General features: G+C 39.5%; 72 protein-coding genes, 3 long non-coding RNA genes, 3 other non-coding genes and 2 pseudogenes across 133 annotated transcripts; 34 read left to right on the top strand and 46 right to left on the bottom strand.

Annotated features, from left to right (window-relative positions):
- Positions 1–1,486: 1,486 nt before the first annotated feature.
- On the bottom strand, positions 1,487–79,480 carry pk (prickle). 5 transcript variants are annotated; one of them, XM_089471720.1, is made up of 7 exons: positions 33,104–34,827; positions 22,582–23,985; positions 8,201–8,801; positions 6,095–6,208; positions 4,400–4,528; positions 4,123–4,326; positions 1,487–4,022 (listed from the first exon to the last, which is right to left on the bottom strand). In XM_089471720.1, the coding sequence occupies exons 2-7, from the start codon at positions 23,829–23,831 to the stop codon at positions 2,184–2,186; spliced, it is 4,137 nt and encodes a 1,378-aa protein (XP_089327846.1). In that variant the 5' UTR covers positions 23,832–23,985; positions 33,104–34,827; the 3' UTR covers positions 1,487–2,183. The 5 variants fall into 5 exon arrangements, with proteins under 5 accessions (XP_089327846.1, XP_089327847.1, XP_017867903.1 ...); XM_089471721.1 differs by having other exon boundaries at positions 33,012–34,827; XM_018012414.2 differs by lacking the exons at positions 22,582–23,985; positions 33,104–34,827 and adding an exon at positions 77,750–79,480.
- On the bottom strand, positions 35,522–37,932 carry LOC108616898 (uncharacterized). The gene has a single exon (XM_018012416.2). The coding sequence runs from the start codon at positions 37,790–37,792 to the stop codon at positions 35,774–35,776; it is 2,019 nt and encodes a 672-aa protein (XP_017867905.1). The 5' UTR covers positions 37,793–37,932; the 3' UTR covers positions 35,522–35,773.
- On the bottom strand, positions 37,952–39,789 carry LOC108616899 (uncharacterized). The gene has a single exon (XM_018012417.2). It carries the CDS (start codon positions 39,642–39,644, stop codon positions 37,953–37,955), a length of 1,692 nt encoding a protein of 563 aa, XP_017867906.1. The 5' UTR covers positions 39,645–39,789; the 3' UTR covers position 37,952.
- Positions 39,901–42,126, bottom strand: LOC149268390 (uncharacterized). Its single transcript, XM_089471723.1, has one exon. The coding sequence runs from the start codon at positions 42,124–42,126 to the stop codon at positions 39,901–39,903; it is 2,226 nt and encodes a 741-aa protein (XP_089327849.1).
- Positions 42,171–44,563, bottom strand: LOC108616896 (uncharacterized). The gene has a single exon (XM_018012415.2). The coding sequence runs from the start codon at positions 44,415–44,417 to the stop codon at positions 42,300–42,302; it is 2,118 nt and encodes a 705-aa protein (XP_017867904.1). The 5' UTR covers positions 44,418–44,563; the 3' UTR covers positions 42,171–42,299.
- Positions 69,560–71,931, top strand: nec (necrotic). Its single transcript, XM_018012418.2, has 3 exons — positions 69,560–69,781; positions 69,857–71,206; positions 71,271–71,931. Exons 1-3 carry the CDS (start codon positions 69,766–69,768, stop codon positions 71,414–71,416), a joined length of 1,512 nt encoding a protein of 503 aa, XP_017867907.1. The 5' UTR covers positions 69,560–69,765; the 3' UTR covers positions 71,417–71,931.
- Spn43Ad (Serpin 43Ad) lies at positions 72,583–74,994 on the top strand. The gene is made up of 3 exons (XM_018012420.2): positions 72,583–73,708; positions 73,800–73,950; positions 74,044–74,994. Exons 1-3 carry the CDS (start codon positions 72,728–72,730, stop codon positions 74,160–74,162), a joined length of 1,251 nt encoding a protein of 416 aa, XP_017867909.2. The 5' UTR covers positions 72,583–72,727; the 3' UTR covers positions 74,163–74,994.
- Spn43Ab (Serpin 43Ab) lies at positions 74,388–77,168 on the top strand. The gene is made up of 4 exons (XM_018012421.2): positions 74,388–74,531; positions 75,696–76,591; positions 76,667–76,811; positions 76,892–77,168. Exons 1-4 carry the CDS (start codon positions 74,501–74,503, stop codon positions 77,011–77,013), a joined length of 1,194 nt encoding a protein of 397 aa, XP_017867910.1. The 5' UTR covers positions 74,388–74,500; the 3' UTR covers positions 77,014–77,168.
- An 831-nt stretch (positions 79,481–80,311) lies between the features above and the next one.
- On the top strand, positions 80,312–80,885 carry LOC108616904 (uncharacterized). Its single transcript, XM_018012423.2, has 3 exons — positions 80,312–80,464; positions 80,530–80,670; positions 80,736–80,885. Exons 1-3 carry the CDS (start codon positions 80,416–80,418, stop codon positions 80,804–80,806), a joined length of 261 nt encoding a protein of 86 aa, XP_017867912.1. The 5' UTR covers positions 80,312–80,415; the 3' UTR covers positions 80,807–80,885.
- Positions 80,822–82,432, bottom strand: Spn43Aa (Serpin 43Aa). The gene is made up of 4 exons (XM_018012422.2): positions 82,275–82,432; positions 81,320–82,194; positions 81,110–81,254; positions 80,822–81,041 (listed from the first exon to the last, which is right to left on the bottom strand). Exons 1-4 carry the CDS (start codon positions 82,282–82,284, stop codon positions 80,917–80,919), a joined length of 1,155 nt encoding a protein of 384 aa, XP_017867911.1. The 5' UTR covers positions 82,285–82,432; the 3' UTR covers positions 80,822–80,916.
- Positions 82,433–97,526: 15,094 nt separating this feature from the next.
- Positions 97,527–98,135, bottom strand: LOC108614848 (uncharacterized; annotated as a pseudogene).
- A 776-nt stretch (positions 98,136–98,911) lies between these two features.
- Positions 98,912–99,927, bottom strand: LOC108614849 (uncharacterized). The gene is made up of 3 exons (XM_018009070.2): positions 99,556–99,927; positions 99,173–99,496; positions 98,912–99,119 (listed from the first exon to the last, which is right to left on the bottom strand). The coding sequence occupies exons 1-3, from the start codon at positions 99,625–99,627 to the stop codon at positions 98,955–98,957; spliced, it is 561 nt and encodes a 186-aa protein (XP_017864559.1). The 5' UTR covers positions 99,628–99,927; the 3' UTR covers positions 98,912–98,954.
- A 2,420-nt stretch (positions 99,928–102,347) lies between these two features.
- Positions 102,348–104,268, top strand: LOC108617097 (cytochrome P450 9b2-like). The gene is made up of 4 exons (XM_018012767.2): positions 102,348–102,633; positions 102,706–103,216; positions 103,280–103,916; positions 104,039–104,268. Exons 1-4 carry the CDS (start codon positions 102,431–102,433, stop codon positions 104,203–104,205), a joined length of 1,518 nt encoding a protein of 505 aa, XP_017868256.1. The 5' UTR covers positions 102,348–102,430; the 3' UTR covers positions 104,206–104,268.
- A 1,264-nt stretch (positions 104,269–105,532) lies between these two features.
- On the bottom strand, positions 105,533–131,143 carry LOC108614850 (espinas). Its single transcript, XM_089472335.1, has 6 exons — positions 129,140–131,143; positions 115,956–116,511; positions 114,961–115,074; positions 113,995–114,123; positions 107,173–107,376; positions 105,533–106,993 (listed from the first exon to the last, which is right to left on the bottom strand). Exons 1-6 carry the CDS (start codon positions 130,126–130,128, stop codon positions 105,533–105,535), a joined length of 3,453 nt encoding a protein of 1,150 aa, XP_089328461.1. The 5' UTR covers positions 130,129–131,143.
- A 3,023-nt stretch (positions 131,144–134,166) lies between these two features.
- On the top strand, positions 134,167–135,584 carry LOC149268391 (uncharacterized). Its single transcript, XM_089472336.1, has 3 exons — positions 134,167–134,675; positions 134,738–134,908; positions 134,966–135,584. Exons 1-3 carry the CDS (start codon positions 134,472–134,474, stop codon positions 135,113–135,115), a joined length of 525 nt encoding a protein of 174 aa, XP_089328462.1. The 5' UTR covers positions 134,167–134,471; the 3' UTR covers positions 135,116–135,584.
- Positions 135,585–136,252: 668 nt separating this feature from the next.
- LOC149268392 (uncharacterized) lies at positions 136,253–136,684 on the top strand. Its single transcript, XM_089472337.1, has 2 exons — positions 136,253–136,437; positions 136,508–136,684. The coding sequence occupies exons 1-2, from the start codon at positions 136,261–136,263 to the stop codon at positions 136,655–136,657; spliced, it is 327 nt and encodes a 108-aa protein (XP_089328463.1). The 5' UTR covers positions 136,253–136,260; the 3' UTR covers positions 136,658–136,684.
- Positions 136,685–156,836: 20,152 nt separating this feature from the next.
- LOC149268393 (uncharacterized) lies at positions 156,837–158,116 on the top strand. The gene is made up of 3 exons (XR_016270354.1): positions 156,837–157,027; positions 157,334–157,501; positions 157,606–158,116. It is a non-coding gene; the product is annotated as an uncharacterized LOC149268393 (long non-coding RNA).
- A 9,644-nt stretch (positions 158,117–167,760) lies between these two features.
- Positions 167,761–168,556, bottom strand: LOC108615170 (uncharacterized). 2 transcript variants are annotated; one of them, XM_018009480.2, is made up of 2 exons: positions 168,410–168,556; positions 167,761–168,347 (listed from the first exon to the last, which is right to left on the bottom strand). In XM_018009480.2, the coding sequence occupies exon 2, from the start codon at positions 168,331–168,333 to the stop codon at positions 167,794–167,796; it is 540 nt and encodes a 179-aa protein (XP_017864969.1). In that variant the 5' UTR covers positions 168,334–168,347; positions 168,410–168,556; the 3' UTR covers positions 167,761–167,793. The 2 variants fall into 2 exon arrangements, with proteins under 2 accessions (XP_017864969.1, XP_017864970.1); XM_018009481.2 differs by having other exon boundaries at positions 167,761–168,336; positions 168,410–168,552.
- Positions 168,557–172,145: 3,589 nt separating this feature from the next.
- Positions 172,146–173,234, top strand: LOC108617076 (uncharacterized). Its single transcript, XM_018012731.2, has 2 exons — positions 172,146–172,963; positions 173,118–173,234. The coding sequence occupies exons 1-2, from the start codon at positions 172,242–172,244 to the stop codon at positions 173,188–173,190; spliced, it is 795 nt and encodes a 264-aa protein (XP_017868220.1). The 5' UTR covers positions 172,146–172,241; the 3' UTR covers positions 173,191–173,234.
- A 2,353-nt stretch (positions 173,235–175,587) lies between these two features.
- On the top strand, positions 175,588–175,661 carry TRNAT-AGU (transfer RNA threonine (anticodon AGU)). The gene has a single exon. It is a non-coding gene; the product is annotated as a tRNA-Thr (tRNA).
- A 667-nt stretch (positions 175,662–176,328) lies between these two features.
- On the bottom strand, positions 176,329–182,380 carry LOC108617083 (dynein light chain Tctex-type protein 2B). 3 transcript variants are annotated; one of them, XM_018012741.2, is made up of 3 exons: positions 177,656–179,889; positions 177,257–177,601; positions 176,329–177,173 (listed from the first exon to the last, which is right to left on the bottom strand). In XM_018012741.2, exons 1-3 carry the CDS (start codon positions 177,700–177,702, stop codon positions 177,008–177,010), a joined length of 558 nt encoding a protein of 185 aa, XP_017868230.1. In that variant the 5' UTR covers positions 177,703–179,889; the 3' UTR covers positions 176,329–177,007. The 3 variants fall into 3 exon arrangements, with proteins under 3 accessions (XP_017868230.1, XP_089327586.1, XP_017868231.1); XM_089471460.1 differs by lacking the exon at positions 177,656–179,889 and adding an exon at positions 182,240–182,380 and having other exon boundaries at positions 176,335–177,173; XM_018012742.2 differs by lacking the exon at positions 177,656–179,889 and adding an exon at positions 179,896–182,127 and having other exon boundaries at positions 176,374–177,173.
- Positions 176,747–176,820, top strand: TRNAT-AGU (transfer RNA threonine (anticodon AGU)). The gene has a single exon. It is a non-coding gene; the product is annotated as a tRNA-Thr (tRNA).
- On the bottom strand, positions 182,264–184,051 carry Tsp42Er (Tetraspanin 42Er). Its single transcript, XM_018012735.2, has 5 exons — positions 183,908–184,051; positions 183,426–183,593; positions 183,198–183,356; positions 182,522–182,725; positions 182,264–182,435 (listed from the first exon to the last, which is right to left on the bottom strand). The coding sequence occupies exons 1-5, from the start codon at positions 183,965–183,967 to the stop codon at positions 182,364–182,366; spliced, it is 663 nt and encodes a 220-aa protein (XP_017868224.1). The 5' UTR covers positions 183,968–184,051; the 3' UTR covers positions 182,264–182,363.
- Positions 184,046–186,760, top strand: Tsp42Eq (Tetraspanin 42Eq). 6 transcript variants are annotated; one of them, XM_089471456.1, is made up of 7 exons: positions 184,265–184,400; positions 184,573–184,637; positions 185,252–185,641; positions 185,722–185,895; positions 185,959–186,111; positions 186,166–186,363; positions 186,427–186,760. In XM_089471456.1, the coding sequence occupies exons 3-7, from the start codon at positions 185,582–185,584 to the stop codon at positions 186,499–186,501; spliced, it is 660 nt and encodes a 219-aa protein (XP_089327582.1). In that variant the 5' UTR covers positions 184,265–184,400; positions 184,573–184,637; positions 185,252–185,581; the 3' UTR covers positions 186,502–186,760. The 6 variants fall into 6 exon arrangements, with proteins under 6 accessions (XP_089327585.1, XP_017868225.1, XP_089327582.1 ...); XM_089471455.1 differs by having other exon boundaries at positions 185,265–185,641; XM_089471459.1 differs by lacking the exons at positions 184,265–184,400; positions 184,573–184,637 and adding an exon at positions 184,046–184,161 and having other exon boundaries at positions 185,265–185,641.
- A 113-nt stretch (positions 186,761–186,873) lies between these two features.
- Pgant3 (Polypeptide N-Acetylgalactosaminyltransferase 3) lies at positions 186,874–190,802 on the top strand. 2 transcript variants are annotated; one of them, XM_018012729.2, is made up of 6 exons: positions 186,874–187,418; positions 188,246–188,346; positions 188,462–188,642; positions 188,719–188,885; positions 188,949–190,210; positions 190,278–190,802. In XM_018012729.2, exons 1-6 carry the CDS (start codon positions 187,285–187,287, stop codon positions 190,437–190,439), a joined length of 2,007 nt encoding a protein of 668 aa, XP_017868218.1. In that variant the 5' UTR covers positions 186,874–187,284; the 3' UTR covers positions 190,440–190,802. The 2 variants fall into 2 exon arrangements, with proteins under 2 accessions (XP_017868218.1, XP_089327578.1); XM_089471452.1 differs by lacking the exon at positions 188,246–188,346 and having other exon boundaries at positions 187,277–187,418.
- Positions 190,803–190,858: 56 nt separating this feature from the next.
- Tsp42Ep (Tetraspanin 42Ep) lies at positions 190,859–192,039 on the top strand. The gene is made up of 4 exons (XM_018012732.2): positions 190,859–191,000; positions 191,059–191,232; positions 191,295–191,645; positions 191,716–192,039. The coding sequence occupies exons 1-4, from the start codon at positions 190,941–190,943 to the stop codon at positions 191,869–191,871; spliced, it is 741 nt and encodes a 246-aa protein (XP_017868221.1). The 5' UTR covers positions 190,859–190,940; the 3' UTR covers positions 191,872–192,039.
- Tsp42Eo (Tetraspanin 42Eo) lies at positions 191,881–193,819 on the bottom strand. Its single transcript, XM_018012733.2, has 5 exons — positions 193,446–193,819; positions 192,529–192,711; positions 192,315–192,470; positions 192,061–192,255; positions 191,881–191,999 (listed from the first exon to the last, which is right to left on the bottom strand). The coding sequence occupies exons 1-5, from the start codon at positions 193,503–193,505 to the stop codon at positions 191,928–191,930; spliced, it is 666 nt and encodes a 221-aa protein (XP_017868222.1). The 5' UTR covers positions 193,506–193,819; the 3' UTR covers positions 191,881–191,927.
- Positions 193,820–194,036: 217 nt separating this feature from the next.
- Positions 194,037–195,668, bottom strand: Tsp42En (Tetraspanin 42En). Its single transcript, XM_018012737.2, has 5 exons — positions 195,327–195,668; positions 195,093–195,266; positions 194,885–195,040; positions 194,635–194,829; positions 194,037–194,262 (listed from the first exon to the last, which is right to left on the bottom strand). The coding sequence occupies exons 1-5, from the start codon at positions 195,384–195,386 to the stop codon at positions 194,191–194,193; spliced, it is 657 nt and encodes a 218-aa protein (XP_017868226.1). The 5' UTR covers positions 195,387–195,668; the 3' UTR covers positions 194,037–194,190.
- A 609-nt stretch (positions 195,669–196,277) lies between these two features.
- On the top strand, positions 196,278–197,441 carry LOC149268394 (ATPase H(+)-transporting accessory protein 2 pseudogene; annotated as a pseudogene).
- Positions 197,442–198,032: 591 nt separating this feature from the next.
- On the bottom strand, positions 198,033–201,030 carry lbm (late bloomer). Its single transcript, XM_018012739.2, has 5 exons — positions 200,877–201,030; positions 200,510–200,593; positions 198,902–199,060; positions 198,492–198,827; positions 198,033–198,402 (listed from the first exon to the last, which is right to left on the bottom strand). Exons 2-5 carry the CDS (start codon positions 200,567–200,569, stop codon positions 198,331–198,333), a joined length of 627 nt encoding a protein of 208 aa, XP_017868228.1. The 5' UTR covers positions 200,570–200,593; positions 200,877–201,030; the 3' UTR covers positions 198,033–198,330.
- A 1,231-nt stretch (positions 201,031–202,261) lies between these two features.
- Tsp42El (Tetraspanin 42El) lies at positions 202,262–204,260 on the bottom strand. Its single transcript, XM_018009846.2, has 5 exons — positions 204,024–204,260; positions 203,057–203,215; positions 202,813–202,968; positions 202,545–202,751; positions 202,262–202,487 (listed from the first exon to the last, which is right to left on the bottom strand). Exons 1-5 carry the CDS (start codon positions 204,081–204,083, stop codon positions 202,416–202,418), a joined length of 654 nt encoding a protein of 217 aa, XP_017865335.1. The 5' UTR covers positions 204,084–204,260; the 3' UTR covers positions 202,262–202,415.
- A 585-nt stretch (positions 204,261–204,845) lies between these two features.
- Positions 204,846–206,730, bottom strand: Tsp42Ek (Tetraspanin 42Ek). Its single transcript, XM_018009845.2, has 5 exons — positions 206,571–206,730; positions 205,614–205,772; positions 205,368–205,529; positions 205,104–205,298; positions 204,846–205,038 (listed from the first exon to the last, which is right to left on the bottom strand). The coding sequence occupies exons 1-5, from the start codon at positions 206,628–206,630 to the stop codon at positions 204,961–204,963; spliced, it is 654 nt and encodes a 217-aa protein (XP_017865334.1). The 5' UTR covers positions 206,631–206,730; the 3' UTR covers positions 204,846–204,960.
- A 56-nt stretch (positions 206,731–206,786) lies between these two features.
- On the top strand, positions 206,787–212,405 carry LOC149268395 (uncharacterized). The gene is made up of 3 exons (XR_016270544.1): positions 206,787–207,135; positions 207,829–211,329; positions 211,384–212,405. It is a non-coding gene; the product is annotated as an uncharacterized LOC149268395 (long non-coding RNA).
- Tsp42Ej (Tetraspanin 42Ej) lies at positions 207,784–209,772 on the bottom strand. Its single transcript, XM_018009835.2, has 5 exons — positions 209,718–209,772; positions 209,513–209,597; positions 208,482–208,643; positions 208,054–208,419; positions 207,784–207,978 (listed from the first exon to the last, which is right to left on the bottom strand). Exons 2-5 carry the CDS (start codon positions 209,576–209,578, stop codon positions 207,889–207,891), a joined length of 684 nt encoding a protein of 227 aa, XP_017865324.1. The 5' UTR covers positions 209,579–209,597; positions 209,718–209,772; the 3' UTR covers positions 207,784–207,888.
- On the bottom strand, positions 210,764–212,321 carry Tsp42Ei (Tetraspanin 42Ei). Its single transcript, XM_018009840.2, has 5 exons — positions 212,183–212,321; positions 212,071–212,111; positions 211,425–211,560; positions 210,999–211,361; positions 210,764–210,929 (listed from the first exon to the last, which is right to left on the bottom strand). Exons 1-5 carry the CDS (start codon positions 212,240–212,242, stop codon positions 210,849–210,851), a joined length of 681 nt encoding a protein of 226 aa, XP_017865329.1. The 5' UTR covers positions 212,243–212,321; the 3' UTR covers positions 210,764–210,848.
- A 581-nt stretch (positions 212,406–212,986) lies between the features above and the next one.
- On the bottom strand, positions 212,987–215,535 carry Tsp42Eh (Tetraspanin 42Eh). Of its 2 annotated transcripts, none has more exons than XM_089471453.1 (5): positions 215,385–215,535; positions 213,942–214,130; positions 213,716–213,874; positions 213,449–213,646; positions 212,987–213,270 (listed from the first exon to the last, which is right to left on the bottom strand). In XM_089471453.1, the coding sequence occupies exons 1-5, from the start codon at positions 215,475–215,477 to the stop codon at positions 213,193–213,195; spliced, it is 717 nt and encodes a 238-aa protein (XP_089327579.1). In that variant the 5' UTR covers positions 215,478–215,535; the 3' UTR covers positions 212,987–213,192. The 2 variants fall into 2 exon arrangements, with proteins under 2 accessions (XP_089327579.1, XP_017865325.1); XM_018009836.2 differs by lacking the exon at positions 215,385–215,535 and adding an exon at positions 214,889–215,286.
- Positions 215,536–216,250: 715 nt separating this feature from the next.
- Tsp42Eg (Tetraspanin 42Eg) lies at positions 216,251–223,439 on the bottom strand. The gene is made up of 5 exons (XM_018009844.2): positions 223,080–223,439; positions 217,413–217,577; positions 217,176–217,352; positions 216,934–217,107; positions 216,251–216,859 (listed from the first exon to the last, which is right to left on the bottom strand). The coding sequence occupies exons 1-5, from the start codon at positions 223,137–223,139 to the stop codon at positions 216,779–216,781; spliced, it is 657 nt and encodes a 218-aa protein (XP_017865333.1). The 5' UTR covers positions 223,140–223,439; the 3' UTR covers positions 216,251–216,778.
- Positions 223,440–224,334: 895 nt separating this feature from the next.
- Positions 224,335–228,265, bottom strand: Tsp42Ef (Tetraspanin 42Ef). The gene is made up of 5 exons (XM_018009843.2): positions 227,712–228,265; positions 225,741–225,914; positions 225,497–225,658; positions 224,912–225,109; positions 224,335–224,849 (listed from the first exon to the last, which is right to left on the bottom strand). The coding sequence occupies exons 1-5, from the start codon at positions 227,766–227,768 to the stop codon at positions 224,778–224,780; spliced, it is 663 nt and encodes a 220-aa protein (XP_017865332.1). The 5' UTR covers positions 227,769–228,265; the 3' UTR covers positions 224,335–224,777.
- Positions 228,266–229,994: 1,729 nt separating this feature from the next.
- On the bottom strand, positions 229,995–233,713 carry LOC108614851 (uncharacterized). The gene is made up of 5 exons (XM_089471461.1): positions 232,458–233,713; positions 232,306–232,403; positions 232,110–232,236; positions 231,080–232,039; positions 229,995–230,993 (listed from the first exon to the last, which is right to left on the bottom strand). The coding sequence occupies exons 1-4, from the start codon at positions 232,585–232,587 to the stop codon at positions 231,936–231,938; spliced, it is 459 nt and encodes a 152-aa protein (XP_089327587.1). The 5' UTR covers positions 232,588–233,713; the 3' UTR covers positions 229,995–230,993; positions 231,080–231,935.
- A 544-nt stretch (positions 233,714–234,257) lies between these two features.
- Tsp42Ee (Tetraspanin 42Ee) lies at positions 234,258–241,743 on the bottom strand. Its single transcript, XM_018009830.2, has 5 exons — positions 241,598–241,743; positions 240,272–240,351; positions 235,012–235,374; positions 234,739–234,939; positions 234,258–234,671 (listed from the first exon to the last, which is right to left on the bottom strand). Exons 2-5 carry the CDS (start codon positions 240,329–240,331, stop codon positions 234,600–234,602), a joined length of 696 nt encoding a protein of 231 aa, XP_017865319.1. The 5' UTR covers positions 240,332–240,351; positions 241,598–241,743; the 3' UTR covers positions 234,258–234,599.
- On the top strand, positions 238,393–240,352 carry LOC149268396 (uncharacterized). Its single transcript, XR_016270546.1, has 2 exons — positions 238,393–238,659; positions 238,720–240,352. It is a non-coding gene; the product is annotated as an uncharacterized LOC149268396 (long non-coding RNA).
- Positions 241,744–242,519: 776 nt separating the features above from the next.
- Tsp42Ed (Tetraspanin 42Ed) lies at positions 242,520–244,096 on the bottom strand. The gene is made up of 5 exons (XM_018009833.2): positions 243,936–244,096; positions 243,325–243,516; positions 243,094–243,255; positions 242,834–243,031; positions 242,520–242,770 (listed from the first exon to the last, which is right to left on the bottom strand). The coding sequence occupies exons 1-5, from the start codon at positions 243,993–243,995 to the stop codon at positions 242,699–242,701; spliced, it is 684 nt and encodes a 227-aa protein (XP_017865322.1). The 5' UTR covers positions 243,996–244,096; the 3' UTR covers positions 242,520–242,698.
- A 347-nt stretch (positions 244,097–244,443) lies between these two features.
- On the bottom strand, positions 244,444–246,532 carry Tsp42Ec (Tetraspanin 42Ec). Its single transcript, XM_018009832.2, has 3 exons — positions 246,331–246,532; positions 245,025–245,216; positions 244,444–244,958 (listed from the first exon to the last, which is right to left on the bottom strand). Exons 1-3 carry the CDS (start codon positions 246,388–246,390, stop codon positions 244,518–244,520), a joined length of 693 nt encoding a protein of 230 aa, XP_017865321.1. The 5' UTR covers positions 246,391–246,532; the 3' UTR covers positions 244,444–244,517.
- Positions 246,533–247,133: 601 nt separating this feature from the next.
- Positions 247,134–248,627, bottom strand: LOC108615387 (23 kDa integral membrane protein). Its single transcript, XM_018009842.2, has 4 exons — positions 248,220–248,627; positions 247,793–247,984; positions 247,568–247,732; positions 247,134–247,504 (listed from the first exon to the last, which is right to left on the bottom strand). Exons 1-4 carry the CDS (start codon positions 248,277–248,279, stop codon positions 247,250–247,252), a joined length of 672 nt encoding a protein of 223 aa, XP_017865331.1. The 5' UTR covers positions 248,280–248,627; the 3' UTR covers positions 247,134–247,249.
- A 945-nt stretch (positions 248,628–249,572) lies between these two features.
- Tsp42Ea (Tetraspanin 42Ea) lies at positions 249,573–255,281 on the bottom strand. Its single transcript, XM_018009837.2, has 6 exons — positions 255,141–255,281; positions 253,290–253,404; positions 250,610–250,801; positions 250,379–250,540; positions 250,093–250,287; positions 249,573–250,024 (listed from the first exon to the last, which is right to left on the bottom strand). Exons 2-6 carry the CDS (start codon positions 253,347–253,349, stop codon positions 249,953–249,955), a joined length of 681 nt encoding a protein of 226 aa, XP_017865326.1. The 5' UTR covers positions 253,350–253,404; positions 255,141–255,281; the 3' UTR covers positions 249,573–249,952.
- Positions 253,527–255,770, bottom strand: LOC108615377 (mitochondrial inner membrane subdomain organizer). 4 transcript variants are annotated; one of them, XM_089471644.1, is made up of 2 exons: positions 255,748–255,770; positions 253,527–254,649 (listed from the first exon to the last, which is right to left on the bottom strand). In XM_089471644.1, the coding sequence occupies exon 2, from the start codon at positions 254,608–254,610 to the stop codon at positions 253,903–253,905; it is 708 nt and encodes a 235-aa protein (XP_089327770.1). In that variant the 5' UTR covers positions 254,611–254,649; positions 255,748–255,770; the 3' UTR covers positions 253,527–253,902. The 4 variants fall into 4 exon arrangements, with proteins under 4 accessions (XP_089327770.1, XP_089327768.1, XP_089327769.1 ...); XM_089471642.1 differs by lacking the exon at positions 255,748–255,770 and adding an exon at positions 255,141–255,281; XM_089471643.1 differs by lacking the exon at positions 255,748–255,770 and adding an exon at positions 254,745–255,129 and having other exon boundaries at positions 253,527–254,690.
- Positions 255,771–256,896: 1,126 nt separating this feature from the next.
- Positions 256,897–259,154, bottom strand: LOC108615365 (uncharacterized). 2 transcript variants are annotated; one of them, XM_018009810.2, is made up of 6 exons: positions 258,664–259,154; positions 258,294–258,607; positions 258,111–258,234; positions 257,902–257,952; positions 257,282–257,787; positions 256,897–257,217 (listed from the first exon to the last, which is right to left on the bottom strand). In XM_018009810.2, the coding sequence occupies exons 1-6, from the start codon at positions 258,788–258,790 to the stop codon at positions 257,038–257,040; spliced, it is 1,302 nt and encodes a 433-aa protein (XP_017865299.1). In that variant the 5' UTR covers positions 258,791–259,154; the 3' UTR covers positions 256,897–257,037. The 2 variants fall into 2 exon arrangements, with proteins under 2 accessions (XP_017865299.1, XP_017865300.1); XM_018009811.2 differs by lacking the exon at positions 257,902–257,952 and having other exon boundaries at positions 258,664–259,152.
- Positions 259,155–259,458: 304 nt separating this feature from the next.
- vimar (visceral mesodermal armadillo-repeats) lies at positions 259,459–268,689 on the top strand. Its single transcript, XM_018009804.2, has 4 exons — positions 259,459–259,600; positions 266,538–267,446; positions 267,508–267,894; positions 267,957–268,689. Exons 1-4 carry the CDS (start codon positions 259,594–259,596, stop codon positions 268,562–268,564), a joined length of 1,911 nt encoding a protein of 636 aa, XP_017865293.1. The 5' UTR covers positions 259,459–259,593; the 3' UTR covers positions 268,565–268,689.
- LOC108615369 (dnaJ homolog subfamily B member 1) lies at positions 259,460–263,395 on the top strand. 2 transcript variants are annotated; one of them, XM_089471641.1, is made up of 4 exons: positions 259,460–259,600; positions 261,925–262,720; positions 262,783–262,949; positions 263,027–263,395. In XM_089471641.1, the coding sequence occupies exons 1-4, from the start codon at positions 259,594–259,596 to the stop codon at positions 263,185–263,187; spliced, it is 1,131 nt and encodes a 376-aa protein (XP_089327767.1). In that variant the 5' UTR covers positions 259,460–259,593; the 3' UTR covers positions 263,188–263,395. The 2 variants fall into 2 exon arrangements, with proteins under 2 accessions (XP_089327767.1, XP_017865307.1); XM_018009818.2 differs by lacking the exon at positions 259,460–259,600 and having other exon boundaries at positions 261,692–262,720.
- A 1,415-nt stretch (positions 268,690–270,104) lies between the features above and the next one.
- Positions 270,105–276,922, top strand: Su(var)2-10 (E3 SUMO-protein ligase Su(var)2-10). Of its 10 annotated transcripts, none has more exons than XR_016270575.1 (9): positions 270,105–270,413; positions 271,159–271,863; positions 272,067–272,307; positions 272,365–272,599; positions 272,667–272,833; positions 272,955–273,040; positions 273,095–273,242; positions 275,777–275,850; positions 275,967–276,055. XR_016270575.1 is itself a non-coding variant. In XM_018009800.2 (9 exons), the coding sequence occupies exons 1-9, from the start codon at positions 270,309–270,311 to the stop codon at positions 273,931–273,933; spliced, it is 1,779 nt and encodes a 592-aa protein (XP_017865289.1). In that variant the 5' UTR covers positions 270,105–270,308; the 3' UTR covers positions 273,934–274,201. The 10 variants fall into 10 exon arrangements, 9 of the variants coding, with proteins under 9 accessions (XP_017865289.1, XP_017865291.1, XP_089327765.1 ...); XM_018009800.2 differs by lacking the exons at positions 275,777–275,850; positions 275,967–276,055 and adding exons at positions 273,780–273,852; positions 273,915–274,201; XM_018009802.2 differs by lacking the exons at positions 275,777–275,850; positions 275,967–276,055 and adding an exon at positions 276,655–276,922.
- A 73-nt stretch (positions 276,923–276,995) lies between these two features.
- Positions 276,996–278,606, top strand: GstE13 (Glutathione S transferase E13). The gene is made up of 4 exons (XM_018009841.2): positions 276,996–277,237; positions 277,298–277,346; positions 277,898–277,959; positions 278,013–278,606. Exons 1-4 carry the CDS (start codon positions 277,140–277,142, stop codon positions 278,482–278,484), a joined length of 681 nt encoding a protein of 226 aa, XP_017865330.1. The 5' UTR covers positions 276,996–277,139; the 3' UTR covers positions 278,485–278,606.
- On the bottom strand, positions 278,517–286,966 carry LOC108615356 (DENN domain-containing protein 1A). 3 transcript variants are annotated; one of them, XM_018009790.2, is made up of 10 exons: positions 286,455–286,965; positions 286,089–286,289; positions 283,578–283,848; positions 283,445–283,498; positions 283,122–283,382; positions 282,601–283,062; positions 281,188–281,220; positions 280,595–281,104; positions 279,700–280,272; positions 278,517–279,439 (listed from the first exon to the last, which is right to left on the bottom strand). In XM_018009790.2, the coding sequence occupies exons 1-10, from the start codon at positions 286,469–286,471 to the stop codon at positions 278,900–278,902; spliced, it is 2,922 nt and encodes a 973-aa protein (XP_017865279.1). In that variant the 5' UTR covers positions 286,472–286,965; the 3' UTR covers positions 278,517–278,899. The 3 variants fall into 3 exon arrangements, with proteins under 3 accessions (XP_017865279.1, XP_017865280.1, XP_017865281.1); XM_018009791.2 differs by lacking the exon at positions 281,188–281,220 and having other exon boundaries at positions 286,455–286,966; XM_018009792.2 differs by lacking the exon at positions 279,700–280,272 and having other exon boundaries at positions 286,455–286,963.
- A 1,126-nt stretch (positions 286,967–288,092) lies between these two features.
- LOC108615373 (activating signal cointegrator 1 complex subunit 1) lies at positions 288,093–290,107 on the bottom strand. Its single transcript, XM_018009824.2, has 4 exons — positions 289,614–290,107; positions 289,149–289,245; positions 288,812–289,076; positions 288,093–288,750 (listed from the first exon to the last, which is right to left on the bottom strand). Exons 1-4 carry the CDS (start codon positions 289,756–289,758, stop codon positions 288,199–288,201), a joined length of 1,059 nt encoding a protein of 352 aa, XP_017865313.1. The 5' UTR covers positions 289,759–290,107; the 3' UTR covers positions 288,093–288,198.
- A 2,623-nt stretch (positions 290,108–292,730) lies between these two features.
- Positions 292,731–294,603, top strand: LOC108615362 (28S rRNA (uridine-N(3))-methyltransferase). The gene is made up of 2 exons (XM_018009805.2): positions 292,731–293,620; positions 293,686–294,603. Exons 1-2 carry the CDS (start codon positions 292,891–292,893, stop codon positions 294,429–294,431), a joined length of 1,476 nt encoding a protein of 491 aa, XP_017865294.1. The 5' UTR covers positions 292,731–292,890; the 3' UTR covers positions 294,432–294,603.
- Positions 294,604–294,843: 240 nt separating this feature from the next.
- On the bottom strand, positions 294,844–299,778 carry LOC108615363 (palmitoyltransferase ZDHHC20-B). Of its 5 annotated transcripts, none has more exons than XM_089469790.1 (8): positions 298,951–299,778; positions 298,744–298,865; positions 298,487–298,593; positions 297,822–298,059; positions 297,522–297,687; positions 297,333–297,462; positions 296,429–296,539; positions 294,844–295,133 (listed from the first exon to the last, which is right to left on the bottom strand). In XM_089469790.1, the coding sequence occupies exons 1-8, from the start codon at positions 299,084–299,086 to the stop codon at positions 294,992–294,994; spliced, it is 1,152 nt and encodes a 383-aa protein (XP_089325916.1). In that variant the 5' UTR covers positions 299,087–299,778; the 3' UTR covers positions 294,844–294,991. The 5 variants fall into 5 exon arrangements, with proteins under 5 accessions (XP_089325916.1, XP_089325915.1, XP_017865295.1 ...); XM_089469789.1 differs by lacking the exon at positions 294,844–295,133 and having other exon boundaries at positions 295,388–296,539; positions 298,951–299,554; positions 299,623–299,778; XM_089469791.1 differs by lacking the exon at positions 294,844–295,133 and adding an exon at positions 296,200–296,354 and having other exon boundaries at positions 298,951–299,775.
- A 170-nt stretch (positions 299,779–299,948) lies between these two features.
- Positions 299,949–348,739, top strand: Pka-R2 (cAMP-dependent protein kinase type II regulatory subunit). Of its 10 annotated transcripts, none has more exons than XM_089469797.1 (10): positions 299,950–300,256; positions 301,937–302,216; positions 328,338–328,558; positions 336,593–336,774; positions 337,137–337,237; positions 337,441–337,536; positions 338,220–338,367; positions 338,453–338,528; positions 338,946–339,131; positions 341,070–348,739. In XM_089469797.1, exons 3-10 carry the CDS (start codon positions 328,345–328,347, stop codon positions 341,198–341,200), a joined length of 1,134 nt encoding a protein of 377 aa, XP_089325923.1. In that variant the 5' UTR covers positions 299,950–300,256; positions 301,937–302,216; positions 328,338–328,344; the 3' UTR covers positions 341,201–348,739. The 10 variants fall into 10 exon arrangements, with proteins under 10 accessions (XP_089325924.1, XP_089325923.1, XP_089325922.1 ...); XM_089469796.1 differs by having other exon boundaries at positions 299,950–300,245; XM_018009821.2 differs by having other exon boundaries at positions 299,950–300,112.
- Positions 344,474–348,832, bottom strand: TER94 (Transitional endoplasmic reticulum ATPase TER94). Of its 2 annotated transcripts, none has more exons than XM_018009795.2 (6): positions 348,634–348,832; positions 347,682–347,784; positions 347,174–347,620; positions 345,406–346,995; positions 345,192–345,346; positions 344,474–345,125 (listed from the first exon to the last, which is right to left on the bottom strand). In XM_018009795.2, exons 1-6 carry the CDS (start codon positions 348,648–348,650, stop codon positions 345,032–345,034), a joined length of 2,406 nt encoding a protein of 801 aa, XP_017865284.1. In that variant the 5' UTR covers positions 348,651–348,832; the 3' UTR covers positions 344,474–345,031. The 2 variants fall into 2 exon arrangements, with proteins under 2 accessions (XP_017865284.1, XP_017865283.2); XM_018009794.2 differs by lacking the exon at positions 348,634–348,832 and adding an exon at positions 347,888–348,241.
- A 159-nt stretch (positions 348,833–348,991) lies between these two features.
- Positions 348,992–351,864, bottom strand: Flo1 (flotillin-1). 3 transcript variants are annotated; one of them, XM_018009812.2, is made up of 8 exons: positions 351,560–351,863; positions 351,174–351,249; positions 350,758–351,112; positions 350,569–350,580; positions 350,009–350,479; positions 349,801–349,944; positions 349,574–349,738; positions 348,992–349,304 (listed from the first exon to the last, which is right to left on the bottom strand). In XM_018009812.2, exons 1-8 carry the CDS (start codon positions 351,609–351,611, stop codon positions 349,287–349,289), a joined length of 1,293 nt encoding a protein of 430 aa, XP_017865301.1. In that variant the 5' UTR covers positions 351,612–351,863; the 3' UTR covers positions 348,992–349,286. The 3 variants fall into 3 exon arrangements, with proteins under 3 accessions (XP_017865301.1, XP_017865302.1, XP_089325918.1); XM_018009813.2 differs by lacking the exon at positions 350,569–350,580 and having other exon boundaries at positions 351,560–351,862; XM_089469792.1 differs by lacking the exon at positions 348,992–349,304 and having other exon boundaries at positions 349,349–349,738; positions 351,560–351,864.
- Positions 351,865–352,268: 404 nt separating this feature from the next.
- Positions 352,269–353,464, bottom strand: Cdk5 (Cyclin-dependent kinase 5). The gene is made up of 4 exons (XM_018009827.2): positions 353,196–353,464; positions 352,927–353,114; positions 352,495–352,859; positions 352,269–352,432 (listed from the first exon to the last, which is right to left on the bottom strand). The coding sequence occupies exons 1-4, from the start codon at positions 353,361–353,363 to the stop codon at positions 352,269–352,271; spliced, it is 885 nt and encodes a 294-aa protein (XP_017865316.1). The 5' UTR covers positions 353,364–353,464.
- LOC108615368 (uncharacterized) lies at positions 353,458–355,031 on the top strand. Its single transcript, XM_089469794.1, has 3 exons — positions 353,458–353,579; positions 353,640–354,750; positions 354,814–355,031. Exons 2-3 carry the CDS (start codon positions 353,656–353,658, stop codon positions 354,919–354,921), a joined length of 1,203 nt encoding a protein of 400 aa, XP_089325920.1. The 5' UTR covers positions 353,458–353,579; positions 353,640–353,655; the 3' UTR covers positions 354,922–355,031.
- Positions 355,032–355,207: 176 nt separating this feature from the next.
- Positions 355,208–359,615, top strand: LOC108615358 (uncharacterized). 2 transcript variants are annotated; one of them, XM_089469788.1, is made up of 4 exons: positions 355,209–355,359; positions 355,485–355,988; positions 356,634–357,611; positions 357,670–359,615. In XM_089469788.1, exons 2-4 carry the CDS (start codon positions 355,633–355,635, stop codon positions 358,739–358,741), a joined length of 2,406 nt encoding a protein of 801 aa, XP_089325914.1. In that variant the 5' UTR covers positions 355,209–355,359; positions 355,485–355,632; the 3' UTR covers positions 358,742–359,615. The 2 variants fall into 2 exon arrangements, with proteins under 2 accessions (XP_017865285.2, XP_089325914.1); XM_018009796.2 differs by having other exon boundaries at positions 355,208–355,988.
- Positions 359,616–359,970: 355 nt separating this feature from the next.
- LOC108615376 (pfs47 receptor) lies at positions 359,971–360,985 on the bottom strand. Its single transcript, XM_018009828.2, has one exon. It carries the CDS (start codon positions 360,835–360,837, stop codon positions 360,097–360,099), a length of 741 nt encoding a protein of 246 aa, XP_017865317.1. The 5' UTR covers positions 360,838–360,985; the 3' UTR covers positions 359,971–360,096.
- A 52-nt stretch (positions 360,986–361,037) lies between these two features.
- Positions 361,038–368,316, top strand: Dbp45A (putative ATP-dependent RNA helicase Dbp45A). The gene is made up of 7 exons (XM_018009073.2): positions 361,038–361,196; positions 361,264–361,805; positions 361,866–362,032; positions 362,091–362,449; positions 362,507–362,660; positions 362,720–368,009; positions 368,255–368,316. Exons 1-6 carry the CDS (start codon positions 361,121–361,123, stop codon positions 362,979–362,981), a joined length of 1,560 nt encoding a protein of 519 aa, XP_017864562.2. The 5' UTR covers positions 361,038–361,120; the 3' UTR covers positions 362,982–368,009; positions 368,255–368,316.
- Nadk2 (NAD kinase 2, mitochondrial) lies at positions 363,022–365,398 on the bottom strand. Of its 2 annotated transcripts, none has more exons than XM_018009816.2 (6): positions 365,257–365,398; positions 364,582–364,828; positions 364,113–364,341; positions 363,838–364,044; positions 363,368–363,770; positions 363,022–363,297 (listed from the first exon to the last, which is right to left on the bottom strand). In XM_018009816.2, the coding sequence occupies exons 1-6, from the start codon at positions 365,321–365,323 to the stop codon at positions 363,194–363,196; spliced, it is 1,257 nt and encodes a 418-aa protein (XP_017865305.1). In that variant the 5' UTR covers positions 365,324–365,398; the 3' UTR covers positions 363,022–363,193. The 2 variants fall into 2 exon arrangements, with proteins under 2 accessions (XP_017865305.1, XP_017865304.1); XM_018009815.2 differs by having other exon boundaries at positions 364,113–364,353.
- Boot (Bootlegger) lies at positions 365,436–367,821 on the bottom strand. Its single transcript, XM_018009847.2, has 3 exons — positions 367,680–367,821; positions 366,204–367,597; positions 365,436–366,149 (listed from the first exon to the last, which is right to left on the bottom strand). Exons 1-3 carry the CDS (start codon positions 367,717–367,719, stop codon positions 366,054–366,056), a joined length of 1,530 nt encoding a protein of 509 aa, XP_017865336.2. The 5' UTR covers positions 367,720–367,821; the 3' UTR covers positions 365,436–366,053.
- Positions 368,317–368,657: 341 nt separating the features above from the next.
- LOC149268397 (small nucleolar RNA Me28S-Gm3255) lies at positions 368,658–368,734 on the top strand. The gene has a single exon (XR_016270708.1). It is a non-coding gene; the product is annotated as a small nucleolar RNA Me28S-Gm3255 (small nucleolar RNA).
- Positions 368,735–369,196: 462 nt separating this feature from the next.
- Ctu1 (Cytosolic thiouridylase subunit 1) lies at positions 369,197–370,487 on the bottom strand. Its single transcript, XM_018009820.2, has 3 exons — positions 370,294–370,487; positions 370,082–370,239; positions 369,197–370,028 (listed from the first exon to the last, which is right to left on the bottom strand). Exons 1-3 carry the CDS (start codon positions 370,339–370,341, stop codon positions 369,203–369,205), a joined length of 1,032 nt encoding a protein of 343 aa, XP_017865309.1. The 5' UTR covers positions 370,342–370,487; the 3' UTR covers positions 369,197–369,202.
- Positions 370,488–370,502: 15 nt separating this feature from the next.
- On the top strand, positions 370,503–372,465 carry fsd (transmembrane protein fates-shifted). Its single transcript, XM_018009825.2, has 2 exons — positions 370,503–370,742; positions 370,804–372,465. Exons 1-2 carry the CDS (start codon positions 370,676–370,678, stop codon positions 371,706–371,708), a joined length of 972 nt encoding a protein of 323 aa, XP_017865314.2. The 5' UTR covers positions 370,503–370,675; the 3' UTR covers positions 371,709–372,465.
- Positions 372,466–372,801: 336 nt separating this feature from the next.
- Qsox1 (Quiescin sulfhydryl oxidase 1) lies at positions 372,802–376,566 on the bottom strand. The gene is made up of 2 exons (XM_018012922.2): positions 374,909–376,566; positions 372,802–373,539 (listed from the first exon to the last, which is right to left on the bottom strand). The coding sequence occupies exons 1-2, from the start codon at positions 376,355–376,357 to the stop codon at positions 373,048–373,050; spliced, it is 1,941 nt and encodes a 646-aa protein (XP_017868411.1). The 5' UTR covers positions 376,358–376,566; the 3' UTR covers positions 372,802–373,047.
- A 421-nt stretch (positions 376,567–376,987) lies between these two features.
- On the top strand, positions 376,988–378,309 carry LOC108617203 (putative palmitoyltransferase ZDHHC24). Its single transcript, XM_018012923.2, has 2 exons — positions 376,988–377,491; positions 377,554–378,309. Exons 1-2 carry the CDS (start codon positions 377,251–377,253, stop codon positions 378,153–378,155), a joined length of 843 nt encoding a protein of 280 aa, XP_017868412.1. The 5' UTR covers positions 376,988–377,250; the 3' UTR covers positions 378,156–378,309.
- Positions 378,224–380,478, bottom strand: LOC108617201 (small ribosomal subunit protein mS39). The gene is made up of 2 exons (XM_018012921.2): positions 380,017–380,478; positions 378,224–379,959 (listed from the first exon to the last, which is right to left on the bottom strand). The coding sequence occupies exons 1-2, from the start codon at positions 380,347–380,349 to the stop codon at positions 378,325–378,327; spliced, it is 1,968 nt and encodes a 655-aa protein (XP_017868410.1). The 5' UTR covers positions 380,350–380,478; the 3' UTR covers positions 378,224–378,324.
- Positions 380,479–380,797: 319 nt separating this feature from the next.
- Positions 380,798–382,026, top strand: GstE14 (Glutathione S transferase E14). The gene is made up of 4 exons (XM_018013457.2): positions 380,798–381,042; positions 381,096–381,296; positions 381,369–381,491; positions 381,577–382,026. Exons 1-4 carry the CDS (start codon positions 380,899–380,901, stop codon positions 381,784–381,786), a joined length of 678 nt encoding a protein of 225 aa, XP_017868946.1. The 5' UTR covers positions 380,798–380,898; the 3' UTR covers positions 381,787–382,026.
- A 9,591-nt stretch (positions 382,027–391,617) lies between these two features.
- Positions 391,618–392,964, top strand: Mp20 (muscle-specific protein 20 transgelin). Its single transcript, XM_018012793.2, has 3 exons — positions 391,618–391,778; positions 392,045–392,377; positions 392,437–392,964. Exons 1-3 carry the CDS (start codon positions 391,749–391,751, stop codon positions 392,626–392,628), a joined length of 555 nt encoding a protein of 184 aa, XP_017868282.1. The 5' UTR covers positions 391,618–391,748; the 3' UTR covers positions 392,629–392,964.
- Positions 392,965–394,962: 1,998 nt separating this feature from the next.
- Positions 394,963–397,157, bottom strand: LOC108617112 (uncharacterized). Its single transcript, XM_018012784.2, has 3 exons — positions 395,640–397,157; positions 395,492–395,588; positions 394,963–395,435 (listed from the first exon to the last, which is right to left on the bottom strand). Exons 1-3 carry the CDS (start codon positions 396,969–396,971, stop codon positions 395,062–395,064), a joined length of 1,803 nt encoding a protein of 600 aa, XP_017868273.2. The 5' UTR covers positions 396,972–397,157; the 3' UTR covers positions 394,963–395,061.
- Positions 397,158–397,453: 296 nt separating this feature from the next.
- Positions 397,454–399,929, bottom strand: LOC108617111 (uncharacterized). Its single transcript, XM_018012783.2, has 3 exons — positions 398,243–399,929; positions 398,012–398,108; positions 397,454–397,941 (listed from the first exon to the last, which is right to left on the bottom strand). Exons 1-3 carry the CDS (start codon positions 399,677–399,679, stop codon positions 397,568–397,570), a joined length of 1,908 nt encoding a protein of 635 aa, XP_017868272.1. The 5' UTR covers positions 399,680–399,929; the 3' UTR covers positions 397,454–397,567.
- A 4,627-nt stretch (positions 399,930–404,556) lies between these two features.
- Positions 404,557–405,671, top strand: LOC108617114 (uncharacterized). Its single transcript, XM_018012786.2, has one exon. It carries the CDS (start codon positions 404,790–404,792, stop codon positions 405,603–405,605), a length of 816 nt encoding a protein of 271 aa, XP_017868275.1. The 5' UTR covers positions 404,557–404,789; the 3' UTR covers positions 405,606–405,671.
- A 1,425-nt stretch (positions 405,672–407,096) lies between these two features.
- LOC108617115 (uncharacterized) lies at positions 407,097–412,795 on the top strand. 6 transcript variants are annotated; one of them, XM_089469804.1, is made up of 6 exons: positions 407,097–408,168; positions 410,081–410,232; positions 410,318–410,409; positions 411,176–411,993; positions 412,080–412,147; positions 412,401–412,795. In XM_089469804.1, exons 1-6 carry the CDS (start codon positions 407,962–407,964, stop codon positions 412,504–412,506), a joined length of 1,443 nt encoding a protein of 480 aa, XP_089325930.1. In that variant the 5' UTR covers positions 407,097–407,961; the 3' UTR covers positions 412,507–412,795. The 6 variants fall into 6 exon arrangements, with proteins under 6 accessions (XP_089325930.1, XP_017868277.1, XP_017868279.1 ...); XM_018012788.2 differs by lacking the exons at positions 411,176–411,993; positions 412,080–412,147; positions 412,401–412,795 and adding exons at positions 410,561–410,733; positions 410,846–411,165 and having other exon boundaries at positions 407,185–408,168; XM_018012790.2 differs by lacking the exons at positions 407,097–408,168; positions 411,176–411,993; positions 412,080–412,147; positions 412,401–412,795 and adding exons at positions 409,832–409,985; positions 410,561–410,733; positions 410,846–411,165.
- A 2,193-nt stretch (positions 412,796–414,988) lies between these two features.
- On the bottom strand, positions 414,989–451,019 carry Dh31-R (Diuretic hormone 31 Receptor). 3 transcript variants are annotated; one of them, XM_018012785.2, is made up of 11 exons: positions 450,324–451,019; positions 429,177–429,367; positions 428,969–429,079; positions 425,186–425,292; positions 425,028–425,119; positions 422,771–422,897; positions 422,448–422,674; positions 422,034–422,210; positions 421,459–421,582; positions 416,779–416,907; positions 414,989–416,484 (listed from the first exon to the last, which is right to left on the bottom strand). In XM_018012785.2, the coding sequence occupies exons 2-11, from the start codon at positions 429,334–429,336 to the stop codon at positions 416,440–416,442; spliced, it is 1,299 nt and encodes a 432-aa protein (XP_017868274.2). In that variant the 5' UTR covers positions 429,337–429,367; positions 450,324–451,019; the 3' UTR covers positions 414,989–416,439. The 3 variants fall into 3 exon arrangements, with proteins under 3 accessions (XP_017868274.2, XP_089326081.1, XP_089326080.1); XM_089469955.1 differs by having other exon boundaries at positions 414,989–416,499; XM_089469954.1 differs by having other exon boundaries at positions 414,989–416,510.
- Positions 451,020–452,103: 1,084 nt separating this feature from the next.
- On the bottom strand, positions 452,104–453,330 carry LOC108615063 (uncharacterized). The gene is made up of 3 exons (XM_018009298.2): positions 452,608–453,330; positions 452,352–452,548; positions 452,104–452,252 (listed from the first exon to the last, which is right to left on the bottom strand). Exons 1-3 carry the CDS (start codon positions 453,294–453,296, stop codon positions 452,158–452,160), a joined length of 981 nt encoding a protein of 326 aa, XP_017864787.2. The 5' UTR covers positions 453,297–453,330; the 3' UTR covers positions 452,104–452,157.
- A 1,456-nt stretch (positions 453,331–454,786) lies between these two features.
- Positions 454,787–456,884, top strand: LOC108614855 (uncharacterized). Its single transcript, XM_018009076.2, has 4 exons — positions 454,787–455,571; positions 455,666–456,293; positions 456,382–456,575; positions 456,681–456,884. The coding sequence occupies exons 1-4, from the start codon at positions 455,271–455,273 to the stop codon at positions 456,785–456,787; spliced, it is 1,230 nt and encodes a 409-aa protein (XP_017864565.1). The 5' UTR covers positions 454,787–455,270; the 3' UTR covers positions 456,788–456,884.
- The last annotated feature ends 36,373 nt before the right edge of the window (positions 456,885–493,257 follow it).

Genomic DNA, 493,257 nt, shown 5'->3' on the forward strand with positions numbered 1-493,257 from the left:
AAGCACCACCCACTCAAGCACTCTGGCACTCTGGCACTCTGGCACTCAACCACTTTGGCTCCCTCTGTTAGTGCGACGCACTTGACCAGACATTCGAGTGCGCCTTTGTGTGCGTTAACGCCAAGTCATTTGGCTTATCAATGCCAGACGCAGACAATTTTGCGCTTATCGCTCGAACGCATCGCGTTTCGCCTCATGCAGGTGCCGCAAACGGCCATCGATGCTCATTTAATGCTGCCCTCGCCCCAGCCCAGCCCCAATGGCTGTGCCATGTATTATTAAGCGCCCATTAGCCAGAGCTCTTCTGGCGACAAACTGGCTGACACTAGTTGTGCCAAGGACCCGTTCGCACAGGGCGCCCATTGACATGTATGCAAACATTGCTCTAATGATGGTCAGCCCAAGTGCCCGCAAAACAAGCAGCAGCACCAGCCACGCCTCCCCGTCTCTCTCCCTCTGTTTGTCTCCTGCTCCATGGCTGGACTCACTTGACATGCAGTGGCTTGCTTTATTGGCTAATTACGCCCTGCAGCAAAGCGGCTGCAGTTGCATGCCTGCATGTGATTGCTGTGCCCCAGCTTCGCCTCCACGGCTTCCCGTCTCCTCGCTTTGCCGGACCTGCCATAATTTGCGGCCAAGTTATTAGTACTGGCACAAAACTGGCATCGTTTTATTTTCGATTTTAATTTCCATGTAGTCGCTGCTGGCACTGCTCGTTGTTTTTTTTTTCCCCATTTTTATTTTTTTTTTTCTGCTCGACATGCGCCTAATTTATATTCATTATCTGATGCATAATTATAGATAACCTGACTGCGTGTGTAGCGCAACACTCTCCAATTGCCAGTTCTTCAACTTTGTTGCCATCTCGCAGCTCGCAGCTCGTATCATCTATCTCCCTCTCCCTCTCCCTCTCTCTTTCTCACTCTCAATATTTATCCTTGAGCTCAAATGTTATTCGCGTTAACTCAATATTTGACTAGCGCATTTGATAACAACCCCCTTGACGGACCGCTTCTTAAGCTGGTTTAAGCTTACCTTTAGCTGCTGCTGTTGCCACAAATAATTGGCAACAAACTGCAGGGGAACTTCGAGTGGGGGCGCGGCTATACAAATATTTGCACAAAAATCAATTTCAAAAGGAATTGCAAAAGTAAAAATTAGAGAACAAATTCGTTGCGAGCTGGCATTATATTATAGCTAGCTGATTTTGGAAATGCTAGCTTTGAATGTGTGTATATATGTATGTAGATATACAACTAAAAAGCTCACTTAAGCTAGTATAGTGAATAATTTATTTAGTATGTAATAAAAAATTAGTTAAAGTATTAAATTAATTTGAAGTGTAAAATCTCTTCATTATTAAATAAAAAATAAATAAATAAATAAAATAAAATAAAATAAAATTAAATTAAATTTAAAAAAAAATCAATAGAAGATATGTTTAAAAAAAATTTTTTTTATAAAGGAAAAATCCATATTTTCTTTTGCTTTGAACTCTTTATTTATATGCTTTATTAAAAATTAGTTCTTAACCATAAATTATTGTAGTTTTTTCTTTAGCCAAATCAGAATGCATCCGACAGATTTATCTGGTGTGTGTAAATAGTTACTTAAAGTTGCAATAAATATATAAATTTGTTAAATATATAGTAGAGTATATATATAGTCTATAAATATATATTGTTATTGTGTATATATATATATGTATATTGTATTATGTGTCTAGTTGATTCTCATAGTACTCTTACGTCTTGTCTTACGGCTAGATCTAGTCATACAATTTGTGTGAATTTCTTATAAGAATAGACTTAGGCTAGTTTGATTCGCTTAATTAGGATGTACTATATTTGGAACAGTATTGAGGAGCCCTCGCTGCAAGGGCTTCCTTAACGTATTTTCATATTTCATTTGTAGTTTCGAATGCTTTAATAACTAGGCGCCTTAAATCTCAAGTTGAACTTTATTGCTTTGTAAAAGTGCGGGATATGAGTTTTCTTTCTCTCTGCTAGCCAAATATGTGTTTGCCTGTGTGTGCGTGTGTGTGTGTGCTGTAAATTGATGGCCACCTGGTGGCTGTTGCTGCTGTTGTTGCTTCGTTAGCAATTCGTGCTTGGGGCAGAGCTCATTTATTAGGAGGAAGCGCGCGCGCAATCAGCGCTAATTAAAATGCCCTCCGGCTTGGATCACGAGATGATGCAGTTTTTGTCCTTGTCGCCAGCCAGCTCGGCGGGCTTGCGCTTTCGATCGTAGGCCAGCGCGTCGTTGGGCACATAGCTGACGCGCACGCCGCCATAGTGTCGCCTCTGTGGCAGCTGGTACATCATCATGTAGTCCTCGGAGCTGGACGAACTGGATGAGCAGGTGGAGCAGACATCCGATTCCTCGGACTCTTCCCTGTCGCGTTCTCGCTCCCGCTCCCGCTCTCGTTCCCGTTCGCGTTGCTGGCGCGGCGATCTGTGCGCCGCCTCCTGCTCGGCCACCTGCAGCACCGAGGGCGGACCCTGGTAGGAGGAGGACAGCGGCTGGGCCGGCGCATAGGTATCGGCGCGCGTTGTCGAATGCGAACGATGGCCGCTGCCGCTGCGATGATGGCTCGAGGACTTGCGACGACGACGACGCCTCGAACTGTGCCCATGTCCATGTCCCTGCCGATTGCCATCCCGATCCCTGTCCCTGTCCCTGTCCCTGTCTCTCTCTCTATCTCTATCCCGTTCCCCAGCTCCGCTAGTGCCTGCCCCGTTGCCCGAGTAGCTGCGCGAGCGGGGCAGCGTGTCGGGTATGCCCTCGAAGCGCACGCCCTTCTTCTTGCCCGGCTCCCCGCTCATGGGTGAGGAGGAGCTGGCGCCGCTCAAGATCGAAACGGGATGCGTCGGCGGCTGCGTGGCCGACTGCGTGGACTGGGGCGTCTGCAGCGATCGGTCGCCCGCAGAGTGCGTGGGCGAGCCCATCAGCTCCGGCGGCAGCGCCGTGGACGCCACACTCAGGTTCGGAGTCGGCAGCTCGGGCAGCTCACCGACTGGCGGCGGATGCATGATGTCTGCATACTCGTGCTGCGACGCATGGAATTGCTGAGCGGAGGCGTGCAGCGGCGGTGCCGGCAGCTGCTGTGCGAAATGTTGTGCCATGTGCTGGGCTCCGGCCACGCCCAGCTCGGGCATGCTGGACGTGATGGAGTTGTCCATTTTGGTGACCTGTTGCAGCTGCCGCTGCAGCTGGTAGCTATGCGTGGCGCCCAGGGGCGGCTTAGCCGGCCAAGCGGCGTCCAGATTGGTGGCCATCTCGTTGAAGTTGTAGACGCCATCGCGCTGCAGTTCCATTGGCTTGGGCATCAGATTCGGCTGGAAGTCGCCGGGCGACATATTCTGCGAGCTGGCGTAGTCCGGAAAGTCGCGATGAGCCTGCTCCAGATCCTTGACCACGCCCGCATCCGAATCGGAGGTGGCGTAGCTCTGCTTGGGCATCTCGCTAATACTCACGCCGGCTGCCAGCTGCTGGCTCTGCAGCTGGTACATGGCCTGGTTGAAGCTCGCCTGGTGCTGTTGCTGCTGCTGCGGCGACATGGGCGGTGAGCTGGAGGCGTGGCTGCTGGGTATGCGCGTCTGTTGCGGCCGGATGCGCTGCGCCGGCGGCGTGGGCGTGGTGTACATGCCAGTGCCGGAGCTATCCGAGGGCGTGGGCGGCTCACCCTTGCTGCAGGCAATCGAACAATAGATGGCGCCACGTCGCGGCAGGAATGCGCGACCCAGCAGCGAGCAGCGGCAGGTGTTGCACGAGAAGCACTCGTCGGTGGCATGCCAGTGCTGGCCGTCGTGGCTCATCTGGCCCTGATCGACGCCAATCGCCTCGCCGCAGTAGTCACAATACTCGGCGAACATCGCATCGAAGCAGAGCAGACAGTAGGGCTTGCCCTCGCGCATAATGTATCGCTGGCCGCCCAGCTGCTTGTCGCACTCGTGGCAGGCGAAGTGATTCATGTGCCAGGCACGTCCCTCGGCCTCAGTGCACTCATCCGCCAGGATAATCTGCGAAAAGTTTTGCAGCCGTTGAGCGAAAAGTTTGGCTTCGCCTCTCCCCTAGGGGGAGTCGGGAATCTGTGAAGGGGGAGGTGGGGAAAAAACTTACCTCATCGCAGGCTGAGCAGCGCGGCTTGAGCGTCTCGGCATGATGGCGGCCACAGTACATGCGGCCATCGCGATGAAAGTAGATGAGATCCACGAGCAGCTCGCGGCAAATGCAGCACGTAAAGCAGCCCGGATGCCAGCTGGCGTTGGGGCCAAGGCGCGTGGCAAAGACCGCAATGTCACCGGTGGAAATCAGCTCGTCGCACTGTCAAAGGCAATTGCAATTGTAATGAAAGTTCGGGGCGGGGCAACTGTTGCAACAGTTACTGGATACTTACGCCATCGCATGGACGTGCGCTCATCAGCTGTCGCACGTTGCCGCGTCCAAGTGCATCACGCTTGCGCTGTGTGGAGAACAGGCGCAGCTCCTTGCGCTCCTCATCCGTCAGTGAGTGACAGTAACGAACCTGCAATGACAGAAGAACCGTTTCTTGAGACACACAGACAGACAGACAGACGGTCAGAGAATGAGAGACAGCCAAATCATATGTTCAAGTTGTTCTCGTTGTTCTTCTCGCCGTTGTTGTTGTTGTTGTTGTTACTGTTGTTGTTGTTGGCGGTGGGCAGGCTGAAGCGATCTTTCCAAGAAGTCAACAACGGAGCGCAGATTGTTTGTCTGCTCTTAGCTCCAACTCAAAGTCGAGTGGCCTGTGGGCAGGGCAGACAACCGCAGACAGCGAACGGTAGCCAAGGCTGCCCATCAACTGGGCTAGCATCTAGTGGACTAGAGCGGCCCTCCTGCGGCTCCTGCTCTTACTGCTTGTGGCCTGTGGTCAGCGTCTCGTTTGTGTGTTGTATGCAAATTTTTTTCCGGGCTGCCTCTTTTTTGTTGAAGCAGCGCACAATTTGATTTGACTTTCGGCTTGGAATTTGGGCATTTGCCACACAGACACACACGCACAGCCAAACACACACGCACACAGGTATACAGCTAGGCACACCCAGCACCAAAGTCTGGTCAGCAACTCGTTAACATGGCAACCCCTCAGTTAGTGGCAGTGGTTAAAAGTGGTAAATGCTAAAATGCTAAAATGGTAACTGATATGCCCCGACTCACGCAGCTGTGGGAATCCGCTCAACCTAAGTTCTATACCCTAAGCAAAAAGGAGCTTGACTAACATATTGTTAAGCAAAAGGATTAAAGGAAAACCTTTGGATTTCTGATAAATAAGTTATGTGGAAGGGAATAATATTATTAATTGATTGACTCAATATTCGATAGCTAAATATATCTGAGAATGGAATCGAAGTCTGATAAAATTGAGCATTTTTAGATTGTCCTTAGATATGTATAAATTTTTTTTTTTTTTTTTGTATTTTTATTTTTTTTTTATGGTAGAAGAATTTTTGTAGATAGTGTTATTATTTATGTAGAGATTATCCCTTGAAATATTGACAAAAACAATAAATCAATCTATGAAAAATATTATTCTAAGTACAGCTTTCAGCTTTTCATTTATATTTATAATTTTATTTATTTATTTTTTCATTTTTATCTCAATATTATTTAATTCTGCTATTCTTCTACACCCTTCCTTTACAAATCTCCCTCTAGACTATCCCCAGCTCATCATAGGGTATTCATGCTTCGATTTACTTCCCTTTTAGCTCTCAGTTTTTGTTTATTTTGTTTATTTTGGTTGTAGTTTTGTGGTTTTTCGCCAGGGCTGTCCGGTTCAGTTAGTTGCACTTGTTTCCTTGATTAATTAAAAGGCACAGGAACAACAGCAATAACAACAACGACGACAACAACAATTTAGGAACTGGGCCCGTGTGGGAAAATAGTTGTTGGCAGTGACTTGGATGCCTTTTTGGTCGTAATTCGAGCTGTCGCTGCGAGGACACGAGGACATTCAATCACGATAAAATGCGCACACATTTGAATAAATACCACGAAATTGACAGTTTCACTAGCCAGAGCCACCCCAGGGACCCACAGTGGGTTGCCCAGTGGCGATAGAGCGGAGACTCACCTCGTTATCATGCGGCGGCAGTTGATGCAGCAATTGTCGCACACGATATTGCTCGCCGGGACTGTTGACGTATGGCACTTTGTCGTCGGGTATTTGCGAAAAATACAAGCGAACCTAGAAAGAGAAAGACAGAAAGACAGAGAGAGAGAGAGAGAGAGAGAGTTAGTTAGAGATCACACACTAAACTCTAAGCTAAGTTCATGCAAAAAGGGTTTTAAGCTAAGCTTCAACGATTCAGCATTATCATGCTCATTGTCGTCATCATCATCATCATCATCATCATTATCATCATGAAGTCTGGAGGCCTGTCAAATGGCGCACAGCAGGTTGCTTGGTTGGCTAGAAGATTTTCTCCTTTTGATTTTATTACGTTGATTTGGCCATTTTGGCCAGGTTGAAAGGTGCGCAACGTGCTGCCACGGTCAACTTCTAAGCCGCTGCAATCGGCTGCTCAGTTTATTGGCCACGTTTTTGTTTTTCTGTTTTCTTCTTTTTTTTTATTTATTTTTCTCTCAGTCTCTTCAAGTGCCGCGAAATTTAAGCATGCGATCTGCCGGCAAATGACCACAGACTGAGCCAACGGCCCGCCAGGCAGCCAACTGGCCTGCGTGATAGACAGACGGACGGAGAGAGAGACGCACGAGCGGACGAGCGGACGAACGGAGTGTCCGACTGTCCGACTGACTGACTGACAGACACATGGCTTATGCTGCGTCAACGTAAATGGCTGTAAATAAATTTTCAATTCTGTTTGTAGCGTTTGCCAAAAATACAATATAGCAATGGCAATGTCAGCTGGCTAAACAATTATGTGGGACTAAGAGCTACCCTGTAATTGAGCCTCACATGGATTGTGAATATCCGGTAGTTGGTGTGGTCATTTCTACGTTCCCATCTGCAAATCTGCTAGACAATCTTAAACTGCTGCCAAATCGTCAGGTAATAAAATCTTTGGCTAAGTCAAACCATTAATTTGGCTTTCGATTTTGATATCTAATATGTAATATGGGTATTAATACTACGTTGGATTTGGAATGGTATGGAAAAGCTGACTGCAAAATCTTTGCTTTAACAGTAAACTACTTCAAGTTCTCTGAAAATTGAATTATAGCTTTAGATCGAGGAAATCTCTACTTAAGAATGCTTATCTCTTTCTCAAAGATTCAGTCTGAGCTAGAGCCAAACTCAACTGATATTTATACTTCTGCAAATGACTTTCCCAGCCACCCTCTTCTCTACACTCCCCGCTTACAGGGTATTTAAACGTCTGCCAGCTCGACATGTGATAGGCGGCGTCAGTTTGAGCGGGATTAACGCGACTCTATGCATTCCGACTGGCAACTCAGCCGCCATCAGCATGTCAAACTGTTGTTGCCAAAGTCTCTTGGGCAGGGTCTAGACCGAGGTCCAGCCTGCAGCCAGCGCTATCTGTCACTGCTCTAGGTTCAAAAAGAAAAAACAGAATGGGCCCTAAAAAATGGTTAGTAGTGCGCTTCTGGGCGCCGCGGTCGCTGGCAAAGATTTCGCAAGATTTATTTGGCATTGGCGCATATTTTACGCAAATAATTTATGTGGCGTTAAAGGCAGCCAAAAAAGCAAGAAAAAAAACCAAACAAAATGGAAAAATAATTGAAAAAAAAAAAAACTCATTCAAATACAATTTTTTGTTCGGCTTTTTGGCCATTGAATTGGCCATAAAAGTCGCTTTGAGAAATGGCTAACAAGTTGCAGCAGAGCGAGTGGGCCGCAGCAGTTGGAGTTTCATTAGCGCAATCTAATTTTCAATATGCAGACAGCTCCAGCTGGCCCACACGCCGAGGGTCGCTGCCAGGCGATGTCAGAGCAGCTCGCAGATGAGAGATGCGCGATGTGCGATGCGCGCTGCATTTGCTATCGGCTCGTCGCCTGACTGATTTATGGCCCGCCGATGAACAGCTCGGGCTCCACTATTTTAGTGACAAAATCACGCACAATAAGTCAGGTCCAGTCAGGTCCAGTCAGGTCCGTTCAGGTCCAGTGAGAAGTCAAGTGAAGCCAGGACGGGCCCGTCGAGTCACGCAGCTTATCGGCGCACACAAATCACTGATCTAGGCGCTGAGCACTCACCTGATCCGGTCGCAGGCCGGGCGGCACCCAGGTGTATTCCTCCAGCGCACAGCCGCTGTCATCGTCCGAGTGCGATTGCCGTTGCATGTCCTGCATGTGCGGACCGGCTAGGAAGGGCGCATGCGCAGCCGCCGCCGCTGCTGCTGCCGCCGATGAGGCAGAGGAGCCGCAGTTGACTGCCGGGTGGTGCAGCAGTGAAGGCGGCGACGGTGTCGACAGCGCCGGCGACAGTTGATGATGTTGCTGCTGCGGATGCGGCTGATGCGGCTGATGTTGCTGCTGGAGCTGTTGCTGTTGCTGTTGCTGATGCGGCTGTTGTTGGTGGGCATTCGTATACTTGGCCTGGCCAACAGTTGGCGGCAGCATCGGCAGCTGTTGGTGGTGCGGCGGCAGGTATTGCTGGTGCCGCTGCAACGGCACCGGCGATGTGGGCAACATGCCCGCATTCTGCGCCCCATACAAAGCCCCCGCCGATGAGCTGCTGGGCAGGCCAACAAGTGTGCTCAGAGGGCCCGCGGCCTGGCTGGGCGAGAAGTGGCGCGGCAACGTAGGTATCTTCTGCAGATAGGAGATCTGCGTCAGTGGAGTGCGACTTATGGGCCTGCAAAGAGAGCGAGAGAGAAGGAGTCTTTAGTTATTGGCATTTTTGTGGCGTGGCGAAATTCAAACTCAATTAAAATATTTTCACATCACATTACATGGCGGGTTAAAGGTTTTACTATCCGCTGGGAAATTGTGGTAAATAAATTTCAAATTTAACAGCCAAAGCCAAATCATATTTTAAATGAATTATGAAACCGCAAAACAATGCGATTTCCTTTGTAATTCGCTGGCTGCATACATATGTGTATATATTTAATTTATATATTTTTTCAATTCATAAAAGCTGTCAATTTTAGTTTGTTTTTTATGCGATGCCGTAAAAAAGGATTGTTTTTTTTTTTTTTCTTTTTTACTTTAACTGCGCATCAAAATGAAAGTACAAATACGCTTCACAGCGCTTACACAAATAAATCGACGGCTCTGCTTGTTTTTTTTCCGAATTGTAAATGCGCACATATATAGAGTGAGAGATATATTTATGTATGCTTGTGTATGTATTTGTATGTTTTTCTGTTGTCTGCTTTCCGGGCCCTTGGGCTGTCGCTGTCGCTGTTTGTCATTTTGTTGTACTGCTGACATTGTTATCCTAGCCGCGCCCCCAAAAAAACTGCGCTGCAAGCAATTGTCGGGGGATTGCCGACTGCCTGTATGTATGTGTATATGTATATGTGTATGTATATATGTTTATGTGTATGTGTATTCGTACTGGTGAGCTTTGATCGTTGCTGTTAAGCATTTCGATCATTTCGACGTTCGTTGAATTTGTTTGAGTTTTGAGTTATTGAACATGAGCATAAAATAAGAGGACTATAGACCAGATATATATCAAGTACCCAATTTGAATGGCATAGGTACAACACTTAATGATAATTTATAGCACAAAGCTTTAAGCTGATGAATGACGAATGAGGGGTTGAAATATAAGATCAGGTAGATAAATCATACTCTGATCCAGCCTAAAATATTCATTGAAAGTTTTATTAAATTTGCGCTTTTAAGATCATAAATCCTTGAATATATTGTTTTGATAATATACAAAAATATAAATAAATAAATAAATAATAAAAAAAAAAAAAAAATAAAAATAAAAAATAAATAAATTAATAAACAAATAAAATAAAAAAAAATAAATAAATAAAAAAAAAATAAATGTAAAATAAAATTATACCAGGCTACTAGGCTACCAAGCACATATAGGATTTCTAAGAATTTTCTATAACACTGGAGCTGATTGGATCTCCTGTAAAGACATATTTTTTTTGACAATTTGCCAAGTTTTCTTAAATGCAGATAAAACATCACAAAAATATCTTTTTGAGTATCCCGAGTAGCCAAATAGATCTGCGCTTTGTATTGTAGGGGAATCAAATGCGCGCCTTATATCAACCACAGCACGCACCATTTTATGCCAATTGTTGTAGTTGTTGTTGTTGTATCTATCAAAGGATAACTGTGCATTGTCTGTGCATATGTAACTGTAGCATTGACTTCCTCCTGGCCAAACGTTTGCCTGATGGGCGTAACCAACTGGGATCCATATACATATACACGAATATTTGTATTTGTATGCATGTGCGTGTGTGTGTGTGTGTGTGTGTCCATGCGGGCGTTTTATCAAAACAATGTGGCCGCCCTTTTGTTGTTTTTGTTTCTTTTTTTTCGTTTTATTTGAGGACCCGGATGATTTAACCAGGCGAATTCATTCTTTTTGTTTCAGCATCCGCATCCGCAGCCGCATCCGCATCCGCTTTAGCGATTGCAATTTCATTTCTAGTTCGCTGACTGCGCGCTCAGTTGCTGATGTGTCAATATATTGTGGAAGGTGGTGCCAGTGGAACGGCTGCAGCGAGTGGCTGTTGCGGTTAGCCCCGCAAATTAATTGCGCAGATTTTTCGACTTTGGCAGCCAGTAAACCATGCTAAAATGTAGTTTTGCCCCATTGTTTTAGGGAGCGTCGACATTTGCATTTTAAAGCGCAAAACGCTGTACCCCGAGAGAAGAAGAGAGGTGAGGACTGTAAAGAATGCGTGGCGTTGCAGTGCACTGGATTGGCGTGGGATAGCCAAAAGGGGGAACCACTGCACGTGCAGTCGACGTCCGCGGTCGCCGTCGCGGTCGCAGTCCGCGTCGCAGTCACAGCTGGAGACAGATGCCAGCGGCGGGCAGACAAAAGTGTTGGCTGCTGTCAAATCAGCCGCATTCAAACTCAAATTACAAGCCAAACAAACGGGCTGGCGAGCCGAGAGCTGGGACTCGAAATTCAGCAGACACGGCAACTGGGAACCTGGCCTGGCTTGGGTTGGCTTGGGCTGGCAGCGCACTGGAAATACTACAAATGAAAAGCGAAGCGAATGCCAAAACTGTGCCTAAACAACAAATTTGTTGCTGCAGCCAGGAAAATGAGAGGAGGCTGCAGCTGGCAGGAGTCGGGGCTGCAGCTGGAGTTGGAGTTGGAGCTGGAAGTCTGTTGAATTTATTGTGCGGTCAGTTGGCAGTTGGGCTGTTGTGCTGTTGGCGACCTGCATTTCTTTTCATTTGCGCGCCACATTTTTGCAATTTGCAAATTTATTGTTGACTGTGCGGCGAATTGCGTAAAATTGGCCAAAAGCAATTGTGGCCAAGTTTCAATTTGTAGTCGTCGCTAGCTGTATTAAGCCATTAAAGCAGCCGCAACTAGCCGGGCTCGCCAGTAGATGAAAATGGAAAGTGCCATAGCGAACACGCAGCGAAATTTGCGTGCTCTGCAACAATGTTGCTGGCAACATGTTGCCCAACTGCTGGCTGTTGCTATAAAACGCAACGTTTTTATTATGTTGCAAGCCCTCGAGCTGGTGCGCGTGTATAATAAATGCGGGCAGACTGTGGCCTGCGGGCAGCTGTTGCCAATATTTGTATTTGCATTGCCAAAGCATAAACTTGAAGAAGAAGGGGAAGAGAAAGAAGAAGAAGAAGCAGCAGCAGCAGCAACAGTTGAAAGGGTTCACTTTGGCAGTCGTTGAACCAAAAAAAAAAAAAAAAAAAAAAAAAAAGAAAGACCTAAAACTGGTTTTTCCCACTTGGCTGTGCTGCCTCCACTTCTGTCTTAACTCTAGGCTCATGCTTTCGCGCCCTAAAACTAGTTCAAAGCGTTGCCATTGATAAACCGCACCACCTCCTCGCCACGCCTCCTGCTCGTCTCTGCCGTTGCCCATTGCAGCTGCACGACCATGTCAAGTGGTGGCAACATCGGCTTAAGCACTCGCCATCACCATTATATATACACACATACATATATATATATGCATATGTATATAAGTATATATATCCATACTATATTTAGCTGGGCCGCTTATCTGGCGGCTGGCATCTAAATGAATGATCATTATATACGCCACGGCGAACGCGTTGACAAATTGCAAAGACGGACGTCTCAATGGCTGCCCCCAGATCTGAGCCATGGCCAACAGCCGCAGCAGCCGTAGCAGCAGCCACAGCGCAGCAGCAGCAACAATTGGTTGTGCGGTTAGCTGTGCCCACAAATTTGGGTTAATGCTGTTGTAGGCGAAAGTTTCCACACTCTAGTTTTCCATTGCTCAATTTTTCCCTCCTCCACCTCTCTCCAACTTCCCCCGGACAGGTGGTCCCTTAAATGTCGTCTCTGGAATTTGACCAGTGAGACTTGTTTAGTAAGTTTTACGATGTCGACAGCAACAACAACAACAACAACAACAACAACAACAACAACAGCAGCAACAATTATTGTCCAGGTTCCTTTGCGACTCCTGCGAACAGCAGCGTCTGTTGCGTTTTATTGTTATACAGCTGCAGGCAAAGTTAAATTAAGTTAGCAGCAGTCGACTATGAAATACCCTAATCAGAATTTGCAAAAAGTATAGGGTATGCATTATACTCATTTATATAAGAACTCATACTCAATTATATACTTATACTCATTTTATATAAGAAATGAATCCGTTTTCTTTGATATAACAAAAGGAAATTTTTTATAGAAAATTAATTTTGTTGTGTAAAATTCAAGTATTTTATTTAAAGATCCAAACTATAATTTTTTGTTCCTGTCTATTTTAGAATTTTTAGAATTTTGACACTTTATTAATAAAAAAAAAATGCAAACTTTTATAATTAACAAAGCTAATTTAAAATATGATGAAATCAGACATATAACTCTACGCTCAAAGTAAGTAAAAAAGCAAAACGTTTGAGTGTGAAAAGAAATGGTAGTCTATCAAAATATATTAAAGACTTAAAAATGTATTTAAATATATATGAAATTATATTAAAGATTTAGCAAAATAGTAAAATCCATATGAAAAAGCACGCCCAACTAACTAGTTACTAGGATATCCCTAACCCTATCCTATCGTATTCCTATGCACGTCCAGCTACAACAGCCAATAGAACTAACTACGGCCAGAGAGCTTTATTAAAACCCATGCAGCGCGCTCACAACTAGTGCGATTGTCATAAACGATTTTTGAATTGTCAATAAAAATTGTCGTAAAGTTTATGGCAAACATGGAAGGAACACACGTAGCATAGCTTCATCTAAGCCCCCATTCCTTCGGCTCCTTTTGTCTCTGCATTGTGTCTGGCCTCGCTTCAACTACACCCAGCCGCCTGCCTCCAGCCTCCAGCCTCCCGCCTCCAGCCATAGTCGCTGTCAACATGACATTTGGCGTGTTGACATTTTTATTGACTTTGGCAGCGAGTCGTACCCAGACCTCGTGCTCGTACCGCTCCATGGCTGGTAAAAATTCCATCTCGTTGCTGCTAGCCTTTTTTTGCTGTTGTCGTTTTTTGCTGCAGCTAAAAGTTGATTAAGAATGTCTGCCGCAGTCAGAGTGAGCCCATGCTGTGGCCCATTCTTCGACTGCGTGTGGTCATTGCATTTATTGCGCATACGCCAAGTGGCACTAATTGCACAGAGACACAAAGAGAGTGAGAGAGAGAGAGAGGGAGAGAGAGCGGAGAGGAGAAACAAAGAAATCAATTAAACGACTAACTGTAAATGAAAGGCAGCTGTTAATTTGTATGTTCAATTTAGAAAGTCGCGCATAAGCAAAATAATTGCATAATTCTTGCAGATCACAACGCGAATTTTCACACCAACCGCCATCGATGAGGAGCACCGGAGCGGGCCGAGAGGCTAGGGGTGTGGTTGGCTCCCAGGCAAGCCGAGAACAAATTGTTTGCTTATCTTTCGGTAACAAAGCTGATGACCAATTAATGTTGCTGTTGGCTGTTGCAGTTGCAGTTGGCTGTTGCAGTTGCTGTTGCTGTTGCTGTTGCTGTTCTTGTTGTCGCCAACATTTGCAGCAGGCGGCAAATATGTTGCTGCAACATTTCGCCTTGGCTTTTAGCTTTTCACTTTGGCTTTGCTCTGCTGCTCTGCTAACGGCAACGAAAATTGTTTTGTGAGCGTGCAAATTTTCACAGCTGCTGCAACAGCAACAACTATGCCAGCAATTTGTGTGCGCCAGTGTGTGTGTGTCTGTGCGTGTGTGTATGTGGTGTTGCGCGGCAAACATCGAAGCAAAGATGCCACAACACTTCAACAACAACAACAACAACAACAACAGCAACTGAAACGATCTTCGTCTGCCGCCCAGTGAAGTGTTAGCTGGAAACAAAAGCAGGTTTCAGAACTCTCTGTCGGAAAATGCAGGGAAACGTTGCACTCGGATCTGCACTTAGCTCAACTTGCAATCGCTGCTGCTTCGGCTGCTGTTGTTGCTGCTGAAAAATTGCATCATCAATGCAAATTTGGCGCGCTAAATGCTTGTCGAAAGAGAGAGAGAGAGAGAGAGAGGAAGAAAGAGAGGGAGAGTAAGGAGAGACAGGCTGTGGGATCTGAGCCATTGCTGCTGACATAACGGCCAATAATGTTGACTATGGTAATTGATTGGACGCGTTAGTTTGTTGTGGCTGCTCCTCCTGCTCCTCCTGCCGCTCTTGGCTAGCGTCTAATTAATTTTTAACTCGCTGTAAATTCATCACAAAATTGAAATGCATTTATCTCGGGTCGCCCACTGATTGAATATAGCCAGAGTTCTACCAAAGACTCGCTCTCTCTCTCTCTCTCTCTCTCTCTCACTCTCACTCCCTCTCTCCCTCTCTCGCTCATTCAGCGGCCCACGGCTAGCCAGCAGCAGCAGTCTCAGAGCATTCAACGGTCGTTGTCTTTGGTCTATGAACTTGTTTTTGTTTTCTTCTCTTCTCTTCTCTCTCTCTCTCCCGCTCGTTGTTTTTAATTGAAGCCGTGTCTTTGCTTTTTATGCTTTTTGTTCAACTCGTGTTCCTCTTCATATCGTCTTCATTTTTTTTCCGTTTTTTTGTGTTTGGGGCTATTATAAATTATGCGGCTGCTTCGATTTTCATTTTGATACATCCATGTTTCCTTAGTGCGTGGCGATTATGCTCAATTTTGTTTTTGACCATAATTACTGGCTGGCCAGCCATTCGGGCCATTTGTGTATCCGTTAGCTTAACACATTTCGCTGCGGCTCATCTTAAATTTTTTTCCATAATTATTATTATTATTATTTTTTTTTTTTTGGCTTTTTGACTTTTTGGCTTTGTGAGTTTGTGCTATTTGCTAAACAAATTGGCATTGATTGATATTGGTTTCACCTTTGCCACTTGAAACAGTCGAGTTCAATTGACCATACATCAGCGCCGAGACATGAGCACATAATGTATGGGATAAATGTTTAACTTATCATCTGAAGACCTTGACTGGAGGGCATCCCCTGTGAGTGTTTTGATTGAATGTTGATTGTGATGAGAAAATAGGCGCTTGAAGGTCATGTGGAATGGGAAATTGAGTGGGGCTAACAATCAAATATTGGTCAAATCAATATTCATTTCAAACAGGCCAAGAAGATATTTCTTTATGGCAATCGATCACATTCTATCAGAGTCTCATTTCAGCTAATTTGTTTTCTTTCAGTCGCTTCGTGGCTATCTCAATGGCATCCACATTGCAGCAGCTCCATTTAGATATGCATTTCAAGTATTGAAAGCCATTTCGCAATTTCACACCTAAGACCCACATTTGAGTCGCATAAATCATTTGATTAAAGCCTTGGCACCTGCCCGATGCGAGAGCCATAAAGCCCCACCGCAATTATAAATGACATTTGCAGACGCTAAACATGTTGGAGTGGGGGGACGGAGCGAGACGCAGTCGATGAGGATGATTTATGTGCGAGGCTCCTTAACAAAACTGTTCACAAATTAACCGTAATATGATTTACAGAAAGCCGCTTTTGCTGCCGCGGTTTATTTCCCAGAGTGCAAGTTGCCTGGCTTTGATTTATGGTCAACTGCAATCGGAATCTAATTTCTTGGCCATTAACAAAACCAAAGCAGTGCAGTGCAGTGCAGTAGGAGAGCACTAAACACAGATGGGAGCAGCGGGAGCAGTAGAAGATGCTGCGGCTGTGGCTGCTGCTGCTGCTGCTGCTGCCTACGCAGTCGGCGCAGCATGTTGGATGCTGCGTCTTTTGAAATCGAACTCCAGCCGAGAGCTGCATCGTGTCTGCATTTGGGTTTCCGACAAGTTCTGCTTCTGCTACGACTGCGGCTTGTTTCCCCAGCTGAGTTGTAGTTGTTGTTATTGTTGTTGACTACTACATGACGACAACTGGCTCAAAATTAAGCGACGAAACTTTTGGCAAATGTTGACAAAGTCAAACGGTAACTGCTGAACTTGGCCTGGCTAACTGTTCTCTGGTATGTTGACAACCTCCAGCCAGCCGAGCTTAACATGCCACATAATTAGCTGCTAATTGCTTCGTTTTTTTATTTTTTATTATGAGTGCATGACAGTCAATAATCTTTGCAATTGATGTCCACTGATAAACGCAAAGCGTCAAGGACTGGCCATGATAAGCAGTTGGAGAGTGAGAAAATAGAGAGAAGCAGCGAGATCTTAATGGCCTGGCCATAACAGTTATACTGTGTAAAAAGTGGGTAAGGTCTGTCAGTCATAATTGCTTTGCATATACCTGTCAACAGGAGTTTTTCTTGCCCATGTTATCAATCAGCTTAGCCGAGCATAGAATGGATTGCATATAAAATGTATTTCCGTTTATTTATACATTTAAAAACTAAGAGTATGTGAATATAGAATCAGTTTATTATTCATTTATCTATTTGTCGATTTTTCTCTAACCTTATTTCCTTATTATATTCACCTATCTACAGATTTTGATTTGGATGTCTCTTCTCAACCGATTCTTCCACACATTTCTTCGCATTTGACATTCCCATTCGACCCAATCTTTGTCGACTTTTTCCACACATAACAGTTTCGTTTCGTAATGGCCTCTGCCCATGTTCAGACGGAAACATTAATGCCAGATAGTAATGGCCGTGCTTTGCTCTCGTCTGCCTGCTGTGTGCGTATTGGACTGGTCGAGTAGCTCTGTTCTCGATAAGGTCTACATAATATCAAATGCACACAAACAATGATAATGCGCAACGTGTCGTCGTGTTGCCGGCCCCAAAAACGCTTATCATGATTAGAAATGGACGCAGGCAGCGCAGCCTTGCTGCCTTGCCACTTGCCACTGGCCACGAGTGGAAAACCAGAAAAGCCTGGCCACCAACTTGGGCTGGCAAGTTCAACAGCTAACGAGGCAGGAATGCAAAGAGTGTTAATGCAACAACCAGCTCCCTAGCCCCTTCGCCCCATCCCCACGGCTCCTGCTCTCGTGCTATCCGTCTCCCTCGCACTGCGTAAGTGCCTCAGCGAGTGGCATGCAGGCAATTTAAATGCAAAGGCTCGCCAAAGTGAAGCTGTCAATGAAAATTACGCGCAGCTCTTTTTTTTTCTGTTTTACTCATTTTCATTGGCTCCGGTTATCGCGCAATAAATTTATAGCCAGCATGTTGTGCGTGTGTGTGCGCTAAATGTTTAATTAATTAGCGAGAGAAATGCATTAAGTGATTTGTAGCCGCATGCCTGCCTCTTAAACAACAAAAACATTAAGGGAGGGAGAGAGAGAGAGAGAGAGGGAGAGAGAAATATTTGTAACAATGAAATATTTTTGAGTGCGGCGCATGTCATTCAGCTGTCAACTTTTGGCAACAAAAGGCGGCCAAACAGATCTGCATAATGCCAAAATACGCACTTCATCGCATGCTGTGTGATAGTGTGTGTATGTATGGGTGTGTGTGTATGTATGTATCACAAAATATATCCATGACCAATTGGCTAACGTGGGCGCAGACATGTTGAAGCTAAACAAAATGTATCATGAGTTGGCAGAATGGCAGGAATTCTGTGAGTTGAGCTAGAGATGAAAGCGTGACACGACAAAGCACGAAATGAAATTGAAACCAAATATTTCAAAGATGTCGAATACTACATATTTTATATCAGAAAATGTATATATAGGAATTTTTTAGATTAAATGGAGATAGATGTAGAGAAATAGATGGAGGTATAGAGAAGATATTCATATAGAGACAGCAGAAGATATTATTGTATGTAAATAAAATATAAGATTTATGAGTATTTTTGTATTTTATATATACTTTTTGGGTGTAGAAGAATTACAGAGATAGATCAATTAACATTGATATAATATTTCTAATAGAAAATATTGTCAATTCATTTTTCTGTAATATTTCTAAAATATTCTGTTCTATGTGCGTCGCTCACGCACTCAGCTCTCGATGCGAGAAACCGATTTCAATTTCTTTTGATACCCTCGGATATCTGGCAATCGGACATGCCCCAAGTGATTCGAGTTTGGACACTTTGACAGCTGCTTAAGCGCTTAAGAAATGCGCCGAAACGCGTGGAAGGGCAACTTCAGCTTATGGCCATTATCGCGGCTGAGAAATCACGCTTTAACCGAATACACAATTAATATGCGACGCAATTGTTGTGTAAGGTATAAATACATGTATATATACACACATATATATGTATATAAGTGCGAGCCCTGTTGTGCTGGCCAAAGTAATTAGCATGGCAAACATGCGCGCAAGAAAGAGACCGAGTGCGTAAAGAGCTGAAGCGTTTATTTCTTCAAGGAACAACATGACTTTAATGGCCTGCCTTATTTTCACAGGGACAAAATCATATTTTATCGTTTTGCATAAATAAATCAAGAGGCGGCTCACTTGTTGTTGTTCTCCTCTCTGGCGCCGTCTGCCACGGTCTGCCTCTCAGTCGGAGTTTGAGTCGGAGTCAGAGTTGGAGTTGGAGTTGGAGTGGAAGTCTCCACCTTTGCAAATGGCACTTGGCAGGCAACTGTTTGGCAAGCTGGCCAATTGTCTGGCTGGCTATGCCAGTTGCATGCACTCACAAGATTTGTTGCATTTTGTTTTTGTAATTAAGTTGCATCTGCAACACAGCAACAGCTACAGCCAAGTCGCACAGAAATGCCTCAGTAACGCCCAAAACTCATTTGTCAGGCGCTTTTGGCTCAAATGGCAAATGTGCCAGTGGATCTTGGCTTAAACAACAGTTGCTGCTGCCGCTGCTCGCTGTTGTTGCCCAAGTGCCCCTAATGGCTTTCTTAATTAAAAACAAAATCAATACAAGTGTGTGTCGCCCTGGCAGGCGTTGAAGTGTTTGCCCTGACAAATGTCCGCCTCGCTCTTAACTATTGTTTATGCATGGCCCTGTACATGGGAATTTCGTGTACTACAACCCAACGCATTGACACTGGCAATGCCACAGATTTATGTTTGAATCATCTATCACAAAATGCCTGCGACTATATTTAGAAATAGTTCTGTGTCTCTTTTCCTATTGTACTACTCCAAGCGTTAGTTCAGGCGGCCATAAATTGTATTGTCTAAATGAACTGAATAAACAATTAGCCTGGGTTTGAGCCAGGCCTGTTGACATACCTGAGATGTATGTCTGGGCTCTTATTGACATATAGATATACAGCTTTGATTCTTAGTCAAGACAATGTGATGTGTAGGGAATTTTATTTACTTTTGTATACTAGACTTGAGCTAAGGCCCGAGTTATTATTGTCTTCTTCTCAAAAGAAATTTGTCTTGTGTCGTTCTTTGGAAATATTTCAGAATAGCTTTTCAAAGCCATTGAAATGTTCGAAAGGGGAATATTATTTAGTTATGCATTTGTGTGTAAGAAACAGATCAAATCGTGAATAATTTAGCTGATTTAGCTTCTTTACAAAAACAATATTATACGCGCTGTTCGTCTGCTCAAATCAATATGTATTTATGTCATTCCTGAACATGCTGAGATTTTACCATTGAGTATTTACTATTTGTGATTTGTTATATACGTTAAGAACAAGAAAGATCTAACCTCATGTGTAGCGGAGTTCTTTAGACACTTCACTCCCTCTTGAAATTGTTTAGAAATAAAAAAAAAAAATAGAAATAAAATAATTTTCGGCGCAGTATTTAACAATTGCTTTTAGAATAAGCTGCCCAAAGCTTATGTTCTCTTTAGATATATTGTGCTCATTTACTCTTAGTCATACACCCATGCATATAACTTATATGTTCTATTATTCGACTGTCAGTCTGTTCAGTAATGCTACGGACACGATATTAAAGCAATAAATTATAAGCTCCTTAAACTACATAGACAAGCTCTTATTGGCATCAGAGCTGTCGAAAAACAAATACGGCCTTTTTTTTTTTAATTAATATATGTATATAAGATATAATAATATATAATTATACATATATTATTGAAAACTTATCTGAAAATCTACTAATTGAGCCATTCCAGCTAGACCCATCTAGTTGCTCATTAAGCAAAATGCTTAAGCATTTTACACATTGCCGTTTAGCTAATTATGTTTCGAGCAAAAGAGAGAGGGCGAGAGAGAGAGAATTGTCATTAGAACAAAATAGAAAGAAGGAAACGACATGCGCTGCTGTCGTAAAAAGCCAAGTCGGAGAAGTCATTTAAGCCCTCCTTAGCCAACTATATAGCAGATAGTTTATGTGGCGCGAGCAGCTCAACTCAAGTAAAGCTCGAGATTTATGCAACTGTCGATGGTAGTTAAGATTGAATTGAATGCTTAGACACGAGCTGAGCACAGCAGCAAATGGCTCAACTGGAGTGGACTGGACTGCGGTAAGATTCAGGTAAAACCTGCAGCCATTAATGCGATGGCCAACTGGAGATGGCCATTCAGAGTTGGAGTTAGCGAGTTCAGCTTAAATGATTGCCGGGCAATTTTTTAATAACTTCATTAAGAGTCGTGAAAAGTTGCAATTAAAATGTGCAGTATATATCAGTGGGTGCATTAAGAACTGTTGAAATGTTGCCCGAGAGAAAGAGACAGAGAGAACGAGTGAGAGAGAGAGAGACTCCAAGTGGCTGCGGGGCTAATTCGCTTGACTCGCGTGTGGCAAATGGCAGCTACTGAATTCTCAATCAGAAATTCCTTTGCCTCTCGCCTTTTTTGCTTTTTGCTTTTTGTTTTGGCCTTTACAGTAATTTCTTTTTAGCTGCTGGCTCTTGACTGTCAGGCGGCATCAAAACGGCGTCTGTTATTATTATTAATTATGTTTTGCGAGTGCGTTCTAAGTTCAGCTCGTTTCCATGGGCCCTGGCGGGCCTTTCCTGTTGTCAGCCCATTTGAAATGCATTGATTAGACCCATTGGCTTTGCTTGAATGCAAAAGCAGCAGCTAATTGAGTTGTGTTTTTTGTTTTGTTTTGTTTTGTTTTATGCTTCTGTTTGGCTTTTTCCTCGTTCACATGCCGTTTGGCTTCGCCTATGGGCAAGTTCGTTGCCTAAGTCTTTTGTTTTGCGCATGCATTGTAAATCATAAAGAGCTGCTGCGCTTCAATAGCACAACAATATATGCAATATATTCGACTGCTCGACGGCCAAAACAGGCAATGTCATGACACTGCAGAACAATTGCATTTGCGCAAATTTTTTTTGCTCCTTTCGGCCCACTCTAATGCGCTCTTCCTTGGCAGCGAGGGCAAGGCTTGCAGAGCAGCCAAACCAGCCAGCCAGCCAGCGCCCATATTTCATAAGCTGCGTGCTGCACAAACACAATAACTTAGGGCCACAATATTTGCATGGCATTATGCACAATCATGACATGAGCCGTACCAACAGCGGCAGCAGCGGCAGCAGCAGCAACAAAAACAACAGCGACTTTTGCTCATGTTTATGTAAAGCGAGCCGCGCCAGACAAAAGGCATTGGTAAATCACACTTTGGCAGTCGCTGTCGCTGTCGCCGTCGCTGTTGCTGTTGCTGCCGGCAAATGCGGCGTATGCGTAACCCGAGCATGAGATGCCAATGCTGTTGTCGTTGTCGCTGTCGCTGTCGCTCAGTTGCTGCTGCTGCTGTTGCTGCTGTTGCTGAGTGAGTGATGCGCATGCACAGAGCAACAAGCGAAACCGGCCGGCCGGTCAGTCAGCCGAGCAAAGAGCGCCCCAGCTAACCGTCAAGCGTCTCGCATTGGTTTCAATTTCAGCAGCAGCGACAGCAACAGCAACAACAACAGCATTGAGAACAAGTTGTTGTTGTTGTTGTGCGTTGCTGTTGCGTGCAGTTTTGCGGTTTTGTGTGCTGTGCTGTGTGGAGAACACGCAATGTGTGTTCATTGACTTCTGTTGCTGCCAACTTGCGCAACAAGTTGTTGGATGTCGCTGCTGCTGCCGGGTAATCAATCATTATTTGCACAGGGCACCACCAGCAGCAACCAACGGCAATCACTTTGCCAAGTTATGCATTTAAATTGTCAGCGATATTGCATCTGACAAATGATCGAAGATCGGGGGGGCTAAAAAGTTACTCACTCATTTGACTCCTGCTGTGTGCTCGATGCGTTTGCTCCTGTTGCTCGTGCTCCTGCTGCTGCTGGTGCTGTTGCTGCTGTTGCTGCCTCTGGATCCGTTTCGGTTGTGCCGACAACCACTTCCGGTGGCTGCGTGGCGCTGCAGTTGGAGCTGTTGAGCTCATTGAAAGTGAAACTAATATCATGCGGATCCTTAAACGGCTTCATGCTGCGCGGCAAACTGCGTTGGCGCAGGCTCAAATTCAGAAACTTTAGATCGTTGGCGGTAAGCGGTTGCAATTCAGCTCCTTCTGCCGGCAGGGCTGGTGCAGTGGTGCGTGCGGGTGGCGGCGGTGCGGCGCGCTGTTGCTTCTGCTTGGGTGGCAGCGCCGGCTTGGGCTCCTCCTCCTTGAGCACCTCCTCTTCGGACTGTTCGATTATTTCCAGCACCTGAGCGGTGCAGCTCGACTCCAGCTGCTGCTCCAGCTGCCTGCTATAATACTTGGCGATGTGCTCCGTGGCGTCCGTGGCATTGTAGTGCTTGCCACGGATCAGATCGCCCAAATGATCCGCATCGATGCCGAACAAAAAGGGATCGTCCAGCACGGTTACCTTGGCATTGCGTTTGGTGGGCTCCTCTGGAGGCAACTGTTGCTGCTGCTGCTGCTGTTGCTGCTCCTTTTGCTTGGGCTCGCCCTTGACATGGGCACGCAGCGAGCGCAGCAACTTTTTGCTGCGACGCGGCGCCGTTGTCGATGTCTCACATTTGGCGGGAAACAGCGGACGATTGCTTGTGGCCGTTGCTGTTGCTGTTGTGCTTCTGTTACGCTGTTGTTGTTGTTGTTGTTGGTGGTTGCTGCTATCGCCCAGATCGATGCCATCGTCCGCATCTTCGCCGGCATCTAATTGCGCTGCGATAAAATCGCAATCGCCAGTGCCAAAGCCAACCGTATCGTACTCATCGCTCCGCGTTCCCCTCAATTGGCAGTTATTGTTGTTGCTGTTGTTGCTGCTGGCATTGTCATTTTCATGATTAGCCTCGTTGGCGCTGCTGCCACTGGCCGCCAGTCTCTGGGCAGCCGCTTTGCTATAGAGCTGTCGATAATATTTCTGCTGGTCGCCATACAAGAAGCAGACGCGCCACCATTGTTTGCATGCCAGCAAATTGGCGGTACGTGGCACCACTGCCGGCTCCAAGTTGCCCGTTGCCGTGGCAGCGTTCGATGTTGCTGTTGCTGCTGCTGCTGTTGCTGTTGCTGACAGGCTGCTCATGTTGCTGTTGCTGCTTATTATTATTGTTCTGGGTTTGTAATTATTTTCCTTAGTTCATTGGCTCTTTTTTCTCTCCTGCCCACTGCTTGTTAGCAATGACATTTTTATTTTTATTTTTTTTCGTTTTTTAAATAAATTTTGTTGTCGTGTTGCACTGGAATTTGTGTATATATAAATTTAAACACATATTTATTTTTATTTGTATTTCTATTGCTTTCTTTTTCGTTTGTCTACATTGTCAGGCTGTACACTAATTGGTGGGAGCTGCACGATTTATGGATTGGCCACTTTCACAGCTGAAAAGTAAAAATGAATCGATCGACCCGACGGCGGCGGCTGCTGCATATAATTTTCTAGACTTTCCAAATGCCTCATTTCATATGCAGCACAGAATAGAGAAGAGAACAGAAAAAAGCAGCAGGAAAATCTAACACTTTCGAGTCTGCATCGAGATAGCATCTTGTGGCTGCAATAACAACAACAGAAGGAGGCATCGGATCGATCGAGACAGCAGTTGGGTCTGCAGATGAAGCTAATCAAATTTGCGGACATCGCCGCCGTTTACACATCGAATAATGATGGCTGCTGCTGCTCAGCAAATAGCAAAGCGTACACATTTGCCAGCAGGCCTGCGGGCTGGGAGGGCGGCTGTTAGTCACGCCTCTAATAAAGATAGCTAAGAGAAGACGAACTCAGCGCTAAGTGCTTGCAGCCAGGCAGTCAGTTGGCCGTGCGGCGCTGATGCCCTTGTCAGATAATAATAACTTCATCTTCATCTTCATCATCATCAGCCACTGCAACTGCAACTGCAACTGCAACTGCTGCCCCATAAGTTGCACCGTGCCGGCCACTTTGAGTGTTGGCCAAAGCCTTGGCAGCAATTGCAGCTTAGCAACTGTCAGCCACATGTATGTGTATGAGTGTGTGTCTCGATGTGTGCCTGCGTGTGTGTGTGTGTGTGCGTGCATTAAGCCGCTTTACGCTTAGTGCTCTTAGCCACAGCCCTCTCTTTCCATCTTGTGCTAGCCATCCGCCGCGGAAGGCGTTGCTCATGCGGCTAATGGATCCAGCTTATATTATTGGCATTATCTGGAAGTTATGAATGCAGCAGCTGCTGCCCAAAGTGTGTGTAAGCTGTGCTTGAATACGATATTGAAAAAGTTTGACATTCAGCTGTCCATCAATAAAGCTGAAGCAAAAAAAACATTAGAAAAAGAATTCCAGGAATTCCATTAAACGAAATATCTTTAAACGAAATTTTAAAAAATTTTGAATCATTTTGAGAAGCAATGGAAAGAAAATATTTAAATAATGATAAATCTAAAACTAAAAATTTTTAATTTTTCAAAGCAAGAAAATTCAAGAATTTATTTATATACAAATTAACGTATAACAATTTCTAACAATTTTTGTTAAAAAGCTTAAAAGAATTTTTATTTAATTATAAAATTTATAAACATGTTTAGAAAATGATGTACATCAAGCACTGTCAAATTATAACAGAATATTTAAAAACCTTACAATATTAAAAACCTTATTCAGTTCATAACATTTTGTAAGCTCTAAACATTCCTCTAATAAAATATTTACAAATTTGAGAAATACCATTAAACAAAGATTTAAATAACTGTAAAATTTTACTAATAGACACATCGACCATCTTAAAAGCATCAAGCTGTAGTAAAAAGCGATAAACAGCAAAGATTGATTTGACTTTTAAATTCGAGAGGGAGCCGCTAATAACCACATCAAAATGTAACAAGGTAAACAGCTTATAGCATCAAATATGCATAATATAAATATACACATAAATAAATCAGCCATTTGCTAAACTGTCTTATCTTGGGCAGACCTTTCGTTAAGCTTGATAGCTGATCTGGTTTCTGTGCCAATCTAAATGAGCATTCATAATGCCTGCGGCCACTTCAACTCGAATCATAGTTGAGCAAGTCAACTGCATGTGACTTAACTGCCATGAAGTGCACTTGCACAGGCAGAACGTACAAACACAACTGTTATTATGCACCTCTTCCACCTGTAGCTGGCATACGTGCACATAATTGAATTATAAACAACAACTAGAGGAGAGCAAATGCAATCATAACTGGTCGCCGCCTACATAAACAAACCAGATAGCTAGCTGACTAGCTGGCATTTGGCTTCCGGTAAAAACTCTAAAGCTGAAGATGATTTCCAACCAACCAACAACAACAACAACAGAAATACTAACAGCCACAACAATGTTTCAAACAAACAACAACCAAAGAGAAAAACCGCAGCACGCGATGTGAATGTGGGCAGTGCGACTCTCAGTTAGAAGCCTCCAGAGCTGCAGCTTCAATTCCAACTCCGGCTCCAGCTCCAGCTGTAATTCCAACTCCAGCTCCAGCTGGAGCAGCTGCTGCGGGTGTGATTAGCTGCAGCAAACCCGTTCCGAGTGCCAAAGAAGTGCCGCACTTGGCCATCTTTCACATGTGCCACTAAAGCTTAGAGTCAGCTCCAGCTCTCAACTTGGTTCAATTGCATGTGATTAAAACGCGATCACACAATAATCATAAAATGCAACAGCTCTTCGAGTGGAGGAGCTTAGAAAATCAGAGCCGAAGTGCTGATACGCTTTGAAAAATAATTAAGTTCTATGTGTGGGATAATTCCTTGTTAATGGGAGGCTAATAAGAAAGAAGTAAAAGAGTCTGGTAACTGGAGATTGACTACCAGTCACATGAATGAAGTCAGAGAAAAGAAGGCAAGGAGAGAGACGCCATCATTAGATGAGAATGAAATGCAGCGGAGTAATTGCAATTTAAATATTATATTCTTAGAGAATTAGAAAGGCAAGTGGATAGAAGTTAATCAATCAGAAAGAAATGCCTTGGGGCTATTGCAATTTGATTACCAGAGCAATCAAGTGAGAGGAATGTGGCACATGAGGCTTGCATTTTGATAAGATAAATGTAGACAAATATAAAAGAAATAAAAAGCTCGAATACTTCTGGAAAATTTAATACAATTTCTGTCAAGTGTTGAAAGAAGAGAGAGAGAGGGAAAGGGTTGAAAACACTAAGAAGTAAAAGAAGTTGAAAGTCAACTAAAGGAAACTTAAGGGGTATTCCTTAGCAGCATATGTAGCTAAAGAGATGCCGTTAGCACTTCATATAAAAGAACTGAGTTACTCTCTAAGAACTTTTTAGCTCAGCTTAAGAGCCCTAACCTTACTCTCATTTCCGATTCTCCTATCTACCTATTGTTGAAACTCTTGAACACTTTCTTCTAAGACCAAACATGATCTATAAATCTCTATACTTCCTCGTTAACACTTCAATATAAACGACTTTAGAAAATTGATCACAAACAATGGTAAAGTGCTTCCTTTGCCTTCTCGAATCAGTTTGTTGAAACAACAAAATTAATAAGTTCCGCCTTAGACACAGACTAACAGCACTTCATTAGAGACAAAACCCATTTGGAAATTGTTAAACAAAAAAGCGCCAGCAGCTGAAATAATAATTAAATACAAAATAATACGAAATATGGGTTATCCGGTATGAAAGTTGAATCTGAATGTGTTACCAATTTAATGATACAGTGGCTATAGCCTAACCGGCCCTGAGCAACTAAACTAGAGCCGAGAAGTGTTGCAATAACAACAACAACAACAACAGCAGACAAGAAAGCAACAACAAGAAGAAAAGAAGAAAGAAAACAAGTAAGAAAGCTCTAGTCGAGACTGCTCGACTACGAGATCCCCTGAACCCTTGGAGTGCTAGCTATTTCAATAATTTTTCGCGTCTTTCAGCTTACACAAGAAACACACACACATACACAAACACATACACACACAAGCACCCACGCATAAACACGCATGGGCTGCAGTGTGCGCTTACTATGAGAACTTAATTGTTTAATAACTTTTTTTGTGGACGTACGATCTTCATGAAAGTCTCTAGTATTTGAAATACGCGTTTTACAAAAGTGAGGGTGAGGGGGTGAATTTAGAGGTGGGGGGTAAATTTTAACAAAAACCGAAATTGTATAAATTGCATATAAGCATATATAAAAAATTTGGAGACTCTAGCAATAAAGGTGTAGAAGATATAATTTTATAACAGGTTTTCGATAAGGTTTTTCATCGATAAAAAAAGATCGGGATGAGTTATCGAATTTTAATGATAAACTCGATATCCGCGCTGTAATTACGAACATTTTACAAAAAATTTGAAGTCTCTAGCTCTTATATCTTCGGAAATCGACGCGTTCAAACATACGGACAGACGGACAGGCGGACAGACGGACAGACGGACAGACGGACAGACGGACAGACAGACAGACGGACAGGGCCAAATCAACTCAGCTCGTCACCCTGATCAAGAATATATATACTTTGTGGGGTCTGCCACGCCTCCTTCTGCCTGTTACATACATTTCAACAAAACCATTATACCCTGATTTCCCATTTTCAATGGGTTCAGGGTATAAAAAAAATAAAGCCCAAGAGACTTGAGTATTTGCCGCACAGAGACTTCCGGCGATGTTGGCTGATGGGAAGCTGTGTGTGCGATCAGCGAGACTTAAGAGTGCGAGCGATGGTGAGTGACAGAGAGAGACAGAGAGAGTGAGAGGGGTAGAGATCTGACTGCAATTACCGTTAGTATTTATTGATACACAGGCACGGACATGTGTAAAGCGACGCCGATCGGTGTCGCGATAGTCAGCGCATAATTTATCAATAAAATACGATAGTTTATTGAATATCGACTTGACCCAATGGCCGAGACAACAACAGCAACAGCAACAGCGGCAACTAATTGATTGGAATCGCTGATGCTGCAGGCCAAGTTTCCACTGTTCAGGCATTTGCATTCTGGCTCTGATTTTGACAGTCAGTCAGATAGTCAGCCCTGCCAGCAGCTGACACCAGTCTGGCTAAATTGGCAGCAACTGTTGCTGCTGCTGCTGTTGCTGCTGCTGCTGTTGTTGCTGGCGGCGCTGCCATCAATCAAGCTAGCTGCAATTGCCTTGTCTAGGTTTATGCTGTGCTCTTTTATTATGACTACTTTTACTATTATTATTTTATTTCGTTTTGCGTTTTACAATTTTATTGCAACGCAACATTTGTCAAGTTGCCAAGTTTTCAATGCTGGCGGCGCTTTTTTTCTCTCCTCTTGCGTGAAAATTGCGTGGCAAATGACAGCAAGAGAGAGAGAGAGAGAAAGACATGCAAGCAGACAGACAACCAGACAGACAGACAGACAAGCAGACAGAGAGTATTGCAATTAATTTTATTGCTATTTATGCATATTTGCTGCAATTGCCGCTATTCATTTGCACAGCAATGCGGGTTAAAGAGTCAATTGCTTTGTCTTGGTTTACTTCTGAGCCACGTTTACAGCTGTTAGCCAGCAATTGTAAATCAGAATCGCGCAGCGGCTCACTCAACTAGGCAGTTAGCCGGAAATCTGTTTTACACTCGCTGCTATCTAGGACATCTTGCAGTACCTGCAGCAGCAGCTGGCCCACGCCTGTTCACGACTTTGAACTAATAACGCCCTTTGTCGCTGCCTGTTGTCTAGGACGCCCACATGCCACATGCGGCAGCCAACGCAAAGATCCACAGAAGTCGCTCCAAAAATGAAAAAATAAAGTAAAGAAAAACAAGAAAACTTGAAGCCAAACGAATCTGAAAAAGCCAACCGCAACTCAAATTCTTGGTAAGCATGTGAAAGCCGCGCTCAAGTGTTCTTTTCCCATTCTTCTGCCTCATCTTATTTTTCTTTGCCACATTTTTGAAAATTGTGTTATCAACATCTCAAACAATGCCACAAGCCTTCAGGTTTAGTCATCGGCTTAGAAGCCGCTAGAAGAGACGGCTCATTTAACTCGTCGACCTCTGCGGATGAGTACCGTAAATAGTAAATATCATAATTTCCAACGTGCATCAAATCAGTCAGATGCTGGAGCTGCTGATGCTGCTGACACATATTCGATATTAGCATACGAATGGTTTGAGTACAAAGCTTGAGCTGGCGTGGTTAATAACAGGCGCTACAATATACGATTTACCAGTTATAACTGTAAGCAACGAGTTGTTGTTGCTATTGTTGTTGTTGTTGTTGGCATACGTCAAGTGAAGAAGCAGCAGCAACAACAACACCAGCAACAGCAACAGCGGCAGCCATGGCATCTGGTGACCGCGCCCGCTAATGGATTAACTTGTTTGTATATTTTATGTGGCAGCCCAAACTATAATTTAGACAAAACTCTCTCGGCTTACGCCGACTGTGGAAATTCTAATAACACAGTTTAGCGAGGCCTAAAAAAAACACTAAACAAAACTTAGAGGCTCTTAGGCAGCAGCCAAAAACTTGTTTTGGGCCCAGCCAAGCTTTGGAGTATTCTAGGCGCTCTAATGAGCCATTGTCTGCTGCTGTCTCATATTTCATTGAAGTCGATAAACATCTAACGCCTTGGCTAATGGCTCTCGGGCTGCTCGATCATTAAGCTGTGCAAAATGTTTCGTATTTTTTGTCTTGGCAAATTGATTGGCTTTTAAATGAAAAACTTAATTGCATCTAAATGGATAAAAAGGGAAACAAAAATGCAAATGAAATGTATTGCAAGAGTTAGACAAAGACAGAGAGAGAGAGAGAGAGAGAGAGAGGGAGAGGAGGGAGTGGCGTTTGTTGTGGCTTGGCTTGGCTGAGCTTTAATTAACACCGAGTCGTGTCTTATCTGAGAGTCAAGCTGGTACGTGTTGTTGTATGTCAAATGCAATCAAAATACAGCGCTCGCTCCATTTACAGATTCGAAGATCGAATTCGAATCGCTCAGAGCGACGGCTGTGAACCAGTTGTTTTTTATCTATTGCAAAGATGATTTGCACGCTAACGCAAGCGGACAGCTTGACAGTTACAATTGCAACGCATATCGATAATGATGATGGCGATGGCGATGATGATGATCAGGCAGTCAGTCAGGCTGGGCGATTGAGGCAACGGCAACTTTTTCAAGCTGACTGCACTATCATTTATCATTTAACGTAGCGCTTGCGCCCATTCTCGCCAGAGCAGAGCGGAGCAGATCATCATTAGCAGCAGCAAACTTCCTTCTTTAAATAGTCGTAAAGTTGCCTAATTAATTTACGACCAGCTTTTATTTTATTTTATTTATTTTTTTTTTTTTTTTGGCTATTTTTTATGATTTATGAATACACAGCAAATCGCTATGCGAAAGAGAAAACAGAAGAAAAAAGATCCCAACGACAAACAAAAGACGCAACAATATTTGGCTAATTGCTGGCCAAAAAAACCTCAATTAGCGCCCAAAAAGGCATAAAAGCACTTTTGATATGGAAATGATTAATGCGCTAAAGCAACAGCAGAAAGGAACAAAAAAAAAAAACAATTTTTATTACAAGCAGAATGCGTCGAAACGAAAGACTTAGGCAACGAACTTGACTGATGCTCAGATGCTACTACAAGACGCGCTGCTGTTCAACGGTTGTTGACCCACAACATGACACACACGCACACACACACGCACACACATACGCACTCGATGCTGTTGTTATGCTAAAACTACAATATAAATAACTGTAAACATCTTCGGCTGTTCTTTATTTGGCTCGAGAGGCGTTAGCTATAAATCGATGCACATTAAACAGAAAAAAAAACGACATTGTTTACGCTCTGACAATTGCGTGAAACTAACAAATTAATACTGTCCGGCAATTTGGCTAGAGAAAGTCTTGTGGCCGTAATTGGCTGTTAAGCATTTCTTGGCCATAAACAACAGTTTTGACTTTTTCCCCCCATTTTTTTGGCTACTGCCGCCGGGCAGCATAATTAACGCCATAGCGAAAAGAATTTTGTAGTTTAGCTAAGCTGCGTAATCATAAAATATGGCCACAAAATTGCAGGCTGCGCTGCCTTGGCACTTTCCATCAGCAGCGCTGCAGCGGTGGCATCGGCCTGGCTAAATGGACACAATTAACCTGTATCTCTGGCTCTGGCCCCCTCGCACCCCTTTTTCGTACCAGTTCCGCTTGTCAATCAAATAGACACCAAGAGTTGCTGCTGCTGTTGCTGTTGCAACGGCTGCTGCGTCTAGTTTTAATTAAAAAGTTTTTTCTTCTTCTTTGGTGCGCAGCGCAGAAAATGGTAGCATCCACAGTTGCCAGTTTTAATGAAGGCGTTACGCGGCCAGCCCGCCAAAAGCAATAGCGTCTGCATGGTCAATGAGTCTATTGCAATTTACACTCTCGCTGCAGCATTCGGCTTGTGGCATTTAACCCAATAAAGCGAGTTGCCAATTGCCGATCGCCAATTGCCAGTTGCCAATAGCCAATCCACATTAATTGGCATGTCAGGCAATTAGAAATCACAGATAACTTAACCAAGCCAGCCAGCGCCCACACGGAGAGACAAACCAACATTACACTGGCTGTCAATAAGGTGAACACACCAGGTCTTAACATAACATGTTTGCAGTTTATATTTATTTTTTCTGCCTTGCTTTGCGAACGGCCCACACACCGAGTGTGTGCAGATGCCGATGGTTGCTGGGCTAACAAGCCATTGTTGACACATTGCAGCCATGTTAGAGATCATGTCATTGTGGGAGTTTTTGGACGCACGTAATTGGATCAGAAGCTGCATAGAGAAAGCCGACATAGCCGCCGCTACCAATAATCAAATTATTTGCAACTATTTCAGCAGACTTTATATGGCTTTGCGCAAGTGTTTTTTTCTTCCTTTTTTATTTTTTATTTTATGTATGTGGTTGATAGTTTTTTATGGCGCTGCTTGGCTGGTTGGCTTATTTGGTTATGACTTCATTTGCAGCGCGTAGCGTGGTGAAAGTGCGCCAGAGACGCATCAGGCAAATGAATCAAATTGAGTGCGTTATGAATGGTCATTAAGTTGGCTGCTGCTGCTGCTGGCACAGGTTCGTTGCCTAAGTCATTCGTTTGCAACCATCAAATTTCATAATGATCGCCCGATTCTCGCCACACTGATAAAGACAAAAAATATTACAAGCACAGACAAACACACACACACATACACACACTTATTGAGAGAGACATAAAGTCGTTAGGCCAGCCGCAATGACGCCTGTGCTTCGCATTTCAAATCAGTTTCGAATTTCATTTCGTTTTTTTTTTTTTTTTTTTATCTTGTGAACCTTTTTATGTTTAATTTTTTATTTGGATTTTTCGTTGTTGTTATTGTGTAGCGCACTGTTGACAATGTAGACATCGAAGCGTCGCGACGCACCTTTTAACACTTTGCCGCGCAGCCGCTGAGCGGCTTATCCCACTCGAAACTTGGCCTTAACTTTTTACCAAGCCCTGCGATTCGCGTTTCGTAATTTGTTGCTTATCCTTTGACACTGCACTACAAACTTTATTATTGATTTGCGGACAACTTGGATGTTGTTGTTGTTGTTGTTGTTTTCTGATGCTGCCGGTGCTGTTGCGCTTTGGGCAACTCAAACTCGAGCAACGGTAAACGACAGATCTGGCGCACGACAAACTGGCAGCGTGCTCGACCCCGAGACCCGATCCGCAATGAAAAACAAGCGAGTGTAATGCGCGCTGGCAACAGGTGCAAACCGTTCGCATGCGCTGTCGCTCTCAAACTGCGGCACTCGCACATGCCACAAATGTTAAAATGCGCAGCAGTCGACTCTCTGCTTGCTGTTAACTTTTCCGTTGCCTGTTTTTAGGCTGCATTGAAAATGCATTATGCATTTACGATCAACATGCCTAATAATCTTTTTTTTTTATAATTTTGTTGGTTTAAAATAATCACATATATATGAATATTTTTCTCATATTATTTTCAATTATATATTTTCTTATTTTTAATATATTAATTCATATTATTTATTTACAGAATTGCATTATGTTAAAGCTTGCTGTTAGCTCAGGAATATTTATGTTATGTTCCCTAGCACGCTATTCAGCTACGACCCATAGGTGGCGCTTTTGATATTCGAAAGCGCCTAAAAGATGCAACAGTTTTTTGTCACCAGTTATTTTGCTCTGCTAGATCAGTCGTGATCAATTATTTTATGATCTATAAGATTATTATTGTTGATAAAAAAATAAAAAATAAATAAAAAAAATGTAGGACCTGAGAAAACGCAATAACAAACAAGGTCTCTTGTACGATCTCCTATTAATATGCTAATCAGGTTATCTTTAAGGCGAGATCTTGTGCTTGAAAATCATGTTTAAGAAGTAGAATTCGATGCCGTTGATACTTGGCTCACTGAGAGGACTTTTCATAATGAAAATACATTTATAAATACCATATTATAATGCATTCCATATAATTAGTGCCAATCAGAAGATATTTCCTCATAATATATATCTTATTAGCCCCAATGGATAATTGTGCTAAGAAAATTAACTAACTGTAACTACTAGGTCGATGTACATATATGAAAATATTTTCAAAATTATTATAACTAGTCCTAATTTATAATGCCATAAATGGACTTGCATCAGGGATGAGTTAGATAATTAGGAGAGAGTATTCACAGAAAATATTCACAATGAAATAAATTAAAGGCAGCCTACCAACAATTGTGCATTCATTGAATCGTACAATAAAACTGTAAATTATATATTATGGTCTAATTGTACGTTAAGTAGAGTAGAATGAGAAAAGTTCAAGGTCAAGTTGCATTTCCAAGACCACATATGGAGCGCAGCGCATGCCAGTTAGTTGGTCAATATGCTGAGTACGGCACAAGCAGCACTCGGTCGGAGTGCTTTGGTGGCTGGTCATTAAGCCAGAGACACGACATTAACGCGCTCTGCTGATGTCTGGTCTGTTTGCGGTCTGTGGGTTAATTAGGGATCAAAACAATGCGAGCGGAAATGTTTGCTCTTTTTTCCGAGCATTGACTTATGATTTATGAGTAGACACTGAAGACACTGAAGACACTCAAGAGCACTGCAGCGTGTGAAGCCGGCGCCCGGGGGGCCCCTCTTAAAACTTACCCCGTATTGCATATGAAATCAATGGGAATGCGCTTGTTCGCTTACCTGCAAAATAGGAAAATGGTTATCAGATTAAATGCGTATTAAATGTGGGCCCAAATGCGTATCGGTATGTATGTATGTATATGGATATGAGCTGCTTGCTATCACAAAATCAATTTGGCTAATTGCAAACATAATGGCCTCGTTTGTCGACACATTTCAACAGACACCAACGAGCCAGCTGCCAGCAGCTGACAACCGACAGCCGACAGCCGAGAACTGACAACTTTTTGACACGCAATCGACGAGCGATGTGGGAGCGTTTATTAGCCAAATAAAATAACCCCCAAAGTGTCATCAAATCAATGCAAAGTAGCACAAATCGAACTGGGAGAATGGAAAAACTTTGCCGAGGGGGAAACAACATTTGCAACAGCCCAGAGCCATTAGAGTCTTGGCTCTGAGAGCCAGCCAAACGAAAATGGGCAATTCTTTTGGCCATAAAACGTCGTAATAATGACAAAAGTTTGCCCCAGAGGCGGAATAGTAGGACACAGGTGTGTCCTTAAGCATGAAATAGTTTTTCTCCTGCCCTCGAGCTCGCCATCGACAACTCAAGCTGAAATCAATAAGTTTCTATTCCCAGTGGAGTGTAACTAGAGTGTAAACTCCGATTTAAAGAGTTCTCCTAGATGCCATATTAAAATCATTTTTCTATATTTACCCTACCATTTACATTTTTAACTTGTTTCCCTTTACATTTACATTTTCATTTACTGTTATACATAACTACAAATTTTTACGACTGACTACAAAAAGTATGCCAACGCTATAGACAATCAGCTGAAGCTGCAGAATATAAAAGCATTGTAGCATATTTTCTCTTGCTACAGTAAACACTCGAGCGTATGCTACAATTTTTTGTACATTGGCAACAAGTCTATGCCACGATTTATACGTACTGTGTGCTCTCGATAACTGAGGCCACGTTCTCGGCTATGTCACAGAGCTGTGTGTAAGTATGCATGTAGAGCGCATCTCTGTAGTATTTCTTGCCCTGCATCACTCTGTGCACATAGACTGCAGGATTTTCGTCTTTGAGCTTCTTTAGGCAGGGCGGGTTCGGCGTGTCATCCTTGAGAGTACAGAATCGATGTATTTCGGTCTTGAAGCAGCTCTCTTCGATGCCCATCATCAGGTCCTCCCACTCGTCGATGCCGTTGCCAATGCAGCCGCGCACATAGATGAAGCACGAACGCTCCCGCTCATTGCTGTGCTCGCAGTGCATCGGGGATTGCTGATCTCTGGTGCAGTGGAGCGTCGGCAGGATGTTAAGCAGAATCTGAAAGTACATCATACGCCTATTGGGCTCGGGCAGTCGTATTATGAATCGCTTGATGGTGTCCAAGCGCATATCCCACGCCGGCTCGCGTGGCATCTTCACTTCATTGTAGAGAGCACGAAGCGCTTCGATATCGTCAAACCGTTCACAATGATAGCCCACATTTTGGATATTGAACTGCTCCCGTTCGTCGAGTGTACGCTCGTACGGATGCAGCTGCTCGTGGGGCTTGATAAGTGGCGCCAGCTCGGCATGCAGTTGGGTCAGGCTGACAGTTCTCGCCTTGAGCGACTTGTCTATGACCAGATCCAATTGCTTGTTGATCTTCCACAGATACTCCGGTGGTGCAACGCATTTTCCAACTAACAGCAGCATGAGGCCATTGCGACGATTGCAAAAAATGTGGGGAAAGATTCGCAACTTCCAAAACTGTCTGGTCAATAATACCTCATTCGGCCGGTACATGACATTGATGATATGCACATCGCCCGGATACAATCGGAATTGGTTCCGCTCAAAGAAGAAACAACGGCGGCAATAGTGCATCGACGGATCGGCTAACAGCCATTCGCAAAACAAAATATTCTGTCCGATGTTCTCGAGGCGCATCACCTGCTTGAATTGCCGCTCGAATGGCGTACACTCAAAGTGGTACTCGAAGCGTGCAGAGGGGAACAAGGTGTCGCAATGGTCCTTAATGAATTCCCTATCGTTGACCCTGAGGCCCACACTGACGACCTTCGGCTCTAAGGGCACCTTGACAGGTGGCTTCTGGTCCTCTGCAGGTGAGTTCGTTTCGGTGATGCTGCTCACGGAATATAATGACTTTACTGCCACCAGATCTATATCCGATTGAGGCTCTCGGATTAAATTTTGATTACTGGCAATCACTTCGAGCTTTCTCATATCTGGAAAAAACTCGACGACACGATCAATATCCATATATTTCAAGTTGAGACTCTTTTCGAGCTCTTCCGAATTGATCCAACTGGTCTTGCCCTTGCGTGCGTTTTCCAGCCCAAATATTTCCTGATTAGTCGCGTTACTCAGCCCCGTGATTTCCAGATCAGCAACGCCCGAGCGTTCCGGCAGTGGCACCGTCTGCTGCACCTCTGGCACAAAGACACACTGCTTTGCATCCGAATGAGCGGGCAGAACGCCGTACTGCTGCGACACGAGGCGGGTGGGATTCAGGCGATCCGCGTAGTCTATTATACGGGTAATATTGCCCTTGTTGCGCTGATCCAATGTGCCGCTCTGGTTCAACAGCATCTGCTCGGGTCGGCGGCCGATGCGCTGATGGATCTTCGCCTGCACTCGGGCGCGATCGCGCAGTGTGTCGTGCCACTGCTTGAGCCGCTTGTCCATATGCTCGCTGCCCTCGAAGCCCGTCACGATCGAGCAACGCGAACTAGAGGCAACATATTTGCCCGCTTCCTTGTCGAATATCGAGTCGATTATGTCCTCAACTATATTCTTGCCATCCTGGCGAGTTACCTGCTTCAAATTGCCGTGCTCTCGGAAAAAATCGGACGACTTGGACTTGTTTGACAGGGTGTTAGCTTCGCTGACCTGGGGCCCTTGGTTCTCGCGTGCATATCTCAATCGATACAATCGATGGCTCTTCATGACTTAAACAAAGAATTGTGTTGCGATTTTTTTGTATTTTTTTATATTTTATATATATATATTTTTTTTTAGTTTTTTGTTGTTTTTTTTTTGTTTGATGTTTGGTTTTGTTTTGTGTGTGTGTGTGTGAGTGTGTAATTTGTTTTAGTTACATTTACTACTAGACATGCTCAGTGCTCTCGATGACGGAGACAATATTTTCGGCAATATTGCACAGTCTATAGAACGTGTATATATATATGGCGTCTCGAAGGGATTTCTTTTGTGCCCAGCTGCCCTTGGTGCATATCTGCGGCACAAACATGGAAAGCTGTTGCTCCCACAGCTCAATGCCGTTGGCGATGATGCCGCGCACAAAGATGAATTTCGTGCACTGCCGTTGCTTCAGCCTGTGAACCGAATCGCTCAGCTTGAGCGGCGTTGTTCGGCCACGCAGCGGCGCCAAGAGCGACTGCAGCTGCTCAAAGAGGCTGATGCGCTGTTGCGTGTCCCCTTTGATGCAGACCAGCTCAATTAGCAGGCTCACACTGTAGTCCCATTCCAGGCCACAGTTCTCTGGCCTCACCAAATAGAAAAACCTCTTCAAGTCTCTCATGTCATGCTCGCGCTCGCAATGGAAGCCCACGTTGCGCTGATTGAAGGCCTCATTGTCCTCCAGCTGTCTGACATACGGGCAGAGAATCGGCAGCGGCTTGGGCATCGCCTGTGGTCGCGCTACTCTTTTCGTCGCATACGTTCGATTCAGGAGCATTCTCTCTCGCAGCAACTGGAGGTACTCCTGCGGGGGCGTGCACTTGCCATGCATGTTGAGGGTCAGAGCATAGGGGCAGCGGAAGAATATGCGAGGACTTGTCTTGAGCAACCATCGCTGCTTAACGATGCCCACCTTGCGCGGACGGAAGAGCACCGATACTTCGCGCACCCCACCCGGCCGGAGGGGAAACGGCTCCTTGTCGAAGACGAACACATCGTCCGGCTTGCTGAAAAGCGATCGATTGTAGGCAAACGACTCGGCGCAGCTCCACCTAAAGTTGATCAACTCACGGCCGTTGTTCTCGATGCGTATTATGGTGCGATAGGAGTACTCGTACGGATTGCTCACGAACTTACGCTCCACAATGGGCGAAAATTCCGGCCGATGGCGCCGATACGTGGTGCCATTGAAGCTCACCGCCAGCTCCGAGGCGGCGGCTTGCAGAATTCTGGTTTTCGAAGTAGCCGCTGCTAACTTTTCGGCTGGCCTTTCGAGTACTTCGCTTGGCGTAATACTCGATATCGTATGACCCGATGTTCTCATACAGGGCTGCCTACGCCACAGATTCCGGCCGACCAACATAAGTTGATCGACCTTCGGACAGAACTCGAGAACATTTCTAATGCCTGTTTTCTCTAGCTGTAGACACGTCGCAAGCATTTGCGACTCGCCCCACGAGTTTCGCTTAGGGCCCGGACAATCCATCTCCTCACTAATCCGTTTTGGTAGACCAACAATTTCCACATAATCTAGCGATTCATTGGACACCAAGATATCTTTACGCGAGGTGTGATCCAGAATACGCTTGAAAGTCTGCTCCTCGCGATTGTCCAGATTGAAGAGCAGCTCCTCTGGCTGCCTGCCCGTGGCCAGGCATAGTCTTCGCTGCAGCGCTCGGCGCTTCTGAATCATATCCTTCCAGTAGAGCAAACGCTTGTCCACATGGCTAATGTCCAGGCCTGACATGCATTGCGCCTCAGGCTGCGATTCAGATTCCTCGTAACGCTGAAATATGCCATCGACAATATCATAGATCAAGCATTTATCTTCTTGCGCTTCCGAAATTTCGCCTATTTCAAAGATTTCCTGACTCGCCATGGCACCAATTTATGGGGATCAAAAGTTGAAACTAGCTAGGATTATGAGTATTATGTCATGTGTTCATAAACTGACAACAGGAGCAAGTGGATAGCGAGACCTGATTAAAATAAATCTCAAATCTAAAAATAAGATGAGCTATAAATAATTTAATTGAATTCTGGGCAATCAATTTGCTATATTCTTGTTCATTGTATATAACTTGAAATTTCATCCTGCATCAATTAAAATACAACTAAATTGCTGAGCTTCGGCCTTAGGTCGGCACCAGTTCAGTGCTCTCAATGACCGAAACGATATCCTCGGCAATATTGCACAAATGCGAATAGGTTTGTATATAGAGAGCATCGCGAAAGTATTTGGATCGATGCAGCTTCTTCATGACCGCAGCGTTGACCTTCTCATCGAAGACGATTTCAGTGAGATCGATGTCGGGAATAAGTTTGATTTTGGCAGTCGGATCCGGCTCCGCCTTGGGCGCAAATGGGTCCGCATACTCATTGTCCTCCTCCTCCTCTTCGCCCTCGTCCAAGAGGTGCATGTAGTAGCGCTGCAGTTCGGGCTTGTAGAAAGACTCCTCGACAATAAAGACAAGATCCTCCCATTCCTCGATGCAGTTGCATATGGCACCGCGTACATAAATGTATCTGGTGCGCTGTTTCTGCTCATCTATGCGCGAAACCATGTCCAGGCTAGGCGCTGCGCCAAGTAGGGGCTCCTGCAGGATCATCAGGTGTTTAAACATTTTCTCCCGCTCGGCTGTGTTCTCGATGCGCATGATCAGCATCTTGATGGTCTCCAAGCGCAGGTCCCAGGGCTTTTCGCGCGGTTTCTTCAAATGCTTGTGCATGCCCTTGAGCACCTCCAGATCGTCGAAGCGCATACAGTTGTAACCCGGATTCAAAGAGTTGAACGTCTCCCGCTCATCGAGGGCGCGCTCATAGGGACAACACGCGGGCGGCGGCTCTATCAACGGCACCAAATCGCCCAGATGTCCCGTCAGCTCGTCCATCACAACAGTGTTGGCAAAGCAAATCGTTTTGCAGTGCAGCTCCCGCAGCCGGGCCAAGTACTCCTTGGGTGGGGTGCATCGGCCATGGAAGCGCAGCTGCATCGATTCGTGATGCCCGCAGAAGATGCGCGGCTCGACCTGCAGGCGCCACAGCTCAACGGCCATGCTCACCTTCCGGGGCTGGTACAAAACAATCAGGTTATAGCACTGATTGGGGGTCAGTCGAAAGTTGTCCGTGTCGAAGAAGAACTCATTGTCCTTGGCCAGCAGCAGGGATCCGCGATTGTAGTAGTAGATGCCCTGCGACCAGCGAAACGAGAGCGTCTGCTTGCCAATGTTCTGGAGCCTGAGCACATGCTTAATGCGTCGCTGGTACGGCTCGCATGTGAATTTCGTGAGTATTTCAAAGCAGTCGGTGAAGGGCTTCTCGCACACAATATACTCCTTGCCGTTCACTTTGAGTGCCAGCTCGGGAGGCTCTGGCTCTGCCTCGAACTCGGTTATCGTCGGCTCCGTCCAGTCATCGCACAACATTTGATCCTCACCTGTGCAGGACTTATCGGTGCTAGTGGACACTGAATGTATGCTCTCCTCGCCGACCTTCTTAACTTTTGGCTGAGGCCGCAGCTTGTCTATGCTGATGCCCTTCACCTGTAGCTGCTGCAGATCGGGAAAGAATTCCACCACCTTGGTTATGTCATTGAATTGCTCATCGATGCGCTCATCTAGCACCGGAGAGTTCATCCAATTCCAGCTCCGCAGCTGGTACCGGGCAGCGTCTGAGCCCAACAGCTCCTCCTGCACAACTGCCGGCAGTCCGATGATCTCGACATTTTGCTCGCCCCGCAGCTCCGGCTGTGGCCAGGTTTCAGGCACGGGTTCCATCAGCCTGCAGGTGCAGGGGTCTTCGCGCTCTATCAGAGCACTGACTGGCTTCTTGGCCAGGTTGTCGGGCTTAACACGCTCGGCGTAGCTCATGAGTCGTTTAACCGTCTCCTTGTTGCGATTGTCAAGCGTCGAGGAACGATTGAAGAGCACCTGCTCTGGGGTTTTGCCGGTCTCGACTTCGACACGATTCTGCATCTTACGACGCGTCTGTAGCATGTCATGCCAGTACTGCAGTCGCTTGTCCACATGCGATACAGAGTCTCTTTGCTTGAGCTCCTCGAATTTGGGAATGTCACAGGACGACGATGTCTCGGGAAAATGTCCCCGTCGCTCCGCAAAGATTGCGTTCAATATTTCCTCGACAATGCGCTCACTGTACTGAGTGATGCAGGGGCCAGCCTTAAACTGGTCAGTCGAAAAACCCCCAGGGAATTGAAGAGATGAATGCGTATTGGGATTCAAGTTGATCATTGTGAATGGCTCATCGTCGTCCATGTTGTGATTGCTGGGTAGTGTGCGTCGATCCCCAATGCTGCAAGCCTCCTTCAAGTCGCATCCACTTGAAGTGTTGTGGTCGTTCATGGTCGGAGAAATAAGTATACAAATACAATTGAAACTAGTTGAAATATTCCAATCAGGTATATTTAGAGAATGATTTCGATTTGGAATCTCTAAAAAAAAGTACAAAAATCGAAACTCGATTTGAAGTGAGAAACGAGGCAGACGAGCACTAGATGGACATTTTGAGTAAATTCCTAAACCTTTTTGGTACTCTCAATGGCAGACACAATATTTTCGACAGCATCGCAGACCAGCGTGTAGGTTTGTATGAAGAGCGAGTCCTTGAAGTACTTGCTGTGCAAAACCTTTCGGGAGATTAGCCACTCCACATATACCGAATCGGACGGCATCTGTTCGCCCTTCTGGGCCAAGTCGTTGATGTAGACCTGCAGCTCGGACTTGAAGAACTGCTGGCCCAATCCCTCGCTCTGTATCTCCCAGTTCTCGATGGTGCTGCTGATGATGCCGCGCACATAGAGATAGCACGAGCGCTCCTGCTGCTGGCTCAGATGCAGATCCTCGTAGAATTCGCCAGAATTGCAGCGCATGGGAGCCAGCACCTCGACGAGTATGTTCTGCAGAGACTCACGTTGCTGCACCTCGTGCTGGTAGATGCACTGCCTCAACGTGTCCAGGCGATAGTCCCAGGGCGGCTGGCGTGGCTTCTTCACCAGCATGTAGAGCTCCTTGAGTGTCTCCAGATCCGCATAGCGCTCGACTTTGAAGCCTGGATTTTGGGCAGTAAATAGTTCGCGTTCGTCCAGCTGACGCTCATAGGGGCACTTTAGATAGCAATTCTCCACAATGGGCGCCAGCTCAGCATGTAAGGAGGCCAGGCGCTCAGTGAACTGGGTCTGCTGCTTGTCTATGATCAGCTGCTGGTCCCGCTCGAGTCGCTCGCGATAGGCCACGGGCGTTGTGCAAACGCCATGGAAGCGCACATAGAGACGCCGCATGCCACAGATGGCCGAGCGTGTCAGATTCATGCACCAGCGCTGCTTCTTTATGCCCACCCACATGGGCTGGTACATGACGTCGATGCGACGCTGTGTTCCCGGCAGCAGCACAAAGGGCTGGGCGTCGAACAGGAACTCGTTGTTCAGCACCAGGTGCTGCTGCAGCTCCTTCTTGTAGATGGCGCACGACTGCCAGCGCACCTGGATGAGGCAGTTGCCGATGTTCTCCAGATGGACGATGGTCTTGCGCATGCGCTGCAGCGGATCGCATTGGAAGAATATCTGCAAGTCATCGCTGAGAATGCCATGATCGACGCCAAAGCCAAAGACACGCCCATTGATCTTAACCGCATTGAGAGCAGGCACTACGGTTGCCTTGACCTCGGCCACCGGAGGGCGCGGAATTTTGGACTTGATTATCGATTTCGATGGCGATAGCGATCGAGATCGCGATTGCGATTGCGATGGCGGTGGCGTTTGCTGTGCCTCGTCGACTGTTTCGGTCGACACCTTGTATATAAGATCTTCGCCAACTGTTTGGCTCTCCAGCACCTTTTGCTTGCAGCGCTTGGACGCCGATGCGACCTGCAGTTGATCGAAGTCTGGACAATATTGGAGAACACGCATAATGTTTTCCTCCTGCTCCTCGAGCCGCTTGCCGAGCGCCTCGGAGCGCTGCCATTTGCTCTCGGCCGGATGCAGTGTGTCGGCCAGTTCGATTTGTGCCACCTCCGGGAAGCCCACGAACTCAAAGTCCGGCAGCTTAGGCTCGGTCAGGGGCAATTCGGCCAGCTGGCGGCAATGCGCCGGATCCTGCCGCATCTTTAATAACGGCTTTTTCTGAGTCGGCGGCGGCCCCTCGCTGCGCTCGGCCGTATCAATTAGACGGATGAGCATCCTTTTGGTCTGCGCATCGATGGTCGCATGGCGATTGAAGAGGACATCCTCCGCACGCTTGCCCGTCTGTCGTTCGATGCGCCTTTGCAGCAGTTTGCGTTCGTGGAGCATTTTCTTCCAGCACTTGAGACGCGGATCCAAGTCGTCATCATCGTCGTCGTAGTCATCTTGAATGCATTCGTCCAGCTTCTTACGAATTTTGGGAAGCACCTGACAGTCACTGCTGCTCACGTTAACTCCAAAGATTTGGGCCTTTTTTATCACATCGCAGACTTCGTTCACCAATTCGTGTGCCACACAGTCCGGCACCGGTTTCCGGGTGTCGCACACATTCCTTGCTGATAGGAAGTTTATTTTGGTCACAAGCGATTTATCTGTTGTGTCGGTTAACAGGTTCTCCATGGACTCCATGTTGAGTTCATGCACATCTTTTTTATTGTTTTCTGCAATTGCCTCCATATAGCTGCAGATATTTGATTACCCTCTATGCAAGTTGAGTATGTATTGTATCCAAAAAATAAATATATATATGTATAATTATAATACTGACTGACGAGCTCAGCATTCGATGTGACTTTTAGCATTCTTCGATCAACTTACTTGGCATACAAAACTGAGCAAAAGTAAGATCTTGCCAAGGTTTCGATGGTAATGGGGTGGAAATGAAAAAAAAAAAACTTGTAAACATCTTTGTCTATCGATGATATAGCTGAAGTTAAATTAATGAAATTCTCATTGCCTAGAAATCAATAATATTTTTAGCTAAGGCATTTATATATCAAAGATAGGAATTCCCAATTCGCCATGCTCAATATACTCCTTTTAGATTGTGAGCAAGTATTGTTAGTTATAGAGTGATATATATTTATTTATAGAAGTAAACATTATTTCATTATTCGCTACCTCCAGCTAACAGCCTGTTTCAAAAGTTTTCGGCCTCTGCCATATATTTAGAGGTTGCTTGAATAGTTAACAACAACTGTCAAAGTTGTTGGTTATAGCTTATGAATGGGTTTACGTGCTAGCCGATGCTATATTACACAGAATGCTTGGCACAGTTGCAATTTGTGCAGCCCGAACTATGTTTTGGGAGAATTGTGCTAATTTGCTAACAATCCACAGAAAGCAAATGAAATTCACATGGCTCGTGTGACAAGTCATCGTAATTTGTTGAGCAACATCAGCGAGGGCAAAGCGAACACACACACACACACACACAGACACATACCAAAGTCCTATCGCTCAACGACATTGACGTGCCGCCTTCACACAATTCAAAATTGTTATAGTTTTATTGTGGTTGCTGTTGCCGTTGTTGTAGTTGTTGTTGCTCTTGTTGTTGTTGTGTCTGGCAGCCAAGTGAAAGGAGTTGTCGTGGTGGCAAACAAATGAAACTTACCTGAAATGAAAGAAGGGCACAAATAAGACTTGATTTATAGACAATATATATAGCTATGTATTTGTTAAGATATTTATGATATTGGCAGAGCTCATTTATGTACATATATATCTTTTTTTTTTAAGGACTCTTAGCTGAGTGCTGCAATAAAAAACTAAACTGCAAGCTTTCTGGTTTGCCATTGTGTGTCTGCAACAATAGAAATTGCAGTTGACAGAAACAAAGCCATATCAATTACCCGGGACCGGTCGACTGGCAGTCGGAGCTGAAGGCACAAATAAAGTAATTTAGTCCTGGGCAAAGCCAACTAACCGCAAGCAGAGGAAGCATGCAACGCTGCCGCATTTCCGGCCGCTGGCTGGCTTTTGTTGCCAATTTCAATATGCTCATTATTATGAGCTTGGGGATCTGTGGCTCTGTGTGCCCGTGTGCCTGGAGCATGTGGCTCATGTACGTGCTCCAGGCAAATGCAATCAACATATTGTAATTCTGAAATGCATATTGAGAACGTGCAACAGATACTTGCCACAGCAGCAGCAGCAGCAGCACAAGCAGCAACAGCAGCATTCGCACAATGCGCATGCAATGCGAAACTTTGGGCTGCACTTAACGGGCCGTCAGACAAAAACAAAAAGCTGTGAGCGAGTAAACAGAGTGGGAGAAGGAGGGGATGAGATGAGGAGCACTGCCTCATCTACATTCGACATCTGCGCTGGTGCACTTGATGCCACAGCAGCAGCAGCAGCAGCAGAAAAAATCTGGCAGTGTTTGCATTTTGATTTCCATTTCGCATGCACTCAAGTAATGCATTTATTATTTACCAGTCCATGCAAGAGGCCGGGCGGCGGGGCAGGGGCAGGGGCAGGGGGACAGCGTTGCCAACGTTAAGGCAACTCAATTCAATTCCGCAAACTCATGTTGCAGTTGTCAACGGCGCAGACGAAGACACTTGTGGACGAGCTGTTAAACCGAATCCCCTCGACGCTCCCTCTCTCTCACTCTCTCTCTCTATGTCTATCTGAGCAAATCTATAGCTGGATGCTGCACATGTTGCATACCACTTGGTGCCTGTTGACAGGCAGCAGCCAGCAGCAGCAGCAGCAGCAGTTGGCAGCAATACTCAGACGGCAACTGTTGGCGCTTCTTGAGTGAAGGCAGACGACCGAGACGGACACTCAGACAAATATGCTTATTTGCCACTACTTGGGGCATATGCACTTTACAATTGCGTTTGCCGCTCTTTGAATGAAAGCAAACAAAAAGTATTGTCAGCTGTCATAAAGTTTTCATTTGCTTAGCCAGTGCTGCAAAAGGCAGCAGGAGTATCATGCAAACAGTGTTGCAAACTGTCAGAGATACTTCACTTATTTGGACAGTGTTGTAAGATTAGTTAGCCGTAAGCAATTTTGGCCTCTTTATATTTCTTAATATGCTTACTTATTCGTATATATGTATATACCCTATACCTACTCTCTCTCTTCCCTCATATTGTATACTGTCCCTCTCTCTTTCTCTATTCCGAGCCACTCTCTCTGGCAATTGACCTTTCCATACAACAAACTTAATCAATCAGAGCATTTCACGCTGCGACTTAGGCAGGAACAAGTTTTTTTGCATCTTGTTATACCATAACAAATGGCGATTTATACTCATGTACACATAATATTTTATTTGCATCCCGCTGCATATTTGTTGCTTTTTATTTTCTTTGTCCATGCATTAGATGACTGACGCTCATAATAATCAAATTTTTATTGAATGAATTGCGAGCTGTAAAGCTGTAGCATTTATGTTTGAGTTTTTCTGCTGCCTCGAGGCCATATCCATTGAGCAGGCAATTGCTGTGACCAGTTGCCAATTGCATTTTGTGGCCATAAAAGTGCGTTACAAATAACTGCACTTTTATTGAGCGGTACCGTTAGAGCGATAGCCGCCCATTGGCCGACGATCAGGGCGATCGGGTTTGAAATCGAGTTCGTATTTGGATTCGACGCGAGTTGATTTCGATTTAATTGCTGTGCAATTTGTGCAGCCAAGAGTGGAATGTGCTGTCAAATTGTGGCACTTAATTAAAACATATTGAATGTGCAGTTAAATTAACATTTCAATGGAACACTGATCGACCTGCAGATGCCCTGTTATATGATCTATGTTAGCTATAGATACACTCAATGTGCAGTTGATCAAAAATATTTGCATATAATTTAATTTAATTTTATGGTAGAATCATGCGCATGTAAATGTACAATATATCATGTATATATATAAAATATATATAATATATAATACTTCAGTAATACAGCAAAATAAAATTTTCTCTAGTTGAGAAACCATTAGATGCAATGTGGTATCCCTCTCTCTTTCTCTCTCTAACTCTCTCTCTCACTTACACACACTCTCAATCATTTACTCTATCCACCATTCGCTCTCTCTCTCTCTCTCTCTCTCTGTACCTGTCTCTCTTACTGATTTTCTCTCTCTATGTTTTGATCCCTCTGTATCTCTCCTCCATCCTCACTATATTACACTCTCTCTCTCTCCCTCTCTCTCTCTTTCTCTCTCTCCCCCTATTTTCATTTTCCCCACTCTATCACCCAATACTTCAAGAGATTTCTTTACATTTATATTGATTAAAAATACATTACGATTCATATGCATAGTCTTGATCAGTAAAATAAATTAATTTATTATCATATTGCCCAAGGGTAAAAAAACATAAACAAATCAATTTTTCACCCTCTCGCCTTACATTCTTTATGTTTATTTTCAGACTATAAACATAAAGAATGTATTCATTTTCACATTTCGCTCTCTCGCCCATACATTCATCTATATATCTCTCTCTCATTCTCGCATTTCCATAAAGATCTAATTATTTATCAGCTGTGAAACGCATTACAAATTGTTTATAAATTCATGTGAATTAAGTGTATTTAGTAAACAAAGTTTTTGGCACAGCATGTTAATATCTTATAAACACACATTCAATTCAGTTTACAGGGTATACGAGTGCACTGCAATTACAACACCCAAGCTGCCAAGGCGCTGGCCAGTTTGTATTTTCGAATGTTGCAGTTGCACTTGTGGGTCTTGTTGTTGTTGTGTTGCTGTTGCCTTGTGGGGCATTTGAAAGTTTCGTTGTAGGCTTTTCTTTATTTACCTCACTTCAGCCGATTTGATGATCGCCTTGGGTGGCGCATCCCAATAGTTGGGCGCTGGCGGCACCCACTGGCGCAGCACTTGATAGTTGCCCTCGAGCAGCTCCATGCCCTCGATGACCTCCACATCGGAGTCGCCATCGTTGTTGGCGGCGGCGGCGGCGGCAGCAGCAATATTGCTGTCGCTATTGTTATTGTTGTTGTTGCTGCTGCTGCTGTTATCGGCATGCAAATTATCAATGGAATCGCTCATTGTCAGCTGCAAAAGGCTGCGATTTTTTGGCGCCGCATTCAGCGTTTGGCGTTAGCTCAGCTCTAGGTAAACAAAGATGCGCATTGCCATTTGCGCTGAGTCACACAGTTACGCACGCACACACACACACACGCACACCAGCACATGTATATATACACAGACACAAAGAACTACTGCGCGAAGAGGAAGCACCATCAAAACAATAACAACACAAAGACGAAGACGCGACTCTTGAGCTTGAACCGGGAATTTTTAGCTTGTAATATTTGTTGTTTGTTTTCAGATTTCTGGGGAATTTCCTTTTGGGGATTTTAACACAATTATTTTAATTTGCCTATGGCATTAAATATTTAATAGTTAGTATTTATTTATTGTCTTATTATCAGCGTTTCGACAGCTGAACGCGCAGCGCTTCACGTTGCACTCACGAATTGTTTCTTTCTAATCGGCGAAAATGTTCGTTGCGTTTGTTTTGGCACGAAAAATTGACAGGCACGGCGAAAACACATCGCACAAAAGCAGAACGCAACAACAAACACTCGCACACACACAGACACAGACGCACACTCTCATATACACAGGGACACACTCTCACATGCATAGAGCGGGGTTAATATCTGGCATTTGCGTTTGCATCCCCTGTGAAGCATAGAACTGAGACTCGACGCGATTCGACTCGACTCAACACGACTCGACTCGACTCGCCTCGCCTCGCCTCGAGAGTCGCCCCTTTGTTCTGCCACGTCCTTGGTCCTGGCCACATTTCGCTGTTTCAGTTTCATTTTCAGTTTCAGTTTTGTGTCTCGACTTTCCTTCGCCAGCTCGCCAGCTTTTATTCTTTTTCCTTTTTTAGTGTGTAAAATAAGGGTTTGTAATTTAATGTTTTTATGTCTGATTTCGTTTTCGTGTGCATTTCAAAGAGGGGGGTTTCCTGGGTGGTGGGTGGTTGGATCTGCGGTGCATGGAAGGGCACGGAAGGTGTTGTACTCAATGCACGCATATTGTTGAAATTATGTAGCCAAAGACACGGCCAGCAGGGGCGGCTGCCTGGCGGTGAGTGTTCACCTTTTAAGCACTTGAACGTTGCTCGAAAGTAAAACAGTGGGTCAAGATTTGAGAAAATCAGATGTATTTCATAGAAGGCAAGAAGAAGAAGAGATTTTATAACAAATATTGATGAAGCGATTGGAGGTAATTTTGGATGGAAAGAGAATAGAAAAAGTTTGCGGATTATATACACTCATGATGAAAATAATAGGTACACCCCTTAAAATTAAACTTTTTTGAGTTTGGTTTAGCAAAACATTTTTTCTACTGCCCTTAACATGAAAATTTAAATGCACATTTGTGTATTAGGTATATATTAATGAAAATACATAAATTTGGAAAAAAAATATTATTTTTTTAAAAGTTACAAACAAATTAACAAAAATGGAGCATTTTTTGCTTGACAAAAATAATAGGTACACTTTACTTTCGTAAGATGTATTTAATTTTTTGATTTTCAAATCATTCAAAATCTTTTGCTATTATATTTTTGGATCAATATCCTGTATATCCTCTTTTATTTTCATATAAATTTTTTATCTGATTGGTCATACTCCTATTTAAAGCTTGGCAGGTCCCATTCGTAATCTTCCTCCAGGTTTCTTGGACACAGTCCATTATTTGGCGTTTAATGTCGCACTTTTTCTTTACCATCTGCTTTATCAATGCACTACACACGTTTTCGGTTGGATTCAGATCAGGAGAATGACTGGGCCAAGCGAGAGTGTCCACCTTACTAACCTCGAGCCAAGCTTATTCTATTGTAGACGAGTGTCTCGGGCCGTTATCTTGTTGTCAAACCTAACGCAGAGGCGTGTTATCCTCAGCATATGGTAACATTATATTTTCGAAAATATCCCTGTAGTCTGCTACTCTCATAACGTCAGATATTAGGAAAATCAGACGATACAGAAGCAGCCCCACACCATAATGTTTCCACCGACATGCTTCACTATTTTTTTTGTGTAGCGAGGATCGAATTCTTTACCTGTAAGGAGTCTTACATGCATGGAATAGTCATTTCTATAATGGCAAATTTTGGTTTCGTCGTTAAATAGGGTAATACTCCACTTTTTTTTTACTTTCAGATCCTTCCCAGGTGATGTGGTCTTTAGCAAAATTTTGCATCATCATAAAATTTTTGGTGCGCATCGATTTCAACCATTTTTCGATACGACCTGATAGTTTAGCCATATGTAGTCATATCCTAATTGAAGAAGCATTAATAATATTATCTATTACGGAAGCAATGACCTTTGAAGATTTGAAAGGGTCGGAAAAGTTGCAATCCTTATAATGCGTCGGTCCAGTTCTAGTGTGGTTTTCGATGGACTTCCACGTGTTCGCTTTTTATTGTGCATCTTTAAAGCATTTTGCACAACGTTAAGAGATCTGTTCATCAGTTTCGCAATTTCACGCAAAGATTTGCCATTCCTTCGAAGGTTTTTAGCAATTCTGCGTTCCTGACTCGAACAATTAATATTTCGACCCATCTACATATGATATTGATAATTTTTTTTTACATCAAACATCTGTAGGAAGGTTACCTACTATTTTACAACAATAAAAGAAATCATTCTTATTCTAAACTTTTTTTTTCGGGCTGAAGTAATGGAGTGTACCTATTATTTTCAGCAGGCCCATTTCAGTTTATTGTGACTACTATGAATTTAGGGGGAAATATAATTTTTTTTTTTTTGCATGCATCATATTGTCAGATTGCTCTCTTAAAGTTACCATCGATTTTTTTTTCAAAAATATCAAAAATGAATTAGTTATGACAGAATCTTCAAAAATTTTTGGGTGTACTTATTATTTTCATCATGAGTGTATATTTTTATACCCTGAACCCATTGAAAATGGGAAATCAGGGTATAATGGTTTTGTGAAAAGTATGTAACAGGCAGAAGGAATCATCGCAGACCCCATAAAGTATATATATTCTTGATCAGGACGACGAGCTGAGTCGATATAGCCCTGTCCGTCTGTCCGTCCGTCCGTCCGTCCGTCCGTCCGTCCGTATGAGCAAAAGGATCTCAGAAGATATAAGAGCTAGAGAGCTGAAATTTGGCAAGCATACTCGTGTATACCATAGGCAGTACAAGTTTGCTTTATTTTTTCGATAACTCATCCGATAACTTTTTTATCGAGAATAATCGAAAAATCGACAATGTTTTTTCAGCTTATTTTGAACACTTTTAGACCTGGAGACTTCAAATTTGCGTTGTATATAAAGTTAATGGATACAAAGATTTTGTAATTTACAGATTTTGGATACCACGCCCCCTTCGCCCCCAATTTGTAAAAAACGCATTTCAAGTACTAGAGACTTGTGCTTTGAAATGTACACACATTTAAGCCATATGATTACGCTCTAAAAGTTTCATTAAGATCGTATGTCTACAAAAGAAATTATTCAACAAATAAATTCTCGTTATATTGCCCACACTGCAGTGCAGCCCAAGCGCAGCCGCTGCTAGCTGCGCAGTTTGCAAAGCGCGTGCTTATACGTGCATGTGTATGTATGTGTGCATAAAAGAAGTCCAGAATGATTAGAATATCAGTTTGGAGGGTTCAGGGTATCTCCTAGTCGAGCAGTCTCGACTGGAGCCTTCTTACTTGTTATATGTATACACAATACAGATAAATATTGCAAAATAATTATTTTGAATATATTTTATAAAATTATTATTAATAGTTAATAGTTAATTTATTTATTTTATTAATTATTGATATTATAATATTATTATATTTATTGATATTATTAATATTAAATATTATTTTGTCTAAAATATTGCGAAAATATATATTAGTTTGAATATATTTTATAAAATTATTATTAATATAATTTATGTATTTTATTATTTATTAATATTATTATTAATTATTATTATATCTAAAATACGTTTACAATTGCTTTATATACTTCATTGATAAAATCAGATTAATATTTATATTCATACAGACATGCATACTTTTCATCACATAAAAATAGCTGGCGCACCACTGTGCTCAGCCATTTGCACAAGTTTTCCAGCCACGATCCCCGTGAACTTACTCACTCACTCTCACGCTCACGTACAAGGAGCGCAACCTTTTACGGCCACTCACTCACACTGTCTCACACATACATGAGCACACATACACTCGCATAGAAACCAGTGCGAACCCCGAAAGACACAAAGCAATCTACACAAACAGCGCTAGGAAGGAAGGAAGGAAGTGAACGCTCGAACGTATGCTCATATTTTGCAACAAATATTTCGAGCAAGACTGAGAGGTGAGAGAGTGAGAGAGGGAGATGCAGAGAGAGGCAAGCGCTGCAGAGAGCAGCACGTGTGCTCTCTCTCTATCTCTCTGGCTGCTGCTCTCTTTATTGCCTGGGTTTTCCACTTTTAATTCACTCACTCAATTCGAATCTGGTTTTTGTAGAATTCACCCCTAAGCGTCTTCACGGTAATTTGAACACGTGCCGCGAGCAGCTGAGCGCACAACTGTGCCACCTTGGGTGGTGGACAGCACCACCAAAAAGCCCACTGCCCAGGGGGTGGCTACGGCCAGACGTGGCAGCGATCGTAAAATTTAATGATTTCATATGCTGCTGCTGCTGCTGCTGCTGCTGTTGGTGTTGCTGAAGCTCACCTCTGAAGCTTTGGTCGGCAATTAGCGCGCAAGTTTTCTTTTGCTCGGACTGTACGCTGGGTGGGTGGACCACCCTTTGGGCGCCGCAAAGTATGCAATGCACTCGTAAAAACAATCAGCTTGGCAACACTTACGAGCCCCCAGGGAATAGGAAACACTGCCAGCGAAAGGGAAAGCTCCGCTCTGCCGCGTGTGTGTGTGTGTGTGTATGTGTGTGTGTGGGCAGTGGGCAACGGGTAACGGTATTTAATGTGCAAATAGCTCATACTACCCGTCGACTACCCTGTGGAGCTAGCATACCATGTGTTATTGTAGCTGTCGCTAGCAACAAATTGCGTCGTTTGCCAAATCAACCCTGCAGACGGCAACAACAGCTCCCCCATACCCCATACCCCACCCACCAGCTAGCTGTAACAACAACAAACAAATATGCACAGCGACGACAAACATAAGCAAAGAGCGGAGAAAGGGAGCCCATTAGAGATGGGGACACTTTCAACAACACTTCAATGGCCGCATCACAATATCCGTTAGAGCCTTTGCACGGTGGATTTTTAATTAAAATGCAGCCGGCAACATGCATGCGAGTGCTAGCAACATGTTGCCAGCAACATCTTAGCTGAGCAAGAGCCGAGTTGTGACATCCATAATTAAATTTATTCATTGCATTATGCATATAGTTAGCAGTTCAAATGGCTGAAAAGAGCCCGACCCGGTTTTCTCAAATCTCCAGAGAGCTGCTACAGATATACACTCACACACACACGCATACAGACACAGAGCCGCACATCCACCCACCTTGGCACACTCCACACAGTTATGGCATACAAATAATTATATAAACTTGATGCCCGCTGCCGTCTGTCTGGGCAATTCTTTGATTGTTAACCAAGCCAGACTGTCAGGCATTTGCAACCCCTGATAATGTCGACGCCCACATAGACCTGACATCTTCCTCCCGATCCACCCATTAACCGCACAGTTTTCAAAACAGCCAAAACCAGAGAGCGATATAAACAGTTACGCCCGAACGTGGGTCCTTTCCTCTGAGTCGCTCTGGGTCGGTTTTAACATGATTTGTTGGATTCGCCAAGATTTCCTAATTCCATTCGTTAGCCCTTGCCCGGAGGGTTGCCAGCTCAGCTGTTCGGCCCGTTGCCGGTGGGTGTTTTGTAATTTGTTGGTTGTTCCGTTGTTTGGTTGTTACGCCACTGCATTCTCAAGTGTTGTCAAGTGGATTGTTTCCGAAAGTGGGGATTACACGAAAGCTAATGCAGTACAGCATATGTACATACATGCCACAAGTAAAGCCAAATAACTAGTCAGATATTCTTAGATTGAATTTTCAGTCGGAAGTCTGGTATAAGAGGCAATATGACTCAGAAGAATATACAAATATTTCTTGAATTGCCATAAATTCCATTCCAGATTAAATTAAATTAAAATATTGAGATATTGTGCATAAAAAGGAACTGTTTAAAAACTCCTGAACTGATCCGGCTGCCATCCGCAATATACAGCTGGCAATCTAGTCATATATTTGCCAAGCCCCTATCTAGCATCTCTAAACAGTTTTTCCCACAAATCATTTAGAGCTTTTAGCTAGAAGCATTTGTACATATATTGGCATTAAAGATCCGACTAATCTGGGCATTTCCGATTTCAATTCGCAGTTACCTCTATAGTTTCTCTGGCATTTCCGATGTCAATTATAAATTGTTAAAAGTTCATTTACCTTGAGCACTGCTATCCCATTTGTTGCTACTGTTGCCTCTATTTAATTGCAAAGCATTATCAACAATTCAGAGATGGTATCTAGCGAGCAGAAGCAATGCGTTTAATGAGTTGGCTCTATTAGCCTCGGCCAAAGTGTAGCTGCTATCTTGACATGCCAGTTGGCATTTTCATTAGCAAGCCTCGCCGCGTCTCATCATATTGCTTTAGCACTTCATTATGGGCGAGCTATTAGCGGGCTTGCATGACTTTGATATGCTCATTGCTGTGTCGCCCGGGTCTGATGTGGGAAATACTCTGCGAATGGGCCACACAAAAGTAGTTGCCATCAAATATGTGTATACGAAAAATTTAAGAAAAATGAGTACTGGAAGTGAGCACTATTTGATATACTCTGGGAGCTAAGTCAAAAGGGGTATATAGATCTAGATATAGTTTCATATATGTAAAGATCAGTAATGTCAGACATATTCTGTTTAGAATAGAAAGGGGGAGACAGATAACAGGAGAAATAGAGACAGAAAGTGTCAGATAGAAAAAGAGAGTAAGAGACAGACAATGCATTGTCTGCATTAGACATTGCAATGACTAAAAGAGTGAAAGAAAGATTGCTTATATTCAACATATACGTCACATTCTTCATATATATATGGCTCTCTTTCTCTCAATCTCCCATTATCTGTTTCTAAAACTGTCAATTCTCTTGCATCACAGCTCGTTCAACTGTTTTCCAAACTTTACGAGGTATCTCTTAGTCCGTTGCCAATTTCTCATTTCTTTCTTTTGGCGCTTTTTTAGGCATTTTATGGCCGGTTTTGCTCTGGGTCGTTACACTCGCTGCTAAAACTGTTGTGTGCCAAAAAAAAAGTAGCTAAAGAAATAGAAGCCATATGCAAATGCTCATACTTCTCATAGATGCTGCTGTTGTTGTTGTTGTTGTTGCTGTTGCTGTTGCTGCTGTTGTTTGGCAACTTCCTTTCCGGCTTTGTTGTTTATTTAAAGAGTTTCTACGCGTCGTTAGACATCGTAGCCACATGTTGATATTACCAAATCCCACAGGCACATCAAAGGCAGCATTTCTAGTTGACCCCGCCTCCCTTGCTGTGGCACGCCTCTACCTTGTTCTACGTTTATTATGGCTTTTAGTAGGCATTTAATTCGAAATCGCTTGCTCGAATTCCAGTTAAATGTTTGTGTTGGCCCGCAGCATAGAACTGAAGTCAAAGTCAAAGAAATTTAGGACTCTGGCCAAGAATATCGCCATCGGCGCAGCATCAGCTCGTCAAACAAATGCTACGCATTAAATGCCTATTTGTATTTATGTTTGTTTATTTATTATTAAAATCAGCTTGTTTGCACTCACTTCTATGTGTGTGTGTGTGTGTGTTTGTGGGTGTGTGGTTGGGTGGGTGGGTGTGCAGCTCATAAATATGCAAGTCATTAATAGAAATATGATTTACCCGAGGCCAGAGCCAAAGTCACATCAAAATCCACGTCAAAGTCAAAGCAACCAACCAACCAACCAACCCCCAATGGCTCTGTCTGTCAGTGCTCAAGTGGAGGATGATGGGGCGACGGGATGTGGGCGGCGACGGCGGCTGCACGATTGACAGCCTAAGCGTTCCATGGGGATTGGGGTTAGTAACGGTGTAACTGGCACTCTGCCTGCTCCTCTCACACTCCCTTCTCTCCCCCGTCAGCTGCTGCAGTTTGCCTCATAAATTGAGTAAAAATTACGCTTCATTTGATTTAACACAATCGAATTGTTGTTGTCCTCCTGGTTGTTGTTCTGTCAAGGCATTTGGTATGTTGACTTCTAACATGGTGTGCCGGTCGCCAGTTACGGACTTCGCCTTTCAGCGACAATTGGATTAGGACATCATGACCATGATGAGCAGCCGGTTAACAGTTAAACGATAAATGGGGTAACATACAATTGAGCCGATTTTTGTGGAATTTCCCACGTGCCAGAGGCTGGCGAGAATGCTCAACCTGTGCGGTTGTGGAAACTGAAGCGAGTGAAATGCTACCCTAGTCCATCAGTTGGGCTAACATACTTCAAAAACTAAGCTGATTAGTTATAAATTATTTATATTTTGCGTATGCCTTTTTAAGAATTCAAATTGAAATTTGAGGGAATTGTGAAAAAGGTTTATTACAAAAGGTACCATTTTAATAACGAATGAGGTACAGTTGAGAGGGTTTCTGATTACCAGAAATTAAATAAAATTTTCAACTGTCTTATATAAGTATAAATATGTTAATATTGAATTCAGTTTTTAGCTTTAAATTTAAATTCAATATTTACAAATTTAATTTTTATTTATATAAATTCATATATGTATATTTATTTATAATATACCAATTTTATGAGTAAACATTATAAATAAGAATTAAATGCTTTATTATAATAATATTTGAAAAAAAAAGGAAAAAAAAATAGTTCTTTAAATTCCACTTCAAGTCAACTAATTAATTACGCACCACTGAATGCACCCCTCCCACAATTTTCTCTAATCCTAATCCACTTAATTAACGCATTCATAATCTACTTTTGCTCACCTGCTGCTGCTGCAGCTGAACGCACTTAAATGCTATTTCAGTCATCGCTGACTCAGTTTCCATTTGCAGATAATGAAATAATTTAAGCACTCCACATGCTCAGTCATAATATTAGTTTTGGTCAATTAATAAAATGGCTTTTAATATTCGCAAATAGCGTGCAATCTGTGAGCCGCATCTCGCGCGCCTTTGCCACAAATGCAATAATAAACACATTGTCTGCATGGTTTCTAGTTCAGTTGCTGCTGCTGCTGCTGCTGCTGCTGCTGCTCCTGCATTCGTTTGTTCTCCTTCTTGCCCCTCCTAGGCAATTGGGATGCTGGGTAGGTGCATATATTTTATGGACCTTCGTTTCCATTGCTGTTAGCCGCTGCTCGCCAGTCAAGCAGAAGGCTAATATTTCCGCTATTGGCGGCGATTTCTTTCACTTTGCTGCGGGCCACTGCAACTTGCAACTGTTGCACATGTTGCGCCTTGCTCGAGTTTAGTTTTTGTTTCATTTTCTTTTTTTTCCTTTATCGTTTTTTTCTATTTCGTTTTATTTTATTGACAAGCAGCGTTCGGTTACATGGAACAGCTATGGAGTGCTGCTCCTGGACTCTGGCAACTGTTGTTGTCGACAGCCAGCGGCAGTTGCAACATCCGCAGCATCCGCACATGTGGCACGGCCCGACCCGGCCAGATCTCTTTCTCTCTCGTTGTATATCTGGGCATTTTTTCCTGTTTTGTAGCAAACGGGCATTGTTATTGTTTATTGATGCACTACTTTGCGCTATTTTCGTGTGCCAGCCAGATGGTGGGCGTTCGTGAGGAGAACCAGAAAGCCAACTAACAAAATGCCAGCAGCAGCCGCAGCAGCAGCAGCAGCTAAAAATACATAAATTATCTTAAACTCTGCACCAAGATCTGTCGATGTCGATGGCTACCAAGTGCAGACGTAATGAGTCGCCTTGTGGGCGGGGTCATGCAAATTTGTTGGCCAAGTGGAATTCAATTAGTTGTCAACTGTTTTGGGTTTAACTGTAAATGCAGCAGCAACAACTGCAACTGCAACTGTGAGTGCAACAGCAACCGCTGACAGCTTTCGCCCATAAAACGTGCTGTTTCATTAGCTAGTCATAGACTTGTCTCTTTCTCCTTCGCCTGCTCCTGCGCGCTGTCTCTTAAATTTGACAATGCCCCATCACATAAACACAACGGCATAATTAGGATAGTCCCAAACAACTTGCAACTTGCAACTGGCAACTGGCAACCTGAGCTGCCAACTAACCGCAGCTCAGCTCAACTGTCGCAGTTTTATTGAATTGTCAAGCGGCTCTTATATAGTATCCGTACATATGGCCAAGAGTTCGACTAGGCTGTCTGCCAATTACAGACCAGACTTTGTAGACTTTGCAGGCTTCGCTGTTATTGTTTGGCGATTGCAGCGCAGTCTTTGCTTTTTTCTTTTCTTTGCTTCTCTCTTCGCTTTATTGTATCAACAATTACGTATGGGAGAGCCTGTCGCTTGAGCCGACTCCTTTCCTTTTGGCTTTTATGTCGCATGTAATTAGTCACGACGTTGGCAGACATACAGCAGGCCAGCGGCTGCGGCGGTGCTGAGCCGCGATTCTGTATCTGGCTGCCTGCTGGTGTCTCAGCCTTTGTTGTTTGCCGTTAAGGCCAATCGCCAAAGGTACAAGGCAAAAAAAAATATAAATAAAACCGTAAAAAATAAAATAAACTCTGTGGCAGTTGAAGCCGCTGCAATTGCGGAAGTGTGAATTGCAGTCGCTGGTTGCAATTGATGGGCTGTTGCTGCAGCGTTTAGGCCGCCACCATAATTAGGCCAATTAGCTCTGCAAACTGCTCATAAATAACTCGAATTTTAGCTTAAAGCCTTGCAATTGCAATCGCTCTAGCAGCAGCTGCCATCGATGGTTCGCTGTTGCATGCGGCCATCATTTAACATATTCATTAGAAATTTAACGCACACACACATACACAAATACATGCAACTAATTTATAGACACATGCAGCGCTCAATAATAGTGTATTAATCAAAACACAGTTAATTTTAAATTGGATAAAATGGCTTTAGCACAATGAGAACCGGTTCGAGCCATTGGAGTACTTACTCCCTGCTCTCTCATTACCCGCGCGGCATCGCGCTGTGCGAGCTGCTGCGTTCAGAAATGAAACACACAATTTCAGAGTTTCGAAGTTTTGTAAGCACTTGAAAAACTTGGAATTGCTGCGTAATGCTGACAACAACAACAGCAACGACAACAACAGCCATAATATAAATGTGTATTAACAACATGAGAACCAGCAACAACATGAGTTTTTCGAGACAAGAAGAAGAAAAAACAAGTTAACTGTGCGTGTGGCAAATGCCAGACTAGGCTTACCCTGTGAAATGAATTGTCGAAAACTTAATGTCTGCTTTATATACGATCCAATTTAACTCAAAGTATACGCTTATTTAAGTATTACAGTACAGATATACTCATATATAACTGCATTTTTTGCTTCTTTTCCCTATCTCAATATATTTTATCATTTTTTCGTTCTCACCCAAACTATCTAAATATATAGATATTTCTCTCTTTTACTCAATATCTCTTTATATCTATCTCGCCTTCACTTCATTCTCTCTCATTGTCTATATATCTCTTCCTTTCACATACATTTACATACATGTGTTATAATCTCCCTCTCACTCTCTCTCTCTCTCTCTCCTTCTTTCTCTTTATCTGTCTATCTATCTCTCTGCCTCACTCACTCTATCTATCTCTCTCTCTCTCTCTTTTATTCTCTATTTCCATATATACAGCTCAGCCCACATTTCGAAAACTCAACATTTTTTACAGAGTATAAACAGTTTGTTGACGACTGATGACTTCGGATGTGCTCGCCTCGCACTTGAGACTCTCAACTCTCAACTACACACAGAGCTTCGTGCACTTGAAACTGTTACGCAAATGTGCGTAATGCGCATGAATATGGATGGATACATGGTAGCCAGTGCTGAAGCGAATACGATCGCGCTTTGCGAGTGCCGAATGCTTGAGTCTGTGTGCGTGTGTGTTTGTTGCCCACATGCAAAAGGCCAACTACAACAACAACAACAACAACGACAATAAGAAGGCAGCAACAAGCCCACAGCAACGGTAAAGCGTTCCGCTAGGTAGGCCTTCAGCAGTTCAGCCGATTTGGCTAGGCGCGTGGGCCTTGGCTAGGAACTTGAGCTACTGCCTACAAAGCGAAAAGGTCTCCGACATTTGGGACTGTCGACGACGAAGTGAGTGCCTTGAAGTGGCCGCAACGCAAATGTTTCGAAAATGTTGGCCCATAAACTCAAGCAATTTGTTAAAGCCCTGCTCTTGGCCAAGTTAGTAGCGTGTAGCGAACAGCGCAACATGCTTTTCAAAAACCATAAAAACTAATTATGCTCTGGTGTGTAAAACATGCCTCATTCGTTCCTCAGAATTCATCATAATATTCCAAATTTTTACGGCACAACTTCAATTGACGCTGTAAAATAAGCGAGCAATGAATTTTTACTCAATCTGGCATTAATTGAAGTCGAGCTTCAATTGACTTGAACTCGAGTTAACTTTCACAACATGCTGCAGCTGTCTGTCAAATTGCAGGGTATCAGGCATCGCAGCGGCTTTGATGAACTGACACAAAGCTGCGCTGCGACTGCGCATTCAATCAGGCGCCTAAGTCCGAGCACAATTAATCCTTTAAGCAAGTGAAGTACATAAACTCAATTTAGCGCACGCTGTCACACAACTCGCAATCAGCGCAGATACTCCAAGGCCCAGAGAGACATACATATATATGTATATATATGAACTGCGCGACATTGCGCGACGTGTTGGGTAATTTGGAGAATTTATGACAAGCATTATGGCAACACTGGTTTCATTCGAGCTGCAATTGTATCTGTGTAACTCTGTCTCTGGCTCTGACTCTCGCTGCGGCTGTGTATCCATGTGTCTATGTCTATTCTGACCGCCCAAACCAGTTTCATTATATATATATATATTTATGCAACGAGCTTGGCTTTCTGATTACTCACGCTCAACTGCCCACAAAATACAAGAGCTCAGTGCTGATCGTGAATTTAACGTCTGCTACCAACTGCGAGCTAACATAATGGCCTGTTCTATTGGGGCGATTCCCAATGCGCTTGCGTTGACGTCGGCACATTTTGAAGATTTGATAAATTAGAAATGCCAATTATACAAATAGTCAGAAGTTGCAGCCAAATTGTCAAAACTGTTTGCCGGCTTGCAGCAGCAGCAACAGCAGCAGCAGCAACAGCAGCAACATCAGCAGCAGCAACTGTTGCTGGTTTTCTTTTCGATTCAAGCGCTGGCTGCGTGACACGCTTAAGAAAACATGTTCGTGATCCGAACTTTATTTGGAGTATGTTGTGAAACAGCATGAAAAGCAAAAGTCTGAGTAAGTTATGTGATAATACAAAATCGATGGACTCTTGATGTAATGAAAACGATGGACTCTTGATGTAACACGCAGCTTACTAGGAACTTTGACATGGCATGGTGCAATAAACATTTTAAGGGGTAAATTGAATTTCTTTTATTTATTAATTTTATTTTTTTGTGTTTTTTTTATTATTTCTTCACTATTTTTTTTATTAAATTCTTTTTATTATTATTATTATATTAGATATTGTGACATATACACTCCATAAAATATGAATATGAAATTTATAAAAAAAAAAAAATATGTATATTTAATTTATTTGGTTTTATACAATTATTTAATTATTTCATTTTTATTAAAATTTATTATTTTTGATTTTTTTTTTATTTATTTTAATTTATTTGTTTTTATGTAGTTATTTAATTATTTAATTTTTATTAAACTTTTAATTTTTTGTTATTTTATTAGATATTTGACATTGCCTTTCTTAAACTTAGCCATATCAATCTCCCTACAAATAATCTCTCAATGAACTATTTCCTATTAAAAACCTTTTCGTGTCCGATCTTATTTCGTGATTCGTGCGATTACGCCTAGTCTTGTCTTGTCCTCGCACTAAACTATATCGGCCATCGCTAGTCGAGGCTGAGAGGCCAGTTTGACAGGCCGCCAAAGGTGCGGCAGCGAGTCAGGCCTCAATCTCAGCGGCCTTAATACAGTTATGGCCAAATCCCTGCAGCTTTTAAATTGCTTTTGCTCTCTGCCAGTTAGCCAGCTTGCCAGCTTGCCAGTTAGTTAGCTTTGCCAGCTTGCCAGCTTGCCAGCTGCCTTTGCTGTTTGTCTAAATGTCAAATACGATTGCAATGCGCTCGGATGCACATTGGCGAGCCGCCGCTCTCGGTTGTTGCCCCCAGCCAGAGAGGGGCTTCGCCTTGCTCTTGGGCGACAAACAAAAACAGCTCCAGCTTTAATTGCCCAGAGTCTGTGGCAAACTGTGGCAACAAATGTTAAAGTGCAACGCCTTTATTTTTATTTGAGTTTTATTTTATTTTATATATTTTTTGGGTGTGCCGCCACAAGCGCTGCAACTGCAAATGAGTTTTCCAATTGCGCATTGCGTATACGCCTTGTTGTCTGGGTGCACGAATATTTCCCAGGGCCTAATTCAATTAAGCTGTCGCGGAAATTGGCCAGCACTACGTGTCGCCCATATTCTTCGGGCTGGCTTTCGCAATTTAAATAAATCATCAGCGCTTGCGAAGTCAGAGCATAAAATTCTAGTTTCGGTCTAGTTCCATTTGCCGTGTGCCCCGCTCCATGTGCTGTCGATGCATTTTGAGTACGTGCCGCATGTCTCGAGACTGTTGTGGCAAGACCTTCGTGTCTCTCGTCTGCCAATTTAGTATTTGCTCTTGGGTCTTGGCTCTTCAGTCTTGCTTGAGCTTGGGCTTGGGTATGGGCTTGGGTATGGGCCTGAGCCTCTGGGTCTCTGTCATGCACTTTTACATGTTCGTGCGGCTGCTCCAGTTTTTTGTTGGCTCTGTGTTTTTCTTAGTGGGGCCTAGGCCAGGGTATTACCGTGCGATAATACCGCAATTCATCATTATTATATTGTGTCTGCAACATTGTTTTTGTTGTTGGGCCATGTTGGCACGTCAGCTGGCGGTCGGTCTAATGAACGGGTTCCGCATTTTGATATATTGACACGAAAACAAAAAGCGAAACAGCATAAAAAGCATAAAATAATACAAAGTACATCCACTTTTTATTCGCCGGTTAATCGTGTCTTAAATATCTATACATATATATATATGTGTGTATGTATGTATGCACATGCGTTGCATGCTGCTTGGGGCGTGGCTGGGCTGGGCAACGCCTCAATTAGGCGTTAACTGATTGGAATTCTAACGGCCATGCCACATGATTGCCGCAAATCTTTGTGCTCATTAGTCGGCGGCCTGGCAAACTCGGCTGCCAGCTTGTTTATTTAAATCTAAGCACCAACATTTGTCCCGAACTTACAGTCGCAGCGTGGCCAAATTATAGCAATTGGCCATGCTGCAGGCCCGACTCCAGCTTGAAACAACAAACTGGCTAAAGAGAGCCTGGCCGGCGCAATCATTAGGCTTACGCTTAAGCCTATGCTTACCATTTGGCTGCCCATGGAATGCTGGGCGATAAGGAAACGCTGGCCTAACGAATTTGCAACCTCAAATTTGGATCAATAAAAACAAAAAAGCAGCAGCAACAACAACAACAACAACAACAACAATGGCATCAGCTACAGCAACACGCAGCAAGAGAGACCACCAAAAATATAGGCAGCCAAAATTTAGAAAATTTCTGGGGAAATAATGAAACTGTGAAATACTCTTTTGAAAACTTTTGAATTGAGAAAGCTTATTATGTAAAAGTTGTATTTATATTTTATATTTATTTATTTATTTATTTTATTTTTCAATAGTTCAATTGCTACTATAATACAAAATAATTATATTATATGTTAAAAAATTGTTAGCCCAAAAACAAAGTAATTGCAATCTTTCATAGTAACATTAGGCGCACCTTAAAAAATATCTCTCTTTTTTTCCTAACTGTCTCCTGCCTATACGGGCCTTCTTTCTTTTCTAGATCTCTACTTAACTGAACTCGCCCATGCTGTAGCCTTAGCTGCATATACCCTATTCTCAGCGGCATTGGGCAATACAAAAAGCACTTTGTTAGCTGGCGGCGCAGTTGGCACAGAGAGACCAACCCAAAAAGCGCACAGAACAATGGCCAAAAGCGTAGCTGACCTCAGTGCGAGCATTTGGCCAAATGTGTGTGGGTGTAAGTTTGTGTAAGTGTGTGCAAGTGTGTGTGATTGTGTGCTAAGCTTAGCCCATTATGGCGCCTAACGTACGAAGCGTTGCAGGCAACAGAAGAACACTGAAAGAGAGAGAGAGAGAGAGATAGGTAGAGAGAGGGAGAAACAGAGAGAGGGCGAGACAGCGAGCTAGAACCAGTTGCAGTTGTGGATGCGGCTGCATCGGATGCTCATCAAAATGATTGCATCACGAAGAACAAATTTAAACGGCGATTACCGCCCAGCCACCCCCCTGCCGGACCCAGTCCGCCTTCTACTTCGGCTTTGGCTGCTATCCGTGTCCACTTTTTGGGGTACAGGCAATTTCTATAAATGCAGCTAAACGCATAAGCACAGCAACAACAACAGCCGCAACAACAACAACAACAGCAACGGCAGCAGCATCAGCAACACCAAGTCAGAGTCGTAGTCCATGTCCAAGTCAGAGTATGAATCTTTGCTTCGCTTGGATTTATGGGCTTTCACAAAATGCCGCTGTGATTAAGTTGCATGAAAATTATAGTTTCCCTAGAACTTTTATGTCGCTTTAATTGATGCAACTCCGGATGCGGTCCAGCCGGGCTGAGAGGCAGTTATGATCTTTGAGGCAAGTTGACAGATGAGCTCGCAGCATGCGGCAGCCAGCAGACAACTTGCGGCCAGTTGCAACAACTTTCAACAAGCTCGTTAAAAAAAGAACGCAAAACATTTGCTGGCTGAAGGGAGTATGTAGATATAATATATAATATTTATACATATGTACACATATATGTATTTATGTGCAGGCTGAGGCACGCAATTCCTGTGTAACGTCTGGCCAGCAGCACAAACTTGGCAACACACGCACACACATACATATATTTGCTTGCCTGCCAAACTGGCTAAATACGCTTGAAAAAATAACAACACGTTCTTTATACAATTACATTAGAAGGCCAATTAGCTGCAGTTCATGAAACTTTCGCTGCTTTATGCAGCACTCGAGCATGTCATTGGCCAATAAGCAGACGAGGCATGCAAGAATATGCATGCTGTTACAGAGCTAACTGCATGCATATTTCGGAAGTCATTTAAGCAGGCGACAATTCTGAAACGATAATTAACAGCCCATTGAGCAGGAAACTGATGGGGACTGTGGGACTTAAGAAAGTTCTACATTTTGATAGCTACCGACTCGTGACATGCAACAACATAGAACTTGCTTATGCAATGACTACAAATGATTTCTGCTTATATAGTCAACATCTCTGACTGTCTTCAGATGGCCAAAAGAGCGACACTCCATGACATATTCGTTTCCAAAGATGGCCTTATGAATCATTCTATAGGGAAACAAGCAAGTCACATATGCAAAAGCCGCTTCCTTTCCCAGCTCAAATCGCATGCCGCGGCCTCGACTCTAGTGGTCATTAATGCTCTCTTTTCATAGTAGTGTCTGCAGTTGTAGAATTTTGAAAGAATTTCTCGCACCTTTACCCTAGACATGCCTTTACCTTGCTTAACTGTACATTTGACTTCTTCTTGCCGCTCCCCTCGACAACAGCTCAACGCAATTTGTTGCAACTTGTCCGCCCGCGCAGCCAGCATTGGCACTGGCAAATTGGCAATTGCACATTTGAGGGACAAGTGTAAATATTGTGATTGCAAATACGCTTTCTGATTTATGACCGTAATTATATGCATACAGGGAAACATGCGGTACAGACTTGCATATATACGACAATATGCAAAATGAAATCGTGCGGCAAACGTGTAATTTAATGCGATTTTGTTGTAAGCAACGCCAACAACAAAGATGCAGAAATGAACAAGGTGATAGGGAGGAGGGAGAGAGAGAGGAAAGAGAGTGGGTAGAGAGAGAGAGAGAGAGCAGCAGAGTTGCAGCTGCAGCTGACGGGGCACAAATGAAAATGACAAAGTTGTGCGGCGCGCAGGCGCAGCCAGCTGACCGGCGTGGCACCCACTGTAACCACTGTAACCACTGTGCAAGCTCTTCGAGCCCACCGTCACAGTGCCTGCCAGTGTCAGTCCTTCAGTCTGCTTCGTACGGCTATCAGTTTAATGCTCGACTGACTTAACACGCAAATTAATTAAGTGCGACTGCGACTGCAACTGCGGCTTTTGCTTGTGTAGCCAACAAATTGCTTTGTGGTTGATCAGCAGCAACAGCAACAGCAACAACAACAGCAACAGCAACAGTGGCAACATGTTGCATACAAATTGTGGCAACATGCACATATCTGTGAATCTGCGCCTTGAACCCACAGCTTGACCTTGTCCCTGACCCTGACTATTAAGATGTTATCTATGCAGCTGCCGAATCGCATTCGCAACTGGAACACTGCCTGCAAGACATATATGCTTCGGCATAGCTCTGTCTTGTGTTGAGCGTATCGCAATCGCCATTCAGTTAATTCTACTTACATTTAGTTTACACTATGCTTTGCCGTCGTTAAAGGCAATAATCTAAATGAGCATTTTATTAAATCGAGATTGGCAATTTAGCATTATTTTATGCATATGTCTTCTGTGCATAAAATTAATTGAGATAAATATTTATGAACCTATTTAGTAATATCTATAATTTATGCTTTATGGATCTGTGGCAACAGATGTTGCTTGGGAAGTAGATGAGCATGATGGATCGATGTGGTATAAATGACATTTGTTGCTCATTAAATATGGTTTGAAAAGGGTATACTGTTTCATAGAAAGGAAGGCATATACATGAACATGACCTATAATATAGAGCTGAAGCGGGCTTGATGAGTCTCTTAACATCAATGAGATGATCAATCAACATTGATACTGCTTCCGAGAGTCAAACAGTCTCAAAAGCTATATAAACAGAGAACTGTTGAAATACATAATAAGATCAGTAGTTTGATTATATATTGGCTATATATAAAAAAAATAAAAAAAATAAAAAAATAAAAGTTTTATAAAATACTATGAAAATACAATACAATATATGGAAATGTACATATATACCAATATTATGGAATTCAACAAATAAAAGTCTGTAGAGAAAACAGTTTGCTGCAAGTTTTAATGCAATTTTTGCAGTGCATGAAATTAACTTTTTCAAGTGCCTTCGAGACAGCTGTCCAAATATGACAGAGATGACAAAAAACAGTCAAGCGAAAAGATAAGCAAAAAATTGTTTCGCATAACTGGAACTTTTTGTGTTTCTCTATGTGCGACAACCCTTCAAGCAGCAGGCAGCAAACTGTCTTCCTTTTTTATTTCATTTTTCATGTTTCACTTTGAACTCTTTCTTCTGCGCCTTCAGCCGTCGTAATTATTACAACAACCTGCTGCCGAGCTCTATCTACAGCTCTAGAATTTTACAAAAATTTATTGATTGCATTTTATGGAGCTCATATCTTTGCGCTGTGCACGTTCTCCAATACACTTGCCCCAATTTCCGAGGCAACGACGATGTCGGCGGCATGCGCTACACAGAGAGGGCGTTACGTGGCGGAGGGGCGTGGCATTGCTCACTTATGTGGGGAAGATATTGAGGCACGGAGCGTCATCGGCTCTAATTGGAGTAAATTATGTTTACACATTTAGTCGTGCAATTAGGTCAGGCACTTAGTGTGTGTGTGTGTGGTGTTAGTGTGTGTGTGTGTCTGATATCGTATGAAATGCATACTGAGACTCGCTTTTACATAATTAAGAACGACGTAGAGAGTAGAGGGTCGTGTGAGGTCTCCGCTACCGCTAGTTTTATCTCGCATTCGGATTTTGGAATACTTAATTAGTTCTCGCGCTACGATTTATGTGTAGCTCTTAGGAAATGGTTAGGAAATGCATTTACTAACAGGTTAAATGGGGAATGGCCTGACTAATATTTTACTATGGACGCATAAAAATGTCGGCAGGCATTAGATTTGACGTCATTAAGAACAGGAAAACGAGAAGTTATGAGTCGCACTCAGTTATCCGCTGGGAATGCTAAAAATATACAAGATCCAATTGGTTTTTTTTTTTTTTTTTTTTTTTCAATCTTCCAAGAGCCAACTTGTCTGAGTCAATGAATTGAACCTTCTCCGCTTGAGTCAGTGATCTGTTAGCTGTTGTTAATCGCTTAGAAAAATTTCACGTATTTTTCACATTTCAAACGGTAACACCCCAATGCACAATCGAAAACCCTGGATCGACTTGCAGTAGCGCATATTTTCCTTTATGTAATTAGAATTAAATATAAGCGGGGTTTTCCAAGAAACAGAGAAGGAGAGAGAAACAGACAGAGAGGGAGTTAGAAATAGAGAGCAGAGCAGAGAGAGACAGAGAGAGCTACAGAGAGAGAGTGGGAGAGCTCGAAGAGCTAGATTTCGCTCAACAGGTTTCGTTTCTCTTACATTTTCTGTTTCAGTTTTATTTCTTTTTTTTTAATATTTGCTCAGTGCTCGTCTTGACGCACCCACTGTTCTGCGGGAAGCGGTGCAGGGAGAGCCCAGTATTACGGACCGGTTATCAGCGCGCTTCTAGGGGCTCGCATATTCTCGCTGCTCCAACTTTTTGCCAAGCTCAGTTTGTTTTTAAAGCTGCAGTCGAACTGAGCTACCCAACAGACGATCGCGTCGAGACGCAAAAAAAAAACAAAACAAAAAAACCAGAGGAGAAGAATTATTTTTATAAGTTTATCTATATATACACATGTGTATATAGATATAAAGCAGCAGCTAAACGAGTTTCCCTCTCCGCAGTAATTGGTCGCCATGCCGAACAAATACTGTAAGCTAAGAACAATTGCGGCAAGATCCGATGTGCGAAGCTCTAACCAATGCTCTCTGTCTCATCTCTTTACAGCATCAGCAGCGCTGCTTCTACTGGGCAGCTGCCTTAGCCTTTGCCTGTTCCTCACACCCGCCACGGGGAACGGACAGCGTATTATAGACTATGGCAACATCGTCTTCAGCAGGCGCTCTGGCTTTGACAACCAGATACAGAGCAGATCCCGTGTCGCGGCTCCGGCCCAGAATAGAATCGGCACAGTTCCGGCAGCAGCATTGCCACCAAATATCCAGCAACAACAATATCCCGCCCAGCCGCCAGCTCCAGTTGAAGCTCCGGACGCATCTCTAACTCCTGGCGTCACGGTGCTTGGCATCGATGGCTCAACCGACCAGTCAGCAGCTGGTCAATCGAGAGGCCCGTCGGGTCCCACACGTCCGCCGGCTCAGTTCAATTACCGTGAGCGCTTCAGCTCCACACTCTTTCAGCCCATCTCGCGCAACAATGCTAACCGTAATGTCGTCTATTCGCCCTCCTCGGTGCACGCTATGCTGGCCATGCTCTACGGCGTCTCAGCTGGAGAAACGGCCACCGAGCTTCGATCGGCTGGTCAATTCGACCAAAATCAGTTGACGACAGCCATGGACTTTCAGCGGGTAAGAAAACTGGAGCGAGAGCTGCAGAATGCTCAACTGATCGTGGCCAATAAGCTGTTCTATAACCATGAACTAGCTATGGTTAATCCCGATTACGCACGCTATGCCCATCAGTACTTCAACTCGGAGATTGAGGGGGTCAACATGAAGCGATCGGCCAATACGGCAGCCCGAATCAATGCCTGGGCAGCGGACGCCACACGCAATATTATACGCGACCTGGTCAGCCCCAACGATATTGACGATGAGACCCAAGCACTGCTGGTCAATGCCATTTACTTCAAGGCGCGCTGGGCAAACGAGTTTTCAGCCATGGATACAACGCCGGACAAGTTCCGTGTGAACAGCAACAAGGCCATTACGGTGGCCATGATGTACAACGACGATGTGTTCGCCTATGCCGAGCTGCCAGAGCTGGATGCCGTAGCCCTCGAGCTGCCCTATGCCGGCACTGAAGTGTCCATGCTATTCGTCTTGCCCAACCAGGTGGATGGTCTGCCCCAGCTGGAACGGCAACTGGAGCGCGTGGATCTAAATCAAATCTCCGCACGTCTACGTCGAGAGATGGTCGCAGTGCGGCTACCCAAATTCCGCATTGAGTTCGAACAGGATGTGACGCTTCCGCTGCAGGAGTTGGGCGTGCGTCGCATGTTCACTGCCAACTCACAGGTGAATACCATACTGATGCGACCCGTGAAAGTGTCTAAAATACTGCAAAAGGCCTTCATTGATGTCAACGAGGCTGGCTCTGAGGCAGCAGCTGCCACATGTAAGTTGAGACGCCTTCCAGCTGCAATTCAAAATTCACCTATTTATGCCATCTCTTTATATAGTTGCCAAATTTGTGCCGCTGCTGCTGCCAATGAAGTCACGCGAATTTATTGCCGATCATCCATTCCTGTTCGCCATACGCACACCTGAATCGGTGCTTTTCATTGGGCATGTGGTCCAGCCGCCGCAGATCAACGCTAGACAGTAGAGCCGTCCTTAGCCCCTAAGTTAACTGTACGCATTTGCTATTTGTAATACGTATTCGTAATTTTTACATTTACTCTAATATACACACACACACACACACACTCATCGTGTTAGATAACCTTTGCGCTGCACCTCGCAGATTGCCCAGCATTTGTGCCTTTTCCAGCTGAATCGTTAGCCTTTGGCTTTTGCCCGCTAAAAGCTCGGCAAACCCGTTTCGCTCAGCAGAGAGGCCCCTTAGGCTATTAATGGTAGCTGGTAGCTGATCGCTGGTAGCTATAACAATCTTTTACGTACGCCAATGGCCAATGTCATATAAACAAATGCAAATTTCATCAATCGTAACTTCCTCAATTCAACGCGCCTCTGGAAAGTCCAGCGACAGGTTTGCCTCCCGATGACTAAGGCGAAAAACCCCTTGAGAGAACTACTAAGAGTGAGACAAATGAAGCGTCTATCGTTGACATTGCATCATCACGACAATACAGAAATAAATAAATTGTAATAATAAATCAACGGACTGGCAAAGTTCTTGGGTAGAATAAAAACATGGGGACTTACGAACTGGAATCATCAATTGTAGATGTTTGTTTACGCAAATATGTTGCTGATAAGAAAAAAAACGGGTTTTTTTCTCATTGAACGCGTAGGTATTTAAACCGAAGCTGAAATTCTCTGAAATGATGTGAGTTAAATGATTTGAGATAGCAGATTATAGATCTATTATTATTTTGGCAAAAATGGGGTTCAAACTAGATTACCCAGGATTATGGATTATGCGAAAGAATAAACCTTATTCCCAAAGTTTTATATCATTACGATTTTATTTACTGATACCCAAGAATATATTTGTGCAATATAGTTTAATCATAATATATTTTTATTTATATGTGGTTTGAATATATATTCTCTCTGAGAAATATTCTTTATATCTTTAAGTTAATTGATTACAAATACATTTCTAATAGCTTTAATGGATCTGCGGAATCTGCTCAAATCTTGACAGTGCTGGCAATTAGGTCACTTACTAGATAATCATTCTATCTCATTCAGCTGTCATGCGGAGTCAACCTACCCTCTCTCGCTCGCTCTGTCTTATCAGAATTTCAATTAAAAGCAACTTTGAGTGTTTTTTTTGTAGATCTTAAACCGGCTCTGTGTCGCCGCCACATTCTGTTTTGATTTTCCGGCTCGCGTGTTTCTTTAATTGAGTGTGAGCTCTGGTGGCAACAGCAGCAACAGAAACAGCAACAGCATCAGCATCAGCTTGAATTTAAATCTTAACTCAATTTAAAGCTTGGAAATACCCCCAATGAGTTACGTTAACTGCAGACGACTTCTAGTCGTAACAGCTGTCGTGCTTCAGCTGCTGCTGCTGCTCAGTAGCGGTGCGAACGGCAATCCGGCAGCTGCTTTAAGCGGATCTACCGAACGCTTTGGCCTGCGCCTGGCCACGAGTCTGGGCCTGGCACAGCCACACAGCAATGTCGCTGTCTCCCCGCTGCTCCTGCAAACGGCTCTCACTTTGCTCTATGCTGGCGTCACGCCCAGCTCGGCGCCAACAGCTCAGCAGCTGCGCGTGGCTCTGGAGCTGCAATATTTGGGTACTCCGGAGCAGTCGGTGCAGCAATTCAAGCAGCTGCTGGCGGATCTGAAGCAGGAGGTGGCCATCGGCTGCCAGCTGCGACTGCTCAGCGAGCTCTACACTCAGCAGCGCTACACCTTCAGCTTTCGGGATGAGTTTGAGGCGCGTGCCGGTGCTTTGGGCATAGGCGTGCATCGTCTGGACTTCGACAGCTGGGCAAGCACAGCACAGCAGATTAACTATGACTTCCTGAGGCGCAGCAACTACAGCGTGGGTGAGCTGGTTAGCAGCCATTTGCTGGAGTCCACCAGCGGCTCGGACACTCCCTTCTTGCATGTCTCGGCGCTCACATTTCGCGCACCCTGGGCCCAGGCCTTCGATGCACAGCAGACGCAGCGCATCAACTTCTTTACCGAGGGCAGCCGCAATTCCAAGCTAGTGGATGCCATGTTCATGCAGCATCGCCTCCGCTATGCGGAGCTGCCCTCGCTGGATGCCTGCGCCGTTGAGCTGCCCTATGCCACAGCGGGCCTCAGTCTGCTCATCATTTATCCCAATCAGCCGCTGGGCTTGGCCCAACTGGAACGCCAGCTGCAACGCATTGATCTGCATCAGCTACGTCGAATGCTGAGCGAACGCAAAATCGCTTTAACCCTGCCCAAGTTCAGTTTGTTGGCCCACACCGAGCTGCGAAGGGTTCTGGAGCAAGTAAGTTAAATTCTTAAATGATATATATAAGATGTTTCTGAATCTAACTGTATATAGTATATAATACAACAAAATTTCTCTCTGCCTGCAGCTGGGCCTGTCCAAGCTCTTCACACCCGAGGCTCAGCTACACAATGTATTCAGCTCAATTTTGTTCAGCTCGGCGCCACATTTGACCGCTGTGCCCCACACCGTGCTGCTCGAGCTGAATGAGGCGGGCGGTGAGGCGGGACAAACTTTTGGTAAGCTCTCAAATTTAGCTTAAGACTTTGGTATTTCTTTTGACTACAGCTGCATTTTATTGTTTTCCCCTCCGTCCCCTCTCACTCCTTCAGTGGCTGCCTTCACCGATCTATTTCGCAGCACATTATCCCTGGTGATCAATCATCCGTTCTTCTATGCCGTCGGCAATGAGAAGACCCTGCTACTGGCGGGCCATGTGGTCGACATCTAGAATCGAGGACCAGAGTCTAGCGCAAAGGTTATCGGCTTATCAGCGCTCCGTCAAGGTGATAAACGATCTGTAAACAAAGCAATAGACGAAAAAAAAAACAGCCAGCTGATCGACTAATTTACGAGAATCTAAGACGTAATCGCAGCTCCAAAAGTCTCTCACAGCCAGCCACGAATTCAGTTCACATTCGGACGCTCAACGCGCGACGACGCAAAATATTAATCAAGCGAAAACAGTTTCTCTAAACGCACACACATACACACACACACATAGAGTAATATATATACACACATACATATATGTGTATTTATTTCGCATATATATAAATTGAAACAATCATGACGCTCAGCTCAGTGCAGTGCCTATTACGTAAGCCTCAATTATTGCCTATAAGATCTTTATAAACTTGTACTCGAGCATACACAAACAAAAACCAGTCTCAATGGTCTACGAAAAAGCAAAGTGACAATATTTATGGCTCGATTTATTGATAAAAATTACAATAAACCACAAAATGAAAATGAACAACGTTTGAATACCCTAGACACTGAAATTTATACATTTAATATATATATTTGTTTTATTTTATAAGATGAACTTGACTGATAATGTAAAGCTTATCAGCTGTATTGAAGTGGTTCAATGTTAATATGTTAATATGATTATATTGGATTTTGATCTATAGTAGCTTTACTGCCTTAAACTACGCGCAGCATCTCTACCAAATCATTGCAATATATTTTGGGTGAAAGTCAAGTTAGATTAGATAAGAAATTATTTAGCTAAGATTTGGGTATTATTATAAATAATATATGTATATTTCTACATACGATTCTTCTCAATTACGTTACTCGCTTTATAACACAGCTGGAATACCCCATCTCTGCTCAGTATAACTAGCCAAGAGAACTAATGGATTGTTTATGGTCTATCATAACAGAATCAAGGCTCTTCAGAGACAATCGAACAAGACAACGCGACACATAATTTAATTGGAATTTTATTCCAAAATAATGGTCTCGTATGCATATATCTATGTGACAGATGTTGATGATGACAATAGTTGTCTGTGTGGGCAAACAAGAACCCAAACTCGAGATAAGATTCATAGCTATAAAAACTTCTAAATGGTATATTACAGAACTCTTGGGGAGCTTGTCACATCGTTTTCTTCTCATTTGTGCAAAGATTAGCTTCTGTTAATATTTTGTTTGGGACCAGCTTTCAAATCTCTTTTGCATTTGCATATCAAGTATCAGATTTTATCTGAGATCGCATTAACTGACTCTGATGAGAAAAGATATTTGTTAAGTCTCAGCAAGATTTAGATAAAGATTTACCTACAAAAAATCGATTAATTTCTATATAATATTCAGGCAAATAAAAAATTATTTGGTTATGGAAATATTACTGCAAATTTGGTAAGCTGTCAGATTTAATAGAAAATAGCTAAATCCTATATTTAATAATATCTAAAATATGCCCTTTTTTCTGAAGTATTTTGCACTCTACTACAATAAAACTTTTTACCAGTTTCCTTGGCAATTCTCGGCAGTTGCCAAGCGAGAACCTCGGCCGGCCTAGATGCTGCCCGGGATCGCAATCTGCTCGCTGCCGATCTCTACAATGCAGTGGGTGCGGAGCGACTCAATGAGAATGTTGTGATTGGCACCGCCGCCATACAGACCTCGATGGCGCTGGCCTTCTTCGGGGCCAAGGGCCAGACAGCCATAGAGCTGAAGGAGGGCATGCGCTTGGGCATTGGCGATGCGGATCAGGTGTCGCAGCGCCATGGCAGCTTCCAGCAGGCGCTGACGCGCGACAACAATCTGCGGCTGGCCAACAACATCTACATCAACGAAAATCTGGAGTTCAAGAACTCATTTCGTGATGTGGCTCAACGTCAATTCGACTCGAACATTGAGAAGCTCGACTTTCATCCGCCGTATAACAAGCGCACTGCGGCTGCCATTAATCAGGCTGTGGCGACCAAGACAAATAATCAGATTAAGGACATACTCAGGGCGGAGCTGCTCAACGATCGCACCGAGGGAGTCATTGTGAATGGCGTCACGTTCTCCGCGCCCTGGCAGAAGGCCTTCAAGCTGGAAAAGACAAAGAGTCGCAGCTTCCGCACGGGCGATGGCCAAAACGTCAATGTGGAGACCATGTGGACGTTGCAGAACTTGAACTATGCCGAGGTTAGCAGCCTGGACGCCAAGGTGTTGGAGTTGCCCTATCAAAATCAGGAGTTCTCAATGATCTTACTGCTGCCCAATCGCAAGGATGGCCTGCGTGCCCTCCAACAGAGTCTGGTGGGCAAGAATCTGCTCACCGAACTGGGCTCGATGAGCATGCAGAAAGTGGAGGTGGAGCTGCCCAAGTTCAGTGTCACTTTCGGCCTCAGCCTGGAGAAGCCTTTCAAGCAGGTGCGATAGCAGTTGAAGTAGTAGAAGAAATTCTAAGTCTAACTCTATTCATCTATTCATCTGTTCTCCATCTAGCTGGGCGTTACGACCATGTTTTCCCGCGAAGGAGACTTTGGTAATATGTACCGCATGTTCGTCAGCCACTTCATCAACAACGTCGAGCACAAGGCCCATGTGGAGGTCTCTGAGGCGGGCGTCGAGCAGCCTCTGGAGACGAGTGGTAAGCTATAGCTTGCTATATTTCTCTTTGACAATTAATACCCTATCTTTCTCTCTCTCTCTTTCTTCTCACTCCCTCAGTTTTGAAGGGCTTGTTCTCGCGCTCGAAGAAATTTGAAGCGGATCATCCATTTGCCTTTGCCATCAAATACAAAGATTCGATTGTCTTCATGGGACACATTGCTAATTATGCTTATGTCTGAGCTCAAATTTTACCCTCCAGCTAAGTTGAGGTGCAAATTAACTATCAAATTTATTTGTTTTCTTTTCTGTTTTTATGTTTTTAGTTAATGAAGGCAAATTTGATTAGCAATCAAATTAAAAGAAATAAATTTTGAATGTCGCCAGCATAAACAAATCGTAAATTTATTATTTATAGTGCTGTAGAAAAGCAGAGTAGCTGAGAACAGTTAGACGATTGCAATAAATTTGTAACCTAATGGTTATTTAATACACTGTATTTAACAGGAATGTGGGTTAAAAGAGAACAAGATGTTTATATACCTCTGTCTTATTCGAATTGGTATGCTAAATATAGATAAACTAACGTAAAAGAGTTCTGGCTATGGGGTAAAGACTTTCTGCATATTCAATTTTACAGAATATGTTCAAGTGAATGACATCGGACGTTGCATTACAGGGTATGTACTAGTCAGCAGCTTTTGGATATACATGCTTATTAAAATTAGAAATTCCAAATTTAGCCTTGACAATTGATTCTAATCAAGAAATTCGATTGGAATTTTGCTTATTTTAAGAGTCTTAAAAACAATGGAGCAGAATGATCAAATATTGAGATAACATCAAAAATATTAAATAACCTAAGCAGCTATACGAAATTCGCAGCAAAATATATAACGAAATACAAAATGCAGGTAAATGAAATCATGTTTTAATTATCAGCTCTCGAGATCTTTTATATTTTTTGTCCGGACTCACCTTTCGAGCTCCAAATGCATTTGATTTGTGGTATCCATATTAAAATCCTTGCTGAGACGCTTATCGGCTTTGTTGTTTCGCTTGATTTGCATTCACAAATATATTTAACACACACACACACACTGATGTATATCAACATACATATGTAGGTAGGTATTTGTGCACACACATAAATTAGGATTTCAACACATTTCCTATTAATTTGCCAACAAAAAAAGGCGCTGAAGGTGACTTGAGGTGAAGCCAAGCGCAGGCGCAGCCTTTTATTTATTTCTATCTTTACTCTTTACACTTTATACTTTACTCTTTATTATTATTGTTGCTATAATTTATTGGATTTTCTGTCGCGTTTTCCTAATCACACATAAATCAAGCAAATTCTTGTTTATTTCTCTTGGACTCCTTGTCGTTGTTGTTTTTGTTGTTTTTGTTGTGACAGCATCTAGTACAAATCTTTATGTGCAGTTAATTTGGTTCAATGGCTGCCTGGCAAGTGGAAACTGGTTGGCATTACACTCGATATTTGGTATTTGGAAAAGCTCAATGAGAGTTGGCCAAGTGGGAAATTTAACGCGTCACATTAATTGCTGCATTTTTTGTAGCCACTGCGCTTCATTTGACGCGAAATTGTCGCACTGTGGGGCGAATCGTGCAGATATTTTGAGAGCATTTAAAATAATTGATGCGCGTTTTCCACTTTTACTTCTGCTGCACTCACACACATACACAGACGCACGCATTCACACACTCAAGCCGAAGGAGACGGGAAAACTGGTCAACTATTTCTTCTTATTTATTTTGCGCATGTAGCGCTTAATGCCTGACAGCCTGGACGGCTGGAAGGCTGCCGTTTTTTCCCTCCTTCTACTCTTTTTTTTTTTCTCTTTTTTGTAGGTAGCCTGAGCCAACAAAAACAAACAAGCTACCGATTCTGACGGCCAGATAAGCCCAGCGCACACACGCGTGGGCGGCAAAGGTGGGCAAAGGAGCAGGGAGTGGGTAGCGCGACGCGGGCAGCTGCACACTGCAGTTTCTTATTCGCGCAAACTAAACACGCACAACAACAAAAGACGTGAAATTGAGCTAGACGCGTTCAGAGCAGCGCATGCCGAAATACGTCTGTCTCGCTTGACACTAATACACAGACTGCACGATCCTCGAGCGCGCACAATTGTGCACCTTACGAGCACACAAAGCCGAATGCTCTCTCTCTCCCATACACTCATACTCATACTCTCTTTTGGCTCCAACTTCAAATGCAACTTCAACTGTTGCGTCGGCTGGCGCTCTCACGAGCTCTTTTTCACATGCTCTCTCTCATATTGACGATCGCTCGGTTGAGTAAGAATACTGGTTACTAAAATACTGGGCACGCTTGCGCTGCCGCTATTGTTGGCGCTGCGTCTGCTCCATGTAATTGTTGTTGTAATTGTAATTCTTGTAGCGCGCCCTCGCTTCATCGCTTCATCGCTTGTGGCCAGCAGCTGCCGCTGCAGCAACGCGGGCAGCGACGTCTGGCTTCCCTATCTTCTTCCTTGTCTCTCGGCTCTCTTCCTGCTGTCCCTTTGTTAGATTTGTTTGTACTGCTTGACAAGTTTTTCTTTGTTTCATGTTGGCTTTGCGACTGGAATTTCAAGTGGGCACAGTCCAGCACCCTATTCCTCTATCTATACCTATCCCATTCCCTCCGCCCTCCTTCCACACAAACCAGCGCAGCAGGTGCAGCTGCAGGCGCAGGCTAAGGCGCTTTTAAAACAAATGCCACAAATGTCTGAAGAGCTCCCTCTCCCCATTATCGGATCGATCTGATCTTGCAGGGGCAACACGGCCTATGCCAACTGACTGCTAAGCTTAGCGCATTTCAATGCCCTTTAACCATTTGGCATGCACTTTGCAAGACTGGGAATTAAAAGAAAATATATATATTATAAAAAAATATAAATATAAATTTAAAATATATAAAATTTAGCAGAGTGAAAAATTACTTTTTTTTTATTTTTAATATCAAATATTTTTGAACAAAGATATATTATTAGGAAATGGTGTAGTGTTACCAAAAATACTTTTTAGTTTTCTTAGTCTTCCTTTTACATATTTAAGATTTTATATATACAATTATATATCAAAATAATATTTATATATGTATATTATATATATATATATATATATTTTTTTTTTAGTTTTAATACCAAAATTTCTAGAGGTATATCTTCAAACCTTCTTCACTCTACACCCCGATTTTTTCTGAGTGTCTGAATTCACAATGAGTTCTTAATTCCCGAACATATTTCGGAATAAATTGAATGTTTTAAATATGTTGTATGCATAATATAAAAGAGAGCACATAATTCTTATGGCTTTCCTTAATTTCTTCTTATCTTTTCATTTATTTCTTTCGTTTTATTAATTTTTACCTTTTTGTTGTGCCTGGCTTTTTGGGTCACACGTAAAGTGGACGAGGCATATATAAAAACCCAAAATTATGGCTGTTTGTATATATTTTCAGCATGTCGAAACGTGTGTAAAAAGCCCAATAACTATCCAAGGCCTTTTCAATATGGCCTATCCAAGCGGGGCTAATCAATTCTATTAAGCAATTAAGCACGGTTTAGCTAAGTAGAATGGATTTCTAGTGGAAGTTTTTATAGATCAAGAACATTTCAGAGATGAAGATCATTTTGTTGCTACTTTCGACATTAGCTCCCCTCAGCCTGGGTTGGTATGACTTCCATATCACATATTGTATTGTCTACATTAATGTAGATTTTGATTCTTTATAGCTCGAAATTTGTATATACCCAGCCAATGTGAGTCCACCCTGCTCCCTTTAGAAGTTTGCGCCTATGTGGGATGTTTTATAAATATTGATCAAAGGGATATCGAATTCATTAACTGTGAACGTGAACTGAGAGGAAGGCCACGTAGGTTATCAATTGAAATGACCCGATCGATTTATTTAAAGTCCATTTTCCCAACTCTATTTTAGCCCTGAACTTTTACTCGGAGGGTAAGTGCGGCCCACTGTTGGTGCCCAAATGCGAAACTTTTGATTTCTAAATAAAACGTTTGAGCTGAAATTGACTCTGAAATTTATTCAAGTTGATGAATGCTTAAATAATGAAATGACATAAAATAATATTGCTTGAAAAATGTCTTATAAAACGACTTCAGAACTTGACAATGTGTCCGGTGAAGTAAACCGCGTGCTGATCGCGTATGAGGAACACAAATGGATGATCGGCCACGAATGTCTTGGGATCCAGAGGCAGAGACATGGGCACCCCAGCAGCATCTAGATGGGAGAAAGATTGTTAAGATCAGCTTATGTGATAAAAGGGCAGTTAGGAAGGTCGCACGTACAGCTAACTCCAGCAGCCTCGCAGCCGATCTCGTTGACATCGATGAAAGTCTTGTGCTGCACCTGGGTGATGCGGGTGCCAATGGGCGACTCATCGAAGATGTTGCTAAAGTCGGCCGCATCCGAGAACATGGCTTTGATGCCCATCTAAGGACGGCATCAAATATGAATATCTGTGTACCGGGACGAGGCCCTAGTTAATAATAACAAACCTTGAACAAAGTGGGCTTCAGATCGGTGTCAAACTCAAACTTGAACTTGGGCAGATAGACAGAGACACTTTGCCATTGCCAGCGATCCTCGAGCAGCTTAAAGTCGACACCCTTCAGCTGCTGCTCCAGCTGCTGCAGACCCGTGCGCTTGTTGGGCAATATGAACCACATGGTCATATTGATGTTCTCGAAGAACAGCTCAATTGCCTTGGCGTCGAGCTCGGGATAGTCGGCATAGTAATACCAGTTGTCGGCAAACATGGTGGGCACCTGAATGGAGCGCTCCTCGCTCAGCCAGAAGGCGCGATCCTTGGTGTCCTCGTCATTGAATGGACGCGCCCAGCGTGCCTTGAAGTAAATGGCATTGATCAGTGCCACATTGGTGTCCGGCTCCAGTGCCTCCACCACATGCTCAATCTTGCCTTGAGTCTTCTCCTTGACCCAATCGTTGATGCGCTTCAGTGCCTCGTCTTCGTTGTCGAAATTGAGACCCTCAACACCAGAGTCGAAATACTTTTCGGCTACCTCACGGAAATGTGGAGTCACCTTTAGCTTCTCGCGCGTGTAGACTTTGTTGGCGATCTCCAGCACCGTCTTGGACTTGATGTACGAGTGCAGCAGACGATGGTAGCTTTCGGCGAGGCCGTCTTTGCTCTCCTTGGCGGAGACATGCAGCGTGCGCTGCAGCTCCGATGCAGTGCGGCCCTCGGCGCCGTAGTAGGCCAGGCCCAAAGCCAGCTGGACGGACACGGGCGAGATTACTACATTCTCGTCCTGGCGATCGGTGGCCAAGGTCTGGAACAGTTCGGTGGCAAACAAGTTGCGTTCTTTGATGGTATTCGCTGCAGCCAGCAGCGGCAGCAGCAGCAGCACTACTGCAAGACAACAACAAACAACAACAATTCGAATCGGTTCAGTCAATGCCCGGCCGAATGCTGGGACAACAACAACTTACAGTGGTTCATTGCGCTTGCGTGGACAACTCAAGACTAAAAGTGAAATGGCCATAGAAGCTGTCATTTATACCTGCGCCAGGAATCAGAATCACCCAGAATAAAGCAAAGCAGCGACGTTAGCAGCGCTGCTGGCTGCGACAGCGACGTATGTGCTGCGCATGCCAAGCAGCCAAAGCAAATAAAAGATAAAGCATGAGACAGCAAGAACAAAAAGAAAGGTAGGTGGCGCAGGAATGACTGCTTCTTCTGGTGGCTTCTGGACGCTCAGAAATACTGGGAACAGATCGCACGCTCTCACACACACTCTCGCACAGAGGGCTCACCCCCTCTCTCTCTCTCTTTCTCTCTGTCTAGTTGAGAGTGCGCGCCCACTTTACACTTGTTGCCCTTTTCTTTTGTTTGCTTTGGGCTATTTTTTTGTCTTTTTTGTTTTTTGCGAGCGGATAAACGCGCTTACCGCTTCAGCTCGGCTGTCAAATTAAAGCGCGCGCGTTCACAGTGCCTGCTAAAGGTGCATTAACTTGAAAATGCATGTTTTATGCGTTGCATTCAAATTGTTTATTTTCGTATTTGTTTAGATAATGCGAACATAAACAAAACGCAGCTAAACCAAACAGTGCATTGCGTAAATTGTTTATCGACTAATGTACCAACACACACTCACACTCAGACTCACACACACACATGCACATGCACATGTGACGGCATGCTTAACAGCGTTCCAATTAAACGCAACACGCACACATAAAATTTATGCGTGCAAGTGGAGAAGGCGACTGACTCGGCGCTCTTGGCCTGGCCTTATCCAATTTTTTATCATTAAAAGGGGAGCCACTGCTGCTGTTGTTCTTGCAATCCGTTCTTCTCTTTTTTCCCTTTTGGGGGCAGGTATCAAAGTACCGAAATTTGTTATTTATGCACAGTTTGTGTGAAATGCTAATAAATTTTAATGGAATTTTAAAAACATGCTTTATGGCCGGACTGAAGGAGGTGCATAAATACACATATGAAGCCAAAAAGGCGAACAATTTATGAGAGTTTAACACAAATTTAAGCAAACGGCTGTTCAGCTTTGTATTTATGATTAAGTATCGTAAAATTTGATTTCTTTTCGACTACTGTTTGCGATAGTTTATTAATTCTGGCTGAGAGTTGAAAAAACGAGATAAAACACTTTCAGCTAAAGAGTTGTTCAAGCAGCTTTTGACTTAGGCTTATATATTGGCTTATATACTGGCAACGACCGAAGCTGCCAAAGCTGCTGACCGTTCTGATTGAATGATTTCACTGATCGAGACAAACCATGTTAAAGATCGTGATGTTGTTGTTGTTGTTGTTGTTGCTGTTGGTCCAGCTAAGGAGTCTGTTGTTGTCTTTATAGATACACAGCACGGCAGCCAAGCCAGAGCTAAAAAAAAAAAAAAAAGGAATGCCGATAAAAAAGCGTCTTGGGGCTTGGACAGCAAAGTCTGATGCGCGGCAGGTCGACAGGCGACAGGCGTCAGGCAACGAACAAGAGGGCGGTGCATTGGCTGCATGCAACGGCAGCAAAATGCTGCTGATAAAAATAACTTGCCACAAACAAAAAACAAAAATGGAGAAGAAGCAGCAGCAGAAACAACGCTCTTTTGAGCCGTGCGGAAAAGCACAAGAATGATGAGCCAGCAATAACAACAACAACAACAACAACAACAACAGCAACAATAAGTAGAAGAAGAAGCAGCCGCAGCTGAAGAGCAACACGAATTATGTGATCGGTGCAGCATCTCTCTCGCTGTGTGGGTTTCGTATCTCCAGCTCTGCGTGCACGTAACCCAAAACCAGTTGATGATAGAGCAAAAAACTAAGAAGGCAACAAGCGAGAAAGGGAATGAATAAGCCAAGAGCAGCCAAAGTGAAAGAGTTGGAGACAGTGAAAGAAAAAAACAAAAAAAAAAAAAAAAACAATGAGTGCTCGCAAAAAAACAAGAAGAAGAAAACCCTTTTTTGTTCTAAGCATAAACAATAAAAATGTTCACATAACTTTGTACAAAATAATTGCGATTTGCATAGCAACAAGTACAAACAGAGAGCAGCAAAGTGGTACCATGATCATCTCTTGAAGATCATCTATTGCGTGCGCACTCAATGGGAACTGCTTTCAGCGGGGTACTTAGAAAGGTGAATTGTCCTACTTAAACAGCGGGTCAGCTTTCCAGAGTACAAACTAATGCAGATCTCACAGAGATAGCCTTGAGAAAGTATGAAGAAGACCCACATTATTTTTGTGAATGTCAACTAAGAAAATTGGCATGACGCCAAAATGAACTTGATTACAAAGAGTTGACGAGCAATTATAATAGATAATTGGCTCAGGAGAAAAAGAAATGATCTACTAAGTTGCAGAGCTTCAACAGAATATATCGTTGGGTAACTGAAAATATTATTCTAGTATAGATTTTGTATTAATAAAAATTCGTGTTTTTTTTTTTTTTTTTTAGCTTTCACTTTTATCATTCACTTAAGATCCCATTATAAAAACTAACAAAATAAAAAAAAATATTTGAACTTATTTTCAAAATGAGCATGAAAATTGGACTTTTTCATCCGTCGTCTCTTTTATCTCTCACCCCATATACAGGGTGGGGCACAATTGGTGAGCGAAAATCTTATTTGAGCTATATTTTAAGCTTTCGCTAATTACAATTTTCACTGCACTCCTCACACACACACACACACACAAGAAAAATCCAAATTATATATATGGTAATGATTGTATTTTATTACACAAACTGTTCCACAAGTCTTACGGATTGCCGATAATTGGCTTGGCTGGCCTTATCATACTATTATGCCAATTAGAGACTTGACTATAGCTAAGAAATTTATATTTATATGCATATTGCTGCAATTCATTTAAAGACAACTTTCTTGGAGCTTGTTATACAAGCACTCAATAATTAGCCAATTGCCAATGGATGTGCGGCAATCTAATCGACAGTTTGGCCAGGCAGTTGGGCAGTGAAAACGAGCCGAACTTTCATTCAGTTTCAACAGCAATATTGACAGCAGCTACAACAACAACAACAACAACAACAGACTGCAGTAAATGTAGTTTATGCAAAACAAAAAAAAAAAAAAAAAAAAAAAAACAAAAACTTGCCACGCTTCATGGCTGGGCGAGAAACACGAAAACCGAGACAAACACTCAGCCACTTGACCAGAGCTAGAGTGGATGCTGACAAGCGCAAACAGCCAACAACCAATAACAACAACAACAACAACAACAACTACACGACAACGCGGATGACACAAACGACACGTCAATCTAGCCGCTGCCCACATGTGGCATGCAACATTGAAACAGGATTTTCCAATTCGAGATGTTGCTGCGACAAATTAAGCTGGAAAAATGCAAGTACAACTGCAACAACAACAACAACTGCCTTGATGCGTCTCTAGAACTTGTCGCAGTTCTCATTAATTAGCACTAAAATGAGTGAGATCGAGAAACCCTTAAACAGGATCTCTTTGCTGAGCCTTTCAGTTTCTACGAAATCGCCAACATCTTCGTCTGCTTCTTCTTCTTCGCTTTTGGCATCAAATAAGGCGCATCAACATGTTGTTTATGCCCGCTGGGACAGACATCACAGACAGACGCCCAGACGCTTGTCAATTGATACAGCTGCTGCGATCTACATGCCAAGTGGGCGCAACTATCGATCGACGCATCGAGCTAGACTCGCTCCTCAATTCAATTCAAGCGTATCTACTGCCCAAAGCGAATCAATTTGATTGGCTTTTTGGCAAAGAGCTCGAACAGTAAAGCATTTAGATTTGTCTTTGAACTGATAGCTAGATCGTTGCGATGACTTATGCACTGAGAGGCAAAATTTCTATAAAAAAAAAATTATTTAAAATATATTATATAGAAAGCAAAATTTTGTTTTATCATTTCTTATCTTTTTGAATTTAATACTCTAGTTTCTATCTATAAAATCCAAGAAAATTAATAAAGATTTGTGCCTTAAGTATTTATGCATTTCTAGTCAATCTACTTAAGTAACTATAGTTTCTGATCTTCAAAATTGATCGTTGATCGTAGGAAAAATTGAAATGCCCGCTCGATTCTTGCTTAATCAATATACAAACATATTCATAAGATTTCTAGGGGTTTGAGTTTCATTATCAAAATTCCTCGGCAATCTTCACTCAGCTTCAATTTCAAACAATAAATAACTTGGGCTCTAAACTTATTCCATGAAAGCTTTTTAAAGTGAAACATGTATCACATTTTCTTTGCATTATTTTAATTTATTTTTATATTTTTGGCATTGATATTTTAGAACCTAATATTTCTCCAAGTGTAACATCGTTTGATTGATGTCACAACACGCACACGCACACAGACACACCACTAAACTGTCCATCATAAAATGTCAATTAGCTGATTGAAATCAGCGTCAAGCGCTATTATTTCAATTTATGGCCAATGGAAAAATTTCGCAGCCAGAACCGTGAGCTGTGGTGGCAGCAAAAACAAAATATATATAAAGGAAAAGCAAGAGCCATGAGAAGATCAAGATGCTGTTGCTCCTGCTGCTGCTGCTGCGCCTACTTTCTGCTGTGGTTTATGTAACGATCAGCCTTTCTTAAAACGTCTCCCGCTTTGCATTGCAAATGGAGTAGTTGGCCCGGCCGCAGCAACAATGGCACACGCGATCAGCTGAACTGCGGGCTGCCAGGCCTGAGCCAATGATGCTGTTTGCTGCAGTGAAGCCACCCGCTCTCTCCCTCTCTCTCACTCTCTCTCTATCCCGCTTGCAGCATCTGCCTAGCATCACCTTGCTGCGTATGCTAATTTTCATGTCAAAACATTGATCAAGAGCAAGAGCAAGAGAAAGAACGAATGAGAGAGGCACAAAGAGAAGGCAGTAGGAGAACCAATGGAATTTTTTTAATGCTCTTAAAAGTAGGCAACACTTTTTAATGAGGCAGCGTTTGGCAATTAATCAGGAGCACAAAAAAGTAGGCAATAATTTCTAAGACAAAACAATTCTTAAATGCGCTCAAAAGTATGCAACAAAATACATTAAGCTAGGCTTAGCAATTCGCTCTAATCAAAGGTATTTTATATAAATTAAATAAAATAAACATTTGTTTACTTTTATTAAATATATAAGTAATCAGTATGCCATCATTTTCTAGTCTAAATCTAAGCAAAAAAAAAAAAAAAGTAATCAGTATGCCATCATTTTCCAGTCTAAGCCTAAGGCAACTATTCTCATATCTCTGGCTGCTCTTGATTAGCTTGTCCGCATATGGGAAGTGCCATCAAAACTAATTTCAAGTCAACCAGCAGACAGCGAATGCATTGCAGCACAATTTTGGAACGAGCCCAGCATTAAAGCAACAACTGCAGCTGATTCTGCCCTTATCCTGTCGCATGTCCTGCAGCAGCGAGACAGGCAATTTGTCAAGCGCTCAACCTACGCCTAAAATTGAACTGTCAATTCCAATTTTTGTTCAACACTCGCCGATAAATTTATTGATGTATGCCAATAGGCAGAGCTTTGGACGCGAATTTAGAAGGATTTTTTGTAGGCGTGTGAACGTCAGCAGCAGGCGAGCTGAGCAGAGGGCGGAGGGGGACCGCCCACTGTAGATATATATGCAAATGGAATGAAACAAAAGCCGAGCAGCGATGCGCACATGTGTGCGTTTTAAAAGCGGATTTCCCAAAGTTGTTTTTTACGAGCTTAGTTTAGGGAAGCGAAGAGCGCGCGGGATAGGGGGCAACAGGAAATTTATTGTGCGACACGCCCGCGAAAATAGTTTTAGAGAGTGCGTTTTATGGCCTCGCTGGTGCTGTTGTTGTTGTTATTGTTGTTGTTGTTGTCGGCCCGCGAAAATGTGTTAATGTGTGAGATTCGCTTGGCGACTTTTTGTGCCTGACGTCACACGCGGCAAGCTGCCGCCTGTAAGTATGCGGCGCAAAATGTGTTGCCTCGCTTTGTTAGCAGCTGCCTCGTCCACTCACACACACACACACACACACACACATGCTGGGCCAACAATTGCAAAGTGTAAAATGTGTTAAGCCAACTGAAATGGGATAAAAAACAAGAAGTTGAGCGCCGCTGCCTCTCTTTCTCTCTCTCTCTCTCTCACTCGGCTACCTCCACTTGAAGCTTAGCAACTTTTGTTGCTGCCCTGCGACTTAGTTTTGCTTTGATGGATGTAAAGCCCCATTGTGTATGAGTGTGTGTGTGCCAGTGCGCGTGTGTGTGAGTGTGACTGTGTTTTCTTGTTGGATTTATTTGTGGCAACACAAAGATTTTTTAATGGCATCTTTTGTAGCTATTTTTTATGCCACAGCCAAAGCCCCAAACCCATTTCATAAGTGTGCACACACACACACTCACTCACTCACATATGTGTGTATTGATATGGGTGCAGGCGAGGGTGGCTTGAAAACTCTTTTAAGCACAAATAAACTTGGCACATTGTTGCCCTTTCATACGTTGGCCACCCCGCTGGCTTTTTGATGCGATGGCTGTGAAGGGGGAGGGCGGCTTGGCGAGATGTCGGGGCTCGGGGTTTGCGCACTCAAGCAAGGTGTTTGCCTGTTAAATTATATAACAATGCAATGAACTGTGAAATACGCAGCTAAGTGCTGCTGCTTAGTGCGCAGCTCTTCAAAATGGAGTCGCTGACAGAGCTGCCAATGGAAAGTGCCATAAATGGACAGAGGTTCGCCCCGAAGCTCCACTCCCAACTCCACTCACCCAAACGCATGAGTGTGTGCTGAAGTGGGCTAAGTGGGTGGCTGTCACAAAGCCATTTTATAGCTTAATCATGGCACAGGTGAAAGGTGCTGGCTACTCCTGTAAGAAACTACGTATAAGAGGAAGAGCACAACAGCTGCTTGTACAGTCGCGTCACGCTAAAAGGGAATTATAAAGAAGCTAGCTATGAAATGAAAACATAATTGACACACCATTATCAATACATAAAAAATTTTCTTTCAAGATTGACGAAAGTTAAGTAGAAATATCAGTCAAACTCCAGCAAAAGAAAAAGAAAATTCAACTGAATATAAAAAAGGATTTGATTAAAATATCAAAATATAATTTGCTTTGACTCATTTCACTTGACAAATTATTTAGGTTTTCCCCCAATTTAGCCAGTCAGGCTAACTATCTGCCTAATGTCAAGGTCGGCCACACCCAATACGAACTAAGAAAAATTTCCAAAAAACACGCCACGAAATTGTGTTAAATAATGAAAAAGTAAATTTCGCATTTAGATAAAAGAAAATGTGAAAATTATGCACGACCTGCGCCTAATTTAGAAAACAAACAGCGAAGCATAAACCAACACACACACAGATACACACAAATACTAGCTCACATACTGCGTGTGGCGTAAATGTGGGCTAAATATGAATTACCGAGAAAATAGTGCGCAGTTAATTAAAACATAATGAGCATTAAGCATGGCAGCCTAAAAATCAATTAAAGCATAGCTAAGAGTGTGTGTGTGTGTGGGAGTGTGTATATGAGTGTGTGCTGCTCTATGTGTGCGTGCTGTCATAAAAAGTAGCTCACACTCTATACGAGTCTTAGCAGCAAATGCTGTAATGTTTGTAGCCAAAAAAAAAAAAAAAAAAACTCTAAACAGCCGAAGATTTAATGCTCTTTTTATGGTCAAACTTGTCAAACAAACATCATGTCTTGCAATCAAAGCAACTCTCTATAACTGTATCAATAAACAAAGTTTTCTAACTTATTATTTTAATTTAATTTAATTTATTATTTTATTATGTTCTTTCAGTTATCTTTGAGCATGTTCAGCATACTTCATATATCAACCTGTACAGATTTCGCCTATATATCTTAAACATTTCTTCAATCATTTAATATAAATATGTTTAATGTCCTTTGCTTAATTTCAGTTTTATATCTCTCAAAAGTGACCACATCAAGTATATCTTCCACAATCTCTAAGAAACATTAGTAATATCTTCTGTAACGTCTTCTTTAGGAAAATTAAGCTACCCTCTGCTATTATTGCTAAAAACCCAACAGCCGCAATTTGAATTCAAATCGAAATGAAATGACTTTACTTAGATCTACTTATGTGACCCTCATACGAGGGTAGCAAGCGAGCCCAGCCGGCTCTTGGCTGTAGCCCCGCCCACTTGCTGCTGCTCCACCATCCTCCCTTTAATTTAAAGATTACTTTTCCTGCTTCTGCTGCTGCTGCTGCTCAGCGAAGAGCTTTGCGCTCCCTCCGTGCTTTACTGTTTGCGTTCAATTGTTTTTATCAGTTTACATTTAAAAACAAAGTAAAGAAAAAACAAAAAAAAAAAAACAACAACAACAACAGAATACGACAAACAAATAAAAGTCTTGATGGAGGTTTTTTTTTTTTGCGAAATGCTCGCAGAGATTTAGCTGTGATTTAGCCAGCAATCGTTGGAAAACACATAAACTTTTTGCCTCCTTGTTTTCAGTTTTATTGGCATTCCGTGGGGGAGCTGAAAGGGTGGAAAGGGGAGCCCACTGGAGCTTTGTTTGTATTTGTATTGCTTCGATTTGTTTCGACAGCGGCTTAGACTAAGGCAAGTGCAAAGCTTCGATCTAATTGAAACTTTACTCATTAAATCTCTGCTGAAAATTGAAATTGTAAAATGAACCGAAAAAGGTTAGATAAGGTTAGAAGTGGAGTTGTATGTATATATATATGGATATCTATATCTATATATACATTTAAACTTCTGAATGTTAATAGGAATTTTAAATAAATGAAATAATATCCTAATATTTTTCTTTTACATTGCCCAATGTATTGAGTTAGCGCAAAATCCTTCCTTCAATAAATTTAAAAAATATTTAAATTGTTATTTTTTATTAACTGTACAATTTTTCGATCCTTTGTGCTTGCAGGAAAAATACATCTTTCTCATCTTCAGTCTCTTAGCTATAGATGGTAAATATAATAAACAGCTTGCATATTAAATAGATATGAGATATGCACTTTCAATGGAGCAACTATCACTATAAATATACAAACATATTGATTTCCTCTATTTCCAGCTACTTTGCATATTTCGCAGTCACTTAAGCCGGCTGCACATACGTCTGGGCACATCATATTTATTACTTTTGACAGCAGACTGCCGACAGCCGACGGCAGACAGAAACTGTGGCTCCATTACTCATCCGGCGCAGCTAGACGAGCGCTGGCAGCTCCTTAGGGCTGCCAAATGCGTTGATGTTTGCATTTGCCCAAGTGAGGTGCGTGTGTGTGTGTGTGTCTGTGTGTGTGCGTCTGCAGCAATGAAATATAACGAATGATGTCACAGGACGAGACGAGGTAAAACATGCGGATGCCTGTCAAAAACATCTGAGGTGCACACAGCTCTCGCTTTCAATGGTTATGGGGCGAAATCCCTCTTCAAAGTAGACAATGATAATGATTGCTGAGAGCTGGAGAGTGTGAGAGAGTGAGAGAGAGAACGGGAAAAAAGCAGCGCTCGTCTAACTGTTAGACTAACATTTGGCCGTGCGCATTCTGACAAATAAGACAATTTGTCATTTGATGCAGAAGCGACACGAGCTGCGTGGCAAGAAAACGCGGAGCAACAGGGGCTGTGGCAGTTGCTGACAATGGCGAACAACTAGTCTGGGACACATGTGTTGATTGGCAAAGCTGGGCGCAGCTGTTGCAAAAAAATGTAATAATAGCGCCACAACAGCAAGAGCAATAGCAACGAGAACAACAACAGCAACAGCAACAACAATAAAGCTCATGCAAATAGCTATGGGGGCTCTTTAAAGCGGCTTTAATAGCTGCCCAAATAGCTGCAGGCTGACTGCACAATGGCCACAAAAGGCGATTATGCATAACGCACACACTTACGCACACACTCGCACTCACACACACACACACACACACACTGGCAACATATAAAAATGTAATGGCATTTAAGTGGCCGTCGGCGTCGCCTTTTCATTTGGCCCGCCTCACAGCAAGCAGCACGACGCAATTAATATTATGGCGTGGCAGCAAAAGTTGATGTGCCACAAGCTCCACCTGCCCGACAGAAGCCCAAGTTGAGATTTGCTCGAGGGGTGGATCGGTGCGGGGCGCGGCGAAGGGGCAGGAAGCACTTAGCGTCGCAACATGCGAAATGAAAAATTGTGTTGCCTGCTTTTTGGGGGCAGCGCAGCCATTGAACTTGGGCCAAGCAGCAACAAACAAGAAGCAAACATAAAAAAAAAAAACGAAAAATATAAGAAAAATGAAATGAAATGTCGCATAAATAATGAAAAAATGCTTAAAATTCATAAGTGCTGGCCATAATTCACAACCTGCCGGCAGCCCTCCCCTCTCCCGACATGACCAATTTACCGTGTCCAACCAAATTGCCTTTGTTCGACTCGAGACTGTTATCAGAGCGAGCATTTATCAAGGCTGCATATAAATTATAGAGTAAATCTAATCTACGTATGTGTATATGTTTAAGTATGTATGTATCTATATATTGCCGGCATATGGCAGACAGCGACATTCTAATTGGGCTAATTCGCTTGCCAAACTTTAGGTTCAGCTTTAGCGCAGAGCTGCGAATTTTCCAAGCTTATGCAAATAAATATGCGAAATGTACGTGACCAAGTGCGTAATATGCAAAAAGTTGAGCAGCTACAAAGCAGCAGCAGCAGCAGCAGCAACAACAACAGCAGCAGAAGCAGCAGCAGCAGCTTCAGCTTCAAAGCAGCAGGAACAGCAACAGCAGCTTCAAGTCGTCATTACGCTCTGCGAATTTCAAATGAATGTCAGGCAAAGGACATCCACACACATACACACACACACAGTCAACTTTCGCACGACATGCTCAATGCTTGTGAGACAAGGCAAATAGCGTGGAGTATGACTGTCATGTAGGCGACAGCATTTGAATTCCTAAACAGGCTAGAGATGAGCGCGTGATGCGATATCGTCGGTACAGCTTCAGTGAAGCTAGTATAAACAGAGACTTACATTGAAATGTTAACTAAGAAAATAAACTAATAATCTTGGACTTAAGCGGCAAGGCATTGCTAAAACTATTGAACATCAATAAGACCTCCATTACTTGAAATTCTCATAACTCGGTTTGGTTCTTCTTATAATAATTGATTTGTGATGTACAGGTTTTACACTTAATAATACAAAAAAAAATAAATAAATAAAAATAAAAATTAAATAATAATAATAATAATCTAGGTTTTAGTGTTGTCAATAGATAATATTGATGTACAGGTTTTACACCTCATAAAATAAAAAAAAATAAAAAAAATGATAACAATGTGAGCTCGAAAGACTCGTACTTACTTACTGATCCAGTCGTGCCCAAATAGCTCGGCTGAATCCTTGCTTAATTGAGTTACCTTTAGTCAAGTTGAATCCGTTTTTTCACACAATTTCACTCCACATTAATGAGCGTAATCACTTTAAGTCGTGTTTAATTTGCTGCTCATTTGATTTGGCTTCTCTTCAAATAATTGTTTATCACTCTCACTTTGCCAGCTTCCATTTGATAGTTTCTTCAAAAAAATCTTCTTCAAATGGAACGGAAGCACGAGCACGGGCACTGCTGTCAGCTCCACTCTGAGTACGAGACAAACAAGCAAGGAAGACAGCCACGCCCACACGAACAATGCCAAGTACGCGTCGGGCCTGGCACCTCTTTGCGACCCCTCGCAGCAGCCGTGCGCTCTGTTTGTCTGGCAAAAGTAAAAGTTTTGGCATTTAATTTCACAATTTATTTTAATTTGCAGCAAGTGAGTGACTGCCTTATGCCACATGCCAAACGGTTCGTGGCTCGTGCCACGCTGCCGTCCTTCAATTAGCGCGAGGCGTGAAGACTGCTGCAAAATAATGTAGCATGCAATTAGGCGACGCATTCAGCAAAATGGCAAAATGGCAACGGAAGCTGCGAGGAAGTGGCCAGCGCTTGAGGACAATTCCCTAGCGATGCATGCATCATGGTGGCAAATGCAAAAGTCGCGTCCCAGGCGCAACACGGTGCGTATGATTGATGGTTGGTAAGTGTGTGCCTCAGCGAGTGTGTATGTGTGTGTGAGAGAGAGAGTGCCTCTTGTGCTGCAGACGCCGCAAATGTAATTTGTGCGACTCTTTGGGGAGCTGTCGCCGACTTTGACTGATGACAAACTTTGCATAGTTCGAGATTAAAGCAGAAAGTTAAAGGCAATCGCCGGCATCGCCGGGCGGCCGGCATCGATCTTCATTTTCATGGAATTCAATCAAGTTTTTCCATTTGGCTGGCAAATTGAAAACATATGTTTCCACACATCCGCATATAAAGAAAGCATTTTCCTCGTACAAAGTTAAAACAAACGCTGCCATAAAACAAACAGACTTGAGGCAGAGCAGCTGGCAAACACGGAAAGAAAAGCTACTTAAAAATGTTGCACACGTACAGCCAATTGTGAGCTGGCCAAGACAGCGTACACACACCCACACAAACACACATACACACACAGGCTGAGAGTCAACAACTTTGCCGACAACGTCGCCAAATTCCCCAGAGCCGAACTGAAGGCAACTTCATCAGGCGCCGAGCTTGAGCTTCCTCCTTGTCATCATCAGCCTCATCATTATCATCATCATCATGGCGGATGATGATAATGATGAGTTTCATCAGGAGCTACATGTCTGAGGCTTTGCTCTGCCTCCCTACATACACACACACACACACACACACTCGCACATGGCGCCAAGCTCTACTAAATTTCACGCAATCACGACTCCACACACACACGCACGCACACATGCTCAATGTTGTATGGTCTGTGTGTTTGCTGACAGCCTAATAAAATATTTAGTTGGTGCTCATTGACAAGTTTGCAGACACTGACAAGGTCCTGCCTCGTCCTCGTCGTCGTCGTCGTCGTCGTCTTCCTCTTTAACTTGGCAGTGGCTTTGTGGTCTCTTTATGCCCGTGTCTGACATTTGTGGCAGGTGTCATTCACTCGCTTAGCTAATCATTTACATGCAGCCAGGATAACAGAATATAAGCCGTTATTCCTGCTGCTGTTGTTGCTTGTTTTTATGTCTGCCACATCAATTCTATTAAACGCTCGTAAAAAATGCCGCTTTTTTGCGGCAATCATGCAAAATGCAAAACCAATATTTAAAAGGCCATCAAATCAAACAAAATGAAACAATGTGTGTGCGTGTGTGTGTGGGTCAAATAAATAAACCGAAGCTCACGCTTAGCATCCCTTTTGTTATATATGTGTTAGTATAAACAACGTGTAATATCTCATCAAGTGTTACGCTTTACGACTACTTAAAAACACATAAAAAATGCCAAACAAAATCAACGCTGAAAGCCATAAATTCTTGTGCCTAGAAATGAAAAACCAGTGAAGCGAAGTTTGGGCCACGACCAGAGCAGCAGCAGAAGCTGAACGAGGGCCAGAAAAACCGAAAGCAAATCGTAAAAGCGAAACGGAAAAAGCACCAGCAGCAACAACAACAGCAACCGCATCCCTCAGTCAGCGAACAGATTTAATGATGCAGCATGATTTGCGCATAAAAAAAAAAGAAAAAGATATATATATAGTGTGTGGATACAGTAAGAGGGAGAGAGAGAGGGAGAGGGGCAGAGCATTGCATAGACAGCAAGCAGGACGAAGGACTCCGAGATGGAAACTGACAGCCATTGGCAACTGGTCGCTGCCCCGCTTTGATAAACTGCACTCACATACACATACGCTTACACATTCACTCCTCACCTCCGCCGAGCGGAAGGCCCTGGCAACAGCAACTGCGTGTCAAAATGAAAGTTAAGCGAGAAAGGGTGAATAACCTGAAGTTCATATAGATACAAATACACTCAGAAAAATCAAGCAACGCCATAATTTTCTTGATTTCATTGCCATAGTCGAGAGTTGCAGAACTGTGTTCATATAAAAATGTTAATTTATGCTTAATTATGTGAATTTACAGCACTGACAACTAACAGAATATGTAAGCGGGCATTCAAAGTGCTTCTTAACATAACAGAGAATGCATGGATACAAAGAGCGCACATAGCATTTGCTAAATTGAGAGCAGCGAATACAAAATAATATGAAGAAAATCAAAAACAATTACGGTTTTTGTTTTTGCGCTTACCTCATGTTCAGGTCAAAGCAGCAACAGCTCGAACAGCAGACGCAAGCAAATACAATTGTTGCTATCTTCTTCTGGCTCTCTTTACTTTTTTTTTAGCGTCAACAAACAACAGCTTTACTCTTCACTCTTTACAAAATAACGCAATGAAATTTAACATATTTCTCTTTTGCTTTTATATGCCTTTTGACTACGCAGTCATAAACTGATAAATTCTCGTATTTTATTTGTTTTCGTATTACACTTTACTTTGTTAGCACTCGCGAAAAAATATTTTTAAATTGTCTAATCATATGCAATAATTAGTTACTCAATTATTTTCATTTATTAAACACATTGCCAATTATTACGCATTTAATAGCTACGGGACTGCGTGTGCGCTCACTGATCAGCATAGACTCTGTTAATGCTAACAGAATAACCGCTGCAGCATCAGCTCGCTGTTAACAGACTGAAAATTCCAATCAATCAATGTAGCTAACATTTTTAATGGCAAAAGCATAAAATATGGAAAATGAAATAATATAACATTCATGCATAATTTGTGACGAAAAGCAAGACAGATATATTTCCCTGCACTTACTTTAACTTGTGGTCTTCTATCAAATTTTTTTTTTTTTTTTTTATTTATTTTTATTTGGTTTATTAAGTGTAGAAGCTGTACAATCACATATAGTACTTTAACAACACATATATATACATAAAATTAGAGCCAAACCTCACTCAATTTGTGAGGACTGAGAAAAAAGAAAAATAATAATAATATTTACATTGTAGCTTTGATGAAGAACTATCCATATTTCTAAAGAAAAAAAAATATTAGGATTTTGATGATCTACTTCCCAACATTGAAAATAATATTTAGACTGGATTGCAAAGAAATATATATCCCCATAAACGGAGTTTCGTTTCACTGCACTGAGTAACTGCTTCCATTAAAAAGCAGTTATTATAGAAAATTTTGATAAATCTCTGTACTTTGCGTTTCAGATTTCGCCATCATAACAAATTAGCTCAGAAACATACTTGATTCTCATATATAAAGAGGGACTTCAGCTTTATTGATTTAGAGATTAGGATTATAGAAATCAAAAAGAAAACCATATTCTTCAAAGTTATGCGCCTTAGAAATATTTAGTATTTCGGCGCTAAGTCCTCTGTAAACATGAAGTAAACGTTGGTTATGAACGTTGGACTCCCATCTAATATCCAAGTCATGCCCAATAGATATTCGCCAGTTGGTAATGTATGCGGTAGGGCCGTCCATTTCAGGTAAAACCCATCAATAACTTGAGTTCCCTGCTCAAAAAAAGAAAAGAAAACAAATTGATGCCATCATTAAGTCACGATTCTGGATTAGGATACTTGCATTGTAGGGACAGGTATGGTTAAAATTGGAGAATTCGAGAAAGAGTTTACCCAGCAGTATAGCAAACGGGTGAAATGGCCGCTTAAGGAAGCGGCACGCGTCGACAGTGGCATTTACCAACCAAGGCTTGTAGCCATTGGCCTTTTGGAACAGTTCGGCGCGATAATGAATTTTATAGGCTGGGTGTAAGAAAGTTGCATTAAAGTTGAACGTTGTCTTATTTCGGCTGATGGCTCGAACTCTGCATTTGTGAATAACAACCCACGACTCGTTATAGCTCTTACAAACAGCGTTTGTCATCTTAAACATAACAGCTTCCTATTAAAACAAATTAAAACACATCTGGCTTAAAGAACAAACGGATTTTTTTTTTTTTTTTTTTTCATTATACTGCAACCTACATTGTAACTCAGTTTAAGAGCAATCCAAAGCTGAAGAATTCCACAAACTATGAGAACAGTGCGCATCGTGATGATTCTCGTATAAAATGTAACTTAGTAATGTATTTATGAATTCAGTAACAAATACATTTAGGACTTGGAAGCTATTTTCGCTTCAGTTCCCACAAAAATAATTACAATTATTTTTGTATAGTTGTGGCAATATATATACAAATTTTTGTCTAATTATGCAAATGGTTGTTATATATTTTTGTATTTTAGCAAATCATTTGTAATTAACAGAATTTACGGCACTCCCAGAATTTGCGCTAAGTCAAATTAATCCGAGCGATTGAGAAAACGACTATTTCGGGTTTTCTAAACGAGAGAGAGAGAGAGATACAGAGGGAGATAGAAATCTCCATCTCACGTTGGCCACTTGAACAGAGTCGTTATGCCTGCCAATTGATGCAGGGATCACATTGTTGGGATGAAGGATCACTCTGGAAACTTGTTTTACAATTGGCATATAGGCTGGCCCGACATATTCATAACAAACATGTTCCTTGTGAATTATATTAAGTAATAAAAAAATTGAGCAGATCATTTTCAATTATAAGCAGATGTTCTGCTTGACTACATCGACTAAAAACATTTTTGACAAATAGTTAAATTACTAAAACCCACTCAAACGTATCAATTTCATAGATTCATTAGATTTTACATTGTATATACAGACGACTTTAATACAAATCGAACATTTAAGTATCCGCCTTTATGTCTTCTATGAACTTAAAGTAAATGTTTGTTATAAACTGTGGCTTCCAATCAAAATGCCAAGTTAGGCTCAAAAGATATTCGCCGGTCGGCATACCATGCGGCAGAGATTTATATCTGAGGTAAAATCCATCGACGATTTGTGGGCCCTATTTGAAGAAAATGAGCTGGCTTTAAAGCTTATTCAGTTGTAAATACATACCAGATAAGGACACGTGTGGTTAAAATTGGAGAATTCTAAAAAGAGTTTTGCTATGGTTATTGCCACTGGATTAAAGGGTTTCTTCAGAAAACGGCAGACATCAACTGTCGTATTAATGAGCCATGGTTTGTAGCCATTGGCCTTTTGAAAGATTTCAAGTCGGGTATGAATTTTATACGCAGGATGCAGAATAGTTCCATTCAAATACATGCAAGTCCTGTTACGACTGACGGCCCGGAGTCTGCATTTATGAAAGACCATCCATGACTTATTGAGAGTCTCGCAAACCAGATTTGTCATCTTGAACTCAACAGCCTCAGCTTCCTATTTAGAAATATATGAAATAATTTATTTGCTTTAATTTCTTGCTGATTCCAACTCACATGGTAACTGTGCTTGAGAGTTATCCAGAGCTGAATAATAGCACAAGCAATAAGAAGGATCCGCAAAGCCATTGTACTCGAATGACACTCTAGTGTGGAATAGTTGTGGAAGTATGTGTACAAATGTATCTTAAGCGATATTTCCACATCACAGAGCTATTAATATCAAATAGATCTCGATGTTGAGTGTTCAATTAATGATACTATTACCCTAATTAAATGACAAATTACAATTCAGGGTATTATGTTTTTGTCAATATATTTGTAACAGTCAGAAATTGTGGTATATATGTTCTTGATCAGACTGATGTAATAAAATATTATCATATCAGTCTGGACATACATTTAACAATCGTCCGCCTGAATAGAAAACGAAAACGAATGCCTAAGCTATACCATGAAACTGCTTAGATTAGAATACTATATCTTGGCTTCCAAGACAAAATTTCATAAGCATCCAAATACATTGATACAAAAAATAAATACTATTCTCTCTTGATTTTTAAGTAAACATAAGCCAATCCCATTTTTTAGAGCAGTCGGCCCCAATTATAGTGACTCAAGTGTTCGGTTTCAAAACAAGATCGCATATACAGAGATACATATTAATCATTCTGGTTGAATACACCAACTAATAACATTTTTTGGAATCGTTTAATCATTATATTCGGCATAATTTTGACATTAGATATAAAAGAAAAAAAATGTATATATAAAGTTACGACATCCCTGGCAAATGAACCACGAAGTCGTTCGGAACGAACGCAAGCTTCGATCTAGATTATGAGCCTTTTGCAGAAGTAAGAAATAATAATTAAAATCAATCTTTATATTATCAAGTAATATAAAATAATAAGTTGATGACATTTATTATGAAAAAACATAAACTCGTCTTAATTTATAATTGAGAGAAAATCGTAAAATTTCCTCTTAATAAAATGAATGAATTTCTTTCCTTCTTTTCTTTAGAAACGAAATAGACATTCGTCTTATCAAAAACCCCAGAAAGTCCCAACATGTATTCCCCAGTTAGTAAAGCATGTGGTAGGAAATTTTCATATAATCTAAATTTCTCAAAGATTTTACTCTCATCTTGATACAGAAAGTTCTTTCCATTTATGCTTTGCTTTACCATACAATTTACACATATCAGTCAATAACGTCAATTCTCTTCTCTATTTCTCTTTCTCTTGTGCCTTTCCTTTCTAACAACAAACAAATGACAAACATTTTGCACATTTCCAAGCTCGAAATGTGCCAGTCACAGTCTGGCAATCAAGTCAAGCCAAGCCAAGCCAACCCAAGTCAAGACAACCCATGTCTAACCAACCAAGCAACCATCCATCCATCCATCTAGCTAAACTAAACAAACTGACTAAATATTTAATTACTGGCATTTTGTTACAGCGCTCGCGGCTAATTTGCTGTTTAACTGCTTAGCTCCACAGTCTGTATGGAGTATTTTGTGTGAGGTATTCAACTCTGCTCAACTCCCAGTCTGAGTCAGAGAAGTTGGCCCAACTATAGGTCAATATGATCAAATATTCAAACCGTAAACAAAACGGTTTTGTTTATGTCATAGTTTTTGTGTTTGCTTTCAAAACTTTGCAGTTCTAATGGATTACATAAGACTCAGGTAAAGCGAACTTCTATCCACATTCAATCAACTTTGGCGATGCATAGCAAATCAATCTATCAAGTTGTCAGCCAAGCAAACAATTCTCAACTCAACAACAACATTGGACTTTCATTTGATTAAATAATTTAAAGTCTAACTCAGAGAAATATTTATGTATTTTTTATGTACCGCGTACATTGAAGTTTTAAATGACTTTTTGAGGAATATATAATGTTCTTAATTAAAATACAATTGAAGTCTAGCCATATGCGTCTGTCAGATAGCTCGTCGGCTCTGGCTGTACTCGGTCAACATGGGGGTCTAATGGCATTTCTATCTTATCGAATGCTAAGCGCCAACTGATATAAACAAAAATAATAATATTATCGTTATCAAATAGCTGTTGAGCTCATTAAAACAAGTCCCTTTTGAATTGCATCAGCCGGAAGCATATTAATTGATAAATAACAATAATATAATATCAACTTTTCTTCGTTTCTCCTTAGATTTCCCATGCGATCTGCCGTTGACAGTAATCTTTTAGCTTTAGAGAATCTATTGTTAAAAGGCATCTGGTTCATAAAATAAATATATGTATATATAAAAATAAATTTATATAATATGTAAACGATAAAACGTGTCAGTCATAATATTCTTATCTTTTATCTATATTTATCATTAGAGTACAAGTACTTTGTATATTCCCATTATCTCTTTCTCTCTCTCTCTCTCTCTCTCTCTCTTGCTTACTCTCTAAGTTTCTAATCTGTTTTGAAGTACATATTAATAAGCTGTTTGCTTACATGTAATCTTGTTAAAATATAAATTTAAATCATGTGAAAATCAATATAATATATGAATGGGCAACAATCCGCTAGAATATGCCCATTAATTAATAATCAACTGCATCTTTTGGTACTACATTGATATATATCAGCTTATTTACAGGGTATGCAATCGTAGCAACTGTTTTTGCTATAATAGTACGGACAGAGCGATAACATCGGCAGAGAGCGCGCAATTGGAAGCAACGCTCACGAAATGACAAATTGTAAACGGGTTAATTTCGCAAGTCCCAACAACTTTTATCTATCAGGTATTTTTTATTGAGTGCCCATAGAGAGAGAGAGAGAGAGAGAGAGAGAAGTCATATAAATACTTGCTTGCTCAGTAGCACAAATTTAGTTCCAGCTGCGACTTGCGGGTGGTTAGAAGCGTTCTCTTCGCATTTGTCAGGGTTAAGATCAAGGTCAAAATATGGATCTCATTTTGTTGCTGGCCCTGGTGGGCCTTTTCTACTTCACTTACAAATGGTTAACGGCACGGCACAATGAGTTTGTGGTGCGTGGACTGCCTTTCGAGAAACCCTTGCCCATTTTCGGTAACAATGTCGATGTTGTGATGAATAAGGCCTCATTCCAGAAGCTCGTTGCTGAGTTCTATGCTCGCACGCGACAACAGTAAGTCTTCAAACGTACCCTAGACCTATCTCAAGTATTTGCTGTACGCTCTTTGCTTTGATTGACTTTTAGCAAACTGGTGGGCTTCTTTAACTTTCGCACGCCCATGATACAAGTGAACGATCCAGAGCTAATTAAGAAGATCACCGTCAAGGATTTTGAGTACTTTCCAAATCATCAAACCTTCTTTTCCACCAACGAGCGATTGATTAACGATATGTTGAGCGTGATGAGAGATCAGCGCTGGAAGCACATGCGCAACACCCTAACACCTGTCTTCACGTCAGCTAAAATGCGCACCATGTTCGGTCTGATGAACGAGAGCTTTGCCGAGTGCATGGATCATTTGGATCAGATGTCCAAGACAGCTGTTAATCCCGGCGAGGGCTTCGAGCTGGAACTGAAGGAGGTGTGCAATAGATTGTCAAACGATTTGATTGCAAGCACAGCCTTTGGTCTGAAGGTCAGCTCCTACAAGACGCCAGATAATGATTTCTATGAAATCGGCAGGTCGGTAGCCTTCTTCCGCGGCAAGGCTCTGTACAAATTTATGCTGTCCGCAACTATGCCCACATTGTTCAAGGTATGTTCATCTACTAGAAAGGACATTTGTCTAAAATTGAATTGAATTGAATTCCTTTTGCAGCTTCTCGGTTTCAAAATCTTTGACTCGCAGAAAACAGAATTCTTCATTCGTATCGTTGTCGACGCCATGAAATACCGCGAGGAGAATAATATCGTGCGACCCGATATGATTCAGCTGCTGATGGAGGCCAAAAAGGAGTCCGCGGAACAGTGGAGCGACGATGAGCTGGTGGCTCAGTGTTTCGTCTTCTTCTTTGCGGCATTCGAGAATAACGCCAGCTTAATATGCACCACCGCCTACGAGCTACTCAATAATCCAGATGTGCAGGAACGCCTCTACGAGGAGGTCAAGGAAACACACGAAGCGCTGAAGGGTGAGACACTTACCTATGAGACGGTCACTAAGATGAAGTATTTGGACATGGTTGTATCTGAATCTCTGAGGAAATGGGCCCTGGCCGCTGGGACGGATCGCGAATGTGCTAAGGACTATACCCTCTACGATGACGATGGCACGAAGCTATTCGAGTTCAAGGCGGGCGATCGCATCAATATACCCATTTCGGGTCTGCATTTGGACGACAAATTCTTCCCCGAACCGCACAAGTTCATACCGGAACGCTTCAGCGACGAGAACAAGGATCAGTTAGTGCCCTACACGTATCTGCCCTTCGGCGTGGGTCCACGCAACTGCATAGGTGAGTGAACTAAACGAAATTGGGGAACCCAGTTCAAGAATCCACATTCGATTTTCAACTTTCCTCAATTCCTTTATTATAAACTCCCGCTACATTAATGGACGCATTTCTGTATATTCCAGGTAATCGTTATGCTCTGATGCAGGCCAAGGCCATGTTGTACAATCTCGTGCTCAAGTACAGGATCGAACGCTCTCCCAAGACTGTCAAAGATCTGCTGAGCGATTCGCGTGGTTTCCAGCTGACACCCCAAAGCGGCTACTGGGTGCATTTGGTGCCCCGCAAATAAATCGATTGAAACACAAATTGTTATTCGTTGAGTTTACGTTAAAATACACATATGCATATTGTATATTTATTTATATTCTTATTTTTGATTATGTTTCCATACACACTGACTTTAATACTAATGATAGACTTAAGATCTAACTCCAAGTATAGACAATTGGTAATACTTAAGACTCGTCATATGTATGCGTTCCACACCTATATCTGGCTTAACTTTCCAAATTCTTTCACATTTTATAGACATAATCAATTTTGCAAATGCCTTTTACGTTATTGTTTTATTTTATTTTTACAAGTATCATAAAACACAAAAAAAAACTTTCTCAAATATTCTGGACACATTCCGCTTTTATATAACTCTTTCACTTTCACACAGGCCAATGGGCGAAAGCCAAAACATTACATAAAAGCCTAAATATACCTCTAAAAAAAACAAAAGAATCTTTTGCCAACAAAATTAAAGAGATATAAAACTGTATATAAAGAACTGTATATATTAATATATATATAATGTATATATATATATGTGTGTATGTTTGTATATGTTTATCTGTAACTATGTAAATTAGGGTCTCAGATTGGAGGGGGAATTTTCTTTATAAGTTATTGCACATTTGCTATGCGAAAACTTTCGCTCTTTTCTCACTATTTCTTATTGTTTTATACACACATTCTTTTGTTGGCAGTTGCTTTACATCATAATTTATTGTTCGTTGCATTTTAGTTTTTTCGTGGCTGGCAGATTCTTAGCTCTATACTATGATCAATATTTATACAGTAAAGTATGTATAATAATATCTATATGTAAATGCTTGATATACCGTTTAGATTTGTACAAAGTTGTTGATAAAATCAGTGATATCTTATATATATAAATACTCGGAATATTTGTGAGCTGGATAATGTAGTAGGAAAGATAAAAACTAGCCGGATAAAGTAGATAAATATCATGTACAAGAAGAAGAGAAAAGAGAGAAAAGTTAAAAATTGTTGTCTTACCAGCTCACATTACAGCTAATTTAAATGCCCAGAACCCTCAGGGTATAGTCAATATTTCTTGTATATGTGTATGCGTGTCTGTATATATGTATGTAGTATTTATCGATATGTCTATTTACACAATTTGCCATTGAAACTCGATTTCAAACGCTATATAGACGCTGTGCATTGCCCGGACGCGCCTTACCCAGCCCGAAGAAGTTCCAGACGCGCCTCAGGCAGCCCGGCTTCTTCTCGGGCAGCAGACTGAGGCTCTGCTCCTCGAGTATGGTGTCCAGGATGTAATAGCTACTCAGATTCAGCGGCGGCGGCGGCAGCATTGGAGGTGGTCATGATATTGTGCAATTCTTGCTCTCGTGCATAATGGCTGGCATTGTTGCAGACGGAGCGCCCAGACAGCTGCCGGCCGAGCTGCCCAGCTGGCCATTGTTGTCGCCCGACTGGGCGAGCTTCTTCTTGCGCTCGTAGGCCAGCGCGTCGTTGGGCACGTAGGCGACACGCACACCACCGTAATGCTTGCGTGCGGGCAGCCGGTACACATAGTCGTCCATGTCGCTGGAGGAGCTCGAAGAGCAAGTGGAGCAAATGCTCGCCACATCGCAATTGTCCAGATTGTTAAGCAGATTCAGTGCACCGCTGCCGGCTTGGGTTTGGGCATTGTGCAGTCGCAGATTCGTCTGATTAATCTGCATCTCCGAGGAGCTGCGCGATTGATTGCGCCGCCGGCGACGGCGTCTCGCATTCGAGTTGTCCGTGTAGCTCTTCGAGCGGGACATCGTGTCCTGCACGCTGTGGAAGCGCACTTCCTTCAGCGGCGGCCGATTGTCCAGCTGCTGCTGGCCGTGCTCCTCCTTCTCGTTCTGCTTGGCTGCGAAGAGCTGCTCGTAGCCATCGTGCGGCAGCTCCAGCTCACGCACCGACTCATTGTCCAGCTCCAGCTCGTTGCCCAGCTCCTGGGTGCTCTGCGTCATGTCCGAGTTGCTGGGCGAGTTCAGATTGATCTTGTCTATGCTCTGATAGCTATGCGAGTCCTCCGCCTTGGACAGCAGCATGTCTGGCATGGAGGATGTCAGCTGCGTGTCGCCAAAGATCGACTTGTCACCCGAGCAGATATTGTCCAGGCTGATGCCCAGCTCCGTCAGATCTATGGGCGGCGGATGGGCGGGTCGCGGCATGCCAGGCACACAGCCACCCAGCAGCAAATCGGCCACGCCCGCTGCCTCCATACGCTTGCGCTCCTGCCGCTCCAGCAAGTCCCCGGCGCTGCCCGTGCTCTTGCCACCATGTCCATGTCCATGGCCATGGCCATGCCCATTGCCCACCCCAGTCTTGCCACGCCCCGCCGAGTCGGCTGTGCGTCGCGGCGAGCGCGCGATTTGACTGGAAGTGGAGGCGCGATGCGTGGGCCGCAGCTGTGGACCGGAGCTGGTGTCCGAAGGCGTTGGCGGCTCGCCCTTGCTGCACGCTATCGAACAGTAGATGGTGCCACGGCGCGGCAGAAACGGACGACCCAGCAGCGAGCAACGGCACGTGCAGCAGGAGAAGCACTGATCCGTCGCATGCCAATGCTGGCCATCGTGGCTCATCTGGCCCTGATCCACACCAATGACCTCGCCGCAGTAGTCACAGTACTCGGCGAACATGGTGTCAAAGCAGCCCAAGCAATACGGCTTGCCCTCGCGCATTATGTAACGCTGGCCGCCCAGCTGGTGCTCGCACTCCTGGCAGGCGAAGTGCTTCATGTGCCAGGTGCGACCCTCGGCCTCCGTGCACTCATCCGAGAAGATGATCTGTGTGGTGGATGAGAAGAGCAAGCGAGATGGTAGCGAGTGAGTAAGAGTGAAATATGAAAATCAAGAAAAATATCTAAAATATATATAATTATTTATATATAGAGCGAATATTATAATTCTAATTTCAAGTTGAGCCTGTTCCAGCACTCAATCAGTTATTCAGCTTCGTTACTCACCTCATCGCAAGCGGAGCAGCGCGGCTTCTGGGTCTCGGCATGATGTCGGCCACAGTAGAGATTGCCATCACGATGGAAGTATATCAAGTCCATGAGCAGCTCCTTGCACACACTGCACACAAAGCAGCCGGGATGCCAGCAGACTTGGGCGCCCAAGCGCTGGGCAAAGACCACAATGTCACCGCCGGAGAGCTGTTCATTGCACTGCAATGAGAAGAGAGAGAGAGAGAGAGACATTAGATATATATCGTATAAATAACAAAAATATGCTAAAGTTCTGCACGGGGAGACAGCGTGGCGATAGAAATCTGCAGCGTCTGCTTTGGTTGGGCAAAATATTTAAGCGACTATAAATGCTAAATAACGGTAATAAAACGCTTAAGCCCCCCAAGCGAGGACATGGCACAGAACCAGCACGAGAACAGAACGCCGAGCACCCCCTTCCTCAACCATCCCTCCCTCGCCCGCGCCCTCACTCTCACGATTACTTTGTGGTTTTGCTTTTTCACAACGGAAATAATGCAAAAATAGCTGCCGGCCATGTGCCCGGCCTCGTCGCAGAAGTGCTCCCTAGAGAGTGGAAAAACCAGAGACTTTAAACTGTTTGGATAAAACACGGAGCACGAAACACGAGAAAAGGCCGCAAGCAAAATTCTGGTGTCGGTGTCGCACTCGCAATACGAGTAGGAGTCAAAGTTGGAGCAGGAGTCCAAGTAGGAGTTGCTGCTGCTGCTGCTGCTCTGGCTGTTGTCACGGAACCAACCCAAACGGAAGCGCAGTTTTAATGACTCAACCTCAACTCGTTAAAGTTGAAGCAATTCGCATAATGAACTCATTTACGTAGAGCAAGCAACGTAATAGGGTCAAGAGAGCTAATGTCTTCGTACGCCGCTTAAGGAGAATATGTTTGCTTTCCCAGAAAGAAAACTTCCCTGAGGGATATAGGATTCCTAGTTACTTGGAACTGAAGCAAATGCGGAAGAATATGCGGTAAACAGGCTAATGCGATGGCGATGTAGTATGAGAGCGTTATTAATAGATTCAACAGTATAAGAAAAGTGGGCTTAAATAATACAAATGTTGCCAAAAAATCGACATTGAATACATCACATTGAAATATATAAAATTGGATCTACCGCGAGCAACTTTTTTGGCTCTAATACTTATAACAAATTGATCTCTCTAGTAGCTAAAAATAGAAACATTTAAGCTAACAAGATAATTTGAAATTCCGTTATATTATAAGCTCCTGAATTTCTGTAGCATTTTGAAGATTTATAACTTCTTACACTGAAAAAAAAACTAGTCCACTTCTTGGATGTATCAAATAACAAATTTCTTTTCGACTAATGAAAGCTTCTGAGCTGCAGATTATGAAGTTCATAATTGAAATAAGCTCTTAATTGCACTGGAAAAAATTAGGCATTCGGAAATAGTATTACTATTATGCTAAGCCCATGAGAATCAGGTTGTAAGTAGAATACTCTGCTAATATCATTCCCACGAATACATTAGTTGGCATATCTGACAAATATAGGGAATTCCATTAGATATCTCCATTTCTAATAAGTTCTAGCTAACTTTTTAATAAGTTCTAGCCAAGTCAATGTCTTTGTTGTAGCCGAATATCCAACATTTTATTTCATTTCGGAAACCTATTTGCCACGTCTTAGAACCTTTGAGAAGGAAATCCCCCAACTTCGTTCCATTTTATGAGCATGCAAAGCAATTAACGCAATTGCCCTGATTTATGAATGCTATTTCGGTGGCCCACGCCAAAAAAGTTGTGGCACATGCGAGGCGGCAGCCATTTTGCGGCCAGCCAGCCCTTAGGCCCCAAACCCTTTTGTTAGTCGCTGAGCTTTTAGCTACGACAAAAGCCGTCGCCAATTTGCGCCATTTTCGTTTCAGCTAGCGTTTCCTGTACTGGTTTGCTCACCCCCCCCCCCCCCTCCCAGCCCACGTCCACAATTCGCGCACGCAAATTACCCCAGCAGGGCCGCAAAAGCCACAAGACGTTGCAAGGACATTGTTGGAGTGCTGTGGAGTGGTGGAACTGTTGACTAGGCTGCTTGCAGCTTCTTAACTTTCCAGGCTATTAAACCTCAGTCGGATGCCAGTCGGTTGGTCTCCACCTCCCCTCACCCCACACCCCACGCCCGCAATCAACATTTACTTTTGCAAGCCATTAAACATTGACAGCCAGTACCTCCCAGGCGCCAGCCTCAGCCCCATCTCCAGTCTCTGCTGACAGGGCTGATAATTTCCTTGGCCTGACAACTTGGCCCACTGCATGCGTCGTTAATTGTTGCCAGCTTCGTCTCTTTCTCATCCCCTTCACACTGGCAAAAGCAGCCACCACGCACTTTAATTAGGCTCCATACCAGGCCCAGTCGCTAATGATGTATTTTTGCGCATCCTGTTGCGGTTGAGGCTTACTTCTTTCTCTAGTTACTCTTTTTCGGGGCCAGCACTTTGTTGTGGCTTAGACAACTTTTGGCCGGAACAAGTGCACTAAGTAAGTAAAACTTACTTATTCTGTGGCCAAACTAAATTGCAAGTGCAAAAGTTTTGCCAGTTCCATTTGCCATGTGTCCACTTAAAAGGACATTTTTCAGGATTTGCGCCACTGCTGCTGCTGCTGCTGCTGCTGCCAAATGTCGTGTGTTTAACAGCAATCGCTGCTCATTTATCTTATCAATCCAATTAATCCCAGTCGCCCGTCGCCAGTCGCTAGTCGCCATGCAATTGATGAACCCTGAACCGTGGAGTCCTCCAGCGCTGCACTGCAGACAATTATGCTATTGACAAATTGTAGCTGGCTGCCACGCGGAGGCGCCACCTGGCTAACAGCCCTAGCTGGCTGGTCCTGTTCGTAACCCATTTCATGTGTCTGTCCTAATCCCAACTTTGGCGCTGTGCCCGACAAACTTTGCAGCACAAACAAGCAAGACAATTTCCTGCCCAATTCTCCTCTGCCCCGCCTTTTTCATTTATTCACTCTATCGCGCTCTCTCTCGCTCATTGCACAGTGCCTTCAAATTATTAATGACGCTCGTTATCGTGCCCTTTTCAGTACATAAACTTTTTGCTTAACAGGCACAGCGAGGCAACAATATTTGCCAGCTACCTTTTATATGCACTCCCCCAGTTCAGTGGAAAAAAAGTGAAATATATTTCATGGCATTTTCTTAATAATTATTTTGTATTTCATCGTTGCCGGGACGACCTTTAGTGTCACATCCTTGTCAAGCTCGGCTGTCACATCCGCTCAGCGCTCGACAGTTGACTCCATTGTTGTTCGTGTGGAAAATCGGAGCTGGCCAAATCATTTGCCAACTCTGGTCCTGGCTCTGTCTCTGTCTCTCATTCTGACTCTGACTCTGACTCCGTGTCCCTGACCCCGACTCAGATTCCAAGTTTGACGCACGTTTCTGGCCTTGTGCTGCGACTCATTTACGCTTGACTGAATATGAGTGCTTTTTGGCAGCATCAGCAGCGACAGCAGCGAACGCAGCGGACGCAGCAAGGGAGTAGACATCATTCAGGCTCATTGAGCGTTTTCATAAATTTCCTTTAAGCATAATTTCTGCTTGGCTATCCTCCACGCTTTTCCCTTTACAGAGCCCCGCCCCGCCCCGCCCAGCCAGTTCCAGTGGGCGGCATTCGCTTTGTTCACATTTTAACCTTCGTTTAGCAAGTCGCAGTTATGGTTTGTGAATTTTAAGTAGCCGACCTCTGTGCTGTGAGCACTGGCTCTGGCTCGTCAGTTGCTGCTCATCACATTTAATCTGACTTGGCTTATCAGATTTCATTAATATGGCATTCATCTGTAGTTGAACTCGAATGCTTTGAACCGAATAAATATTCATTTATAGTTGGCTAAAAGGCAGGAATTTTGATAGACGTCAAGCTGAATCAACTAATTGAATCTATATAAATATTTCTTATAGAGTATATGCACTCTCAATATTTTACTTTTTACTCCAATTTAACTCTACTCTTCCTCAATTCCTTCAATAGAATCTTCAGAATTTATATCTTACGTTAATCTGAGTTGTATTAGCAAAGTTACGCAAAAACAGTTTACACACGTGCAACGGTAGCTTCAGATTAAGCACACTCATTAAGCAACCGCTATATACCAAACTTATTTATGACTATCTAACGGTATTTCGTTTATTTCTTTTCTATTTTCGTTTATATAACTCTCTCCCTCTCTCGCTCAATTTATTGCTTAACTCTAACCAAAATAATTATATAAATACCGCGATAATAGCTACATCAAAAATTGGTTAAATATTTTTCACTTTTAATTTACAACATATCTTTGGATTTGATTGCGTTTCTAGTTATTACGATAATATCTGTATGCCCATAAAAATTTAATTGATCATATTTCTCAGAAAATCATATATATTTTTTCTTATTTGCTCACGAAGTATGCACACTTTCCTTTAAGTAATCAAAATTGTCGCCCATTATAGAAACTTCCCAACTTTTAATGCCCAGCGAAGTCTGCGGCAGGTAAACTTTCAACTGTATAACTTACAGTGGTAAAAGTCGAATCATAAATAACTAAACTATCTTATAAGGTAAGCCCTTGAATCATTGATCAAAACATATGAAATCAAATATGTGACTGCACTTTGGCATTAAACATGAGTGGAGAGGACAAACTTGGCTTGAATTGAAAACTTCGCACGCTGTTCGCGCGTCTTGTCTCTCTAATGAACTCTGAACCTGGCGTTGGCCCGGTCCAGTGCTGGCCCTGGTCCCGGTCCTGTCTGCCATATAAGTCGTTGCGGCAAGGCGTAATAAATGCAACTTGGCTGCCAATTTGGTCGTCGTCTCCCACCGACCAACAAGGCAAAGCCCAAGCCAAAACCAAAGAAAATCACTGGAAAAACTTGGGCACAACTTTAATGCCAGGCAACACCTCCGACGAGCCGCAACGCCCACGCACGTAGCAGACAGAGAGGCATCTGGCTGGCCAAGGGGTGCGGTGGGGATCGGACAAATGGATGCTGCAGTTGCTGCTGCATGTCCAACCCGTTGCCTAGACTCAGGCTCAGACACAGACACGCAGCACTGCGTGGCAGCATGCGGCATAAACTTTTTAATAAGTTTTACGAGTGGCGAATGTGAACACAATAAAATCAAGCTCCACAACTATCTGCGGCAGACAGTGGGAGCTATGGATCGACAATGGCGACGGTAACGGGAACAGCATCGGGATACGGGATCAGGGTTATGGAATATGGTATGCAGCAGCAGCAGACAGGCCAAGTTGAAAGTTGAAGCTGAGTTGGTTAGCCAGCACGCACTCCGCTCCAGAGACTGCCAAGCTAATAACAATGCAAATTTTGTGCATGAGGGGGAAAATAGTTTACTACCTTCTACTGAAGGGGCAGCACTACCTACTGCTGCTGCAGCTACTGCTACTACATATATATATATATATATATATATATATATATATATATATATATATATATATATATATATATATATATATATATATATATATATATATATATAATATATACATTCACTTTTCGCTATATGCTGCAGACCAAAAAACTGACAAGCAGATTGGACTTAACAGTGCGCGACTAGCAGCTCACCTGGGAATTTTAATCGGCTGTAAAAATGGGAACATATCTGGAAATAATATCTATCATTGAATACCAATATTTTTATATTTTAGACATATGCTGTATTTCAAAATGCAATAGCTAATAATCTTGTTTGGTTTAGAAGTAACGGTCATTATTTGTAACTGACTCTGAGAAGATAAGAAAAATGCTACTAAACCAAAGTTCTTAAGGAATATTTCTCTATTTTCTCAATTACAATGAATTGTTTTTAAGTTTTAAAAAGCTATAGACATATAGAGCCAATAATATTCTTAGTCTTTTAGTTTTCCTTCTAAATTCATTAATCTAAATTGAGCGTACATACTACATATATAACCAATTTTATTCTTAGTCTTAGCTGAAATACCCATATACTAAATTTATGCCCGATACTTCATCAATTCTTCGACTTCAAAAACCTAAAATGGCATTGATACTCTATTTCATAAGTGACGTAATTGCCGCAACTCCCACAGCAAAATTTCTTCTATTATCGCTGCTGCTCTCATAGTTTCAATACAGCTTGTGATATCCACTTTATAGGGTATTTGAAATCAACTTTCCGCACTCCGCGGTCCACACAGTCGAGTGCCGTAGCTCGCAGTGTATGCGTGAGTGTGTGTGGAGCGTGGAGTGGCCTTTTGTATTGCTGTTTGCAATGGCAGTTGCTGCAATTGTTTCTGCAACAACGTTTTTCATTTGCAGTTTTTCGCCTTGTTGCAGCACTTTGCCGTTTGCTAAAAGTGTACTTAATGAAATCTTTTTGTCATCTTTAATTTGAGACGCTGCCAACTTGCGATACGACGCAACGCGTCGCGACGCGACGTTTGAAAGTTAACTGTTTGCCCCCGCACACCTCTGTTCCCCTGCACCGACCAACGAGTCCCTTATTGTTTCTGGCAGGCGCCATTGTCAATTTTTTTTGTTCATTTTCATACCACCCACTATTTCAAGGCATCCAGCGAGTCCTGTCAAAGTTTGCGCAAAACTTTGCCTGGGCTGGGCGCTGGCAAAAAATGAAATCGAAACTCGCCTTTTCTTCGGGCGGCCGCCTTTGTTGCTCATAATAAAATGCAAATTTCTTGGCTCACAATTAAGTTGAAGGAGAACAAAGACAGGGACAAAGAGAGAGAGTGGGAGTGGCGGCAGAAGGACTGTAGATGAGCTTGCAACTTGTACTTACCCCCTTGCAGGGCCTTTCATCGGACAACAGCCGCACCGCTCCACGTCCGAGTGCTTCCCGCTTGCGCTGCGCCGAAAATATTCGCAGCTCCTTGCGCTCCTCGTCGCTCAGCGAGTGGCAATAGCGCACCTGCAATGGCAAAAGCAACGGTAAACGTAAAGGTAAAGGCAGAGGTTATGGGAAAGCATGTTTAATGGTAGCTGCAGCTCGAGATGGCGCTGGAGCGAACTTTTCTTGTATTGTAAATATTAATTAAAATCTCTTTTACAGCAGCTCAAAAAAGGCAACGCCAACTTTTTTAATCTCGCACTGCAGCAGGGGGCGTGCCTTGATTTTGTATACAAATTTATTCTTCCCCTTCTTTTCTCTTGGCATACCCTGCCTGGGGAGCTGTACTTCTACTTGACAGTTATTGTAGTCAATAGAGTCTATTATCGTTGACTGATCTTATTTAACAATGATCTTATATGTTGGCCTATCTGAATTGAAGAACTAGAAGGATTGATTGCAATTTGGTTTAAAAGGCATAAAGATATAAATATATATCTATATATTATTATTATTATTATTCAAATCTTTAGAGGATTATTTTGTTGCAAACTTTGTCTATATTAACAAAGCCATGGTGATCCCTAAAGATCAAACAAATTTAATCTTCAATTTATTTATTTAGTCGTATAAAATGTCCTATGCATTCTGTATATTCTCATTCTCTACGCCCTGCCCTACTATAAACCATCTGCTAGGGTATTCTATCTTCGATCATACTAAAACTACTTCCTTCCATTTAGTGTCACTTTGGTTGCGTTTCGATATTCTTAAAAAACTTGGCAATCGCTTTCCTCCACATTAACTGCAATTTTATGATGCTTGAGTTCCTTTTCGCATCGAGTGCTCCCTAGTGCTACCAATCTGATGAGTCGAGTCCTTTCTGGCTGTCGTCTTCGTTTTTTGGCTAATACTCACTTCGTTATCTTGGGGCGGCAGCTGGTGCAGCAATTGTTTCACGCGATACTTTTCCCCCGGACTGTTGACGTAGGGCACTTTGTCGTCCGGCAGTTGGCTGAAGTACAAGCGAACCTGTTAACGAGCAGATAAAAACGAGACAGAGACAGAGACAGAGAGAGTGAGTTAGAGATTGTTCATAATCAGATATAAAAACTTAAGCACTGCAGTTATATATATATTAGCCATAAACTTTAGTTTTAACGATTTGGCGACAAATTCCGTGGGAAGCGTTTCATTAGGGACAAGCCATAACGTATTAATCAACGTCCACTGGCAAAACGCTTTCACCAACTTGGCTAAAAGCCAATAACAACAATGCACGCCCACAGCGCAAATATCGACAAGCAAAAACCAACAAAAAAATACAAAAACGAAGAAAAACATAAAAACAAAAGTAAAAGCCACGCTGCAAAACGTGCGAAAGTGGAAAAATGTCGCGAAAAAGTCATGAGCCAGCAGAATGGCTGGAAAAACAGAAACAAACGAACTGCCCAAACGATTACAGTTCGATTTTTCAGTTATTTTCGTTTAGTTTTTCCCGCGCCCGTTATGCAAGCAAAATGCGGGCAACAAGCGATTTAATTACAAAATGCTTTCGCTTTTCGGATCGATTGCCAGCCGCCAGATTGGGGCGATAATTATCGAACCGAAAAACAAAATGGAAAAGCCGCTTTTCACCGGCAATTAAACTGCTCGAATTTCCTTAAACGCAACTTCAATGAACTGGCTCTGGCTCTGATTTTTTTGGGGCCGTGGCCAAGGCAAAACGAAATCAAAAGTCAATTGCCCACGGCAGGTGGTCAAAAAGAAAACCACATGGCAACCACATGGTAACCACATGGAAATCAATGCAGCCGTTGGCTTTTTGATTTCACCTAATTAGCTGCGACAAATTGCAGCCATGTGTGTTGTGTTTGCGCACCACGCCCCATCCCCCATTGCCCATTGCTCACCTGATCGGGTCGCAGACCCGGCGGCACCCAGGTGTACTCCTCCAGAGCACAGCCACTGTCGTCGTCCGACTGTGAATTGCGCTGAAAGTCCAGCTGCTGATGGTGGCTATGATGATAGACACTGGCGGTTGCGGCCGTCTTGTAGCTAGCGGTGCGCAGCGGCGTGGCAACCACCGAGTTCAGTGGCAAATGATTGGGCGGCTGGCAGTGGCGTCGCTGCAGCGGCGACACAAAGTGCGAAGGCGTCCCGCTGCTGCTAGCCGTCGATGGGGCATCCAAATTGTTGACCGTCGAAGTGGTTGAGTGGTTGCTAATGCTAATGCTGCTAGCAGCGAGCTGTTGCTGTTGTTGTTGTTGCTGCTGCTGTTGTTGTTGTAACTGCTGCTGCTGCTGTGGATAGGGCGCTGCACCTCCAGCCTCCAGCTGCAGCAATTCGCTTTCCGTTTGCGTATAGTAACTGCTGCCGGGCTGCTCCATCTTGAGCTGTTGTCTGCTACCGCCGCAGCTGCTCATGCGCGGTGCGGGAGTGGGCTTCAATTTGTGGCTCAACTGGTTGCTGCAAGTAGATATATTGGACATTTGAGATTAGTCTACCATCATATTTCCTGTGAATTGAGTTGTAAGCAGATTACGATATACTCTAGAAATTTAAATACAATGTAAGATATACAATCAGGTCTAGAACGATAGCCAAGTTTAAAAGAAAATTCAGTTGTATTTGTTTCAACAATTTTTTTTATTTTTCACACGAATAAATTAAATTGAGACTATTTATAATTTATAAAAAATATTTGAATAGTATTTTTAACATATACAAAGGTTTACATCAAAAATCATTAGCCTTAAGCAATCTTGAGATAAAAACTAATCAAATTAAATTATAATTGCTTTATTCATCATAAATCATCAAGCTCTCTCGCGCGCCTCAGAAATCCACCCATTATTACATAATATGCTACATATAATTAATAGAGCTGCTACAAAATATCCACTTGACTTTATGGCTTCTCTTGAATCCCCGCCCAGTCACATTTGCAAATCCTGTTGCATGCTAATTCGATTGGCCTGAGACTTGCAAAATTGCGCATACGTAATGTTGCTCCATTTGCAGAAACGATATACAGAGAGCTATATGTGCACGGATATTCAACTGAATATTCATATTCATATGCGCATGATGAATGCTGACAAGCCCAATTTGCAATTAGCCGGCTGAGATGTAGCGAAAACTCATTTAAATTCAACGCGCCGGACATTTCTAATCTGTTCTGACTGCAATTGTGGCCGAATTGCAGCTGCAGCAGCAACAGCAGCAACAACGGCAGCAGCAACCAACATGTTGCAGCTGCTGGCGCATGCGTGTTGCTGTCCAATTTATGAAATTTCGAAATTGCCAGCGCATGTCGGGCCATCAGCATGTGGCCATCACCATAGCCATAGAGTCATAAACTTTAAGCTCCGTCTCTGACCAATGTGGAATCTGCCTTCGTTCCCTGCCTGCCTGGCTGGCTGCTTACTTCTTTCCGACTGCCGCATTTTCTGTGTACTTTCACTCGAAGCAACACTGTGGCACACACTCGGCCGATTATGCAGCCAACCAACAGCCACAATTTGATTTTGCTTTAGAAATTCCAGCGGCAACTTTTAACTTGCTTTTCATATGGCACCCAGCCTGGTCATGTTTCAGTTTTAATTTGCCTTTAAATACCCTGTTTATAGATGACTGACTTCAAGGGTAGTTTGCATAAGCAAAAGATGGAACATTCAAGAGAAGCGTAGCAAGCATATAAACAACTCTCATCTTGAGATATATCTGCATAAATAAATGTTGTTTTGCTTGACCTACACGAACTCAATACATACTAAAGATTATATCAAGGTTTGTATAAGCTTATGATTATTACAAAAATAGCTCAAGGGAAAGAAAGTTAGGCCAGTATAATATGAATATATAATATATCATCAATTAGTTTTAGGACTTTAATAAATTAGAAATTCACGTTCTGCATAAAGAAAATAATATATGAATTGAATTCAATTTGATTATTGCTTAAGCTGAGTCAGATTACAAAAAAAAAAAAAAAAAAAAAAAAAAAAAACATGAAACACATTTTTTTTTTTTAATTTAACATTTTATTAAAAAATAATTCTATTCTAATAGCACATTTCTACAGGGCATTTGCTAGTCAATCAAATCCCAACTCTCACATTCTTACATGATTTCTCTGTTAATTTCAGCTTGCCCGCTGGCCATAATTTGGTGTTTTGGTATTTCTGTTTATATTTTCAGTTTCTGTTTCTGTTTTTTAATTTCAGCAATTAAAGTCAAGTGCTTTATGCGTTTAGCTCTTCATATCATCGTTGCAGTTGCGTGTTAGGCTCGACTTTTCGAGTTTAACATTCTCATTCATAAGCATCTCTGGATTTATATCACATTGCACAACATCTGGAGCATGAACAACAAACAAACAAACCAACAATCGAATGAACAAAAACCAGCTGCCTAATGTCCAAGCTGTAGTAGCCTAATCAATGTGAGAAGCGGCAGCTAAAAGCAATTTGCCAGCACGCCAAGCGATTTATTTGAATAACTTGTAAATTTATGCAAATGAATGATAACAAGAGAGCCTCTGACTCGGCCTCTGCCTCTGCCCGTGCCTCTGCCTCTGCCTCTGCCTCTGCCTCTGCCTCTGCCTCTGCCTCTGCCTCTGCCTCTGTCGTTTGATCAGAGCCAAGTCAAATTTGTATGAGGCGCTTTAATAGTAGCTATACGACTATAAAGCCTTGACTGCAGACCCTTTCGCCAAAGCACATTTTAATGGGTCTTGCACTCGGCAGACTGTAGACTGGGCTGCATGCAAAAGTGAATGTCTTGCAGCATGTTGCATGTGTAGCTAACTGTTGGGCATTTGCTATTAGCATTAACACCATGTTGTAGTAGTTCAGCCGGAAGATCACCAGCGATAATATTAAACAGATCGTTAAAGAAAAAGAAACAGAAAATACGATTCCGAAGTGAAGCTAGTGAAAGTTTTATGTGCTACGTTTTGTGATTTCCAATGCAAATTCCATTTGTTATGTTGGACAGTGCCAAAAAAAAAAAAAGAGAGAAAAAAAAAGACAGCAACAACAATCAAATATACACCTTATCCACATCTGCGTGCGATCAATCAAAGGGGGCGAAGACTAGAGCGTTGCTTTCTAAACGGCAGTCGATCCATTCGATCCATTCATTGCGATTGTCAACTGCTGCCCAAACAAAGTCAAGGCATAATCTGTCACAAATGAATTGTGCGCCTGTTGATTGACTTTGATAGCCCAACACACCAGCGTCAGCCCAATTAAAATCTGGCCAAAGCCAAAAATTTATAAAAAATAAAATAAATTGATTGCCAAATATGGGCGAGACTGTTGACATACTCGCAGCTGTCCAGCAAGTCTCAGCTGTTGGCCAGGCTGGGTCGGTGGTTTTCTCTTTTCGTGCAAAAAGCCATAAGCAACAAGGACGGTTAGCATCGAGTATAAGCAACTGCGAGATGACCTGCACTCTGTCTAAAGAAGTCTATCCCAATGACATATTTTTCCTCAATTCTAAATAATCACTGATTGCGGAGTAGTTGGTATAGGTTTTACAATATATTTATTTACATATCGACTGAACATGTATAGAGTATTTGATGTCAGTTAACTGTTCCGTTTCATTTCGAAGCTAGCTTGCAATTTGATTTGCCTTACGCAAACGGTCTAGCGTGGAGCTGACGTGCATCTGACCAACTATGGTGCGATCTCTGACACATGCATAAATTTGGGTTAAGAAGATTTTGAGTTTCGAGTTTGAGTTTATTTGGCTTGATGTTTGTCATTTCCTTGATGTGTGTGTGTCACAACTAACCAGGCGGACTTACGCTGGCATATAAGTATAATTAAAGTAAAGTGCTTGACACATATTGCAAATGGAAATGGAAATAGAAATGGAATGGAATGGCTAGACAAGTTATTGCCACAGAGAATAGCTAAAATAGTAGGTCGGTCGTATAGCAGATGAATGTCAATTGCAAAATTCTAGCTGCCGATAAGTTTTTATCCGAGCTTATCCGAAACGGTCGAACCATTATTTGAATATTAGGCTTTGGACAAATTTTCCTTGATATATTAGGGCGATTATTTCATCCGATATTATCCGAATTTATCAGGAATTTATCCACATGACATCAATACATATTAAATATTTTTTTCACTATGTTTACCAATTTGATAACTGAATTTCGTGTTATCCAAATTAATCCCAACAAACAACAAGATTTAATTATAGTTTAAGGTGCATTTATTTGTTATCTCTCTCACAATCCGTATCAATTAATTAACACTCAAATCAATTTATGGGCTTACTTTGATTGCTATCCGAACCATATACGGAACTGTAATTTACTTAAATCCAATCGCTGTAAATCCATTGATTGCATTCCAATTGGCTTAGCTGCTTGATTTGTAATCTCTTTTCTGTGTGCTGTTGGCCAATGCAATATCCAGCTCATTAGGTAACATTTCAGCAATTGCGGCACGTTTAATTCAAATGCCAATGCCGTGTGCCCGTTGGCTGGCTAATAATATCTCAATTATCCGCATCAGCACAGCTGATTGGCAGTGGCTATCCGGCAGTGTATAGCGAATGCATTTCAAATGTTGTTCTCTTTCCAATAGAGAGTAGCTGTAGCTGTATGGCCAGCGATTTCATTAAATTTTAGACACGCAGTTTCTCCAGAACTGGTTCAAAATCATTTAGGCACACACACACAGAGAGACACACCTCTGTGTGTTGTGCTGATGTACCCCAACCAGTTTCCTAGAAACTGAAGAGACAGAGAGAGAGAGAGAGAGAAGTTGCACTACGACACGCAGACATTCGGCTTGGTTCGGCTCGGGTGGGCAATTGAACTACGTGGAAATTAAAACGAAACATGCAATTCTTGGTAATTGAAAAATGCAGAAGAAGCAGCAGAGGCAACCACAGCGGCAGCGGCAACAACTGAACCGAATCCGCATTAAATTACTTTCACAATTGGTCAAAAGATAAACTGTAGTCGACTATCAGTGAGAGGCAGAGAGAGAGAGAGAGGGAGAGACCTGGGATTATCTGCACACGATCTGTGGATCTTGTGATTTGTAGCTGGCATTTAGACCTAAAATGTGGGCTGGGGGGCGGTCAACAGTTGATGCTCCAGAATCGAAAATGCGATTATATTAAAATGTTGCCACGTTTTGGGCGTGGCGCATCACAGAGCCAAGGCCCCCACACACTAAACTCTAGCTGCAACGAGTCGCGCTGTCTGCTGTGCCTTTTCCCAGTCCATTACGAAATCTGCGTGGCTCAGCCTCTAATTTGCCCTGACCTTGTTGCGTGCCTTTGTCTTGGCTTACACAAAAGGGGCGGCAGCAGCATAAAAAGAAGAGAGAGAAAAAATTACTTTATATGTATACACATATAAACAAGGGAAACAGACCAGTTTATATATAGATTTATAGACATTTTCTTCTCTTTTCTTTTTTTTAGAGTTCGAGTTGCATTTGACTCGAGCTTGCGTCACACACGACAAAGGCCCAAAAGCAAACAAGTCACGTGTGAGTGTGTGAGAGTGTGCAACACGTGTTGTTGTCGCTCAAAACTTTATGCATTTTTTATGAGCATGCACACACACACACACACACACACACACGGTTGCACACTGGCACACGCAACTATAATGTGTGTTGTTTGTTGGCTGTCTGCGCGCCTTTTAGCCATTTCTTTTGCAGTGCTTGATGGGCGCAACCTGTGGCAGCGCCGGTTTGGCCCGTTGCGCAAGTTTGTGTCTGTGGTGTGGAACGCCTCTTTAAGTACCGCGAGTGATTTAGTGCAATAGTGCCGTTAGACTAGCAAGGCTAAAACTGTTGACTGCCTGCTGATAAGCTGCAGTCGCTGCAAGCAGCAGCAGCAGCATTAGCCACACATCTTCACACACACACACACACACACATGCAGCCTAGTCAACAAACATGGTCTAAAATGCATAATTAATCGAACTGTGCACGGTTTCGACTGCTTTGCAGCATGCCACATGTGGCACAGACACCACAGAGTACACTCCACTCCACTCCACTCATTTCTCGCATTGAGTCGTTTCGCTTTTTGAGTATTTTGCATTTTGTGCTTGAGCTCATTTCTTTTTTGCCTCCGACTGTCATTAACAGCCTTTGCATAATTTGCTGCTATGCAAATGCAGCTAGATGTCTGCCACTGCAACCAAAGACTTGCACCAAACTACGGCTCCTGCGACTGCTCTGCTCTGGCCTTGCCCCTGCTGCTTCCCACTCTGCTGCTGCCTGTCAGCGTCTTTGAACACGTTTCAGCGCTTGCCTCTTGTTGCATGTGGCACTGCTTTAATTTATGCAAAATGTTGCTGTTCTGTTATGCAATACCTTTGCCCCGCCTCTCCTTCCCCTCACCACGAGCAGCTACCTCAAACCTTGTCTACTACTCTGTTGGCTTTCAGCTTTTCGTTCATCAAACACGCTACCAAATTCGTTAACTTTCAAGTTCACATTTAGCCTTCATTTGGGCCAAGTTTATTGATTTTGTTTTGGATTTTTGTTTATTGTTTTTCCATTTTTTTTTTTCGATAATAACAAAATAAACTGGCTTTAAGAGCTATCGAAAAATTATGCGTTTTAAATTGTTGTAAATATTTTGGCTGACGCCCATAAGCGGAAATACGTGGCAAAAAAAAGACCATGAATTAGCTGGCAAATTAGCTGGCTTTTTGTGTTATAGTTATTTATTTATTTATTTTTATTTTATTTTTTTATTTTATTTTATTTTTTTTTTTTGCTCTTAAGCTAATGGAACAGGTACAAAGTGCCGATACAGATGAATGCACATATACAGATAAAGATACATTTATATAGGTCCAGGTACATATACAGTTACATCAGCAGGTACATACTGACTTGGCATACCTCAAATAATAATTGGTGTACCGAGCTTAGGTTGCTTTGCAGCAATTACATGCAGATTGAATGGCCGATAATATGAGACTGAGTCGACTGTTCTCAGGCACACAAATAAAAACTCCCACAGTTCTTAGAAGACATAAATTAGATATTTCTGTCGTTTTCACATTTAATTTACCCAACGACAAAAACGAGAAGAAGAAAACGCAGGGAAGAGACAAAAAAGCCCAAGAAAAAAACCACGAAAGTAATACATACATAGGTGATAATAATTATAATTGCGTTGAGCTCCACATTAAATTAAGGCACAGAGACTTCTCTCACATCATCAAAGAGATTAAGTCTTAAGATGACCAAATAAAAAATTGTATATATATATAAGTTGATTTAATTAAGAGAAACGAGAAGAGAAATAAATATATATAAAACGAGCTCCGCCAGACCAAATCGAAAATAATTGACGAAAACCGAACTAGCAAATCGTACAGTCAAGTCGAAGATGAATGAATAGCAGCAATACAACAACAGCCAATAACAACCAAACCAACAAAGAGACATCAAGAAGCAACCCAAACACAGAAATTATTCTATAACGAAAAAATATAAGCCATCAAATTGGAAAAGAAGAAATCAACGAAGCGTTTAACACGTCGCTGATGGATGTGTCTGCAACTGTGACTACCAAACAGGTGAGTGAGAGCGAGAGCGAGAGAGAGAGAGAGCGCGACCTGTTGTTAACGTGGGAAACTAGTTGCAGCGACAATTACCAAAATAAGAAGAGGCGCAACTCGTCAGCAAACAGAACAGAAATTTAGAAGACGCGAATTCAACCCCGTTGCGGTTGCTGCACTTGCCGCGTTGCAAGGCAGCTCAGCTGACCGTGAAGTGGCAGTGGCAGCGGGGGCAGTCAACGATGACCGAACTGGGGCATGCAACAGAGTGAAACAACAACAATAACAACCACTGCACTTTGGCTAAGGTCAAGCGTACCGGAAGTGTGACATATAATTAATTACAGCATGTGCAGCATGTGCATCATGACGCATCGTCATCCCAGCCAATTGGCGATATTTTTCCCACACACCGCAATTGGAAATTGGAAAATGGGAATTGGAAATGTGCGTGTGCGAGTGCAGTGAGCCATGACAGGATTAACTTTTGCATGTGACACACACACACACACACATACAAGTGCACACTTTGATATGCCGCCTGTGGCAACTTCCCTGTTAACTGTAATGTGCAACAAGCTGCACGGCGAGCAAGCAAGTAACATCGAGCCAACGCACAGCCACATTTCAATTAACCAAGAGAGAGACAGAGAGAGAACTGGAATACCCGAGTGATAGGCAGAGGGACTTGGTCTAATCGCCGCCTGTCACAACACAGACTCGTCTCATTGACCAGACCGGCGCTTATGTAGCTGCCAATGTAAATGCTCGAATTGTATCTGCATTTTGTATCCGTATCTGCATCTGCATCTGCATCTGCATCTGCATCTCAAAAACTCTGTCTGCGCATCTGGGTCTATGCCTATGCTAAAATGCGCAATTAAGTCATCATCCAAGCATTAGACGCCAAGTGCATTAGCCAAACGCACAGTTGTTCAGGCAACCAGGAAGCCAACCAATCAGAACTTTCCTTTTACTACAAATACCCTGTAAGTTGGACTACAGCTGGTGGCGAGCCACGATAGAGGGCGTTTGCAGAAGATGAGCAGGACAATGAGGACTCCATACCCACATCAACTTGCAGCTAATCCGAGGGTGAGCAATAAAAGGAAAAGACAAAAATAAGAAAAGCAACAGCCCAAAATCCTAAAAACTCCAAAAAAACAAAACTCAAATTCCTTGTTACAATAAAGACTGAATACATTTTTAATAAATACGTCTTATGATTTAGACAACCTACAAAGTTCAATTCGTCCCGACCAATTAGAACAACACGGTCCAAGTAGAGCCAAATATACGAAATACAAATAAAATATCCATATGGATACTTCAGAAATAAATACATCAGTGCCCCATTCCAAACAAGAGATTAGACATCAAATAAGTAAAAGATTATAGCCACAAAGTTTTATTGAATTGAAAATATTTTAAATACTTGTTACAGCCCGAATAGGCAGAACTATTACAAACTAACCGGTTTCATCAGTACTATATCGAAAATATACATAAGATACACAAATTGTCCACCATATTGTGAATTTATATCAATGATACAAGTCATTTGAGTTTGATACATAAAAATGACAAAAACTTGGTAAACATTTTACAGGGCATCTCTCCAGTCCATCAATGAGCACACGTCTGGCCGACTAAGCAGAATCATCTTGTACTGAGGAACTGCGCAACTGTTTGGCTAATGAAGCTTGAAGCGCAACTCGATCAGCTCTTGAATTGGGATTAGTGAACAGGATCTTGTTAGCGAATGAAAGCGCCGTTAGTTGTGGCAACTTCCTCGCCCAGTTGATGTGGCTTAGCGCTCCAACTCTTCGTCTGGCTCCTCGTCCCTCGTCGTATGTTGGCCAGCAATTTATCAAAATGCAATTGTTGAGGCACTGCTGGCGCGGCTCATTAACGCGCCACTTGCCGCAGCCGCAGTGGCAGCGCTTGCCACGTGGGCGACCCTGGGGCAGGTACAAAATGCAAGCTAAAGACGCTGTTGACCTGGCTCTTTTGGGCATGCCACTCACGCCCCAAATGCGCATGTACACATGTTTTTCTAACTTAATTGTGAGGCGCGCACAGGCACATGCAGCAACAGCAGCAGCAGCAGCATGCGGCATGAATAACAAATGCCAACATCAGCTTCAGCTCCAGTTGCGGTAAGTGCGAGCTAGGGGCAGCCACAGGGGGCAGGGGCAGCCCTCGTTGAGAAGACACTCGAGTGCAGCTGCTTGTTAATAATTTGCGCGAATCTTGGCCAAGTCAAACAGCTCAACTCAGTGCAGCACTCAGCCATGTGGCAGAAATATTTCAAGAAAATCACGATTTTCAACTCGAGCTCTTTTATTTGGTTCCGCTTCGACACTTTCACAAAATAAAAAAAAAAACAAGAACCCAATGGAACAACATAGAAGAGCTTTCAAAATTCCGTCTTTAAATTTCACACCACAAGACTAGATCGATCTTAAGCTATGCTTTAAAGCACCGACTAATAACGCCTGGACACACAACCTATGGAACTGCCATACGCAGGCGGCTATAAAAATAACCAACAACATTTAAGCCGCGTGTTTATCTCACTGATACATTGATTGGATTGCACATAAGCCTAAACAAGCCACGACCCTTGAGTGACTTATGGCCACAAAATTGCAAGTGTGTGAGCCAAGAACTCAGAATAGCAGCTATATATCTGCGATAAAGGGAGATCTCATATAATGACTATAATCAAAGAACAGGAAATACAAACGCCCTTCAATTTGGCTGGTTAGGGCCCGTCTTCTCTTTTAGCAGGTTTAGTGATTTTCTTTATTTAAATTGAATTTCAACCAAGCAAACCACAAAAAAAAAAAAAAAAAAAAACAAAGTAAGGCTAATAAACTCCGCCACCTGAACAATTCATAGAGAATAAACAAAAATGGTCGGGTATACATCATTCTTTTTCCTGCCTTTGTAAGACGCGCCACATTTGTACCGTTTGTTTTTTATATATGTATGTGGACATAAAAAAAAAGAGAAGGTATTAAGATGCATTAAAAAAATACACTGTGTTAAGATAGTTAATAAATAAAAGACACAGTTACCCAGGTAACGCCCATCAGTTTCCATAGGCTGTTTGGGCAAATTGCAAACAAATAAGAACAAAAAAAATTAACTTCAACCTCTGTACTATAAAATATTTTACGAAATCGGAGGAGCCCCGCCCAGCCCCCCTCATCCTAAACAGCCAATCTCAATTACCATGGCATAAGCCAGGCCTAAAAGAAGGTATATGGAAAAACAAGAGAAAACGCGACGAATCTGCTCACTGCGCGTAGCGAACGCAGAAATAAAACCAAACGCTACAATTTCGTCTCGACCACCTGAGCAAGGCTATGATCTTCCGTCGCCGCCATCACCACCAGAATATAAATAGTTCAAATATTGCGCTGAAGCTGGTAAAACCACACAAATTGCTTTAACAATGAAAAACGTAAATTATAGAATCCGGTCGAATGCTATTCGAACATTTAAGGCAGAAATTAATTGGTTATTTAAAGCTTCACATCCATAGGCCACATAATTTCAACAAAAAATTTGTTGGAAGCCAAAATTCAGTTTGAAGAAGTAATTCAAGTATTAACATCGTAAATATTATTAGTTACATTACTCCAAACTCCACAATGTCATAAAGAGAAGACATTCCAACAACCCTTCCTCGCTTCTGGCCACTCTTCGTCAATGCTGCCACATCGCGCATAATTGCACTTTAATTAGCCACAGCCAATATTTTCTGTTGGCATATTTAAGGCATGAATTGAAACAGTGCCCCATCATACGGTGCAACCACCACCAGTTACTCTTGATCTCACCGGCTCTAACATATTGATGCAACAATCCTTCGGCATAATTCGAAAAGCGAAGGCGAATCTAATTAAAACGTCTGGTATATTTATGAAGAGGATGAATCAGTGCACCGATTTCGTAGCGCGGAATACACAACTGCAACTATACGAAACAGGAAGCGGCGAAGGGTAGCAAACATCCAGCTGACAATTTCTGGAAATTCAGATGCTTCGCGTAAAGGCAATCTACTTATTTGTTAGAAGACATAATATGAGTAGCAAAATTTTACCTTCCAAAAAAAAAAAAGGAATGAGCAATAATTCTTTGGGATTTTTGGAATACTTTAATGAATAAATGTAACACTCAAACTGAATCAGTGAACCCAGACTAATAAGTGGGTACTGTGGAACCATTCCCATGCCATCACATGGGATAAGCCATCAAGACCTCCTGCATATAGCAAGAGTCTTCGTATTGCGTAAATCCACCAAGGAAGAATAACGAGCCAGTCTTATAACAATTTAAATTGCATAAGACCTCTTGCTTCAAAGCAAGGACCTTCGTATATTTCAGTGACAAGAAACTTTGTCCATCGAGTAAGAATAACGAGCCAGTCTTATACAACAATGAAATTGCATATAAGACCTCTTGCATATAGCAAGGACCTTCGTATTTCAAATGAACACCTCACCTCTCCCATGAGGCATTCAATATCCGATACTCAAGAACGAGACAGTCTTAGAACAATTAAATTGCTCAAGACCTCTTGCATACAGCAAGGACTTCGTTAAAAAAAAAAAAAAAAAGTTTCCAAAAAAAATTCACAAGAAAAAAAATTCAAAAAAAAATTCAAAAAAAATTGATTGTGAACAATTCAAGATTTGATTGCTGATTTGTGAGCATTGACTTAAGGATAGTCAACTGTTCCGTACCTGAACCAGTTGAGAACTCTAAGCGAGAAAATGTGAAAATTGAGTTTCATGCTAGTTTTTTTTAAAGTTTACTTTTAGGAGTCAGAGTCATACAGTTAAAAACAGTTCAGAATCTCACGTTGTTTTAAAGCTATTAACTAATATCTATTACATACATATAATTAAAATTTAATTTCTCAACTTTAGAAGCTGTTCATCAGCCTATAAAATTATGTTAACAAACAATGAAAAAATGCGAATATCTCAATTAGGCATCAATTAAATTTCCAAATGGCCATAAAAAACAATCGAAATTCTTTGACTTAGTTCTACTTGTAGCTCATAAACGTTGCGGATCACAAAACGTCGGGGCACTCGAATGAATGCCTCGACTGTGAAAGCTTTTTATGAGCATTTTAGAGCGCCGTCCATATAAAGCTATTAAACAGCCATTAAACTAGCCCATAAAATGTTCCATATGAGCTAAGCTCCTATCAGTGGGTCTGGGCTCTGCGGCTCATTAATTCCATTTGCTATTCCCACAGGTTCGGATAACAAAGCCGAAAACAGAGGGACAGGGGACGGAATGTAAAACGCGTCAAACGCATTTCAAATTAGTTTTGCCGCTGTTGCTGCTCCAATTGGGAGGCAGCTAGGGTAGATAGTTTCTCATCTATAGATTATCTTAACAACCTGTTGGGGCTCTCCTTTTGAGGTATTCGACTTGAATTAGAGAATTATGGGCAATACGCTTTGATTTCTAAGTGCTCTCGAATAAGGTTGAACTCACGTTTTGGCAGCTAGTTGCTGATGTTGTTGCTGATGTTGTTGTTGTTGCTGGCCATCAAACTTGGCCAATTGTTCTTCAATATCGCTTAATTGCATATCATCGGCGATGGCTGCTGTTTCGCAGTTGCCACGCCCACAGTCCAGCAATTGATCCGTTTGCGCATTGTGCAGCCAAACAGCGTTTCGATTCCGGCAAACATTCAAACTGAGCAGCTCATTCAGTGGCAACTGTTGATTGGGTCTGTTTCGATGCTGTACGCGCTGCAGCTGCTGCGGACTGAGGCAGCCGGTTAGCATGGCCACCTCCACGTCGTCATCGGTTTCGCCATTGCAGGAGATGCCCGATGAGTGGAAATGTTCCTCCTGCTTGGCGGGCAAACAGTCGCTAGACAGATCGCTGCTTATCAAACTCGATTGCTGCGAGTGCAGAGCGCGTGCCAAACTTGGCGCAGTTTCGTCCACACAGCCAGGCGCTGGCAGCTCGAGTGAGATGTCGTAGGGCGCCAGCTTGACCCTCGTTTTGGTCTTCACCGCAGATTTGACCAAGTGGCGCTGCTTTGAGCAATTCGACTTGAGCTTGCGTGGCGTCAATTTGGTGACTGTCGATTGGCGCGACTGATGTGTGCGATGCACGGTTAGAGCAGCAGCCGGAGTGGGAGCAGCAGCTGCTGCCTGAGCAGGAGCCGAAACGTTTTCCTTGCGCTCTGTGGAACGTCGACGACTGCGTCGAATGCTTGGCATATTGCGCGGAAACAATTTGCCAGCATCCGGTTGGGAAATTTTCGATACACTATCACAGCTTTGAATGCCGCTGCCACTTCCACTTGCACTCCCACTCCCGCTACTGCTGCTGCTGCTAGTGTCCGTAATGGCCAGAACCGAAGCGCATTCGCTGTGTCGTATAACTTCGCGATATTTTTTGTTGGCATCATTTTGCGAGTGGGGCAAGCAGATTTTCCACCAGCGCTTCTTGGCCAACAGCTTGGACATATTTGGAACACAATTGAAGCTGCTGCCAATTAGCGCATCACAAATCAAATCAAATCAATTGACACCGTTGCACTGGTATGTCGCCTGTCGGCTGCACAGCAATTACTGTCCGCTGCAATTAGCAGCCAATCCGTTTGTGCTAATTACGTGCGTAAAATCAATAACAGAACGAGAAATCAATGAAAATCGAAAATAAATTGCGCGCAATTCTCACTACGAGCGTCATACAAACTGTGCGCTTTGAAGTCGCGATCGCTACTAAAGCCGTTGCGCGTGCGTCGAAAGTTGTTTCGACAACAGAAAGTTCAACACAGCAGAAGCAAACAGAGAGAGAGAGAGAGAGAGAGAGAGAGAGAGAGAGAGAGAGAGAGTGCGCACGCGCACAGGTTGATGCAGGTCAAACTCAACACAGCCGGCTGAAATTCACCTCACGATCAGGCACGCGCTCTCGCACACACATACACAACACATGCTAACAAACCCGCTCTCTGAATTGAGCTGAGCCGCTCTCTCTCTCACTCTCCCTCTCTTATACGCCTAGCAAGTGCTGCTCAGCGCGTAACAGGTGCCGGCTTAGCTGAGGGAGTGAGACGAGCTTGAGCGCTTTTTGTTGTTGCTTACAGCGCCTGTGATTTGTGGCCGCATTCTATGCGCTTATTAAGCGGCTATTGGCGTGAGCGCTAGGCAGGCGCTACTGGTTGCCTGATTGGCTGCAGGCCACATTTGACACATTTCAGGCACCTGGCGTGAGTGACCCATTTCGAGCAGCATAGCTGAGTTTAAGCTCAGGTTTGAGCTAATGCTACAGGGCTCTATTCTTGTTGTTGTTGCCGCATTAGTAGCCTTACAGCAGCCAACATTATTATGTGTGGCACAGCCGGAAGGGTTGCAGCTTCAAATTTCACTCTTGATTGACAGCTTCGTAATGCATAAGAGTGAAATTAGCTGCGGCTGCAAATGATTTTCCGACTTTCTAAACTTTAAGTCGTCAACTCATGTTAAGATCTCAAAAAAGAAAAAAAAAGGAAAAACAAAAATTTCACTTATGAATTCGTTTCTATGCACTTACGTCTAATATTTGCCAAGTGTCGTATCCATTTTGCTGGCCAGCTCTGTAGAAATTGTTTGACTAACTGTAATGAGAACAAAATATGCCAATAAGCAAATAAATTAGAGAACAAAGTTGAAATGTTTACGCAGAGGCGTGGAAAACGGGGGACAGTTCGGCTAGAATTATACAAAAACGTGCAACTAATTGCCAACAAAATGGCAAACAACAGAATAAACAAAACTGTACGCAAAAGTATTTTAATTACCAGCATTTGCAGTGTCAGAACAGCATGCCACGCCCCCACCACAGAGAAGTGCGTCCAAACTTTATTTGACAGTTACAACTGAACAATTCATGAAGTGAAATGCGCAAAACGAAACAATTTTGATTAAAACAGCTGGCAGCTCAAACTGTCAGCCAAATGTAGTTTGCAGCCAGATGTGGGGGGCGGGGGGCGTGTCAGCGAGGGTAGTATTACGTGCAGAATCTCTGACAATTGCTATTTGTGTTAAGTGCAGCGGGCAAGCAGAGAGGGCAACAGGTAAGAGTCAACGTCACACAGAATAGACGCAAACAAAAAATAGAAAAGAAAATAAAAAACTCGCTGGGCGAACGTCCCCCGACGTCGACGTCGACGTCACTGCAAAGGTCGTAAAAGTTGAGATTTTAACGTGCGCTCTACACGTGTACGCTCTGCGCGAGTGTGAGTAAGAGTGAGAGTGAGAGTAAGAGTGGCTGGCAGCCAGGAGTCATTGCTGGGCGCACTTGGGCGCAGCTGATGCCAGGGCAGAGCAGCGCTGCCGGCGCATATCGCTGCCAAGATGGCGTCATAAAGCACTAAAAAGTATTAAAACAATTTACACTTTGTAAAAACAACAGCAGCAGCAGCAGCCGCAGCGGGAGTCGCAGCAGCAGCAACCGTTGTGTGGCTTGTTTGCCAGCACGTGCGCGTGCAAGTGTGAGCGAGACAGCTACTCTGGCATTGTGCTGTCGCTCGCACTTGATGTGTTATTAACATTTGGGACTTCTTTTCTCTCGCCGCCACTGCTGCTGGCACAACATGGCGCCCGCTCTAACTGTCATAATCATAACGGTGCCATCAGCTTAGAATTGCGAAATGGCGCCTGTGCCGTTGACAATCGCGTTACCATAATTCCGCTTCTTATTCCTTTTTGTTGCGCTAAACTCAAATAGCATTTGGCGCTTATTTGCATAAACAACGTGAAAGTCGCAAAGTGAAAAATTGCATGAAAATATATTTATATAAAAAAAAAAAAAATGAATGTAATAAGAAGCAAGGAGAATTGAAGTGGAAAAGGGAAAAGGCGGCAGCAGCTGCCTCAGCCTCTAAAGGCAGGCACTATGCTTGAAATGAAAGATTCTGTCTCATCATCAATCGATATGTAAAGTGAACAAATTGAATTTGTAAAAGGCTGGAGAAAGAAAAAGAAAAATAAATAAAAATATTTAACAATTACAATGGGAAATTCAATTTTAATAATTGCATAATGATAATCTTTCTTGCAATTTGTACATTTGCCAATTGGTTTACATTATTAAGTTTGGAGTGTGTGCTCGGCTGGCCATTGTTGGCTGCAGTTGACGCCATGGTGCGTCATGCACAGTTATTCATTTTCAATGAGTCTACCGTTATATCCGCACGCCAGCCATGCCACCAATGTGCCATATGCGTAGCCAAGCACGGCCCCCCTCAACCAATCCCCCAGTCTGGCCTCCTATAGAACAGCGACTACCTCTTAAGACAATAAGCACTGAGCGTTAACTATGGAGATGGAGATGGAGCTGATGCCGAGAGCTCAGAGCTGGGAGCTCGAGTTGAAGTTGGAGTTGGAGTTGGAGCTGTGGCAATAACAACGGGGAGCCGTAACAATTGCAACCAGCTCAAAGAGCCAGCTTCTGTGTCTCTCAGCTATTTTCTTTCTTTTCTTTTTTTTTCATTCGAGTTTCCTGCGTGGGCGGCCCTAATGATGATGTCTCCTGCTGCTGCTGCTGCGGCGGGTTGCTGTGTATTCGTTGTTGTTGTTGTTGCTGGGGGAAATGTGGCGAAAGTCTCAAGTGCTGCCTGCCAAAGTCCCGTTATATTTATGAAAAATATTTCGTTGCATGAAATGCGATGACAAAACAAGGCGGCGCAATCATTGCGTTGATTTGCAAAATGGCGCCGATGACAGTCAGGGGGCGTGGGCGCGTGCTCACTGATTTTTAATTAAAAAAGCAACAACAACAACAACAACAAGCAGAAGCGCAAAAAAACAGTAATACACAGAGAGAACTCCAAAGTGCGCGTCACAAGGTTTCCTTTTGTTAATCGACTTGATTGTAAATATTTTCTTGTCGCTCCTCTCACCCTGTGACAGCCCCCCGCCCCTCTCGCTGTTTAGCTGCTGCTGTTGCTGTGGTGTTTGCTTGTCATGTTGCTGCGCTTCTAACGGCACATTCAGCACAGCCCCAGTGACAGTGCCACAAGCAGGCACAAATCTTGCCTTGCGTCCCGCCTCCGTCCTCAGTCACACCTTTACCCCTGCTCAGCAGCCGCCCCTTTTTTGCTTTTTTTTTGCTTTTTTTTTTTTTTTTTTTTGCAGTGAGTGTGTCGCTAGCAACATTTGCCTTTGTTATTTATGGCAGCATTGTTCTTGCTGCTGCGTCCCTCTGCTGATGCGTTGCGCGTTTTTTCACGCGCCAATCTTCAGTTCGGTAGCAAAGGTGGGCTCAGCATCAGTTTGTTTTTTGTCATTGCGTTTTTAATTTTGACTTTGACGCCGGCAACAACAATAATGTTAGCAACGTCTGTCAACGACAGTTGAACACAATTGTTTGTTATTTTATTTTGACAACAAGTTATGACCACATAAAATAAAAAGACGGCTATAAATAGAAACGTGCACAGTTACATAGTAGCAGAAAGAATATCATATGCATTTTCGTAGACTAGCTGATCTTTAGCCTACATTTGCAGCTATTAAAAGGCTGCTGGAGTCGAGCAATAACTTTTAGTAGGCCTTTTGGCTAGTACTTTCCGAATTGAATTTTTAATAAGCTCGAACTTCAATTTAGCTACTCAACTGCTTATGGGAAAAAAATTATCATAGAAAATTTCAATTTTTGTTCAACTTATGTAACTGTTTAAATAATTATTTTTATAGGTTTCAATTTGAGCAGCCCTAATATAGAAATAATTATAAATGAATAAGCACTTGTTAATGACTTGCTTCACTCATCACTCATTAGTTGAAAACGCGTCGTCAGGTCGTTCAGTTAAAGCCTAACAACTATGTCCATATATTACTTGCTCATTATAGTTGTATTGGCCACGCCCACTTGGAGTGAACATACACGATTCAAGTCAATAGAATGCCACTCGTTCGATCCCGAAATTATTCACATCAGAAGCTGTATTCTAAAGCCGGTTGCGCGTGGTGTTAAAGATGTTTATGTGTTTATCAAACTACCGAAGGAGCCAATAACCAATGCTACGGTATATGACTATAAATACTATATATACCATAGAGGCGAAGACTCAAGCTGTGTACTTTATAGGTTCGTCTGGAGTTGAAGCATCGCGGCTATGACAAGCCCGTTTTATATGCATTCACCGTGGATGCGTGTCGATTCATGAATGCCAGAAATCGTAATATCCTCGCGAATGCTTTCTACAAATTTCTCAAATTTGACGTTTACACCAACTTGAATCATTCGTGTCCGTTCGCTGTGCGTAAATTTAAATTAACATAAGTTTGTTGCCATTTTCATATTTCAATATTGCAGGACGAATTTATCATCGATCGTTTACGCTTCGATGAGAATTTCAATTTTCCAGTACACATGTCCTTGGGCAATTATAAACTAATCAGCTATTGGTATACATACAATGTCCTGCGCATTACCATCCAATTGAACTTTGAGATCACAACTTAAGACATTGCATGATTATAATGCATTACGAAAATGGATCACATATATACTTATGTATATCGATATCTTTATAGCTGTAACTGTTTCTGGCTTGAATATAAAAAAAAATATATATAGATATATTGTTTCTTGATAAATGCTTATAATATAATTACCACGATGATATATATTAAACAAATGCAACATAAAATAATAAAGCAAAAATAACTGAGCGAATTTTGAATTAACTGGTTGAATGACCACTAATAATACACACATTTATTTCTATAAACTTCTGGTCAATATATTTTTTAATGTCCCTATTAAATATGAGCAATATTTATATCCGCTCTCGGCACACTCTTTCTCGTTTTTACGCTAACAGCCAATAATCCGTAACAAACTGTTTTGGTTTTTGGTAACTTTTTTATAGCTCAATATCCAAATTTGTATATACAAAATTTATGAGCTACAATGAATTTTCTAAATATAACATCATGACATGGAGGAGGAATGCTCGAGAGACAAAATGTAAGAGGTTCTTAGAGCAGTTAATAAATGAATTAATAATAAAATAATAAAAACAATTCCATAAAATCCTAATATTATATATCTAGCATAATAATCTCAGACCTTCCTTCCACTAACTGGAAATGTATTTATATCATGCCTTAGTTTGCTCCAATTTGTTGAGTCCAGGCTCATGCTGTAGCTAAGTGATTTATTGATTACACGATGACAGACTATGCCAGATAATTTCAGTATTATTTATATGTACTAACAACATACGATTCATCGCTTGACTAAACATATAATTTGTAAACATTGAAATTGCTGGGATATTTGTACGCAATGGCTGATCAGTTGAACTAGCACAGCGATGAGCTTCGGTTGTCAGACTCGACTTATTTGTTTTGCATTGTGTGTGCTTGCCACGCCTACTTTGATGATCAGAATAAAGCTAACAGGGATTCAATGCCAAAACTTGAATCCAAAGCTTGGCATCATTAAACAGTGCATTATTAAAGTGTACAATCGTGAGATAAGAGAATTGCACTTTTATATGACGCTGCTGCAGAAGCCAGTATCAAACGTCACGGTTGGTAAACCCATCAGTTGGCTATACATATATTTCATTTAACTCATATTATATCTATACATATGTACATATGAAACTCCAGATGCATTTAGACATCAAGCGGCGCTTTAGGTCCACCTTTGCCACCTTCGACATTGATGCATGCCGATTTTTCCGAAGCACCAAACGGAATCCCATTGCCAATGCCGTTTACAGTTTCTTTCATCTGCAGATCTACTCGAATATAAATCACACGTGTCCCTATGATGTAAGTCTCTAAGTAGCTATAACCACATCGAAGACTATTTTTTCAACTTTTTTTTTTTTTTATTGGACAGCATGATCTAATTGTGGACCGTTTACGTATTGCTGATCAAATTAACTTGCCGGTGCCTCTCAGCTCTGGCGAATACGAGATCACAACTTATTGGTATGTGCTAAGCAAACTGAGTGTCATTATCAATGTCAATATTGTGATTTCCGAATAAAAAAGTTGGCATAAAACAAAGAAAGGATATTTGTTTTTAAATAATGAGTACAGTCGATTATAATTACTATAATGCTTTCTCATCATTATAATAATTTTCCATATATTAACAATCTGTTACATTTGAAGGACATCGTATTTTGCAAAAATAAATATTTTACCCTGCAAATTATATACAAGAAATGTCTTCCAACTTAATTTTTATAAAGTGTATATATGTGAATATTATTCCTAAAGTTTTCAGTTTTTAAGGATACCTTAAATATTTTGTATTTAATTTTACCAAGCCCATGCAACTTTTTATTTTAGAAAATATTTAATTTAAAATTAAAAATAATTGACCCAAAACATTTTTTTATACTCGTATTAAACATCCAAAGAGAAAAAGACCATAATCCACAGCTGAGCTATGCATCATTTTACCCATTTGTCATCAACTTGTTGACAGGCAGTTAAATCATTTGTTGTTGTTGCTGCCACAAGTGAAAGTACAAAGCAGCATTCACTAAAATGTCAAGCGCAGCAAAACCCTGCCACACGCTCGATGTGTGTATAATTAAATGCTGTTGCATGTGATTGTTGTTGTGGCAGATGGACTGAGTTGAACAGACTCTGTCAGAGCATCCTCCGTCCAGACTTCTGCCCAGTTCAATAAACAGTCAAACACTGGCGAGCAACACCCTCAATTAAGCAACGTTGACAGCAAACAAATAAAGTGAACACCCAACGTCAACATTCGACTCGCAGAACTGCAACACCAGCCACGCCCACACAACATAACCGCCCGCTTATAGCATTGGGCTTTTATGAGCATGAGGAATTATGAATATTGCATGACATAAGAAGCTCTCTCTCTCTCTCTCTCTCTCTCTGTTTGTGTGTGCCTGTGTCTCGCCCCCAACTTACCAGCACAGAGCTCCCATCAAATCAGTTCTAAAGACCTTCTAAGCAAGTGTGTCCTATGTCTAGGCTAATAAATGTCTCTGCCTGTTTGTTGTGCTTGTGCGAGTGTGTGTGTGCGTGTGTGTGCTGGGTGTGTGTAAATAATTAAATTCTTAATTATCTCATGCCTCGCACACACTCGTAAACTCTGGTTAACTCCTGCTGGCACCTGATTAGCCGCATTCAACTTCATTTACACTTTGCCCACATCGCCAAAAAAAAAAAAAAAAATATGAGAAAATATTCATTTAATTAATTTTAATAATTCATACGTCACAAAATAGCAAAAAATTTCACACATGAAGACTTTCGAGCTTTAAAGCCAAAAATGCCAACTGAAAGTGTGAAATAATGTGTCAGAGTTCGTTAATGAACGAATTAGTATTCATTATGAGGTGTTCGCTTCGGGGCCTCGTCGCCGTTTGCCATTGCAATTTGCATAATGCGCTCGTCTCCTTATCTATTTTTCCCTGTTAGCGTGGGCGTCGTATGGGCGTGTGGGCGTGCCCGTTGCAAGCAGTGTGAGTAAATTAATATAAATGACAGCAAACATTGTCGTTTTAATGGCCCTGACTAAAGTTCCAGCAAGTGTTAATGCTTAACTGGGAATTAATGCTTTCATTCTAGTTCTGCATGAATTGCGTGTGACAACTCTAAAGGGATTCGACTATATAGATAAGCATGTGGGTATAGGAAGTACCATTAATGCTATGCATGTTTCATTTCACTCTGAAAATTGCGTTTGTGAAACTTGACATTAATTTTATTATTTTTATGCATGCATGTTAAAGCAGCGAAATGAAATTTAATTTTAATGTGGTAATTCAACAAACATGTTATATGTTTTAATATGCATGTTAACAATGAAAGTAACTAGTACTTCTGTTTACTTGCAGTTTGATTTCAATTGCTTCTAAGGCTGACGGAATGTTTTAGAAATAGTGTTGAAAATTTAACAAGAATATCTTGTATATTCTGGTAAATAATTTTTGCTACGGTTCAACGAATAGATGAAATTATAAATTTTTAACTACATTTTAGAACTACGTATAAGGAGTTCATTGTTAATATTGCTTGCTAAAAGAAGAATCAAAGAACTAAATCCAAGAATTTAAGCCTTTCTTTATATACATATGGGAAATGTGACAATCAAAATTGGAAATTTTATTTTCCAAACAAAAAAATTTTTCACAGAGCAAGCTTAACTATATATATTTTAGCATGAATTTAAAAAATGTTCTTAATTTTTTTAAATATTTTTTTTCTTATTTATGATACAAAAATCATTAAAAGCTAGTCTTCAAGCAATTTATCGCACTGGTGAGAAACGCTGCGATATTAATAAATATCTGCTATAATCTATTATATCTCCTTCCAATTCAAGTTAGCTCTAATAACCTGTTTCATATAACAGTCTAAATATAAAAGGGAATTTTGCAAATAATTTGAACAAAAACTTGTTAAAAATATTCCACATATTAGATTTCCCAAATAGAGGTGGACTTAGTTATTAATATGTAAATATGTAAATATATAGATTGATCTCGTTGGAGTTCAAACAATCCGGTTATTGATAGTTATTGTTTATTTAGTTATTGTTAAGTATAAAAAAAAAAAAAAAAAAAAAAAAAAAAAAAAAAAAAAACATTTAAAATTCAATCGAACGTAACACTAAAATAAAACATATATTAAAATGATAAAGATTATAGAATAACATTCATTTTAGCAAAGTGTTCTGTTTCATATTCCTGCTAAAACAATCACCAAATTCTGTTGAATCGCTCGCTGAATCATTACCGGAAACCGAACTTGACAAAGTGTCAATTGACTGGAGTTGGCCTTTTGTAATCGGAGCTTCAACTGTAAATTAGGCATTCATATCACACGACACCTGGCCAACTCATTAAAGCAAACGCAGCTGCCGCCCCCTTTGCAATTAGCTGCCGTTCAACCTTGAACATGCTTTTGTCCACTTGACTGTGTCTGTCTGTCTGTCAGTCAGTCAGTCAGTTAGCTTGGTGAAAGGCCGTCCAATTGGTTGGTGAAGTTCATGAGCCTTACCTCGCTGACGGGTTGATGACTTCTAATCCAATTAGAAAATTAACTGGCAGCACGTAGTTGTCTCTACGGCTCTTGGCTGCGACTTGGCTCGTTAAGCAATTTACTTGAATGCGAAGTTTCTTTCACAATTCCAATTTGGGTTTCGGTTGGAGAGTGTAAATTCAATTTGTTAACATTTCAATTTTCACCTTCGTTATTCAATTATGCATAAATGCACACACACACACACCGACAGCGACTCGCACGCACTCACACACACTTCAGAAATCAGCACGCGTAATGATATGCGAGGCAACAGTTCAAATCCGGGCGCTTTAGCTTTAACCCGGCGATGCGTTGAACTCGAAATAATTTTTGTTTAGCTCGAGTGCCAATTCAAAATGCAGCGAAGTGGAAATTCAGTCGCGTCCAGTTGCAAAGTGCAAACAAATTTGATATTTTTTTCTGTATATTTTTTCTCTGGCTTTTGTTTATTTGTTTGTGTCCAAAACATGGAAAAAACGCACGCGATTCGAGTGAATTCAGTACAAAGTGTCAAAAGTCTTGCGAATCCGCTTGCACGTTGTGTTGTGCCGCGTTACCAAACCGCAACTGATTTGCCTTGGCCAAAAGCCAGAGACAAGGACACGCTGTCTGCCAGTGGCAACATGCCCGGAGACGTCAAGTCTGCCGCACCGAACCAATCTGTCTGTGTGCGTGCGTGTGTGCGTGTGTGTGTGTGCCTTGGCGTGGGTGTTTGATGCCATTGTTTTGGTTTGCCTTGCAACCGGCTTCAAACCGCGTTGCATACGCACAGGCGCAATGCGAAGCTTACTCTTCGCTTGCCTGAGCTAAGAGAGCAATGGATTCCAAAGTTCTCTTTCGTTTTTATTTCGCATGTTGAGTGTGACAAATTTTTGGTTATTTTATCAATTAAGTATCAAAATTAATATTAAATTAAAATACCTTTTTCCAGTTCAACAAAATAGACTATTAAATCAATTTATATTGTCTTATGAAGACAGAATTTGGAAAATGAAATATTTGAGCTATTATGGTTTATTGATGTCTAAAAATATTAATACTAAATGCTTGCCAATAGAATAAAACTACAAAAATCATATATAAATATATTGTTAAAATATTCTGCAACAGAAAAACTTTTTTTTTTAATTTTTTATATGTTTAATTATGAAATTATATTGTTCGAATTTTTTATTTTCTTTTAAAATAAAATGTCGTTTTAATTTTAATATAACAAATATATAATCTAAAATTATATATTTTAATTTTTTTATTTATTTTATTTTTTTTTTATTTTAAACCTAATATAATTAAATATTTTCGGTTCAAATATTTTATTTAATTAATTTTGTATTTTAATATAAATAAAAATATATAAGCAAAAATATTAAAAAACTCATTCAGCTTATTTAAGAATAAATTAAAAAACGACAATAAAAACGACGGCAATATTTAATTATTACATTTTAGAGCTCATTGAATATGAAAATATGTTTTTTCAAATGTGGATGAAACATCAGGTTAACTAAAAAACTTTAATGGGAATTTTATATAGAGCAAACGATTTTTATAAAAATATATATAAATATATATGTATATATCCCATATTTCAGCGTAGACCTCAATCTAATTTGTCAACTTGTAATTTCTAATTCTAATTTGGTATATTTGTCAGAAATTAATCAAAGACATGCATAAAACTCCCAAGCTAATTAAAATTTCAATTAATATCGTTCGCAAGTCAGCGTGAATCATTTGGGCCAATAAAACGTAATGAATGTAAATGCATGAAAATTAAAATCAATCAGTTTTAGTGTTAGTTAAGCCCCGACAATAATGCAGCCACTTAAGCTATCAGCCAACTAGCACGAGCAGCAGCAGCAGCGGCGACAGCCGCAGAAAAGGAAAGCAAAGGACGAGGCCAAGTTGAAGGACAACATTTATGCCACCCTTGAGATTTGGACTCTATGAGAGAGAAATGCGATGCGGACGACGACTTGTGCGGCAGTGCTGATGATGCGGCTGAGGGTGGTGAAGTGGCCAAGTGTCCTGGGAGTGTGAGATGGGGGGAGTGAGTGAGTTGCCTTGTGGCTAGCGCAGTTTCGCGTTGACTGGCCACGCCAAGCAGGGGCAGGAGAGAGCCACAGAGTTGGGTCGTGTGCCTCGACAGCTTTGCTTAAAGTTATGCGCAATTCCTATAAATGTGCATGCGTTACGCAAGGCTGAGCAATTGTGGACGGGAGATGGAGATGCGAGCAAAGGCCAATGAATGCCTGATGATGTTGCCAATGATGACAACAACAACAACAGCAGCAACAGCAGCAACAACAACAACGGCGTTCAAGGTGCGTTCCCAAAAGGCACTTGAAGCTGCATTTACCGCTCCTGATTCGAGTTGGCAGCTCCTTATATTTATTTCATTACTTTTCTGTTGGAGCCGAGGGTTGCCTTTTATAGAGGGGTTGCTATTGAAATCTGAAATTGAAATTACTTAGCATTTTGGCAAGTATTATGACCAACACTTTTGCCACACTGTGCGCCGCACAGATGAATGTGTGAAATGGACAACATGAAAATGGCCAACTGTGCCCGCTTGTCATAAAAGCCATGTTCTATTAAACAGTAATAACGATTCGCCAGATTTCTGTTATACAACAACAACAACAGCCAGAACGTGGGTCGCACAGTAGTCAACAGTTTGTTCGCATGTGTCAGTCGCAATTTTACGAGCAAAATACTTTTGGCCATACAAAAAAAATAAATATAAAAGTTTTACGGCAACAAGCGGAAATGGCATTTTTACTGGCCATCTAAGCAGCCAGCTCCAGCTCCAGCTCCAGCTCCTGGCTCCCGGCTCCATCTCCAGCTGTGCGATTCGGCTCCCACACAGTCCCATTGATGGGCCAAATTGAAAACTATGCAAGCAAAAAGGGAAAAAAGGCCAAACTTTGCTGGCTGGCAGCATTTTCTGCTGCAATGGCACAAAAATTGATTTGTTGTCGATTTCAGTCGCTTCCCCCCCGGAATGCGGCCCTTTTGGCAGGCGTTACAGCTTCGTTTTCAATCTAATTTATGGCGCTGCAAGTGCAAGTAAACATGTGCGACAAACGACCTTATGAGGCCAAAAACTTTTTGAGGGTGTCCAAAATCAAAAGCTGTTAAATAAAAATACTCTTCGTTTGCTTTATTGGCATTTAAGTTTGGCACAGCGAACGCAGCTGCAGCTGGACGTGGATACTGTTGCTGCCAGGATGCTGCGGCTGCTGTCAACAGCAGAAGCGTTGACCATTTGTCTTCGACGAGTGCTGACAACGAGTGTTGAGTGTTTGTGAGTGTTGTGAGCGAGTGCAGGGCGAGACGCGTCGAGATTGCAGATCTCAGTCATTGATCGATCGAGCGCAAAACGCAAACCAACGGCGACTGCGTTGCCATATCTGAGATAATTCATTTGCATATATTCAGCAGCTTCTGAAGAATTCGCAGCTGTCGGAGCAGCTACAACATTATTGCCATATAATACTCAAACACAAGTCAAGACTCAATAGTGTTGCCATATTTTGAAAAAATGCAGCTGTTTACTAACTGATCGCAGCTTTCTATGCGCTTCTCACATGCGAAATTTTAACTGTCAAGACACTTCTTTCTCTCATTGCAATATTTTTCTCATAGAGAAGCTAAGATTAAGATTCCATAGTGTTGCCACATTTTATAAAATACATTTAATGTACATACTGATACTCATCCGTATATATATCAGAGTCAGAGTCAGTCAGAGTACTTCCTTCTCTTTTTGTTATATTCTTCTCATACAGATCTTCTTATATAAGATCACATGGTGCTGCCACATTTTCAAAAAATCTCTTCTATTCCCTTACTGATCACGCCGCCTTTCTATGCACTTCTCACGCATTGCCTGCCTTGCCCCCACAGGAACTCATTAAAATTCCAAGCCTATGCAAGACCTCCACCCATAATACTCTAGCATTTGCGCTATGCGCGCTCTTCTATGCGCTACTCATTAGCCATTGAGATTACATATGGTTAACCCCAGAGAGCTTTGGTAGATTGCTAAGCGCAGACATTTAAAGTTTGCCCTTTTAACTCATTTTGCCAATTTTACTCCTATTCTTTTTTTTTTTTTTTTTTTTTTTTGCTGTTTTGCAGTTTTGCTGTTCTGCTTTGGGGCAGCATTAACCACGTCTCGCGTCCACCTACTTAATTATTTGAAGCATTCGCACAATTTTCACAAACATGTTCTTCTTATTCACTTAATTCACTTTTTGTCTGCTGTCAGTTGAAGTTGGAGTCTTGGCCAGTTGAAAGAACAGGTTGTCAAGGTGGTATACCCAATACACACACACACACACACACACACACACTATATATATGTATATATGTCTGTGTGTGTGTATATGTATGCTTGTAGTCTAGATAGCAGCCGCACATTCCTTCGCTGGAAGCTTCACATTTATGCCAAAGTTAAGTGAACTTGAAGCCTTTAGCCAGTGTCTTGGCCACGGCTACTGGCTCTGCATTTGCCCTTATCTGCGAGCGTCAGTCCGCCGCCACCACCAAGCCACCACCCAGCCCCTCCCCCTCCCCCTACTGCATAAGTTGTGAGTTTTTTAATTGCAGTCTAAATGGACTTCAATGAATGCTGCTGCAACGACTTGCAACCTGCGACGACTGGCGGCAGTTTATCTTTTGATTGTTGCCTGCTTCGGTTGCTGCTGCTGTTGCTGTTGCTTCTTCTGTTGCATTGGGCAGCACTCGAAGAGCGAAACAAAGTCACAAACGGAAGACGTCGACAAGGATGACGCCTTTTGCAGTCAAAGATTTTAATTACTGCAGAAAATGTTTGCCTGCATTTACAAAGTGCACTCAAAACTCCAGCGCAGACTTTGAGTGCGCAGCTTCATCCACTTTGATTCTATTTTGTATTTAAAAGAAATTAAGAGTTTTGTTGCCTTCTTTGTGCCGAGCCACGTCATCGACGGGCATGGCTTAATGCAACGATTGATATGGCACATTAAAATCGCCGGCAACTGGCGATTCGTAAGGCCGCAAGATTGATGATGCCGCACGGCAGCCCGTTGCCAGTTGGCAGAGCTTATCGGTTAGCTGCAACCGCAGCAGGAGCTTGCAGCAGCAACCGAAGCAGCAGCAGCTACAGCAAGCGGCAGCAACAGCAGCTGCTTAAAGTGCACGTACTTTGTCTAACTGCCAATGCTCTGGCCATTGGCATTGGCATTGGCAATGGCAATCGCATTGCGTCTTGGCCACATGCCGCGCACGGCCACAATTCGTAAATTTATTAAACGTCAACACGGCACTGAGCCAAATAAACTTGTCTCACGACAACTGCCTGCGCCACAAGACCGCAAGACCACGGCCAACTCTATATACCCCAGTCCAGCTTCGATTCCAGTCCGGGCACGCAGCGAACGGTTAAAATTAATAAAGCATCTTTGGTTTTGCCTCGTTCGCTTTGCTTTCGCCCGTTCGCTCAGATTCTGAGAGTGGGGAGCTGAAAGTAACTAAACGAAACGAAGATGTTGCCAATCTATGGCTCGTCTTACCATTTGCTGTTGACCACTTTTTCCATCCAGCGCGCGCGCAAACGACGTCAACTTGGCCAGAAAGTTGTTGCCTCTACCCTCTATCTCTCTCTATCTCTATTTCTCTCTCTCTCTCTCTTTCACTATGTCTCTCACTGTAGCTGTGACTCCCTGGCCAGTCTTGCATTAGCCTCACAATTGCAGCCATGTGGGTTTTCTAACAGTGATATTTATCTGCGACTGCAATTACCGTTGTATGGACTCGATTAGGGTTCGGTGGCATACTCATAACTTAGCAATGAAGCCAGCGGCCTGGCCAGCCACTCACTGACATTCGCCTTTGAGTTGGGTATTTGTAATGCATACATATTGTATATCCATCCATACAATGCCGTTGTCTACGACCCATGCAAAACGAGCACTGGCCACATCTTTGACTGAAATATGCAAGCGGGAGTTGGCAAGAAATTCTCGAGTTGCCAAAACGATATAGAGATCTTATCTAAAAAAAAAAAAAAATAGCTAAAAATTAAGTCTTATGTCAAACCAATCACTTTTAATGCAATTCTGATTATAAATTATTTGTAGTATGCTGACTTTTCCATAGATTCAATTACAATATACAGAAGAATTTATAGTCAGGCTATAAACAATTTGCTTTATCCAGCGAAATTCCAACTGTCAAAATTCGTGTTATACAAGAACCGGGGAATGCCAGACCAGACTCGTATCATAAAATTTCAGCGCATATCGTCATGTAAATCTTGAGTAGTGATTAGAAAATTTAATAAAGCAACTGCAACAAAAAACAACGGCAGCACAACACACAACAACAGTTGCAACATAATAAGTGTTGCAGAAAACAACAGCGAAAAAGAAAAAGTCAAACAGATCTTAACTTTGTTGCTGGGGCTTTGTAATTGCCTACGGAGAAGCTCGATCGCTCGCTCAGGTTGCAGCGGGTCTTGTTTATGCAGCTCGTCGTTGTGTTAGTTGTTGTAATTAAAGTACGAAAATGGACGGTTGCAACAAGATGCAACACACACTCACACACACACATATACACACACTGGGTGAGGTGCACGATTAAAAAGGAAAATTTCTGCAGAATTGCCAGCCAGACTTCAAGGGAGTCTGCCTGATGATCATGGTGATCAACAACAGCAACAACAACAGGAACAACAACAACATCAGCGCGTAATTAGACTAAGAAGCAATTTACAATTTCAACTTTAATCTTGTTAGTTTAATACGCTAGCCGAGCTTAGCCCGAGCTCGGCTGAAAGTGTGAGTGCAGCTGGACCTGAACATGGCCCAATGGCTGGACTGTTGAATGTTTATTGCATTGCGTGTCTGCACAAGAGGATGTGGGTGTGGCAACGCCCAAACACGGCCAGCGGCCACGCCTCAAAACAAGCGCGTCCACACACGTCTAAGGTCAGACAGCGGCGGCGATTGGCAGCCAAAAAAATAATCAAGAAGGAAAAAAATAAAAAAGCCTTAACCTGTTGAAGCCTAAATACTCTATAAACAATTTTTATGGATTACAGAATAAACACGTTTTTTTGTACATTTAAATTATTTACACATTTTTGGATTTATGATATATATATATATTTAATAGTTATTTTTTAGTTGACTATATTTTTGTCAATATTCTTAAAAATAAATAAAATAAATAAAAATAAGTTATAGAAATTATATATATTTTTTTATGATATTTAATATTTTATTTTACTTATTTTATAATTTTATTTCTTTTATATTTGTACTCTGGATATCGAAATTTCCGAAATGTCTTCACTTGAAACCTCAAGAGATAAACTTTAATTCTAGGTATTTCTCTATATGTCAAGAATTTTATTATTTGAAAATACCTGACCTGAATGAAAAGAGTTATCCCTTACACCAGTTTGCAAATTTGCACCTTACAAACCCTTACATGAAAAATGTTTTGAAAAAAATGTGTAAAGAATATATAGAATAACTCAATCATTTCTCATTCGTAAATGCATGCTTAAAAACTAAACCTTTGAGGTCCTCATTTCCTAAACGAGCATTCCAATAGCTCAAATGTACAGTTCGAAATGTACCCAGATTTACTTTTACTGCGAGAGTAATAAAATTTCTTCAGTTTTCATCTGCTTCGGCTTAAGCTCGATTCCTTAATTTCAGCATACTCTAAAGCATAGGGCAGCTGCGAAAAAAATTGAGCTGTTGGTTTTGCTCTGCGCCCGGCGGACTGGCGGCATCGACTCTTACGCTTGGGTTGACTCCTGTGACTTATGTGGCAAATTACAGCGCCTTGGCTTCCAAGAAATTGAAAAAAAAGGCGCCAAATTATCTGCATTGTGTTTTATAGCAAAGGCAGCTGCAACAACAGCAACAACAACAACAGCAGCAGCAGCAGCAGCAGGAGCAACAGAAACAGCATCAACTCTTTTCGCCTTGATGCGCATTGTGGCACGTCATGGACGTCTAATTGAATTTCGTATGAAGGCGCACGCTCGCCTTGGTCCTTGCACTAATCCTTGCCAGCTCCACAAGCTGCATGTGTAAGTGATAGCTTTGTTTGAGCTTAAATAATGACTGTGTATATGTGTGTGAGTGTGTGTGGATCAGAGCTGGAGTCTGGATCGACATGGACGGGCAGCAATTAATTTCACACAGACACTTGAACTTTTTGGCTGCAACAAATCCCAGTCTTTGGCTCGGAGCAAAACTTTTGCCACTACCCCAACATCCTCTGGCTGCCGCTCAATGAGTTGCGGCATAGTTCTGTGTGTTATGTGGCTTGCGCTGGCTTTGGACAAAACAATTTACAGGCTTCCCAAAACTTGCCTGTTTATTGTTTATGGCATCATTGTGCTCCATTGTTGCTCCCGTTGCCGAAACTTAAATCCTTTTAGTGCTTTGTTTATGAACTTGTATATAAATTCTCAACAGCCAAAGTTTTGCCTGTCTTTATTTTCATTTTCATTTTCTTTTATTTATTTATATTTTTTTTTTTGGATTTCTCGTACATTTTCTGCCTCTTCAGTTAATCCTTTTGGCTTGCCACAGTCGTGTGGCATGTGTTGCATAAATCAGTTGCAATTGCTTTATTATGATTTGCTTAAAATATGCCATAAATTTAGCCAGCTAGCATTAAAATCAACAAAATCACACAGAGATTTACACACACACACACACGCACATACACAACTGACAACTGGCTGACAGTGATAAGCCATGTTTGCTTATGCTAATTTGACACTGTTGCTTAACGTTTTCATTTGCAATTTTTAGTATTTAAGCCTTGTTTGGCTTGCCAACAATTTGATTTTCATACAGTTAATGCATTTAGCTGCAGCTTGATGCATTTAAAATATTGCCGAGTCATGAAATTTAATCAATTTCTGGTTAATATTAACTACAGCATACCCTTTAATTGTGTAAAATGTATGAAGAGGTGCAGAGAAATTCGATGGTGAAAATTGACTTGATATAAGAGGAAAAATTATGGAATTTGTTCGAAAAAATTTAATGTAATTTTAAAAATATACTTTGCTTTATTTTCTTATATTTAATACATTTATAACTTGCATAAAATAAAATAAAATAAGTAAATAAATAATAAATAAATAAATAAATTTAGAAACTCTGAGATTCGGAAGATCTTGAACTGATTTCATTTTCATTTATCTATGAACTATCCACAGACTGCAAATACTGTGAAAAATAAGCCTGATTAGTCAATATCAAATGAAGTTAAAGCAAAGTATAAACAACGCTTTAATGATCTCTCCCATTACCTAAGAACCCTCACCGGTCTTCAACCAGAACCCTCACCTCACACATACAACAGGTGCATTCGGACTCAAGTCAAGTAACACGCAATTAATTTCAGTGTACAACATGGTAGCTGAAACAGCAATTGTTGTGCTATAAGCCAAGTGCTATGGCCTGCCACAGCTAGAGCTCTGCAATGATATTAGCATATTCCTGGAATGTATTTGGCTTTAAAGAGGACATCAATCCAGATCGCTTGTACGCTGCCAGCAAAGTGTTCGATTGTGCACCACAAGTTGGTTGATAATGCGTGGTTGCAAGGATGTCAACTGTGCCACATCGAGATGCACAGAACGAAGACTGTTTGCTTTGCCAGCTACTATGTAATTTGATGGCTCTACGCGTATAAAAGACGCCTGACAAGATCCGAGTTGTTGGCCATTGTCGCTCGTTACTTTCATTAGGCAGCCGCCAGTTGACAATGATGTATCCGCAGAGCATGTGAAAAATTTAAGATGCCCACAACAACAACAACAACAAGAACAACAAACAGCAGCAGCAGCAACAACAAAAAATAAAAGACGGTCAGTTGGAACTGGCTCCACATGTGAGAGACAAAAGGCTCACAAACTTAAATTGGGCTCCCCGTTTGCTGTGTATTTTTTCCACTCTCCTCTTCGTGCTCTTCTTCTTCTTCTTTTTCTGCTTTTTGTTGTTTGCTTAAATGTTGCATTGTGCTGGGCTCTTGCGCTGTGTTAGCCGTTGAGTGCATTTAGCGTTCATTTGATGAACAATTCTGTGGGCCCGCTCTTTGCCTTGCACTTGTTGGCCAAGGCGTGGGCAAACAAACGGTAGCTGCCAGCCAAGCCAAGCCAAGCAGAGCCGAGCCGAGACGAACCAAGACCCAAGCTTCAGTCAGAGCCAGAAGTCAGCCAACTCCATCTTCAAATGCATCTGTCTCTGTTGTTGTTACTGTTGTTGTTGTTGTTGTTGCCACTCCCCTTGCCGCACTAAATGACTTTGACATTCTTTTGCTTGCAAAGCGTTTCTTATGCTCAAAATATATATATGTATATATATACTCTAGTCGGAACGAAAGGGTGTATGACACGTACATTTAATTTGCTACCTTTTATTGACCTTTGGAGGAAGATATTGTAGTATTAGAATTATAACTTATCTAAGCATACATATGGAACTTGAAACCATATATCGAGTATAGATATATAAACATTAAAGCTTTCTCCGTTTACTCTCAGGAAATACATTTATAATTAAATTATAATTAAACTTAGCAGCTTAGTATTCAATGATTTTAGCAATTATGAGAGTTATGAATAGCTTCTGTAATAATTATAAATTATAGTAAAATGTTTTAGAACTCATTATATATATGCCTATACTTACACATATTCCCTAAGCTTTTACCCAAATATATATGTATATATATATATGAAAATACACTATTTCATAAACAGCACTATTAACTCTATCAACTCTCTTCTGCTTAGAGTATTTAGTATTCGCTTTGCTGCACTCATTTATTGCTCTCGTCTGAGCTTCTCTTTTTTTCTTGTGCTGTCTGCTGTGGCATGTTATGTGACTGCGATTTGAATTCAATCAAAATGAGACACACACACACATACACACACAGAAGCTTCCACTCATATGAACAAAAAGGCAATGCCGCTAAATTGGCCGCTGGCTTTTTATGTTTCCTGTGACGATTCTTTGTTTATTAAACTAGCAATTTCTACTTTTATTTCACAATTTAAATGCCCCCGCTACACACACACACACACACACATACACCAATTCGCATGAGGGGGCATGGCCCAGACTAGCTAGACATGTCAGAAATGAATACATGAACTCTGTTGACCGCCGCCGCCGTCGCAGCAGCAGCAGCCGCAGCAGCAGCAAAGATCGAGATTTATGTGCGCATGCGCTTTCCGTGGTCCGCATTTCGCAGTACGGCGTGATCTGTTCAACTGCGTCGACTGCACCGCCAATTGACGTTAATTTATGGCATTGGCATGCACCACTCGCCAGGCCCAGCCAGGCCTAACAAGCCCCCAAAATGCAGCCAGCCCCGAGGAGACCCGAACCAAACAGAATCAACAGCATCAACAGAAACAAAGCCACAAACGCAAAAAGACAAAAACAAAACTTTATGAACTGCTTATGAGTATTTATTTTTATAGAAATAATCAGAAAGGCAGTCAAATTTATGGCTCACATGCTAAAAAGCCTTCGGGCCAAAAGATACAAAGGTGAGGCTGACTCAATGCACAAATCGGGCCGAAATAAATGTGTGCGCGCTCTGCTGGCTAAAAGGACTCTTTGGCTTATCACAACTTGGCTAAATGCGCTGACATGTTTAATTTTCGGGCGTGCTCGATAAGAAATGCACTGGCTGTCAAAGCAACGATGGTTATGCAAAACGAGGGTCGCTTGAGTAGTGAGAGCAAAGGCAGTGATGAAGGAAGTAATATATTGAACTATTTATGGTACTAATAAATTTATATATAAATAATTTTTTTTTTATGTTTTATTTTGGCTAGCATTTTATTCTGTAGAACATAAGATAAGTTGAATGACATTGTTAATTCAATAGATGACTTTAGCTTGTGCCCTATGACTCGTTTTGTCAACCCTGCCCTCTACAGACTTTGCCCTGCCTTCAATATTTTAATATTGTTTGCATTTCTTACACTTAATTTTCCGCCCTATAAAATTCAATCTAAACATAATTTATTTAGCGATTTCTTAGAAAATTAATTTTATTCAGCCACAAATCAAAAGTCTCTTAAACAACCCTCGCTGTTGATTTCCATAGCACCTGTCCAGAAAAAAATGTAAATTGTTATCCAACTGGCTACCAGCCACTGCACCACCCTGGACCACCCAGCAACTGCATTAATGGACAGGAAAATGTCGATTTAAACTCAAACCTTAAATTCCGATTATCGTAAATTCCGAATTATCATTCGAAATGACTTTTTCAGCCGACTCGTTAATTGAAAACGAAAGGAGTTTAAAGTGTTTTTGATATGCGCCAACATCGAGCTCAAACAACAAGCTGCAGTAGACGTTTTTTTTTATGTTTGAGCTGTCCACTTTGCAATGGATATGGCGACAATAAACGCCATCAATTGCCTGATTTGCATATGTGCCAATTGTGGGCGTTGCGGCAGGTGAGAGGTAGGTGTAGTGGGCGGAGGCCTGACTGCATAGCATTACAGGCAGTTACTGCGGCAATGTCACATAAACATAAATGCAGGCATAAACGCATTTGATAACGCAGCAAAGCAACTAAATTTCCAGCACGCGTTTTGCGCGCGTTTTGTACGCGTTTTTTATTGGGCATACGCAAGCGGCAGATGTGTCCGGTTGTTGTTGTTTCGGTTGCTGTTGCTGTTGCCGCTGCCCCTTATCTGAGATGCAACAACTGTCGATTTTTTCAATCTGGACAGTAAAATTACATGCAAATCCAATTAAGTTGTTAACTCAACGCTGGATACCGCAACTTTTAGCTCTTTTTACTTTTTATCCTCTTTTTGTATGCAATTTATTTTAATTTTTTGTTTCAGTTTGTATTATCTTTGTGTGTGTGTGTTTAAGCTCTTTGGGGTCAGTGTGGTGCACTCTTTGTGTTTTTAATGAGCAAGTGCCGAGGCGTCCACCAAGCTAGCTGGCTCCCAAAAGTGTTGGCGTTTGGCTCTTTGGCCATTGACCAGTTGTGATTAAATCGAAATCCCTGTCGCTGCATTCGCTGTTTCACTGTGGCCAATTACTCGGTTATTTACAATGCATAGAGCCAAAAGCCAAACTCCGTTTGTTGCCGCTTTAATTTAGTTTTTCGCTGTTCGCTTTTCGTTTTATTTATTTTTGATTTCAATTCGTTTTTCGGCCTTTATCGCATATCTGCAAACCACTTATAATTGGCAATTTAAAGCTAGCCACAAGAGTGCATATTTAAATCAATTGACCACAATGCGACTATAAGCTGCAAAGCTAGCCGATTAAATGCAGCACCAAATGAGACTAGCTTAAACTGAAAGCTCAACCCGACTTTATTTATAGAGCTAATGGAATGGGTAGAGAGGAGAGTAGAGATAGAGCAAATATGCAATTAATTTAATGCAATTAATCTCATGTGAACTTTGGCGTGCTTTAAAAGCTTACGACTCTGTCTTTGCACTAGTAATAGTAATGGAAGATTTAATAATTAAGAGAAAAATATAGAGAACAAATATATAATCGATATTTAATAATAGAAAATATTAATGAGCTTCTAAAAATTGTTCTAGTCGATTTTTATAACACTGATTGAATGAATGCCTTAAGCTTTTCGACGCGTGATAGATCTTTAAGCACATAATGTAGTATAAGTTTAAAAAGCTTTCCGAATTTTTAAGTCCTAAGAAAGTATTATCTGTTTTATCTACACATGTTGTCTCTATTTTGTCACCAATTATGTAGCTTTCTGAATTTCTTAAATATATAGCACATATGTATATTTGGGAAAATTTTTAAATTTCTAACTTTATTTGTTTTTAAACTTTAATGATTTTTAAGAGCTCTACTTCTACATAAACACATTTTTACTCAAAAATTCTTTGGTTATCAATTTCACAATCTGAATTGATGATAAATTTAAGCGCCTAATGATGCCAGTGTCATTGAGTCATTGAAGCCGCGTAAACTAACACAAGCTAGAGCCTTATTTATGCCCATGACTCGGTTGCCATTGCAGGACACGCCCTGGCCATTAACAATACGCCTGCCTACAGACATGCATACATATAAATGGATATACATATATGTATATATAGACATATGTGTGTGCTCACCCGTGGCTGTAGTTAGTAATCCAATGTTGCGGCTGCACTATAATTGAATTCACATAACTAATGATCCATAAGCAAGTCGTTGTCAGCAATTAGAAGGCACACACGCACACACACGCATACGCACACACATATACTCAGATTAAAGGGGCATGGAATGCATTGCAATTGCGTTAAATGCACAAATTTATGAGAATTTAAACAGTGATTTTCACGCTTTAATTACCTAGCTGCTGCGCAACAGTCCGACGACTATAACCGACTAATAATAGCAGTGCCCTCTCTATAGGCCGGTTGCCATAGACGAAACGCGGCATTCACGCATGCGCCGAACCGGAGCGTTGACTGGATCTCTGCTTCAGCTTCTGCTTCAGCTTCAGCTTCTGCTTCTGCTTTTGGTTGTGGCTCGGTCTTCCTGGCCGCGGGCGGAGCTGCGGCTTCGGCTACCTTTCCCAAAAACAACAACGCGCAAATGGAACGCGAAACTGCAACTGTGCAACTTCTGCTTCAACTGCGGCTGCTGCTGCTTCTGCTGCTGCGTTTGCCGTTCACAAACTTCATTTGGCCTCGCGGCACTTTTGGCTTTAATTTATTGCAGTTTTGTCGGCTTCACAGAGTATTTTCTTTTTCTGTTTTTCTCTTCTTTTATGTTTTTTCTTTTTTTTTTTTTTTAATATGCTGGTAAGTAGTTGCTGTTATAGATTACAGATCTCAGCTGGGGGCGGCGGAGATCATTCACATTTTTATTTATATTTTACAACACTGCACAGCCGCGCTTTAGCTCTGCACGCTTTGAGCTTTGTTTTCGCACTGCCAAACGTTGTCGGCGTTTGCGCAGTCGCCGTCGCCGTCGCCGTCATCGTCGCTGCTGCACTTGCTGCTGCTGCAGCTGACGTCGCAGCGCGCAGCAACAAGTTTTCGGGATCGGGAATGGGAATAGAGGATGAGAGCTACTTCTGCTGCAACTGGTGCTGCCGCTGCTGCTGCTGCTGCTGCTCCGGCTGCGACTGGTGCATTGGAAATGTTCAAGTTCTTTTACTCGCCGCGCAGGTTTTTTTCTTCTTTTTCTTCTTCTTCATCAGGTTGAAATTGAACTTGGAATGCGCATAGAGCTTGCTGAAGGGAGCGTTGCCATATGACAAAATATTGGCGAACGCAACTCGTTTAAGATTATTTTAAAGCCTTTGTTATCGACCTATTTAGCTCAGTAAACATACTTGAAATAATCATAATAATAATAATAGTAATATGCCCGAGTTAAGCGCATAAAGGTTTCGAGCAGGCTTGAACCGGTAATGCGGCTGTCAGCTTAGCCCCTGACTCGGCCCGTACTTTATAGGCCTGACCACTTTGCGGCTATCTGATGTACGATGCACACCTTGACGCATCATATTTCATATGCAATTTTCACAGTCCAGACATCTCCACTCACCAAGCAGAGAGACACTAATGGGGCCTCACCTGGATGTTTGGCCGCTAAGCCCTCGGCTCAAAGGCAAATGCGCTCATTAAAATTACAAGCTTTTATGCTATATAATTTAATTGATTTTCAAGCACCTTTACTGAGGCGAGCCTGTGACTCCACTTTAGAGTTTCGCACGCAGCGGCAGTTATGCCATTAGATAAATGATAGTGTTAATCATCGTCAGCCCAGCAAGAGTCAGCATTCAGCTTCCATCTTCCAGCTTGCAGCTTGAGTGAAGCCATAAAAAATGTAGCTGCCATTTGGCTACACACAGATCATCGTAATCATTTTCTTGTATTTTATTATGTAAGTAATTAAGCCATAATCGTAAAATACCGTTGTTTTCTCATTTAAATTAACATACTAAACGCCGTAGGCTGTCTCGCTTAGCCAACAAACTGGAGCAACTGCAGCTGTTAACGGTCCTACCCAGCTCGCCGACTTGCCAGTCGCCTGTGGCCATCCATCGTCTACGTCCTCGTCACAGATCTTGGCGACAACAACGACAACGACAACAACTACAACCACAGCTACAGCAACAACAACTTGCTTCAGTTTTCCGATAATGATGTGCCTGTGTATGGCTGCTGTCGCTGTTCAAACTGTGACTTTGAAAAATGCAACACCATCGACTGGTTCCGGCCAAATAAATTTAGAGCCAAACTCACTCAACACGGTTGGCTACTTCATCAGGGCAGCCCACGCCCTGCTTTAGTCAAGATTCACAATTGCTTATAACAATAATTAACAAAAATGTTTGGCCATAACCATAACATTTAATAAACATCAAGGCACCCAACACATAACTTTGCCAACTGCTGCTGCTGCTGCTGCTGCTGCTGCTGTTTCCCAGGCTACGCCTTCTCTTTTGCTCCTCCTTGCAGCTCAAATGCTGGGCATCAATTTAAATTGCTTTCTAATTTTACAAGCTGCAGCCTGTTGCACAATGTTTGGCCATTTATGGCCCGCTGCTCATTAGGCTGAAATGCTCCCCTGTGCGACCCGCCGTCGACATCGCCCCCCGCCAGTGCCAACAGCAATTTTAATGGCCCATGCTCAGTGCGGTTCTATTGGCGACTTCTTTGGTGGCATGGCTGCCAATTTGCAGGTGCAACGGCCAGATCGAGCACAAACGCGCTATTACAAATTGCAAGCGGCTTTCAATTTGGCCTTTGCACACTTCCGGCTAATGGCCAGACAATGTTTTGCTACCAACTTCTATTTCTGTATACGTTTTTTTTTTTTTTTTTTAAGGCATTCCAATTAAGCGAATAGGTATTTAAGCTTCAGCTAATCCTTGACTATGAAAAGAAAGCATAAGCAATAGTTAATAAAAGTGTTTAGAGCACTTCCATTAAACTTGAGTTTCGCTAAATGCAGAAAGAGACAGAGAGAGAGAGAGAGAGAGAGAGAGAGGGAGAGAGAGAGACAGACAGAGAGAGAGAGAGAGAGAAAACTACATAGAGATTCATATCATTCACAGGAAACTCAACTACGGACTTAACATTACTCAAAGTTTATCAGCATTTCCTATCAAATTTTCATTAACATAGAATTAAAAGATATATTTAAAAAAAATCTACAATGTTTATCCAATTTTAAAATTCTCTTCTCTGGCAACTTAAACTATATAAGTACTCACAAATCTTCAGTTGACCCCCATCTTTCATCATAATACCAAACATACCTAACAACAGTCGTTACATAATTCAAACAACGTAAATATGTAAACTAACATATGTTCCTGCTCCACAGCAGACTTTACAATTTTTAAACCATATCAGCATTACTTAACATACTCCCATTAATTCAAAAGTACACTGTTATTCACAGAAAATGTGAAATATTTTAAGAGAATCTTCCCAGATGCTTATCCTTTGCAACTTGAGCAATTTAAAGGCTCACAGCATTTCACTTAGCACAAACATTTACAGCTCACCCAATTTTCTGCCTTTTTTAACAATTATTTTATTTTATATAATTTTTTTTGTTCTTTTTTTTTTTTTTTTTTGTTTGTTTCCCAGCTCACCTGTAGGTGCAAAAAGGCGGTGCATTCGTCACGTTTTTGCTGTTGTTGTTGTTGCTGTTGCTGCGGCTTCTGCTGACGAGCTTGAAAAAGAACGTGGCTTGAGCAGGGGGAAACGGATGGCTGGCTGGTTGGCTGGTTGGCTGGTTGGTTACGTGGTTTGTCGGTAGGTGCTTGCAGGTATTTTCATTTCTTTTATCGCACATTAAATTTACAAAAATAGTTTTAACACCTTTTAAGCTTACAAGCATGTGTTGGTCTGCTTTTCAGGCCTCGTTGGCAACCGGCGTTGATTTATCCTTACCCTGGCGTACATGATCTTTGCTGCTAGACATGCGCTGACCATGGCTAACAGCAACAACAAAGACAACGACGATGACGACGACGACGACGACGACGACGACATGATTCGTACATAATCCAGCCATTATTTCTGCTCCACCTCTGCTCCGTGGCTGTTCTTTGACTCCGGTTCCCTCAGTCTCTCCCAGTCTCATCCACATCCTGCTGCATCCAAGCTGTGGCTGCGCGGCTGCGGCTGCGGCTCTGGTTGCGGCTGTCGACTTATCGCAAAAATTGCGTCAAGATGTTTTAATGCGGCCCGTCTGCAGCGCGTTTTGCGGCTATAAAAATGAAAGCAACTTTTAGACACAGCTCTGGAGCTGCAGAGCTTGCTGCGAAGAACATCCTTTTTAATTTAAAACATTATCGTAAATTCTCTGGCAATTATGCGAGTTGTTCAAACGCTGCTTCTTTTGGCCAAAATAAACGCTACGTCTTCTTCTTCACCATTTCGCATTGTCCGCAGTCACATCACATGTCGCCCATTCCTATCCCAGTTGCTGTTGCAGTTGCAGCTAATGCTAATGAATTGCATTTGCCTGCTGGCGTGTTGCCCGCAGATTAGCGCACTTCTTTACTCTTCACACGGCCAAAGTGCAGCCAGCGCCTGTATCGTGCATAGCTCTTACGCGTTTTGACTAACTAGACAGCGCATATCTTATCGCCGAGCTCTGTCGACACGTCGTTTGGCCCAAAAGATATCACCATTTCAGCTTGTGCGTGCATTGTTGTTATAAGTCACAGCCACAGTCTCCCCAATCTCCCCAATCTCTTAGGTCTAGGCTCCAGACTCGTTGCCTCTGAGCATAAATCGACAGCTGCTTTCGTTATAATCGCACGCTCAGCATTTAGTTCCATAAGCCCGATTCTGCATATGTGTACACATGTCTGTTCATGCTCTGAAGTATTCTACACGACTATAAATGGAATTAAGTTTTTATAAAGTGGCAGGTTATGGAATTCCAAAGAAGTGTGCGGAGGCGATATGGGAATGTAGCAAAGGAATGTATGTATATATGCAGGGATGTATGTATAAATATGATGTCGAATATTTTAGTCGAGACTGCTCTTCTAAGAGGTCTGATATTTCAATATTTTCTTAATAAGTTCAACTCCTTAAGAGAACTATAGAACAGAGGAGACAACTGGCAATACCATCTAAAAATTATAAATATAAATGCACTGAAATTATTTACCATATCAATAATGAGTTGATCAAATTTCTCTATGCCCATATGCCTGTTCGTATGTCTGTCTGTCCTCTGCCCTACTTCCTGCCTATCTCACAAGCTGTCTCTCCCTCTGCCTCTCTATCTAGCAAGAGGAACTAAGGAATATGTTGTTCATGTTGTCTCACATGTATGCAGCAGTATTCTATTTGTATTTTTATTGAAGTAAAACGAAGCTAGAATGATACGAAGCAGAGAGTGTTTCCATTGGTTTCTTGAAGCTCGGCTGCAACGATCACTACCTGACGTCGTGCTGAGCAATTGAGAGCGACTTCGACATTGAGTGAAAGTCGGCCTATATAAAGGCTGCAGCCCAGGCCTGGTGGGGGTCAGTCGAGCAATGCCGTAAAGTGAAGTGAAGTGTGTGATCGTTCAGGGAAGCTTTAAAGACTAAGAGGAAGTACTGGAAGGAAATATTTAGAAGGAATATTTATAGGGATGACTTAGAGGGAAGACAGAGGAAATACTCAGAGGGAATACTCAGAGGGAATACTCAGAGGGAATACTTGGCGGATGAACGCTGCTACAGCTTCTGAAGTTCACGCATTCTCCCATGCAAAGAGAGTGATTTTCCATTTTTAATGAGTTGATCTAATCCTCACAGATAGCTCAAATCTTTAGAAATAAAAATAATGCAACCATAAATTAAATCAATATTTAATTAAAAATTTGATCAACCTCTATAATCGATTTAATTCATTGCTAATCATCCTCGGCCAAACAATTTCTTTTTAAGCAAATGTAAGACTTTATTTATTTTTAAAATACCTTCACAGTTTATTTCTAATTTATATCAACTTATTCTCAACTATAGCAACAAAAGCAATAAAGCAATTAAAACCGCATTGGGTTTCGGTTAAGCAAAAAGTTCACAGCTTGCTCCGTTGCCAACATCCTTTGGATCCCTGCAGATAACTAACCGTCTAGTGCCTTGTATCCTTCCAATTTCAATATGTAAATGCTGCATTGTCTGCATATTTTACGAACTGCAAAGTAGACAAGTTTTGTTTTAAAACTGTCAACGCGAACCGTTTGGCACGCCTACAAAAAAAAAGAAATAAAGTAAAATAAAAAAGAAAAGAAAATAAAACCGAAAGAAAAAGGTTCGCCAATGATACAAATAGAAAAGTAAAGGAGCAGGCGCAAATCCTTGCGTTGTAAAAGAAAGAAAAAACCTAATAAAATAAATTGTTTCAATGCACGGCAAGTAATCCGCTTTGCTGGCACTCATTCCTTGCGGTTTAAGATTTATGCACTGAAAAGTCGCTTTTCATTGCGTTTGCTTTCTTTGCCGTTGGTCCCCTTTCGTTGCCATGGTGGAAAGTGAAAGGGGTGGCCATAAATTAGCTACGTGGAATGTCCTGCTGCTGCTACTGAATATCTGCCTCTCTTTCCCTTTCCTTCTCCCTCAAACTCTCCGCGATTGAAGCAGTGGCACTTAAACACAGTTAATTCCACTGAAGTTGGGCAATTTTTTTGTCAGCCTCGCCTTACCTTTCGAGCACATTTTCAATTAAAGTGTTGAAAAATTTAAAGTCGCGCAGTAAACAAACAAAAAATCAGACGGAGAAACACATGACAAATTAGCTTGCTAATGAGCTGAGACATAAATCTTGACATGCTTTTGGCACACACTCCAGCAGCGAGCGAACAATGGAGCTGAAGCTGGAACTGGAGTTGGAGCTTTGCCCTCCCTCCCCTAAGATGTCTTGTACACGTGTCAAGGCAAACATGAAAGCCAGGCAGAGGCATTAATGCTTCATTACAAGGACTTGCTCCAGCTCCTGCTCCTGCTACTGTCGCTCTGCGCTATTGCTGTTGCTGTGTAAGCCGAGCCATTATTAAAATGAACTGTTAATACAAAGACAGCGCAACGCTTGATTTAACTGCACAACAACCAGGGCTGGCAACCAAATTGAATTGAATTTTAAATTAAGAAATCAAGCCAAACGTTTTACATTGTCTAAAAATCATTTCAATGAAGGAATGTTGCAGATAAAAGAAATGGGAAATTCTTCATTAAAGAAGCAAATGTTTTCGATGTAGACATTGAAGAATATAAATTATAATATCTGAAGTCTAAAAGAAATTGGCTTGATAAATTGTAAAATAATAAAATTAATCAAACAGTTTCTTATATATGTTGATATTGATTCTTGATCGAAACTGAAAGGATCAGGAAAGGGTCATAATATTTGGAATCCATATACATCTTTCTCAAATATATTTCACTTTTTTCCCATCATACATAATTTCCATTCAGCCATCTCTATTTGAGCTGCCATCTATTACCATTTTGCATCACTTCACTTCAAATTGCTAAGCCACAAATCAAAACGAAAATCTGTTCAACCCGAAAAGCTTGTAAATATTTAAAAGGCCTCTTCTCTGCTGCATAAATAGCTCAAGCAGCTGTTGAAAATAATAAAATATACAACCAAAAAAAGAAAAAAAAAAAAAAAAAAAGAAGTATGTATATTTAAATGCTCATAAATTTGCGATGCGGATTTAGGTTAGGTTAACTGTAATAAAAGCAGCAGAGTCACAAAATCAGTGCCTGCTTCTAGGCGCACATATATAACGCTCTCCCATCGTCCACACTCCCCGACTTGGCTTCGGCTGCCATAATACTCCAAGTTAACTGTTAAAGCCCCATTGGTTAGCCCATTCCAGTGCGTATTATTAGCATAATAAAAATACAAGCGCACACATACACATTCGACACAGACACACACCCGCACACACCCTCTATGCAATGATGAGGGCTAAGCCAGCAGCGATTTGGGCTCTGGAATATTGCCGGACACCAGAGAGCACTGCGTGGACAATATAATTTTATGGCCACACTTTTATTGTGGCAAAGTGTCTTGAGCTTTGAGCTTCTCCGAGGCCAACACCACCATCATCATCATCCTGCCCGTGACCATCATCGCCATCATTATAGCCGTAGGGTAGGCGTTGAAAGCCAGCCTGGCATAACATTTAAATATTATGACCATGCATTGCCCCATAAATGATATAGCAAATAATCTGTTCATGCCTTCCCTTCCAATTCCCACCTATTCCCATTTTTGCATTTTTGCTCAAAATTGCTATTAAAATATCATATGCACATGGCGTCGACTTTCAAGTGCAGCCGCACTTTTATTAAATGCCGGCTCCAACCACAAATTTGTGCATATATCTGTATACATACATATATGCTCCGTTGCCGGTTCGCACCTGGTTGCAGGTGCGAGCAGGCAGTAGCCAGCAGCAGCTGCTGCCGGATGCCTAGTGCCGTATGCCGCATAAAATGGAGAGAGTGTGCGAGTGTGTGGCAACAGTTAGAGCTGAGCTCGTGTCTGGCAAAGGATTCATGGTCAAGCAATAGAACGCTGGCACATAGGACTACCATTTGCAATATATATATGAGATCAAAAATACTACTACATAGATGTATTAAATTATTATTATATATTATATTCTATACGTATATATTTCCTATTTTAAATTAATTAAAGTACATATAATTTTCGTAATAAAATTAAAAATAAACAAATCTTTGCATTACAAATATTTGCTATTCTGAAAATTATCATAATTAAAATTAATATATATTTTGGGGCGAGCTTTACATAATAATTATCTCCCTGGTAAGTATACAAAAAAAAAAATAATTAAAATAAACAAACATATTTTTCACCCATACATATAATTTTCGTAAAAAAAAAATGATAAATAAAAAAATTTTTTTTTATTTTAAAAATGATCACAATTGAAATGTATTTTTTGGCGAGCTTTTCATAATAATTACATCCCTTCAAAGTAGACAAATAAATCGAAATAAATAAATATATTATTCAGCATTTGGCATATGTCGTGTCACGTTGTTAGCTCTAATGCAGCATTCCATTTGCGCTTGTTTTAATTAAATATTCCATTTGCCTAAACCAAAACCGAAACGCGCAGTTTGCCTTGGCGCTATGTCTAGTCAGTGTGGGTGTGTTTGGATAGTGCATAAATTCAGAGCTGGACAGCGGTCAAATGGCCAGGACTGCGTTACCTGTGCTAGCTGTGTTACCTGTGCATGTCCTGACATCAGCTGTAGCCTCCATGCTGCATGTTTGCATTAAGGATTATGTGCGACTGCTCATGGCCGCATTTGCGGACGCACAATCACAACTGAAGTTACCAACTGACAGTGCGCCCAGCCCCCACCCTGCACACCCGCCGCCTGCTTGATTAACACGTGCTTCTGCGGTCAGACAACTTTAAGGCTTAAAGTGCACCTGACCATTTTTTTACCCTTTTTTGCTATACAACACGTTTGAATTTCAATTAGCCGTAAAACAACATTTGGTGCGTTTGTCGTGAATTCATTTAAAATGCGTTGCGACCAAGTAATGAACCACAAACATTTTACAACTGAATAAATAATTTCCACATTAATTGCACGCATTTATTGTAAGCCCTTAATTGCGCATATATAACCATTTAATATATTTTTTTTTTATTATATTTTATTTTTTAAACTCAGTATTTAAGCATCCCAAAGGCCAGAAGTGACCAAAAATCAACTAATTAAAGAGGACAGCCAATTAATTACATTCGGCTATTTATTTAATTTATTATTAAATGATTTTAAATATAAATAAACTCGTCTGAAATTTAAATCTTGATGTTAGAATAAAATATAAGGCAAAAAATGTTGTCAAATAAAAAAATTTTTTTTTTAAATAAATTCCAATTAAAAGAAATAATTTTAAATTGAACAATTATATTTATTTAGTTATTATATTGCACCCACTTTAATTAAAATATAATATAAATATTTTTATGATTATTTACTAATATGATTAGTAAGCATTTGTTTTAGAAAATAGAACAAAATATATACAAAATTAGCATTTTTTGTAAATTTTAGTAAATGGTCCTTATTATTAATAGTATTTCCATTACATTCAGCTCCAAATTTCCCGTTTTATCATTTGCCCCCAGATTTATTTTTCACTAATAAAATGTATAATTTTTTAGGAAAAATGTTTTTTTTTTTTTTTGGAAACATTTTCAAGCACGTTTGTGTCATAAATCATTTATCCATGAAATTTAACACCCATACACGCCCAATTTTCGTCTGTCCAATGAAGCCGAAGCCATAATTAATGAATTCAAAATCCTATTACATTACAAATCATTAAAATTCAATAGAGACGAACATAAATTTCTTGACATTTAATTTGAAAAAGAGCGCGACATAATTCACTTTACGCACAATTTTTAATGAAAATGTCAAAAGAAAGGCAAAGAATGAAAATGTTGGAAAAACGAAAAACTTTTCTTGCCTCAACAATGGCAACATGCAAAACAGCAGCAGCAGCGAACCTGCGAAGCCGATGATGATAATGGCGACTGGTGGCAGCCAACGGAAGCGGAAGTAATGCCAAATAAGAAAATGGCAGCAGCAGCAACAGCAACAAAGAGAAATGGAGAAGGCGCCAACATATAATAATAATAATAATAATAATGCCATCATCAATGCCAAACAAGCAACGGAAAACTCAATCCGAAGTATCGACAAACGGGCAAATTGAAGTTGGAGTTGGAGGGGGCGGCAGTTAGTGGAGAAATGTGAGGGCAGCAACAAATGATGGAAGATGCTTTAAATTAACAAGCAAATGCAAATAAGCCGCAGCCAACGAAAAAAGAAGAATGAAGCAGCATTGAACTTTGACAGCAAACCGAAGACTAGATGCCCTTAAAATCTATAATATTATATATTACTACAACTTTCTCAGGGTTAAAATTGAAGCTCTGCATAAGAGAAACTGAAAATGTTGCATGGATTGACCAGAAAAATTGAGAAAAAAGTTTTCTTTTCCCATCCACATACACAAAACGCAATATCTAACATATTTTCCATTGTAAATAATTAAATATTTAAATTTTATAGTCATGTTTTAATATTTTTGCTTATATTAAATTTTAATATATTTTAAATTTTTCAATTGTATTTACCCGTTTCGTTACATAATTGAAATACCCTTTTCGAAGGGTATAAATAGATGGAAATAAATTAGATAGAGGCAAAAGGCAACAAACGCACAGGACTACGCACAGGACAACGCCGCGAGGCGATGCGCAGCACGCGCTGGGATTATAGCATACAAGCAGGACAAAGCTACAGCAGCAGGAAACAACAATAGCCAAAGCCAAACGCAAAAAGGACAACGCGCCCTCTGGCCAAAAAAAAAAAAAAATGAATGGAAATACATCTACTCGCATTTCCTTTTGTATTGAAGCAGAAGATTTTGCTGGTTCGTTAAATATACAAAAACCATTTTTGCTGGTGGCCAAGTCGAATGTCAATAAGTTAAGTGGGCATGGTCACGTTAAATGGCCCGCCCCCCTGTGTGACTGGCATGCCAAAAAGTAGAAGAAGAAACTGAAGACTTTGTGTGTGTGTGTGTGCGTGTGTATGCGTGTGATAAATATGATTAAAACATATTTCGAGGCGCGTTGATAAATGTGCAAAGTTTTCTCTGTTGGCCCGGCTTAAAGCACAGTTGGCAGCTGGCTGGATATATAAAGCAGATGCCGATATAAATCCAATTTAGTAGCTACCATAAAAGTGGCAGCGGCAGTGGCAAGGTCTATTCAACTATTTGCATGATAAAAATCTTTCATCAAGCCAAAGCCCGGCCAAGCCATGCCAGAAACAATCTCAGCTGCTGTCTTCGTCGCAGCTTCCCGCTCCATCTCTTCCCTTCCCTTCCCTTCCCTTCCGACATCCAGCGCCATGATTTCTGCATAATTCGACGATTGCAGCGTGAAGCGGCGGCGGCTTTGGCCTTTGTGTGGTAAACACCTAAAGTAGTAAACTGGGATTTAAGCACACACACACACACACAAACACACCTACACGCAATACATATACACACACGTACACACAAACAAACTCACCTACGTGTCTATAAAAATTTTACGTCGTTGGCAAGGACAAAAACTTTTACCAGCTCTTTGCCAAAGGCAACAGCCAATGCTCAAGTTGTTAAGAGAACGAGGGACCGAGGAGCTGGGGAGCCATGGGAAGGATATCAACGTTATACAGGATATGCCTTTTATTGCTTGGCAAGCATGGGAAATTGCGCTGCCTGCATACATACATAAATTCTCAGCTAGAGTCTGCAAAAGCAAAAACCCAATAGGGACATTACCTCCTGCTCCGACTACTAGAAGAATCTATAGAATATGTAAAATACTTTTCAAAAAGATTAAAATTTTTGCAATTTTAATACGACAACACAGGCCAACAGCAATAGAAGGTGAAGTAGCATACACACACAAACACACATGCACACTCGCCGGAGTAGACAAAGTCTCAGAGCAAACAACAAAATTTAAAAGTTATGAGCAGCCGGGCGAGGTTTTCAACTCCGTTTGGGTCTCTGTTTGCACTGTAATTGTTTTTCGAAAAACTTTTATAAGCAGCTGTGTTTATAGCCAAAACTCTGCTCTTTACCAAAGATTTCCACTTCTCTTTTATATTTTGTTCCAAATGGTCGAGCGCCATAAAAAAAAAAAAAATAGATAAACGATAAACGTTGAGTTATAGATAGATTTTGCGTGGGTACTTCAACAACCTCTTAGATTGCTCAATTTGGTAACAAGTGAATGGAGGAAAACTGATTTAAGCAATTCAAATGTTTATTCATTTAAGTAGCTTAACTATGAAGTTTCGGTCTAACAATATATGACTTAAGCCTTTACTGTATTAGCAAGGTCTGTATAGCACTTAGGTATATAGATTTTTCAGCCCTTTCAATTTGTTTCGTATTACTAAACTTTTTTCCCGCTCAATTCACCAATTATTTGCTTATTTAATTGTTGAATAAATCCCATACATTTACCACTTGCTCTAGAAAACCTTTTCACTTATTGCATTCCTTGTTATTTTTAGAGCTATGAATTCTTTGCTCAGGTACCCCAAGATTAAGTTGGCTTCAAAAACAAACTCTCATTAGTTCCTCTTGAGAACTTTCTCGTTTTCGATTTTCTTTGTAATTTTAAAACTTGTCGCTGCCCTAAATCATTCTTACCCTACTAAGCTCCTTGGTCACGCTTTCTCTACAGCTCGCAGCTTGGACGAACTAATAACTCAGTCAGGCGTTGTCCTGCGTTTCAAAGCCGCTTAGGTTCATGAATTTTCAGCAGTAGCGTCCACTTCCGCTGGAGCATCCGCTTAATAAGCAGCCCGCGCGAGCACCTTGGCAACTGCCGGTTGGTTGCCTAGCTTATGACCAGCCCAAAAAATATATATATTTAGATATACATACATATATATGAAGGTGGCCAAAAGAAGACGTTAGCTGGCAGCATACAAAGAAATGGAGCTGGCCTCCTGCCCCAACTCCTGGACTTGGCATTTAAGATAAATGATCGCCTGCCAACAATGCGCACAAAGAAGAGTCACAAAAACTTTGGTCACGTTCCTGCTATTTGGCGGCGCAGGCATATGCTACAATGGGGGTGGCTACCAAGCTAAGGGGAATGGCTGGGCGGTCGGCTATATGAGCGGGAGGGGGTGGGGCAACGTCTAGGTTGCATTCTACCTTGCCGCAATTTTAATATGAAGCACAAGTTTTAAAATTCAAGACACATGCAGAAGCTTAAACGTTTTAGAAATCTATTTTTCAAAATGCCAACTCCGGACAGCTGGTAAAGAGGCAGGAGAGGCGGTAGCAGAGAGGGAGGAGCACAACATGGCATGGCACATGTGTGCGTGCAAATTGCCAAACGTTGCGCGCATTTAATTGAAACGTCTGCATGGCTCCAGCATAGGGAGCGAGACGAAGTGAAAGTGTTTTTGGCCAACTATGGGAACAAGCAAACACTTTTATTGGTACGCTCAGAATAGAAACGTTGCCAAATAAATGCTTATGGGCAGCAGCAGCCCGTACAGGATATACAACTCAATTTTCGAAGCCGGCATCTGCTGCATTTGGTCGAGCGCCTTCTGTGCCGCCTTCAATTTGGTACAGTGTTCATAGAGCATCAACGTGTGCCATATGATCGTATGCTCCACCCACTGCACGTGCTCCAACTGCTTGTAGAAGTCGTAGAAGGTAAGCAGCAGCATCTGCTCATAAATCTCGGTTAGCACTATTGGCGGTATATGCGTGTTCATTCTGTCAATCACACTGACGTCCAACTGGGGCAGCTGCAGCTCATTGATCAACGCCTCACAAGCGACCAGCGACTCCATTTTTCCCATGCCCTGCAAGCGTTCCAACAGCTGACGCATCGACTGCTCCTGCTCGCTGGGCAAAATGCCAGTCGAAGCATCTAGCGACTGCAGCGCTTGGCCATAGCTGCCACGACAAATGAAGGCGACTACCCCATTGGCCACTCTGCGCTGGTTGGGTGTTAGCGTGTGTGAAAAGGACATTGCCTACAAAGGCTCTGTTATGCTCAATAGAATATGAAAACTCTAAGCTGCTATGCTTTTATATTTCTATGCTTACCGCATGTATCGTGTAGGCTATATTCTTAGGTCTGTTTTTATTTCAATTTGATTTTTGTATCACATACTTTCCAAATAAATAATTTATTTTTTTTCAAGTCTGATAACTTTTTCTATGCAGCTTGCCTACGTTTAGCTTGCGTTAAAAATTTCCTTTCTCAAAGCCGCTGTTAAACGAACCAGTGCTGATCACGCTGCTGTTATGAGCACTGCTGTTAAGATCTGCCATTGCAATCATACTCTTCCCTTTCACCGCTCTCATTATGTTTAAATTTCCCAGCTGAGCTGTAACTCATTACGACAAAATATCCCACATCGAATGCAGCTTATGCTCACTGTTAAATGTCACATTTATGGCGTCTTCGTTTGAGTCTCTGTTAAATCTACTTCTGTAAAGAGCTGTTCAGCCCAGCAATTGTATTCATTATGTTAGTATTTCCCAACGAAAGCTTGCATTAAAGCTCTTTGTTCCCCACTTCGTTATTATTTCTATTCTTTATATATATATTTCTTTTTTTCTCTCATATCAACTACTGTGTTAAAGTTGAAAACGTGCTCCAAACTTGACACCGCCTTGCCATGCTTGATGAGGGCAGGCGCGGCTGGCTCCCGGCTACAGGGCCCCATAAATCGAGCCACATATGGGCGACATTACAAGTGGCTGCCGTCTGTGCGCCCAATTCAAATGGAAATCAAAGTGGGCGTTCATGAGTTAAACACTCCAGCAATGGCGAGGAGCGGCCAGGTCCTCGGCAGGTCCTGGCAGGAAGTTGAAATGTGACAAAGTCGCTGGCAATGCGCGCACTTGTGGTTTACGACCTGAGCTTCAGCTCTTTTTTGCCCAGACTCAAGTGGGCCAGGGGGCTGGTGGGCTATAAAATGGTGCAGCGTTTCCGCTTTTGACTGCCACATTGCTCAAAAATTTATTATTCTCGTCTAGATGAGTTCATTATTTTGCAGCATGTTCCGTATGGCATGTGGAATGTGGAATGTAAACTGTAGCAAGCAGAGTGAATGTCGAATGCGAAAACAATTTAATTTTATTGTTTTGCACATAAATTTTTCGGTTTGCCATACGGCAGAATTATGCATTGTTTTTCACAATGGTTGAAAGATAAAGACGAAATAGAGAAAACTATTTTCTACACACCGAACAATAAATGCACTAACAAATGTTTTTTATTTATATTAAAATGGATAAGCCCAATATATACATATATTAATTGAAAAATAAATGATTGAATATTTTGCTAACTAACAAAATTAAAATACACAATCTATTAAAAGCGAAATGTAATATTAACTGTATTCAAGAGCAGACTTACCTTCTTAAGGCAAATTATATCACGCTCTCTCTCTCTCTCTCTCTCTCTCTCTCTCTCTCTCACTCTCATTGAATATGAGGACTATTTAAAGAGCTTCGAAAAAGCACAAATACACATTAAATTTCACTTAGTTTTACTGATTCCGTATTATAGATACTAAGACAATCCACAAATGCACACACAACTCATGCTAAACGCATTAAACTTTGTATTTTAGCTCACTCCGATTTCAAACTATTTTCTACACCCACAACGCACATCCGACAACGCACTGATCAAAACAAAAGACTCGCACGTACTAAATAGCTTAATTCAAATCGCTCTCAGCTGCACACTCAACTCAGATAACGGGATCAAAAGTACTTTCAACCAATGACGCTCATTCGCTTGACTTCTCCCTACCAAAGCATGAGCATGCACAATGCCTGCTCCCTAGTGCTAGTAATTCACACATATAACGGGATCAAAAGTGCAAATAGTAAATAATGAACGAAGAGATCCATAATTTGCATAAAATATGAGGACTTTCTATCTCTATCTTTCCCTTTGTTTTCAGCAGAGCAAATGATTTTATACTTTATGCTACAGCTCAAATTCCCATTGCAAGTGTATTCAAGGGAAATTCCTTTAAAAATCTGAGCCACTCACACATATGTACATATGTGTGTGTGAGTATGGGGAATGATGAGTGGGTGGGTGGCCATATAATTGAGTCACGTTTGGCCGGGGCTTAAAGGCGCCTCTGTAAAATATTCAGATTTATGCCGCGTATTGGAAACATGTATATAGAATGGATATTTATATATGTGTGCGTATATCCATATAAACAAATTGTTGTGAGAGTGTGTGCTGTGATTTATGTAAGCAATATTCCTGATTGCATATTAGCGAAGTCTGCGATTGAGACTCAACATTTTATGGCGCTTGTGCATGGAATAGACGGAGATCGAATCTGAAGAAATTTTGAGTTATTATTTCATGTATGTATGTCAAGATATAAGAGCTTGGAACTTGAAATTTTGTTTGTGTGTTTGTATGCGACTCGAGAGAGTCCCGAGTAGAGCTTTCTTACGTGTTTTAACAAGTCTTTGACCTCTCTAGTTCAATTTAAAGCCTCTTAGAAAATGTAACCACTGTAGCTCATATCACAGCACACGTTAAAACCACAAATAAACCTATTTTGTACGTTGTTATTAAAGTAATATGGACCAATGCTCTGTCTACCATTTCGGGCTACGTGTTTATAATGCCAATTCAAGTTTCGACAACCCTCACAGGAGCCCCCATCCACATAAACACACACAATCATCAATAAACAGAAACTAATACACGAACCGGAATCAAAATGCGTGCTGGCATCCCAAAAAAATAATGTTCCAATACACAGCTCCACAATGGCAAAAAAATTTAATTTATCTGTATCAGTTCCACGTGGAACCAACTGAAACTCAGGGCTGACAAACGGCAGGATTAAACAGGCGAAGCGGCTTGGCAGGAGGAACTGCAGTGCCGCATGCCGACACAGCTGGAGGAACACATGTTTCAACAAATTCATCTGCCATGTCACAATGCGCAACGGTATGCAGAATTTTTTGGGGTTCACCCCAATGTTATTGACATGGATATGGATATGGATATGGTTTAGAGGGGGTCGCTGGGGCGCTAGTTTCGGTTGTGGCCCGGCTGCACGTGACAAGACTCGACGAAAAGTGAAACTTTCTGTGCAAATATTTTCCAGGCAAACAGCTTGCACTTAAAGTCTATGGCTGTTGCTCCCCTTTCTGCCCCTCCCACTCGCTCCACGGCGCCTCCCTTGCCAGACTGTCCCTTTAAGCTGTTTGTGTCATTAATCAAATGGTGCCCAATAGCGCGTCAGCGGCTGCCAACCCTTTCAACCCCCTTGACTGATAACTTTGCCTTTTCATACCCCGTATTAATAGTCGAATGCTTGGAACGGGGGGTTCAGTCAGCTGTGAAGCGGTAGATATCAGATGCACGACCAGATAGTGTGGGATCTACTAAAACATCTACTAAAGCATCCGCTGTTCTGTTCATCTTTCTAACAGTTTGCTCAATAAATATTCGATTCAGTTTTTCAACTATTACAGAGTATCTACTAGTCTGTCTGCCCAGCGGCTGCCTCAGTTTCCGCTTGTTAGAAACCCATTTTTGAAATATGAACTTTTGGAGTTGTTCTTTCTTCTGCTGACGAATGCCGACAGTCATTAATAAATTAGGGGTTAAAACATTGGTGAGAGCGGAGGGTCGGGGGTTGGGTGTTGCTTGGGAGGGCAAAGCTGGTTGGCGGTGCTGAAAAGTTGTTTATTTAATTGAAAGTGAAACGAGCGCCAGCAGATTTGTTTAACTCAATTAAATAGGAGTAGAAATCTGGGCAGGGGCAGGCGGGCAGGCGGGAAGGCTTTGCTTTTACGATCTGGCCAGTTGTCGTCAAGCGCACAGTTTTACAGTTAAATTCAATACACACAGTTTTAGTTACACTTTGTCAATATGAATAAAATTGTTAGCTATTGGTATAAGGGCGATGCGTGCCAAGCGGCGGGCGTGATCAGTCCAGAGGAGAGCGAAATACTGAGCTCCAGCGACTTTGATGATGAAACTGTTTCTGCAGAGGAGCCTGATCTGAATCTGCCCTACCAGCAACTGGAGGCGATTAAGCGGCGTCTCAAGGAAATGCGAGCCAAGCTGATATACACACCGCCCGATCCGTGCGAGCAGGAAGACGACGGCGTTTCGGCCGGAGAGCAAGCTGGCTTCCTCAACCAGAAACAAATACAACTGCAGCAGCTGCGTCGCAGCAACTGTCTGCTGCGCTGCCAGCTGCAGAGTCGTGTGCAGCATTTGCATAGAGCACGCAAAGAGCTGCTCCTGGTGGAAAATATGCGCTGTCAGCTGAACAAAATGCTGGAGAAGATGGTCACCGAGATGAACATCTTAGAGGAGTTCAAAGTCTCGGTACAGCATCATTTCGGGCTCTGCATCGAACGGAACGAGCAGATCAAGATGAGCAAAATTGACTGCCATGACTTTAGTGAACTGGTGCACGACAAGACCATCCGTAGGTTGGGACATATGCGCCCGCTGGTGCCCCTCCGTTGTCATTTGCAAGTGCGCTACAATCTGAACGTGGAGCTCATACTCCTACGCATCTTCCTACAGTCGCTCTTTGGGAATATCACAGAGGACTGGAAGCTATTCAATCGCATCCTAAAGTAAGTTACATAGATAAGATACATAGATACATAGATACATAGATACATAGATACATAGATACATAGATACATAGATACATAGATACATAGATACATAGATACATAGATACATAGATACATATTTCTTTATATTTACATTTCTCCATATTTACAGGAAATCTTGCAGAAAGAAACAGAAGCGCTCCAATGAGAAGGAATCTAATAAGTTGTTGGCCCTTGGCAATTAAAGTGCTCTGACCCGAGTCTCAGTCATTAAATGTTTCACATTTTACTTTTTCATTTTATTTTCATTTTCATTTGCGTTCTATTGGCTGAGTTTTTGGCGCTCGGTTCTAATTGCTTTTGAAATGTCGCTCAATTAAGATTATTGGCGCTTGGCGGCTTTTATGGCACTTCTGTGGGCTGCTCCCTCCCTCTCTCTACCCCTCTTTTCTCCATCTCGCTCACTGTCGTAATAATTATAAAATTTCAAGAGAAATTGGCTCAGAAATTGCTTCAGATTAATGACGTGCGCTTTTATTTGACGGCGTTAAAGTTACAATATCATAGCAGCAATCCGGCTCGCCCTCGCTCCCTGCTACCCCCACACATCCTGCCACTGGCCACATTCTAATCCTGCCACACAAATGTACGCATTCCCACCAGGATAAGAAGCTGCAGCTAAATACGAAACGGCATCAGATAAAAACAAAGCAGATTTGTCTCCCACACACACACAGAAAAAAAAAATACCCTGAAAAGTCCCAACAAAAAAATAGAAACGAAAATGGAGCTCTTGACAGCCCGCAGCTAAGCCAAAGGCAAGCCAACACATTGACATTGGGCTCCACATCCTCCAACTCCACCTCCTACTCCTTCGCCACTTTGTTTAGCCTTGTCGAACTGCGTAAAAACTCAATTGCCGCGCATTGCCAGACAGGCACCAACAGGCACAAACTATGCATTGAGATCGGGTCGCTCAATCTCTCACTCTCTTTCGCTCTCACTCTCTCTCTCTCTCTCTTTGTTTTGCTTCCTTTCTTTGAGCTCTATAGTTAGTCGGGGGCTAAGGCAACATTGGGTTAAATACGCCTCAGTCCTTCTCCTGCATTGAGTGAGAGATAGCGCCAAACGGCAAAAGCGAATTTATTGGAGTCATGTCCTGATAAGCATTCGCTTCAATTCCATGCCAAATTACAATGTTACAAGCCCGAAAAGCGATTAACAGCGACTCAACGAATCACAAATACTCTCGAATATAGTCAGAGCATAGAATTCAGATAAATTACCTTATAAAAAAAAAAAGTAATTTTAAATTTACAAAATCGCTTGCCTTAATATATGATCTAAAGAAGCTATACTTCTGATTTCCTTTTCTTAATTTTATTTATTCAATCTTAAGAATTAATTTTAATCTTTCTTTACCTAAAGTTTTTTTCTTATGTATCTTCATTGTTCATTCACTTGTCAAATCTAAATAGAAAATCAACTTTGGCTCGCTCCTATTTGTTGCAGGGTATACAAAACATAGATAGACACATCGAGATACAGGCAACGTTACAACACATCAGACTACATGGCTGATACACAGGAAACGCATTAGATACTTTTAGGTACGGCGACTGGCACTGGCTGTCCATATGGGTCTGTGTGTGTGTGTGTGTGTTTGTGTGTTGACTGGGCCAGACCTGGACACTGGACCCTGGCTAGAATGTGCTGTTCTGGTCAAGTTCGGTGGCTGCTGTTGTTGGCAGTGCGATAAAAATCTGCGTAAAATGATGCGGCAATTTGATGAGCAACTAACTTCAGGCAATTAGTTTGGTCGCAACGCAGTTACAGCTGGAGTTGGGAATTGGTAGTTGCGAATTAGAAGTTTGTCGTGCGTGTTTAACTGTTGCGTTAGTCAATAAATGGCGGAAGAGGAGAAACAATTGTTATTGGAGCGGGAATTGTAGGTAGTAAGCCTAATGGCATTTAGTGTTAATGTGTTTAGCAACTGTTTCAAGGTTTCGCTTGATTTATGTGCAGACATAAGGAAGAAACTTTAAAGATAAGTTGCTCTGGCTATAAATGGCAAAAGGTCCCCAACGAGAAGTCTCTGACAGTAGCCACAGTTAGTGGAGAATGTAAGTTTGTGAATGCCTTTCAGCTATTTTTATGCTGTTTAGCAGGCGAACTCAAAGATACATTTCAAGTGCTCAAGTTCTCTGGTGTGTGCATGTATGTATATGTGTGTGCGCGTGAGTAGCCGCAAGAGTACACATAATTTCCATTTGGCCAACATTTGCATTTATCTTCAGCTTCACAGAGGCAAACATGCCTACTGCCAGCTGCAAAAGTATGTGTACAGAGATAGTGCTGAAGGGAGGGATAGGGAGAGTGGCAGAAGTAGAGAGCGAGAGATATGTCTACTTATAAATACTTTGACGACTGGCACAAGTTGTAGATAAATATGGCATAGATTACATAACTAGTTCTTGCAGCCAAACAAAAGTTTGCCTACGCACCTCTCCCGCTCTCTTTGACTTTTAAATATACATCTATTTTCCTTGGCGCTTTTCTCTGTATGCACAGCTATTTTTAATAATGCTCTCGAATTCGGTCCAGCCACCATTTGTAGGGCATTTGACGAGTGCACCTCGCAGGGCGCCGTGGCTTAGTTGGTTAAAGCGCCTGTCTAGTAAACAGGAGATCGTGAGTTCGAATCTCGCCGGGGCCTTCGAAGCGTGAAAACTTCGCGCAACAGTTGAATTTTTTCCAGAAAAGAAAATATTTTTCAATTAGAAATTCAACAGCATCTGCCATTTGTGCCATTTATTGTTGTTTCCGTTTTCCGCTCGTGTGTTGCCATAACTGTTGTTATTGTTGTTTGCCATTAACATGGCTGCAATCGCCTCAATAATTGTTTCCATTATCGTTAAAATCAGCCATGGCACTTGCTGTTGCTGCTGGCAAACGAAAAAAACAGCTATATAAGTTTGCAGTGCTAAAAAAGCTTCTAATGAAAAAAGCTTTGCTTTATTTAGCTTTTTTTCAAGCAGGTACTCTACCTATCGCAACGACACGGCTGATAAGCTGAACTAGATTTAAAGCATTTACTGTTTATTATGAAATTTATAAGTATGTAGGGGGAAAACAAAGGGGTTGATTACAAAATACCCTGTTAAATGTATCCTAAAATAATAAAATAAAATAATAATAATAATATGAAATTATTTTAAACTAGATTTGGATTAATTATAAGTTTAAAAAATAAATAGAACAATTATTGATAAATTTATATAATTATACATTTTACAAAAATTGAAGGTTTATCTCTTTGAAATATTTTTCAATTTGTTCTTGTATATACTCAAACCAAAAAAATAATTCCATTATCTAAAAATAAACATGAAAAATAATAAATACTACATATTAATTTATTGTTAAGTATTTTTTTCAAGCAATCTAACTGTAAATAAATTATTACGTTGCCCACTTAATAGTTATTTAAATTCTTATACAATATTTCACTTAGTCTAGTCTCATAGCCCAATCAGAACATCATATATTTGATACGAGCGTACTTAAGCACAGTCAACATACATACATATAAATCGATACATACCTCTATCCCTCCCTTTCCCTCTACCGCATATTTTCATCAATATACTATCTTCGTGTTTTGTTATATCTCTTGCGGAACGAAAACATGTGAACAAATATTCATTTAAACAATGGACTTCTCAGGTAGACAGCTATAAATAGAAATCGAACGCAGTTCAGTTACCTGAAGGTGTCTATTTTTACCAGCGAAACCAGTGGGGCGCCGTGGCTTAGTTGGTTAAAGCGCCTGTCTAGTAAACAGGAGATCGTGAGTTCGAATCTCGCCGGGGCCTTCAGTAGATTAAATCTACTAAAATTCATTTTTTTTTTTTTATTTAATATAGTTTTTGCTACAATTTATCTATATGCAAAGTCTGCCTAATGTTAATGAAACAGTCCTTAAATTAGTTTAATTCACAACTGGTTGGTGCACATGCTAAAGCTTTTTTATGTGGAAGCTTTCAGAAGTACGTCTGGCCTCTAGTCCTGATAGACCAGATACAGGACAACAATCATGAAGTACGTGGGTCGCTCGTAAACCAGTTGCGTAAAATTATCCCGCTTCTCATCCATCAGATGGCACATTCGCTGATAGATGCCCTGATTTTGTTTCTCCACAATCGAGAGCAGACACACGATGCGATGGCTGTAAAGTATTTATATAGATTTCGTTTTTGATGGGTTCAACTGGGCTACCGATTTGTGGTTTATAATCTGTACAACACTTACCGCCTGTGGTTTAGCTTCTTGACCCGATCCCGTATCTCGGCCGCGAGACTCTCGACCAGCTGCAGCGCGCGCCAAGAGTCGAAATTGCGACTGAACCGATCCCACAGCAGACGCTCCTCAATGCAATCCTCGATGATTTTATGGGCACGTTCCATATTGAAATTGGTATGAAAGAATTTCCAATCATTTTTCGGCTTCTCCTTACGCTCGCCGCCCTCGCCACTTCCACCGGCAGCTCCACCGCCTTCGTACAGGTCAGAACTCTGCAGCGCTCGCCGTCGACTCAACATGGATTCGGAGAGCAACGCATTCATTCGATTGGTGGTCCGCACCGAGGCGGTGATGCTGCAGTTGAAAATGGAAAGCTAAAGGTGTTAATTAAAGCAAACGAGCACATACCGCGTCTTCATCGCGGTCCAGGTGGACATGGCCGGAGTGCCAGACATAAGTATACTAGATATATATTATATATATATTATTAACAAAAGATATTGGCTAAAGTTAAACAAATTCCATGCACTGCTATCTGCACACTGACAGCCACAATGACGATGACGATGTCTCGGCACTGACATGCCGACACGCCGAGCACATCAGCCTGTCGGGCTGCCCCCCGCTGGCTCCTATATAGTACATATATAGTTGGATCGGAATTTTGTTGGTTTTGGAGGCAAACTCTTCCGGCTTGCGTGCCGCTTATCATAAAGTCAAAGGCAGCGCTCCAATTGCAATGGCGATGTGGGTGTCATCACCATGCAGAGGAGGCAACACACAGTCAAAGTGTTGCCATATATAACCCTCTCACTCTAGCTCTCTCTCTCTCTCGCTCTTAGTCCCTTGTTGGGGGTCGGGCAAATTACTTGAGCTCTGAGCCATGAGCACGCGAAGCCTTTCGAGTTGATGACTTTTGATCGGTTTTGGTTTGGAACCACCTTTAGCGAGGTGGCGCATCCGGCTGTTCGAAATCGCGGCCATTGTGTGGTTTACGGGCAAAGTTCAAGTACTTTGATTGCATTTACGACACTTGCTGAAACAGTGACGCCCCATGAGTTGAGCATAAAAATTCGTATAAATATCGCTGCCATAGCGTATACGAAGTTCGTGCTGCCGTTAACTGATAGTTATTGCTGCATATATTCCATATATATATATATATATATATATATATATATATATTTATGAACTTATTAGATTGATAAAGCCCTCAGCCATATTTACAATCAAAAGCAATGCGCTATAATTGTGTTGGGGTAGTGCATGGGTAATGCATGCTTGTTTATTTACAGTGCTGGGCAGTCAAATAGAACAGGTTCGATAAATAGTATGAATTGGATTCAATTGTTTTGCTAGATATCTGCAGACGTTTGATTGATTTAAGAATTATTAATATTTATGTTTTTTTTTTTTTTAATTTCTTATGAATAATAATTATTGATAGAATTGGTAGACTTTGATTGATTGATCGGTTAGTGGAAATTTAATATATGTGGATAAAAAATACCTATACTATAACTATATCTATAACTTTTCCTCAATTGGCCTCTATCAATTACTCTATGTCCCTTGTGCTCTTTCACTCTTTTCATCACTTGTTCTCTTCCCCTGAAGTGTTATCTGTCTTACTTTTTATCCTATTTTCTATTGTTTCCCCGTTTCTTTTCCTTCACTCTCTGTATATTTCGCCATCTCTCGTTTCCTCTATTACTATTTCCTTTCTCAGCATTTTATTCTCTCTGTATCTCTCTTCCGTGTGTTATAACTATCATCAATTTTCCCTCTCTCTGATATTCTTAGTTTTTTATTTATTTTTTCTGTCTCTCCTTCCCTCTCTCTCTCTCTAGCTCTATCTCTCTCTGTCCCCCTCTCTCTCACACTCCCTCTCTTTCACTCTATTTCTCTCTCTCCCACATCTCCCACATTTTTTTCCTCTCTATCCTACTCTCTGAATTTCCCCATTTCCCAAGTTCACATTTCGGTCTACGTTTTTCCATCCCGACTTTATCAGAGATAAAGGTTAATATCTATTCCCTATTTCTATTTTCTCTCCCCTTTCTTTTCATACCCTTTCTCATACTCTACCTATTCTCCTTTCTCTTTCTTTCGTTTAAGTTGAGAGATTTTCGCAGGTGGGAATTCCTTCAACAGAAGCTACTATACTATCAGAATTATGGTGTTCTTTTTAAATTTAATGCTTAAAGATTGCGGAATAGATATGAAAATTAAATGAATACTAAAGCGTGTTGACACAGCAGTAGCCGTAGCAGCAGCAGCTATAAATCTTTTATTACTTGAGTAATAAAATGTAAATGTGTCTCTCTGTGCGTGTGTGTGTGTGCGAATGTGTGGGTATGAGGAGGCAACTAAATATAATAGAGCAGTCGAACTACATTCACATTCACATTCACGTGTGCTGCCAGCAATGTTAGTTGTTAAGGGGAAAGTTCCACTGTAATGTCTGCCACGGGGCAGTTACCTGGGTTTACTAATTGCCGAGCACAAAGTTTACGACACGTGAATATGTGCCAAAATTAAGGAGCAACGGTGGCAACAAATTAACCAATTTTGTTGCTGCCACCCGCAAACACAAGGCGAAGCTCGAAGCGCAAATGTTGACGACTTTTATTTGCATATAAACTTACGCTTGCATGCGACTCATCAGGCGCCACCAATTATGCTATGCTTTTCACTGACTGACGAACTGACTGATTGACTGACTGACTGACTGACTGACTGGCTAACTGGCTGACTGACTGTTAGCCGAATTATACTTTTGGCAAAACTGCACGTGAGCTCGTCTCAAATGTGACTGGCTTCTAACTACGCTAAACATAAAAGCGCAAAGCTAAACCCCAAAAATGGAAACAATAATAAGTAAAAGTGGTTTAAGTGAAATTGATCGCCTGGCGGATACCCTATAGCAAAAAATATGAGCTTTTTCCATTATTTCTGTGCAGTTTTGGAGAGTCTATACAAAATCTATTGACTGTAGCTCTTGTCTTACCCTCAAGTAACAGAAAATTGATATCGATTCAAATACTAATACTTAATTTTTTGGGCTATATAATCTTTATACTAATAGATACCAAAGTCAATTCACTTAGATATGTGAATGCATAGATTTATTAAAAACGCAAATAGACTTAAAAAATGAATATATATAATAATATAACCTTTGGAAAGAAAGCTTAGGGTGTATACAAAAAAAAAAAAAATTAGAGTCGAGGCATTGCGCATTCACTTGCTCTAACAGTAAGCCAAGGTGTTTGTTGCCTTTGCCTGGAAAGGGTTAGAGAATAGAAGCAGCAGCAGCAGAGGGTTGGGAAAGTAGTTACACCCAAACCCACCTGCCCCTGCAGATGGTATCTTCCATAGTTTCTGGCTTGGATTTCAGTGGCATGTCTAAGGACAACTCAGACTGTTTTATGGAGCGGCTCACATGTGTGTATGAATGTGTGTGTGTGTCGGTGTGTACATGTGTGTGCGTCGTCTAAATTGTATTTATTTTGAGTAATTTAGTTTATATTTGTTATATGCATATTATACACACACATGTACACTCACACACACACACACAAACACACGCTCAGCTAGGTGTGTGGCAATTAAAAACTTAGGTTACAAACTGTCGACACAGCTGCATGCAAAACCGTTTACTTTGACAGGTGTGTGTATGTGTGTGAGTGTGTATGTGTATGCGCGTGAGTGTGATCGCGTGTCTAAATTCGCGTTGAACATATCCACTTAAGAACTGCATTTAAAAATCCACAAAAATCAGAGCGCTGCATGTGAGCACCGTTTAGCTGTGTTAGCCAAAAAGTTTGCACTTGACACATGCTTAGAGCACAATATATGATATGTGGGTTAGAATATAATAGATAGAAGTGAGTTGCCAGCCATTACAAAATATTATAGATAAAAATTGTTATATCGTTTTTTCTAGATACAAAAAAGTTTGTTATTATATTTTTTATGCAACTGGAATTTCAAATATCAATGCTTCGATTATTCTAAAGCTATCAATAAAATCCCTCGTATAGAACTCTGTCTCTCAGTAGTAAAACCTAAAACTAATCCTATTAATAAAATATGCTTGAATAGTACCATCAATCATAATGATTAACGAGCTTCTTAACAATCCATAAATTGTGATAATAAATCAGTGAGAGTTTACAATGAACAACAATAAATAAATGTATTCTAAAATGCTGAAATGTAAAACTCTTAACTACGACTAAATGTTATTTAGATCTCCATATTAACTCTACAAGGCGCTTATCTAAAAAATTTGTATACCATAGTTCTTATCTAGGGTATAAGTATTTTTAGTTAATTGATTATATCAAATTCTATCTTACTATCAAACGGCCTTTGCACTGTACTTAGATGAATCACTTTGATACCAATAATTTTACTTTCTTCAAAGCATTTATTTCACTGTTGACCTCTTTCTGCCTGCTTAAAGATCAATTGTCTATTTTTTATTTATACATACATATATCCCTTGCTGCTTGATGGCTAGGGTTAGTGCACTAGTAATTGTACTAAATTTATATACTTTTTCTTTGCCCATGAAATACGTCTTATTTACACAATTGTATATTTTATATATACAAAAAACACAAAAACTTGTAAATATATAACTTTTATAAATATCTCATTAGCCACATAAATTTGCCCTCATACATTGAAGTCTATATTTCAATATTTACTTTCGTAGTTATCATAGTATTTTATGGGCAGTATTAGTTAATCTGCAATATATATATTTCATCAAACATATATATGTTTTGCATATTTATATATATTTTTTTTATTTCATTCACTGATTATGAAAAATACGAATTTAATTTTAAAGAATTAATTTATAATATTTATTATTTTTTACATTCTTCATTTTAACTTTTCTATATAGTATGACTGTCAAGAATGATCGAAATGATCTTTATCTAGTCAAAACATACCTAACATAATTCTTCAGCTCACCCGAAAATGATTCCAAGGCAATAATTGCGTGGCTTAAGTAAAATACTTTATTAACTTCTACTCAAACTTCTTGAACATTTATGGAGCATAGTATGATACAAATGGAACATAGTTAGGAACTAGCCTAATATCTGGTACGACGTTCATCGTTGTTAAAGTGAATGCCCAAAATTGTGGAGCATACAAAGGCGGCGGCCTAAAAAATGAAAAACAAACAGATTGTTAAGGTTGAGTCAATAGAGTAAATACAATATATATATTTTTATAGATAAGTGCACATACCTCAACGGCTATCAGAATCCAGCCAAATACCTTAACCAATTTCGTGGCCTGCTCAAAGAAATCGATCATTTTGTTTAAGCAGCCATCGGGGTAAACTGTGTGGGTGGACGTAGTAGCAGTGCTATTCGTTACATAACAGCTGGTTGGAATTGTTAGATTCGATTTCGTATAGTCGATGGGGCCTGTTATGCCACAACATTTGAACTGAAAAAGGAAGATGGATGATTAGAAATGTATGTAAGAGTGTAATAATTTATAAATGTCAATTTTAATATAATGTAATACATGGAAACTATTGTGCTGATACTTTGTATATAAGTATTTGGAATTTAGATATTTTCATCTTGCCTGACTTTAAAGACAATAGGACAATAGTTTTTTTTTTAAATATATTAAAATATTCTAGTAATTAAGAATTAAAAAAAAAGTACAAAAAGTCTGCACAGAATATCATATATTTTTGCTTGTTAAAAAGAGACGAATACTGAATAAATATTAAAGAATAAATATCAGAAATGTTCTGAAATATTTTAGAAACAAATTAAAGGAAACATTCGAATATTGCAACTATTCTATTCTATAGTCTTTTAATAGTGGTGTATACTAAATTTAAAAAAAAAAATATATAAATAATAAATCATAAATATAAAATTAGTCTTAATTGTCTGAAACTTACGGTCGTCTGAAAGATGCCCATGGCGTCCGTGCCATTCTTCTGTTTTTCCCAGGCAGTATTCAATTGGTCATGGGCAATCTGTGATTCATTAATATGATTCACATAGGCAAAGCACAGCACGCAAGACAGCACCAGAAGGATTAGCATAATAATGCAGTACTACAAAATAAATACATATAGAAATGAATTAAGAAATTCAAATAGGAATAGTAAAGCGAATTTACTTACCATCCAGGTGAGGCATGTGCTTTGTTTAATGGAGCCACAGCAGCCAAAGAACGATATCAGAAAGACAATCGAGCCGATCACAATGAAGACTATAACAATGGGGCGTGTCTCCTCAGCAACATCTTTAAGGGCAATAGCGTTGACTACAATAACGCCAATGCCCAAAATCTGAAGAATGAAACCAAACAAAGTTAAAAAACTACATTAAGTTCAAGTTGAGGAAGTCGGTTATGAAATAAGACTCTGTTCCACTTAGATAGGAGTATGAGTAGGGCGGGAAATTGTTAAATTTGGCTCATTTTCTGTGCCGCGCCCAGGTATCTATCTATAGGTAAATAAATACTATATACACACAAAGCTCATACATCATACGTGTGTGTATATGAACGCTGATAACCAAACTAAAAATTTTCTGAACTTTGAAGCTGACTAACCGAGATTCAGTTCGACTTAATTATAAATTTTTATTTTTTGTTACTCACCGCGCAGAGAGCATTGAATATGAACACAAGATATTTGATCGTTGCAGTTGCACAACCCATTTTGCTATAGTTTATATATTTATATATATATTTGTTAGGAGACTATAATACACGGTATCAAAAACCGATGCACCTGCTTCGATGACGACTTTTTTAGACTGAATTACTAAAAAACAACCGAGTGCCGCTTCACCGTCAGTTAGTTGCGATAATGATTCTACTGGGAAATTATTGTGCGACGGCATTTAAAAAAGGTGCGCATATAAATAAAAATAACACTGTGAGAAATAACATACTGCTAATGGAGAGAAAAGCTCTAAAGGCTATGCTTATCAGATATTTGCCTAAGCCCCCATTTCTGGTTAACTCAATTTAGTGAGTAGTGAGTCGTTTACTTGACTCTGAGCAGTACACAAACTTAATACATGCGGCTGCACGGACACGCCCATAAATATGACGAAGATAATTTCATTGCAAATATACCTATACCTAAGTGAGCATATCAAAATATGAAAGTCTAAAAAGACGGAAATAAAGACTGAAATAATAGAGTAAAGTGAAATATGAAATAAAAATATTTATATTTATGTGGAATATGAGAACCGGGGAAAAATACAAGAGGGAACATATCAAGTATCTGAATCAAACTTTAATTAAAATTCTAGTTATAGTTCACATGTGAATCAGATCTTTATGCATGCCGTCAAGAAAAAGGAAACAACTGAAATGTGTATGTATATGTTTTATCTATAAGTGGAATATAGTTTAAATATAAGTTGAAGTACCTTCTACAACAGATTAAAACTGAAATGGAATACGACTTATAGATTACTGTTTGAAGTGAAACGAAAATTGAGTGCAACAGATAATGCTGAGTTTTTTTAGAACAGTATGAATTGTGAAGTGAAATACAAGTGACAAATGGACGGACATGAAAGATGAAATTTTTAGACCTTGTACAAGACTACGACAAATCTGTATAAGTCATTGGAAGTAAATATGACTACATAAATAAGGCCCTTGAGAATAAAGTGATTGATAATCTCAGATAGTTAAGTTACATGTGATGGATTATACATTATAGATTGAAACACAATCGAAAAAGACACTCAAATAGTCTCAAGAGTTAGGGTAATAGACAGTCTTCTCTGTCCCTAGTTGGCGCATGACCCTGAGCCATAGACTGAGCGCTCTGTAAACTAATTTGCTGATAACAACGCTTGCTAATGCCGCATACACATACAATCCGCGATATTAAATGATGACAATGTGGACTTACTGACAAACTCAAATTTATATATGTATACATTTATACATATATCCATATGTAATTGTCTAATTTAGTTCTGTTTTGCAGCTGGCACATCTGGAGTGCATATCAAACATGCGAGCTAATTATTAGTTGAGTGGAATGGCTGAAAAATATCAAATCGTTACGATCTACCCAATCATATATATTGGAGCGATAAGTTATGCACAGTTGTTATCACTACAGAGTGATATCGCCCTATCAGCTAAAGCTGTGGAGCTTCCGAATGTTCTCTAAGCTACAAAAATGGACACAGCAAAATAATAACATTGGCGTGCTTTGTTTGATTTTGGCTCCATACATATTTTCCTCGTGCTCAGTTCAGTTAAACTGGTACGAATATTCGCACACGAAATATTACAAAAATGAGTTGCGGTACGAAAACGCTGAAAATCTCATCGTTCGTCTTGGATTTTCTTTGTTGTGTGAGTATTGAGCTAATATATCAAGAGTTATCAGTTGGGCAGATAGGTGTTACATGTTTTATACATACATCATACATTAGGTGTTTAGCGCACTGTCTATAGCGGCTTGCTCGTATGCCCTAGCAGTGTTCCCGCACAGTGAGGCCATTCGCATACCCTGCATATTGGGCATAGTGCTGGGTATACTGCTTTTCGGCAGCACCATCTTTGGCTGCATTGCGGCGCTGCGTGAGGACATTCGTCTTAATTGGATTGTGAGTATTACGTCTACTCGAGTATGCCTACAAATAACAATTATTTTTATTTAATTTTTATAGTATGTTGCAATTTTGTTAGCATTAATATGTGCACAAATTACCGTTATATTCGCACAACCAATCAACTTTCAGTTATTGGCCAATGAGACCATCTACAATGCCTGGCAGCAGCAACTATACAGCAATGACAGCATGTCCTACTATGAAATCAAGGTAAGACGAACTGAATTTGTTTTATTTCAATTTAATTACTATTTTGTCTTCTAGTATCACTGTTGCGGCAAATCGGGCCCTCTGGACTATGCCAATAGCAGATTACGCGTGCCCGCTAGCTGTTATTTAAATCAGAATTCAAGCATTGCTACGGATTTATATACAGTGGGCTGTAACCAACGACTGGCCACTGCTTATGTCATAGGCACTCGATATGAGCGCATTAGTGATTGGTCTGTTGTGGGCCTCGAAGTAAGTTTATCTATCTATCTACTCAATCTATGTATGTACTTGACTAACTAATTCAAATTGCAGATATTAACTGTCATAGTTGCCGGACTGTTTGCCATTACATTACAGAATGCGGAACGCAGACGTCCCTACCGCTAGTTTATACAACAATTGATTAACAATTTAAACAGTATTCAAAGTTGTACAAAAATGGTACCTATTGTTTTGTTTATCACCTAAAACCTCGCAAAGTTTTTCTGTTTGAAAACTAAAGAAGCTGAAATGAGCGCCACCTGTTGTGTTTTTAGGCAACTATTAAGTTAGTGGTTAAATTGTTATTTTTAAATATGCGTAAAGTTCTGTAAACGATAAAAGACAAATGTTATGAAATTATGAATAAAGTGTTAAGAAATGTAAAGCAGTAGCTGTGGTAGTAATATATTCCAATTGTATTAATAAATGTACATCTCAATGTTTAAATATCAGCAGCGCGACGCAGCGTTGCCACCTAAGCTTTAATATATTGACCGACCGCCACAATCTATCGCTCGCGCTATAGATATGTTGTTTACAAATATCAACACAATAAAAATATTAGCAGTGCGCTTAACTAGTTTTCCACTTTAAAAGCGTAGTTTCCAGCATTCGACCAGCATGTATTCATAACGTGTTGTCAATTAATACACACTCACGCACGCCGCGCATAGTGTAGTGTAAGGTGTATACAGTGCATTGGTCGCGGCCAAGTTCGACGCTCGCTGCGGACAACTCCACAGCACAAGCAAAATATAAAGAAGTGATCAATTTGTGTAGCCCAGCGAGAGAGGTTCGGTTATTGTTGCCGGTCATTAGCACTACGTATCTGAAGGCAACCACATCGTACACACGGACAACTCTCTTCCGAGTAGAAAACGAAAATAACGCTTAGCCATACACGTCAAAATGGGTCTGCGATTCCAGCAGCTAAAGAAGCTTTGGCTTCTTTATCTGTTTTTGCTGTTTTTTGCATTCTTCATGTTTGCAATTAGCATAAATTTATATGTGTCAAGTATACAAAACGCTGAAGTAGAGCCGCGGTGAGTGACCGAAAATTGAATATATTCCATTGTCTTCTATTGTTCAACTATGCGCATAGTGAAATTTGCACAAATTTTTGCCACGAAGTTGCAAGTAAACTTGGATTACAAACTCTAAAACATCATTACGGTGCAGTGCATTGCATAATTTCCTTCAAAGCAAATAAAGTTGGCTGACTAACTGGCTAAATGGCTGACAGCCGAGCTGGCTGACTAACTGACTGCCTGACTAAACGACTGACTGACAAACAATCTGGCGATTGAATGAATGACTGTGTAGTCGACCAGCTGACTGAATGGCTGAATGACTGACTAGTAGACTGACTGAATGGCTGACTAGCTGACAAAAGAACTAACTGCCCGAAAGGCGGTCGAGCTGACTGGCTGACTAGCTGACTAAGGGACTAACTGCCCGATTGGCAATCAATCTGGCTGAATTGCAGACGAACTGACTGTATTACCGGTTGCAAACTTTACTAGCTGCTTAACTGACTGGCTGACTATCTGACTACCAAATTAGCTGACTGTCTGCCTAAGCGACGATCTGACTAGTTGACTACTTCAGTAGCTTCTTAGCTGCTTGGCTGCTTAGCTGCTTAGGTGATGTTGCAAGTGGCTGTTGTTACACTCGAGTGGGTTGACTCGACTTCATCTTCATCTCCATTTCCAGCCTTGCTTTCGATTTTTTTCCGTAGCTATTTTGCATTTCCACTTGTATTGTTAACTGCCCAACATTGCCATTGTCATCTATTGTTTGTTTGTTTTTTTCTGTTTCTTATTTATTTATATTTTTATTTATCTCTGTCCGGTCCAATCAACGTGCGAAGTCATCCAAAACCGCCGCCAAAACGACGCTCACTGTGGCCGTACAAAAACATTGTGGCTCACTATATTGGCAAGGGAGACATCTTCAGCAATATGACTGCAGGTTAATAAACCACATCAATGACACAATACACAATCACATCAACATCAACACCAATACCAAAAACAACTAGTAGAAATAAAAGCAACTTAAATGTTCAATGACTATACATTTGCAGATGATTACAACATTAACCAGTTCGAACCTAAACAGGGCGAGGGCGCCGATGGCCGACCCGTAATAATTCCATTGCGAGACCGCTTTCGTATGCAACGCTTCTTCAAGCTAAATAGCTTTAATTTATTGGCCAGCGATCGTATACCACTAAATAGAACGCTCAAGGACTACAGAACGAATGAGTAAGTAAAGAGTGGAAACTATTCACTTTCAACTAGGATATAAAATACATATAAATATGCCTATCTACCATTCTAGATGTCGAGAGAAGCGTTACACTCAGAACATGCCCACCACTTCGGTGATCATTGTCTTCCACAACGAGGCCTGGTCTGTGCTGCTGCGCACAATAACGAGCGTCATAAATCGATCGCCGCGACATCTGCTTAAGGAAATCATTTTAGTGGACGATGCCAGCGATCGCTGTAAGTAGCCGATGACTCATTGAAGTCATTACAAAACTAAGCACCTACGCTTTATTCTTGCAGCCTTTTTAAAGCGTCAGCTCGAAGCGTACATCGAAGTGTTAAAGGTGCCCACGCGCTTGTATCGCATGAAGGAGCGCAGCGGCTTGGTGCCTGCTCGCTTAATGGGCGCCCAGCACGCGCGTGGCGATGTGCTCACCTTTTTGGATGCACACTGTGAATGCTCGAGGGGCTGGCTAGAGCCGCTGCTGGCACGCATTAAGGAATCCCGCAACGTTGTCATTTGCCCTGTTATCGACATCATATCGGATGATAACTTTAGCTATACGAAAACATTTGAGAACCATTGGGGCGCCTTCAATTGGCAACTGAGTTTCCGGTGGTTCTCCTCCGATCGCAAGACACGACAAGCGATCGCAAAGGAAAACAAAGACAGCACGGCGCCTATAGCCACGCCGGGCATGGCTGGCGGACTGTTTGCCATCGATCGCAAGTACTTTTATGAAATGGGCGCCTATGATAGGGACATGCGCATCTGGGGCGGTGAGAATGTGGAGATGTCCTTTCGCATTTGGCAGTGCGGCGGACGCATCGAAATCAGCCCCTGCTCCCACGTGGGTCACATATTCCGGAGCAGCACACCGTACACCTTCCCTGGCGGCATGAGCGAGGTTCTCACCTCGAATCTGGCACGCGCAGCAACTGTCTGGATGGACGACTGGCAATACTTTGTCATGCTCTATACGGCCGGCCTCTCGCTAAGCGCCAAGGACAAGGTGAATGTTACGGAGCGCTTGGCATTACGCGAGAAACTGAAATGCAAGCCATTTTCCTGGTACCTCGAGAATATATGGCCAGAGCACTTCTTTCCCGCGCCGGATCGTTTCTTTGGCAAGATTATATGGCTGGATGGTGAGACGGAGTGCGCCCAGGCGTACAGCAATCACATGAAGAACTTGCCGGGACGAGCGCTGTCGCGCGAATGGAAGCGCGCCTTTGAGGAGATCGAGAGCAAGGCCGAGGAATTTATGTCGCTAATTGACTTGGAGCGCGACAAGTGCTTGCGTCCCCTGCACGACGATGCACCGCGCACCTCGCTGCAGCCGGTGACGGTGGGCGATTGCTCATCACACGCACAAACAATGGACATGTTCGTCATAACGCCCAAGGGTCAGATAATGACAAATGATAATGTTTGCCTCACCTATCGCCCGCCCAAAAACGGGGCATTCAAGCTGCTGAAAAATCGGAATGCAACGAGCTCCAATGTGGTGCTGACGCAGTGCATAAGCGATCCAAGTCAACAGTGGACCTATGACATGGATGTAAGTAATCAGGCGGACAGATTCTCAGTTAATTACAAGCTTATCTGTATTCCCTCTCCCCTTACAGACCCAACAAATTTCGCATCGTGAGACGAATCTATGCCTTACGCTCAAATCGGCGACGAACACACGCAGCCAGAAGGTGGAGAAGGTGGTACTCAGCATGGAATGTAACTTCAAGGATATAACACAGAAATGGGGACTTATACCGCTGCCGTGGCGCATGTGAAGCTGCATTTATGTTTATATTCTAACGAAATTAATCCCCTGCCAGCGATCTAACACAATGTGATATTTATTGAAATTGTTTAACGACCCCCCGACGCACACTCACAAATACGAGCAAAATCACCTGTTCGTGTATTTGTACACCGGGACACGCCCACTTGAATTGTTTTCAGTGTTTGCCTGGGAGCTTTTCTCCAACTTTATTGGTACTCTATGCAATTCTATGTCATATTTATTAAGTGCAAATTTTTAGGAAATTTTAAGGCGACACTAGACAAAACAAAAACAAAAACAAAAAAAAAAGAGTAACAAATACCTTACATTTTATATAACACTTAAATAAAAGCGAAAAATAACGTAGAAATTGTCACTGTGTGCTATCTTTACCTTGTATATTATACTCGTATATGTATATAGTCAACATAGATTAAGAGCCTCTGCATCTGCTTTAAAATGAAAGCAGCTGCTGCAGATTGCCGCATTCGCGTTCGGCATTCCCAAGATGATCTGCTGCTACACCACAATTAAGTACACTGGACTCTTGTCCAATCTGCTGTATATGGTGAGCTTGCACTTTGCATCTGTTGGCTATAAATTATTAATTAATTATTCTCTTACAGCTGCTGGCCATTGGCGTAATGGCTGCCGGTGGTTTGGGTCTGCAGATGGCGCAACCGAACACGCCGGAGCATACGTACTTTGTGGAAAGTCTGGTGCTCGGGGCTACGATCTGCACCATAATTATATTTGGCTGCTATGGCCTGGTCAGTGATTTGCTTAGCGTGAATATAATTGTGAGCTGAAATGATTTATGTCTGGATCGGAATAATATATGCTAATCTGCTTCACTTTTAAGTTTACCGGCTTCATATTGATCGTGCTCGGACTGGAGTATTTGCAGCTGCACAACTATCAGCCGCACAGTCGCTATAAAAACACCTCGCAGCAGCTGGAGCTGCTGACGGTCTGGCACGAATTGGAGAAGCAGCCGGAGCAGATGCAGCAGTATGAGCAGCAGCATCATTGCTGCGGCTACAATAATGCCAGCGACTACAAGGCTATGCAAATGCCCATACCCAAAAGTTGTTATCAGCCTGGCAGCGATGAGCTGCTTTTTACACGAGGTTGTCAAGCGACATTGAAGCATGGCCGCAGCCGCATCGAGCAGCGCGATAAGCTCTTTATGTGGTGCATCATTGGCCTTGAGGTAAAGCCCAGTCGCAGCGACCAGTTCACTGACCTTCAATGACAATAACAAATTACTTGTATGCACACAGATTTTCATACTGGTGCAGACGATTGTGTTGAGCGGGCTGCTTTATAAGCTGAGACGGCGCGAGCGACTCGCACGACAGCAGGTGCCGCCAGGTGTGCGCCGCGAGCCGCGCGCCAATCATGTGGGCTCCCGTACCCAGCTGCTGGACAATGTTTGAACTTCAACATCATATCAAATAAGTCGTTTATTGTATTATATCAAGAATCGTAATTTCTAGTAGGTGTAGCGACGCGGCTTGTTGGTCAGCTGACAGCACAGCGTAATTCCCAAAATAATGCCGATAATCTGCAAGAGAGAAATACATATTAGAGAGAATAAGCTCCAATTTACACTATGCATAGCTCACTTCATAGCCAATCAGTCCACAGTGCACCCACTTCTCAAATCGATAGATTGAGAGATGAGCACGCTTCACGGCCGACATGCAACCCTCTGTATAGGGATAGAGCGCATGCACACCGTCGACGGTATGGAAACAGCTCTGAGGCGCACGCATGGTGCTCGTGTAATCGGAGAAGCCCTTGTTGCCGCAGCATTCATACTGGAGAAACACAGAAATTAGAATTATGTAAATCTAATAAAAATTATGTAAATTCTTACCCTCTGCTCCAGTTGATGCATAGCACCGGAATGCGACAGCTCCTTCAGCCAAATGCCCATGACAAACTCCTCCGTGGTATTCACGTGTCTGGCCTCATTGTAGTGCATCAGTCGATAAATGTGCGCGCCTATCAAGCACACCAACAAGACCAAGTGCTGAGTATAATAAATATGTTAATTCAGTTCATTTTCATAATTCCTTTATCACACGCACCACCACCAGCACCTTGATGGAGCCGAGAAAAGCGCCCGAGCAGCCGATCACTGCGGCCAGGATGAGGGTTCCAGCCATGGTCAGCTGCCTGATCTTCTCGAAGTCAATGTGAGTTGCAGAGCCCTCGTCCAGTTTGTAGATCAGCTCGTAGACGCCGGCTAAGGCAGCCAGGCTGCCAATTATCTAAGAACATAAGAGAGGAAATTAATGATCAAAATAAAAATCATGTGAATTAATAACGCGTCATAAAATAAAAAGAAAAACACAAATACAAAAATCAAAATCAAGACAAAAAATTAATAAGCAAATACAATGAAAATGTTCGCTGTCTTTATGTCAGGCCAAAATAAAAGCAAATATTAACGCATGGAATTACTGGCGGCTTTATTTTTAAATGCCCAACGAGACACAGTCACACACACACACACACACACAATACACACACGCACTCATCAGCTCTCGCACACAGATATACCAAGTGCGAAAAATGTAGCAATAATTAAAAATAAGTAAAGTGACAACTTGTCTGGGCGCAATGGAAGCAGGAGATTTGTTTGCTGCCAAATTGGCTGTATATAAAATAAAGGCTAAATATATGCATATATTAAGCAATAATTAAAAGTAAAGTGATTGTTAACTAAATGAGCTTAATTATATATAGCTTCTATATATAGCTGTCCAGCTTCATCGAGCACATTACTTATACGCACTGTGTCGCTTAACGAGCATATTACTCATACGCAGTGTGCGTCAAGCGGCAAACTACTTGTTAATGGAAAAACTTGAGAAGAATTTGTATAAATGCTAATGAGCCTACATATGTTAGCATAGCGTTTATTCACACACATATGTTTCCATTAATATGTGGAGAGAAATAACTAAAAAAGTATTAATTAAATGAAAAGCAGAAAACTCACCAAAGTAAATGTATTGAACACCACGGCCGTCCATTGCAGACACACCTGCAATGTGGGCATTGTTGGCAGCGGCAACTAAAATTCTTTTGAAATATATGCTAAAATATGCTCTCTCTTTATTTATTTCTCTGTACTTTTTATATGTTTTCAAATAATTGTTTTATGGTCGTCGTCGCGCTGTATGTTGAATCTCCAATCCGTACGAAGACGCGCGCGCTTCTGTTAAGGCTTTTTCGGTTGCCACGAGAACTCAACTCGTTCAGTTTGAAGAATAAATGCGAAATGTTTACAAAAGCGTTGAGTGGTTGCCGTACGGTCGGTTTTTCTTTTTTGCTATAATTTTTTTTTTTCTCTTTCTTTTTGGTCGTTACTCAAGAGACACATCCCCGGCTGCTGTCCCGCCCAAGTCCCGCAGCGAGACGTCCGCAAGTTTCCCATGTATTTTTATATGCGTCTTTATAGGCAGGCGATATATCTATCTACTTAGACGCATCTATTCAGCTATGCTGTCTATATCTATAAGTAGTTTTGGAATATACAACACAACTACAACAACTATTCGAGAAAGCAAAGAAAAGAAAACACAATATACAAATTTATAGACCATTTAATTGGATCGTATCAATTGAGTTTCGTTTCATTTCGTTTCGCACGATATTTGTATATTGTAAAATGCCAACACTTAAGGATGCTACGTTTAAGTTTTCAATTGCATTATGAGCTAATGGCCAATTGGGAAACCTTTTCAAAAACGCTCGCGTCGCTGTTTATTGCGCACGGTGATGCCCAAGTGGGTGGCTGCGCCCAAAGCGCCAAGCTGGAAAAGATGGAAGACAGAAGGTAAAATGATTTAATATTCAAGCTACAGACGTTCACTTCCATGTGGAGAATAATTAAAAAAATACACTAACAAATTTAGAGAGTCAAGAAAATATGCAATTAACCATAAAATGATTTAAGAGTCGAGAAAGGAGCAAAGCTATGATCTCTCCTATGAATATATCTAGTCGACTATAATATAATGGAAAATAAAATACTTTCCCCAACCTTACTTAATAATCTACTTGACATATTCCATAGCCAACATACTCTTGCATATAAACATAAAAAATATTTTATAAAATCTATTCTTAACCCTTCTAAGCTAGACATAAATTATTCAAGCGAATTGATGTTAAGGTCAACTTGCCTCTAGCGCGAACAGCAGCCATTTGCTGATCAGCCCGTAGATGAGGTTATCAGTGGCATGCGATTGCACAGCCTCCAAGCAGCCGTTGCCATGGAGTTTACTCTGCAGTCTTTCCTTGTCGTCATAGCAGCTGAGTGGAAAGCCAACACCTTGCAGGATGTAGTCCTGTGGGCCACTCTGGCCGCAGCATGTGTACTGTCAAAGGACAAGATAAAGAACTGATTATCCGAATTTCTGTAATCCAACTCACCTTCTGCTCGATAAAGGCAATGCGCTCCTTGCTGCGACGCTGATCCGCCCATAGAGCCATGAAATCTGTGCGAGATCGTTCCACGTAGTCCGTGACGTGAGCTGCGACAATTATATAGACTTGCAAGCCAATCAATATCAGCATGCAGCTGACGAACTGCCAGAAGAAAGTATTAGGTGATATTCGATAACAAGTTCTCGCCACTCACGCTCCAAATTAGGCTCAATGAGAGCCGTGCGCCAGCAAAGCAACCCAGAAACGAGCTCAGCACCACAAACGTGCCCACAAAGATTTGCACCACAATTGCGACATGCTGAAAAGTGCCCGCCGAAACGTTGTTCAGCTCATAAACGGAGAACGCAATGAAGGCGATGCCAACTAGCTGAAAATTAACTGGGCAATTAATGCGGACACAGAGCATATAAATATAACGTATACGCACCGTTAATAACACATTTAAAACAATGAGCAGGACCTTCAGACAACCCTCGCGACTGGCCATGTTCACAAAACCAAAATCAATCGATAGTGCGTTCAATTTCCTTCAGAGCTTCTGCTTCTAATACAAATAATAAACACGCTCCAGCTCCAGCCCTTTAGCCGTACAGGTTGAATTGCGACTAAGCGACGCGCATTTAATTTTTGAAATTGTGGCGCCCCCTCCAAAAAAGAAAAAAGGCCACCAGCCCAGACAATAAGGCGAAACGACAGTCTGACATTCAGCTAGCTTTTTGCTATTGGTGGCTTCTACCAAGAAATCAACGTTCAAGTGTTACCTAGCACTGTGTTGTGCTTGCAATACCCTGTAAATGGGACGATGGGTAAATGCTTGAAGTAATTAATATGTTATTTATTTTTATTTTTATTTTTTTTTTTTTTTTTTTTTTTGCATTGGCATTAAGTCAAAGTTTTTATAAAAAAATAAAAATATTGAATAAAAAATAAAAATATTGTGTAATTATTAAATTTTGATTACATTTAAATTTTACAAATTAAATTAAAATTAAAAGATGAGGAATAATTTAATTTAATAATCTCACTTGAAATTTAAATATTTTCTTTTATAGTTTTATATATTTACTTACATTCAGCGTAGAGTATCTCTTAGTCAAATATTCTTAATTGGTTACCATAATACTTGTTGTGCCATTAATGTGCTCGTGTATGTGTGTCTCTTGGCGGTCATAACATTTGTGGGTGGTATGATGTCACGACGATGCCGACAAAAGCTTTTGCCCACAGAAAAGGAGCTTTCGTCCTATATATATATAATATATATATATATATAATACGCATATATGTATATATACATAAACATTCATTGATAAATTGCGCAGCACAAAAGCTATGTGATACGTTGATAAGGCAAAGGACATAAATAATATTGAAGTAAACAGAGTAGGCTTTCATTTGTCTCTATCTAGTAGCACAGTTTCTGAACTTTCTCAAATAGCAGAAGTTCTAATTAAAATACTCAAAATGTTATTTAATTTTCTAACTCTTTTCTTGTTCACTGCTGGCATACGAGCGGATGGTGAGCTTAGAGTCTTGCACACTCCTCCATCTGCGGATTGGCTTGGCGGGGATCAACTCGATAGCTTCTACTTGAGCGATGTGCTGCTGGCCACTCAAGGGCATACTGCGAGTGTCAATAGTAATTGGAGCGGCTTGGTCATTGCGAATCCTTTTGATTTGGGCGCCACTTCTACAATACTGGTGCATATCCAAGGTATTTATAGGCTAGAACCATTGGAAACCTTGAAGGTCTATGATCTATTGAATTCGGAAACTCTGAAGTCCATCGACAATTTCATTGGCGAACTTGATCCAAGGACCGTATATGATTTAAATTTCACTAACCATACTCTCGGTGTAGCGAAGTATAAGCATTACTTTGGCAATGACACTGTGCCCATGGCGGAGCCCATGCACCACTTCAAGCCTGCTGAGTATGAAACGCATCGAAAGTTCCTTGAGGAAGTTGGCTATATGCATGCCATCAAGGAGAACTTGACTCACTTATTACAGCCTGCGCAGGTGATCGTCATACGCATCTCATTGCGGACCATTGTCAAGACCAACAATTATAGTCTGGTGTTAGAGGCCAAACATATTATCAATCAAGCTATTTCTCGTCTACTGAGTGCGGCCCAGCTCATTAGCAAATCGCTGCTCTTTGTGCAGACTACAGATAGAGAGATGATCGCAGACATATCCGGACGTGTTACGAAGTCGGGCAATAATACGAATCCATTTAAAAAGCTTCCAGATCGCGATTTTCCGATCATATTCAACATTATTTTGTGGTTCTCTCTGTCAATGGCCTTGGCCCTGGCCATCATTTGCTATGTAGTTGCCACTATAGACCCGGGCTATGACTCGGTTATCTATCGTGTGAGTCGTAAGTTAGTATATCGGTCGAACAAAAAGAAAATCTAAAGCTGTAAATATTCCCTATTGTAATAAATACCGCAATAAATGCTTGGGTATTTCCATATAAATAATTCAATATTTAAAAATAATAAAAATAATAATAAATTTTAGCCTATTCCATTCAGCATTTCTCTTCATATTTTTAAGTGAACAAAATGCAAACGATCCATAGTTTTTTTTTTTTAATTGACAGAAAGTTCAATCATTTTGGCATTCCCTGAGTCACATGCCTTGTTTATCAATTAGCCAGCCCTCGTTTTTGGCCAAGGCGCATGCCAAAATGAAGAAGCCAATACATAAATACGACAAATGCGTACAGTTATATATATATAGTATATATATTTACATGCTCATATACAAACATAGATTTACATATGGTATGAGGCAGGCGGATGAGCAACAAGTTGTCTGCCTCTGCCAGCGCATATTTTCTTTCGTATTTCTTGCTTCATTTTGGCCATGAAAATGTGACGTCGCTCTATTTTTACCATTCATAACAAAGCTCTAAGCTTTTTGCGCATAGGAATTTTACTGGAGAATGGGCTGGCACTACGAGAAATTGTGGCTGAATAAAAAAAACGAGCAATAAAAAAAATGTGTGGAAAAATGTTAATGAAACTTGATGCCAATTTAATTAGAGGCATTGGCCAGATTGAAATGATTTATTATAAACCCAATTATATTCTTTTATTTTATTCCATAGAAATACTTGATCTTTATAGAACACATACACATATAGTTTTATTTACTTTGTTTTTAAATAATTAAATTAAATTATAAATAAATAAAATTGATTTAATTACTTAGCTTATGTTGCAGCAGTTGTAGTAAAATTTTAAGCTTATGAATTTTAGGCATATGTAGTTATTATTATAATTATTAATATATTTTTGGTAAATATTTATGCTCGAATATCCAGAGCACAAATCAAATACTTAATTATCCTTTGGCCCAGTGGGCGCGGCTAGAGTTTAGCCCCGGCTTTGTACTAGTCATTCGGCTACAGTTGGCCATTAAAATTGCAAGCGGCGCTGCTTGTTGCGGAAACTGATGGCCAGGAAAACGGCTATAACAAAGCACAGCAACTGCAGATGGGGCATGGAGAAACAGTTCACACAGTCATTAGAAAATTCAATTAAAGATGTATATTGGAATAATAGGAATCGATAGTTACCTCGAAGGCCACAAGCACCCAGGAGACTATAATGAAGCGTAGCTTGTCGCTTTCGTAGCGACTCTGCAGCTTCTCGATGCAGCCGTCGACATACAGATGCTCCGGCTTCTGATCCAGATCGATATAGCAGCTGGGCGGTATCAATTGGCGCAGATGGACATAGTCTTGGGCGCTGCTCTTGCCGCAGCACTCGTACTTCTGCTGCAATCCGTCCATGTTGTTGGCCTGCCAAGCCAGCTCCACTGTGGTCTGGGCGCTCTTCACCTCAAACTGATGCACAAACATTATGGTGCTCACAATTTGTGGTATGGCCAGCAGCAGCAAGAAGACGGCGCTCTGAAAACGAACAAAGCAAGTTACTCACTCTCCCTCCCGCTCTCTCCTGCTAATTAGCCGGTTCAATAACCTACCGTTGCGGTCAAGCAAACCGATTCGCGTACTGCCGCATATATGCCCAGAAAGGCGAACAGCAAAATTATCGCACATGCCACGTAGGCGGCGATAACGAATTCCTCGCTCTCCGTATCTGCATAGAACGCGATCCAGCCAATAGCACCCACTGCCAGGAACTGTAAGACAAACGGAAATTCAACTGGAAATTCTCACGAGTCATTTGCATGATAATATATATATGAGATAAATGTATATAGATACATATACATATATATTATGACTTATGTGATGACAAGGTCCAAGTGCACATGAAATGAATCGAAATCGAAACGCTGCAGCACTTTAATTGAGGTTTTTCTAAATTATATATATGAGTACATCGCATAGAGAGATAGAGATGCCATATATGTGTAACATAGAACCGCAAAGCGCGACACTCGAGTGATTTGTATACCCTAGTCAAGAGAGGATATTAAAATATTGTTACGATGCACATTAAAGTAAAATAGCTGAGAGTTTATATAGCCAAGCAGAAAGTGCATGTAATTGCAATAAAAATAAAATGCATTTTAGTGAACTTCCGGTAAATTAGAAATATTTTTCATGGCTAATATGATGGCTTAGCTGCCTCTTAAATAAATAATTACTAAAGGGTATTTCATCTTCTACAGTTTCTGCTTTATTTCGTTCTCTGCAGTAATTGGTTGCTTGATTAATTTATATACCCCAACAAATAGTGAATATATATCACATACACAATATCAAGTGGGTATATTAAATCTATATGTCTTGACTAAGAATACACTTATTTAAAATTTCAATCGAGTATCTAATGAACAGTTGCTGCTCCCTTTTACTTTTCTATCAATATCATTTGAGGGCTGTTGTTGTTGTTGTTTGCGCGAAACACACCCCGTAATCCAATTGGAGGGTTGAGAACTGAGCCAGCCTGGATTCGGATAACGCTGTATATAGGTCAAACTACAAATAAGTAGTGGGTCATGACATCATCCGGCACCAGCCAGAAAGAAATTGTGGTGCAATTGTGGCAAACAGGCGTCTACATACATTTTCCGCCAGCACACAATACTCGACTTCAAAACAAAACAAAAGCTGCAAGTGTAAACACTGCTAGCCATGGTAACAACCAGGGGTTGGCTAGGCATCAGGAAGGAGGCGTTGTGTGTGCTGGCCAAAGACCTGTCGACGACGTGGCTAAAGTGTGTGAAACTGACAAATGACAAAATATGTATTAAAAATACAACATGGCCAGATATAAGTGGCTCAGCGACAGCATTGAGGCCATGTGCACGGGAATTTTCGTGCAGGCGAGCATCTTGCAGAGCTACTATCTGAGTAAATAATAGATATATAGCACTATAATATATATTCTAACAAATGTTTGACCAAAACTGATTTCATTTCGCTTTCGTTCTGCTTGCACATGACATCATGGCTGCAAGTGGCTTATTTCCTTTTCTGATTCAAATTCGAATGCATCAGTGAACTAATAAATGTCATTGAGATGTACATAAATTACATTTCATACAGACGCATCTGTGTCTGTATTCGAATATTTGCATAATTCACTCAGCTATATATATATTTAAAAAATAAAATCTTACCGCCAAAATGGCATTCAGCACGATTGAGGTAATCTTTACGCTGGTTGTGGCGCAGCCCATTTTTAAAGATTTAAGTTTGACAGGCTGAAAATTAAAAATAAAATATCGTTAAAATATCGCAACACTATTATTATTCTAGAATATATTCAAACATAAAGAGTATATTTTTAATACACAATATGAACTATAGGAAAACATAAAAATTCAATATGATTTTTTGTGTTTTTTTTCTTAATTTTCCACTCTGTCAATGAAATTATTCTCTTTGTGTTTATTCCAATTGCTGATTGCACTTAATTAGCTCGCCCATTAGCATATGAAATTGTTCTCATTGTTTCACATATCACAGCACATAAACTTTCTTAACCTCTTGACTTCGAAATCAACAAAGCGCGCTTGTTTATTTTCGAAACAACAAATAAATTCTTCTTTTTTGTTTCGTTTAGTATATATTTTGTTTTAAATCCGTCTGTCGCGTTCAGCGTTTGCTTGCAAACTGAACACGAATAAAAATGTTCGTTATATTCCACATTCAAAATGCTTTGCACACCCACACACAAACACACTCACACACACACATGCGCAGCAGCAGCGGCCCGTATGAAATATGAAGAGAGAGCGTCAATGCGCTCGCGCAGATGAGCACTGATTGCTGTGACGTCACTCTCAAGCACTCATTCAATCAGTTTTTCAAGTATAACAATGTATAAGAGCAACCCGTTTTGCTTCGATTCATGCAGCATTCTTTTGGGCATGCTAGCTAAGTAGAGCTTCGTAAGCTAAAGAGCTCCGCCCTATGGAGATGTGCCAAAGTAGAATAAAGTTGTGGGAAATAAATATCCGAAGGGAATACAATAGAGTAATCGGAAGTAGCTATTCAGATGGAGTAGAGTACTGTAAACGGAATTAGTTATCCAGAGTGAGTAGTGTGAGGTGCAGTAGTCGACATTACTTATCCAGAGCAAGTTAGATAGAGTCTGGAGTGGTTATCCGGTGGGAGTAGGGTAGAGTAGATTATTCGAGAGTAGTTATCAAGATGGAATAGAGCAATAGTCGGAAATAGTTATACAGAGAAAACAGAGTAGTGTAGAGTATCAGTTATCCAGAAGGAACAGAGAGGAACTAGGCGAGAGAGAGAAAGCTATACACTAGTTAGTTACCTCTTAGTAGATGTCCAGAAGTTGATAAGCAATAAGAAATGATGAATATAAGGCTCTTATACGCGATTCTCATATATTTAACTATGGTTTTGATATTTTCAGAATAATGTATAGATATGTGGATATGTACATGATTGTATATGAGTATTTATAAGTGCATGTACATACATACATGCATACATTTATACATGCATCTGTACATGTTTGTAAGTATATACTCGTAGGTATGTCAATATGACCGCAAATCTGATTAGAAACCTTCGTTCATTTGCTCCAAACAGATATCATGATTCAATAAGTCACAAAGCCATATTCCCTCACTCTCTCCCCTTCTCCATCCGTCTCCCTGTCTAACTCATTTGTCGTATTTACTGTCATATTTGGGAATAAAGCCATGCCAGCTGTTTTCCCGCTACTTGGCATGAAAACTCCATCAAGCGTGTCGTCATTGGAGCTTCATGATTTTCTTTTATTTGATTATTTTTGGTTTTTTTCTCTCTTTTGCTTTTTACCCCCACGTTGCGATTGGTTTGCCTAATTGATTGGAAGCGCTTGGACGTTGCTTGATATGTTGAAAATGAAATCAAGTGAATTTGTTTATTCGAGTTTAGTTAATATTTTATTCATTGGGTTGCTTGGCAAGTGAACACATGGCGCAAAGCTGATGAAGAAGGTACATTGGTGACGCTTATACTTGAGGTACTACGAATACGATTCGATGGACTACTATAACTAATCAGGCACGATTAGTAGTTATAGCGGCGTCTGCGATTCGAATAGTGTATGGCAAGAATGATGGCTAATCCGAGTATAACCAGCTGAAAGAAAACAAAATTATTATACTCAACGCGCACAAAGAGGGGCGAAGCACTTACATCGAAGCCCAGCAGGCCCCATTCACAGTATCGCGATGTGGTCGCCTCATCGGCGAAGGCGAGCTCCACTTTGGCCAGACAGCCATCTGGATAGACGTTCAATGGATTCAGGCAATTGTTGAACTTGCAACAACTAGACGGCACTGTATTATTTCTACGACCGATGGGAATATAATCAGCAGCTCCATAGCGTCCACAGCATGAGTACTGAGAGAAATGAATTCGGCACATAAATTGTCAAGCTCTTGCAAGAAAATCCAACACTTACTGTCTTTTGTATCAGATCCATGCTGCCCGGCCTAGTCAACTCCTGCTGCCAATGGTCCTCAACCGTCTTAATGGCATACTTCTTGAATACATCGCGCGTATTGAAGAAGATGAAGACGCCGATCAGCACGAGCAGCACTAGCAGCAGGGAAACATACTATGAAATGGTGGGAAATAAAGAACAAGATATATAAATATTGTTATCGATTATATGTCCTACATATGTATATCTATTGAGCACTTACGGTCCAGAGCATGCGCGACGATTCCCTGATGGCCCCAAAGCAGCCAAACATTGATATCAGCAAGATAATGCCGCCGAGCACAATTATGCCGATGGCATATTGCTGTGGCATGGCACCCCAGCCAAGGCAGCCAAATACTATGACCAATATGCCAAGTATCTGGGAATGGGAAACATATTTAGAAAGGAAAATGTAGTAACAAAATAATTATGAAAGATAAAAGCTAAGTGAATCATAAGTGACTCATTGGCGCATAGTTAAACGCCCCCAGTTCAAAGCTGAAGCTAACATTATTTTAAAATTTGTATACAATTCTAATTATTATTGAGATTCAGGCTTTACATCATCGTGTGCATGAGATAATAAGGTATTGAAGCTGATGTCATGAGATATGAGAGCATATTTTGTATAACGACAAATTGGTCGCATTTGAGAGGCTAAACAAAAATCGTTGGCCGCTTTCATCGCCAGGTGTTGACGTCGGTGTCGTTTGGTTCGTTTTCTAATCCGGTTTCTATTTTGTATGTTTTTTAATTATTATACTAAATCTGAAGGCATGACGTCGTCGTTGTCGCTGAGTGCTTGTTAACAAAGAAGCTTTCCGAAGCGGCTCAAGGAATGCAAAAAAGAGCCACAGACAATAGACACAACTCACTCGCACACACACACACACACACGAACACACAGAGACCGTCAGTCGACGCTCGGCTGAGCGCTAGAAATCATGCATGTATGTGTCTCTTTTAGACCAACAATAATAATAGTCTGTGAACTAGCACGCATATACAAGATGATATCATCTGGCCTTTAGGTAAAGCCACAAAAGGTTTTTTCCTTTGCGAAACAAATTTTTGCCAATAGCATACCATATGCTAAATACACAGCAAATGCATTTGTCTATTCTCTAATTCTCAATACGCGCCACATGTTTCGCTTCGAAAACTTTTCAAAAATTTACACAACTTACCGCCCATAATGCGTTGAAGAGAAACAATGAGTATTTTATGGTGCCCGTAGCGCAGCCCATGATTGCAAATAATCGGAAATGTGTTACGGAAAATTGAAAGCAATTATTGTAAACAAATCTGAGCTGATTAGCGGCACGTGCAACAGTTAGTCTAGACTAAAACTGGGCAATATTTATTTGAATTTTTTACTCCCAAGCAGAATGTTGAGCACTGCGAGCGTAGACGGTCACGAGCGAACTAAAACTCAAAAACTCAAACTGAAACTGAAACTGAGGCCGAGGCTGGTGCTAGTGCTGGCGCTGGTGCTGATGCCGAGCATGGAGCACCGCTGAGCACCACTGAGCACCACAGTGCAAACAAAAACACAGTAAACAAACACGAAAAGCAAAAGCAAAAAAGCCAAAATCAAAAGTCAATTTATGAGAGTGTGTGCGTGTGTGTGTGTGTGCGCTCGTGTGTGTTTGTATACCAAAGCCCCAGCGATGTCGGAAGCCAAACAAACAAATAAACAAGAAAACAAACAGACAACCGGGCGGTCTGACCCAGCCGAAGAGCCGAACGAGCTCCAAAGTAGTGCACTCCACAATTGGGTCTATGGTAAATAGAAGAGAGGAAAATGCGAAAGAGAACCACTGAGAAATCGAGATAGTGAGAAAGAGAGAGCGACGATCAGCAACTGTTAGAAACTAATGCGATTATCGAACACATTGCGTCATGAGTGGAGCGTGAGTATATTTGAGATCAATGAGATGAATGACGCCAGAGCTCGGAGCTCTGTGCTCGGCTCAAGAACAAATGATTAATAACAATTACACAAACTATCGGGGTTTGAGAGCCTACACAATTTATTTGTAAGTGTCTGAAAATAATATTGACAAATCGTAAAAATGCAATTCGAAATATTTGGTATTGATATTGATATTGATATTTGTTTCCTCAATAATGATAGGTATATCGCCGTCGTTCCTTGCGGAAGCGTTGTACCAAATAAAATGTACAGAAGCACAGCAAAGCCTGCGGAAGATAACAAGCAAATTAATATTGATAATATATCCATGAAGATAACGAGATAAATTTACCGTTATAGCAAACGAACCCCATTTGCTGTTATTAGCATAGCTAAAGAACCGAAGGAACTCATCGGCAGCTGCATTGACACAGCCCGTCGTGAAGTAGGGTATATTGGTTTTGCCATCGGGATAGCAGCTGTCTGGTAGCGTGGTGCGACCTATGCTCACATAATCTTCGGGTCCATTGCGGCCACAGCATTCATACTTCAAATGTAAATTATTCAAATAGTTATTCAATTATTGACTCTTTCATTCATTGGCTATTCAACCCACCGTCCGCTGTATTTTGTCCATGGCACCACGCTCAACCATCTCTTGTTTCCATTTCACGTCAACATCTTCGACCGCAAAGCGTTTGATATACTCCTCATCGAAGCTGTTGCCGAACAAGCCAAACAATTGCACAATCAGCAATGCCAACAAGATGAAACCATACTGCGGCATTAAAACATTTTACATAGAATCAATTGGCTGTTCGTTATGCTTTGTTTTTGTTTTTTGTTTATCAAGTTCACTCACCGTTGTAGTCATGCAAACACTCTCCTGACAGATGCCACAACAGCCGATAATAGACGAAGCAAACAGCACCACACCAATCACATACAAATAGATAATATATGCAGTCGGTGCCTGGCTGAGACTCATCGTGGCTAGTCCAATTATCAACAGGCCAAAGAACTGTGCAGTTAAAATACAAGCTCATTATAAATATATATTATACTTAATATTTAAAAAATATATACTTAAATATATACTTAAATATATTTAAATTTTGAAATCTTGAAATGAAATCTGTATCTAGTCAACCTAAATTCAAATTTTCTTAGACATCAGCTCAGATGCAAAAAAAAATAATAAAAGAAAGATCTGGAATATAAATATGCATTTACATTGAATATGTATATACAAATGTATATGTGTAAATATTATTTTTTGAATTATCAGCCAATTTCTGGCAAATAATATGTGCTCAAAATTGCTAAGACTTTGTATTTAATTACAAAACCTAAATGGCTAGGCTGTTAGTGCTCATCACATTTATTTATGTATCTATATCTTTATATCTGTATGTGTATATCTTTAAATACATATAAACTACATTAATACTTTATACATTTCATTACAACGATTTTATATTCCTAGCAAGTGCTTAAACAAATATACGTCAGAGTCTGGAATAATAAGATTTGTATATAGTCTATAAGTGGTACATGCTTAAGTATGTATGTATGTATATATGCAAGCATTTATCTACATATATTTATATACAAGCGAACACACACAAACACCTGCTTCCATCTATTCTGTATATTGTTTGGCCAAAAACCGGCTATAAATTGACAATTCTAATATATAGTCGAACACACAGTGCAATACTCATGATATATATGTATATCCGCACGCAAATGTATATCTCTCGATTGGCGAAATTTAAATTGGTAATTTCACGTTACTCCATAGCTTCGCAAAACTTACCGCGTAGACCGTGTTGAGTATGTTTAAGAAACACTTAAAACAGCCGGAAGTACAACCCATATTGACTACCGAAATTCGTAGCGTTTGCTAAAGCTATCATATAATATAGACACAACCGATCGTATCGGCATCGACTGCCTGACTGATGGCCAAAGAAACAAAAGCAAAATTATATTTGGATCTTCGCTTATTGAAACAGTGTTGTCGAGCTACTGGAATTTCGGATTTGTATACAATATAAAAAATTCATAAAAATGTATTTTAATGTATAATATGGTACATAAACATGTATTATATATGTGCATATGTATATTCGAGATCAAATTGGTGAGCTGAGATGATATAGCGTCAGCTCTTTAGTCGAAACCCAATCAACTTCTTTCACTCAGAGAGCGAGCATCGAACATAACTCTGTGAAAGGTCGTGAGCCGAGTTCGAGTTCGAGTGAACCTCTGTCCCCTATATAAGACGAGCCTGCTGCAGCACTTCCTCAGTCGTCGTTCTAACCTCCTGCTGGTCGGTCGCAGTGCAGTGCTCTGCTGTGCAGTCTTCCTCTGTGTATTTGGTAAATATTTAATAATATTACCTAGAGCAATAAGAATAATATTGTTAAATAATAAGAATAGTTATTAGGATAATGATAGTAATAATTATATCAATAAATATGATGTTTATAATGATGATTATAATAATTCTATATTAATGAGATAATTTGTGTTATATAAAGCTAATGATAATTCATTATAATTATGATCATTCTAATTATAATTATGATATTGATCATAATGTAAATAATTTGTATAATTATGATGTTTATTGTTAAAATAATCATAAATGGCCATTTTTATACTGCCTCTTGTAAATAATCGTTAAGGGAACAATTAATACGATATTGCATGGCATGTAAATAATTTTTAAAATGATAATTATCATTATAATTGGACTTTACTTAAGCTATGTATGATCCGTATGATATTGTAGTTTTTAAAATAATGTATACAATTTTATTGATCTTTAAGATAATGATAGTAATAACCATTAGCATAATGATCATAAAGATAATGTTTAGTATGCAAACAATAGTGTAATAATAATTATCTTATGATAAGAGTATTCTTGTTATATTGTCAGAGTGCCACCGATAAACTTTTAATAATCATCATAATCATCATAATCATCATGTTCTTCTCGACATCTACAGTTAAAATGACACTTTTGCTAATAATATTATTTATTTTATTTATTTATTTTGGCATAGCCATGGATCGCTCGTATTACAACTAATTAAATTTCACTTAAATCAGACCGAATCATATGTTTAATCCTCATTAATGGGTGCCTCGTCGTCCTTGATTTTCAATAGCTTACGAGCCTTGCCCATGAAATAGGCAAAGAGTAGACTTAAAAACTGTAAATGTAAATTTATTAAAATTTAAATTAATATTCATATATATGTGTATATTCTGAAGACTTATTAAATCACCTCCAGTGCCAAGATCACAATGGCTGCGTAATAATTGAGCTCAGCCTGGAATTGTAGGCTTTGGGCGGCTTTGATCACACAGCCCTCCTCAAACATGTGCGAAGTCACGGTGCAATCGAAGCCATGGCAGCAGCTGGCCGGCAATGCGCCGCCGTCCTCTTTGCCCAGATAGTCCTGTGGTCCGTCTAGACCGCAGCAGCGGAACAGACTATGTATGGGCTGCATTGTATCGTTGTGCGTGGACTTCTCTCCAAAGAGTCGCTTAATTCGCTCATCAAAGTTCAGCAACAACTGGGTCTTCATGCTCGAGAAGATGAAGAAATACGTGGTCAGCACAACGATAGTAAAAATACTAAACATAATATACTAGAAAATAAAAGATATCATATAAGTTAAGGCCCATTAAGGTAGCTAATTGAGGCACTTACATAATTGGAAAACTTATACGACTCTTTGAGCGCCACATAAATGCCCAGAAAGGAGACAGCAAAGATTAAAGCGCCACAGAGAGCAGCTGAATAACCGCCGTAGACAGACGCGGCGGAGCCCCAGGTGACAACGCCACAAGAGAAGAACAAGATATTAAAGCCCTGTAAATAATACGATTTTATAGACATTTTCTAAACACAATTAAAAGCAGTTACAATTGGCTTGAGACTTAGTGGAATGCTTTACATTTAAAAAGAGAAAATAAAGAAAATAGAAAATACTAAATATACCATGATTCTTAATCTGTACCTGACTGAGATATAGTCTAAAAAATAAGATGAAAAATAAAATGATATTGAAGAAACTGAATAGCACGAGGAACAAGCGGTTAAACATATTGTTAAAGGGTAATCAATAGTAACAAAGAAAAACACAAATAGAATAAAAATAAAAAAAAAGAGATCAAAGTAATCCAACACTAGTCCAAGACCTTAGAGCCTGCCACTTACAGCCCAGTGAAATGTTTACGTATAGAAAGTAAAGAAGAATTGAAAAAACTCATAATATTCTAAAAGCATTTACATTCGAAATATAAATGTGTGAATATGAGTGAGCAAACATACATAGACATTGAAACGGGCATTTTCAATTTATAAATATTGCCATTTGGCTGTCATAAATAGATTTACAGCTATATAAGTATGGCCATGTATTGCCGGCTGTGGCCCGCTATTATGCAAATATTGCGCCGCATTGCGTATACCACATGTATGTCAAAAGAAAAGAATAACCAAAAACAAATAATGAGTGCAAATGCTTAACGTAAACATTCATCAAAATAATTAAAAGGCATTTGATTGCCGAGTGCCGACAGCTGTTTAGAGATCTCTGAAACATTCATAAAAATATCGATTTATTCCTTGCATTTGCGGAAATTAGCTTGGCTTGGCTTTTCTTGGCTACACTTTGTCTACGCGGTCGATATAATCGGGTCAGCCAACGGCCTTCGGTTAGTTGGTCAACGACTTACCGATATCAAAATGCATGTTGTGAACAGTGCATATTTCCAGGGTGTGATGGCAAATGACTTCTCCATGGCTGCCAGCAATGAGGAACTATAAAGCGACAGTGGGACAAAAGAAAACGTTTTAATTGAACACGGGGGAAACCATTTGCCGCAGACACACAGCACACTCTTCGCACTTCTCACTATGTACTACGCACTACGCACTTACGACTGATTTCTCACTAGCTGCAATTGAATAGATGCCGCCTATACTCAGCTATTTATTTATGCGCCTGTATGACAATGACAGTGAACCCAGTTGCCTATGTTGCGACGCTGGGGGGCATTATTGACGCGCCTCCAATTGAAGCCAAATACGGACCTCGCTGCCGCGCTTATAGCCCGAACGTTGCCAATCGACTGACGTCTGACATGGTTTCGAGCTTCAACGAACTTTTTTTCTTGTTTTCTTTTCTTTTTGTCGCAACGTTCAGCGCAGGCGCTTAAACAATACAGGGTGTGCCATTGCAGAGTTTGTCAAAATATTTAACAATTGCCATGGTATTTCAATTGTACCCAAATTACAGATTTAGGTAATTGTTTGGGATATAATATAATTTAGTCACTAGTCAGTTTGCATATCCCAATTAAATATCAAGAGTCACGCCTATATATGTAATATACTGCTATATTTAGGTATTCATACATATCTAGGGCACAAATTTGCGAACTATTGATAGAATACCACTAGAAGTGCCAAACGTGTAATATCTGCTAGTTCTAGCTATAGCCAAATTGAAGGCGATTTAAAGAAAAATACTTGAAATAATGAAAACTAAATGAGATTTAAAGAATTAATTAACATAATTTGACATTTAATTGTGTAATTTGGGTTCGTCTGCCAATTATATATATTTGTTATAATTCAATAGTTATTAAGTTTAAAGTCAAGAGTGTACTCAAAGTATATTTAGTCGGATTATATGGTATAAATATAAATATTTGTTAGACAATATTATATTGTATATAGATATATATGTATAGTATTCATACACATTCAAGCATGAGCATGATAGTGGTATATGAGCTCAACTAAATATAATCTTAATTTTTTAGCATGCAAAATTCGAGGGCATTGATAACGTATTGAATACCATAGAGCAAAAGGCATTTATAGCTAATGGTCTATTTAAGATTACAAGGAATTTAAAAATTAAAATTGTTTGTGTATTGTAGTAAACTGGTTTTAATGGTATTGAAACAAATAAATATTAGTTGTTTTTTTTTTTTTTTTGTTTTTTTTTTTTCATTTTTTTAAATTAAAAAAAAATAATACTTAAGGCTTAGTGTTAAATTACGTCTACATCCAAACGGAGTTGCTGCGGCGTCCTTGATTCTTTAAGCCCGTCAATAGCATCCAGCCTAGGAAAGCGCCAGCAGCCTGTAAAAGTTGCAATATATTAATGTATTATATATCGCAATATTTATGTTATATATATTCCCGTAATACCTCGCCTATTACTAGCAGCCAGCAAACAATCTTAAAGACCAATAGCCTGTCGTCCAAATACTCTACAAACTGCGACTTGCAACCCACTTTGTACACACTGGAGGGACTGACGCACTTGAGCTCTGGACAACAGGTTCTGGGCACCGCGTGATGGATGACGGCGTAGTCTCCGGAGTTATTGACACCGCAACAGTGTAGCCAGGTCTCGTAATAGGCCAATGCGCCAGTTTCATTGCGCTCGGCATCCCAGAGCTTATCGAAGCCCTCATTTATGCTGCCCGAAAGACCGTCCTGGGTGCCGTGCGAGACCATGCTGAGGAACAGCAGCTGAGTGAGTATCAGCAGCACCACAGCCAATATGTACTGTATTTAGTAAACATAATAGATTAGCTAACCACATAAATTTCCGCGTGAAGTTGCACTTACGACGAGCAGACCTCTGGAGTATTCGCGTGCCGCAACCAAACAGCCCGTGATTGCAATGATGACTATAACTACGCCCAGACCAATGATCAAGCCACCAGCCACATTCTCACCAATGCTCACCGAAGTTACATATATTCTGCAAAGATAAGGCAATAAATTTGATAAGATTAAATTTTAATATATTATATATATAAATATATGCATAAGATTGTCTTTGAGTGATTCCCATAGTTTAAGCTTGCTGCTATCCAAATATTTAACTATGTATCTATGAATTTTTTTATCCATTCATTATTTAGTATATATAGATAAATACATAAATATGTATAAAAAATAATTACTTTCATTATAAACTTTAACTACCTGTAAACATCCATATTAACATCTATTCTTATATCTTTTTGAAAAATAGATAAAACTTGATATTAAACATATTTTATACATGTTTAGTGAAAGCTTCCAACTTATTTTTAATGCTCCAATTGAATTGCTCATAGTACAAAAATGCACAGTTTCTAGAATAAAACTTGATTGCTTTGCATTCAATTGGCTTTAATCACGAACTCAATTTAAATCAACTAATTGCAGGGAGAATTGTTAAAAATTTGCTGAAACTCTGTTCTTTACTCCATATATATTTACTTACAGAAAGAATATGCCAAAACCAATCAGCACCAGACCGAGTACCTGCAAAAATTAAAAACAGGTGCGCATCAGATAATAGTTTGTTTCTATTCTCATTTTCATTTTCCTCTTACCGTATACACAAAGTTCAGCAGTAGCAGCAGATGCTTCACTGTAGTCTCCGATAGGCCCATCTTATTGTGGTTGTTACTGTTGCAATGTTGCAGCTAGCAAAAGGAAGAGCTGACGAGGCGGCAACAGTTGTCACACTGACTAACCGACTAAACGTCTAATCGACTGGCAGGCTGACTAGCTCGGGTGAGCTATTCAAAGCAGCCAAGTGAAATAAAACTAAAATATCAGTCAGAATGCATTAAGTAGGTATTACGTATATGGCAATAGCCAGTTTTGGTTAAGGTGAGCGCGCGTATGATGATTACGAATACGTTGAGAATATATATATATATATATATATATATAGATAAATGAATATATATATTTATGCGACGGCTGCAAAAAAAATCTCTGACCGTAGCCTTTCAGTGCCGTACAACAACTGAAACATTTTACATTTTGTTTTTATTTTTTGTTGTTTTTAAAAGTGCGAGTATATGGCGAATAGAACAGCTTTTCACTCAGCCATTGATCTATGTATAACGAGAAAATCGAGAGTCGCCCACATGGCTGCTCATATTGGGAAAGGCGAAGGCGCTTCTCCGCGATTGTGTGTACAAAAGTATCTGTATCTGTATTGTAGTCGTATCTGTATGTGTGTTATTTTGCTCTTCCATTTTATCTGTTGGCTTGCCCGTTGAATCCTACTCATTTTTAAATTCATAGCTGTGTGTTTATATTATTTATCTTCCAGTCAACAAGAAATTAGTCAGTAACAACAGGTTTTATTATGGTTTTGTATATATATATATACATCATATAGGTATATTTTATTTATATTTATTTTTATGACGTGGGAGTTTCCGAATTTTACAACGCATTTCGATGTCATTGATATTTTTATCAATGAATATAGTAAAACATCTCTCTTCGTGTTTCTAACTGTACTAAATTACAAATCACAATGACACAATGGCTAAGCATAATTATAATACATCTACAGTGGGACAATAATAATCAACCGAACAACTTAATTATAGAAACGCACGCGATCTCGATGATTTCGTATGCTATCCACCAAATAACAGGTGGCCACAGAGCCCATAAACTGCAGGTGGAAAAAGATGGATATATAAAAATATTAATTAGCATTTGTAAGGGTAAAAAAATGGGGGAATTAAGCTATTTGTGTATGTACGTATTGCATAATGCTATGCTATTACATATTATATTGAAAATAAAAGTTTTTTTGTATATCTTTGTATTATCAAAAGCAAAGTACGCACCTCAGTTGGTATTAGAAACCAGCTGATCGTATGAAAAGTAGCTGTTCGTCCGTTAACATACAGCTTGAACTTCTGCTCACAGCCGTCCATGAATAGATTCATTGGATTTGTGCAGTCGCGCTCCAGGCAACAGCTAGCTGGCAGATTACGATCCAATAGAATATAATCCTCGGGACTGTTGCGACCACAGCACTGCAGCTAATGAATAAATATCAGACTTAGCATATATGGATATCCGCAGCTAATCTGTAAACAAACAGTGCTCACCCATTCCTCGTAAATGTTCAGCGTGCTGTTGAGTCTCTGCTGTGGATCCCACAGATCATCGAAGCCCTGCTTCAAGCTGCTCGGCAAGGTGTCCCGGCTGGCCGCAATACTAAACATGATAAACTGTATGATCAGCAGCACAATCAATAGCACTGCATACTATATATAAAGGATAAGCAAGACTATAATCACATAACTATATCACAAAAACTTATTTATCACTTACACTAATTAGCATCCTCTTGCACTCCTTGATCAGGGCGACAGTGCCAAATACGCTGGCTATTATAACGACTATGCCTAAGAGTATGCACAATATGGAAGCCAAATTCTCGCCGTGATCAACGAAATTTAGCTGCTCTGCAATGCTGTCCAGCAACCAGGCCCCATACCAGATCAACAAGCAGCCGTTCAGCTATTCAAGAGGAAATTTTATTTGGATTAAATTGTGGAATTTTTCTAGTCAATGTCAACAGATTGCTAAATGATAGGGATTTTATTTTTGGATGCTCAGCTCAGAGGAATTTATTATGATACTAATATTGAGATTAACATATTATGAATTTGGTTACTATTTAAAGTTGCGGATAATATTTTTGTTTTACTGATCTTATTTATTAAAACTAATTGAAAACCATAATCTTTTACTCTATAATATATATTTAAGCTAAATAAGTATATATTTTTTAAATCATTGTAATTTAAACTCTTCTATTTGGTATAAATATTATATAAATTTATATGATTTATTGTTCACTTCTTTGTACATAATCAATATCTTCGTAGATAGTGATCCCCCACGAAATAGAGTTTAAAAAATACAAGAATTCGGTTCCACATTGTTTATGTTATATGATTTATGTACTGTTAACTACACAGCATAGTTATTTATAAAGTAAATAAATTAATATTCAGTTCACAATAAGTGAAAATCCATAACGCATTGCAATCCATTTAATTCCATTCAAATGTTATCAATTTATTTTATTTCCCTTGTAGCAACAATGTTTCATTCTTTGTTTTGAGCATGTTTTTTATTGTAAACACTAATCGTAGACTGAGTGTAAAACAATTTTCAAGAGAATTGGCAAACGTCAGATGTTAAAAATGTTGCGTTTGTCGTATTTCGTTGGCGTTTTCGGTATTTGGAACAGGGTTGATTGTTTAACTTACAGCATAAATCAAATTGATGACACAGAGTATGTAACGCAGCAGACGTGTAGTGCAGTACATTGTTTTTGCTATGAGTTGTGGCTACTAATAAAACATGACACGCGTGACGACGATTTGCTCACATATAATTAGCTGTGCCGAATAATGTTTCACGCACTAAAACCGAACAGAACAAAAACTACACCGAGAGCACTTTGTTTGTGCTGCGCACCTTGAGCATCGGCAATGGTCGCACGGCTAATACTCGGGGCAAGCGATTCATAATCTGAATTTTGTTTGGCCGCATCTGGCGACGTCGCTGTCAGTTGAACGATTAACCCACAGTTCTATGCGGCAGTCGACAGACGACGATGCAATAGCCAAAAACAAAATCATCATATACAAAACCCCACTGAGAATTGTCGTATATACATATATATTTATATATACATATAGATATACTTATGTACACATATCTATCTATAAACATAAAGTCAATATCAAAAGAAAACTCAACTGAACACAAATGATGAAAATTAGCGTAAAGGCGCCCACGCGCCGACAGATGAATAGAGAGATACAGGGGGAACGTATGTATATAGGCATGCATGCCAGACAACTGACTAACGGAAACTGCGGGCTGCCAGCACGGGGGCCCAGTGTTTGGCCAGAAACAATGATGTCAACAAACCAAATTTGAGCTAAGAACTAAATATATCAACTATTTTAGCATTGAAATTGCCCTTCAATGCAGCGGGTGGCCAACAGGTATGAACACATAAATAACAAGCTTAGCTGATCGGCTGATTCTACATGCCAAATAAGGTTCTGGAGTTAATCTGTTAGCTAGAGCTGCAGACAAACTAGCCGAGAATAAGGCTCGATCACAGCAAGCATTATATGGGGTATACTCAAGTCGTCTACTCTCAACAGATATACTCTAGCTGTAGTTTAACATGATTCATTAGAAAGAACATTTACAGGCTGTCTGTTATACGACTACATTTTATAGACTTTAAATAGTTTATTTGAACATTATGCAATATATTATCTAAACACCTCATAAGAATTACATAAGCTACAATTCAGTTCCTCTCAATCAATATTAAATCAGTTTATATACTATTAACTTTTAAGAACCGTAAAAAATACTTACAATGAACACAAATAAAATATTCAGGTTTCCTACTAGTTCCGTTCTTTTATATATTATATGATATGCGCTATAGTCCAAATCAAAAAAAAAAAAAAAAAAAAAAAAAAAAAAAAAAAAAAAATATAACAAAGAAACAATGTCTTATATAGCTATAGGGTATCTGGAATTTGCCCACTTAATTCTCTACTTGTTGTCAAAGCACTTTATTCTGTTTGATTTAGTAGGAATTTATTTTAATTAATACAAAATCTACATATATTTTACTTTATTGCTTGAAATGTTACAAATCGCATGTCGCTTAACTTATCGTAGGCACTGTGTAGCGTTCGTAGTGAAATATCAAATGAAAATTATTAAAAGCAATCAAAAACCACAATCAAACATTTGTGACAATCTTATAAAAATAAATACATGTATATAAATATTGTACGACAGATGTATGTATATATTATATATTTTTTTATACAGACATCGAAATCGGTTTGAACACTGCTTTTGGCACCTGTTGTTGAGCTTTGTAATAGAATCGTGTGTGTTTTGTCAAAATTTATTTTTTCCATTTTTCCTTTTGTTTGCGAATGAACATGAGGTAGACTAGCAATATTTAGACTGGAAATTCGATTGCTGAGTGCAGTGCTGTGTAGTATAGTGTAGAGTCGAGACCGTGCAGCGCAGTGTGTAAGTTTTTTTTGCACAGTATTGAGAAATCTTTGGCCTTGAGTATGTGCGTATGTACTGAGTTGAGTATGTGAAACCTATTTAGCATAATATTTAGAGCGTCTCCAGCGATTCACAATGCTATTGGCCAGCACATAGGCGAGTAGTGCGCAAATGATCTGTAGAAAAACAATATGAAAACAGTGCATTAATATTTTATTGAGCAGTTTCATTTATGATTTCTTTTACACACCTCAACGCCAACTAGAACCAATGCAAATATATTGAAGGCTGTCCAGCGTTCGGCAATGTAGTCCAGGAACTTCTGACGACAGCCGTCCATGTTCATTTTGTTCGTTTCGCTATTGTAGCAGCTGTTGGGGGGCAGCAAGTAGTCCTTATAGCTGACATTGCCGCAACAATCGAGCTGTGCCACAATAAGGAAAAATATTTTATTAACATATGTTTGAGCAACCGATTTTCAGCTTTGCGTACCCAACGTTCTATGCTGGCAATTTGACTGGCATTGCCAGGCTTGACGGGCACCGGTTGATCGTTCCACAGCTGATCGAATGTCTTGTCCACATTGATGAGCAGCGACGTTTGGAATATCCAAAAGAAGCCCACTGTCAGCACTTGCAGCACAATCAAAACAACAAGAATGGCAACAAACTGAAAGGAAAATACATATTAGCTAACCATAGTATGATATGCCTAAATTTATAGACCTACCGATTTGGACATGCGGCTGCTCTCACGTACGGCTCCAAGGGTGCCAAAGAGCGAGACCAGAACGACGACAATGCCAAAGCTGAGAATGATTATGGCGGCCGTATCAAAGTGTTCGAATCTGAAGAAAACGTGCACGGCCAGTGCAACGACAATCAAGCCAAAGAGCTGTAAGTCGTAAAATAAATCAGTTAAATGTTATAAAAAGATTAATTTTATTGCTTAGACAATGTGTAGAATTATAATTAATATTTTATAGCCGGCTTTATTAAACTATGATCGTCCTTCAATAATAAATAATAAGGCCTAAATGAGCTATAAAAATAATCATTGCACACAATGTAAACTATGAAGATTATATGCCAAGACATTAACTAAATGACTTATTACACATACGCAGCGTATGCAAATGAGTATAAGCATATACATATAATGTATATACTTTATTATATATACTTTTATCTTAAAGTTGAATATACCCCGCTAACATTCTGTAATTCTATTAAGGCTATACTCTATTTAAAATTCATTAAGCATTGCGTATGCTGCAAATGCATTAGCTTAGTCACTTATGCGTGTTAACGCATATGTATATATACTGAGATATATATATTCATATTATAATATATAAGAACACTGTTAGTAATTGTATTAAGGCTTAGCTGTTAAAAAGTTGTATTAAAGCTATACAAAATTTGTTATACCTTACGTATACTTAATATGATAGCTAAGTAGCTCATTACTCATACGTAGCATATTCAAGCTCACACACACATACATGTACATATATCTGTTTGTTTTATTCAGTATATAGAATATATATCTATATAGAGCATCATCCGATTTCAAAAATTCCTCGCATCACGCATACCCAACGTAGTTCGCGCTTGCTTTACCCTTTCACTATTTAATTGATTGTTGTTTTTGTTCTATCTGCTTACTTTTGCCTGCACAATTAGCTCAAATTTGTTGCAAGTGCAGTCTGAATTTTAACAATGACTCAGGCATTCGAGGAAATTTCACGCTGAAGCGCGAATGTAAACAGTTTTGCGAATTTGGCTCTTGACACAGTTGGCAAACGATCGTATATCGTGTTCGAACTATCGGCTATCAGCACATACACTCAAAATACTTTAATAAATGCGCAATAATTATTTATACATTACTTTATGTATCCATCATACATGATTTTGTTCAATCTTTACAATCGACTACTAGTTGTTGGCAATACGATTGTGAATAATAATTACAATTGCAAGTAACCAGTTAACCGACTGGGCAAACAACATAGTTGTTGACACTTTGAATAGAGAAGTAGAGATGGAAACGTGACACGAAAATGAGTAGATGATTGGATATTGGATATTGTATGTATTATGATCTAGAAAGAGACAGCTAGGAAGAGAACTAAGAGAGCAAACATGATTCAATGTGTTTCATTTTTCAGATTCTTCTTCTATGCAATTCTCATAAATGCAATTGAGATAAAGAAAACTTGAAGACGATAGCAACGATAATTAAACATCGCTTTTCATTTTTATTCTCATGACTTTTTGTAATTAATATCATATCAAAATAGTTTTTTATATACACATTTCAAATAGAAATTGCTTTTTAAGTCACGTCACATTATAACGCCTTACTGCGTGTCACGACACAGCTCCAGCTCAACTTGTCCATACCCCAAACTTCCGCTAAATACATATTTAGGCTTGACATCTATTTTCGGGCTGCATTTTAAGTAGCCCCCGAAATAGCTTTCAGATTTCCCAAAGCCAACCAATTGTGAGCACAGCGTGGTAATTATGACTGATTTGTGCGATTTATCATGTTGACTTAATGTTTGTCTAGCGTTTTGTTTATGCCTTTCGGTTTGGGGCTTGACTTGACGCAAACGCATTTGGCATTTGCTGTAATTTGTAGCCATAACTGGTTGCGGTGTCTTCATAAATTCAAAGTTTATCTTTGCACAGCTGCGCCTTTTGAGGCTCAATAGCGTAATTGAATAAAGGTCGATGCTTAATAAATAGTCAGACAATATTAGCTCTTTATCCGTCCGCCTTGCCCCTTCTATTGAATTACAATTAGGCAAATTACTGTCAGACAAATTTAATTGCTGTCGCTTAAGCTGGCGCATGTTCATGTGAGGCACTGCTAAATATGGCCAAGAAAAATGTGGAAGGCACAATTTATTAATAGAACTGTAAAAGCAATTTGAATGCCGACAAATAAATAGTTTTTGATCCATTGATAAAGTCATAAATTAAACTCTGATAAAGTGTTTACAGCACGCTGCAGACAGCAAGCACTTTATTTAGCCTTAAGCAACTTTCAAGCATCTGGCATTATGTCTAGATACCACGCCATTTAATTGTTATTTATTACACATGACGCCCAACTTGCTGAAGACCAGCCGATGCCGACATAACTCTAGAGAGCCTAAAAAAAAAGGGGGGCGTCAAATCAAGCATAGCCAATGGAATCTGAATGACAATGGCATTGAACCCACCAAGTGGGAATCAGATCTAATCTCTGGATCACTTCAATTTCGCCCTTACTTATTTGCTTAAGTGCGCTCTCAATATGAGTAAACATTAGGTAACCCCAAACGTGTCACATGTGCTATCTCTACAAATTAGCACTCCCGTTTAGATAAGAGTTAAAAAGTGTCGCACAGCAACCAAACAAGTAAAAGGTCTAAGAAAATAGCAATATCGAATAGATAGCATGTCTCCAGTTAAAATTGTATTAGATAAGTTGAGCAACGAAAACTGTACACCTAGATATATAATATGTCAGACACGCTTTTTAATTATTATTTGTATTAGATAATTTAAGCAGCCTGATAATGTTTTGTCTGATGATTTTAATGAATAGATAAGTTGCCAATATTTCTTTAAATATCATATAATCAATATAGATTGCTTTCCAAATATACGCTAGCACAAATATAGCTTAACTTATCTCAAAAGTAATTTGTCTGCTAAACATAGTTATACTTATCTTGAATACATATTCCTAATACTTTATTTATTTATATACTATATTTGTCGCAATTATTATTATTTTTTTTTTTTTTGTTAATTTTTTTTTCGTAATCTAAATAATCTATTTTTATATAACAATTATCTTTCTAATGCTCTTGGCAATTATTTTTCATGACATATGACAATGACTTAAACTGTACACATAGTAGAAACATACTTAGTCGGATTTTATACCCAGCTGCTTTAAATTTATGACTCTTGGTTAACAGTCACTAGCTAAAGAGCACGACTAACTGATGTAGCTTTAATGGACTCTGTCCATATATTTTTCATTTTAATTTGTGCCACATGCTATTTGCATATTTTTTGCTCTAATTTGTCGCACAGACAAACAATTAAATGCAATTATCATTTATATAGAGCGACAAATGCGTAAGCAAGGCCAACCAGAAGGCATATAATATTTGCATATTGCTGATAAGGCGCACCAACTGATTAGATTTTGGCGAACGAAGACAGCTGCTAATTACACGCTCACGCAACTGTTGAAGCAGTTGAAACCGTTGAAACCGTTGAAACCGTTGAAGCTGTTGCCTCTGCGAACAGCATGTGGTCGAGACAAGCCGAGAACAACTAGACAAATGTCATTGAGCGAGAAATGTGCGCTTAGATTTATGTGGGTTTTACAAAACAACCAGACTTGACAACATAAATACGCGCTCGAATGTAGCTGGGAAAAATACCAACCAAAAAAAGGTTGTGCCCTACCTAAAATGCAGGGCGGGTAGTATGTATAGGCACAGCTGGCATTTAATTAAAAACACACTGCCGCACCAAATGAAGTAATTTTTAAGCTAAAAACAACAACAACAGCCACATCTACTACAACAACAACAACAGAAGAGCAGATCGTCAGTAAATCAAAGTTTACTCGCTCGGAACCGATGCGGAAAAGTCGCGCATACGCCACGTTGTGCGCTATTTCTTTAGGCATTTCCTTTGCTGGCACATTTATTCGGCATATATTTTGCTTGCTCGATTTTCGTTAAGCTTCTTGCTGAAAAATTTTTATGTATTTTCCAAACAAAATTTTGCAATGTCTGAAAAATGACATCAACCAATTTTCAGTTGGCGTGAAAGACAGAAAAATAAGCCACAGCCAAAAGACAAATAAACTAAACATTTTATACGGCTAGGAGCCAATGACGCGATGCTATGTACATAGACACACACACACACACACACACACACAAACAATCTTAACACACATAGATATTTTGACCGCCTTTTGCTCAGGGCCAAGTTTCATGGCGTGGGTGTACCAAATTTTTATATTTCAATATTTCTATTTCAATTTTATTTTTAACACCGCGTGCATAACTGAACAATAAAGTAATGTTGATTTGTTTTCTTATTATTTATTTATTTTATTTTATTTTTTTCATCATAGAACAACAACAACAAATTTAGTTCTTAAAAGAAATAAACAATAAATTAAGTAAGTTTTGGCATGCAGTAATTTTGACAAGCGGTTAAACCAACGAGCAATTAAGGCAAATATCATATAAAAATATCAAAAACAAATATTAGCTTTGCAGTCTTTCTTTAAAAAGTCTGGGCAAGTTTTTGTTTTCGTTTTATATTTGTACATGCTGGGGACAGTTCAGAACGATCGAATGCTTGTGGGCGACATGCCTTCTATAGCAAGCGAGACAAATGAAGGATAAGGTCAAACAAATGGAAATTCCATAACAAAAAATGTTTCTCTAATACCTGATCTATTGTGGTATTGTTTGCAATACCGTATTTAAATATTATTTTATTTATTTACTATCTATTTATTATTTAAATTTATAATGTAATCATGTTTATTTCGCTTCTATCACAACAGACAGACACGACTCACATTCCATTCTATGGAGAACCCGTGTCTGTTTCATGAACATAAAATTTAAATTGAATTAAGCTGCGCCCAATCCAAATAGATTAACATAGGAATACAACACAACATATTATTATTCAAATAACAAATAGACAAAGAACACAAAAAAAAAAAAAAAAAAAAAAAAAAAAAAAACAAATAGAAACCTTCAGATGTAATTGAAACGCTGTTAAACATTTAGCTACCCAATCAAATTGTAATTCTAGCTAAATGTTATTATACATTAGTATCAAATTGTATATATACATACATATATGTATACCGTTATCAGTCGCATTAATTACTCAACAAAAAATATGTATGCGATGAAGTCAAGGCTTGTGTTGTGTACTTTAGCCCAGATAAACAAAGTTCTCGATACCCAATCAATGATTGTTTATAAACTTCAAAGTTTGAATGAACTCTCTTGCGCAACAAACAATTATATATATACTATATACGATTTGAACCGTAAGGCCATTATTAGTTGCAATTAAGCAAGCCACAAACTTAGTGAGAGACCTTCAGCTGGGGGTTAGTAAACTCAGTGGGTCTTAATGAAACGTGTCTTATTCGTGTAATTATATCTTTTAATGCTATTATAATTATAATGCCCTAATAGTATTTACAGCACTCAAAAGAGTTTTGGACCTCATTTGCATAGGCCCCCAAAACGTTTCCGTCAACAAGCCTCAGCTCAGGTTACGCCACTCATAAGAAACAATAAAAACCACTTTAATCATATTAAATGCGCACACTTACAACATATATTATATCCCAGATTAGGGCAAAGATTTTTAACACCTTCGTGGAGCAGGCCATTTTGCAGTGACTCTATTATAAAATTTGCACAGTTTATAAGTATTTCTCTCCGTATGTATGCTAAGTACTATAATAGATATATTTTTGGAGCTTTCTTTGCCGCACGAAAAACACTTTTCATTTAAGTTTCCACTGCTGCATTTGGTTATAAAAACACTTGGCAACGAATGCGAACACTTGTTTGAAATTCTAAATATTTTCCTTTTCTTATTTTTTTCTATTTATTTCAACTTTTAACGGTTGCTCGGGTAACCAAACCCGACATGTTCGCGCACGAATCTTAACTGATTTGTTGATAGCGAAAACGTTTTTAGCAACAAAGCAAACAGAAACGATTTGAAAATAGAACGACACGTCGGAACGTGCTGGTATCGAAACAGCAACCGAGCCGACCGCGTGCTGTTTGTGTTGGGCATGGGCGTCGACATAACAGGGGTCGCTCGCTGTTTTTTTGAACCGTTGTATATGTATGAACACATACCTCAAGTTGGAAAATAAAACAGCAAAAGCGACAAAACTTTTGTCGCTGCGCTATTTTTATAATAGTTGCTTTACATACTTTTCAGCGCGCTCGCTTGGGGGAACGGTGTGGAAGTGGGTCGAGGCGGGACAGAGGAGGGACAGAGGCGGGCGAATCTAGTATATATGCTAATGTTGTAAACTTTGCACGGGATGATTCATGGCTGCTACATTAGATCAGCAAATTAGAAAACATCTCGAAATAGGCCTAAGCAAAAGTCAACTAAAATATTTAGAAAACCAACTAATTTGATGCCCAGAGTTTGATTCAAGTGTATTTGAAATATTCTTTTTAATTATGCTAAAAATATAATTCTGTATTAGTATCAGTAAAAATTATGTTCTGTGTCCCAAGCTAATTCAGTTTAGCTATTTAATAAATGTTTAAATATATTTATGAAAATCTATCTATCACTCTTATATATTAATTAATTTTTAATTTAATTCTTATCTTACTGTTAAATAATTAGACTTTATTGTTATGCGTTTGTCGAGCTGAAAATATTTAATAATAATATTTTCATTGACATAAAACGCTATATTTAACATATAGTTAGTTAAATGTGAAAATTGCTCGAATTTCTTAATTATTTTATTCCATTCCATTCCATTCAAGATAATCAGTAAAGTGTTGGCTAAAGACCCATTATATATGTAGATAAAAACAAAAGTCACATGCTGTGTTCAAGATTTTATTTTATTTCCTTTTTTATTTTCATTAAAAAAGTAATATTCAAATAAATTAATTCACATGTCTTATACTAAGAGTACATACAAAATTGTGTTGTTTGTGTAAGTAAAGCTATACAAGCTTAAAAAGCAACTAACTTGATAACAATAACATTTATGTATATATATATCTGTGTATATATATATTCTTGTATGTACATCAAAAGCCATTTCGACTGTTGTAGCACTTTCCTAGAAAATCCCTATTTTTAAATGCTTGGGCACATGGTAACAATTGTTTTTTTTTTTTTTTTTCGTAAGGTATTGTGATGTGAGGTAAAGTCACTTTACATAAAAATAGTAAAATAATTTAATCGCCATATAATATTTTTAATTGAAGCAAGAGTAATCTCAACAAATGCAAATTTCCCATTGGACGGTCAAAACTTCTTAGTAGTACGAACGTCGATGATCATTGCGAATACTGTTGCACAGTCCACAGGATACAAAACTAAGGATCAGCTGGAATATACAAACAATGTTAAAGATCGTATTAATGCGATATAGTATAAAAAGTATCTTACCTCAACGGCGACCAGTAGCCAGCCCATTATGTTGAATATGCTCAAGAGGTGCCGCCAATAGTTTTCGAATTCTATGCGACAGCCTCTGTGAATCAAATTTTCCGATTTACTTTTATCGTGATCTCGGAAGCATGTTGCCGGCGGCAGGCGTTCATTCACGATATAATCCTGAGGACTACCGCGACCACAGCACTGGAACTGTAAAATGCGAATTTTATAGTATGAGTTAATTTTAGCAAGCTAACTAAGTGAAGTAAACTAGGCGAAGGTTACCTCTGTTAGTAAAAGTAATTCGTATAATAGCTAATTTATAATGTTCAATAAGTTTTTGAAATATAATAAAAAATTATAAATACTTATAAAGTAGATAGTGATATGCATGATAAAGCTTGATTAAGTTAGGCACTGTTGGCAACAAAGAACCAAAAGTTATTATATATGTATATTCGATTTTATATTTCTAAATTCTTAAAAGCTTAAGCTGCTTGACCAGTGTTGATTAATTATATTTTTAGCACATACATTTAATGGCAACATTAAAAATAGTAATGATAAATCGTAAGCTATATCTATTTTAATACCCACCCAGTTCTCGTATAATGACATTGCACCAGGACTATTGAGCTCCTCCTCCCAGGTCGTTTCCAATGAGTTGGCCAAATTGGATGCAGCTGTATTTTCGCCTTTCGTTAGCACAAACAAGACAGCCAGTTGAATAATAATAACCACACACAATACGGTAATGAACTACAGAAAAAAAATAATGGTTGATTAATCATTGAAATGTTTGGTTTGATGTCATAGTTATGTAGGTAGGTTAACCACTTACAGTCACTGTACAGCAAACATGCTCCCGCCAGGCAGACAGATAGCCCCACAAAAATATAATTATGGCCGCAGCGCCAATGCCGATATATGCGTAGGCTGTCCAGCAGCCAACTTCGTTTGTATCGTAGGATACCAGGATATAGATGCCAAAAGATATCAGCACCAGTGCCAGCAGCTAGAAGAAGAATAAGAGGAGGACAAAAATATAGAATACAACATAAATAAAATCTAAATACATAATACATAAACAGCTAAAGGGCAACTCCAAAACATTGCGCTACTTTTATGCTTTTGACCTTACTCAAACGGAAATGTCCTGGAAGTGTCTATACTTTATACTATTTGTAAGTGTGTGTGTGCAATAGAGATGTTGTGTGCGCTCCCATATTAATGGACGCTCTAGCTACATAGGCGTCCGATAGACTAGTCTAGTTGGCGACAGTAGCCGAGGCATAGGGAGAGACACTCCATCCACAAACAAAAACAGAACGCGACTAATAGACGCCCTGTGCTCAATCAAAATACATATATAATATACATAGTGATATGACTATGGCTATAAATCAAAGTTAGAAATCGGCATAAGTGTAGAATAAACAAGTTCTAACTTGTACATAAGTCACCGAATATATACACCCACAGCCACACTAGCTACAGGGTATGAATTTACGGAATACGTGTCAGATTTGTTGTCACATGAGCACTAGATTTTGACAGGAATAAGCATAAGAACAGAGTCCTTTGATTAAAATAGACACGCAGTAAATACAAATTATATACATACATTGAATAGAAATTTATTTATGTATATATTAATAATATATATCTTCTTTTTAGCATTGAAAAAAAAAAAAGTTTAATGAATCTATACTATAGTCGATAGAAAATGAAAGACAGACGTCAGACTTTATTTAAGAATTCAGTTCACAATTGATTATATGTAAATGGAAAATTGATAAACTGCCAGTTGATGTAAGCCATATTTGATGAAGATATATATATTTAACCTGCATGTTTATATATGTGGCATATGCCATGTGTTCATTCTCAAATATTATTGAATATTTAAGGTAAACTAACAAACGCATACGAGTGCGCTAAATAATTTAATAACAACGGGTTCAATGACAAAGTTAAATGGTGTAAATATTTACACCTATGCATATTCGGGCTATTTAAGATCTATTAGTATGCCGTGAACACAATTTACTTAGATTTCTAGAAACGCGCTAAGTGCAAGTCTCTTGTTTATAGAAGAAATGTTGAATGCTTTACAGCTGTGATGTTTTTCTTTACTGCACTGCAGTACAATTATTTGCTGATCCGAAAAAAGGGATTTAAACCTGGGTGTACTCTTCTAAGCGTATAAGTCATAGAGCATTTGTTAAAACTGTAAATCAGATGACGAATTACATATATACATATACATACTATACATATATAGTGATATAGCTCGTGAGCTTTGAACCTCAAATTTTATTATGCTGTTTTATCGACTCACCATGTATAAAAAAGCTGCTAGGCACATTATAATACTTTATACTAACTTCGTTTAGAGAAATCAAATATATATTTGTTGGTACTCTACCTTAAAATATGATCTCAGGGTCGAATACTTGTTTAGCGACCTCACAAAGTGACTAGATCTTCCAATTGCATTAAATTAGGAAGTCCATTTGTATTTCGTATTCATGCGAAACTTTTTTGTATTATACATGCAAAGATTTTTGGCGATAAGGTTTAACAAAGCTGATAATAAAAGCCATTGTAGTCCAATTCACCTATCAAGCTTTTACACATATGCTTTTCTATACATAAAGGTGTTTAGGAAAATTGATACAAGTGGCTGAGTTATACTTTCATTGACGCTAATAAAGGGAGAATCGCCCCAATTGGGCATGTAAACAAACGAATTGGCAGTGTATTTGCGACAATTGATGGCAATTATCTAGACATTTTCTTCTCAACTTACCGTACAAAGTATGTGCAGGGCATAGGCAAATACTTTGTAACCCGATGTGGATGCCATTCTGTTGCTATATCCACAAATGCTTCAAATTCCTGTGTGGAGCAATACAAATCCACTTGCGCAGTGCTAACACAGAAAGAAACTTGTTTTCTTTTCTTTTTTTTTTTTTTTGTGTTCGTTTTGACTAGAGCTCACTCGATCTCGTTCTCACTTTATTTCTCGCTCTCGCTCTCACTATCGCTCTCACGCTGCCTTGCTGATGATTCGTATATTTTTATGAGATCATGGATCAAACTTTAGAGTGTCAGCAATAACGAAAATGAATAATATCAAATATGTTCGCGACAATCAATGACACATGACGTCGTGACTATTTTTAATGAAATCACAAACTCGAAGAGGCTATACGGTTTTTAGGCATTTTGCCTAGGTGCGTCTATGTACAAGCGATTTTCTATGTACATATATATGCGGAACTATCAAGCCAGGTACAAATTCGATTCGCGTGCGTCGAATAACTGAGAGCTACCAAAGCGAACTGTTTGCCGGCCACCGATTATTTTCTTTCGTCAAGCTAATTTTGTACACACGCAGGCGTGATGTCACAAATGACTTCATGAGAGAGCAAGAGACTTTTAAAGTGAAATCGAAAAGCTTTGACGTACCTCATTGCAGCTTTTTCCCCGTCAAAGCTCAGCAATTGAAAAAAGCTTTGATTCGTACAATGCTGTTCATTACTATATGTACACTTTTCATATTTTTTAAGCAATTCCTGTTTTATTTGAAAGTAATATAAATTCACGTATATAGTTATATACCACAACAACAGAGCTCAATCCGAACACTGTGAAGAAAATTTTATATTAAATATAAATCGTAGGTTAAAACTAAACATACCTTTAATAAATACACAAGTATTGAAGCTATATCCATCGAAAATATATTTTTCTCGTGTTACAAAAACGATTTCCCAGCTTAACGATAAGCAAATCATAAGCATAGCCATAACGACCCAAGTGAATAGCACAGCTTTTATCTGAAAAAAAAAAAAATTTAAAATATTATCCATTTATTTTTTTTTTTTTTTTTTTTTTTTAGGACCTTTATTTTGTGGCAAACAAATAGCAATCCACAAAGCGAATTGAAGAACTCTGTTAATGCCTGTATTACGAACATGGAGTACGCATATTCTGTAAAATATGAATATATACATATCCTAGTTGAAGAATAGCACCTGTGCCTACCTGCATCATCTTCGAATATATTAACATTCTTAACAATCAATTCATGTATGCATATAAATGATAAAAATATGTTAAGACATACAAAAGCCAAAAAGAGCAAAAACATTAATTCGCGACACATTGTGACTGAAGTCGAATGTTTTCTGATCAAAAAGTTGACTCTAAGTAGTGCTATAATTTTAATAATTGGAATATACATATATACATATTTATGAGATAGCTTATAACCATAATTATTATAATGCCTATAATAATCAAAATATTTATCACTCGATGCTCCATTTAACATGAATTATTGAAAATTTTTATTTTATGTATGTACTAGCTGGCCCGGCAAACGTTGCATTGCCCTCTATATTATTTCTAGGTAAAAAATTGTTGAAAGCTATGTTGTTCAGGTTGGGATACACTCTGATTAATTTATTAATCGGATTTTCATTCAAGCGCCTTGTAAAGGACATTCTTCGTTTTTTGGTCAGGTGCAAGAACAAATAATGCGGATGGTTTGCCAACACGTGAGCTTGCCACGTTCAATTGACCATGAGAAAAACACACATTTTCTAGATTGAGGCCACAAATAGTCAAAGATTGGCCCTGTGACTTGTTGATCGTCATGGCGAAGGCAAGACGAAGCGAGAATTCAAATAAATTCAAAGGGCATATCTTTTGAGATCATCGGAATCCTAGGAATAAGAACTTCCTCATCTTTAAATTTTCCTTTGAGTATCGACGCGTGAATCACATTGCTCATCAGTTTTCTTATCACCAAACGCGTTCCATTGCACAGTTTTGGTTGGTTTAAATTTCTAAGCATGCAAATCTTGGAGAATTGCTCTTTTCATAGCTGTGTTCATTTCTTGACGCCGGTCAAGTTTTTCTTCCATATTGCCCATGAAGTATATTTGCAAGAATTTTTGCTGTGCATCTTCAATAGGTTGCAATGATCCAATGCGATGGCAAATCTGGCCTTGAATCTTTAAATTCAAAGCCATAGTTATAGTTAGATTTACAAACACTTTTTACATAAATCTAACAAACTACATTATTCCAAAATTTTTTTTTTTATTTTGACAGTCATAGAAAATAACATTTTTAACGTAAATTACCTTAAATGTCGGATTATATCCGTTACCAATAATTTCCGCCCCAAATGAAGTCATTTGAAAACAGGCATTGTATTTTTGAGTGCTCGTTAGAAAATGTCGTGATTCTAGTGTTTCGCCGTAAAGCAGGGAACGCAATGCTCTGGTGGCGAGACCACTAATGGCAATGTCACTTTACCACTAAGGCAGCACAAACCGGGCGTTTCACCAGCAAACTTCAATGCGCCACAATGCTGGCAAACAACGTCCATTGGACCAATGCAAACTAAACGATTCAAGCTGTAATCAATGGTGCAATCATATCGAAACGCTGCTCGATTCAAATCAATCCTTGAACCATTTCTTATTGCCATTTCACTATTCGCTATTCCGTTGCCTAATTGCATTATGGGTCCGCCGGGAAAGATTAGATCTTCTAGGACGCGGCATTTTTATTAATAGTAATACTGCCCTCGCACAAAACCATATAAAACAATCGAGAAATATAAATATAAATAATTTACACAAATTTATGTTTGAGACAAACAAATACCTGAACTTTCGAGATATTTAGCTTTTTTTAATTTTTTCAGATTTTTGATTTGAAATATTTATAAAGTTTAAAAGTCCAAAAATATAAAAAGCCAAAAATACACTTTTTAATAATTAACTTTTTTTTTTTTTAATTTCGAATTTTGAATTTTTTAATTATTTTTTGAACAGTCAGGTTTTAATCTATTGATTTTTTTTTTGAATTATTGCCATTTCACGGGCTGCCTCTCTTTGAGAAGCACGAATTAAGGCCCTTCTTTGCTGGGTACTAACGCGGAGCCTTTCTCGGGCGATTTCTCGCTCTTCGTCAGATAATTGACTCGCGCTATTCCGTTGCCTAATTGCATTATGGGTCCGCCGGGAAAGATTAGATCTTCTAGGACGCGGCATTTTTATTAATAGTAATACTGCCCTCGCACAAAACCATATAAATCAATCGATAAATATAAATATAAATAATTTACACAAATTTATGTTTGAGACAAACAAATACCTGAACTTTCGAGATATTTAGCTTTTGTAAAAGTCCAAAAATATAAAAAGCCAAAAATACACTTTTTAATAATTAACTTTTTTTTTTAATTTCGAATTTTTAATTTTTTATTTATTTTTGATTAGTCAGGTTTTAATCTTTTGATTTTTTTTTTTAATTTTTTCAGATTTTTGATTTGAAATATTTAGAATGTTTAAAAGTCCAAAAATATAAAAAGCCAAAAATACACTTTTTAATAATTAACTTTTTTTTTTTTTTTGAATTTCGAATTTTAAATTTTTTATTTATTTTTTGAACAGTCAGGTTTTAATCTTTTGATTTTTTTTTTTAATTTTTGCAGATTTTTGATTTGAAATATTTTTCTTTTTGATTAGGACAAAAATTTTTTTTTGTTGAATAGTCTTTTTTTTTTTTTTGAATAGTCTGGCCTGCTCGAGGCTATGCCGTAGACTGACTGACTACATTTGTTTATTTACTTCTACACTATTGTCAAAACTGTCACTGTTACCAAGCCTACTGGGTATAAAAAAAATTTGAACATTTGGGGAAAAAACCGCGTTTTTCAAGTATTCGGAAAATTTTTTCAGTATTTTTAAGACCCTATACTAAACTCGTTGCGGAGACAAATCCAACAAATCAAAAACCATGAAAATTGGTCCAGCAGATCTCGAGTTATAAGTGCTTGGACACTTTTACACAACTCTCTTTTATATATATAGATATAAGATATATATATACATATTTATTTATTTATAAGTTTAAAAAGCCAAGCAAGCCAAGAATACGAACGTTTTGAATTGTTTATATTTGAATTAAAATTATAATAAAATAAGGATGTAAAGAGAGAAAACTGGCCCTAAGCGGCTGTTTCCGCAGGATCTGATTGAGCCTGACGCGCAGGAGAACGCAGCACACGAAAACAATGAAAGGCAACAGTACCAAACGCAAACACCAGACAAGCTGCAAAGATAAAATAAATTTGCAATTCAATATTTATAGATATAGCAATTTCGAATAAGGGAATACTTACCAAATCCAACGATATTTACATCGCTATCACTATCTGAATAAAACGGACTATAGCATATATAAATAAAGTAGGCGCAACATGTAAGTGCTGCATGCACCAGAAGCCACCATTGCAGATAGTTAATGCTCTAAGGAGGAAATCATGACTAATTGTATACATAATATATATGTATGTACATATATAAATCTTGACTTACGCTCTTATCGGTTAGCATTATTAGTGGACTAGCAACTACTGATGGCAGATATAGCGTATATAAGGCATACGCGCTGTAACAGTCCTCATGATATGGACCTTAATAAGAATGATATTATAAAATGTAATTAATCATCATTTTAAAGGTGTTACCTTTCGTGTTATCGTTGCAGTCATCGAAGCAGCGCCGCATAAATGTTATAGCAACAATTAACATTATCGAATTGTAGAATAAGGAACATGTTAGAGCTGCCGCGCCTATATTTTTCCAGCTCATGCACATTTTTAGCCGTTAACGTCCAAAAAACAAATGCAGTATGAGAAAAAATAAACAACTGAAGCTATCCGAGCAATTGTCATATAGGAATACATATTATGTTAATTACCGAGTATTAGGCTAATGAATTATATTATTAGCTTAATATATCTTCCTATATGGCTTAATCCATCTGACTAAAATTCAATTTCTGCAGCTCATTCGCAGTCAGAAACTCCTACTTATTGTGGCTATAAACCGTAGACCAATAAAGAAGAAAAATATAATTTCTGCTGTGCAGGAACCACAACATAGTTATATGAAAACATCAATTAACATTGAAACCGTATCGCTGAAAGACGTTCTTCAGATATCAATGAAATCAAAACCATATAATCCAAGAGAACAATCTATTGTTGTTTATATAAAAACGGACGATGTAAAAAGAACGATAGCAGATAATCGAAAGATTCTTTAGTGATATTACAAATCATTCATATAGTATTCATATAGCTTATATAGCATATATGATTTGATTGATTATGAGAATCATTTCAATAAATGATATATTATCTCAATTATGACTGCTCAATCATTAGTGACATGTCGAGATGTTGTTCTAGAGATACGTTCAGTCAGTCTGTGGTATATTAAAATAATTCTGTATTCATATATCACATACTCTTATATCATGTAAACATAAATGTTACATGACCATAGACTAGATATTCTAATCAGGTTTAAATTAGTCAACAAAAAATCAATTTGCTTTAAATAAATTTAAGCCCTGAAAGTAATCGATATTTCGCATCAATATAAAAATAATTGGTATGTGAACTTGGGCTTACAAAAGTTTTGGTATTACCTAGAATCTACAGCTGTGTGAAAACATCTACATATGGCATCAAAATGGATTTTAATATTCTAACAATAAATTCCCCCATAGTGTTTCATTGAAAATCAAAAATATGCCTAAATATACATACATAATATATTTAAACGAGACAACCCCCAATAGTCTCTACCTGAATTGAATACACAATACGCTAATCGCACCGGCAAATATCTGTACTTATATGTGTGTCAATTGCTGGTTAAACAAAAATGTTAAAGAAACCGAAGGTCAAGCCTGTGGCTGCCATGTCAACGCCTGGGTACACAACAAAACCCACTGCCACTGCCACTGCTACTGCACTGCAGCGCGGGAACTATTTTGCATGGCGAGTTATTGTTATAGGTACTCGCAGCACACAACTCACAAGGCTTCCATATAATTAGGAATGCAAACACGCATAACATGTGGTTCGTTTCACTTTTTATTATTATTTTGTATATGTATATAAATACGTCTTAAATGCTTTATTCATTCACGATGTTGTCATTCGAGTTTTGACTGCACTTTTACTTCAAACTTCATATTAATGTGGGTCAAATGTAAAAACTTTAAGAGATTCCAATTTACAGATAAAATGATGAACAACTTTTAATGTATACATATATATTCCATATATTCATTTGGACACTTGTACACTGGTACAAATATAGCATAAGGCTTTAACACTACATAGTATTCGTATGTATAAATTTATAAAAATCAACATCAAGATTCGCTCTTCGTTGCTTATTGTAACATAAATTGTTGTTGCTGTCCATCAGCGTTTTGTTTATTGTTATTTGTAGCTTTGTACGACTTTGGATTTTTTTGTTTGTTTTTTTTTTTTACTTTTTAGGTAATTAAAAAGAGCAATTTGTTATGAAAGTAATATTTGGACAATATTTAAGCGCTTACACTAGTTTATACTCGATTTTTAGTTATAATTCATTTTTTTGCAAAATAGTTTCATTTTTCTTGTTTAAACAAATAACTTAAATATTTTTGTAACCAAATGGTTTACATCGAATATATTTCCAATATTTCACATTATTTTTGTTTTCTTTTACTCTGTGTGCGTTGTACGGCAATACATATTATAGAGTTAATGAGAATGTATGTGTGAGTGTGTGTATATATATGGTTGCGTTGTATTTAAATGCTTGATTTAGTAACCATTGCGGCGCTTGTAGTTGCGCACATTATTTGCCAAGCAACAAGCGAAGATGAAGCCAACCAGCTGTAATGAAAATAAGAAATCATTTATTTACAACCGATATTCAATTGATTCGAAAAAGATAACTCACCTCAACAACAATGAGACCCAGACCGACGTATTTGGCCTTCTCGGAGCTGCCAGACATGAAATCAACAAACTTAGCACGGCAGCCACCATAAATGTTCAATGGATTAGTGCAAGTTCCATCACAGCAGCTAGAAGGAAGTCCGCTGTTAAAGAAGCTCAATGAAACGTAATCCTGAGCACCGTTGCTGCCGCAGCAATGAAGCTAAAAAGGATAAACAAAAGCCAAATATTAAAACAATGAATATGGCTGGTAATAATTAAATTAGATATATACCGATTTCTGAATGGCATCAAATACACCGCCCTCACGGGCTTCCGGCGAAGCCCAGGCCTTGTCAATCACTTCACCCATGGCAGTATCGAACTTCTCCTTGTTAGTGAACAACAGTACAACAATTGTAAGCTGAAGAATGAGAAGGACCAACAGACAGACGGCATAGCTCATCATCATGCACACAGATTCGCGAATGGCACCGCAGCAGCCCAGGAACGAGATGAACACTACCAGAGAGCCAAGGGTGATCATCAGGATGGGCATCGCTGCCTGAGGTGGGAAGCCGGTCTGGCCATTGACCTCAATGGTGCCAACGCTCTGCAGTATAATCACGCCAAACACAATGCCCAAAATGCCAATAATCTGAAAAATATTTTACGAATATAATATATTAATTTCTTGTTTGTGTTATTGTTTAACAGAACTGCTCATAAAATTCTATATATATTTAACCTTATATATAAGGTGCCGTAAATGGAACAATCAGCCTGCATTATACAGCCAGCCATCGCGTGAGGCCAAAGCTACAGTTGACAGTTGCAGTTGCAGTCGAATTATACTGCGTCAATTATGTTTAATTGAAGGAGAGCCAGATGATGTGAGATGGTTTGAGTGTGCGAGTGAGAGAGCAACAATTAGCATGCCAAAGATAAATTATAAAAGTTCTTAATTACAACTGGGGCCGGCCACCCACCTCGGCTGACCTTAGGGATAACTAGGGCCAGAAGTACGTGGCTAATGGCTATTAAAATTAGCAGGCGCAACACTGACGTAATGCAAGCAACTAGTTGAATTAAAAAGTATCTCATTAAATACAAAAGTAGCACATATATGTATGTATGTATAATTGCACCGTATATAAGCTGTAAATATTTGGGCAAGCGGCAATGCTTTGTTTGCTAAGAAAATCGCATTAAGCCTACGCACAGTGCTACAAGGCTAAATGCTGCTGATTAGATAAGCCTCATCTTAAACTTAATACGTACGTAATATATACATATATATACTTTCGAGATAGCTGTAAAAAGTAACTAAAGTTCAAGATTCAAAACAATGTATGTAAATTCTCTGCTATTGTTATTGCGTTGAACAGCTTGAATCGACGCAGAAATCAAGTGCAGCAACAATTGTTTGCCAATTAATCGAATTTACCAGATTTTATTATGCAAACTGTTGCACGCTAACATATATATTCAATACATATATAGATAGCTCTGACTGTTTCGCATACCCTGTAGCTTGGCAACTAAAGATATATTGTTTATATATAACTTATAGCAGCTGAATAAGCGAAAAATGTTTTATTGAGACTATACAAAAGCCATACGAATTCCACTTATCTGTTTGCTTTCCTAACTTCCCCAATATGCAAAATAAATAAATAAAACATAAATCTGGTTTTTGATATATGCACACACAAGCATACCATAAATATGAGCATTTTAATTTTTATAACAAATAAAAAAGAAACAAATAAAGAAATGAAATTTTATAGCGTGCAGCCAATTTCCTTAAGTGCGACTGAAGCACTTTTACTTGTGATACTTGCCGATCTGTGGGCGTATTGTTTTTCTGGTTAATTTCTGAACTGAATGGATGCTCAGAGCAGGTCTTGTCCAAATTTGTAGCATAATTGACCCAAATAGTGCCAACAAAAGCAACATTCTACTATTGAAGCCGCACTGAATGCTCCACTTTCTCAATAGAAAATAAAAAACAAAAGTCTAGCCTAATTAAAACATCATGAGCAATTAGCTCAACTGGCAAATATATATATTTGTATTTATATTTGTATATATACATAAATGTATATAAAAATAACAGTCTCATCAGCTGCACAATGATTTCCTCATTTGAATCTTATGACGTCATGCCTCAAAAACTCAAACGCAAATTGAAGCGTACGTTTCTTACTGACAACCCTCAGCAAAATAAAAACAATGCCTGACAGGGTAATACTGAATAATAAAATCCAACTATAAAACTTTTGTATGTATGCTTTGGCACTCACATAAAGGCCAAGCTCTTGTTATTATGTCTTCTTTAGTTTACAACAAAAAGACCCAAAAACTCTGAGCTCATTTATATTTTTTCGTGGCGGCACTTCCTGGGAACAACCCCTACAAACATGTACTTAAAGTTATTTTGGCACTCATCAATTGCAATAAATAAATACTCCAGAGGAGAGAAATTCGATGCTCTCAACGTAAGAGCCACACCCTTGCTCGAATGGGCCGACCAAACGACGCCAAATTCTTCCTGTTTATGTGTGTTGAATGTCTCATCTATCCGCAAGTCAGCTTGTCTCCATTTGTAACTATTCACATATCAGAACCGACACAAGTGAACAGCGAGATAAAATTCTGCCGCCGCTTGTGCAACAGGACGTATGCGTGATACGAGGCCACACAAATAAAAAATCGAAGTACACAAAAAGAACATGTGATATTTTGATTAGAAGCATATCGCAATTTCTAAAATAATTACACACTCTACATGTATATTTATAGTTCCCAAACACGATATACAGCAGCGAAACTCAAACTCGTAGAATTGCAAACGCTGCAAATAATGTGAGAACAATTTTGTCGAAAACAGAGAAACAAAACATTATCAAATGTATGTATATGTGTACTTGTACTTGTATTAAAACGTAAGAGATAAAGCAAGCATTCATAATTTGAATGAAACTATATTAAACGATTTTCGGTTTAATATAAAAAAGCTTTAAAACTTTATATATGCAAGTATCTGCATTTAAAAACAAATATACAGTTATACCTCTATATAATATATATATATAAAACTCATTCAGGGTTGTCGTTAACTGGTTGCAGCTCGCATTCTAACTCGCATTCGATACTCAAAAGTCAGACGTGTAGAAAATACAAACAAATAAAAAAGTATGCTTCGTGTACCTGAATCTGGGTAAAACACACACGACCCTATACTCAATGACTGTCTGTATGTATGTGTGTACGTGCACCTACATATACGTGTACCTGTACCTGTACCTGTACCTGTATCTGTATCTCTGGTCTGTAGTTTCCCTTTTGTATTTAACCAGCGAATTGCACAATGTTTTGTTGCTTTCTCGAGCGTTGCGTCGTTTTTTCATCGTTATATGTACTCTCACAAAGACTCCTGTGACTTTGTTAAGCACTTTGTCATGCTTTAATATAGTCCAGCAATTCGTCATAAATACAATAATAATAAAGAAACAAATAGATATACAAATTTTTACTTTGTTTATTATGATGCATTTTACAGCCAGCTCAGATTACTGAAACTAATGTATTTTGTGAGCTTATCGAAACGATTTGATTTCGCTTCGCATGAGAAAAGCGTTCACAAATATTTTATCATACTTCTCTACAAGATTTGGCATACAGTCACAATTCTATAGCATAACAAGTATATTTAAGCTTCGGCTTGGTCCAAACTTCGTGTTTATTTCGTATTTTTTCTTTCGTCTGGCCAAGCGACGCTCAAAGGCGGCTTTTTGTTGTACCTGTTAATTTGCTTGCCTTAACTGTCAAGTATGTTATGTACAAAGACACACACACACACACACACACACACATATAATGATTCAGATATGTATCTGTGTGTATGTACCTTTATATATCTACAGGTAAACAACCCGAGGTGAGTTTGCACGTGTAAATGTGAACTATGTAAATAACGCGTGCTTCTTCTTTCCACCAGTTGCTGGCTCATGCAACAAGTTTGTATTTTTGCTTTTATTTGTTATATTCTTATTTCTTATTCTTTATTAACTTGTTAAATTTGTCGACGAAAATTTCATGTTGTATTTTTCTGGTTTATTTAGCTGATTCACATTTTGCAAGCTTTTAATAAAAATTTGCTAACAGAAGTATATATGTATATATGCGAACGCTTATGTTAAAAAGTATTCTGACAGCTTGAAAATTTTCCAAGAATAAATATAGCAATAATTCTATTATTAAACTTATCTAGTGTATTTCATCCTCGCTTCAAATGGTTTACCTAAGCTGGTGGTTACCATATTCATATTTTGTTATATATTTATTTATTCAAGGTGCATATGCTATAATTCAGTTAGCAATTTTGTTTTAAGGTGTGTGTTTCTCTTCAACTATTTGTATGCATAAATATTTGCGCTAATTAATATTTCAAATGCGTAGCAATACCTACGACACATTGTATATAAGGTGTCACGTTGAGTCATACATCTGCTGATCAAACTAACACGTCTGTTTCTCAGTTATTACTGTCAATTACCGAGTGTGCTTGTGTCGTTCATCTTATCAGAAAACGTTGCATTTCTCTGAAAACTGATTCACTTCGCATCACGATATAATGACATCATTCGTCGCTTCTGAATTGTGGCAAATTCAATTAAAGCCTGAGCAGCAAATAAATATACAAATTGGGATTTATACAAACCTCAGCTGTATATAGTACAGCTGTGTATACATATAGTAGCGAACGAAAATAAGCAAAATATATTAAATGCTGCTCATAAGCACAGAAATTGATTAAGCCGCCGCTCAGCAGCAGTGTCTACAGTTTGCAGCATCAGCTAAACCCCATATACCAGATACCGCATACCAGATATAGCTATTGCTACATCTACTGCTACTGCTACAGATACAGACACATACATATTTATTCAAGTATGCGTGCATGCGTGAGTGTGTCTGCCTTGGGAGGCTGAATACATATACTCATACATATATATATATGTATGTAGGTATATGTATATTATATAAACGATGATGTCATAGCCGCAAAACCAGCCATGCCAAAAACGAGGCTGGCTAAATAAAAACAGTTAAGAGCTTGCGAATAGCAGATACTTCGTAAATATGTAACTAAGTAAAATATTATTCCTTATCGCCATTAATATGAACTAAAACATCTACTATACAAAGGATGAGCTGTCAATAACTTTCTCTTACAATCATTCTTAACTATAAGAGTGATTGCTTTATAGAAGAATGAACCAGCCTTCTTTAATCAGTTTTAGATTAAAATGCTTCGCTTGCAACATAAGGCCCTAATCTCAAACACGCTCTTAGTTTTAACATCTGTAGGGTATTTCAACAAAACAAAAACGCTTTGAGAGCACATAATCTGCTTGGGACTTACATTCCAAGACAATTTCGCTGCTTCAAATAGAATAAATGTATATTGCAAAGCTGGAAGTATTTGTGAAATCAATATGTCTACATAATTCTATATACATATATAAATATATAAGAAATTTACTTACCGACACAATGGTATTGAATATAAAGAGTATATATTTAACCATAGATGTTCCACAATCCATTTTGCTTAATTGTTTGTTTCCTGCAATACATTAGAGTCAATAAATTAGTAAATCAGTTGAGCAACAATTACATAAATATAAATAATTTATTGACTAATAGGTAAATAAATGTTTATATGATTTGCTTTGAGTTTAACGTTTTTGGCGTCGAGCAAGTTCAAATTATGTAAATAGATGTTGCTATTAGGCGTTATGCAAGTCCAATATGCATGCTATTAACATGATTTGTACAGTTAATTAATTTTATTTTATCTAGTGGAAAGTTGATCTATCTACTAAGATAAACTTGTGTTTTTAATTATTTTCTGGCCTGTGTTTTTTTATGTTTTAAATTTGAAAAGAGAGAAACAATATTGACTTAACTAAACAACAGATTTTGAAAATGTTTTATATTTGGAATTTATGTGTGTTTATAATGTATATGTCTCGGCGTTTTATCAGTTTTAAGGTTCATTTCTGCTTGAATTTTTTCATTCCAGTTAAATATACAATTTTATAATTTTTAATTAAATGCATTTGTTTCAGTCGTTTTCTGTTTTACTTTTTTTTTTTTTATTGGTCACGCCTCTTCCTGCTTTATACTTAGCCGCTAAAAACCGGTTTGACCTTGGCGGAATAAAAAACATGAGTAACAAGCGTACATATTTCTTTAAAATTATGTTTTTTAAATGGCAAATGAGCTCGCATTATGGTGCTTAAATTTTTTATACATCTTAAAATGCTTCACGGTTAGCAGCAATTAACTTCCAAAATTAAGCACTGAACTTCACGCACTTGTTTACGCCGTAAATTGTTTAGATCGCAAATTGCGCACTTCTTTAATTTTATGTTGTCTTAGCAACGACACCAACAACAAGGCTAGCAAATGTCTGAAGAGTTTATAGATACTAAAAACAAAAGGCTAAGTTCAGTGCACTTCCTGAGCAGCAACAACAACATATTGTCTTTGATTTTTGTAAATATTTTCTTGTTTCTTCAGCTCCTCTCTTACGACGAAGTGCGTCTTTGCTTTATATTTCATGTCTCTTTTTTCTTCAGCGTGCTTTCGCACTTTCCGTTTTCAACCACTTTCACATGAATGCGTTTTCGAGCAGCTGTCAATGCAGCATCTCACGTAGCACAAAGCAAATTAAACAAGAACACTTCAAATTCATTCATACATACATTTATATGCATGTATATATATATATATAGAGAGAGAAAGAGAGAGACAGAGATACACTTATCACTTATTCACACCATGCCGCTTAAACTTAATAATATTACCTTTTCCGATTCAAATTATCTTTTACTATTTAAAGCAACACGCGCACGACACGTCCGACTCGTTGAAGAACTGTTTTTGAATTGACCAGAGCACGACGAAAGGAATAACACAAAACTGGTTATCAGTGTGACCAGAGTAAGGAATTTATAAAATCAGTTTAGTTTTTGAGAAGTTTAGTATATTTTGTAGACCGAAACAAGCTGTTATAAATAAAATACTGCTTATTTGTAACGAATATTTAAAAAACATGTTATTCGACTGCAGTGTATTCGAATTTAATAAGAAAGAATCAATTATTCTTCATTTCTCTTATACTCACATTCATACACACGCATCCACACGCACGTATAATCAGGCGCTGCAGTGTGGGCAATATTATGAGAATTTATTTGTTGAGTAATTTCTCCTGTAGACGGACAATCTTGATAAAACTTTCAGAGCGTGATCAAATGGTTAAAATGTGTGTACATTCACTTGAACACATTGAGGGCGGAAAGGGCGTGGTATCCAAAATCTGTAAATTGCAAAATCTTCGTATCGATCAACTGTATATACACAGTAAATCTGAAGACCCTAGGTCTAAAAGTGTTCAAATTAGACTGAAACAGCAAAATCAATTTTTCGATTATTCTCGATAAAAAAGTTATCGGATGAGTTATCGAAAAAATATGATAAACTTGTACTGCGTATGGTACACACGAGTATGCATGCCAAATTTCTCTAGCTCTTATAACTTCTGAGATCGACGCACTCATACGGACGGACGGACAGGGCTATATCGATTCTGCTCGTTGTGCTGATCAAGAAAATATATACTTTAGGGGTCTGCGATGATTCCTTCTGCCCTTTACATACTTTTTCACAAAACCATTAAACCCTGATATCCCATTTTCAATGGGTTCAGGGTATAAGAACTATAAATTATTTAATTTCTTCAAATTAGCTGGTTCTTTATTCTCATTTTGAAATTACGAAGTAATTCTTACCGAAGCCCATAGAGTGGCCCACACAATATTGAATTGCAAATATTTTTACTTTGTGTAGTACATATGTAAATAGGAGATAATTTTTGCTAGTGACACCGTCTCATAAATAGAGATTTAAAAATTTTGTCGTCTTTCGTTGTTTCGCACCTGATTTGCTAAGCAGCAGGCAAATATGAAGGCCACCAACTGTAAAATAACGAATAAATCAAATACAAAGAATAAATCTACATTATTATATTATTTTTGTACCTCAACTGCAGTGACACCCAGTCCAGCATATTTAATAATGTTGGCATTTGTGTCCCAAAGCGAATCAACTGCCGATTTGCAGCCTGGCTTAAACAAAACAGAAGTTAAGCTACAAGTTCCGTTTGATGGGGAGTCACAGCAAGAGGCGGGATAGACAGTGCCGTAATCAGAGAACTTATATAGGCCACAGCATTTTAGCTAGAGCATTGGAAGAATTTTATTAAAATCAGATCTCTGATACTATCTTCGTTATTGCTCACAGATTTCTGCAGAGTATCCATGAGGAGGCCATCCGTTTTCCTCTGATCCCAAATCGTTTGCACCACCTGATCAAGAGATTGCCGAATTTGTACATGATTGATCCACACATAGACAATCAAGGCAATTTGGCACAAAAATAAGCCCAACATAATGATGGAGTACTAAAAGTATAGAGGATCACTGTTAGTGTAGAACGTAATATAAATTTCAATAATTTCAACAATACTTACCGCTGTAAGTCCGCAAACATTTTCTCGTATGGCACCACAGCATCCAATAAACGATACTAAAAAGATAGCACAGCCCAATACAAGTATGATAATAGCCACACTATTTGCTGTAAATGTTTGGTCCACACTCGAAAAATCTTTGATTTCCGAGACCATAAGCGAACCGAACACGATAAGCAAAATACCGCATATCTGAAAAACAATGAGAGAAAATAAATTGCATTCCTCGTGACTATAAAGTGCATTTCGCAAATCTACGGAAACTGTAACTACAATTGGATTAGTCATAAAAAAATATATTACTCATTGCTACCCCTATACATATCTACGGCCTGTTTCGAAACATCTGGCACAGCTCATTAGCACTAATTACGCTCAACATAGGTATGTAAAGGAAAGTAATTTTAAAACAAAAATCACGACATTCCGCACTCAATTTATGATATGAGAGTGCTCTTTTAGATTAGATAAAACCGATATTAATGTACATATAATTTTATTTTTTTTTTGTGAAAAGATCATGAGCTTTGAAACGCTTGAGATAAGATTGGGTCTATGAGTGTTTTTATTTTTCATAACATACAGTTGAGCCTGTCTCAGCCATTACTTACCACAAACAATATATTGAATATGAAGAGCACATATTTAACAAAAACTCCACCACAATCCATTTTAATAGAGACAGAATTGTGTGCTGAACGCGTTGACTACAGTCTTCACAACTTCAATTCGAGGAACAAACTGTTTTTTCAGCACGTAGTTCGGTAATAAAGCACTTTATGGAACTTTTGTTATCTTTAAATGCAGCGAGCTTTCATATAATACTTGCATAGCATAAATAAGCTTTGCATACTTTTGGGGTTTGCACAATAATGCTTGAAAAGCTAAATTAATGAAATATGAAAATATTCTTGAATAAATTAGAAGCCGTAATTAAATATATTTAATAAAAAATGTAAATAAATAAAAGTGTTAAACACACAAATGCATATTTAACAAAAATATATATATATTTCGTTATTTCAAAATTAACTTTCTTGTTCTGATAAATAAAAAAAAGGAATAATATATTATTAATATATAAAAAAAATAAATATTATAAATGAGAAAAACTCAATATTTCTGTCTCTTTGTTTTTATTCATTCGTAATTCTTAACAGTAGCTTTAACAGATTTTTTATAATGCATACATCTTATCTCATGGCATTTTTATTGCGCATGCATTTGGCCAGCATGCCAGCAAGAACGAAGACAATCAGCTCGTATATGCAAATGCCGAGGCCAGACCACAACACCAGATCGTTATTATCGCTCCAGAATTCGGTGAATTTCTGGTTGCATCCCTTGCGGGTCTCGTAAATGCTAGCGGGGCAAGTCTGCTGGCGATTCGGATAGCCGCAGCAGCTGCCGGGCACCTGTTGATTGCTGTCGAGGTAGTTATTGTAGCTAGTGTTGCCACAGCAGCTGAATGTGAGCTCCAATGCACTCATTGGATATTTATTCACAGCTGTATTCTCTTTCCAAAGCGTATTCACCAAATTGCTCATATCGTTAAGGAAATCTTGGCCATTCACAGCTATCCAGCAGGTCAGCACCAATTGCAGCACAAATAGGATGAACATCATGGAAGCATACTAAACAGAAGTAATAGAAAATTTAAATAAATATTTATATGCATTTTAATCATAACGAGAGCTTACCGTTGCAGTTAGACAAGAGCTCTGACGCCAGACTCCACAGCAGCCAAAGAAAGAGATGATAAAGATCAGCGCACCCAAAACAGTCACACAGATTGGGATGGTGTTCGTATTAGATAGCTGCTCGACATAGGTCAATTGGCTAAAGTTCGATAGCATTATGGAGCCCAGCACTATTAGCAATATGCCGACCACCTAATAAGAAAAAGGAAAACATTTTTATATAACAATGAGGTTTATTATTGGTAATGCTCTTCTATGCAACTCTCATAAATTGAAGATGTTAAAATTGCTGGATATAGATTCATCATGTTTTCGGATGTATTTTATACATAATATAATGAATGGACTTTGTCAGATATTATTACAGGATGAGTAGTAATTTTTGCATTGTTATCATTGTCACAAATCTGACAAAATCCATCATTGATAACGACTAACAAGCACATGTCCACCTCTCTACATTTATCATAATGAGAATCTCATTACATTTCAAGTGCTTGAGTCACTGGAAATGATAAAGACTGTCGCATTATATATATTATATATATAGATAGATAAATAGTCATATACAAAAATAATTCCATGAGCTCTGGCGCATGAGTAACATTGGTTACTATATATTCATGTATATAATTATCTATATAGTATTTTTAGACTTGTTAACTGCGTAATACGCTACTTAGGTGACAAATATTTTTATAAGTTTTTTATAAGCAATGCAAATTATTCAAGATTAAAAATATATTAATTTCTTGCCTTGAATTTCCAATATTTCAATCCTATAAGTTTCCACATTAATAATAATTCTAACTAAATTAATTTTATGAATAGATTTAAATAGGCTTTAGATAATTCAATCAATTTATTCTAGCTATTTATTATGGAAAATTTTATCTATATCATTATTTCTCAACAATTCTACTTTTTATTTTCTTATAATTTAGTTAAAGATACTTGAAAGTTTTGTCTTAAAATTTAAAATTAGACATTTTTTTTAGAGAATTGAAGTAGTTTTTATTATTCCAATTTAAAAGAATTTTTTTGAAAATTTCTTATAAATCCCTCCAATTTTTTAAATTCAAAAACTTTTCAAAATATTATGTTATGAATAAGATTACCTTATTTACATTTCAAATATATATGTATTTTTTCTTATGATCAACTGTTTTCTTAGTTATTTACAAATTTTAATTGTTTTAAAAACAATAAAACCGCTAATTATTACAATCTTCAAATATTAATACATATTTGTTTTCACTTATGCACATTTCACAATATTTTCATATTTCTAGGAAGAGTAACTCACCAAAAACACAATATTTATTATGTAGAGTAAAATATTCAGTATTCCCGACATGCAGCCCATCTTGAAGCAGTTTTGTTCAACTTTTAATCAAATTAAATTAAATTTTAGAATGTTGACAAATTATGATTTGTTTTGAAATATTTTTCGCGCTTTGTGGACGCGTCGATTACTTTCGTTCGATTGAACTGGCCCACCTCTGTGCGTGCTATTATAAATGAAAATCGGAGCTTTGCTCATATCTAGATAGGCTTCCCCTGTTTGTATCTTATCAACGAATAGATAAAGATAACCAGTCAACGCAGCGTTGCTCTAGGTCTGCCAAAAATGGAAAAGTAATGTTCAAAGTAAATATTTTGAGTACATTTTGGTATATATTCATTGATAAGCCATGAATCAGCAACAAGTTAGTATGATCTAATAACCACCTAGAGACTATGTAGCAATATATATATTTGTATATATTTATTGATAATAAGTTCTGCGAACTATGCTCAAAATTAGGCCCGAAATACAACTACAAATTATTTATATAGAGAAAACTGATAAGATATGTCACCAGATCAGATAAAGCAATTGCAGAAACTTTAGCCAAATGTTGATGGGCTAGGAAATAACCCACCAAAGATACCCAAATAAATTAAACTAAATGGAAAGTAGATAGACAGATAACGTTTGATCGACTCTGGTCGGTCTGATCAGGAATGAAGTTCATCCTCCTGCCTGTTACAAAAGGCTTAGCCACACCACGATACTCTGAGCTTCCATTACAGGGTATACAAATGACAACTGACAATAAGTTCACATTGAAAAAAATACTACTAAGCTAGTTTGTTTATTTATGGCTTTGATGAACATTCGTTGGTGTGTGATGATGTAATGATGTAATATACGTAGTAGATAGACTAACAGCGGTTAGAGCTTAGCGCTTTCTCATGGCGCTGGCCAAGCAGCAGGCAAATATGAAAATGCCGAGCTCAAAGAGGGAGATGAACAAGCTGCTCCAGCAGATGATGTCAGCATTGGTGGTCCAGAAATCGTTGAACTTTTGATAGCAGCCAGGACGTGATTCGTAAATGGCCGCAGAGCAGCTCTTCCCGCGATCCGTGTAGCCACAGCACGAGGCGGGCACGTTTCCGACATAATCCCTATAACTGTTTCGGCCACAGCAATTGAACTAAAGTGAAACAACAAAATTGTTAGCAAATCAAATGAAACTGGGCTCCTTTTAAATACTTACAGTTAGCTGAAGTGCGTCCATGGGATAGCCATTGGCATCATCATTCTCCAGCCAGGCCTTGTTCACCACCTCGCTGATTCTGTCAGCAAAACTGCTATTCTCCACAAAGAGCCAGATGGACAGAGCCAATTGCAAGGCAAACAGAATGAACATGCAAACGGCGTACTAGAGAAAGGCATTTAGATAAGTTAAATAAGTTTGGCTAGAACAGAGCGACACACTTACAATTGTGGTGCAGCAGGAATTCTCGCGTATGGTGCCACAGCAGCCGAAGAAGGCAACCACGAATATGATGCAGCCAACGACTATGACGCAAATGGGTATGGTTCGGGCATTGAACGTGTCGCTGAACGAATTAAAGGTTCCCATGCCATCCAGCATGATCGAGCCAACTACGATGAGCAAAATACCTGCAGCCTAGAAATTTATAATATATTAGGAATTATTTATAATACCTTGTATATCAAATATCTTAAAATTCTCTCTCTCTCTCTCTCTCTCTTTCGTCAAATTCACCAACTTTTAAACTGCCTTTGCAGAAGACAATACATGGACCTGAGTAGAATCCATATCCTTTAAGATTTAACAGTTGATTTGGCTTAGCTTCCTCTTTTTCCACTTCGATGCAATCTTTTCTCTACTATACACTCACCACAAAGACGACATTGAGCAAGTACAGTAAATACTTGACCATCTGCGATAGACAATTCATGTTGATGGATTTTTTTTTTAGTTTCCGTTAGTTTTCGATTAAGGTTCGCTCGTTGCGACTGCTCGGTTCGTAATTGAGCTCTATTGCTAAGATTTGGGCCTTAATAATGGAATTGTGGTGCTCCACGGGTCTAGAATTGCTAGCTTATCTAAACCATTATCTGGGAAATCACATAACATAAAGAGAGAATACTGGGCGGGCTTATCAATGGACCCTTATCGGAGTGCACCTAACAAATGGCATGTCCCGGTTGTACTGTCAATTGTTTATTGCACGCTTCTATTATTTATGCCCAGATATTAACTAAGAGACAGAGAGATAAAAGTTCATCTGGTCTGACGCACAACTTATGCTTTTGCATTATCAGCATAACTCTGTAGTCCGGGCTATTGGGGGTCTCCATTGATAAACATCATGAGGCTGCTCGTGATTCATCTTCAACTAGTTCTAATATATATTTTTCTATGAGTCAAAATCAGCTTATCGGCCGCGGTTGTCTTGCACGAAATCACGAAACTTTTCCCGTCGGGAGTCCCCCAGAACTTTTGGACATGCTTTATTGATTACCTAACGTAAATGAAACCCTAATCAGATGTTGCCCGATTTGGCCAGGAAACGGTTCAATACAAACCCTATTGAGTAAATTTGATTGCTATATTGTGAGCTAGTTAAAGTCACTAAGCATGCAGCATTTCACTTATTATAAATAAATAAATAAAGAGAATAAATAAAGTTCTTGTTGCTAATTAAATTATAACTGATATAGATAATATAATAAACACGCGAAGTTTGCTATGAATTGTTTACTATATACGAATACTATATCTAACTATTATCATTAATATTATTAGCTTGTCGGTAGTTCTCAAAAAACGTTTTTTCCTTACTAAATAAAGATAAAAGACATTTATTTATTGACAAAATATTTCAGTTTTTTTCACGTCCACCCGTACTTCTGCCCAATATATACACCAACAATACCAACAAGTTCAGTTCATATACGTTCATATATATATTTCTGTATTATTTTCATGTCTCCCTGTTGTGAAAGTAAGTTCTAAGCAGCTCCTATATCATATCGTCGGATCATTGGGCTATCAGACTATTCGCATGCCTTTTTGCCATATGACAAACGAAAATGTCCCAACGACTTTATATGAAAGATAACACCCATAGAGTGTTCAATAGTCCGAGTGGTAAAGTTTTCTACTGAAATTTAATTAAGATTAGCCTATCTGTTGATCGATTTGGGAATATAGTCAAGTTGGAACTTCCAGTGAAAATACAACCGCCTCAATTAATTTATATTTTTATTGCATTTTGTATAAATTAAAAGTAATTTTATGCATTCAATTTGTACAGACAAAATTAGCACAATTAACGAAAAGGTGGGGATATATTATTGTAAATCAATTTTCAAAGTTGTTTGTTTTTTTTTTTTTTTTTTTTTTTTTCATTTAACAAAAAGTGTGCAGTAATTAAAAAAAAAGTTGAATGGCCAACTGAATCATCAATTTATCAGTAATATGTAGATATATATATATATATATATATATATATATGTGTATATATAAAATTGATTTGTATAAAATTGGGCAACATAATTCGTACTTTCGGTTTGCATTAAAATTAGTAAGGCCTCAAAGTCGGGGACTCAGAAATACTGGAGTCCATTAATAGTCCGCTCGACGCCGATAGTTCCGAATGCTGTTCGCCAAACAGCAGGCAAAAATGAAGCCAACGAACTGTAATTGAAATGTGTAGAAACGGGAGACTTAATTAACTGAATCATATATGGAATTTCATGACCCACCTCAATGGCGGCGATGACCAGGCCGGTGTATTTGATAATGTCGCTGTTTCTGTCCCAGAACTCGACAAATGCCTGCTTGCAGCCGCGACGATAGACCGTCTCCTGGCGGCAATTGTTGGTATCCTTGCAGCACGAGGGCGGGAAATAGCCCTGGAAGGCATAATCCGCATAGCTGCTGCGGCCACAGCACTCCATCTACATAAGAGAGAGAGAGAGAGGGAGGGAGATCGTGATAGAGAGTTCTCTTCTAATCGGCTTAAATCTGTTATCCGGGTAAAACACTTACACTAATCTGTATGGCATCCATGTAGTCGGCACGTCGTGTGCGTCGTTCCCAGGCCTTCTCCACCACATCGCCCATGATCACGAGATATTTGTCCTTTTGTAGCCACATATAGACAACCAGAGCCAGCTGGCCAATCATCAGCACAAACAGCAGAATCGAGTACTGAATAGAAACAAATATACATATATCATTCTCTCTCACTCTCCTTACATCTATCTCTTTCGCACTCACCGTCATGGACATGCAGTAGGATTCGCGTATGGCGCCACAGCAGCCAAACCAAGAGATCAACAATATAACGGTGCCCAGCACAATCATTGTTATGGGCACCTGTTGGGTGCGTAGTGCATCGGTAAAATCATCGACGTTATGAATGTTGCTGAAGAGCAACGCTCCAAATACAATTAACAAGATGCCGCATATCTAATAAAATGAGCAAACAGAATTATTATTATATATTGCAAGATTTTGGTAAACGTATTTGTATTTCAAATGTGTTAATGTAATTAACGCATAAAGCAGTACAACTGCTTGTCAGCAGTGCATTAGCGCGATCTATTGGTAATTTTTTTGCAAGCAGTGTGCCTACTAAACGTAAGCTGGCGCCACGCTTATGTGTGAAGAGGTCTAAAATCAATCAAGTACTATTTATGTTCGCTAGATGTCATCAGCAATGGTTGTTGTACATATTAATGAGATCTAATTGGATCGGTTTTCTATTAACTATGTTAGATGTCTTCACTATAGGTTGTTGTACTTAATTAAAGGATCAATATTGCATAGAGATGGCGCTATGATCTGCCTTCCGTATATAGTTCGCTCGCTAGAGGTCGAGTTTATGGTAGCTGTCTATGCTTAAAAAGGATTTGTATGTTTGAAACTGATATCGCCAGAGGGCGACACTTAGTATTTTAACAGGCTGAAAAGGTCTAAGAGCCAACACTTATAGTAACTGTCTATGCTACAAAGGATCTATGTTTTGAGTCTATAATCAGGCTGCAATTATCAGAATACTCCGATTTTCTACCTTTTTATTTCTCCTAAGAATATTTGCATAAATTTATACTAGTAATTCGATTTATACATTTTATTTTTAGGCGCTACGTTTATGATAGCGTTAATTGCTACTTTTGCCTTATCAATAGTTACTATCTAATCGATAGTCAATCCAATTAGGCAATTTAGATTAGAGGACATCCATAACAAATATATATATGCTAAGGACAAATGTTTGCATTGATTTCATTTGTGACAAACGTCATTGGCTTTGCAATTGCAATTCTCATTTATAAGCGTGACTAATTTAGAGCAAATGGGGCTTACATTTTAGGGACGTTGAAATCATCTAAAAGGTTTGACAGGTAAACCTTTTCGTTTCATCACAATCAATTGCAATTAAATTTGTAGTGTATGAAAATTCGGTTTGATTGGTCAAACAACCAAATATTTTGTAGCCCACTTCCGTGGCAATTAATGAGAGCATTTGAACTCACAATTTGACCTATTTTAAAGACGACATCAACGAATAATTTATGCAGTCAACGAGTCAGCCATTTGAGATCAGACAGCGATGAGCGCTTTTATGAATGGCATAGCTATGTGTACAGAGTAATCGTTAAACTACATAGATACATATACATATATACATGTATATACACATCTATATATATGTATAGTATGTAGTATATAGTATAAACCGTAAGTCAAGCCAAATGAGTTCAAGTGTGCTGTCAACGCCGACGCCCAATTTCCATTACAAAATATACCCCAAAGGGTGCGTGAGTAAATGCAATGTCTGCTCTCACAGCCAGACGAACTGAGGGGCTGACTGGCCGACTGACTGACTAACTGGCTGTACTGTCAAGTTCATATATATTTATAATTAAGACCGACTATTTTAGGCGTGGGCACCCTCGCACTTGCGCAATTTCCCATTTCATATTGCACAATTTTTGGCTGTTTGTTTGCGTGACTAAACTACAAATTTATTTCAAATTTTATTCTACATTACATTTAGCTATAAAATTTTATAAGTCATATGTATGTGTATGTCTATAGCGCTTTATAACTGCTCTTTAGTATAGTTTTTTTTTCTTCATTATTTCAAATGGAAGTTAGAAGTTGCCTTTGAGAAATTACAAAAACAAATGAAACCTGTTGCAGCTGTTCGACTAGTTGACCTCGTTGCAGCTGCTGGTCAAATGTTACTTATATGGGAAACTAAAGAATAAAAATAAAAAACATATATATAGACACATATATATATACAGAAAAAAAATAGCAATTGAGTTGCTATGCGAGGGTAAACTGTAAATTTTATTATACAATAAATTATTTTACATCGGTTTTTAAACCACCTTCTATATATATATATATGTACGTCATCCACACAATTCTCCAAGTTAGCCCAATTTTCTTTAAATAACAAGTTTTGCATTCCTGATGATCTCAAAAGCTTGTGACTTTTTCGTTAACCGGTTTGTAGGCCTAAAATATATTCCCAAAAGCAAAACAATGCACAGTGAACACTGGCTATACACAACTGAGCTGAGTTTCGCTTTCTTTCAACCTTATCAAATATTTCTTCTATTACCTAACAGGCAAAAAATAAATTCTTTAAACAACAACATATTAGTCACTTTTGTTAGTCAGCCACAGTGTTTACTGTACTGTATGTAAGCATAAGAAAACCTGTTTCAGAGCTACGACTTATGATATCATGCGAACGAATTAGGCTTTGGCACGTCACTGGAAAACGTAATTAAAAGTAAACCTCAAATATATAAAACTTTACAAACAATAGAAAATGTGATTAAACTAACTTAAAAAAAAAAATAAATAAAAATACAAAAAAAAAAAAAAAAACACGCAACTACTTTTTTATATTTATATGTTTTTTTTGTACACTCACCGAGCAGAGTAAATTGAATATAAATAATATATATTTAACCATAGAGATTCCACAGCTCATTTTGCTTGAGTTTTGAGATTCAATTCGATTCGTTGGGACGATTGAAGAACTGCAACTGTTTTTGATTTGTTTAATATTTGGATATTCATTTTTCGGCTTTAAACATATAAATATACATATATATTTTACGCTCGCACACACATACGATATGTATACAAAAATAAAAAATATCAAGCATACGTTATAAATATATTATTGTATCATTTTTATTGAAGAAGTCAAATGCACGTATATACACACGATCTATATGAATACACATGCATACATACATATATATATACATACACAGATACATCTCTACATACATTTGCAAGCGTCAACAACAATAGTGTTTGTTTATAACAAAATCAAATTCTTTTCGCTTTCGTTCCTTATCATTTTTAGTCAAGCTGCAAAGTTTAACAGCAAAACATGTTTGATTTTTGTCGTCTTCTATATTGGGATTTTCGTTGAATTTGTTGGGGTGCTTAGAAATTAAATTAACAAACATTTTCAAACGTTCAACGTTTCGTTTAAAAATTAATTGTGAGGTCAAGGCGTGGCAGTGGATTGCTCAGCGTACCAGCTCGGGCAACAGTTTTTGCTTAGGCAGCAGCGACGCCTTTAACTGATTGAAACGCTCCCAGATGAATGGGTAACGCGCAGCCCATGTTAGCCACGCCTCCTTGCTGGCAGTGCTGCTCTCCACCTGTCGCAGGTGCTTGTAGTATTTACTGTTTCGTTTCACAGCCGCTGCAACGTCCTGAGCGAATCGGGCGAAGCGCAACTTGAGCAAAGTTTCGGATACATCGATCAGCTTATTGCCCTTGGGCGGATGCACCAAACACAGTTGGCAGACAACATAATCCTGTCCTTGGCTCTTGTTGAGCGGTATGAAGGTGGCCTCACGTCCAATTAGGCACTGCTGCAGCCACGAGTAGCCATTGGCGTTGACCCGCACGCCAGGCAGCTTCACAGGCAGCAGTTTCTCGCGAGATGTGAAGATGGGTATCAGCGGACGATGCTTGATCATCAGCAATGTATCCTGATCACGCTGCTGGACGCCACGTATTTGTCCGGTATGCATAATCCTCTCGTTGATAATCCGCTCCGGTATATGGGACGGCTGCTTGAATTGGCGCACCAGATAAGCCGGCTTCCTCTTTATGTAAGCCACCAGCAACATCAACGACGAGGTGCCGTAGATGGCCAATTCGGTGCCCACTGTGTCGCGCTCCATATAATTACATAAGCTGTGATATTTCTCCAAGAGCTTATCCATTCTGGTATAGTCTTTATTTCCTATTAAGTACACTAGTGCCTAAAAGAGTGTGCGAAAGGGTGGGAAAGGGTGTGGATAAACTATTGAGAACTGTTTTTATGCAATTGCTTTTTATGACATCATTTTTATTTTACTTAATAAACTGGCACCGCAAACGCCTTCCAAATCGGTTCGATTTCTTATATATAAACTGCTGTTTGTCTGTATGTGGCTTTTGTACATATACATATGTTTCTCTGTCTTAGCAGTGGCTAATTTTATTTTTCAGTTTTTTGTTGTCATTCGTATGTCTTCTTTATTTTATGTTTTGCTTTGCTTTGCTTTGCAACTCGAACTAAACTTTTGACATTTACGTATGCCAACAACGCTTGAGAGCAAGCGAGCTAGCATGTGTGAACTAAACGATCCCTAAACTGATTTCCAACACTTGAAAGTTGACGCCTTGCAACACTCTGCGATCAAACAAACACACATGCAAAAGCAAACGGTATTCGAAATTCTCACACACACACACACGCACACTTACACACCTTGAGCGTACAATTTTCCGTTTTATTTTCGATTTGCGTTTTGTTTTGCGCGCGCTACGGTATGAACTGTTGCCGTTGTCGTTTCAGACTGAGATCGGCGACCACAACAACCGCCTGTTGCTCCACGCCAGTCGGTTGGGGTCGCTCACACACAGACACCGAGCATACATACACCAACGCGTCGAGCGGGGGCACGTTGGCGTTTTGGCACTCGGCTTCCAATTGATTACCTTACCATTTTTATTGGCGCGCAATGCATTCATACATACATATGTATATATGTATATATGTATATATGTATGTATGTTTGTACATTCTGTATTATTTGTATTTGTTTTGCTCACGATTTCCCCAACCCCGACCCATTTGGATGGCGTTGCCATAGCTGGCGCCATTCTTTATAATTGCATCAACTAGTTTTTCTCTGTCTCTTTTTAATAAATAGAAACTATTTAGAAGGCCCTTTGTTTGTTTATTTATGCAAATGCAGCTTGGCTTTGAACGTGATTTTTTGTATTTCGTTTTCAGTTTTTTGGTTTTGTGGTTGCGCGCCAAAACGTGTTCTCGTCTTGGGGTTTTACATTGACATACGTTTTATATCAAATACCTTGTTTTCAAGCTTCAATTACAATGTGGAGCTGAAATTACAGCTAAGCTTCCTCCTTTAATGACAATCTCGAGCGCAATATTTAATTCTAAGCCTCACTTTTCCCTGACACCAAAACAACAACAATGCCTGCTACAACAACAATAGTAACGATAACAACAATAGCCAAACTGGTTTACAAGCTGTTGTAACTTGCGTAATCCAGTGGAATAAACGTGGCTTGGAATACCCAGTTGTCATAATAAAAAAAGGTGTGTATATATATGTATATAAATATATGTACATATATACAGACAAGCATATACTTATTGCGACTTTGCCTCATTTTCATCTGCTTCATCGTCACAGTCACCAAATCTAATTAACGAGTGCACACTGTACAATTAACCTCGGCCATATGTAAATGTATTTCCATGCTGCGGCCGCACATATACATACATACATACGTAAATATAAATTATAAAACAACAAAATCTATTTACATGATTCATTCAATTTATTTTGCAGTAGAATTTGTTTCTTAAGTTTTCGAAATAGTAAAGACTTCAGTTTTTCTCGCTTAGTCTCTGTCTAGTTTTCCCAGTGGGATAGGACGCTTACGTCAAATGAAAGTAATTTTATCTGTCGCTTAATAGGCAAATTGCTTAGCCCCTTCCCAAGAAGCTTTTCAGGCATAAATACTAAATTATTTCCGCTAGCATTCGACAGCTGGACAAACAAGTTGAGAGAGTAAACAAAACACGGACATGCATGATTATCTACAGTAATCTCTGCCAGTATATATCATCTACCGTTATGTATTTAAAGCAAATATTTTGCTATAACTTAAAGTTCTTAATGATTATTTCCAGTAAGTTGACGTCATAATTAAATTTTTTATTAGCATGATCTTTGTATAGCTGTTATAGAGTATATACACTGTACCAGCAAAATCCCATATTTATATATTCGATATGGAAAGTACAGTGGTTACTTGATTTAGTTATTTTTTAACAGCTCTTTAATTTTTCACACCTCAAAACCGGCTCACATAACTGGTTACTTAAATGAAAACCACATGTCACAGCTGACGTATGCGCTGGCCTTTCACCAGCATGCTTTACTGTAGACAGAGAATGAAAGTAAAACGATTAACGAATTATAACCAGATTAATTGGAAAATAGGGACGCCATAGTTGTGTGCTTTATTCTGTGCGGCTGCAATGCAGCTTAGTCGAAAACATTTTAAATTATTTCCAGTTAAAATCGTAAAATTATGAGTGAGCTTAGCAGATTTACATAAATATGGAATCAATATAAGCGTCGCGTGAACTGTATCTGTTGGCCGTGCGGTGACTGTCCGGCACTTGCGCCCGATCCCGGCTGACCGGGCAGCATAGACAGCTGTTGCCTGGCCAATTGTTGATCGTAGGGACTGGCACCTCGGCCAGGCGCATACCCCTGCGTTATGCTACCCGTGGCCTTGGCATTCTGCATAAATGAAAGAAAAAATTAGGCATGACTAGGTAATTATAGTATATTCACCAGATCTCACCTGTGCTGCACTGCTGCTGATTTGCAATACATTTGGATGCAGCGACAGCTCGCCGAGCAGTGGCTTATAGATGACGCCACCCTCGGACAATAAATGCGGTGGAGGAGGCACATGACTCTGTGACGAACCATCATGCTTCACTTCTATGTGATAGCGATCCGGTAGCTTCTCCATGGTCACCTGTGGCTTATTGGACGTTTGCACGGATAGACTGCTAGCTCCCGCCTGTACCTGCACCAGGTCTGATTGCGAAATGGGAGGTTGATCCAAATTTATGTGAAGCACCTGCATCGGCTGTGCTTTTGGCGATGGTGACTGTGAGCCAGGAGCTTTGCTGACCGTTGCGCTGGGCCCTGGTTGTAGCTCAACATGATATGGAGGCCGAAGGGGCAAGCCATAGTTGTATATGGACTGAAGACGAGCGTCTGCTTGATGCTGTGTAGTCGTTGGGGCCGTCGAAGTCTGATAGAATAGAGTGCCTGTACTCGGATACTGTGCCGTAGATTCTGCAAAACAGAAACAGGGAAAGTTACAAATTTAGTGGGTGGTCAAACATTCTGCAAGCTCAACTTAGACGGTGTTATATGAACTACTTAAAGAGTAACGATTAATGTTCTTACTGTTCCATGACATTTTAGCATAATCCGCGCCACGACAGAAGTCATCGTGTTCTGCGAAACGAATTGTAAACAAATAACGAAATGAAAACGTAAATTAAGTGTGTCTGTGTGAGTTAGAAAGGGCTGCTCAAAGACGTGACAATGACTATATATGTAGATTAGTAGAGTGAAGTAGTGACAAGCCCTCTGTTTAGAAGGGTCTCCCTTACTCTGTGGTTGTTGTGTTGCGTAGTTAGCGGGGCTCTTGTAGTACGCCTGATGCTGTTGGCTGGGTGGCGAGGGACTGCGACCGCGTTTTACAGTTGTTGACTGGCTGCCAGGAGGTGGCGGTTGCTAAAGAAAAACATTTATAGTTTATATAATGCTTGGTAATGTATATAGAGGTGACTGACCTTCTGCAGCAGCGGCAGCTGATGATGTAAGCGACCAGGTGGCAGAAATACCTGAGCTCTGGCTGCAGTGGCGGCTGCTTCCTGCTGCATTGCAAATAATTCATTTTCTTTCGCCTGCTTTTTACGCGTTTCGTCATCGTTAAGAACTTTCTTCAGCTGTACAACCAGCTGATGCTTTTTCTGATGCAAATCGGCAAGTTGCTCATCCAGTCGACTTATTTGTCCACGTGTATCTTCGAGAGATAAATTGTTCTCGCGCTCACGAGCCTCTTGCTCCCGTCGCAGGCGCAGCTCCTCACACTGTCTCTCGTACTCTGCATGCGAATACATTAAACTTATTGTGCTTTTAGAAAAAGTTAATTTGACTTACCCTCTTGTCTGCGCTGTCTCTCGGCTAGTATGAAGCCTTTAAGTGACCCTCGCAGCTTTTCTGCTCGCTCTGCAGCTGCCGCTTGTGCAGCCGCATTGTTATTGTTAACCGCAGACGCTGGCGGCATCTTGTTGCTATGCTTACTTATTTTGCCAATTTTATAAGCTTTTATGTGACAGTCACGCAACGCGTAAATTGTGTTAAACCAAGTCTAAATATTGGCTAAAACGCCTTAGCAGTTGGCTAAACCGAAACTGATTTATTTGATGTCCAACTAGTGCGGTGTTGTCACGTCTATGCGTTTACTTCTTTTAAGTTCATTTGATAGACATCTAGGCGAAATCGTCTGAGAAATTTAATTTGTAACTCGATTAATATTATGTCGCTAATTATACGAGATGTTATTCACAATTTCTGCTCAACTTCCTAAACAATAAACAATTTGTTGTGCACAGAGCACGCGACCTGGCAGCTCTGCTAGTGGCGTAATAGAGTTGTCTCTTTTACTCTAATGTTGACAACAGCTGGTGGTATACTTGGTCATACTGGCGACTATCGATAGAATAGCAAAGTATCGATACCATCAACGCTGGCACTCAAGCTCAGTTGCAGTCGAGTTTTCATTGCGTCTTGTTGTCATTTCGCGAAATATCTTTGATACAACAAATAAGTGCTTATAATATATAAAAATTAGTGATATAAAGTGCAAAGCGCAGTTATTGCTGGTGTGCATTGTGCGGGAAGATACACAAAAATACAAATGCTGTGAAATGTGTTCAGTTCTTTGATGAGCCCAATTTCATTTTGTGTCTACCAATAAGAGAGTTAATACAGCGTTAATACAACAAAAGGAAAAATAGTCAAAGAAAAAGGCGGCTAAACTAAGAAGAAGCAACGGCATTAGGCAACAACGCAAACAACAAGAGCAACATGGCCAGTGAGTAATAATAACAATTAGAAATAGAAATAAAATTATGCTTGAGTTTTATGGCCCCAGCACCAGCAACTAAACTCATTTCAGCTGCACGTTTAATGCACTTCTTAGCATAAACAAATGCAACTCATGCGTGTCATTGTGTGAGTCTGGATATGTGTATATATATACGTATGTATATAATTATGGGTGTGCGCTTGTGTGTGTGGCAATGTCTACATTTTATGTTCTGCCTCTTTATAAATTTTACGAACTGCCGCAGAATGCAGAACAGATACGAGGTGTAGAGACCAGGTGCCTCAAGTGTCTGTCTGTCTGCCGGTTGGAAAGGCTGCTGCTTCGGCTGTGTGAAGGGAAGTGTTTGGAGGGGGAAAGAGAGGTTCTGCCGCCTTTTCCCCGAGGAGTCATGTGTGAAAAATCAATATTTACGGTTTTAGCATTTGTTGTTTTATTTTGCAGTTTACTGTGCACGCTTAAATCTCTAAGCTAGACCTGGTCACACTCAGTGATCGCCTCAGAATTTCTATAATAATCTTGCATGAAAGATAAACAGAATTTATTTAATCAATTTTAATTGATTGAGGCTAAGTAAAGTTATGATCGGTTGCACTTCTACATCTGCCATGTGTCACATAAATCAAATCAGATTTAAGGTTGAGTACTCAAACAATACCAATTCAATTAGAATTGGTATTTATATTGGTTTCGAAAGCAACGTTGTTTAGAGTTGGCGATCGTCTTTATGATTTCAACTCGTCTACACAATCCAATCAGAACATCATTCCATTTAAATAGCAACCACCTTTCAGCAGTAACAAGTACTCACCCATGCTAGCGAGGGACACCCATTAATAAATGAATATGCCCCTGTGTGACGGGCACATGAGGTGCAAGCTTTACCGGCATTACCAACAACATGCAACCCCCCTGGGGCATAACAACAACAAACACACACATACATATACATATACGCAACTTGTACGTGCCAGCGCAAATTTGTGTACAACCCCCCGTTTGACTAACTGCTGCTGTTACCGCAGCTGGGTCCCCCCTTAAACTCACTTTAGATTTTAATTGGTCCTTTGTGTCTCGCAGCAACCGGCGACCCATCATTGCGTCTGGGCACACTGATAAGGCATATCGTTTGCTGCAAAAAAAAAGCACCCTGTGCTCAAATTTTGCATCTGCGTTTTCCCTTTTTCCTTCTTTATTGTTATTATTATTTTCGGGCTTTTCATTCGTTTCACGCAGCTTAGGGCCAGATTAGCTATGATGATTTTTTCTTTCTAGTTTTGGGGCTGCTTTTGTAACTGTTTCGACTTGTGATTTTTCTTCCTCTACGTCTTCTGCTTTCTTTACTGCTAATAAGATTTTGGTCTGTGCTTAATGGCCTTGACTGCCTGGCAGAGTAGAAGGAGGGTGGGCGTGGAACGCTTGCAATGCTTGCTATTTTAATTAAGTTGCCGCCCCCATTCAAGCATAGAAATTAATTTCAATTAACTCAAGTTTTGAGTTACAGACGAAGGACAAACCGAGCTGAAGGCCGAAGTGAAAAGTTTGAAGCGCACTTTGGGATTGCAAACGGTGTCAGCTGTCATTTAGTTGGCCAATTCTCAATCAGCCAGCTTTTGTTTTATTTAGGCCAAATTTTGCCAAAGAGCTTAAATTTGAAATGTGAAAGGTTACAGTGAATAAGGTTAAGGGTTACATTATAACAGCTTTAGACTATAATTGATTTTATAAAAGTGTGACCTATTTTATTATCATATTATATTTTGTTGTATTTATTAATTAAATATTTAAAAGTTATATGTATTGAGTTTTTTACTTACTTTGGGTGGCTTTTATCATTTTTTTGGTCTGGATAATGTGATTACATAGTATGTACTACTACTAAATAGGTTCCTCGTGCATTATATTCAAATAGAAGCCAGAAACTCTTTTTAACCATTTCTAATGCTTACTGGACATAAATAGTGTAATTTTTAAGTACAATAGTTATAGTTAAAAACTCTTAATTTGCTAAAGTCGCGCTTATCAAGATATGCTTAGAGAACTATAACATCCACAATATTCCTTATAAAATGTGTGGATGCATGTAGAAATATACTTGTCTTGTGCTAAACCAAAACATTTTAAGATTGTCTCGTGTCATGTGTCAAACAAAAAGGAGAAATCAAAATTTTAATGAAAATAGATTAGTTAGACACAGATCATTGTGAATTGAGCTTGTGCTTAAATTCATTGCAGCCTATACAAAATTAATTGTTTTAAGCTTAGCTGAACTGCAGTTATGTATATCAAACAAAAATTTTTGATTACACAAGCTGCTGGAAAATGCAGAGACTATGCAGCGCAGGACTCGGATGTACAGCCTAATCTGCACTGGCTAACAGAAGCTGTGGCTGAACTAATACTGGGAAACTACTCAATGGCCATGGAAGTGATAAATGAGGGCATGGAGCACTGCAATAACAGCCATGAGGAGACTACAGCACTGCTGGAGCTAAAAAACATTGTGGCACGTCTGCGTCTTAAATGCGAGGATCCAGAGCAACTAATTGGACCCACTTTAAAATCGACTGCGCTGCCCCATAGCTTCAGTGTACACATGCTCGATGTGGTGCAGAAGGTGCTTCGCTGTCGAAACCATTATGAAGTGCTGCGCATTTCACACCATGCCACCTACTCGGAGGTGAAGCGTGCCTATAAGCGTCTCGCGCTGCGTCTGCATCCCGACAAGAATCGTGCTCCCGGCGCTGAGATTGCCTTTCGACGCATCAACGAGGCAGCGGACATATTGACCGATAATCAGCGGCGCATTGAGTACAATTTGCTAACAGCTGTCGGCGATTGTCCTGTCAGTAAGAATACTTATCCGGACAACAAGCCCGATGACGGGCAGAACACATGCCGGCAACGGTTCGCTAAGCTACAGGAGGAGGAAGCGGAGCAAGTGCAGCCACGTCGCAGCTATCAGCCTGCCAATCAGCGTGTGCCCCAGCGCCAGAGTCTCTATCAGACCGAACAGCTTGTCATTGGACTTGTAGCCGCATTAGTTTTTATTATAATCACTCTACACTACCTGGCAACAGCACCTAACTACAGCTTTTCACCCACCAGGTAAGTCGGCAGGGAATATATCCATACGGATCACAGCTAATATATGCTCTGATCCCTTGCAGCAGTCACACTGTTCGCATGATAAGTCGGCTTAGCCGTATCCCCTACTTTGTAACTCCCGAACTGGCGGGAAGCCAAACGCCAAAGCAGCTGGAGCTCTTAGAGCAAGAGATCGATGAAATCTATCTAAGTGAGCTCAAACATAACTGCAAACAGGAACGCAAGCTACGTGAGTTGCCATTGATCCATAGATATATACATATAGATGCATGTATGTATATATATGGATATCTTTTATTCAAACAGGTAACAAGCTGCTGCAACGCGCTCGGCACATCAACAATCGTAATTTGCATGAGCACGCTTTGAAAATGCCTACACCCGCCTGCCACGCCCTCCTTCAGGTGGATCAAGAGAAGTATAAGCTGTTGGATCACAGTAATGAAGGATTTTCAAATGAACTCTAGAACCAGAAATTAAATTCAAAAATCGAATACACAAACCTGTCTTGGTACCAAATCAGGCAACTTCAACCAAATTTTATTGTGTCAATGTTTATAAACTTTCTATATGATTCATATCGATTTATATATAGTTATGCATATATATATGTGTATATATATCTATAATTTTATATATAACGATATTAGTTTAATAAATTTTGTATTTTTAAAATGTTATAGATGTATTATTTCAACTCTGTGTATATTTATATATGTTTGTACTTCATATACACCATATACCATTTTAATGGCGGAAGAGACCTTTGTTCTCCTCCTCCTCCATTCTTTTTCTTTAAGTTTTTCATATTGTCCTTTTCATAACGGCTAAAATCACACATTTTTAGGTGAGCATCAGATGGTTCTAAGTTTAAGTAAACTTTACAGCTTGTTTGTGTTTTTAAGTTGTTGCCGCCCTCTGCGATTCTCATTAATTCCCGTCGGCATTCATTATGTGTGTTTTCCAAGTATTTCATACACAAGCATTTCTCATTTTTCTATTATGCGTACACACCTGTCTCTCATCTCATTACGCCAAAAACGTGTTACCTATTGAATAATTAATATAAAAGTTTATTTTGTAAGGTCGCAGCTGTGTGTTGATGGCATTAAATATTGAGCAGAGAGAACTCATGAGTTAGCTAATAGAAAAGAAAAAGAAGTGACAAATGGTAATCGATTATAATTTAATGATGCGGTTTCTATGGTTGCCCAATTTATTGTCCTGTGTTACGTCTAACCCAGTTTTTTGTTTCGATTGGCACGAAAATGCAAGGTAAACAGGCCCAGAAAAAAAAAAAAACAGATAATGGGAGATAGCTCCAAAGCAATTGCCCCACAATTGTTCCGCCCAGGGCAGAGAAGCTAACGAACTTGGAGGCGTGCTCTGAATAACTGAACAGTGAATAGTCGTGAATAGTGAATGCCAACGGGTACCAGTCACAGCTACATCAAGGCACGCAAAAGGAGCCAGACGAACGGCAACAACAACACAATCTTTTAGTCACATAAAAGCAGTCAAGCGAAGTCAGAGTCGGGGGCAGGGCTTCCAGCCAGGCGGAAGTGCTGCCTGCTGCACCTGCTTGCATCACGTCTGTCACTCGAAACGGTGGCAACTGTCCAAATGCAATTGCAGTTGCAATTGCAATGCAACAATTTCTCTCAATGCTCCGCATTCAGTTTATTGGGCTGCATATAAAGGCTAACACATTTTTCTATGTGTGTGGCAAACAACGGCCCCCAGCCACCCCGCCCCCAAAAACAACAGTCGCCACAATTTCTATGCCACATGCTTGTGCAGCACTTGAAGCGTGCTCTGTTCTGTATGCCAGCCGAAATGGATCACTAGCCGGGCGTATTGCATGTAACTGCCACAGAAGGTGGCAACAACGCAAACATTTATAGTCAAGAGCATTCCCTATGCTCAATTAATTTGGTAACTTTAAGCACTACAAACTAGGTATACCAAGTATACCAAATAGATATTTTATTTTATGGAATAGAAATATTAGTGCATGCAATTCGCAGTCAAAATACAATAGCCAAAAGTTTTTCCAGATAACTGAGAAACTTAATATTCAGAATGACACTTTGTATGCGAAGACGTAGAATATAAAGATAAGATTACGATCTACAATCCAAATAATTTATCTGCATTAAATAAAATACTTAAAATTATATACATAAAAGCATAATAAAGTTTTGTTTATAGAATATATGTATACTCGTTAACCAAACTCTTAATTCTATCTTTAGATTTTAGGATAGGCTCTCTGTCATATGAGCATTAAATATTTTATATCTATGTATATAAATATATATGTCTTTTATATATAAATATATTTCTATAATAAATATGGTAATGACTGCATTCTGATTACAGGATATCTGCTGGGCATGCTTGCCCGGCACGTCTGTCCTGCCTCCACATTGACTGTTTTATCCAACTTTTTTATTCATTATTTATGCTCCACAAAGCTCGCTGAATGCCCTTTCGGAGTGCTGCCACTGCAAGCAGAGGTTGTTGTCGCCCATTTTTATGTAGTTGATGTTGTTGTTGTTAGAACATTTTCAGCTTGACTACGGTTCGGCTCGCAGCGTGACCCTTGCCCTTCGCTTCGCTTAGCTGGGATGGAAAAAAGCTTATCAGAATAGCATTAGGCGGGGTTTTCAGCCATGTGTTTATTTGTTTTTCTTCTTTTATTTTTTGTTTTTCCTCTGTGTGCACTGCTCTAGCTTGGACCAAGGGATAATCACTTGTTGAGAGCAGCATGTGCTTTAGTGCTCCCTCAATGGGGCACTGCTGTTAATTCCTTGAAGGGGATTTACTTTCTGTCAAGTCAATGTGTAGATGCTGAGGTTTATGAGCTGGAAAAACCGGGAAATGACACTGAAAGCTACAGAGCAAACATTAGAAATGTGTACCAAAGGCACTTCAAGTCAACCGAAGCATGAGAGCTTAATTTTCCGACTACATTTCAACATCACATTTACTTAAATAAATAAAGTAATTAATATTTAATGATAAGATTTGTATGATTGAAGGCGAAAAATGTGTTAAATTACGCATACGTTACATTATTTTTAATCAAAATAAAATTAATTGGGAGTTGTTCTCTTCTGTGATTCTTATGAATTAATAATAATAATAAATTAGCATTCGTTTTATATTTACATCTCTTGCACCTCTGTGACTGTATACCTAAAATTATTGTATATTATTATAGTCCTCCTCTGCAATTCTCCTGAATAAATGTAAATGTATAAAATTATTGTATGACTGACTGTTACCCTCCTTTGCGATTATTTGCAGAGCATTTTATATTCGCTATGCTATTTATCAGTTCAGTTTCTCCCTTTTTTGTTGGCATTGTTTTCGTTTGCCAGCTGTGCTGCTGGAGAATTTATGCAAATTGACTGTTTGTCTGTTGCCTAAAGCAATTCTCAAGCTCTCAATCTTTCTCCCTCTCTCGCGCTCTCTCTATCTGGAAAGAAAATGAGCATTTAATGGGAAACACGCTTAAAGCATTTCCGGCGGACTGACAATTCGCAAATAAATGGTATTGCATTAGTTACTTTTCTTTTCTGCGGGCTCTGCGGGTTCTATGGCGAATAACTGAAATTGTTAGCAATAAATTTGATACGCCAAATGATGGAAAGGATATGCCACAATTTGCCTTAATTGTCTCGCCCACGCACACACCCTACTCCCCACACAATCACATACATAAATGAAGATAGATAAAAGAGAACTCTGAATATTTACTGCATATTTAGTTGAATTTAATAAAATTATTTTCTCTTTTCTTCTACTTTAGCCGAAATGGACGAGCTCATTGAGCAGCTGAAGACGACAAGCGTTAGCCTGGACAACACAACGACGACACTTCTCTGCGAAATCTCTTCCACAAAGGATCCCAAATTGTTTGACAAACATGAGCTGGCCGAGTGCTTTCTTCGTCTGACACAATGCGAGGACACGAATGTGCGTAAGGAGGCGGCGAAATGCATAGCCGAGATAACTAAATCGGAGGTGCAACGCAAAAAGTTTACCAAACGCGATATCATCTCCGCCTTCCTCGAATGCCTGCGTCATGTCCCAGCAGCCGATGGGAGCATGGAGCTGCCTATACAAATATGCCGAGCACTGGGCAACATTTGCTACTTGAATGATGAAGCACGGGATCTGATATTGGAGCTGGAGGGCGATGCGGTGCTGTTGCGGCTATTGGACATCGCGGAAATTGAGGATACGGTGAATGCGCCGCAGTTCATCAAAGTTAGGGGCGGCCTGCTCTCCAATTATCTGCTGGGTGGCGAGGGTTTGGCCAAGCGCGCCATGGAACTAGGCATTATGCAGCAACTGCAACGCATTGTCGACACAGGCGCCAGCAATGTGGAACAGCACGAGGACTTGCTGCTCAATACGCTGCCCCTGCTGAGCATACTTACCGAAAATGTGGCCGATCTTAACTTTGATTCACACTTGAACATAAAATTGTCACGCATCTTAGCTGCTTCCACCAATCCCGATCTGGCCGAGATGTGCCTGGAGCTGTTGCACTACCAAGCGGAAAGCGATGAAGTCAAGCTGCTGCTGGCCAAGGATGGCCTTTGCGAGACAATCTACAATTTGCTGGAGAAATATAAAACGCTGGCCAGCACCAGCGAGGCGCGTGCGCTAATGAAACTGGCTTGCGAACTAATTGTGCTCATTCTAACGGGCGGTAAGTGCCTTTTGTTTAATTGCTGATACTTAATCTAATTGCAAATCCTGAATCTTTTCAGATGAATCAATGCATTACTTGTATACGACGTCGCTGCTTAAGAACATGGTCGATTGGCTGGACTCCACGGACATTGATTTGCTAACCACCGGTGTACTGGCTCTGGGCAACTTTGCGCGCACTGATAGCCATTGTATTTACTTTGTAGAACAGCAAACGATGAATAAACTGCTCCAGGTGCTGGCCAAGAATAATGGCGTAAAGGACGATGTGCGCCTGCAGCATGCGTTGCTAAGTGCTCTACGCAATCTGGTCATACCGAAGCCAAATAAGAATGCGGTTATTCAGGCGGGTCTGGTGCAGACCATATTGCCCATGCTGGAAATCCATCAGCCACCGGTGGTATTCAAGCTGCTCGGCACGTTGCGCATGACCGTAGATGGTCAGGGTAAGTCTAAACATAACATGTTGAATAAGCCACAACAGCTCTCATATTTTATTATTTTGCAGAGAAACTGGCATTGGAGCTGCTGAAAAACAAGACTCTGATTGAACAGCTCGTGCATTGGAGCAAATCGTCCGATTATGCGGGCGTTACTGGTGAATCGTTGCGTCTGATGGCCTGGCTGATTAAGCATGCGTATCTCAGCAAAATTGCCTATGCGCTGCCACGCAAAGGTGACGCGCCAGCCGAACAGATTGCCGATAAGATACCCTTAGCGCAGGACTACGATCGTAGCAGTCTGAATGAATTTCTTAGCAATGAGGGCACCGTGGAAGCCATGGTCAACATGTTAACAGCACAGCATCTAGTCATGCAGAACGAAGCATTGATTGCACTCTGTATACTCTCGGTGGTATACTTGTCGCAGCCAGGCAGAGAAGCGGAGCAGGCTCAACGTTTGCAAGACGAGCTGATCAAATGCAATGTGGGCGCCAAGCTAGCCGAGCTGATAGCCAAGTCGTCGGATAGCATGACCAAGGAGATTGTTGAGAACCTTGAGAACTGTATTAATCTGCTAAAGACAGCAGAGAAACTGGTCGCACATCTTGAGCAGCACAACATTAACGAGTTACTCAAATCCATACCCATCCTAACGGAATACTGCACCTTGTAAGGACTTAGGAGCAGGCACACTTTTGCATTTATACGAGTAATTAACCCTCGCTGTCCAAGCACCGCTAGTTGCCTATTACAGCAAAAAAAAAAAAAAAAAAAAAAAAACAAACAAAAAACACAAAAGCAAACAAATATTGAATTACAACCAAAACCGATTTGTAGATTCCACCTTAGAGCAACGATACAGATCTTAGACTTGAATATATAATTAGTTTCACATAGACCTGAAACATAAAACAAAAACAGAACAGAAAATAATGAACCGAACAGAAGATTGAACGGGAAGTGTATTTTTTAGACGCAAGCGTATTTTTACTGCATTTACCATATTAAGCATAAAGTAATTAAATATATATACTATATATACACACATACATACATACATATATGTATAGGTATGATTAATTTAAGAATATAAAAACTTTTCTGTTACATGATTTTTAAGAGCACAATAACAACAAATCGTGGTGATATCGCTAAATATATTAAATAAATGTATTTTACGTATTGTACTTATAATTTATAATTGAACATTTTGCAAAATAACAAAAAAAAGTGAAAATATGAAACAATTGTTGGCACACACCAAAAACAAAATATGAAAGAAACCCGAAAACAAAATATATTCAATCACAATTTTCATTGCAATTTGTATTAAGCATTTTAATTGTTGCACAACTAAAAGAAATTCTTATTATAAATTATAAGGCTCACCGAAGTTCTCTCACGCACATACAGTTAGAAGAAACATTTTTTAAACAATTTTTTATATATGATAATACAGCAAAAAAATAAAAATAAATGTAACTTACTAACAATCAGTGAAAATAGCTTAAACTCGAATGATATATTCAAATTTTACAGAGCGTAGTGCTATAAAATTTTACTAATTATTGTTCTCAAATTTGAGGTCACCAAACAACAAGCAGAGTATTTCTTAAATCGTACACTTAAGTCAAATTTAAGCACAATTTAAGAATATTTATATAAAACGTTGAAACACACAAAAATATTTATAAATTAAAAACACAATAACGTATATTTAAATAGTTCAAATACAATTTGAAGTGCATGAGAAAATAAATGAGAGAAAACCAAAGAATAACTCCAATAACTAAATAATTTAAAAACGAAAAATCAAGCTTGCGCGAAAGAAAAACGGACCAATAATCTTTTTTAAATAGAGGTAAAGAGGTACCTCTTGAATTTCATGAGGATTTTCAGTGGCGTAAAAATGGTAATATTCCCTTGTTTACCGTCCCATTCAATAAGACCTTAGACTCATCGGAGATGATAATTTTTTTATCCAACATTTATGGTAAAAATCAGCTTGAACTGAAGTTTCGAAGGCGGTATGCTAATAAGCGATCTGGCATCTCGCCCAAAAAATATAAGGCTGCCAGATGGATCAGTCAAATATAGTACCGTCAGCTCCAAATTTGAATTAGTTCCTGATTTGCTTCGATTCCTTAACTATCGAGCAAAAACGTAAGCGTCATTGCCTCCCCTGTTTAACGTCAACTTCTCTAATATTTGTTTTGTTATTTTTGCGCTTGTATCAAACGGTCACACTGATCTTTAATAAAAGTCAGACGCTAACGCTACGGAAACTTTTTGTCATTTGTTTTATTTTAACATGTTGAGAAAGTGTTTCTATTCAAGTGTATTGCGAACTCCAGTCGAACGCCAGTAAAATCACATATTTTGTGCTGAATATACAATAACGTTAGCAAACAATTGTGATGCGAAAGACCCGCTCGCAAACTCAGGCGGAAAATGCCGCTTCTACTACATCGCAGCAATCAACGCCAACTGCAGTAAACACATTTGATGCGGCTAAATTCAAGGTAATTTTGTCATATCGTGTTTCATTTAGTGAAGCTAATAATAAATAAAAACAATGCATTTTCGTAAGAAAAAAAAAACAATTGATAAGTAAAAACAATGTGACCGCAGGGCAAGCCTCATTTTCAGCGCCCCCTAGTGCAACATACGCAAACGCTTGCTGCTAGACAAAAAACGAATGCTTTACAACACTGTCATCCGCCATATTTCCTCCGACAAAACAAATTTGTGCGATTAAAAAGATAAATGCGGGGGAATTAAAAATAACAAATGTGTTGAATATCAGTATATGTTTACATTAGTTACTAAGCAATAAACTAGTAATATAAAATCGGTAATTGTGTTTGACTGAAGGATGGCTAAGCCCACGAACGTTATATTTGCCCGTGTCGTTCAAGGTAATGTACAATTTGTGACATGCGATTTTTTTGTGTCCACTGTGCGGTCGGTGTATCTCTTTTTTTTTGCAAACGCTTAATCATTAATCTACCGGTGTTTAGTTGTGATTGAAACATTGTTTGTGATTGACAAAAGCATATATTTTTAACGGCTATAAAGAAATCCGCATGGGATATGTGTTTTATGTACATTTTAGTAAAGGCACATACACACGGATAACACATACACTTTTGCTATGGCTGGCTGTGTGTATTTGTGTCTGTGGCGCTGTATTCGGCGTCGTCGTGCCTTTTCGACTGTTACTGTTATTTTAATCAGCGTTTTTCTACTCTGCGTTTTTTTATTTAGGAATGTGAGCAAATGGTGCAGATGCTACGCGTTGTAGAGCTGCAAAAGATTTTATCGTTTCTAAACATTTCCTTCGCTGGACGAAAAACCGATCTGCAAGGTCGCATCCTATCGTTCCTGCGCACTAACTTGGAGCTGCTCGCACCCAAGGTACAAGAAGTCTACGCTCAATCCGTGCAAGAACAAACACCCACGCTGCAGTACATAGATCCAACTAGAATGTACTCGCACATGCAGCTGCCGGCTGTGCAGCCAAATAATGCGAGTCTCGTTGGTGGTGCACCGACACAGGTGCCGCAGGTGGGCACCGGTAATCCCGCCCAGATGCCAGTCGGCGCTGGCGGTGCACCCGCCAATATGCTACCCTTCCTTCACACGCACGGTATGAACAGCCAGATGCCCATACACCCAGATGTGCGTCTGAAAAAGCTGGCATTCTATGATGTCCTCGGCACACTAATCAAGCCATCAACCCTGGTGCCGCGCAATACACAGCGTGTGCAAGAGGTGCCTTTCTATTTCACACTGACGCCCCAGCAGGCCACAGAGATAGCCACAAATCGAGATGTCCGCAATAGTTCAAAAGTGGAGCACGCCATACAGGTGCAGCTGCGCTTCTGTCTCGTGGAGACCTCTTGCGACCAGGAGGATTGTTTTCCACCAAACGTCAATGTCAAAGTGAACAACAAATTATGTCAGCTGCCTGTAAGTTCTCATGTGTTTATTATTTTATGTATATCATGGACATAGCTAGACGGACTTATCAAATAAGATGACATACTACACTTGTATAAATGACAAATAGTTTTTCACTTATCCGATGAGCTTTCAGAACATTGGCGTTATCTGGAATCGAAAAACTTTCACTTCTTAAGTATTAATTGCTTCAATGCTTCTTATAACTATAGAATGTCATTCCTACAAACCGCCCAAACGTGGAACCAAAACGTCCACCACGGCCAGTGAATGTGACCTCAAATGTAAAATTGTCGCCGACAGTAACAAATACAATTATGGTACAGTGGTGCCCAGACTACACGCGTAGCTACTGTTTGGCTGTCTATTTGGTAAAGAAGCTGACATCCGCACAGCTCTTACATCGTATGAAGACAAAGGGCGTCAAGCCTGCAGATTACACGCGTGCTCTGAGTAAGCTACAAATATATTGACTTTGCCAATACATTTATTAATTATGATTTTGTACAGTTAAGGAGAAGCTTACAGAGGATGCGGACTGCGAGATAGCCACAACTATGCTGAAGGTGTCGCTTAATTGCCCGCTGGGTAAAATGAAAATGTCGCTGCCGTGTCGCGCATCAACCTGTTCGCACTTGCAGTGCTTTGACGCCAGCCTCTACCTGCAAATGAACGAAAGAAAGCCCACCTGGAATTGTCCTGTGTGCGATAGACCAGCCATCTATGATAATTTAGTAATTGATGGGTACGATCATGTCATTCCCCAAAAATACTGGTAATACTAATACTAAATCAATTTTCTATTCAAATAGCTATTTCCAAGAGGTATTAGGATCCTCGTTGCTAAAGAGCGATGATACCGAGATTCAGTTGCATCAGGATGGCTCGTGGAGTACACCAGGCTTACGTAGCGAGACTCAAATACTAGATACGCCATCAAAGCCAGTTTCTAAAGTGGAGGTCATATCGGATGATGTTGGTTAGTAGACTACATGCATTCTTAGCTATTAGATATCTATTTAGATAAAAACCTAAATAATTAAATATTTAGATGTAGAAAAAATTAAATTTAATGTTGTATAACATTGTTTTTTGCATAGAACTGATTGACGACACCAAGCCGATGAAGTCTGATTTGTCTCCAATGCCCGAGGAGCAGCCCACGTCCACGTCAAATAGTGAAACCGTAAGTTTGTTTAACCAACAACCAAGTGCTTAGCACTAATGTCATATTCTGCAGGTGGATCTAACCTTAAGTGATTCGGATGATGATATGCCGCTGGCCAAGCGGCGACCCCCAGCTAAACAAGCGATTGCCACGTCCACATCGAACGGAACGGGTGCAGTTCAACGTGCCTACGCCTCGTCGCAGCAGCCACAAAAAACTGGTACGTTGGATCCATTTTTGTAATTAGAAGCAAAGCAACAGGCAGCTATCCATTTGTTGACCAACTATATGTGTAGCTAAAAAAAAAATTAACAGATTTAGTTAAATATTATTATTTATAAAAGGCTAGGGTAATATCTATACATAAGGCAATATTCATTTACATACAAACACACAGACACGCACACACACTCACTCCTTTCCAGCCCCGGCTTTTTAACTCAAACTCTGCCCCATTGCTTTTTCACCTGCTTTCGAGTTACGTTTACGCACATTCCGTTAAAAAAAGAAAAAGAATAACTTGACATTTTGTGTGGCTGTTAGCTCGATTTACAGTTGGGTTTAATCACGAGATAAATAGTTTATTGTGTTGAGTATGAAAGCTATTGATCTTATTTCTGTTGGGTTCAAAATCTATCAGGAGCATCCTCCTCTCATAGGATTCAGCACCTCTATTCCCATTGATCTTTTGTGTAATAGGAATTCAATAATTTTTTTTTACGGCGTTTTTATAAATATATATATGATTTTCTTATAGATATTTTTAATAGAAAGGCAAATCGTGCGCCAATTTATGTGCGTGTTAATCTACTCTTAGGTCGTAAAATGCGGTATGTTCTGTTAGCCCAACATAGAATTTCAATTGATCTATGTGCATATATATTACTTGCAGCAAAGGTGTTAACAAATGAAGGCCGTGCGGTCCTTTCAAGGATGCACAACAGCTACACTACATAAAGTCTAGAGTTTGCACTCTATTTACTCAAAAAATGCAATATTTTAAATTTATTTATTTAAAAACTTTTCTATTGTAAACTGTACAAGAATTTTCTTCGTGTTATTTTGTTATTTTCAAAATTGTTTCAATTTATTTTGAAGTTGTATTTATTTATTTATTGTCAGCAATACACAATGTACTCCCTTTTGAAAATATAATTAAATGAGTTTTGTTTTAGCTAATTCTCGATCGCTTTGAATGAAATGTGTTTTAGTTTCCGCCCCAAATCCATAAATATATATATATATAGCTACGTACATATATTTACATACATATATAGTTTTTATAGTGCAATTCTCTCACTATCTCTGTCTCCGCTCCTCTTTTCTCTTACACACTTACCTTCTTTATATATATATGCTTATATATATGTATGTTCTATTCTCTCTTTCTTCTTTCTATTCTCTGCATTATAATTCGACCATCGACTCCACGAAAGATTCCCCCGAGCAGCAAGCAATGCCATCGCCTGAAACGCTACAGCAACAACAACAACAGCAACTGCTAGTTGGGGACCAACCGGCAGCTGCAATGCATGCGAGTCTATTGGAGTCTCTCGCCGCAGCAGTTGCGGATCAAAAGCATTTTCAACTCTTGGATCTGGCTGCAGTGGCAGCCGCTGCTGCTGCCACAGCGTCTGCCTCAGCGCAGAATCCAAACGGAGCTCCATAGACACCCACAATAATACATAGACAGGCACACAGACACACACACTCACAAGAATTGTAAACAATTTTATACACACACATGCCAACACAAATTTTATGGTTTTGGTTTTGTTTTGTTTTCGTTGGGTTTGCTTTTAATTTGTTTCCCTCTTTCTCTTTATTTGCTCGCATTTAATCATAAGCAGACACACACCCACACATAATCAGTTATATATATATATAAATATATACATATCTCACTATTCAGAGGCTATTTACTAAACATTTTCATGGCTCTTCATGTACATTTTCATGACATCAATTAAAAACCAAGTAATATTCTATTTAATGAATTTCCTAGCTCGACGAGTTCAATTTTCGAGTATTTCGAAATTTAATTAGACGCCAAATTAGTTGTGAAATTTACAATAAAATTATTCTAATTGTATCTATCTTTTAATTTCTCGCTTATGTAAACAGGCTCAGAGTGTTTCCCTGTTTGTTCTTTAGCGTTTGTTTTATCATAATTTAATCTTATAGGCTGTTTCAAATAAATAATTGCAACCGAAAACTTTTTGTGTGTTGCAGGGCGCAGTTAGACGTAGCTATTGCTGTTGCAGTTGGTCTGTTGTTTGCCACACCCTCCCTCCCCAACACCTTACCCCTTTTCACACATGCTGCTGATGCTACACAGTTGTTGCTCTTCGTTCCTACTTCATTCTTAAACTTCATTTTATTCTATCTGTAATTCTGTTATTTAAATATTGAACTACGCTCCTTCGTATTCAATTTGAATCAGGCCTCTACACTTAATATAAATTTAGTTAATTCTTTTAGTTTATTTTTATTTGTCATTTAATTTATCTTGTGTGTGCTTGCCTCGATTATTACACACGCCCAAACACACAGACACATACAACAAATAATTAATTATATAATTTATTGGGTTGTTCGTAATATATATATTATTTAAACACACACACACACGGAACTTATATACAAAAAATCGAAACAAATAGACCTATGCATTAAACAATAGCGTAATACTAAACATAAATCAAATGTTAATATTTAAGTCTTTTTACACAATAATTCCTAATTCATATATAGATATATAATGCAAAATAAATTGGCAACAGAATCGCATCGATTTTAAGTTATATTTCGTTCATCTTTGAAACTAAGTAAGTTATGTTTATTTTGAGTTTGTTTTTTTTTTAATTCACATTCGTTTATCTTTAAAATTACGTATTTGTATGTATTTATATGTCATCTTTTTTATTTTTGCAAATGATTCAAGAAAAAGAAGTAATTCAATCAACAACTGGCAAAAGAAGAATATTAATTCCACTCAATAATAAATAAAGCTAAATCTATCGAAGAATTAAATCGCTTCATCTTTGTAATTATTTATCTAGGCCCACTGGATTACTATTTCAAGCCCATTGAAAGGTGATAAATAGGACCATAGATACCTAAATTTATATGTTATATATATATAGATTATATGTATATATACATATAAATATATATATAGCCATTCCGAACTGCACAGACCCACACACACACACACACACACACATGTAAAAATTGATATATACATATACATATATCTCAGTGAATGACCAAATTAAAGTTGATCGAAATTTCAAACATTTTTATAACCAAAACAAACCAATTAAATTAAATAAAAAGAAAGACATACTAAAGATTTTTGTTTAAAACAATGAAAAACATCTTCGAATTGCATGTGGGGGAATATAAGTACATAATGTATAAGCCAATATAATCAGCAAATTAAAGCAAAATAATATTTTCAAACAATCAATGTGTTTTATTTACTTCTAGTCCTGATAATTTTAATTATTTAATGTTATCACGTTTGATTATCCTTTAAATATTAGTTTTCAACTTTCACAATTTGAGTGTTTTCTTGTTTTACACATTTTTAATTGCTTTATATACGAAAACTGTTTTCTATTTTGCAGATGAGGATGAAACCAATCTGGAAAAGAAAGAAACTTCGGTTATTGAACTTTTAGACTCGCCCTGAGATCGTATTAGAAAAAAAAATAGAGGCGATAAAGCTCCAAAGAATTTTACACAATCAATCAACTTCAATGATACACCCACAGACACATTCATAAATATTTTTGGTCCCGAAAACTTGACTTTCGCTAAGTAATTTAGTATTTGAAAAATAAAACCAATAAAGTTAGATGCATATTCGCATGTATTGCAATTCTGAAGTTCAAATGAACCAACCGTTTTTCCGTTAAAAGAAGAGTCGGCTAACAGCTGATCTGCAAGCGCTGCCACTCATTGGAATTTCAATGTGCAACCAGTTGGCAGCGCGACAGCGTAATCTTGTCCTTTGCAGCACTGCTTAAAACATATGTTATTTTGTGTATCTGTTTACCTGGTGCATCATTTGCTCGCATTATTCAACTAATTTGTGTGTTTTCATTTAAATATGTCCACAAAGCCTGTTCTATATTACGCACTCTTCAGTCCTCCAGCTAGGGCCTGCATTCTGACTGCTAAACTAATTGGTTTAGATGTTGAACTTAAGTGAGTGCGATATAAGCCATATGTCCTTTACCTTCCATTTGACATCTCTATTGTCCACAGAGCCGTTGATTTTTCAAAGAAGGAACATTTAAGCGATGAGTTTCTAAAAGTACGTATTCAATATGTTGTATATGCTAGTATATGAGCTCTCGCAAAATGGACTTTGTTTTCCTCTCGTACCCAACCTTGCATTGAATCCCGCTTAAAAATTACTAGCCGAAATGTTTATTAAATTCAAAAGGCTTCACCACATACAGGGTATTTTATTAAATGATATTGTTTCCGCAAGCTTAAAATGTCGTAGTAAAGGCTACCTATATACATCTTTCTAGTTACTATATAATTGTGAAATAGAAAGACCGTACTACTTTTTATATATTCGAAATTCAGAACTCAGATAATTTGTATAATAATTATCCACTGTTACAACCGAAATTTAAAAGCTTGGAGCATACCTAAGGGCATTATTATTTAATTTACCGAAGTTGTCAGTGAAAAAATGATAAGAAAATAAGAGTAATAAAATATGATTTGTCTATTGTCCATTCCGCTCAGTTCAGGTTTTGTTTTGACCAAACAAACGGTTTTGTAATGTAATATTAACATTTAAATTTTATTTCTGTTTTTGTTCTATAAATAACTATAATACATTTTTTACAGCTCAATCCACAACATCAGATACCTGTTTTCGTGGACACAGATGGCGAAGTGTATGTGGACAGGTATGTATACATATATACCTATTTCAAAACTGTATATTATGTATTATTTGTAGCCACGCGATCATCTGCTTTATGGTTTCCAAATATGGCAAGACCGATCAGCTCTATGCCAAGGATCTTAAGCGTCGCGCGCACATAGATCATCGTTTGCACTACGAAAACGGCGTACTCTTCCAGGTGATCAAGGATATTGTGGCGCGCAACATTTATGGCGGTGAGGCGGAGTACAATAAGCGCAGTCTGGAGCTTTGCCAAAATGCGTATGATACATTGGAGCACTTCCTGAAACAGGGCAGCTTCGTAGTGGGCAACGAATTAAGCGTGGCAGATATATCAATACACACCACGTTGATTACACTGGATCTGCTGCTGCCTGTGGATCGTCAGCGTTACCCTAAAATTGGTGACTGGCTTCAACGCATGCAACAGCTGCTGCCCGACTACGAGGAAGTGAATATGAAGGGAGCCAAGGCGCTGCAGCAACGCATCGAAGGCTGCATGGCCGAGCACAAATCCAAGTCTTAATTGCAATACAATTGACAATACAGTTGATTAAATTTTGTTTAAATATGTATATACATGTATATTTTAAATAGAATATTTAACCGATTTTTAAAGCTAATTGGATTAAATTCTCACTATGCTAATGCTTTGTGTGTCTTTTTGATTTGGAAGTCAAATATATTTGTAATTTGTTTTTATCTCTTTTGAAACAGTTGCTCATAAATTTGTTTTGGTTTTCTAATAAGCCGCTATAGGTAAATATTTTGTTGTTCTCATTCTACGTGTCTAGCATAATATTATTTAAGGTTTCTTTTGTCTGGTATATCATATATCGCCTAGGCCTAGCTATGTATATGTATATATTTATAATACAATACGAATCATAATCCTAATCACACTTATTTTGGTATCTTTTCCAGTTAACGTCGCCTTCACTCTAATCAAAGGTCGTCCAGTTGTTCATGCCCTTGCCAGCGCCAGCGCCTACACCTGCTGTTAAAGCTGATTTGGTATTGGCACCTGCAGCAGTTGTTGTTTCAGTTGTATTTAAAGAAAACTGATCCAATCCGTATTTGCGCAACAGCTCGAAATCATCATCCGGCGGCTTGGCAGTATTGTTGCCGCTGCGTTGAATCTGTGCTGGAAGTGGGTTCACCACTCGGTTCGTAACAGCCGCAACTGTGGCCATGTGTTTGGGCGCAAAATAGGGATATAATGGATTATTAACGCTATTGCCGCCCACGACATTGTTGAGTACGCTGCTGTTGACACCCGCGGGCAAGGTGCTGGACTTGGACTTGTGGTTGCTGCCAAAAGTCTTGCCCAGCGGCGGCAACGGGCGCGCATTCTGATTCAGCGGATCGAAATCCTCTAGATCGAAGCTAGTGTTGTTGCTATCGTCCAGCGATATCAGATCATTCATGCTATCCTGGGGGTGTGGTTGAGCGTTGTTGCTGCTGTTACTGCTGCGGGGTGACTGTGAGGGCGAGGAACACAATGTTTATGGATATAGATTAGTTAGGATAAACTTCTAAAAGCGGGCCAAGCTACGTGGATTAGTCTACTACAATGCAAGCAGATTAGTCGCAAAGCTAGGGAAGGGCCTGTCCATTATCTTGGACTTGGTTAAGAAAGTTTGGGGTCAGCTGGATGTGTTAGTATGAGATGTGAGGGGGGTGTAATACCACAACCAGGACGTTTCTTAGCTTTAAGTATACGCGCAGCTGTGTGTTGTACCTCTCTCTTGGAACGCGGTGTTGGTATGGGCGCTGAATCAGAACTCTGGGGCGATGATACATTTAGCTGCGAAAATCGTGAAGCAGCCGTCACAAAGGAGGCGCAGGAAGAACTAGACGATGCCGAAGCTGACGAGGTGTTCGAGCTGCGCACCGAATTATTTTGCTCATCCTGCCAGCAATTGCGCTCCAGACGATTGATGCCAGCGCTAACAGCAGCCGCTGTGGCTGCCACCACAGCATGGGCACTGCATTGACGTCGCGGTGGTATAGGCGGCGACTGCACATCTGGTGGATTATCGAAGCTCGAGTCTGTGCTGGCCAGCGCACGTGCTTTAGTGGGCGTTGAAGTGTGCCGAGGAGGCTTCAAGTTGCTGATTGGATATGGGTTGCTGATGCTGCTCTTGCTCTTGCTGTTGCTGTTGCTTCCATTGCTGATGCTCGAATTCGCCGCATATGGATGATTGTAGTAGGAGGCAGGCTGTGATGCTGGCAGCGCTGGTGGCGGTGGGCGTGCCGGCGGGGCACCATTACGTAAACGCGTGCTGTGTTGTTGCTCAGCGTTGGGCTTTAGCTGCGTGTCGAAGTTGGCGTTTGGCGTTTTGCGATGGCATTGCAAGTTTGTGAAGTATTGGTGTTTGGTGCAAGTTTCAAGATGAGGCAGACAGGCGATAATAAACAGACAGACAGACGAGACGAGACAACACAAGACAACACATCACAACACAACAAACACATGAAAAAGGCAATGAAAAGAATGAACATAAATAACTTATTGGTGAGATAACAGCAACTTCAACGAGAATAATGAGAGATAGAACAATAAAGCGTTAAGCGACACATCGACGCTATAGCAGCTGCAGCCGTCTCTCGTATTCACGCACTAGACTACTTACGCTTCGGTCAACGGCGGGCGTTTTGAACAGCGGATGATTCTGCAGCTCCTGCGACAGATTCATCTCTGATGAACAGATCGAGCTTGCCGAGCTAACAGCAGGAGACGCACCAATAAGATGATCAAAATGAGCATTATTCGGCGCACCCAGCGCATGACCATTCGCAGGAATATGACTGCTCGAACTGGACATAGCCAGCGGCACAGGAGCGCGTCGCTGCTGCTGTGGTAACTGCAGCATTGGCTGCTGCTGCTGCTCGCGAGCTGCACTGCCATTCAAATTTATCTCACGCTCTAGGCGTTTGCTGCACACTGGCGAACTTGGCGCCGAATGATGCGTGACTTTGCGTCCGTAACTACTTAGGCTATTGACACTTCCGTCCGGACGATCCGAGTGCTGAGGGGAGCTTAGACCGAAATGGAATTGATGATTAGGATTATGATTGTGGCCGCTGCCGTTATCACGCCACTTCTTGTATGCGGTCTTAACACCACGCGAGCTCTCCTTCACCTTGAAGTAAAGAGAGTTTTATTAACATAAAACTTCTGCTGCTTCTGAAGCCTACGCATGATTTTAATAAAGCTACCACTCACCGATTTAACAGCAGACTTAACAGCTGGATTAGTCTGCAAAAGTGATTCGCATTTGGTGATATTACAGAATTGATTTAGATATACATATATATGAGTATATAGAGGATCAATCAAACCCCGGAACGAGCATTAAGCACAGAAGCACAAACGTGAGTTCCAAGCCGCATATATGAAAGACAACGCACAAATATTAAATGACGCATATATAAAAGTATTTGTATATAATATATATATATGTATGTATATGAATAGCAATATAAATTACAATCTAACTACTATTAAATACTAATTGTTAAGATGGCAATGATGATAAAAGGTCGAGTTTAATGCAATGAGGCTTGAAAAAATGTTATTTTTACTAATTTCATGATTTCAATTTATGGTTAAACGAAGATATTTAATTCTTTTTTTTTAAGGTTAGTAAAGTGTGCATATAGCTTTTGGCTTTTGATAGTTTTGTTGGGAATAGGTGCGTACCCAATGATATACGTAAATATATTGACTCGTTATAATGGCAAAGCTTTCAAATAGAGCGGTCTTTTATACTAAAAATATATTTGCTTTATACATAAATATCTAGATTACTGTTGATAACAGTTATTGCAGCCGCAAAGCAACTTAACATATTTTCTTCTGTTAAGCAGTTTTAAAATTATGGTGCACTGCTGCAGACATTTAAAATGTATTATCTCTGTTAAGCCGCTCTTGCTTTTGAAGAAAATTTAACAAATATATAAATATCAAAAGTTTATGAAAACAAATACAAATGTTACAAAAACTTGTTACACAATAAAAAAGTATTTTAGTTTTGCCAAAAAAAAAAAACAAGGATTAAGTGCAATTGTTGGTTAAAAGAGAAATAGAGATAGGGAGGATAGTAAATCAATAGAACTAACATTTGCTTGGTTTTTGTGGAAAAGGTGTTTTGTCTGTGTTTTTTATATATTTTTTTATTGTGTTTGTGGAAATTCTATTCGTATTTTGGTGGTGGGCGGTGGCAACCAGTCTAAAATTTGCTCTTGGTAAAGACTCGCGAAACACTGCGCTTTCCCAAATAATACTGTGAAATAAATTAAATTAATTAAAATAATATTGTTGAGCAGAATATACGAACAAAAATTGAAAAACAAAAAAATAATCTTAAAAATTATGGAACAACATTTAGAGCGGGAAATTGTAGCGGGACAGCGCAGAGGGCTCAATCCATGTATTATGCTTTCCAAACCAAAACATTATAAATAAATAAATACTTTAAAAACAATAGGACCCAGGAATGTCGCACAACTAAGTGTAGGAAATGGTTGGATGTGTAAATCGTATTGCACTATGATGAGTAGGGGTTAAGGCAACTGAGCTAACAGCCATGGAGCTAGGGTTAGCACAAGGAGGTTGCGTGTCTTCCGCGAAGCTTACCTTGTCCTTGACATGCTTTAGAAAGACATAATTGCGACCGCGTTTCTTCATCTTTTCAGCATATCGAACTGTTTCCCGTTCGAATTCATCGGAAAAACCCAAGCCGCTATTTAGCATTTTGAGTCGATCATCAATGAACTGGGCAAAGATTTGCAGCTCCATCATTTTGGTGAGAAACGGACGCAGGTGGGCGGGTCGAGATTCAATGAACTTTTCGCGATTGAACGTTTTACAGGTGTCGTGAAATTCAACAGCATCCCGATAACCGCCAATCAGCTGTACCAAAGCGCCGAGAAAGATTTTGGAAACACGATCCCCGATATGGTCCTGAGTATGGCTTAAATATTTCTTAAGCTGCGACACTATCTCTGCAGGCAGTGCACGGACATCATCAAAAGGACTCTCCAACAGATTCGTATCACAGTTTAAAATCACAACTTCTCCGAGCTCATCGGCAGAAACCTGAAGTAGAGCAAGTGATTATTATACGCAAGAAATAATACATTTTTCTTATCAGTTACAGTTTCGAGTACTGGCTTTGGCACACCAATTAAATATGGCATAGGTGCACCCAAGTAATCCTTAAACTCCCAGGGCAACACAGGTATGAATATATGCTGCCAGACCATGGGATAGAGGAATGCATTGGCCGCCTGTATGCACGAGGATAGCCTATCCAAATGACTCGATGTGAATATAATGCGACGCTCCGCGAGCATAGCAGCAAACACACTTATCATCTCCTTAGGATCCACAAAGTTGTAATAGAGATTTAGATTGTGCTACACAAGATGGAGTAAATTACTTTCACATATTTTGTAAATGAATATTAATTGATGCTTACATTTTCTGGTATGCTGGGCAGTTGAAATGGCAAAGGCCGCTCAAATGTAAAATGCTGTGGAAGAAATACATATATGTATGAAGTAGAACTTTTTATATTAATATTACAAATATGTTCAGTTTCAGATACTCACGCTTTGCCCGCTGTTATAGAACACCGTTAGATTTCCACCCGCATCTGGAACGCCTCTGTTGTATGCCTCCGATAGGAAGGTTCGAAACTCATTTAGATCGGTGCGTTTTAGATCCGCTAACACAGTTAATAGCTTTAGGAAGGGATCATGCCAGGGCAGATAGGTGATGAGCACCATCGCTGTTTCCGTTTTCGGATCGTGTCGACAAAACCCAAAACGCCATTTCGAATCGGCGGTGGTATGCACAAAAGAATAGGACTGTACAGAGCCCCTATATAAATGTGAAATAATCATGATTAGAAATTTAAAATAGATAGTGAGCTGGATGTGTATATACATGGAATAGTTACATATATAAAAAGAATTTTAATGAGCAAATAATTAAGCCCATATGCAAATACAGTTATAGGCACATCTCCGTCGATCACTCTGTTTTCTTCAAACATTCATACTTATTTTCTACATTATAAGATTTGGCCGTGGCTTGTATACGTTACATATAACATGCTTATTATGGCATATCCGTTCGGCTATGCCATCAACCCAAGTGACCTTGACAGCAACGAGCAACAGTAGTCGTCGTTTCTCAAGAAACGCTTCATCGCACTTATACATATGTATGTACATACATATGTACACTAGCAGTGGAGTTTTCGAATGACTAATGCCTGGCTGGATCGTGTCTGCGAGCACTTCTTATTTAGCGTTGCCTCTTAACCCAAATTATAAGCATAACAGCTATTTAAAAGGCGCAAAAAAAAAAACATTAAACATTTAATATGCATTAGAATCGTGCCTTTAACATCTTTGTAAATATTTAGAATTAATATAGGATTGTGTTAAGTGGCGTTTCCTTTTGTTGCTCTTTGCCTTTGCCTTTGTCTCATTGTGTGACATTTTGTGTGCATTGACGATTATGAACTTGCAACACATACATACATAAAATAAATATAAGTACATATATATGTGTGTAAATGTATGTGAGTAAAAGCACGACAACAGTTATTCGCAGTAAGCTCCGCTTTCAATGCGACGCAGCTTGGCCTCCAGTATTTTTCTTTTCAGCTTTTTCGCATTTCACAGGCGAATTCGTGCTGTTGGTTTTTATTGTAGGCGTTGGATTACGTGAAGTCGTTAGATGCGAGCATTATTTAATAAAATATGCTAAACAGGCGCAAGCGACAAAATCGCAACAGCAAAAATGACAACGAAGCTAGCATCTATCTCGCTTCCACTCAAGCTGTACATGTCGGTGCATTGACTTTGGCGATAACTGTTAATTACAATAATGATAGTCAGCCGAAGAGAGACAGAGAGAGTGACCCGGAGAGAAAACGAAACTTAATGAATTAAGAGACTGCTGGAGGCTGTATTTGCTGTTATTGTTGGCTTAATATATGTATGTACGTGCCCTAACTGTGTTTAGCGTATGCACATACATATGGATGTGCCGTTTTTCTGTTTGTTTTCATTTTGTTTTTTGTTTTTTTTGTTTTTTTTTTTTTTGTGGAGATCTTTGCTTTGTGCTAATGTTTATAATTATTATTAATTTTACTTTAAAGCCATTTCAGCAAACAAAAATTCATTAGTCTAGCATTTGGTGCGCTTTCTCAAATTGTATCATTGTTGTTTATCAGTGTGTATATATTACCGTGCGATAATAATAGTAAGCAGAAGGCTGGGCGAACAGTAAAGACAACTTGTTGCCCATTCTTAAGACAGCTGCAAATATAAAACCAGAAATGTTTTCAGCGTGACTAATAAAAAGACAATTGACGCATACCCATACACATATCTGTATATACAATATAGCTGATATAGTGAGGAAATACTTGCTATAAAAACAACAAGCGTAATGTGCGAAAATGAACTACGTTCAACGTCATCCGAATGAAATAATTCACCAATACGCTATACAAACTGGCGCGCATATGTAAGTAAACAAACCAACAGAAAAACTATACAACAGGTTATACAATTCATGGACAAACTTGAAGTGGACGCTGCCGCTGCCGCTGCTGCTGATGTTGCTGTAGTGACTCATCCAGCAAGCCAGTGCAGCCGACATCACTTTTTTATGGTCAAATTGGGGTTTTTATGGTTCGATTTCAGTAAGATTTTGGCTAGCGGAAGATCTGCTAGCAATTCATTTATCTAATCGCTCCCTTCCTATATGGATATGTCTAAGTATATATGATTAGCCTATATTCGAAATTGATCAAAACTATTGAATGACTGCGAAACTCATTCATCTAATACAACTTAATCTGCTTTTAATGAAACATTCTTATATAAAAATAATCGCATTGACTTCCTCTACGCCAAAAGTAGCTCTACAAAAAGCGAGCTGTCTGTGACCATTCACCCAATCAGACAGCAAATATCAAACAGAACACCAACGGTCATTGTTATATTTGTTATTGTTGTGGTCTTGTCTAATATGACTAATGCAAGCTCAGTTGAAACATGCATGCGTAATAATGTATTATCAATTTTCAGTAACACACGCACCTTATGAGATCGCAGGGAAACGCAAACGATGGGATGCCGTTAAGCACCTCCTTATCGCGAAAGCCCTCTGGGAAGCTTTCAATAATGACACCAGCTGGCGTTGCGGCTGCTCCTCCACCTCCACGATTAACACTGCCACGATCGATGCCGCGTGTGGGCTTTACTTCGCACCAAAACTCAAAGAGTTTCTTTACGTCGCTTCTGCCAAATTGACAATAATTATTTTGTATATATCAATAATAGTATATAAGATGATGAACAAATTTCACTGAGGTGGCGGCGCTCAGTGGTCATCCAAGCGTTACGCCCACTGCACATTTTATTTTTTCCAGATGTAAGTCTCTGAGAGCGACACACAATACTTACTTAATACGTGAACCCATCTGAAGATTTTCTTAATTTTGCTGCTTCTAACACATATTTTATACAATTTAATCTATGGATATTTGTTGTGATCCGTTGTGGCTTTTTGTATATATTAAGTTTTTATTTGATTCGTTGTGTCAACAGCAGCACAGCCCGCATAAATGTTCACAGTCGGCTGCTCACTGTGACTTTTCCCTTCTCTTCTTTCTCTTTTGCTTTGTCGAATTACGGATTGGTTTCGCGACGTCATTGAATCATATCATTCATTATTTTTCACCGACTATTGCGTTTGCGATTTTTCCAATTCTTTAAAAAGCACCGCTCATTTGATTCAGGGCGTTTGATTTTCCTCAATATTTATTGATAAATTTGGCACACTTATTCTCATGCGAAATAGTTGAAACAAAAACACTTTTAAAGACAAAAACACCAACAAAAAATTAACACATCGACGCAGATACATCCAACTCCGACAGCAGTTGCACTTGTACTCGATGCCCATATTTCATACTCGATACCCGTTTAGTCAGCTGCAGACTTCAGTGTTTTTATTCTTGGTATTTTTTACCGATACCGATTCACATTTCATTACAACTTTAAGGTTTGACAGTATATTTTAATCGTTAAAAGCAACGAAAATAATCCGATAATAGCTAAAGTTTGTTTTTCTTATCGGCGCGTATTTTATAATATCTATAATAAATATATATTTCCGCTGCTCATTAAATATTTATATTTCTTGTATCGGCGATCCAATGTATATAGCTGACAACATTTGTATATACCGAAGAATCACCATCGTTGCAAAGTGTTAAACCATAAGTAACTACATATAACAACCTGTAGGACTCTTTAATGCTGTTTTAACACAACCATTTTATTTTGCTTAGTCTGCTTTAGGAAGTGTGTGATTATTTATTAATTACCATATATATATATATATATATATATATATATATATATATAGCTTAAGAAAATACAACAGATACCACGCATATCACGACACTGAATCTAGCTAAGTTCATTGCGAATGTAAGCACAAGGCGCTACTGAACTTCTCTAGCTTGAGGTGTACTACTTACCGAAATAAACTATATGCTACATGACTTATCAATCCGAATTTCAACAGAAAAGTCACACATACATGAACACATAAATGCTCTACATATAATGCTATATACCGATATGGAAATATGGTTTCAATACACTCTTTGATAACCTTTCCACAAACAATTATGCCAATATTAATATTCTATAAAACCATGCTCTCAGAACAGAAGAAATGAGCTTTAGATATCTCTGCCGATTCCTAGCGTTGTTGTAAAGCCTTTGCTAGAGTCAGCTATGCGCACAAATCCGAAATTGGACATACCGCATAACATTCTGCCAGATGCTTTGGCAGGGTATGAGGGCAGGACAGCGATAAACTTATTGCGGTGGACGTAGTCCAATTCTCGGAACTCAGTGAAAGATTTCGGCAGTCATCGGAATATTTTAAGGAAAAAAAAAGAAAAGAATTTAAGAATATGAAAATAAATATGTTATGAGTATGATTCAACTACAACTAATGATAAATGGAGCCTAATTTTCTCAATCCATTTCATAATGTGAATAAAAAATGAAAAAATTATGAACATCTTAAACTTGATAATTCAATTCTTTACATTTATATTAACCATTATTGCATAGTTTTATTTTTATATAATTAATGCAGACCAAGGTTTAGAAATGTAAGATATAATGCTTAAAATTTTAATGTGCCCGTTATTTTATAGAAATCATCCACATCCCTGGACGAATTGAGCACACACATATGTACTTCGTTGCATTGAGCAGTCCCGAAATCGAAATCGCCAAAGCGTTTAAGGATCTCGCGTGCATCAAAACAGTTTCGATCATTCTTGTTTACTTTCTCCTTGCGATTGCGAGCATTAAGCACGGTCATATGCAACTTGATGCTATCTCTTTCTATGTTGTCAGTGGCACAAAGCCCTGTGCTTTGGAAATGGTTCAAGCACTTGTCGGCAAACACTTGTAGGTTCGGCGACTCTACATGAGCGTAGAGCACTTTGGTAGAGCTGGGATCATCGTTCATTATTTCAAGGCCTTTAATTTTTATTTCAAATGGTGTGCGTAGATCCGTTAGCCATTCTCGACATGCATTTAGCTCAGTGATAGCTTTTTGGCGTTCAGCATCATCAAGCAGCACATAGACGCCTAAAGTGAGATGTATACAACGTTCTGATACGAATAGGTCCTCATCGATGCCTGGCAGTTGGGCATCTAAAATGCTTTGCTGAAGAGTTATACAAATCGATTATTAATTTATACTATATTTATATATAGTTAATACTTACCTTTAGCTCATTGAAACGTATCTGGACTTCGCCAGTATTTAATGGAGCGGCCAAAAAATGCGTTGGCTTCATTCGCTTACGTAGAGAATCAACGAGCAGCCGAATTTTCCGAAGAGCGGCACAAACATTTTTGCGATCATTGGATTGAATAATTAACACAGTGGACGAATCATTCTGACGTGGTACATGGATTTCTGTCTGACTTTCTGTTTCAATGCGACGCTTGGTGGATCCCTTGAATCCAATCAGACCCCCATAGAAAGATCTGCAGACGGTTTATAGATATTATTCATTTACTATAAATTATTATAAGCTTTAATGTTAACGGAATACTCACTTGGGCACATGAAGGGCCAGTTTGTAGTTGCCATTGGACAGCTGCTCAATGTCACATTCCGCAATATCTTCCTCGTAATCATCATCTGCATATAGATCTACATAATAGATAGCTAAATTATTCTGACAAACAACACAAATACAGTGGACCCTTTGCTAACAAACACAATTCGTTCCAGCATTTAGTTCGTTAAGCGAAGCGTTCGATAACCGAAACCACAAACTTACAGGTAAATTGTGTGCAAAATAGTACCAATAAATGCTAATCAAGGTACAGCACTGTAATGTGTATTCGGGTTTTCCCCTATTTCATTGTTTAACACAGATAACATTTTTGCATAGAATACATGTTTTCAAAGTTTTTGTTGGTCATTATGCGAAACAATGTTCGTTAAGCGAAACTTATTTTCCCAAAAAAAAAAAAAATGGTCATTAACCGAGATTGCACTGTAATTCATTATATTACCTGGCTCTTCGTAGCCCTTTGAAATTTTTTCATTGGCGGCGTTCCACTTGCTGCTACCACCAAAATCGTCGTGCACCATGTTTACTCGATAGTTGCGATTGTTACTCATGCGCTGAGTGGTAGGAGCCAAAACATTCCGACTCATTTCGTTTGCAAAATTTTTCCGTTGTAATTTTTACCTTTACTGAGTGAAAATATTATTTCAACTTTGCCAGTGATGTGCTTCATGGACAATTGGTATTTAGTTTAAATGACATTTGAGCAGGGCTGCCATACTTTGCGTTTTTACACAAAATTAGGTTCCTTGGCGCCAAGCCTTCAGCCCTTATTTTTCTTTTGATGTGTGATTTAAGCAAAAATATAATGAATATGTTCCCTTTTTTCTTCAGATCCGTTATTTTTCATGTTAATTAAAGGTCTTTTGCGACATCACATTTGTCGTTTTTTCACATGGACATCAACGTTAACACACCAGCTTCCGACAATGTGACGTCACACTTTCAAGAAATACTTTTTACAATCGATATACACTTACCATAAAGACTCTCAGCTGCAGTCGATATATACACTAACCAGAGAACACATAGACTAGACAACTAGTGGAAAGCTTTTTGCACGCTTTTTTTGAGGCTTTAGCACCCCAGACAGCTTTGGACTCGCTCGGCTCCTTACTTTTAGGTTCGAGCTACGAAAAAATACGAACGCACAATCATTTCGCTTCATGCGCTCGACCGAGATGGTCAACTTTTGAACAAAAGATCCCTCTATGCTCAATGTTTCCCTTGCTCTCTCTCTCTCTCGATGTTCTCTGCTCTCTCGAATGTGTATATGTATGTATACATGTGAGGCTCACATTGTGAGCACAAGCAGCAGCTCACGAAAATTGAAATTTCTTCGCAGCAAGAACCCATGCCTTCCCTTATGTGTGAAGAGTATACCGAACTTTTCAAACCGTTTGCCATGTGTTTTCGTTATTATTTGTGGGAAGGGTATAAAAGGGTTGGTGCGCATAATGAAAATGTTTTCGCGACGAGCATGCACACACACACTGTCCCTTGCTACATGTACTATGTACTGCATGTGAGCACAAGTAGCGCTCACAAGAATTGAAATTTCTTCGCAACAAGAACCCATGTCTTCCCTTCTGAGTGAAGAGTATACCGAACTTTTCAAACCGTTTGCCATGCGTTTGCGTTATTATTTGTGGGAAGAGTATGAAAGCGTTGGTGCGCATAATGAAAATGTTTTCGCGACGAGCATGCACACATACACTGTCCCTTGCTACATGTACTATGAGCATTTGTATGCCTGTGTGCAAAGCCCTTGCTGGCTATAGCAATTTGCATTTGGTCGATCTTGTGAAGTGCTCAGACTTACATAAATATGTTTGATTGTGTGTACGCAGGGGCCGCGATGCTCACAAATGATGGGGTAATCATTGTAGAAGCAGTTCAGTGCCTTTATATGTATGTGCGTGAGTGTATGTTTATATGTGTATGCATGCGACATGAGCATTGACGTGTGCCTACGACAACTTTGAATTGTGTGAACGATTTTGGGTTTTAATTGAAGAGGCGCGCTTACATTTAAGTAGATGATTTTATTTCAATGGTCGTGGGTTTGCCTATCAGAATGATTTTTGCTAAAAATGTAGTACCTGATCAATCCCTGTGGCCAAATTGGAATGCGATTTTCGATCCCTTGTACCTGCACATATACAGGTGAAATTTACCTTTTTAATAAGAAGTATATGTATGTACATACATACATATACTGGCTAAATGGACCCATTTTAAAGAGTGCATCTGTTAGATGTCATAAAAATCATGCAATTAAAAAATACCTTTAAAAGTAATAGGAAGTGCACTTGTTACTTTAGTTAATCATCTACTTAAATGTAAGCGCGCCTCTTCAATTAAAACCCAAAATCGTTCACACAATTCAAAGTTGTCGTAGGCACACGTCAATGCTCATGTCGCATGCATACACATATAAACATACACTCACGCACATACATATAAAGGCACTGAACTGCTTCTACAATGATTACCCCATCATTTGTGAGCATCGCGGCCCCTGCGTACACACAATCAAACATATTTATGTAAGTCTGAGCACTTCACAAGATCGACCAAATGCAAATTGCTATAGCCAGCAAGGGCTTTGCACACAGGCATACAAATGCTCATAGTACATGTAGCAAGGGACAGTGTATGTGTGCATGCTCGTCGCGAAAACATTTTCATTATGCGCACCAACGCTTTCATACTCTTCCCACAAATAATAACGCAAACGCATGGCAAACGGTTTGAAAAGTTCGGTATACTCTTCACTCAGAAGGGAAGACATGGGTTCTTGTTGCGAAGAAATTTCAATTCTTGTGAGCGCTACTTGTGCTCACATGCAGTACATAGTACATGTAGCAAGGGACAGTGTGTGTGTGCATGCTCGTCGCGAAAACATTTTCATTATGCGCACCAACGCTTTCATACTCTTCCCACAAATAATAACGCAAACGCATGGCAAACGGTTTGAAAAGTTCGGTATACTCTTCACTCAGAAGGGAAGACATGGGTTCTTGTTGCGAAGAAATTTCAATTCTTGTGAGCGCTACTTGTGCTCACATGCAGTACATAGTACATGTAGCAAGGGACAGTGTGTGTGTGCATGCTCGTCGCGAAAACATTTTCATTATGCGCACCAACCCTTTTATACCCTTCCCACAAATAATAACGAAAACACATGGCAAACGGTTTGAAAAGTTCGGTATACTCTTCACACATAAGGGAAGGCATGGGTTTTGCTGCGAAGAAATTTCAATTTTCGTGAGCTGCTGCTTGTGCTCACAATGTGAGCCTCACATGTATACATACATATACACATTCGAGAGAGCAGAGAACATCGAGAGAGAGAGAGAGCAAGGGAAACATTGAGCATAGAGGGATCTTTTGTTCAAAAGTTGACCATCTCGGTCGAGCGCATGAAGCGAAATGATTGTGCGTTCGTATTTTTTCGTAGCTCGAACCTAAAAGTAAGGAGCCGAGCGAGTCCAAAGCTGTCTGGGGTGCTAAAGCCTCAAAAAAAGCGTGCAAAAAGCTTTCCACTAGTTGTCTAGTCTATGTGTTCTCTGGTTAGTGATATATACAAGATATTCTATATTAATAGTTCCAGCTCGTAGCTTGGGACTTGAACTAGTTCACACGTGCCACTAAATAATAATATTGTTTTTAATGTTATTCGCAACAAGTTGAGGTCTTTTCATTTGTAAGCTATCAAGATGTCCGCGGCAACAGCGATTAGTCATAATAAACCTACAGAGCCACATAAGTCATGGAAAAAAATCAACGAGGAACGCAAGGCACTCAAACGTCAACGAAAACAGGACAAAGCTCTTAAAGATCTAAAAAGAGTTCAAGAGCTCGCTGCATCTGCTGTCAATGAAACAGCAAATGGAAAAGCAGCATCAAAACCAAATCCATCAACGGTGAGCATTGCCGTTCCCGGCTCCATATTGGAGAATGCGCAATCCGCAGAGCTACGTGCCTATGTGGCTGGCCAAATAGCGCGAGCTGCCTGTATATTTCGTGTCAATGAGGTGATTGTGTTTGACGATGTGGGTGTAGCAACTGCCCGCGAAACAAAGCGTATCTATGAACAGGATGATGCGGACAACAATGGGAATGGAGCGGGTAAAGCGACAAGCACAGTACGAAGCAGCTCTTTGCAATTGGCCCGAATTCTACAATATTTAGAGTGTCCACAATATCTGCGTAAATACTTCTTTCCCCTGCACAAAGATCTGAAGTACTCTGGTCTGCTTAATCCACTTGACACACCCCATCATCTGCGACAGCAAAGCAAATTTCGTTATCGGGAGGGCGTCGTTTGCGATAAACAGGCAAAAGATGGCCACAGCTATGCGAATGTGGGACTGCTAAATGATGTGCTGATCGACAAGGCATTGGAGCCCGGTGTGCGGGTGACTGTGAAAATGGAACCATCAAATGGTAGGTATCAGAGGTTTCTATAACTTATTTCTAAATTAAAGGGGATGTTTTTGTTTTTCATTTAGATGGGAGTCGGAAACAGCGTGGTACTTTAGTGAGTCCGGATGAACCGCGGCGGGAGACGGGTGTCTACTGGGGTTACCAGGTGCGCATTGCACATTCGCTTTCTGAAATCTTCACAAAATCGCCCTATGATGGTGGCTATGATGTGATGGTGGGAACTTCAGATCGTGGCACTAGCGTCCAAAATGTACCCAATCAATCCATTGGCTACAATCACGCACTCATTGTGTTTGGCGGTCTGCAGGGTCTCGAGGAGGCCCTAGCCAATGACGAGAAGCTGACCGTCGATGATCCTCAGCTACTCTTCGACCACTACATAAATGTTCTGCCTAAACAAGGCTCACGCACTATACGCACTGAAGAGGCGCTGCTGATAGCAATGGCGGCTCTACAAGAGAAGCTGCAACCACAGCAGGCGGATGTTGAGTGTGATTTAAGTGATTTACTGCCACGCAGCGAGGACACTGGGATTCCAATGGCGCGCGATGTCCTTGTAAGCAAGAAAAAGAAAAAAAAGCTTACGGATAACACGGAACCCAATGAAATACAGCCAGCAGTAATAGCAACTAAACTCAATCTAACGCCAGCAGAACCAAGGCGTCCAAATCCATTTACCGAACACAAAAGAGCCAAAGTAGAACCGCAATCTATCAGTATGGAGGCAGATTTCGAGGTAGTGTCTGCTTCAACAGGACATGCAGCAGCAATTAATGAGAATCAGAATGATGATTTAAGCCGTTTCGATTGAGTCATTTTCACACTAAGTTTTCATTTTTACTCTTTTTTAATTGTTTTAACTATATTGTACTGCTTCAATCATGGATGTATATATAAAAGATATTGCGATGTTATGGTGTAACGCCGTATCTTAGCTACAAAAACACAAACTTAATCTATGAATATAAATCTTTTAAGAAATATTCGTTTTACATTCTCATAACTTTCATTTGTTCAACAGTATATTTATACAATTATAGTACATGATTCTATGTGTCGGGTCTTGTGTGGCAGCGCTCGATTTATGCTAATAAGCAACTATATAGGCAATCTAATAGGCATTTTTCAGTCACTTGCACTATCAAACATAAGACACGAAAGTATTTTGATAACAATAGTGCACGCTCTTCTTTCAACTTATATACCAACTAGTACAAAATGTATTATAATATTTATATATGTGTATGTGTTTATTCCTATAGACTAGATTAACGTGCAGCCAGCAGAGGCTGTGCTGAATATATATACAGTTCACTACATATATTATAACTATATATAATATGTAGCAACATTATCGCTGCTCATTATTAGCTATGGAATGATCGAGTCCTGAAATCGCGCCTCTGGCAAGAAGTCCTCCTCCAGCTCGATGCGCGTATCGCTATGATAGCCCAGCAGTGATTCCGTATCCTCCTCTAGATGTCGTATGGGATAGCTAATGCCATCGCCGAAGCTACGATATATATATATTGTTGATGCAAATCGGAGAATAGATTCACAGAGTGCAAAACAAATAGAAATCAAATGGAATATAATTTACAATAAAATATTTAATAGTTTTACTATGTGAATTTTTGTCTGTGTGTTTGCTTGTTTATTTTTGTGTTGCTCGAATTTAAGGGATGATATGTATTGAATTGTGCAGTGCAATAAAAGTGCAAGTGCAAAATAGAATATAGAATTCTCATATGATAAAAAAGATTAAAGTACTTTTTATAAAATGAAATATATATTTGTCATCCAGCCTGCGCGCGTACAAAAACGTGTAATTCTATTTATATATAAATGCTATCAAAAATTAACATTAGTAATCTAGCAAAAATATAAATCGAAGTGTTTATCTATTAATAGAAATTAATATTAATAAAAGCATTCAAATGCGATCAAGTTTAAAATTCATTACGTATTCTCCCTTTTTTTTTTGCCCAAAGTGAGTTGTGTATACGTATGTATATGTTTATGATCCTAACTAATAGCGATATTGTTCTTTTTTTTTAAGTTTTAGTATTCATCAAGTCTTTAGTCTTTTATAACAATTAGACCACTTACTATGATTTACTTTAACAAAATAACAACATTCAATTAATGATACTGTTTAAAAATTGCCCCATTCAAATTGATTATCTTCATATACATATATGTATATACGCTCTGATTTTATAATTAGCCTAAATGTCTTATTGCACAAATTAAAAATAAATTGTTTTAGGCATATTTTTCATAATACATACATACATATATATATATATACGATTGATGTGTTTGGATGTTAAGGCAACTGGGTAGTAAGAGCTGTTAACATTATATCCCATCGAAACCCCTTCATAAGACTTACGAGTATACATTCAATACACACATATATATGTTTCCAGACACACATACACACGCACACACTCTAGCAGCTAGCATCGCATTACATCCAATGGAAAAACTTGCTACTTGAATTGATTTGCATTTCACACAATTCGATCGTCAGCTATCGCAGTTGGATGACCATTCAGCTGAAAATGATCCTTGGGAACTACTTGATCGCCGATCATATCGACGACATGATTGTTGAGGGTTGGAGCTGTCTTCGTCGTTGCTGCGGCTGCGTCTGCTGTCTGTTCTATGTTGACAGTGACTTGACTAGACGGTATTAGTGGATGATTGTTGCTAGATGATTGGACGTTGTCTAGCTCCAGATGAGGTTGGTGATTATTGAGTGGAATTGCGTCAATCAACTTATCTGTGTGGTCGGCATCTAACCTGTTGCTGGTTGCTGCCCCTGCTGCCGTCCTGCCCATAGCCTCGTATCGTTGGGCATTCCCATTGCCAAATTGATCAGTGGACGTCACGAAGTATAATCCATCGCCCTTACTAATTGAGGTTTTAGTTTTCGTGTTTTTCCAAATTTGTGAATAAGCAAAAGTATTTGGTATTTGTTAACAGAGTTTGATTGAAAATTGTGGCGATTGTTGTTTTTGTGGATAATTGCAATTTTGTTGTTGTTGCTGTTGCTGTTGCTCTTTGTTAGATAGATAAATTTGCGCTTTATACAATTTGGTTGATATATACATTAATTGTACAGTATATCGAATGTGTTGTTTTTAGTAAGCATTTGTTAGCATCAGCTTTTAAAATAATTAGTTACAGACCTATGTTAATTCTTTTTTTTTTTTTTTACGATCTAGAGCCCTAACTAGAGCTAGTTGTAACACAAAATGTAAACAAATTATATCTATAATTATCGCAAGCGGATAATGTTCATTATCCGTGGGTTAAACACTAAACATTAAATTAGGTCAATTTTAGTAGGACTTTTGATAATTGCTTAGAGCTAGATTATGTATCAAAGGACTTCGAGTAACATTTGTACCTTGCAACAGTTGCTTTTTTGTTTAAGCTTTACAAATTATTTTCTAAACTAATGCAAAAATGTAATTCATTTAATATTTAGTGTGTGGGAGTGCAAGTACTAACAAAAAAAGAAGCGTTTCATTTCGCAAGAGGTGATAAGTTAAGAAGAGAAGCATAAATTGGCAATAGGCAATGATTTTAAAAATAAACAAAACACACACACAAAAACAACAAAGAGTGTAGCACAGATAAGTAAATATAAAAATATATGTATAAATATACATCGATCATATATATACATATTATGACGTACCTGGTAAATACTGGCAAGAACCAATACTGCCATTTGTCACCAAATACCTCGCAAAAATTGGCAAAACGTCCCAAATTATAGCCATTCTTGTCCGGTCCACCAACGCGAAAAATGGGAGCACGAAATGCCTCTAAAATTTCAAATAATATCAATATGATGTAATGCATAGGTATATTTCACAGATATTACCCAGTGTGGTGCGGTTGACGAGCACCAGATAGATGTGGTATCCAAATAAGCTCACCAAGCTAATGGCAAACATGATCGATATGAAGAATAGAAAGAGTATGTGAAATCGTCCCATGCCGCTGCCACCTGGCTGTCCCTGTGCCGAGACAGCAAGACCATTTTCATTCTTAACAATTTATCAAATTTAATATATATGTGTATCAAAATGTATGTGTAATTGCATTCATTAATAAACAAGCATATCCAGCTAAGAGTTAAACAGGCTATCATGCATAATCTTCAGCTGTGGGCTCGACTTACCTGGACGAACATTATGAAGTCGTTAAGTGTGGTGAACGCCACGTACAGGCAATAGACCAGCGCATAGCCCAAAAATAGGACGAAAAACTTGTAATTGGAGAAGTTGACGCAATTGTTCACCCATGGACAATGATGATCCATTTTCAGTACACAGCAACTGCACACGCTGCAATGATGCGATCGATCCGGTTTGATGATCTTGCACTTCTCACAGAATCTAACAGAGCCATTGATTGTGCTGAAAGTATATGAGTATATAAGAGTGGAATATATATATTTGCTTGCTTACAGTATGCACAATTTCTAATCATAATCAATATAGCAATAATATGAAAAATAGATAGCTTATCTACTTTATATCTATTATTCATTCAATAAATATGCATTTGAGTGCACATTTAACGTACTCGAATTTATTTTCAGACTGACTAAACTGCTTAACAGCACGCCAGCAGCTTACATTCATCAATTATAGGCAATTATATTATTCAGCTTCCTGCAGAAACAGTTGGTCGTATCTCAAATTGCTTTAGTTAGTTTTTTTTTTTTCAGATATTCAAACGCATAAGACTCTTTTGAGAACAATTAACTTGTAGTATTAACTAAATGTTTGCTAACATATTTAAAATTTAGGCACAGCTGTTTGACTATAATGATTTCCTTACCGATTCGTAACCGGCAAATTGCGCGCAAAGTTGTTTAGAATGCGCTTTTGAGTCTCTTGATTATCGGCCCGGAATAGCTGATTCACTTCTTCATCCGGTATGCGCCACTGAAATAGAAGATATTTTCATATATACTGTTTCGATGTTTACACTGTGAAAACATGAAAACGAAACTTTCGTGCCCTTAATTATCACAGCCTTATCAGCGTGTGAATCATACAAGTGCACGTCGATGTGTTTGTGTGTGCTAGTTTTACCTGATCCGGCACGCGGCCCACTGGCGTGTTAATAGTTTGCCAATAGGACCAAAGGAACAATACGAGAGCGATGTGATAGAAAATCAGCAGAAATATCTTCGCAACATTATTCTCGGTTTTCACTGTAAGGCGCGTAAGAGAGAGAGAGAGAGAGAAAGGAAGAGTGTATCGTTTACGTTCTTTGTGTGCGAAGTTCTGGTTACTCACGAACACATAGCTCCACCACATAGGCATAGTAGGACCACGCGATCACTCCGAATATGAATAAGACGGGTATCCACTTGAAGACGGACAAACAGCAATTACAGGGAGATTTCCTTCGACGATTGTCATCGTTGCCCATTCTGCCGAATAGGGGGCACGGCTCTGCGTGAATCTGTGAGTGTGTCTGTATGTATGTGTGTATGTCTGTATGAATGTGTGTGTTTGTTGGCGGCACCACCGCTGTCGTAGCCAGCTCCAGGCTCTTTTTGATTTCCTGTTATGTTATGTTGTGAGAGGGGCAGTTCGCTCGATGTTTGTTCCTTCGTTGCTTCGTAAATCACAGTCAGTTGATTGTCACAACAATAGACGAACACACATTGGAGCTGGGTTGCGCTTTCCTTTTCGTTATTTATTTTCGTTTTTTTTTTTTTTTTTTTTTTTTTTTTTTTTTTTTTTTTTTTTGTATACACAGACACTATTGTTTTTTTTCTCTTTCAGCTGGGACAAGTGAAAGTGATTGAAACTAGCTTTTAGCCATGTTCTATATTGCTTTTAGTTTGTTTAAAGCCATCGCCTGCTGGTAAGAGGAACAACCTATAGCAGCGTGCTAGAGCCAATATACAAGTATTGCAAAGTTAATAAATATAAATATATTTATCTGAACCGATGGCTCACTTCAAGAATGGTTTGTGGTGAAGAGTGATGTGCAAATGTATGCGAAGATGATAATATATCGATATTTCAAATTGGAAGCCTGAAAATAATTTGTAATATTTTTGACAATTAAAGGAAGACAAAAATTTTTGAGCTACAGTTACTTTGCTTTGATTAATGTGACATTTATATGCGAGAAGCATGCGTCTGAAATGTGAAAATAATAAGCTGAGATCGAATGAAAGATATCGAACCCGTTCCAAGGAACATCAGCGTTGCCAACTAAATAGAAATAGTTGGTCATGTTGTGACGTCACGTGTGCTGCCATCAGTCTGGCAGCGCTACACAGAAACGATACCACCGGCTGTACGAAATGTATCGAGCTAGCCCAATAAGAATCCAAGTTTCAGTATTATAGTAACGTGTGCCGTAGTCAGTGGTGGATATATATTCTGTCCGATATCGGATTATGCGTACTGCGTGCGTTTAAAATCACACACACCAAAAAAAGTAATTATAACCAGTTAATGCAAATCTGATGAAAAGTAACTGCAGTGTTGACAAACAAATTCAATAAAAAAAAAAAATCCAATTGTAAACCTTTTTACAATAATTCACATTAGAAATTTTTGATTGTGCAAGTGTATGTAAAATGTGCGCGTAATAAAAAACGAGGGCGCGATATGCACGAGGAGCCAAAGGGGGCGGTCGGTCGGTTGAGGAGGTGGGGCTGTGGGCGGCAGTCGACAGGCTCACACACAAAAAAAAAAAATATAAAAAAAAAATAAAAAAAATAAAAAAATATACATACAAATTTCTACCTATCACTTTTGCCAGCTTGTTGTAGTTGTTGTCGTTGCCGACGTCGTTGCTGACAAGGTTTTTGGGGACGCCTGTTGGGGCCTCTCCTCGTTCTTCTTGTAGGCAGGCGGTGGGGGAGGTGGGGGCAATCAATAAACGCGCTTCCACTAGGCCGCAGGTCAAAACGGAAGAGCGGGCAGAGAAATGGGCAGAGGAAGGGTAACATTTTGTCGAATGCCGGCTGAAAATGTTTAATTAACAATTAAGTGCTGCCCACTCTAATAAGAAACATAATCTGTACCTCATTCTAATCAGTTGATCTAATTGTGATAACGTATGTTTGTGTGTGCGTGTGTTTTTTTATTACTTAATTAATGTTATGCGCGGTACAAATGTGCCACAATCATTGATTAATTAATTGCAAAATTTAATTAAAATTAAAAGTTGCTTAACGTATTGATCTGACACACAAACTGATTGGTAAATGCGGCTTATCATATTTGAGGTTTGGTGGGGTTATTAGACTAACCCAACTGCAATTGCCAATTGGGGTCACGGTCAGCGTTGCCAAACGGGCGACTTTTAATAAGCCAAATGCCAATCAGAGCAGCGGCAGGTGTACTTACACATGCACACACTTTTTGTTGGCCTGTGTGTGTGTGTGTATGGGGGGGAGTTGTGCAAGCGAAGAGAGAACGAAGAGAGAGCGAGCGAGCAGCTGCTCTGGTGCTCGGTAGACAGGCCCAAAAAGCACAAAGCACAAGTGCAAATAAACAATACAAACAAATGAGCGAAGCACACACCAATATGCACACATGCGTACATATGTATATATACATATAAATATATATAAAAAATATACGTATATATGTATATGTATATTGCACTACAAACAGACTCAACAAATTGCTGTGCACACACGCAGAAAATATTCAATGTTTATTTAAGCGCGAATAGCTCACACACATACGCGTAATTAATTAAACAATTACATTGCCAAAAAAATAAGCGAATTGCGTGTGCATATATATACAATATATATATGTATTTTTATTAAATTTTTTTTATGAGTTTAACAACTTTGCATTTCACATTGGAAGAAAATACCTATCAGTAAATCTTATTGGATTTGTTGTATGTATTGAATCAGCAAAATGATAGCGGTAAAAGTATTTACACAGTGTTTTAATTTGAAAATCTTTCTACCATATACTTTGTATACGTTTCTACAAATATGTATGTGTAGCATTTCTCATTTTCAATCAAATCAAATAAATAAATATAAAATATTTTGTTGATACACAAAATAAATGTACTTGAACAACAACTCGACACTAAAGCCAGCAGCAACAGTAGCAGCGCAGCAGCAGCAGCAGCAAAAAGTTGAAGCTTTGATTTGGCCGCAAGAGCCTTTGCCTTCGCCTTCGCATTCGCCTTTACCGTCGCCGTCGCCTTCGCTTTCGCCCTCGATTTACGCCCTCCGATAAACCTAAACAAGCCAACCCAAGAGTAACAAATTAAATTTGGTTTTAGCCAATAGCAGCAGCAGCAACAACAACAACTACAATAACAAAAGCAACAGAGTAATCAAAAGAAGTAAAAAGTCAGCAAGTGGAGACAGCAAACAGCAAGTAAGCGCGAGAGCAGAGCAGAGCCGACGGTCAGAGTGACAGTGGTAGAGTGGAAGAGAGATAGAGAGAGAGAGAGAGAGAGAGAGAGAGAGAGAGAGAGAGAGAGAGAGAGAGAGAGAGAGAGAACGAAACAAACGTCGTTTTGTGGTCTAGCAGCAGCAGAGCAGCAGCGTCAAAGTCAGGTGAGTGCTGATACTTGTTATTATTGCTTTCCATTAGTTTCTTCACGCGATTAAATATTTTCCGGGCTTATCAATAACTCCCCCAAGGGTGACATTTGCTTGATAAACAAATATATTCGCTGAGCGAATGGGTAAACGGTGAACGGGTGAACAATGAGCGCGCGGTCGGGCAGCGTTGAGAATTCCAGCTAAAGTATGTGCATCAAGTGGCAACGCTAATATGCACTTACACATACATACATATACCTTAAGTAAATAGTTGCACTCGTTTTTGTTTTATGCGACATTCATTTCGCTTTCAAGCACACACACACACACACACACACACACATCCATCAAACTTCGTCATCTATCAACATTAGCGGAAGGCCAGCGGTTACATTAGTCACGCGCACACAATTCCAAGCGGGCGTCCAGCTGGTGACGTAGCAGCCAGGAGTTGAAACGGGAACGATAATGGGAGTGGGAAAGGGAAAGCAAATTGGAATGGGAATGTTAGAGGAGATGTCATTGAGTCCGTGGACTTGCGGCTGTGAGCGGGGAACAGAGCAAATACTTGCGTAGCATATACAATTCTATTGCCTGCGGCAAGCTACGGCTTCCACTCATCGACTCTCTTTCACTCAGTGCTGCTCTCGATTGCGGCATTGCTGCTAACGGTTTTATTCCCATTGAGTTGGGCCCGTAAGCCAGATTGCTTGCATGCCCGCACGTTTCCTGGACGCAGCTTCAGCGTCTTGGCCGATGGGCCGAGGTTGCTTTATTGATTACGTAGCGCCCAGCGAGAACGCTCCGATGAATGTAATACATTATTGGAGCTTAACAGTTGGCCATTCTCGTTACGCAGCCTCCGTTCTGCTGCAGTGGCAATAGGACACAGGGCAGATTACATAGAGAGCTTTAATTACATATATATTTGCTTTTACTCAGGTTGTTCTTAAAGAAACTAAAGGAATTTCATAATTCTATGTACATACAATAATTTATAAATATATGTATATATGTTTTGTTTTTTTTTTTTTTTGTATCATATTTGTTCTTATGTCTTTTAACCAAGTGCTGGGTTTATTGCGATCCCGTAATAAGTCAAGGAAAACTTTTTTGTGTACGCCAGAGCTCAGAGGTATTTTTATTGACAGAGTAGAGGCAGAGTAGCCTGACCCTTCACTCTCGCGCGCTTTCTCACTCTCTCTCACTCTCTCTCTCTGTATTTGTCTCTCCTTCTCACACACACTCTGCTGTGTGTGTGTATATTAAGGGCTTTGCCATTGACAAGGGTTTCGTTTGTTGTTGTTGCTTCGACTCTACAGTTTCGTCTTGTTGCACGTGAAAATCCCATCATGAAGACAAGAGGCAGGACCCTTAGTTGCTGTTGTTGCCTTTATTACTTTTTCATTCCCTTTGGCGTTTAATTTTCTTGCTCTCTCTCTTTCTCTCTCACTTTGTTCATCTCTCTTAAACAAACATTTTTTAGCTCCTTTCATGTTGCCTTTAAAATGTATATGATATATATGTATATCATTTCATTATTATAAAAAATAAAAATAAATTTTGAATAACTGTTTGAGCGTGCGAAAATGCTTTACGCTGATTTCTAGACAATGCTTTTTCCAATAAGAATTCTTTTTTGGAGTTCAGCTGCGTATTCATTTCGAAAATAGAAACGAATGTACACAAAAATTGAATAAACAACAGTTTCGTAAATCTAGCTAAGGCACGAGGCGTATGCGCAATTTCTCTGGCCTCTCAGCCGTGTGCAGGTGTTTCTGTGTGCCTGGCCAAAAAAGGCAAATGCGTAAATTTGAACAAACTTAACTGAACTTAGGTGAGCGAAATGTTATTGATTAGATCGCAAATCAACAAAATTTGTTTTCTATGATTAATTATTTGTAAATATTCGCGTAAAAACGAAAAAGCAATTTAGATTATGATTCATTATGAATGCCCCACATTTGTCGTCTTATTGCGTGGGAGTTGGCCGAAAACAATGGGAGAACGTGCCTAACAATCATAAAAAAAAAATCACATACATATATTTATATATACATATATTTCGATAAAAAAATGAAAACAAACAGCATATTTATTTTGCTCAATCATAAAATATGCTAAAAAGAAAATGCTGCTCTAAACATGCTAATGAAAATTCTTTTTAATTGCCTTGCTATGTGTGGCACAAGCCAAATAAAAAAAAATAAATAAAACTAAAAAACAACCTTCAAAAAATTCAAGTTTCAGTTTTTTCTCTTGTTGATTATTTTGCTCTGAGCTCTTTGCTTTTTACGCCGCCAGCAGCAAAGCAAACAATTGCCAAGTTCATCAACATTTCCATTTAATTATTAATTCATGTATTGCAAGCACTTAACAATTAGTAATTAGGCCAATAGATAAAAGCCAAGTAGGCATAGGGCTAAAGTAAATTAGAGCGCAAATAAGACAAATAGAATTTTCCATTGCGAAGACGCAAATAAACGAGCTCCATGAAAGCATAAAGCTTAACTATCTTTATATATTAGATTTATACTGATGTAGTCTTAAAACTTCGTTTTAAGTCAAGTTGGAATTTTAATACACAGGCAAAGAAAATTTCATACATATACTAAATATACTATACTAAATATTCCACTTGTTCTCGTTTGCAATTGGAAAGGGATTTGCTTTTAAAATCCATTGTTACTTGCCAATTCACATATTTGGCTAAGAATATCAACTTGGCTTATCACATAATACAATAATATCCGATTCGAATTTAAAGCTTGGGCATTTTACGATCCATTCCAGCTTTAATATTGCATTTGGATGCTATTCTGTTTGAAATCGAAATTTATCTCATCTTCATCCAAAATCGAACGGAAATGCCCTTCACAATTAAAAGTACATTAATAGATAACGTTAATGAATTTTACTTTACATTTGAGATCCAAGCAAAGCTTATCTAAAACATAATCCTCTTTTGAATGCCCCATTGAGCAGCCAAAGAAAGGACACGCTCCTTCCCATCAGGCGACGCTCTCCGCTCTTTGTTCACCCGCACAAAAGGCAATGAAGCTTAAGAAGCTCTATTCGGTTTTAATGGAGTGCAAGCTCTATTACCTAATGTGCCAATGGATATGCTTAAGCGATTTGAAATTTAATCTTTATTTATATTGTTACTTAACAAAAAACGAGAAAAACATATATGTATGTATGTGTTTATGTTTATGTTTATGATTAGATAAAATACTATCGTACTTTTTATGCTGCTAAGAGAAAAATCTTAAAAATGTTATTATATTAAAATATAATAAATTCTTTATCCTCTACTCTGCATATCTATTCCAACATAATTATGAAGACAACGTTCGCTCTTTAAAGGTTAAGTAATAGCACATAAGACTGAAGATAAGAAAACTGAGTAAATAGATTAGGCAGTTTATGTTCTATTTCTATATATATATGTATGTGTGTCGGCTGATAAGGTGCGTTCAACACGTGAGCAATTGGGCTGACACATTTAAGCAGTCCCTAAAGCTAATGGGCAATAGCTTTGAACAGATTGCGTATACGGCGTGTTGTACGACAAGAGACAAGAGCCAAATAGCAAACACTAAATGACTTTTAAAAGCCAATTAATGCACGATATCTGCGACTCTTGACATGCCAATGTGCCAATGTGCCAATATGCCAATATGGACTGTCAATATGTTCGGCTTGTCAGATATCGAAAATCGCTTCTATATGTCGCACGCCCGCCCGCACTACAGCAACAATAACAATGCTCGTTTTGACAGTTGTTCAGCAATAGAGACAACGAGGGGACAGGAGGGGCAGAGGTGTGGGTGGGTGGGGAGAACAAAAATTGAATTTTGTGTTTGGCTGGACGGTTTTTTTCTTTTTTATTTTTATTATTCCCTTAGCTGCTAGTGCGAGCGAAATTGTTAGAAGCGTTTTTCCCATCACCTTTTTTTTTATTGGCAGTAAATTAGACTTTGTGTCATCGTTCCACTTACAAAATATTAATATATATATGCAAACACTTCGTGCGAGGGCTCATTGATAACTTGTGTATGTTATTATTTGATTGATATACATATATATTTAATATACATATATATTTGATATACATATATATTTAATATTGTAGAATATACTTTTTATTTATATATTTAAAATTGGACTATATGTAGCCAATTTTGCTTGGATATTGAAACACTAATATTATTACTACTTTTTCTCTATAGTATTGCTAGCTTTTATGCTCACATAAAAAATGTTGATTAAATATCCAATTGGAATTAACAAGAATTTGCACATTTCTTAAGCAACCTCTGCTGTTGTTTTGTTAGCAAATTCATAAATTTCAAGTGTTTTATACACCTAGACTTATTTATAAATACATTTTTTTAATAATACAAAATCTGTTGCAGCGCATAAAAATGAGAGCAGATAATATATAAAATTAAAATAAAATAAAAAACACACACACACAAAACAAATAAACCGCCCACACAACGCAGACAAGAAACAAAAAAAAAAAAAAAAAAAAAAAAAAAAGGAAAAGAAAGAAAACGAGGCAATAACAATATTTTGTGCATTTTACTTTTTATACTTTTGACTCATCGCAGACTCAATTTTAATCTCATTTGGTGTGTGGAGACTTGTGGCTGTGGCTGTGACTGTGACAGACATTGAGTGTATGCGTATTAGCCTGGCTGATAAGCTATCTACATTTTTGGCTACTTGACGCAATTTGCTGGCTGCCCTTCTCTGTCTCCTCTGTCTATCTTTTGCACTTGGGCAACTTTTTGCTTACTTAATTTAAGGCTTATCAAAAGTCATATGCAAAGTTTATATGGAGACATATACAACTGATGACGTCTTTTGGTCAATCGACTCGATGGTTCTAGAGGGCGCCCGTTGTCTCTAATGACACCTCAGCAAATCAGTCTGCAGCGCTTTAATTAGAAAAAATAAACTTTCATGGAGACGCAGCTAAACTTTTGACTTTACTGATTGCAAAACTTTGCCACTGAACTATGGCCAGTAGACACAGACAGAGACAGAAAGAGAGAAGAAGAGAAAGAGAAAGGGGGATTAAATGAAAGAGATGTATCTAGTGATTGACCAGGGCACATTTACGACATTATCAGATTCTGCTGCGTTTTTACCGCGCGTAACTGCAGCAACTTAATTTTTAATCGATTTAACAATTTGCTTTAGCAGCAAGTGCCCCAAGGTCAGTTTAGATAGTTACTCTTGTTGTTGTTGTTAGGGGAAACAAACAAGTCAAAGGCTTTGCTAATACAGACCAGCTGTGTGACGTCAACGTGTTAGCCCAATTGTTTCACCCCAAGACAAAGCCAAGTAACAGTTTTTAGCTCACAGCCTCCACAATGTAGCAAAAAACGGTTTTCTTAAATCTGGGTGGGTGTACCCGACCTACTCAGTGCGTAGTCATCCATAATTTTTTTTTTTTTTTAGCTGTTTCCTATCATTTGTTGTTCTATTTTTGCTATTACTGTGTGGGCTCACTTCACTTGCTTGATTGGTTTTTTACGACCAACACAACAAATTAAAACTCTCTGAAAAGCTATTGAAATATATATATAAATAAACAAAAATAAAAGCAATATCGTTGACCTCCTCAAAATATACAATTATGTAAAGAAATTTATACATATACGTTTTTTAATTGTTTGTTTTTCTTATTGTCAAGCTTTGAGTATTTAATACAATAAAGCTAGCACGTTTCTTTGGAAAAATATTTATTAATAGAGCTTTAAACTGAAGCATAAGCATGTTATCAGCGATCCAAATATTAACATAAAAAGAATGTACTTTGCCTGTTTCTAAAGAATCAGTGCGTCAAAGCTAAATTAAGGTAAAATATAATGCAACAAGTTTCTATAATTATGTCTATAAGCCTTTAGCTCCAAATAATAAAAACAAACCAAAAAAAAAAAAAAAAAAAAATAAAAAATAAAAACTATAAAAAATAAATAAATAATATTTGTTATGCAATTGTCTAGCTCAATGGGGCAGTAAACGTTTAAGTATGCCACACATACGGCCTGAGGACAGCCTCCAATGGCAGACAGAAAGAGAGACAGAAATTTGGTATGCGTAAGCGTGCGTTGCGTAACCGAATAAATTAATACGATTTATTGGATAATGCGCGTACTTAAAATTAAGCCACTTGATAAGGAAAAAAAAAAGATAATATTTACAAAAACCAGACCAGACTAGAATGTCAAATGAATCCAAAAAAAAAGGTTTTCTTTGGATACTTTGGGAGCACTGAAGCCTTGCTTTAAATGGTATTTCGCTTCATTGATTTTGATAGGATTTGGTAAGGACATATTTCGATCATTTCTGCCAGACTGTCGAAACTTGGCTAAGCAAATTATGGCCTGGCTGGATGCCCACTGGCACCTCGGTGTACCTTCCGGTGGGGCTGTTTGTCTAATCAAATTTTGTTGCCTCGCACTTGCAGCAATTCGTGTTCCATGCATTTTGAATGTGCCTGGGGCTATAAATCAATTAAATTTTGGAAGTGGTATGCAGCCAAGATGAGCTTGGCTCCGTGTAGATTCTGAGGGCCTTAAATATAAAAGCAAGTTAAATGGACAAACACTTTAATATTGTGTGGAGTTAAATGAGTTGTTAAACACTTTGGCTTGCAGTTAAAAATTAACTTTCATAAAGGATTTTAAATATGTATATATTTCAATTGAGTTTACCATAAATTTAACTATTCTTCATATAGTTAAATTAATGTTGGCATGCTGTTAAATTATGTAGAGCTTTAAAACATTTGCAGCACAAAACTTAGAGCACATATTGGTATTGTCTTGAAAGGCCCTTAAACATGCTGTCAAATTAAAAAGCCCCAATCCAATTAACATTTTCACAATAAGTAACTTTTTAACTGCCTTTAACTTATTTAGTAAAGATATGGCAACTCCTTGTCACATTCCTGTCACACTGAACACTTTGAGATATGGCGTTGCCATATCTGCATTCAATCTTCATAATTAACGACTTAAACTCTTATTTAACTAGCTGTCAACTGAATGTCACTTCATGACAGTTAACAATGGAACTTATGTATTTCCGTCAATGGTGACCCAAATCGAGTTTTATTCATAGTCTTTGCTCTGCTGCATATTTGATAAGCATAACATGAAGAATGACAAATGTTTGTGTACAAATTTTCCGTGCCGATTTTCTTTGTGCCCAACAAAAAGCATGTTGATTAGTTTCCTCTTCATTGTTTGGTCTTTTCTTTTTGGCAAAGTTTATTTTTTAAAAATTGACTTGCATTGTTTGTTCCAAATTGTTTGCTTGTGTTGTTAAAAAAAATAAGAAAAAAATTGTCACAAGTTTTGTGAGCTTCGCTGCTTGCACAATTCTGGTGCCCTTTGCCCCCTGTTACTCTCTTTTTATTCCCATCTTGTCTCACATTTCTCATCAATTCTGTGTGCTTTTGCCTCCCGCAAAAAAAAAAAAAAAATAAAAATAAAAAAAAACATGAAAAAGGTTCAAATTTCATTGTTGCTGCTATCTTGAGCGGCTTAAAAATGTTGCTGCATGCTGTTAAGATGCTTAAAGTGCGGCAAATTTGTCAAAAGTGAACCCTGAATAGCGACCGATCCGGGATAACATTTGACTTCGAAACAATTTCGCTCTCTCTCTCTCTCTCTCTCGCTGTTTCTCTCTCTCTCATCCTTTCTTCTTCAATGATGTTCAGCAAATGAAGCCCTCAAACTGGAACTTTGTTATTGTGCATTGTTAAGCAGTTGGGTCAACATTTCCAGTGGCCCTGTGCATACATTTAGCCAAAGATCAAATGCAAAGCTTTGACTCGAACACATATTTTATTATATACTATAGTTTATGAACGAGTTGTTATCCATGCAGTTTATCGCATTCTTAATTTTTAAGTGCAGCCAGCTAAATGCTGTTCGTGCTGTCAACCATCTATCGATTTTGAATTTCGTATAAGCTGCTGGTAATAAAGTTATATACTCTACAGATCCATACAGTACAACCATCCGGAATAAATCTAGTATGTACGGAAATCAATATATGTACATTAACTATACAAAAATGTGAAATAAAAATTTTCTAAAATAAATATTTAATATACAAAAAAAAAAAAAAAAATAAAAAATTGATAGATTTTCATAATGCTATAAACACATACATACATATATTGAGAGCTACAGCTAAAAGTTTCTGAGCATCAAATTTTCTCACCATTTAGCTTACGCAGTTGAAATATTTATGATGCTTAATAGATAAGGGAAAAACAACTTTGTATGTGATTTTCGATAGAATTTTACTTTGACAATTTGTCACGCGCAGCAACAAAATGAGTGTGAGTGTGACTGAGTGAGTGCGTGTGTGTGAGCCGCCCTAGTCGAAAAGCACTTCAAACTTTACGCAGTTGAGTCAACAAACACAGCAAGTAAGAATCGAGCGTTACCGACTGCAGAATACTCATTTATAGCCCATTTTCAGATTTGTCATGCCCGAATTGGAATATATACCTACATATATATATTCTCTTTGTGCAAACCAATAGAAGATGCTATCAGAAGTGTAGTCGCTAAACTTAGATCTTATAGCCTAAAAACTGTAGAAAATTCAGTTGTTCCCGATTGCCACGCCCAATAGGCGAATCAGGAAAATGTTAACACTGTAATTCACTTTCGTAAATCAGTATAAAAATAATCACAGAATACCATGAATGTGGTTTCAATTTACCCAATAGCCCTAAAACAAAACGAGTTTCTCATAAAAATGGCTGTAAATGTGTATAATTGTTACTCAATTGTTTTATCTCACCAGCGGTCAACTGTTACAGCCGCTGAGAGCAAAATTTTTTATGAAAATGTTGGTGAAGTGACAGGCGAACAGAAATGAGAAGTAGGGAGGCCTTGAGAGATTAAATTAATTTTTATTTAACAGTGCATTATAACACATTGTTATTTAACAGCGTTGATAATGTTAAACAACAGTGAATCAAGAGAGTTACGCTGATGCATTGTTAATTAACATTCTTCACCCCGCTACTCATTTCTGTTCGCCTGGTACTTCCAGAGCTTGCACTGCTATTTTCATGAAGTAACAGGCGCACAGAAATGAGCAGTAGGGTGCAAAATGATCGTTAGCAGTACATTAACAGTGTACTGTTACCATGCTGTTATTTAACAGAGTAATAAAAGTGCACTAACAGTGTACTGCTAATATACTGTTAACTAGCATTTTTCCCCCTGCTACTCATTTCTGCTCGCCTGGTACTTCCAGAGCTGGCCCTGCTATTTTGATGAAATACCAGGCGCACAGAAATGAGCAGTAGGGTGCATAGTGATCATTAGCAGTACATTAACAGTGTACTGTTACCATTCTGTCATTTAACAGAGTAATAAAAGTGCGCTAACAGTGTACTGCTAATATACTGTTAACTAGCATTTTTCCCCCTGCTACTCATTTCTGCTCGCCTGGTACTTCCAGAGCTGGCCCTGCTATTTTGATGGAATACCAGGCGCACAGAAATGAGCAGTAGGGTGCAAAGTGATCATTAGCAGTGCATTAACAGTGTGCTGTTACCATTCTCTTATTTAACAGAGTAATAAAAGTGCGCTCACAGTGTACTGCTAATATGCTGTTAACTAGAATTTTTCACCCTGCTACTCATTTCTGTGCGCCTGGTACTTCCAAAACTTGCACAGCTATTTTGATGAAATACCAGGCGCACAGAAATGAGCAGTAGGGTGCCAAATGTTTTTTAACAGAACACTAAGAGTGTACTTTTACCATACTAACATTATTCTGTTAAATAACTTTAAATTTTTTTTTTTTTTATATTTGGTTTATTAAGTGTAGAAACTGTACAATCACATATAGTACTTTAACAACACATATATATACATAAAAAATAACTTTAAATAACTTAAAAAGAGTCATTCAAATGTTGGCCACAATAACAGCCTCCCTAAGTTATGCAAATATATTTTGTATTAAAAATATTTTTAACCGTTGATATTTGAATTTGCATTCCCTTTACATCGAGGATGATGATGTCCTATACATTTAGCTGAAGAAGCGCTTTAAAAGTAAAAAACCCTCTTCTAGAAAAAACAAAAAAAAATATATATATTGTTAATAATAAATCTATATTAATTAAATGAATGCTCTATTTCTATATCGCAACCTCCGTCTCTCTCTCTCTCTCTCTCTATGTTTCGTTTCCCCTCTCTGCTTATATTTCTATTTCTCTTTCAATCGCTATATTTATTTTTTTTTTTCTCTTTATCTCACTCTTTATTTCTATGTCTAACTTGCACAAAACCAATATACTCATTTCACTTTTATGAATGAGTATTTTTATACTATAGCAAAAACAACAACAATAATGTCATGCATTGTATGCCACACAGCTACGCCCACACGCCTTTGACCAAGGGACAATGAAAAACTTGCAAAAAAAAGTATTTATATATGTATATGAAAATGAAATGAAAAAAATGTAAAAACTGTTGCTTGTGGCACATATGCATACACATATATGTATGTATAAATAAATATATATAAAAGAGAATGAAAAAAGTAGGAAATGGGAGCGAAAGCGACAACTTATGTTTATTTATGGCCGCATATGCTGCGTATCCTTTCTATCTCTGTGCGTGTGTATGGGTGGGAGTGTGTGCGAGGGCTTATGCGTGTGCACACTGGCATTTACACACACACACACTCTTACAAGGAGAGGTTGAGAGGGAGAGAGAGATACACCCACTCACATATTAAGCAAAAACTTGCATATGCACTTTGCTGTGCACTACAAAAAGCGCAACATGTAGATATTTGCCCTTTGTAGCAGCCTTTGGCCTAACCCACGACATAATCTGATCTGACGACATAACTGTACACTGTGTGCTATATAGTCAATGCTTATAGACTCCACTTGAACTTTAACTCAATACATTTGTCACGGCCATAAATTGAGTGTAGCCTATGCAAACTCTAAGTGCAATAAACTGCTGCGTTCGTTAAACGAGCTATATCGATAAAGTAGAGTTGTCGATATCAAATGGCATTAGCGACTAGAAGAAACAAGTGAGTTATTCATCGCAATTGCACTAAGCTGCCTTTTCATTCATCAAACACAGATCTTTTTAGGTATAAAACTATCGATATGAAATCGATAGACAATGAAACTGGCATAATGTTAACAACATACATACATATCTACGTAGAACATGAAATGAAATGATAATTAAATGGGAAAGCAGACAATTGAATATATTCAAGTAGGCATCCAAGTCGTATGAAATTTGTTAGCAAATAATAATGAAATAATTAATGTATCATTTTATTATAAGTGCTATTTAATTTGGGCGCCATTGTTTGCAAAAAATAAATACAATTAAATTTGATTTACTTTGTTGTTCGTATGAAAATATGCAATTATTATGAATGCATGAAACAAATATTTACGCTATTAATTGAGCGAAAGATTGTTGAAAAATCTATTTGAAATGATGTAATTAATTTTGCTAATTTTTTCACGATGCTATAGGCAAATTGTTGGCCATTTATTTGGCAATTGTCTAAGTGGTTTCGTGCTGCGGGTTAAGTGGCCAGAACCGCAAGCCACTTGTCTATATCTATATATGTATGTATATTATATATATCTATGCTATATGATAAATATGTACATATATACATATTTATTACGCATATGTGTGTGCGCTTGTCTTGCTTTTGTTTTGTGCGAAAATAAGTGCGACAGTTTTTGTTGAAATTTGAATATTTAAATATGCATATGGCGAGTGTTTGTCGTGTAAAATGGCCTTTACTTTTATTTATCGCTCTAGCCAAATGTCACTCGAATGTTGTTTTCATTGTTGTTGTAGTTGTGACAGCTAACATAGCATGCGATATCTTTACGACTTGGCACAGTTTAGAATGTGGGTGAATTGATTGCAGGGGCAGTCCGAGGAGACGGAGAGAGAGGAAGGGAGAGTGTAAGAGCGGCGCTTGACACAGACTGGTCTGCATATATTTAAGCTCAAGTGTGTGTTACCATATATCAACAACAAATGTGTGTGTTTGTGTGCGTGTGTGTAGATCTATATTTACTGTTTATTCAGTTGCGCTAGCCAAATGCAGCTAATATGAAGTGCAAATTCAAATGCAGTTGTTGCCTACACTTGAGCTACGACAGCCACAGGACATACACACACACATACACACATACTGTGGTATACTTGACGTCAGCCTTGGGCTCACTTCCTGAACTCACACACACACACATACACTCTGGCTGACAGGGCTTCGTGTGTCGTCATATGCATCTGACATTAATGGAACTTGACCAACGTACCGAGGCTCTCAGGCTGGCCTGGCCTGGCCTGGTGGGACATGTTAAGTGATTTCCAATGCAGTTGCATTTGTCGCTCGAGTCATTTGCATAAATGTACCGCAAAATGCCACAGCAACAAAAATAAACCAAATGCTTTGCATAACAAATGAAAATTTAAGTTTTGTTTTCTACATTTTGCGGCTTGTTTAGCACATTTTGCACATTAACCCACATGCAAAAAGGAAATGACTGCTTGCCCGTTCCTCTGTGTGTGTGTGTATATATACATATGTATATACATGTGTGTGTGTCTATTGTTTTCGCGCACGTCGGCCATTTTGCATTTATTTTAGCCCAAGACGAAGGCAATTGCCAGCTGGCATTTCGCATAATTATCTATTTTCCACTTTACCTTTTTTTTGTATTTTTTTATTTTTAGCAATGCCTCGACCCAGTTTATAAAAGGCTTTAAGAGAATACGGCTTAATATATTTGCATTTACAGCTTGGCCCCGCTTTGAAGGCTTTTAACTGGGCTAAAATTGAATTTTGAATGTTAATTTAGAAATGGAATTGAAAATTAAAATCTTTGGAAATATTCTTGATTTTTAACAATCAATTCTTCTACTTTGAACTTTTATAAATCCGTTAATATCTAGCATTATTTTATATTTTTAATTAGCATTTAAGAGGCAGACAAATGCGCACTGGGATCAATTTTATATAATTTAATAATTTATATAAATATATTCTTGTATATTGTATTATATATAATTTAATAATTTATATAAATATAAACTTTATCTCAAATATATAACGATAGTAAATGTGCTTGAGCTGGTTCGCAATAATTATTAATTGCATTTTTGGTATATCTTTTACAGACCCTTCTATACAACTACAGCTATACAACGGTTACAATAGATGCGCCATTGTGAATGCGCTGGTCCGTTTTACAAGCTTAGTTGCAGCTGCTTTCAATAGCATTTGAAATTGTGTTTGCTATGAATAGTCAATATATGCAAGCTACACCAATTTAGGGTAATTGGCTAAAAGCGGAACCTGCATGCAAATGCCAATGTGTATGTTTATGTATGTGAGCGTATCAGTATGCGTGTGCATGCATGCATATTTGTGGCCTTTGCGCTATTTGTTACTGGCAGCAAATAATGTGCTCACAAATGTATGCTATATTAATTGCTTTTGCGCGTGTGAGTGTGTGTGTGTGTGTGTAAGCGTGTAGGTGTGTATCTGCATATGCTGTTTAACTTTGACTCCTCTTGCGCTGTCTCTCTCTCTCCCTCTCTCTCTCACTCGCTTTTGAAATTCACTTTATATTTATGACTGTGTGTCGTTGATTTTGTTGTTGTTCGCCTGCCTTGTTAATGACAGAACAAAACACTTTTAATTATCAGCGCGCTAACACACGCCAGCTCACACAAGCACACACACACACACAATCAACATATATATAGCTCTTCCTGCCCATTTATTGACTGACTGTCATGCAATGTCTTAGCGCAATCTGAATGCCTTATGCTTCTTGTTGCTCTGCCCTGCTATTATCTGAGCCCTATTGCCAGCCTGTTAATTATCAACAAAAATAACAACAACACTGTTAGCTGTCTTCTTTTATAGCTTGTTACTTTTCTATTTTTCTTCATTTTTTTTTTTCATTGTGCGGCTTGTTTGCGCTTCGCACGCGCCGCTTGGCAGCCACGCGCACCAATTTCACCCAAAAAGTCGGTTTTAAATTAAGCGCAACAACAACTAGAATAGCAACAGCAACAACAACAACGACAACAACAACAACAACGGCGATAACAGCCACAACAACAAGTGCGTCATGTATCTAAACGTTTTGTTACAGCACATAATCGCCGTAGATGTACTTGTACTTAGCTAAATAGATACACACATACACAGATACACTGATACACACATACACACAGCGCGCTACATAGATACACACGACGGCACAGTAGCTTTTATGTAAATGTTGTTATTGTCTGTGTGCGGGTAAACGGGCGAGTGAGTGTGTGTGTGTGGGTGTTACGCTTTTGGCTTTAAAAAGCAGCTGCGTTTGAGCCGTAATTGCGCTCTAATTTAACGCTAATGAGCACCAAATCATTTGGCCAGCCAGTTTGTCATTCTATCGGCAACAGCAAAGGCATCTTTATCACCATCATCATCATCATCATCTTCATCTGCTGGGCAAACAGTTTTATTAGAAAATTTTGTGCGTAGGCACTTTTGCATATTTGAAGCCGTCTATTTATTTACAGCTTTGGCTACATCGCTTTTAGTGCCTTCGGCACTCTGAGAGCAAGGGTAGAGCTCTGGCTGCTGCTCGGATTTGAGCAGAGCTGCGACCTAGCTCCGGGCGAGTTCAAGTCCAGCGTTGCTGCTGCTGCTGCTGCTGGGCTTCATTGTCTGGCTTTCTGTTTCAAGGATTCGTTTTAAAAGCTTTAACTTTACAACTTTTTACGCTTTACACTTCTTTTTTTTTATTATTTTTTTATTATTTTTTTTTTTCTGAGGTCAGGCACATTAAGTGCGATATTTATGGGCGGAAAGTGGAGGGCAAAAGCTAGAATACAAAGTTGCATTTAATGGCATAAACTAGATAGTTCCTGCACTACAATATTGCAGAGCGAACCTGTGGCTAGACATATGCAGTTTATGACATGCTGTTCCTAAAAGAATATTTCTATTTTTGTATAGTTGAGGCAAAATAAAATTGTAATCAAGAATATTTTAATCAATTCTTTAATTTTATTACAACTAAGTTAAAAGCTATCCATAGCAAAGCTTTTGCTATGAAAGATCTATAGAATGATTCTTGATCTAGTTAGCATTTCTAGATTATTCCAATTGGATTATTATATCGATAGCAACTCTTTGATATTTTATACGAGCCACTATCAAGTTAACCCGAACGGAGTGCCTCGTTAAATTTAAATTTTCCATTTATTCTCCGTGGCGCTGCTTTACTTTTATTAAGCGAAAAAACTTTTTCACCACTTGACATTGGAACTGTGAAATCAATTTCACTTGCTAGACAATTTTATGCGACATTTTTGCATAGAATAAAAAAATACCGACAAGAAGAAAATGCCATTGCCTTGGAATATTGCAAAACCGATTTTAAGTCTTATGTGCGCAAGAGCAAATCCAATAGATTATAAAATAATTGAATCAAAGGCAAAGGCAAAGACAAAGACCAAGTGGATTGGTGGTGGATGTTGGCGGGGGGTTGGTGGCGGGTGCGGGTGCGTGGGCGATATGGCAAAGTTAACGTCAAGGGTTAACTGACAAGTCGTTGTCTTCATCGTCGTCGCCGTGGCACGCAATCAAAAAACCGAATTCCAACAAATTGCGTTGAATTGACAACGAAATGTGATATATACACAAGTCATTCGATGTCCCGACTCAGCCCAGTGCCGCAACATGCCCGATTTCTGACAGCGAATTTTGCTGTCTGACTTAGAAATTCCATTTGACAGCAACAGCTTTAAATGCGCCCCTAACAAATGTTAGCTCGGCTGCCTCTTTAGTTCATACATATATATGTCTATATGTATTTTACTTGGTTACTGCAAGTGCCAGGCATGACTCAGCCCTTAGGCTTGAGCCATGTGCTAATGCCATTTGAATTAGTAGTGGCTGCGGCTCACTCTACTTGGCTTGCCCTAACACCTCTTCTATACACTACTCGCTGCTGGCAAACTAGTTGATTTTGCACAACTTCGCATGCTCACTTAGTACTTTTATATTCCATTAGGAATCTTTTGGTTCTTCGTTACTTTCTAGTTGGCGTCCTTTTATCTTTACAATCTGTTTATCTATCTATCTTTACAAGTCAACCAGCTATCCCTAATGTCTACTCGCTACTAGCTCAACACTCTTGTTTGATTGTTATATATACTTTCTATGACTCTATCTTATTTGTTACTATTAGACACTCTCAACTCGTCCCTTTCTACTCGCTAGTCGCTACTCGTTACTTCTTACTTCTTACTTCTTACTTTCCACACGTTACTTGCTACTTGCTACTCGCTACTCACCATAGGCTACTCGTTACTCGCTCGATAGTTATATTATTCATTACCTATACTTTCAACTATCCCGATTTCAGCTCGACAGTCGCCCATTCTCAGCTGCCTATTCGTTATCTTTTACTCTTTATTCTGTTCCGCATTGCTGCCTTTTTCTTACTTTGCTACCTTCTTTCTGCATTAGAGACACTTAACTCCGTTCACCTTGTGCGACTCCCTAATCCCTTACATCACTTTCTTCGACTCCCTATTCGATATCCCTCACTCGTTAACCTCTCAGCCCACTCGTTGCTCGTCGCTGTAAATAAATCAATACCCAGGCGTCGCATTTTGACGAAACATTTCAAGCTGATAACCTTTTTACTTTAACGCCGCTGGAGCTGATGAACGGGGCTAACAGGGCCAGCAAGCACACCTAGAATACACATACACATACATACACAGGCACATATGTATGCGGAATATGTATGTATGTATGTACATATTCAGGTACTCACTTATGCACACACAATGCAAAAACAAATAAGCATTTTGCCATTAAAGTTGCGTGACGAACTGAAATTTGCGCCAAAGACTCGCGGGACTCGTTCGTTTACTTCTTTTTATATATGTATATATATTTTTTTATTAAGCTTCCAGCACGTATGTATGTGTATTTATATTGTGTGTGTGTGTGTGTGTGCGTATGTTAGCTCTGACATTTACGGTTGTTGCGCTGCTCTCTGTTGCCGTGTGCTCGTCGTCGACATATGTATGTATGTATAGCCCGGTTCTGGTTTTTGGGTTTCTCTCCATCTGCTCAGCTTTTGGCTCGGCCGCCCTGAAGTATACCTTGAAAATGCTTTGATGCCTCGCATGTGTTTGTGTGGGTGCTATGCACTGGTGTGTGTGTGTGTGTGTGTGTGAGCATGTGTGTGTAATTTTTCTTGTCACAATGAGCGGGACGCGTGTTTTAGCGTGGCGGCTTTATGGTTGAGCTATATGTAAGGCCATCCACCACCCAGCACTAAGGACGACTTTTTGCTTGACTTGCGGAAAATTAAGTGCTTGTCGCAGGGAAAAAGCAGATTCATATTCTCCTCCATTTTTTTCTCATTTTTTTTTTTTTTTTTTTTGCGTTCTGCCACTTTGATGCATTGACCGGAAAAAGCTGAATGCAAAACTGTACGACGCTTTCTCGCATGATGAAAAACAAGACAGCTAGCTGGGCACACGTATTTGAAAATACATTAAGTCAAATGTCAGTGAATACATTGAAAGCACTGTTGAAAAATGAATTTTGATTGAGAATTTCTGAATACATTATTCATTGGACTTGATTTAACATTTATCTTAAATTCATCCTTAATAAACTCTGATTAAAGCGAAGCTTAGTTGATATTTAAACTATATATTTCATATATAATATATAATAATATGTATATATACATTTTTGCCCCTTATTACAGTTTCAAAAATTTAATTCTTGCATTTTTCCGGCCATGGCCGAAAACAGTTTCGAGTAGCTCATAAATTGGCCTTTTTAATGGCTTCTATGCAGCATATTAAAATATTTTGTTTGCATGCTGCTCAAATGCAATGAAAATCAAATTTTAATTATGCATTTTCGGGCAGCCACAAACTTTGCGGCTCACAACGTTTATGGCCGAAATGCGGGCTAACTTTTTAGGTGGGCAGCAGCCACAGCAACAACAACAACAACAACCACAACAACAGTAGCAACAGCAACATCTCTGCAAAGCAGCCCAATGGGAATATTTATTTATGTACTGCTTTGATTTTGTTGTTTTGTGCCAACTAGTTGTTGTTGCTGTTGTTGTTTTTGGTCAGGTGTTGTGCCAATTGAAAATCTGCATTTGCCATTTTGCCACACTAATTTTCCAGCATTTTTCAATTGATTTGCTTTTCACTTAACTGCAAATTGAAAACGTCACGCTAATTTGAAAAATGACCGTTAAAAATATTTCCTAATGAAAAATCATAATTGAATGGCATAAAGTTGAGTACGGAAATTATAAAACGCGCTACTAAAAAATCACCTGTGACTCTTATATCATCTGAAAATGAGGTAAATACTATTGATTTTTTTTGAGGCGACTTTTCTGTATTGAAGTAAATTTTAATGTGTTTTCTTCTGTGTGTTCTTAACTCTTTTTATCCCAGTCTGTCTCTCTACCTCAATTTACATCCACTCTTTTCCTTCTGTCTTTCTCTATATCTATAATTCTTTACCTCAATATGCCTTTTTCAATATATATATCTCTCTCTTTCTCTCTCTCTCTCTATCTCTCTCTCTCTCTCGCTGTCTACCTATCTCTCCCTATATATCTTTCTCTTCCTTCCTCTTTCTCAACTCTTAAAACTGTCGTACGTACGTCTAGAGCTGAAAATCTGTTCCAGAAACTAATTTCCCTTTAGTATCACCAACTTCTCTAACTGTTTATACAGAATTAGGGCTATGTCTTCCAAAACCTACGCTACATTTGTTGCATATCAACCAGAAATTAAAGCACATTACATATTCAGCGTTGTGCATTTCATTTTAACCATCGATTTTATGTGGCTCTGTGATATATTTATGGGCTTTTGGCTGGCCATCAGCAAGCTGCTCGTATCATTGCACTTGAGTTAGTTGTCCTGGCCTTCAGTCTTCAGCCTTTCCCTTGCACGTCCACGAACACGAGCTCAGTCATGTCCACGTCCATGTTCATGCATTTTATTTATGCGGAATTGATTTTGCCCCGCCCATATTACCACTTGACCCAATTTGAAAAGCCAACACACTTCAGCGAGAGGTCAAGTTGGGGGGCGTGCTGTAAGGGAGGCGGGGTGCGGCAGTCGTTGTTGGTGGATACCAATGGCACTGGCGTATGCGCTGGACATAATAATTAGGCAGACAGAGAGGCGGAGACACAGAGGCCGAGCGGAGATTCCGGCCCCAACTGTTGCAATTTGTTGTCCACTTTGGCTAATTATTGGGAGTGTGGCCAGCATTATGAAGTCACTTAAAACTTGCGCACAGGTGTTCTCAATTTTTGCTGTTATGCTGTTGACGTAATTCGATAGCTGCTGTCGTTTACTGTTAGATATCTACCTGCCTTACCTGGAAGAGGCATCACTTCTTGCTGCTTGTTTCTTCCTCTTCATCTGGTTTTTCTCTTTGTGTGGCATCTGTTGATGTCGCTGTCGCCGCCTGTGGCATGTCCTCGAGTTTAGTTCGCATAGATTTCAATTTGTGTTATGCGAGACGACAATGAAATGCTCCCAAGGTCAGACAAATGCGCACAAAAACACACACGCACACACAGACAGACACATACTCTCCCACACACTCTCTCTGAGCTTGGACAATATGTGTGCTGACTGCAAATTCGTATTTATTGCTCTGCTCACAGTTCACAGTTCTTGTAGCTTAAGCTTAAGCACTGATTGGGAAACTCAAAGGAAAATAGTAATAGGAAATTACTTTGATATCCCTAAGCGCGAAGTTGGCTAAGAGTGAGCTTGTCTATAAATAGGTATATACATATATATTCAATAAAAGTTAGTTCTTGCTAGTGTAGCTTGACTAAAAGGAAAATCTTGCTAGTTTGCTCGGTATGTTTTCTTTCCGTGAAACTTTTTAAAGTCCTCTTTCTAAGCTGGCGAAGCTAAGCAGGCGATAAATAAGCGATAATGTTATGCATATACATTTATATGGAAACTCTAGAGGACTTAAACTTCTACGGATCACAATAACAGTTATCTCTCAACTCAATCTTGAAGATAAGAAAATTCATTAATCAACTGTGTATATTTATTTAATTAAAATGTGTTCCAATATATAGAGCCCAGCTCAGATAAGACACTAATATGATGTATACAAGATAGCAAAGGGGTATCCTCCCATTTCCAGTGTTTCAGATATAGAAGAAAAGTATCTGACGCCAGATCCAGACTTTTCCAACTAAAGTATCTGCTGACAGTAACTCTTTATTCAGTTCAAAATTTTGAGCTTGAAGGACGCATGCGAATTGCATTTGCGACAAGTTTCAAATTCAATTACAGCTCAACTTAAACTGAATTTGCTCTAATGCAGCTCGAGCTGTGAGTGGAGCATAAGCGGATGGAATAGTGGCTGTCTGAGTCTGTGTCTGTGTCTGTGTGTGTGTGTGACACACTCTTTACTTTGCGACACTCACACAGATACACATATGTGCTGATTAATGCGAATCAAGCAGAGTAATGAGTGCGAAGAGCAGCTACCTACCTGTTCGTGTCACCTGCTGCCCAATCTGTTTGCATCTGTTGGGGATCAGGCGCTTTGGGCAGCAGCTACACACACGTAAACCATAATCATTTTACGCGCACATCTGGGAGCGGGAGGGAGTGGGAGCGTGAGTTGGGTTTACTCTTGCAATTGCGACAAAAATGGCCAAGTTAAGTTGGCTAATTCCATAAAAACACTGCAACGAGCTGAGCTAAAACGCGATCATCGTCGCTCTAAGGGATGATGAGCATAACCGCAGCTACTGAACCGTGTGCGTACTTCAGCCGACAAAACGTGACTTGCTAAAATAACTAACAGCATGTAGGTGTGGGCGTGCTGTGTGTGTGTGTGTGTGTGTGTGTGAGTGTGTGTGCGGCATGTGGCAACAACTCAGCAGGACGCAGCGTGCATAGCATTAGCGAAATTGCTTAAACTGATTTGCGAGCAGAAAACTTTTACTTTATTTAAGTAAAAACTTTTAGATTTACAGCCAAAGATATTGTCGGCAACAGTCAGTGGCTGAGCCAATGTATAATAAAGATGCGAAAACAGCATGCTTTAAAAGGGCGCAACAATTAAAGAGACTAGACAGCTTTAAGAATGCCAACTGAAGTAGACTGCTGATTGCGCACACATAAATTAGATAAGAGGCGTGTGGACAGCCCCAATGGGGAATAGACTAGACGTGAGGGTAGACTAGACGGGAGAGTATGCTAAAAGAGAAGGGGAAGACCAAACGAGAATGCAGACGAAAGACTTGAGAGAATATGAGACTATCTTAAAGGGAGGACAAGCAAACTGGTGAAAAGTGACGAAAGATTTATAGAGACAGTCGGAAAGAGAAAGAGAGAGAATTCGAGAGAGAGAGAGAGGAAGGTAGAAGATTCGACAAGGAATTTAATAAGATACCAGACGAGAGACTAAATTCTGAGATTAAGTTCATATAAGAGGCTGCATGAGGAACTGAAACAGAGATGAGAAGCGATATAAAATAATATAAAATTATTTTGCAGGGTAAAAACTTTAAGCAAAGAAGAATATTCTCTCTAAAAAAAAATATATACACAAGATAAGATACTAAACATTATTAGAAATTTATGACTTTATTAAAAATGCGTGTATAAATCTTAACCTATGAAATGTCATACTTCCTAATGAATAAAGAATAAATTAATTGAACAATTTCGTAATATGCATTACGACAAAGTAAGGAAGTAATTTAGGGTATTTACCATTCCGTATATATTCTCTACTCTTCGCTGAGAGTTATTTGAACAAGTTTCTAAACTGTAGTCAAACAGTATTTAAAGCTATCTCATCCTGAATCAAGAGGGGGCTGAGAAGTAAGAAAAAAAAGCTGCGCACAAGTTGGCAGCGCTTGACCTCAACTGTTGCCAGATTTGGCAATTTGTCTGCAGCTGAAATTGCAGTTGGTGACATTGCGCATACGCCCCAACGTACACAAATGCAATTCGCCCGCCACACTCGATGCTGCATTTTTCCATCTGTCTCTGGCTCTGTGTTCCCCACTCGCACTACGGAACTAACAACGGAAATTGTAAGGAAATGAGCATGGCTTAAGTTTCTTTCTGTTGGCCCTAGCACGCGTCCACTGCTGCTCCTGCTTCTGCTCCTGCTCCTCCAACTAACTTTTGGTGTTTGTCTACTCGTCTAATAGCGAGGACCTTTTCTGCTCTACGTGTGTTGGTCCGTGCCCGTATACAGCTGAAGCCGCTTAACTCGATTTCATGCCAAAGTGCAACTCGTCCAATCGTCAGTCTGTCCGTCCGTCCGTCTATCTATCGTTTACCTCTGCGCTATTTTAAGCTGTCGCTTTGAAAGCACATAATTTATTTATGCAGTGCATTGCGTAGTCTCTGAGTAAACCGCCTTGACCCACTAATTGGCCGCCTCGTCGCAGCCAATAGCAACAAACAACTCGCCCAGTCGCCAATAGTTTTGTTCTGCTTCTTTTTTTTTTTTTTTCTTCTATTCTTGTTTCGCATTTTCTTGCTGCGCCTATTGATAAAATCACGTTGACTCAGTTGATTCATTCGCCAGCCAGGTGTGTGCAGCCATTGAGAAATACATTCTTTTCACTTTACGTAAACGCACTTATACTAAAATATTAATATAGTATACTATATTAATATAGTATTATTTTGGTTTAAATGATAATAATAAAATATTAAATGATTAATAATATATATGCAAATAAATAATGAATATTAATATTTCTTTATTTTCCTAATTAATTTTAATTTTCTCATTAATATTTTCAACTCCAAGAATTTTTCCATATTATTACATTCCCAAAAATATTTAAATACTTTTTTTTATAATTAATGCATACATTTATCTGTATTATATTTCATATATACTTTCCCAGTTAGTTTTTCGTCTTATTAATATTTTCAACTTCAAGAATTCCCTCACTTTGTCCTTAACTTTCACGGAAATTGAATCACTTCTTGAAGCTTGCATAAATCTTACTCAAATACTTTCCGCGCAAGTTTTGAATGCATGCTACAGTCAACATATATTTTGCACTCACTGTTGCAGCCCCCGGCAGCTGCTGGCTTAACCGCTCCTGGATGCCAGCGTGAAGTTCATTGAAAAGCTCTAGCTACATAAATATTTATAAGTTTGAGTCAAATATGCGTAATTATGTAAATTGCGCATTGAGCTACAGTTATTGTTGTGTGGGCGCAGCTCTGCCTCAGCTACGCCCTCACTCGCCCCCTCCCCCCCTATCTGCCCCTTTGATTCTACAGCAGCTAAGTATTCTCGTTTGGCTGTTGAAAAGTTGCCCGCAACATTTTATTTGTCGTAATTTTGGAAATTAATTTTTGCCCCGGCTGACGACGCAGGCACAGGAGCAACAGCAGCAACAGTTGTTGTTGTTGTTGCAGTTGTTGCCTGTTTGCTGCGAATCAACACACGCACACACACACCCTCGCGCTCTCTACCTCTCTCACTTCCTCTCTCTCACTCTCTTTTTGTATACCTACGCAGTTTGTGTTTTTGAGCCGAACTTTTTCAATTAAGTTCATTAATATTCAACTTGGCCTGCGGCCAGAAAGCGACGAATAAATAAATATTAAAATCAAAATTACAAACTAATAAAGGCTGCCGTCTGGCACCTCCTAGCCAATCTCCTGTCGAGTTTTTTGCTGTCACATTTGATTTTAGCCCATTTAGCCAACTGCCAATTGCCAACTGCAAATTGGCAATTGACAATTGTCACTTGACTGTTAAATGCTTCTGGCCATGTTCTGCACTAAGTGCTATAGCAAATATTCAACCAAGCAGTTAGCTATCTTTCCAGCCCCGCTACCTCCTCCCTCCCCCGACTACATGGCTGCATAGCTGATGCATAATAGAAATACGTAAATTGCTTTGTTTTTGCATTTCTTGACAGCAAGAAAAACTTTTCAAGTATTTAATATTGCGTTCGTGCAGAAATAACGGATAATGCGATTAAGTCATCGTAGAGAGAATGAGGGAATCAGTGGATGGCAGGGTGTTAGCGAGAGGGTGAGCTGGGGGTAGCCAATTTTCTGAGAAATTTCAAATTAATTGGAGCATTTAGAAGCAAGTGCAAAGCATGCAGAGCTCTGCTCAGCTTGTGACAAATATAACTATATTAATATAATCTAAAACACAATTAATTAAACAGGCAAATCGTTGGGTAATTAAATGAACTAATTATGTTAAATAATTAGAGAGATGCTTGGCAACTAGTTGAGTTGGCATTAAGGTAATTATATGAGCAATTTATTAATTCGCAATGTTGAAATTGGGGATGAGTTCATGGGGCTTTGGTTGATAGATAGAATAGTAACAATTGAGATAATGATAATAATTATGACAATGATAATGGTATTAGCAATGACAATATGAGTAATATTTATAATAATGATAATGACTATTGTAATGCCAATGCTTATGACAATGACAATAATAATGATAATGCTAATGATTAGGCTAGCAACAACAAGTGAATACTTATATGTTGACAATGATAATGCTAATGATCATAATAATGACAATTATAATCAATACATACAAATCTAATGATGATTAATAGTAATAATAATAAAGATGTTTTTTTTTTATTTTTTATTTTTTTTTTTTTTTGTGTTGAGGTAGGAATTCAATCAAATCAAATAATCAAGATGATAGTGATGATAATAGCATTAAAACTAAAAATAATAATATTAAAGAAAATATAGATAATATTTAAAAGAAATGCTTAAATTAAATGACTATTACGAGAGTATAAACCGAGTACAGTTGATGGATTATTCAGTCATTATGCATACGTGTATATAAATATATGAACTACTATATGTTTTACAAACACACACACAAATATCTCTTTTTGTGTATGAAATTTCGTGGCATCGCTGCAGTCGCATAATTGACATGAAGCTCACGTTCTACGTTTTCTACGAACGCAACAAGCCGGCGACAAAATCTGAAAAAAAAAAATTATATATATATGTGTAAATGCAGATATATACATATACTTAAAATAAAAATAAAAACAAAAAATAAAATAAGAACGACGAAAAATAAATTGTGCAACGTTGAATCACGCGCTGTTCGATGACGCGAATAACGAACGAATGAACTAAAGTTATGGTAATGTTTATAGTTGTTGTTGTTGCTGCTGCTGCTAGTACTGTTGTTCTTGTTGTTGCAGTTGTTTACATTTGTATGGCTGTTGATGAGAGGTGTTGAATTGGGAATTGTATTGTAGCTTCCGTGGATAGTCAAAAAGTAATAAAACAAGCAAACAAACAAAACAAAATGTAAATGAAAATGAGAATGAAAATAAAAATAAAAATATAAATGACCCATGGGCGCAACGAGGGGCCACTCAACTAGCTCGAGGTCAAACTCACGCGTGACAAATTACACAAATGGGCATAAAGAGGCGCTGTTTAAAGTCGACGAGAGGCACTAGATTACTCTAGACTATAGCTGACAAAAACATGTGTATACCCGTGTATAAGCATTTATGTATGTATATTTGTATGTGTATTTATTCCCATATAATGTTTATGTCAGCGTCAGTTGAGGTCTCGCTGCTGCAATTAGTTGTAAATTGTTTTGAGCGCTGTTCCCATGCCCAGCACTTGACACTTGTTGGGGCAACAATTTCCACTAAATATCACCTCTTGTATATTCCAACGAAATCTCAAATAATGCCCAAATACAATTCCTTATAATTCAATCAAAATAACCATTTATTTTCAGCATTGCGAAATTCATGCGAATCAGTGTAATCTATCAATCTATTTTTAAGACTCTGGCAATAGATAAAGAAATAACGGCTGACGCACACACTTATCCATCAAAATTTTGATTGATGTTTATCTAATGATTTCTATGCCTCATTCTATCTTGTATATATTGATAGCAGCTGTCTCATATGGGCTATTTCTTGCATTTTTTCAGCACAAACATGTCTACCGATTCGAGTCGACGCATCCAGGTTCCCGATGAGCTCAAGGAGGTGCTTTTGCAGTTCTCGATTTCGTATTTGGTCGAACAGCCGCCGGATCTGATTGACTTTGCTGCCGATTACTTCAACAAACTTCAGGCTAATCGGCCAGTCACAGGCAGCACCGATAACACGGCCGATGATAATCAAAGCGTCAACTCACAGGAAGGCGATGGTAAGTCGGGCACGGTTAATCAGAGTGCTAAGATTATGATCCTATGGTAGTGCATAAGGACAGTTGATCGATTTTGTTATCGATTGCTGCGAGCAATTAAGTTTATGAATGCTATGTGTTATCAGCTTACTATAGTCAATCGAAAATTTATTGACTGTAACTGTATCATAGGCTCTTTTAAAGAATTGATACTTTCTACGGTAATCAATGATCGATAAATACGTTTTCTATCGTGTAATAGAGAATATTTTTGGCTTGCCACCATCTGCTATTAGCATTCTATTGATCATTACCAAATATTAACTTTACCAACTATTAGTAACTTGAGCGTTCTCCTGGGTATTATACCAAACATTTAAATGCCATTGAGCAAATATTTGTACACTTTGCACAACTAACTCAACTTAGTTGAGGAAAATCAATATTGTTTTTCTTCATAGTTTATCAACACGCCTCCCAGTGAATATGCTAACAAATGAGCAATGCGAGCATTGCGTGTCCCAAAAACAAGAACACCAAACATGAATTCCCTTTGGCGGGTCAACTATTTCCATGTCTCGTGAGGCTTGTGCGTCACTGCGAGCGCCGCGTGTCGTGGCAAAGCTTTAAATTGCAGTCAACATGGAACTATTTATAGTAGGCCAACTTTTTGGCTGGCTTTAACTGGGGCGGGGTGGTGTGGTGCGGCACCGCCTGCAATTTGACGTCAAAACGCGGCCACGAGCTTGGCCCTTGATTTTGGTCAAAACCCTGCACTAAATTCTAATTATAAAACTGAAAGCCTAAACAAAACAAAAACAAAGAAAAAACCGAAAAAAGTAACTGAGGAAACCATAAAAAAAGGGAAACGAGCTTGCAAATTGAAAAGTTTTACTTTCAGCAACAGCCTGTGTGTATGTGCGTGTGTGAGTGTGTATGTGTGTTTGTATCTATATCTCATTATTTCTCATAATGCGACGCACGTGTGCAGACAATTAGCGCCAGCTGGTCACGCAGTCCAAGCGCTCCTTGCATCCATCTTGAGCGCTGGCGTACATCTTCTTTTGCTTTGTGTGTTAGCCAGCCGCCCAGTGCCACAGCAAATTAAATAATAATGTTGATAAAGTTGTCAGGAGCAAGTCCTTGACGGAGTGTGGTCCGCAGCTGCTCTGCGTGGCTCTGCGTGTTTATCTTCCGGTTAATCAAACACGCAGCTCCTCAGCTCAAGCAACGCCGTGTCAAGTGAACAAATGTGCTCTTTGCTTTGCTCTCCTCTCGCCACATCCTGGCATTCGTTATCCTTTGCACTGCTGCATTCCTGCTCTCATTAGAAATCTATTAATTGCGCACACAGCTCGAGAGCTGTGTAAATAAACCAAGCTGCGCCAGATTGACAGCTTTAGATCTTCATGTTACATATATGGAATGATAGATAGGTAAATGCAATTGATTGGAATTGACAATGATTCCAAGTCGGATATAAATACGTAAAATTCATATAACAAAGGGTGATAGCCTGTTGTAAGCCTGAAATATATATATTTGTTAACAATTATTAATTATAATAAAATTTTAATATATTTATTAGCTCTTTATGTAAATATTTTCCTTTTAAATTGTTAAAAAATCCACCCCGCTTTAAATTAAATGAATATACTGTAAAATAAAATGCATCCAATTGGAAGACAGCATTCATCCAACTGGAACGTAATCGAGTTTACAGTAGAGCATTACCCTTTAATTGGAATGAATCCTACTTTTTGAAGTATTGGTCCAATTAGAATGCAAACTGCAAAGGGAGAGGTATCTTTTCAAAAGAATGAATTTTATGTGTATGCTTAAAAATTCATTTAATTAGAATACATATCAATGTTTATCTATTTAAAGGTACAAATCTTTTCACTCACAATTTTCACTCAATAAATTTAAGTTTTCGTTCCCGCTACATAAAAGAAATTCAAGCTCGAACATCTCTTCGATGACCTGTCAATTGCATCTACTATCTTAATACAAAAGATGTCGCACTGCGTGACATTTAATTGAAGTTTGCATTGGGGCTCGTTCGTCTCACTATCGCATTGACCTTTTTTTTTCATTTTTTAATATCTTTTCCTTGCCCGCCTGCCGAACAGTTGCTGTGCTTGGCTTTGCTCAGTGAAGCCCTCAGGAGTGCAGCTGAGCGTGAGAGCAGCACGCAAATAGCTCCGAGTGTATTCCATGTGCCACGCCCCCCATTGCAGCGCTTTTATGTCTATTTATGGTTAGGTTAGCTCGTTTTGATTTAAATATGCTTTAAGCGCGCCACGCACACACACTCACACGCAAATAGCTCGCCATTTGTATGAAAAAAATATTAAGTATACGTACAGCAATTTTTGCGGGTGCCAAAATGTGGCTTAATAAGGTGTGCGGTTGTGTGTGTGTGTGTATGAGTGCGTGTCTGTGTATGTGTGAGCAGTTTGTACATTTTATTAACGCTTACGTTGTACACACACACACTCACAGCAAAGACAGCAGCAGCGCTAGAAAGAGAGAACATGAGCATGAGAGAGACAGAACGAGGGGTTAAAGCAATGAGCGCCCATTGAAGCATGCGGATGAGCAGCGGCTGCCCGACTGCCGCACGCTTCAACAGGCACACACGTAGCAAGGGTCGCCGTTATTTTATTTTTGTTGTTTATCTTTTCTTTTTTTGTTTTTGCATTTTAAGGGCAGTGGGCGGCGGTGCCACGCCCACGCGCTGACAAGGCTTTGGCATGGCAGTTACATTTTGAACATTATTGACATGCCAGCAGCGTTTGCAGCAGCACGGAAATTGTTGGCCATGTTGTGTGTGCTATACGTATGTGTGTGTGTGTGTGCGCGCGCCTCCTGTTGCGCTTAATGATAAATATATATATAACTAACAACAATGCTCATGTTAATCGAGACAAAGCGCTGCGACCAGCGACAGCAGGAAAAGCTGAGAGTGAGAGAGAGAGAGAGACAGACAGATCTCTCGCTAGATATTCATAGCACACACAAGCCACAAACACAGAGCCACACACACATACATAGACACTCACACATGTGGCTGCTTCAGTGACAGGCATTGCCTACTTACAGGCACTATTTCCGCCTTTCCTTCTGACAGCTTGTGTCGAACCAAAGGCTGCTGCGGTCTGAGCAGCGCCTTTAGTCGTTAGCCAAACGTCACGACGCGCACAAGAGACATAAACAGTCACTCACTCAACCAGTCAGTCAGTCAGTCAGTCAGTTACTGTCATCGCCAAGCCATTAGCATTCACATTGCAAATCTCATTCGCGTCAGCATCGCGTCGCGTCTCCCCCTTCCACGTAACCAAATTAAATGAAGTCAACTTTTATTTGCCATTTTTTAATTAAATTTGTTCGCGTGTGTGCGTGCTTGTGTGTGGTTATGCAACTATATTTAAGCCAAATTTAATTTATTACAATTTACTGCAACTTAACTAAAAAAAAAAAAAATAAATAAATAAATGAAATGAAATGAATATATTCAACAGAACTTTATCAAGAGCTGTCAAGTTAACTTTATTTAACAAAATATTTTCGCCCACATTCCAAAGCAAATTGAAGTTGATAAACTGTTGACATTGCCATCACAATTTGCACTCAATTAAAAAGCCATAATACATACATATATTTAATATATAGTTCAATAATATGTGCTAAACTGCATAAATGAAACGTTTCAATGCACAATGAAATTTAAGCTTTCAATTAGGCCCAATTTATGATGTTAGTTAAGACTGCGAAAAGTTGTTAATTGAGTTTCGGTTCGAACTAGGAGTTGGTAAAATGCAGAAGCAACCCAATTTTATTAGAAAATTTTGTATATAAGCATAAAATTCGTTTTAAATTATTATTCTATATTATTTAAATAGAAGAGATGATCGAAAATTATGAGTTTCTTGAAAAAATCAGATCAGCTTTCGTAGCTAGCCATAAGCTTCTGCTATACACTTCTAGAAAAATTCGAGTATAAATGATTATAATTCTAGTCTCTAGATTTTATACTTCTCGACAAATAAATTCAGATTTCACACATTAGTTAAGGTCAATAGCTAAATGTGCTATATAGTTGGAAATAATGAGCTGCAGCTAATACACTGAATAGGAAAAAAAAAAAAACAAATATTTGATTTACAAAATTAAACTCAAGAACTTGATCTATATACATAACAAAAAAAAAAAAAAAAAATTATTTATTTCATACATGTCTCTATCTACTCACAATTCATATAATAGTACATATAAACAATTTTGAAAGCTTGAAACCCCAGCGACCTTTTTAATGTAATAAAAACTATAAATAGCCTTTTATCGATACAATTTTGTTATGTGCTTTGATGCTCAAAGTAGAAAGCAAATCAAATTAAATTCCATCAAATTGTTTGCTCTGTTCTGCCACAGTACTAAACAGTGAGTGGCTGGGGCGGGGTCCCATATCCTGGTGTTTTGGCCCCAACAGTCCGTTTGAAAATAATAGTTGAAAGTCCGTCAAGCGCTTTTCAAGAGCTGCAGTTGTTAGATATCGATGAATATATGTATGCACATATAAGATGTGTGTGTGTGTGTGTCTGTGTTTGATTGTGTGTGTAAGTGCATCATTAGACGAGTTTTAGCGTCGCACACTTGACACGACTCTTAAACGCAGCCAATAGCAAAGCAAACAGCATATTATTCGTTATTTTTTTTTTTTTTTTACTTTTTCGGTATTGATAAAATTTTAAAGTGTGAAGTGCGCGTTGTGATTTCTCAGCTAAAACAAGTCGCTATCGCCATTGCAGTCGCAGTCGCAGTTGTCGTCGCAGTCGCAGTCGCAATCGAGCCTCAAGTTTTGGCCAAGTGCATAAATATTTATTACGCATACGCAACGTGTGACAGCATACATATATACAGATATATATATACTCACATGTATATATATATATATATTTATTTATTGTGTGCATTCGCGTTTTCACCTTGAGTTTTCAGCTGCAGTTTTCTAGCAAACGTGTTCAACGCACAACTGGTTTTTCTTTTTTTTTTTTTTTTCGTTTCTCCAGCGATATTTGCGAGGCTGCGAATTTTTTGTAACTGAAACGCACTGAAAAGCCATATAGAAATTTTGTATTGATCTATTGAGTGCAGCGCAACATGTCGACGCAAGTGTCCAGTAATCTATTGGCGGGTAAGCTAAAAGAAAAACACCGAGAAAACAAATACGAAAAACATAAAAAAACAACCTGCCAAATGCGAGTGCAAAAAACACATTTTGGTCAGACACGTCGCCAATAAAAATTATAGCTCCACATATGAAACTTGGACATGTGTTTGTTGTCTATGAGATCTACGAAAATGGCTAAGATGATGAACAGCTGCAAAAAAATAAAATAAAAACAAAAAATACTCCGTGAATTACGTAAAAATTGAAACCCAAAGCAAATGCTACATTTTAAGCAGGTCTATAGGAGGACAGTGCAGGGATCAAGTGCTATACCATAGGGCAAATAGAGCTAGATGGTGATATTTGTAATACAAAGTAGATTTAGTGTTATTTTTATAAAGCCTTACTCAGCTAACAGACAGAGAAAAAGATGAACTCTATTCACAGGTAAAAATATCTGAAAATTTCTACAGGGCAAATACCTGTCATACTTGAATTTCTCAAGTGCCCGATAAGCTTCGCTGAATTATTCATATACTCAACCATTCAGCCAAGTACAGAAAAAAGGGTTCAAACCCTAATCAAACCCTAATAGTAATATACAGATATTATATTACGGTCGTCTCTTTAGATAAGTGGACTAATCAACAAGTCGCTTATTAAAATGATTGATGATCAAATCAAAGCTAAATTATGGACAAATAAATGCCAGTTGAGTTCAATATAGATTATATCTAATTCTAATGACAAACTATGTAAGCTGAGCCGCAAATCATAGCAGCTAAGAGCTTACTAAAAGCTAACATTAAAATTAGTTTATAAATTATATGCAAAAATAAAATAAAATATACATAGTTAGAAATTATGCTAATGAAATGCGGAAAGTAATAAATATTATTAATATCCAGACAGCAACAACTACAACTGCAACAACAACCTGATCAATGCGCAAAGTTATATCAGTCATAGCATATGTAATAATAAAACAATATCTTTTGCCCTCTCTCCCTCTCTTTGCCCATCTCCCTCCAGAGTGCATATGGAAAGTCTATTTGCTGGCAAAAATGAATAATTGGTGCAATTGGTTTAGTGGGTTTTGCTCTCTTAAAACCATCTGTTCAGTTGTTCATCTGAGCATCCGTTCAACTTTGTTTGCTTTGTCTCGTTTTCTGATGATGAATTGCAAGCATTTTACTTTTTACTGTTTGTGCATGCAGTCAAGCGAGTTGCGCTCGTTGTTGTTGTTGTTGTTGTTGTTGTTGTTGATATATCATCAAAAGCTTAAGAAGTGCCAGAGTAGCCTATATACGAGCCAGACGAGAGACACAAAGCTGTAAAACTGCTAACTAGACGCAATTATAATGCAAGCAGATAGAAAGATACATACAGACATAGATACTTAGATACATTTTGTATCTGCAGCTGCACTTTGCCGACTGCTGTGTATTTTAGTGGCTGTGTGGGCTGCTGGATAGCCTCAACCGAATTAGATATCACACTGTCGATAGATATCACACTCTCTCTCTCTCCTCTCTCTCTCTCTGCCTCTCCTGTGTACAATTCCATCTGCATCTCATGTCCCTCTCTCTCTCTCTGCCTCTCCTGTGTACAATTCCATCTGCATCTCATGTCCCTCTCTCTCTCTCTGCCTCTCCTGTGTACAATTCCATCTGCATCTCATGTCCCACAAAATATTCGATTTGCTGAGACTGATAGAAACAAAAAGAAAAAAGTGCTGACGCAAAACTTTATATGCATTCGATAGACACCACATACCCCGGCTGATTCAATGACTATGACAATGATGACAATGATGATGATGATGCCTATGACGTTGACATGAGCTGAAGCGCATCCGGCATCAACAGGGGGTTGTCTGTTTCATTTCCCTCTCTTCTCTCTCTCTGCGTTCTACCTTACCCACCGCGCACTCTGCTAGTCTTCTTTCTTTCTCTCTCTGCGTGTGTCTCTATTAGCTATTTAATATAATTAATGTTCGCTGTGAAGCCAAAATGTGAAGCACGCCTCCTCCCACAGCTGAGTGGTACATCCTGTGTGTACTTTAGTTAATGAGCACAAACATGAAAGCCAAACTGGGACACAGGACATTGTACTCAATAGCGACATAGCAACTGAAGCGCCCAGCCAGGCTAGCTAAATGAACTAAACAGTTTTCATTAATTTCACACCATTCCACAAAAACGTTGTCGCTTTGACTATTCCCCAGTTTGAAAGAGAGCGTCGAATGATGATTAGAAAGTTGATCAGGCGCATGGTTAATTGTTTGAAATTCAGGTTGGTTTGAAAGTGCACGAGGCTTAAAAGTTTTTGGGCATTAATGTAATTGGTTAAGCAAAATGTGGAACCTACAGAAATTCATCCCATTGGAACTGGAATTATTCACTTCCAGTTTAAACTACAAAGATTCTTATTGGCACCAGCTGATTTTTTAGTGCTGTAAAATCAATAACAGGCTATCGATTATTTCAATAAATTACTTATCGGCTTTCAGATTTATAAATTATGCTTCATTAAATTATACATAGATCGACATTTAAGATATATGATTATAGTTAAACATATATTTTGTGCAATTTTATTTATTCCTCAGAAGTGGAAAATGATGAAACGGCTTATCGATAGTATCAATAACTAGTTCCTAGTTTTTCAAAACTCACATATCTAAAGTTCGATAGTTTTACCACTAGACGCCATAATTCAAAGTGTTAATAGGGAATTTCAAAAATTATAAATAATTTGCATATATTCTAAAGAAATGTTATACGTTTCTCTTTTACTTGCGACACTCACACAAAGATTAAGGACATTTCCCATTTAAATTACGAAATTATGCTAATTTCTATGTTTGCTTCCAATTGCAGCGGAACCACCAGCAGTACAAAGCACACGTCGCAAATCAGTGTTCGCCGAGGCTTACGATCCGGAGGCGGATGATGATGATGATGGCGCAACTGCCATATTCCCCAAGACAGATGAACAGCGCGCGCGTCTCATCGAGTCAGTGAAGAATGTGCTGCTCTTCCGTTCGCTCGAGAAGGAACAGGTGCTTACACATCCTTTCAATCTCTTGCCCGTCCTCAGTTTCCTTGCTTCTCCATCTAAGACTCATAAATCTCTCGCATATTTTCGGTACCAATTCCACACACACACACACACACACACACACACACACACACACACACACACACACACACACACACACACACACGCACACAAAACACGACCAGAACACAAAAGCCAAAGAGTTGCTACCGCAAAACCGAATCACGTTGTATGCGGGTTAGCTGAGTAGGTGTAAGGAAGTGTGTGTGCTATTTGTGTTGTCCTCCATCCCCTTATTTCCTCTCTCTGTCTTTGTCTAGCATCCCCTTAATGCCTTTTGGCTATTTTCTCTGCTTGTTGCAGATGAATCAAGTGCTGGATGCGATGTTCGAGCGAAAGGTGCAGCCGGGCGATTTCATCATACGCCAGGGTGATGATGGCGATAATTTTTATGTTATTGAATCGTGAGTACAGCCAACGAGAAATAAAATGCCAACAAATTGCGCTAACATCGTCTGTGAGCACGCTCCAATAAGTAGGCAGCATTCATTTGTGAACCGCAGACGGCGTGTGCGCAATTAATTTGCATTTGTAATATTCATGCAATTTACTCTCAATCTCTCTCTCTCTCTCTTACTAATCGATTCTCTCTCCCTCCATTTTACAGTGGCATCTATAAGGTCTATATAAATGATAAACACATTAGCACCTATACCCACACCGGACTATTTGGTGAATTAGCGCTGCTCTACAATATGCCCAGGTAAACATATATATTATTAAGTATCTTGTATCTGTTGGATAAACACTCGTCTATTTGTATCTGCTAATGTAGACTTGACTTATCTGCATTCAAAATGTTGACAGCCAATGTCTACGCATGAAATGTGCTAATTTTGCAACATTTCCATCTCAATTTGACACTTGGCAATTTTCATAGCGTGAATGCCCCATAATTTAATTTAAGGGTTAAATAATTTTGTATGGTGAATTTATGGAAATTTTCAATCATAACAAGTTTATTTTAACGAGCAATACATTTAGAATGTTTTGAGCACTTCACATAGAAATTTCATCAGACCTCCATATTCTGGAGATATTGAATTAGTAAATCTCGTATAAAAACGGTTTGTTCGCGGCTGTTGCTCCTTGTAGCTATGCAACAATATATTCTTTGAAGCCAGGCAATGTTAAATAACAGTTGAGCCAATGTTAAGCACATTCGAAATGTTAAACAAAGGATTCGAGTGGTATTTTTAGCAAGTTTAAATGGCACATTAGTCGGCCTAGAGACGGCCACTGACATTTTGCTCTACTCGCTCTACTTATTCTGGGCGCCTTGTAGTTTAAAGCTTTTTCATATATCTACTTCAATTGTAACATAGATAAGATAATTAAAAATTTAGAATACTTAATTTAATGTTTTCAAACTAATAATTTTTATAGAGCGGCTACCGTACAGGCTGAAACAGTTGGGCTACTCTGGGCCATGGATCGTCAGACATTCCGGCGCATATTGCTCAAGTCGGCGTTCAAGAAGCGAAAAATGTACGAGGAGCTGCTAAACAGTGTGCCCATGTTAAAGGCGCTGCAGGTGAGAATAGATCAAAGAGAAATAGTATATTAAAATGTGATAATATAGAAAATACTAAACGTACACTTTCCTTTTATCGTTTTAGAACTACGAGCGTATGAATCTGGCCGATGCTCTGGTCACCAAGACCTACGAGGATGGCGAACGTATCATCAAGCAGGGTAAGATAGAATCTGGCTGATTGAGTCACGATTTCTGAAAAAAAGATTAAAGTTGTCGATTAATGATAATAATTAATAACTAACTAATTATTAATAATTATCAACTAATAATTAATAAGTGATAAGTGCTAACTATTTAGTACTTATTACTTACTACTAACTAATGACCAATATCTAATAAATACTACACAAAAAATTAACAAAGTAATAAATTCAATATGCTAACTACTAACTACTAATTACAAACCACAAACCATTAACTACTAAATTTTGATTTCTTACTACAATCTGAGAGTAATAACTAAAAGATAATTCTTAATGACAAAAAAACTAACTTTTAGATTAAATAATATTCAATGATCGATTACTCGTAGTTCATTGATGACTAATTAATTGTTTGATTACTATATTGCTCAGGTGATGCTGCTGATGGCATGTACTTCATCGAGGAGGGCACTGTATCGGTGCGCATGGATCAGGATGATTCCGAAATCGAGATATCCCAGCTGGGCAAGGGTCAATACTTTGGTGAACTGGCCCTGGTGACACATCGGCCAAGGGCTGCTTCCGTTTACGCCACGGGCGGCACTGTAAAGCTCGCATGTAAGTCCCGCCTATAGCCTAACGGGCAATCCATTTAGCGCCTCGCTTCCAGCCAGCTATTTAATGCTTCTTATTTTTGTTTTTATTTTCCGTTTATTTGTTTATGCACTTATCCTGGCGCTCATTTGTGCACTTGTGTTGTGTTTTATGTTATGTTTTGTGTTCTGTCGTGTTGTGCGTAATGTGTGTGTAATTCTGTGTGTGTAGTTTTGGATGTTGTTTGCTTTGAGCGACTGCTGGGACGCTGCATTAACCTACTGCAGCGCGGCATATGCGACTATCGCTATCTGGAGCTCGATCTGCGCGCCTACTTTGACAGCCTGCAGTCCATCTAATTGGGCATTAGTTATTATCCAGTTGCTACCAAGAGGGGAAGAGGGGTGATGTATACCAAAACATGCCATGCAATACCTGTGTGTGCACACACTTGTTTAGCACTCGCACTTTTGTTAAATTACTTAATACTATACACATATACATATACATATACATATATATATTACATGTATATAAGAACACTGTTAAATCTAGTTGTAAGCCTTAATGCATATGTGAAAATCGCATAGAGAGGCGATAAGTTAGATAACAAAATTGAATGAGGTTAATGAGGAAGCTGCAGTAAGGAAAAGTGAAAAAAGAAGACAGTGCGAGTCTAAGAAAGAGAGAAAAGGAGCAAAAGAGAGAGAAATACATAGAGAGGCAAAGATAGCTAGAGAAGGTATAGAGAGCCGGGAAAGTTAGAGAGCTGAACTAGACACAAGAGCTAAAGGAGAAAGTTAGAGAAGAAATATATAGCCGGACGGGAGCTATGAAATAACAGAGGAACGATAAACGAACGATAAATAAAGGCACACAGGTTTAAGTACTAAGAAGAATCGAAATTGAATCAGAAATAAACTTAAGGTAAAATCCTTTTACACTTCCTAAGCATCACCTAGAAGAATCTTGCCTTACTTCACACTAAAAGCAAGAGCATTTTATAGAATCCCTTTTAGGACACACACACAAAAACGTGTTGCACCTGTTTGACTCACCCCCCTTCTCCCTTGTTGTTATATCGTAGCTTATGCTTAGGTTTTAATTATAACTCCATTCCGTCCCAGTCCTGGACACAGATGCCTTTGAGCGTATCCTGGGCTTCCTCACCGACGTGCTCAAGCGCAATATTCTGATGTACGAACAGATGTTCACCGAAATGGCGCGCCGCAATACAAATCTGTGAAATATGCCGCACAAGCTCAGTCATTTTGCTTCTTTGTTTTTGTTTTAAATAATATTAATATTATAACTATGTTTGTAGGTTCGTAAGCCCGAAAAAAAAGAAAATTTCTTGTGTAACGAAAGAAATGAAAAGACGAGTGTGGACGAGCTGTCATTAAAAATTTTACAGTTTCCGAGCAAATTTCAATTTATATGCAGTTGATTGGTATTATTTTATTTTTGTTGCGCACACACACACACCCACACACACCCTCGTACACACACGCACACACATAGCGAGAAAAAGGCATACAAAACATGAAGTATACGCAACGTTTGCCTACCCCACAGCCTAAAAAGTCTGCTGCCGACACAGACAAGCAAAAGTATATTCCCGCATACAAATATATACATATATATGCATATATAAATAAAAGATTTCAATTGTGATTGGTAAGCGCAGCTCTATATAATATTTAAGAGTTGAGGCGCCTGTGGTTGGGTATGCACATACATATAGAGGGCAGTGTGAATTCCTGTGGGTCAACTGCGGTCTTTGATCTCGGGGCATGCCGGCATAATTTTCTGTCTCGTATACTAATATAATTTATTAATTTATAATAATACAAAAAAAGGAAAGAAAGCATGTTTTATTTATTTGTGTGAATCTTCTGTCTATCGAACATTGCGTATGTATTAATAATATTTACTTATTTATATTCGATTTTCTTCAAACAGTCCTCGATGTGAGAGCATTTGAGCGTCTGCTCGGTCCCTGCATGGATATTATGAAGCGCAACATTGATGACTATGAATCGCAGCTGGTTAAAATATTTGGCAGCAAAAATAATATCACCGATACACGATAAAAAGTCTGAAACAACAACAATAACAACAACAGCTACCAGGCTAATGGGTTTTTTTAAAAGGACTCTGCACAAAACTAAACGAAGGCATGCACACAACAGCAACAACTACAACAAAATCAATTACCAATACAAGCGCAAACCAAACACACACACTCACACACACACATTGGACCCTATATATAAATATAAAAGTTAAAGAAAAAGGATTTAAATTGATTTAATTATAATTTAAGCTGAGGCTGGTTAATGAAATACGAAAAACAATGATAATGATAATACGCTAATGATAATGATAATCATAATGAGTTGAGCACTCAAAAACACAAACACACACACACACACACACAACTATTGTATGTATGTATTAGCAATTGTAATTTAATGTATTTAATTGGATAAAACAAAACAACTAAAATCGAAAGGAAATTTTTGCCTACTTTGTGTGTCCTTAGCTCAAATTAAGGACGTGTTAAGAGTGCATAGTTAATAGTCTTGTTTTTTCTTAATTTTAAACTATTATTATTATTATTATTATTATTATTATTATACTAATTTGTTATTGCTTGATTTACGCATAATTTAGCACAATATATAGCAGAAGAAAAACAAAAAGAAAACTATGCAAAGTCCTTTTTTTTTAAATAAGTTCATAGAAAATCATAAAACTTTGCAACTTACATATATATATATATCAAAGGAAACACATCATGCAAAAAAGTTTATATCTACAAAATACAAATTAAAATACTTATACATATATATATATACATAAAGTAACAAAACAAAGAACCCCAGACACATCTAATTTATTTAAAAAATAAAGTAAAACAAAAAGAAAGAAGGGAATCATTGTACTAGTCTATATATATATATACATATATATAATTGAGACACGCGAAAATCGTAATCCCCAAAATTCTTTACTACAAAAATGTAAAAAAAAAAGAAAAGATTAACGAAGCTTTGTTTTTGGTCTTCCACCTAAGAATTGAAAGCTCTGAAAAGGTATAGCGAATCGAAATACGATCTCAATATGAGCAAAAAGAATTTCCAAATTATCTACAAATCATTTCTCAATTTCAATTGGCTCTACAAAAGGCTAAAGGCACAATCAATCTATGTTGCATGGGATCAAAACTTAGAAAGAAAATAAAAATTCGATATATATGCATACATATATATGATATATATCTAGCGGAGCATAAGTACATATTTTGCAGATCTGCTCAGCACATTTATAAATAAATCTTTTCTTTTCTTTTGTTGGGCTAGACAGGAGTGTACTCCTTATAGAGTATCGTAGATAGAGCGAAGCAAAGCAATATAAAAAAAACAAGGCCTAGATGTGTACTTAGTAGAGTTTTTATTTTTATTTTCTATTATTAATTTGTTAACTATCCCAAATACACAAACCCTACCCTATTCTAAACTCTACTCTAACCACAAAAATACACATGTATATGTATATATATGTATATCTATACACCGAATGAGCTTAATATATATACCATATATATATATATATATTTGGTAGACCCAAAACTCCAGTACTTTATAATGTTTACTTTATTTATTGTTTATAAAATGCGTAACTAAAACAAATCCTAGACCGTTAATCAAATAACAAATTACTAATGTACTTTGTAGTTATGTAAAAGCATATTATAAACAATTTAACTGGCATACCAACAGTCGACAAGGTGTTCACAAATAAAAACCATAAATATCTAAAGAAAACCTAAAAATATATGAATGCAAATATCATAAATTTAAAATGCAAAAAATAAAAACTTGTTAAATGTGACATAAAAATAAAACAGAAACAAAAAATAAATAAAAATAAAGAATGAAAGGAAAGCAAAAAGAAAAGCAACAAAAAATATGTTTAATCCTACATAATTGGTGTCTAGTCTACGTTCAAGACTTTAAAAGCAACAAATTCTTGAAAACAAAAGCATATTTAATAATTATATCAAAGAAGAAAAGCAAAAGCAAAAACACAAAATAGAAACTAATTATATAAGAAAAGCTGAAAATGCTGGACATTTTCTTCCATATAGACAACATAACACGCATAAACACAAATACGCACACACACGCACACTTACACACACTCACACAACAAAACGTTAAGCAAAGCTCAAAGAATTTTCACAGAACGCGCTAAAATAAAATTAAAAATAAATAATTAAAAACTATTTGTATTTTAATTGTTGTGTTGTAATTATTGCATAAAGCGTATTTAATTATGTATGTGTAACAAAAAGAGAAAAAAAAAATCAAACAAAAAAAAACAATATGTATGTATGTATTTAATGAGCATATTTAAAGTGTAGACACTGCAAAAACCAACATAAAAGCAAAACCAAAAAAAAAAAAAAGAAGAAAAACAAACAAATTTAGAAGAAACAAAAAGAGAAAAATGCATATGAAAATTTGATTGGAAATTTGCAATAGGCGTTTATAAATTAAATTTAATCAATTGAAGCGCCACACAGAAGCTGCAAACAAACAAAAAACTAGAAACAAAAAAAAAAATCGAGAGAAAACCCAAATGAAGAATATGAATTTGTTTGCTTTTAATTCAACCAAACGCCAAAATTTGAATTTTTGTGTCATTTAAGAGCAGCAACAATTGGCATGGATATATCGTATATAGCATACTAAGTTATAGGATTGTGAAACTATTCCTCAGATATCACGTTATGTGCCACAAAACAACCGTGTGTGCAGAGGCAAATCATGACGAAATGAATACAAGTTTAATAAAGCGATAAAACACAAAATTCGAGTTTTTTTTTTAATTTTTTGTTGATGTATGAAGGGAGAAAGGCAGCAACATGCACAGAAATAGATTACACGGTATTCCTGTAGACAGAGTCATATATAAAACTAATACAACTTTATTCCTAATTTACATCAAATTTAATATGCTAGCTATAGTAGCTAGCATAGCGTTAGTATTTCTTTTACAGGGGATTTAGCAGTCAACCATTCATTGACAGTTTTTATAAGTCAATTCCATTTATAAACTCTCCCAAGATATTCGACAAATGAACTTATTTGACATCAAATTTACCGTAAATCACAATTCTAAAGTACAGGCAACCTGCACAAAAAAAAAGTGCATCTAAAATAGAGACCCAGACTTCTTTCTACACAGATTATTTATCAGTTAAGATCCTAAATACTGTTACTCTTATTGAGAAGGAAATTTCCAATTGGAAACGCGTTGGCAACTTCTGCCCCCATATTTTAGCAAATGGTAAATGCTCCGACTTTATAATTTTTATTCACTTAAAAACGTAGCTCCAAATACACTTATAATTTTACGATGTTTAATATATGTATGTATTTATCATTATATGTATGTGTATATGTGTATTGTTTATTATCATTATAATGTATATAGAACTTCGATATCGGTCGCTCAGCTAACACCGACAGTGCACGAATGATAAGTGAGGCTAATCTTTTCATGGATTTATGCGCCAATTACAAAAAATTCAATCTGATACCAGTAAATGGTATCAAGATTTTCAAGTTTTTATCATTATATGCTGATTCTTTTGTAGTTGTAGTTGTTACTGTTGCTATGGATGTTGTTGCTGTCTTATGCATGTACTCCTCTTGTTATTAGTGTTGCTATTGCTGATGGTGATGCTTATGCAGATGCTGCTGCTGGCCTCTTCTGCCTCCAGGAGCCGAATGTTGATTTAAAATTGGTTTTTTGCTTGGTTTTTGTTAGTTTCGTTTTTTGTTGTTCATTTGTAGGAGGAAAAATTCATTTAAAAAATTGTGTTTCTTGTTGTCTTGATTAAAACTAATAATCTAACTGTAAAGATCATCATCGCCATTGTCGCCCGGCGAGTTAACTGGCATATTGGTGCCAGACCCTGAGGTGTTGCCGGCGTTACCGGGGAATCTGCAAATAACCAAAATGAAGCGATATTAAATAACCAATAAGATGAGGTAATTAGTGGCATGTTACCTGAAGTTCTGGCCAAAGCCGCGCGACTGTTGTAAAGTCTGAGCAAACATCTCATATTTGCGTATGTCATTGTCCGAAACGGAGCGACGGGCAAACTTCATTGCCTCCTCAAAATGAGCACGTGTTATCTCCGGCACTGGATCATCCTCGTCCATCTGTGAAATTACAATTATAAATACAAATATTTGCAATTATTTCTTTGACTTCAACTCACATCCATTGCAGAGTTCTGGTTCTCGGCACGATCCTTTTCGCGGCGTATCTCAGCCTCAATAGCCTGGCGAATGGCCAGCTTGCAAGCACGCTGGCAAATCTCGGTCAAATCGGCGCCCGAGAAGCCCTGTGTTACCTTGGCAATATACGTCAAGTCCACTTCTTTAGCCAACGGCGATTTGCGCAAATTGGCCTTCAATATAGCCTCGCGAGACTTGTCGTCGGGCAATGGAATATAAATCAATTGATCCAAGCGACCCGGACGCAAGATAGCCGGATCGATAATGTCTGGCCGATTGGTGGCACCAATAATGAACACATTCTTCTTGGCTCCCATGCCGTCCATTTCGGTTAGAATCTGATTGATCACACGATCGGCAGCACCGCCAGCATCGCCGACATTACCACCACGTGCCTTGGCAATCGAGTCCAACTCATCGAAGAAAAGCACACATGGTGCAGCAGAGCGAGCCTTGTCGAAAATGTCGCGCACATTGGCCTCAGATTCACCGAACCACATAGTCAACAATTCGGGTCCCTTGACAGAAATAAAGTTCGCCTGGCACTCGTTAGCAATGGCCTTGGCCAGAAGAGTCTTACCACAGCCAGGTGGTCCGTAGAAGAGAACGCCACGGCTGGGCTGCATGCCAAACTTAAGGAACTTGTCGGGATGCTCGACTGGATACTGAACGAGCTCCTGGAGCTCTTTCTTCACATTCTCCAAGCCGCCAATATCCGTCCAGGTGGTGTTGGGCACCTCCACAACCGTTTCACGCAACGCCGATGGGCTGGACTTGGTCATCGCATACCGGAAGTTCTCCATGGTCACAGCCAGCGAAGCCAGCACTTCGGCATCAATCTTATCATCCTCCAGATCAATCAGATCCATCTTCTCACGGATTTGTTGAAGAGCTGCCTCAGAGCAAAGCGAAGCCAAATCGGCACCCACATGACCATGAGTCTCGGCGGCAATTTGCTCGAGGTCAACATCCTCGTGCAACTTCATGTTCTTGGTATGTATCCGCAACACCTCTAGGCGACCGGTGGCATCGGGAATGCCAATATCGATCTCACGATCGAAACGACCAAAGCGACGCAGCGCTGGATCAATGGAATTGGGGCGATTGGTAGCCGCCATGACAATCAAATGGGAGCTCTTTTTCATGCCATCCATCAGCGTCAACAGCTGCGACACAATACGACGCTCCACCTCGCCGTGGGTCTTGTCACGCTTGGGCGCAATTGCGTCGATTTCATCAATGAATATGATAGCTGGCGAATTCTTTTCGGCCTCCTCGAATGCCTTACGCAGATTCGACTCGGATTCACCGGCCAGCTTAGACATGATCTCCGGTCCGTTGATCAAAAAGAAGAACGCGCCAGTCTCATTGGCAACAGCGCGTGCAATCAACGTCTTACCAGTACCAGGTGGACCGTACATGAGAATACCACGGGGCGGCTTCACACCAATTGCCTTAAACAGCGACGGATGCCGCAAAGGCAACTCAACCATCTCCTTGATTTGAGCAAGTTGCTTGCGACAACCACCAATGTCATCATAGCCCACAGCATTCAAAGACTCTTCCTCCTCCTGAAGTAAAATTATAGGCGTTGAGATATGGAATATATATATAGAAACTTAAGCGCAGCACAGCGGGCACAAGGAATTCAAATGTCAGAATCGATTGTGATAAAGGAAAAATACAGAGGTTTTGAAAGATCTAGCAGATCTAGCCGCCCACTGTGCTGCTATCTAACGATGCGCTTACCTCACGCTTGATGGGTTCGCCATCGCAGAAGATGACCGTTTCGGGTGCCACAATGCAATAGGGTTCCGGATCGGTAAGCACCACTTTGAACTCGATAGGCCGCATGGCGGCGCGCACAATGAAATTATCACCCATATGAATGGGACGATAGGCCTCCAGGAAATAGGGCTTCAAATAGATCTCAAAGAGATTGCCAGTAACACCCTCAGTAGTATCATCAATGGGCAAAATGCGTACGCGTTTGCCATACTTGACGTCCGGACAGGATTGAACGGACACCACATCCGACAGATGTACGCACAGATTGTTGCGAACAACACGATTCATGCGTATCTTCTCATCCGGGCAGGTATCATCCGATAGCACAATGCAAACAGTCTCCTTACGGCGTTTGCCCTTCAGAATGACAGTGTCGCCACGGAAGAGCTGCAGCTCATCCATTTTCGCCTAAATACAAGCGGATATGTTTATGCTGACGTGGCCCTACAAGATTGACTCAAATGCTTACCTGCGATAGCGACACTACGGAATTATCATCATTTTGCGCCTCCTCAACGATCAGACGATTAGGACGATCTTTGCGCTTCAAAATCGCGGTGGCCAGGTCTTCACTGCATGGGACACAAAAAATAAAAAAATATTTAATCAAGCAATCTATCAAAGAAATGCAAAACAAGAAAACAAGCAGCAGACACCCCCGCCCTAGTTGCGCACCGTTTTTCGCTGGAGAACTGTGGCTTCGACAAATCGCAAGTCTCTTTTTTTATAAGCTCATCGTCCTGTTCGCTGCGATAGTTGCGCACCATGTCGCTTATATCGACATCCATGTTCTGGCTATTGTCTACATTATAATTGTTCATGTTATTTTTGTTGCTGTTGTTGTCGCCGGTGTCTACGGGCGAACGTCTCGAGCTGCCCCCGGCTTTATTTTCATCGTTGCCGCTAGACATCCTTCTTCTTTTTCTTGTTATAATTAATCCGCGCTTACTCTTTTCAATTTCAAATTAGATTTTCAAGAAAAAAAAAAAAAAAGACAACAACAACAAGCAATATACAGGAAACGGCTTGCAACGTTGTCGTTAACAACAAACTAAGACTGTGTATCGCAAGGCACACTTGGATACCGTTTGAAAAACAACGAATTTCCCCAAATATCCCTCGACAAAGAAATCGGAAAAGGGCTACAACAACAACGACGGCAAATGGCGAATTTCTGCGTCTTGGCCTAATTTCGCAATCATGGATTTTTAGAATACATTTAACTTCATAACTTAAAACTATTCGGAATACAACCTCAACTTAAGTGAATTATCATATCATACTCAAATTTCACAATTTAGTTTCCATTTCATTTCCCTATGTGGCCATTGGTTTTTTTCTCGTAGGGCCAATGACTGCGCGAAATTGAAGCTAAGAGTCGGCATTAGTTTGCCGCTGTTTTTTGTTACATATACACTTACCCCTTGGAATCAGCCATAGTATATGATTTGTGATGAAACTTTAGAACTTAAATATACAAATTGGCGCGTTAAATTTTTATTATATGCCTTTTAAAATCGAGCACAACTTTTGTACAAAAATCACAAATGATTTAGCTAAATGTTCGCATGGGCTGCCAACTTGACTGATGCCAACGAGTTGGCAGTTTGGTAGATGAAAAGTGCTGAGTTGTGTGATAATTAGGGTTGGTACTTTGTAAAAGAACTAAATATCGATATTTAAACGAATGCAACCCGGCTATGCCAACAAAGTTGCCACTTTGATGTACGCTAATTTAACGGTTTTTGACCGCAGGGGTCTCAAATGGAAAACAATATGTTTATTTAAGGAAATTTGTTTATTCCATGTTCTGTAGAACGCTTGTATAAAGACATATATAAATACATATACATTTATAATTCTTATATTAATATTGAATACAAAATATGCTCTTGTCATTTGACATTTTGTGCAAAATTACACTGTTATGCAAAATTTTTTAGAACGGAAACGATTAAATGCGTTTTTCTTTTAAATAGTTTTGCATAATTTTTTCAATTGGTTTTGAAATATTGTTTAATTTGTATTTCGTTTTTGGTGTAGTATTTGTGGAGTATTGTTCGATATCGGACATTTAGCCAGCATGCACAGACTGAAACGAAGAATAAAAAGAGATAAATCAAATTAAAGCCAAATCATATATGTAGAAATCGAATCAGAAACAAAAAAAGCAAAGATATATATGCTATATATATGTACATATATGCAGAAAAAACATATGTAATCATAGAACTTCATATAATGTTGCTACATTTCTCTACCAAGTCTTTTGATTGCCATTTGTTTTACTTTTTGTATTTTCTTTGCTGTATTCTCTGATGATAGTTTCGGCCCTTAGATAAACTCTGAATTTGAACGTACCCTGGCAATATCCACGCCAGTTATGTTCTTCACCAGCTCTGGCACTTTGTTGACAATCTGCAATACCTCGCCGGTCAGCTTGGCGGCTCCTATGTCGCCCTGGCCGCTGGAAACCATGGTAATCTTTCTGGCCTGCGACAAAGGCGCAGCTACCTCGGCGGCCACCTGCAAGCAAGACAGCAAAGTATTTTAAAAACCGTGTTAAATGTGTCGAAATCGCATCGCACCTTTGGCAGCGTATCCAGCAACATTTCCACCATGGCGGCCTCCCGGTATTCACGCCAAGCATCTGCCTTCTGTGCCATTTGCTCTGCCTCTGCTTTAGCCTTAGCTGCAATAGCAAATGCTTCAGCTTCGCCGCGTATTTTGATCTATAATAGCAAAAAGTAAAGTTTCGTAATGCTAATAGGCTATTTAGGGATTTAGCAAACTTACCGATTCAGCCTCAGCTTCGGCCTCCATTACAACCCGGAGTTTGTTGGCCTCAGCAAGTTTTTCCAAACGATATTTCTCAGCTTCTGCTGGACAGCGAACAGTGGCATCCAGCTCTTTCTCACGTCGCATAATCTCTTGCTCCTGCACAGCAATCTCCTGGGTGCGCTCAATGACCTTCACTTGCATTTGCTCCTCCTTGATGCGCTGCTTGGTCTTAGCCGCCTGCAGCTCATAGGCCATATCAGCTTCGGCCTTCTTTGTCTGCACTTCAAGATCGTAGGCAGCACGCTTCAGTTCAAAGTCGCGCTGTGCTTTGGCAATGTCGGTGTCGTTAAGGAAACGGGCAGCCATACGCTGCTCCTCAGCAATAGCCTCCTTGATGTGCGCCTCAGCGCGAGCTTCTGCTTCGCCAATGCGGGCGTCGCGCTTTACCTCAGCAGTGCGAGCCATGCCCAAAGATTTCAGATAACCCTGCAAAGAAATATAAATGATGCGTATTAAAAATGGTTGCCAATGCGTAGTTAAAGGGACTCCACAAGAAGGAACAACTCTATACGCACCTTGGAGTCGCCCTGGTTAGTTAAACCATGAGTCGATATGTACACGCATGCAAAAATAATGAATATGTATATTTCGGTTACTCAAAAATTGAAACGAAAGACGCGTCCTACATTTATATTATATCTCAAACGCATGCCCAAAGAGTGATATCTAATGCAACCATCACCCAAATCTTTGGAAAAGCTCACCTCTTCGTCCCGCAAGTCCTTGATGGTATAGGAGACCACTGTGATGCCCATGTTGGCCAAATCACTGGAAGCTACCTCAAACACCTGCTTGCTGAACTTCTTGCGGTCCTTGTAGATCTCCTCGACGGTCATGGAGCCCATGATCGCTCGTTGATGTCCCTCCAGTGTGACCAAAGCAATATGATTGATTTCTGCCTCAGATTTGCCTAGAAACTGCTCGCAGGCAGTCAACAGCATATCCTCGTTTTGACCCTGTACCTTCACCTGGGCAATCCCTGTCACGGAGATGGGTACACCTTGGCTGGTGTAAACGCATGGGCTTTCCACCTGCAGAGTCATCGTGTTCAACGAAATGCTACAAAAGAAATTAAATACCGTTATATTGTGTCATTATGCCTGAAGGTCAATTTAATTACCGTTGTACTTGTTGAATCGATGGCCACACAAAGGCCCGGCCGCCAGGCACCAACAAAGGCTTCATATAGCAGCATCCTAGGAAAAATTAAAATTAACAATCGAAATAATTATACTTTTATGTTTACAATCTGCCCAAAACAAAACAAATACACCGGCAACCCTATATACATACAAAACACAGGCGCGCGCACACACACATGCATGCAAGCACATATGTATGTATGTAACGGCGTTCGTTTAGGTGCGCACGCACGGCTTCGGTCTGTCACAATTTACTTGTACATAAAAATCGATAATCAGTGACGTCATTGGTGGGTGCTGCCCTGTGCCCATTTTATTTACAAATTTAAACAATTTGCTATCTTTTGTTTGGCAAAATATTTACCTGAGACAACTAACGCCTCATTCGGGCCACAAGTAACAAAGCCCCAAGTCATATTTAAAAACTCAAATTATTTCAATATTCGATATCGTGTAAGAATTGCTGTTCCTGCTGATTTTGATCGTCGGCAAATTCCCGTGGGTACTTAAAATATAAACCCCGCATAAAATGTACCCCTGATAATTAAATATTTAGAGTATCGCAATCAAAATAAAGCACTTTAATGCATATATGGATAAATAGCAACGGGGTTTTCACTTTAGATATACGAGCGCGAAACGCGACCGGTCCGTCAAGAACACAAAAAGCAACTAAACAAAAAAAAAAAAAAAAAAAGAAAAATGAATGGAGCGCGAGTGCGCAGTGCCCATTAGAATTAACCCTTAAGCGAGGCACTGTGGTTATTTGTAGACATTTGGTTTGTTTATAATTTCAGTATGTATATTTATGAAGATTTACTCTATAAATATTAAGTGAACTAGGTACAGTTGCAATTTTTTTGGTTCTTACATTTACTTAATGTATATTTAAAATATTACAACTGATGGCATTTGGTAAAAACTATGTTAATAGAATTGTAATGAATTGAGGATAAAAACAATGTGTATAACTAAAGATACGTTCCTAAAATATACATACAATTTATATATTATATTATATTAAATATTATTGAAACAGTCGTAAGAACTACAAGTGAACTTTGATTGCCACATTAATGACCCGACGAGGAGGTGTCTGTGAAAAACGGGTGCTGCATTGCGGCTTCCGCACTAATTCTCTGATTCGGACGGCAAACTAGGAGTTTTTGAAGTAAATCACGGCCCTTAGCATTCAGTCTTGGTACAAGTTGGCTCCACGATGTAATTGGTGGAAAAGCTAAAAAATCAAGTTTTAATAGTACATATGTATATAAATTACGATTGAATTACTAAAATTACATGGAAGCGCAACATAGTCGGAAAGATGCGTGACACCGGGCCAAGATTCCTCAGTTGGTGTGCCAAGCACCCGGAATATTTTCAGCAATTGATCAAGTACATCGGAACCAGGAAATAGCGGACGTCCGGCATCAGCTAATTCAGCTAATATACAACCCGCTGACCACATATCGATGCTCGTCGTATAGAGTTTGGCACCGAAAAGCACATCAGGTGGACGATACCACAGCGTTACCACCTCGGCAGAATAGCATTTCACAGGTATGCCAAAGGCGCGTGCCAATCCAAAGTCAGCCAGCTTCAATTCTCCGTTCTTGTTGATGAGCAAATTTTGTGGTTTCAAATCCCGATGCAGCACATTGTGACTAAAATAGTGAAATTGAGTAAAATGGCAATTATAACTGGTGATATATACATATGCATGGCACCCACCTGTGACAGAAGGCTAAGCCGCGCAACAGTTGCAGCATAAAGCTTCGGCAAACTGCCATATCGATTTCTCCATTCAAACTGTCAAAGTACTTTTTCAGGTCCTGATCGCAGTGCTCAAATACCAATGTCAACTTTTTATCGGAGTGCAACACATCACAGAGTCGAACAATATTTTTGTGTTTCAGTTCCTAAGTGAGATTGTGACGTTACGTGAATATATAGCAAAAACATAGAGCAGATCTCTCTCTGTTAATAGTTGTAAAACAAACCTTCAGTAAGCATATTTCTCTCAGCGCGGAACTAGGCACTCCCTCGTCGTCTTCATCTAAGCGTACTCTTTTTAGTGCCACGATTTCCATAGTATCCCGATTGCGGCCCTTGAACACCGTGCCGTAAGTGCCCTCACCAATCTTCTCCATTTTATCATATTTCTGCATGTTTATAAAATATTTGTGTCGCGATTACCTGAAAAACCGTGCTCGTTGCCAGACCGTCATTTAGTCAGCTGTTTGATTTTATCGTCTCCAATAGGTCGATTGCAAGCATCAGTCGCGTGAAGTTGGTTGCGAACGCAAAACCGAGCTGACTGTCAGTTATTACTGTCACCTAACGGCTGCTGAAGGAGAATTGGAAGGAAATTGCAATTGCTAAAAGTAAAAATATAAATTGTAGCATTTTTCGTAAAATTTTTCAATTTCCCTCTGCATTTTTAGTAAAAAGAAAAAAAAAATGGAATCCTTAACCGATGATGTACTCATTCGCATACTGAGCTATTTAGATATTAATTCGCAACAAATCATGTTAAATTTGCATCCACGCTTCTTCAATTTGATGCCGATTGTCTGGATCTCACAGTATAAAAAAGTCAAGATGTCTTTATTCGAAGCAAAATTTTCCATCGACGACTTGCGATATTTCTTTAAAAGCATTTCCAAAACAGTCCAAGTGATGCATCTGAGAATGATGTCTGCGGAGCAATATATGGTGCTCCTTGAGTTCATTTTTCCAAAAGTTTATGATTTTCGGTTTGCAACTGTGCCAAGTAGATTGCTTTCCGATTCGGATATACCAAAATTGATCATGACGTTTCCAAATTTAAAAGAATTTAGTCCTCAAGGGAGTTTTTCGGGCAGATATTTTACCGATTTCCCATTATTAGAGCGCCTAACATTGACTTATTGCCAGCACTTCAGCGTTGAAAATCTGGCAAACGTTATGAAAGTACGTAAATTAAAAGAAATCAAGCTTTGTCTTTTTGATCGCATGACTATCCAAAAGAATCCTATATGTCTGCCCGCAGACTCATTGGCTAATCTCGAGTCTATTAAAGTGGAAATTGATGAGTTGCCGTGGTTTGAAGACCACTTGGAAACACTTGATTGCCTTAGCGAGCTGACCATTTCTGGTCCTGGACTTATGGGCATACTTCCTGTACTATGCCGCAAGCTGGGCTCTATAACTGAAAAGCATCATTTCAAAATATTGGAAACATGCAACACCACTGACACGCTGTGCACTGTAATTGAATCAAAGCTACGCGTGGATAAACTAAAAATCGTTACAGATAATTATCTATTGGAAGACTTGGGCTACTTTTCGCCCAGTTGCTTTGAATATCTAAATCAATTGTTTTTTAAAAGCTGTTGTATTCAAGAAAAGAGATATTTTAACAATCTTATGCACAACATTGCAAACATCGAGCTTGTTAGCTTTGAGCAATGTGTTTTTACATTTGATAACTATCAATTTATCGCAGCTAAAATAGGTGAGAAGCGTAAAAAGCTTTTACAGGTCAATTTATTCCAAAATACTTGTGTTTGTACTGTAAGTATTTTTTATTGTAAGAATAGCTAGTATACTAATTGTTTATTATTTATTTATTTATAGAGAAAACCTTGGATATATTCTAAAATCGGTGAACATCCTTTACTGGAATTCATCGAGGGCAAAAACTATGATTACACATTTGAACCCATTTACATGACATTCAATTAAACATAGAATACCTATATTGAATGCTGATAGAATGAATACATTGTTAAAAATGTCAAAATCAAGTACAAATTAAAAATATATAATTTTTGTCTGAATAACAAAATATCAAATCACGCTTTCCCTGTAAATTAGCATAAAATTATTATTTGAATTAGGTGGCTCTTCTTGTTCGAACACAATTATTTTTAAATGTAACGGCAAATAACATTGCGTGCATATCTGTAAAAACATTGTACGATAACAGCCCGTTAACAGGTTTGTTATTCACGATTTTTGATTCGTTAACTAGTTCCTGGTTCACGCAAATGGTCACTGCGAACCAAACGCATTCGTTGTAAATTAATTCGGTAGAAAAATAAGTCAAATAAAATATAAATTAATTAATTTGTGCATTTAATTTAGTTTGCACGTTAACAACTTAAGAACACAGATACTTGGGTAAGTTCCATGTTGGTGCGCAAAGTAAATGAAAGGTGAAATTTTATGCGCATTTGGACACCTTTGTCAACGCTTATTTGCGCAAAATAATAAGTTCCAAGTGTTTATTGTTGTTGGTGGACCAGCACACACAAATACATAGAGAAGTTGGCTCTCTTGGCGCTGACAGAACAAGAACCAGTGGAAAACGCAAAGCACAACAACAGTAGCAGCAGCAAGAAACAGAACAGTAATAAAAACAACAACAACGTTTGCTCCAGCGATCCCATCGAAATGGCTAATACAAATATGATTACTAGCAATCATAACAGTAACAGCAATAGCAACACCACCGCCTACACTTACAACAATTACAACAGTGTTAGTGCTGACAGCGGCAACAGCAGTGGTAGCAACGGTGGCGGCGGAGGCGGCGGCAACGAGGTGCAAACGCTTCGCGAAGTTTGTAACATGCTCAACACAGGCGCTCCGAGCAGTTATATGATACCAACAGGTGGTTGTGTGTATGATCACATTATAACGATGATGCGCGGACTTAACCTGCAGGACGATGGCATTGTCCTTAACAACAAAATCAAGGCTATCGAAACCGATTTCTGCAACATTGTACGCGACGAGTCGATGCTATGGTATGTACGTTTGCTGTTTTCATTGGTGTGTGTGTGTGTGTATGTCTGTATTTGCATCGTTGTCCATTGATGATTAATACATAAGTATATATGTATGTATATGAATAAGTATGTATAGCTTCTGTAGACGTACATTTATTTCCGTGTATGTATGATACAGACACATTTGTATACGTGAGAGCCAGTATTAATATTTACAACTATCTGTAAAACAATGTCGCAATTCGCTTAAAATTTTTAGAACTAAGAGATTTGAGAGCAAGAGAGTGGAAATCAGAAAAGAAAAAATTTCCCGCCAATTGGATGAACAAGAAGTATGTTCTCGAAGACTAAATACCCTTGAATTAAATTAAGAAATTATTGTTAATCGGTTTATCAAGCATATTTGTATTTGCCTATTCTACATAAGTAATTAGTTCGATTGAGTGCAATTTTCAGCTAGTAACAGTATTTTGAACTTTAATTGAAGCCATTTTAACTTTTGTTTTTGCACAATGTCAACACACAATTGTTATCCATATAAAGCCCCTTTCTTTATCATAATCAGGGCTGCAGCATGTAGATATAACCGGTTCCCAACTGTATGACCAAGTTCAACAAGTTCACAGCGAAAACAATAACATATCTCTTTAAATGCCATTGCAGTGAATCCATGGAGTACATGAATAACAAAGCCCTATTGGATGCTGAGACAGCGCTGAAGTTTGCTTTATTGTTCTCCTCGCGTAACTTCGACGCCCTTGCTATGAACGAGACAAAAGTGCGCAGCGCCATGCTTAAGATCCTGGAGACGAACTACATCAATGCCGATGCGTACCGACAGCACGATAAGAATCGATTGTATAACTCTATAACGTTGCTGGGCGAGTACTACAATCGAGTTCGTCTTGCGAACAATGCTCCAATCACAATCCTGGGCGATTCACTCCTCACTTTGTTAACGCGCGAAATAAACGATGTTTCCGTGGTGATGAGCACGCGCCTAGCCCGCTTAGTGCTCTCCCAGATCACACTTAATGGTGAAATAATGCGCACCCGCCACAAGACAGAAATCGATCAGCTATTATACCATGTCCGGCGACATCTGATTATGCAGCCAGCGCTGACAGACAAAGTAAAGGCGATGCTGCTAATGGTGCTTGACTTGTTCTATAGCCATTTCAAGAATGTCGGCCAAGAGCTGGAAGCCATGTACACAAACTATTTGGCCATCGATGAAGACGAGGATAATGGCTTCAATAACAATAACAACAACAACAGCAACAATAACAACAGCAGCAACAGCAATAGCAATGGAGCCGATATACAGCCACAGACCGACTCTTTCAGCGGGCAAAGTGCGGCCACCTGTTACAGCGACGAGGAGAATGGCAGCAGCGCTAACACCTCGGCCCAGGAGGTGCCCAAGAAATGGAGCGAGCAGGTCTGTGAAGATTCACTATGTGACATTGTTTATGACGAGACACCGGCCAATGGCGATGAGCAGCAAAAGTTTTACGATAACGCTGACAATACCTATGAATGTGGCTTGCCCAGTTCCAGCCGCCAAGCCCGACGTGGCTATCAGCCCCGACATGTGCCACGTCCCTTAAAGCAGGCCCAAGCTCAGACGGCACATGCAGAGTAAGTATTCCATAAAGAATCCTGGGGCTCTAATCTTTCACTTTGGACTTTCTTGCAGCAATGTCAACTCCGATCAGTATGCATCTATGGCCAGCAGCGAGGATCGCGATGAGTCAAAGCCGCTACCAAGCTGGCGCAAGACACGTTTCAATCGTGGCAATGACGGCGATCAGTCGAATGGCCGGTCCCGTCACGATCAACAGCGCCACTACAGTGTCAGCTGCGATGACGATCATCAGAGTGTGCGCAGCGAGGGTCGCGGTGGTAATTTGCGCCTGTACAGCATAGATGATCGTAGAAAGCATTCGGAGGAACGATACGAGCGCAATCTGGGCGGCGGCAGCAATTATAATAATATTGTGAACTCCAATTGGGATCAACGCGACGATCGAAGCGAACGTTCCTACATAAGTAATTATGAGCGTGGAAATAGCTACAAACGCGGTGGACGCTATAACAATCACAATCGCAACACGTACGACAAACCGCCTCGTTTCCAGAAGCAGCAGCAGCAGCAACAGCAAAGTCAACAGCAGCAGCAGCAACAACCACAACAGCAAAAGATCCACAGTGAAACTTGGCGTCGCTCAAATACAGCCATTAATAATGCATATCAGGATGAGAATTGTGCTTACAATTCAAATGGACCAGAGTCGAACAGTCGCAGCTCTTCGCGTGCACGGACGCTGCCACGTCCGCCCAAATCTCAAATGGACGATGGTGGAAGGAAGTCAAGCGCGAGCTATCGTTACAGCCAGAGCCCAACGCGTGGTGCTGGAGGTGCACCGCGCAATTTTCCGCGATACAGCAGTCAGAGCAGCTTAGCCAGCGAGGCCTCGAGCACTTTTGATCGTCGCCAGCAATCGTCACGTCCACATCAGCATCCACATCAAAATCAGCATCAGCATCAACCGCAACGCCATCGCAATTTTACACGTCGCTCACAGCCCAACATACACCAGCCGCAGGAAACAAATCCACATCAACAACAACAACAACACCAACAGCAGCAGAAACCACAATCCAATGTTGACAACTGGCATGGGGATGTTGGCAAGGATGAGAGTGAACTGGTGCGCAATGCCCAGCAGACAACACAATATATGAACTATCTTTCCTCACAGAAATGAGAACTACGAGCACGCTGCAAAAGAGCTCAACAGCCACAGCAGCGTGGTCGTCATCGTCGCATCACCAGAAACTACAAATGCATGGAGTGATTACAAAAACAAGCAACAAAATATGCACGAGTATGATTGTAAAATATTTGTTTTAAAATTGAAAGTCTGCAACGAGATTTAGTTTCTAACGTTTTAAAAAGCTGCCCAATTCTCTCTCTCCCTTCTCTTCCTGCACTCAAGTAATCAATTAGTACTTTTTTGCTTTTCATTTAAATATCATTATGTATTAGAATATTTGAATTTTTTGTACGAGTATATATCGGATATTAAGTCCACCTATTCAATTGTATAGTTTATAATTGTGCCGTTCATTTAATATGTTGTTTACAATATAGTAGAGACTGTTTCTAATCTACAAATTGAGCTCAAATGTTTTGAACCTAACTCGTGGCCATTTTGCATCTAATCTCCAATTTCCCCGCCTCAAATAACAAACAAATACAACAAATATGAAATTAAATCAAACGTAAACACAAATCAAGATAGGCTCAAGTACCAATTGTAAATCGAGAGAATATTTATATATACATTTATATAAAATAAATCGGAATCAATTTATGCTTATCCATAAACAAATGTAAATATCTATTATTATCGACGACGGATCGATCAGTATATAAATCCCAACATACATGCATACACTCACACACACACACACACACACATAAATATATATAGATACACATACATACATAAACTGAAAAGCATGTTTTATAAAAATTTTGTTAGAAACTAAGTACAAAAGTCATAAACATGAAACAAAAATCCTATTTCTAATATAATTGTATGAATAAAATGAGAAAATTATTTTGTTTAAATGTTACATGCACGTTACCCACGTTATATTTTAGCTAAATATATATACATATATAACAAAATGTTGCGATTCAGAGAATGCAAATTTATTAAAGAAAATATTACATAGTTATAACACATGCAGACTTTAAAGAAAGTTATTATTATAAATAATTCTGGAAAAAGCGAAATGCATTATTGTGAGGAGTTGGATGAAGCAACAAAGCTGCTAAGCATGGTAAATAACTGTGACCACAAATTCGTCAGATATACGTATTTTAAGTATAACAAAGGTTTAAACAATAGTTCATATACACATATACATATATATTTATGTGTACTAATATACAAATACATAGTCTAACAATAACAATTTTAATACATATATTTCCAAGACTTTTATTTTAAACTTTTAAATATTAAGATTCTTTAAAGCGGATCATTAAAAGTAAAACTGAATAACAATAAACCAATTGGACAGTAAGTCGTTCAAGTTGGACTAATTGGGATCAACGCTCGGCCTGTTCTTTAGGCGTGACAACCAGTACCTCGTAGTTTCTATTGGAAACCTCGTCCCGTTGATAGGGCATGTATATAACTCGATGGGATGGATGCACTTTGCCGAGCAGGGTCTGTCCCATATACTCAGAGCGTGCAGTATAAAGCGGCTCACCGAGTTCCGAGTAACCAGTTTTAAGGCCACCTGGTGGCACTTCACCATTTGCTGCAGCCACCCATTTAAGTTCACAGTCCGTTAGCACCAAAAGCTCCACCTCTGAGTTCAGCAGATGTGCACTGCAGTTCCAGGGAGCGTATACGGCTTTCTTTTGCGGAACGTAATTAGCGGGGAGCAAATCCTCATGCAAATATACGCGCGCCACATATGTATCGAGGCCCTCATGATCAGTGCCGCATTGGACAGCACCATCGAGCATGGTGGGCGCCACTGGTTCCTCCAAATCAAGGGGCACCCATTGGATCTGAGAGCGTTCTATTTCCTCTACTTCGGTGTTTTCGGCAAAATTCAAATAAATCCGATGCACACGCTGACGGTGGCAAATGGCCCTGCATTGGGGACAGCTTAAAGAGCGGGATAGCCAACGGTTAAGGCAGTTCTTGTGGAAAACATGACCGCAACTGGCTGTTGAAAATATGATATCATTCGCTTTGTAAAACTCATTACAAATTGCACACAGAACGTTTAATGTTTCGGTTGGCTGTGTTGATTCCGCTTCTGATTCTGTTTCCATTTTATTGCGACTGTTCTTGGTATTTGATTGTGTCTAGCTAATATATCAAATCTTCAACTTCTATTTTATCAGAATAAACATTATTTATACAATTTGCGAAAATGCGTATTTCATCAGAGGAAAACAAAGTGTACTAATAATCGGTGTTTTGGTTTTATTCGTTAATTGCAACATAATCGATTAATCGATAGATCCATTACCTATCGGCTATCGAAGACGATAATTTGGTGCCCCTGGTCAGCTGCACGTTGCTTTTATTGTTGATTTTGATTGTAGCATAAATATGCAGCGAAAGGAGCCAAATCCATTTCTAAAACTCGGCTTGCGCCCATGGCTGGCCAAACAGTTGACCAAATTAGGTAAGCAACATGATTATATAAATAGAATATATGAAGAGAGCTTAACATCGTATTTTTTATTCAACAGGTCTTAAGGGAGTAACGCCTATTCAAGAGAATTGTATACCACCAATTTTAGCTGGTAAGGATTGTATTGGTGCAGCTAAAACAGGCTCAGGCAAGACCTTTGCCTTTGCTCTGCCGATTTTGGAGAAGCTGAGCGAGGAGCCAGTCAGTCATTTCGCCCTAGTGCTAACACCTACGCATGAACTGGCCTATCAAATCTCCGAACAGTTTCTCGTTGCTGGTCAGCCCATGGGAGTGCGCGTGTGTGTTGTTTCCGGCGGTACAGATCAGATGATAGAGAGTCAAAAGCTAATGCAGAGACCGCACATTGTTGTGGCAATGCCCGGGCGATTGGCGGATCATCTAACAGGTTGTGACACGTTTTCGTTCGATAATCTCAAATTTCTGGTCGTGGATGAAGCAGATCGCATGCTGAATGGCGACTTCGACGAGAGTCTGGCCATAATCGAACGCTGCTTGCCTAAGACCCGACAGAATCTATTTTTCTCTGCTACCATGAAGGACTTTATGAAGGAGTCAAGCATATTTCCAATATCCAAAGATGTAAGCAAGTAAATCGACAATTTAACATCGATTATTCTATTTTATTATTCTATAATGTAGTTAATGGAATGGTCCCAGGAGTCGGACGTGGCTACGGTGGAGACACTTGAACAGCGGTATTTGCTGTGCGCTGACTACGACCGTGATATGGTGCTCATTGAAGCGCTGCGAAAGTTTCGAGAAGAAAATGAAAATGCGAATGTCATGATCTTCACCAATACAAAGAAGTGGGTTTAATATATGTGCAAGATATTACAGATGTTAAATTGTTGTGTACTTAACTAGATATTGCCAATTGCTCTCGATGACGCTCGCCAGCATGGAAATTGAGAATGTCTGCCTACATGGGTTTATGCGACAAAAGGAACGAGTTGCTGCACTAAGTCGCTTTAAGTCGAATCACATACGCACGCTGATTGCTACAGATGTAGCTGCACGTGGATTGGATATACCCAGTGTGCAGCTAGTGATCAATCATATGTTGCCACGTACGCCCAAGGAGTATATTCATCGTGTGGGACGGACGGCGCGGGCTGGTCGCAAAGGCATGGCTATATCCATATTTCGATTCCCACGCGACCTTGAATTGCTTGGTGCCATTGAAGCTGAAATTAATTGCAAGCTAACAGAGCATCCCATAGATCGTACGTTGACTGATCTTTTTGAACTACCTTCTGTATAAACTGAATTATTTCCCTTAGAACGCATGGTGGAACGTATATTCATGCAAGTGAATGTCACAAGACGTGAATCGGAAATGCAACTGGATAATAATGACTTCGATGAGCGTGCCCAAAACTACAGACGAAAAACGTGGATTATGGAGGGCAAGGATCCTGATGAAATGGAAGCACTGTGAGTAATCCAAGCATTGACTAGAAAATATATCTAATTCACTTTCAATTCCTTTGCAGTTATCGCAAGAAACAAAAGGAAAAGCTGCGTGAAATACGCCGCAAACGTAAGCAGCAACGGGCGGAAATGAGCGCCAGCGAGGAGGGCAAGGCTGTGCTAAATGATGAACGGTTCAATACTATAGACACTGCGCGATTCGAAAAGAAATTTAAGAAACGCTCAGAAAATGATACGACCGAACCGAAGACACCACAAAAACTACATAAAGCAAACACAAGCAAAGCAAAAACGAAATCAATATCAAAATCAAATATAAAGTGAATTCAATGCTTATGTCTATATGTATATATACATCAACATATATGTATCTGTGTAGTTTAATAACAAATAACTTTTGAGCTTACAACTAATAAGCAGTTCCGCATATAAATATGTACGTTATTTCAATTCAGACGTATTTAAAAAAAATGCAGCTGTAGCAGCCTTTAATTTATATGTGAAGCAGGCACTTGGGTTTAGTGCTTCAGATTTTTTCAGTCTAGGGCGATGGTTAACAGCGCATCCTCTGGATGAATCTCGAGCAGCACCTTGGCGCCATCGTTAAATGGATACGAGATACTGCCATCAATGACCAGACCTGAATAGGGAAGGGAACACGAATTCAATGGTTGTTTCAATCAGCTTGGATTTAGCTCCTCGTTACTCACTGGCATCCATGCAGTGCGATTTTATAAACACGGTCTGCACAAAGTCCCGTGCCTTAAATGTCTTTGGTGATGGCCAAACGCCCACACAGATCTGCTCCCGTATGGAGTAGCATAGACGCGGATCATCAGGTGGGAAAAGCAGTCCCTGATTGTAGCGCTGAGCGATTTCCTCAACATTTGCGCGCAATTGAAGAATATGCGGTGCACAGTTATTGGGCAGTGATTGGAGCAGATCCTCCACATCGCTGCTGGTAATCCGATTGATGCTCGTATGCCACGAAGTGGACCCTGTGCCTGTACTGACGCACAGACCCGAGCATTTTGTTTTATTAACCACATCCTGGTGATTGAGCACCAGCTGCAAATGCGACACGCGTGCCGAAAGTTGTTCTCCAATGAAGACCTGCACGACAAAGCATGAGAGGATTAGCTAAATTGAATTGTTTTGCTAAACTAAAATCCATTATTGCCTCGTTTAACGCCAAGTACGGCAGAATTCGCTTCATTTTAGCTTTATACTTGTCAGCCATTTTCCAATCCAATTCCTCTGGCGCTGTATCAACCTGCTCCATTTTAACCGCTGTGTGCCTGAATAGATCCGTGGACTCGGGTATGGCGCCATTGTTGCCCAGCATGGTGGTGCGAATGCGTGATCGATGCACCCACTTAAAGTCGCCCTATAATAACAAATAAAAGAGATCCATATTAGCGAAAAGTTGATGAAATTTATGGCGTAAAGACTTACGCATTTAATGCGATTGACTGCTTCTTCGGGATTCTCGGAGTAGTGTTTGGGCAGCAGCAGGCGTCCTTCCGAGTGCTGTGGGTCGGAATTGAAACCAACAATCGGTGTTTTCTGCTGGCTGAGGGCAAAGAGAGGACTCGCACGATTCGCTGATAGCAAAAAGGTGCCATCGCCGCCAACGGGCACAATAACATCAGCCCAGCTCATCACATCCTTGCTCAGAGAGCTTCTAAATTCAAGTCTGCTTGTTTAATAAAGTCAAACAGCAGCCGCAAACAGGGACACGTTATGTGGATGGCGGGAATCAACAAAATTTGTAGTTGGATGACAATGACGATCGATCAATTTATGGAACACACATCAAGCACAATCACAACAAGGCCACACACAATCAATAAATATAATACATATATAAATTGATAGGTGCACTGTACTGTAAGAGGTTCCACAAAACATCTCATCTACCCACCTGCTGGACAGCTTTACCTCGCAGCCAACATTCCTGAAGCTGCGTACGATGCGCCGCTCGAAATCCTTGTGCAGGTTATGCAAGTAGAGCATGTTCTCCACGTCGGTGCCGCGATCTCGTAGCTTTTGCTCCAGCTGTTCCCGCGAGAGATCCGGATGACGCATTTGCTCAAACTCATACCGTGACAGCTTAGACACAATCAAGGCGCGTTTCAGTTTAAAATTTGCAGGCGAAAAGCTCGCACATTCTGGACAAACGTAAGACATTTAAGTTCAATAATGAATTATATTATTACTATTATTTTGCTAAGCCTGACAGAATTTTTTGAGCACTATTTGAATTTCGAAATACTAGAGTTATTGACAGTTTTAGTGTTATTTCTCTAAAAGCTGTGTTTACACATTCAAGTTGAATAGCAATCAATATAATAATTGAGTAGATTTTTGTATATAATCTTTTAATAAATATGATTTCTCACAATCACATGCTCCAGAGCCTATAGCTGATAATAAACGGAAGCGTAGTTAAAAAAGCCAAGTATATAATATATATTCGTATATATAAATGCGAACAAAGAAAACATTAAAAATAACAAACAAACAGTCAAATTAAATAAATAAGATTTCACAGTCAAATTGCGCGCTATAAATGAAAAATGAAACGAAGTACAATTACCTTTTACCCATTGTTTTAGCAATTGCTTGGACTTCAACATGCTGAGTGTAGTTGAAAGTAATAGCATTTATTTCATGAAACTTAAACTTGTTTTCTACATAAATTCTTTGATAGTCTTAACTAAAATATGTTGCAGTTCATTTAACGCTGAAAAAAACAAATTTCTTTTTGGTCCACTCTTTGTTTACAGTTATCTGTGCTTTTATTTTTCTCATACATTGAGTAATGTACAATTTTGGCAAATTGGAGGTTATTATTATGTGTAGAATAAAAACTAAAGAGTATTTGTCATAATGAACACGCGTTATCCGTAGCCATTGAACGTTTTTTAAATTTTACGTCCACTTTCCTACTCTTTATTAGATTTACTGATTGATTGATATTCCAGCTTGTTCGTAGTCGTCACAACTCTCGTGTATGAATATTCGCTTCGTTTCGCCGTCACTTATCGCTGTTTTGTTTCTATTTTTGTTCGCTGTCGGTTTACATCTCTTTACTGACAGCTTAGTTCTTGTTGTGCATTACTGATAAGCGGCACGGCCTTTTCTTATCAGCCAAAAATAATAATAATAAAACAAAAAAAAAAATACATTTACTTTCAGTCATTTGGCTATGTGTTTGTGTGCCAACAAATTGACATTCACAACGGTTGCCGCGTTCTTCTTCTTATAAACATACGCCTACGCAATATTCACATTGAGCGCATTCGTAGACATTCGCCTGGAACGAAACTTATGCGGTCATTTTCAAAATTACTTAAATATACAAATAATTGGTATTGGCCAGTCAAGAGGTGTCTACTTGAACCGATGATACATTCGCAATTCAGTGGCTTGTGGCCGAATGTTCATGTCGACTCCATCTGGTTCATTGTCGAGCCCAATGTTTTTATTCTGCAAAATAATTGTAACTGATTGGGTATATTCTTAGATAAAACAAACATTTACCTGCAAATTCGACAGCTGCTGCTGTACATCCACATCCAACATAGGCTTGTGAACAATAGTGCTTAACAAGATCATCGCATTTCTGGCCACTTCGGCCACATTTAAATTAACGCAGCTATTCGCATCCAAATTCATAAGATCTGCCAGACGTAGTGAATCCGAAGCAATACTGCAACCATGTTGGTTGCGGTTTACCTGGTTCATTCCATTTCCAAATAGGCCGTTGTTAGACTGTTGCATTGTATTGGAATTGGTTCCTATTCTTGAACCCAAACGACTTGCAATATTATTATTAATATTGGCCATATTATTTATATTATTGTTAGCCATATTGTTATTATTCATTATATTATTATTATTGATTATATTATTATTATTCATATTGTTATTATTAATAGGCAAATAGTTATTATTCATTAGAATATTATTTTTATTATTGGCCATATTATTATTATTAATATTTTGCATTCCCGATGCTTGGTCAACGGAAGGACGAATTTGATTAGCTGAGTTTATAAGTGCAGTTAGCGAATTGGAGCCCAATTGCCAATTGGCGTTGGCTTGTTGTTGATAAGATTGAAAACAATTGTTGTTCAGATTATTGCCTGAGCTAGCAAATGGATTCGAATTTAATGAGGAGCTCACAATAAGCTGCGAGCGAGTATTTGGAAAATGGCCATCGATATTCATTAATACCTTCTGCTCTTGCTGATTATTATTGTTGGTATTATTATTTTTGGTATTGTTATTGTTATTGTAATTTTTATTATTATTGTTGTTGCGGTTATTTTCTGGCTTGTTTTTGAATCCATGAATCCATTTTTTACCACGCTGTTGATTACGGTTCGGAATGTAGCCTAGACGGTTGTGTACAGAATTATTACGGTTAAATGTATTCGTGTTGTTATTTTGCTGACTGTTGTTATTGTTACTGTTGAAGCGATAATTGCGACGTTTCATATGCTTTCTATTATGATAGCGGTAGCCTAAAGTTTTTGGGTTATCACGCGGAGCATCCATCGGAACCAAAGGTGCAGCTCCTTGGGGACGATTCACATTAATTGGTGTTATGCGCCACTGTGCCGAAGAAGCCGGAATTTCCGTTTTTGGCTCTATAGCTGCATCATTTGTGGAATTTTGCGATTCAGCTTCTTCATAAATCTTATTGAAGTCATTAGTTTCAAACGAAATTTGATTCCTATTGGAATCCTCTATGGAAGAATTTAGCTCTTCCATCTGTTCTTCCTCCTCATCTTCAAGCTCGTCTTCATCACCATCCGGGTTTTCCTTATAAGATTGCAAACGAGCCGCTTGTCGTTGTCTCTTTTCTACATGGAATCCATAATGTTTGGGAATATTCGGTTTAGGTATAACACACTGCTCGTAATAGTCGTCTAGAAAAAATTTTTTATTTCAGAATAATATATAATTTTCAAAATTATTTTTTATATTTGTGGTTTTCTATTTCTATATTACCGAGTGGCATCAAAATATCTGGCGAGCTGAACGAAGTCATTCTGAGTTATTATCGTAAATGAACTGCACAAAAAAAAAAGAAATAAAATTTCTTAAAATCTGAGAACCGCACACCAAGACGAAATTTGAGAGAAGAACAGTTATAAATTGTCAGAAATGCATGTGTGAGTCAGGGTAACATTAAAAACTAATCGAAATGTATTGGTCGACTCAATTCATTGAGGAAATATGCAACTCTGTTTCTGAGTGGTGCAGCCAACTTTGCCATCATCCGTCACTTTTATTCTGTTCGGAGAACGTGTTACACTGTCTCAGTTGAAGTTTTAAAATGTAAGTAAATTGCAGCGACGAAAATTAATATTGCAGCAATTATAACTGTGATAAGTGTGTAACAAGCCTTTTTACAGAACTCAAAGCTGCAAAAGCAAATTTGAGTACAGGAAAATTACCCAAAGTCAGCTATAAATAAAATTGTAGTCACGTGGCTTGGGTCTACGTTCCTACGGCTGTACAATTTATGTTTTTTTCATTATGTTAGGATTTCATTTTTAATGAAACGTCTTTCTGTTTTATAGGTAAACTGTTACTGCAATCGCCGTCTAAGGCAGGCTCTAAAATACATACATATTTGAAATTGGTAAGAATAAAGTTTCTGTATGTAGTTTTCTAGCATGCGAACTTGAGTCGCTGGTGTAAAGACAATCTCCACTTTAGCTAGTGCTTTTTTCTGTTCGCAGAGCAAATGCGCTTCGCCCAAGCATAACCCAAATTGATTATATACAGAATTTGCGGTGCATATTTTTCGTGAAGCCGACATCTTTTTAATGAAATACACAACTTTATAAATACATTCCAAATTTGCTTATATATATTTTCTCTATTTACAGAAAAAATGGGACATTATCAGTGTATTCGTAGCTAAAATGCAACTGAAAGGACTAAGGTGAGATATTATATTTTTTGGATAAAATCTTTAAAGTTTCTCTGATGAGTAAATTATTTTCTGACACCTCGAATGAATCACTGTGATTTCAACTGTTTTAACAACTGAAGTTGTCCTTAAAATTATATTGTATCTTGTTTAAAGCACTTTTTAACCAAGTATTTTATTTGTAGGTTATGGAATCATGTAACGGGTCTTTGTAAACCTCATGTAGGCTGTCTGCCATACATCAACCTGGAGCAGAATACCTAATTTAGGTTAGTATTGCTTGACCGAGTGCTCTTATCGGATTCCATTTGCAATGATGAACACTTAATTCATTCACTGACAGCATATAAACGTTAAGCGCTGACAAACTTCTTCAATATTCTTTTGATGTAAGGGAGTCTTGCTTAACCGGTTATGTACCATGGTTAATAATTTGGCACTGAGCTCTTATAATAAATAACTCCTCTCTGTGCATTATGAGCAAATACTTATACTTCATCTTCTCTTTCAGGTGCTGGAAGTGTTGAAAAAGCTTGTCCGTGGCAATACGCTGTAAAAGTAAATACATTCAATAAAGAAACAACAGTTGAAATTAAAAATCGTTTTTTACTAGATTAGCACGTTCTCTTAAAGCTAGTTCCTGGTTCTGTTTAGCAATCATTCGATCGCCCTTTGATTTCTTGCCTATACCCAGTTTGGGTAGCCCTCGGTTAAGTCCTTCTAGGAGCACACATGCCTTGCATGGCTGCTGCGAGGAGACAAAGCCACAGCGTTCGCAATTGCCGCGGACGGGCTTCTTCACGGTATCCTTGAACCGCAGTTGTTCGCCCGAGTAAATAATGTCCATTATAACAGAGGGCCGTACCTTTTCCAGATCCTTGAGAAAAGCTCGTGCGTGTCCTCGGTATGCGTTTGGCGCAAAAACGCACTCGGTGGAAAAGTACACCAATTTTTTATAGTGCGCATACATGACGATCTCCTTTTCGTAACTGTATTTGAGTGGCTTCACTCGGGGTATGGAGTCCTCACCACCGCCCGTGCGAATATCCGTGCAACGACGCAATCGAGCCGTGTCACCTCGCAGAATATTCATTAGCACAGTCTCTGCAATGTCATCGGCATTATGGCCAGTGGCAATGCTGTCCACACCCAATAGCTTTGCTCCTCTATCCAAGGCCTGGCGACGAAAAACTCCACAAAATGTACAATTGTTGGAGCGACCTATTTGCGCCACAATTCGATCCATAGTCCAGCCGTAAAGCTCTTCATAGGAGAGAATTTTCAGTGGCATTTGATAGTCATCACGATTTTGTTTAACCGTTTCCAGACTGTCGTCTCGATAGCCTGTGATGCCTTCATCAATGGAGAGCAGCACCAAATCTAGCCCATAATTATGGCGCTCGTTGAGCAATTTTAAACTGAAATTGAAGAGTTTAGAAAAACTATAAGGTAACCTAAGCTTAAGACTTACACATGCGCTAGCACTGTTGAGTCTTTGCCACCGCTGGCGGCCACTGCAACCTTCTCGCCGCGCCTAAAAAGCTTGCTGGTAGTAATTGTGTGATGGATCTCAGCCTCAAATGCCGCAAAAAAGCAGTCCTTGCACAAAGCATCGCCGGTTTTAGGCCGCTTGGAAAATATCGATTAAAATATTAAATATTATTATAGCACTGCATCACTTACCTTTAAACTGGCCCTGTTGCCACATTTGGCCTTGCAATCTATAGGCATTTTTAATGAAATCTGTAATGTTTATAAACAACGTGCAATGGCAGTAGCACGGCTATTATCGATAACAAAATTCAGTGTTGATTAATGTCACAGCACAAATTTAATAATAAAAAGGGTTACACCTGCAACTTGCTGTGTATGAAACTAATAATTATTTCCATTACATTTACATAAAATTATAATATGAAAATTTAAAATATTAGTTAATTTTAATTAAAAAAATCACAATTCTTATTTATAGTATCTATTAATACAATATATATATTCTTAAATTTTATCAACGGGCTACCCTTAATAAGTGGTTTGCTCGGAATGCAAACAGAAATTTTAAATTATGACTTTAGATGATGAAAGCGAACAGTACATTCACCAAAAATTATATCGTAGCCGTGGCAAATGTGGTATGTAATATTTATTCTAAATTATATTTACCTATTAAAAGTTAAATCTTTAAAAACGCAGCAATCTATGCATGCCAATCGGATGTATACGTCGAGCTGAAGCAGAAATCCAATGCGTATGCGAGGACAACAATTCCTGCCATGGCTGAGAACGCCAATAGTTTCACACTTGATATTGGACACGATGCTTGGTTTCAAATAGCCATGCACTTGGATCCAGAAGATGTGCAGACTTTTGCTTTGCTCTGCAAGCAGACTGCCAAGCTGGTGAGCTCTCGAGTCTTCTGGCGTAATATGTACAAACGCTATTGCTTGGGCAGCACAGCCAAGGGCTGGAACTTGGAGCTGCCTGCCCAATTGCAGCTGGAGCAAATACGTAACTGTGATACGAAAACGCTGCGTGCTAAAGTAATTGAAGCACTTTACCATTGTTATAGTCCACTGAAAGCGCGTCTGGAGTTGGGCTACAGCCTGGACTGGCTGCTGCATCGCACCTTTATGTCCTGCTCGCAAAAGCAGTATCAATGCCTGTGGGTCATATGCTATGCACTGCGAAACCAACAGGCAACAGCGCCCAGAGGATTAGTTGAAGATGGAGGTGGATCGGCACAGGCGGACAACGAAGTGGTCAACGATTGGGAAGCGTTGGCTGAGGATGCTGAGCTATCTGCAAGCCCAACTGACTCCTCCTATCGCCATGAAGGTGTTGTTCTACTGATTGTGCTGTGCCGACAATTTGTGCCACTGCCGCTACAATTGCTTTACAATCAGCAACAGTCGCTCTTTCGGCTGAAGGCTACACGCGAGATGCTCTGCACGGATATGCGTGCCAAGAACTTGGAGTTGGACTTTATAGAGGACAATAGCAGTAGCAATAGTCTGAGTGTCACTGTTAAATATTCACGAATCGAAAAGTACAAAGTTCTGCCTTGGTGGCATCCAGATTTCAAAAGGTTTCTTAAATAAAATTCGAAATATACTATGTATTCTAATGTATGTACATATTTCCGTGATGCAAATGAATTTGATCAAGGGTCCTCGTTATATAGATTTATTAATAAGGATTAGTTTAGCATTGCCTTAGCAGAATGTCTTCGTATTTTCTAACTATAAATAATATATATTTACATATTCTATGATATAATCTTGGTCCATAAGTCAGCTTAGGGTCAGCTATATCAGTTTTCAGAACAACAAAATCTTTATCAATGCTGTCGCTACTGTAACAATAAGGTGATTGAATATGAACTTCTATGGGACATTGAAGAGACCTTATCTCATATGTGATGCACTCGTGTATACAATATACAAGTCAGATGACAAGACCCAAGACATATGTTGTACATTGTTTGGTTACTACCGGAGAGCTTCCCATTTGAATTCCAGATAAAATATCGTACGTACATTTTGTCATCAGTGTTGCCGAAACTTTTTCAGCAAAAGTAGCAAAATCGAAGGCTGAAAGTAGCTAAAAGTAGCCAACTTTCTTCTAAAATAGCTGAAAAAGTAGCAAAAAAGAAAACAGTGCCGTTTTTTTTTTTATAAAAAGTCAACTTTATTAATTTAATTATTATAATATCTCATCTATGACCACCAACTCGTCATTTTCACCATTGTCGCTTTTATAATTTGCCTTTTTAAGGTAGTTGGGTGGAACGCTATACTCATAGCATAAATAATAAAATCAAATTTTCGATAATTCTAGATAAAAAAGTTATCGGATGAGTTATCGAAAAAATATGATGCATGCCAAATTTCAGCTACGATGATTCCTTCTGCCCGTTACATATTTTTTCACAAAACCATTATACCCTGATTTCCCATTTTCAATGGGTTCAGGGTATAAAAACTGATAAGAAATGAATTTTGCATAACATTTCAGAAAGCTTACCTATTATATATATATATTTGAAAATAGCCAGATTTGTAGCTAATAGCTGCTTGAAAATTTGTGTAGCAATCGGACTCAAGAAGTAGCCAGATCTAGCTACAAAATAGCTGATTCGGCAACACTGTTTGTCATTTCATACACATACGTACATATAGAAAGGCAAACAGGTTTATATTTGATACGTAATTTTATAAAAGCGATTTGTTTTCGTTCGTTATGTTAAAGGATATACAACTGGAAGATTATTGATATATACATACACACATTCAACTTAAGCTTATTTGTGAGTTACATACAAACGAACATTCAGAGGTGTTCGTTATTAGATTTAGTTATGTTTAGTTGTGTTGTCTTTTTTTAGAATTGAAGCTAAGCCACGGCGTGGTTTGTTGTTCTAGAAAGACGTGAATCTGATTACACTTTGCCCAGTAGATCGTGTCCGTACGGCTTCTTGCGGTAGCCGCCTTTGAAGGCGAACAGCTTAAAGGCCACCACCATCATCACAATGCAGAAGGCATATAGAAACATGCCCATGCGCATATCCATGTCGGAGAAGACGTTTGAGATCTGTCGCTTCTGGCGCATCGTGTCCAGCGTCTCGTGCAGCAGCTCCGCCCGCTGGACACCAAAGCGACTGACAAACTGCGGATTGTGAATGTTCTTCAGGAAACTGAGGACCGCATCCTTGTTCCAGTCAATTGACAGATTATCTTGCGAACCGGTTGCTGGCGCATTGCGGCACTGGGCACAGCTGTTGGCACTGGGAAATTGTTGCTTTGGGAATTGCGGATCTTCGGTGGCGTCGCCGGCCAGACGTTGATTAACCTCATTATGCGCTGCCCACAGCCAGAGCACGGCTTCGTCTTTTGATGCAACGTTCCAGATTTTACGACGTGTTGCCATTGCCTGAAACAAAATAATTGGATAACTCGTTAAATGCACTTGTGTCAATACAAACAGCTGCTGCTAAGTCAACAATGTGGGTCGCTTGGGTTAATATGAAAAAAAAAACAAACACTGGATAATTAACAATTGCGTAATATTCAAGTTAATAAATCCAGACTGAAATGTATTTGGCTAATGTATATGGCTAATCAGCATAAAAATTTAGCAAGAACTAGACAGCTATGTAGGTTATCAAGACAAGACTGGACAAGTGTAGGTATCTATCATCCGAAGCTCCCAGATTTTTTATTGCTCAAATTCTCGGAGTTTCTTAATTGCAACCGCTTGCAAATTATAACTCAATAATGGAAAAATATATAAATTTAAATATTTGATTTTATTCTCTGATAGAAATTTGTTTTCATTTCAGCTATTGTTTTCATTCTCCATTTCCTCATTTAATTAAGCTTACCTTCAATATGCTAATACAATTATCGTGAGTTAGAGTCTATTGAGTAACTGTTAATTTGATATATAGGTTAGTGTAGTGAGTAATACGTGCTGTTCATTAGTGTGCATGGATATATAATATAGTTAAATGCGCTTTTCCTTAATTGTCTTTAATAAGGTTTAGTACAAGAGTGTAATCTATCAATACGGGCATATGAGTTGCGACATTCTCATTAAGAGTTTCTTATCTTCACTAACGAATATTTATGAAGTTCGTAAAACACTAAGCACTTCCATACTTACATATCAGCCCATATGCATTTTAAAACTAAATTACTTTTTTCAGGTGGAAACATTTTCAGACTAAAATGGAAATAGCTAGGCATTAAGTAGATATGTATGAACTCTATATTGTCTGATAAGAGAGAAGAATATATGGATATATACAAATGTGTATGGGTAAACGTATGTATACATATTTTGTTTAGAATTTCATATCAATCCGTGTCCTGTTCATAATATGAAATAATATAAATGTATGTATATAGAGCAAAAAACAACAAAATTAAACCTGTCTATTTAGTCTCTTCTCTCTTATCTGAAATACTTCAGTCCGGAACAATTGCTGTTAGTCAAGCAAAAAAAAAAAAAAAAACAACTATTCTGTGATGTGTAAAGGCTGTGCCAGAAGTTCTTGTTTAACAACAATTCAACGTGAACGAATTACTTATAAAGTAATTTATATAAGTAACATATATTTATACATATATGATATATGACTAGGCAAGTACTCCTATAAGCTCTATTGCGGCGCCCTCAGCAGCTCGGAGGTCAGCGCTGATCTCATAGTGAAAGCGCGTACTATAATAATACACGTAGGCCAAGCAAATCTAAATTGTATGTGTGTGTGTGCAAGTGTGTGTGTGAGAGGCTGACTCACCTGGAAGTGTTCGCTGCAATCGGTGCAGCCGAAAAAGTTCTTGATATAGCCATGCATGGCCTGGAGGACTTCGAGTGGATCCTGCGACTCCTCGTTGCCCGCTGCCTGCACGCTCATAAAATGGAAGAGCGTCCACAACGAGCAGCTGAAGCCACGGAATTGCGGACTGGAGCCCGCACAGCCCACGTACTGTGTGCTTGAGTACACCTGGCCCAGTTTTGTTTCCAGACGTCGCATCTCATCCTCGAACTCCTTGCCCGTCAGCTTTTGATTGAATTGCAAAACGAAATCCTTCAGCTTGGCCACTAGTTGGCGTCCATTGGTACCCAGAGGATTATACCGTTGCAGCACGACGAGGAATCGCTGCAGAGCCAGCAGACGATCTCCACTGATATCGTTCACTTTGGACACCTCGTTGTGCAGGATGGTGCGTATGGCCTGCTCCAGATCGGCTTGGTAAATGATATGTTTATTGCGCTGCACTTCACTGATGATTTGCTGGAGCGAATTATTTGGGCTATCGCTGCTTGGCTGCAGGGACTCAGGCTGCACCTGTTTCAATGACTGCGGTGGTCTGGGCGTAAGACTCAGAGCATAGAGCGCTTCTTCTATGGATTTGGCATAGGCGTCGCTGCTCTGAGTCGACGGCGTGTGGAGCTTCACATTTCCCTGTCGATCCACAAGTGCCAGCTGCTGCTTATTGATGTCCAGCTTAAATTTGGACGCAACGGCTGGATCGCTGAAGCGGCGCACCTGCACGGAGGGCCACTTGAGCAGGAATAGTGCCGTTTCGGCAGCCAGCGTTGAATTCTCTGGCTCATAGATGAGCGCTATATATTGTCGTTGGCTGTTGAGGCCCTCGAAAAGATCTGATGCACTCTCATTTTCCGTCACAGGCGTAAAATTTGGCCAATATGTGTTGTTCACGGTCTGATTTTCGGCAGCCACCATGGCGGCGAGCATGCTGCGTATCTCTTCGGGGTTCTGGGACTCCAGCTTCAAGCCATAATTGTTGGCACTGGGCTGAAAGCCTGGGCGCATATAACGCAGTGTTGGATAGCCCATTATCTCGTAAAGGCGGCAAATGCCATTATTCTCCTCGGCAGCACAATCGATGGCACTGACGATGACAACTTCCTGCCAGGCGTTCAGCTGTTCGGCAATCTGTTTGTAGGTGGGCGCAAATCGTCGACAATGCCCACAATATGTATTGTAGAATTCGACGAGCGAGCCGCGATTCTGTTCGAGCACAGTTTCATTGAAATTGGCCACAGTTAGCTTAACCACCTTATCGTTGTCATCGTACAGGCCAAGCTCCTCGTCCACCGGCGCAGATTGTTGTTTTAATACCGCCTCGTATCGGTTGAGTGGGACGCCAGCAGTGGTCAATTCCAGAATACAACATAAAAATATTGTTAAACCTGCCAGCTGCGCACCTTGTCGAGTCATTGTGTTTGGGCCGTGTACGCTGGGTTTATAGGTGTTCAGTGCGCAATGCAATGAGAACGACTGATACGATATTTTCTACCGTAGCATTTGGAATGTTTTATGGTTTCAATGATTTTGATTAGCGACACAGCGTATTTTCGCACTCTCTCCTCTGTTTCTTATTCTTCTTCTCACTTGCGTACGCTCGCGCTAATAGCTCTTAATAGAGATGAGCACTTTCAGAAAATAAGTGACTCAGTCACGGTGATTCACGAGCTGTAACCAAAGATGTTTCGAACTAATTGAGGTAGGGTGCCGCCACACTTAACTTAATGAAAATCGTTGTGCATTAAATAACTAAGAATAGAGGCATTAAAGTAGCATAGCAACAAGTTGCTGCAGATCTCTCAGCCATGTGTTTAAAACAACCAATAGGGAATTAAGTTATTGGGGCAGGGCAAACACCTGACAACTGTTGTTGTCCATAACTTTAGAAAAAAAAAAAAATCACATATATGTAACAGGTTCGCAGACAATGAAGTACTTCCGTCCCAGTGCGTGTAGATTTTTTCAGATAATGTAAACATTAAAGAGCGTTGCCATAGTGGGCTTACAGCTCTTCAAAATAAATAATGTATATTTAAAAAACATCACTGCAGAAAATAAGTACAGCTCGATCATTGTGTTAGTTTAAAAATTCAATTAGTATACAATTTAGAATTATTTTTCTACAATAAATCACAGTTTTGTCGTTTTATCGTTTTCACTTGTGACGATAATCGATATACAGTAAAATACTATAATACTATCGATTAGCTGAAGTTCGATATTTACATATTGTCAAAAGTACACCACTTGCATGTCAAACAAATTTTAAAAGTCCTAAAAAATTAGATTAGTGTATTGGCGTAAAGATGATATTACGATCATTGTATAGGGCTTTTTGTCCACGCTCTATTGGGGATGCAGCATGTTTTTTTCTTATTGCGGTTGGTGTGCCGCTAACGTATATATTCCAAGTGACAGTTATTATGCCAGAGCTGCACGACGTCGGAAGTTTTTGGTATACAACAATTTGGCTCGCCGGCATATTTTTTGTCTTCAATATAACGTCCAATCTGTTGGCCTGTATGCTGGTAGATACCTCTATCAAGAGTAAGTAGCTGATCGATCATCGTGCTGGGTTATTTGAGCATTTCTAATGATTTGCATTTCAGTGCATATATTGAAGCCACCCTTGGAGCCGCATCTGCTCAAACGTTGGCATATGTGCGATATATGCCAGGCGCTGGTACCTCCACGTTCGTGGCACTGCGAGACCTGTGATGTGTGCGTGCTCAAGCGGAATCATCATTGCCGTTTCACCTGCTGCTGCATCGGCCATTACAATTTTCGTTATTTCTTCTACTTTCTATTCTACATGGGATTAGGAGCGCTCTACGTTGTAATTAATGCCAGCATTTACCTCTGGTATCTTCATGCCGACTATTATTGGCGTCCCTACACATTAGTGACCATCCTAGTGCCTGCTATCAGCCTGACTGTACACGCCAGCTGGGAGAATTTTTACCTTGTTCTTTATGAGCTGAATATCTTGGCATTCGCCATGTCCACGTTGCTGCTCATTTTCCATCGACCTATTTTCCAACGGGGCGCCGTAATGAAGGAGCGATCAAGCAACGCGTATAATCTCGGATTGCGTGGCAACATAGAAATGGTGCTGGGCAAGCGCATGTATTGGACCTGGCTGTCGCCGTTTGTGCGCAGTGAGTTGCCGCACGATGGGGTCAACTGGCTGCCACTGACGAAGGAAGAATGAATCTCCATCTGCATCAGATACTAGTCTTATATCTAAGTAATCTCACGATCTAGCACAAATACGTCGAATTTTAGTATTACACAATGCATTCCTTGCATTTATTTAACATTTTATATTTATTGCAAATTATAAAAACGAATTTAATTACTATGAACATTCACTGTGTATTTTATTTGGTGAGAAATCCTTCGCCGACTAGGGATTTCAGCTTCGCCAAATGCACTTCGCTGAGCGTGAAACCCTCGTGAATGTGCTTTGCCAGCGGAGTCGTTTCCATGTTGCTCTCCACAGCGTACTGAAGCGCCATCAATGCCTGGCTGGGCGCTTTGTTTAGGATGCACGCCTCGACATACTCGAACAGAGCACTGTCCGCAGGTGTGCCGGGAATGCGATGCTGTTGTTTGTCTATGTAAGTAAACACCTCGGTCGCCTTGTCAAAGCTGCTGTTGCCACGAACAAGAAGGGTCAGAATGTCGCCCAGCATTTGACCAGTAAAGGAGACTTTCTTGATTCGCTTAGCCGACTCCTCAATCTTGTTATACATATCCAATGCTACGTTAGCACACTGTTCTGGAAGCTGTTGCTGGGCGGGCAGCTCCGGATTTGGGCGATTGTCGACCATAATGCGTAGGACGTAAAGCAACAGACTCTCGCGATGAGTATGATCGAAGATGACCATGTCCGACCAGATGCGAGGCACGTGCTCTACAGCTCCATTGATTTCGATAGCCCGCAAGATTTCTTCCATAATACCCGGCTCGGGTATGTAGATGTTGGGCACCAGTATATCGTAGGTGCGCATGAAGTCTTCAATGGACTCGGTCTGGCAGAGCAGCGCTAGGTAATTGCGATAATAAATGCCCTCCTTAAAGGAGTCACCTATCAGATCGTAGTTGTTGCCAGTGTGCAGCAGCTCATCCACCCTCTTTGCCAGAGCTTTATCATGCAAGTGGTTGCGGCACACATCCATAGCCGTGGCAAAGAAGTATGTGTCCTTCGGATGCTCCACCTTGAACTCTTTGCCGCCAATATCATTCAGGATGTCTATGATGACGTGTGAGACGGGCGCACGCTCTCGGCAGAAAATAATCAAAAGGTAGTAATAGGAGCCTAGGCTAGGCACAATGCCCAGTTGCTTGAATTCCGGCAGCACCTTCAGCGCTGAGCTGCGGGCCAATTTGAAGTTTCCAAATGTGCTGATGCACTCCAGTACCGCATTCAAGGTACCTAGATTGGGTTTCAGCTGCTGTTCGGCCATTTGGCTCAGCAGCGACGTGCACATCTGCCAGCGTTGTTCGGCTGTATCCTTGATGAAGCTCACAATCTGTATGATGGCATTATATGTATTAGTGTCCAGCTGGATACGCTTCTCATTGGCTTCCTGGAGTAGGGCATATGCACGCTCACACTGCAAATATTTGGCCATGCCACGTATAAGTGCTGCATAAGATTGTGGCGTCTTTGGCTCAATTGCTGCGTAAAGTTTCTCAGCTAATTCACCATCCTTCCACGTCTTGCCATGTCGTTCACGTCGACGACTGTTCTGCATAAACCAACGCTCCTCAATATATTCCTCTGGTAACGGCTCTTCGTTGTTGTAGAAGCATACCAGCTCTAATAGACTCTGTTTCAAGGCATCACTGACCTCAATGCCCTTTTGTACCAATAGATTATACACTAGCACTGCATCCTTCAGCTCACCTTGTGAGATGAGCAACTGCAGTGAGCTCGCATCCACTTCCGATTCTTCCGTGTAGACCATGGAAGGGGCAAACTTTTCAATGGGTGGCTGGGCTTCTTGGTGCTATGGGGTAGGTTAAATATTTCTTAATATTACATTCTACTCAAGTGAAACACTTACCATAAAGAGCTCGCGATGTTCCTCTTTGATCCAACTTGCTGCCTTGCGTCCAGCCTCCTTCGATAGAGCATATGTTCGCTTGGTGATGTTCGACATGGGTATCAGAAAGGGATCGTCGTGATATTTATAGTGCGGTGCCGTTGGATCACGTCCCACTGTGCTGGCCAAAGCCTGCAGCAGATCTGTCGGCGACCGTTCAATGCGCTTTGGAATTTCAATGTGCTCTGCAGCCGGTTGCGGTGCGGCGGTTGTGTAATGTGGGCCATTGCCGCTGGCAATGTGACGCGTTAGCCTGGACCGGGGCAGCTGTCTTAACTGGCGCGTAAGGTACATATTTGTTAAATGTGGGATGTGCTAGCTCAACACTTTTAGTTATAAAAATTAATTTTCAATTAACAAATATTATTCGCTAACTCAGTAGTAGGAGCAATGTGACCGAAGTGCGAAAATCGTATAATGCGCAACAGCTGATTAAGGTGTCCGACTAATGAGGTATATCGATAGACATATCGTTACTCTTGTGGCTTACAAATATTGCTCCACACAGCGCGCTTAAATGCAATTCAAACAATCTAAACTGATGATTTTATTTTTTAATAGATTAAATGCAATTGTTAATGAAGCTAAATAAATTTAAACCATAATTATGTTATATTTATAGAAGTACGTTATTAAATTTATATTAAGTTAGTTATTTTAATCGATTTCAAGTAAGAGATCAAAAAGATCGCTCTCTTGTTAGCTCACGCTCTCTGTCAGTCTCTCCTTAACTTATCACAGATTAAAGCGGAGCTGAGATCGTCTTGTCTTTCAGTTGTTTGTGAGTTCTGCTTGTACTCGTTTGCTTTTCTGTTTATCTGCTCTTCAGTTTTTTTTTATACTATGTCTGCACCGATCCTATATTACGATGATCGTAGTCCACCCGTGCGCAGCTGTCTGATGCTGATCAAAATGCTGAATATCAATGTAGAGCTGCGTTTCGTTGACTTATTCAAGGGCGCACAATTTGAGAAAGACTTCTTGGCCGTGAGTGTATGCAAAACGGATGCAGAGCTGAATACTAATTATCTATCCTCTAGTTAAATCCGCAGCATAGCGTCCCAACGCTTGTGCATAATGAACTACTACTCACCGATAGTCATGTTATACTCATCCATTTGGCGGAGCATTTTGATGAAGCGGGCAAATGGTGGCCCAAGGAATATGCAGACAGAATGAAGGTGCTTAATCGCCTGTTCTTTGAGTGCTCCTTCCTCTTTCGCCGTGACAGTGATTTAATGGTGCTTAGCCGCCGCGTTAATTGTAAGCTATGATATTTACAAATACCCTTTTGCCTCTATCCCATCCGCCAGTCGGAAATCGTGCGCAAGCAGTACGCCAATGTGGATGTGACTTACCATAGACGCAAACTCCACGAGGCATACGACATCATGGAGCGCTATCTGGATGGCCAGAAATACATGGCAGGCGATCAGGTTAGCCAACACAACAACAACCATTCAATTTCCCTTTTTTTTTTTTTTGTCTTAATTGCATTCAGTCGCATGTTGGCTTTTACAGCTGACACTCGCCGATGTATCCATTGTGACCACATTGAGCACGGTGCATCTCATGTTTCCGGTGGAAGCGGAGCGTTGGCCGCAACTACAGCGCTGGTTCGCCACAATGCAGCAATTGGATGCTTACGAAGTGAATCAGCGAGGGGTGGAAAAACTACGTGACATTGTGCAACAACTGGGCAAATTTGAATTTCCCAAGCAGGAATTGTGATTAAGCAAGTGCTTATTTTGAATAAACCCTTTCGCAGCAGAAGTTAAGAATATGGTTTAAACTTTGAAGCAGTTGAGAAAATAAAGGCAGATCGGAATAAGAAATTGTTCATAAGACAATGTAGAGTTGATTTACTGAACTATTTGGGATAGTGCTGAACCGTTTTATAAATGAGGCTGCAAGATAAAAAGACATACAAATAAAATATGTACATATATTAAAGATAACAATTGAAGATAATTTATGGAATTTTATTTCTAAATACAACTGAAAATGAAAGAAAATGATTAATGAAAGGCCAGATGGTTAAAGGAAAATGTCAAACTATAATTATAAAATATGTATGCCTTAAATATATAATTTTGACGCCTTTTCTAGCATTTTTCATTTAATTAAAAACTATGGTTAGTAAATACAGAAAAAAGAGAAAGGTAAATGTGCTCAAACTTGTAGTCCACTTCAATTTAAAATTTAAGCCACATACATACATATAATAACGATAAAATCAATCTTCAAACCAACAGCTTAAGGCATATGTAGGGGACAAAACATTGGTTCGCAACATGAATCGAGCCATAGGTTTCACTGCTTTCATCATATTCATCATTTAAATAGCAATTACAAACATATTTCAACAACTCCCTTACGCCAGTATAATTAGCTGTATAGACTGTTTGTTTAAAGCCTATTATAAACATAGATATGTATATAGAAGCACACACACATAGCACATAGCACATAGCGCTAATGATATTTCGAATTATGTCTGTACATCATTAGCATATGGCTCAGTTGTGGACCCCGATGATGTGACTGTGGTCCGCTTACGCACTCTGTTTGCACTCGAAATGTTGGCTAATATTTGCAGGACGACAGGACAGGCATGTCATGGCTAATGGCCATATCGAGTGCGCGAATTTGAGTTGGGTAAAAGTAGGGTAAACGGCTTTCAAGTATTGCGCGGCGTTAATTGCACGCAAACCCGCGTAATATACAATTCTCTGCTGGTCACCCAACTCAAATAAACTTCAACAATCCCAGCTGACGTCCTCTCCTTGACCGTGACTGTGCTCCTTTCTTTTGTCCATCTATACATCTCTCTGGCTTCAGTCCACACAGGTGCTGCACAGCTGCTGCAGCAACAGCTGCTGCAACTGCAATACGTTTTTTGCTTTTGTTTGCAAAAAATCTTCGCTGGGGCACGCAGCAAACTTTGCAGTCAGCAAGTTTTTCAATTTGCCAAGCTGTAATCCAACATTTATTTGCGATACCATGACAGACGCTTGATTAGCTTATATATATATTTTTTTATTTATTTTTGTTTCAGCTTGACATTTGATATGCAATGAATATAAATAATGCATGCGGAATAGCTGACCTGCAATGAAAAAAGAAAAAATTATAATAAATTTTGTTAATCAGAATTTAATACTATAAACTCACCTGGCTTTATAGGTTAAGCTCTTCACTTTACACTGTCTACATTTTTAGCACACACACATTGTCAGTCACTGTAGGGAAACTACATCAGGGTCAGCAAGGGTAACTTGAATTCTTGAGAATCGCATAGAGGGGTACTTCACAGTGTCTGACAAACATAAGACGAGTACGACACACATGAAAGTCCTGTCATTTGTAACTCGCTATAAGTTTCAAGACAAGTTGTCTGTTTTTATTTCTAACTCTTTGTCTCGTTCTTTCTCTGATATTTTCTCTCTCTTTCTGATCTTGCTCCTCTTTTAAACTCGCTTCCATTCTTTCAAACCCATTTATACTATATCTGCCTCTTCACCTCTCGCTCTCTTCACGAGTTTCTCTCTCTCTCTGTACTGCTCTCTCTATTTATTTCCCCGCCTCTCTCTCACTTTCAATCCCTCTCTCTCCCTCTCCCTCTTTCTCTCTCTCTCTGTCTCCTTACATCTTTGTCTACCTCTCTCCTCTTTCATTTCTCTGTATGACTCCCTCTCTCTCTCACTCTTCCTCAGTTATTGTTGATTACATTTTTATTTTTTATTTAATGCAACATATATATGTATATATAATAGTTTATTTGACACGTTTCATTCGCTTACGCCTGGCAAAGCAAGATGCATATATATTTATTTATTTAATTTAGTATATATACTGTGTATAACACACGATTGAAATTGTTTTATTTAATTTTGCTTCTACTATTTGCATTTTACGTTCAACTCGATTAAAAGCCAAACTGCCAGCGACCGATTTTATTTATGTTCATTCGACAGCTGCAGGGGAAGAAGCAACTAGTGGAAGGCAGACAGAGCGATGGGGGCGTGGTCAACGTCGAGACCAAAGCATGATGCAATATGACTTTAAAGAATGCAAAAGGCAAATCGAATCAAGTGAATTTCATATTGAATTTAAAGCAGTGTCAACAGCAGCATTTGCACAGACTTCAATTAGATTTATTTTATATAACTGAATATACAAATAATTATGTTAAATACAAGCAGTGGAAGATGAAGCAAAGGCTCGGCGGGCTGGTGTGAGTTAGGTAAGTGCATAAATTGCGAACAGAAAGGGCTCAAATACAAACGAACAAACAAAAACGCCTAAAAGCACGCAACGACTTTTGTCAAGAGGCGCCATAATTAAGCGCATAATGAGTGGAAATTAGCGAGGCTGTTAAAAGTTACAAGTGAGGGGGGTCCTCAGGGATAAGAAGGGGTAGAGGGCAGTGGGGGTAGGAGAGGGGCAGCAGGCCTAAGCCCTGGAGCAGGGTACACTGCAAATCGAGTTCCAAAATGACAAACGACACCGACAACAACAAAGACTTTTTGTTGGCCTCTTCAAAATTGTTGTTGTTTTTTTTTTTTTTGAATGTAGGTGACAGCTCCTGCAGGTGTTAGGGTCTGTAACTTGAGCTTAATGCTGAAAAATACATTTTGCAAATTGATTTATGTGTAAAATGTTGCTTTGAAGTCGAACGCGATGCCTTAAACAAGGAGTAGCTGCTCTTCAGCTCCAGCTCCAGCTCCAGCCCCACCACTCTTAGTCGCACTCCCCCTCTTACTCCCAGTGGCATATTTTACCCAATTTAACGAAGTATAGACCTTTGTAGACTTAAGTCTCTCAAATCACATTAAACGTTGCCCCCTATTAACTAGACGCAGCTGTTTGCCTTAAAGTGTCAGCCTCCACTAAATTCGACCAGAAATTTACTCTCACCCAGAGACCGCAGTCAACGATGCGCACGCTGCGGAAATATTGACAAAGTTTTATGGTCCAAGCATACCATCAGCACTTTAAGCAACATTTGTTGATTCTATTTGGGTCAGTCCGAAGTTTTGCTCTTCTCTTGCTCCCACTCTGCTTTTTTTGTCGGGTTTGTATGAATGGGAGGCTCTCAAGTTGAGCCCGCATGGTTGTGAGACAGCAAATTGAAATTCAGTCGCAGCTGAATTATTGATTAAAGAGGCAACAGCAGCAAAAAAAAAAAAAAAAAAAAAAAAAATTAAAATGGGAAGTGATTTAATTGGGTGGAAATTGTTACACCAAGGCATATCCTATGTGTTTTCTTGAGATGAAGGAGAATATCTCGTAACATTCGTACAGCTCAACCCAAGAGAAATGTGTATCATATGACGATTATCTAATTTCTACTCATGTTATTTACAATCAAGCAAACAACATAAAGGTATACCCTAAGGTCAATCTACCCAATCAACACACCCTCTGCCTATCAGTTTTCCCCCACAGGGTATACAAATACTTCTTGGCTCCCTGGCTTTTTGGCCAATTATTACCTGTAACTGAGCGCTTGCCTAATTTTATCTGCTTTAAGCTTGAATGAGCACCAATATTACATTGAATTCAATAGATATTTGGGTTTGGCCAACCTTTTTTATTTGTATAAATTTTTTTTCTTTTCGCCTGGAATTCGTAATTAGGGGTTTTTCATACTAAGTCCAAATTGGCCAAATGAAATGTTGCCGCGGCAAACTTTTCGCAGACAAAACCCAAAGTAAAGAAAAACAACCGCAGAACCAGAAAAAACGACTTCAAAGCATGCTGCAGACTTCAACAACAACAAGAAGATGAACAAGAAGAGAAGAACAACGAACGACACAGATAGCAGACAAGTACAAATAATTAAAAAGAATATATACGTCAATTATTGCCCAAGTCTAAGGCCAAGTTATTGAGGCGCAACTAAAGGGTAAACGAAATGTTTGCCCACAGGATTTCGCGAACGCTCATAAAATTTTAATTGCTAAATGGGTGCAAACAAATGGAAATTTGAAATAGACGTCAAGAGAACTTCAGCGGCCAACTTATAAATATCAACGTCAATGCTCTGCGCTTTGTCTGTGATTTAGATAGTCGGACGACGCGGCGTATGCTCGATGCGCTGTATTTATTTTTATAGTCGAATGACGACATTGAGGCGCGAGTTTTTCCAATTAAATATTAAAGCAAGCAGCAACGGCAGTCTAAATAAATAACACGTCGGCTATAAATAGCTAAAGAGTGTCTGCAGTGGACAACTATTTTACCACATAATTTCTTGATTATTTATATAAACACATACTAGAATCCCATTCTGTGCCGTAAGCCAAAAGTCAAGTGCGAATTATATTTGGCCAGCATTCGCAATTCGCATTCGCATTCGCATTTGCTTCACTTCATTTCCTTTTCCTGGCTGTAAAAACAAACGGAAACTCGTTGGCACAACTCGCTTTACTCTAAACAATAGCCACAAGTGGTGTAAATTCACTAAAGAGCAAAAAAAGGAGCAAAAATAGGCAATCAACCCTAAAGGACAACGCCCACGCACTGAGCCCATTTTCGCTTGACTTCATTGTGGAGGTTATGCGCCGGCCATTCCCTACCTTCTGCCATGATCTGGGAGATATTTTCGCTGGGGCTTACACTATGTAACCATCGCATTCAAAGCTTATACTCCAATAATATTTGATGGGGGCTCAAGAGTCTGCTCTGTGCAGCATTTGAGTCCGCTGTCTATCATTTCAATATTTCCTGGATCTGCGTAGCTCAATGCCAGCTTTGTACGGAATTTGAATACTCTAACTCTCTCTAACGATTATTATTTGAGGCTTATACCGTGACAAACTTTGTATTACAATATATTTTGCCATATTAATAGGATCAGCAGAGTTCAATCCTCGCTTTGCAAAGTAGTCCAATACTCTATACTCTTACATAAATAAGGTTTTGTTTCGAACTATTCTACTTCCAGATGGAATCCCATAGTCTAGTCTTACTAGTCTAGTCTTACTTTTTCCTCATATACTTTTTTCCCTCTACTCTTATACTCCTCCACTCTTATACTATATAAGCAATTTTGTTATCGCATATCTTAGTAATATTTTACATTACTATTATTTTAAAAAATTTCTTTTCAGTTGTATGACCTACTCGTATACTTCACTCGTATACCTCATTCTTGTGCTTATACTTCATTATGACATAATTCCACTCTTATACATGTTTTACCCTTTAACAATTAGTATACGCCACTCTTTTAATATAAATATTCCGCACTTATCTAATGTATAGGGTATTCATGAGTCGTTATCCAGTTAGCTGCTGCTTGTTGTCCGTTGTGTTGGCAGTTTTGGCCGCTGCTTGCGGCTATATTTCGGAATGTGTGTCCTTTGTTACCAGTTTATGTTGATTTATGTGAAAATAATCCAGGCGCATTTAACATGGAGTGCTAGGCCTTAAACGTAAGCCTCCTTTTTGGATCTCGGACGTCCTGTTGCAGCTGCCGCAAATCAAATTGACGAAACAAACAAAGCCCACAAGTGTTCAAGCGGCTAACTTATTTATTTAAGCAGGGCGGTAGAAGTGCCTGTAAAGGATCTTAGCTAATATACCCTGTAAACAGATGGCAAATGGGTATATTCACGTTGTAGCAAGATAATCAAGCTGATTTATAGGAAATAGAGTCAACTTTAATCTATTTATTTTGTAGTAAAATATTGTTTAACAAAATTGGCTTTAACTTCAGTGTTGGATAACTAATTTAAATATTAACAACTGTCGTTAAATTATCGAATACTTAGGCATTTATGATAAAAGATGTTTAGTTGAAGATTTGCTCTTATAGAGGGTATCTAAACATCATCATACATCTAGTAAACAATTTTATTTGCTAGACGAATAGAATTTTGATAACAATTTACATTGTTTTTACACAAACAACAATTCCATCATTGCGATTTGATTGGTGGCAAGAAGCATTTGACAATTAAACTTCATTTAATACAAAAAAAAAAAAAAAAAAAAAAAACAACAACAAAGGCAATGCAAAATTCTTGTAATTTAATTACAATCAAAAAAATTTTAATTTGGGCTCATTTAATTGGAGGCTGATGTTAGTGCCAAAAGGCAAATTTAATACACTTAATTGCAAAAGGACTGTGGGCCTGGCATTGACAAAAGCCAAAATTTTGTTAATTAAAAAGTAGCTGCCTTGGGGTATCACTGCGTGTGCGGGAGAGAGACAGGGAGAGATACTGGTCGAGGACCCTAACAACTGGACCGCCTTGGCCCACAGCGGCTGTAAAAATAAACCAACACGCCATGCGCCGAGAATGTGTGAAAAACAACAAGAGATACCGCTGCTTTGACTGCTACACTCCTCACTCTGCTGCCGCTCCTCCTCCTACTCTTTCTCACTCTCTCACTCTCAGCCTCTCTACGCTCGTGTCATTTCAATGGCTCGAGAGTCCAATAGGCTATGCGTGCGTTGAGAGGCGCCTGGAAAATCTCAATTGCTGACGCAGCGAAACATTTTCAGTTTTTTTTTTTTGGTTTTTTGCTCTTCCACCTGTTTTGCCGTGGCCACAAAAATAGATTTAACCCAATGCACAATTTGTGCGAGTTCTGTACGCCTTATACGCGTATGCCAGCGATTGTTATCGAAATTGTATCCGCTCTAGCAGGCAAAGCGAATAATGTTATCGACGTCGATGTTTGTGTGTGAGGAAGGTCACACAGTCGCAGCTTTCGGCTTGCCTTCATTTTATTTTACTTTTATTTTTCTTTCTCTTCTTCTTATAGGTCGATGTTATTGTTTGTGTGTATGTGTGTGATTTCTGTTGTTGGCTTTTTGGCAAATGTATGCTTATTATTTCTGGCTTTGTTGTTGGTAATATGAATAAAATATGACCATTTATTAAGGGCCATGCACTTTGTCTGACACGACATTCAAAGAATACAACAAAATCTTACTACACCCGCCCATCCAAATGGCATGCTTTGGAAATTGTCTTGTATATTATACATATACACTACACTCAGAGGACATCAGAATATTTATGACTCGTTTGGTAGCATCGAGAAAATAAATTGAAGGGGAAACTTGGCCAAAATATTGTAAAATCTAAAATATTTTAAGTTAGACCTTTGAACTTATTATATATAATTATATCTAATCATATACCATTTAAAAGTAAATATGTACTCAATATGTGCAATAATAACATTATATTAAAATGTGCAAGATTATCTCGAAAAATCTCTTAAGTCAGATATCTATCCTATAATAAAAATGCCAAATAACTTTATGATAATTCTCTAAGCATCTATTACAATAATTGCTATTCTGGTAGAGCGAAGATAGAGTATTCAGAGTTCGTCAAGCCTCACCCTTGTGCTCATTAGGCAATTTGACATCATTTAAATTTCTGTTGAATTCGCCCTCAAGCATTTTTCAATACGCGCTGCGTATAAATTAAATTAACTGCCTGGACATAAAAATGGCTTTGACCTTGGGCCAAACTGTTCGAAAAGTTTTTCTTTTATGCATTTTGCGATATTTATGTAAATGTTAATGCCATGTGTCTGCCATTGGAAGTAGTCAAATTATCTTGTTATAATTATGTTTTTTATGGCTTTTATAGCTACAATTAATTGGAATGTGTGTATCAAAAGAGGTCTTTGGGCGACTCTAGCTGTCTTCTGAATCGTCGGAGAGATCCGATAGTGAGGGTATTTCGAAAAACTTTAAGAGCTCCATTTTCGACGTGATTGTGTCGTTATGGTTGGGTGTCCTTAGCAAATCCTTATCCTCCTCTTCCTCATCTACTTCCTCATCGCCGTCGAAAAACAATTCAAATTCACTTTTATCTTCGCTCTCCTCGCTCTTGAGTGTCACCAAACTTGTCTGTGTGCCCGAGGAGGTGGCCCTATTCTGATCTGTTTCTCGTTTCTGAAAGTTGAATTCGTTGAACTTGATTTCGGAATCTTCGGGTCGGAAACGTATATTACGCGATTTCTTCAACTGCTTTGTACTCTTCGGTCCATCATCTGTCAACTCTTCAGCCACATGCAAATTATGAAAGTTTTTCTGGCTATGCAAGATTTTGAGAACATCCGTCGAGTCTTCGGAAGAAAGATGCCGATTTTTTATTGTATTTTCTATTACTTCTCGATCGAATTGCGTTTTAATTTTCCAAATTTCCGATTCCGAGTTCGAGTCGGAAGTTGTTAGACTCTGAGTGGAGCTGTTCGATGGATTTTCGATTGTCGTGCCTGTTGTATTTCGAACTGCTGGTACTACCAATTCAGTATAGCTAGTAATCGGAGTTGCTACTTCTTTGGCGACTGGTACTACTAGTTCGGTATAACTAGTAATTGGAGTTGCTTCTTCTTTTTCGGAGACGGCTACCACTAATTGAGTATGGCTAGTAACTGGAACTGCTTCCTCTTCTTCTTCTTCTTCTTCTTCGATGAATTGTGCTACCCACTGATCGTCGTTTTTTGAAGTTGAAGTATTTTCATCTATTGTATATTTCGCTTTTTTCTTGGTTAAGGTTTTGTCGGGGTCCATAAGTTAATTTTCGTATAAACATATATTTTTGTTGTGTGTGTGTGTGCAGGCTATAAAACTAGAACTAATACTTAAAAAACTCGGAAAATTTGATTGATAAGCCATTGTTAACAAGAAATTGAAATTCATTTATATACTCGAATATTTTTCACTTATAGCAGTAAATTCAATAGGATTACTTTTAATGGGATGTACTTTTATGTATTTTTATTTTTTCTATATGTATGTACATATTTCGCATCACTTTAGCTCATATTTTCTATGCAAAGTACTTTCAACTAATTTTCCACTTGAATTAACTAATTCACAACATTTTCGCACATTTCGCATAATTGAAAATTCATTCAACACTCAGCGAAAGCAATTTCCAATGCCAATTTTAAGCATGATACCATGCATTCCGCGTCCAAAATGAAAATTTTACCTAATTTGAAAAGTATGGAAAATGCATTGAGACAGCTGGTTAAAGAGGCGGCCAGGCATTTCCACACTCCGAAAAACAAAATGTGGAAATTCGAAAAAAAGATAAACATCGAACTGAAGAGCCGATATTATGTATATGTTAATTGGAAGGGGAGAAGGAGAAGAGCAAGTGGAGGCAGCAAATAACTTAAACTAGAGGAAGAAGAAGCAGCAGCCGTTGTTGAAGAAGAGGAAGCAGCTTGTAAGAATTTACTAAGGGGCGCGCGCGTCTATTTTTCACATGATGTGTGAAAAATTATTGAAATTGATTTTTGCCAAGTTCTTTTTGTTTTTGTTGTTTCTTGATGATTATTCTGATCTAATTTTAAAACGCACGACTCATCATGCGAGATGGCGACGCTCAAAGTCGGAATAGTGAGAAATAAAATGAACACAATCGCACACACACACACACACACACATACACCTGATGACCGCGCCCACGCCTTGGCCACAAAATCTCAGCAGCATTTGCTCACATAGACGACTCCGAATTCGGATATATTTTTGGAAAATTCTTGAACAACGCGTTTGTGTGTGTGAGCATTCTCTTGCTCTCGCGCTTTAAAAGCCGCATACGCCCTGTGGCCAGGCATCAGTGTAGGCTTGCAATAGCTTTGGTGAAGATCTTATAAACCAATTACTCCCCATCCTTAAAACAAAAAAACAAAACTCAAACATGTCTCTGGAACGTGCTGTTCGTGCCAAGGTGAAGAAAAGTGAAACATAAACTTTAAATTACAAATCAAAAATTAATAATTAATAAATTTAAAAAAAATTTTTGTTTGGAGAAAAGTTAAAAAAATTAAAAAATAATTTTTGTTTGAAAAAAAAAAAATAAATAACAAAATTTTGGTTGTTAAAAAATGAAATTAAAAATATAAAATAAAAAAGATCTTAAAATTAAGTGCTTTGTGCTTAATTAATACATTAATAATAATAATATTACTGAATTTGTTTTGTAATTAAAATTAGATTGCCGGCAAACGCAATCCCCAGATGGACAAAGAGGCCCAGGAATGGATCGAGGCAATTCTGGGTGAGAAATTCCCCGCTGGTCAGGCATACGAGGATGTGCTGAAGGACGGTCAAGTGCTGTGCAATCTGATCAACAAATTGCAGCCCAATTCTGTCCCCAAGATCAACTCCTCCGGCGGACAGTTCAAGTTCATGGAAAACATAAACAACTTCCAGAAGGCGCTGAAGGACTACGGTGTGGCCGATATTGATGTCTTCCAGACTGTCGATCTGTATGAGAAGAAGGATATTGCCACCGTGACCAATACCATCTTCGCTCTGGGCCGTGCCGTAAGTACACTAATTGATTGATTGAGTGACTGAATGATTGATGGACTCTTTTATTGCAGTGCTACAAGCACGCTGACTTCAAGGGTCCCTTCCTGGGCCCCAAGCCCGCCGATGAGTGCAAGCGCGATTTCACCGAGGAGCAGCTGAAGGCTGGCCAGACCATCGTTGGCCTCCAGGCTGGCTCCAACAAGGGCGCCACCCAGGCTGGTCAGAATATCGGCGCTGGCCGCAAGATTCTGCTCGGCAAGTAAATCCATAGGATTTGTCCGCGACTTTCTATCTATGTCTTTCTACTATGATTTCTTTGTTATAATTTCTACAACTATGTTTAATTGTTAAGTTTACAACAAAATCAAAACATATTAAACCACCCAAAAAATATTCCTTACACAAAAACACACACACACATAAAAAACAAAAATCCAAAAAAAAAAAAAAAGATATATCAAACACTCACACAAATGCACACATGCACAGCACAAAGGCTTGTCGTTGCGATTTATATTAAGTATACGCCTAAGATTATTTATACAAAAAAGAAGAAGAAAACGAAATAAAGAGAAGATTATGTGGAGAAAAAAATTAAATCGAAATCGAATTTTAACCTTCAGCTACAAAATGTGGCGTTTGTGTGGGTGTATCTTTTATTTATTCATTCCATAAATCTAGCATATGTGCATATACATATATCTATCATATATGTATATATAAAATCTAAATATGGCTGCCTATAAGTAATATATATATACAGATGTGAAAACGTAAACAGCCTGTTTTTACAAGTGTGTGAAAAATATTCCACTGAAGCGTGTTGAGGTCATTCTAGATTATATGTATATCGACTATATATATAGCAGATCATCTACATATATATAAGCCAGATATACACCTTTGATGGAACCGGTAAAGACAAAGTTTGATGATTAATTCTACTAAATTGAATTAATATTTGTTAAGCAGTTTACAAAATTTGTTTTTGGCTGAGCAAACCGTTAAATTTGTCTATAATATAATCTGACTGCAGGTGTTATGCGACATTCAGAATTATGCGCGCCCGAGACATTTTCAGAATTTCACGCCCCCATTTAAATTCGTTGCATTTTTGATTTATGCACACGAATTTCAATTCTATTTGTAAGGTATTTTGATTTATTCACGATTTTTGTAACGTTATACAAAATATTATCAAATACGGAAGGAGAATGAAGTAGTGGATCGTGAAACTGTTCTAGACTGGAGTGTGGATAATAATTTACCCATCCCTAATTAATACATTCTGCCTTTATGAGAGGACTAGTAAGAGCGCTTGTGGATGGTAAGAGTAATTGAGCATTGCATGCATGCATGCATTGGTCGTTGCACTTCAATAGAGTTATGTTAGTTGAGTAATTAAACAAAAGAGGGCGCAGATGGGAGCGTGGAACTTATGTGGACTACAAATGTCGCAATAGCTTAAGAGCAAGCTCAAAGAGAAAATCAAGTCAGTGCGTACTTTGTATGTTGATCGCAATGGTATGCGCGTGTGTGTTAATAAAATTGATTTTGTTGCGCATGTCAAGTTATTTTTCACATGCTCTTTGAGCTATAAATCAAATTAAAATAGTTGTAAAACATATATACATATTTTGGTGACTAGGTGAATACATTTTTTGAAGCTAAAAATATGGCGACGCCGCCAAACGCAATCCACATCCAGCCGCCGAATATCAAAGAATGAGGGAGAGAGAGAGAGAACGTGCATTGGAAGTTTAGTACACTGAAGAAAAGCTTTTGTCATGCGGGTGAGTTGTCTTACATTCTTCGATGCTAACGTAATCAAATTTACATATGGGTGCCATACAAATAAACAGTCGAAAGAGTATTTAAGCGCCGGCATGCCTGGCGTATGTTATCCGTTCCACTCACATTGTAGCGCTATGAGTACTCGTTTATAATGTAGATGAAAAATGTTCTTCATTAGGTTTTTGCTAATTGCTAGCCAGTCTTTGCTAAATATAAAATGCTTATAATACTCACTAAGCCAAATTTCCACAAATTCCAATGTCATCATTCTATATAATGTATACAATAAATTATATATGTATAAATATGGCGATAATCAGATTCAAGCGCGTGCCAGCATTTTGCTATTTTGTTTACAATTCAATAATTTGCGCAATTGCTGAAACGAAGAATTGAAAGCATTGACTATATATAAATATATATATATAAAATTATTAAACATTTTAAGTTTAAGGCAGAAAAATAAAGAAAAACAAACATAAAGTATCAAACATGACACTGAAAATGACCAGAAATATATTATGTTTGCTCATTAAGAGATTTGCTGTCATTTTCAATGGCAACTGAATATATATATTAGGTGTCTTTTTTGATATATAGGAAATAATATATTTACCATTATATACATTGTGATTTAAAATAAATTAATTTATGTCAACTTTGGCAATGTAGAGCAAACAAGTATATATATTTTCTAATTATGTTTTTAAAATGAGAATTTTAGAAATAAATAAATAAGATGCTTTAGCCTAATTGCATATTGGATAATCAAAATATTCTTGGATCACAGTAAAAAAAACAAATTTTCTCAGGTTTATCGTCATTGTGTATTATATATGTATATAATTTTGTGTATATGTGTATCATTTTTTTTTTTTTTTTTTTTGTTCGACTTAGTTATTTTAAGCGCATCGGGCTTCAAACTCTGCAACACGTTGCGATATCTTCTTAATGGACTCTTTCAGCTCGTCGATGCTAGCCTTCTTTATCTTTATCTTGTTTACCGTCTCATCAAAATCGTACATTAATGCTGGCATTGCCATTAGTCCGCCTCGATAACTGAGGTCTGAGTAGTCTTTACGTATTTTATTACGCTCCAATTTGACTGCACAGAGAGTGCCGCGAAGCGAGTCCTCTTCCATCTGCTTGTCCAAGAGTAGTGATTCATAGATTTTAAATTTTGAACGCAATATCTTGGCCTTCTCACGGTTATGCTGAAGCTGATGCAACTCGCTATAATGCATTTGGCTCATACGCTTTATATCCGAGTTACGTTCTGCAACGGCGAAAAATGATATTATCTTTATCCAAAATTATTTAATTCAAACTAACCTTCCATTTTTTTGGTCAATGCTACTACTTGATTCTGTATGGTAATAAAGTCATCCATGCAGATGTCTTCATTAATTGTTTCCAATTTTTTAATTTTCTGCAAAAGACTTATCAATTATATAATTAATTATAAATATGCGATACTCACGTCAGCCATGCGACCCAATGTGTGCTTCCTGGTGATTAGAAAGAGGCGTGTATCACTGATCTCGTAACGTTTTTGACTCATGTACCGCAGCTCTCGCTCGACGACATGCTTCAAGTAGTCAGACCTATTGGTTGTCAGGGTTTTCGTCACAAGGTCTTCGAAATGCTCTTCGGTGCCCATGACAATGTTAAGTATATATGAGAGGTCCATCGATACACTGGACATTAGAAAGGCAGTGCGCTTCTTGGTCTCAGCAGCGACTTTCAGCCTGTGGTCCAACAAATTGAGGGCGGCAATATATCGCAGGTATTCTCTTCTGTGTTCTCTTGGTGGGAGCGATGATAGTGTTCTCGTATTTTGTCCGCGCTTAAAATATTCATACATTTTACCATTTAAAAAATGATTGAATTCCCGCTCAACCAGACAGTTATTAAATTCAAGGAGTAGCTCATCCATCAGCTTTTTCTTATCAAATTTGTCGGAAGCAAGATCGTTTGCAATTTCTGTCTCCACTTTGTTGACGACTTGATTAATTAATTCGGTTAGGAAACCTTTTGCCAGCTCCATCCATTCCTCTTTATAAGTTGGCTCAGGAGCTATGAGGGAATTAGTTCGAAAACCGTGAACTAAGCTTTTTTCGAATGTAAGATTGGTTTCCTTTCTCACAGGCGGCTGGAATATCTTGAAATCCAGCGAGTCAAGTCCGTCGGAGTTAATGGTCATATCATCAGCTGAACTAGTGCTTATAAGGTAAATCGAATCAGTTTTCGTGCTCTCCGGCGTAATTGTTTTATACTCGGCGCCTTCGCTGTTGCTTTTCTCGCTGCTGGTGCTGTTGCTTTTCTCGTCGATCGGATTTACAAATTTTCCTTGTGTATCGGATATAACCTTCGATTTGGTATTATCGAGCTCATGTTCCTCGGATATATCCGATAATGATGGCACTGTGAGATTCGCTAAGAATTTCACTTTCTGCTCGATTGTATCTTCTTGGACTAGCTCGGGTGCCTCAATTTTGGCATAGTCGTCAATTTTGTCATAGCCCATTATGTGGTCAATGTCAAGACTCGCCTTTTCCTCCGAGTTTGAATCACTTTCCTTGGCCGAATTGGATTGCCAAAGTGGCTGCAGAGACTCATGCAGACTACTTTCGTCATCCAGGTCGTCCGAGGAATCTTCATCATCTATAAAATAATAGCTCGTCATCGGGGGCGTCACCTCGACATGCTTCTCAGTTTCATCAAAATCGACGCCTATGTATTTTAACTGCGGCTTAGCTGTGTCTTCTTCTGTACTGGAGGTGCTCGGACTGAAGTTAACTGATGTAGCCATCGAACAATTTGTTTTTAATTAATTTATATATCTATCTATTTTTTTTTATATATTTTTATTTTTTTGTGTTTTTTTTTGTTTTTATTTTTATTTTTTGTTTTTTTTTTTGTTTTTTTTTGTTTTTTTTGTGTAGTGTGTGTTTGTTGTGTAATGTGTGTGTTGTGAATGACTTAAACAATTCCAGCTGGCATGACTGGCAAATGAAATTTGAAATTTAGCTAGCTTACTTGTATAAATTTAATATCAATTAATTGGTCTTCGGATCTTGCATATATTTCATCACGTTTGATTGCTGTGTGTTTATATTTAAAATATAATAAACCAAAAATAAAATCATTTCTATTTTCGATATAATCGTTTCTATTGCATACTTTTAGACTTAGGATTAAAGAAACGCAAACTCATTAAGAAATGAACTGATTAAATTGAGCTGATTATCGTGCCTTACTTTATTGGAAATGGTTATTAAAATGACATATTAGTTTATTTATTTATGAGGTTTATTTGTTTATTATATATTTGTGTTTAAGAGTTGATGTATGTAGAGTCGATGAAAATTGGATGATATAAATAAGTACTTCTTGTTTCTGTGCTACTTAAACGCATTGTGATTCCAATTCTACCACACGTTGAGACGTTTGCTTGATGGCAATTTTCAGCTCTATAATTGAAGCTTTCTTATTATTGACCTTGTCCACACTATCATCAAAATCGTGCAATAGGGATGGCATGAATAACAGTCCGCCCTGATAGCCTAGTTCAGTAAGTTTTTTACGCAGATCCATATGCACGGTTTTAGCTTCTCTGAGACTTTCGATCAGCTTTTCCTCTTCCTTTTCCATGTCAGCCAGCTTAATCTGACACTTTGCCAGTTTGGTGATTATCGCCAGGCTTTTCTCGTGTATGTGCTGGGTCTGATGCAATGCAGCATGATAATCGAGACGCATCCTTTTCAATTCAGCGTTACGTTCTGTAATATTTAAATAGTCAAAATTAAGAAAGAGCGTTTTCTTATTAGCATAAAAATAGTACAAAATAACCTTCAATTTTTTTATCCAATGCTACTACTTGATTCTGTATGGTAATAAAGTCATCCATGCAGATGTCTTCATTGATTGTTTCCAATTTTTTGATTCTCTGCAAAAGGAATATGACATTCATTACCTTGATCTTAACTATTTAAGATATTATAAGAATGCATTAAACAAAGCAACATATCAAAGGTACTATTCGGTAATATATAATCAATATATAATTTTGGAGTTACTCACATCAACGATACGACCCAATGTGTGCTTCCTGGTGATTAGAAAGAGGCGTGTGTCACTGATCTCGTAACGCTTTTGACTCATGTACCGCAGCTCTCGCTCGACGACATGCTTCAAGTAGTCAGACCTATTGGTAGTCAGGGCTTTCATCACAAGGTCATCGAAATGCTCTTCGGTGCCCATGACAATGTTAATTATATATGAGAGATCCATCGATACACTGGACATTAGAAAGGCGGTGCGTGTTTTAGTTTCCGCGGCGACTTTCAGTCTGTGATCCAAAAGCGTAAGAGCTTCTGTGTATTTCTTAAACAGTTTTTGGTTCATTTGCGGGCTGAGAATCGCGAATGGTCTGATATTTTTCAAACGCTTGTAATATTCAACCATTTTGCTGTTTAGAAATGCATTATACTCTTGCTCGTACAAATATTTTTCTTGCAATTCAATTAGCTTTCGAATGATCTTGTCCTTATCCAATTTCCATTTCGCCTTTTCTGTATTTTGATAATTTGTTACTTGATCGACGACAGTATCAAACATTTGATATAGAAACTGTTGTGTCATTTGGGCTAATTCCTCGTCCTGGCGGCGCTTTAGGGCCCTCATCTCTACGAGACCTTCATCAATTAAGTATTCATTCGCATCAGTTTGGGCTTGCAGAAACAAATCAATACCCTCCTTCTTATCATGTGACAAAGAGTCTCTTTGCTGCATTAGACTTAATTGGAGGTTGTCTAAATTGGCAAGGATGTCATCGTCGAGCGATATTTCCACGGAGAGCGTCTCCTCCTTATCTGAATCCATTGATGGCCTCGACGTCGACGATGGCGTCGTCTTCGTTGTCGCCGATGTCTTTGACGACGACGACGACGGTGGCGATGTTAATGCTTCCCCATAATCTATGCTTTCCGTAAATTTATCACGTGTTCCATGCTCACGCTTGGATTTTCTTTCGGACCCGCGCGACTCCTTTAAATCTGACATTGAGGGCAGTGTGAACTCTTGGAGAAAATTCGTTTTCAGTCTTATAGTATCGTTTGCTAACGAATATTCGTCACGATCATCATCAGCGTCAAGGTAATCGTAATCGGTATGGGCCATCAGTCGGTCAATGTCAGTTAACTCCAATCGAGACTTTCGCTTGCTCGTTTGCCTTTCCGGCACTTCCTCCTTGGTCTCGTCCTCTACCTTTTCAAAGTGCTCAACAGCTTCAAGTTTTTCAATTGTTTCATCTGTGTCAAATGCGTCATCATACATTCCGTAATGCATTATGCTACCAACTGTGTCATCCTGCAATGATTCACTGCTCGATTTATCCACTATTGTCAGTATATTCTCTGATCCCTCAACGAATTTCGTCTCAGGGTCAAGATCATAATTCTCAATAATTTCGTACAGAGAGACGACGGTTTCTGAGCTTGCAGGTGATGCGCTGCTCATTGTGCTGGAATCTATGGAACTGTTCTACGTTTAGTATAATGTATTTTACTTTTGGTTTTTTTTTTGTTTTTGTTTTTTTGTGGTCTGTGTATTGTTTATTTTATTTTATTTTTTTTGCAAAATTTTAGTTTTTATAATTTTTTTTGTTTTTGTTTTGTTGTTTTGTCTGTAGTGTCTGTTGTGTAGATCGTTTGTGTTGTGACTGATTTAAATTTATAACATTTCACTCCAAAGCAATTTGATTTATGGACAAAATTTTAAAAATATTCTTTATAAATATTTATATCTTTGTTGCTATTTACTAATTAATCTAATAATATAATATAATTATCTGTCTATACATTTCGAAATGGATTAAAAAATATCTTAGATAAATATTAATTACAATTATAATTATGTAATTATAGTGAATACATCTAACAAAAATAAGAATATAGCGCGTTTTGTATATGAAAATATATAAGGTAACAATATTCTCAGTGAACTAAGCGCAGTTATATATGATACGTAAATCTATACTAAATAATATATACTTTTTTAAATGGAATTCTTGCATATTTTTGGGCTGAAAATTAAATCTATAGGAATTTCGTCTATCTTCAATCGAGTTCGATTTGCTTCTGATTTTGGGTCGCCAAAAAAAATCTTGGCTCAACACAAAGTTGATTGATGGCCCGGCCAACCTATGACATTGATAAATTTTTAATAAATATCACCAAAAGCAAAAAAAAAAGAAAGAGGCATTAGGGAGAATACAAATTTAAGTGTGAGTCAAGAGAAATTTGTCGCTGGGACAGCAGGTGCCAGTTGATTTGCATAAAATGTTGCAGTGCGCCGTGTCGTAAGCCAAACAAAACGCAATTTGCATAAAAAATATACCTAAAATGCAATATTTTCTGGCAATAACTGAAAGGCAAAGTCGTGCGGGTAGAACAGCTAATAGATACTCTGCTCTGGCAGCTAAAACGCTCAAAGAAAGATTCTGATTTTATTCCTAAAATAAATATATCTAATAATAATTATTACTAAATTAAAATATGACAACATTTATAATTTCACTTACTTCAAAAAAATATTAGTATTTTAATACTAAACATTCAATTAAGTATTTAAAAAAAAAAAAATGTTAAATATAAATTATCAAAAAATATGTATTTGGATATTGATTAATTTAGTCTAATGAAATATGCTAATATTAAATATAGAATATTAACTATAATAATAATATGGTATTAATATTCTATATCCTATATTCCCCACTACAGTTTTCCTCCAGGGTATAAATAGCAAGGCGCAAATATAAAATTTGAATTCACTTAAATTATGCAGTAGCTCTTCTTCGTCAATTCACTTGGTTATGTTTCATTTCATGTCGTTCCTTTCCAACTTGGCTTTTTGATGTTGCCAAAGAGAGAGAGAAAGGCAAGAAGCTGCTATGCCACGACCTTCCACAGGGAATCCAAATTCAATCAGCCCTTTGCAATGAATCCACTCTCCTTTTTCTCTCTCATATATAAGTAGCGCAGGCTTCAAGGTTTTGACTGTTAAAGCTGTTAAATATTTGCTTTTAATTTCGCTTGAGGCAACACCTTTTGGACTTTACAGTTATCGCTCGTCCCTAATATTGTTTCGTGTCCGGCTAAATGTTGGCCCAAAAGGCGTCAACTAAGCGATGCTTACGCTTGACAGGCGACGCATCTTAAAGTCTTCTCGTGCCAGCCAAAAGATACGTTTTATAGCAACTCAGTCAGCTGGGCTTCGCTCTTCCGTTGAGTATGCGACGCACGTCTGGCCTATCCTTTACTTTATTACGGCTTTTACTTATCGACGGCCGTTGTTGACGCCGCTGCGGATTACGAGTGGCATTTGCGTTTCGGGCTAGGTCAATAGCGCATGCTTTGCCCTCACTATGGACTACGGTCCAATCTATAGCACATACGCACCGTAGTACGCATTGATATGCTTATCTATTGAAAAACTAAGCTGTTGACTTGGTTATGAAACATACAATATACTATTTTGTATTATTCATGCTCGAGTTTCATGATTTGTTAAATTTTCGTCGAGTCTTATGTCGTCTCGTCGCGCCGCGTCTCAAATCAAATAATCAAATAATCAGAAATTGCGCGTTCAGTTAGCTAGCTACGTTGATCTCTGCTGATCTGCCTTATCAATTCGAATGGAGAAGCGGCTCAATTTGTATTCATTATGCAAGTCAAGTTGAAAATTTGCACACAGATAGCATGCAGTCCACTCAACTAAATTGCGCATTCTGAAATTTGAATAAGCATGACGTGCTTATGCGGCGATAGCCGACACTTAAGTGCTCTATATTTTATACTTTAATATTACATTTGAAAAAATTGAAATATTTTGAGTTAAGTAAATATTTAATATATAAAAATACTAGCTGGCCCGGCAAACGTTGCATTGCCCTCTATATTATTTCTAGGTAAAAAATTGTTGAAAGCTATGTTGTTCAGGCTGGGATACACTGATAAATTTATTAATCGGATTTTCATTCAAGCACCTTGTTGTAAACGACATTCTTCGTTTTTTGGTCGGGTGCAAGAACAAATAATGCGGATCGTTTGCCAACACGTGAGCATGCCACGTACAATTGACCATGAGAAAAACACGCATTTTCTAGATTGAGGCCACAAATAGTCAAAGATTGGCCCTGTGACTTGTTGATCGTCATGGCGAAGGCAAGACGAAGCGGGAATTGAATTCGTTTAAATTCAAAGGGCATATCTGTTGAGCTCATCGGAATCCTAGGAATAAGAACTTCCTCATCTTTAAATTTTCCTTTGAGTATCAACGCGTGAATCACATTGCTCATCAGTTTTCTTATCACCAAACGCGTTCCATTGCAGTTTTGGTTGGTTTAAATTTCTAAGCATGCAAATCATGGAGAATTGCTCTTTTCATAGCTGTGTTCATTTCTTGACGCCGGTCAAGTTGTTCTTCCATATTGCCCATGAAGTATATTTGCAAGAATTTTTGCTGTGCATCTTCAATAGGTTGCAATGATCCAATGCGATGGCAAATCTGGCCTTGAATCTTTAAATTCAAAGCCATAGTTATTATAGTTATATTTACAAACACTATTTACAGAAATCTAACAAACTACATTATTCAAAATTTTTTTTTGGCAGTCATAGAAAATAAAATTTTTAACGTAAATTACCTTAAATATCCGTCTCCAATATTTTCCGCCCCAAATTATGTCATTTGGAAACAGGCATTGTATTTTTGAGTGTTCGCTAGAAAATGTCGTGATTCTAGTGTTTCCATAAAGCAGGGAACGCAATGGCTATGGTGACCGCTAATGGCAATGTCACTTTACCACTAAGGCAGCACAAACCGGGCGTTTCACCAGCAAACTTCAATGCGCCACAATGCTAGCAAACAACGTCCATTGGACCAATGCAAACTAAACGATTCAAGCTGTAATCAATGGTGCAATCATATCGAAACGCTGCTCGATTCAAATCAATCCTTGAACCATTTCTTATTGCCATTTCACGGGCTGCCTCTCTTTGAGAAGCACGAATTAAGGCCCTTCTTCCCTGGGTACTAACGCGGAGCCTTTCTCGGGCGATTTCTCGCTCTTCGTCAGATAATTGACTCGCGCTATTCCGTTGCCTAATTGCATTATGGGTCCGCCGGGAAAGATTAGATCTTCTAGGACGCGGCATTTTTATTAATAGTAATACTGCCCTCGCACAAAACCATATAAAACAATCGAGAAATATAAATATAAATAATTTACACAAATTTATGTTTGAGACAAACAAATACCTGAACTTTCGAGATATTTAGCTTTTGTAAAAGTCCAAAAATACAATTTTTAATAATTAACTTTTTTTTTTAATTTCGAATTTTGAATTTTTTATTTATTTTTGATTGTTAGGTTTTAATCTTTTGATTTTTTTTTTAATTTTTGCAGATTTTTGATTTGAAATATTTATAAAGTTTAAAAGTCCGAAAATATAAAAAGCCAAAAATACACTTTTTAATAATTACCTTTTTTTTTTTAATTTCGAATTTTTAATTTTTTATTTATTTTTTGAACAGTCAGGTTTTAATCTTTTGATTTTTTGCAGATTTTTGATTTGAAATATTTTTCCTTTTGATTTGAAATTTTTTTTTTTTTTTTTTTTTTTTTTTTTTGAATAGTCAGGTCTGCTCGAGGTCAGGAGACCGTAGACTGACTGACTACATTTGTTTATTTACTTCTACACTATTGTCAAAACTGTCACTGTTACCAAGCCTACTGGGTATAAAAAAAATTTGAACATTTGGGGAAAAAACCGCGTTTTTCAAGTATTCGGCAAATTTTTTCAGTATTTTTAAGACCCTATACTAAACTCGTTGCGGAGACAAATCCAACAAATCAAAAACCATGAAAATTGGTTCAGCCCAAATCAAGTTATAAGCAGTCTTCACTTTTACACAACTTTCTTTTATATATATAGATTTTATAAATGAAATATTCAATTTAAATAAATATTTAAATAAATAAATTTTAATATAATAATAATAGTAGATGATTATGAGAGTATTATTAACGGCATAAGTATTTAGTTTTTTTTTTTTTTTTTTTTTTTTTTTTTTTTTTTTTTTAAGTAGATTTTATTTATAAACCAATCGGTTTAATCTTTATATATTTTGTATGAATTGAAGTTAATTTTAATTATTTATATAATATAAGGAATATTAAAAAAATCCTCTCATCTCCTTGCAATGTCACATTTTTCATCACATTTTCATAGTACCTTTCATCAGTGTGATTCGCTTTTATGCGAAAGGCGTGTTGTGCAAGCAGAGTAAAGCCGCATTAGGCTGAAATTCTCAATTTGGATTCGCCCGCTGCAGCGCTTGCAGCTCGATTGCTAATCGATGCTGCTTTAATTGAACGCGGCGAGCATTATCAACAGAGCAGAGGCTGGCGAATCAGAATTCCACAATTGTGATAATAAGCTTTCATAAGAAACTGTGTGGACAGCAGCGCAATTCAGTCGAGCAAAACAAGGCGTAGCGCGAGCAATACACAATTCAAGCAATTCAAAAACAAATAGAGGAGCAGATTTATCAACTGAGCAGGATGCGTTCATGGATGCTAATCACAATGCTGGCGGCAGGGCTGATGCTGGATGTGGCATGGACCTTGCCGGTCAATCTGGACGACATCCAGGAGACGCCTGAGACCGATGAGCAGCTGCTGAAGTTGCTGGGTGGCCAGAGCATGGAGGACACGGAACAGGAGCATCTGCGTGAGCGTCGCCAGCCCATTGAGGATCCGGATCAACTCGATTGCCACTCGCACTCGCATTCGCACGCACATCCCGATGAGCTGGCACATGAGCTGCACGGACACAGGCACGAGGCACGTTTCCGACGAGCAGCCGATTCGAGTGGCTCATCAGAGGAGAAAAAGCTGGGAGCAGAGAAGGAAAAGAAGGATTCCAGTGGCTCTTCCGAAGAGATTGGCGCTACTACCGCGTCACCCGCAAATCGTCGGCGGCGCGCCGCAGCGGACTCCAGCGGCTCATCTGAAGAAGCTGGAAAGGACAAAGCAAAGGAACAGGCCCAGGACAAGGACGACAGTTCGTCCGAGGAGAAGCCAAAGCGTAAGAAGCGAGCAGCTGCAGCGGACTCCAGCGGCTCATCTGAAGAGGCTGGAAAGGGCAAAGCGAAGGAACAGGCCCAGGACAAGGACGACAGTTCGTCCGAAGAGAAGCCCAAGCGTAAGAAGCGAGCAGCTGCAGAGAATTCCAGCGAAGATTTAGAGTCACAAACAGCGACGAACGGCGTTGAAGATGACTTTGACGCAATACCCGATTCCGAATATGCCCAGGGCTGCGGCATACTCGACGTGAACTCCAATGAGCTCAACAATGATACCATCTATAAGGAATAATCATAGACCCATTGCATATTTAATTAATCGTATTTTTAGCAAATAAAACAAAAATGAAAACATAAATGAAGTGGTTTCAAAAATGTTGTTGATTATTCTTATCGGTGGATGTTATTAACCAAAAGTTGCTGTTGCTGTTGTTGTTGTTGTCACCTCTGGCCGTCCTTGATCAAGATATGCGGGTAGCAGCTGATAAGGAGCCGCTGTCCGTATTGTTCTCTGACTTTTCCTCTCAAGTGTCAACTGAATTTATCTGCCTAAAACTTATTTTTAAACAGTTTTACAACAATCTCGCATTACAAAGGGCAAAGGTAAGAAGGTGAGGCGCAATTCAAGCGAAAACATTTTGTAAAAGTAACCCTTGACTGTTTTAAATACATATATAACAAATATACATATATGTGGAACCAAATGCGTAAATATAAATATGTAAAACTAGAAGACAAATAAAGTAGGCGGAAATTTAACATGAACTTTGACATATATTTAAGTAAGAAATAGGATATCGGACTTTGAGTTCTATGAATAGAAATATAAAGATTTTATAATGTTTTGCTATTAAATCTGTTATACTATTTACACATGTTTACTACTCTATTATTCACAGATTTATATTCAAACGCAATAAATATTATTAATCAACAGGCGAGTTCAGTAACTGCGAAAAAAAAATTCTCTTAATTTTCAATAATTATAAATTTAATATTACCCGAATCGATTGACATCTCGACATTAAGCAGATAAGCGGCACGCTTATAAACAAAAATAATCAGAGGTAAACAACATGAGTAAACAAGCTAATGAGAGTTTCCCCAGAAATATTTCATCATGAAATTTTCGAAATCAAACAAAATCTTGGAACAAGAGCTAAAAGAACCAGCTGAACAGTGCGTCTGTTGGCTAAATAAAAATGGGAGAACTGCATGAAAATAAAAGAATGACAAGAAAACACGCAACAACAATTCACAAGTGGGGAAAACTTTTCATGGACCTATCCCAATGCTCAGAGCAGAGCAGAAGCAAACATAAAAGATCAAGAAAACGTGCGCGCGATTATAATGGCAAATGATCAACGACTGCGATATACCCGACATATATAAAATGCATAAAAAAGGGTTATATATATAGCTAGATAATTAAGTGAAGTTTTTTGGTTTCATTTAGGGAATGATTTATATTGAAGTTTGCGATGTCAACATTAGTTTATTAAAGCAATTCATATTCGAAATTGATTAAATATTTAATATTTTACTTGAAACTCTTGAATATGTTGCCTTAGCATTGGTTTCTTCGTACAAAAACTATTCGCATTAGTGAGCATTTACTTTTTAACTCACTGTTTAGGCGATTCATATTCGTTTATATAAAAATTCCCATGGTAAATGTAGTTGAGGCCCAACGAAATGAAGCTTCTATGCCATTATACATTTACTTTTATAACTAACCATCTCTAATTACTTATTATAATTGCATATACCCCACTTGGGCTAGAAAGGTGTAATAAAAGCAGCAACTGTCGCCGTGCGGCTGGCTATAAAAAAGCGAATGCACTACAAAGGCAAACTTCTCGAAATTATTTGAGCGCTTTGCCTTTTGGTTTTTAGTTGCTCGAGTCGTGTGCAATCGTGCGGAAGCCAAAGAAAATTGTGGAAACCTCAACAAAAAAAACGAAGAGGAAAACCCCAAGCAAACATTCATTAAGTTCTGCGCTTCAAAAAAGAAAATAGAATAAATTAAAATAAAAGTTGCCCTCATAATTAAAACGTATTAAAATTCAGGAGCAAATTGGCTAAGCCGTAAATCTGAAATACCAGAGAGCGAAAGGAAATTGTGGAAGTTTTTAGTCTAATTGATGCATTGTGCAATGCGTGAAATTCTGATTATATAAGAGCGGCAAATGAGCGAAGTTTGCATTAGTGGAAAACTCAATTGACTGCGAATTTTCGCACAGTCATCGCCCAGCGGAAAGCCCGAAGAAAAGCCGGCAAAAAAAAGAACACAAAATTATTTATTTTTGCATGGGTAAATTTTGTGAATTTTGACAGGCGCAGCAAAAAAGAAGAGGAAAGAAAAAAGAATCGGTGGAAAGGCAGATTGAAGAGAAAAACTATTGCAACAAAGTGTAAAAAAAAGAATAGGCAAATAGTGAGAGAGTGAGAGGGAGAGGTAGTGAGCGAGAGGGAGGGGCAGATTGCAAGCGTGCGAGCGCACAAGATTTATAAATAAAACGAGCAGCCACGCACAAAAAGAGCAGCGATAAGAGGCGTAAGAGAGGGAGAGCGTGAAAGATACGAAACGTAAACAAACAAAGGGAATAGCAAACGCAGAAAGCAGATATAATAAAAACAGCATCACGATGCCGGAGCCCTTGGGCCTGCTGTGGTCCACGCCCGAGACAAAGAAGAAGGCGCCCATTATCAAAGTATCCTGCGGCATCGGCGACACGGACGGCTTTCCCGCTTTCGATGTCGAATCGGATATTTACGACTCGAAGGACGACGAGAAGTGGGGTTTCCTGATAACCGGTGGCGCCGAATTTCATATGCCCTTAACTGTCTTTCAGGTGAGCGAGATGGTTCCCCTTCCGCACTCGATCCCTCCTTCCACTGAGAGCCTGCACAGCTGTCGACCCATTCCATATTCCATTCCATTTCGTTATACCAACTTCCAATTTCCGTTCGATGCTTTTGTCTGCCAATGCGACAGCTGCAATTTTTATATCGTTCGTTTTGGTTGCTGGCCAAAAGCGTTTTACGCAAGTGGGGCGACTGACCGACTGACTAGAAAATGCCCTGTAAATAGCTAGAATATATAATAGCTATAATAATATAATTATCTAATAATATTTATATTCGTTTAAATACGAATTAAAAAGTTTTTTTATAGGCGTTATAGAACTTAGATATAGCCAGAATTTAATATTATATATATTCCGAATTTTTTGATAATTTATTCTAATCGATTTTCATCAATTCTGTTAATAATACCCATATATAACATATATACACAATAGCAATTAACGGCATTTCATTACAACTACAGATTCAGTTACCCAATTCCGCCTCTCTCACATATAGACCCCTTCTTACATCGACTTGCTGCGTTTACAGGGTATCAAAAAGAAACGCATGCAACATTTTGTCGTATGTTTTCGATTTATTCGGCTATGACGAAATCAACGCAGCCAGCGAAATAAATATTTTACTTTGCTCCGCCTCGTGCGATGGGGCGTATGAGCGACAATTGCCGTGTGGCGCTGAAAGACAAAGGCGAGTCTAGCGGCAAGTGGCAAGCGGTAAGCGGCAAGCGGCTTTGCTGTAGCTCGTTCTCATTTCAAATCGTTTTTCTACTTGAGCAAAAGGGAATGCGCAAAAATTTGGGTTAGCAAGTATTTTCTATGTAGTATTGCATTCTGTTTTGACGTCTGGCGATGGCTTTTCCGTTTAGCAGCAGAAAAATAAATTGTTATTATTTCTATGCCGCTGCACATGCGCTACACGAAATGGGGCATGAGCGAAACGAAATGCAAGCTGTAATTCAGCTGGGGTCAGAGGCAAAAATAGTTGCTCTAATTAAATTTACATAAAATTAAATATATAACATATAGAATTTTAATATATATTTTTTATTTTTATTATATTTTTATTATTATTATTATTATTATTATTATTATTATTATTATTATTATTATTATTATTTATTTTTGTAAAATATTGATAGTAAACAATTAAAATTATTTTTTAATTTTCTGAAATCCAAAAAATGTAAAATGACTTATAATATTATTTTTAATATTTCAAAATACTGCGAGCAAAAAATAGGGGTAATCCAGTCAATTGAATTCTTGCAAATATAAATTCTTAAATTATTTATTCCATAAAATATTTATTATAAAAAATTAGTAAAATAAAAAAAAATTGAATACAAAATATTTAGGGATGAAAAATCAATATTATTTATATTTATTATATTTTATTTTGAAGAAGCCAAAACATACATACATATATATCAATTATTTCGTATATCTATAACTCATATATTTAATACATTTCATATATCTCATATTTTATTAATTGTTATATAAAAATCCATTCACCCAATATTTTTGCTGTAGCGCACTCTTGACGTCGACTATTTTAAAATACAAGCAAGAAGTATCTCATTGTGTTTTCTTTTTGGGAGCACGCGTACAGAGCTACAATATATGCAGGCATAAATATATAAGCGTCTATAGCCAACTGAAGCTGTCTGTCATATATCATCGCCTCAGTATATAGAATAGTCTCTACTAAATATATATGAGTCTGTATATTTGTTCGACCTAAACTCGAACTACGCAACATTTGGGGATCAATTGCGCGTTGACTGTCGGTACGGTCGGTACGTGAAAGCGAAAGTTGTGCAGGGTATCAAATAGTATACATGTAAATCAAAATAGATGTAAAGGGAAAGTAAAATTTGACATTGTCTTGCAGGTAACGCCCAATAGTATAGCCGACAAATCGGGCATTCGTCTGGGCGATATCATACTCGAGATAAACGAGGAGGACGCCACGCAGCTGACTCTGGCCCAGGCACACGAGCGCATCAACGCAACGCCCAAGAAAGTGCAGCTCGTCATGCGCAAGTAGGTTGCCCCCAATCATACAGATATACCAAAATGATCTATATATATTACACATATATGTCTTATGCTTATGCAATGTGGACAGCATGGAGGAGGATGATCCCACGGGCATGTTTGAGGCCGGCGAGGAGAAGTCCATAGTGATGCGCGTGCCGAAGCCGATGCCGCCGCCAAAGGGTGAGTCCAAGTCGCAGTCGAAGCACGACTAGAGCATGTACCCTATAATCCTCCCTGAATCCTTTGCCCTATGTCCGGCTGACCTATGTGCTGCATCGTGAGCTGATGGACTTTTGGTTGTTTTTGATGTGTTTATTTATTTTTTTCATAGACTTCACCCCCACCCCATTGCTTGGCTCGCGTTGCTGGCATCCCATTATGTGGCAAGAGCCGCCCGAGCCGCCAAAGCCCAAGAAAAAGAAAACCAAAACCCAGATAGATGAAGAGGGCAACGAGGTGATCATTGAATTGAGCGAGGACGAGTCCTCGGACGAGGAGGAGCAGGTGATTAAATCAATTGACATATTCAAATGCAATTAACACCTGTTCACTCTCTCTCTCTCTCTCTCTCTCTCTCTCTCTCTCTATCTATCTCTCGTTTTTGCCACGCGTGCAGGAGCTGCCGCACCATCGCATTATACGGAATATTAAACGTTTCTTTGCGGAGGTCGGCGACAATGAGGAGCTGCGCAGCAGCACCATTGAGAACATGCTGATGGCTCTGCCCACCGCATCCAAGTCCAAGTGAAGAGGCACAACCAAAAACCCAACAGCCCAACAGCCCCCAGCCACGCCTCCAACTAACTTGCTGCTGTATTGTTATTTCGCTTTCAATTTGTATCTGTATCTGCATCTGTATGTGTGTTCTGTCCGTGTGCGTGTATGTTCTATCTATATCTAATGCAATAAATGAGAATCATCAACAAGAATCATAAACTATATCTAGCTACATCTGTAGCATCGCTTGCTTCTCGCTCTGGCCGTGTGCTGCCCAGCTCAATAGAGCTGCGCCTGCTGGAGATGCAGAGGAAACTCTCTGCCATAGCTGAGATACCCAAGATACTAACCTCAACGCTGCAGACTGTCTCGCAGTCCTTTGGCAGCCTGCAGGACGTGGAGCTGTCCTACATGCCGCGCAAATGCTCCTACGATGAGGATGCGCTCGACTATGAGCTGGCCAGTGAGGACGAGCATGAGGATGGCGATGGGGATGAGCCTGAGCCAGAGGAGGCGGGGCAGGAAGATGATCTGGTGCAGGTGCCAGATGAGGACGATGACGAAGAGCAGTTATTGCAACAGTGTGTAGCCAAGCAGCTAAAGGATTTGACGCCGGAATCCGATTATGCATCGGAAGTCAATTACGCGACAAATGAGCTGAATGATGAGCCAGACGAGGAGCTAGACACGGCTGATGAGGATGAGGATGAGGATGAATCAGCACTTAAAACGGTTTACTATATGAAGCTGCCTGCTGTTAGCAATGATGGGAAGCATGGGCATGAGGAGGAGGAGCGGGATGGAATGGATGATGATGATGACGATGACGATGACAGCGATTTTCTGAGCACCACTTACACCTGGAATCTGCGAAATGTGCCCAAGCTGCGCGTTAGCGACGCTGAAAGCCCACAGCTGGAGACGCCTGCCAATGCGTGTGACACATCAAAGGTGCGCCCAGCCACGCCTACGCCAGCGCCCACAGCCAATACAACACAGAAGGCCATGCCGGAGGCCACAATACCATCGCCGACCGAGTCACAAAAGGTAAAGCCAATCAAGGCGGCGTCTCATTAGTGCAACACCTCTCACCCACTCATCCATTCGCTTTCCACTGTCTCTTGCCATTGCAGCTGCTCTTTAAACTGGATAATCTGGAGCGCAGCTGGCCCTGGGCGGATCGGGAAAAAATCATCTACAAGTGAGTTGGATTTGTCTGTAGATGGAGCATAAGTTAATGTGAAAGGCGGTTTCTGTTTGAGATATATACTATATATAATCAATATTTACATATGTATATGTATGAATCATATATATTTCTTTAACACCTCCATAACAAAAATTTGCAAACAATTGACAAATTTGTCTAAAAATGAAGAAAAGATAAAACAGTTGTACAATAATGTAAAACTCTACATATATACATTTCATTTATTTATTTACTTTATTTTCAGGCAATCAACTTGTCATCTGGTACCACGCAAGCCGCTGGGCATAGTCAGCCAGCGCGTGCAGCTGCTGGCCAAGCAGGAGCTGCAGCGCAAGGATAAGACGCAGTAGGCCAAAAAAAAAAAAAAAACAAAAAATCGCAATGACTCTTAACTGCGGCGGCGGCAGCTGCTGCAACTGGCAGACAGCCAACTTTTAATTGGGTTCATTATGCAAATGCGTCAGCTGCAAGAGAAAACAACAACTTATCACAGCCATCACACGAGGCGTATGCGCAATCTACATTTGAAATATGCTAAAGACACTGCCTGCTGAAGTAGATTTTATAGATATCCTTTTTCTTATGACCTTCTTATACTGCTGTCTTAACATGTCCCACTTAGCATGTAAAAGTTTGAGATTATTTCATTCATAATCATTTTTCAAAATTTATGTGAATTTTGTAAATTAGTTTTCTATAAAAACAGTTTAAATAAACTTAATAATAAAATGAAAAATTTCCTTTTGCACTCAACTGGAATGCTATTTTACTCGATTAGAGCTCATGTGGATAATCCCCGTGAGTAGCGAACTCAATTATCCGAGTGCATGTGACAAATTATTTAGTCCCATCACTAATTAATGCTTTTTATTCTCTTTTGCTTGTGGACTGCAAAGACAGAACTTGCAAACGCGTTTGATGCATTGATCTTAGTTTCAATATTTAGCCGCAAGAGCGCGCTGTAGCTGGAGAGAGCAAAGGCAATTTAGTTACTTCGTGTCTCTCCTGTTGATCGGTCGTTGAAGCTGGGTGTCTGCAGTAAGTTGTGTGCCCGTTTAAAGAAAATCAATTATTTTATGGTAAAAATATAATGCTAAGTGCTCTGTGTGTTATGTAAAGTGCAGTGCTATTAAAAAGTTACCACAGTGAAACTAAAAGCATAAGTTATATATGTTATTCGTGTATTGCGTTGCTCCGAATTTTTTTTTCCTGTAAAGAAAAAATATGGCGCGCACCTAAATGCAATCCACATCCAGTGAGAGGACAGAAGAGAGAGCGGGAACTTGAGTGAATTAAAGCAAGTCTATGCAGAAGCGAGAGAGAGTGTAACTGTGAGTTGTTTTTGTACTGGAATGCTGTACGAAATTCAAACGGTATGTATATATGTCAGTATAGAAGGTCTTATAATTTTTATTATGTTACATGTAACGCATAAAAGGAAATATGCATCTGCATACACAAATTCTCATGGGAATTTTTAACATTATTTGTGTGTTGCATTATAACACAAAATTATATTTTACTGAAATTCTTTAGAATGCATTTATTTTTAACGAGACAACTTTTCAATGCCTGTTGTTGTTGTTGACTATCTGTTGGAATCGCTCTTGAGTTGTGGCTCTAAAAGGTGTCCAGTTCAGGTTGCTTTAAGTGCTCGCACAAGCAGGAGCTGTGAATCTTTTGTGCTGCTGCGCTTGAGCATCTCAAAGCAACGGCTTTTTATAAGTTTTTGTTGCTAGCTCGAGGTCTTAAGGCTTGTCAAGCACTTAACTTGGCACTCGACTCGACACTCGCACATACGCACTCACACATAGAGTAGCACACATCCTTACATACTCTTACACATGTACACTCACAAACACGCACTCAATTAAACAGCTCATTTCAAATTTGTAGCACGTTTGATGAGCAAAGTTTTGACTTGGCTGGCATTTAAGTTGCTCGCTCTACAAGCTGTGCGAGCGCGAAATATGAAAAGCCAGTCGAGAGGGTTGTACAATGTACATGTACACATAATACAGTCACACATACTTGCACAGCTCACACAATCTCTCTCAATTTAAAGCGCAATAAAATGACACTTAACACGTTGCTTTACATGCATAAAACATGGGGCCAGCAGCAGCTACAGCTCTTGGTTGCATTTGATGTGCAGCAAATGCGGCGTGTGGCATGTGGCATGTGACATGTGGCTAGCGGTATGCCATGGCAACCTGCCACACAATCATCAGCTACATCATTAAAGGGCCATCAAAACAACGCGGCTGCAAAAATGCGAACGCGCCCAAGTGTGCACAAAAGTCAACTTCTGTACAAATCTGTTTCAATAACTGTCAAACAAAACGCGGACAGACCACTTCCCATTGTTGTTGTTGTCGTTGTCGTTGTTGTCATTGTTGTTGCTGGTTACCGTTGTGCTGTCGACCAAAATTAGCACAGCCATAGACAAAGGACTCGGCAATGGAATTTATCATGCTGTACAATTACAATTTCTCTCTAAAAGGACCAACGTCCTGTTGAGAGCCCGAGGGCGTTACTCCATGAATAGGTGCAGGAGAAGGAGCAGGCGACGGCAGGAGGATTGTCCACCATCAATGAGAGCCGGAAGGTTCATTTCATAAAATCTCAACAGCAGCGTAAAAGTTTGCTAATTAACAGATAATTTGTTAGCTGCTTAGCACTTAATAACACTTACCTGAGCAACAGTGTTGCAAAAGGCGCAATTAGGCTTAATGCGCAGCAGCTTTAAAACGTATTCAAAGTGCTGTCGAATGGCTTAGTAATAAAAGCGCTATAAGCGCATTGTGAAGTGCTCAATGAAAATACATTTAATTTGCTTTATATTCCATTTAATATATTTAGATATATATATTTCATATACACAGATCTCGTAGCATTCATCTAGAATAGTCAAAAGCGCTTAGGTTAAAAATGTTAGAAAGCTCAGCTTACCACATAAATATAAATATATATATATATATATAGGTATTTATATCGATATAGCCACATATGCATGAATAGTTGGGGACACATAACACTTAAGACAACAATGATATTTGATATCCACGTAAATTCTTAATAATCATATAATAGTTGCGATTTAAATATATTCATATTCATATGTATGTATGGATGTAATATGCTTTTAGCTAAATGCTAGTTGCATTTAGTTTTTTACAACACTGACGCCAGATTTTGTGCAGGAAATTTTGTATTTTTAATTTCAATTTCACAGCAATTTTATTGAAATTATCTTACGTCTAGGAATAGCCTGTTTTTTTTGCAGTGTTGAAAAACTTTTGGTTTTTATCGATATTAGGGTGGGCTATATCAATAGCATAGATATTTATGATACACATTGATACTTGCACTGCATTATATTTAATGTGTGTAATTTTTAGGGTTAGGTTGGGGTTAGTTTAGCACATCCGTTTTTCAACACTGTTTATAATTCAAGCATTTAACAACACATTTTTCCGACAATTTGCTGTGAAATTGAGGTTCCGAACTTTTTCTTTATTTATTTTTATTTTTTTTAGTAGGAAATGCATCTTTACAATGATATTATTTTTATTGTTGCTAAAATTTCCACATTGTTCGTTGTAAAGATCGGGCGACCGTTTTTGTTGATTTTGTTGTTGTTTGTTGTTGTTGTAGGTGGGGTGCATTCCATTTTTGTTTGGTTTAACTTAATTTTTGGGCCGGTAGCTACTTAAAATTGGCTTAGACTATGAGAGATTTTTGTAACAGAATTGTTTTTGTGACTGGGTTTGTTTGTGTTTAGTTTAAAGCGCCTCATCGGCTATATTTTGTTGCCCACTGGCATCTACGCTGACAATGACAACACCTGTAGATGCACCTGTGCCATTGCGCTGTTCAGCTGTATTCGTTGTTGCCGTTGCTGTAGCTGTTGCACCTGCTGCTGCCGCTGCTTCGGCAACATCTTCTGCTATTGTCGTCATCAGCTGCGGCTGGAGCGCCACCTCCACTTGCATATTGCCAGCTGCCAACTGCAACTGCGTATTGGCCGCGGTTTCCTCCATAAGCGGCTGTCGCTGGTGTGCATTATCTACGTTGGGGCGTCGCAGGAAATGCAGTTTCTGACGCCAACCATCGATAAGACCGGACGTGCTGCCACCGGCTCCTGTCAGGGCCATACTTTGGCTGCGCGAGCGTTGTTGTTGCAGCTCATGTTGCTGTTGCTGCTGCTGTTGTTGCTGTTGCTGGTGGTGATGGGGTGCTGAGGAGGCGCGTCGCTTAGCTGATGACGATAGATCCTTTAGTCATACCTTCTCCTCGCCAGGCATTGGCGGACCGCAGCGCACGAACTACAATCAAAAGAACTGAGAATTTGCTATCATGGTGGTTGGCAGGTTGCGAAAACGGTGCGATTCTCTATGTAAACTGTGTATCTGTGTGTTTGTGTGTGTGTTTTTTACATGCATTTAAATCATCAGCAAGAATTAGTGTGGTTTGCCAATAGTGTGTGTGTGTGTGGTTGTGTTTGTGTGTATTCAGTTATTGCATTAGCTTAGCTTGCATTACGCATACGCGCCATAGCCCCGTTTTAATCTAGCCAGAAAAGAAAATAGAAGCATTGTGAAGCTCATATGAAATCTTACCGAGACCTGAGTGGCTGTGTAGGAATTGGTCCGAGGTCGACTACTGAAGTAGAACGTTCGCCACTTGCGCTTCACTTGGGCAATCACCTCGCCGTTGAAGAAGCAGAATAATGTTGCCACGCACAAGCCCTGCGAATACAAAATGAGTTTCAGTTGGTCCATGTAGTTGCACTGCCAGTTGAAATATTATTATTGTTCTTCTCTTATTGTTATTGTATCATTGGACGAGACGCAAACGCTGCTACTTAAGTCTAATGAAATTTGGTTTATGTGCCAATTTCGGGTCCAACTCAACTGTTGACAATTCATTTTGCGACCAGACGCAGACGCAGACGCAGCTGTAGCCATAGCCTGCAAATGTATCTGTGAATGTGCCTGCAAATGTATCTGCATTTGTATTTGTATCTCTAGCAAATATTTCTGTATCTTTAAATGTGTTTTGTATCACTCAATTGTCGCCTGACAGAGCTGACGTTGTTTATCATTTGTCAAGCAGAGCAGATGGAGTATGAGTGTGTGTGCACGTGTGTGCGTGTGTGTGTATATTTACCTACGTCTTGAATGCATATAGTTGCCTACGTGCAGGATCCTTTGTCAGGATTGCTTCATTCACACATTGCTTGCATATAAATGAAATTGGCAAAAGGCAAAAAAGGCTTCACTTGATTGGCAATGCACACGTCCTGAACTGTTCCATAACTCAATCACACTATCGCACAGACACACACACACACACATGGGCACATTCTTTGGCATTGTACGTACTAAATATTATGCCAGTTATACTAAATATAATTGATGGCCTTACTTAATTGACAGAATAATTATAGTAATAGCTTTGCTATTCGCCTTATATATTCTGGTTACATAAAGTATTCAAAACATAATTAATGTCTAACTGATTTAAGGGAGCAGTACTTTGTAGTAGTGCTTTGAGTCACCTTTCAATTAGTAAAGCTTAAAACCATCAACGAAATCAAAAAGAATATGATGGATCCATAAGGGACCCAACCTCAATGAGCAGTCCTGAAATCACGTTTAACAGACTACAGACTAAGTGATGCAGCTGTCCTTGCCATTTGAATCCCAATAGGCTGGAATTCGGGGGAGGCAAAAAAGTGTCTTCCCTTGACAGGTAACTGCCTACAGTTAACCAAAGAGGTCAGTTGTAGCAGTAATTTCTCGAGGTAAAACTTGCCCATAAACATAATTTCTGCGGGGCATTTGGCATTTAAACAGAGGCATTTCATAACTGTTTTTACACTATGTTTCAGAGCTAGCCACAGGGAAATTGCAAGTCGACTTGAATGCTCGTTTTGCTTTGGCTTTGTGGTTGCTGCGCATTTATAAAGATTTTCTACGGGTTTTTGCCTATTCTCTTTCAGCCGTCCGGCTTTGCCCGTAATAAGTCCAGCAGCTGGGCTCACTCTATGTAGGTTGAATATTATTTAGCTAGTTATTATGCAAACTGATGTTTGCCATTACTCAGTCTCGGAGCAGGATGAGAGTGAGTAAAAAGAGAGACAAAGAGGTAGAGAAAGAGACGGCGATAGAAGTGTGTGTACACAGGCTGAAACAACATTTTTATAGCTACCTTGTGAATACTCTGTAGTCGGTGCCTTTGATTTCAGCGTGACATGCAACTCAGCTCTTGTAGCTGTTTGCAGACGATGATTTGCTAATTACTTGAGTAGCCAAAAAGTGCAAACTGTTTGCGAAACTAATTAGCAAAGTAGACAGCCAAAAAGTTTGGCTACAAATGTGCTCTCGTTTATGGTCCGGTCCGGGCCCCCATTAAGAGTATGTGACTTTTGCTGCCAAGTTTTCAATTCAATTTGTATGAAAATAACAACAGCTGCTGCAGTTGCTGCCTCTGCTGTAGATGTCGGGGTTCAAAGATTGAGTTGGCCTAGACACTGATGCTCCCCTACATATATTCCTTATATGCTCGCATATGAGCAAATATTTTTTAATATTTATTGCAAATTCCAGCTGCGGCATTTGATGAATACAAGTGCCTTGCCATATCAAACAAATTAAAAAATTTTCCTTATTTATTTCTTGCTTTCTTCATATTTTTCTTTGTGCAGCAAGTTGACTTTAATTGCAGCGCACGCTTAGATAAAGCATAGGCATTTAATAGATTGCTCTGCTTTTAAATGTCAGTCGCATATTTCTTGGCTCTGTTTGTCGAAGGGCAGCAAGCAAAGCTAATGTAAAATATTTATATATTTAAGGCTTAGAAAAATAGTAAGACAACAGATTAAAATTCTCAGCTCATACAAAAATGAATAGCTAAATTAATTAATATTGTAATAAATTTACATTTCTGCAGTTAAAAATTCTATATTATGCATACTAAAACTACACTTCATTATAAAACCTGACGCGTTCATCCATGAATTCTTTAGTTTAGACAATCGAAGCTGAGTCAAACTACTTCTTTAGCTTCGTTTTTAATTTTTCAATTAATTTTTAATGGGCTATAATCAAAAGTTAATTGTTGACGCCAGAACTACTTCCATCTCTTCTTTTTTAACAAAACATAAACAAGAGGACATAAAGAAATCTCAAAACTCATTCCATTATTAGTTTCGGCTCGCAGCGCTGGCCATTGTGCAGCTGATGAAATCATCTCGCATATATAAACTTAATATTATATGGACTTTATGGCGCTTAAAAGTTGTACCGAATCTTTTATGAGAGTTGTGCGCAGTGCAGCCGGCACAATAAATCCGAAATTATATCTGCGCCAAAGTAAAAAGTGCCTCTTGATGAAAACTTTGCAATTTGCGGAGCGACAACAACAATAACAACAACAAATAATACAATAATAAAAAGTTGCTGCTTACTGGCTTTAAAAACATTTGAGCAAAAGTATTTTGCTTTTGCATTTGTCACTCAGCGATTCCTCCTTCTTTTTTTGGGGGTAGCCAAAGAGTAAAGTAAAGTCGCAGATAAACAGTGCATTGTGTTTTACTCGAATACCCTGGGAATTTCAGCAATTTGAAATGGGGTAGTTTGATGGCAGGAAAACTCATAATATTATATAGCAGCTAGAGCTGAAGCTGAGCTAAACTAAACTTTACCTTAGCATATTTTATAAAATATCCATTACAATGATTATTATTTTATTATTTATTATTTAATGTCTCCTGTGCTCTTTAAACGTATGCTTGCAATTTCTGTTTTGATGCCGTAAATAAATAAAATATTTGCAAAAGTTAGCCGGGAAAGAAATGTCTGTAGTTGAGTGTCTGCGCGATTTGTTTTTACTTCTTTTTCTGCATTGCTTGCTAAAAGTCTTGTAACTGCAGCTCAACTGCAGCGTGTACTGCCACGCCCCAGGCAGACCACAAGACATGAGAATCTGCTATTTTCTTTTTTCCTTTTTTTTTTTTTTTTTTTTGTATATGACTGTAAACTATATATGCAGCAAACCGCAGACATTGAAGCTTACATTTTCGCTTGGATTTTTATAGTTATTTGCGTCAAAGCTAAAAGAGCAGCTAAAAATAAGCTGAAGCACGATTTGGTTTTATGTGCCACGATTTGACTTGAAGTTTCAAAATCCAGAAGAAAATTTGTGGTTTATTTTGCTTAGCTTTCCAAACAATTAAGCCTGACTTGTTCAATTTATCAAATGCAAAATGTTATTTTACATAAAATGTTATTTTACATAAAGTTAAAATATTTCTAACTTTAATTTTGACTTTCAAAATTCAAATTCCTTGACTTTTTCACAGTATTTCCTGTACATAGGTTATATTAATTTTTCACAGTCGTCTGCCTTGATTAATCAAATTCAATATGATTATTCATGGCAATATGGAAGATAATATATCATAATCAAATTTTTTACATAGCATATTTGTTTATTGATTTCACTTGCTTGCCTTGGCCTTTCTTCTTTCACGTTTCTGAAAGTCTCTGGCTGAGACTGAGAAGTTGGTCGCATTTAAATGTGCTGAGATTTGTGGGCTTTGGGCTGGGGTGAATGTTTCCCAAGCATGTGCCTGGCATTTTAATAATTTAGCCCTCAGCGTTACGGCAACGATCTGGTTTATGATTGGGAGGAAATTTGTAATAAACAAGCGCTGACATGGACTTTAGCTTATTTACATAAATTATGGCCAATATCTGCTTGGTAAAATCAGCAAAAAATGTTGCCAATTAAATAACCATATTTTCTGCCATTTTCTCTTTACCATCACTCGCAAGTGCAAATTCCAAGCGTGTGGATTTAAGTTTAAATCAAAGCAGCCGAGTAAGAAATTTACATACACTAAGAGCATAAAAGTGCTCAACCTGTGTGGGGGTCATAAAACAATATTAAAGCTGGTTGGCAAGGAACAGCAGCTGCAGAGTCAGCTGGACTATGAAGTGCCCTGTATAGAAGTCTTAGACCATTAAGCAAATTAGTTTTTTATTAGAACTTATTATAAAGAGATGAAAACGAAGAATTTGTGGAAAAGGTGGCGAATAAGTTAGGAGAAGAAATTAATGAAGGTAGAAGATGGAAGAGGAGATAATTGTCAAGCATTCAATATTAAAATGTTCAAGTTTTTCTGAAATACAATTCATTTTAACCTTAAACTAGTTTTCACATTTCCACTCTATAAGGGGTATTCAGAAATGAAAAAACCGAAAGAAAAAGCTGAAGCAGAAAGCATTACTTACTTGAAATGAGGCCGTAAATGCCGAGATGACTTGGTATGTATACTCCCAGGGATGCTCTTGGCCAGGACGAAACGGCGTTAACATATACTGGAGGCCAAGCAGCGGCACAAGCAGCAACGTAGCTCTGCGAAAAAAGACAAGGAAAAAGGAAGAGCAATTTAGAAAGTGAGAGGTAAAGAATGAAAGAAAGAGAGAAAGAAGATGGGAAGAATAGAGTGAGTTTGGGTCGGATTGTAATAATACTTAGACTTATGTATAATTCGTTTGTCGACGTGCGTATTAAAATGCAAGTCAACGCGGCGTATGCGTAATTTAAAATGTAAAATGAAGCAAAATAAAAAACTTTCGAACGCAGCGCGACGAAAAAGGAAACGAACAGAAAATAAAAGGAAAAGTACGAGCTGAAGAAAAACAAGTTTATTACGCGTACGCCCCGAAGTCCTGTCGTCGGCACTTTTTGTGTGAGTAAGCAAATTACATATTATTATTATTATTGAATTGAAGTCTTTTACTTTTGGGACTTGACTCTGTTTGTTTTTTCTGTTGGCCCCATTTTTGCGCTTCAAAAAACTTACCGAAATGCTTGAAGTACGGTTCGTGAGGGTCCACAGCCGCCCTGCAGGCTGGCGGGGGCATTCAGCTTGAGCAGGACGACGCGCACAATGTTGCAAAGGAACAGTAAATTGAGGAAGATTGAAATGCAAACGGGAACTATCAGAATGTAGTTATAGTCTGTGTCCGTCATCCAGCAGCTGGAAAGAGAGGCGCGCGAGAGAGAGAGAGAGAGAGACAGAGATGGAGATGAGTTAAGTCTGTGGGCGAATTGTCATCTAATGAATTGCAAACGAGCTGGTTTACAATTGATTTGATTTGATTTGAGTTTGCAAATCGGTTTGCATGTATGCGTGCACACAATCAATTTAGCAAGTCACACACATATACATGTGTGTATGCATACACATGCTGACATCATGTTGCATTGCACTTACTGTAGATTCTCCTCTCGGCTGCCGCTGAGTCCGCGTGCCAGTCCATAGATGCAAATGACAATGGCCGGCGAACACCAGCCGAAGGCTATCAGCCATTTGACCAGCTTTTTCTCCGATATAAAAGCGGCGACTAGCACCGTGTGCAGGTAGAAGCCCTCGCACAGCATCCACGAATAGTTCGTCAGCAGAAAATAGTGCAGTATTATGTGCAAAGCCACACAATAGCCCTGAAACAAAAACAGAAAAAAAGAAGAAGAAGATGGAAGACAAATTGAAAATTCAATTTCAGAGACTGGGCTTTGGGTTTCATTAAGTCTGCTTACCGGACTGAGCTGCACCAGCTCCGAGTTGGGCACCACAACCAGATACCAAATGAGCCACAGCGAACTGTTAGCGGCAAATGAGCTGAACAGATTCATGTGAAGCGTGATGCGAGCGCATTTCAGAGATCTGAAAATAAGAAATGAAATGATTAGTTGGTGTTGAAGGCGGAGATTTACAGAGATATGAAAGAAATATATATATATATGAAATATTATTAAAGACTTAAATCTCTTAAACTATGGGCAACGAGGCTTGTTCTAGATGTGTGATGATGATCATCATTATAATGTGACTTATTTATTATCTTAAATAGCTGCTATTAATGACCATTAGACTTTATAGAAACAGTAGAATATGAACCTCTGCAAGATTTGTTTTATAAAGAACTTAAAATCTCAAATCAATCATATAATATAATCTGCATCTGCTTAATTTGTATGATTTCATTAATATTCATAATATTTATGCTCTATTTCGAATTTGGTTTTTACTACAGAGCATCTTCTAGCCAGGTACTTCGAAATGGTCTTTCCCAAATATGACACACAAGAATTCGTTTAATTTCCATTTTTTTGACGTATCCAAATATTGACATACATTCGGAAAAACATGTATTTGCATTTCACACGACTCTCATTGTTGAGATGGCCACAGAGTGGACTAACCAATGGGGCATATAAAATTTGTTTGGAATGTGAATGGAGTTTCAATGTCAGCATCGAGTGCACATGCTGTGAGCTTTCATTTCTCATTTTGCAGTTCGCATCTCAGTCGTGTTTAGATTCGCTGCGGCTGCATTTGCCGAATTTTGGCAGTTGGCCAAGAGCCGTGCTGCATATTAATGAAATCTTGTTGGAGCTGGCGAATTAATGCATGCCATGCAAATTGGATACAGCTCTCGGTGTGCACACAGGTTGTGTCCACATTTTGCCATATGTGACTGCAATGTCCGACGTTTCTAATGCAATAATATCTAAGACAGTTTTTACTGGTGCAGCAGATAGATGAGTTAGATAAATGCTGTTCAGCTAGAAAAAGATTGGCTGGCAGGGCTTGGCATTTCTGATGTGGCTTAAGGGAGCTTGCTGTCCAAGCCCTAACGGGATTACTGTCTGTATTATATACCATCTTAAGGGATACTTTTATTTTAGCTCAATTTGCGACACAAATGAAAATTTAAGAAAATAAAGGAATATATATGATACTGCTTATTATTTCTAAGAAACTTTAGAATATTTTGTATTTATTTAAAATAAACTATTACTAATATTTTTTTAATTTTATATAATTTTTTTTTTTTTTTTTTTTTTGACATTTTCAAATGTTATTAAATTCCTATATTAAGTTCTATCCTATGCAAAATTGGTTTAAAGATTCGATCAAACTTTTGTGGATATGGATTAAAGTATAATAAAAAAAATGGTTATGTGGAGTGCGAAAATTTTAATTTGTATTATCGATTAAGCTAATTGAAATACGCGAAATATTTGTGTCTGCGTTTAATTTTCACACTCAATTAATTTGCGCCTTTATGTACTTTCACATTGGTTTAGTTAAGAGCATAGTTAAACGAAATTCCTGGCACATTTGGTGGCACGTTTTATTAGCCCTTTGCACACAGTTGAAAACGCTTTAGCCAAAGGTTAGCTGTTTCAGTCTAGCTCTCTCGCTTGTACTCTTTCTCTGTCTCTCTCTGTCAGGCTGCGTGTCTTTTTGTCTGAGCTGATAATAAACAAGCCAAGAGCACTAATTGTGCTGCAGACAAGTGGAAATTAATCGATATCCTGTTTGAAGAAGACACACAATTTAATACTCACTTGACGTACGACACAGCAGGCAATGAAAATCATAAAGTGGGAGCAAGATGGGACGACATGAGACGAGAGCGAGCGAGCGAGCGAGAGAGCGACAGAGGTAAAGTTAGCTGCCGATGTGGCCTTGGTAAGAAAGCAAATATTTTCTCATTTCCGACGCCAAGTGTGGCGGATTAAATGGGCGCATGAAAAGTGCAATGAAGAGAGACAGAGACAGAGCCAGACACACACACACACACATATACATATATACACACACACATGTTGAGCTCTTTGGCAGTTGATTAGAGCAGCGTTTGCCTCATCTTTGTTTAACAATAAAATTTGGCGCCAAGCGCGCCAGGGCCAAGACCATAACAACAACTGGCAAATGTGGCTCATTAGCAATAAGTGCTTTTATACGACATCTCAAGCACGAGTGTAGCTAAACTTAGAGACTTACTTGAAGTAGCTCAGGATGCCCAACGATAGCAATATAGCCAGCAGCGAGATGCTGTAGCCCACCTCATAGATTAAGTTCACATTGTGATTGCGCTGCAAATGAGAAGCGCATTAAATTTAAGCATAAATTTTCAATATTAATTTCAATTTTCAACTTACCGCCAAATCGTCCAGATTCACGCAGGTGGTATAGTTCGACCAGGTTCGGTTGGTCAATGGATGCTTGAACCATTCACCATCATCACCGCACTCCTTGTGCGCATATCCTGTGAATCGAAAATGAGTTTATCTAATATTATTTCTGGTTCATAATTAGCTTTCGCCAGAATAAACTAATTATAAATAATTGCATCGCACACACAGAATGCACTCACTTGGCGCTTACTTCACATCATATTTTCATTAGTTTTCCATTTATTTTGCATTTTGAGATTGCAGCTATAATGTCTATTGCGTATACGATATGTTAACAATTTAACCACAGCCAATTGATTGCGGACAAATTTGCTATTGGCAGTGCTTGATGTAGATCAATATATAATGCTCTAATATATTAGACGTATATGATAGACTTGAAAATACTACTTAATTAGCGAAAACGTAGTTTCCACAGAAACTTGACAAGCTTCTCTGCAGTTTTCAGTTAGTAGATAATTGCAATAAAAATAGGAAATTTGAATCTTAATAATAGCAAAACTCCAACTAAAGTTAGGAAATTTCAATTGATCCTCTAAATGGTTTCCTTAAAAGTTTTTAAGTGCCTCAGGCATGTCGAATGCCTTGGCTCGACTGAGTTATGCAATTTTCGTGCCATTGTTAAATTGTTATCGAACTTGTTGAAAGCAATCGCATACACACATACATACATGGAGTTGCCACAGCCGTAACAGGAGAAACTATTGTACTCTTGGTCAATGGAACAACAAAAAGACGAGTTTCGAATGCCTTAACGGTTGGGAATTTCACAGGTGAAGTTCTGAAGCGTTCGCTTTATCTATTTTACTCTATCTGTCTTGCTTTCGCTCTTTTTTTGGCGTACCCTTTTTATACTCACTTGGCACGCAGCAACGAAAAAATCACGTATACGCTCTGTGTGGCAAGTAAGCAGCATGACAGCCAGCCAACAAAAAAAGCAGCGTTTTTGTTGCTGTCGCTGCTGCTGCTGCTGCCATTTCTACTATTGCCACAGCCACTGCCACTGCTAACCACATCCGACCAACGGAAGTGCCATAAAAGTTAATGACGGCGCACTGCAAAGCACATAATCTTGTACAATCTGGCGACCCCGAGGCGCTGCTGCTGCTACTACTGCTGCTGCCAAAGGCGTGCTGCTGGCCAAAACCGAGCCATAAGCCAAATGTGCTGTAAGCCACATTTGCTTACTGTAAACGCAACAGAGGCAACGCCAACTCCCACCCTTTTCAGCCACTGAGTATGCTAGGCGCCATGTTATTTTTTTTGTTTTTTTGTTTTTGTTTTTCTGTTGTTTTTTCTGCTGTTCTTTTTGGCACAAACAACACACAAAAATGTCATTCAACTTTAGCTCAGACACGTGACAAGGCTGTTGCATGGGCGCTGTGACTATGGCCTGCTGTTGCGCTTCATGCTGAAAAATGACATGGCAGAGTCAAGTAATATGCCATAAATTGCCATACAGAACTTGATTGTGATTACTTAATAGCGAGCGTTTAGTTTGACTACAAATATTGCAATTTATGCAATGTAGAAATGGGAAGAAGTCCTGGGATAAAAATATTTAATAACTGAGTATTAAAAGTTGAATAATTGTTGTTAGAGTCAATGCATATAAATTCTAATAGTATTCTAGTCAAAGCTAACCGACTTGTATTTACTCTAAAGACATACTCAAGTCTATAAATCTTTGTTATATCTATGTACACTACAGGGTATTTATTTATTCCTTTAACTTCGTTGCTTTAATTTACGTTTTTATTTTGTTTTTGTTTTATTTTTTATTTTTTATTTTGCATAAATATTCAAATCATATTCCACTTTTTATGTTGTTTTTGCCTAGCATAAACAATTTCATGCAGTTTTGAATAATTCATTATTATTGCATTAAAATGATTCCGTGGTTTTGGTTGGCCCACCAAATATGGCAAAAAAAAAAAAAAAAGAGAAAAAAAAGTTCGCCGCGAGCTAATAACAGGAAATTGCGCTTGGCTAATTCGTGAAGCTCTGCTCACATGTTGGCTATGATACGCCATTTTGTATCTATATAATTAAGTGGGTTCAAAGTTTGTGGCTTATGTTTTTGATAGCGTGAAATGTTCAACTTTATTTTTCCTGTTTTCTTTTTGCGTTTACGTTTATTTATATCAAACGGTTGGGCTTATTGTTGATGGGGGATTTAATAATGTGAGTGTGTGGCAGACAAGATAATAGCTAAAGGCAATGATACAAGGTAGAAATTTATTAACCAAATGGATGGATAATTGAATTGAAGTTAACTGTTAAAGCCGGCAAAATAATTAGTTGGCATTTTAAATTGTATTTATCATCAGTAAATGAAATTAAATTTTAATGAATTTATTTGGGCGAAATATAGGCAACCAAAAGAAAATTAAACTTATATATATATGATAAAAAATAAAATATATATATACATAAAATATGAAATTGGTAAATAATAAAATTATAATCCAATTAATAATAATAAAATGAAATGCTTATATTTGTATTACACATTTAGAAAATATTAGCTTTGTAAGTTTTCTGCTCTCTAAATGAAACTTTAGTTTAGTTTTAATATTTAATATCCTTGAAAAGTGTTATATTAGTGTGTTATATTATATTGTTTTTATTGCTTAGACTATTTACAGGGCGTTTCTAATATGTCCAACTAGAATTGTTTTCATGTTTAGTATAATATTTATATATTTTTATTTTACCTAAAATTTTCTGTCAATTGCATTGACATCTATACTTTGAGATATTTTCATATATATCTTAAAGCTATGTATCTGCTAATAAATTGGTCTCTAAATTTAATTCAGCTTTTCAAGTGGCACTTGTGTCATTTTCATGCGTTCGAGATTTTGGCATTTATTTGACTTTGTTTTGGATTTGGATTTCGTATATTGCGCAAAAATAAAAAAATAAAAAATAAAATAATAATAAAGAAAACTTGACTTGTAAAACTTGTACAATTTACTTTTTGATACTTCAAAACTTGAACAATGCTTATTGTTTGCTGTTGTTATGGATGTTGTTTTTTTTTTTCTCTAATGAAAACATATTTCACAGCAAAACTTCAGTTATTGATTTCAAACCAAAAAAAAAAAAAAAAAAAAATAGGAGGAAATCGGAACAGCTTTCGTGGCCTGAGAGCCACGAGGAAAAAGAAAAAAAAAAGAAAACAATTTAAGCAGCTGCTTTATGCACGAGTACACACGCACACACATTTGCGGCTTGTATGTGTGTATGTGTGTGCTTTATATATATTTAAGTCAGCGCTAAGAAGCAAATTGATTTGGTAGCATCTTTTAATAACAGATGAAAGATAAAACAGCTGCTTTACGCCAAAGTCAACAGCGGAAGCGGAAATGCGGCCTAAAAGATGCCTCCTCGCAGGGGAATGCGGCCAATTAGAATGCCAGGTGGAATAGGGCGATTTTTGGTTTGCGGCTTATTCAGGCATGTGTGCTTCAGATTGTGCGAGTGTGTGTGTGTGTGTGCGCGTGTGTGTGTTTGGGCATGTCTGTTGCTTGCTTGGAGCCCGCAGCCTTGCCTTAAGTGCCTGCCACCCCTGGCAGTATTTCCGTTTCCGTTGTAATCGAGGGCCTGACATTTGGTTGCCTCGCTCATTTGTACAATAAATTCATTCGAATATTTGATTTGCTGTCAAAATCAGCAACAGCGTAAGCTGGACCCCGGATGTTATCAAACAAACAAGTGCGTCAATAAAATAGCGTTACTTACGTGTCGGATCAAAGCCGGTGATGAAGCCCGGACAGAGCTCGTAGGCGGACTCGCCAGCGCGCGTGTCGGGCCAGCAAAGCCAGCCATCGAAAGTGCCCGCACAATGTGGACCTAAAGACGGATTACACAAATTGTATATTGAGTGCTGCGGTGGGCGGGGCATGTGGCATGTGGCATGTGGCATGCGCTGTTGTTATTGTTGGCTTACCTGTTAGTGGATGGCTGCTATTCAAATGCGCGTTGCAGGCCGCACGCAGTGCATCAAAATCTGGTCCGCTTTCAGCAACGCTGTTATAAGTGGAGCTGCTGCTGCTGCCGCTGTTGATGTTGTTGTTGTTGCTGCTGTTGCTGGTGCTCTGCTCAGCCATCGCTTAACCGTCGCATACAACAAAAAGTATGCTGCAAAAGCGAGATTCAAAAGTGTTGCAATTAGTTTTTTGGGGTCGACTCGGGTTGGCTTTTAATATGTGGCCAAATATGTTTTGTGAGGGGGCGGGGGCACGCGTTTAAATCTAGGCAAGGCTCTTAAAACTTTTGAATGAATGCGTATGTATGTATGTTCCTGTGTGCGTGAGTGTAGATATGTGTATATATGTGCATATATATATGTATGCGTATGCGTCTGCTACTCGCGCTTCATTGCATGCAATCGCATATTTTTGCTTTACAGTTGGTTTGAGCCGCAATTTAATTGGTTTTGCGGCCAATTCGCTACGTATGCGGGCTGCTGTTGTTGTTGTTGTTGTTGCTGTGTGCGTGGATGTGTGTGTGAGTATGCACAATTTATTCATTTTGTTATTTTAATGCCTTTTCCTGAATTCAGCTGCGGGCTAACGCAATTTAATTCGAACACCCAAAAGTATACAATTCATTTTTTATGCACGCATTCCAATTGTTTACAGCAAATATGAAAAATAAATGAAATTTATGTTAAAGCGGGATTTGAAGTGCTCAACCCGTTGACAGTAGGTGCTACATAAAATGCTGTAAATCTTATTGATATATTAAAGCCAGCTACAAGAGAAAGAGAAAGGTCAACTGTGAAGATGAAATTATTTAAGAAATGGAATTCCTAATTGAATCAATTATTTAACAATTCCTATATTTACTTCAATATTTTTAACAACTAAATTTCTCAGATTCAATTTCTGAAACATTCCAATTGATACAATGCTCAAATTTGTCGCACAGCATGCCTTGCATTCCATGCTGGCTAACAGCTAGGCAAACATGGAAATAGCTATGTCACACAGACCATTGACCACACACAGACACATATGCACACACACACGCATGCATGGCCCAACTGACGATAGGCAGCTGCAATTGCATTTGTGCGTTGTGCGCCGAGCCGGATGCGAGCCAAAGAGGAAGCCGAACAAAATAGTCCGAAACAAAGCGCAACTTTAGCCACAACTGCAGTCAACAGACAGCTGAAAGCTAAAGCCCAGTTAGCAGAGCACTGATTGCAGTGGGGGCGTGGCAGGGTGTTAGGCTGAAAGCTAAGGGCTGACGGCTCGTGTGCAACAGAGCTGCAATCAAGCGTGGCGGGAAGATAGAATTAGGTTTAGAGTAGATGAGCTTCGTCGAACAAGTACGAATTGAGCGCTATTTGCGCTAGCTGCGAAGTAAACTCACACATACACGCACACAAATGCATTCTCCCACACACACACACAAATACACTTAATCTCATCGCTTAGGCAAATGGCAGTTCGCACTTAAAGCCACAGCGAGTGAATGCGCATTGAAATGAATTGTTGCAGGTGTTGAAACAAAAGGAGGTGTTGAGGAAAGTGTTTAAGTCGGGCTAAAAGTGCTGCGTAATGGCGAAATGTAGCTGCACTTGGGCGGGCATAAAACGGGTAAATATTGTGAGGCAATAGCGGTTGATAAGGATAACGCATGTTTATATATTTATTATGCAGCCCAGCGCCAAAAGCTGAGCAGACAAATTTGTTTATTAACCGGCAAAAGCTATAAAAGAGCTGCCAATTTGCAGTAAGTTAACAGGCAGGGACAGAGAGAGAAGCAGAGAGAGAGAGAGAGAGAGAGAGAGAAAGAGAGGGAGAGAGAGGAAGCGGGTCAGTAACAGCTTGGTAGCACTTAAATTTTACGAGTCCGAAGGCGACAAACTTGCCAAGCTGATAAGGCACTGAGTGGGAGGGGCACGGCAAGTGTGGCTAGGTGAGAGCAATAAGCCAAAAAGTTGAGCTATAGATAGAAGCATATGTTAAATGCGTGCAAAAAATATCAAAGCACACTTTGCAGCATTTACTCTCAGTGAATTAGTGTGAGTGTGTGCGTGTGGGCGTGTCAGCGCACCCACTGCTAATAAAAATATTTTTACGAGTGCGCACACACACATCCACATCCACATCGACAGAGGCCTGTGCACGCAACGCAATAACAGAAATTAGCAATAAAAAATGCCTAGGCCGAAAGCGTGGCCCAAGCACTCATCAGCTGGCGAATTGCGTGTGGTGCAAGTAGCCGAGCAACAACAACAAGAACAACAACAACCACAACCACAACAACAACAACTTCAATAAAACAGGCAACACATAAAATACGAAATGTACAAGCCAGCCAGAGAGCATCTATTTTGAGGTCTTCAGCACAGTGAAAAACAATGTTCCAGTCGTAATTTTCTTCTTTTTACTTTACTTTTTTATATTGCAAAACACATTAAGAGAGAATGGAAAACAAAAGGTAGCGAGGCGCATGAAATTTGTTTGGCTTTTGAACTGCATTTCGCTAGCTATCGAAGTGAGTTTTCATGACAGCTTTCAATGCTCGTTTCCGATCCACGCACACGTGACGTATGAGTAATGAAAACACACACACACACACACACACATGACTATGCTCGCTTTGATGACTCTGTGCGTGTGTATGTGTGGGTGTTATTTTCAATTCGTTCGCTGTCAAAACTTTCAACATCTATGTATGGTTTATTGCACATCTTTCGAATAGTTTTTCCTCTTACTTTCATATAAATCATTTTTATTTAGAATTTATTAGGGCGCATATATCATAAAATCTCTATTCTCTTTGCACAAAAGCTTTTCCGCTGATTTATGCGGCTTCGCACATCTGTGTGTGTATGTGTTTGTGCTTGTGTGTATTAAGCAAATATTAGCGTATGCTTCTTCAAATAAACAATCGCTACTTAAAAGCAATTACAAAAGGCATTAATTTTAATTTCCTATGCAATAAACATAAAAATTGAGCAACCGCATGACCTTGCATATTGTATTAAAGCAAATAAATATACTTTTTTGGCTAATGTGAACGTGGGCAGCTGAGTACAAAAACATTCTTTGATAAACACAATGCAAAGTTTGTTTATTGTTTTTATTATTATTACTTTTTTATTGTGTGCGCCTGGATATTCAGTTTTTTAAGCATTGTCAACACTGGGATTTGGGCTATGTAAAAATATTACAGCAATATTTGCACTTGGGGACATCTGTTATGCCCCAGTGTTAAACAATTCATGCATTGGATATAAAAACAAAGGGGGATTTTCTGCACAACTGTTGCAAAATGCATTTAAGGGCTTAAGTCAACAAATATGCATTTGGCAAATTGAATGCAACAAGAGCAGCAAATGCAAATCCCTTTTTTGATTTGACACGATTCAATCTCAATCTGCTGGCCATTGAATTTTTGGGCAAAGATTTCTGTTGGTATTTTGTGCTGTCAGCCGAATTCCAAATGAAGATAAAGTCCTGACTCAAATATTACTGGAAATGCAAATCGAAAGTCATGAAGAATGATATCACTTCGGAACGAAAGGAATGCCGGTCAAAATGCAAAAAACCTCACGACTCAACTCTTAATAGGCTCAAAATTTAACCGGCAATCGTATATAGCGCATCTTTTATACGAAAATATTTATTTGGCAATATTTTCGGTAAGTGAAGCGCATGATTATTAATCAAAACAGAAATTTCCATTTCCATACGCAAAGTAAATAATAAATAACAGATATTTTATTTCTGTCACACGCCCCGTCGATTCCCAAACAGAAGTCAAGCATATTTTTAACGCAGCTTAAGTTTTGCATTTAAATTTAAATTCAATTTAAATACACATAAATCACGGCAGAGCCGTAACCAAAACACTAAAAAATAATATTACGCATACGCCACATTGAACATGCCAAAAGGGAAAAGGAAAAAGCCGCATTTTAAGGTGCCGCTTATCAAGCCGCGCCGCTTTTCATATCTAAGAGACCATATATCATAAAATACATCATCACAATGAAGCGGAAACTTAAGCGTATGTATGAATTTTCTGGTTGTCCCGACTGTCAGCTGTCATGGTAATGCAAAATATCTGAGAGAACTTGTCGCTGATTTATAGAGTACACGCCGCATAGTTGAAGATTTGAAGTGCACACAAAGTAGCTAATATATCAAATAAAATGCGAGCAGTAAATGCGAAGCAGTTCGGGCAGACTAAACGGAAATGCGCCACAGGATACATCATGTCCCTACACATATTTCGATAGATGTGTATGTGTATATACAGATGTAGCTGTGTGTATTTGTAGCATTCGTTTAGACCCCTCGATGTCACAGCATAACACATGCTCTTTATGTGTCCGGAGTGCGCTGCCAGGATTATGTCTGAAAGGACAGCTGGGCAAAAAACTCGACCAACTCCAAGCACAACAACAAAAAAGAAACAGAAGAGCAGGAGCAGCAAAAACAACAATTGATACAAAATTACTGTTGCTGCTGTTGCTGCTGCTGTAGCATAACGCGCAGAGGCAATTTATTTATTTAGCACATGTTTTATTTGAGTCCCTCTCCAGTGGGGCCAACCGCCCTTCCATGCATGCAGGGCTTAAAATCCAAATGGAATAATTTATAAAGCTCAGACAGGGTGCTTACGAGCTGCTTAGCTTGCGTTAAAGGTCAAAATGTTTGCCTTTAAAACTGCAAGGGAAATGTTGCCTGAGTGGGTGCATTCTGCTTGTGGTTTGCTTTGTGCCACATTTCGCCTTTGTTGCACACGCTCGTTCGCTCTGTCACAATTTTTGTGTTGCCTTCTGCCTACTCATGCCTCTGCTCCATAACAAGAAAAAATTCCATGTACTACGTGCCTCAGCTCATTTTTTTTCGTTTTCACAGGCGCTCGCCTTGTCAACAAAAAGTGCTGGGCATTGTTACGCATACGCCGTGTGGTACACGTTGGTTAGGCCCCCGCAGGTTCATTGCTTCTCGCTTAACTAACCAGACAAGTTTTTGACTTGGGTTTGGGCATTCGGCTGTGGGCTTTTCAAAATGAAATACGTGCCACACGTGTTAAATGCGGCTCTTTACACACGGTTTCTTATCCCGAGCAACAATTGCACAATTTGACAAAGACCTCAAAGTGTGGGAGCGGGAGAGGACTACACACACACAAACACACATTTGCATATGTTGCCTTGTCACAAGCTGTGGCAGCTCGTGTGTAATGTGAGCTCTGTCTACGCCTTCCTCCAGTCTTCCTCTTTCTCTTCCTCTTTGCCTTCGCCTTCGCCTAAGCTGTTTGTTCTTTTAATTGTCATGCGGTTGTAAAGTCGAGCGTCCTTAAGTTGCAGATACACACACATACATATAGATATCATTGAGGATATGCTTGAGCCTACATGACAGCCTGCCCGGCATATCCCTTACAATGGCTTACAATCTTGCCAAGCAGCTGCAAATATTTTCGCACTTTCATTTTGGCAACTTTTCAAGCTGTAAAAGTTGGCAACTGCGCTTATGTTCTTTGATTTTTAACAACGAATTTTTATAGACTGTAGAAGGGGCGAGATAGCGAGGAAGCAGGAGTGAAAGAGAAAGAGAGATAGGGGTGTTTATTTTGTGTGAGGAAATGTTTGCTTTGGCTGCCTAGATAAAGTTAGAGCCTGTCAAAGCTGCGACAGCTTAACTTAAGCACAAAGAACTTGAGTACAAGCTTGTTAAGCACGAATGCACAAGCAAAACAATTCGCATTCGCATTTTGAGTTCTTGATTGTTATTTTTTACGCCAGTGGATTTGTAGGCATAACAATCGGAGCTTTATTATGCAAATAATGTAAATATACGAAACTAATAAGAAGCAATGTATAGAAAATAGAACAAAAGAGATAAACCAAAGTAAAGAGATCGGCTTCGGAACAGTTTAATAGATAGGAGAGGGAAATGAGGGATAAAGTTGCGAAAATTAAAGAAGAAGAAAAATGGGACAGAGAAGTGAACGAAGAGAAGAGATTAGAGAGTAAAAATTAGGTGAGCAGGGCAGAATAGAGAAACCAAATTCAATAGCTAACTTTATAGCTAAGTAAAGCGAGAAGAACAGAGAAGAGAAGAGTAGGGAAGCCAAAGTGTAATTCTGTATTAATCGATATACTTATCCATTGACATACAGATTTTACTACATTATATTTTATTATAATATATACATACTAAAATACTTTTGACCAGCTTCTCATAATCTTAAAGAGTCCCTATCGACTTACAAACTCTTGAATGAGATACTTTTCGCCCAGCTCTCGCCTCAAAAAAATTTGACGATTCTCATTTGAGGCTATTCATTTGCATTTGGAATTTCTATAGAAACTCATTTAATATTGGATCAACAGAATTCGTTCAATTAATGCTCTAGCGCAAATAATTGAATTCCCTTCAAGGCTAAAATAATTTATTCTTACTTAAAAAAAGAACTGAAAGCGACACGCGCTGACACTTCCGATCTATGTCCAAATATTGTGGATAATTCATAATAATAACAGTGTTACTTGTCTGATGCTGTCAGCATATTAGAGAGTGTCAGAGGGAGATAGAGAGTGAGAGGGAGGGAGAGAGTCACAATTGAAGCTGGATCCCAATACCCAGCACACGCACTTTTCCGCCCATCAGAAATTTTCCGCACGTTTCGTTGAGTTTTGTTTAAAATGCTTTTACAATTGACTTGCCGCCACTTGTGGAAGGGTGTTGAATGGATGAGTGGGGGGTGGCTGTTTGGTAGCTGCTGCTTTTGAGGTTTCAGCCACATTGACAGCTGCACTCAACAATACACACACCCACACACACAGAGTTGAGGCGTTGACTTAAATTACTTTCAGCGCCTCATCTACAGCTAAAGTGAAAGTCCTGACCCTGAACCTGAGCCCCGCGGACGCCTCCTCAACCCGTTTAATGCCAATGAAAGTCAATTCATAAGTATTTTCTTCTCTCAATTCATTTGGCGCGCAATAAATTTCGTTTTCTGTCTTGCCTTTTTAGACAATTGCTGCTCAATTCATATGGAAATATATTTTGCTGTTTATTGTCTCGCCTGCTGAGGAGCTGAGGAAGCTGGGGAACTGGCGTGGCTCATTCTCTATTTGTGTATCTGCATAATCAAGTGTTATGGCCCCAAATGCTGTACAATAGTCGTGCCCAGGGCCGGCTGCTGTCGTGTCCCATAATTCTCAACAACAATTTCCCTTGTCGCGCATTTGGCGACCTTTTCGGCATAATTTTTCATGACTTTGTGCACAACAAGCAAAAGTTGAGCTCACAAAAAGTTTGCGCTGGACAATGGTTCGGCGTTTTGTTTACTTGTTGCTGTTTGAACTTTGCTGGTTTGTTTGGATTTCTTTTATTGGCTTCTGTAAAATTCCTTAAATTTCAATTTCATTTGTGATTTATGACATTTTGATTAACTTTAAATTGCCACGGTGTCTCACAAGGCTCTTTCAAGCTCCCGAGATTTGCTGATTTCCTGCACTTATACCTATATGAATAGCTATTGTGTATGTATTTTTCAATTGACTTGGACTATGCTTGAATAACTTTGTATTCAATATGAAATTTTGTGAAGGAATAATAGATACAATGACAGGATTTGATGGAAGTAATTAAGGCAATGCGAAAAAAATGATAAATTTGATTGATTTTTATACGAGTCTAAAGATTCTTTAAATATTGTTAAGAAAATAGTTCAGAGTTAAATACCCTTAACTTTTTCAAAACAAACTAATTACAGCGTATTTAAATGTTCATCATTCTCACTACAGGATTTGATGGAAGTAATTAAGGCAATGCGAAAAAAATGATAAATTTGATTGATTTTTATACGAGTCTAAAGATTCTTTAAATATTGTTAAAAAAAATAGTTCAGAGCTAAATACCCTTAACTTTTTCAAAACAAACTAATTACAGAGTATTTAAATGCTCATCATTCTCACTTTCACTGCTCTATCACTGAATAATTATAACTTATCAAATAGTTCTGGCTATTCAACGCTTAAAACAACACAAACTTTGGCCAAACATAAATTTCTCATGTAATTTTATTTTTGGAAGCAACTCAACTTTTAATTTGAAGCCAAAAGTTGAAAACTTTAAAGTTTAAGTTAAGCCCGATTGTAGTGAATAAAACTGCAGTTATAAAAGACGACCAGACACAATGCTAATCAAAATCGATAATAATATGAGCGACAGAGGGTCAAGTGCTCAGAGCAAGGCTTTAGAATTAATTGAATCCAATTATGCTGGCGACAGCAGCTGCGAGATACAAAAGTATCTTTATCTTTATCTAGTCTTAGTTCCAGTTGAGCTCAACACGTGCTGCGTGTGCTGCATTTTTATGCTGCAGTAAACTTTTACTTAAGCAGAACTTCAGAAGGTTCGAACTTTGGGTAAGTGTATTAAGAAACTGGAAAGGAATATCAAATACAGCCGGCGGCGGGCTGCACGCGGCTGCTAATCAAGTTACGCTCATTGACGTAATTAATCTTGTTGTGTGAAGACTAATTTTTTGCGTAGCGATACCCTGCAGATAGGACAATGGAGACAAAGGGCATATTCTGATGGCATTTGCTAAAGTTTATTGTATATCTAGTACTTAATAGTACTTACATTGCAGCTGTTAATATCTATTAGAGGGTATGCTATAGTTGAGCATACTAACATTTTTCTTAGCGGTATCTGTTCACATTTAATTAGGGACTGTGCTTGACAACGGCTACAACTATAGCAAAAAATAAAAGCATGAAAGCATAAATCTGAACAAACAAATGACTTGAGCAGAGGTTGTGTGTATGCATGTGTGTGTGTGCCTGGGTATGTGTAACACAAATGTATCTGCCGGATACAATCGCCAGCTCATTACAAGGCGCGCATATTCCTTTTTTTTCCGTTTGTTGTGTCTCTTCGGGCTGTTTGTGTGTATGTGTGTATGTGTGTGCTGTTGGTGGCTTGTTTGTGTGAGTGTTGTTGTTGTCTTTTTGTCTGCCCTAAACCAGTTGCTGTTGTCGTCCAGTGAGTGGAACGCATTATGTTGTGCTTGGGCATTTTGGCTTATCTGATTTGCCTTTTGTATGCTCTGGCCGCCGGCCAATTGAATTTGAGTTTCTGTTGTGCTTTGAACCTTTGCTGCTATCTGCAAGATACATTCTGATAATTCCGATTGCTCGCCTCGCTGCCAATTAAAATGACGTTCGCGATTTGCCTGAACGATTTCCCGCTACAGTCGCTGTCGCTGTTCCGACTAATTCAATAAGCTTGGCCAAGTTATGTGCCATTAAACGGATTGCCAACTGTGCGAGTACAGCTGGAGGAATGTAAGAACAAGATGTGATCGACTAAAAGGATACCCTTGGAAAGATATATTCATAATTAGAATAGAAATAAAGAGAAGGGAGATGGGTGTACTATAAGGATAAGCTAAAGCAAGCAAATATATCAGTATCTAGATATAATATAAACGTATATGCAAAGATAGCATGCATATAAGTTATATTAAATTGGCATATAATAGAGTCTTCTATGATAAGTAAGAGCTATCATCAACTGAGACTCTTAAGCTGTCTACTTGAGGTAATATACTGGCAAATGTAGTTGCATGAAAGTGCATGGCTACTACAAGATACTTTAGATACTTGAATTTTAAATAAAGAAACACAACCGTCTCAAGTATGCACACATACATTATGTATGCAAGTGCGTGACTTCTAGAGACTTTGAGCACGCGAGCTTTGAAGCAAAATAGAAAAGTCTGTGTTATAATTAACTGATTGATCTAAAGTTTGGAAAAAGTCATGTAATTGGTCTATTTTGTTGTTGTCTGCTGTCAAAGGTTGGCTATTTGTGTATATTGTCGTCTGAGTTATAAAATATTTTATTAGATTAGAACTAGACTATATTCTATTATACTGCTCACATGCCTATAATACCCTATCTCCTGCAAGCACATGTTTACAGGATATCTAAATCTCTGCTCCCACCCATAGTTTCGTATAATTGAGCAAGTGCCATCTGCTGTGCAGCATTTAGCAAATTATGGCCATTATACGACATGACCAACTCACGTTCGCCTTTTTGCCAGCTTTGTCAGCATGCAGCAGCAGCAGCAGCACAAAAAAAAGGAGGTCGAAATATATGCGAAATGCTTAGCTCTGGAAACGGAGCACGAATTGGAGCTCGTGTCGTTCCTTCTATTGTAGACAATCGGAAACATATCTAGCTGCTGTTGCTGCTGCAGCTGTTTGGTTTGCTGCATTACTTTGCATACATCATGTGGCATGCAATGGGCAGCATGCAACTGGGTTAACTAAATGCAACATTTAAATGCATAACAATTGCTGATTGGTCATTCCTGGGCAGCAAAAAGACCGAAACCGTTTATCTAACATCTAGGTTTGACTTCACTATGAGTTGGCATCATTCTGAGCAAAAGGGAGTGCTTAAAAGACTGAGACTGCTATTGATATGATAAGAGAACTGTAAATTATGGGTAGTTCTTAAATATTTATAAATCTTTTTGGAGTTGAGATAAGAAAGTGGATAAGATAGTAAAAACGCAGTAAAAACTCGTAAATACTTTTAAATTAAAAATAATATTAATTATAAAATTGATGACAAAGTTATATTAAAATTATTTTTATTGAGTTCACTTAAAATAATTTAATTTATTCTAAAATTAAATAATTTATTTTAAAGCACACACACAGCAATAGTTTTTAATGTATATATAGCTACCCTATATTTTCAACAATTTTATTTTATTTGAACTATTTGACGGCCACAATTGTCATTCCATCATCCATCAACAACATCGTTCGCGTTTTACTACCTAAACCACATTTTTCCTTGCCCCTATAAGCTCGCATGTCGTTAAATTATCGCTTTAGATAATAGCCTGATAATGGCTTTTAGATTTTCCAAGCAATTGCCACTGAGCTATATTTATTTATGTGCTATATTTGGTTAAGTCATATGAGCTATAAATATTCATTGCGAATCAATGAATGAAAAGGCCTGAATGGGTATGTTTCGCTTCATCTGTGGCAATAGCAGCAACAGCCATTAGCAAATTAAAGCAAAGTTCCAGAGCTTAAGAGGCTTTGCCGCGCTCGAAAACATCTTCTAACACGTAGACCACAAAAGGTCCTTTGGAAAAATAAGCCATGGGCAACGGCGTGAAAAGAAAGGCGAACCACAATGAAATTCAGGCAGAGTGAATTATGCTGATGTTTTGAAGAAGGCTGTGGGGCTATCTTAATTACCTGCAATATTGCAGCCACAAAAGGCGGCAAGCGAAAAAAGGGCCATAAAAAGAAGGACAGGAGAAAAGCAATGGGGTAGAATTCGGTGGGGGTGGGGGGGGAAAGAACTTCAATTAAGCGTTTTAATTTTCAGTGGCTGGGCAACGGTTGCCGTTTTTGGCCAGGAGCAGCATCTACTCAGCTAGGCAGCTCAAGTGCTGGCCGCAATACACAAAGATATAGTATGCAATAATTTAGCATAAATTGCGTAGGCAAGGATATGCTTTACATTGAGTACACTTCACTTAATTGCTATTTATGCATATTTAATCAAAAGCCAAAAGCCAGCAAATGAATTTAATTAAAAGTGTTGCAAGTCATTGACCAAAGACCTACCAAGCAATAAGCCAAATTTTATGCACAGGCACGAACTGTAAATCGAAAGAAACAACTTTTAGGACGGACTCGCTTGCCGCTGTACTCATAAGCTCGCTGTTCCATAGCAAATGCCAATTGTTTAGCCTAGCCATGGAACCAAGCTACAGAAACTTGATGGCTACTATAAATAACAGAAGTAAACATAGTCCTGATTTGATTGCCATTGCGTGCAATGCGAGCTGCAAAGGATATCAACGGAATATCAATCAGTGCTACATATATACATATGTCTATATATGTCTATATATAAATGTATTTATTTATAGAAATGCGCACGAAAGCAACCTGAGCAGCCATCAAGCCGCTCATCAAATATGTCTGGCCTGTACATTTGTTAAAGCTCTCCTAAATGGATATACCCAAATGTTGTAACACATGGCGTATGCACAATCTCCACTGTCAGTTGCTCAATTTGCCAAGTCCTCTACTGTGTGGGACACACACAATCGGACTGTCCGCCCCGTTGCCCTTTAAGTGTTGTTATGAAACACTTTGCATTATTTATGCTCCTAGGCCGCAATGTGTTCGGATCCCAAAGCTCGTATTAGCTCGTATTTCGTATGGATTCTCTTTGTGTGAAGGCATCCAGGAAGAGCATTGGGCAAGACTAGGTGGCTGAGCTAAATGCTGCCCTGTAATTAGTTCTGTGGTCAATCGACCAAACATTAAGTTTATAAGCTGCTTAAAACTTAAACTACTAAAAGGTTTCAAGTCAAACTAGTTTTGAGCATTTGATTATGTTTTGGCTGCCAATGAAACCCTAGAACTAAAACAAACCAATTCAAGTTAATTTCAAAAGTGATTGGGCTTAAAGTTGAAGCCATATATAAAGTAAATTTAGTTGAAGAGCGTACACAAATTTTACTCTGATGCAATATATTTTAGTATATAAATTTGATAGTAAACTTTTTTTTGTGAAACGAATATATAATTTATAGCGCTTTTTCAATATGAAAAAATTTACTAAAATATTTTCAGTATAAACAGCGCAAATAGAACAGAACTTTTCTTAGTTTAATAAACAAAAATATATATATATTAAACAAAAAACAAAAAAAAAATACAGCGAAATATTTTTACATTTTTAAACATACCAAATATAATTAGTTTTCATTTTATATTCATATACTTAATTATCTAGACATATATTTAATTATAAATTTATATATACATATATCACATACATCGATATCTATTTCAGTATTTATTAATCACCATTTTTACTTTTAAGTTAACAATAAATACTCATAAATCCTTATATAATAATTTATGTGTTACGCACATTAGTCAACTCTGATTCACAATTAGTTTTAGTTACTTTTAATGACATCGAGTTTTACGACTGTCAGTCGAAATAGATTTATCATAGTAGTCATCAATCAATTATAGTTCATGATATCATCGAAGCTGTCATCACACAACACATTGCTCGCCTCTTAAGCTCTACTTGGGCAGACCAATTACAGGGTATTCTTAAAGGTAGCGGCACATAAATAGCAGCTGTCGTTGACAGTTTCTGTGGCTTTAATTCGGGCCCTCCCTGGTCAACCAAATAGAATTGGGTCTAAACATGGCAGAGTCGAACAGTAAATGCTGCCAGAAGGTGTATGTTCTAATTTCTGTATATGTTTTTTTTTTTTTCTTTTTTTTTCTTTTTTTGACCATTTGAAGTTTGCCAACCAAATGTGAGGCAAGGGTCTGACGGGCCAAGAGCTCTGCCGCAAGCCGGTACTTTTTTTGTTTGTGTAATTGAAAGAATATCTTTGGCGAATGCTCTACGCTGTGGTTTGTTTAAAGCAATTATTTTCGCCTCCGCTTCTGCTGCTGCTGCTGCTGTGATGGTCCTTAACTAATTAGCGCCTGTCAGAATGTTTAAAGCTCAGTTTTTGGTAGTTTACATGCAGACGGCTCATTAGTCACGGGAAATGGAAATGCCAGGATGCAGAGCAGAGCAGAGCAGCGCTGAGTAGAGGGAAGCGGAGGAACGCAAAGTTAGGCGTGAATTTGGCAACAAAGTTGTGTGATATTTCAAATGCTCGCCCATTCAAATAGAAATTGAACATTTCTGTCAGACATTTCACTGGGGCGTCTGTCACTTTTTGCTTTTAATTATGTTTTGTGCCGTTCTTTTTAATTGCAGCAACGCTTGCGGACAGGGGACTTGAACTTTGTGTGTGTGGGCGCTGCTGTTGCGGCTGCTGCTGCTGCTGCTGCCCTGCTCTAATGCAATTTTCATGTTGTCTGCCTTTGCATGTTGCAATCTGAATGCACAAGAAGCTGCTGCTGATGATGCTGCCACTGTCTCTACCACAAATGTGTTTATTTATGCCACGCGCCGGCGGTTCACTTGGAACGCTGCCACATGTGCTCAGCCAGCCAGCCAGCCATCGAGGCAGCGAAGCAACATCACATAAATATTACGTATACGCCGCATATTGTCGCCAGGTTTGCCAAAGCACTAACCTGATTTACGCATTCAAATGCAAAAGACCCCAAAACAACTAAACCCATGAGCAAATGTCTTCATTTGCATTCAGCTTGCGATTGGCTTCGACTCCGGCTCCGGCTTCGGCATTGGCTTTGCCATTTTGGGTGGGTGGCTGCGAGGGTGTGTGTGGCACTAGGTCAAATGGCTTGAAGAGAAAAAGCTAAGCAGTTTGTTGAATGCAAATCAGGAAATAAACCCACTCTCGAAGTATTTTCGTTTAGATTTAACATTTAAGCTTAGCATGCCAAAGGCTTGTGAATTAGTTATAAGCTAATCAATAGTAAATAATTTAATGAATCATTTTGAGCAAAATAATAATATTTAATTGAGATATAATGCAAGAGCAACGCATTAAATATTTAACAAATGTCAAATAGTGAGTTATTGAATTTCTTTGCGGACTTTAGAATTTTGCAAACAGTTTAGAATTTTTTTATTTTTATGTGATTCTTTTTAATTCTAGCTGTCAAATGGTATGATTGACAGATTAATATAGCAGAATATTAGGTAGGGTAATAGATGTACTATTGCTTATTAATCTGAAAATATTATAAGGTATTAATATTCATATTCATGCTCGAATTTATATAAGGAATTTACATCGGTAATTATAGAAAATCTCAATACTAAAATATTTTCTTAGATTAAAACCGATTGCAAATTAAACATACGAAACAAAAACATAAACAAGCTTATTGATTTATATGTATGCTTAAAATATTGCAAGATAACTTTGTCCGCAGCTCACATACTTGCCAAACTATGAACTTTAAATTAGAAAATTAGACTATGGACTTTGGTATAAGTTTCAGCAAAAATGTTTGGGTACATATTTAATATGTTTATGGTTTAGAAAATCTTTTTATTTCACAAACCAATATAGATATAAATATATCAATCTATTTCTCCTTTATGGCTTTATCAAAAATACATAAATCAGATCTATAAACACACTATAGATATATTTTATAGCAAGCCAAATTCGTGTCGATTATGTTTATAGCTATTTTCCATAAAATTCCCATTTGGCATAGTTTGTCAATGTGTCAAAGACACTCGCCTGCTTGCCTGCTTGCCCCTGCAACCGGCACTCGTATATTTAATTGCACTTTCGCATGCCAACATTTGCAGCTGTGTTTGTTGTTGTTGGAGTTTTATGTGTGTGCGATTTCTGGAGCCGTGCCCAGAAGCAGCATAAAAGAAGAGGCAGCAGTAGAAGCAGAAGCAGAACCAGAGTGTATGTCAATGCGTGGATCTGCTTTGAAAATTTTTAAGGTCTTCTGCCGCTGGTTTTTGGCGCTATTTTGATTAGCAGCTGTCAACGCGTCAAGCGAAAAGCCAAATGATGTTTGACGTTCCACTTCCGTTCGCGCATTGATAAGGTCTATGTGTGTGTGCCTTTCTCTCCCTTGGTGTGTGCCACACAGTCAACGCTTGATATGTCAATCATTGGCTTTACAAATTTAGCAAACGTCACGCTGAGCCTCAAGGCATCAGCGAAGGGGAATTTCGGTGAGGTGCTAGACATTGGGTGGCGGCGTAGGCGTGGCAACGCCACATTCGCACGTGATTTATGGGCCTGGCAAGCGTGACATGTAAAACAAGCGAACAGCAAATACTTTGTCCCAACACACTCACGGCATTATCTAAAGAGCATATCAGTGTTCGTGGTTAAAAGTTGCTGCAAATCATCTTTCAGCATCGGATAGTCGCTGAGCAGCGCAAGCAAACGGAAGTGGCCCACCGACAAAGTGCATGCAACGTGCCAACAGGTGCTGCCACCAGCTGGGCTATCTTACCACAGGCCTTTAATTTACGGCCAGCTGCAACGCAGCTTCGTGCTTGGTCCTGTTCGGCGCGCGCTCAATTGATTAATGTTGGCGGCGCGGCTCCAAATTGACCATGGCAGCTACAAAGAGACGAACGAGCTGCGAGAGAGCTGGAGATGCACACGGGCTGGTGCGCTGCGCCTGTGGGCTTCACTTTGGCTGAAACCAGTTGCCTGAGCTTGTCAAAAGATGCGGCACGTGTGACATGTGCAACATTTGGTGTTGCAACTTTTGTCGCTTGTTGTTTGTTGTTGTTGTTTGCTTCATTAGTGCTGACAGCAGGCCAGAAGGTGTTCCCAGCATCATCTAGCCTACGCTGGCCTCACTCTCTTTTTCTCCCTCTCTCTCTCTCTCTCTATCTCTTTCTGACCAAACGAAAAAAATATAACCAGCCATTCTTTGCCAACAAACTGTCAAAGGCAGTTCCAGCTACAAAAAGAGCTGCAAAAAGAGGACAGAAAACAATCAACAGAAGGGTGTTGGGGGTGGGGTAGGGGTTGCCCTATAGAGAGTCTATGCTACATGGCTGTTGCTGACAAAGAAAGTCTGCTTTACGAATGTTTGATTAAGCGAACTGCAGGGAGCAAAATATGGGGAAAGCATTTAGACTTAAATTATATGATGATTTGTTGAATACATATATTATTTATAATATTTAAAACCAATATTGGCTAAAGTGAAATATGTTTTTTGTTTCATTTAGCAACTAATAGGTGAAACCGATTCTGCTAAGCAGTTATAGCTATTTTACTCAATTTGTTAAATACTTAGTTACAGAAAATAAAAGCTTAAATAATTAAACTAGTTTATAGTTATGCTCTGCTTATATTGAGTTTAAACTTAAAATGTAAATACTTTAGCATGAGAGAGCATGAAAAAAATAATAGTTACTTTAAATATAAATATATAATTTTCTATATTTACACACAAATTATATATATAATACTTTCATTCAATTTAGTTGACTGCTAAAATTGAAGCTATGAATTTTTTAAAACTTCTCATTTTAATTATTTAGTAAATTTTCTTATTATTACTTAACTACTTTACTACAACCCACCGAATTGCTGCAAATGAAATTAAATTTCAACAAAATTGAATCGTATAAATTGCTCATGAAGTGGCTCGCCATTAATTGCGGTAGCTCACAATTTAAACTTGAAGACTCCAATGGGCATCGCAATGCAGCGCAAATGCTGCAAATGGCCAGCCAGCAGGGCCTGTTCTTAGCGGCTGGAAGCGGGACTGGAAGTGAGACTGGAAATGGACTTGCTCTGGCCTTTGCTATCAGCTTTAACTGTAAGACGCAAAGCAAAGCAGCTTGGCTTTCAAACGTTTAGCAGCAGGCAGACAAATACGTTGATTGTTTTCTGCTGTAGCCGGCACGTAAATGATACTGACAGTTTGTGGTGTGGTGCGAGGGGGTAGGTAACAAGCACATGCCAGTCGAATCACTTGATGCGGCATCGCGCCTGTCCAGCTGCCAGCAGCAGGCAAGCGGCCAAGCGGCCAGCAGGCCGTTTCTCAGCTAAAGCAACAGTTGAGACAAAACTTAATTTCTACATTTGCTGACACGACAACAACAAAAGCAACAAACCTCAACAACAACAACAAAAGGCGGCTGTCAGATCATATTTACGGCAGCGGTTGAGTGGGTAAACTGGTAACAGTAGCTCGCGCCACTGGGAATACAGCTCATCTTCGAAGAGACGAGTCGCAGCTAGGGGTAGGGAGTGGCGAAAGGGAGGTGGAGCGGAGCCTATTCCTGGGCATCGATTCCATTAGACGCTTTTAGTGCTTGTTAAATTCCAATTAACAACTTTTTCTGCCAGTTCGACTGATTGGCGATTTGCTGTGGCTGCCTTTTAAGGGCGTGGCAGGTAACCGCCCACCCCGCGCTCACAATCTCTGTCTCTTTCATTTGTTGCCTGTCGCTAGTCGCTCTGCGTTAATTGAACCCGCACACACAGTTGGCCATGTAAGAGTCACATTAGTTGTCTAGTTTGTTTACCTGTCAGTGAGTCGGTCTACCTGTTTGTTTGTTTGTTTGTCACGCAACTGTTGCACGTAGCACGCTGAAAGACAGAAAGAAAAACCTGCACCTGCCATCGCTTGTGTGAGTCAGTGCGACGCACGCGCGTTTTTCTAGCGCTTCACGCGCGTTTTTTACAGCCACGAATAACAATCAATTTTAATTTTAATTTTAATTTGTTTAGCTTCTAGCCAAATGCGGTAACCGACCAGCTGCGCAGGCAAATCATTTTTATGATTGACCATTCGTGTATGATGAGCTGCCCATCCTCGGCCTGCCTCTCTCTCTCTTTCATTCTCTGTCTGTCTACCTTTCCGTCAGCATAATGAAAATTGATTGAAGCAATTTCAATCAACAGAGATTTTTGCGCGCCAAACGTTTTGTTGTTAGTTTTCTTTTTTTTGTTTGTTTAGATTCGATTTTAGTTGTTGCTTTTGGTTGATGGAAAATGCGGTTTGATGTTTACAGCCTAAAATAGATGCGTGGTATTGCAATTAATTGGAAAATGCTTCGTGCAATAAACATTATATATCGGCGATGAAAAACCTGTAATGATTATAAACGCCCAGCCAGAAAATCTAATCTATTTTGGCTGTAGGCCAACGAGATGATCAAGTTTTATGCGCTCATCAATGAAGTTCAATGTGCAAAATAGCTAAGGAGATGCCATAAAACGGAAAAGAATAAAATAAAACATAAAATTGCCTCAGATTAATTTGAATTTCTGCTTAAAATAGAGAGCAATAAAACATTTGTTGTTGTTGTTATGGTTCCCACATAAACATGAACAATATAAATAGTTATCGTTTAGTTGATGTCAGCATTTAGCATTAAACATGAATAAACTTGTACATAAATAACTAAGCCTTAGTCAATTGATTGCAGAGCTAGCCAAAGCCAATAAAGTAATAAGCTAACAAAACAATAATGAATGGCTGCACAATTTTTTGACAGAATCTTTATAAATTGAATTATATCCACAATTTGCAATAAAAAATTAATTTTAATTCTGATAGTAGTCGATGGGAATTTAAGCCATATTATTGATTGGCAAAGGCCTGATAGAAACATGAAGTATATGAAGATGGAGGAGAAATAATGATATTACAATATTTCTTATTTTGGTCTTTATCAAGATTTAAGAGACACAGAATAGAAGTAAATATAATGTATAATAGATAACTTCCGGAAACATTCACTTTAATTTGATTTATTTTATTTATTTATTTATTTTATTTTATTTTTTTTCAAACCTATTTCTGATTCATATCTAATTTCTAATCCATTTGTAAGCCAAACAAATATAAAATAAATAAAATTATTGAAAATAGAAAGAGAAAATCTCTTTTTTTTTAGAGATGTGAGAGATATATGCAAAATGTTGATAATAGCTAAAAGTTACAAAGCTCAGCCTATTCGATCACTATTATGATACATGCATATATTAAAAAGATGTTCACCTACATAGAAAAAGTTTTGTTTATAATAAAATTATAATAAAAAAAATCAATAAAGTTTACGCTCAATCAATCGTGTATAATTTCTCTGTAAAAATGTAATACATTCATCTTTATCTTTATATGGCTGACTATAGACAATACCCAAATCATCATACATGTAGATCTAGCATTCTAGTCTTCTCTTACATTTAATTAACAATTTATTAACAATAAATTTTTGCATTTAATGAATAATTTCAACTGAACTTATTCATAAAAAAAGAATAACAATTTGTTTAGCCAGATGCTAGCACTGCCCTAAGCTAATACAATGCTTAATACATATATAAAATCAAGATCGAAACGAGCTTATGCAACCGCGCAGATAACGGCGCAATACTTTAGAATTAATCTAATAAAATATATACCTACTGAGGCTTATCTGCGAATGCTCTCAAGGAGACCAAATGTGCTCGTCAGCAATTAAGAATTGTTCAATTATAAACTGACTAGACTGTGTATATATCCCATTTCCTATATCTCTGTCTGAGTGTGTGTGTGTGGTACTATATAATTCAAAATTTGTGCTTACAACTAAAGCAATGCGTCGCCAATTCGCTTGAATTCTGACGTTTGTTTGCATATGGATATATGCATATATATATATGTATATTTATGTATACATACATATATGTTAAATAAATCTAGTGTCTGCCATTATTTACTTATTGTATGGTTTGCATTAGCGACCACGTGCGCAACAACAAAAACAACTGTAGCCAAAGAGCCAACTACAACCAACCACCAAGCCCCACCGACCAACCAACTAAACCACCCACCCAGCGACCCACCCATCCAGCCAGCCAGTAAATGCAGTCAACAAACTGCCGTCGCATTTTGGCTAAGACTCGTGTGCATTCGCCCTGCTGCCAAGTTGAATTGTTTAAACTAAACTGATAAATGGCTGGAAAGCCAAACTGATATAGCGTATACGCAGCGTACACAGAAGGAGATAGATAGATACAGGGAGAGCGAGGGTGACAGGGAGAGGGGGTAGCGGGAAGGCAGTTCAGCTCGTAGCGCCGTAATGTCAAATAGACAATAAACGTAGCAAATTGTATTAACTTACGACTTGCGTTGGCTGCTCGTTAGGCTCAACTTGTTACGGCCAACATTTGACAAATTGTTGCAGATACATCATTTTGATCGTGTCACAGTGATAAAAGGCCAAAGAGCAACAACAAATACAGCAACAAGAAACAAAGTCGCGCCGGCGTGAAATCATCGCCGATAAATCGATTACTCGATGTGGCGCGATAGAATTTTGCATTTCAATGCAGGCGGCAAGACAATTAGAGACAAAGATTGATGGCTTTGCAACGTGCCGCAGCAACAGGCCAAAACTCACCGAGATCACAGAAAAGCTGGCTTTGATTGATGCAGATTGTTACAAGGAAAATGGAAAATAGAAAAGGAAAGAAAAAAGACATTTTTTTTGTTGAGTTGTCGTCCGCATGCACGCATGCTGCATGCCGCATGCAACTCGTCTTGCCTAATGCTCGTTTATAACTATGCCACGCCCACTCGAGCTATTGGCCTTAATCAACTTACCCCGGAATGTGAAAAGCGGCCTTCGGCGATGCAAGTTGTTAGGGAAGCTGAGGAGCTGTTGGGGAGCTGGGGAGCTGAGGAGCTGCTGGGGGCACGTCCTGGCTGCAGGCTTGGCTCCGCTCGGCTCGGCTCGTTGACGTTGTCAGCAGTTAATTGAATTAGTTGTTAATTTATGGCAATGTTTTCACTGGGAATTTTGAGAATGTGCCTCGGCCCTCTAACAAAAGGCGGCAGCACTGGATGCTGCTGCTTGAGGCATGCCTCGCCTTCAGCGGCACACACACACACGCACACACACAGAGGCACACAACAAAGCTGCGCCGCGTTCTCAACTCCCAGCTCGAGGCTTGATTAAATGCCTGCCACGTAAATTGGCTTTTAAGCGGCACGAACTGCAGCCGCTTGATAACAAATCAGCTCAAGTCTTTTCTTATTTTCATTGGCACACTTTTCACAAAGAAAACGTCACATTAACGTATATACACTATATGAAGTTGATTAGCTATTGCATTGTACATTGTACATTGAGAGTGATAAAAAATGATTGAAATTTGTATTTTTGAATTTTTCAAAATATTTTTTAACGTCTTTACTTTTGAATTTGCCTTCGAGTTGCGCGCGCCGCTTGGAAAATTGTATTTTCCGTCTTGAGCGTGTGAATTTCGCGGCTGTTGAACGACAACTGAAATCCGCATTTGCCACACACAGAAAAAAGTGATTCGAAAGGCCACGCAACAATTGCGCCGGCCGGCTGTTGCGGCTGCTCAATTTCCAATTGGGTTGCATGTTTTGCTAACAGTGCCAAATTGAGTTTAACATTGCCAACGTGAGCATAACAGTGAAGAGGCAAGCGCTAGCTTTGAATTTAACATTTATGTGAAATTGCGTGAAGCTGAGCAGGGAAATGAATAAAGTCAATTTACTATAAAGAAAATTTAATTTATTCATTCAATTCATGATTAGCAGAGTGCATATATAAAAATAAAAATTTATAAAAATAAAAATAGATAAAGTCAACAAGCTTCTATTTGCTTTGTTTTCTTTGAAGTCTGCTGATAAGCTTTTATAATAAAATATTCTTGAATTAATCTTTATATCAATGCTTTTTGATTTATTTGTGGTCTTGACGCAGTTCGTAAATCATAATCAATGTTGATTCTTTCTAATTGTAGTCTAATTAAAATGTGAATTAGAATCCGTATCAATTTTGTTTCTATAATTAAAAATGCGAGCTATTAAAATAATTCATTCTTAATTTAATATATGTTTATATATTATTACCCATATGATTTGATTCAATTGAGTTTCTGTTTGCCTGCTCTCATGTAATTTTCTTGTTGCTAAACACTGTGACACACAACATGAAAGATATTTCTATAAAATGTAGTTCTTTATCGCATTAGATAAGACTGTGTCAACATGCAGTCAAGCTTCGATAGATGCGTCAATATACACACGCGTAGTATCTATAATTGATAGTAAAAAGCAGACAGCACTTAGATAGTGTCAAAGCAAAGAAATTACCAAGTCATTTGCCTTAACAAATCAGTTTTCAAGTGTGCGGCTGTAAAAGGCTAAAGAAACGTCCCACTTAAATTATTTGTAAGCAAAGGATATACTATTCACAAAATTGGAGCTCTCTAATTGACAGTAATAGCTAATAATACTTGCGTAAAAGTAAAGGAAGATATTTCGTCTGCAAAAATATATTTAAATTTTTAGTTTTCCATTTCCCGCTCTACAAAGCTTAATAAGAATTCCCGAAAATAACATTTCAACATTTTGAAATTAATCCAAACTTTATTTAGCAAAGTTCTGCATCATTAAAAGCTTTTTAGGCTACGGTGTAGGTAAAAGCGAAGCCCGCATCGTTCGAGTCGTAGATTTCATCGCTGTTGAAAAGCACGAGCAAAGGACCCGGGTTGTTGCCTGAGAGGAAGATAGAGAGAGAGAGAGAAAGAGAGAGAGAGAGATAGAGTGAGAGGCTCATAGAGAGTAAAAGCTTTTGCAAGCTTTTGCTAAACTTACTGTTGATGACCACATCGCCTTGCGTAGCACCACAGAAGTAGGTGGCGCGTTGATTACTCTCCACCAACTTAGCCTGTGGCACCATCAAAAAGTCGGCGTTCTCAACGCTCGAGCTGCCGCTGCGATAGCAGGAGCTGTCGGTCATCAGGGAGCTGGCTGCGGTCTCAGCGCCCACATGGAAGAAGTACGAGCGAATGCTAGAAGAGAAACGGAAACATTAGATTTGAATTCAAGGAATTTGTAACGCAAAACCCACCTGAGCGAGGAGGTACCCGTGGTGCGTCTGAAGCAAATGGCATAGTTCATGTGCGAAGGATAAATGCCTTTGCCGTCGTTGTAGTTGAAGGACTTCACAACGCCCTTCGCCTCGGGGAAGTACTGCAAGCAGCCGGGTGGAGCAACTAGGAAGCCATCCGAAAATGAACTGGCACGCATCTCTGGCTGCTGCTCATCCATTGGGAGGAGCTCACGCACTGAGGCACCGGCAGGACACTCGAGCTGTGTCACCACCATATTCCACTCGGGCGTCGGCAAGGATACGCCGCCAGCCCGATTCGCCAGCGAGATGAGCAGATCGACACGATTCACACCGGCCGTGGCATTGAAGGGCACATAGATGTGCTGCCAGACCTCCACGCCGCACAGACGCAGCCCGTTCACCTCGAAATAGTCCTCCGTGCACACGGCGCTCCTCAGCTGCGACTCCTGCTGCTGCTGCAGCGTGGGCTGAGCCAGCGTCATGGCGAAATCGATGCGCAGCTGGCAAACGTATTTGCTGTACGCATTGATGTGATACTCACAGGTGCGCGGCGGATTCGATGGATTCACCAGCTTAATGTCCTTGGCGGAGGTGGTGCCACCGCAGTTGGGCGTGGCCACAGACGCCGCCTGCACACATCCTGCCAGTAGCGTAGACAGACAAACAATTGCAATGTAGCTCTTCATTTCCAGTTTTGACTTCTCCAGCGATGCCTCTGCGGCCTTTTATGGCTGCTCGAGCCTCCGAGCGTGCAACTAATTAGCATTGTTGCGGCGCCTCGATAAGAGATCTATCTCACTTTTATCGCACACACTTGGGGGTCTCTGTCGCACGAACTCTGTATATGTTCAATTCTGCAAACATTTTGCAATTAGAATTCATGTAACTGTACCTAGTATAAAGATATTAACTCTATAAATAAAACCTATATAGTGGGAGAAAAACAAACAAAAGAGACATAATGATAATTTGTACAAGATTATATTGTTGATTTGGGTAAGAAAAAGATTTTATGGAGAGAGTTTTGAGATGGGCTAGAAATAGAAATGTTTACAGTTTAGTCTATATATGTATTTCATATACATATTAAACAAAATTGTATTATTTATGTTTAAAAATATTTATTTATTTATAATTATTATATTCTTTACCTAATATTAATTTACTCTCTAAGCCAAATCTCACGCGCAGAAACTAAGAAATTTCGTATGGATCTCGATTAGATTAGTCATCATCAGTAATAACTTTTTGGCAACCATTTCTAATTTGAGCTTAAGAGAAATAAGCAAAAGTGCCAAGAAAACACATCCCAAAAGTTTACACTAGATAATGTGTGCTAAGAGAAAGCAAACATTCGCTCAGTTTAGTTAGCTTAGTTAAATTCAATGACAGGCCGAATTGCAGATGGGTATTTAAGAATTTCATTGATAAATAATAAATAAATAGCGCATATCCAATCTTTGAGTATCAATAAAAAATAATATTCAAATCAATTCAATTAAAGAGCATGTTCATCAATTGCAACGTACAAAATATTTTTAGAAAATATACAGATTTTTAAATAAGTATATTCGTCATAAAAATTTTAAAACTTTTCTTTCTTTATTATTAAAATAATTTATAACAAGGTCAAATTTCAGCAGCTAAAAATAAATAAATTTAAAATATGTAATTGTATGAAGAAAACATTTGAATAAAAAATTAATAAATAAATAAATAAAAATTGCATACATTTAAAATATAATAAAAACATTAATAAAAGTATAAAATAAATAATAAATACAAGTATAAAAATTCAACAATTGCTTAAAGTGTTTCTCTTTTGCCTTAGAACAATATATACATATATAATTTTCAAATAATAATTAATACGCCTAATTCTTGTATAGTATATTTAATTTTATTATCATACCTATTTTTATTTTTTTATTTTCTCTTCATGACTCATAAATTTAATTATAATCTTAAGTTTTTAACCGATTTGAAGCGTTGCACAAATTTTGTTTTTGTTTTTGTTTTTGTTTTCTCACACTTTGGTTGCATTGATCGCCGGCAATCAATGAAATTGATATTGTGCAATTTCAGGTGATAAGGAATTGATTGATTGATAATTTCTTCTGTCATATTCACACACCAATTTATCGGCCGCATCACTTTTACCACCAACCATTAGCGCAGCATGTGGAATGTGTAGCAACTTTTCACTTTTTGACATCATCGCAGGCATAATTCGAATCGGAGACAGTCTTGCCAGGGTAAACATAACCCAGTTAGAGTTTGTCGAGCAGTCGAGGTTCAATGACTGGCTGGACTTGGTTACATTTGAATATTCATATGCGTAGCCATGTCGTAGCCATTGCCGTAGCCATAGCCGCAGCTGTTGCCGGACTTTAAAGATTTGGGGCCGCTCTTAGATTCTACTTACCAAATATTGACACAAAGTGCTTCTAACACGAATATCACATCAGCGACGACGTCAGCAGCGACGCCAGCGTCGCCAGTGCCGCTGCTCGTGTCTTTTGGGCTTCATATAAAAGCGGCTGCGCTGCCATCAAACATGTTCAGAGTAAATGTGAAAGTGGAGGCGGCAGCAACAACAATAACAACAACAACAACAACTGGAATCGATCATCGAACCGCGTTATTCACAAAGGATTATTATGCTCGCTTTGAGCTGGTTCTACTTGCTGGGCATTTGCGCTTGCGCCTGCGCCGCGCAGCAAGAGCTGCCAACGGCTGCAGCAACAGGTGCAACCACTGAGAAAATATTCGCGAACCAAACCGAGGAGCCGGTGGTCAGTGTGCCGGGCATGTGGCGACAGGCGCGGCGGCGCAACACGCTGGCGGATAGCTGCACCACCAACGGCGGTGCGACGGGCACCTGCCTCACGCGCTTCAAGTGCATGCGTCAAGGTGGCACAGTCAATGGCTATTGCGGCACCTACGGCGTCTGCTGTGAGAGTAAGTGCAAAAGCTGCCTCGCGCTCACTACGTGAATAACTCCATTTCTCCCTCTCTCTCGCTCGCTCGCTCTTTCTCTCTCTGCTTGCCACAGCAAACATGGCGTGTGGCACAACGACACGGCTGAAACGCACCATCATACGCAATCCGGCCACATTCACGACCAACATCTGCCAGTACACGATCGAGGCCTACAGCGCCAACGTGCAGCAGCTGCGCATCGACTTCGAGCAGTTCGAGCTGCAACAGCCGACATTTAGCGCCGCGGATGACCGTCTGCTGGAGTGCCAGGATTACTTTGAGGCCGGCAGCTTTAAGCTGTGCGGCATGAATGCGGGCCAGCATCTGTATCTGCCATTCAATGTGGCCGCCGGCATCGATCAGATCACGCTGACCTTTTCGGTGCCGTCGCGCTGGCAGCAGAGCAACTGGCGTCTGATTGTCACCCAGCTGGAGGGGCCGCAGGCGGGCAGTAAACGCAAGACCAGCATGCTGGGCGGCCTCGGTGGCAGCGGTAACAGTTTGCAGGATCTGCGCAGCATCTTCGCCTCCCATCACGCCGACTACGAGCTGCTGGCGCCCGCCGGCTGTCAACAGTATTACACGGAGCTGACGGGCACCATACGCAGTTTCAACTATCAGCCGACTATGGGCAGCGTCTACATGCCGGAGACCAGTTACACCATTTGCATCAAGTCCACGCCCAGTGCCAGCATGATTGAGTGAGTGTGCCTCTCTGTCTGCCTGCCTGCTTGCCTCATCTGTGGCATTCCAGTTGCTTCCATTCAACGACCTCTTCAACACTTTCAGATATAGCTTCAGCCGGCTGGCCATGTCGCTGCAGACGGGCGAGGGCGAGGGCTATGATGAGGCGTGCCATGCCACGGTGCATACGCCCGGCAGACAGGAGGATTATCTACTGATACCGCAGTCGTTGCTGGCCAGGAATACGGCTTATCAGCCGACCTACTACTGCGGCATCAACGAGAATTTCATAGTCTACGGTAAGTGTGTGGCATGCTTGGGGCATGCCTGGGACATGCATTGCTGACCTGCTGTTAATATCGGTTTAAATATTTACACAACCCATATGGCACTTGGCAACGCAGCATCGCCGCCCTACATGATCCACTTCTCCAGCGACGAGATGACCCTCGACGCCACCCAGGAGACGGGCTTCAGTCTGACTTATCGCCTACGTACATCAATTCTGTAAAGTGGCTGCCCGGTTAAGTGGGCCCTTAGATTAGGCAGCATTTTAGCCATGTGCATAGAATTTAATAAACTAAAGTGAAAACGATTCTCGAACTCAACTCGAACTCAACTCGATTTACTTGCCCCACACATACATACACACACACACACACACATGCACACTGGCTGCATTTGCAGTAAATTGCATTTCAGTTTGCCAACAATATGGGCAATATTTACCGCAAAATGTTATGGCAGAGCTCTAGAGTTAAATAATGCGAGAAAACAACAACAAAGGCCATTTTATGGATATTTCTGGCGAAACTATTATGGGCATTCATGGGCTTTGGTAAACTGTGAATCTGTGAACTTTGAAACAAACAATTATTCTTTGGACTTAAATATGGATAATCATAATATTTGGTTGAGCATTAAATATCTCCATGGCCATTGACATTTTGGTTGTTATCCACTGCATGGATTACAATTCGGCTTTGTCCCTTTGTGCATTGCCAAAGCAGAAATTTGTCAATTGATTAAGCAGAATTGGAATGCATTTCTACTCCATATACATAATTTTGTAGTGAGTGGAACATTTCGGCAATGTTTGTATGAACTTTCGAGCAAAATTATATGAATTTTGTATAAATACTTAAATATATTATTTATATATGTAAGTGAAGAGAAGTTTGAGAGCCAGTTTTGGTAGACCGCTAATTAATGTTTCATTGTCATTACGCATATTTTATATTTTACTTTTTCTATACTTTCAAATTTGCAAAAAAAATTGGGGGCATTCTTTTATTATTATTATATTACTTATATTTTATTTAATTCATTTATTATTATTTTATTTAATTTCTTAATTTATGTATTTTATAGATATTAAATCACATTATCTATAAAATACATTACACATTATATATTTTATATATATTTATATATAGTATGCGGTATTTAACATAATTATTAAACATTTTATTTTGAAAATTAAAATAATTGTTTATATTTCGTGGCTTTTTTACAAATGTGGATTTTTTATAGATATACTATAAATTTATATTTAGTTTTTATTTCTACTTATATTCGATTTTTATATATATAAAAATCAGTTTAATGAATATATTTATATAATACTAAATATAATACGTTAATATTATATATTTATTTTAAATTTTCTTCTTTTTGTTTTTTTCTATGTCCATTTAACTACAACTTCATCATGTTCTCATTTTCAACATTAGGTGAGTAAATAAACAGCTGTTTAAATGGCTAGTGCTATGAGTGTCATTTGCTCCGAACACGTTGCATCAACATGTTGCCAAAAAGTTGCAAAGATAAAAGAAGCAAAAATATGTAGAGAAACGAACAAGGAAAAATAAATATGTTTAGCTGGGCATTAGAAATCAGAAGCTGAAGCTAAAGCTTGAAACTTGTTGTGGTCAGCGACACGATTATCCTTTTAGCTCTGTAATTAGTGTGATTAAAGTTAAGCAGCTTGTTGGCCAGGTTGCTGCGGGGGCGAGAGGAGTGGGAGGCCAGGGCATAGCTGTGGTACGCCATGGGACGCCCCACACACACCCACACACACACACAACACAAATATCCAAGCAAATACAGCTCTAAGAGCATGTACGTGTGTCAGTGTGTGTGTGTGTGTGTGTGCACATGAGCCATAAGCCAGAACGATAACAAATAGCCAAGTTCAGAGAGCTGTTTATTCAGTTCCGCACTCACCCATTTTTTTTCCATTGTTGTTGCTGTTGTTGTTGTTATTGTTGTGGGTATATGCGTATATGGATGCATAAAACGCACAATTGGCAGCATTAAGATGTTGCCCCACCCACAACTCTCTGGCCTTTCACTTTGACAAGGTGTTAGATTTTAGCTGGCGCGCTAATTGCCAGCACTGAGCCGAGCAGCTTCTTTCTTTCTCATCATCGGTTTATTCTTTATCTTTCTTTTTTTTTTTTTCTTTTGTAAATTCTTTTTTTTTTTAACATTTCGTACCCATTTCTTTTCTTTCACCTGAATTTTTTCACACTTAACGGCGGTGGCAGCAGCAGCTAACAGCATCTCAAGCTTTTGTCAATATAATTGTGGAATATGTCAATCGAGCTACTCATCGAGTTATGCGCAGACACGTGAACGTATGTGTGGGAGTGTGTGAGTGTGTGATGTGGGGCTTGGGGCTTGGGGCTGGCGTTTGTAGAATCATCTTAGCAGCTAATCTAACACTGATGATTGGTGGGCAGTGCTTCAGAGTGCTGTGGTGGCATATACTAGACTTATTATGAATTCACAGCTTCACACCTGCGCCATGTAAACACGGCGAGTGACCAACCCACAGCCAATACATTAGCTTATGTATATATGTATGTTTATGTATGAGTATATGTATATGCATGCATATTCATGATGGCCGCCAATTTGTTTGCTGCAAATCTTGTGCAATAATTGTTGAATTTAAGCACCGGTTCAGCCACGCAAATGCAGCTCATAAATTAGGTGTCCAAACTAAACTGCAACAAGGTGCAAACAAGGTGCAACAAGGACATAAAAACCAAGTGAAAAATGTGCTGTGCGTGATATAAAGAATTGTGAATACCCTATGATGAATATGCAAATGGAAATAATTTTAAATCGTTACGAAGTTCTTTGCAGAATGTAAAAATTTAGGAATATAAAAATAAATAAATTACTTTATTAATAGTATTCAATTTTAGTTGAATATATATATATATATATATATATATATATATTTCATATGTCATATATTAATTCATAAATCATACTTAATTATTACAAAATCCTTTCAAGTTTGCTTCTCTGATATCTAAGCCACAGAGGTTTCCATGTTATAAGTAATATACTTCTATAACAAAGTTTCTTACTTATATTTCTTATACGGCAGTTTACTTTACTTTTTCTTTGTCCCATATTGTCCCATTGTCCCATTTGCCTTCGAAACTCCACATGAGAACTGTATTATATATTACTCCAGTTCAGCTAGATTGGGCGCATCTTAAAGCAGCTGCAAAAAAATGTATAAATATCATATATACATTAAAAAAAAAAATTAAAAATTATTTAGAGGTAGCTCTCCTTAAACAAATGAAATTATCCTTAGTCTCTAAGCAAGAAATACTCTAAATATATTTCCAATATAAGCGTTATATATTCCTCAGTTCAACATGCAACAGCTCTCATAACAAACCGATAATACCCGCACTTTCAATAGGTCAGGGTATAACGTGAAAGGATTGCGGCAGGCAGTCAGCGCAGGACATTCGGGCAGCCTGGGCTGGGCGGTAAGTCGTGTGCGACGCAGCTGCACGGCAAATAACGAAAATGCATTTTAAAACTGGCCAAAAGCAAACGAGCCAAAAAGGCGAAGGGCGACAGGCAACAACTTGGCAGTTCTCAGGCCACTCGTCGACTTCTCTTGCATTCTCTGCTTCACTTGCGCCCCCTCTTCCTCTCCCTCTCCCTCGTTCTCGCTGGCCCTGGGTATTTAAGTAATGATTTTGCAAAATATGCGCAAAAGTGCCAACAGCAACACCGCAATATGCTGCCCCTAAATGGACTGTAACCGGAAGTGCGAATAGCGTGCAGCTGGTCCACCCAGAGCTGGACAGGACATAGAGTGGACCCTGTTGCAGGCGAGTTGCCGAGCTGCTTAATATAGTGTGACCAAATATGCAGGCAGACGTGGCACGCTTTAAGCCAGTTTTAAAGCCTTAAGCCTTTTGGCTAATAAACACACACATAGAACTATTGGCCACAGGGTGACTCGAGTCGAATATGGGAACAGAGCGCCGAGCCGAATGTGCTTTGTCGAGGGCCAGCTCCGGCGGAAACGGATATTGTAACAAGCATGTAAGGCGACATGCTTGACTGCCCCCAAAGCCTACCCCAGTTGGCAGGCATCCTTTGCGGCCCATCATCGATTGCCTGTTGTTGTCTTATCAACACACGCGCTGAAAATGAAACGAAAATATTGCAAATGTCCGCTTGTCATAGGCGCCCACTCTTAGTTGTGTGTTGTTTGTTGTGTTTGCATGCGAACGCCACGCCACGCCATGCCACGCCCCACACCGGCAGCCTCCGCCTCCTGCTCTTCTAAAAGACAAAAGCAATAAAATCGAAATACAATTGCACTCATATACATTTTTTGTTGTTGTTTTGTTTTCTGTTTCATGCTTTGGGTAGCCGAGGGGCTAAGGGGCTAAGGGGCTAAAGGGGCTAAAGGGGCTAAAGGGGCTCGATGTGGCATTCAGCGTGAGAATTTTACGATTGCTGCAAACCGAAAACCGAAAACTGAAAACTGCAAACGGAGGCTCATATTCACGTGCTGTAAGTGTAACTGTATATGCGTGTACATGTGTGTGTGTGCGTGTGTGTGAGTGTGTGGGTAACTGCTGGTTGTGCAGTTTTGTTGATTTTCATGGCATATTTTACAGTGTATGTAAATATGCACACACAAATACACACATACATACATACAGAAAGAGAGAGGGAGAGAGAGAGCAACAGAGAGCGAGTGCAAGAAATAAAATTGAAATGAAATATGCAAACATGAAAAATATGCGCCAGCCCGAAATATGCTACGAAAAAATTGCCAACACACACACATGCACACTAAAAGGTATATACAGTTGCAGGCGGCCATTGCAAATACACACGCATACGCCCACACACACACGCACACAAATAAACGCCCACTGGCTGCGATTTATTGCATTATCAATAAAGTGAATAAATTTTGAGGTTATTGTGGCGTGATAACGGCCATTTTTCGTTTTTGTTGTGCCTGTGCCTGCGCTTGTGCCTGCTCCTCTATATGTGTGTGTGTGTGTGTGTGCTGCTGTTGTTGTTGCTGTTGCGTGTCGTAATGCTGTGTAAATGGCGCTGTTAATTAAAAAATCGCACCCATGTCCGCTTGGCCATCTTGCTGCAGGCCTCCTGCCAACAACAATTAACTGATTAAGTGTTTAAGCCGCCTGGCTTTAAGCCCAGTTATCCACTTGACTTTGAGCAGGGGCTGGAACTGGAACTGTTTATGTTATGGTATTAATATTAATACGTTTAAGCTATAAGCCAGCTAGATACATGTACACATGTATATGTATATGCGTGTGTGCGTGTGTGGGAGTCAAGTGCTGTGAAGCGTTGCAAGCCCTGATAGTAATAGCAACAGCACAGTAATGTGCTTAAGTGTTGGATACTTATATATTAATAGATAATAGCAACAGAGAATGGATTTTGATACAACCAACAAGAAACAGTTGAACAGCAAACGAGTTTAGTGTTGCAAAACGTGCGAATTGTATAGTAAATATTTATTAAATGAATTCGAATTTTAAACATTATTATAATATATAATATAATAGTTGTACATAGAAAGTTGATTTAATTAAAGCAGATATATGAAGCAAACTTTAGTTCCCATTCATATTATTTTTTATATGTATAGAAAAAAAGAAAATTCATATAGATTTACCATATACCTACATACATAGAAGAGAAAACAAATATCATAAATATCTCAGCGAATCTCAAGCAGAAAAATTCCAAACCATAAATTCCTCTTAACACTTAGTCAAGCTCAGCTAACCATTATCTGGCGCCTTCACCCACTTTCCCAAGCCAAAATCAACAAAGTGTGTTTTAGCTGACCCATATTAATTTATAAAGCTATGGAAGCTATTTAGATTCCTGAGAGTTTCAGTTGCCAAGAGCCGATCAAGTGGAACAGTTAATTACATATTTCTTCTGTGTGCGGTCGGTCGCTGCATTTCGACGCTTTACTAATGTTAATTAGCCAACTTTAGTTGTTATTGTTGACACTGCTGATTGTTGTTTACCAGTCGGCCAAAATCAATTGATTCTACACATCATTATCCGCTGCCGGACAATATTTTGAGTTAATGTCACCCCTACTCCCCTGCTCCCCTGCTACCCTACTCCCATCTCCCCCACGCACCCACCGCATCAGCATCAACATCACATAAACCCGATGGCCCGCATCGATTGTTTGAATTATGAAATTCTCATCATTAGAAATTTTCGGGAAATTATGCAAAACGCTGCCGACGCAAACTGTTCACACAATTAAACAAACAATTACATATACACACATACACACACACATAGACAGACTCACATACATATACGTATGTACTTTGACACCTAACGTTGTTGTTGTTGTTATCGTTGTTGCTGTTGTTGTTTGCATGTTTGTAAGCCCATGTAAGTGTGGGAGTGCGTATGCGCCTGTGTGTGGGCGTGTGTGTGTGTTTTCATGTTTGTTTCTATTGTGTGCGGTATAATATGTTAATCGCTGCCGTTTGCATGTTTGCATATTGAATAATTACCGTTATGCATTGGCATTCTATGTAATTCTTTTTTTGTTGCTATTATTGTTTTTGTTAGATATGTTGTAATTGTTGTTGCCGAAGTTTGAACTACATACATGTATAATAAAAGGAAAGATGTCGAAAGAACAATCCTATGTCTAAATACTCGAATGATTGAATGTAAGCATACATGTGATATCCGTATATGTAAGTATGAGTGAAGTGATGCATGCATGATGAAATTATGTAAATAAGTGAGCATACAATTATATTTATAAACACATATTAAATGTTGTATACATGTTTATTAAAAATCTTCAATTCTTTACGTATGTATGTATATAGTTCAATAAAGTATTGTATATAAATATTATAATTTTATTACATGAAGAAAATATTACCAGCAAGCCATTATCATACAAATTATATTTATCTCAAATCGGAATATTTATTAATAATAATATTTATTAATACTAAGCAATGGAAATATAAATAATAAATAATAAATAAATAATAAATAATGATATTGTATTAATATTCAGAAATATATAAATAGATTTAAATTACAAATATTACATTTGAATAAATATTCTTAAACAAATAATAACAATAGCATTGTAACAATATTAAACAATAAAAATATTTAACAATAAAAATATTTAACAATAAAAATATTTAACAATAAAAATATTTAACAATAAAAATATTTAACAATAATAATATTTAACAATAATAATATTTAACAATAATAATACATAATACACGCCTAAAATTAATTCAAATATAATGCTTTAAAAAAAAAAAAATAAATAAATAAAAAATAATTAAATCTACATACTACATTAAAACAACAAATACTAAATTTAAATAAATAAAAATTCATAAACAATTAATGACAAAATTAATATAACTACGTATAACAATATTTAACAATAATAATACATCAATATTAATTCCTTAAAAAATACATTTACAAAAAAACTTAAATATACTACATTCAAGACAATAAATATTAACAATAACAATTAACAACTACACTTCCGCCTTCCACTGCACTGCGACTGATCCACACCAGACGAAACAAACGACTGATCGAGCTCGGCTGAAGCCCCCGACTTATATACTTGTCGATAAGTCGCTCAAGGCGGCTCTCACCCGCTCTTGAGTTCGTTTCTCTGAGTTCATATTGAGACTCATCATACTTGGGATATTGGCCTTTCATTTGAATGCAGCTTACACAGTCAGAGCGCTATCTCTTTCTCTCTCCCTCTCTCTCTCACACACACACACACACGCCTTTGAAGGGTTAAGTGTGTGACATCAGCTGTGCATAGCTTGGCTGATGCTGATGATGCTGATGCCAGCCATTAAAAGCCCAACCCCTGTTATGAGACAGCAAAGCCTGCCTCTGCCCCCACCCCCTTTCGCTAGACCCGCAAGACACAGCAGGCAGTGAAATGAGCGCCGGTTTTAATAAATTTGTAAACAGATTTGTTAATTTTAGCATTAAATTTTGATGAGAATTTGGCCATATTGTGTGTGCCACGAAGCATGCTCAGCTGTGCGTGTATGTGTCTGTGTGTGTGTTTCAGTGGGTGTTGGTGTTAAGTATGCGTGTTCAACACAAATAACGATAAAAACACAAAGTTAACTGCAAACTGGCAAAGAGCTGCGCCTGTTTGTCTGCGCCTCTGCCTCTCTCTCTGTGTGTGTGTGTGTGTGTGTGTGTGTGTGTGCGTGTATGCTTAATGCCTGGAAGCAAGCCAAACAGCAATGCGGACAAAAGGCGTAAGAATTTAATGAAAATCATTAACAAAGTGTTGCCCACAACTGACAGCAGCTTTAAGCTCGACGGTGGGCGGAACTGTAAAGGGGGCGGATGACGACGACGACGACGACCGAGGGTAAATATGTGTGTGTGTGTACGGAGTGGGGGGGTTGATGTACCCAAGTTTATGATGAGCCACGAGAATTAAGACTACAAATGTTTGTTTGGCTTAAATGAGTTTTCTGTCAGGTCGCAGCGACAAAAACTGATGAAAAGTTTTCAACTTTAAAGGCTGCACACAAAAGGACAAAACGAACGCTAAGAAGGGCAGTCGGCCGACTGTTGTTTACATAATGAATGAACTGGGGTCCTGGCCCGTGTGCTTTTTATGGCCATGTTAATTATTAGATTGAATTCCAAATGAGCCATTCGACTCGGCTGACTGGCCGAGAGGCGGGGAGGCGTGTCGGCTAGCTCAACTATCATGGCGGCTGCCCCGGCTGGATATCATGATGGCAAACAAATTGAAATGGTCAGCAAATGCCGTTTATGGCTATAACGGCATCAACTGCTGCCCGAAACAACAGCAAAATACCAATAAGGATAATGCGCAGCGAGCCGAGCTAACAAACCGTTAGAGCTCCAAGCGAATGGCAAAGTATTGAAGCGCGTTTCCTAATTGCATTTGCAACAGTTTTCTGCAATTAGCGCCCGATCTAGAGTTGTCCCGGCACAGGGTTGCCAAATGCCCGCGCACTTTGACTTTTCGCATCAAAAGCGACATTTACATACATTTGCCTGCCATTCAGGCCGAGATGCTTGGCTGACACAAAAATATATTCCCGTTGCCGGAAAGCCGCTCAAATAGACGGAAATGGCAAATATCTGAGTGGGAAATCTTATTATTGGGCAAATGCTGATACTTGAGCACATTTCCTAGCGGCCAGGCTGATAAATGGATACTTATTACTGATTTGCAACAGGAGCATGGGCAAGACAGCCGGCTGTAAGATATGCCCGGGTTAACTTAGCAAATCGCTTGCTTTTTGTTGTGGGCGAACTTATTTCAGAGAGCTTGTCGAGATGCTGAAGAAAGTTTTGGGTTTGTAAGTGGGCCAAAATATCGCCAAGTTAAGTTAGTTCACCAACTGAGGGCCAAAGTCAAAGCAAGATAGAACCAGAAATTATTCTGATTTTTTTTTTATTCATTTAAACAGGTGTGTTCTTTAAATAAATATAACATTAATATAAAATAAAATTTAAATTTAAATAAATACAAAATAGAAATAAAATAAATATAAATAAATAAATAGAAAAACTTCCCTTTATAATTTATAATCTTTTGAATCGGTTACAAATATTCCCCGTTTAAATTAATAGTATAGTAGAAATCGTGTTCTCCCTTAACTCTCTCATCGTATCTCGAAGCACTCTCACTTTCTTATATTTCCTATAGCTACCCAAATTTAATTAGTATCTCTAAAACTTATCATTTCTTTACAGAGCGCAGCTTTAAGTTTATTTTCATTGAATAATAGATAAGCTCTATGCCACAGCAAATCTGACCTAAACTCTCAAGAATTGTCTAAAATTCTCTAATTTAATCTTTAAATAATTTATTAACTTTTCCCCCCAGTTTTTGTTCTTTACATCTCTCTATGGGCGCAAAAAAAAAAAAAGAAGTAGAATGGCGTCATTTTGCTGTCACATTTTGTGGCAAAATTTGCACTTGAAATTTGCCTATGCGCTCAAAAGTAGGCAACAAGAATTTAAATAAATTTTAAGCTAATTTGTAAAATGAGGCAGTCGAAAAGTTTGTTTTTTATTCGTATTTTTTGGGGATGTCCAGGCATTCGTTTTTTTTTTTTTTTTTTTTTTTTTTTTGGTTGCGATTTAAATATGCCAAGCGCTATTAACTGTATGAGTGGGCGTGTCAGGCGGCGAGTATCGTCTCCAGCTCATTTTCAATTTGTGTGTCGTGCTGTTGGCTTGTTAGCCGCCCGCTGGGCAGGACATGCCATCGAGAGTGGCACGCAGGATCCTACAATGGCTTGCTCCATACATCAATGCCGACTGTGGTCGCCACTGTCAACGCTGTCTGTGTCGCAATTGTTGTTGTTGCTGTTGCCGTTGTGTTGCGTGTTTCCGCTTTTCGACAGAGATTAAAAAATTTTCAATTTTGCGAGCCATAAGCGCAGGCACTCGACGAGTTTGCTTGTTTAGCAGAGCGGCAGCATGGGTGGGCAGCAATGCTTATGCAACCAGGAAGTGACTCACACTCCCACACAAATATATATATATATATATATATATATATATATATATATATATGTGTGTGTGTGTGTGTGCATTAGCTAGCATTGTCGCATTTTTGCGGTCTATTTTTGTTGTCCTTGGCCAATGGCAAACGGAGATTAATGTTTTCGTTCATAGCCCATAAGCCAAACAAATGCCCAACAAACATACGCACACACACACACACGTACACACATACACACAGATGCGTAGCCTAGTTTCTTTGACTTCTTCGCCTTTTTTTGTTAACAAGCTCAATCAAAAGCCAAGCAAATGAGCCTCATGTACGTTTGCGCGTTTTTCAATTAACTTAATGTGCATAAAAACAAGCACAGAGCAGCAGCAGCCACACACATACACACGCACACACACACACGTATAAAGGGGCGCTTAAATGTAAAAAAGCGTTGCAAATTTATGACATCTTGTTTTTTATACTCTCTCTTTTTTCGGTGGGGGTTTTTTTTATGGCCAGCAGCGTCGCAACCGATATGCGATATGCGCTCGATTGGCCCACAGGTGTTGCGCGTGTGTGTGTGTGTGTGTGTATGGCTGTGCTGTCAATTCAATCAAATGCTTCATACATCAATGGACAGCGACAGGCTATGCACACACACACACACACACACACACACAGGCACACATAAGCGGCACACTCATACATACACGTACACAGAGAGAGAAACATAAATGCAGATGTGTTCCATTGGGAAGCAAAACCCTTTAAAAGAAAAAAAAAACAATTTGAATTCGCATAAGCGAAAATGCTCAACTGGAAGATACTCATGAAGCTAAAAACTATCAAAAACTATTTTAAGCATCTGAAAACTGAAACTGATTATAATATGATAACCATAAATCATATACACAAACTATAGAATGGTTTTCATATGAGTTTTTTTTTGTATTTAAATTGATTTTGAAATATGCATAAATAAATATTTATTACATATACATTCTAAAAATTCCTAACCTTCTATAAATGATAATCGATAATTATTTAGCACTTTCGATAGACTCAACTTAAACTTTTTACCAATAAAAAACTAACAATACTCGCATTCTGATCTACTACCCTAGTCGCACATACTGCTCAACTATTCATTACAGGGTGTCACATCAGCTCTGCCATCCATAACTATTTGCTTATTGATAGAATCTAGTTTCCTTTTTATTTTCATTTCCTTACACTACTTTATTATAGCCCTTACATTCAATCATTTCACAATTACAGGGTATAACAGCACCATCAAGACTAGCACTAAAATATCAACAACAACAACAACAACAACAAGTACAGCAACAAAAGGCACGAACGATGCCACTAAGCGACAGTAAAGTGCAAAATTCTTTGCATGAAATGCCGATGAAATTCATAAAAACAGCTCACGTTTTATTGAAATAAAATATTTATGTAATGGACAGTGAACTGTTTGTTGTTGCAGTTGTTGTTGTCGAGGTTGCTCTGGTTGTTGTTGTTGTTGCTGCTGGGCTAAAGGTTAACATGCGCTTGAAAGTAGAAAGGAGCAGACATGGACAGATGGAGTAGCTACATATGTAGCTCTAACTGTAGTCGTAACTGTAACTGGATATGTATCTACAAAAAATTTGTATAAACCTCGATCCCGTTAAGCCCACACCCCATTCACCCACGCCCCCTTATTGGATCACCTCTTTTACCCTGCTGGCGCTGCTTTTGCTCTTGCGGTCACATTTCAAGTCGTAAATTTGTCGCACATAAAGGTTTAAGCAGCCCTCTTACGATGCTACCCTCAGCCCCGCAACCCCTCTGCTCCTGTCCCTGACCCTGACCCTGTCTTTGCCCCGCTGCCCCCCCGCTGGCATGGGCACACCCCTTGCTTGCGTGACTAAAAGGTTCATCAGATAGCCCAGAAAATTATGTTTCGTCTCCTGCTGCCTAACCCGCCGCCTCTGCTCCACGCCACGTCGTTCCGTCCAGCTCGTCGTAGAGTCAAAAATTCATTGAATTGCGGCCGCTGCATTATTAATAAGCCCCCGAAAAATGTTGCTGCTGTAGCTGCTGCTGCTTCTGTTGCTTGAGTACATTTTGTGTGGATGATGCTGCTGCTCGTGGCTGAATAGTGAGCGTGGCTCTGGGGTCAGGGTTCACCTGCAAACGCAATTGAAACGTGCGATGGCAACTTTAACAGTCGTCTTGCATTTATTTCAATTTACCGTCTGTGCCAGTGTCTTGGTAGTAGTAGTAGTAGTAGTAGTTGTTGTTGTTGTTGCTGTAGTTTAGTTCGTTTGCAGCAGTCGCAATTCTTTTGTCTCTTAACTGCCGTTCGTTGCTGTGGCACGTCTCCGTCTGTCTCTTTCTCTCCCTCCTCTCTATCTCTCTTTCTCAGCTATGCGTTTATCCTTTGGTTTCTTTGCTTTAGCTTTTTTTTTTTGTTCGCTTCGAATTTGACTGCCACACGAAACGTTGCCTAGCTCACAAGTAGGCGTATCATAAAAGTGGGCGGGGCATTGAGCTTGAATTGTTCTTTATTTTGTGTGTCCTTACGGCAGCCAGCAATTGACACTCTCAATAAACTTTAAATGTCCCTGAGATATGTGCAGCGTCGTTGTCTTAGACTAACTTGACTAAACTATGGAAAGACTTTATCATATGAATATAATAGAAATATTTCATATATATATGTGCATTTATTTATATGAAACACTTTATTTGTAATAAAATAAAATTCAGGGATGTTGTTCAATTAAGAGAAGAGGGCATTCTAGTCTTTTACTACTTTAATACATACATAGGTATATAAAATAAATAAATAAAAATATATATATAAAAAAAATAGCAAAAATAAATAAAATATATAAAGCAAAGACACATTTCACCTTGCTACAGATCAAGCAAATAAAAACCAATTCAATAAAATTTCATACATGAATATTTTATTAAATTATTTAGCTGCTTTTTTGGCCATTTTCCATATTTCTTTAAACAAGTTCAGCTCGTAAAATGTCAAGCAATTAAAGCTACAATTTTCTTTGATAAACATTTCAAGTTATTCAAATAAGTGAGAATATTTCATTTCCGTTGGCTAAAAATCAAGCAATAAAAATAAATTCAATAAAATTTCCATCTTTATTATTTGAGTAAATTATTTAACTGCTTTCCTGTGAAAAGTTCAACTCGTAAAAAATATGAGCTAAAAACAAGCAAATATTTTATTTGATGCAATTTTTAAGTTATTCACTTCGATTTTTTCACATTCATAAATACTTTAGGGCCAAGTTAAAGAAACTGAGTGGACGCCTTGATCTTAAACAGCTAACGAGCCAAGTCGAAGAGTAAAATGGCTTCAATAAGCTGCTGCTGCCGGCTGCTGGCTGCGGCTGGTTAAAAGGTCCTGGCCACAGGACGTGTGCAAATGTTTTTTGCATTGATTGATTTTTCATTACATATGAGCGACATCCGCTGGGGCTCAGGTCAGCCTGGGCTTGGGCCAGGGCCAGGGCCAGACCAGGACATTAAACGCAGGCTGTGTCTTTGCATGAATGTTTACCACTTCCGGCTTCCGCAGCAACAGAGTCGAGCAATCCCAAACAAGTGCAACAACTGCGAATGCAACTGCAACTGCAACGGCAACGGTAACGGTAGTTGCAGCTGTGGCGGGGCATTGGCAATTGTGACAATGAAACAACTGCATTTTTGGCCCCAAACACACATATACACAGAGGCATTCCGACACACACACCCACACAGACATTTGTTTGCTTCACATTTCCGTCACACAGAGGCGAGTGCCGCCCACATGTGTCAATGTGGACAAGTGCACTTTAAGCAGGCAAGAAAGAGACAGAATGAGTGGGAGAGAGAGAGAGAGCGAGCGAACGAGAGCTGCAGCAGCGCCAGCATCAGCAGTCGCCGTCGCTGCCGTAACAGCAGCACAAAGAACTGGACATTTAGCTGCCATGTCAAAAGGGGCGGCCTCTGTATGTGTGCGTGCGTGTGTGTGTGTGGGTGTGGCAGATCTTGGTGCCTATGCCCTTTGACACGCGCTCGATTGCAATTTCGTTTTGCATGTGTGCGCAATGCAACCAAAATGTATAAAATGACTGGCAGCAGGCGGCAGGCAGCCCGCACAGCAGCCGAGCAGAGCTTGGGCAGCCCCTCGTCACCCCCGGCAGCCACCCTCAGCCCACCCTGTTTTGTTAGTGTGTGCGCCAAATGCTGTCCATGTGCCAATTGTGGACTCCAATTCGCTTTAAAGTAACATTTTTCATTTGGCAAACTCTCCTGCTCGCTGTATGCGTGTATGTATGTGTGTGTGTGTGTGTGCAAATATGCAATATCCTGTGCGGCAACGACTTGAAGGCTTTTCGCTGTGCCACATATCTTTACATTCCTTACTCAACTCTGTCGCTCTCTCACCTCTCACTTCTCTCTCGCTCTCTCTCTCTCTCTTCCTCACTTGCAATTGAGCGCTCGAGTGCCAATGTTTGTCATTTTGGAGGCCTGTTAATTTTGAACGAAAATCGATTTTTCATGCAGCCAGCCAGCCAGCCAGCCAGTCCCGTTGCCATTGCAACATAGTTTTTGAGGGGGGCTTGGCAGACGCCTCTGGGCGCTGATCGCTTCGCCTCGGACTGTGACTGGAAAATTGCCGGAAAATATTGAATGCACAGGCTGGCTGCGCCTCTGCATGTGCGGCATTCATGTGTGGCATTTCCCAAGTGTGCGGCATGTTTAACCTCGTTTGCAGCAACAACAACCGCAACAACAACAACAATGAAAATAGAAACAGCCTCGGGCAGATCCTGTTAGAGCGAGACAGACACTTGTCTAATGTTTTATTGCTGCCCTGGCCTCAGTTGTCGGCTGCAAGCAGCTAGTTGCAAGCAGCAATTGCAATTGTATAAGACTTAAATTAATTAATTTGCCACACACTCACTCAAACACACACACACACACACATGCACATAGACTACAACAGCAATTGCCTGGCTGGCTGGCTGGCTGGCCAAGTCCTTTGGCAAGTGTCTGGCCTAATGAGTTGATGCCGCTCGTTGGCGATGCAAGTTTTTGGGTCTTGCTGCTTATGCAATCGGCCACAGTGGCTGCCAAAATGTAATCTACCGAACGCCAACGGCAAACGATAACAACTCCAACGTGCTAAAAGTATACGACTGTCATATGCCATTTAATATAGAGCCTGAAAGGTATATATCTGAGACTAAAATAATGATGGTAATATGTATATGATTAAATCTAAAGGAAACTACATATAAATCGATATATATCGATTACTCGTTAACAACTTTGAATTGCAAGAGCTAAGTGTTCGACTGACATATGCTATGTTAAAAGGTAAATGATTAAGATGTCAATAGCTGATAGATATTAGTTATGTATAAGAATCGATATATATCGGCAAGTTGGATTACAACTCTACAACTCTAAAGCGCTTAACCCATTCGATTGCCATATGCCATGTAATACTGACCTTACAACGTATACAACTCAGACTAAGACTCCAAGAAACTAGATATATATATATGCATCGATATATATCGGCTAACTGGATTACAGCTATGAACTGCTTAAGGTATTTGACTGTCTTATTCCATGTACCACAGATTTATCAGTATATATGTATAACTAAAATTTAAACACAGTTTATAATGAGCATCATATCTAAAAGAAACTAAATACATATTAGCATCGATATATATCGACAAACCAAATTACAGGACATCTTAAAGCAGCCGACGGCCTTATGCTACTGAAACAAATGAATATCATAAGTAAAAGAAACTAGACATTGGTATACATCGATACATATCGATTATTCGATAACGATAGTCAGCAGACTTCCTATGCTGCCAATTGCCTGCTTCTTAACGATTCTAGGCAGTCCCATTAGGCCCGCCGCCCACCTTGCAAATGAGCTGCGCTGCGGCCAGACACTGATAGGCTGCGGCAGATGATAGCTCGAGGTGGCAAGTGGGCGGTGCATGCAACCGGAGTAGCTAGTGGCTGCAGTGCTCTGCGCTCTTTGGCGCTGTCTTGTGGCGCTTAGACACGATTTCTTGTGCGGCGCCTCGTCCCGCGGCGAATGCCAAAAAATGCCCCCTCCAGGACAATTTGTGGCAATCAGCAAATGGGCTAGTGGCAAGCAGCGAGCAGCGAGCAGCCAGAGGCGAGTGGCAAGTGGCAAGTGGCAAGCAGCGTCGCTGCATTAGCTGCAGAATGTGGCGTCAGGCGACACTTTTGCGTTTTTCGTAATTAAATTAGTGCCACTGTCCGAGCATTAGTTACACTTACCACCCACACACTCACACACACACACACACGCACACTTACATGGCATGTTGGCAGTTTAAAGTTGGCCACAAACCTCAGACAGGGTCTGCGGGCAACTGGACTGGACTGAATGGAACTGAACGGAAAGGGACGGGACGGAATGGAATGGGACGGGACGGGACGGGACGGGACTGAACGTAACGGGACATTGTCAGCAACTGATTTTGTGAGCATTTTAAACGTTTTATTTGTTCGTTACGGATTTCACAGTTTTATTTTGCAGTCAGCTTAGTTTTGTGGCTAAGCCGTGTGAATGTGTGTGTGTGTGTGTGTCATCCACGCCCACATGCTGTTTGCCTTTTGTGCCTTGCCTTTTGCTGCGGGCACTTTTCAACAGCTTTGGCAGCTACTTAAGAGTTGGGCCAAGTTTTTGGGGTTTTTTTGGTTAAATTCAGGTTTGATTTGAGTGTGGCCGCATGTCAATGCTGACAGCGCAGTGTGACCGTAGCAGCCGGCAGTGAATCAAGTGTGAACAATGATTAAATTGTGAGCATGACTTTTGGTTGCGATTCAAATGTGATTTGTCTACTCCCTACCTACCTCCCTCTCTCTCTACATCTCTCTCTCTCTCTCTCTCTCTGTCTCTCTTTCCATCTCCCTTTCTGTGACAATTTCACGTCTTTTTTAAGGCATTTTTTTCAGCTGCTGTTCGCTGTCTGCCCCACACACACCCACACACGCCCACACGCCCTCTAGCGCTGTTTCGTTAGTTGTTTTTCTATTTGGCTGTTGTCGGCCTGTTTCTGCCTGCCTGCGCTTCTGTAAAACTATTTTCGAAGATTTACGACGAAATTGTTTCAAACTTTTTGATTTCGTCGCACATTGCGAGCAGCTCTCGATGCGATGCGATACGATGCGATGCTCTGCTGTGCTCTGCTCTATGGCTCGACTCAACTCGACTCGGCGCAACTCAGCTCGACCCTTGGCTACCAATTTTTGGCCTTTTCCACTCGTTTTCGCCAGTCGATTTGTTTGTTTGGCCCGCTGCGCGGCCCGCATGTGCAGCAAGCGACGCGAATCGTCGACTCGCCACCAGCAAAAAAAGAAAACGAAAAAAGAAACACACACGAAAAAAGAAAAGGATTAGGAAGTACGTGCATGTTGCCTGCAACACATACTGCCAGCAGGAGCCGGGCTGCTCCTGGCTGCCCCTAGCCAAAGTCCGGCGCTACTCTGGACAGTTTGCGGTGCTGGGCCATTTGTTTCTCTTCTGGGCGAGCGCAATTTAAAGTGCCCTGAAGCGTGCCCCACACACACACACACACTCACACACACACAGACACATGCATGTAGGAAGACACGTGAGCCACGTATGCACGTCCTTGATGCCAACTTAATTACACGTAGCTCGAGTAGCAGGCAGCACTTATTTTCACTTTTTCATTTCGTTTTTTGCCATGCTTGACTTTAAGCTGATGGCGATTATTATCTAGCATTTGCATTTGGCGTTTCACATCTGCTGCTTTGGTATTTGCCATTCGGCATTCGGCATTCAGCATTCGACATTCGGTAGTCGGCATTCGGCGTGCAGGCACTTTTAATACGCTTAAGTGCGCCGGATCCCCCGAAAACTATGCTATGAAAAATAGTTCAACAACTTTATTATGAAATTTTTCACAAGCTGACGGGCCAAAAGGGACGTGAGGCGGGGGGTGGGGGTCGGGGTTCGATTCAAAGTGCATGCTGGCAACAAAGACAAAAATAAATAAAAATAGCATTTATACATGCACATGAGAATGCATGTGAGTGCATGTGTGTGTGTGCCTCTGAAGTCGACTGAAGCGCTTGGCAAATACAAAACAACCGAAACAAGAAGCAGCACACGCAGAGCAAGAACAGACACGGAATCAGAATAAGAACAACAGCAGCATAGATAGCAAGGGAGAGGCAGAGAGAGAGAGAGAGAGAGGAAGAGAGAGAGACAGAGAGGGCAGCGAGGGGAAGACAGTTACAAGACAAACTGACAAGTGTGCTTAGTGGGCCGTGCAAAGGTTTTTGTGAGTCTGAGCTGTGTGTAATTGTTGGGAATGCAGCCGAGAGCAGTTGATATTCATACGAATACACTTATATGAGTACCTATGTCTGTCTGTCTGTCTGTCTGTCTGTCTATCTGTCCGTCCCTCTCTTCGTCCATCTGCCCCTCGGTCCGTTTGAGTGTGAGTGCATGTCTTATGGTGGCAGCACTCATATCTAGTACCTAAGTGGAGGGCAGCTCGACGGCATTAGATGCTTTTCTTTGTGTGTGTGGGTGTGTGTGTTTTGTGTGTTGTACAAATATATTGTATATGGCATACACATACACACACACAGCTTAAATCAAGTTACCTAATGGCAACATATTTAATAAATATGACTTTGAGCAGTTTGCTTGGCATTAGGGCAAACATTTTATTAAGCACAGCTAAAGAGAACTTTTAATTTGTGCATTTAAATAAATTATAATGTTGTCTTCTATACTTGTTTGTTGTTTAATTTACAATCTGGTACAATTTCAAATAAAAGTGTGTGTTTTTTTTTTTTTTTTTTTTTTTTTTTAATTTGGAAAATGATGCTACTTATTATACTGATTGTTATATAAAATAGACCCTAAGAATTTGTATTAAATAATGTCTTTTCAGATAAAGTTTCTTCATAGGTAGTCGAGCACAAAGCTCTCGGTATTTCATAGAAGAAAAGAAGGCGATGCATCCATGTCAAATCTAATATCTAAAACAGAATTCTTCATCAGTTAGTTCTTCAGTTTCCTTATATAACTTTTTCATTGACTTCTCTTCCATATTCCCTGTCTCTGTCTGTCTCAATTCCTCTCAGTTCTTCAGCTACGCCATCAGCTTTCTATGCTACTTTCAAGCCTCTCTAAGTGAATCCCCCAAAGACCTGAGCTCAGCAGAAGCCACACAAATCGTGATAGTCAACGCATTTGATCCGCTTTCACCTGTGATAAATATGATGTAGCTTATGTAATAGCTATATATGTATCAACATCAGTATCTATTGCAATTTGTTCGCTTTGACGAATAGCCATTAAAGCGTAAGGCTGAAAATGAAACAGAACCACGGCCCCAGCTCGAGCCCGAGCCCAAGTGAAACAACGGCTAACAGCTCAACATATCGTTAATGTGCGGCCGAGTCGAGGGACGTGGCAGGGGCAGAGGCAGGACAACTGAGATGGGTTGAAAATGAAGGCTCGACAATCTCTCTGTGTGTGTGTGTGTGTGTGTGTGTGGAGGGCGAGGCAGCGGGCAAGAGCTGGCAAGTTGGTTGCATGCGCTTAATGCAAATCCTTGAAACCACTTGCGGCCCACTCGAAATTTTTAATTTTTCCCACAAAAGCCGCACTCGACAGAACTCGAGGCGCATCAACCAAACAGCCAACAACTCGACACACATGCGTGTGTATGTGTGTGTGCATGTGCGCGTATGTCCATGTGTGTGATTGTGCAAGTTGCAACTGTTGCAATGGGCATGAAACAGAAACACTTTGAGCCTGCCATGCACCTAGGCGGAATTACAAGTGTGTGCATGTTACCATGTGAGCGTGTGTGCGTGTGTGTGTGTGTGCGTGTGTAAGTGTGTGTATTACTGTGTGTGGTTACATTTGCCACAGTAACAGATAACGCAGCGAAAAGTAGGCGCTCAGCGGGCATAGCATAATTTGCAAATACTATGACTAACGTCACAAACTCAGAGTCGAAACTGAAATGCCCTGCCAAGGATTTTATGGATGAGTAGCAGAAAAAGAATCCAGGGATTACACGAATTAACAAGAATTATGATTAAAATGTGATTTTTGGCATTAAACAAAAAATTGTTTTTCTAGAAAACGTATGAATTTTTAGATATAAAAGATAATTTCAGCTTATGATTTTCCTGAGGATATATATGTATGTGTATATGGAATATTTATGCATACATAAAAATATTTAATAATCTTTATATATATATATATGAATATTCAAAAATAAAAATTTTTCTTAAAGTATTTTTTTTTTTTTTTTTCATTTATTTATTTATTTTATTTGGCTTTCACAATTTTTTTTTTTTTTTTTTTTTTAGATAAGAGTCCAGCTTCAGTCTTTCCTGTGTTTATATATATTATATAATTTATATATAAAAAATATGGAAAAAAAAACTTAAAACAGATCTGTGGCTGATTTTTACAAATTTATAAGAAAAAAATTCTGATTGAATTAATGTTTTGTATTTTTGTATGTTGTTGTTGTTGTTTGTATGAGGATTGTACTCATATCTGGCAGCTACAAGATTATATACGCTACATGAACATACCTTATATATAAAGAGATTATCCTATGCGTGAGCTTCATGTCTTAAAGCTTTACAAGTTGCAAAGTCTCTGCAGCAGAGCATTAGGCAGTCAGCTTTAATCCCAGACTCGCTGCAGCATTTGCTGCTGCAACTGAGCACACACAGATATGTATGTTTGTCTGGCTGGCTGTGTGTGTGTGTGTGTGTGTGTGTGTGTGTGTGTGCTGGTGTATGTTGGCAAACTCACTCATAATGCGCTCAGCTTGGCGCTCATTGCATTCGTGAACTTTATTAATAATGGCGCCAAACAACATGAGCTTCAGCCGGGGCTTCTCAACTATGGCCAAGTCTCAGGCGCGCTGCTGGCCATGCCCACGTCCAAGTGTCTGTCCGTCCGTCCATGTGTCTCTCGCTCTCTATGTGTCTATGTGTCTATCTGCGCGTATATGTGTGAAAATCGGCGAGAAAAATTGCAGCAGCAGCAGCGGGAAAAGGTATACAGACAACATAAAGGCAAGCGGAAAAAAATGAAAATAGAGCAGATAAAAAGTAACAAAAATAAAAACGGGAGAGAGAAAAAATAAAAGCGAGCAACTTGCACTGCAAATTATTATTTTTTGCCAGCCGCCTGAAGCTGTGCCGCAGTGGCAACGCCGCGACGGTGGCAAGGGGCAGCGCTCTGCTTGGCAGAACTTTTGCCTACTCTATTTGATTTTTTTTTGGCGCCGTGTATAAACAAATTAAAGCTGCTTTAAGGCCAACAGCAAAAGGCGACACACATCAGCAGCAGGAGTAGCAGCAGGAGCGGCAGCAGGAGCAGCAGCAGGAGCAGCAGCAGGAGCGGCAGCATCTATGGCCACATTATCGTTAGCTGAAATGGCATTCATAATTATGCGACCACGCCCACTCACATGCGGAGCCAAAGACATTCATCTTTTGGCAGCTGCCATCCGCAAGCGCCTCCTCTGCCGCATGCCGCATGCCTCCTGCCGCATGCCGCATGCCGCATTCACTGTGTATGATGTCCTTTGCTTTCTAAGCTGCCAACGCGGCGTAGCGCATCACTCAGTCAAAAAATTTCACCGCGTCAAGTTGTGTTAACAACAACAGCAACAGCAACAACAACAATAACAACAACAACAGCATGGCTAACACTCAGCGCTTGGCTGGGCTTTCGCTCAGCTGTGCTAATTACAGCTGACAGTTTTCTTTTGCTCCTTTAGCGCACAACGTGACGTATGAGCAATGTACGTGCGGCAATTAATAAACGATGCGAGTCAAGGCATACGGCAAGAAAAAGCATGAGGGGCAGCATAGCAGAAAGAAAGAAAGAGAATGGGAGAGAGGGGGAAGTGGGAGTGGGTGTGGGAGTGGGAGGGGCTGTTAGTTTTTCGGGCAGGCGACAAAACTCTGCTATTGATTTTTGTTTGCCCGCGTAATTGAATTTGTATGCAAGTATTTGTGTTCAATTGCAGAATTGCCTCGCTCTCCCTCTCCCTCTCTCTCGCTCTACCAGAACCCACCTACATTGGCTGCCGCCCCTTTGAGCGTTTGCCATTAATTAAGTGCGCTCTGACCTGAAAAATCAAAAAGTTGACATTATAAATTACAAAACAGCGGCAAGCGGCCAAGTGCCGCAACTGGAAGAACCAACAACAACAACAACAACAACAACAGCAACATTCTACAGAGCAAAGAAGAAGAAAATGAAGAAAAAATAAAAGCACGAAAACTGAAAAGGACATCGCAAAACTGTCAAGAGTCTCATTAATTGAACAAAGCATTCAAGTGGAGCAGCAGCCCCGTCGGAGGGGCATAGGCTAGGGCCATGGCCAGCAAATGAGCAACCAATTTTTTGTGACAACAGCAACAACAACAACAACAACTGTGGCAGCAACTGTGGCAACTCTTGTAACTTTGCTAACGTTTTGTTTGCCTCCCGCCTTGTGGCAAGCAGCGAAGCGACAATGATGATGCCTCTCGCCGCTTCACTACTTGGACTCGAACTCAAACTCAAACTTGAACTCGGACTCGAGTCACAGTCACAGTCACAGTCACAGTTACAGTCACAGTCGCAGTCACAGTCGGACCCTGGCGCTTTGTGCGCTTCCGTTTCCGATTTTGTTAGCTTCTCTTGCTCATTCTCTTTTTCGCTACGTATTTCACTGCGCTTCCTGTCGTCTCCTCCAGCTATGTCCTGCTGCTCCTGCTGCTGCAACGAAATGTTTCGCCAAGCGGCACTTAAGCGCACTTTTTTTTCCATGCCACAGCAAATATGTTGCCTTGCCTTGCCCACCCCCTTCCTCTGCCACGCAGCTGGCAATTTCATTTGGCTGCTTTATGGCTTGACTACGGCTGCTCCTGCTGCTGCTCCTGCTCCTGCTCCTGCTGTTGAGGCAACATCAGCGTAATTGCGGTTATTTCACCTGTCGCAAATAAAACAAAATGCAGCCGCGCAAACAAGTTGCAATTTGTACTTCGCTGTTACAAACAGTTCAATTTCGACTTTGCCACACACACAGCATCCCAAGCAGCGGCAGAAGCAGCATCTGCAACAAGAGCATTCGAATTGCTTCGTTGACAAGTTTTGTGGCATGTGCATTGCCCATACGGCACGCCCACGCCCACGCCCATACCCACGCCCCCTTGTGCTGCCAGCGTTCGTTCGATTTGCTGTGCGCTTTAAAAAAAAAAAGTCAATTTTCTGGTAAATTTGCTGGACTCGTTATAACTCTCAATCACTTAGTTTTCTATTTCCTACAAGTAGCTGTATATGTATGGGTGTGGGTGTGTGTGTGCGTCTGTTTACTTTTTGTCAGGCATTCGGCTTGTGGGCCATTTCATAAATGCAGCCATAAATCAGCTTTCAGTTGGCCACGAATTGATTTTTAACTTTTGTCCTGTTGCCGTTTTCCTTTTTCATTTCCTTGGCCAGGGCTACTACACTGTCAGACGCCCACTTAGAGCCACGCCCACTTATGCTTACATTCTTATCGCATTTCTGTTGGCTGTTGCTTGTTAACAGTTTGCTTTTAACAAAACACAAAAAAGAAAACTAAGGAAAACAGAAAGAAAAGCTGGAATGAATGTTATTTAATATTTCATGTCTCTCGTTTTCCGCCTTTTTTCTTTACATTTTCCTTGCGTGTTTTCCTTTTTCATTTTGCTGCTCTTTTTTTTTTTATTTATTTATTTATTTACTTTTTTTTTGTATTACTTCCTTTTGGTCGCTTTTAATCAATTTCTGGTGTCATTTTATGCCAATTATTTGCTTGTCAGCTAGCGTGTCCTTTGTTGTATTTGTTATTGTTGCCAGCAGTTGCTGCTGCTGCTGCTGTTGTTGTTGTTGTTGCTGTTGCTGTTGTAATAATGCCATTGATATGCATATTTGCAGCTTAAGCGATTTCCTGTTTGCATACATGCATGACATTTTCTGGTATTTTCATGACAGTTTCACATTTCTTTTGAAACATTGTAAAAATGCTTCTTCTTCTTTTTTTAGAGGCGGGGATGGGGTGGGAGGGTCGACAATCGATAACAAAATTCTTCTATTTTCTTTTTTAGTAAATTTCAATCGGGCTACTTTGTGTAATATTTTGGGAATGCTTTGAAACACTTTTTCCTAGAGATGCGGCTTGTGTGATATTAAACTTATTTCTCACATTCCTTTTATTTTTGCAAAATTGTTAAACTTGGAGCTGATAATGTCTGGGCTGACTAACTTTGATAGGAGGCGAACAGAAAGACATTGCTTTTGTTACTTCTTGAGCTCGATATTGTGATTTAAGCATCTAATTTATTATTTTGTATTATTTTTTTAAATCAGCTCAGATTAAATAAATGATACACTTATACATACTTTTTTACTTGAGCAATCAAATTGAATTTGAAATATGAATATTGAAATGCATCTAATAATTTTTTCAACTGCAAACGATTAAGTATATGATTTAATAATAGATGGATTCCATTTATTTTTATTTATTATTATTATTATTTTTTTTTTTTTTTTTTTTTTTTTGCCACCACTAGTTAAAGCAAATAAATCCATTTCCTGTGTTTATAATCTGCTAATATGCAGTTTGCAGTCACCTTCCATTATAAGATAATAAACAACCGTTCCATATTTTACTTACTCTACATGTATATATTATTAATATCCTTAAGTTATTTAAAGCTGTATTCCCTAATAAGAATATTTTGAATTTCTGCTACAACTATCTCTACAATTTCTCATTCTCCGATGTTTCCATAAACTATATATGTATATATATTGTCATTTCTTCAAATTTAACCGGAACATACATAACTCTATCATGTGTGTGTCTTATGGTCTCTAATAATTTCTAATAGCTAAATGCAGTTCGTGCGGCTATTGTTCAATGGTTTGGCTTGGCTTGTTCGTCTGTTGAGCAGCAGCTGCTGTCGCAGTTGTTTTTGTCCTTGAGCAAGCCATAAAAATGCAGCAACAGCTTCCAGTTGGGGGCTAACATAAACCCCATTTAGCAGACACTTTCGCTTTTGCACTCCAGTTCAGTTCAGTTCAGCTCGGTTCAATTCAGTTCGTTTCGGTTCTGTTATTATTGGTCAATGAAAAATGACAAAGATTTGGTCGATTTTCGCTACGTCTTCTACTCTTAGTAAATATATATATATAGTATGTGTGTATATCTTTCTTCTCTCTCTCTCTCTCTCTTTCACTCTCTGCACCATCCATCCATCTCTGTCTGTTGGTCTTTTGTGATTGTCTTGGACGGCGTGTGTCCATCGCGTGCTCGACAGCACTTGACAGTATTGCAAGTGCAAGTGCAGCATTGCAAGGACTCGCAGCGAGTGGCCGAGGCGGTGGTCGGGACCGGGGCCGAGTCGAGAGGGTTCGCTGTGCAAGCTAACCAACTTTAAAGTGGATTTCCGTTGGATTTGTTGCGGTTGCGTGTCGCTGGCATTGCTCCACTATCGACTGGCATGCCGGGCAGAGCTAGCAGAGCTCGTAGGGCTCGCAGTGCTCTGGCAGTGACGGGGCCAACGCCATGCTTTTATGTCTTCCGGCCAACATAAACACTCGAGTTGGTGTTGTTGTTGTTGCTGTTGCTGCTGCAGCCTTTGCCGCCGTCGAATGTCAAAAGAAGAGCAGAGCAAAGCAAAGTTTCGCTGACAGTTATAGCCGCAGCAGAAGCAGAAGCAGAAGTAGAAGCTGAAGCAGCAGCAGCAGTAATACCAGAAGCAGCAGCAGCGCAAAAAAAGAGGAAACCAAAGCACTGTGACAAATGTCCTCAAGTATGTGAGTGCGTGTGTGTGTGTGTGTTTGTGTATAGGTAAAAGTTGGTGTGTGGCATGACACAACTTTTGCAAGTTTTACAGCTAAACGCCTTGCAATTGCTAAGCGTCTGTCAATGCAGCTTGTCTATGCCTCGTTCTCTCTCTCTCTCTCTCTCTCGCTCTCGTCGTCTCACCTGCTCTACTCGCACTTTGCTGTGTTCACAGTCTCCCTCTCTGTCTGTGTGTGTGTGTGTATGCCATTACTGCGTTTATTGGCTTAAAGTGTTTGACAATTCATTAAGTGGCATGCCTGCACATTGGCAGCGCCATTTGCTTCTTGTCCTTAGCTGCTTACAGGCGCGTAAATTGCATTGTCGCCAATTTCCAAGGATCAAACGGCTAAGTAGAACAGGACGCGTTAATTTGTTGGCTTAAATGGGATATTCGATTTGAGGGTATCGCCTGTGCAAGTGTCAACAAATCGCTAGCCATTAAATTGCTTTTGCATAAGCACTTCCCCTCAACACAGCCAACGAGTGCGATAGCAGCCAGCTTTTGTCTGTGTTTGCCCTATCGCGGAGCTATTTATCTGCACAGCTTAAAAGTATGCTACATTAAATTCCAGTTGTTTTGCTTTAAAAAGTGCATTTTTGTGTTTCGAGGCGCTTGACTTAAATATTGCGCAATATTTTTAACAATTTATTGGTGGTAAATCATAGCAGTTTGCAAAACCAAAAAACACTTTTTAGTTTAATTTACTATAGTTCTAATACGATTTGTAATTTATAGCCCGTTAACATTTCAGCTGCAGGATATTCTAAAGGCTTTTGGCTGTTGTTGCGTGTTAGAGAAATCGATTTTATTTTATATTTGTGTTCATTTAATTTTATACTGCTTGTTTAATTTACGACTTGTTCAAATTAGTTGACCTAAGCAAGGCAAACATTTAGTGTTTGTCTTCAAATTTTATTGAAGAGGTAATTATAAAATATATACAACAACCAAATAAAAATAAAAAAAAAATTTTTTTTATCAAACCTTTTAAAAGAATCCAATTGATTTTTCCGCTTAGGCTAAGATAATTTTTCTAAGATAAACTATAATAAAAGGTAATATAATTTTAAGTAGCTAAAATAAATGATAAAAATGATAAATGTCATCTGCATTTCATTTGACTTAATATTAAAATCTCAATAATAGTTTTTTCTATAACAATTTAAGCTACCCTTCATTATTAATTTAAGCATACATTCTGCAAATATCCGCAACGATCGTCAAAAACAGGACACTGAATTCCCATACTTTGTAACTTCATAAAAACTGAATATGAATATGAAATAGTTACGAGTTTTTGTTTCGTCACGTTAAATTTTCTATACTCTAACATGGGGTATTATGATTTTTTAATCAACTTTGTGAGCTAAAAGTATTCTCCCAAACTTAAAAGTGAATATCAGTATGTCGAGTCCTTTTTTCGTATACAGCAGCTGAATTACAAATTAATTTTTCATTTTCGACAAGTGTAAAAAAATTTCGTCATGAAGAATTTAACTCGTTTTTCCTGCTCATTTTTTGATCCACCGAAACAGCCGAGAGCAGCAGCAAAAATGCCACAGCACACACCTACACGTACACACACAGAGACTGTTGTGACACACACACGTGCCAAACTATAAAATATATAATAATAAACCAAATTTGTTGAGCAAGTTTAAGTGAAAATGTTAAGAGTAAAGTTTTTGCTGCTGAAATAAAGACAAACATTGTTATCACCTACAAAACAGAGAAACAGCCTGCCGCAGCAGCAGGAGGACAGGAGAGAGGGAGAGAGAGAACGGTAGAGCAACAAGCAGGCCATCAAGAAAGCAGAAGTTGGCAAAGGGGGCGAGGGAAGGCGTTGTCTTTGCCGCTGGCGTTGGAGACGTGCAAATAAGTTGAGCAACAGAGCGAAGCAAAAGGCAAAATATTTATACAAATAGGTTATGCAAACAAACTTAGACAAAGTCACACACACACATAGACTCATACACTCACACTCGCACACACACCTACCTATATTCGCAGCAAGATAAAGTATATGAAGAAGGCACGCACATGGCTGTGGGGGAGCTGTGGAAACATCCTGGCACGACATGAGCTTCCCTCGCTGGCGCCAGACGCTGCAGGACATAATGAAGTTTGAGCTTGAGACTCAATGAAATGTCAACAGAGGCTGGCTGACGGAGCGAGGAGGAGGAGGAGGAGGGAAGGGCAGGAGTGCGAGTGCCAGCAGCAGCAGCAGCAGCAAGGCTTCAATTGCGCAGCTCTGTAAAAATAGAAAAGGAAGAAGAAGCAAACAATGCGCAAGTGACGCAGATCGTATTGCAACAGTGCAACAGCAGCCGCGACAGCCTCGGGGCAATAAAATTCAACTACACGCTAGCTAGCCTTTATCATTTAATTACAATAAATTAATTATGACTAGTTGCCATAGCCATAGCCAGAGACCCAAAAACCAAAAACCAAAAGCCCGAAGACCCGGAAAACCCAACATCAACTGAAGCCCCATTGCGATGCGAGTGTCGATTACATGGCAAATGCAAAACTCCAAGGATACATCTATGAATACTTTATATATATATATTTGTCTGTGTGTGTGTGTGTGTGCATGCACATGCACATAAAACACGCAGCCGCAAAACATATTAAATTTATTATCAATAAATTTTCATTAGCTTCGTGTAGCTGTTAGACTAGACCTATGTCGCGCTGTGAGTCTCTCTGTATGTGTGTGTGTAAGTGTGGATATCGCACTCCAACTATAACGAGCTCTGTGGGTCGTGGCCAGTTGACATAATTTACAATTTTAGTCATAAAAACACGTACACACACACACACACGCACACTCATGCATATACATATATGCTGGCAAAACTGATGCGCCATCAGCATAGCTCACACACACACACACACACTCACACAGTCAGGCTCTAAACTTGGCCTTTAGCTATGCCAAAGTTATCTCGAACCGCATCAACGGTTAAGCCACAGCTTGGGTCTAAGGCAACCAAGGGGGGTAGCCGGGGGACCGGGGGGCTGCGCGGGCTCTTTGTCAGTGTGTGCTATTTTAAAGGCAATACCCATATCGACTCATAGTATAGCCCGCGCCCCTCTCTAGCCCTCCCTCGGCCTAGCCATCCACTCACCCACATTCCTGTTGGTCCAAAGCGAATTTGTTATGTAGTTTGGTGTAAACGCAACGGTACTTGTATACGATGGCAGCAAAGCTCGCAAAGAGCAAAAATAAATAAAAAATAAAAAATATATATATATATGTAGAAGAGAGTGTAAAATATGTGAATGTGCATATATTTATCAAGTGAATCGTCTATTTTTTATATAGCCACAACAACACAATATAAAATATGCATAAGATTGCATACGGAGAGAGAGAAAAGTGTCTAGTAGGTAAATCATAAAGCAAACATATTACGTTTTAATGCAGGCAAAGAATTGCCACTTGACTTTAAGCCAAGTGTTCAGGAGCTGCAGAAAGAAGTCGAGTTAATCAACATTTATAATATCTGCACAGAGTTGTCCATTGATTAATGCCAAATACTTTATCCTGAGCTTGTTTATGTTAAAGCTCTGTTAAGTCAGAAGGAGCCTGTTAATTGACATACGCTCATTAAGGATTCTTGACATTTTGCTTATTGATTAATGCTATTGACTCTATCCTCAGCTCGTTTATGTTAAGGCTCTGTTAAATCCGATAGAGCCTGTTAATTAACACTCACACAGGTCGCTCAGGAATTTTTCTTGACATTTTCTGTTATTGGAACTAATATCAGCTTGCCTTAACACATTTAACACTCTTTGCCTACCTTAAATCAACTCCCTGACATTTTCTGTTATTGGAGCTGTAACTGTAAGTTTGCCTGATCGACACTTAACGCTCTTTGCCTACCTTAAACTAACACTCTGAACTGGAACTGTAATATCAGCTTGCCTGATCCATCTTTTAACACCTCTTGCCTTTCCTAAATTAACTCTCTGTTATCCGCTTACAGCTGTCAGTTCTTACTCAACTTTTCTAAAGGCGATTTAATTTACTCCACTCACATTCCCTGCCATTTGAATACTTTAACTTTCTCAGCTCTACAACAATTTGCTCAACTATTTGAGCTGTCATAAGTGTTTCCTTTATCCCTCTATACTGCAGTGCAGTCTGCGTCTCAGTCATGTTAACACTCTGTTATCCGCTTACAACGTTCAGCTCGTCTAATGTTATGAGCCTTAAAACTGCTTGCAGCACTTTGCTCATGGTAATCAAATGAAGTGTAAACTGTTTATTGAATGAAATTGAGTAAAATACTGAAACTGTAAACTGAAACCTTGATGTTTGTATGCTCTACCTTTTTTCTGCTGTTGCTTGGGGATCAGCGTCAGCAGCAGGAGCAGCAGAAGCAGCAGCAGCAGCTATGCCATCAGCGTCATTGGCATTTCTATCGTCAGATGCTGCTGTAACAACAGCAACAGCAACAACAACAGCAGCAACTGCGTCAACAGCAGCAACGTCGACGCCATTTTATTTTCTCTTTGTGTTCTGCGCTGTCATTCAACATTGTTGCTGTTGTTGTATTTGTTGTTGTATTATAATGCCAACTCATATTGCGCTCGTTATCCTTTTGTGTGTCGTGCAACGGAATTGACCCTTTTTGCTGCGTGACATGGAAACGGAGACAACAGCAGCAGCAGCAGGAGCAGCAGCGGGTTAACAGTGTCACACAACATGCCCACACAGTGCCACGCCCATGACCCCGCCCACCGTCCAGGTAGCTGAAACGCGACAATGCTAAAGTATCAAAAGTGATGGATGACAGGTTAATATGCGGCGACATTTTCATGCTGATGCTGATAAAATTTTCGGTTTGCATGCGGGGCCGTTGCCAACAATTGGGACTGCAGGCAGATCAGGCGAGCGAAAGCCGAGCGACTGAGTGGGCGGTTTAAGTTTTGCTGACATTTTAAATGCACAACAGACAAGTTTAATTTTACAGCGTTCAGAACAAATTAAGCGTAACAGAGAAGTCGAGAAACAGAGAGAAAGAGAGAGAGAAAGAGTGAGAGAGAGATTAAGCGCAAGCGAGACAATTGCATTAAAGTTGAGCTGCGTTGTCTAATTGCTGGCAACAGCAGGCTTCATTAGCAGCGCTGCTAAATAACAGTCAGCCAGGACAGTCAACAATAACAGTGGCAGAGGGAGAGAGAGTGAGAGAGAGAGAGGCGGGTGGTATGGCAGCTCATCTGAATGCTGTTTGAATGCACTTCAAAAAGTGGCCAACAGCTGCAGTGGCTGGCTGACTGACTGAGTGACTGAGGCTGCCAGCCAGGATATCTAGTTGACGCTTTTGCCCAGCAACAGCAGCAGCAGCAGCGGCAGCAGCAGCAGCAGCAGCAGCAGCAGTAGCGGCAGCAGCTGGCAAGGGTTAAGGGACAACAGCGGGGGCGTGGCATGTGTGTGTGCATGTGGCAGTCATTTGAATGCTTTGGAAAAACTTCCGCTCCATTAGTCTGCCAGTTTCCGGCAACGTTTTCCTAGCACAATTTACGCAAATTGATGTCATCAACAGGGGCCAGCCAGGCCACACGACTCGTATTCACCATCACATTCACAATCACATTCACAATTGCATTGGTGAGTGTGTGTGCGTGTGCGTAACTCGGTAAATGAAGTGAATGAATGAGTGAATGAGTGCATGTCGAGTCGCGCAAGCCGGATGGCTAGACATTTTTTGGGGTCAATGCAGAAAACGAGGCAGATGCAGCCCCCTACCTCCCCGAGACCAGGATGTGTTGACACACACACACACACACACACACAGGTGAGTGGGGTTACTCTGGCCTGTGGCGTAGCGTTTCCGCTTCAAATGCATTTTGCTCATTTGAACGCCAGCTAAGCTCAGTCTTTTTTTTTCTTGCGACTCTCCATTTAAGCATTATTTGCAGAGAAAAATCTAATGAAAACAGCTTCTGCATCGGAGGCGGGCGAGCAGGGCGGGGCAGTCAAATGTGCAACATCATGCGAGTGAATGGAGTCTGAGATTGTGGCAGGCAGGCAGCTAGGCAAAACTTTAGCAGCACAAACAAACAAGCGAACAAACAAACAGATAAACAGACAGACAGACAGAGAGACAGGCAGCGAAAAACTCAACTCAACTGAACTCAAGCCAACTCTCTTAACTCTTAACTCTCAACGCTCAACAGGATTTCAAGTGAGTTTCGAAAGTCAAGTGCGTGTCGCTGTTGGCAGCTCCTGAAGATTCCTTTGTCTACTTGCCAGCATGCATATGTGTCTGTGCGTGTGTGTGTGTGTGTGCATGTGTTAGTTTATAAATATTTGCCTTGCAAATGCCGTCTGCCACACACGCACACACACACACAGACACACACCACCCTTAGCCCTTGCCCGGGTGTCTAAAGTTTTCGTCAAGCTTTGGCTTCTATCCAACCAATTGCTTTGCGCTCGTTTTTTTTACTTCGTCAAAGCAAACACAAATTCAAATGTAAATACAAATAAAAAGAAATCTGCGTAATTAATTGTCTTAATTATAATTAGCACAGCTTTAAACTGGCATCAACTGTCGGCGGGTAATATGATTCCACTGGGATTATGTTGACAGAGAGATGTTATGGGCTTAGCTTTGTCAGAGCAGAGATTATTTACAGCTGTTAAGTAACATGAGCATCTACATTTGATCACATTGAATTTCCCTCTCACCTCAGCTACTACAGTTTGCACTCAATTTATGCAACTTTTTCTTAAAGTCAATTTAAGATTTTGAAAATTTTTGTTGACCAATTAAATTTAATATAAATAGCTTCGAGCCAATCAAACTCTGAGCTGTATGAAATTTAATGAGTATATTTTTAAGTGCAGTCGACATACACAAATTATGAACATTATGATGCATTGTGTGCGCAGCTCCACATTTCCATACAGATATTTGTATATCTTTTTCATTGTGTGGGCTGTGTGGTCAGCCGCAAAAACAATTAAGCATATCATGTATTTAATGCAGATCGAAATAAAGCAAATTACGGCAGCCAAATAAAGTGACAAAAATACGAAAAATAAATATATATATGCATAGATATTAGAGAGCATTATGTGAAAAACAATAAATACAATTTGAATATTCAACACTGCTAATCATATATTCACATAAAATTAAATGAAGTCAACGTGATATAATATAGGCATGACGAAATTTTAGCTATGTTAACATAACAGTGATAGGTAACGGTGAAAACTTTGTTCATATATCATATTGTAATTATATTATGTTAAAGAGATGAGTGGAGTATAATTCCGTTAAATGTTAGATAAGTAAAGATTTGGGATAACCTTGAATGTAAGACAACTATGTTAAGCAAATGTCAAGTTAACATCAAGAGAAATCTCACTTCTGTTAGCTAACTTAACTAGCTTACAAATTTGGAGACATATTATCTGGAAGTGGTTCCGTTTCTGTTGACTTTTTAACTAAATTATTTAAGATATTTATTTGATAGAAGATATTTTAATATGTATATATGTTAATATGTAACATAACAGTGATAACTAAAAGTGAAAGCTCTTGTTCTTAAATTATCTGTAAGAGATGCATGCAGTACAAGTCCTGTAACTGTAAGTAATTATTTGATATAACATCGAATGTAAGACAACTCTGTTAAACAAATGTCTAGTTAACATGAAAAGAAATCCCACTGCTGTTAACTTGGCTAACTTACAAATTTGGCTACAAATTATGTTGAAGTGGCTCCGTTTCTGTTGACTTCTCAACTGACTTCCCGCACTCATTCGAATAAAATAATATTTAAGATATTTCGCAAACTAAGTTTGACCCTAATTTAAAAGCCAACGCAGCAGAGGAAATAAAATGGCAAAGTCCACGAAAAGCGTGCTCAAAACTTTAAGCAAAAATAATTTTCAAATGGTGTCTGTGTGCATATTTTATGGATTTTCTTTTCTGAAACTTAATTCGCGATTTTGGTTGCAAGTTTATGTGTTTGTTTGCCAAATGCGGAGTAAGTTGCAAATTTTTTTATTTCTTCTTCATTTTGCTTGTTTGTTTGTTTTTTTTTCTCTTTTTTTTTTTTTTTTTTTTTTTTTTTTTTTTTTTTTGCGGCAAACTCGTGACAGCTTTTTCGCCAACTGCGCAAAGCTGCAAAACTTAATAGAAAATTAGCTGCTGAAAGTGTTGTTTGAACTTGCCACCTGCAACGTGCCCCAGTTTGTGTCTGTGTTCGCTTGTGTGTTGCTTGTGTTTGTGTTTGCGTGGCAGCAACTGCCAAGTTCATTTTGCCGTGCGCAAATCTCTGTCGCGTTTGCGGTCTACGTAATCGCAATCTTGGCTCGTGTCGCGGCCTTTTTGGCGCTCACTTCATAAACCAAATTGCATTTCGGGCCCGCAACGAAGTCAGCCTCAAACAACGTGGCAACCTGCTTAAGTTTTAGCCGCATAATCTGCGCTGGCAGCGCCATAAATATTCAATGGCTTTGTCCGTGCAGCAGCAGCAGCAGCAGCAGCAGCACCCGGTGGCAGTTGCAAGTGCAACGAGCCTCGCTGCCACCAGCGACTGGCTGCGGGCCAAGTTCATTATGGCCACGTTACTCGTGTAAACTCTGTGCCCACCTTAGATCGCAGCAGCAGCACCTCCAATGCAGACGCCATCGATTAAGCCCGGCTAAACGCTCGCCAGCAACACCTGGCGGCGCATGAGCTTCCCTCTTTCATTCTTACTCGCGTTCGATTTGTTGCTGTCAAGACAGCACTTTCAATTGCCAGACGGTGGCAGCAACAACACGTACGCTGCCACAGAGGTGTCATATGTTGCTTCACGCTCCATGCCGCACGCTGCATAGTCCCAACTCCCAATTGAGAATTGCCAATGCTGCTGCACCTTTTGTCTTTTATCATTGGGGTACTATAAATGTGTCATGAAATATGTCGGGCTTCAAATAAGTGGGAGATATATGTATGGGAAAGAGAGAGAGAGAGAGAGAGGGAGATAGTGATGATGATGATGTTCAGCAGGGCAAAACTTGGATTATCTAGCTTGGTGAAGTCTTAGCTTAATGAATGTGTTTAAGTTTTGAGCATCAAACTTGTCAGATTAATGGAGAGCCGGGGATGGAGAAGAGTGATAAAGAAAGAAAGGAAGAGAGAGACAAAGTGTATCCATTCATAAATATTCAAGCTTAGCAAGATGACATTGGGTTTACCTGTCTTAGTGAAATCTTGAGGAATATATTGAATACTTGACAGACATATTTAGAGATGAGGATAAAGAGATTTACAGAGAGAAAGTTAGCACAGGTAGAGATAAAGAATGTAATATCTGAGAGCAAGAAGAGACAATTTGTTTCCCATGATCGATTGAACTGAATTGAATTGCAGAAGTTGAGCAGAGAGAGAGAGAGAGAGAGAGAGGACCATCCAGAGGTGAAAGATCTATAGCCTGAAACAGAGCTTAAACAAAGTTTTAAATGTAGGACTAAATAGAGCTAAAGAGAGGATAAAACTAAAAAATAATGAAAATTATAAACTGAATTAAGTAATGTAAGGAAATTAGATACGAAATTCACAAAAAGACGATATTGACTTATAATAAGGGAATTATTTCCAGCCTGAGTGAGTGATCTTAATTCATTATTTATAACAAATTTCTATCAATATCAAATCAGCTAGAGTATTTCACCTGCTGCATATCCAGCGCGAGATCAAGAGAAATTCTTTGTGTTTCTTTTCCATTTTTGTTTTCCACTTGAATTGGTGGCGCATCGATGGCACATCGATTGCACGTATGCTGCATGCAACAGCCGTAGCTCCCAGCAGAACGCAGGTTGTTGCGCTGTGCCGCAGCAATAAACAAGAGAGCAGCGAGTCGAGAAAACGGAGCTGTGCTGAAAGGTGTGAAACGGCACACACACACACACACACAACAGACACATAGACAGACAATACCCAGGCGATTGCAAGTTGGCCAAAGTGTTGGCGTCGCCCACCAAGGTGAATATCTTTGGGGGCAACAGAGTTGAGGTTGAAAGTTTGTGGATGCCACAAGTGCCGCAACTTTTGGCTGTGGCATTGTTTTTAATTTATCTAAATTGAAAAGTGCAACAAATCGCACAACTAAAACGTTTGCCACTGATAACAGCCAGATAACAG

The sequence above is a fragment of the Drosophila arizonae genome, chromosome 5, assembly GCF_054131065.1.
Source record: "Drosophila arizonae isolate 15081-1271.41 chromosome 5, UAZ_ARI_1.0, whole genome shotgun sequence".
Taxonomy (NCBI): domain Eukaryota; kingdom Metazoa; phylum Arthropoda; class Insecta; order Diptera; family Drosophilidae; genus Drosophila; species Drosophila arizonae.

Bases quoted from the DNA above. Each gene is read 5' to 3' on its own strand.
- Spn43Aa (XM_018012422.2), bottom strand. The intron at 81,255-81,319 runs GTTTGTTATTAT...TGCCGTCCTTAG, and splicing joins TGAAGCCCACTTTGTTCAAG to ATGGGCATCAAAGCCATGTT. The intron at 81,042-81,109 runs GTACGTGCGACC...TCTCCCATCTAG, and splicing joins CGAGGCTGCTGGAGTTAGCT to ATGCTGCTGGGGTGCCCATG.
- Nadk2 (XM_018009815.2), bottom strand. From the start codon at position 365,323: ATGCTATTACTTTCAACTACACTCAGCATGTTGAAGTCCAAGCAATTG. The intron at 364,354-364,581 runs GTGGGTAGATGA...TTAAACAAGCAG, and splicing joins GAGGTAAAGCTGTCCAGCAG to ACTTGAATTTAGAAGCTCTC. The intron at 364,045-364,112 runs GTAAGTCTTTAC...TTGTTATTATAG, and splicing joins CAGTCAATCGCATTAAATGC to GGCGACTTTAAGTGGGTGCA.
- LOC108615373 (XM_018009824.2), bottom strand. From the start codon at position 289,758: ATGAGTCGGAATGTTTTGGCTCCTACCACTCAGCGCATGAGTAACAAT. The intron at 289,246-289,613 runs GTAATATAATGA...TCTATTATGTAG, and splicing joins AAAGGGCTACGAAGAGCCAG to ATCTATATGCAGATGATGAT. The intron at 289,077-289,148 runs GTGAGTATTCCG...AACCGTCTGCAG, and splicing joins CTGGCCCTTCATGTGCCCAA to ATCTTTCTATGGGGGTCTGA.
- nec (XM_018012418.2), top strand. The intron at 71,207-71,270 runs GTAAGTTGAGAC...CTCTTTATATAG, and splicing joins TGAGGCAGCAGCTGCCACAT to TTGCCAAATTTGTGCCGCTG.
- LOC108615170 (XM_018009480.2), bottom strand. From the start codon at position 168,333: ATGTCCTTTTCACACACGCTAACACCCAACCAGCGCAGAGTGGCCAAT.
- LOC108617083 (XM_018012741.2), bottom strand. From the start codon at position 177,702: ATGTCTGGCACTCCGGCCATGTCCACCTGGACCGCGATGAAGACGCG. The intron at 177,602-177,655 runs GTATGTGCTCGT...TTTCAACTGCAG, and splicing joins TGGACCGCGATGAAGACGCG to CATCACCGCCTCGGTGCGGA. The intron at 177,174-177,256 runs GTAAGTGTTGTA...AATACTTTACAG, and splicing joins AAGAAGCTAAACCACAGGCG to CCATCGCATCGTGTGTCTGC.
- LOC108615363 (XM_089469789.1), bottom strand. From the start codon at position 299,086: ATGGGCAACGATGACAATCGTCGAAGGAAATCTCCCTGTAATTGCTGT. The intron at 298,060-298,486 runs GTAAGGAAATCA...ATATACTTTCAG, and splicing joins AATTTGCCGGTTACGAATCG to CACAATCAATGGCTCTGTTA. The intron at 297,463-297,521 runs GTAATATCTGTG...TTGAAATTTTAG, and splicing joins CGTCAACCGCACCACACTGG to AGGCATTTCGTGCTCCCATT.
- Tsp42El (XM_018009846.2), bottom strand. From the start codon at position 204,083: ATGGGCTGCGCTACGGGCACCATAAAATACTCATTGTTTCTCTTCAAC. The intron at 203,216-204,023 runs GTAAGTTGTGTA...TCCCATTCCCAG, and splicing joins TCTTCAACGCATTATGGGCG to ATACTTGGCATATTGGTCAT. The intron at 202,969-203,056 runs GTAAGTGCTCAA...ACCATTTCATAG, and splicing joins CGTCGCGCATGCTCTGGACC to TATGTTTCCCTGCTGCTAGT.
- Tsp42Ec (XM_018009832.2), bottom strand. From the start codon at position 246,390: ATGGGCTGCATGTCGGGAATACTGAATATTTTACTCTACATAATAAAT. The intron at 245,217-246,330 runs GTGAGTTACTCT...TTTTCTTATTAG, and splicing joins TAATAAATATTGTGTTTTTG to GTGGTCGGCATATTGCTAAT. The intron at 244,959-245,024 runs GTAAGCTCTCGT...ACTTCTGTTTAG, and splicing joins GCTCTTGTCTAACTGCAACG to TATGCTTCCATGATGTTCAT.
- TER94 (XM_018009794.2), bottom strand. From the start codon at position 348,123: ATGTCTAGCGGCAACGATGAAAATAAAGCCGGGGGCAGCTCGAGACGT. The intron at 347,785-347,887 runs GTGCGCAACTAG...TGTCCCATGCAG, and splicing joins CAGTTCTCCAGCGAAAAACG to TGAAGACCTGGCCACCGCGA. The intron at 345,126-345,191 runs GTAACATGCCAC...GGTTATTTGCAG, and splicing joins GGCTTTGGCCAGAACTTCAG to ATTCCCCGGTAACGCCGGCA.
- LOC108615377 (XM_089471644.1), bottom strand. From the start codon at position 254,610: ATGGATAAGCTCTTGGAGAAATATCACAGCTTATGTAATTATATGGAG.
- LOC108617097 (XM_018012767.2), top strand. From the start codon at position 102,431: ATGGATCTCATTTTGTTGCTGGCCCTGGTGGGCCTTTTCTACTTCACT. The intron at 102,634-102,705 runs GTAAGTCTTCAA...ATTGACTTTTAG, and splicing joins TATGCTCGCACGCGACAACA to CAAACTGGTGGGCTTCTTTA. The intron at 103,917-104,038 runs GTGAGTGAACTA...TGTATATTCCAG, and splicing joins GGGTCCACGCAACTGCATAG to GTAATCGTTATGCTCTGATG.
- LOC108616904 (XM_018012423.2), top strand. From the start codon at position 80,416: ATGAAGATCATTTTGTTGCTACTTTCGACATTAGCTCCCCTCAGCCTG. The intron at 80,465-80,529 runs GTTGGTATGACT...GATTCTTTATAG, and splicing joins ATTAGCTCCCCTCAGCCTGG to CTCGAAATTTGTATATACCC. The intron at 80,671-80,735 runs GTAGGTTATCAA...ACTCTATTTTAG, and splicing joins TGAACTGAGAGGAAGGCCAC to CCCTGAACTTTTACTCGGAG.
- LOC108614855 (XM_018009076.2), top strand. From the start codon at position 455,271: ATGCTCGCTTTGAGCTGGTTCTACTTGCTGGGCATTTGCGCTTGCGCC. The intron at 456,294-456,381 runs GTGAGTGTGCCT...CAACACTTTCAG, and splicing joins CCCAGTGCCAGCATGATTGA to ATATAGCTTCAGCCGGCTGG. The intron at 456,576-456,680 runs GTAAGTGTGTGG...TTGGCAACGCAG, and splicing joins CGAGAATTTCATAGTCTACG to CATCGCCGCCCTACATGATC.
- Tsp42Ea (XM_018009837.2), bottom strand. From the start codon at position 253,349: ATGAGCTGTGGAATCTCTATGGTTAAATATATATTATTTATATTCAAT. The intron at 250,288-250,378 runs GTAAGTGTTTTA...TCTCTTATGTAG, and splicing joins TGGATGCCATACAGATTAGT to ATGGAGTGCTGTGGCCGCAG. The intron at 250,025-250,092 runs GTGGGTCATGAA...TTTCAATTACAG, and splicing joins TGGTCATCGCCGCCATTGAG to TTCGTTGGCTTCATTTTTGC.
- LOC108616898 (XM_018012416.2), bottom strand. From the start codon at position 37,792: ATGAAGAGCCATCGATTGTATCGATTGAGATATGCACGCGAGAACCAA.
- GstE13 (XM_018009841.2), top strand. From the start codon at position 277,140: ATGTCCACAAAGCCTGTTCTATATTACGCACTCTTCAGTCCTCCAGCT. The intron at 277,238-277,297 runs GTGAGTGCGATA...TATTGTCCACAG, and splicing joins GGTTTAGATGTTGAACTTAA to AGCCGTTGATTTTTCAAAGA. The intron at 277,347-277,897 runs GTACGTATTCAA...CATTTTTTACAG, and splicing joins TAAGCGATGAGTTTCTAAAA to CTCAATCCACAACATCAGAT.
- LOC108617203 (XM_018012923.2), top strand. From the start codon at position 377,251: ATGATATTACGATCATTGTATAGGGCTTTTTGTCCACGCTCTATTGGG. The intron at 377,492-377,553 runs GTAAGTAGCTGA...TTTGCATTTCAG, and splicing joins GGTAGATACCTCTATCAAGA to TGCATATATTGAAGCCACCC.
- LOC108617076 (XM_018012731.2), top strand. From the start codon at position 172,242: ATGAATAAAATTGTTAGCTATTGGTATAAGGGCGATGCGTGCCAAGCG. The intron at 172,964-173,117 runs GTAAGTTACATA...CCATATTTACAG, and splicing joins CTATTCAATCGCATCCTAAA to GAAATCTTGCAGAAAGAAAC.
- Tsp42Ek (XM_018009845.2), bottom strand. From the start codon at position 206,630: ATGGGTTGTACTTCCGGCTGTTTTAAGTGTTTCTTAAACATACTCAAC. The intron at 205,530-205,613 runs GTGAGTGAACTT...TTAATGCCGCAG, and splicing joins GTGTTTGCATGACTACAACG to TATGGTTTCATCTTGTTGGC. The intron at 205,039-205,103 runs GTAAATTTATCT...TATCTTCCGCAG, and splicing joins GGGGTTCGTTTGCTATAACG to GCTTTGCTGTGCTTCTGTAC.
- Tsp42Eo (XM_018012733.2), bottom strand. From the start codon at position 193,505: ATGCCCACATTGCAGGTGTGTCTGCAATGGACGGCCGTGGTGTTCAAT. The intron at 192,471-192,528 runs GTGCGTGTGATA...TATTATACTCAG, and splicing joins CCATCAAGGTGCTGGTGGTG to CACTTGGTCTTGTTGGTGTG. The intron at 192,000-192,060 runs GTGAGCTATGCA...TCTCTCTTGCAG, and splicing joins GTGGACTGATTGGCTATGAA to ATTATCGGCATTATTTTGGG.
- Tsp42Ei (XM_018009840.2), bottom strand. From the start codon at position 212,242: ATGGGCCTATCGGAGACTACAGTGAAGCATCTGCTGCTACTGCTGAAC. The intron at 212,112-212,182 runs GTAAGAGGAAAA...TAATTTTTGCAG, and splicing joins TGCTGAACTTTGTGTATACG to GTACTCGGTCTGGTGCTGAT. The intron at 211,561-212,070 runs GTAAGTAAATAT...TTATCTTTGCAG, and splicing joins GGTTTTGGCATATTCTTTCT to AATATATGTAACTTCGGTGA.
- Dh31-R (XM_089469954.1), bottom strand. From the start codon at position 429,336: ATGGCTGAGCAGAGCACCAGCAACAGCAGCAACAACAACAACATCAAC. The intron at 429,080-429,176 runs GTAAGCCAACAA...ATCCGTCTTTAG, and splicing joins TAGCAGCCATCCACTAACAG to GTCCACATTGTGCGGGCACT. The intron at 422,675-422,770 runs GTAAGCAGACTT...TTTTTGTTTCAG, and splicing joins AGCTGGTGCAGCTCAGTCCG to GGCTATTGTGTGGCTTTGCA.
- LOC108615365 (XM_018009810.2), bottom strand. From the start codon at position 258,790: ATGCCGCCAGCGTCTGCGGTTAACAATAACAATGCGGCTGCACAAGCG. The intron at 257,953-258,110 runs GTAAGGGAGACC...TTCGTTTCGCAG, and splicing joins CGCAACACAACAACCACAGA to AACACGATGACTTCTGTCGT. The intron at 257,788-257,901 runs GTAAGAACATTA...TCTGTTTTGCAG, and splicing joins TGCTAAAATGTCATGGAACA to AATCTACGGCACAGTATCCG.
- Tsp42Ed (XM_018009833.2), bottom strand. From the start codon at position 243,995: ATGGATTGTGGTGGAGTTTTTGTTAAATATGTGCTCTTCATATTCAAT. The intron at 243,256-243,324 runs GTAAGTATTGTT...CTATACTTTTAG, and splicing joins ATGTTTGCGGACTTACAGCG to TACTCCATCATTATGTTGGG. The intron at 243,032-243,093 runs GTGAGCAATAAC...CCAATGCTCTAG, and splicing joins TGGATACTCTGCAGAAATCT to CTAAAATGCTGTGGCCTATA.
- LOC108617201 (XM_018012921.2), bottom strand. From the start codon at position 380,349: ATGTACCTTACGCGCCAGTTAAGACAGCTGCCCCGGTCCAGGCTAACG. The intron at 379,960-380,016 runs GTAAGTGTTTCA...CCTACCCCATAG, and splicing joins AACATCGCGAGCTCTTTATG to CACCAAGAAGCCCAGCCACC.
- vimar (XM_018009804.2), top strand. The intron at 267,447-267,507 runs GTAAGTGCCTTT...GAATCTTTTCAG, and splicing joins TGTGCTCATTCTAACGGGCG to ATGAATCAATGCATTACTTG. The intron at 267,895-267,956 runs GTAAGTCTAAAC...ATTATTTTGCAG, and splicing joins CATGACCGTAGATGGTCAGG to AGAAACTGGCATTGGAGCTG.
- LOC108614850 (XM_089472335.1), bottom strand. From the start codon at position 130,128: ATGTCCAAGCTGTTGGCCAAGAAGCGCTGGTGGAAAATCTGCTTGCCC. The intron at 116,512-129,139 runs GTGAGTTCAACC...ATCTACTTGCAG, and splicing joins CAGCAACTAGCTGCCAAAAC to CAACCAGTTGAGCCACAAAT. The intron at 115,075-115,955 runs GTGAGCAATGGG...GCTCGTTAACAG, and splicing joins CGGGTCTGCGACCCGATCAG to GTTCGCTTGTACTTCAGCCA.
- LOC108615063 (XM_018009298.2), bottom strand. From the start codon at position 453,296: ATGAAGAGCTACATTGCAATTGTTTGTCTGTCTACGCTACTGGCAGGA. The intron at 452,549-452,607 runs GTGGGTTTTGCG...TTTCTCTTCTAG, and splicing joins ACGGGTACCTCCTCGCTCAG to CATTCGCTCGTACTTCTTCC. The intron at 452,253-452,351 runs GTAAGTTTAGCA...TCTTCCTCTCAG, and splicing joins AGGCGATGTGGTCATCAACA to GCAACAACCCGGGTCCTTTG.
- Qsox1 (XM_018012922.2), bottom strand. From the start codon at position 376,357: ATGACTCGACAAGGTGCGCAGCTGGCAGGTTTAACAATATTTTTATGT. The intron at 373,540-374,908 runs GTGAGTCAGCCT...ATTTTGTTTCAG, and splicing joins ATTGCAGCGAACACTTCCAG to GCAATGGCAACACGTCGTAA.
- Ctu1 (XM_018009820.2), bottom strand. From the start codon at position 370,341: ATGCCTATAGATTGCAAGGCCAAATGTGGCAACAGGGCCAGTTTAAAG. The intron at 370,240-370,293 runs GTAAGTGATGCA...ATATTTTCCAAG, and splicing joins GCAACAGGGCCAGTTTAAAG to CGGCCTAAAACCGGCGATGC. The intron at 370,029-370,081 runs GTAAGTCTTAAG...CTTCAATTTCAG, and splicing joins TCAACAGTGCTAGCGCATGT to TTTAAAATTGCTCAACGAGC.
- LOC149268390 (XM_089471723.1), bottom strand. From the start codon at position 42,126: ATGAACGACCACAACACTTCAAGTGGATGCGACTTGAAGGAGGCTTGC.
- GstE14 (XM_018013457.2), top strand. From the start codon at position 380,899: ATGTCTGCACCGATCCTATATTACGATGATCGTAGTCCACCCGTGCGC. The intron at 381,043-381,095 runs GTGAGTGTATGC...TCTATCCTCTAG, and splicing joins TTGAGAAAGACTTCTTGGCC to TTAAATCCGCAGCATAGCGT. The intron at 381,492-381,576 runs GTTAGCCAACAC...TGGCTTTTACAG, and splicing joins AATACATGGCAGGCGATCAG to CTGACACTCGCCGATGTATC.
- LOC108615362 (XM_018009805.2), top strand. From the start codon at position 292,891: ATGTCCGCGGCAACAGCGATTAGTCATAATAAACCTACAGAGCCACAT. The intron at 293,621-293,685 runs GTAGGTATCAGA...TTTTTCATTTAG, and splicing joins GAAAATGGAACCATCAAATG to ATGGGAGTCGGAAACAGCGT.
- lbm (XM_018012739.2), bottom strand. From the start codon at position 200,569: ATGGGCTGCGCCACAACCAGCGTAAAGATTACCTCAATCGTGCTGAAT. The intron at 199,061-200,509 runs GTAAGATTTTAT...TTTGTCTTACAG, and splicing joins TGCTGAATGCCATTTTGGCG to TTCCTGGCAGTGGGTGCTAT. The intron at 198,828-198,901 runs GTAGGTTATTGA...GTTCGTTTTCAG, and splicing joins CGGTTTGCTTGACCGCAACG to AGCGCCGTCTTCTTGCTGCT.
- LOC108616899 (XM_018012417.2), bottom strand. From the start codon at position 39,644: ATGGCGAGTCAGGAAATCTTTGAAATAGGCGAAATTTCGGAAGCGCAA.
- Tsp42Ej (XM_018009835.2), bottom strand. From the start codon at position 209,578: ATGGAGAAGTCATTTGCCATCACACCCTGGAAATATGCACTGTTCACA. The intron at 208,644-209,512 runs GTAAGTCGTTGA...TATTATTTACAG, and splicing joins CAACATGCATTTTGATATCG to GGCTTTAATATCTTGTTCTT. The intron at 208,420-208,481 runs GTAAGTGCCTCA...TTTATTTTCTAG, and splicing joins CGTATAAGTTTTCCAATTAT to TATATTATGTTTAGTATTTT.
- LOC149268392 (XM_089472337.1), top strand. From the start codon at position 136,261: ATGAAACTCCAGATGCATTTAGACATCAAGCGGCGCTTTAGGTCCACC. The intron at 136,438-136,507 runs GTAAGTCTCTAA...TTTATTGGACAG, and splicing joins ATCACACGTGTCCCTATGAT to CATGATCTAATTGTGGACCG.
- Tsp42Ef (XM_018009843.2), bottom strand. From the start codon at position 227,768: ATGGCATCCACATCGGGTTACAAAGTATTTGCCTATGCCCTGCACATA. The intron at 225,915-227,711 runs GTAAGTTGAGAA...TTCTTCTTCTAG, and splicing joins CCCTGCACATACTTTGTACG to CTGCTGGCACTGGTGCTGAT. The intron at 225,110-225,496 runs GTGGGTATTAAA...CGCATTTTACAG, and splicing joins TGTCATTATACGAGAACTGG to TTCCAGTGCTGTGGTCGCGG.
- Flo1 (XM_089469792.1), bottom strand. From the start codon at position 351,611: ATGACTTGGGGCTTTGTTACTTGTGGCCCGAATGAGGCGTTAGTTGTC. The intron at 349,945-350,008 runs GTAAGTTTGCTA...TTGCTATTATAG, and splicing joins CCGAAGCTGAGGCTGAATCG to ATCAAAATACGCGGCGAAGC. The intron at 349,739-349,800 runs GTGCGATGCGAT...TCTTGCTTGCAG, and splicing joins TGCTGGATACGCTGCCAAAG to GTGGCCGCCGAGGTAGCTGC.
- LOC108615358 (XM_018009796.2), top strand. From the start codon at position 355,633: ATGGCTAATACAAATATGATTACTAGCAATCATAACAGTAACAGCAAT. The intron at 355,989-356,633 runs GTATGTACGTTT...ATGCCATTGCAG, and splicing joins CGCGACGAGTCGATGCTATG to TGAATCCATGGAGTACATGA. The intron at 357,612-357,669 runs GTAAGTATTCCA...ACTTTCTTGCAG, and splicing joins GCTCAGACGGCACATGCAGA to CAATGTCAACTCCGATCAGT.
- LOC108615368 (XM_089469794.1), top strand. From the start codon at position 353,656: ATGGAATCCTTAACCGATGATGTACTCATTCGCATACTGAGCTATTTA. The intron at 354,751-354,813 runs GTAAGTATTTTT...ATTTATTTATAG, and splicing joins AAAATACTTGTGTTTGTACT to AGAAAACCTTGGATATATTC.
- LOC108617111 (XM_018012783.2), bottom strand. From the start codon at position 399,679: ATGAGCAGCGCATCACCTGCAAGCTCAGAAACCGTCGTCTCTCTGTAC. The intron at 398,109-398,242 runs GTGAGTAACTCC...TTCCTTTTGCAG, and splicing joins CATTGGGTCGTATCGTTGAT to AGAATCAAAAAATTGGAAAC. The intron at 397,942-398,011 runs GTTATTTTGTAC...TAAATATTACAG, and splicing joins ATTGGATAAAAAAATTGAAG to AACGTAACGCTGAATTGAAA.
- Tsp42Eg (XM_018009844.2), bottom strand. From the start codon at position 223,139: ATGGCCTGCTCCACGAAGGTGTTAAAAATCTTTGCCCTAATCTGGGAT. The intron at 217,353-217,412 runs GTAGGTCTATAA...TTTTCCTTTCAG, and splicing joins GCAGCCGCATGTCCAAATCG to TTTGTTGCCATTCTTGTTGT. The intron at 217,108-217,175 runs GTACGCAAAGCT...ATTGTGGCACAG, and splicing joins TTGCCAGCATAGAACGTTGG to CTCGATTGTTGCGGCAATGT.
- LOC108614851 (XM_089471461.1), bottom strand. From the start codon at position 232,587: ATGTGCATGAGCTGGAAAAATATAGGCGCGGCAGCTCTAACATGTTCC. The intron at 232,237-232,305 runs GTAAGTCAAGAT...TTTCCTCCTTAG, and splicing joins TAATGCTAACCGATAAGAGC to AGCATTAACTATCTGCAATG. The intron at 232,040-232,109 runs GTAAGTATTCCC...TTATCTTTGCAG, and splicing joins TGTAAATATCGTTGGATTTG to CTTGTCTGGTGTTTGCGTTT.
- LOC108615387 (XM_018009842.2), bottom strand. From the start codon at position 248,279: ATGAATTGTCTATCGCAGATGGTCAAGTATTTACTGTACTTGCTCAAT. The intron at 247,985-248,219 runs GTGAGTGTATAG...ATAAATTTCTAG, and splicing joins TGCTCAATGTCGTCTTTGTG to GCTGCAGGTATTTTGCTCAT. The intron at 247,733-247,792 runs GTAAGTGTGTCG...GCCTTTCTCTAG, and splicing joins ATTCCTGCTGCACCACAATT to TACGCCGTTTGCATGTTCAT.
- LOC108615369 (XM_018009818.2), top strand. From the start codon at position 261,891: ATGTATATCAAACAAAAATTTTTGATTACACAAGCTGCTGGAAAATGC. The intron at 262,721-262,782 runs GTAAGTCGGCAG...GATCCCTTGCAG, and splicing joins TACAGCTTTTCACCCACCAG to CAGTCACACTGTTCGCATGA. The intron at 262,950-263,026 runs GTGAGTTGCCAT...TTATTCAAACAG, and splicing joins CAAACAGGAACGCAAGCTAC to GTAACAAGCTGCTGCAACGC.
- Pgant3 (XM_018012729.2), top strand. From the start codon at position 187,285: ATGGGTCTGCGATTCCAGCAGCTAAAGAAGCTTTGGCTTCTTTATCTG. The intron at 187,419-188,245 runs GTGAGTGACCGA...CAACGTGCGAAG, and splicing joins AACGCTGAAGTAGAGCCGCG to TCATCCAAAACCGCCGCCAA. The intron at 188,347-188,461 runs GTTAATAAACCA...ATACATTTGCAG, and splicing joins CTTCAGCAATATGACTGCAG to ATGATTACAACATTAACCAG.
- Tsp42Er (XM_018012735.2), bottom strand. From the start codon at position 183,967: ATGGGTTGTGCAACTGCAACGATCAAATATCTTGTGTTCATATTCAAT. The intron at 183,594-183,907 runs GTGAGTAACAAA...TTCATTCTTCAG, and splicing joins TATTCAATGCTCTCTGCGCG to ATTTTGGGCATTGGCGTTAT. The intron at 183,357-183,425 runs GTAAGTAAATTC...TTTATTTTGTAG, and splicing joins GCACATGCCTCACCTGGATG to TACTGCATTATTATGCTAAT.
- Spn43Ab (XM_018012421.2), top strand. From the start codon at position 74,501: ATGACGCTCAGCTCAGTGCAGTGCCTATTAC. The intron at 74,532-75,695 runs GTAAGCCTCAAT...ACTTTTTACCAG, and splicing joins CTCAGTGCAGTGCCTATTAC to TTTCCTTGGCAATTCTCGGC. The intron at 76,812-76,891 runs GTAAGCTATAGC...TCACTCCCTCAG, and splicing joins GCAGCCTCTGGAGACGAGTG to TTTTGAAGGGCTTGTTCTCG.
- LOC108615356 (XM_018009790.2), bottom strand. The intron at 280,273-280,594 runs GTAAGTAGTCTA...TTCGACACGCAG, and splicing joins CGCCCGCCGTTGACCGAAGC to CTAAAGCCCAACGCTGAGCA. The intron at 279,440-279,699 runs GTACAACACACA...TCGCCCTCACAG, and splicing joins CACCGCGTTCCAAGAGAGAG to TCACCCCGCAGCAGTAACAG.
- Cdk5 (XM_018009827.2), bottom strand. From the start codon at position 353,363: ATGCAGAAATATGATAAAATGGAGAAGATTGGTGAGGGCACTTACGGC. The intron at 352,860-352,926 runs GTGGGTGCCATG...TCACTATTTTAG, and splicing joins GGCTTAGCCTTCTGTCACAG to TCACAATGTGCTGCATCGGG. The intron at 352,433-352,494 runs GTAATTTTAGTA...TTGATTTTTTAG, and splicing joins CGACTATGTTGCGCTTCCAT to CTTTTCCACCAATTACATCG.
- Pka-R2 (XM_089469798.1), top strand. From the start codon at position 328,345: ATGTCTACCGATTCGAGTCGACGCATCCAGGTTCCCGATGAGCTCAAG. The intron at 337,238-337,440 runs GTGAGTACAGCC...TCCATTTTACAG, and splicing joins AATTTTTATGTTATTGAATC to TGGCATCTATAAGGTCTATA. The intron at 339,132-341,069 runs GTAAGTCCCGCC...TTCTTCAAACAG, and splicing joins CGGCACTGTAAAGCTCGCAT to TCCTCGATGTGAGAGCATTT.
- LOC108617112 (XM_018012784.2), bottom strand. From the start codon at position 396,971: ATGGCTACATCAGTTAACTTCAGTCCGAGCACCTCCAGTACAGAAGAA. The intron at 395,589-395,639 runs GTGAGTATCGCA...AGTCTTTTGCAG, and splicing joins CATTGGGTCGCATGGCTGAC to AAAATTAAAAAATTGGAAAC. The intron at 395,436-395,491 runs GTTAGTTTGAAT...TCGCCGTTGCAG, and splicing joins ATTGACCAAAAAAATGGAAG to AACGTAACTCGGATATAAAG.
- LOC108614849 (XM_018009070.2), bottom strand. From the start codon at position 99,627: ATGGCTTTGCGGATCCTTCTTATTGCTTGTGCTATTATTCAGCTCTGG. The intron at 99,497-99,555 runs GTGAGTTGGAAT...ATTTCTAAATAG, and splicing joins CTCTCAAGCACAGTTACCAT to GAAGCTGAGGCTGTTGAGTT. The intron at 99,120-99,172 runs GTATGTATTTAC...TTCTTCAAATAG, and splicing joins ACCACACGTGTCCTTATCTG to GGCCCACAAATCGTCGATGG.
- LOC108616896 (XM_018012415.2), bottom strand. From the start codon at position 44,417: ATGGAGGCAATTGCAGAAAACAATAAAAAAGATGTGCATGAACTCAAC.
- Spn43Ad (XM_018012420.2), top strand. From the start codon at position 72,728: ATGAGTTACGTTAACTGCAGACGACTTCTAGTCGTAACAGCTGTCGTG. The intron at 73,709-73,799 runs GTAAGTTAAATT...CTCTGCCTGCAG, and splicing joins TGCGAAGGGTTCTGGAGCAA to CTGGGCCTGTCCAAGCTCTT. The intron at 73,951-74,043 runs GTAAGCTCTCAA...TCACTCCTTCAG, and splicing joins TGAGGCGGGACAAACTTTTG to TGGCTGCCTTCACCGATCTA.
- LOC108617114 (XM_018012786.2), top strand. From the start codon at position 404,790: ATGCGTTCATGGATGCTAATCACAATGCTGGCGGCAGGGCTGATGCTG.
- LOC108615376 (XM_018009828.2), bottom strand. From the start codon at position 360,837: ATGGAAACAGAATCAGAAGCGGAATCAACACAGCCAACCGAAACATTA.
- Dbp45A (XM_018009073.2), top strand. From the start codon at position 361,121: ATGCAGCGAAAGGAGCCAAATCCATTTCTAAAACTCGGCTTGCGCCCA. The intron at 362,450-362,506 runs GTACGTTGACTG...TATTTCCCTTAG, and splicing joins AACAGAGCATCCCATAGATC to AACGCATGGTGGAACGTATA. The intron at 362,661-362,719 runs GTGAGTAATCCA...ATTCCTTTGCAG, and splicing joins CCTGATGAAATGGAAGCACT to TTATCGCAAGAAACAAAAGG.
- Boot (XM_018009847.2), bottom strand. From the start codon at position 367,719: ATGACTTCGTTCAGCTCGCCAGATATTTTGATGCCACTCG. The intron at 367,598-367,679 runs GTAATATAGAAA...AATTTTTTCTAG, and splicing joins AGATATTTTGATGCCACTCG to ACGACTATTACGAGCAGTGT. The intron at 366,150-366,203 runs GTAAATGTTTGT...ATTATTTTGCAG, and splicing joins AGCAGCTGTCGAATTTGCAG to AATAAAAACATTGGGCTCGA.
- LOC108617115 (XM_089469804.1), top strand. From the start codon at position 407,962: ATGCCGGAGCCCTTGGGCCTGCTGTGGTCCACGCCCGAGACAAAGAAG. The intron at 408,169-410,080 runs GTGAGCGAGATG...ATTGTCTTGCAG, and splicing joins TGCCCTTAACTGTCTTTCAG to GTAACGCCCAATAGTATAGC. The intron at 412,148-412,400 runs GTGAGTTGGATT...CTTTATTTTCAG, and splicing joins CGGGAAAAAATCATCTACAA to GCAATCAACTTGTCATCTGG.
- Tsp42En (XM_018012737.2), bottom strand. From the start codon at position 195,386: ATGGCCAGTCGCGAGGGTTGTCTGAAGGTCCTGCTCATTGTTTTAAAT. The intron at 195,267-195,326 runs GTGCGTATACGT...GTTAATTTTCAG, and splicing joins TTTTAAATGTGTTATTAACG to CTAGTTGGCATCGCCTTCAT. The intron at 194,830-194,884 runs GTGAGTTGGATT...GTCCTTTGACAG, and splicing joins TTGCCTTTATCGAGCAGAAG to TACACATGCTGCGGCCAGAG.
- pk (XM_089471720.1), bottom strand. From the start codon at position 23,831: ATGAGCAGCCTGTCAGCAACAGCAACAGCAGCAGCAGCAACAGCAACA. The intron at 6,209-8,200 runs GTGAGTGCTCAG...TTCTCTTTCTAG, and splicing joins CCGGCCTGCGACCGGATCAG to GTTCGCTTGTATTTTTCGCA. The intron at 4,023-4,122 runs GTAAGTTTTTTC...AACTTTTCGCAG, and splicing joins GCTGCTCAGCCTGCGATGAG to ATTATCCTGGCGGATGAGTG.
- Tsp42Eq (XM_089471459.1), top strand. From the start codon at position 185,582: ATGAGTTGCGGTACGAAAACGCTGAAAATCTCATCGTTCGTCTTGGAT. The intron at 185,896-185,958 runs GTGAGTATTACG...TAATTTTTATAG, and splicing joins ACATTCGTCTTAATTGGATT to TATGTTGCAATTTTGTTAGC. The intron at 186,364-186,426 runs GTAAGTTTATCT...TTCAAATTGCAG, and splicing joins GGTCTGTTGTGGGCCTCGAA to ATATTAACTGTCATAGTTGC.
- fsd (XM_018009825.2), top strand. From the start codon at position 370,676: ATGACTTTAGATGATGAAAGCGAACAGTACATTCACCAAAAATTATAT. The intron at 370,743-370,803 runs GTATGTAATATT...TTAAAAACGCAG, and splicing joins TCGTAGCCGTGGCAAATGTG to CAATCTATGCATGCCAATCG.
- Mp20 (XM_018012793.2), top strand. From the start codon at position 391,749: ATGTCTCTGGAACGTGCTGTTCGTGCCAAG. The intron at 391,779-392,044 runs GTGAAGAAAAGT...AATTAAAATTAG, and splicing joins AACGTGCTGTTCGTGCCAAG to ATTGCCGGCAAACGCAATCC. The intron at 392,378-392,436 runs GTAAGTACACTA...CTTTTATTGCAG, and splicing joins TCTTCGCTCTGGGCCGTGCC to TGCTACAAGCACGCTGACTT.
- LOC149268391 (XM_089472336.1), top strand. From the start codon at position 134,472: ATGTCCATATATTACTTGCTCATTATAGTTGTATTGGCCACGCCCACT. The intron at 134,676-134,737 runs GTATATGACTAT...TGTACTTTATAG, and splicing joins AGCCAATAACCAATGCTACG to GTTCGTCTGGAGTTGAAGCA. The intron at 134,909-134,965 runs GTGCGTAAATTT...TCAATATTGCAG, and splicing joins ATCATTCGTGTCCGTTCGCT to GACGAATTTATCATCGATCG.
- Tsp42Eh (XM_089471453.1), bottom strand. From the start codon at position 215,477: ATGCATGCCTATATACATACGTTCCCCCTGTATCTCTCTATTCATCTG. The intron at 213,647-213,715 runs GTGAGCACTGTT...TTTATTCATTAG, and splicing joins TGAACATTTACGAGGAATGG to CTGCAGTGCTGTGGTCGCAA. The intron at 213,271-213,448 runs GTGCGTACTTTG...TTCCACCTGCAG, and splicing joins GGTTTCTAATACCAACTGAG to TTTATGGGCTCTGTGGCCAC.
- Tsp42Ep (XM_018012732.2), top strand. From the start codon at position 190,941: ATGATCTGCTGCTACACCACAATTAAGTACACTGGACTCTTGTCCAAT. The intron at 191,001-191,058 runs GTGAGCTTGCAC...ATTCTCTTACAG, and splicing joins TGTCCAATCTGCTGTATATG to CTGCTGGCCATTGGCGTAAT. The intron at 191,233-191,294 runs GTGAGCTGAAAT...TTCACTTTTAAG, and splicing joins TGCTTAGCGTGAATATAATT to TTTACCGGCTTCATATTGAT.
- Tsp42Ee (XM_018009830.2), bottom strand. From the start codon at position 240,331: ATGGATTGTGGAACATCTATGGTTAAATATATACTCTTTATATTCAAT. The intron at 234,940-235,011 runs GTATATATCTAA...TATCCTTTTTAG, and splicing joins TTGATGCCATTCAGAAATCG to CTTCATTGCTGCGGCAGCAA. The intron at 234,672-234,738 runs GTGAGTTATCTT...TTTTCATTACAG, and splicing joins TGGGTCTCATTGTTGTTGAG to CTGGTTGGCTTCATCTTCGC.